This window comes from Rhinolophus ferrumequinum, chromosome 4 (assembly GCF_004115265.2).
Source record: "Rhinolophus ferrumequinum isolate MPI-CBG mRhiFer1 chromosome 4, mRhiFer1_v1.p, whole genome shotgun sequence".
Taxonomy (NCBI): Eukaryota; Metazoa; Chordata; class Mammalia; order Chiroptera; family Rhinolophidae; genus Rhinolophus; species Rhinolophus ferrumequinum.
The window spans coordinates 44,435,106-44,978,475 of NC_046287.1; the positions used below are offsets into that span (position 1 = coordinate 44,435,106).

The following is a 543,370-nucleotide window of genomic DNA, read 5'->3' on the forward strand; positions in this document are numbered from 1 at the left end:
ATGTCAAATAGACATATGAAAAAATGCTGAACATCACTAATCATCAGAGAAATTAAATAAAAACCACAATGAGATATCACCAGTTGACAACATGGATGGATCTTGAGATTATAATGCTAAGTGAAATAAGTCAGACAGGGAAAGTAGAGAACCATATGATTTCACTGATATGTGGTATATAAAACTGAAAACAACAAAAAATAAGATAAACAAATGAAGGAACAAAAACTCATTGACATAGACAATAGTTTAGGCATTAACAGAGGGTAAGGGGGAAGGCGGGCTCTAGAAGAGGGTAAATCGGGTCTAATATATGGTGATGGAAAGAGAACTGACTCTGGGTGGTGAACACACAATGTGAGATATAGATAATGTATTACAGAATTGTACACCTGAAATCTATGTAACTTTACTAACAATTGTCACCCCAATAAACTTCAATTAAAAAAAGGAAAGATCCATCCATGTTGTCACAAATGGTGACAAGGTGAACTATTTCATCTTTTCTCATGGCAGAATAGTATTCCATTGTGCATACATACCACAACTTCTTTATCCATTCATCTATCGAAGGACACTTTGGTTGTTTCCATGTCTTAGCCACTGTAAATAAAGCTGCAATGAACATCAGAGCACATATATCTTTATGGATAAATGTTGTCACATTTTTTTGGTAGATACCCAGGAGAGGGATTGCTGGGTCACATGATAATTCTATTTGTAATTTTTTGAGGAACCTCCACACTGCCTTCCACAGTGGCTGCACCAGTCTGCATTCCCACCAACAGTGTATGAGGGTTCCTTTTTCTCCACAGCCTCTCCAACACTTGTTACTATTTGTTGTGTTTATGATAGCCATTCTAACTGGGGTGAGGTGATATCTCACTGTGGTTTTTATTTGCATTTCTCTGATGATTAGTGATGTTGAACATTTTTTCATATGTCTATCGGCCATTTATATGTCTTCTTTGGAGGAATGTCTATTCAGGTCCTCTGCCCATTTTTCAATTGGATTGTTTGTTTTGTTTGTTTGTTTGTTTTGTATGAGTTTCTTATATATTTTGGATATTAGCCCCTTATCGAAGAAGTTGTTTGTAAAAATCTTCTCCCATACGGTTGGTTGCTTTATTTTGTCGATGGTTTACTTTGCTGTGCTGAAGCTTTTTAGTTGGTATAGTCCCATTCATTTATTTTAGCTTTTACTTCCCTTGCTTTTGGAGTCAAATTCATAAAATTCTCTTTGAACCCAACGTTCATAAGTTTAGTACCTATGCTTTCTTCTATGTAGTTTATTGTTTCAGGTCTTACGTTTAGGTCTTTGATCCATTTTGAGTTAATTTTGGTACAAGGTGACAGATAGCAGTCCAGTTTCATTCTTTTGCATGTGACTTTCCAATTCTCCCATCACCATTTATTGAAGAGTCTGTCTTTTCTCCATTGCATGTTTTTGGCTTCTTTGTCAAAAATTATCTGTCCATATTTATGTGGTTTTATTTCTGGGTTCTCAATTCTATTTCATTGGTCTACGTGTCTGTTTTTCTGCCAATACCATTCTATTTTGATTATTGTAGCCCTGTAGTACAAGCTAAAGTCAGGGAGTGTGATACCTCCAGCATTGATCTTTTTCCTTAGGATTACTTTTGCTATTTGGGGTCTTTTGTGGTTCCATACAAATCTGACAATTTTTTGTTCTATTTCTTTAAAAAAATGCCATTGGAATTTTGATGGGGATTGCATTAAATATGTATATTGCTTTGGGTAATATAGCCATTTTAACTATGTTTTTCTTTGAATCCATGAACACGGAATGTCTTTCCATTTTTTTGTGTTGTCTTCAATTTCTTTTAAAAATGTCTTATATTTTTCAGTATATAGGTCTTTTACATCCTTGGTCAAGTTTATTCCTAGATATTTCATTATTTTTGTTGCAATTGCAAGAGGAATTTTCTTTTTTTAATTTTTTTTTGAGATTTTGTTGTTAGCATATAGGAGTGCAATGGACCTTTGTACATTCATTTTGTAGCCGGCAACTTTACTGTATTCGTTTATTGTTTCTGATAGCTTTTTGGTGGAGTCTTCAGGGTTTTCTATATATAACATGTCATCTGCAAAGAGTGACAATTTAACTTCTTCATTTATAGTTTGGAATCCTTTTCTTTCTTTCTCTTGCCTGATTGCTCTGGTAAGGACTTCCAATACTATGTTGAAAAGCAGAGGTTATAGGGGACAGCCCGGTCGTGTTCCTGAACATAGAGCAAAGGGCTTCAGTTTTTCACCATTAATTATGGTAGTAGCTGAGGGTTTGTCATATATGGCCTTTATTATGTTGCGGTATTTTTCCTCCTATACTCATTTTATTGTTTTAATCATAAATGGATGTTTTATCTTGTCAAATGCTTTTTCTGTATCTATGATATAATCATATGATTTTTGTCCTTTATTTTGTTTATGTGGTGTATTACATTGATCGATTTGTGTATATTGAACCATTCTTCTGCCCCTAGGATGAATCCCACTTGGTCGTGATGAATAATCTTTTTAATGCATTGTTGCATTTGATTTGCTAGAATTTTGTTCAGGATGTTTGCATCTGTATTCATCAGAGATACCGGTCTGTAATTTTCTTTTTTTGTGTTATCCTTACCAGTTTTTGGTATCAGGGTATTGTTGGCCTCATAAAATGAGTTAGGAAGTATTGTCTCTTCTTTAATTTTTTGGAAGTGTTTGAGTAGGACAGGTATTAGATCCTCTTTGAATGTTTGGTAGAATTCACTAGTGAAGCTATCTGGTCCTGGAGTTTTGCTTTGGGGAAGGTTTCGGATGACTGATTCAATTTCCTTACTGGTGATCGGTCTATTTAGATTTTCCAGTTCTTCATGATTCAGCCTAGGAAGGGTGTATGTTTCTAAGAACTTGTCCCTGTTTTATAGGTTATTGAATTTGGTGGCATACAGTCCTTCATAGTATTCTTGGATGATCATTTGTATTTCTGTGGCATCCGTAGTAACATCCCCTCTTTCATTTTTGATTTTGTTTATTAGTGTCGTTTGTCTTTTTATCTTAGTGAGTCTAGCTAACGGTTTGTCAATTTCATTAATCTTTTCAAAGAACCAGGTCTTTGTTGCATTAATTTTTTTCTATTATCTTTTTGTTCTCTATTTCAGTTAGTTCAGCTCTGATTTTTATTATTTCCTTCTTTCTGCTGACTTTGGATTTCATTTGTTCTTTTTCTAGTTCTTTAAGGTGTAACATGAGGTTGTTTACCCAGGACCTTTCTTCTTTGTTGAGATAGGCTTGTAATGATATAAATTTCCCTCTTAAAACTGCTTTCGCTGCATCCCCAAAATTTGGGTAGGAGGTATTTTAATTCTCATTTGTTTCTATGTATCTTTTGATCTCTCCTCTTATTTCTTCTTTGACCCAGTCGTTCTTTAGATATATGTCATTTAATCTCCAGATATTTGTGGTTTTTCCTACCGTCTTTTTGCAGTTGATATCCAATTTCAAAGCCTTGTGACCAGAGAATATGCTTGGGATGATTTGAATCTTAAATTTGCTGAGGCTAGTTTTATCTCCCAACATTCTCAAGGTCTATCCTTGAAAATATTCCATGTACACTAGAAAAGAATGTATAGTCTGGTGTTCTAGGATGAAGTGCTCTATAAATGTCAATTATGTCCATTTCATCTAATGTGTCGTTTAGGGCTGCTATTTCATTCTTTATTTTCTGTTTGGATGATCTATCCATAGCTGGCAATGATGTCTTTAGGTACCCCACTATAATTGTGTTTTGGTCATTTTCTCCCTTTAGTTCTGTTAGTAGTTGCTTAGTATATTTCAGTGCTCCTGATTGGGGGCATAAATACTGATGACTGTTATGTCTTCTTGTTGTATAGTCCCCTTTATCATTATGAAATGTCCATCTTTGTCTCTTGTTACCTTTTTAATCCTGAAGTCTGCTTCATCTGATATCAGAATGGCTACACCTGATTTTCTGTGAATACCGTTTGCTTGTAGTGTCAGTTTCTATGCTTTCACTTTGAGTCTATGTTTGTCCTTGTAGATGAGATGTGTCTCTTGGAGGCAGCATATGGTTGGGTTTAGTTTTTTTTATCCAATCTGCTATTCTATGACTTTTTATTGGTGAGTTCAGTCCATTTACCTTTAGGGTTATTATTGATATATGAGAATTTCCTATCATTCTATCTCTGGTTTTCTGGTAGGATGGTGTCTCCATTGTTTCTTTGCCTTTTTGTTGCTATTATTTCAGTGTGGTGGTATTCTATGATTTTTCCCTCTATTTCTTCTTTTTTTAATTTCTATATTTTAGTTCTGGATTTTTTTTTTTTGAGTGGTTACCATTATGTAAAACAAAGGTTCATATTTAAAGTATTCCATGTTCTTCAGCATGCTTTCTTTCTCCATTCTCTGAATGGTGCCAATTCAGACCATTACTCTCTCCCCTTTTATGTTTTTATTGTCACAAATCATCCCAATTTAAGTCTGAGTTGATTTGTATGCTGCAGTAGCAAATTGGTTTTTTCTTCTTTTTTTAAGTGTTTTCTTTTTTTCCTTCTTTACCCTATATGTTATGTTTAAGTGTGTAGTGTCCTACTTGGTGTAGGGGTTGCCATTTCATGCTTCTGTCTGTTCATAATACTACTCATGGTTTTGTACTCTTTTGATTTTTTGTTTTAGGCTGAATAGCCTCCTTCAGTATTTCTTTTAGTGCAGGTCGTGTGTTAGAAAATTCCCTCAGCTTCCGTATGTCTAGAAAGATCTTTATTCCTCCTTCATATCTAAAGGATATCTTTGCTAGATATATTATTCTTGACTCATAATTTCTCTCTTTCAATAGTTTAAATATTTGATTCCACTCCCTCCTGGCTGATTGAGTTCCTGCTGAAAAATCTGATGATAATCTAATGGGCTTTCCTTTGTAAGTTACTGTCTTCCTTTCCCTGACTGTCTTGAGGATTCTTTCTTTGTCATAATCTGAATGGAATTTCTACATTGAGTAACTCTGTCATATGGTTAAACAAGTCCATATGGTTATTTCATATGTTACCTTCCAATTTTCCATCTTTAATCTTAGCAGCTGACTCCATGCAAGGGGCTGGCTCTCTTTATGTACACTAACTACCTAGAGTTAGTTAATTCCTGGGTAGGAAATATCCCTGATAAGGTACTAACTAGAATTTTAATTCCAAAGTTACTTCAAAAACAATTTTCCCAAAGTGGGAATAGGGAGTTACTGTTTAATGAGTGCAGACTTTCTGTTGGGGATGATGAAAATATTTTGTGGATGAATGGTAGCGATGGTTGCATAACAACGAGAATGTATTTAATGCCACTGAACTGTACATTTAAAAATGGTTAAAATGGTAAATTTTGTTATGTATAGTTTACCTCAAAAAAAATAAGATCTATGTGAAACACTAAAAAATCTACTGAAAAATAGAAATATTTTTTAATGTTAAAAAATTTTCTCCAATAAATTGCTACTTTAATATGCAATTTTATTCTGAAATAAAATTTTGAAACATAAACTAAATGAGGTTTTGAATTGGTACGAATTTCTGTTGTTGCAGCGTCAATAGTAGATTTCCTCAACCTAGAGACGGCTCCTTTCTCCACTGCTGTAATAAATGAGGGCTGGTCACCTTCCAAGCTGAATCTATCTGATAACGGCATTGGTACAGATTACTCTCTACGTTTAATGATGAGATAGCAAGTTAGTTCTTTCTAGACTTATATTTATCTTGCTACTCGGTGACTTGAATTTTATGGCTTCTAAATGAGGCCTTTACAACTAGGAAATCCAGCTCAGTGACACAGGAGACAACATCGTATCTATTCCTGCTGATGTTAGAATCACGGTTTACTACACAGGGCTGGGGCCGTGAGACACTCAGGGCAAACCCACAGAAACATTTCTTAAGCCCTAAATCTGGATCCATTAATGAATGGGTTGTAGACTCTGGTGAGTTTCCATAACTCTCCACCATCTCTTCATGACCTTGTCTCCACCCATAAAATATAACCTCACCACTGATAGAGGACGTTTCAAAGATGCCAAAAGATCCTTGGCATCTGGGTGCTCAAGATGTACACACATCATCACATTTTCTTTCCTCCGTTGGTTGTGTAAAAAGACAGCCTTAAAAACCCTTCAATTAGGAAAACCATCCATTTTATTCCTTGTGGAAAGACTCCTCCTCTTTCAGCACTGGAAACACACGGGGCTGAGTGACAATGCACTGACTCACATGCTGGGTCACGTGGCACACCAGAGGCAGGACTGGCACCAGCAATCTGAGCCGTCACTTGACTTGAGTTCAGTGTTTGTGATAACGTAGGGCACAGGTTGTGTGTGCACACGTGGCCGCTGATGCGCTGCTGGGAGAAATGACCACTTTGTCCCAGAGTATTCATCTCAGAGCAAGTGAAGGTGATGATAAAGGTGGAAGCCTCGTATTACTGAAGATGAAAAGCCAGAGATAACACGTGTGTCCATATACTTGGGAGGAACTAGTAGAATTCAGAGCCAGATCACCGTGCAGAAAAGCATTTAGCCAAGTCCTCTGGAACGTCTCTTCCCTACACCTGCCTCTGGACATTTGTTACACAAAGGCAGAGAAACTGGCATAATAATTCCCCAGGTATCCAACCTCAGCTTCAACAATGACCAACATCTGTCAATCATGTTTCATCTCCCTATCCTCTTTTATTTTCTCAAGTCTTTTAAAGCAAATTTCATTTACCATGTCATTTCACCCCTGTGTATTTCAATATCCTGTCAAACAATAAATACCCAATATTCACTACTGGAAAATCAGCAATGTTATTTTTAATACAGATGTGGTACAGAATGTTTAATTACAGCAGGGCAGAGATTCTAGTTAAATAAAATTAAAAACCTTTATTTTCCTCAATATAAAATTACTAAATTAATGTCTTAAAAGAAAATATTACATGGTGAAAGCTTCAAATCACACCACTGTTCACCACAGAATTTTTGATTTACCAGTTACATACTCCACCACTTTGGCAAAAGGATGAACTTTTTAAAACAGTTCATAAACCCAACACAGCAAAGACTGTATACATCTCCATATTGCATGTTTTTATGTAGAAGAATAAAACAGCACGGTCTTGCATATCCTAAGAACAGCACGAATTCGTCACAAACGTAATGCAGAAGCCGATGTGAGGAGTATTAAAAATGTAGAAATGTAATACATGTATGTACAGAATACCAAGACTGTATTAACAAACTCTATATACATAACAACATACTGTACTACTTTAAACTTTTTTAGCATAGTTGTGTTTATTAATACAGACCTTTGGTTCTAAACTGCTTGACTAGTTTTAAGCTCACATACTTTCTTAAGCTTTCATGTTTTTTAGACACAAGTGAATGAGTATAAAAGCACTAAACCTCCTGGTTCACTGGTACAAAAATTACAACGGTCAGTTCCCTTAGGTCATCAAAAACTAGTCACAAAAATAGTTCTGGTATTCAACCTGAATGTGCCACAGGAAAAAAAAAGTTTTTCAAGATTTTTCCAGTTTAGCCTAGAGGCCAAAAGGCTACCCCAGCCTCAATTTCAGTGCTACGGTCCCTGCTATGTTCATTCTAGAACACTTATTTTTTTTGTAGGCCATTTATTTTACTACTACTCTGTAAGGAAGCATAGAATTTAATTTCAATTTAAGCGTGTCCACCACATACCTCTGTTAAGACATAATGAAAACTGAGTATTGCCGGCGAGATTTATAAAAATATGTGCCCTCTTATGACTCCTCTAGAAAATCTGCTATGAAATAACGCAGTTTCCTTTCTCTCCCCTTCCCCTGATTTCTCCTTGTGCTCAGTCTTCCCGTGTCTTGCGCGAGTGCAGTGAATAGCTTTGGAAATCGTCCTGAGTTTGCAAATGACCAAACAAGCCCCGCCCCGCGGTCCGTGAGGCGAAATCACAGAACGGAGGACGAGCTGCTGATCGCATGAAGCGCCGTGCTGCTCGGGGTCCCGCTGATGGCGTTGAAGATGTGAAGGGAATTCGCTGAAACGCTCGTCTTCTCCTCCAGGGGGCAAATCTCGAGGCACAGAAACACAGCATTACCCAAGCACAACACCCTGAACAGCATTTCTCAAAAAGGTGCATTTCATGCAACACACACGCTGGCGCCTCCAGGGGCCACCGTTGCTGTGATGCTGTGCTCATTCTAGGTAGCTTGGCTTTGGCGCTGTGCAGAGGGACCGTGTCACCTCATTTAATAAATGACCTTTTCCAGATCAGAATTATAAGGAGAAAGTCCAGGATACACATGTTTCCTTTAGAAGTTAGTGAATGGAGAGCCTTCTACACTCACCAGATTACAAGGCGGCTGAAGTCTGCCTTACACATACTTGATGGGGACACGACCTAGCAATGTCCCTTGGAAAAGTCTTTTAAAATGAATCTGGAGCATGTGTATTTCTCTACGCGCTCCTTTTCTCAGGGTCTTACTGATTTCCATCCTGGGACAGAGATAGGAGCTGCTCCTTTCACTGAGCAAGTCTCTTCTCCCATTCAGTAACGCAGGGAGGAGTTCTAAGGGCAAGACGTGACTTATTGTCAGGTAGAAACTGAGAAGAATATATATACTCAGAGATGCACCTGGAAAAGCCAGAATCAAGCCTACTTTTAGGTCATGACCCTTTCTCCTTAAGGGTTCAAAGGAGTTTAATCTTCATAGTTGTTGACATAACGGAAAGTTCAAAGTGTAGTTTAGAGCACAGGACTGCATCAAATGTCCATACAACCTGGGAGTTTATTTGAATATTTTCAGCCCATAATTGTTTCCTACTTTCATCTTTTCTAGTGCCAGATGCTGGCACCCATTGATCAAGCTCTCCATTCTACGGGAATCTGGAGGCCCCATGGAAAAGACCTTGAGCGCTCTCCAAAAACTTGTCCTCATAAGGCCCTCAAGGTCTGCTTAATTATTCACACACTTATTTCTTTAATCATTTTGATTTTTTTCTATTTTTCTAAATGCCCAGAAGAGGATTGCCTTCTTTTGCACATGCATTGTCATTATGCCATGTCTGCAGCTGCCCAAACTCAGGGATAACTTCGTGAGTCACTTTATCAAGTTTTACTAAAATAAAATTAAAAAATAACATTACCATCCCATCTGAATGTGTTAGCATGAAGGAGAAAAAAAAGCAAGCAAGTTAAAGTGTAGACATTTAAGTTAGTTTCCTGCAACAGAAATTACCTAACTAAATCATCATCACATGACATGTTAGCTGACACAAATGGTCCTGACTTCCATTTTGCAAGACTCAAACGCAATATGCAGGGAAGAGACAGAAGCAGTTACGTGTTCTCACGGCACTGACACTGACACTGACACAGGCTGGACTGTGCCTTGGAAGGAGTTAGTACGTTGCTGGAGAATGGACCCCTCTACAATTACGTGGAAGTTGCTCTTTGCCATTTACTTGGTTCCCTGGGCAGCTGTCCCCTCTAAGGTCTACTGAGCCCACATACGTGATCCGACAGAAAGGAATTCATATAGGAAGGCGACAGTAGCAACGTAATCAGGAAAGATTCCCATAATGACAAATAGTACAGAGGGAGCCATGAAGAATCCACTGGGGCACCTAGATTAGCTGTAAATAGCCAAAAATTGAACAACCCTATTTTTGTAAATGGCAAAAGACATTGAATGCAACAGATAATTCCTTAAACTGGGTTGGGAAACCCTGTTCTCTCAAAGGACTGGGCGATTAAAGAAAATTCTCGGAACAGTATGGGATTTCTTTTTTATGTGAGGCTTTTGTTTGTTTGTTTGTTTGTTTGTTTGTTTAAATAGATTGGGGTGGGAGGGACAAATCTTAGGAACCAGGGCCACCTTGAAAAGTGCTGAAGAAAAGATGGGTGCTGCTCTTTTCTAGTCACATTAGATAATAATAACAGGTGGGCAATTTGTTAGCTGTTCCCCAAGTAACCTGTGGTTCGGTAGTAACAGCAGTGTAGCATGCTACATTATTCTTCAGATATCAAAATTCTGGAAGGATGCGGAAAGATGTAGGCGATCATAGAGTGTACTGAAGATGCTCACTAATGCAGGCTCCCTAAACGAGGACTCCTGTGTGACACCTACCTGTTCATGCATGATTTCAGAGAGCTCTTTTGCCATCTCCCTGTAGTTGGCTTTCATTTCCTCCTGATACTCTAACTGGTCCTCTTTAATCAGACGTTCATTTACTGCTAGGGCTTGACCACAAGCTTCCACGAATTGCCTGAAATGGTACAGGAGAGGAAACTAAAAGCATGTTGAGGACGAAGAGATTGAGACCAAGTGGTCGTATCTCTTTCTTGAATGAGCACAGAAATTGTTAATATTTGGAGAGGAAAAAAATTCCCAGTGTACTTTACCTGAAAACTTCTTTAAGCAACTTCACTTTATTGTCAGGATACCTTTTTGTGTTTGTGTCATCTAAGAAAGCTCGGGCATATGCTAGTGGACCAGCATTGACCTAGATAGAGAACAAAGATTTTAAATTATGTTTTAAAGCTAATAACCGTTATCATTGATTTAGTTTCAGTTTGGCATCTGCTAAAATTGATGCTTGAGTTAGTCATGACCGCTGCCCTCTAGGAACTTACAACCCCAAAGAGGAAACCATGAACAAAGCTTCTATGGTTATGTGATTTGATTTTATCATCTTAGCCATCCTCATGGCAGTTGTGCTGATGGTTCATTTTATGTAGGAAGAATCAAAGCTTGGAAAACTTAAGGACCTGTTCAAGGTCGCACATCCAATAAGCAAAACACCTGAGATCAGAGCCCATGTATTTTAACAGATATTTGTGGCACACTACACTGAACAGAGATGTCAATCTGGTAAGTTCAATGAAAAACTGAAAAATAAGGTATGTATGTCAGTTTTTAAAAAGCTACTTTTCACCTCATTGAATTGTGTAGACAGCCGTGGACAAACCGATTTGCTCTCCTTGAATGATGTAACCTGAAGGGTTCTGGAAAGCCAAAGATTAGGGGCATTTAGCAACAGGGTGTGTGAACCAGACCACTGCATTTCTCAATTAGCCCAGAAGAGTTCTCTGAAGTTGGGTTAAGTCAGGAAATGTGGGAATGTGGATAAAGAGTAGACACACTGTATGGGAAGGAGAAAGTTCCGGCATCTGAGACAAACTTGGGAAAGTACTTTACCACACGATTATTGCCTAAGTTTTCCTGGATGATCTGGTGAGCTTGGAAGGTCAGTCAGTAGGGAGCCACCTGTCCTGTCTGTCACTGTGGGCTGTGGTTCTGATCCATGGTGTGCAGGACTTGAACAGTAATGGCAAGAGATCGAGGTGTGGAAATTTACACCACAGGTGGGGGAGGGGACACAGAGGGCCATTTCTAACAGCTGGGCCCGCTGAGACAGGAACCACTAGCTAACCTTCTGAGATGACTGAATGTGTCATGATACTGGATCTGTGCGTAGGGAACTATGTTAATAACCTGCTACCCAAATGCCCGATGACCCAAAATGACACATATACAGTTGGCCCTCCTATTGGAAAACGCTGCATCTGTGGATTCAATTAACCACGGATCAAAAATATTTTTTCAAAAGTTACACTGTTGCCGACATGCAGTGCGCGGTCAGGTCTACAATGGTTGTATCTGCACTGAACACGTACAAACGTTTTTTTCTTGTCAGTTTTCCTTAAACAATACAGTACAGCAGCTATCTATATAACATTTACATTGTGTTAGGTATTATAAGTAATGTAGAGATGATTTGAAGTATACTGGAGGATGTGTGTAGGTTACGTGCAAATACTATGTCGTTTTAAGTAAGGGACTTGAGCATCCACAGATTTTAATATCGTTGGGGGTTCCTGGAACCAACCCCCCACCCCCAGATTCCAAGGGGCGACTGTATTCAAGTTTAAGAAAATGGAAAGGGGAAAGTTGATGAAACTTCATAAGGTCTAATGTGACCAGAACTTGGAGTGCAACACCATGAAGCCACCCTGCTGGTTCTGGCCTGCACAACAGCAAACCCCAGTGTGGCTCTGGGTGAAAGAGTTGCAGAAATGCACAAATAAAATGATCAAGTTAATTCCCTCTGGTCCTCACTCTGTGTTACCCTGGTAGGTGCACATGTATAAACTTAATCTCATTTCATTATGCAGTTCTTTGCTTTTTAAGATGATTGAGCATTTGTAAAACTCTAAGGTCACAGTCAAAGGGCAGGGCACATTTTGTCCTCTAGAAAGCTCAACCTGTCCAGCCCCACCTTTTACTGGAGCCCACACCCTTCTGCTGGCCTTCCGATAGAGGCTGGATGTTCTCAGGTCACGTGACTGAATGGTTTTGTTTTCAGCTGCAGAAAATGTGGCCTCTGGCCCCATTGTGTAATCACTCACGTTGCTGGAATATTTATCATATTCACTTGATAACTTATTTTGGCATCTAAGTTTTTGGAGCTGTAGTAGAAGAGGTTGAAAACAACCTATAAATACTTTTGTAGTGAATATGTGAATGTCATTCAGAAAAATGTGAGGCAGCAACTCAGCACGACTCTGATAAAAAGTTGACAAAAACCGATTTCAGAAAATGAACCAAGAAAACCCCCAAATCTATGTATTGCAATCTACATGGAACTTGCATAAACACACCCTTCTTGAAAGGGAAAACTATTGGAGATACACACACGTACACACACATGTAAAACATGTGCTAGAATTATTTACATACACTGAAAAATATCAATAAAGCAAGAGGCCTACTGATCACTGGAGGGAGATACCCCAAGATTTACCAATTTCCTAAGAAACCATATAAGTAAAGAAACCTTTTTCAAAATGTGTTTTTGAAGTAAACAGAAACATGTATATAGTGTAAGTATATAGCTTGGGGGATTTTCATAAACTGAACATATTTGTATAATCAGTACCCAGCTCACTCGGATAGCTATATGGGGAAAAAATGTGTCTTGACCCCTACCTATACCACATACAAAAATCAATTCTAGATGGGCTGCAGAGCTACGCAGGAATGCTAAACAGAGCAGGAAAACATGAGAAAACATGTCTGAAACATGTTTAAGAACAGATTTCTTAAAGAGGACACAGAAAATGCTACCCATAAAGAAAAAAAAAATCGATATATCGGGCTATATTAAAATGAATTTCTATTAATGAAGACACCATTATGAGAGTAAAACTTAAGGAACTTTTTTCAGGTACCATTTTCATAGAAACCAGAAAACAATAGTTTTATAAGAAAACCTACAGCTACCCACACTTCTTTTTATTTAGAAGAGTCTTAATGCTCCCCAAACCCAGAATTCCCCAAATTAGCCCCAAGCCAGGTGAGCATGCAGAGCTGTGTTCTGCCCCAGGCAGGCAGCTCCAGTGAGAGACTCCTTCCTGCATGTGGGGTGGGGTGGGGACCTCAAGGCCACTGTCCCCTCTGGTGTCAGGAGGAACTGCACGGACATTGCCGGGAGGCAACGGGGATCCCCAGGTAAAGTCAGGGATCTACAGTAGACCTTGCTGGTGTGAATGACCTAAAACTTTCCAAGGTCTTCAAGGAGCCTTTTCTTCTGCTGCCCTGTGGCTTGCTCTGCCTTGCGCCTGGCTCACCTGGACGCTCACGCTGCCCTGGAGTTTCAGCTGCAGTTTGATCATGTCCACGTCAGCCGAGGAGCACAGCTGCCGGAGCTCAGCCACTTTCTTACTCATCTCATCAATGGCCACTTCGATGGGGTTCAGGTCGGTGTGGTGCTGGTACATGACGGGGATCCGCTTCTTTACGTAAGGGAAGCAGTGTATTGCTGTGGGGGAAGGGGTCCCACATTTATTCCACAGCCGGCATGATCTTTACTATCCTTGAGGTAGAATTATTATTCCCAGGTTACAGACAAGGGACCAAAACTTGTCAAACTCATATGCTAGTATTTTGTGGAATCAGAATACTGTTTTTCTTTATCATTGTGAACGTTTAATGACAGGTTGTATCGTCTAAAGTCAAGAGACTTGGTTCCTTGTTAACATTTAATGTGAGAAGTGTGCGCTTGTGAGGAAGAGACAGCTGAGAAGTGACTGTAGGGCAAGAAAATATTTCCAACCGGGTGAAAGTCTGGGCGTGATTCGGAAGACTCTGGAATAGTGGTTGGGAAGAAACTCCACTGCAGAAGTTCCATGAAAGAAGGAACGGAGGGGCTCGTACTGGGAGGCAGGCTCAGAAATGTACACTGAAGGGACCTGGAGGGTGACCATTAGGTTTTTCAAATGACTACAAATTGAAGTTGACTGAACTATCCAGGAAAGTGAGCCTTCGCTGGATCCAGAAGGCAGGGAGGGCCAGGGTTCCCCTACAACTTGGAAGACCAAAGGTCAGGTTTGAAGCCATATAATGAAAGAAAAACCTAAGGTATTAATAACAAGAGGGAAACCTCTCAAGTTCAAAGTCTTCAGGATATCCTGGTCTGTGTGTCTTTAACTAAAGGTTGATATAGTTTATATGTTCTTAGTAGCATTTTTATACTAAATCTTTACCACTAAATCTTTACCACTGCCCACTACCTATTCTTTCAATATTTTGAGATCTTTCAGGGCAAAAGCTGCACCCTTGTTTTGCATTTTGTTGTACTACAATCGTCTTTTGGTCATCAACCTCAGAGGCAAGGCACTGAATGGTAGGTGAGATCTGGCAAAATGAAGTACATTTTCCCCCCTCCTGGGTATGATTCACAAAATCCTTTAACACGAGATGGACAGTACAACTCTCATTTTACAGATAAAGAAATCAAGGCACAGAGAGGTGAAGTGACCTGCCCAAGGTCACACAGTGAGGACGTGACACAGGTCTGCAGGGCCCAGGCCCAGGCTTAGCACTGCCCACACTTTCTCAGCCTCCCAGCTGTGCAGGGTGATTACTTTCCGAGCCAATAACATGTGTCTACTTTGCCTCTCTCTGCAGTGGAGTTACTCTTGGATCCCTCTGTTCCGGCAGATAGAGAGCTCTGCTCATGTCGTTTACCTAATCTATTTCTGTGACAAGATTGTACATTGTAACCCGGAAGGACATTTGCCCAGGGAAAACACCCTCTGGTAATAATGGTTTATGAATTGGTATGCCACCTGAGCGGAATAATGGTAGTAAAAAATCCTGGCCCTGACTCATCAGAGAACAAGTTTTATTTAAAGCAGTTCTCCAACTTGGGTGCGAACTACAACTGGCTGGGTCCCACCCCCAGAGAGTCTGATTCATAGGCCTGGGTGGGGACCGAGAATTTGCATTTCTAACACGTTTCAGGTGATGCTGATGCTGCAGACCCAGGAACAGCTACAGTATCGATAAGCAGCTACTGAAGGTCATCACAGCCGTAGGGATAAACACTGTAAGCTGATAATGCTCACGAAATGACTGCATCTGGAAATGTAGTTATCATGCTTAATAAGAAGAATGTGCTTCTGTGTCATCAGGAAAACAATTCATCGACATGTGAGGGACAGACAATATTGTTTGTGCTTTACATGTTATTTTACTAGGAGTAGGGACTCTTTCCTTCCTCCCTCCCTCCCTCCCTTCCTTTCTTTTTAAATGTTAACTTTTATCCCAGTTCCCTCATAGGAAGAGTGAAAAGTCTGCAATATGTTGCTCTGAGCTCTTTTATAATGAGCCATATTCTTACTTTGTTAACAGCTTTACTCAGATGTCAATCATATCCCACACAATCCACGCATTGAAAGTGTACAATTCAATGGAGACAGTGGACCCTCACCAGAAATGCAGCATCTTACCAGTGCTCCTTTCATTTATCATGATAATGTGCCATGTGATCGCCCACATGGAACACTTGACGACATGACCTCTAGACAAGTAGTGGGTGCTTTCCTGATGGGATGTAATTATAGCCACTCTTTGAAAAACTATATAGCGGATATAGACATACCTGACCTGAATAGGTCTCCCCATTGATTTTTTTTTTTAAAGTCAAGAAAGTGTTTTACTTTAGGTTACCCCAACCATGTTGCTGACCCTAACCTAAGAGTAGATGAGTCAAGCTCCCCCAAAGAAGGTAAAAAGCACTCCCAAGATGAATCCACACTTGTCAGGAACAGGAAAATGATGCAAAACACGTTTCTGAGAATGGGTTATCGATGGCTCAACAGTACTGAAGGAGTAATTAAAACTCGGCAGCAGCTGAACAGGTGGCCTCTGCAAGCAGTGAAGCCTCTTGGTACTAGAGGAGGGATTCAAGCTGCGGTTGGCCAACCACTCTCAGAGACCAGGTAGAAGGGATACAGCCTCATGTCCTATTGATTCACTCAGCTTAAAATCTCTGAGCAGGTTCATGCTGGGACCTGGGAGGCAGAGCTTGCAGGCGGTCTCTTCCCATGAGGCAGACATATACTGTGTGCAGGCCATGGGCCTAAGGGGGGTCCCGTGAGGGTTTCAGAAGGCGTCTGCAAATCACCTGGGATTATGTGCAGAAGTACTCTGAGGAGCTAAGGGCCCACTGCTTTAATCCGATTCTAAGAAGGGTAAGTAACCTTACCCTGGATAGGAACTTCTGGTCTGGTGGAAGAAAATGCAAACGGATAAACCGAACAACGTCATGAGCATTCAAAAGCAAGTCTTAGATAAATGTTAAATTGAAATGAATATGTGGGGGAAGTTAATAAGATCGAAGGCCCCTTCCAATTCTAGAAGCTTCTGGATTCCTCCCAGAGAGCTCTACCTTGGTTTCCAGGCTGAGGTCTGGATGCGATTCTGAAAGAAAGCAGCCAGGACACGGTACCTGTCAATATGGTACGCCGTTTGCACTGCTCCTCAACGCCACCCTGCCTTTTCCCGGCCTGAGTGAAGGGCATTTCAAACATGAAGCGACGGATGTTATGGGATCTTTCGAACTCCGTTTTCCTTTCTTGCAGTTCTTTTTCATCAAAGAACGGGATCACGTGGGTCACCTGGATATATGCGTACTTGGAATCCAGATCCTTAGGGTTGACCTTTAAATGAATAAATAAAATGGAAGATTGGTGCTATGTGAAGGATTCCTTTAAAGCATACCTAAACTGTGTTTTCCTACTTTTTATTAGTAAAAGTTTTGAAAAAAATTGAAAAAAAGAACAACAGTAAACCAATATTCACAATCCTGCCACTTAGAACAATTGCTACTACTTGGCTATATTTGTTTCAAATATACAGACACATACACATAGGAGGCCTGACAATTAAGTTTGTGAACTGTTGCAACGATGTTGCTAACCTTTTTTAATATCAGAGGGATTATTCATTATGAATTTGTACCAAATGAACAAACAGTTGACCAAATTTACTCTTTGGAAGTGCTGAAAAGACTGCGTGAAAAGGTTAGACAACCTGAACTTTTTACCAACAATTCATGGCTCTTGTATCACAACAATGTACCAGCTCACACGGCACTGTCTGTGAGGGAGTTTTTAGCCAGGAAACAAACAACTGTATCGGAACACCCTCCCTACTCACCTGATCTGGACCTAATGACTTCTTTCTTTACTGAAAGATAAAGGAAATATTGAAAGGAAGACATTTTGATGACATTCAGGACATCAAGGATAATACAATGACAGCTCTGATGACCGTTCCAGAAAAATAATCCAAAATTGCTTTGAAGGGTGGACTAGGTGCTGGCATTGGTGCATAGCTTCCTAAGGGGAGTGCTTCGAAAGTGACCATGGTGATATTCAGCAGTGAGATATGTAGCACTTTTTCTAGGGTGAGTTCGCGAACTTAATTATCTGACCTTGTGCATACAGACGTGTTTTTTAGCTGGACCATTTCAAAGTGGTACTCATCATGACACTTCAGCCAACAACCACTAACCACGAGGACATTCTCCTCCATAACCACAATACATTAGCACACCTAACAAAAGTAATACTAACTCTTGAATATCACCCAATACCCAGTCTGTCTTAAAATTTTTCAAATGTCCCCAAAATGTTATTTGTAGCTATTTCTGTTTGAACCAGAATCTAATCAAGGATCACATTTCACATTTAGTTCTTACATCTCTCTAGTCTTATTTAATCTAGAAGAATCCTCACTATGTTTTTCATGACATGGAAATGTTTATTTTAGCAATAATATTTAAAATCTAGGTCCCCAAATTATAATTAATCTGTAGACAGATTAGATGTAAACAAATGTAGATGAACTAATTTAATACAGGTACAGACTAATGTAAGCCTAATCTAACTGTAAATTTAGTTCCTGATTAACTCAGCACATAAATGCTTTTGAAACTATATTGCTGGAATTAGCGGTGCTCTAACTTCTGGGACATGCTAGAAAATTAAACACAGGCATTTTTCATACAAAAACACAAGCTAATTTATTAGGGAGACAAATAAGTTTTGCACATATTAACTGTATTTAAGCTTCTAGAACAATAAGAGGGGACAAGAAATGACTGTGCAGAGAAATTGGAGACTATACCGGAATCAAGGCAGGCAAATAAGTGAGGCCAAGAAGGTTTTACTGGTCTCAAATTATCATGCACCACTGTTCTCTTAGAGACGTTTATCAAGAAAAGTGAAAAATAGATGTGAAAGTGCCTGAACCTTTGGAAGTTAAGAAAATACGCAGTCATGAGTTGTTATTTCTATTTTAGAAAAAGCCATCTGGCCAATCGCTGTGATTGTATTCAGAGCTATTAAACTCAGCAGAAACTTGATTAACTTTCCTTAGCAGAAACAACTTAAAAGCAGTGCAAATGAACATTCCTGCTTAGCTTTAAGTGGCATTCCCCTCGTCTTCATTTTCAGGGTTGTATGTATGTATAAGCAGAAGGAATGCATGACTGGTGTTCAGTGGAAGAGAAGGAGGTCTAGGACGTCTTTCAGCTGCTGCATCAGGGACCACGTAGGGAAAGGGAAAGAAGACTGCACAAGGACCTTGAGAAACGGTTATAAAGTCACAGCTTGACCTGGACAAAGGTTCCGGTTTCTGACAAAAAGGCAAATTGGACCTGAGCAATTTGGTCTAGGAAGACAGTAGGCCTTAACAAGGTCGTGTTGAGGTTTCTGTTAGAAACAGACCAACAGCAAGTGTTTATCCCGTTTCCTTTGTGTCACTCTGTGAAAACGACAGTGCAGAATTATCCTGAAAGGACCAACAAGAGAGGACAGAAGACAGCCGTGCATGAGGGGGTTTAATGAGTTTCTGGAAGGCAGGTGAATGGAGGTGTGCAATCTAATTTGGCAGAGCGGAGAAAGTTCCCATGCAGACAGATAACAAGTGAGTCAGAGCACCACCCCTAAGAAGCCTGCTGCTATAGCCTGAATGTCTATGTTGCTCCCCAAATCCATATGTTGAAATCTTAACCTCCAGTGTGTTGGTACTAGAAGGTGGGAGCTGATTAGGTCATGAGGGTACAACCCTCATGATGGAATTATTGCCCTTATGAAAGCGACCCCACAGAGCTCCCTCACCCCTTCCACCACATGAGGACACAGTGAAAAGATAGCTGCCTATGAACCAGGAAGAAGGACCTCACTAGACACCGAATCTGCTGGCACCTTGACCTTGGACTTCCCAGCCTCCAGAACTAGGAGAAATAAATGTCTGTTGTTTACAAGCCACCAAATCTATGGTGTTTGTTACAGCAGCCTCAATGCACTGATATCCGCAGACGACCAGCACTAGAATTAGGGTGACTGGGAGAGGTGTGAGGCAGAAACCAGGGCAAGGGTCCCAAAGTCTATCTGGAGTGGGGAAACCCAGGTTCCCTTCCCTAGTCCCCGTTCCACAAGACAGAAGACAAGGTTTCTTGGAGAAACTGGTCTGGAGAAAGTCTAAGTGGGGTCACCATTCTCAGAAGAAAATGGGTGAAGTAGAGAGTGGAACACAGGGTGCGTAGGTAAAAGGCTGCAGGCCGAACCTGGGACCTTCAGCCCTTGCTTGTCTCGTGCATCCAGAATCCAAAACTACTGCTTTCCTCGTCCCTTCCCTTACCACGGGCGGAGATTGGGAGATTCTCTTCTGGAGAAAACGAAGGGCCCCAAGGGAACACATTCTAGACACTGAGTACTCCTAAACTCAGGATGGAACGTGAACTAATAGAAGGAGGTAGAGCTTATCATTGCTGGAAACTGAGCAGGTGGAAGATTTTTAATGCAAAGAACAGGAGCTCTATTTTGGCCTGAGTTTCAGAAAGGAATACCCAACTTCCTAGAGATGTCCTGAAGACAGGGGGACACATAAATATACAGGAGAAACAAAGTAGGTTTGGAAAGGGTCTTCATGAGAGCAATATAGCAGAGAACAACCTCTCTAAATAGAAGGCTGATCTCTTTCCTACACCATGTGCTGCCTAGTTAGTTCCTTCCTTGATCTGTCCGTCTGTTGATCCATCTGTCCACAAATCCAACAACCAGTCAGACAGTGTCAGGTCCTATGACAGGCACTAAGTGTGCTAAGTGCAAGGGGACCGAGCAGTGAGCAACAGAACCTTAGATGCTACTCTTACACAGTTTCTAACTATCTGGACTAAAAATGGTATATCCTTTTAGATGTTAATTATTTTATAAAAGAATATCTTTTTAAATTATGAAATAAAGATATGCTTAATGAAGGACATCTGGAAAGCATAAAAAGGTGTTAAGAAGAAAAACTATATACTTGCCACTAAGGGCCAACTATTCTTAATTTTTTCCTGGGTCTTTATTTTTTTCTATACACATTTAAGAATATATAGTACATTATTAATCATATATAATCAAAACAACATTATATTGCTGTGAAATGTTTTCAAACATGGTCATACCTTGCCAGAATCCTGTATCATTTTGACATTTTCAGAACCGAATTTATCTGAGTAAAGTTTGAGGAGTCTCTGAGAAATTTCTGACAGAGGCGTGAGTTTGGGTTCTTTGTAAATATACTCCTTTCCGTCTTCATCTTCAAAGAATCCCTGTGACATAAAGTACAATTAGAGCTATCTACAAATACATTCCCAAGGCTACCACTTAGGAAGGGTTCTTTTGTTATAAGGATTAAAAAAAAAAAAAAAAAAAGAGAAATGATTCGAAATAAAACCCTAATTTAACAGGCTTTCCAAATAGGAAGGGAAATGACAATAATGTGAAGTCTGGGTGCAAAGATAAAGGAAAACACAAAATTGCACACTCATTCAAGAATGCTGTCATTAAGTGTTGAGTGAAATGAAAGATTGGGGATTCAAGAACATGTAGTCTCGGTGAAGTCTGATGATGGGATTCAAGCCTGTTTCACTTTCCCAAAAACACAACTTGCTAGGGCATGCTTCAGCAACCTGTTGCAGGCAGGTCTCAGAAATGCACACACATCCCTTCTCCGGACCGTTCCCACTTCCACAAGATTTTACGGCATAAATAGAAGCATTCAGGCCTGGAGTAGGTTCAGCAAAAGCTATGTAAAGTTTGTAGACATTCTATTTTGTTTTGCTGATAAGAAAAACATTAAAGGGCTATAATATAATATCAGAAAGTATTTTCTTTATCACCAGTCATATCACCAATACTTATTTACATTGTCATGTTTTAGCACCTATCATGTCTGAATACAACAAGGCTAAGAATTGCATGGGAAGTGAAAAAGGTTGAAAGTTTAAAAGTCCAGATTGGGGTTAATATTTGGAAAAAAAAAAGTTTCTCATCTAAAATAAGGGAGAAAATGGTGCCAAAAACACAGTATATATATGTATATATATAAAAAAAATGCAGGCTAACATGAAACAAAAAAACACCCACATCAAACTAGGAGTTTAGATGCAGTAATTTCACTACATTATTTGCTTTTTAAGCATTTACTGTAATTACCTCCACATCTGTTTCACTGTCTGTAAACTGGTATTGCTATAAAGTTATAAAAGACAATAACAGAATAAATTGAAGGTCATATAATGCTCATAGAAAACCACACAGCCTAAATAAATGGATTATAATTTATACCATTTAATCATGTTAGAGACTTGGAGGTTAAATGTTCAGTTAAATTTAAATTAACCCTTTCATGTAGGGTTTCTGAAATATTACAATGGTAAATATACTCGTGGAGATATTGTATTGTTATAAAAGACAGAGATGCACAGGGACAAAAAAAAACACCCAGAATCTTAATTTTGGTTTAAAACATGCAGTATAGATGTATGAGGAAACAAATGATTTATTTCTGTAAATGGAATAAAGTGTTATTATTTATTTATTTTTTTTGGAGTTTGTAATGACTGGATATACATACAGACTTGCAAAGGAAACTTGCAAACCACACTGAAGTACCAAAGATGCCGCTAAGAAAGTCTTACGATGGGAGAACTTACCGCTGCCTTAAGAAAGTAATAAAGAAAAGACAGGAAGAAAGAAAAAAAAAAAAGCAGAAAGTTTACTACTGAGGAAGAATTATACTAAATATGACAAATTCATCAAATTAGCATTTATAGAAAGGAGAAAATTTACAAAATACAATTTTATAGTGTCAAAAAAAAAGGCTTGGGACAGCCTTCAGAACAAAGAGAAGGCTCACCTGTCCAAAGAAGGCTACTCGGAAGTAGGTCCCCAGGAGCCTGCGGCCTGAGTGCATGACCTCGGTCACTTTGCTGTACGCCCGGTGTAGTGTGTCATACAGGTGGGCCAGCCTCTGAAAAGCACAACAAAACCCACATCTTCCTACTTGCAACTAGTAGAATCAGTTTTAAAATAACACATGAGATCGCAGGGGGGAAAATCCTTGGACTTCAGTTAAAGAGAAAAATAAAAAATGTATTTTGATTGCACAACTGGTATCACTCATTTTTGAATTATAATGTTTCCTACCCAAAGGGCCATCTTTCCACAAGGCAGGAAATGAATTCCGTTTTCAAATGAACATGAAATGTTTTCAGTCCTAGCTTTTCCTACTCCATTTGATATGCTAAGAGAAACTGGATGATCTCGCCAGCCTAAGAAGGATGAAAGGGACACCACTGTCCCATGCAGGTGGAGCAAGAAAGACTTCTGAGAAAAAAGGCAACTAACTGGTGATTATAAAACTGTGTTCCTGGCAACCTGTCACAGGAGTTCCAGAACTACCAACTCCTTGGTTGCGATCTGGGGACTGCAGAGAGGTAGGGCCTGTGTGTGCGACCTCTGATGGCTCTGGCAGTGGTGACCTCCAGTGGGATGTGGAGGGCCAGAGACCACTTGCCCACCTGACCATGGCCTCTTTGCTCTTTTCACACGTAAAAACATCTAGGGACACGTGGCACTCCACTGTCCTCTCAAACAGGAAGAAGGAAGCCATTCAGATACCTCAAAATCCCTCCGTTTCTCATAGATGGGGATGATGAGTTTGTAGATGTCAGCGATGAGCTCGTAGCGTTCAGCCTTCCAGAGTCCATCCGCACACTGCTCCAAGAGCTCCATGAGCACATCCTGATCGAAGAAGAAGGCCACCGGCCAGAGAAGAGTGTTACAGGGACCACGACACAGCAGTCCTTGCAGAAAGCATAACTGGTTAAGTCAGCTAGGGGGAAAATGCCAAAATATGGACTATTTTAAAACACTAACTTCCACGTTTATAACAACTCATCACTATGTTCTTTTTTAAAAATGAGCTATTTCTAATCATGTTTACAAGCAGAAAGGTAGGGTCACATTATATGACTGTGTAATAGTTAATTGCAAGAAAAAAACTGACATTGCTAGGCTCTCAGTTTTTGTTCTTCTCTTTTTACAAATATTATTAGAAAAATTTTTTTCCTTTCTGAGGAATGATGACAATGTTGAGACATGCAGAGTTACTAAGCATGACTTCAACCTAAATTAAATATCTCAGAAGGCAATTTAGTGATGGCGGGTGGAAGGCACTATGCCTGCCTCACCAACATCCTTTTCTCCTTCCCTTGGAAATTTACTTATTGAAGTTTGGGTAGTCACCTGGCCTCCATTAACGCCCTCGAACTTTGGAGGAAGTTAACACTATCCATGACTCAAGGGTTGGGGCATGTGGCTCAGATTTAAGCTAATTAGCATCAATCTATTTCCTGGCCACAGACATTGCTTCATCATGGGTGGACATGTGACCTAAACAAGCCAATCAGAGTGAATTTTAGGACCATAGCTTGGAATGCTGGGACAGAAGTGCTCTCCCCTGACTGGACATGGGAAGCAGCATGTAGCGTCACTAGGGGTGGCACCCATCTCGTGGCCAGCCAGGGGCCTGTCTCCTTAGTAACAGAGTGAAGGGCTCCCTCTCCCTCCCAAAGCCACCGAATCACTGATAACTGGTGTTTGGATTGTTCACAAAGGTTTTCTCCTGTGTTTTCTTCAAGAAGTTTTACGGTTTTACATTTACAGTCTATGATCCATTTATTTTTGAATATAGTATAAAGTGCGGGTCAACGTACATCTTTTTCCATATGTATGTATGTCCTATTTTTGAAACAGCATTTGATGAAAGACTATCCTTTTTCCATTGACTTGATTTGAACCTTTGTCAAAAATTAATTGACTATAGGTGTGTGGGTCTATTGCTGGCTTCTCTATGTTGCTCCATTGAGATGTGTCTATCCTACATTGTGCCAATACCACACTGTCGGGGTTACTACTGTAGCTCTATAGAGGGGTTTCTCTGCAGCGACACTACTGACATTTGGGGCCAGATAACTCTTTGCTCTGGGGGGCTGTCCTGTGCATTACAGAATGTTTAGCAGCATCTTTAGCCTCTACCTACTGAATGCCAGTAGCAGGGTGTCTCCTTTCTCCCTATCCCCAAATCATGACAATAAAAAATGTGTCCAGACATTGCCAAATGTACCCTGGGGATGGGGGCAAAATCATATCCAGGTGAGAATCACTGCTTTATAGTAATCTTAGAATTGGGGAGAGTCACTCTTCCAACATTTTTAAAACTGTTATTGCTAGTCTAGTTCCTTTGCCTTTCCACCTAAATTTTAGTCAGTTTGTTTATTTCTACCAAAACTCCAGATGAAGTTCAATTGGGATTGCTTTAAATCTATAAATCAATTTAGGAAGAACTGACATCCTAACAATATTGAGTCTTTACTCAATTTATTTAGGTCTTCCTTGATTTCTTTCATCAGTATTTTATAGTTTTTAGCACACAGATCTATATAGATTTATACCTAAGTTTCATGCTTTTTTGATGTTATAAATAGCCGTTTTTAAATTTTGATGACATTTTTTTCAAGGAAATCAAAGTTTGAGATAAAAGATTGGAAGTCATTCAGCATATTTGTTTGTAAAAACTGTTCAAAATAATCATTAACAATATAGTGAAACAATGGTATAAGGCCCCCTAAAAAGAAGAAGGTTGATTAATTTTTGTATATTGATCTTACGTTGCTCTGACTTTGCTAAACTCACTCAACAGTTTCAGTAGCTTCTCTATAAATTCTTTGGGATTTTTCTCTGTCACAAAAGAAAACTGCATCTTCTGTGAATACAGACAGTTTTACTTCTTTTTCTTGCCTTACTACATTGGCTAGAGCCTCCAGCAGGGTGTTGAATATAAGTGGTAAAAGCAGATATTCTTGTCTTGTTCCCAATTTTAGGGGGAAAGCATTGAGTCTTCCAACATTAAGTATAATGTTAGCTGTAGATGTTTTGTAGATAATCTTTTTTAGGTTAAATTTCTTTCTATTCCCATTTTGTAAAAATCATGAATGGATGTTGAATTTTTTCAAATGATTTTTTTTTTGCATCTATTGAGACGGTCATATGGTTTTTCCTTATTTATTCTGTTAGTATGTTGAATTAATGGATTGGTTTTCCAATGCTGAACCAATGGTGCATTCCCAGGGTACACCCTACTTGGTCATGATGCGTTTCTCTTTATATATATATATATATATATATATATATATATATATATATATATATATTAGATTCAATTTGCTAATATATGTTTAAGGCTTTTTATAGTTGCCTTTTAACATGTTTGTGTCCTCCGTCATACTTTAAGTGAAGAGTAGGGCCTGTTACAAGGGTGGGAACTCCGACTGAGGGGCAGCAGGGGTTTATTTATTTAACAGTTGTCAGTGTGTCGCTAAGGTGAGTACCCCGGAGCCAATGAGCAAGTGAATAAAGCACTTCCTGCTCTAACAGAGCCGAGTCTACTGTGGAGACAGATCCATAAACAGATTGTAAAAGATGGTGGTAAGTGCACTGATAATATGCCGGGAGTCAGAGATGCAGAGGCGGAGTGGCATCCATCCAGGGAGGAGGAAACAAGGTGGGCACGGAAGCTGACAGAAAGTGACAACTGACTGGGTCTTTCCAATGATGAGAAGTTAGTCAGGTGAAGGTGAAAGGTGGGAGTGGGAGCAGGAAGAACGACAGGGGCACAGCATGGGCAAAGACGTGCCCATGCTGGATGGGGGCGTGGTGTGGGAGGAATTTGAAGGGGGGGAGCATAAAATTTGAATCAGAGGGGCAAGACATGAGACTAGGGAGGTAAAAAGGATTAAACAGACGACACTGGCACACGCAAAGTTTTCCATGTCAAAAATAAATTAATCATTAAATGTAGACAATTTTATGAGACATGAAAATGTATGCAGACACACATCAACTAGCACAATACTGAAGTATTATATACGATAGACATTAGTTGATTTTAAAATGTTCTGTCTTTCCATGTAAGGTATCTGTGTACAGCAGCCTTTCAGGTATACTTTTAAATGGCCCTAGATTTAGTCACTTAATAAATATATATCAAATAGGGTTTCTGGGTAATCTGGGCCAAATGCTCATAACTGGGAGACTCAGATTTGAATATTATTTTTATTCCTGTTTAGTTAAACCAGAAACACATGGAAAGTTTAATAATAGTGAAACCTGAATTCAAGTAACATATCAATATTATAGACAATTGAGTTCATTATGAAAATAACTGTCATATTTGGTACAAAAAGATGGACTTCAATCAGGGAAACTCCCCAGAATGGTTGGAAAATGGGAAGGTTTGATAAAGTGAACACAGCTTAGTAAATAATTATGAAATAAATATTACAATTTGATGGTAATCAAAACTTAGCAAATAACATATAATCAACTACTATATGTGATTGGACATTATCTTTTTTTTCTGATTTAGGAGGAATTCCAGCTCTGTAGTTTGTCAGTCTGAATTCACTTATTATTATAAGGAAATGGCAACATATACTATAAAAAGCAGACTGTGCACATCTTACCAATAACAAATTAAAAATGGCTTTTATAAAATAAAAAAGGTAAGTTTTTCTCTCAGAAAAGTAGAGTATGGACAACTGAACATCAAAGCTAATTTTGGTAATGTGAATTATTCCAGCTAATGTCAACTCTATACCTAGACATTTACAGCTGGCACATCAAGTACCAATTCTTGGATAACCAGTAATCATAGACAGTTGAGAGACTATATGTCAACATCACAGAATTATAAAATGTCATAAAAACTATGACAGCATGGTAACTAAACATTGGGGCATACATGGATAATATTCTAGTAGAAATTTACTTTGAATTCTCAGCAACCACTGCACCTGAAAACCAGAATTCACCCAGACAGTGGTCAGATAGGCAATCATACAGAAAGCCTGGTGGTTTTACCACCTTATTTAAAACATAAACACCAAGATTTTTTTTTCCTGAATTGTCAATACACACAAGGCACTGTAAATAATTACTGATAGGTATAAAAACCCTCAATGAGCTTTACGGACCTGAAAAGTACACATTTTATGATACTAGACTAGTCTTAAAAAGACCTCAGTACACTAAGCTCCTAAGCCACTGAAGAAGCTGTTTAAATGTCATTGGCCAGTCCCAGTTTTACGTGTGTCGGGATATAAAGGAGAGCACTGAGCGCCTATCTGTGGAAACAGCACGTACCTGCTGTGTATGGGCAGTGTATTGAAAATATTTTCATTTAAATGCCATTTGCTCCCTTTTAGGATTAATTTCATTTAACCTTCCCTATGAAGCCAAATATTGTTTCTATTATCTGTCATTTGGGAAGTCCTGTAAACGTGTGACCTGGCTCAGGCAATGTTGTACTTTGTAACATAATTCATATTTCCACTATATTATTGTTTCTCAAGATACAGTTGAGGACCCCTTGCATTAGAATAATCACCTGGGATGTTTGTTAAAATACAGATTACCAGGTGCCACACCCACCCAGCTGAATCTGGGGATGTAGGGGAAGAATGAGAATCTATCCTTGTAACAGGAATCCAGGTAATTTCTAAGCACACTCAAGTTTGAGGACCACTACACTAAGTGAAATTTTCTGAGACATGCACCTCACTTATATAGCCCCAGGTTAGTACATAGCACACAGATAGTTTATGGAATGAATCAAAATATGTTAACATAGAAATTTCCAGGTCACAAAGAACTCAGACAACTTGCAATTCCTATTCAAAGGAACAGTGGTTTAGGTGTTTCTCCTCAACAGGAAAAAAACATTAAAAGCAGCACAGCTTGCTAGGGAAGGGACCGCATTTTGCTCACCTTTGTATCTCCAGCACCTAGCTCAGTGCCAAACTAGTTCAGTAAATATTTGCAAAATACAGCAGTGGGATATGTCCTGACATGAACCCAGGGTACAGCTAAAGCATTAGACAAGTTCTGTGGGCCAAGTTCACTACTCACTACTCCTACTGTTCTGGGGAATCATTATGATAGTGAGGATGCTCTATGTAACTTTTATGGTTCTAAGAGCACTCTTGGTCAAAGAAAAGTGGATGGTTACAGACAGTCAGCAAGCTTGGATGAGATGTATTATAGAGGAATAATCCAATGTGTTCTGCTAATATCTCTATCTCTTGGGATGTTCTGTGGATGTAAACATTTTATGTTTGTTACTGTTTTGTTACTGGTGGTTGTTTCTGAATAGAAACAATGTGGTTAATACGAACCAGAGACTTGCCCAGTTAACCGCACATGTTTGCTGTACCCAGTGGTGATAGTTGTTACTTTGTGAAACAACAGTTGAGTGTGCTAGATACAGTCAATGCTCAATCTCATTATTAGTGGTAGTTACATTGTATAAAGTCACCATAAATAATGAATTAGTGAATACTGAACCACCCCTCCTACAGAAGTACAGGGTTAGGTTCCTGCGAGTCTCCGGTCACAAAATTTTCAACAACCAATCAGTACCAAACCCTGTTTCTGACTAAAGACACCTGATTTAGTATACATTGTTGGTTCATTAACACTGAACTCAAGGGCAAAAGCACTCTATCTCATGACTGAATGAAGCTCATCTAAACTAACACAAGTTATTCTCTCTGTCAGGCGCATCACTGCCTTCCTGTGCTCAGAAACACTGAACGGCACTGCAGCACTACATGTTTTTTCTTTTTAGTTTTTTTTTAGCACAACACTTTAATTTAAATACTAGCAAAATCACCAACAAAAAAGCACAAAGATGTGAAAAGCGTGGCCTAAACAGAAAAGGACACTTCATTTTCCATTTTTCCGTCTGGAGTCCCTCTCAGCTGTGTCAGGCCTGGATTCCCTCCATCTGTGCTTTAGAAGCTGACGCCCAGCATGCTGGCCTGCATGCTGCGCTCCCTGTCCCTGACTTGCCCAATGGAAGGCCCAGTGGGAGACTGGAGGTCGGGAGAGCTAGGGTGGGTGGCTACTCGCTGGCTCCCTCCCTGGCAGGGCAGCAGGATTGAGCCTTCCCCTACATAAAGCCCACAGGTCCTATCAGGTGGCTCCTCTGTGGAGTTTCCCTCTCTCCCCTCCCTTAGTGCACAGGTTGCGGGGTGTTTACCCAGCTGCTGTCAACCTCAGGGATTATTGCTATATTCCTTGTTGATTTCCCTAGACCCTGTCCAAATTTTTCAATATAGTCCCTTTATTAGACTTTCTTTAATTTCCCAAGTGTGTCACCTATTTTCTTCCAGGACCCTGACTGTCTGGGATAATGAGGGAAGGATCTCAAAACTACATGGGCTGTGTACGATTTTGACACCATAGGGGGAACTCAGAATTCTTCAGTCAGCACAGGATCCAACTTGTGGAACAAAATTGCAAACAAAAATGGGATGTTGCTCTTTAATCAAAAGTAGCTGGGAGGGAGTCTGCTCTTGAGATCAGTCAGGAAAGATGAACTGTGACCAATAAAAACTCATGTGAGGACTGCTGTGAGGAGAAATGTGCATTTTTAGACAGTTCCTCTAAAATTGTGATAGGAGAGCATTGAAGGAATTTAAATCTATCTAATAATGCAGATTAAAAGGACAACGATTTTTATTAAGCTATGTGTTAGATATCTATTCCGGTCTCTGGAAGAGATTTTCAACTTTCCCTTTTTCTTGAAACATCTGATAGCTAAAGCAAAAGGTACGCGGCAATTTCTGTTTTCCTAGCTTTTAGAATACATGTTATCCATTCTATTCCCAGCCTGTTTCAATCTTGAAGTGCAGGGCTTGCTCAGGATTTCGTAACCTCACTGTGTCACAACATAATCATTACAGATCGTTGTGTACTATGGACCTTGTTAAAAATTTACCAACTTTATGCTTCAAGGACAGGGTGGAAAATCCATATTCTGAAACTAACTGATAAAGTCATCCCTATCATACGGGTACCATTCACAAATTTCCCCAATAAAGCCGGTGTTTGATTTCACAGGTTAATTCCCTAAGCTGATGATTCCAGCCTTTTACTTAATCAGATGAACAAACTTGAGCTTCATTTCATCATCCCTGTGGGACAGCTTCCTTAGACCTGTTTACTTTCAAATCCTTAATTGTTCTTGACATCACTGTTTTCCTAACTGTACTCTGAACAAAATGATATACTATGGAGGTCCTACTTGGCATGGGGGACAAGGGTGGTTTCTACAAGGAGACAATCCGTTCCAGACTCTTAGGGAAAAACCTGGTCAAAACTTGCCTTGAAGTGAGCTGTTCAAAGCCAAGAACACATGGCCCTGTTACCTTGGTGACACGTTTCACACTTCAGAGTGAAAAGTTAAAAATTACCACCTGCACAGGCATTTCAAGGTAGAGAGACAGCTGAACTGTTAATGCCATGTAATAACCAACTTGATTTTTCATTTTTTAGAATACTTTGAAAACTTTACCTATTGTGGTTAAAATTATTTTAATATTTAAATATGAAACATATTCAATATATTACCCTCCTTTCTCATGACTAGTTTTTAATTTAGACGGTCATTTGAGACTAGAAAATTTATGACACTGGTTCTTAAACTTTTGGTCTTAAGATCTTTTAATATATCATAAAATTATTGAGAATTCCTTAAAAATTACTAAGAACTTTTATGTATATGAGGGTGATCTCGCAAATATTTACAATATTAGGAATGAAACTGAAAAAAATGTAAAAAGATTTATTAAAATAACAATGATAAATCTATTGCATGTCAACAAAAATAACATTTTTAATGAAAAAAATAACACTTTCCAAAAAATGGGGGAGAAGAGTGGCATTGTTTTGCGGTTTTGAAACTCCCTTTAATGTCTAACTTCATAGGAGAAACCTGGATTCTCATATCTGCTTCTCCATTCAATCTGTTCTGTGTGTTGTTTTGGATGATGTATATACAACAAAGATCTGGCCTCACACAGACGTTCAGTGGGAAAAGTAGGGACCTCAAAGACTTCCTGAAAGGGTTTGGGGACCCAGTGGGTCCTAGGACCACACTTTGAGAACTGCTGATTGATGACCTGGTTAATATCGCGGAGAATGTTTTTTCGTAGGCCCTACTTATTGGCAAGAACATGATTAAAAGTCATCATATTAATTGCAGGACTCCATATCATAAAATCAAGTGTAACAGAAGCAGAAGATATTTACTCCTTTCTCTCTTCTTTCTTTCAACATGAAGAAACAGACAATTTTATTTTTCCTTAAAAGACAGGCAGGATTAAAACGCTCTCCCTGGACTGTTCCATTCTGCCTCGAGTTGAAGGAGGCAGGCACACACTTGAAAAGCCCTGTAGCAGATACTCATGGAAGAGGAAATTCAGGGAACGCAAGCAGAAAACCGGCATTTGTTCACATTTCCAGCTGTATTTCAAAACTCTCTAGTTATAGATAAGTGGCTGCAAGGTGATTCTGTTTTGGCAAGAAACTTGCAGAAACTGCTACAATGATCTAATGTCAAACTTTTTGGTGTTGAGTGGGAGTGGGCCGGGTGGTCTTATTCACTAGTGGTACACAGAACCTGGGCTTACGGCACACAAGTGGGGCAGGGAGCTGGGCCTGAATAGGGTCTGTCCTGTGCCCAAGCCCAGTCTGGCCTCTCATAACTTTTGAGTGTTTGCAGACACTGGGGAGAAGTCTAGTGTCAGAGACACTGATTTAAAAGTTAGATGAAAATAGCAATAAAACCCATGAACTGGAGAAATTAATTGCGGGGAGAATGAGAAACTTTATGGCCAAAATACTAGACTTTGTACCACAAATGTTTGAACTCTCAGCCTCTCTCCACTACTAATCAGCTCCTCAAACCCTTTTTCCAGAAAAGAGCAAAGGAGGGATTCCTAGAAAGGGAGAATGGCAGAAGCTTTTGCTGCTCGGTTTCAGTTGTCTAGAGAGTTATTTTAATTAGAGCAAAGCGTGTAAACGGCAGCTGCAGAGAGAAAAGCCTTTGTGTGATGCACTGGCAGGGCAAACAACAGGTTTTGAGATACTCAAGTCACTCAAAACCCTCACAAGCGGTGGCACTCACCTCGTTGAAATGGACATCCTGCATCCCGACGTCTTCCATCATGGAGGCCTCCTCGTCTATGTTTGGAGTAACCACCCTGAAGGCTGTGCACCCCTGTCTGAACATGCCTAGAATCGAGACAGCAGGGAGAGTCAGTTATTAACCCGTACATCAACGAGTCCTGACGGTTCTTCCTGCTCTGTGTGCTTTTGTGTTGAATGAAATAACCGATTTTGAAATCTCTATGTTTCAGGCCAGCAATCTAGGTGCCATGGGTGCTTTTCTTCACTCGTATTTAACCTTCAACTCCCTCAATTTCTTTGTCTCCTCCCTTTTTATTCTTCACCCACCTTTCTTAAAATGTATGCAATCTTTAACTAAACTATAAATGAACTGAAAGAGGGATGGAATCAAATTAATGATACAGGAATAACCAATAAACAATAATTTGATTCGGTAAGCTGATCCGTGCTCAGATACCAAGAAGAATAAAGAAGCCAAGGCCAATCAAGGCAATATATACGACTCAAACATAACACTGTTTCCTTCAAGCTGTCATCTCACCCACTCTGGCTGGGGATAAGCCAGAACTCAGGTTAGAAGTTGCCCTTCGCCTTTGTGAAGCACCAACAAGGTATAATCAACAGCTATAGACGGGAGCCGAGAGGCCGTCTTAGCTGGTTCCACATCGACCGGCTAGGGCAAGGAGAGGCCTGCTTCCTTCTCCACAACCGGAGAGTGGGAGCACACAAAGCAGGAATACTTCCTAGGCACTCAATTCTCTAGGGAGGAACGGTCTAAGGTTGGAGCTGGGATAAATACCTGGGAGAAGGTAATAACAATAGTGGCCCATTTGGGGGCCTCTACTTTTCTTGGAGTCACTGGGAAAAGTTTGATGTCAGTTGGACAACGTAAGCTGGGCAAAAATAATGACGTGAAGAAGGACATGAAATGCCTTGTTACTCAATTTTGAGATTGCTGCTTACAGTGAAAGAAAACAAGTCAATTGAGACCTCCCATATTTTGGGAAAAAGAACAGAGTATTTTGAAATGAAGCCTTAAAGAGTGGCCCCTAAAGTCAGACATTTTCCTGCTGCATACTGGTCAAGGTTTCCAGGCCATTCGTGAGTTGTCTAGTGTCTCTGCCACTGTGTTGGTTTAGCCTTGCTTTTGTCTTATGGAGACATGATTTCCCTATGAAAAGCATTAATCTAGGGAACCGAGGATACACTGACGGACATAAAGCAAAATTATAAAAGCCAACCACCCACTTTGAGGCTATAGAGTACATTTAAATCGACAAGTCGGCTCCAGTGCAACAACTACAGTGGTGGCCACTCCTCTCCTTGCCCACAGGAACTGACTGCCACTGCACGGGCGAGGCGAGGGAAAAAGGGAGGAAGGAGAGCCAAGGCCATCCATGCAGAGCTGACAAAGAAAATGCCCACACCTCTGAGCCTCATGTGGATGGGGCGGCTGGGGCCTCGGCGGCCAGACCCACCCTCAGGCTCACCTCCCTGGCGCCTCCTCTGGCAGGTGCTGTGGCTGTAGGGGAAGAGGGTCGGCTCCCGCCGGAGGGCTATGTCTGCTTCTAAACATGAGGAAATGTATTACCTGACAATAGGTCTCAACAGAAAACAGTGCTGGTAGTAAGAGAATATGGAGCTCTTCTTGAATTTCTTTCTCTTTCAGGCTCTGGGATGTGACAACCCTAGACTCCCTTAAATCTCATTCCAAATAGCCAGCTGTACCAGAAATATATAAATTCCCTGGTCTCAGCATCTGTGACTTTCTATCATTTTTCACTTTGTAAATGTACGCTTCGGTAGCCAGCTCTCGTGCTGCTGTGGTTCCAGCACATACGCGTCCACCCAACCAGCTTTTCTAAGAACCTTGGTGTTCCAAAAAGCAACACTGCCATTTCAGGCTGCGTTGATTTTTGAAATGGAATCGAGCAACTGGTGTTTAATCAAAAGGAACCCATGAAAGCATTCATGGCCTGCTAATCTGGGAACAAATACATAAAGCACAAACAGGCAGCATTCACTCCTTGCCACCTCCTCCCACTGGGAGACAAGGCTTCCAGCCAGCAAGGCTGCCCTGTCAGACAGAAAAGCCAGCTGGGCTGCGTTCCAGAAAATGCTGTCTGATGATCTGTGACAACTGTCTTTTGATCGATATATTGTTCCAGTGGAAACTATCTTAAGGAAAAAGAAAATCTTTTCAGCTCAAGATTGGCTGGTCAGGGACATCCAGATGTAAAGCTCATGAACCAGTTTTTATGAGATGGAGCCATTATTAAGAGGTTATGTGACAACATGCCATCCACTTTTCTTTTGATATTGGCATTTCTGCTGTGCCTTCTAACTCAAACAAATGTCACGCTAGTGAATAAAACCAAACACACACACACACACACACACACACACAGAATCCCCCACCTCCAAATCTTTCTCAATGGCTCTTGCTCATCTTTGCCATTTTGTACAGTTTTATATTCATTTCAAAAAACACAGGAATCATCTCTCACCTTTCCGTGTGAGATACTCTGCCACCAGGGCTGTGACATGGACATAGCACATCGCTGCCTATAATAAAAGACACATGCCTCAGAATCACCATTTATAAAGCATGTCAAAATGTTCACAGACAGAAATCTATAACTGTATGTACTTACACTAGATCTCAAGGGACCAACTAGTGTTTCTAAGAGCAGAGATCTTACCTTTGAAAAAAGTGGAACGATTCACATGAACTTTGAAATAAGTTTTGAAATAAATTGGAAATTGAGACAAATGGCATAACTTGCTAAGGTTCATTTCTATTTAGAATGATTAAATTTTAATGTAAAAGATAGAAACATTTTTCTTACTATACGTAAGATTTCTGCATCATTTCTCATAAAGTGAAAAAATAACCCTTGAAGAAAAGGTGTGTGTGTGTGCCTTACTAGATTCTGAGGAAACTCCTCCAATTTCAGGGGCTAATAGAGTTTTCTCTCAACTTAGAAAAGATGAAGTTGTAACTTCTTCCAAACATAGAATTCTATACCAAAATTACAACTAAGTCTTAAGTGGGTAACAGCTTAAAATTAAAGAAAAAAATAACTTTATCAAGTTGCCATGGTCTTATAAAAATCAAAGACAGCTGTTGGAAACGAACCCACTGTAAGGTTCTAACGCCTGAGCCCCTGGTTCTTGTCAGAATGAAAGAAAAATTACTACCACTCATAATACGTAATTCATTTTTGTTACAGCTAACATACAGTCAAGTTTATGGTCCAACAGAATGGACTCCTTGTCAATAATCAATATGTAAAAAAAGTTACATCAATTTTTCAGATGTAGAACATAATTTTACTAATTTAAGCAATTACCAAAGTTTAAAAGTAAAACAATGCTTCTTTGGTAATACCATTGATCACAGCTAAATGTTTTAGGCACAAACCCTGAACAGAGTTTTCGTGGGAACACAGAACCTGCCTTACGGCCTGTTATTTTCCTTAATAGCCCCCGTTTTACAGCTGATGTCATCGAGGCACAGAGGGGTTAAAAAGTGGCTCAGTGCCACAGGGTTAGTGTGTTGGATTTGGGATTCTGTCTCCGGGGCCCCCACAGCCAACCCCCACCACGCCGTCTGCTTACTGGTACACGGCAGCTCCGTACACGACATGAGGAAGCATTTCGTGTACAGATTCCTACCACACCCACCGATGGAAACAGATAATCTCAAAAGGAAGAAGCGATGCCTGATCATCCCTTTAATAACAGGAAAATTTAATTTTACCACAAAATAGCTGAAGGTGAGACCTAGAGAGGAGTTTTGATACAGAGACTGAGTGCACGTGAATTGGCAGGTATCCATCTGTACGAACATGGATGTTTCTGAAGAGCTTTCAAACAGGACTCTTTTTTGACAGCAATATCCCCTTAAAATGTGGTAAATGAAAATGCTTAGATGGCTTTGAAGTAACCCTGAGCCTAATCACATACTTTTAACTGGGAAATTTTTCTCACAATTGGCTTCTTTTAGTGACTGGGGTATAATCAGTTTTCTCAAAAACCCGGCCTGAGAGGCTTGCAGGGATACCTCGGAGAGATCCCCGTTTTTGACGTGGATCCTGGCCATGCTGTCGAGCCACGTCTTCCTGAGCTCGGGAGTGCTGGCGTAGGACTTGGCCAGGCTGTACTGGAGGTCCACCAGCATCTCCGGATCGTTCTCGTGCTCCTTCATCTGGGCCGTGGCCATGAGAACAGTGCGTATCCTTTTGGTCAAGTCCTTCACGTCTGAGGAGAAGGTGGTGTGCTAAAACAAAGGCAGAAGAAGGACACATGGCTTTCCGCGGCCTTGTACCTATTCACAGACATATTAGATGATGAGGTGGAGTCCTGGGGGTGAAAACAAATGGGAGCAGGCCACCTACCTTGATGAGCCTGTCACTGTTGGCACAGTTGTTGATGATAGATAAGGACTGCTGGAATCTTGTTCCCCCGATCCCGACAACATCTGCTATCAGCTGGCTGACGGAAATAATGACCTAGGGACACACAAACGTGAGCAAATCACCTTCAGATGACTCCGCCGGCTCAGCGCCTGTCTTCAGTGAGGATGGCCATGAGGACAGCGGAAAGGGGAAGTTTTGAGCAGGGATCACACCACTGCAGGAAACGATGTCTGAGTCACCTTTGTGCCCTTCTCCAAATTATTCCAGAAGGTGACTATGCTATCCTTAAGTATTTTGTCTGCACAGTAAAATGCTGATAAATTTTACTCAGCAGAGGAATGGACTCAGATAAGCCCCTACCACTTGGGTAGTTATTCCCCTATCACTTTCTCTAACACAAAGGGAGACCTCATTATTTACCCCCTTGGTTTTTGGTTTGAACTTATATGTATTATACATTCAATAAGTGGACTGTCCGCTGCAGTTTTTGTTAAAACATACACTATGCAACGGGGGATCTGCCTTTTTGGGGGTCCCTGAATAGCATTGCCTTTACCCAGTTACTTAAGCTAAAACGTGGTTGTGCATATAGTTTGCAAACAATAAATATTTGTTTTAAAAAAAGAATAAATACAGAGATGGAGAGGGCACTCCTATATATGTTTGCACGAAAAGCAAGTCTACAAAAATCCATAAGACTTTTCAGTATCCCATCTGACAGAAAAGAACCACTTTAGCCTTTCTGTGTCTTCCCTAAGAAACCCATCCTCTCAAGGCATCATCACGTAGTTTCTCAAATATCTTAATTCAATAGCATTTCAGTCAGTCCAATATTGATTCAATACGTAAATGTCAATTTACCAACAGACACACATCCTGGGCCTACATTTTACAAGGTAAAGGATGAAATGAACCAAACCAGTCAGCGTGACTTTCGAAGTGTCCATCTCCAGGCCACATGCTGTAGTAGTTACGCAGGGTAAGTTCGTACATGTGACCACTCCAAGCTTTCCTGAGGAAGCTGTATTTCAGAGTACCCTTGTCTTAGAAAGCTAAACTAGACGCACTTGCAAATGTGTCCGGACAAAGGACTTCTTCCCCGTGTAGTCGAAGTTGTTGCGCATCAGGAAGTAGAGCAGCTGGGAGGCCTCGGTCCTGATGGAGCTCAGTTTGGAGTTGCAGCACTTCAGAATCTCATAGCACAAAGCAGCACACATGTCGGCTCTCCCTTCATAGAACGTTGAGGGGAACTAGATGGGACAGGAGAAAGCAAGTGAACCACAGGAAGCTTAGTGCTCCCTTCAGCTCCACGTGGAAAGAGCACAACGGGTGATAATCAATCATGACCTTCCCTGATGAAACACCTTACCTTATATATCAGCGACCTTAAGGCAGTGAAGACATTTTTTAAAGCCGTTTCAGATTGATGTTTTTGAAGAAAACACAGGTAGACGTCAAACACTTTTTTCATGAGAGGATTATGTCCATGGTCAGCCAGGAGCTGGTTCTTTAAAACACAAAAGACAGTGTGGTGAGTGCACAGCAGACACCACTAAAGGTTCCATACAATGTTTAGGCTCAAATTTTCCAGGTACTAAACTTATAATATAAAACTCTGCCATGTATCCTCTTGTAGCCATGAATCCTCTTGTAGCATAAACAAGCCTACCGATAAATTGATGCTTTGCATAGTTTACTTTTCTTCTTATAAAGGGAGGGACTAATTACAGAACTTCCCAGCAAACCGTAAGATGGTTTAAAGGACCACTGAGCCTCAGTACTGATTTGGCTTCCATTTATTTCCTTATTTTTACTGTATACCAGCAACTGATACAGGGGTAATGATTGTGACTTTTTAATTCCAACAAAAAAGTGCTATTACAGGTGCCAGCTAATTAATGGGCTGGAAAAAATACTGACACGAGGTATATGAAACAGGTCTTCTAAAAGTGAGGGTCCGTCCTCCCCCTCCCCCAGCTTCTCAGGCACTCTGTTAAGTTACTATGAATACTTAGTTCGGTAAGGTGGAAAACGTACAGGCTTTGCTCCGGTACCATTTATCCTGTGCATGGATTTGCACAGGTAAATGGAGTCTTACCATTCTCATATGTAAAACAGATGACCCTAAAACTGACCTCTATAGCTACTCTGAAGACTTCGCGGTCCAGTATAGAAAACCCCTGACACATACGTTGGTCTAGCTCAATAAATGGTGGCTGGCAAGGTTTTAACATGCAAAAATTTTACTTGACAAAACAAGAGGGTCACGAGTAAGTACTTATCATTCTTCAAGATCTCCTCACACCAACAGCAAATTCATACTAGTTAAACCCCTTGTAAACCTGGTCGGCTAAAACTGCTACTGATTGCTGATCACACACAGTGGATAGAGGTGTCACCCAGCTAGAGGCCAGCATGGAGTCATCGTGTCTAAACATAAGTGACACTAAACAACTGCATCTTCAAACACAGTCAAGCTTGTCTGAACAAAGGTGTGTTTGGGAGAGGGCATGTGTGTGCGTTTTGCACAAGTAGGCAAAAATGGCTGGACTGAAAAAATGTCAAGAGGCCAGTGTCTCAAACCAATCTTACAATGTAGCCAAATGAACTAAGATAACTTACGTCTGAATAATTCTGTTACGTAGCAAATTATGGCTGGAATGATAGTTTCAAGAGTTATCTCATCTTATTGTTGGAGAAAAATGTTTACTCAAGGAATACATTTTGATTTTTTAGGTCCAGTGAATCACAGATGTATTCACAGCTGGTAGGGCACCTGGAATTCACAGTGCTCTTTATATCATGAAATACTGAGGGACAGTATTGAATTCCATCGTGTGAAAAAGAAGCAATTTAATGAGCAGAAAACGTGACTTAATTAATTGAATATGATCAAATTCTCAACCACAAGCAGCTGTTCACCAACTGGAAAAAAAATAAAAGCTGTTTCCAGTGTTTTGGGAACTGCTGATGTGAGCACTTTTCCCAGGAACCATAACCCTTCCTAATTATGGTGAAATTCACGTTTGGGTAAATCTGGATGCGAGCTTTTATTTTCTCAGCACTCTTCGTTGGAGATATCCAGGAAAGACAGTTTATACAAAAATTACCAAGACCCTTGGTCCTGCTGTCTGAACTGGCTGGTCTCCAGGTTCCTACCACTGGAGTTGAATTTTGCTTCCTTTCATTCTCTCTGGTGAAGGTCTTTGCTCTCCATTTTCAGGATTTAGTCTTCTTGGGTTCTGATCTCAAAACTTGCTTGCAAGATGGAGTTAAAGCTCATTTATACTAAGATATAAATAAGCCCTCACTTAAAGGGGTAAAGGACCTTTCAGCCTGGACACCCAAGTTTACCAGCTGCCTTCCTTAATCTCCCAATCATTTTTTTTCTCTCCCTCTCTGTCTCTGTGTGTGTGTCTCTGTCTCTGTCATTAATTAGAAAGTCATAGACACTAAACGTAAAAAAAGCTTTGAACATTCAAAAAGGTCCACAAGGGGGAAAAAAAGCAAAACAGAAATCACTCTTCACTTATGCAGTTAAAAATAACCACAGGTAGCCATGGAGTGTACCTCATTTCTACCTTTTTTATCCCTATAGACTTTTACTAAGGGTGGGAAGATTTCACTCAGGAAATTATGATAGACCTTAGCATAATATGAAAGACATGACTTATCTCTACCAATAAGGTGGAGAATCGGTCATAAATTATTCTCAGGAATTGTCTGATGTGGATTCAAGTTTGACTGTTGAACATGACCTTCTCAGGGAAACGGGCCTTTCAGAGAATGAACACAATAGCAGTAGTTTATATAGGCCCAGGAATGGAGAAAAACAAACTTAAACCTTAGGTGCCAAAGTGAGATATCTGGAACTATGCTATTTAAGACAGATGCTAGGCATACAGCATCTATTTTTATTTAGACATTGATTTTAAAATAACTGTAAAAGTCTAGTTGAGAGAAGAGCTGTGTGGGTTGTAGAGGCTCACTGATCACTCAGATGACCTCCACCTCCTGTGTCTTTGCAGACCGGGCATGTGGTGTGTAAACAGACGCCAAACTCCCTAGCAAGGGCCCAGTTATTCTAGGGCTCCTCACTCTGATCGTTCACAGCTTCTTACCATCATGTCCTGCTTCTCACCGTGCAGCTCAAATCAACACAAGGCACTGCACGGCATCACTGAAAATATACTTTCAGATTAAATTTGTGAACACATTAACAATATTATCCACTATTTAAAGTCCAGCATTGACTTGGGATTGTGTCAACAGACATTGCAAAATAGCCAGAGAAGAACTGTATTTTTCTCCACATAACTACCTTGGTTTACAAAACACACCCTTTTATGTATTAAATGATACAATGTGTGTAAGAGTGCCCAGCATGGTAGCAGCATCTGGTAAGGATTTGGTAATTTTTTTCTGTATGAGATCATTCAATTACCTTGACAGTCATTCAGCTCAGCTCCTCTCCCTCCTTCCTCCTCTCCTCTCTTTTCTCTCCTACCTTCCTCCTTCCCTCCATACCTTCCTTCTCTCTGTCTCTCTTTCTCCACCTCCCACCCCCCAACACACCCCTTAGTAGTGAACAAGGGCTCTGAAAGGCCACTTGTGTAGTGATCTTGGGCAAATTTCCTAACCTGACTCAGCCTCAATCTCCTCACCTGTAACATGGGAGATAAAAAGATCCACTAGGCCAGTCTGTTGAGAGATTAATGAGTCAAAAGGCACTCAATAAATAGCAGGAAGATAATACAATAATAATCAGAATTCAGGGCTTAAATCTTTTCAAATATTTTTCTCTCATTAAGAACATGATTTCTTGATTGCCTTTGGCACTTCTTAGATGTGGTCAATTAAGAGACTCAGTAACAATAGGGCTATATCTACAGAAGATAATTTTTCTGCAAATAATTATGTCAGCCAACTCAATGTAATGAGTTAATTTTTCTGATGCACTCCAATTGATGCCTCAGCTGAGTAAATATTTACAAAGGAAGAGCCAGCGGCTGCTGGGTCTGTGGATCCAGGCCAGGTAAGCCTACAGCTTGGCATGACATCCCTTGATGCCGTAACATTTGCCCATTTTCCCACTTTCAAATGGGGAGGGGGTGGTTCTGAGCTTTAAACATCATACATTTTTGCACACAGGCATGTACACTTTTACAGAGATCATCTCAGTTCTCTAGTGCAATCCTTCCTGTGGTTCTCAGGAATCAGACCTTTTATTTTATCATAGGACCAGGAATGCGTGAACACAGAAGGTACTTATTGATAAACGAGAGTCAACTTTGGAGCTCCTACTATGTGCCAGACAGAGCGCCAATGTTTCTGGCTACTTCATATCAACCCATTAGGAAAGAGGCACAATTGCCATGTTCTAGGGAAGGGAGTCAAGTCGAGCTTCCCAAGGCTTAAAATCTGGCTAATGTGGAGCTGGGATTTAAGCCCATGGTGTTTCTGTATACATGGCTGTCTCCCAGGTGCACGGAGCTGGGCTGTATCAGCAAAGGGGGAGGCCCTTCCAACGGTCATCTCACTTGAAACTCCCAATAGCGTGAAGCAGATCCTATTTTTCCAATCTTACAAATGAGAAATCTTAGGTGTGGAGACATGAAGTAATCTTCCCAAATATATTCAGCTAATAAATGTTACAATCGGTTTGTCGACGTTGCTTCTCTCTCTTGAGAGTCAGAACCAGTTTGGTGGCCAGACATTGGCACTCTGGGAACCTTGACCAAGACTCTTCTTTAATACGATGCCAGCAATTTGAAGAACTGGGGGCTCCTTAGTAAGGAAACTGTCACTGTTCTCATGGTTCTCCCAGGCGACACCTGTGCTACCTGTGCCCTTATCACTGCCCATCATGCCAGGTCCCCGCCTGGCTTGCACCTCTGGGGTTTCCTGCTCATTTACATGGTGGGGCCCAGGCAGAGAGTAGAACCAAGTTTTGCAACCACTGTTCTGAACAGATAGATTCACAGTTTGCACTGATACTGGTGTGCGTGGCAAATATTCACATTAAAAACTTTACTGCCTATTTACATAAGAATTTTTAACTAAAAACATCCGAAAGAAAATAGAAAGAGGTTCCAAACATGCTTCTAATTGAGCAGTGATTCACAAGCCACAATGTTCAGACCTCACTCCCAGAGTTCAGTCAGTCTGGGCTGGGGCCCGAGAATCAGCATTTCTAACAAGTTCCCAGGGTCTGCGGCTGCAGACTCTGAGAGCCGCTAGAATAGAGGTTCCTTGCAATAAGACACTGCTGCCCCCACACTTCTTCAATTAGAATCTGTATGTCCTTGTCTCTCAGCTGGGTTCCTAGTAATGACAGTTAGGGGACATGAATGGCATGGCTATAAGAAAATAAAGGTATTATTATGAAAAAGTGACATGAAGTCAGGGTAACTAGTTTTATTCTGTCTAATAAAGAAATGTGCTTTATAAGACGTAGAGATAAGCAAAGCAGGAAGTGACTATGGTTATATTTTTCAAATACCCTTGCAAATAAATATACTGTTTCATTATTAACGCTAATGCAATTTCTCCTTTCTATGAAGGAAATGGAAGTAATTGTTCAGCAAGAATAGGAAGCGTTAAGTTCCTGAAAACAAGAGAGTGGATGAAGACCATCTCTACCGACTTCAATTACTACTTGCTAAAACCTAAAAATAAGACCAAAACAACCTTTTATTTTCTATCCCTGAAATGCTTCTACCATTTAATTTAGTACAGATTTTTAAAAAAGTTTTTGCTCCTCTATGGATACTTATTGCTTCTCTAAGGATAAATACATAATTTCAATTGCTACCATGTTTGGACTTGTTTAAAGATAGCAGAGGCATAAATGCCGGGTTAGGGTCCCAGGTTTATCATCCGTTCCCCAGGTAAACGCTTTCTTCTACCCAAGAATTAACTATCTCCAGAGCCTGTTCCACCATTTGCACACATGTGGCACACTCTGACAAGTTAAGCTTTGTTCTATTTCAGGGAATTCAGTCATGAACTGTGCAGTGGTTTCATTAAGGACATTTCAGGATTAACAGTTTCCTCACAGGGGCAAAAACAGATGCTGAAGTAAAAATACAACACAAGAAGTCCTTGCTGGTTCCGCTCAATAAGCAGAATAAATTTCAAGGGTAAAGCTCTAACCATCAACAGCTGTTCCATACGGACCTTAAATGCCAGTGTGAACAGCGAGAGCGTGTCCAGAGCCGTGAGGCACACCTCAGTAGCAATGTTGGCTTCAAGTAACGACTGGTGAAGGACGTCTGCGTCTGAGTGGCCATAGCCTGCACGAATTAGAGCACAAGGTTACTGCCGGGTGGCTGTGGACAGAGGAGCTGGTGGGACAGCAGAGTCACAGTCAACTTCTGATTAGTTATAGAAAGCTTACTTTTATTTGGGGGGAGGACTTGGTAGTTAATAATGTTTCCATTTAATGATAAGTCTTTTTCAACTCCAGAAGGGCAATAACAGCAGCATTTATTGTGCGCTATGTGCCAGCCATAATTCTATGAACTTGACATGTATTACCTCATTTAATCCCTCAACAGCCCTATGAAATGTGTACATTATTAAACCCTTTTTGCAGAGAAGGAAATGGGGGTACAGAAAGGGTAAACCACTTGTCTCAAGTCACACGGTTAGTAAACAGGGGAGCCAGGAAAGCACCAGGACAGAAGTCACCGAGTTGAACCCCTTGACTGAGCCATTCGGACTGCGGCAGTGGTGAGGGAGGTTGAGATTTCCAAAGCTTCCAACACAGAGGCAGCACCACAGCACAGGGATTAGGAAAATGGGCCAAGGTCAGGGTGCTGGTCACTGAATCCAGCGTGGCCACCCACTAGCTGTGTGACCTTGGGCAAGTTATTTGACCTCTTTATACCTCAGTTTCCTCATCTGTAGAATGGGGATAATAACAGTATCTACCTCAAAGGGTTGTGGTGAGTATTAAATTTGTTAATATTTGTGAAGCTCATAAAACAGTGCCTGGCACATAGTGAATGCTATATGTGTTAAATCAATAATGTAAAAATCTATATTAGCTAAAATCATGAATGATAATCAAGAGTTGACTGCACCGCGAATAGCATTCTACTTGCTTTAATAAAAAGCACAAAAGCCAGTATGTCTGCAAGAAATGTTTAAGAAAAGGAAAGAACTTGAAGGATCATAATTTAAATACAAACTGGTATCTTCTGTATGTGGCTGTAAAATTAATTTAGTACTGATACAAATGTAGATTGACATACATACAATTTGAGATATTAAATTATGAAATGGTATGCATTAGCAGAAATATATATATAGGGATGCAAAGATGTTACAGTATTGATCTAGATTACAAAGAAAGATGGCAATATAATATCATGTAATGTCTTTCTCCAAGGAGTAACAACAAATCAACACTTAGATGTGTAGGTAATTTTCTTAACACTCCAGAGAGGAGGACATTTTGTACATAGGTCAGGAAAATGAAGTATAGAAAACCTAGAGAATTTTCTTGAGGTCAGAAGTGGGGAAAAAACCAAACTCTAAATTCCTTATCTAGGTCACTGTATCATACTATCTATTATTAGGATAAAACAAACTAACTAGCATGATGTTATTCTGACTAACAAATGTCAGTTACAGAATAATTTTTAAAAGACTACAAAAAAAGCTTTTTTAGAGCTACTGAGTTGCTTTATCAAATGTAATAAAAACACTATTATGTGCTTTCATCCAATTTTGCTGCACTGTATTTTAAAAAGGTGGTCCTGAAGTTTTGTGTTTGTGGGCTGCATTATTTTCACTCTGCGAGAGAGTTGATGTGTCCTTAGCAAGGCTGCGTAACACATCTGGCACCATGCTAGTTCTGTTTCTTTTATTCTCTGCCTTTTTGGTTGGAAATCTCCCAGAGGGAAAAAAAATGGCTTTTTTTTTTTGGTACTATTTTAATATTCATTGTATTGCCTTTGTAAGCCAAGGCGTTTCCTCAGTTGGCAAACAGTTAGTCTGGTAAGATACAGAGACAACAAAAGAGAAAAACAATCAGATTGATTATTGTTACAGTGATCACAAACCGGGGCAAGAAGGAACAAAAAAAAAATACACCTTTTATTAGACCAACCAAAATTATCACACAGGTCAAAAGGACTCTTTATCGAGGGCTGCCGTTTACTCCAAATAAAGTTTTAGAGTCTGGGTTAAATTTTAAGAAGGAACTTGCTTTAGGGATTGTTTAAATCTCTTTCTCTGCACAGAATTGTCCCTTTTTTCTTTCCAGATAACTTAAAGTGTATCCAGGTGATCATTGTAAAAGAGATAGCCTACACACTGAAGAGTCGCCACAGAATTTACCTGATTTCAGAAATGCTGGCAAATGTGCAAAACTGTATCTCTAAATCAAGGAAACATGTCTCAGAATCAAGGAAATGTGGCTTTACAGCATTTTATTTACTATCTTGAGTATAGACATTTAAAGCATCCAAGCCCATTTCACCTATTTTTAAAGGTATATTGTCCATGCTTAAAAACTTTTGAAAAATATTAATTTTACTTCAGAGAATATATGCACTCTGCATTTTCATAATAATTCAATATTATGTATAGTAAAGGAATTTAGTTATTATCTGTTATCACTTTCTTACTCGTAATGCATAGATATAAAAGAATTCTGGAGTTAGATGGGGTCTTACAAGCCATCTCTTACAATTCCTCATATGATGCTTATGTGACCCAGGCAATATTCCCCAATGAGTCCTCATCCAGTCTGTTTTTACACCTCCTGCTGCAAGTGCCCACACTACCCTGTTTCCCCGAAAATAAGACCTTGCCAGACAATCAGCTCTAATGCGTCTTTTGGAGCAAAAATTAATAGAAGACTCGGTATGTTATATTATATTATACCCGGTCTTATATCATAGTAAAATAAGACCGGGTCTTCTATTAATTTTTGCTCCAAAAGATGCATTAGAGCTGATTATCCGGCTAGGTCTTATTTTTGGGGAAACATGGTAGCTAGTGGGCAAGTTCAGTTAGAAAGTACTTTCCCATCTGGACCTGAAATCTAATTCTCTGCAACTTAATTCTTAAACTCTTATACTGAAGTATATGGAACACAGGTTTTCTTCAAGCATTTCTGCCTTTTGGGTGGCTTTTCCCACACCAGTGGGAAATATGAATTATCATGTAAATTAATTTAATATCCTAGAACAATACATAACATCAAAGTAAATACAAAGTGTTATTTTATATTTTTCGCAAACGTATCACTTATTTGCAAACATGTTTCACTTAGTTTCTCCCTCATAACGTGTTTTATATAAAATATTCTACACGCAGCTATCACTCTCAATTTGTCATTTGGCACAAATCTTTCTACTGATACACAATGAGTGCCCTTTACAGTAAATAGGTCAGTATCTTAATGTTGTAAACATTTACTTTTCATATGCTTTGAGTGTTTTTGAAATGGTTAAAACTACTGTCCACAGTGGGATTTGTCATTTTCATTATTTTCTATTAAAACCTGACAGTAAAGATAAGTCCCTGCTAGAGTGACATGTGTAGCGCATACAGTGTCTTTTCTGCTGTTCTGTTAGTGGGTGATGGGGAGGGTACAGCGTGGCCCCGCCCCCTCGGATCACGTTTCTCACAGTCCTCTGCTGCTCCCTGCTGGTCAAGCTGAGGTCTGACAAAGCCTTTCTTAACTAGGACAGAAAAAGAGGAAATGAAAATTTCAGGTGTAGCAGGGACTCTTCCTGTTCTTATTCTTCGCCAAAATAAATTTACTTTAGACTCTGGCATCCCAGAAAGTCTCTCACATATTGGATCCACGTCATATTGGTTGGCCCAACAGAAGGTACTGTATTCACTGTTAAAGAGGAATTCTTTTTAGAGAGACATACGTATGTGGCTACCAATTTCCCATAAAGCGGCTCGGTACCGATGTACAAACACCATGTGTGTACATATACATGCTCACACACGTACACATGTATACATACAGTACACATGCCCTTTAACATTGTTGGGGTGGAAGAGTGGAAGCTGCTGGGTTTTGGCCGAGGTCACGATTTGGAGCTCAAAAATCTAACAAAGGGAAGGGCTGAGGGCCACCCAAATATATACTCAGAATAAGAGATGTAAATGAAGACTGAGTTCTAGGGGAAGAGGCAAGGACTATGAGCAGGAATTGTAGGCACACAGGGAACCCTAAAAGAATCAGCTATGCACTGTTTATTGGGAAAGCAGAAGGAGAAACTGACTGAGGATAGTGTCACTAAAAACTGACTAAAGTGAAAACTCCAGGATGAAAGAGGAGAGAGGCAAGGACAGGGTTCTCTGTGGGTAGCAGGAAGAGACAATGGAAATCAACCATGTTAACAATATGGTTTTTGGCAGCTGAACACAGCCAGCTGTCTCTCTCCTCCAATTCAAGCCACCACCGCAAAATCCATTTGGAGTGGGAGGAGCTGATGCATATCTTAGTGGATTCAGGTTATTTAGTCCTCTGTTGATCATTCATTTCAGTTTTGTTTGTTTTCTGTGTTTCCTAAATGATTGCCTTTGGAGGTGGGGCCGTGGTCCACTTATGATTTTTTTTTTAAATGCTTGAAAGTTTAAGCATTTACTTCAACTGACAGTGAAGGAAGTTCAGGTGTAATAAATGATCTGGGTTAAGGCAATGTAGCAGGTCTTGCAGAAGAGTGGGAATTTAATTTCTGTTTGCTAACTAGGAAATGAAACCTGGAATGAACAAAAACTCCTTGTTATGTTTATTTCAACCCCCATCTGCAGAGCTAGAAAAAGCCCCAATAGACAAGAAGTTGAAAAATCACATACTGTAGCCTTAGAGGTGTCACTAATGTATACTCAACAGTTAAGTATGGAACTCAGAACTAGCACATTCAGGCTACCAATTCAGCGTGTGGCACACTGATATAATACTGATTTAAATTAAGCTTAGACCTTTATAAAGAGAGACGATAGCCAATGTATTTAACATTGTTGGGATGTAAGAGTGGGAAACTGCTATATTTTGATTCCTCAGCCTTCTTACTTTGAACTACAGTCGACCTTTGAATAACACAGGTTTGCACACTGTGGGTCCACTTATAGGTGGATTATTATTCAATAAATACTGTAAATGTATTTTCTCTTCCTTATGCTTTTCTTAATAACAGTTTTTGTTGAGATAACTTATTGTAAGAATATAGTCTATGACACATACAACATACAGAATAAGTGTTAATTGATTGTATTATTGGTAAGGCTACCGGTAAGCAATATGCTATCAGTAGTTAAGTTTTTGGGGAGTCAAAAGTTGTATGTGGATTTTTGACTGTGAGGGGATTAGTGCCCCTACCTCCTATGCTGGTTCATGGGTGAACTGTATTATCAATTCAAGGCTATGGGCATATTGCCTTTACGCTTAGCCTACGTTAAGAAAGAGATATGGAAATCACAGTGAATGGAATTCTTATGATTAGAAGTGATGAGAAAATGTTAATAACCATGTATTAAAGACATTACTTAAAATGAGAACAACTACTTATCTCGATAGAATAGTAACTAACTATGTCATGCTCGGAAGAAAGATGAAACAATTAGAGGACACACCACTAACAGAAAAGGTATTTCTCATAAATGATCGCATTAGTTCTCAAAGTGCTGCATGGTTGATATCTTTTAGGTTTCCTGCTGTGAGAAACCCTTAGGAAGATGAAATAGTTACAGTTTTAGGGGTAGCACATGATGCCACGTCCCCTCTGGTGATCGAAAAAAGTCAATTAAAAATATGCGCCCACATTTTGGCAGAATCTCTACTGTGAAGTTAGAAAGCCCCAAAGTTAGGAAGGCAAGATGAACAAAAGGTCTTGGTTTGCAAGTGAAGCAGCCTCATAAGCAGACTCCAACCTGATTAAATCTTACCATTGTCTACAGAAATTCCAAGCACACTTGATATCTTTCTCACACTGAAAACACAGAAAAAGTCACTTTGTTATTGGCTTTTCCACACCCTCACAAATTGATTCACGGGCTTTATGTTTTCACAGCAGTTTAAGGATTAACATACATTCAGAGCCAGAATGTCAGAATGTGGACGCCTGATCAATTACATGCATGGGCTACGGGCGAAAGGAGTCTGCCCCAGACATTCTCAAGATTTTCACGGGGAAAATCAATGATACGCTGGCTGCAGGCAAGGAATCCAAACATTAAATTCAAAATGTCAGAGACTGTTTAGCGATCAAAACCTGCCAAATTTTGTTTTCAAAATACGCAGAGGAGGGGTTGGGACAAAGGCTCTAGCACTTTTTGGTCTGGTGCCATAGTTGACCACGTTCCACATTATGTCATTCTCCTCCAAGGAAAGGAACTGCACCATGAGCTCTTCATCCTACTTGTTTTCAGCTGGAAGAAAAGTCAAGTTGGTGATAGGGTGTGGTGTGGCCTGGGGCTCTCCCCTCTGAGATGTCACATGAGATGGCTGGCTGTTACGATGGTATGTCATGGGACTTACTGTGGTTAAAAGTGAGAGAGTTATCCAGGCTGCCCAGCTGCTGCAATCTGGCATGCATCATTCCTGTTCTGTTATGGGAAACAGGCAATGTCTGAGATTTTCGATCATGAACTATGGGTCCCAACCCTTCCTGGTTCCTGCAACATGAGTGAGATGGGATAGAAGCAAAAGTTAGACTTGTTACACTGCAGAGAAACGGGGAGCGTTAGTGAAGCCAGGACACAGCACAAAGGAGCGGACCAAGCAGTGGAGCCTGTATGGGCCGGATGGAGCCAGAGACACACAGGCAGCAGCTCTGACAGACTTCACAGCAAAGCACTTGACCATGACGTAGGAGCAAAAACCAAGCCAAAGCAGAGACGTTTCAGTTTTAGGAAGTACTTTAGAGATGCTACCTCAAAAAAAAAAAAAAAAAAAAAGTTGAGCATCAGTCCAACATGGTGTGAAAGGCTGGCGTTCTGAAAACTGCCAAAACACCACACATCTTTTTGGATTATATGTTATTAAAGAGCAAAAAATAAAAAAATAAATTTTAATTGAAATAATGCATTGGAAGAAACAGAGAACAAACATGCAATGAGAGGGATTATGTGAAGCAGGTTTAACAACCTTTATTCTTACCCAGGCAGGAAGGAGAAGAACCACACACTTTGTTAAACTTGTCAGCAGTCAAGTAAAGAAAATAGAAAAGTGATCTGGGTTAGCAATCAAACAGCTAACTTCCTACTGTGTACCATCACCAGAACAGATGAAAAATGAGACCAGGGCTGGAATGACACCTGTCCCCCGTCCCATAGCCAACCGTCCCCCTCATTGTGTTATTGTGTGGAGTACAACAGGGCATGCATGGAATATCATCGGGCAACATGCTGCTGGGTGATTTCAAAGTGACACGATGAGAAGGCGCAGTATTCATAAAACTGGACCACCACGATGGCAAACACTGACAACATTTAAATCATCATTCAGAATCCTTTTCACATGCAGCAGAGACCATGGCAATTTTCTATCTAGCATGGCACGGCTTCCCACAGTGCATCTAACAAAATAACACCACCCTCTACTCTCCCACTTTCCTACGCCAATCTAGTTTTAAGATAGTCAAAGGATGCATACTTTCATATGCAAATATATACATGGTGCTTAGGAAGTTGGCAGATTTTCTTTCAAAAAATTAAATGCATAGCCATTGAAAAAAATAAGTTAACAGTTTCAAAAAACCCAATTTAAAAATATTTTGTTGGGGCAGAAAACTTCAGCCTCCCACATTCACCACGTTCAGCTCTGAGGCATTTTATTCTTTTTTGCACAACAATTTCCAAATGCCATCTTGTGACGTAAGTGACAGTTGCTGAAAGAAGGGTTTGAAGCTCGCCCAGTTCAGTGCCTTTCTTACAAATACACTCCTTGCCCATCTTCACGGGAGAAAGTTGAAGTACAGAGGGTGCCAAAAAAATGTATACACATTTTAAGAAAGGAAAACTGTATTAAAATTGTAATGCTCAATATATACCGATAACAAAAGATGAATACAAGTCACGTTTGACTTCTACAAATACAAGAGGTGCTCAAAGTAGTTACCATCAGCGTCCAGACACTTCTGATTGCTGCAAACTACTGCTTGAGCAACGTTGACCAAAGTGTCCACTTGTATACATTTCTTTGGCACCCCCCAGTATATTGTATAAGGACACCTTGTATATACTAGCATTTGGTACTCAGAAACTGAAATGTAAAAAATTACTGTTATGGTAAAAAATAAAAGAATTAAGATTAGAGAACTTGAAGTGCCACCACATTTTAATTAGAAACAGAAAATATTAATAATAGGAGGAAAGCAGAAAACATTTTCTCTAAATTTACTGTATTTTTTTTTAAAAAAACAACACATATTTTTATTTAACATAAAAAATAATTCTGGAAAATTTCTCCAATATCCCAAGAAAAGAACAACGTTAACATAAAAAAGCAAAATTATAGATAAAAAACTCAATTACAACTAAGTTTTAAAGTTTTTCTTAAAACATAAATATGTTTTCTTATAATTAATCTATTTAAAACAATAACATTAGAAAAATATGATACTTAGATCAGGACTCCATAAATACATCATCACAGAACACACAACATGGAAATAAAACAAATTCAGGCACACTGAATTGTTACAGGGCAGGAATAAGAACTCGATAGATGTGCTTTGAGGAATTAGCAGAGAAAGAGCAGCTTGGGTGTCCATCAGCAATGAGTTTCTAGCTCTCCCCAAATTAAACGCACAACCAAGAGGGTATAGTGAGACAGGGAAGTGAGGACTTATGATACTCTCAGTAAAGTGGTCTGGTCAGATAAAAACATAGGGCCTGGATAACTTATTCAGAGTAGAGGAAGGAGAAATGGCTCAATTTTAGAGAAGGTTTTGTGCAAGTTCAAACAAATTTCAGATGGACTGAAAAGATTCTTTCATTAAGAAAGAAAGTGGTTAGAAGAGAAATTAATATCTTTGGCAGGTGTAATGGTAACAAATGACCTTTGAAAATGAAACAGGGGAAGAGAAATAATTGGGGAAGGAGAACAGAGCCAGAAGACACATCAAGAAGAACTGGGACGAGAGAAAGGAGAGACAGAAGGAACAGGACACGAGGGAGAATTTGGAAGGAAAAGTAGAAGTGTAGCAACAGGCCACAAAGGAAAATCATTCCAAGAGATATGCATGAGACAAAACAAGACAGAAGGAATGTAGGCGAAAGATGCTGACAGATTTTATGGTAGCAATCCAAAGACCTGCCAACTGTCTTCATGGGCTGTTTATGAGAATTCCAACTGCCAATCACCAGAGACAATAATTCCCACACATTCAGATCCAAGGAATAGAGAAAAGTAATTGAGCAAATGACACCACACTTCAAACGAAAATCCCCACAGTACCTGGCTATGTATCGCTTCCCCATGTACTGAAACTGGTGCAAGCAGACTCTGCAGACAGGATGAAAGATTATTAAGGAGACATGAAGATAAAATCATTGTTTTATCTAAACCTACTGACAATAACACATTCAATAAACTCTTACATTTACCACCAGACCCCTCTGGTTTTCAGAAATTCTCTGGAAGGTCCCTCAGAACCCAGAGAAAATTACTATCCTGAAAGGAAGGCCCCATATTGTGCTGCTGTCAGGACCAGTGGGTGGTTAAAGCCATGCAGAAAAAAGGCCCAGGACCCCATCGTATTGTCCATCGATTCAGGGCTTCGACATTTACTTCAGGCAGTTCGTCTTAGAAATCACAACGGAAACCATGTGCACTGCTGCACTGTTCTGAGTTGCTTATTTGTCCTCATTCAAATCTATGCAAGGGGCTTGCTTTTTTAGTTTAAATACATGGACTGGTCCCTAACAGACATCACGTATGTAGTTTTTTTGGTTTGTTTTAATATATCCACAGCATTGTTTTTTTTTTGTTTTTGTTTTTTTAAAGCATGTAGTTAATAAGAGGCAGTTAAAATAATGTCCAGTAAGTTCTGTTGTTGAATCTTGTCTCACCATGGGACAACTCCCATCTTTAACTGAACAGATAGAATCGTCATGAGATTATGAAGCAAGACCGTAATTCCAAAATGCACAAAGTTCTGAACACCATAGGTTTCCACCTGAGTTTGTAACAAATACATTTGGCAGTAAATCATGACCCCATTAACAGATATAAAGCTATTTACAGTTATGACTTACCCAATTATTGTGAACAATCATAGTGCTGCAGAAATAATTTTTTACTGCAGAAACAGTGTTTTTGACTTTGGAGTACTGCCTGAGACCCTGCTGTGGTGTTACAGAATATACTCTCTATGTCAATTTTTCAAAAATCAAAAAACTTCTGGATTTGGCACATCATCTGGCCCTGGCAATTTTGAATAAGAGATGGCGGATTCATGTTTATAAAAGCAAAGAGCTTAAAGGAAACCAGAAATTTAAACTGAGGAGATAAAATGAGATATATAGATAATATGTAAGATTTTACTTTACTTATCACGTATGTTTAAATTATAGCAATTTTTCTGTCTGTTTCTGCATCTGCTTGAGTTAAGTTAGATTCAACTTAGAAATGCAGCACCCATCCAATTCAGCTGATACATTTTGGGTTATTGTATTAAAATGGCTTGTACACATAAGCAGTTACCTTTCATCTATAACAACCATGTTATCTAAAGATTTAAGTGTAGTCACTGCCCGCAGAGTCATGAGCTCCTGAGAGCAGATGCTGGGTCAGGTCCAGAAGAAAGAGCTCACTTGAGAAGTGTAGATGTGAACCTACTGCCTTCCTGGGTCAACTGCATAGTATCCTTCACACCACTTAATTAGCCAGCAAACAAGCAAGAGGCAATGGGTAAAAACAAAACTACTCACTCGGATATTGTAAAAAAATCCATAAGTTCAGTTGTTGAAGCCTTGTTCCAGTATGTAAACAAAGCATCTAGAAATTAAACATGTATCTGGTTAGAATCACGATGTGTATTCTGTACGTTATGAGATGGGATGAGATCTCAGAGTACAGGCCTCCAAGCCCTCCCCTGGCCCCTCTTATTTCTGACCATAGGACCAATCTGTACTAGATACCATACACAATGTGCTTGTTCAATTTAAAGAAGCTGCATTTGAACACTTAAGCTTTAGTTTCATCATAAAGACAGAGCTAACTTGTAGGAAGAAGGGAGGAGACACAGAGAGTAGAAGGTGCTCATAAAATGTGGGACAAAGGAACGAGTAGCTACAGAGTTACACAACTAATTTTGGGTGTTAGTCCGGTAAACCATTCTGAAGGCAATTTCTCCCCCACCCCATACCATACACAAAAAATCAATTCTAGGTAGACAGTAAGATTTCAGTGTGAAAATTTAAATAATATAGCTTTTAAGGAAAATACTAGAAGAGAATATCTTCATGATCTTGGGGGTAGGTGAAGATTTCTTAAACACGACACACACATACACACACAAAATTCTAACTATAAAGGAAAGAAATGAATAACTTGAAGGTAATTGAAAAACTGTTTAAAGAGGTAGTTGCATTTTTAAAATATGTGCATGGCCTTCCAAAGGGCTGACTTGGATGTAAAACTTCTGCTTTAAAAAGAAGTTATGTTCCAGTTATAGATCAGATTTATTATTTAAAACTTAAAATATTTAAAAAAATACTTTCAACAAACAAAAAACAGGATTATAATGCTGGCTGAAACTCACTACCGTAATGTCACGTTTAGAACTCCTGATTTAATGGAAAGAATTTCCACTTTATAACCCAAGTATCAGAATAACTGCCCCTTGCTTGCATTTGGTCATCACCCAAGCAAGATCTTGTTTGTTTGTTTTTTATTAAATAGCTATTTGAAAGGGACACATTGACAGAAGAATAAAATAGGCCAGTCCCGGAGCACTTAAAGGGCAGGTGTGCTGCTCCTAACGTCTGAGTTGTAAGGTCAGACGGTTTTGCTGCTGAGATGGAAGCTCGATATAAAATAAACACTATCTGCAGGCAGAAATACCTTCCACTATGCTTCATGTCCACACCTACTGCCACCGGACATAAGCAGTACCAGAGGTCTTCGGATTCTCAAACAATGGCCTTTTGTTTTCAAAAGAGTTCATCTTCACTCCCTCAGTGAAACACACCGTATACGTTCTAATGTGTTTCAGGGAAAATGAGTCAAGAATTTTGACCAAGATAAACAATGTGATGCTGTACCATGGCACAATTTCACATGATGGGTTATATCACAAAACCAGAGTTGAAACTGTTCTTTTCATGGACAGCTTTATATGGTAAAGATAAAGCAATACTGGTTGTGGTCATTTCTATTAAAAAATGTGCTTGTCGAATCCTTAATCAGAAAGTTAATCTACTATGGTACCACTATTTCCGTTAGAAAACGAAAATAACACACTTTGCTTCCAGTGAAAACCAGAAATGTCACGCGCTCTAAGTGGAAAGATGCTTAGGTGCCCCCAACATTATATTTTCTAATTCAAGATATTGACTAATAAAGTCATATAAGTTGCCAGTATTTCATTTGGACAAATGAAATTTAAAACAAAATAAAAAGCTACTTTACTTATCTGCCTCTGTTAGTTAAGATGGTAGCTCTGAGCTTAATATAAATTTATAAAATAGGCCCATTCACATTTTAGAACTCATTTTATAGAATATAATAATTAATAAAAAATTTTTCCAAATTAAGACTTATTTCTACTCCATCTAGAAAATTAGCATGTTATTTCAAATAAGGAAGAAAAATCCTTATATCCTGCCAAACAATTACAATTTTAAAAAAATAAACCAAAGACTGAAACAGCGGAAGTGAAGCAGATACCTTCATTTTTACCTACCATCAGACATGCTTTTTAAGATGTAGAGGAAACACATCAGCAGGCTCTTAATCTCAGACTGGTCAAGTTTGTCACAGCGAACCACAGAATTTCCCAACGTGCCACTTTGTTGGTGCTAAAAAAGGAAATACATGTGGATTTTTCTTCTTCATGAACAGGTACAACACAATTAGTTTCACTTTTCTCCCTTGGAAGAGATCGAGTCTTAGAATTGACTCATACCAGGTGGAAGGTATAAGTAATTTGTCGATAAACTATAGGCACATCTTCGCCAAATATACACAAGTGCTGTTCCACGAAAGCTCTGGCTTGCCTCCTGCGCACACTTTCGTAAGGGACAAGCCAGAAGGCACAAACCTTTCAAACTGGATAACCATAGTTTTAGTCACCAGCTTAGTTTTCAAATGCCAAGGAAAACCTCATGCAGAAAAAGTATGTGTGCTAGGATCAAACACAGAAATGACGATTCAGGAGACACTGCAGAACCAACCATTGTCTCCGGAAAACGTCAGCAGCTGAAACAGCAAATAAAGTCTATGGCACTGCTGAGTGCCAGCCACAAAAGCCTACAGCTGAGTCGCTGTCATTCAGTTGATATTGTGGGGCACCCTTGGGGGAAAACAATGGGCAGGCGCCAAAGGGACAAATACGGACACCTCAGCACAGCACTGCAAAGACCTAAACTGATGAGGTCATTCCATCGTCAGCTTAGCTCAACACTGCAAACGTCAGAAAGCATGGGGTGCAGGGTGAGGGCAGTTTTGCCACTAGACGGCAGGTTCACATGTTCAGAGGTTTCACATAAAAAAATACAGAACGAGAATCTCATCGCATGATAAAAACGCAGAAGATTTTACAATCCTCAAAGTTCCAATTGAACTTAGGAAAATGTTTTGCCAGCTACCAAAGCAGAAAAAAATCCGTGAAAAAATATCTTTCATTCAAGGTATGAGGGGGCAATTGAAAAAATATAGAATACACAAGTTTAATGAACAACATCCGTGAATAGTTTTATGTAAGGAAGAATGACGGGTGCAATTAGTGGCAAAACTGTAGTGCAGATGCATCACCTGGCCCACCCACTTCATCAGAGCCGCTAGGAGAACTCAGGACTTCTTGCAGTGGGAGGGAAGGTGCAGCATGCAAGGTTTCCTCTGGCAAAGGTGGAATCGTTAGAAGGGAAAAATCCACAGTGACCCGGTTTTTCCTGGCTGACTGGCAGCTCTCCTCCTCCTCTCCAGCACTGCGTATGACACAAGCGGAGTGCCTCCTGAGCAGCTTCTCCCTCTACACACGAAGGCATGTTAGGGTCAAGGGAAAGTTCAACACATCATGACACACGCCCACACCTGGATGCTCCCGTCTCTACAGACTGATCAATGCCAGACACCGAAACACGTCCGAAGACTACAGACCTGATGCCAAGGAAGGACGTCTTCCATGTTTATGAGAACTAGGAAGATATCCCTAAATGGTTCGCCTGTTTATTCATAAAGGTGCTTGCCTATACCTTGAAAGAAACAGTGGCCAAGGTGCAACCAACCTATCACAGTTCCAGGTTTAAATACAAACTTTATCCATTCCCACAAAGTTCCAAAGAGTCTGAGCCTTAGTTATTTTAAGAAAAAAGGTAAACTATGAGGAAGATGTGTAGTGTTGGGGTTGGGGTTGGAGTGGGGGTGGGGTGCAGTGTGATGAGAGTGATTTCAAAGGAAGCCTTATCCCTGAATCACCCATATGATCAATTAACCTTTCCTGGAGCTGACTTTGGACTTCATGCCCATTTGTGTGGATAACTGTGTTGTAAAAGGTTTTCTCTGGCACACAGACCACAGAGATGCTAAGTGACTGGCCCTTTGATTTCCCTAGCTGGCCTACCTACCAGAACCATTTGCTCAAAGTGCTCTGCTGTAAACATTGCCCTGATCTGGAATCCGGGAAACGGGAATCAGGGGATTTCAGAGAAGGGGCTCCCAGGGAAGGGGCTCCATTCTTAGTTAATACTGGGATTATCTATCCCACATTAACTGAGTTGTGTTTTTCTTTTTTTTTTTTAAAGGTTACACAATGAACACCAGAACACGAAGCATGTTTACTTTGGGATAAATCTATCTGTTGTAAGAAACACTTGAGTTATATAACAAGAACTTACCTTATCCAGGGAATTGCTTTTCTCACTATTCCTTTCTGGAAGGCTGTTCCCCGAATCTGTACTTATGAGGGATCCTCTCGAATCAGCATTTTTCACACTGTTGATGTTTGGAGTTGAAGTTGTATACGGAGAAGCTAAACAGAAATTAAGCCAAAAACAAAGATTTGGTGAGACAGAAACAAAATAAAGTACTGAATTTTAAGGGGAATTGCTTTTATGGCACTTATTTTTTCTGTCAGGAAATTGGTTCAAGAGTTCCATTCAATCACTTTTAAAGAACCAAGTCATACAAAGTAGATGAAAATAAATTTTAATTAGAAACATTCAAACGTAGCTACCAATTCACTGATGAGAAAAACTTCTGATTGCTAAGACAAAAAGAGCACATGCTGTTTCAGAATGACATAGGATGAAGACTTAACAATTTTTTAAAAAGATAAAATCACCTACAACTATCAATCAAAAAATTAAACCATGTAATAAACCCGCAGTATTCAAACTGTATGCTGAGGTGCCCTAGAAAACTCAAGAGAGGTGTCACGAGATACTTTAGACTCCTAAAGAAAACACAATACTTGACATCTGTCGGAAACTGTAGTTTCAACGTTAAATCATGCTACATTCCTTTCAATGATGTCATCGCTTTGTGAAGCTGGGGATTTAGTGGTTGTTATGATGAAAAGCAAGTACTGGGTGAAAATCATTGTGGAACAGGAAATGAGGGCTGTGAGCAATCTGATTCCAAATCTGAGAAGCTTGGCAGTGCCCAACAGGCACACATCTCATTAGTAAGAGTTGTGGTTATTAAACATAAAATTTTTTTCTTTAAATTTATATTTTTTCAAATGCCTACTAAGTTGTAAGAATATAAGAACGTAAGTTATTTGGCACTAAATACCTAATAAATAGAACTGCTAGGTGTTTCTTTTTGCCTGGGGCGTCTGTGAAAAAATTATTCTGACAGCAAGTGAACTGAGAATTTTGGGGAAGCTCTGCAATAAAGCGTTACAAGCAGAAAGGAAATCTAACAGACATAAAATTTGTGACATCTGTGAAAAAAACAGCATTTGAAGGCAGAAATCAGCCCCCCACTTTGGTACTGTGGGATTTTTAAAAGTAATAGACTGACTTCCTGCTTAGATAAGAAGTAAGCAAGTCACATAATTAAAAATGACTCTCAGCCTTGTACATTCTGTGCTGAACCAAAAGACATGCCTCCAGCTGAGAGGCCTGGCTGGTGCTGCAGACGGCTCGAGGAGTGCTTTGGCCTGTGCTTGGCATGGTGTTAGCACAGTCTCCCAAGCCCACGCTGAACATGCCTTTACCCGGCAGCTCCCCACACACGGGGCATTTTCAGGTTTCAGCCTGCAAATTAGCTGCCGTGGACTTCCACAGTAATCCCTTCCCTGACCTAACACTCAGGTTTATCCACCACCATCTCTGAAAGTGATTCAGTGTGTTAAAATTAGGGTTTCCCGGCAGAAATTCCCGCCCTTTCTCAGGAATGTTTTCCGCGCTTTCCCGTTCCCGAATCCCGAGATATAAACTGTTTTCTGTTCTCCACGATGAATCATTTCCACAAAATGACGGCCAATACTACCAACCACCTGGGTTCAAGGAGACGATTTTCCCGATTTCCCAACCAACTTTTCTCGGGATTCGGGAATGGGAAAGCGAAAAAAATTCCTGAGAACAGGCAGGAATCCCCGCCTGGAAACCCTAGTTAAAATCAAGAAAAGAAGAGCCGGAGGAATTTGAAAATGTAAGTGAACAACGGAACATGTAAACCATTGTCCACAGGCTGCATTCCCCAGAATAGAAACCGTGTGACTGATTGTCACAAGAAACAGGTGGAAACCCTAGGAAAAAACCATAAGCCTTTTCCTATATTCAGAGAGCAAAGAAACATACATTACGACCAAATTATAATTATAGTCCTCCTAATGTACTTGGACTTTTAATGGACTGGGATATTTAATGTAGAACACAGAGCTCAGAACAAAGAAGTCCCCGGGAAAGTAAAATCAGATCCTAAATTCTCAGAGTTTTAGGCTCAATTCCGGAACTACAGCCCTAATCTAAGGCAAACAGATGAAAATGCAATAAATCAAGATCAACATGTTTAGAATTATGTTCCTATTGTGTGTGTGTGTGTTTAGATTTAATGTCCTGACCCAGTACATAACTTAAAAAAATTTTAAACAACATGTAAGTAAAATGTTAGTTTGCCTCTCTCCCCTTTGTACAGAAAGCCCAAAGCAATACACTGAGTCGGGGGCAAAAGGAACCCCAGCCTAAGAATGTGTGCGTTTTAAAATGAATGTAGTCGCAGAGTACTTGTATCCAGCAATACATAAGTCAGTTTTGGAAATTTTCATGCACCATGTTCCAAAAACATTAAAAAAAACTTCTGAGGGCACATTCTCATTATGCATGGAAACGGGATTTCTTCAATGGAGATGTAAAGAGAAAGTCTGCTCTTGAAGGATAATCACTGGGACTAAAATTAAGTGGAAACTCCTTGAGGAATACAAGAAGAGTTGCTAAAGCTGCCAGAAAACAACCGGTAAACCTAATTCATAGGTGGGACTTCCCTGGACAGCATTCCTAAAAGTGAATAAGGATTTAAGCCTTTAAAAATGGGGAGAAATACCAATAAAGCCTGAGGATAAATAAGTTTGTTATGGTGAATTCCTATGAAGAGTGGATTCAGATCTTAAAATTCAAGAAAGAGTGACAAGACACACGGAGTCTCAAGTACTTTCCATAACTTCGCCATGAGCACAGAGTAATGGCGTCATGCTGAAGATACCCAATGTTTCATCTTTCTGTTCTCAATGCATCCTAACCCTAACAAGGTGAATGGGGAATTGGAGAATAAAGTCATAGTCGAAACATCACCCCACTCTAGTTAGATAATTTCCACAGTCTTGAATCCTACAGAGCACGATTTCACCACATTCCTTGACTGCAGGACTCATCCAATTGGCTACTGAGAGTACACTGCAGAACATGAATAACGCTCACGAATTACGCTTGTTATAACGGCAGTCAAATATTAACACTCAGGGTTTACCATGCCCAGCATTGCACACATCACCACGACTGTTTGGGAGGTGTGGACACAGAGTGAAGAGACATCCTGCCTGTGGCAAGAAGTAAATGGTGGAGTCCAGCTCCCCAGCCACTGACTGTGAAGCCAGTGCTGTGAACCACTGCAGACAAAACCCTCCGAAGAGAGCCCCCGTCCACTCCCAGAGCAGCGGCTGAGCACATGGGCAGAGCAAGACGAAGAAGACTGAGCCAAGGCCCCAAGAGAAGGCTGATGGAAACACCACGTGCCAGGCTCTGCTCTGAGCACTGTGCATGAATTAACTCATGCAATCATGATGACGCCACACGAGGTAAGTAACTATGAAAAACATACATGAATATAAGTAAGATTAAAGATCGGTAGTGGTGTTGTAGGATAAATTTGGGCATCAGTGTGAGGTTCTCAGTTTTATATTCCGCCCAGTTTCAACACCTACATGAAATAACATATTAACAACAAGAACAATGCAGAAGGACAAGCTCAGAATGAACAGTCCTGCAAATTAATCAGCTACAAGGACTGCCCTTTATTCTGCCCTAGGAGTTAGTCCTGTTATTGGGTTGTCTAGACAATAGTCATAGGAGGACGTTTCATTTATTCCAAGTGTGGTATAAAAGAAAGGGATAAAGAAAGACAGAATAAGCTTTTGAGTATCTATGACAATTCTGTGAAGACACTGTTTTTTGTACCATTATCTTTATGAAGGAGCTAGCACAGGGGCTCAATTAGTTAGACTATTAATAAGTACACTTCTCAGGCATTTTCTTTTGGAGAAACTACTCCATTTGGATCTTGATTTATGCCATCTGTTTTCTTCCCCACGGTGACTACTTGTACATTATTTCAGAGAGAAAAAATATTCCAGGAAAGATTTTAGAAAACCAATTTCAGGATTGCATCCTAGCCATAAACCACTCTCTCCTTAAGTAATTACTTTGTCACATTTCATCTAAATTCTAACACTATAAATAAATTCTACTCATCCCCCACAAATGTATGTGCAAAGATACTCCTCTTCTAAAAACATACACACTCCAAGTGAAGATTTAAAATGATAAATTAACTTAAGCGTAAACAAAAAGCAAACAGTACCAATTAATTAAGTGCACTAGTTTTGGAATTCATAAGAATTTGGGATCTCTATTTCAGTGTAGAGTTGAGGGGTTTTAGTCGTCAACTATCAAAACCAGGGAGAGAATTTTCAAAGCAGAAACTCAGACTTCAACGTTCCAATTTGAAATCTAACAAACTATTGAATTAAAGACACTTTCAGAATGAAACTAGCATGGGGCAGAGAAGAGCAGGCGCGTTACCAATGCCAGAGATAGCGCCAAACAGATCTTTGTGCAGATTGTGATCCAGGGTGTTTCCAGATTTCTGCGGTGTCACTAATGGGTTTACAGCTGGCAAAGTAAGTGATTCCTCCTTCACAGTCTGTCAAAGGGGAGAAAGAGAAGAAATAATCAAAGATGATTTTTCAGAGAGTCATCAACTGTTCTTGGAATTGTGAGGGCAAGTGTTAGAACAAGACAGGACAACCTGACATGTTAAATATGCCTGAGTGGGAGAAGCAGCTGCACGTCCCCTGACAGGGAGGAAGGTGGTGGTGGGTCAAAGAAAGAGCAAGGAGAAGGGGGCACATAATATTTAAAGTCTGAGGGAGGGAGGCAGAGAAATCTCGGCCCACGAAGTCATTTCTCTCCCTAGAAGCTCTGACGTCCAACATCTAGTTAGATTATTTTGTTATGTTTTTTCCCTTCATAAAAAAGCCTCCTGGGCTCTTTCTCACTGGAACACTGGTTTTTTTCTCATGTCGGAAATCCTCCCAAAGGAGCAACGGTGACTCACAATAGCAGCAGTAAAAGTCTCTGCAAGTTTGGCACTTCATGTGAGCTCTCCATCAGTGGAGAAATTCTGTTAATTGTGCAGTTATGTTACAAAAAGGATTTTACTTGCTGAGAGCCAAGGAAAGAACTTGTGCTCATTCTTCTCAGGACTGAGGCCGTACAGAGAAGTAGCATTATGCCCTGAAGTACTTAGATGTATTCAGAATTGCAGAGATAGTGTAAAAAAAATGGGATAATGCATCACTGTTTGGGGAAAAGGGACAGAAACACACAAGGAAACTCCCTAAGTGTACACTATATGACAAAGTGGCAAGATTAACATGTGAGCCAGTTTATAGGTGCAGAATAAAAGGGAAAGGAAATTGCTGAACTGGTAGCATCTGTCCAAATCAATGGCAGGTGGTCTCCAACCAAAAAATTTTGAGATAATTTCTGGGATCACCCTTCAGTCAACTTAATTTTCAGCACATTTTTACGAAGATAACATAAATGAAGGTAGTCAATTCTTGGAGAGGGAGCTTGCATCATTCACCGCGGCCTCTCTAACATCTCACCTGACTTTCTAATATCATCTGACTTTCTAATATTACAGACAGAGAGAAACTTTAGCCCAAAGAGGTGGCATTTCCAAGACTGTGTTGTATGTTATAATCAGAACTGGGGCGAGCACTGAGCTCTCATAACACACAGGTTAGAACTACGTGTTTTTTTTTTTTTTTTTTTTTTTTTTTTTTTAAATTATTTTAAAGATTTTTATTAAAATATATCTAATGTATATTATATTAGTTTTAGGTGTATACCACGGTTGTTCAACATTTATATACTTAAACAAATGATCACCATTAGTCCAGCAACCCTTTGACAGTGTACTATGCTATCACAATATTATAGACTATGTTCCCTATGCTGTGCATTACATCCCCATGACTTATTTGTCTTGTACCTGGAAATTTAAACCTTTTATTTCCCTTCAGCTTTCCCCCTTCTTTTTTAATTTTATAATTACGAACTACGTGTTTTTGTGTGTGTGTTTTTTTAACTTCCCTCCACTATCAATATTTGTTGAATACACAAAGAAGATCCTGAGGTTTTACAAGGTATTGGGCCAAGAAAGCATTGTTTTTATATAATGATTTTTAACAAGAATTGAATGTTTACTGACTGACCCCATCTTAGCCAGAAATGTAATTTACCAGGAGTACTGTGGATTATTCTGGGTAGTGGCCAAAAAAAAAAAGAAAAAAGGGAAAGGACAGGTATGCACTGGGTTGAACAGTGTCACCCTCAAATTTATATCCACCCAGAACCTCAGAATGTGATCTTATTTGGAAATAGGGTCTTTGCAGATGTAATTAAGATGTAAGGTAAGATGAGGTCGTTTGGATTAGGGTGGACCCTATACTTAATCACTGTGTCCTTATAAGAAAAGGAGGGGATACCAGAGTCACAGACACACGCCAGGGAGAAGCGTGTGTGAGGACGGAAGCTGAGACGGGAGTGACGCAGCTACGAGCCAAAGAACCCAAGGATTTCGGGCGACCGTCAGAGGCTGGGTCTGAGACAGGGGACGTGCTCTTCACAGACAGCCTCTAGAAGGAACCAAGGCTGGTGACAGTTTGATTTTGGACTTCTGGCCTCCTGACTCTGAGAGAATAAATTTCTGGTGTTTTGGGCCACCCAGTTTGTGGTACTTTCTTAGGGCAGCCCCAGGAAACGAATACAGGCTGTGCCTACGTGAATATGCTTACGTACACTGCCAGGGTTGACAGGGAAGGGTGACACATCCCTCACGTTGATCCGCTGGACGTTTTCAATCAGAAGGCCAAACAGAGGCAGGTAGAGAGTAGCTATCCTTGCTTGATGGCTCTGAAAGAAAGGCGCACCGTATAAGTTCCTCCCAGGCTCTGAGAATTTAATGACGGCCTGAGCTGGCAAAGGCCATCCCCTGTATTTGGATCCTTCCTAGGAAGACTGCTATTAGATTTTATTGCATAAACAGAGAAAAGTCTTAATGTGGTTACCACTAATTTTCTAATGGGTTACGTTCTTTACATTACTGAAAATAAAGGACGTGTATCAATCCATATTTCCTTTCTTGGGGGACCACTCACCCGTGAAGCGTATCGGTCATCAAAAGAATGCTTTATCAGCAGGTTCTTGAGCACGCTGATGGCAATCAGCCGGACCTCCCGAAACTCCTGCAGGGCGGTCCCCACCTCCCGCAGTAACAGTCCCACCAAGAAGTGGTTTCTGCAGAACTCATCTGTCAATGAGTAGTCCAGCTGGAGATCTGCAATGAGGATGGAAACTGCGTTAGTCAGAGAGACTGTAATGCTCTTTGAATAAAATAAAAACCAAACCCACCCCGTACATTCAGCCCACCCTGTGTGTGTCACCCGAGGATTAGACTTGGCTGCCAACTGCAAAGGGAGGATTAGCGAAAAGGCTGCTCTACTTCTCAACACATGGAACTCTTAAATGAAAACAAAATTTGAACACAAACAATTGTACTGATTTTGATTTTGAAAAATATTATTATGATACATCCTATCTAATAAAGTTAGTGAACAGCTTTAGTACAAATATAGAATATAGAACATATATTACATTACAAATATAATTTTGTTATGGACATGAAGTTAAAAAATACAAAGTTGCACTAATTGACAGTATTATTGAGGAGTGATCTATGGATAACAAATATGTAATTAAAGAAAAAATAAATATACAGTCTATTAAAATGTTCTTTACTAAATGAGTTCATTTACCCATTTTCTGGCCATTAATACTCCCATTAAAATCCAATGTATTTAAAATTAACAAGTTAGCATATAACCTATTTATTTTGCTATCACTGAATGGAGAACTGATTTAATACAGAATTTTAAAATATATACTCTTAATACTTCTGCACCTCTAAAAGCACATTAAAAACTAATATAAACTACAACTAAAATGTAGTAAACTAGTAACCCAAACTAGTAAATCACCAGCAAGCTAAAAGACAAAATTGAAAGCTCTTCTGGAAAAGAGATAGAAGCAATCGTGAGATCTACAGAGGGAGGGCAAATAGAAGCAGCTGACCATCACTCTGAAACACACCTTTTCAGTAAGCTATGGCCAGGATTTGAATTTGAACTTTTATATTGAACCCATTATTAGAGAACCATCTATAGAACCCTCCTTTGACTTTAATTCCATATTATTAATAGTTACTTCTAATCCTATCCAAAATACTGACCCAAGTCCTAGGAACCCCTTTAGCAGAAGCCAAGGAAAGATGATTTCTCTTTCCAGAATAATCACGTCCACTGTTTACGTTAAGCCCAATTTATCCTAATGGCAGTTCACAGCTTGAATTCACATAAATCCCTTAGAAGAAAACTTTATGGGTTTAACTGCACACGTGCACACCCACGGAGTGAGAAGGGAGAGAGGAAGGAGAATGCTAAAAATACTCCTTCCTCTCAGTGAGTTATCTGTAGGTGACCTATGCCCATGCACCCATGTGACAAGAGGCAGCCCCTCCTGTCACCAAATACTCAGCAGTCTGCTGAGAGCTGTGAGTCTGCTGGGCCCTGGAAGGGGTGCCACTTCACTGAGTTCTGCAGGACAAGCAATTGGGCCCTGCTGGGTCAGAGGCGAAGGCAGGCATTAGCAAACGTGCACTGCCCAACCACGGGTCTGAAGAGCTGCCCTCTACACTGACAGGGGAAAGGAAAGGACAGTCACGGTAGCCAAGTACAGACGGGCTAATGACTGGCTGTGAAGTGAGGGAGGATCTGATGAGGTTTGAAGTACAAGGTTGGAAGTGATTAATTCCAGCTGAGGTGCTGGGGACAGGGGAAGAGGAGCCTGGCAGGCATCACATTGGAGGTGCTGAGTGATCGGCTGGGGAGGACGATGAGGACTCCCCCAGGGAGGTGACTACTTAAGGTTAAGTGTGTTAGGGGTGGGCATGCCACATTTGGGGTGCTGGGAGTCGCAGGTGTGGCTGAAATGTGGGGAACAGTGGGGAGTGAGACCAGACAGCTGGGCCGGGGTTGGATCGGGGGATGCTGAATAACTGGCTGTTACTAAGACCCGGAATGTTTTCCTTCAGACCCGTACCTGGCTCAACCCCTCACTTTCTTCGGATCACCATCTTCCTGGTCACTCTATCTCAGATGTCACCCCCATGTTATAGCCCCTTTCCTTGCTTTGTTTTTCTCTCCTTAGCACATTTTGCTCTCTAACATTCTACATGATTTCCCTTCAGTAACAGCCAGTTTTCATCCTTGTGTGGACGAAAAAGGGGTCTACAGAAAGTAACCTCTCAGGGTGATCTGGTCATTAATTCCTCACTGGGCAGGTCATGGTGGGTAGTCATGCCCCACGCACACAACTTTTTTAGTAAAAGGTCTATCTTTGCCTTAAGTAATAAGCCCTGCCCATTGTTTCTGTGCATCTAGATTAACACCTTTGATATAACCACCCTCAAGAAAGCATATAATCTTGTTAACAATCCTGCAATCCAATCCCTGCCTTGTTTTCTCCCACCTTCATATTATCTTCCTCAGTTCTCTCCTTAATTCAAAATGCATAAAGGAAGCTGCAAACTGCTATTCTAAGAAGCATTTGAGATCTTGCTTCCCGGCAACTGTCATTAGTTTGGTTCAAATAAAATCTTATAAAAATTCTTCACAGGTTTGGACGTTTTTACGTGGACACTTGTCCACAACTGTATCCTGGGGCTAGACACAGTTGGTGAGTAAATATTTATTGAATGCATGAATGCCAACTCTGGGGCCACAATCCCCCTTCTCATTCCTTAAAAGTCAGTCTGAGTCTGGCGGGGGGGAGATATTTATGTCTCTGAATGAATGTCTTTGTACATTTCTCTCTGAATTTCTGAGTCAGTTGATTTAGGTGTTATTAATAGTTTGGTGGCATCCTTCTACTTTCTCTCTCCTTTAGCATAAATAATCCTGATCACACACAAGGAACTAAATTCAGTAAATATCACTTGACAAACCTAAAAGACTAATTTGATTCATTCGATTTATTCAATGAAGATAAAGAAATCTCTATGAGCTTAACTCTCTTCAAACTTAAAGAGGATACAGAACAGTTAAGAAAGACTCAACATGCAAACATAAAAAGCAGTGAAAAGCCATGTTGCTTGTGATTTAGGTTACGGCCACCACTATCGACAAGGGATATGAAAATGGTGGAATAATACATCTTTGGAGTGAAGCAGGGATTTTTTGTTTGTTTTACTTCTTAAAGAAACATCCTAGAGGATCCAGGAGCAAAAAGTGAGATGCCTCCCTGTATGTCATAGCAATGTTTTAGCTACAGTGAGAACACATTTGCTGGTTTGTCATGAGTTTAAACACTGATCCACGTATATGGGAAATGCCTGAGTGAAAAGCATATGAAAGCATTTCAGCCATCCTTGCATTCTTTTTCTTTTAAAGGAGGAAAATGCAAGAAAGCAAGCATCATACCCCACACCTACCTACAGGAGTTTCATTTGACTCCACAGTTGGTGAAAGAAAAGCTAATTCATGAGAAAAAAGGAAAAGTGAAACAAATAAAAATAAACTACAGTAAGTAAAATGGATTTCTATTGTTGAAGCAAAGGAATTTTTCAATGAAAAAGAGTCACACTAACATGATCTGTTGTCTGGTAAGTTTGCTGAAAAGTAAGTTAACGTAGAACATTTTGTCAGTATCTTTTAAAACGGAAATTTAACAAGAAAAAAAAAATTAATCCAGCAATGAAAAAATTAAAAATTCCTAATGACAGGTTGGAATCAATTCCCTTATCTTATTTAAAACAAGTGGCTTTCTTAGTGAAAAGACTAAGTTAATATGTGCAAAGAGGTAAGATTACCTTGGTATCTTTGAATCCTGCCTTTTCCAAATGGCATCGGTAAATTCAAAGGAATATAATGTTCATGATTGCACACCACACGGAGAAATTCAAACTTGTATTCAAAGAGGGTCTGCAGGAAAAAATGTTTAGTCCTAAGTTAAATACCTTGCTAGACACTTTATACTGCATCCTCAAAGCCCTGCATGAAATAATACACCCAGTCTTTAGCTTCCTGACCTTCTTGGAACGACACGCTCTACACTCTTTTAGATTTTAGAATGGCTGCAGGGAGCTGCTTGAAAATTGAGAACACATTTCATTGAGGGCATTTATTATTTATGCTCCTCCTACTTCAATAAAGGATTTCAGGCAGCTTATAATTATAGACACAGACTGACTGCAATAAAAACATGAGTAAGAGAAAGGCTACTGGGTTACTTCTATTACCTTGCTGAATAAACTATGATTCCCAATACAAGTACTGTTAGTTTTGCACTTGAGAAGTCCTTTCAGGTGTTTATGAGAAAAATCAATAGATACGTTTATTGCACATTTGGAATTAGTGCCCCTAATATCTCACACATTAATATTGTAAGTAAGTACTAGTTAGTATCTTCAGGAAAGGGGAGTGAATAGTGCTTCCGGGGCTGAAAGAAAATTCTGGTGTGAACCCAGAAAAACAGGCAGGTTCCTGGAAGCGAATCAGCAAGACAAGAGCAGTGTGTAACACACACCCTACCTTTGGATCTCCAGGAGCAAAGCAGCTAATGTAGTTGTTGATCTGCTTAAAGACGAAGCCTCTGTCCATGAAGGTGAAACATCTCTGTGGATGAAACAACCCACAAAGGTAAGTATTTAGGCCCCAGCATTTCGGAAAGTTGGGTTCTCATCAGTCTCCACGGTTAATGTCTATCCTTTAGCATACACACATGCCACTGACACTGAGCAACGAACCACTTCCTACTGTATACTAATCACTCAGCTAGAAAGAACGCCTCAGTCATTTAGCCTGGAGACACCCTCTCGCCCGGGGGCCCTCACCTTGATGAAGACGGCAAGGCTATGATTCGCATTCTTAGAAGCCTCTGGGTTATCTCGAAACTTCTGAGTTATGTGCGGCATCAGCATATTCACAACGGTCTCCACGGCATGATGATACGATGCAGGAAACCTCTGGTTTCGCAATAACTGAAAATAATTTAAAGCAAACATTCATTACTTTTTAAGTTGCAACACTTTGGGGGGCGGGGGATCTTATATCTGAGTCCATTTAAGAAACGCAGCATTCTAATCTTACTTTTCTGAAGTTCGAGACATGAATTATTCTTTCTTCTCTCAAAGTACTGCCCAAGTATTCTAATACTTCAAGTAAGTGCTATGGATTAGACCTGAGATCTCAAACTTCAGCGTGATAAAGATCACCTGGGAGAGCTTTATAAAAATCACAGAGAGGCTGATGAAGACCTGCATTTTCACTGAGTACTTTTGTTCATTCTAATACGTGTGCCTCTCAGAGATTTCTTTAGAAACCACTGCCTTAGGTTTAAGCTTCAAGCATTCAAACTGAAAATACAGATTGGTGATTGCATGTTACCAGCTGAAACTGCTTAGAAGCAGTCCTCCCCAAATTAACTTTACATACCGTGTTTCCCGAAAATAAGACTGGGTCCTATACCGTATTTTCCCCCAAATAAGACCAGGTCTTATATTAATTTTTGCTCCAAATGATGCATTGGGCTGTATTTTCAGGGGATGTCTTATTTATTCATGTACAACAATCTACATTTATTCAAATACAGTCATGTCATCTTCTTCTGGAACATCGTCATAACGTACTAAATGCGTCCGTCTGGCTGACGATCTTAACTGGGGCTTACTTTCGGGGTAGGTTTTATTTTCAGGGAAACACGGTAGTAATTTTTCCCCATCAGGAATGCTTACCTGAGAAATTACTCCCAGACTACTTAACAACTGGCTACCATTTACTGTTTATCTTCTACACATCAGGAACTACACTAGATATTTCCATGTACTTTTAAATTAAATTATTATAAGATACCTTGCAAATTTAACCTTCATTTTACAGAGAGTTAGAAAGGTTAGGTAAATGTGTCCTCAGTCATACAACTAACAACTAACAAAGATGCAAATCCAGATCTAGCCTGAGTCCAAGGCCTGTGCTCTTTCTGCTCCGTGCCGCCACACCACCCCTCCCTGCTCACAATAAACGGAACCATTTACTGAGTGTGAATGTGGAGGGGACTGAATGGGATGCTCCATGCATTTACCCATTTGTGCAAGTGATTCTAACAGCCACAACAGAGAGGTATTTTCATTCCCATTTTACAGATAAGGAAACTGAAGCTTAGAGAGCTTCTCTAAGCTTCTCAATTCTCAAACCAGTAACAAGAAAATCTTTGTAAGCTTATATAAACTCAAGAATTGAGTGAGGTAAGGATCAATGAGAATCTGAAGTTTACCTACTTTTAAAAGCAGAACAGCAGAAATTATAAAAAGACTTTGTTCCACATGTGTGGAACAAAGCTCTATATCCTGAGCTGTTGGCCTCAATAGATGATTAGCTTCCAAAGCCTCAGGTAAGGCCAGTTCTAAACACCAGGCATGACTGCTGGCTACTCAAGATGGCCACTCCTAAAAATCAGGTCTCCCAGAATGTGGCTGAGACAACAGCTAGGAAAACCATGAAAAGTGGATAGGGAACTCTATAATAGATGGAAGGGGTGGGTACCACATAAATCTATCAGTCAATACTATCATAACCAAAAGTGTGACAATCAGGAGGCATCACATGCCTCCTGATGTGATGCAGTAGTGCCAACTATGAAGTGTCCTTGACAAAAAGCAAATTAAACCTGAATGGAGTTGAGCCTCTAGATATCACTACAAGTTTATAGGAAAGATAGAGGACAGAGAACAATATCAAGTAACACACAAAGTTACGATCAGCCAAATCTAGAATGTGAGAAATTCTTCAGGACAAATGGCTCATTTTCTTCAACAAATACACTGCATTAAAAAACAAATAAATGGAGAGGGAACAGTGGGAGAATCCAGTAACTTCAGGGACACATCAACCAAATGCAATGTGTGGACTATGTTTAGATCTTAATTCAGACAAACCAACAGTAAAATGGCATTTTTGAAACACTTGGAGGAAAACTAAACACAGATTGAATGTTAGATAAGAAAGAAATACTGCTAACTTTTGAGTGCAATCGTAGTATAGTGCTTACATCTTTTTAAAAGGCTTTATCTGTTAGAGATAACACACTAAGGTTTTTACAGATATTTAGAAGTTATAAAATATTTAGAAATTGCTTTTAAGATAAGCTAGGGAGGGAGAAAAAAGTGTGAGGCTGGATATATAAAGAATAGTAGGATGTTGATAACTGCTGAAGCTGGGTGATAACATGAGATTCACTAAACTATTCTCTTTCCTTTTATATTTATTTTAAAATGTCTGTAACAAAAAGTTTTTATTATAAAGAAAGCAGATGTGGTGCAAAATGGTGGATAACTAACAAACCAAACAACCAACAATGCTGTTCAGTGGTTAGGAGATGACACCTCAGTGCCGTTGAAGACTGACATGAAGCTCTCCCTGCGGCCCAGTGGCCCAGCCACCACCATCTGCTCCTCCGACCAAGGCTGCCGGTGCAGGTCTGTTGCCCCACGCCTGTCCACACCCCCCAGCCTCCTCCAGCTGACCTGCTATGTCCCCTGCGCCCCACTTCTGTGCCATCCTGCTGGCTGCTCAGCTCCTGTCACTCGACCCCTCAACTAACTGAGATTTCCCTGACACTCAGCCATGCTGTGAAGGATCCTGTGAACCCCACTGCTAACAGCCATGTCTTCGCAGACACCAGGAACGGGGTACACCACACCTTACATAGCATGTTGTCTGGGATCTGACAAATGCTGCTTCCCAAATCACGGCTTAACGTACAAAAACTTCACAATAGTCTTCAAATGCTTGATAGTTTGTTCCTTACTGTGTTCTACTCTCTTGTGAGGTTTGGAGACCTCTCTTCTATGGGCTATTTTACTGCTCAGTGACATATGATAAATAAGACCAACAGCTAATAAACTTCATGTTTTTTGGCTTAGCAAACAACAACAAAATTCATGGGGTAGACAAGAAGTCTGCCAATGACATTTCCCAGCAGTCTGAAGTTATTCCTTTATTATTACATTACTTTTTCTATTTTCTTCTTTTCTTTCTCCTATATCCTCATTATTTTCATTGTTTCTCTAACCTTTCCATGTTTATTTCTCTGTCTACCCTGCTGATGCCATGAAAATGGTGACTCAGCTCTCCAACTGCAGGGAGCATAACTGACCCACCCACTGCCCAGCTGCTATGCTCTGAAATCTGCTGCTGCATTTGCACATGACCACCCCTTGCATGGGCTGCTCATGGCCCATGGCTGAGGGTGGCAGCAATACCAAGGCAGCCTTGTTCCTGGAGGTCATGGGCCTCCTCTGATGGTCAATGGATCAAGTATTTTCTCATCAAACTGCACTGCAGTCGAGGATGTTTCCTTCCTTCCTTCTTTCCTTCACCTTGGGTCAGACCTACACTACCATCTGATGGCTCTCCCACACTCTCCCGGGCTCCTTTCCCCTTTTTTTCCCCAGTCATTGCCCCTAATAAATCTCTTCCATGGATAATCCCATCAGGTGACTCAGACTAAAACAATGCTTTTCCCAGAGAAAAGCTTAAGTTTAAGTTTTCAGCAGACTGGTACTCACAAATCTATTCTCTAGCTGTATCTGTTCTCTTTATCGCCCAAGACTGAATCTCCACCCGCCAAATGGAAATTTGTTTGGCTCTGCCACTGCCCCTTGTGGCAACAACTGCTGGTTGCTCCCCAATATCTGTTCTCTCTTCTCTCTCACGGTAATAGAACCTCAACCTTTTAACTGGGTGCACATTCAGAATAAAGACTACATTTACCAGAATCCCTTGTAGGTAAGTGACTAGCTAGCTAGCATGTGATTAAGTCTAGCCAATGGGGTAGCAATAGGTCATATCCTTACAGGGAAATGACATGTTTTCTCCTTCCTGCTGGTTCCACGTGGATGTGGTGGTGAACCCAGTTAGATCAGGAGGACGTGCAGCATTCTAGGCAGACAAAGCAGTGAGATGGAAAGAGTCTGGGCCCCCCATCAACTTTGTGGAACAGAACCCCCATACTAGCTTGGACTGTCATGTGAGCAACAAGAAACTTTTCATGGGATGTAAAGTACAGCATAGGGAATACAGTCGATGGTGTAATAACTATGTATGATGTCAGATGGGTAGTAGACTTGGTGGGGTTATCACTTTGTGAGGGGTGTAAATGTCTAATCTGTATGTTGTTTTGTACACCTGAGACTAATTAAAAAAAATAAATATAATGAAAAATAAATAAAAATAAATAAACTTTTGTTTCTTGTTTAAGTCACTGTTATTTTAGATCTGTCACAGCAGCTGACCCTACAGCCCTAAAGCTTAAGATAACCCAAGTATAACTCATCACCTCCCATCTTCCCTGGTAAACCATGTCTTGATGATCTTTCTCAAAAACTCCACACTTCTATGCTTTCAAACTTAACGTCTAGGTGGCCTTCCTCCCCAACCTACCCCACTCAAATCTGACTTTACTTTGTTCTATTTTGTTTAATTCAGGTTTATTGAAGATTAATTTACATACATTAAAAGCCACCCTTTTAAGGTATATAGTTTGGTAAGTCTTGACAAGTGAGTAGAGTTGTGTAACCACCAGCACATAGATTTCTGTCCCCATAAAAGTACCCTTGTGTCCCTTTGAAACCCTTCCCCCACCTCCAGCCCATGGAAACAATTGATGTTTTCTGTCCCTGTAGTTTTTCTTTTTCTAGAATGTGATAAAATGGACGCATACAGTATGTACTCTGTATGATTACAGTGACTTCCTTTACTGAATACAATGCTTTTGAGATTCATCCCTGTTGTTGTAAGAATCAGTACTTTGTTCCTTTTTGTTACTAGGTAGTATTCCATTGTGTGGCATTACCACAATTTGTTTACCCGTTCACCAGTTAATAGACTTTTGGTTGTTTTTGCTATTACGAATAAAGCTGTTATGAACATTTGCATAGGTCTCTGCGTGAATACATTTTCACTTCGGTAGATACTTAGAAGTAGACTTGCTGGGTCAAATTATTAGTTCTATCTCAAATTCTCTTTTATTCATTCACAGTGCTCTCCATCCTCATCCCCAATTTCACCTCACTTCCCCCAATGCTAGATCTTCATCCGCATCACCATAAAATGTCCTTTCATATTACTGCAATTAGAGATCTAAAAAAAAAAAGTCATATAAAAAAATGACAGGTGTATTAATGTGTTCCACAGGCTAGTTAAACTCCAGAGAGAAGCATAAAAGTTTCCAAGTCACTCAGCTCACAGTTACACGCTCTTTTGCCTCGTCTCTCCTGCTAAGGAACCTACCCCACCTCTCTGTGGTCCCTACCAAACCATTGGCTGCTTGGCTTCGAAGCTTCCCATCATCTCACCACTGTTTCTGAGTTGATCTTGTTTTTCACTCTTCCCCTCTCCTCTAAGTCTGAGCTCTGCCCCAGAGCAAGCCACAGAGGCCTTATCTGGGCACGAGCTCTTCCTGTGCCTGACATTCATGCTCTTCACCCTTAATGTGGCACCCTTCCAGGCCCTGGTCAAGTTCCATCTCTATTTCCACATTAATCTCCTATCATTTTGAAGCGCACACATACTCCTTCCTGAACTTTTCTCCAACTGTTCTAAGATAAATGTAGTCTTTCTCCAAGGACTATGTCAGTTTCAAGGATGAGGGTCCACTCTCTACTCTATGTGTATTTCTCCTCCGTGCTCTGCACATAGCAAACAACAGTTCAAAGCATTTTTCCATGGGTAGAAGTATGGATATGAACATTCTGCCATCACCTATGTACAGGGTTTACAGATATGGTGTAGGGGAAGTCCAAACAGTCCAGGTAGAACGTGAACCATACCGTTCTTCTTCCACTTTTCAAATGAAAGCTCTTTCCTTGCTCAATTAAGCCAGAAAATGGTGGAAGGTTCAACAAGTAAGACTTTAGGGTATATATTCATCCTATCCTATGACAGGTTTTCCAGCTTCCTTGAAGTATACCTGTGGAATGCCAGTAATTTGCTTGATTCGGTGTGGGAGGAAAGGAAATTCAAAACGAGTCTGCTGAAATTATAGCTGCTAAATATAAATGACAGGAAAGAAACACCTAAAATATGTTGCCCATGGAGGCAGAACGGGGTTGGAGGTTGTGAACTCTCCTTAGCAGGTATCAATGAGGTCTACTCAAAAACCACTTATTTTAAATTCCAAGCACATGTCACTTAGAAAACACTCAAGGTTAGCAAATAAATTGCTCATTTTGGAGGCTAGTTCAGAGAAAGGCTCTGATCTACAGTCTTCCTCAGCAAATGTAACAAAACGTAGTTTGATTGGCTGGGGACAGGAAGGTGGACATGTGGCCACCTCCATCTTCAGAAACAGTGTAGCATGAGAAGCAAGCAGAACAGTGTGCCAATCTATCCCTCTACATAAACATGCAATAGATGGAATGACCCCACTAACACCGGGAGTGTACCAAAGGCCTCAGCTCAACAAACACTACAACCCCACACGCTGATCGTCGCAGGTATCTTTGGAAAGGGCAACACCAAAAGCATTATCTGGCTCCTATATGAATCTGTGGCCTAGATACCCCTACCAGACTGATGTGTGCCGTGTTGGCACTTTAAGACTCACCAATGAGGAAAAAAATCAGTTCAGGATTATAAACAAACTGGATTATATTTATAATCTTCAGTCAAAAATTATCAAAACTCTGAGGGAATTTGATCATGGTTTTGGAAATCACCAATGATACAGGAATGGTGAGAGCACAAACTTATTCCCTAAATTCAAAACACTGGGATCAAAAACTAGCACATACAATTCTTTTTTTTTTTTTTCTTTTTTTGAACGAGTTTATTTGAGTCAAACTGATGGCATATGCTGGGGAGCAAGATGTCAAATGTTCCTAGGACATAAAATTCTTAAGGTGTAAATATAAGACAAACATAAAAATGACCAATTCAAACATATAAAACTCATTACTTCTAAGATATGAGGCAAACTGAATGAAGGCTTCAAAAAATGTGAGAAGTTCCTAGATCAGTAACATGTGATTTAGGGAAAGACTGGCATGGAGTCCAAGGAGACATCGAAGCAGAAGGCAGAGGGGAGAGTTGAAAATGTTCAGCTCTCCAAAGTGGTTAAGTGCTTGTTTTGAATCTCTTTTTATAGTAAATTATGTTATGGTTAAGCTTCCTCCTTGTGGATACCAGTGTTTCTTTTTAAACTGGATAACGATTTTAAAATAAACTACTTCTAAAAACTCTCTGAATGTTGTTTTAGGACCAAAATACAATTAACTTATGGAGAAGGTTATACATGGTAGCATTTGAGTGGTTCCAAAGAGTTACAAAAACAATTTCCCAGAGGCATTGGAGAATTAGGTTGTAAGGCTAGAAATAGCAAAACATCGGGGAGAGGCTGATTCTGACTATAGCACGAGTTCCTGGCTCTGCTCAGTTGTGTGACCTTGGGCAAGTCACTACATGGGTCGACACTTCCATCTCAACCTCTGTGAAATAAGGGAGGAGCTGGATCAGAAGGCAGCTTCCAGGTCCCTGCCATTCTTAACGCTCTGTGGTTTAATTTGGCATCTTCAGAAAAGAACACATGAAATTAAGTTCCTTTATTAATCTTCTGTCACAGTTCTTGGAAAGATGCCATTGATACTTGATTTTAAATATACTTCTTGCGAGTGTTTCAGAAGTCCATTACCTCCCTGACCATCACTCCCCTGGTCCAACTGTACAATTTCCCACCTAAATTCTGTGAGGGCACAAACCATGCTCCATTTAACTTTGTAACCTTGGAGTCTGCCTATAATAAGGGCTCAAGGAATACTTTCCGAACAAATCAGTTTTATTTTTAAGTATAAGTAAGTCATCAATGTCTCTGAAGTGACTGCATTTATTTAGAGCCAAAAATAATGAAAAATGCAGTAGGGCCTTGTTTTGGACTAAACTGTGTCCCTTCAAAGTTCTTACATTAACGTCATAACCCTCAGTACCTCAGAATATGACTGTATTTGGAGATAGGGTTTTTATAGAGGTAACTTAAAGACCCTATTAACTTTTAAGTCAAAAATTAATTTTAAGTTAAATTTAATCTAAATTAAGTTAAAACAAGGTCATTAAAGGGGGTCTTAATCCAACAGGGTTAGTATCCTTATAAGAAAAGAGGACATTAGGACACAGACACGCACAGAAGGAGAAGGTGGCCGTTTACAAGCCAAGGAGAGAGGCTGCAGAAGAACCAACCTTACAGACACCTTGATCTCAAACTCCCAACCTCCAGAATTGTGAGGAAATAAATTTGTATTGTTTAAGCCACACAGGCTGTGTTAGTTGTTATAGCAGCCCTCGAAAACTAATACAGGCCTAAAGCCTATCCTTCACGTGACAACAATTTTAACAAAAACATATATCTGTTTGACCTGTGCATGTGCTCAGGTGCACGTGTGTGTGTATGAACATACACTTACTGTGTTTCCCCAAAAATAAGACCTAGCCGGACCATCAGCTCTAATGCGTCTTTTGGAGCAAAAATTAATATAAGACCCAATTATATTATATTAATTATATAATATTACATTATATTATACCGGTCTTATGTTATAGTAAAATAAGACCGGGTCATATTAATTTTTGCTCCAAAAGATGCATTAGAGCTGATGGTCTGGCTTGGTCTTATTTTCAGGGAAACACGGTAGCTGCTCACTGCCAAGTAGACAATCTGCTAGATTTTTTTCTTGGCAGGCTGTTGTTTTAGATGGTGTGTTACTCTGTGGAAGGCAGGGCCCACCTCCACCTGGCACCTCCCTGTGCACTAAAGTTGGACTTACAAGAAAAAATAAAATAAAAAGGAAACCACCGGGTCAGACACCAGCACCTGCTCTGCTAGAGGAAAGTACGGCTTTCGGTTTTGAAGCTCCAACCTTCCACCTGACGAAATCCAGCAGCCTTTCCCAAGGCTTCTCCATGGGGCCTAGATCCAGACCCTCCCATCCTTGGACTCCCCCCTCCGTCCCTCCTTCATTGAGAGAGACACTGCCAGGCCCCACAATGGCTGCTCCTTGCACACTGCCTCCAGCTCTCACCCAGATTCCTCGAGCCGCACTTCTGTACAGCTACAAAGCAGTGAGGATTCATAGTCATCATGGCAATCTGAGCTTTATTTTTTAAACTCCAAGACTGCATGTTTCAGTAGGAACTCTGCAACATGGCCACCTGTATTTACTGCCTTGGAATTTTATAAAAATTTATCTACACTGAGCCTCTGACAGCCAGTGACAAGTAGTCACAGCTTGACAGGTATCAGTCCAGAGATGAGCATGGGGACAGCAGGGAGAGCCAGAGAGTCACAGGGCACACACACTCAGCCACCTGGGAGAGGAGGGCTGGGGGGAGACTGAGTTATCTCACAGTCCATTCATTGGTTGCAGAGGATGTGAAGCAGCGTCACACACTTTTGTCTAAGTCCCTGAGAAATGTCTATGATGCTCAAGACGCTTAAGAAATACCAGGTAATTATATTTGAAATGACTGCTTAAACTACTACTCCCATTTCAGCAGAACTTGAAGATTTCTAAGCTGGTCAAAAGAAAGGACATATTTTTATTTGGATTTAATATCACAGATCTTGAGGGGTATGGGCTCTGGAGCCAGACTGGTCTCAAAACCTGGCTCTCTCCACTCGCTAGCAGCACGGCTTTGCGCAAGTAACTCAAGCACCTTGGCCTCAGTTTCTCCATCTATAAAATGAATAGTAAGACTAATACTTCCCCCATAGCGCTGTTATAAAGCTAAAATGCTTCATTACCGAAAAGCACTTAAAACAGTACTGTAACGCCCACAGAAAGTGTTAATACATGTTAGCTACCAACATAATGAAAGATACTTTTTCCTAGGAATCACAAGAGCCCTGATATGAAGTGACATACCTTAACTTTGGAGTTCTCTATCAGATGCTGAGCCATGGATTTTATCAAAACATCGAAGAAAAACCATGAATACTGAAAGAAAGAAAACAAAAAGGACCCCAGTAAGAAAAACAACCTATGAGAAGGTGAGATGTTTCCTCTCTTAGGCTGGCAATGTTACTGACATAAAACAAGTGTGACCCCAAAACATGGCTGAACTTCTTGGCAAATGATCAGACCAGAGGTGCCTGGCAGATGTTCCCCTACTTCACATGTCCACTGGGAAACTGGGTGCCTACACTCAGCATGGCACAATGCAGCGAGAGGCACTGCCAGATCAGACATGTGGTCCTTCTCTTGGCTGAGTCTCGTCTGTAGACACCTGCCTGTACAACCTCTAACACACGGTCCTCCAGTGATTTGAATACAATGACTTATTACTCCTTAAGAGCCCATGAAACTCTGAGTAGAGTAATACTTTGCAGCTTTGATAGGAGGACAAGTAACAAAGTTGGTACTGAAGAACTAACTGTTACCCTTTAGGAGCTGGTGATTGTCTCAAAAAGCACACGAGAAGGGGTGAACTGATCAAGCTGAGGAACTGGAGTTTTCTTTAGTTAATTTTAATACTGCAGAGTCACACTGGCCCCCTGACATACCTTAAGTAGTTTGTTGCTGGTGAGGAAATCAGCGGAAGGCTTGAGAATGGTAGTCATGGATTTGGTCAGTTCTTCATGCACTGTCTTATATTCGGAAGCAATATACGGCTCAGCCTTATAAGCATACTTTGAAGAAAAGGGAAAGATACTTTAACGTACTGGTTCTCCAAGATGAGATGAAAGCTGGAGAGACTCCAAAGGATGGAGATCAGGGACCGAGGCACAATTGTATGGGTGGGAGAGGAACGTGTGGAAATGGAAGGTGAGAAGGGTGGTTGTCATGTGAGAGAAAGAGGGAGCCCAGGATGTCTTCAGGGGACCCATAAAAATACGTGCGTCCCCTGACTCGGGTCAGTGACCTCCAGCCCATAGCTCCACCTCTGAAGGACTTCCCAAAATGTGTTACATGATGCTGTGTAACTGACACCCTGAACAATCCGAACTTTACTTTTTAAACTAACACCTAACTATAATTCACAGAGGTGTTGAAGACTAAACAGAATGTGTATAACTTTTTAGAACAGAAACGGATACTATGTTTACTGAACACTGTGTATCAATGGAGAACTTGTTGCTATTTATCCCAACGACATTTCTTGCTATCCCACAGAATCATCCACCTGGATGGGGGCCCGAGCTAACCTTCCTATCTTGGGAGGAGCAGTTTTCCTGCAAATTTTAGATGGGAAAAGAAAAATGAAGACAATACGCTATACCAGAGGCCTAGCTAAGAGTGACTTAAAATTCTTCTTTAAACTTCCACATCATTTGGGTCACATTATCTGTAAAACCCATTAAAAGAAGAAATGTAGTTGACAAAATAAAATTGAGTACATAAAGGAATGGCGGCCCCTCTTTGGATTTGTTCAGGTATAAGCACTAGCTATGTGGTACAGAAGAGAAAGCAGAGGTGTTCAGTTTCATCCCAAGATACATCCCCAAGTAAGTAGATTTAAAAAAAAAAAAAATAGGTTCTTAGAAGGACAATTGGAGAGCCACAGATTTAAATGATTGGGGCAGTTTATTTTACATACCTTAACATATGACCTCAAGTGGCTCTCCAATCCTTCCTCATGGCACTGGGCAACCACATGAATAATGACCCTATACACCACAGGAATGAATAAAGCAATGAATAGTAATGTGAGAATGGACACACTGAATTATTATCACAGTAGTAGGAGATCAATGAGGATGCTATCGTCACCACAGGAGACAAGGAATTCGATGGGGCCCCCACATATGGGATCAGAAGAAGTCGCTTACGTATCATGTTTAACACATACTAGCGTCCCAGACAGGTACAACTGTGCTCCAGATGTGGACAGACTGGACGGGAAGGACAGCATCCACCTTCCCACCTTGCTCACCGTGTCACATTGACAGCGACTTCCTCGTGAGTTGCTCTGGGGAGGACGCGGAACAGCTGGTTGAGGATGGTAGGCAAGAACGCGATCATCACGTGGCCTTCCATGGCGTGCAGACTCTGCAAACGGCGGGGGGGGGGGGGGAGGCGGGGGTCAGAGTCCGAGTCAGCCTTTGCAAAGTAAACCCACCCCACGCAATGTCCGCTCAGTGTCAAATAAGGATGGAAGGAGCCCATCTAAAACAAATGGGAGGCAGCAGCAGGCAGGATAAGGAACACGGATGTCCGCGTCCTCATCCCCAGCACCTGTGAACAGGTTACACGGCAGCGGAATTAAGGCTGCTGACCAGCTGGCCTTTACATAGCGGGGCGCTCCCGGATTTATCCAGGTGGGCCTGATGTAACCACAAGGGTCCTCAAAAGTAGAAGAGGGAGGAAAAAGAGGAGGGTTGGGGAGACAGGCCTAAGGAAGAATGATCAGAGAAGCATCTCTGTTGGCTTTGAGATGGAGAAAGTGGCCATGAGCCAAAGAACGAGGGAGCCTTTAGAAGCTGTAAAGGACAGGAAAACAGATTCACCCTTAGAGTTTCCAGAAAGGCACTCTGCCCTACTAACACCACCTTGATTTTAGCCCAGTGAGACTAATGTCAGACTCCTGACCTACAGATGTACAAAACCGCCCTTCGGGCCAAGCACACCCAGGAGAACTGTGGGACCTGGGGAGTCAATGGTGAGAGGGGCACTTTGGTGGACACGAAGGAGCAGGATGTCTGGGAGCCACTGGCTGTGAAGCTGCAGACATATAGGACAGCAGTGGAGAGGGCAGTCCTGCTGCTGAGGATTGATGACATCATCTCGGGCGACGACCAGGGCACCGGCCAGGAGTGAGTGGTGGGCAGGCGGCCTCAGCTCAGGGCCAGCAGCCCCTCTGCCCCTCCGGCAGACTGCCTGGACCCTGTGGGTTTCTGTGTGTGGCAGGGACCAGGTGGAGAGACAGCCGCAGGCCCTTTCTGTCCCAGCTCAGTTTGCAAAAGGCACTAACATGTAATTCTTCTCTATTGTAAGCTTTCCATTTAGTTTGCTTCTAATAATTAAATCTGAGTCAAGCCACCAAGTTTGTGGTTATTGCTTACAGCAGCAATAGGGATCTAATAGAAGGGCTCTTCAAGTCACGTGGCTCTCTATGAGGTCGTTGACAGGGGACTTGGCACAGCAGTAATTTCAGAATCCCTATTTTATTTTCCTCGCTTATATCAAACAAACTTCTATTCCTTTCTCACATTTCTTATTTTTATCCCTGCCTAGAATGCCCTTTTTGCTACTCTCCTTTTTAAAAATGTTCCCCTAGAGTCATGTTCTGGATGAAAGTCCCCTAGGCGAATTCTCCTTGCTCTCAGTGTGCAATGACCCAGGAGCCTCCCTAAGCCCTGCACAAGCTGGGGTTGGTTGCATGTGTTATCATTATTATTATTTTTAACTCACCTAGCATGCATTCGCCAAGCTTATGTTATCTCCTACAATGACCTAGAGGTTCCTTCATGGTGAAACTGAAGTCACTGCTTCTTATGTGCCTATTACGGTGCTTTGTGCCCAGTGAGCACTCAGCACAGACAGCCTGTGTAAGGGAGTGGTTTCCCATGTGGGGAACAATGTGTTTGAAGTGTGGCCTGAGGGTAGATGTGGGACTAGGACGAAGGCAGGAGGCGCATGACAAAGGGAGTCCCCTTCTTGCCACTGTCTAAAACCATATAGAAGCTACTGATGTGAGAGCGTCTAGCTAAGAGCACCCTTATAATCATCCAAGGAGTAAGAACAGCACTCACCACCCAAGAGAAAACCCAACCGACTCTAAGCTCATTTAAAAGGGGTTATAAGAAAGCCACCCAATACCTTCAGGTATTTTACAAGCTCATTCCCTAAGGCCTGGGCTCCGGATTCGGTTTTCTGACAGTACTGGAAAAAATTATGTAAATGCTGATCCTGGGGGAAGAAAAGAAGAAAATGAAAACTTATTAGCATATCTGCTGTAGAAATAGGAGCATTCACTTCTTGCAGCATGCATGTTTTATTTAGACCATGAAACTGAGCATATAAAAATGTGAAGATCAAAGAGATAAAAATAAAAATAAATTGAAAAGATTCCAAAGCTCCTCCAACAAAAGAAGAAAATTGTTGGGAAATGTTATTTGTTCTATTCATTTATTTCAGTACATATAAGCACCTCATATGTACTTCCTATCTTCAAAAGAGGACCTACAGAGTAAAAATATATCTATATAACGTATCAATTAGGATTTTGTTTTGCCAAAAAATTCACATCAACTCATTCATAGAGCAAACACTGCTAATTTTAATGGAATAGCACGTACCTGAGTATACACCGTGGAAACCAGATGAGTTGAAACTTTCAGCAGTGGCTTGCTTCCATCTACCCATTTAATTTCTGGACCACAATGCTGAAAAACATGGAGGGAAAAAATATCCCAGCAGATGAGTGATCTTGGCTTCAAACACCATCCTGAATGAGGGTGCTGATGAGGTGTCGAAGACCCAGACAGCTTTGGTGGCTTGAGAGTCGGGCCTGGCTCACAGCAGGACAGCAACCAACAGCAACTTCTCTCCACTTTCTTCCCCCGTGTAAAATAACCTTCTGACGAGATGTTCTAAGCTATCTTTTCTGTTTAGTTGCAGCTGTAAGGATTACTGTCTATTTAAGAGGGAAAGCATCCTATTTCATAAATGACTTCACCAAACTTGAGTTCAGGATCCTGAAAGTGATGGCAGAAGGTGACAGATAAAACAGGGAGGACAGTGTGTACTCCTGGCACAGGCCATGGGTCAATCATCTGTGTGTGCTTAATTTCACTTCCGAAACCTCCATTGTTCTCATGTTCGGACTAGGAATTGTAACTGAATGTTATATGACGTACCCTTATTTTGGAATATTTTAACTATTGGTCCCTAACATGGCCCCAAATTTGGCACTATTTAACTGCAAAGAAACATTAAAAGCCATTCAAAATGAAACAGATCTTATCTGAGTATATCATAAAACTGAAGCCTGTAAAATCTAAGACGGCTAAAAAGAAGGCAAAACCAACAAACCAGTTGGAGAAATCTGAGACAATTCAGGCTTTAATGAATCAGAAAGGTATCAGAATGGGCTACTATGTGGGTGAGAGATTTGCTTACCAGACTTACATTAAGCTGGAAGACAATTCCTAATCATTTGCATAACCCTAAGTACACATCTTTATTTGAGGATAGTCTGCCGAGATTTTCAATCTCATTCAGCATCTCCAAGTCTCCATTTCCCTGCAGAGGCACTACTACTTCTGGGCTTATACTTTAAAATGCCCAAACTGTAAATCTAGATTGTGATACTATTAACAGCACTACCGTCCAATTGCCTAAGTTTACTTGAAAATGAATAACTAAAACTAAAATGTTGGGAATGGCAAAGACCCCGCATGCTTTTCTTGTGTTATTGTTTAGGTTGATCTCTAATGTTTTCTGAAGAAGTTGGGAAAGGCCAATCTTAAAATCTCATACCCTGCCCATCCCAAGCTCCTGGTAGCCAAGGTAGCCAGCCGGGAGGTTAGCTGAAACAGGAATGTGCTGTTCGTTAATCACCACCCTTCCATCTTTCAGGAGAGGAAGCCAGGAATATCCAACTGTTGAAACAAAGAACAAAAAAATCCACTGTACGTCAATGAGAACTTATGAAAGAAAGCCAATGTTACTAAATTGCCTGATCCTTAAAAACTGTCAATATCAATCGGGCTAAGAAATCGAAAAGGCCCTGAATATAATATGTGCAGAACACTGCCTATAATGTACATGGAGAGCTTTGGGATTAGAATTCTAAAATTATCTTTTATAAAAATGTACATAAATAAGCCAGGCATGCTACCTTCACAAACTTCATCTAAAAACTCCTTCACAAAAGGATGCAAATTACCAAAATAAAATTTAGGACCCTAATGTGCAAGTTACAAATAATCAAAGGAATGATAACATTTCAAACCTTGTGTTTCAACAACATCTTTCTTCTTTGTGCTTCCTTTACTTGAATTATCGCAACTGACATGGAAGAATGTGAACAACAAGTGGTGCTTTTCATGTAGCTGGGTGGGCAATTCTATTTTAATCTGCAAGGAAGACAAAATAATGATCTTTCTAATATTCCAAAACAACAAAATCTCTTGGTGAAAGCAGCCACACATCACCCACAAAACATATCACCCAATGCATAAGCGTGCATTTGGTCTCCAAACTGAGAGTAACATTTACAGTCAAAGAAACCTCAGACGGTACATTGTGCTAAGGAAGAAATGGACCCTTAACACACTGCTAGGCTGTTATGGTCTGAATGTTGTCCCCTCCCCACCGCCCCAATTCACATGCTGAAATTGTAACCCGAAAAGGTGGTGATACCATGTCTCCCCCAAAATAAGACCTAGCCGGACAATCAGGTCTAATGCATCTTTTGGAGCAAAAATTAATATAAGATCCGGTCCTATTTGACTATAAGACCGGGTCTTATATAATATAATATAAGACCGAGTATAATATAATAATATAATATAATATAATACCGGGTCTTATATTAATTTTTGCTCTAAAAGACGCAATAGAGCTGATGGTCCTGCTAGATCTTATTTTTGGGAAACACGATAGTATTAGTAGGTGGGAGGTGATTAGGTCAGGAAGGTGGAGCCCTCATGAATGGAATGACTGCTCTTATAAAAGAGGCCCCAGAGAGCTCCCTAGCCCTTTCCACCAGGTGAGGATACCACTGAGAATCTGCGACCTAAGAAGAGGGCCGTCCCTGACCATGCAGCCACCCTGATCCCAGACTTCCAGCCTCCAGAACTGAGAGTCATAAACATCTGCTGTGTGTAAGCCACCCAGTCTGTGCTATTTTGTTATAGCAGCCTGAACAGATTCAGACATTCACTGACAAAAAATAGGAGAGCTGATATTTCAACTCTACAAGGAATTGGAAAACACATCAGAGAAACCACTCCACTAATTTAACACAGCCACGGCATGATGAAACACAGGGTAGAATATTTGAAAGCAGATTCATACAGTAGCTTTAATGAACTACACTATAATTTTATATAAGGAAACCCAATAAGAAAGGAAGATTCTCAGGTCCAATAAACATAACTCTACTTAAGTATGAATTTGAAAAGAATATGTCAGAATATTAATCGTGGTAGTAACAGAGAGGGGATTTTGACGTGTTTCCTGCATTATCTGCATTTTCAAGCTTTTATTTTTGACACTAAGTATTAGTGTCAAAAATACTTTTGTAATTACTTTCTACTTTATAAACTTTATAAAGGTACTATGTACTGTGTACTTTTATAATTAGAAAAAAATTAGGTAAAATAAATACTTCAACATTTAGTTCCATCAACACAATTTCAGTATAGTATGCAGCTTTTTTTGAATTTTGCTTTACTAAGCAAAGAACATGGAGTTTTCCTTAAAACTGGTCACATTCGGTTTTCCCTTGGAAACCTGCTCACCTCATCATAAAATTCTGGGTTTTGGTGATGGTGTAAAACTGCAGCAAAGGCGCTTCTTGTGAACACTGGCCCACCAGGTCTGCCGTAAATGCACTAAAATAAGAGTTAGCAAAGGGAAACACCAGCATTCAATGAATAGAGTAAGAAATTAAACTCAGATGTGCTGCAAACAACTCTCCAATAGCGTAAACTTAACCATCTCTGCTGGATTTCTTCCGCCTATGAGACTCCAGGCCCACAAGCCCCCTTGCTCCTGGCCCAACACCCCCTCCAGCTCACCTCCCAGCCCTCCCCATACCCCCTCCCCCCTCCACACGGTAGCTTTGGACAGCACCTTGCTCACTGCTCCCTGTCACACCTCCATGCCTCTGCTCACGCCATCCCCATCCCAACCATCTCCCTTTCTATGTGCACCAAGCAAAATTTCATGCATCCTTCATGAAATGACTAACCCCTTCCTCTGTGTCCCTTCAGGATTTTTTCTATACTAAGTATTCAGTGTGTGTCCAAAAAACCATTTCAGCACCTTCTGTGTGCCAGGAGGTATTTTGTCATGACTGTCTTTCCCACTAAATTGTGAATTTCTTGAGGGCCAAAACTGGCCAAAACTGTATTATATTCTTCTTTACATCTTTGTCTCCTTCCCTTCCTGAAAAGCCACTTTCACATAGTTACAGTAAAGAATTTGCGATCTGGAGCCAGACTGCCTGGGTTTGAACACTGGTTCCACTAATGTATGACCCTCAGCAGTTTATTTAAATTTTGTGCATTAGTCTCCTCAACTGAAAAAATGCAGATAATAATAGTACCTGACTCCAAAGCCTTTTATGAGAATTACAGGAGGTTAATAACAATATGGCTCTAAGAGGAGAACCTGGAATACAATAAGCACTCCATACACATCACCAGTAATCTCCTACTAATACGACTACCAAACTACAATAAACATTCAATAAATGTCAAACTTATTATTATTTCTACTATCAAGGTTACTAATATAATTCTTAGCACCCACACAATGCCTGGTTCACAGTAGGTGCACGATATGTTTACTGAATTGAATATACATGAGAAACGTTCATCCCTAAGGAGTATAACAAGACAGAAATAGTCCATTAGAAGCAAGAACTCAATTATTCAATATTCCCCAAGGTTCAACATACGTGGTTATAGATTGTGATGGCATAATCTTTTTGTGTTTGTGTCAATTAAAATGTTCTAAATTCCTTTAGTTGTGCAATATCACGCAACTACATTTTTAAAATAGGAAAATGCAAACATCTATGAAAAAAAACAAACCTTCAAAGGCTGGGAGTCTTCCTCATCTGAATCTTTGAATTCAATGCAAACCGCAATATTTCTGGCCTGCAGCAGTATTTAAAGAAAAAAAGGGAGAGAAAACAAAAAGCCAAGATGTGAAAACATTTATAAAAGAACATGAGAAGCCAAAACCTAAGAGAGTTTGATATCAGAAATGAAACTTCCATCTTTACACTCACCTTGGCAAACGTCTTTTGACTGTCGTATTTCAAGTACTTAGGATAAACATAAAGGTGGTTGTTGTAGATGGTGTAAGGCTGAGTGTGTTTTGGTATGCAGGGTACAAATTCTTCTACTTCAAATGTGACTGGGGTTTTAGCACAGGTTTCAAATTGCTTCATGGGAATGTACGATGAATTGACATAATCTGAAAAATTAAAAACAAACAAATTGAAGAACAAAACCAAACAAAATTTTGTTTATTTATTATATAGAACTTACAACTTACTAGGGAAGTCTGAGGAAACATTATCAATTGTAATGTCTAGATTGCCCAGAATCACTGGGAGTTTAGCCATCTTCTCAGGTCTACAAACAAAAAAAGAAAACAAAAATCAAACATTTGTAAGTTAGGTTGGCTCTAAAACCTTAATTCTAGAGTAGTACTTCTCAGAGAAATATAATGCAAGGCACAAAAGTAATTTTAAACTTTCTAGTAGCCACATGTAAAAAAGTAGAAAGAAATAGGTAAAATTAGTGTTAAGAATACATTTATTTAACCCAGTATATCCAAAACATTCTTATTTTGCTATGTAATCAGTATAAAAAGTTCCTCCTAATTATTCAAAACCATATGTGTATTTTACACTCACAGCTCATTTTAGTTTGGACTTGCTAGATTTCAAGTGCTAAATAGCCACATGTGGCTAGTGGTTACCACGCTGGGCAGCACAAGACTAGCTAAGAACAGCAGTAAAATGTTAAAGTTGTCCTGAACCATTTCATCCTCCCCATACATTCTTGGCTCATTTAGCATCATGAAAACTCATAACTAGAAGTCATCTTAGGCTCCAGTATCTAGCAAAACACTGACTTCAAAGTAGGTACTCAATGAAATGTTTGGTGTTTGTATTTTGCCCAACTCAATTCAATATAGGAATCTCCTCTGTGATATTCCTGAGGTGCCCTGTTACTGCTTCAACCCTTTCCAGTGACCAGGAAACTTCCACCATAGCTGTTTCGACCCCCAGATTGCTCTTCCTTATAGCAGGGTAAAATCTGCCTCTCTGACACTTCCACTCACCAAGGGGCCTAGTTACGTTTCTCTATGGAACACCTTTAAACCATCTATAAACAGCTACTACACCTTTCTGAAGTCCTTCATCCTCAGCCCTTTTGCACCTTCCTCAATCCCATTTCTCTCCTAGAAGAAGGTCCCATTTACATCATAGCATCCAGAATGGCACAGATGAGCCTCAGGATGGTCTGACCAGGTGTGGGTAGGACAGTTGTCTGGTTTTGAATAATACACCTTCTACCGATTCAGCCAAAATGCTATTTACATTTAGGTAGCCACACCTAATGATGTACATGAAATTTACAATCACCTAAAATCCCTAAATCTTCTTCCACACGCTTTATCTCATGCCACATCTCTCCATCCTGTATGTTTATACAATTATGCTTTGGAAACTCAGAACGGGATTTAATTTTTGCCTCGATGAAATTTCATCCTTTTGTATTTGACCTACTTCTAGTTGATCAAAACTCTCCTAAATGCAGCTTATAACATCTAATGTATTAAGATGTTCCTAAGAGCTTTATGTTGAGAAGACATTTCATCACCACGTTATGTTCTCTTCCAATCATTGATGAGGCTACTGCACAGAATATTGCCATGAACAGGTTCCTTCTCAAGCCTCCAATGCCCATCGCCGAGCTGATACGAGCCCATTCATCACCCTTCCTGGCATCTGGTTACTCGAGCAGTTGAACAACTATCCCCTCACTCATTCACAGGACACCTTGGCATATACACTGGTCAAAGTCTTTGTGTTCCTCTGTTATACCAGCTTGGCAACCCCATTAAAGACAGAAGCAGGAATGTGGTTAGGAGGACTTGTTTGACATGACATGACTTATTCCTAGGAAAACAGAACGCTGACTCATGGTTCTTCATAGACCACCTGTGTAATAACGTCTTTTACACACTGCCAAGAAACATCAAAGCTCAGTGGCCAACGGATTCAGCATTTGGTTTTGTTCCCATTTTTGAAAAGTTCCTAACTCCTGTTTTTAAGATTCCTCAGACGTTATTATTACCTACTAAGCAGCCTCACATGTAACTTGTCAGGCTACCTTGGGTACAGTTCACCTGAATCAGATTTCCCCAGCAGTTCTACATTCTTGCTTCCTTAGACTATGCTGAGCACATTCATCGGTGCCCATCACTAGCGCCAACCTGCAGAATCACCTTCTCTCAGGGTTCCTTCTTGTTTCCACTTGCCTTTTCTATACATCTGAGTTTAAATGTGCAGTTCCTTGAAATCCTAAGATACAACGTTCAGGAAGGCAAGTCAATTTTTTACACATTCTGCCTTCCTTAAATTAAAAAGATCCTGGCCAAAAGATGCCTAGGTACAGTCCGGCGTTACCCCTACATTTTGTCCCTGTGCCCCTTCTGTGATTTATTCGCAAACACAATATCCTTTTCTACTAGTAGGAAGATTGTGCCTCCAGGGAGCTGGTGATGGCCTCCCAAGCACTGTATGCTCCCACAGTGATATACTGTTGGAGCCTCTCTCGGCTTTACACAAAGCTCTTTAGGGGCATCAGCCTTTAGACCCATGGGTTTCTATGCAGGCATAAATTTTTGTGACTTAACTGCCTTGCTCCACCTCTTCTTCAAACAGTTTAACACTGCAACGCACCACAAAACACTGCATTCCACAAAATCTTAGAGACACCTATGAAGTTATGTCTGCTTTGTTGACTCAGAAATATTCTGTTTATTACAAATAATATTTGTAAATGTCACTACTGAAGAGTATTGTATTTCACCCATTCCTAGTTATTTCCACCTATGAATGAATATGCACCTTCTTATCCATTTTGTTTTTATTATCACTCTGATATCACCTACATATAAACTTCTGGGAGAGTTGGATTTCTAAGCAACAAATTTTAAACATTCTTCACTGGAACTCCTGTACCATGTATTACATACTTCTGTGTCTAACTATACTGATTTCTTATTTGGGTTTCTCCCTCTGCTGAGGGCTTTTACTTCTAGTTACTACTTCTACAGAGGCATTTTAACGTCACGCATTAGAAGCAAGCACAGATCTGAGCTTAGTTCCATACCACACAGCACACAGACTCTGTGGGAGCTGTTTCTACCAACTTAGGTTTTTAAAACATAATCTTAAACCTATTTCAAAAATTTAGGGTTTTTATTGAACCTGGCTTATTAGACACCAAAACCTCATACACAACAATTCTACTGCCTTTTTGATATCCCTTTCCAAAGTGACGAGGTGTGTGTGTGTGTGTGTGTGTGTGTGTGTTACACAAAGTGAATTCTCTCATAACGGGGATTAGTTTTTTTAATAAATGCTAGATAGTACATATACCCTATGCAAAACTTATAATACTTGAGCATGAAAACCCACCCTAAAACGGCATTGATTAAATAAATGCATAATGTAGATACACGTAGGGTATCTGGAATTTGGAAACTGCTTCTGTCTGTGGACACACCCAGGAATGAGGCTCAAACTCTCTCTCAGGAAAAGGAAAGGTCTTTCCTTCCCACTGCCCACATATTCCTGCTGGCTCAACAATTCCCACAGAGGGAAGGGGCATGGCATTCCAAACTAGCAGTCATCCTGTGCCAGCAGATGTGCTTGCCTCTGTCTGTGTTACTGCAGTGTGGTCCCCCCTATTCTACTTCCTGTACTGACCTATTAGTGTGATTCACGGGCAATGTAGCCATGGCCGGATCTGTTGTTGGTGGCGAGGCTGATCTTCTAATTGCTGTTTGTAAAAGGAAATATTCCCTAAAAGCATTGCTGTCACTTAAAAAATTTATGTGATTGAAAGAAATTTGAGATATTTTTGTTTAAACAAAATCACCGAATTTATGTCTAGGAGACATTTCAAGCAGCATTTATCAAGTGCTTACGATGAGACACAACAGGCAGTACATGAGGCACTATGGCTACAAACAAGATATGATTCCTGTCCTCAAGAAGCCAAAAATCGAGGGGATACTGTCAACTGTCAACAACTTGAGACATATGATAACTGCTTCCTTAGAGTTTGTATGAGCCTCTACCAGAAGGCAGAGGCCTCGGGTACTGAGAAGGAATAGGGGATGAGACCAGTACTCAAAGCGAGAGAAATCACCCTGACACGTATTTTCATCTATTCCCACCACAGTTCTAGGAGGCAGGGCTGTACTGATCTCCCTTAAAGAGAAGGGGAGACCCAAGCAGAGAAGCCGAGAGAGCTGGCATATGTCTCCCAACATGGAAGTGAGTTACGGACTGGGCTTTGAAAGATGAGTAGGGTTCCCTCAGAGAGACAACAGCAGAAGGGGAATGTGTACGCTGTATGTGTCTGTCACTTGTGTGCCGCTTGATGGGGCAGAACGGGGACATCATGCAGGACAAGGGCAAAGCACAGTGGAATGACAGTACACAGTGGGTTGAGAGAGGCAGGTAGCCCCACCTGCTTGAGTGCAGTGCAACTAGAGGGAAATGGAGGTAAGAACGTCAAAGTTGGGGACAAAAAACATAAAGGTACAGATAAACACGTATATGTAAGTCTCGAGCAAAAACCCTCCTAGTGTTCTAACCTAAATTACCCTATGTGGTAGCATTAAAAAAGGTCTACATTGTAAAGAAAATATTCTATTTTCTATACTTTGCCTTCGTGCCTTCAAATTCCTTGTAGAAGTGAGAAAAGACACGACCATGAGCAAATCAAATAAATGTAAAATACCAAGTCTCTATTCATGACAGCACATAATGTATGACATTACTCAATATAAGTAAGTAAAGGTTTTGAAGAGATGTTAATTATGGCTCTATTTTGAAAGAGAGAAGTAAGAAAAAGGTGAAAACGAAGTTAAAGAAAGTGAAAACAGCAATTCTTGAGTTCTTGGCAAACTGATATTGTTTCTTTGGTGTGCATTTTGTTTTTCAAATAAAAAAAGACTGAAAGGTTCGTATGGTATAAATTAATTAGCAGCTGGCTCTTGGCCATTCTTTTTATTTCATTATCTGTTAATAACCCTCAGTTCTTTCTCATTCCCAGAATTCTCCCAGAAAAATTCTAAAACCTACATCCCTAGCAAAGGAAATCAGTTTTTATAAGGTCAGAAATGAATTCCTTATGACAGAGTAGATAAGAGCAGATTCTCAGCCAGACTGATTTCCACCATTGCTTAACCTCTCTTTACCACGTTGTTATGGGTTGAATTGTGTCCCCAAAAAGATACGTTGAAGTCTTAACCCGAGTACCTATGAGTGCGACCTTATTTGGAAATAGGGTCTTTGCAGATGTAATCAAGTGAAGATGAAGCCACTAGGGTTGGCCCTAATCCAATATGATGTGTTCTTATAAGAACAAAACTTAGACAGAGACCCACAGGAAGACAGCCGTGTGAAAACAGAGGCAGAGATTGGAGTGATGCTGCCATAAGCCAAGAAACACCCGGGGAGCCCAGAAGCTGGAAGAGGCAAGGAAAGATCCTGCCCTAGAGATCTCAGAGGGCGTGGGCCCTGCCAACACTTTGATTTCGGGCTGCTAATCTCTGGAATTGTGAGAATAAATTTCCGCTGTTTTAAGACACACAGTTTGCGGTACTTCGTGATGGCAGCTCCAGGAAACTAAAGCTTCATTAATATGGGGAAAGCATTTAGAACAATGCTTATAAACAATAAGTATTATATAAATTATTATCCTTCCGCTCATCACCCATTCAGTTAATAGTACCACCAGGCACTCCACTGCGCATGGCAGACACCTGGGTGTTATTTACCTGAGACTACCACCCATTTTTCTCTCTCCTTCCATAGTAACACTCAATCAGGAAATGAAGTAGTAAGTGGGCCTCTCTGACATGACTTGAATTAGTCCCCTTCTTGCTATTTCCACTTGCAGCGGCTTTGCTGAGTCCCTCCGATCTCTTACCAAAGGTTCCTCAACTCTCTCCTTCCTCCCTAGGCTCCTCTCTACCTCCAACCCACACTTCACATGACCACCAAAAACATCCTTTACAGAGTTCAAATTAACCAGGTTATTCTTCCAAGTTCAAAGTCTCTGTTCCTTCCCAAGGACTTGAGGTAAAGTTCATGCTTATCCAACATGTCCTATGATGTTTGAGTGGAGCAGTTGAAAAGACTACTCCCACGTCCTCCCTCCCCACCAAACAATTCCTATTTTTCAGGTGTGGAAATAAGTAAGGCCTTGAGACTCACTTCCGAAAGTCAGCAAGGAACTTGAGCATGTCGTCATTGGAGAGCTTATTGCTGTCTTGTTTGTAGAGAGCAGAGAATCTGGCATTTTTGTCAAGGCTTCCAGATGTATCCTTAAACAACGTCCTGAAATAACCAAACAACATTTCTAAACTGAGTTTCCAAAAGACCAAAATAAATCCACAACTGAATTCTGGTTTCTATGTGAAGACTGATTATTAGTCCGTCAGCTGTAGCCAACAGAAATGTCATTATCTAAAAACACGGAAGATGTTTATGAGGATGAACACAACTAACTCAATTTACATAGAAAACATTTCCAGCAAATGGCTTGTGCTTAGGAAACAACATACATCGGCAAATGTTTAAGAAGTAGAGCTAACAAATAAAGAGGATCTGCAGGCCTCACTGGGCTGCCACCCCACTCCCAGCTGGTGACATGTGGCTGGAACCTGGAATGCCATCTCTGCAACATACACTCCTGTTCATCCTGCCAGTTCTACCTAGCTACCTTCCAACCAGCATCTTCCCTTTCTGTGACTCTAATAAATGATTACTCAGAGAAGGGGCTTATTTGTTTTTCAGTTTTATACATTTAAATCCTCTTTGCAATAGACAGAATAGGTCGGTCGATCTATAAGTCTATCTATCTATCTATCCATCCATCCATCCATATATCTATATCAAAGGCATAACAGATATTCCCCTTACCTTGCTGCCCAAGCAAATGGCATCCGGTACTGTCCTAGTCTCTGGCATGCCTGCTTGGCATTCTTCAGCACCTTCTGAGCAACCTTGAAGACATGAGAATAAATGATAATGAGACACTACATCCCTGACAGGAGAATTCGCATGTAAAGAACCATCATCCATGTTCATCAAATAAGCACTTCCTGTGGTATCAGATGCATGGAAAAGCACATCTGGTGGTAATGAATATGGATGGATTTACACTCAGCGCAGAGTATTCTGTTTAATGCATTCTCTAGCAGTGATTTTCAACGAACATAGGATGAGGACTGTTTCCAAAATGGCATGTCTTTTCTTATCCAAAATGTTGCTTTCGCAGGCAACGAGCGTGCCTTATCATAGGCTTTCACTGTTCTTTATGAATAAGGCCTACTTATGATAAGTCACTGAATTATCAATAATTACTAATCCTTGGTATTCATACCCAAATATATCCCATTACTAGACTTCAAGTGAGAACATTAATGAGAATACTAAGCTTTCACAGCTCCTAATGTGCACTGGCTTGTGCAGAGTCCCATAATTTGCGAATAAATATTCATTATTAAGACATTACAGGTGTTGACTTACGTTAGCCAGGGCTTTCAATTGCTACCGTCTTGCTTTCTAAGTATAAACTGCTATTATTTTTACTTTCTAATGATCAATTTGGGCTTGTTATGGGTTGACTTATTACCGCTATAGTGCACAGTGAGGAAGATTTGCTTCGGGCCTAACATGTACACGTGGCACGTCTGTTAATCAACTATATCCCTATTACTAAAGCACATGGCACTTAATTTCCCCAAATTTGCTTGTACTGGGATACTGCATTGGTACCAATGCAAAGTTTGATTGATTCAGAGTGATGTGTTGAAGGGTCTTTTACATGATTTAAGTACATCAAAGTTGAACCAATTTTGGGACAAGTGACCTAGTGCCCGTGAACCAGTGTGTGTCATGCAGAGCTGCAGCATCATGGGAACTTGTCAGGAATGCAGAGTCTCAGGCCCCACCCCCGAGCTCCTGGGTCAGAACCTGCATCCGAAAAGACCGCCCGTGATCTGTGTGCGCCAGGTTTTAGAGCGCTCATCGAGAAGGCTCACAAGTAGAACAATAGAGCCATGTGTCTCTCAGTCAAATTGAAACCAGCCCCATGACCCTATAAGCCATCACACCTCTTTGGGTTCCACTTTCCACAGTTAAAACCAAAGGGCTTGGTTTACACTTTTCATTATCCCCTCCCATTACGAAACATTATGAGTCTACCATAATCACACTGTGGGGACTGTTGCCTTCATGAGGGATCTGGGAAACACGTCTTGATTGAAACAGATGTCAGGAGCCCATCTAGTCCCTCCCTCCCTTATTCCAGCGGGTTACGTTCGAAGGTATGCAATCATCGGGTAAAATGGCCTACCAGCCTGGAGTCGCAATTTTGGTAGAAACTATTATTTTTAGCTTCTAACAATACTCACTACATTGTGGAGTAAAATGCAGTATTTGCATAGAAAGTAAAACTAAAACGCAGTCTTCAAATAAGTTTCACTCTTCCCCGCAGTGAATGAGGACTGAGCTCTCAGACTTCCCAAGGGTGCAAATGGAACACAACGTATGTGAAAGTCAGAGTGAAAAACTCATGTTTGCCCTTTAGGTTTTTTTTCCCTTTTCTTTCTTTTTTAAAAAGAATCTATTCATGGGAGACACCTAAAGAAACTTTTCATAAAAATTTCCTCTAAAACAAAAATTTACTCCAAATGATGTTCTAGAGCATCTTGGAAAACAGGAGGAGACAATTTTGATATACAGAAAACAATTATCCTCTGTGATATCCCTGCCAAACCTTCTAATCTGATGTGAGATGGTTGAGTCTTAATCTCTGCTTTAATTGACTGCCTTGGAGGTGTGAATAGGCGGAATAGTGTGTACATGGCTGAGCTTTACATCCCGTAAGTGATGAAGAAAGAGCAGACATCAGCAGATGCTCAAATGGACAAGAAGTGTGGAATACAATGTCTAGTCCACAGCGATATGTAATTTTGCACCAACATGAGCTACCACCTTTCAAACCCTGCACGTGGCAGGCAGAAGTAGCAAAATTGGAAGTGTCACGCATACAGACACAGTCAGGGGAGTAAATGTATCTTGGGCCTTCATTGATTATTAATCAAAACATTAAAGAGCTAAAAGAGCTTCTCATCCAAGGTTTTACAGACTTGATGTAAAAAATAAAACATCTTCTCTCCAGAGACCCAACTTTACTCAGCTTTTATCAGCCAGAAAGGCATACCGTATAAAACAATGTGCCTGGGTAAATGGGCTTTTCCTTGACTGGGGCTGTAATAACTGATAACAACGTCCCACATGTCTCAGTGATTTGCAGTGTCCATATTCGCACTGTCCTGTACATTATCTGTTTGATCCTAGCACTATCCCTGAGAGGAAGGCAGGGACAGGTAATAGCATCAAGCTTCAAGTACAGGTGGGACATCCGGCACCCAGAGAGGTGACATGATTTGTCACCGAGTTGGTATCCAGGCCAGTTAGGTGCTCAGCACCCAGGTGTCTGACTCCTAGAACCTGTTCTTTAAGGGCTGTCCTGCATCTCGGTGAACACACCTGAGATGTATTGGTGGCCACAGAGAGAAAAAAGCTCTGAATTAGCTCAGTGAACCTCCATTAAGCCTCTGGGGTGTCTCCTCCTCTGCTGACCAGTCCTTGGTCATTGATTGTTATCAGGGCCATCTCTCAAATCACCACTTACCAAAAAAAATTTTTTAAACTAAAAATACTGTAAAACTAGCAGGGACAGCATTCAACAGCTTCCTCTAACCAGGTAGCTCAATGTGCTAGAAAGTGACAGTTAACTGCCGCTTGGTCACTCTAGCTGTGGGACACTGAGTAGGTAACTAAACTTTGTAAGCCTCCGTTTTCTAAAGTGTGAAAGGAGGTCTTGGACTAGATGACTTCTAATGTTCAATAATTCTATGGTATACTACGGTACACCCACACCTACACACTCCCCAGTGTGCTTCGCACATACTCGTACACCAAACATACATCATGTATGTTTCTTTCCCTTTGCTAACTATGGTCGCTCCACCTCTGCCACCAACACCCTGCCCCAACTGACAAAGCACACATAGGCCTGACCCACCACCAATACCGGCCAGAACATCTGAGCCAGCTCATCTCTTAGTCTGTCTGGTTTTCTGTCTCATATTTGAGTATGAATGTACCCAAATATAATTCCAGATCCCAAGAGACACAGCAACAAGTGGATGAACTATATCTGAATATAATACATGTACTTTGTAATAACAGTTTACTTTAAACTGGTAATTCCTTTGCAAATTATTTCATGATGTATCAGGACAGTCTAGCCAAATGAAGCATTTTGTTTACACACAATACTACTTTTCATTGAAAATCGGATACATAGATTAAATATAAGAGTAAATCTATGTACAGTAGTCTATATCTTTTGAAATATAAATATGGTTTAACTTTGATTTCTTTAAGCATTTCTACTTCAACAGAGAACCCCTTTTTTTTCCCCTTTTTATTTATCATCACAAAGTATAAAAGTCATCCGTACCTTAGAAGAGTCTGAACTTTTCATGTATGGCTCAGCACCGTGGGTAATGCTCCCCTGAAGGACTTTTTCAATTCTAGCCACAAGAAATATATCTGGGTGAGGACATGTGACTGAAAATATTCCCTAGGGGACAAACAATTTTCTCCAGTGAGTCGAATTCACAGCCATGTTAAACACATCCTATGAACAGCAAAGGTTCTAAAGCAGCAAAGAACAGCAAAACAGTGTAGCGATTAAGAAGCACCCAGTGCCAAACTGGTTACCTGACCAGATAGTTCATCATCTGCTCAAATAGGCTATTGGGTCGGGGAGGCAACTAGCAGAAAGTTTAGGAAAAGGAATTGAGAAATCGAAAACCACTTCTCTCTGTTTGCTTTTACTGTATAATTATATATGCTGTCAATATAACCAGCAGCCTCACTTCCCAATTGTGCATGACAAAGTCTCTACGTATTTGCACAGCATGTGCAAGGTAAGTCAGTCTTAGTAGCATGGCTGCTGGGCTCTTGCTCCCTACCTGCTTCGGATACTGCATGGAGGCTTCATGAAGGATGTCCTGAAGGGCAGGTGAGCTCTGCCTGCTGCCGCCGTTCATCAGAGCTGGGGAAGTGGTAGCCAGCATCTGCCTCACTGAGAAATGGTTCAGGTCCACATGGAAATCGGCAGAAATCTTTCGGTTGTACTTTATGTCAAACAGGGACAGAGTAACAAAGAAAGGCTCTACCTGAACAAAACAAAATAATCCAGACCATCACGATAGCTGACATTTTCAGGGAAAAGGAGGATGTTGCTATCCAAGAAGAAATTACTAGACCTCTTTATGACAGATGTAAATTACTGCTAATGAGAAATAGCCTTGATCCCTATCCTTTGTCATAAACATCCTGTCCCTGAATGCTAAACAACCCTCCACATCCTGATCTAAACATTGTACTTCCTTAACACCAGGAGCTAGGATTTCATGTCATGCAATGAGCACATCTGAAATCTTGGAATATTGAAAAAAATCTTTAAGGAAAATTACATTTGTAGTAGGTCCTTCTTCATTCTCGGCAACACAGCATTGTAAATTGAAAGATAAATCATTGCACTTGACAAGAATTCTTTTTCCAAATTTCTCTTCAAATGGCTTCACTTCTGGCTCAGGTGATGAGAAGTCAAGCTTCTTTAAAAGAAATGCAAATGTATAAATACATTATGCTCACATTAAAAAAAGTCCCATAATAAATATAACCTAAGAAAACTGCCTAAAATATGGAAAAGCCATATATACTCATTAAAATAGTGTTACTGTTATAAGTTTATATAGTTTATAATAATGGTCAAACGATGATATACCTACTTAATGGATTATCATGCAGAGCTTAACAATTATGGTTATGAACAATGCAGTGTCCTTCAATAGAGGAATGGATAAACAGGATGTAGTGTCTACAAACCATGGAATATTACTCAGCCACAAAAAGGAATAAAATTCTGACACATGCTACAGCATGGATGGACCTTGAAAACATTCTGGTAAGTGGAATAAGCCAGACACCAAAGGACAAATACTGGATGATCTCACATATGTAAGTTTCCAAACTCATAAAGACAGAAAGTAGAACAGAGGTTGCTGGGGATGAGAAAAGGGAGTAGGGGAGTCACTGTTTAATGGAGAAGGAGTTTCTGTTTGGAAGGGTGAAAAAGTTCTGGAAATGGATGGTGGTGATGGTTACACAACATTTGTGAAAGTACTTAATGCCACTGAATCACACACTTAAAAAGGGTTAAAATGGTAAATTTTATGTTATGTATACTTTACTACAACAAATAAAAAATTTTCAGAAACCAAAAGATAAATATAGGGTTATGAAGTCTGTGAAGAAGCATTAGAAAAATATTTATTATTAAAGTTAATTGGGGGGAAAGAAGTTCTATAAAAAAGACCACAAGTAAAGAGGGGAAAAATACAGAAGGGAAAAGAGCAGAACTGTCATCCCCTCAGAGCAATCCTATTTGTGGACAGTCGTGGAGGTCCCTCCATGCGGTTTGGATTTTGTTGGGACCTAGATGTGGATCGCATGTACTGCAAACCTTTGTACTTGGGCCTGAGCTCAGGCTAGTCAGGAAATATCACTATTTACTGGGCATCTGCAACAATGCTTGTTATTTTTTGACAGTTATTCTACAGGGTAAATTATATGTTCTTTGGGGACTTGAAAATGTCTTTGGATAAATCTCTCTCAATTTTCAACAATCTGTTGAATATCAAATATTCACAATGGTTGTGCTATGGTAATGAGATTATAGGTTGTTTTTATTTTTCCTCCTCCCCCTGAATTTTCTATATTGTTGTTATATACCTTATCAATCCAAAATAAATAAGCAAACAAATAAGTAAATAAACAAACAATCTGTCAAACGTTTTCTTTCCCAAACTTAGTTTTAAATTTTGAACATTAAAATAGTTCCTACCTGGGCATCTGGGTCCAAGTAAAAAAGCTTAACTCTGCTTTCACTTTTCAGTTTGATTTCTGCTTCTCTGGTACTCTGATAACAAAATAAACAAAACATAAAAATTACATTAAAAAAAAACAGAACCTTTTCTTACAGAGGTGTCCAAATATGTTTGAAAACTGCCCCATCTGGAACAGCCAGGCTGCCAGACAACTCTGCCCTCATCTTGGAGACTCAGCTGCATGTCAATCAACAAGGACAGACTGTCAAGTGCACAGCACACAGTGAGAGTGCTGTGGGGGAAAAAAGGTTAACACCTGATCCCTGCCCTAATGCAGCTGACAATCAACTGGAGAGTCAAAAACAGTACAAAGAAAACAACAGAATAATTAGGCATTACTATCAAGAAAGGCTTATAGAGATGATGTATTCTAGAATTGTACACTTGAAACTTATTGTAATTTTACTAACCATTGTCATCCCCAATTAATTTAATTAAAAGAAAGAACGAAAGGAAGGAAGAAAGGAAGGAAGGAAGGAAGGAAGGAAGGAAGGAAGGAAGGAAGGAAGGAAGAAAGAAAGAAAGAAAGAAAGAAAGAAAGAAAGAAAGAAAGAAAGAAAAGGAAAGAAAGAAAGAAAAATATATAGGAAGAAAGGCTTCATAAGTTAACAGAATAGGGGACAGGCTTTGAATGAAGGGGTGGAATTGAGACAGCGAAAAGGAAGAAAACATGAACATTTCGGGCTGAATGAAAAGGATGCACAGCACAGATCAGACACTGAATGTGGAAATGAGCCTACATGGTAGAAAGGATTGGGGTCTACCTGAGAGTGAATATACAAGCAAAGAGAGAGAAAGGAATATGTTTTGAATAGTGGGATAGAGAAATCTAGGCCAGATCTTAAAGGATAATCATAGTTGTTTATGGCAGGCAAGAGGGGGCATTTCTGATTCACTCAATAAATATTTATTAAGTACCTGTTATATGTCAGGCACTAGGGACACAAACGTGAAGGAAACAAAGTCCCTATCCCCAAGGGGCACTCACTGGGAAGACGGAACATGAACAGGCAGTGAGAATGGCACAAGAAAGCCCAAGGTACAGTGAGAGCTATCTGGACTAGGAGGTGGCAGTCAGGGAAAAGCTCCCAGGGGAAGGAAGGCCCAAGCACATGCCGGGAAAGGAGAGAAGGGCATTCTGGGAGAAGGTGCAGCAGTACGGCAGGTGCGAAGATACAAGTCACACCTAAGTAATGACCGAGTCATTCATTAGGACTGAACACGGTGATGGAAAACGAGAAATGAGACTGGGATTTGTATGTAAGAGACTGGAGATTTCATTCAGAATCCAAAAAATCCTACAGTATTTTAAGCAAGGGAATAAAATAACCAGTTCTGTATTTTGAAGTATCACTCAGGTAGGTATGAGGCAGTGGATTACAAAGGGAAAGACGAGGAAGCCCATGTGGTCTCTCCGGGGTTATCACAACTGCCTCCCAGTTTCACACAAGCAAGGCCCCTAACAAATCCCACATTCCTAGCTTGGGTAGCCTGCTGACTGGTCAATCCATTGACTGAGACAGATAATTCAGGGGGAAAGCAGGTTTGTGGAGAAGGTGATAAAGTGGAGTTTGGAGATGCCTGTGGGAGTCCCAGCCGGAAACACTCAGGAGACGGCTAGAGCTGGAACTTGAGCACAAGGTACGGAGGAAGGCTGAAATTACATACTTGGAGAAGAGAAGCCAATGAGGGAAAGACACATATGGTGGCAGAGATGGGGGCTGGAAGAGTGGGGTTTGGGAACAGAAAGAAGCTTCTAAGATATCCACAAGTTAGACATCATCTCCAGCCACATTATTTCGCATGCCTCATGCCTCTCCATCTATATCCTGTTCTGGTGACTCTCAATCTCCATGGTTAAATCTATAAAGTCAGAACAGAATGTCCTCTCTCATCTCTGCTCCTTGCCACAAAATCACATCTCTCCACGTGATGGGTCAGTGACAGCCACAGTGGAGAGGGTGTCTTAGCCTCTGCTGGTGGCTAAACAAGGTCTATTATTCCATTTCTAATCATGGGTAATGAGAAAGTGAGCATCACCTTAATTTTCTTAGGCATATAGCTGTTTTAATAAGTGCTTAGCAATGGTCCAAACTCTATCCCGACTATACCGGGGACTTGCATTCATCTTTTGTCATGGGCGTATATTGAATGTTACCATATTAATACAGGTTTTCCCTTTCTTAAAATGTGCATACATTTTTTTTTTTGGCACCCTCTGTATTTAACCAACTGTCTCTGTCTAGCAAAATGAAATGACCACCACAATACGAATCAAGAATCTGGATTCTAGTTGTAGTTCAGTCGTTAACTAGCAGTATGAACTAGTTAGCCTCCCTGGACCCCATTTTCATATCTGAGTAAAAATGTTGAACAAGATGAGGGCTCGTCTCTTGCCACAACAAAATTTATCTTGATGCTAACTCGGAGAGTTTTCAGGCTTCTGGAGGTTCAGGGGCGTTCCTACAAACCGTCTGGTCATGCTTACAGGAAAACAGGTGCCTGTGGCTGAGGTAGGCTTGCTCCAGATGGGGGATGGGACAGCTTTTCAACTCCATCTTGCCTATCACCTTTCCTCATTTTCACATCAGAAGAGCCAGAACATGTACATGCAGAACCTACTTAACTGCACCCATGGAGTTTGTTTTACTTTGTATATAGCCCATGACATTTCCTGACAAACACATCGGCACCACCTGCTGTGAGCCACCAGCAACAGGAACGCATTCTGCTCCTGAATTTCTGCTCAAGTCCTTCTACAAAGGTGAATACTGGGATCTCAGACACCAGAGTACAGCAATGGGTGCTGAGATGCAATTCCTGGTGCCTTGCTGAACGATGCTCGTTGTTTCAAGCTGACTGTGCTAGGAGGTGAGCAATGAATAAAGCAAGAATGACTGCTATGAGCTCCATATAATTTAGAGGACAAACAGGGAAGCAGACACATTAAAAGAAAAAACAAACAACCAGCCAAAATAAACTCAGAGCATCCTGATGTTGCCACTAATAGCCGAGAGATAGACTCTTCACTGGAGAAACCACTCAAGGGAAAACAAGGGGCAACTTTAGATGTAAAATTAACCTGAAAGTGTATAATCTGCCTTACATACATTGACAGCTCTGCTATGAGATAGATAAAAAGCAAACTCAGCCTCTTAAAGTACCTCCCACCCCTCCCAAGGTCTAAGGTACATTAAACAGAGGGATGCCTGATGGATAGTGTTTGAAGGAATTAGCAAGTAAAACCTGGACAGTAAGAAAATGAAGCTCAGGACAGGCAGGGCTTTGCCCCAAAGCCAGGGAATAATGAATATCTGAAAGCATCATAATGATAAAAATGAATAATTTATTGATAATAGCCAACGTCTCTCTGCTACATATCATCCAAAGTGTACCTTTAAACTGTACAACCTTAGGAGGCTGGTGCTATTATTATCCTTGTTTAAAAGAGAAGACACTGAGGCATGAGGAGTAAATACTTTGTGTAAGAACTCACAGCATTACATAGAAGCCTGGTTCTGAGGCTGTCTGGCATTACAGCCCAGACTCTCGAACTATTAGACAAAATTAAAAAAAAAATATATATATATATATATATATATATATATATATATATATGAATAGGCAAGACAGAGGAAAAAAACCTAAATGGCAAATAAGTATATGAAAATATGAAAAATATCACTACTGAGCAGCAAAATACAAAATAAAGCAGCGAAATACCATTTTTCACTCCTTTGGTGTGGATGCAGAAAAATGGGAATGTGAATTGTTACAACCTACTAGGAAATTAACCTGTCAATACTTAAAGAATTAAAAACACAATAACCTCTGACCCAGAAATCCCACTTTGGGGAGTTTCTCCTACAGAAAAAAGAGCACATGAAAAACACACTTATAAATATGTTATGATGTTTATTGTGCACTATTTGTAGAGGCTAAAAATAAAAAATAACCTAAATGTTTATAAATATGTCATAGATGTCCCTCTGGGCCATAGAGGATCTAATTTACTCATTTTCATAGCTGAATAAACTGTGCAACACCCATATTTGAAATATTACGCAGCTATGAAAATGAGTAAACTAGATCCTCTATGGCCCAGAGGGACATCTACGACATATTTTTAATTTACAGAACAACTTACAGAGTAATGTATATATATTATGAGCATAGCAAAACAAAACAAAACAAAAACAAAACAAAAAAAAAAAACAACAACTAAAACACTACGTATGTGTGTATATGTTTCTATGAGCAATTAGTTTGGTGAAAGAGGAATTACAAAGGGTTAATAACACCGGTGCTCTCAGGAATGCTGCAACAGAGGACGAAGGGGAAGGTTAACCTTCTTTATACAATTTTGCATATTTTTACTTATTACAACAAGCACATTTATTTTTACTTAAATTTTAGTAAAGACAAAATAAGTTCCTGTAATATGTAATACCCTCACAATTGAAATGCCTATAAAATATAGCTGTAAAAAAATATTATCCCACAGACTATGGCACCCAGCACTTCTCAAAGTGACAAAGCCAGCTCTGCCCTTAAAATAACACGTGGTCAGTTCATACTGTGGAAGTAGGAAGAAATGAACTGGCTTTTCCCCCAAATCCTGTTGCTTCCATCCTACTCATAGCCCCGCTAATACTTTGGGTTCAATATAGAGGAAAATGAAGGAAATGCGCAGAGCCATTCTCTGTAAAAACTCATACTTGCTTAAAAGTCAAAGAAGAAAGTGCTTCTTCTAAAATAAAGGCTGTCCTCCCAACTCCTGTAAAACCTGGGTTTAATGACTAATGACATACCCTGACAATGTTTTCTCCCTTGTCTTAAGAGGTAATTATGGTCCAAATATTTCACAGTTTCCAGAAGGACTGCTGTAGACTCGATGTCTTAAGTTTATCTCAGAGAAGGCCAAACAATCAAAGGCCAAAGACTATGGCTAACATCATCTTATTTTGAAAATGAGTTATCCGAATTATATTGTGTTGGCTCATTTAATACTTGAGGTCAGAATATAAACTTTTTAATTTAAAAGCTGTCATGGTTCGCTTCCACTATGTCCAAGATATCTAACTCCCCAGGACCATTATCTCATCCTCTGTATCACAAAGCTATAATAAAGCATTATAGAATAAGGAGGACCCAAGAAATGGAATGCCAGCTGACCTCACAAATGCAACCCTAGCCAATTCCTTTGTATCAGAATACAATGACATAATTTTCTAGATTAGGATATAGGGAAGGAAGCATCTATTACAGACTTGGTTTAAAAAATTTAAAAAGGTGTATGTGAAACTGTACGGATTCTGACATGTATTGCTGAGCTTGGCTGCCTGACCGTTCCTCACCCTCAATGATACTATAAAGTTTGAGACACCATTTCTTTATCCTGTGCTCAACTAAGGAAGATTTACCTAGAAAGGCAAGTTTGTTAGCTTTTAAAAAGAAGTGATAAGGTAATTGGATGTGAGTAATTTTGGATTGACATGAAATAATGTTTCTCTTTCAGAATCACATGGGGAGACCAAAGTAAGGTGACTTGCTGTTCTTTGAGTACATAAAAGCTCAAAAACAGAAAAGCAGTAGAAGAAAAAATATATAAGATGGGAGCATAAGGGTTTTCTTCATACTGTCTTTACACAAGGAGGTGGTATATGTCCCAATGTCACTTAAGATAAATATAACCAAAGAAAGAAAATTATTAAATAAATAACAATTGCGTTTACAATCTGATCATATTAATCCTAGCCTTTGAAGGGAAGAAACCAATTAACTAACTTTACAATTTGTGTATTCAATAAATATGTTTATTAGAGTAAGTCTTCTGATACTATAAATGCTGGTACATTTGCAACAAACATGTTTGGTTCCATATTAGACAATTAGACAATAGGAAGAAAAGAACAGGTTTTAGGGCAAATACATCATGTTGCCTAATGAGAAACTAATAACGATGTTCAGTACTAAATGTACAAACATAAGGGTCAAGAATATACAAAATATTCTGAAAACCTAAATCCATATCATCCCTACCATATGTAAAGGGCCCCTCCATTATATTCCAGAATGAGACATCAGTTATTTTTGTCCTAAAACAACTTCCTGTCGCTCATATCCTGTTTGGTTATGTCTCAGTCACAGTGGAAAACAAAAGCCAGAGCAACAGGATAAACGAAGCAGAAAGAGGAGTTGACCAGAGAGGAGACTTCCATGAAATTACACTTTTAACCACCTTCTGCCTGCCCTCATTGTTGCAGTCCTTTCTCTGCACTCATGCTGAACTGTGGCCTGATCTCCCCCTGGATGCTTTCTTACACCTTCCTTCCCTTTCTTCCTTCCTTCCTTCCTTCCTCTACCTCTTCAACTCCTGACTGAATTCTCCTCCTTGCTGCGTGCCTGGAGCCTCTCCCTCCCACTACCCCACCCTTCCCTGCTTCAATCTCAGATTCTCCAACTATTGCATCCATTCCTTCTAAAATCAGGACAACTAGTTAACAGTCAACTTCCCTGCTGTCTTAACAGGTACAAATGATCCCCACCCCAGATCCACTGGGCACAGTAGGTGTCTGGGCCCTTCACACTGCACGGCCCAGAGCAGGCTGACAAAACACATCACCGATGGTCACCTGGCACCTACAGGCGTGATGGCAGTGGACTGAGTGAATGACAATACATTTTAATTTTCTTTATTCTTTTTCTTTATCCCTTTGAAAAATTACTTTCTGTTTCTACCTTCTTAAAATGAAATATTTGTAAAACACATGAGAGCTAGGGGAAAAAATCAGCAATTGAACCCCTTACAATGCTCCATTTTTCAGGCTTTGACCATAACCCACAGTAAAAAATAATTTATATCACAACTCAAAGCACACATATACTACATATCCATATCTATCTATATTTATCAAACAATATCATTATCAAGGGCAGTGTACATTAATATTCTCTATTCAATTCTATCCATTTTTTTAAATAAATCTGGGTCACATAAGATTGAGCTAAAGAAGCCTGTCACAAAGAGTGCATACTGTATGATTCCATTTATAGGAAGGTCTAGACCAGTCAAAACTAATCTACAATGATAGAGGACAAGAGAATGAGGGTATCAGCTTGGAGGGGGTTACAACACAGTTTGCTGGTGCTGTTAATGTCCTATACGTTGTTCGGGGTTGTGGTTATGTGAGTGCACAAATGTGAAATCTTCAAGCTGTACAATTAGTGCTCAAGCATTTTACTGTATGTAAGCTCTACTTCCATAAAAAGGAATAAAAAAATAAAAACAAAACAAAAAGTATTAAGTGGGGGTTAAAACCAATTAAAAATTGATTTTACCAACTAAAATAGCTTCAGCTAACTTGGTTTTGACCCATAGTGTGACAACAGCCCCAAATATGTTTTTTATATATATGGTTGTGTGTGTGTGTGTGTGTGTGTGTGTGTGTGTGTGTGTGGCTTCTTTAGCTCAACATTATGTAACCCAGGTTTTTTGTTGTTGTTGTTTTAAATCTCCCTAGGTCTTAGGATCAAGGAATTCTGAATTACGCTGGCCAGATGGTAGTAGGCAATGAGAGAAGAAAGAGGGCAAAACTCCTGTATGTCTTTCTTCATTGTTTGAAAAAATACAGATTTCTAATTAACCAACATTAGGCTCAAATAATATGAATCTTCTAGTTATTCATTGTGTTCACCCAGTAAGTACAGAAAGCTACTTTTTGAATTCTAGATGGCAATGCATATATTATCTGTTTCAACAAACATTTTGCTTTGAGAAATGGTGAACCCCACAACATCCAGAAACAACAAAGTGAATCTTAATGCAAAATATGATACATAGAAGCTTATAACACGAAAAAGCCAAACACACCAAAACTTCCCAGCCTAAAAGGTGGCTCAAATGGTGGCACTAAAATTAGCTTTAATAAGCAGGTGCTAAAAAGATACTGTGTGGTAACAGTCAAGTCCTAAGAAAAACAATACTCTAAAGTCCCAGCCAGGGAGGGAGATTTTATATTTTAGAACAATCACGTTGTGTAAAGTAAAGGCCAATGTTGAATGCCAGTCTATTTATAATCGTATATAGATAAACCATGTTTTCTATTACAGTGTTTAAGATGTGGGTGTGGAGAGTCTCTAGTTCACTGTATTTGCAAAAAAAAGAATAGAAAGGCAGTAACAGGGTAAGAATATAAAGGGCCAGAGAAGACAAAGCCATTTCTGTCATTTAGAAAAGAATCATTCATAGATGTACACAAGGAGACAAGTACAAGGATATTCATTGTAACATTGTAATATAAAAAAAATGGGAAGTAATAGAATAGATAACACAAAAAATGCTTACACAATGCTATAATAGGGATGAACGAAACCTATATACCAACTTGGATGGATCTCAAAAGCAATGCTGCACTAGTAATACTGTAATAACCGTGGACAGTGTCAGACGGGTAATAGGCTTACTGGGGTTATCACTTTGTGAGGTATACAAATGTCTAATCACTATGTGGTTCTGTACACCTGAAACTAATGTAATATTGTATGTCAATGGTAATTGAAAAATAAATTTTAAAAATTAAAAAAAACTAATGCTAAACTGAAAAACAAAAGTGCAGAATACTAAGTCAGCATTTATATAACATTTTTAAACATACCAAACACAACCACATATATCATTATGACAGATATATTGGTAAAGATATAAAAATTAAATGAAAGTAACCCCAGAAAACTCATAATACTGGTTGTCTCTGATTGAGGTTGCAGGGGGGAAAAAAGGGAATGAAATAAGGATGATGTTTAAAAGAACTTCAACTATAACTGATATATATATATATATATATATATATATATATATATATATATACATATATATATATATATATTTTAAATATGGAAGCTAAAAAGACATTGAATCTGAGTGGTAGGAATATGGTTGTTTTGTTTTTCTTTGTGTTTTTCAGTACCATGTATGTTTCTCAAAATTATAAAAACACAGGTGTAACTTTTTTTTTCCATTCAGAGTGACCCATGAACAATTTATATATCACAGACAACCCCTCTTTGGTTTAGTGGCAAGATTAACATGGATCCATCATTTTGGAATTGTCTATTAACTTCAATAAGGGGTGCATATGTGTGAAGTACCATGTTAGCTTGGGAACATTTACCTGTGTATTTTGGATATTTCTTCAATACTTGTAATGCAGCATTAAATATTATGGAGAAAAAAACACTAAAAGATAATAAAAGAGAATACTTTGTAAGGCAATTTCTGGAAAACAGACTGAAATCTGACTCAGGTCAGCAGTGTATTTCACCTCACCTAATATTCAGGTCAGAAAATAAAGGGCAGTAACTGCAATGTCCTTGTAATGTTTTACTGCAATGTAAGTGTTAATCATTGCAACAGATGAAATGAGAAGTATTTCATGAAAAGAAAAATATTTCCATATCATTCTAGGAAGAATGAAAGATTTAAGATGACGTTACCTTGACAAGTTCAGGCAGGTAGCTATCTAAACCGGAACCGGAACCTTCCAATTTGCTTTGTTCATCATCTAAAATGGCAAAAGAGATTACCTGAGTCACTCAGAGTTGAACATATTTTATTGAAAACAGGAGGAGGAAGGCCATTTGTCTTATGTGCCCTCAAATGCAGTGGTTTTCAACTCTGGATGTCCATTAGAAACACCTTGGAGCTTTAAAAACAAAACATGGATGCACAGGCCCAGGGGTAAGAGTTAAACACTTGACAGCTGGTACAGCAGGGACACTGTCTAATTACAACGGACACTAGCTATGAACCCCAGCCACAGGGCCACACCCATGGACTGCGCTAAAAGTCAGGCCTCCCCAGGCAGCACCCAGGCCAACTCACTCAGAATCTTTGGTGGACAAAGGAAAGAGTATTTTTTAAGTTTGCAAGTATTTCTAAGACACAGCCAGAGTTGAGAATCACCTAAGGAACTGGAAAAAACAACCACCATGAATTGCCAAGAACATCGCCACATTTTTCCTATGCATTTAATCTGAGGCTTCTGTCCATCCTAACTTTGTCTTGAACATTCCAAAGGACATGATTAATAACAACAGGAATTATAATTAGTATTTCAAGTGCTGACTCTATGATAGATTCTAGAGATAACATTTTTTTATTTAATCCACCCATCGACATGCATGGTCCATTTTTTGCGCCCATTTTATAGGTGAGTAAACCAATGGTCAGAAAATGTAAGTAGCTTGCCCAAGGTCTCACAGCCGAAAATGGTATTTATTGCTGGGATTTAAACTCGGGTCTTTCTTTCTGCCTCCAAAGCTGTGGTTCTTCCCCTTACACGATTTCCTTATAAAAACAATGTCGGGGTAGTAAATCCACATCTGTGAAAAACTCATATCTGTCCTACCTCTCATGTACCTGTGCAATATGTATGTCTACTCTCTATACCTTCTGAGGAAAGTAAAGACACCTGAAGAGTGTGCCCGTACCTGGGGAACACTAGGCCCACCTACCTTCATGAGAGTCTCCATTTCGCTTTTCTTGCATTGCAGCTTCAAAGTTGAGCTGGAGGATCTTGTTTAGAGTTGTGATCCATTCTTCCATTTCCACTTCACTGTCGGCTGCCAGAAGATAACTACTTTTGTCCTGCATTTTGAGCTCAAAAGCAAAACGCCTGACTTTGTTGTTCTGAAATGGGAAAAGGGTAAAGAGACATATCTTAAATGAACTGGAATGGCCTTAACATTTTTTCTCTCTATTATTTTGCTGATGGGTGCTACCTCACAGGCATTTTGGACAAAGCTATTTAAAAATGAAAGCCCCTTTCTCATAAACCCCACCGCTATCCACCTTTCCTGCTTTATTTTCTCCATTGCTTTGTTTTTCCATCTGACACACTACATATTTTACATATTCATCTTATTTGTTGTCTGTCCCCTCCAATGGAATGGAAGCAGAGATTTCTTTTGTTTGGTACCGTATCCACATTTCCAGAACACTGCCTGGCAAATAATAGGCTCTTGAAAAATACATTTGAATGAATGAAATTTAACTGACTATTTTCAATTGCTCTAGCTTCTTCTTCTTCGTTTTTTTTTTTTTAAATGAACTAGTGTGTGGTATTACATTTTAAAAAGAAAACTATTATCTATCAATATGTTTGACTTCTTTATCTGGAACTTCCTCATCATTTATGAGTCTCTAAAGGTATTGGGACACAATGTCTACCTTCCCCATCCTTCCCACATGCGTCTCTCTGGCTTTTATGCCTTTGAAAGTGATCCATGTGATGAGCGACGAACGTGTCCTAGGCCAGGGTTTCTTGACTTCTGCACTACTGATGTGGGGGCTGATTAATTCTGCTGGGGGGGCTGTGGATATGGCACCTAACCACCATGTTAGGTGGTTAGCAGCATCCCTGGCCTTACCCACTAGCTGCCAGGAGCATAAGCCCCACTTGTGAAGATCAAAACATATCTCTAGATATTACCAAACATCCTTTGGGGAGTAAGAGCGCTGCCTGCCCATGCCGTGAGTACACTAGATACAGGTTCAGCTCTGAGAACCATGGCACGAGATTCCTTATAGGTACAGGCAGGCAGAGGGACACGATATCACAAATTCCCACCAACCTGTGGGGGGCAGAGCAGACCCCTCATCCGCTAAAATTCTAGCTGGGTAGCTGCAGTCTCATGGACTTCCCAAAGGCTGCACAGTTCTCAGAAACATGAAGAGTGTGTTCCCAGCAAAGCCACACAAACTACTGTGTATAGACGGCCTGCTGTGGGCGCCATCATTGCTGCCGGGACCTCACTTAAACTTCACTTCAAGGCAAGAATCAGAGGAGTCAAAGGCTGGAAGCGAAATGAGTTTTCTCTCCCTCCCACTCCTCACATATTCACGATTATGAAAATAAAAAGTTAAAAGGTGGGGAGGACACTGGGCCTTGATTCTGAATTACCCTTCTTTCCAATCCTCAGTTTTCTTATCCGCAAAACAAGCGTAATCACTTCAAGGTTCTAAAACACTCTTAGGGCGTAAGATTCTAAACTGGATTCCTTTCAGATCTATTTTAAAATTTAAGTTTAGGCACTTCTTTGAACTCAGAGCATTAATCAGCTAATTTTTACAATGCCAAAAAGCAATATTTAAAGAAACAACAACACCCCAAAACACTTAAACCACAACTTTTGGAGTTCAGCTTACGAACAGTCATGGATAAAAACAAATTATTTTACATGTTTGAAGCCTTAGATACAATTCACTAAATGCAAGAACCATCAGCCACATCTGTAAAAAGAATATGAACAATGAAACATCCATTGAAGTCAGAACTTTAGATTCTGAACCTCATTCCAGAGACTGAACGATAGCCTGAGGCAGCTGTCCTTACATCTCTACATACACTGTGCTGAAAACAGGCAGCAAAACTCTTATAAAACAATTACTTTCTTCCGACTTGCCAAATAAGGTTGCCAAACGTATCTAGTTTTGCTTTAAACTTTAAATTCGATGCCAGAAAATTCAACCAAAAAGTGACTTTAAAAAGTCTCTCAACTTAAGAATCTAACTCAAACTCCTACTTGGGAATCCCACACAAGAAGCTAATTCACTGTCAATGACAATTCACTCTGGACTTCTTGCTTTACACCATGAATAAACATACTTGGATATAACTTGGTTTTTACAGTAGCCGCTTTCTGCAGAGGTTGAGCTACTAGATGAAAGACATCCACATGTCAATTAGCCACTGTGTTTCCCCAAAAATAAGTCCTAGCTGGACAATCAGCTCTAATGCGTCTTTTGGAGCAAAAATTAGTATAAGACCGGTATTATATCATATCATATTATATAAGACCCCGTCTTATACTATAGTAAAATAAGACCAGGTATTATATTATATTATATTATATTATGTTATGTTATGTTATGTTATATTATATTATATTATATTATACTCGGTCTTACAGTAAAATAAGACCGGGTCTTATATTAATTTTTGCTCCAAAAGTTGCATTAGAGCTGATTGTCAGGCTAGGTCTTATTTTTGGGGAAACACGGTATTGACACAAAATAATCTTCAGTGACTGTTAAGTGATCCAAGGGCTCTTGATCCATGGCCCAAATACACTTTCATGTATTCCACCACCACCACCCCTTTTTATTGGTCCTGCACAGTGTTTTAGATTTTTGGTTTGTAAATTAGATATCAATAATTAAAAATACCAAGATTTAACTAAAATTTTATATTTCTGCCTTTCTTGAAAAACCAGATGATCTGGCAAAACCTTGAGCAGGTATTTCCACCCAGGATCATTAGCCCTCTTTAAACATGACCCCCCGTGCTCCAGTTTGTCACAGTCCCTGGCATTCTTTGTGGCTTTATCCCCAGACCTCTTCTCTTACTTAATTACTTGCTTGCACCCTGAAAACATCTGTGTTTGTCCCCCTCATTTCCACTACTGGCCATGATGAAATAACAGGGTCTGGATTTACTATCACCTCACAACTACTAGAAAACTGGATGACATAGATGAAACAACTGTTTTCAGATATTTGACAACAGACAAGGCAGGTCTGTGATCCCTGATGGAAGAGAAATAAATGAGGCGAGTCCTCCTACCATCTCAGCTTTCTGCTTCGAGGCAACATCTGGATCATGGAACAGGAAGGAAACCCGGACAGAGCCCTGCGGTTTCCCTGAGTTGAAGAGACTGACCAGAGGGCAGGAAGACCCAAGTGGCTAGAACATAGAGGGCAGAGTTTTCAGAATGAGAACCGAGTTCTCAGCACAAAAGATAGAAGAGAGCCAAACTTACTAAAAACTCAGTCACACATTCATTATGTGTGTATTTTCTATATGTATGTTATGCCTTACAAAAAAAGTTTACCAAAAAAATAAAAATCAAGATACAATAACCTTAATTTCAGGTCACCAGAGAGAAACAATCACGAAGAACAGGGAATAACATCAGACTCCAAAACTACACTGGCATCTAGAAGACAGCAAATGCCTTCCAATTCTAAGGTAAATTTTACCTTGGATTTCTACATCCAGCCAAACTATCAGTCAAGTATCAATGTAAAAATAAAGATATCTGCAGATAAGCTAACTCTCAAAAACTTAACATCCAACACATGATTTCTCAGGAAGCTACTGGAGGATGTTCTCCTCCAAAACAAGAAAGTAAAACAAGAAAGAACGAGACATAAGATCCTGGAAACAGGGAATCCAACACAGGGAGGAAGGCCACGGGGATTTCTAGGAGGGTGGCGGTGCTGAGGCTGAGAAAGCAATTATACTTGACCCGTGAACAACACGGGTTTGAACTGCCCGGGTCTACTTATACATGGGCCTTTTTTTTATCCTAAATATACTGGAAACATTTTTTGTTTTGTGACCATTTGAAAAATTTGAACATGAACCACATAGCCTAGAAATATTGAAAAAACTAAGAGAAAGTTAGGTATGTCATCAATGCATAAAATATATGCAGATACTAGTCTATTTTATCATTTACTACCATAAAATATTCACAGATTATAAAAAGTTAAAATTCATAAAAACTTACACATACACTTACAGACCACACATGGCACCATTCACAGTCGATTTGTAAAGATAACATACAAAATATGTTAATCAACTGTTTATGTCATTGGTAAAGCTTCCGTCAACAATAAGCTATTAGTAGTTAAGTTTGGGGGGGCAGTCCAAAGTTACACATGTATTTTTGGCTCTGTAGAAGGTTGGCACCTCTAAGCCTCATGTTGTTCAAGGGTCAACTGTAGTCCAGATTAGAGCAAGAAGGAGGACTTGTAGGAGCTAACATCCTACACCATCATGTGATGTCCACCACTGATAAATGAAGAGCAGCAAACACTCCTTATCTAGCACTATGAAGACAAATCCCAGGAAAAATAATGAAGAGTTGAAAATGATCATTTCAGGAGAGGGGGAAATGGGTGAGGTGGGCATGATGCAGCAGGAATGTGCCTTTTGTGTTACCTTTCTGCACTGTTTGACTGTTTACACCAGAGGAACCATCACTTGGAAGAAAATGCAACTTAATTTTAAGTAAAAATGTAAACACATAAACAAGTATACCTGTAGGTCAAAGCAGAGAGCTGTGTGTCTAACCTTAAACACGTTGGCCCCACAAAACAATCTTTCTTATAGAACCCAGCTTTGGGCTGATGTCATCAGCCAACACTGAATTAAAGGAGAATTCTCTGATAATGGTGACTGCATCTATTGTGAGGGGTTGTCAAGGAGATTGTTCATCAATCACACAGTGCCCTCTGTATGAGGGCCCCCAAGAGAAATGCCTGAATGACCTCCATTCGGAGATTACTCGGGCTGCTTCTGACTAATTAGATTGTTTGTATCAATGTGTGCTGTATGACTGAATGGGTCCCCAAGCTAGAAAGCATAGAGCCCAGTTTGTCACCCACCCAAAGCTGGTGTTAGGTCTTTATACTTTTTCCTTTGCTCAATTCCACTTCATCTCCCTCGTATCCCGACTCCTTGTTCCCTTTTCTGCTTTCAGACCTAGTTAAATTTATGTTATCCTGTGTTTTATGTGGGTTTGTAAGTTGTTACCTTAGATCTGCCTGAAAAACGGTGGGGGAATGGTTAGGTGGGTGGCTGGTTGGCTGGCTGGCTGGATGGAAGGACAGATGGGGAAACTGACAACCTGCTTTCAAAGACAAGTCTATAAAGGTATGGAAGGAGCACACCAAACTGGTAAAAGTAGCTCTTTGGAAAAGGGAGCAATTGGGGTCAATAGAGACATCTACATTATCTGTATTGTCTGATTTTTTTATAATATGAATATATTCATGTTATATAAAATCAAAAATAATTTTTAAGAATTCTACAACTGCAGCTGCACTATGACAAAAAAAAAATATCTGATATTGGCTGAATACTTACCATGTGCTAGCACTGTTCTAAGCTCTTTACATGTATAAATTAACCCTCTCAGAAACCATATTTGGTACTATTACTATCCCTGTTTAACAAATGAAGAAATTGAGGCACAAGAGGTTAAATGATATCTCCAAGGTTACACAGCTGGTAAATGGGAGAGCGTTCCCATTTAGTTCAAATGGGGATTTGAACTCAGTCTGGATCTGAAACCCACTCTGTTGTCCAATATGCTACTCTGCCACTGGTACTACAATGATAGTAATAAAAGTCATCATTGAGATGCTAAGAACTGTTCCAAATATTTCCGTTAACTTATCCAATCCTCTCATTTACCCTATTAAGGAAACATTATCATTATTCAAATTTCGCAAATGAAGAAACTTTCCGTAATAGTCGTCCCAAGGTCACACAGGTAAAAAGTGGCTAGCCAAGTTTTAAACACAAGAACTCATGTTCAAGAGCACTCGTGCCTTCTACCACATACTTCTGCCTCTATGTTGTATCTGCCATCTTCTAAAAAGATGAAAAATAAGCCTTTCCTTATTTAAAGTCAGCTATTGTATTTCTACCACAAAATTGTCATTTTTGGAAGTGTTTGCTTACATCTGCTAATTCACAGATGGTACTTTTACAAATAAGAAAACTTGATAAAATTCTTTTCATATTTACCTGAACCACACCCATACAGGAATCCAAAAAAATCGATCCTTTTGGTTCTTTGGAGATCTTTTCATCTTTATAAAAGTTCAAGTTATAGGAACCATCACCAAGTTGAATCAGGTGGAAAAACCGTCTTTTAAATGACTAAGAGAAAAATACACACAGGGCTATTGTTTTAAAATGAAAAGAGTCACAGTCTCTACCGATAACTCGCAATTAAGACACACATACAAAAACCAGTTCAATTCTCTCCAAAACAAATCTAATGCTAGCCAACGCCCCAGGTAACTGGGTGAGTTAAGACTCTCCATCACATCGAATAATTTCACTGCATTTCAATTTTGAGGGGGAGGTCCACTTAACAAGCACGGGTCATTTTTCTTACCCACAGAATTTGGGATTTTATATAACCACCCAAAAGCAGTGCTGTGAGTTCCAATTTGGGATGCAGCTCAGAAGGATGGAAACTTTCTCAAATCCCCAGGGTGTCTTGCTCACACAGAAGAGCAACCATTCTTTGCCTCGTGACACTGAACGATTTTCCAGGCTCAGGATCACGACAGTCAGCATTTTCCCCAATTTAATTTTTATCTCCCTGTCCATCCTACCCCCTTCCCATTGTTTCTTCTCTCTCTGTTATTAGTCTTGGTTTTTCTCTGGTCCTGCTTTTCTTGTAGACGGCTTTTTACACTGGTTTTACTTTTCTCTTTGCAACCTTCTTCCGTTGTAACCATTTTCTCTTTAGTCCTCAATTTTCACTTTGACTTTGCAGAACAAGCAGAACCCCACAAAAGTGCTTGGGTTTAGCCCCTGGGTGCTGTTCTGTGAGATACGAAGTACCATTGTTGAAGTTAATACAGAGAAGAAGGGCTGTGTTAACGACCACCTCTTCATACCAGGCCCATGAGGACGTCTTCATGCAGCTGGTGAGAGGGTGATGGGGCTAAATGGGTGGAAGGGTCTGGTCCAATGGAGGTCGATCCTACTGACCCAGGGAGGCGTCTTACTAAGCAGACAACGTCACTTCTGTCAGGAAGCACCCGAGATGAATGCCCATTCATCTTGCGCCTTATTCCTAGTCCTATAGCAAAGAGGGTGTAATCGGAGGGGAAAGTAGGGTGATGGGTCTCCTTACCCTCATGGTCACGCTTATTGCACTGTTCATGTTGCCTTTGTACAGCCACCCATGCTTGGTGATGCCCCCTTTCTGAGAGCCAAGGGAGGCAGCATCCTACGAGAGAAGGAAAAGACCACAATCAATCTCCCGTTATTACCTATGTTGTTTACTGGGAGTCTGGTGAATGGGAGAATCATTCATTTGGTGCCAGGTTGCCCCTTGGCCCTTTACTGGAGTAATCATCTGACATGAACACCTACAAGTCACTTTAGAATCCACTGAACAGTGAGAAAGGGAAAAGCCTCAACTTCTGGAAACTCTAGTCCATTAAAAGGCAAAGCCAGTTCCAGTCCAAATTTTTACTTTTAAGGGTTTAATGAGCCACAGAAAGTACATACCATACTTGACCACTCGAATTGTAAGGTCTCGCCTGGTTTCATGAAAAATGTTTATAAATTACACTCCCCTATGGTTGAAGGACAAAAGCAAATTCCTGGAAAACTTCCCAGATGCTTAGTTCAGGAAAAGGTGAATAAACAAAGGGAGGAAGATGTGAGTCAATAAAGAGGGATAAAATGATGGAGCAATAGAAAGGAAGGAAAGAGAGAGAAGAACGCAATAGGGATAGTAGAAAGAAGGAGAGTTAGAAAAGTGAAAGGAAACAGCTAGAAAAATCAAGTTCTGACCCCAAGCTCTGAGATCTGGGTTTAAGGAGGTGAAGCTGCCAGCTGGGGCTAAAAACATAGGCATATATTTGTACACATGACAAACAGACAGATGAAATATATACACACACAAACACACAATCTGGCAAATCTTCCACCACATCCTTCCAGTCTCTTTACGAGTGCCCCCCGTTTGAGGCTGTGCCCAATATCTACTTCAGGAGGTACCCTGGGAGGCGCAGGCCACAGTGTCAGGTTACCCAGTTCACACCTCCTAAAACTAGCCTCTCATTTAGATATTTATTTTTGTTATCAAGTACACAACTGCATAAAGACCCGTCTTATGCTTTGTTTTAGACCATTTCAATATTAATGCTGGTGGTTTTATTGTTATATATATTATTCGCAAGAATAGAAATACCTTTCTTGTCCAGAATTTTACAGTGTGTTCTGTGTGGCCTTACATGCATTATTTCAGTTGGTCCTCCTCGTACTGTGAATCAGCACCAAGTTTCTTGTTTTTCATTTGCAATGACTGTCTACTCATGCCAGAATTTTTTCAAAAGTGGTTTCTAAAGTAACTTCCTACCATGTACATTGTTCAAGTTCCTGAGTGGCTGGTGTTATTGGCTTAGCTGACAATTAGGAAAAGAAACAAAAACTAAACTCACAATGAGGCATCCAATATTGAGTAGGAGAGAATGCGGGAAGGGCAACACTAACTTTAATCGCTTACGTTTCCCTTGCTCAGTGAACAGTTGCCTTCATGTCCTGCTCTCTTTGTAGACTTCTCTAGCCACAAGCATTTCCCCAGTAGCAAGGGGAGTGGGCTTCTGGGCCCTGTACTTCATTGGGAGCCATCACTGAAGAAACAGCCATTGAAAATCTATTGGCTACCAGTTCGTTTTAAGATAACCTAAACTTCAGGTCTAAGTAATCTTGATATCTTTTAACAATGTAGCCAAATCTTATCCAGGCCTTTGAAAATGATCTCAGAACAAATAAACAGGACCCGAAGAACATGTTATGCTAAGTAGTCAAGTTGAAACAGAAACCGTATTTCAATTGATCAAACAACACATTTAAAAAAATTCTTCCTGTTTCAAGAAACATTCCAATGCCTGTTGTGGCTAAATGTTGGTGATTTTTTGAGCAATACTTGAAGTCGGTAAAATAAATCAATCTTTAAATCTGCAAGCAATCATCCTACCTCGTCTTTGTCAACGTCCTCATCGACTTCATAGACGTGAACTGGAAGTTTATCCAACTTGGCCACTTTGCTTTAAAAAAAAAGAAGAAAAAAAAACTTGTTTTGTAATTACCTAATCCATGAAAAGATGTTGCATTTCTTCTTCCATCAGAGGAAATAGCACTTAACCAATCTGAAGCTGGCCCCCTCAGATAAAGAATAGAAACCATCAATGCCACTGCTTTTCACAGTGGGTGATAAGAGTGAGAGAGCTCCAAAAGCTATGTAGAAAAGATGGCACAGCATGTTGGAAGTTCCAGAGTTATATTCAAATGGGAATGCTTATTAATAAAGGCTTGATAGAATAACTTTTAATATGAACTTTAAGAGAGAACATGGAAAATAAGGTTACCACAGTTAAAGTGACTGAAACCACAAGCTTAGATGATGGCATTAACAACAAAAAGATGACAATACCAATAGTGGCCAGCACTTATTAAACAGCGATGTGTCAGGCATCGTGCTGTGTACCTCACATATGCTATCTCCTTTAGTCCTTTAGGTGGTGGGGGACTGGTGTTAAGACCATTTAACAGATGGAGACACTGAGGCTTACAGAGGGAAGAGCAAGTAGATGACACAGGCAGACTACAGAATCTCTGTTCCTAATCACTGTTAGAATTCTCCCTCTCATTCTCATCACTACCAGAAACTCTTATGAATGCCACAAGGTGAAATCTACCAGCAGTAAAATTATATTTTATAGTAAATACACTATATCTCACAGTCTGTTCTCTTTTAGCCATGAGAATAGTATGAATAAGACTGTCAGTGAAGATAGGTTAATCTGATCAAATGGGGGAGAATTAAAAATCCCCCAATGAATATTGGGTAAATATAGAACTAAGGAGCACACCCATCTGGGGAAGATAATGCTGGAAGGGAGTGTTCTTGGCTGAGGTTTAAAAAGAGGCATTTGGGAAGTTGGCTAAACACTCTAAGGAGTGGTTGAACCACACAAATAGGAAAAAACAAACAGCTAAGTCCACTGAGACTAGCATAAACAAATCAAACTCATAGATGCCACAAACACAAAGAAAAACATATTAATAGGATCTCAAGTAAAATTTTCATTGGCGATGGTTACTTCTGAAACACAATCCATCATTAATTGCTTTCAATTTTCATAATCAACTATACTTAAATTTGCCAACTACATCATGGAAGGATGTACCATTTTAGAACAGATATCCTCTCAAGGTGACACTTACCCATCCATGGTTCACTTTAACCACCAATCAATCTAAACATACTTGCTTTTGGTGCATTCTAGAATGAGTTAATACTTTGGGGAAGGTAAAGAAATTTATCTGGGAAAATGCTTATTCTTTGATATGCTTTTAACATGTCTATTCAATATAATATTCTTTTTGTCTCTTCAAAATATTTTTATAATAAAACACACTGCAGCGTATTTCAATATCTTTACATTTTCTTTGTTTTCTATTTTTCACTGAAAAAATTGCAGCTGCTTGTGTTTTATCAGTGGTACCCTGAAAATAATCACTGGGCATAATTAAACCAACCATGTGTTTATTACCACCTACCAATCCTAGATTCCTAGGATTGCACTGTATTATCAAACACACAATAGCTAACCTGTATACACATAAACCATCCAGAAATATCTTCTCCAATACTCTGATTGCACAGAAGTTACATAACTCCCTAAATGTTTTAAATACAAAGAATTTTCCCTATTGCGTATAACCCCACCCTGTGTGGTCTGCCCATTTACTCACTTTGGAAGCTGTCGAAACTCTCCTGAGTAATCTTCATATTTATAGTTCACAAGATGCCAGTCAGAGTTATAGGTTTTGATGCACTATTGGAGGGGAAGGATTAAAAAAACACAAAGTATATGAAAAACATAGAAAATATACGTGCTGACTTTTAGAGAACATTTGGGAAGGGTTACGAATACACACCCACACAAACACCAAAAAATTATTTCCCCTCAACCCTCTCATGTCCAAGATTCTACCATCAGAGGTTCCTGTGAAGTGTAAGAAACACTGAAACATTATCCTCGGGAGACAGGTCACTTTAAGTTACCATCATTCAAGATCTAAGAGCAGATTTTACAAGGAGAGAAACTTCACCTCCTTTTGCTGCATTTACATTACAATGCACAGTTTCAGACTTAAAAGCATTTGGTTCTTAAGAAGTCATGTGGCCGCTAATAGAACATGAAAGTGACAGACAGTGTGAACTACAAGACGTTTTCATGGTGTTTACTGATATTACAACTGGCTCTGTTAGTCAATATTATATAAATTTGCCCTCAGTTTTTCCTTATATTTATAAGGGACAGTGTGAGGTTCCTCGAAGGAAAGATCTGGATTCTAATGCACAGTGGCATCACGACATCTTCACGTGTATGTGCGTGTGTGTAAGGACTGCGCAAAGTATGGAGTACGTATTTCATTGCCAAGGTGTCTATCTGTGGTGCTAACCTACACAGACTGCATTAAACTACCCCCACAAGACAGACTCCACGAGCCAGCACACTGTCTGTCATCTACCAAGGAGGCTCCATCGAGTAGTGTGTAGAGCTTAAAATCACGAGGCCACATCTGCCGTATCTTCACAGACGAACTAAGTCCAAATCAGTAAGTGAAGTGTTTGATTTGGTTACCACCAGGTCAGCCCAAATGATTTTCTGTGTAATCAGCTTTTGGCTACACGTATGTTGACTTCACTGTGGCAAAAAATGAATAAGTGAAAACATAGGTAGATAAATGTATTTACATCTTATCTCTTTTACTTGACTCTGGTTTTAACTAATGTCACGAACACAGTCTGTATTCTACTTACTTCACTTCTTTGTTTAATTGCCAACCTTTTTATCTATTTTATAGCCTGTGCCCTGAGGCCTTCTGAGGCAAACTCCCCTGGACCCCAAAGTCATGAAAATAACTACAGCAACAACAGTGAGTGCTTCTCTTGTGCCAGGCTTTTCATTGGCAAGGTGGTGAAGAGAAGGTAGTATAAGTTTTTTATAATATCATTCAGAGAGGTACAATAAGTAGCAGCGAAGGGCTAAGAACAGAGTCAGGTGTGGGAACTAAACAACTCTTCAATTTCTTTGCTATGTAATTACAAAGGTTTTAAATACTATTGTATACTTGTAAATGCTTTTAAGATTTCAAAGCATTTTCACATTTAGAACATCAGACATCCACACTCAAAATCATATCCCCAAACCAGTACGACTTCAGAATTATCCACAGGTTTGCATTTTCTCACTACTGTCCCTAGGTCCATTAGCACAGCTCAGTCAAATCTGACTATGTTTGACATGGTCTTGTGGACGTGACCCTATTCTCTTTGTTTTGGAAGCCAAATCAGAGACAGCAGCAGCCCTCAGAGCCATGGTGGTTCTTCATCAAGCTCTGCCACTAAAGTTGTACCACCAAAGTCTCTTACAGGACATTACACCCATTCTGAAGTATAAAATGTACCTGCCCAATTAAAAAACCAAACAGCACAGACATATATGATCAGTGCATTTATGAATGCAATACCTGAATGCCCAGATTTTTAATATCTTAGGCAAAATGAGTAAGAAACATAAACATAATATTTAAATATTTTAAATTATAAGGAACTGCAAAAAAAAAAAACCATCATTAACCAGGTTAAGGAGCCAGAGTTCACTCATTTAGTAAGCCATTGCTGGCTGTCCACATAGCAGGCACCTGTTAAATTCCAAGGCAAAAACACAGAATAAGGAAAGCAACCCCCATCCTTCTGGGGATATAGAAAGTCTAGGAAACAACGGATTCAATCAGAAATCAGTATCCAGAAAACCATATCTCTAAAAACAGAGAGATCAGACTGATTTCATGACTGACCTTTCAAACTTATGAAATTCAATAATATTTTGAAGTTCTACTGAAAGGTTTTTGAAGTTGTTTTTTTTAAAAAGCCATTAGGTCATTCTCCATGGACGAGAGGATGGAGAGGAAGTGCTGTTCACTCCACCCTAGAGGAAGGGTCCCAGGAGGGTTAGCTATGCTGGCTCCAGCAGCAGAGGATGAAGCGGCTATTGCTCAATCTGCAGCAATTAAAGAACTTAATGGCGAGTTATCCTTCAAAAACTGTGTTTTTTAAGCAGTTGGGAGAATTGAATTAGCAATGAATAATTTTGCTACGTGTATTAAAACAGGGAACAACAAACTTTTCCTGCAAAAGGCCAGAGAGTAAATATTTCCATCTGTGAGGGTCACTGTCTCTGTTGCAAGCACTCAACTCTGAGCTGTGACGTGAAAGAAGCCATGGGCAACATGCAAACCTCTGAGTATGGCTGTGCTACAGTACAACTGTACTTACAGAAACAGGCTGCAGGCCAGAGTCTGCCTGTAGGTCACAGTTTGCCTGCATCCTGCTTTAAAATAAACATTTAAGATTCTGTAAACATACCTGGCTGTTTTGTCTGGCATTAATTTTACTAGTACAATAGCAAAGGAGGTAAGATAAGATGTTCTTACCTTTTCAGAAGGAGGAGAAAACATACTTTAAAATTTTTAAATATACATTTAATTTTTCAAAAATCTCAATGGAAACTAAATCTTTCATTGGTCTCCACTTACAAAAGCTTAACTTCCTTGTAGTGGGCAAATTTATTGATGGGCATATTTGTCATCTAGAAATTGCAGATCAAATCCATTATTTTTAAATGAAGGAACACTTCAAGAAACAAAATTAAAACACCTAATTAGTTCACCCTACCTCAAAGTACGTGGAGGAAGAAACAAACACCCCAGGGGGGAAAAAACAAACAAGCGATCTAAATGCAATAACTTCTCTTTCCTCCTTATGACAATCATTATTGGCACGTTCAAACAAAAGTAATGGTAATCATACATTGATCAGGGATCTCAGGCTCTGTTCATTATCACCTGGCACGTCATGAGTGCTGAACTAGTCTTGAAAATAAAAGTATAAACACATAAATGAAGTAAATGAATATATAAATGTCTGTTGGGTCACCATTAAAAACAGTATCAATAAAACTGAAAGCAACAAATGAATAAGACAAACAAACACTCGTAGACACAGACAACAGTTTAGTGGTTACCAGAGAGTAGCCGGGGTGGGGCGGAGGGTGGAATAGGGAAAAGGGGATCAAATATATGGTGATGGAAAGAGAACTGACTCTGGGTGGTGAACACACAATGTGATATAGATAATGTATTACAGAATTATACACTTGAATACTATGTAATTTTACTAACCATTGTCACCCCAATAAATTTAATTTTTTAAAAAAGAAAGATCACAAAATTGTAAAAAAAAAAAATAGAAGAATCACCATTTAAAAAAGAAACACACAATGCAATATATAGATGTTTAATATAAATGTACACTTGAAACCTATATAATTTCACTAACGAATATCACCCCAATAAATTTATTAAAAAATTTAAAAAATAAAGGTCTTAAAAAAAAAACTATCAATAACAAAGCCTCTGACATTATGTCCAGTGAGTCCATTTACAAGTTACTACAAGTTACCCTGTACGTTATACCTGTAAGTTCTGTAGAATTCATGTTTTATCGACACACGTGACCCCGGTTAACATTTCTGTCCAAGTTTCAGACTCTGAAAAACTCATGTTAGTCTATTTTCACTTCCATTATTAAAAAACAAACAATGTAATTACCTTTCTGACACTTCCTTGAAAACATCATTAAAATCTAAAGAAAAGGGGGCGGCGTGAGAAAAAAAAGACTTTAAAATAAATCAACGTAGAGGAAACACATTACCTCTGTGACGAACAAGCTCTGTGCTTCCTCTTGTGCATTTTCGGGAACTGTGGAGCACCTGTACCGACCCTGTCGCCTGAGAATGGCCGTCTGTGAAGGAAAGCACCAGGTGAGGACGCGGTTAATTGAGGAAGGAAAGTCACAGCCCCCAAGGGCAGCGGCCCTCAACAGTCACTTCAGCCTCCACCAGCCGAGCAGCTTCCTCCTTAGGTCACATACGACAGTTACAACTGGACACACTGACGCTCAACGCCATGGGGCAATGGCTCCTGCTTCTTTCTGATTCAGGGACACGCTGAGCCCTCCAGGGAGCCCTTCTGCTCCCCTAGGCAGGGTAGAGGCCCATTCAGCGAGCCCCTACCACTCTCCCACCTCAAGCACTTGATCTAGTCCCATTTTATTGCTTTTTACTAGCCTTAATCGCCTGTGTTATTGTGGTATAATAGGCGTAACATAACATTTACCTTTTTAACCATATTTAAGTGTACAGTTCAGTGTCACTGTACATTTACACTGTTGTGCAACCATCACCACCATCCATCTCTTAATTGCCTTTTGCATGTTCTTGTACACGGCCACTTCCCCCACTGCCTAAGAGCAAGGGAACCAGACAGGTAGAAGGTCCTTAATCAACATTTGTTGACTGAATTCATGAATTGTGAATGTTACCTCCCCTCCTACGAACCTTAGAACTCTTCTTGTTTTGTGAGGCTTAAATGTTTATTTTAAATAATAATATGCCTCCCGACTTAAGCAGCAGCAATATACCCCAATTAACATTGATTGGAAGAGACTATAGCGTCAATCTGAGGAACCTGGGTCACAGGCTTCAGAAAGGAATGTTCTAGATGTTTTTCCCATGGACTCTTAACAGACCATAGACATAAAAACAGCGTACACGAAATCTACTCTGTTGGCTCTTCCTGGCTAATTACTAAGATGGGGTCTTCTCAGTAGCCATCCTAGCTGTTCCTCTTCTTCCTTTGTTAGAGGAAGCTTTGGGTCCAATCTGGGATCCCTTTCCCTCCAGCACAGGTGGAGAACTCCAGGGCATACTTTTCTGTGTAATTTAATTGTATTTCCTGGCCACATTTTCTCTGTTTTGTGTCTGCTTCACCTATATTTACTCTTTTCTTGCACTGTGCCTACCTTTGAAAGTAACGTTACACCCTATTTTTAGAATAAGTCTCCCTTATTCTAAAGGAAGGGAAGAAAGGAACTCTGTGCGACACCAAAGTCCTTCACAGGTAAATTGTGAATTCATTCAGGCTCCAAGAGGCCTTTTAGGACCCTAGGTCTCGGTTTCTTTGTGAATATCACAAAGGGTGACTCTTATTACCCACCTGTTCCCATGCAATGCCATAGAGATATGTGACAGTTATAAGCACTGAAGAGACACAATCTATTTAAAAAGCTTCAAAGTAACACATCAATTATAAGAGATTATCAAAACTGTTAAGAATCAGGTAGAATACTAGTAAAGGGGAACTGTTCAAGAGATTGTGTATGCTTCTTAGGATCCCCTCTTAACTGTGTTCTTACATTGATTTAGTTGGGTCTATCGATATTTTTGAAACTAATGATTATACTTTTAAAATGTTCAGGAAATGGCTCAGGTCAAGAAATAAGACTACTAGGGTCATTTTCAGCCCATTTCTCATCATCACAGGACTAGGAAGAGAAAAAGTATCACAAAATGTTCCCACTGAATGACCAAGTCCAGAAATTTGAATTATGTGACACTTTTCCAAACACCCCTTTAAAGTGAGAAAAATAACAGGAAATGAATCCTTTTTAACTCTGTAGATCCAAGTGTCATTATACTCTCACTTTGAAAAGACAGCAACTTTAATCATTAACGAGAGACTCGATCTTTAACAAATAAGAGGGGACTAAACGTAATTAAAGCCATCGTCCAGGTACTTATCGTCACCAATACTAGAACACTGATCAAGTCCTACGATTTTGACAAACTTAGTCTTCTGACCAGACGGAACCCTTCCCCCCACCCAGACTTCATCCAAATAAACTTAATGCATTTCTTTAAAACCTGTCACTCAACTTAGAAGTTTCTTTAGTACATGTCTAGCTTAAGTGCTATTTTTATGTATATTTCTTTTTGTACATATCTGTTTTTGATAATCCCTTTTAGATGCCTGCTATCCTTCTGTACATGTGTTTGCTGTAACTCACACCGAAAAGGGGAGTCTATTCCCCTCCCTCTGAATCTAGGCTGCCTTCGACCAATAAAATGAGGTGAAGTGACATGCCAGTCCAACCTTAGCTTTAGGAGAACGGGTAGCTTTTGATTCTTCCTCTTGGAAGACAACCAGCACATTAAGAGCTCCTTGAGACCATCGTGCTGTGAGGGAGTCCATAGCTAACCATGGAGAGGCCATATATAGAAAGATGCCCCACCAGCCCCCTGCTGGTTCCAGCGTCCTGGCTGAGGTGCCTCAACGTGAGTGAAGAAGTCATCTTAGACATTCCAGACCTTGTAGACACCAAATAAAGCAGAGCTACCCAGCTTAGCCTCAACCAGATTTCAGAATTGTGAGAAACAATCAATTATTGGCTTATGAGGCTTGGGGGTGATTTGTTATTTAGCAATAGATAAGTGTACCACGACTGTAAGAGACTAAGGACAATCTCCTAATTAGAGTATTGGAGAATACTGCCATTTTCATGAAAATGTCTTTTAAATGCTAACGACAGTGCAGTGTTAGGACGGAAGCCCTGAGAGGATACACTAAACTGCAGTCTGGTTTCCACACTCCCCCTTCCATTCAGTCAGCATCCTCGTCGTGGTCAAGTAAGAGACAGAAATGTCTGTTAGACCTTGACAGCAGACTTTAGTGGCTTCTCTTCCTAAACAATATTCTATTGATCATTTAAGGGTTCGACGTAAATATCACTTTATCCAACCATTCATCCATCCACCTATTCATCCTTCCCTCACTCCCTCCCTCTACTGGGTCCCCACTTTCTACTACCAGACGCTGAACTAGCAGTTGGAATCACAGAGTTTAATAAAATGTAGTTGCTGTTCTTATAGAGCTTACAGCCTGATGGGAGAGGAAGATGAAGAAATAAATTATTGATTAGTACTACAGAAGGGGATGAGAAAAAGCACAGAAGCACAGGCTGCTATGAGAGGAAAGAGGAGGGGAGTCTAAATCTGACTGGGAGGCGAAGAGGTGTGCCCTCTAGAAGACGTGTTCCAAGGCAAAGACACTTACGCTAAATTATACAGGAGGAGTACAAGTGTATGCAGTACAAAAGGAGAGAAACTTGGAGATCAGCTGACCTTTGGGGAGTTAAAAGAACAAAGTCAAGACATAATAACTGAGATTAGCTCTTTGTACACACAAAAGAAACAAACCCATTAAATCCTAGGACTGAAAATATACATTCTATGTCAAGGGAAAAACTGCCTCTAATAAAACTTGAATCAAACAACACTAAAACCCCACCAACCCACAGGTTAGTCAGTGGTTTTTAACTCATTTGGGAAAAGAATGGGCCGACAGAAAGAACAGGGCTTGCAAGCCTGGAGCACTTTTGTCAGTATCTTATCACAATTTAAAAGGAAAGGCTGGGATCCATGGGGTTGGGGGCCCCATGGGGACTACTGCGCTCGGCACCAATGGGGGTCATCGTTTGACCCTCCCGTGTCAAGGTCTTCCCACTCAATGTCTTTGGGAGCCCAACCTCACCAACCTTCTTGTTATAATGTGATCCCCATCTCGACTTTCCTAATTAGAGAGAACACACAGCCAAGCAGTGTATCCTGACCTGCTCATTAATTCTAGTTCTGAAGGCATGTTATTAAATGGCATTCCAGTTTGTTCTCTTGTGTGGTTGGCTACTACAAGTCAGTTCTCCTTAGCCCAGATAACTCTGGTCATAATGCTCAAACCTGGTCTCTGGACTTGCAAAGCTCAGATTTGACCCTAAACCTTGATGACCTTACAAATCATGCCCCATGAGGCCCCGTCTGATAGCTCGCCTACCTCATTAACCAAAAGTCTCCGGCAAACACATGTCTTTTTTTTGCCTAGCAGGTTGTGGATTCGTTTGAGGGCAGGAAATGTATCTTTCTATTTGCATCTCTGTAAAGTACTCAATAAATGTTTCAAGAATGATTAAATAAAATAGACAATGGAGACAGAAGTAGGAGCTTACCAATAATCACCCATTACATGCATTTAAGTATTTTTTCTATTACTACAAAAGTTCTCTGGTCCATTATGGAAATTAACAAGGGAAGGCTATAGCATAAAAGAATGTTCTATTTTAATTTCTCTAGATTTTATGTATTAAAAGTCACATTTGAGTAAAAGTCTATTGTATGCCAAATCAATTCACATTAAATTTCTATAGTTTTATTTATCTGGTTTATAACAGAGTCCAAATCAATACCAGGAGATTTATACTCAATGTACACTAAAACCCTTCTCAAAAATTAGCTCAATTTTCTTTTTCACAGTTGTGGTGTTTTTTCTACTTCTCTATGAGTTAAAATCATATTTCTGCTAGAATATGGGTCTCTATCCACTTTATATAAATCAACATCAAGGCGGATAGTCAAAGAATATCATTCCTATTTAGTAGCTTTCAACTAAGTGTTTTCTACATTTGCAAAGGGAAAGGAAAAGTATTTCACACTAAGAAGTGTGGTAAGACCTGAAAATTAAATCTAAACATAGATAGCTTCTCAGACAACCACTGGGATATAAATTTCACAGCACAAAACAACTTGAAAATAAAAGTCCCCTTCTAGCTACTACAATAGTCTAAAATAAAAGTCTAATTTTGGTCAATACCATTACTTAGGTGAAATACGTACTGGTAGTCTTTGACACATACAAGTCCTTAATTATCTTGGCCAAGTATGGACAGGAGTGCTATAAGGAGTTCCATAAAATTAAAGGAGTAATCGAAAAGGAAAACAGGACTGCTAAATAAAGAGAAAGGGGTGAAGTCCTCTCCCAAAGGGCTTATATAATGATGCACAAACACCTGAGAGGTAAATCTGTATGGGACTTTCTTTTTTAATGGAACAAGTTGAAGAAGTGCAGTTCCCTACCTCGCCCCAGGACTAGAATAGGAAGAGTAAAATTTACGATCTCCGTGTCTAATTTGGAATGACAAATTTCAAACAGATTCTTTTTTATTTTAAAAACTTTTTTTGTTCTCTTGGTTGAAACGATTCCCTCCAAAAACTGGGGTCATCTGAATGGCTAGGACCCATGTCTGGATGCTTAGCCCAGGGAGGCAGGGCCATGGCCACCTAAAGGGAACATACAGGCACATCAGGTCTCCTCACCAGGGGCCAACCCCAGGCTGGCTGCCATTTCCTTCCCGCTTTTAATCATCACTCAATGCTCTTTCCTGACAGCCTGCTGCGACCCTGTTTCTTCAGCTTCATCTTGGAATCCCTCTCTACTATCAAAATTCCCGACCCCCACCTGGCCAGGCCTCTGCCCTCCTTCATTGGTGCTAGCCAACACGCTACCTTGACCCCACTGAGGCTGGGACACCGAGAAGCTCGTGTTTCAAACCACAAGCAACGTGAAGCGCATAATTTAATTAAACTTCCTATGGAAGAATCTGAGAAGTGATATTGGAAAGGGGTTTGAATGGAGAGCCAGGAAACCTGAGTTCTCATCTGAGCTCTGCCTCTAATTAGCTGTGTGATCTTAGGGGAAAGTTTTAGCTTTCTACATCCATAAAATAGTTTTCTAGGATCTCCAGGTTTCCTTTATGGATTAAATATTCCACAGTTCTGTGAACATGGAATTCTAAGTCTGCCTCTCTCAAATGGTTTATTTGAGTGCTATGAATTGCTTTGTGAGAAATTGAAACATAAAAGATGTCCAGAAAAAAAAAAGAAAAGATGAATACTGTATCTGCGTTGATTTATAGACCCCCGCTTATTTTTCTAACAAAAGGCATTGTTGGATTAAAAGGAGGGAAGATTCACTATGTAGATTGAAATAAATAGAGGCGTGAGTATTAACAAAGACATGCTTTTGTGTCGTCATTTCTTTATTTTTCTAACCTTCTCAACTCATATGGCACTGGATTTTTTAATTAATCATTTTATAATGGGCATTAGACTATAACCAAACAACCCTTTTAGTCCCTGGTGGGAAGTAAGTAAATCCACTAGGTGTTTGAAATATTTTATAGGGTTTTAATTAAGAGACTGAAACAAAGGCCCACCCTTCTCTTGGGAACACATGAACTATATGCTGAGGACAATATCCCAGAGAAGCGGGTGGGCTGGAACCTGAGCCAGCTGTGTGGATCCACAGACTGTCTCCCATCCATCTCTGCTGCTCAAAGGAGCCCAGGGCGGGGAGTGTCCTCCCTCAGACAGAAAAACAAACCACTCAGGCAGCCCAGAAGGGAGTGCGGGCTTTGAAACAGGAAGAGTTGTCTCCTGGGGCGTCCGAAACAGAATAACTCCCGGGACAGGCAAGGCACGGTGCACCAGCTGAGATATTGAGTCAGAAAAAAGAGATGAAAAGGGTTCTTCTCCTCAAGAGGAGGTGACTGGTCAGTAGGCACACGGCTGCAGAACAGACAGAGGCAAATTTCCTAGGTCTCTGCTGTCTTACATCTCTGACGCACCCTGACCCCTGAGGCTGGCCGGAAGTCAGAGAAGAAGGCCTGAGAACCCCTTTGCTGACCTGCTGGACAGAGAAGCCCCCCTGGCTCCGAGGCCAGTCAACTCCAATCTACTCTTAGGCTAAAAGGCAGACTATCTTCACTTTGCTGTCAACCCCTCCTGTTTGTAGTTCCCTATGAAGCATCTGTACTTGTGCTTATTTTTGTTCTAATTTACTGAGAAGAACTATCCCTTCAAACCTTTGAGGGCTTGATGCATTTGTCGGAGAAAGAGTCCTTTGATCTCCCGGGAGAATGGTAAACTTGGAGGCCGCCAGGGCTCAGTGAAGGAAGGGAAGCCGATGCCAGCAGAAATCAGAACCCAGGCAGTCTAGGTAAGACTGAGCTCTTTAGGTGACGTCCCTGAGGCCTGGTCTATCTCCCTCCCTAAAGAGTAGGCCCTGAGTTGAATTTTTCTTGTGCTCGGCTGGGCCAAGTGGCTGGTGTCCGCTCGATGTTCTAAAGTTATCTCGGATTTTCAACGACTCCCTGTTAGATAGATGGCTCCCAACTATCCTTTCATCTCCAGGCCTCAGTCAAACCACAGGTGCCTCCAGTGACTGTGGAGTTAAATCCCTTTGATGGCTGCTGGAAACGCCCCCGGGGCTGCACTGTCCGTACATAAAACGTTTTGTATCCAGGGCAGTATTAAACATTACCATTAGAAACTCTGGGAACTCTGCTGCGACTTACTGAGCACAGCAGTAAGGAAGCCTTTCCAAATATCTGGCCGACGCACTGGTTTCAGAGAAGATGACTCGCTTTCCAGAGGATTCAGTCCCAAGCCAGGCTGGAAACTGAAATCCACACAGGGCGTTCCCCACATCTCATTGCGAGATCATGTCTTGGCAGCTAACCCACATGTTCTATTAAGATCAGACAATTCCATTTTCAGGGAAGCAGTTTCCTGAGGATTCCCAATGTTTAATTCACTAATCATTAAGAAAATGGACAAAGCCTGGGACAAGATAAGGGTCTGGAGTAAGAATTCCATTTAGGTTTCTGGAGGGATCTAACTAAAAACAACTCGCAAGGAACTAAGGAAAACATTACCAGGGTTGAGCCCTGATTATGAGCAGAGAAATGGACATCTCTGTGCCTCTCTCTAACAGCTCATCTTCACTAGCTCCTGCAGGGTCCCCAAGCTGCCATCTTTAACTGCCTTTCTCCGTTCACTCAGCAGTGTCACCCTGTGAGGTCAGTGACTGCCCTTGCTGTGCGCCCCACGACGATGCAGAGACTGAGGGTGCTTTTGCATGAACCTCAGTGCAGCCGTCCCTCACTGCTATGCCCGCCTTCCCTCGTCTCCATTCCCTGCACAGCTGTCAGTCATCTTTCTAAAGTTCTCATGATAGTGAAGTCACGCCTCTACTTACGTTCTGTCAATGACTCCTCACTGTCACCAGACAAAGTCCAAACTCCTGAGCACGGCCTGAGACCACTCATGGCCAGCCGCATCAACTCTGGTCATGTTTCTGGACTTTCTCCCGCCCTTCTCCAACCCTCTAGCACACGGGGTGCTTCTGACTCTCTGATGCCCTGACCGTGCTGCCTGGCTGCAGACCCGCTCATAGCAACCTCCCGGAGCACATTGCCCTGGATTAGCACGTGTGCCATTCTCCTGAAATCCCTCCAAAACCTGCCGGTGTCTCCCACCAAACTTGGAAATCTCGGACTACACCAAGATGTTTGCTTCTCTAACACCCAGCAGGACATCTGGCACAACATAAACGTTTGTGGAGTGAATGGGCAGTTGGGGTTTCAAAATGGAGATGGTTCTATTTAGTTGTGAGATCACTTGAGGTTCCAAATGAGACACTGTTTCCGCAACAGGTAGCTTTTGTGACCACATAATGTCCTGTTTCCTAAAATGTCACATAAATTTCAGTCGACCTTTGAGAGTCATAAAAAATTCATTCTGCTACTTTCTCAACCCCCAAATTATACATTATACAATATATATAATTGCCTGTTCAGATGCAGTAAACTGTAACTAAATTCAATGTTCAGAACCCTTAATGACCAGACTCATCAGTTCACTGAGTACCACTGCACAAGAGAGAATGGGGGTGTCCGGAAAACCAGGAGTGGACCTGAGGTCATTTGGAGCATAAGTGGCAGGTCTGCTTCCCCATTAGTAAGGGGCTCAGCCTGCTCCACATCACATGGCTGTGCTACTCAAGTCTGCCACCCTCAAAAATAAAACAGTGTTACCTAGAGGAGAAGAAGAAGGCAGCTCAGCTCCCTCCCAGCCAACTGGAGGACATCAGCCAGGATGGGCAAAGAGCTTTCCTAAGTCATGGTACCTCTTTGGATTCTCACACATCTATGAGAATCCAGATTATAAGGCAAATTCTCTCTCTGAATTACAGATTAAGAAAAGTGAATTTTAGGAGGGTTTATTGCTTGCCCAAACACCAAGGTTAGTAACAGGCAGACCTGGGACTAAAATCTAGGGTCATATGACTAAATCTTGGATCCTGCCACTACCCCTGGTGTCCAGAGCACCGACCATCCCTCTAAGCCATTTGCATTCCATTCAGTAACATAGCCTCGAGGAAGACATGTATGCCGTGTGGTTTCTTTCACTTTCTAGCTGTCTGTGTATGGCACTGCGTCTTCCTTCAGAATGCAATTTTAGGTGCTAAAGAGCCCGTACTTTGTGGGAACACCTAGCATAGTGAATACGCTTCATGTTAAAACATGTCCATTATTTACATGTTCCCACATACCGATGAACGCTCTTTTCAGGAAGGCACACTCTCTCACATGCCGCTCATCATACGTGTGAAGGTTTCACTTGTGTATCCAGGAGAGTGTCACGCAAATCCCCCCATTCATTTACCAGCACCACCACCATGCTGGTTCAGGCCGGCCTGTCAGCTCCTGGGACGCCATCCAAAGCCTTATTTTAAGCACAGTGGAGCAGAGCTTCTGCTTTGCAGATAAAATGCCACGCAGTGGGGAAGTCCTGCTTCTTCGAGGACTTCCGGTATCACAGGACTTTGCTGAACTTCCTTACTTGCTCCTCTGGACCTTTTCATCCACATCACAAGGCGCTGCGGTCCACGGCCGCTCAAACCCACGCAGGACACACTCAGCAGTGTCCAGGCGCCACCAGGCACGCCAGGGAGAAAAAGGCAGCAGTATGGACGCTGCAGGACCCTTTTGGGTTGTAGGACCCACAGATTTTGGGCCTGGTAATACGATAAATGGCATCTCATAATTCTGAGCCCAAAAACCTAGGTTTTCTTTTTCTTTAAGGACTTTTGGCTTTTGTTTTTAATGAAATATGTTATGTCTCCCTCTCTTCTACCTTGGGACATGCTCTTACAACCTCAAAGGCAGCTGGTGCTAGATCCCAAATCCATCCATTTCTTCAATACATATTAAGTGCCTACCACAGATAAAACCCTATTGTAGGAAGTTTGGGCAAATGCAAAGATAAATTGTGAAAAAACTATTGTTTGTAATAAAAATCCAGCAATTATGGTTTGCTACTCTCGTAGAGATTTTATTTTCTATCTGGGGAGAAAATAATAAACAGTCTTGTAGTTACAAATAATTTATAGTAAAGAACAATATTAAATGAATGCTATCAATATAGTATAAACAGATATCCACCTGCTTAAGCTATCCCTGCTGTAAGATAGCATCTTGGTTTAATCCTTCCTCTATCTGTGTGGAGCTCACAGGAATAAACACACAAGTATGTTAGAAGCAAACAGGGAATACAGTGAGAAGAAAATAAGACAGAGTCAGGTAAGGAGGACCAGGAACGCCACAGGGGTTGGAGGGCACAGCAGTGACAGGGGCCTCACTGAGATTTGGGGAAAGGTTTGCAGGAAGCGTGGGACAGAGGGGACAGAACGTACCAGCACAGGACCAGCCTGAGGAAAGGCCCTCAGGAAGGAGACTATATGGAGTGGGAGAGAAGCCCCTCTACCCACCACCATGGGGCCCAGTGTGGCTGCAGCAGAGAGAGTGGGGAGAGGAGTGGGGAGATGGTCAGAGAGGTAGTGGGGAGACATGATCACGGGGTCCTTCAGGCCATGGCAAGGCCGTCAGTGAGGGACTCCTAACATAGGAGTGCTGTCACCTGCCTTAAACGATCACTCTGCCTCCTCTGGTAACAGACTGAAACGGGGTTGGGACACTTGCTAAGAGGTTCTTGCCCTAACCAAGGCAAGAAAAGGTAAGGGCTGTGCCACGGTCACAGCAGTGGGGTGCTACATGCTGGTTCTTACTGTTACCCCTCCCACCCTATTCCCCACAGCCTGCTTTCCAAACCCTCCTTGCTCTCCCCCAAGCTGCGCCTCACCTGGGCCAACCTGACATTAGCTCCCTCGGCCCATTTCTCCTCTAAATTTCTCAATATCCAATCCTCTCTTTGCAGTTCATAGAACTCTCCCTCCTGAACTCTTCCTCCGAAGACCTTTAATTCCATCCCAGTAGACCCCCTACAGCGCTTTGCTTCAAAACATAGCCTCATAATACCTTGCATCTTCAATCTCTTCCTCATTCCCGGACTCCCCTTCTTAGCCCATTCTCAGGTGTCCCCAGTCCTGGTAAAAACTCTTACCACTGCCCTGAGCCAGCTGACTCCCTCTGTCTCCTACTGTGTCACGCTAACCTCTGGCCTCACCCACTCACTTCTGCAGCCCTGGCTGAAGAAACTGCAGTCATCGGCAAGGGTGTCCTGCTCACCGCCTCCAAGAAGCCCTTCTCCCCAGCTCATCAGCAGGAGTACATGACAGTCTGCCTGTCCACCTGCCTTCTCCAGACCCCGCCGTTTCCTAGTTCTTTTCTTACTTTCTGTCTCTACATCCCACCCCCCTTCCTCCCAAGTGAAGTCACTCCCCGAGATTTGGTCCCCACGAGGGCTCTCATGTCCTGATCTCTTTGGCCACTGTTTCGTCTCACATTGCTTCAGTGCGCCCAGATCAAGGACCCTGGCTTCTCTCTTAGACTGGGCTTCTGCATTTCCAACACTTGAAGGATGCTTAACACCTGAATGCCCCTCTATGTCCAACTTAAATGCCCGTGGGACTTCATGTATGTCGTGACGCTGGTCACATTCTCCTGCTGGTGACTAATATTAATTATCTCCTCTCCTAAGTTTTGAGCAACTTGAAAGCAGGAACCCTGTCCTATATTTACATCCCGAAGCATCTTACAAGGCTGAGTGAGCCCTTTGCACAAGTAGTATAACTATAAACTATAAGCTAAGTAAATGTACTCAACTCAGCTGATCAGTGCTATCTGAAAAAAAAGCCTTTCTTTTGAGGCATATTTGATCATAAAAGAATGACCTGTCACTGTGTTCTGTAAAAGGCATTACTTGAACTAGAATTAAAATTCTCATCCCCTGAAGGTCTGGCCAGTTATCAATTCAGAAATATTATTCATTCAGATTTTTCAGGAAGTTTCAACCATAGACAAGAACTAACATCTCAGAGACCACAATGTTCATGAAAGTTACATTGTTGGCCAGTGAATTCCGACTGATAAAAATTTTGAGGAATTTATCAAAAAAACACTTTTCAACAAAAAGGCCAAAACAAAGTGTTGAGATTATTTGTTTGGCAGCGTATAATAAAAAGTGAGGAAAAACACTGTTAAAAAAAAAAATCTCTTTAAAAAAAAGACCAGATGGGAAATGAGATCAGGGACTTCCAGGCCCTTTGTAAGTCGTGGGGCCTGGCTTCCTTTCCAGGCCAGCGGTTTGTAGATCATTATCAGGCTCATGTAAGTAGAAGAGGAAAAGAAACAGAGGAAAAATAAAAATCAGGATGTTACTTAAAGGGAAATGGACTGACCACATTTTTCTGTACAACTCTGAGAACACGTTAGGATTCTCCTGTATGTAAACATTTCCAAAAGTGAAAATTTCTAGCATTGCCAATTATTAATAATCTTTGCTTTATGTTCCCATCTTTCCTTTTAAATGCTCTTGCTAAGAGATTTGACATCGATAATACACCATAAAGTATCAGCAGGAAGAGCACCTGAGAATCATTCCTCATCCTGACTTCACACACAACTTTAAGGATGACAACAATTTCACACTCACATAGTGGAGAAATCCTGTAACAACATGCTCTTCATTTTAAAATTGTGGTAAAATATCCATATAACACAACATTTACCACCTTAACCATTTTCAAGTGGATAGTTCAGTGGCATTAAGAACATTATTCTTGTGTAACCATCACCACCGTCCACCCACAGAACTCTTTTCATCTTGCAAAACTGAAACTCTGTACCCAATAAACACTAACTTCGTATCCTCCCCCAGCCTCGAGCAATCATCATTATATTTTCTATCTCTATGAATTTGACGACTCTAGGTACCTCATATAAGTAGAATCGCCTAGCATAATGTCCTCAAGGTTTATCCCTGTTGTAGCATGTGTCAGAATTTCCTTCCTTTTTTAGGCTGTGTAGAATCCCAATGTATAGATACACCATTTGTTTTCCACTCATGCATCCCTGGACACCTGGGTTGTTTCTACCTTTTGGCTACTGTGAATAATGCTGCTATGAACATAACACATAAGTGTACAAGTATCTTTTGAATCCCTGTTTTCAATTCTTTGGGCTATATCCCCAGAAGTGGAACACAACATGCTCTTTTTATTCCTCCCATACGAACTCTCTCCCTTGTTAGTTTATATCACATATCAAAGTCTAATGTTTGTAAAATATAAATAATATCCATAAATTGCATCCCAACATCCTTTTTACCATTTACTTCCTTCTCCATATTCCAACACTTTACGTAGCTGCTCTACCATGACTAAGCTATCTAAAAAGCTAGGGCACATAGGAGCTCAAAAAGCCAGCTGTAGACTCAGTGGACTGATGGCAACACCCTCCCATTCAGTTAAAAATGTCACCGTCACCAGCATCATCTGGTAAGAGGCTTCCCTTGAAGAAGAATTGTGATTGGAAATGGCCAAACCCACACTGAATTTTATGTCTCCGACAGGAAAAGGGGGATTCCTGAGCATTACTTTCAGTTATGCATAGAATTGTTACTTCTAAAGCAACAAACCATTTTACATTTCTTGATCTAAAACATTTAAATCATAAAAGTTACATCTCCAATTGCCCAGTAAAGTTTACCTACAATTTACCCACGGAAAATAAGTTCTCAGATTATGTCAAGAAAAATTGATGAGACCAGAAAACTTTGAGAACAATAAAGGTTCGTCAGTCATCAGAAAGTGTATGCCTTTTAAGACTCTGTTTCACCTCCATTCTTTTATTTCAGAAATTATCTAACTTCCACCAAACCAAGTCATTGATCAAGCAAAAACTTACAAATCTAGTCACTGGCATTTCCACGTGTGTTTAATGGTACTCATTATTTACTTCTTGAATCAAAGAAAACTACCTAATATTCATAATAACTTTACTAATTTTAAATGAAGCCAAAAGTACCCAACTGTAGTACCCAGTGGGGAGAGATTATGTGCATGTGGAGGTGGATGGGCAAGGTGAGAGTCTAGAGAGGCACAGTGGGAGGCTAGAGAGGTACAGGTGGGAGGCTAGAGAGGCACAGGTTAGAGAGGCCAGAGAGGCACAGGTGGGAGGCTAGGGAGGCACAGGTTAGAGAGGCCAGAGAGGCACAAACACGGTGCCTGAGCCTTCCTCAGGGCCACAGCATGGGTGGTGACACGTGAACACAAAAAGCATAAGACGCCATTAGTGAAAGGCCTAAGCCAATGTACTTAGGTATTAATGTGCACAGTGTCGGCAGTGAGCTTCAGAGGCATTACGAGAACGGGGGGAGAAAATCACCATAGGATTTGAAGTGGCCTCAAAAGGGCGAGATGGTTCTGGAAGGATGGAAAAGAAGAGACGACATTGCTGGCAAGGAGAACCACGAAGCCAAGCAGAGACAGAACAGACGAGACCCCGAAGTACCAGGGCCAGGGTCTGATTCTGAAAAAGAAGTGTAGTGAGCAAGTAAGGGCTATATCAGCCATGGCATTTTTGTCCCTGGCCCTAAAACTATACGTCACCAGTATTCTGATGGCGGAGAACTACCCTTTTGTTTTTTAAAATCCACATTTACTTCATGTCTCTCAGGTGTTTTTCTCCCACCCTTGGGCAAGTACATCCCAAAACAACTCTCTCCATAAGATGCATTTTCAGAAAACACTTAGATGTCCTTAGGAGGTGACCAATATCAACACATGTCCTATTCCAGAGCTAGACAAGTGTGTCATCACTAGCTACACTTATGTTTTAGAAAACCACTGTTCTGAATATATTTGACAGAACTCCACATAACATTCTTATCATTTTAATATTCAACTAATATTGTTTAACTAGTAAGTATAGTATTGCAAATCAACCCCCAGCATGCATTTTGCTCATTATTTGATCCATTTGCTAACCAACTTGATATCTTTTTTCCATATGAAATAAAACTTTCCCCTGATCGAATTTGTTTCCTCTGCTTCTAATAATATAACAATAATTCCTTTTCTATGCTGTCTAAAAAAAAAAAAAAAAAAAAAATCAGGGACAGACAGAGAAATCTATGGCATTGCTAAGACCATTTTGCTCATTCAGCTAACTAGACAATTATTAAAATCACCAAGACAAATTAGCAAGAAAACTCAGTGTGGTGTAAAGGGCCTTACTTGATTAGAATTTGGGAGTCTCCAAGAAAACAAATAACAGCATCCAAATTTAAAGGGGAACCATCACAATCACCGTGATGAGGATCAAAGCTGAAATTCAAGCTCCTTAATCTTTGGAAAAATTCCACAAACACAGAAAATAACACTTGCTCATTCAATCTCGGCCAGCAAAATGTCAGTGAGCTCTTTGCCGTTTCTAGAATATTTGTGCTGGTGTCCCCAGAGAAGTAGTTATGGGCAAATAGGACAAAGGAGTTTTTCTCCAAGTTTCAATCACTTGATTCTACAACTGTTTAAACATCCAGGTTCCTTGTCTCTGGGATAAAAAATGAAAGTAAATTAACTGTATCTTGTTTCTTTAGTTTGTTTGCTTCTTAAGCCACTTTATCTCAGGGCTGCAAATACAACTTTACATTCTAGGTTGTAAAACTTGAAATAACTTTGTTACTCTAATTAATAACAATAAGAATACATACTTCATGTTCAGAGAGACCTGAGATAACCTTTGGCATCCTTGGAACGCACTACAGGAAAAATATGTCAACAGGGATTGCAATTTGTAATCATCTGGTTTAATTTCTCATGTTAATTTGTTGCCAAAATCATAGGCAAAAAGCATCATTCTGAGGTTTCCATTCATTTGTCCTTTAGCTAGGTAGTCTATTCATGCAATGAAGTTTTTAAAACATTGTGTATTTTTAGGCATGAATTGAAACCATTTACACGAGAGCATACTTTGGCAGCAGCATTGAACTAATAATGGTCAATTTCATTTCCATGGCAATCCTTACTTTTGTGGAAAGAACTAAAAAATAATCATTTTCTCCACATGTACCTTTAACAAGTTAGAAAAAGTGAACATTTGTGAAAACTCTCACCTTTGTTATAAACTGGAGTCTCTTAAATGTGGTGGGGGAAAAAACTTTAAGGAATATAATTTAACAATCGTTATTAACATAGAAGTTTCTGAACTGTATATAGTAGGTTATGTTCTGGGGAGTAGGATTAGAAAAAAATGTGGTAGGGGAGACTTTTAATGTCAAGTATTTAAACAGTGCCTGCTGGTTTTCTCTTTTTTTAAATATAAGTATGTAGTGCTTTTAAAATTAAATAACAAATAATCAATGAAGCTTTAAAAAAAGAGAAGGAAAAAACCAAAAAACCTAAGGCACTCAATTCACAGAAGACAGGGCTTGGACAGTAATAGCCTCAGGTAGAGAAGCATGGAGGTAGAGAAGGAGGAAGCATGAAGAGCGAAGGAAGTAACCAGCAACTCCAAATAGGCCAAGGTAACTCTAGGTTACCGGGCAGTTAACACCCCTACATGGGGTTCCTGCAGGAAGAATGTTATTCTCACTCCCTCACCAGCCTCAAAGCTCTTGTGGGCACTCAGCCACAGACCATAATCTGAAAGGTTTTCAGCCACAATCCAGAGTGCAGCTCACAGCAGGAGCTGTGCTGAGTCCTCTGCTGGAAGCTACTGAGCTCCAAGAAACAGCACCTGCCACTGCACCAGAGGTAGGAGTCAGTACGTACCTGGTTACCCCTAAACACTCCTCTGGTGAGCCCACACACAGTTCAAAGCCTCTCTCATGCAGTCTCCCAAAGTGCCATTCTAAAAGGATCCGTGACAAAATCCTCCACTGCTCCCCAGCAAATCCCATCTTTAAGATTCTAAGGCATTCGGCAAAAACCCTCGATTCCTTTTCACAAGATATAGGGTGCACTTGTGAGCGTTAAATCAGCCCAGAGAATAGCACTTTTATTCAAGATGAAACACACACACACACACTTGGGGAAAAAAAAAGTTACATATATGTGTTATATATATACATAGGCATATTTGCATATATGTACATATATACATATATAACATATATTCATATATATTTATATCTGCATATATATGCAAAATTAATACCATTTTAACAAATCAACTCATGAAAGAATGCCTGGAAGAATACAATGACAGAACTTTTCTTCTTACCATCTTTTCATCTTTTAAAAATCCTAAGTTAAACAAATAACAAATCAATAGATAGAAAACAACTGTCTGTCAAGACGAACCCCATGGCTCTATGTACAGAAAGTTAGAAGTCATCTACCTGAAAATCATCATAAGGGAAGAGCAGCATCTCCCTAAGACAATCGTTCAGGATCTGTGTCTTCTTCTGGACGATGACATTTTCATAGTCAAGTGGCTCAATCAGCTTTGGCTTTGCCTGGAACGTGAAAAGAGAAGCACTTGAAACATTCTTACGGATAAAGGCAATTTCTGAAGATTAAAGAACTTTATACATTCTACTCTGTGTTTGTATTTTCCAACTTTTCTACCATTAGAAAGGCAGTGTTAGTTTTGCTACCAGGAAGAATCCGAAACAAGAGACAAAAGTTGCTTTCAAAGGAACAGAAGACACTTGATAGAAAGTCATACTTGTTCACTTATTTCAGCACAAAGGAGGCTATGGATTCTGGTGGCACTTCCAGTCATGTCTTGAGCCACCCTTGGCTAGGTCAGTCCCCTGGCAAGCACTTGGCTCTGCCAGAGCTGCCCTGCTTCTGGCTCCAGCCACGGTCTGGCAGCGAAGGCGGGGTGCCCACAGTGGTTCCAGCCATGACCACCCTGCCTTGGCTCATGGCTTAAAGCATCCACAGGGCTCACTATTCCATCTAAGACGCTATGGAACTCACCTCTGAGTCTCAAAATACCCCTATCCTGAAATGTCTACCATGTACATACATAACACCTAGACATAGAAAACTGTGCGTTGGACCAAAACCAGGCAAGCAGGGAGAGAAAAAAAAAGTATCCCTTCAACCAGGGCTTGTGGGTGAACCTCAGGGGCTAGAGAGGGCCACCCCTGCTATGCACTGAGCAAAGGAAAGAGGCAACAAACAAGTGGGTAAAGAAAAGAGAGAACATGCCTTTTCTAACGATTTCCGAAGTTATTCTTCTAAGCAAAAGTCTCTTTCATCTTTGCCAGTCTTTATCCCTGATCTAGGTCAGGGATAAAAACACATATTCATCTAACTATAGCACAGTATGCCAAGTGCTAAAATAGGCATACACATGCACATACACACACAGCAAGATTATTTTTAAAACTATTAATAAAAAAGCATAATAAAGAATAATTATGATAGTCATAATTTCAACAAATGCTGTATATATAAAAATGACAATATAGGCTATATATAGACATCTGATGTGTAGCATCTAAATTGGATATTGTGACTGAGGCTGCTACATGTTCCCTAAATCTGTTTTCCGTCCACATACAGCTGAACTACCTTTCCCAGCCTCCCTGTGGTTAGGTGAGGCCATATGGGTGTCTTCTGGCCGATGGCATATGAGTGGAAGGGATGTGGCCACTGCCAAGTCTGGCCCATAAAAGCCTCTGCACGGCCTGAATGTTCCCCCGCCCCCAAAATTCCTATGTGGAAACCTAATGTCCAATGTGACGGTATTATGAGGTGATTAGAGTGGAGACCTCATCAGTGCAATCAGTGCCCTTATAAAAGAGATCCGGAGCTCTTTCTCGTCCCTCCTGCTATGCGAGGACACAGTGGGAAGAGGGCCGTCCATGGACCAGGAAGTGGGCCTCACCAGACAGACTCTGCCGAGCCTTGACTTTTGTTTACACAGCCCCTCCCAAGTCCATGAAAGAGCATTTCCCGCCTTTGTTCCTCCAGACTCCTACTTGGTTCCCTATTAGACCACATGTCCCGAATTGCAATTTTTTTGTTGTTCCCAAATAAACCCATTCTGCTGGAGAAATACCTGGCTGGCAATTGGTTTAAGGTCAACAGCCTATTTAGCATACCAAATAGTTTTTGTTCATTAGACGAATTACTGTTTTTGCCTAAAGGTAGCTTGGAAGTATTTGATGACAGTATGTAGTGTTACAGATACTAGGATTATCTTGCTTCTGTATGCTAGTGTGTATCTTTCGAGGTGTTTTCACAGATGACTGCATTTAATCCACTGTTAAATTAACAAGAAAGCCAATGGACAGAGGGGGGCTCGAATGCCGTGGCAGCCCATGTAAGCAAATGAAAACCTTAGCCTGTAAATGCCTCATGGTTACAAAATCAGAACACTAAGGGCCACTAATCACAAACAGCCAACGAGGCTTTAGGCTGTAGTCAAGCAAATAATGTCTTCCCTTTGCTCTCGCCTTTTCTCTACAGAAGTCTCTCCCCAGCCCTGTCAGCTGAGCGCTCCTAACCATTTCCAGTTTGGTGCTGCCCGATTGGAATCAATCTTTGCTCAAATAAACTCTTACAATGTTTAATACGCCCCTGTTTATCTTTTAACACCACTTCACACCAAAGGGAGGCATGAAAACATCACTCTGTTTTACGGAGGCTGGAAACTGAGGATAACGAGTTATTAAGCTAATCGCCCGAATGTCCCACCAAGAAACCAGGACGATTAGAACGCAGTCTTCTGTCCAACAGAACGCTTTCTTCTCCAAGCTGCCCTTTTAATATTCTGGGGTCACCACTGCTCAACCATAGTAAATGTGTGGAGAATTCATAAGCCAACATTTCTGTTAAAGATGAATGACGCATGCTACGCAGGAAAGCCCATGGGATCGATTCCAACCACAGGGAGATCTCATGGAAGAACGACAAGTCTGTCTTCTTTGGTCTCAAGGACTGTGGAGATTTGAAATTTGTACAAACCCTTAGGTCACTTAATGAGATGACTCCTTAAGGACCTGACTGGGCAGGGTTCTGAGCAGTGGCAGGAAGAACCTTCTGAGACGGAACCACTGACTCCAAGGAAAAGGCGTCAACCCCGAGGGACTCACCGCTGCCTACATTAAGCACAAGGCACGAAGCTCTTGCTTCAAATACAAATAACTGGCACCATGGCTCCCTTCTACACGTGGCCCTCAGGAGGAGGAAAGAAAGAAGGGATCGGACGAGATAAGGCTGGGAATGGAGATTGGTAAGGGAAGACAGAAAAAGGAGGAAGAGACAAAAGGGACAGGCAGAAGACGCAGAGGAGGAAGAAACACAGGAGGAAGAGAAAGTCAGAAAAAGAAGATGCAAGACAAAGCGACAGAAGACAGGGTATTGGGAGACTTGAGGTGGGTCCGTGGGCAGTCATATCCCCGTCCCTGCTACACTGTGGCTTCAGAGCATAGCCGCCTGTTGTCTCCTCTTCTTTAAACTGTTAAACTGACGATTCACTAGTTACATTGTTCGCTATTCTTCAGCTGCACTACGCTTTCCCAAGTGCTCACATAATTTGGGGCACAGCTGACTCCCCCATAGTGTCACTGGTGACAGAACACCACACTAACAGTAAGAGAAATTAGGCTAATTCGCAAACTGCCAGTCCCCACACTCCTGGGTAAGAAAGCGGCTTAGTACAGCTCTAGCACACGGACTTGGTTTTAAAGGCATCTCAATGTGCCCAGATTCAACTCCTCCATGGTGACATACCTCCAAGAGCTGAGTTCTTGACTTTCTATTGTCACAAGAAAGATTCTGGGTCCGGAAAGACCCAAATTGATCAAAAGTTATGGATGGCGCTGTTCGTAGGCCATTAGAAACACCATGGTTTGAAACAAGAGAATTCATGAGTTTGAATTTTAAATATTTAAGGACACTGTGTCTCCCTAAGCATGATGGGACTCAGCCATCTCGAGTCTATGACATTCAGAACTGGTACAGTGCGTGGTTATGTTGCTTTCACAGGGTGTGAACAATGTAACTCAATCCACATCCACAAGTCCTTCAGCTTTCTCTCCCGTCTGGAGACCAAAAGTCCCTACCTATGAACGTTCACTTTTCAAGTTATTGTGAAATCAGAGAGGATGTGGTGCTTGTAATTTACGGCAGACGACACAGTGGTTCTCAAAGAGGGGTCCCCGGGGCGGCAGCGTCAGCATCACCTGAGTTGACACAAAAGTAAACCGAAGCAGAAACTCCAGGAGTGGGGACCAGCTGTCTGTTTTTGAACAAGCTCTCCGGGGGATTCTGAGGAGCCCCGGGTCGAGAATGGGGCTCCAGGAACTGTGTTGGAATTTGTCAATCCAGAGAGGCATAAACCCAGTGCTGAGCTTCTTAACCTCCTTGAGGTTACAGGCCCCTTTGAGAACCTGGGCCCACTCCCCCCCAAAATGTATAGACATTTTCCTTTGCAAAATTGTATACAGAGTTTTCGGCAGAGGGGTGTCATTCCCTGGAGAAGAACTACAGAACTGAGTTGAAGACACCCTGGACCCATGGAAGAGGCAGGCTTGTAAACACTTCGTTCGACATGCTGAGAGGTGCTGGAGTGACCTGCAGAGCTAAGGGAGGAGGGGGAGCCAATTTCTGTCCGTGGGCTGTGAAGTCTCCTCACTTCACCAAGGACTGATGCTTCGAGAGTGCTGGAGGAAGAGAGAATTCTCTGCGTGGGCAAAGCTTTGAACTCCTTGACAGCACCAGTGCTCCTCGGCGAGGCAGCAGGTGAGTGGTTCTGGGGCATCTCTCGCCCCAGGGCCATGCCATACACAATCCCGTTCCCCAGTTCTGACTGGAAGCTGCTCCTGTCATGCCCTCACACCTCTGCACCTGTCACAATCCTACAACCCCTCAGGCAGCCACCTACAAATGTTTTATTCTAGCAGCAGACTCTAACAAACAAATCTCACACAGGCAAGGATGTCAAAGAAGTTAAAGCAGAGTTGCTCCAGCCCCAGGGCGTGCAGCACTTGGCTGTATAACTAGGGCACCCCCTCCCTGCCCCCATTACAAGGGAGCTTTTCCCCCTTCTGACTGCTGTATCCCTGGTGAGTAGCCGTTCTAGGGTGCAGTTCATTCTGCTTTGCATTGAAAGGACCCGTGAACAGCACATCTCCTCGACCACTGGGACAGGGCCAGATCTCATTCCCCGGCCCCCCCCACCCCCATCAGCATCTAGCCCAGGACCCAGACACATACTGACTGTGAGTTTAATAAAGCCTAATGCCCCTCACTGGCATGGACCCCTCACCAGGCTCCATGTTCCTATACAGTTCAACTGCTGCTCAGAATCTTGACTTATTAGGAAGATTTGCGGGAACACGCCCAGTGTGTCAGTGCACCCAGGGTCATGACTCAGGGCAAGGAGGTGTAGCATGAGGAGCCACACTGCAATAAAGACACAGTCCGAGGTGCTTGGCCGCAGAACTGCCTGGGGGCATTTGAGAGTCATTGTTGTGCCAGCTGTTGTGCCGCCAAATCACACAACTCATATAGGGAAAAAACCTAATGGAGGTTTGCCCAATCCTAAAAATTGATGTGATTTTACCAAATGTTGTGAAGCTAGGAGAAACTTTTCTAAACGACGATAAATAATATACCAAGTTCGATTACTCATGCAGCAGGAAAGATGAAATGATCTATCCTTGCAATACAGAATAATACAAAACCATGCTCATATGAAGAGGTGATAAAAGGAGGAAGCCAAAAAATGTAGGGGAAGAAAGTATTTCTGAATTGGGTCAAGAAGTTATTGATAAAAATGTGTTGTTTTCCTGTATTTCTGATGTTTGTGGTTTGAGTTAGCTTTTGAAATTTGCTGTGCTATTTTTTAAAATTCTAAACATTCACTTCCATGCCTTATTTTGTATTGATGATTATTTTTCTTAAACAAGGCCCCCAAAACTCTAAGCTTCATCAATCACAAAATCTGGATATGCCCTGATAGGGCCACAGATACCACACAGCTGTTAATCAAATTGAAGGCAGTGTGGCCAGTGTGGTTATGAAAGCTGAGTCGCGCAGGCACACGGGCTGTTGTCAGGCTCCATAGGGTTAATGCGGGTAAAATGCTTGGCAGAACCTGGCAAACGGTAAGCACATAATAAATGTTGCTATTGTTATTATAATTATAACTAAATGTGTTGCTTGCATGAGAGGAATATTAGATTTTTTCATTTTTCGAGTGCTCCAATCTGTTTACAAAAACTTGCCCACACCCTCCAGGAACATATGAAATAAAACAGACAACAATGGTAAGGGCATTCACAAAGAAGGGAAAACAAAAGGCCAAAGACAGAGGAAACGGTACAATAATAAACAGAGATGACACTGGAATTCAGGGATTAAGCCCCAAAGAAACATAAATAGATGCTTCCATTATAAACTGAATTGAGGAGTACGGATCAAGTTTGTGTCTGGAAGGACTGAGAAAACCAACTGGGGGGTCAGGGTGCACAGAGAGGCACTTTGGACCCATTCCCATTTGGGAAGCTGCACGAGAGAAGTAGATGGAAGATTCCAAAGGAGGAGAGAGGGGCAGACGGTAAACCCCAAGAGACGCTCCTCGCTGAGGGTTACGTGGTGTTTACTCAGGGGAGAAGATGGAGGCCGAGTCTGAGAGGCTCAGGTCCCACAGAAGGTTTTCTAACAGAGAATCAAAACCTTGGTTTCCATGGAGGAGTCCCACAGGCAAGGCCAGAAGCCAGGGCCACGTGATCCAAATGCTGGGGAGAAGGAGCTCCAAGGCACGGGGACATGTGCACACGTTAGCCCCTGACTCCCAGGCCCCACCCATCCCTCTCTACAGGTCAAAGCAGCGGCAACACAGCAAAACAAACTTCCGGTGATCACGCAGCTCCCACAGGCGCCAAAGAGCACGACCCACCTGCTCTCCCGTTAACCTCCCTTTCAGGCTCTCTACACTCACTCCCTCCTGGAGCACTTGCTGCTGTGGGTCTGGCAGCTCAACGTTCACGCAAATTGAAATTCCAGATCCACAGGCAATCAGACACCAGGGAATCTTCTCCATGCCAGGAAAACGAGATTCCTCTGGAATCCAGCAGACCTGGAAAGCGTCAGCCCACAAATGAGTTCAGTTTTGGCCAAACACACCTCGAAAATCATGAGAAGAGCTAAACAAAAAGGCTTCCTGATGCTACTGCTCTTCCTTCTGACAGGAGAGCTTCCTCTGATCTTTCTGGTCATTTCTTGCCTTTGTGCCTCTGATAATTAACACAAGCTGAAACCTAAATGCCACTTCTTGAAATAGCAAACTACGGAAATGGCAACTCTTGGAGCATGCTATTTTAAGAAATGAGAAATCCATCGTTTCTGCTTATGAAGAATTTAGGACTTCCTTGATTTCTCTGCGTGGCCATAAAAGCTACTTGATCAGCTGAGGTAAAAACCTTCCACGGAGCTTAGCCCATTTTCAAAGCGGCGCCCTTCCTGGCGCTGCCAGCGGGACGCCAATACTGTTGCTGGGAAGGGACGACATGACTTCCAATAAGCAGGGGCTTCGGAAACCACATCATAATCAGCGCGGCCCCATGAGCCTCCCGGTACGGCGCTCTCGCACACAATCTCACGACACATTCCCACCAAGGCCTTCTTGAAACTGTCACATTCGAAGGCAGAGTCCTCATTTTCCTACAATTAGGGTGCCTCTAATTATAGCCGCCTCTCTTCCTCACATGCAAATGTTATTAGCAGTTATACGTTCCTTCTCTTCCGAGTTTCACTGAGCACTGCGCCAGGTCTTTGGGACACCACGATAAAAAGGACACAGCCACCCCACCCTCCCCAGAGAGCTCACAATCCAGATGTGTGACATTCTAATGTTCGAACCATTAGAATACAATGACTACCAGCAGTGGGGACCCACGAGTGGTGTCTGACCCACAAGAATGAACCTGACTTCCTCCCAACTGGGTTACAAGCTCCACAAGGACAGACTTTTCCAGTTTCTTCACTGCTTTCTCCAGCACCTAGAACAGCACCCAGTGCGGCATAGGCACCCAATAAATATGTTGGATGAATGAAGGAACTCAGCAACGTGGGGTGCTTCTTAAAGGAGGCTAAAAGGTAAAGGAGTTAGCCAGAAGTCAGGGTGAATGGGCGATTCCTTGCAGAGAAAACAGAGATGACAGGGAGCACGCTCACAGATGGAACCAGATTTTGCAGGGCCTGAAGTCTGTATGATCCGGAGGAGGAGGGTGTTAAAAAATACAAAGTTACGAATATAAAGTTGCTGGAGTCCCTCCCAGGACCTTGGACGGAATCCTGAAACCGAAGCTTCGTTAGCTTCAGAATAAGTCCTCCTCTGAGCACGGTGAGTTCCGGAAGCAGCAAGCAGCTCACAATAGCTGGGGCAGAGCCCTAAAAGGCTTGGGTGGCAGCAGGCCAAGGGCTTGGGGCACCAAGCCCTAGAGGTGCTATAGCATCCCTGGAAATCCAACGTGCTAGAGAAAACCACATTTATGAGAACTCCGTTCTAAAAGAATACGCTGTGGCTGCAAAGAACACGTGAATAAGTTACCTGAGGTGGGCAGCAGGACGCCCGGATGGGCATACTTGAGAAATAATGGATGGTTAACCGTACGGACTTAGTTTCTCTGAATACATGGGCAACACTGGAGTCAGAGAGGAATGGTTCTGTACAAGGGGTCCCCACTGCACCTCTGCCTAAGCAGTCCCTAGTCTCCCATCTAACACAGAAAACAATCTGAATAGCACCCAGTTGAGGGAGTACCAATGATTAGCCCACCTGGGGTGCCCATGTCCCAAAGCCACCCCGGCCTACACACAGCCTGTGATAAAAGATGAGGCCAGAGTGACAGGTGGGCCGGTTGACAAGGGGCCTACGGAAGCCAGCAAACTGGTGCAGGAAGAAGGCGACTAGATCCCTTGTCATCCTGTAGCTATGGACAATGAGCTCCCATTACCTTGTAACAGACATGCTCTTCTTCCCTTAACCCAGGACGTTAAAAATTAGGAGACCCAGCTATTCAATATGATCGCATTCCGCTTCGGTAATGCATGTTCTTCTCCAGGTTGTTCATTGGTGTGTGCAGGACCAGCGGTCTTGGCAGCTGTTTAGAAGCATGCTTGTTGAAAAGGAGCAGGAGGTTCGGTAACGTTAGAACTCCAGTTGTACGAACGTCAGAACCTGAGATTATCTGGTCCAGGCCTCTTGTCTCACAGACAGGGAAACCCGGGAGCATGGGGGTTACGTGGCTGTCCCAGGTCCTAGGAGGAGCTGCTGCCAGGTGGGCGGGCCTGGATCCAAGGGCTCCTGACACCTGGTCCACATGCAGCCTCTACATTTTAAGTTCTGCACTTTCATTGACAACCTACACAAGCACGTTATACAAAAAGCTGGAGGGAAAAAGAGAACCTGATCTAAGCTTGGACTGAGAAGCAAGCTCAAACCTGGGCATTAAACCACAACAGTGAATGAACTGGAGAACGTTTGGGAGAAGACATAACAAACACCAAACTCTCAGACATCTAAATATATTTCTCACACCGAAACGTCGCATTATCCTAAGGACACGCTAAGACCAAGAATGACATACTTGTGAATCTAGTTTTTTATATTATAAACACTGATAAGATGTTGAATTCCCTTTTATACAGCACCACAAAAAGCACTCAAATCAGAGAACCTGTCACCTAACGTTTTATTTAATTAGGCATGTCAGTATTAGCAAAACCTGGACACTCAAAATCAATTTGATAGAAGGCAAACAGTCTGGATTTTGTATTTGTCAGTTTTATAAGTAACTGTGTTTTCCTGAAATTATTATCCTATTACTAAAAATGAAGAGAAAGACTACAAAACACTATCAAATCAATGGCATCTAGAAAATGGTGTAAGAGAAAAATAATGGAAATTGAGGTAACAATAAAGATAATAATACTGACTAACGAAAACGCACATAACTGCTTGCATTTAGTCAGCTGCGCTCAACGGAGATGCTGCAGAGAATGGTAATGAAGAAAGGAAGGCACAACAGGGGTTTATGGGACTTGCTCCATGCCCAGGGAGCACGCAGGAGAAAGCTAAGTGGAAAGGGGCTATTGCCCTTTGCAAAGACAATGCCTGAAGTGTCTTCTCTCCTGACACAGGCCTGGCCTAAGAGAGGCAAAGAAGAGTGTAAGGAGGACAGAGAGACGGCAGAGGAGAGCCTGAGGGGCAGGCTCAGCATGTCTCTTACACACGTCCATCCCAGCTTCTAATTCTGCCGGCCAGTTTTTCACATGTGAAAAGAGATAGTGAAAGCAAAAAAGAAAAAAAGATACCCTAAGGTAGTTATACAAGTAACTCTATCTTAAATCTATACTACAGATTCCTTTCCAGCCAATAATCCCCCCATAGCATTATGGCCTGAAATTCTTCATTCTTCCCGTGTCCATAAAAGCTATTTTTGGAACCCTGAAATGAAGAGGTCAAGTAATTAAGCTAAAGGCTCCAAAAGTCAGATTTAGTGAGATTTCAGAACGTACTTTAAGCTACTTATTTGGAGATATCAGGCGCAGAGGATGGAATATTCATAACATATATCTGGTTTATAGAAGAGTTTCTGCATACTTCATTGCCAGGAAGGCAGTTCGGAGACCAGGTAAGGGCAGATGTAGGGAGTGAGGATTAAAATCCTGGTCCCCAAAATGTTTACTATTGTTGGAGGTGGTGACAGGTAGATGGGGGTTCATAATACCAGCTAAGTGATCCTTGGAGTGCGGCCCCAAACCAGCAGCACCAGCATTACCTGGAACTGGTTAGAAACGCAAATTCAGCCCAGACCTACTGAATCAGAAACTCAGGGGTAGGGGAGCAAGCCATCTGGGTTTACCAAAGCGTCCAGGTGACTCTGACGCTCACCCAAATTATTGAAACCCTGCTACTCATCTACTTCCTTTTGTGTATGTTTAAGAATTTCATATTTAAAAATATTTTCAAAAAATCCTGGCTCTACTGATTATCGGCGCTGTGGCCTTGGGGCCGTTATTCAACCTGCATACCCACATCTGAAAATGGGAAAAGTAACAACTTTTCTTATCATCATCACGGGGTTAGTGAAGCATTTCAATATACAGGGCCTGTCCAGGACAGAAACTCAACCAATGGCGGTCATGGGAATCACACATAACTGTCATTCCGACACAAGAGAGTTTTAGCCCCTACAATATACACACGCCTTTGCTGGGTGACACACACATTATCTCATTAAACCTCTCCCCAGCGCCGTATGGTACATCCTCACCATTTCACAGATGAGGAAATTGCAGCTCAGAGGGAGTACATGAATTACTGAAGGTCACACAGATGGTGACCCTTCCCATAACCCAGTGGCAATAAGCACGATGGAATTTCAGAGTTCTAGGACAGGAAGCGCTTCCCCAATCCTTCTGTTTCCCTTTGCATGAGAACTCAGTAACACTGCTTCACACTCCTCAGCCACCACTCAGCGAGGACAGGGTCTGACGCCCTGCTCTCTGCCCGGCTCTGAGACCTGGAAACGGAAGCCACACTGAACGGCTCAGGCTCCATCATCTCACCAACACAGAGGGAAAAGGCAGAGTCCTTTCCTGAAAGATACTCATTTTCTGTCTCAAGAACATTGAAAAAAGTCACACCGCAAAATCCTGAATCTTCCTGGAGAACCAGGTTTGAAGGGTGGAACCCATGTTAACGCCATGAGGTAGTGCTTACGTTTCTTTCCCAATAAATAGTTCAAGGACATGCTGTTGGCAAGGAAAACCCAACCTTACACTTTTCCACATATAATCAATTTACTGGGACGCTGGTAAAAGGTCACACGATGATTTTTCCAAGTGTACTACAACCATCTAAGGTGACGTTATGGTTTCAGGAGTGGGGGACAGGAAGAGATGGTACTGATGCCAGAAGGGCTGCTGGCTGAGAGGGAGAGACAAGGCTTTGGACTTTGGTCACATCAGTTTGCATGTCTGTACTCAAGTACTCATGTAAAATGTAAGTTAATATGATTTAGGTCAAAACTACTGGAAGCACAGGAGATTTGGGGGGCACAATACCCATATCATATTTAGTCCAGCAGATTCCTCTAGATGCATCCCTTGTTACTTTTTGGAAGTTCAACACATTTGGATATTGGTGGCTAAAACTTTTGAAGGGGAAGAGGGAAGAATAAAGGAGAATTAGCCTCAGATCCAGTCTCTCTTCAGTTTCTTCAACCCATTCTTTGCCAATACATCCTGCAAAGGAAGACCAGGACCATGCAAATAAGCAGAAAAGGGAGGCGGGGGCAGGGGCAGCTGTGACACTATGTCAGATCTGGAATACAAAGCAAACAAAACCATGGTTCCTACCAGGCATAGGCCCCCCATTAGTGAAGGATACTGGAGTGTAAACTCCAGCTACACTATGGCAGAAATGCATAATTACTGAACACACTAGAATAACATGCTGGACCACAGGAGCACACAGTCTATGGGAAAATGTGGGGAGAAGGTTTGAAAAGGCTTCTCAGAGGAGATGACATGTGAGCTGGGACTTGAAAGATAGAAGAGAATGGTCAGCAGTGAAGCACATGCCAGGCAAAGGAAGAACAGTTCCAGGTGTGAAAGCACCTCCAGTGGAAGAACAGTGGGCCCAAGACAGGACACATTTTGGAAGTTGCAAGAGATGAGGCCAGCAAGCAAGTTCAGGGCCAGCCTCATGCAGGCCATGCTTGGCCTTCTCTGCCAAGAGAAGGGGTGTAAGCAGGTTTAAGCGGGAAACGAATAACAGTATCTGTAACTTGAAAAAAGCGGCCAGGTAGCAGCACATTGAAGCACGGAGAGACTGAATGTAGTAAGTTGACCAGGGCAGTCCTGATAACCTTTGGAGATGACGAATCCAGAGGGCAGACACTACTACTTTCTCCATCTGACAGAAGCACAACCTTGGCTTAGAAATGTCACAGTGTTTCAAAGACACAGTAGCCGGGTCCCCTGACCACGAGCGCACAGCTCTGCACTCACGTCTGCTTCTTCCTCAGTGGTAACAACTGTAATAGCAAGGAGCTTCCAAAACAGAACTACAGACTGACTCCTCCCCAAGGCCCTCAGAGACCCACTGGTAAGACGCACACACCTTGTCTGGAAAAATCAAGCACTAAAAACGTCTAGACCCTCAAAATGTCACTCTAAGAAAAACTTAGGACTAGCTGTATCACATTACGGGGCTATTTCAAACTTCTGTAAAGTTGAAGATAAACTATAGTTTCTGAGCCTCCGTGTTTCTAAAATTATTCTCAGTCATATATCATCTGTAGGCTCAAGCTAAGGCTTCTTGCTAACTCCAAATTCTCCTGCCACTTTTATTTATTACCAGGTTGGTCAACGCATTTCACTCGTGTTATTAACTTACATCGGGTGAAAAGCCAATATCCTTGTTTTGCAGCTGCTACAACTCAAAACCCAAACAATGTTTGGATAAACTGAGCTTAGAATCTAAAACCAAACTCCAGGGTCTTGACCTGACTCCATCAGAGGTTATTCTGATCAAAACTCATAATCCTGAAACACAGAGCTTTCGCCCCAGAAGAGACCTTAGAGATTTACTACATACTTCTCATTTTACAGATGAGAAAACTTCTGAAGCTGGGGTTGGGTAGGGCCAGGGGAGGAAAGGGTGGTGATCTGCAGATTGCGAAGCACATATTCAACCAAAGTCAGTCTCTGGTCTCCAAAGCGTTTTCTATGACACCAGCCACAGCACCTGCCACCTGTGACATCGTTCTTTAGAACCACGGAGGCTCAGAAAAGGAGTAGAGCACAGTGGGCAAGCAGCAACCTTCTCTAAACACTACAGGGACCACCGTGCCCATTTTACTGATTCAGGAATAAACGTTTCCAATTATCCTGGATCATGCTGTAAATTTAAAAAAAGAAAGAAAGTAATCTAGGGAGGATAATAAGGTATCTCCAGACTCCCATATATTCCACCAATCTATGTTCCTATATATAACTTTCTGGGAAGATAATACATGACATCCAAAATGAGAGTGGCTCCCAATACCCATTAATTCTATTTCGTCCGTATTTCCACCTTCTTCAGGCACAAGCATCCTTCTCTTTGTTTGTGCTATCAACGACTGTTGTTCTATCATTTATAAATTGGCCTTTCTCAAACAATTTTTAAATGTTCTAAGGGCAGGGCGTTTTATCTTTTTTCATCTTTATAATCCCCATGCCACACATAAGCAAATTGTTTTTAAATAAATTGTACATACACATACGTGTCCAGGTATGGGTTTTAGAAAATCTGATGGAAAACCAAAACTCTTGGCTGTCATTTACTAAATATGTAACCGAGCAGGGCACCTAACCCCTCGGTGCTCAGTGTCCTCACCTGTAAAAAGGGAAACAATAGCACCCACCTTCTAGAATGATGAGGATTAACTGAAATAACATTTAACAGGCTTAAAACAGTGTCTGACACAGAGCAAGGCACTCAATATATTTTTCCCATTTTATGACTACACCAAAAAAATTTTTAAAAAGAAAACAACTGACATTACCTTGTTATAAAAAACAGTGACCAGCCATTCTGCCTCCCCATTGACGACAGACTTGAGAAAAGAAACACACAGGAGCTGGGTGGATTTTCGGGTTCTACCCATTCAAGAAGCCCAGAAGAGGAGAGGCTCAGCGTTGTAATGAGACAGGGACAGAAGTGGTAGAAGCCTTCTCTGGGATAGGCTTACATGCCGGCAAGGTTAGTAAGTTCACGCTGACCCTATCTAAGCATGCACTTCCCCAAGATTCCTTCCATGGACTATTCTACAAAGTATGTACGCAACTCTGGAGGCCTCATTCATACAAAGCGTTCATAAGAGCAGTGAGGGGCCCCTGTGCCTACTGTAAAGCAGCACCGAGCCCACCGTAAGCACTACAAAATGGAGAATGTGTTCTTGCTGGAGCCGGTTGATGCTTTAAGTGTCCTCTGCCAAGTGGGAAAGGATGCGTGAGACTAACACTCACCTGCGCCGAATAAACAACGTGAAAAGCATTTCTGAGGAACAAAGCCCCTGGTTACCCAGACTCTGCTGCTTGGGGAGCAGGAGGGTATTTGTCTTGCTCACCTGTGTCTCCCTGTGCATTATACAGGACGTCTGGCAAATCTCAGGCCTTGTAAATGTGGGCCTAACGAACGAATGAATAAACAAATGAAGGGGGAGAACCAAAGAGCACAGTGAAGGTTTGCGGCTCTGCATGAGTAAAATTTCCTGTTTTGTTGCCTGGGACTATGTCACTACATACAGCTTGCAGGAACTTCTTTCCTTCACCGCTCAATATTTTAAAAACAAAGAAACTACTTATTAAATATCACCAACGTAATTAATATCATTAATTATTTCCATACACATCTACAGGGACGCAGGAAAACCTGTTGGGCAGAAGGGCATTATAAGTATCATTTAATTAACTCAATCACAGTCATCTGAAGTCTTACAGGATTTTGACAACATGATCATTGCCCATAAGTTTATACTTCAGGACGTGTGTCTTAATTCACTTCTGCTATTTCTAGAACAAAGAGAACTTCGGGGAGAGAAAAGACTTTCCCAGGTAAAGCACAGATTTGTCCAACCGAAGCCCAGTCTCCTCCTTTCTACACCGGCATATATGCTGCCTCCTCACATTGCCAGCTAAAGTCAATCATCTGTTCATTCAAATACCATGATAAGAACTCAGATTCCGTTTTTAACAATTGAAGATCCCAGAAAAATAACAAATAGAAAAGGTGTCTTTAAAAAGAAACTTTTCAAAAACTACCTAAACGACCTAATGAGTATACCTAACACATGAAAATTCACCTCTTCTCTATTTTCCCCGTCTTTCCGCCTTCAAAATTCCTCGCAGGAGACCTGCGTCCCAGTCTTTATCTGCCAACTCTTGAAAGTAACTCAACGAAAGGACAACACAAACAACACATACCCCAGCCATTTCTGACTCTTTGAGGTCACACCTTTCTCCTCTAAATTGTTAAGCAGGAACAAAATACTTAGAATGAATTATTCCCAGGGATTACTTTAGAGTTTGGGGAGACAAAAATAGGTATTCTGATGAAAGCAGGGTCACCAACTTGTAGAGATCAAGAATATCCTGATTGCTCCCGTTAGTCATTCACAGCCCACACAGTCATTTGTCAATGACTAGACAATTGTAAGAATTGCAAATAATTGAAAACAAATGGAAGAATCATCAACTGATGGTACAGCTACAAACTAGAAGATACAGCCATTAAAAGGAGTGGCATAAATCTATATATGGTGACAAAGAAAGACGTGCTTCATATGTTCTGGGAGAAAATTAATGCAGAAATCTATAGTACCAGCACACTTTCCAAACACACACACACACAGAGTTACATTTTTATATGCACAGGACATTATAAAGTTTCAGAGGCTGCAATGGTCAACCTACAGGCACCGAAAAGTGGGCACTTCTGGAGAGCAAAAGCAAGGGCACTTTATTTTTCCCTCTGTCTACACTATTCAAATTTCTTTTACATGCATTAATTACTTTTATGCTTTCTAAACTATGTAATGTTTCCCCCCAAGGACTGTTTATACATAACTAAAAGCAGCAAAACTTGATTTCAAAATGTCCCCGTTTAAATAAAGTTACTTAGACTTAAACGTTACAGACACGGGGATTCTTACCGAGTGCCTGGGCTACTGACAGAACGAATAGCACTAGAAGAAATAGATTTCATGGCTGTGCTGGGGTACATTTTAAAAATCATGTTGAAACACAGGTGTACTCCATCCAAGCAGTTCGTGGAATCCTCGTTCGCCGTGGGCAGCGATCACCTGTAAGGAGATCTGCGCTGGGCAGAGGCCCTACTTAAATATTCTTGCTTCTCTTATCTGATATTAGCTCTTTTTATCTTGCTTACCCCCATGGAAGAAGAGAAACACTAGCAGATAAGAAAAAGTGTCTGGTTGTATCACTGTTACCTTCACCTCTCCCTCACACCTCTCCCTGCAGGTGCACAGAGCCCAAGCTCCCCATGCTGCCAGAAGCTTCTGAGGAAGAGCATCCCCGCCAGGTGCAGCTACAACAGCACAGCCTTATCCATTACAGTGGGGGGAGTGGGGAGCAAAAAACAAAACTCCCCGTGGAACTGCCTGGAGTGAGATTTGACCTAAACAAACAACTGGGACATGAGTGGCCAATTTTTTTTTTTTTTTGAGCACTAGAAAGAAAAATAAGTTTTTTAAAAGTCACTGTGGAATTGAAAAAAAAAATCACGCAGCGTCTTTCTATAGTGTATTGAATCCTCTGGATAAATGTTTTTACACATCTGAAGAATCACTGACAAAAGATTTTTAAGAAGATTCACAAGGGAACCCAAACCACACAACTTCCTCCAAGAAATCATAAGCTACATCAGCTGGGAGTTTTAATGAATTAAATTTATCTAGCACGTAAGTGGCTCAAACTACTCAATTCATAAACGAACTGTTATGCTAGCTGAAAGGAATCCAAGATAATGAATAACATCGCTAAACAATATACCAACATGGGGACATAAATCTCTCAGATGAAAATATGCAGTGAAAAAGTCCATCATACTTGACTTTCTCAGTTATGGTTAGCAACATAATTTTGAAGGTAATACAATATAAGGTAGTCTCATGTGTCACAGAGGAATGCAGTTTAATTCAAATCCAATCCAGTTTAAGTTCAGATTCTTAAAGACATTAATTGAAAATTAATTAACCAAACACTTTATGATAACGGCAGCTGGACCTCTGTTTAAAAAAAAAAAAACACTATATAAAATTGCTAAGGATTTCTTTAACAATCCCTTTAACAGATCATTTGAAAGGTTCAATTGTTCTCTCTGCAGTGCATGTTGATGGTTTTCTGCAGTTTGCTTAAAAAAATTATGTGCCTTTATTGTACTAAAGAAATTCCGAGAGAGAAGCACAACCTACTCACTGATGGTAACACAACCATTTTTCACATTCCTCCCTTACAAAGTCAACCGAAACACTTGAATCTATCCAAACTGCTATGAGTCTAGCTACTGTGAAGAACAGAAACATTTCTCAATTAGTTCAAAGTTTAGCCTTTTTCTTACGCTGTTCAAGGCAAACCTGTTAAAATGAGTGAGTGAATGAGAACACGTGTAACTTCAACAGTTAATGTTCCTTAAAACCCCCCAAGGTCATCTTCCACATTTTCACAATAACAAATACATCATGTAAATATGTTTTAATTTTGCAAAGGACATCTTTTTCAACCCTATAAAAGGCAATTAAAACGTGCCTCCCTGGGTGTACATCTGGCAACACTGTAGCTAGGTGGGACATCATTTTAAACAATACATGGTTGTTCTGTACAAAGAAGCCTCCTGGAAGCCACGTTCACCCATGAAATATCAACATATCTTTCCTCACAAAAGAAGAATGAAAGTAGAACGGAAGACAGTCTACAGGAAAGAAGGGAGAGGAGAGTTCACAAGAGACAGGCAGAGCAAGCTTTAAAATCAAAGCGAGGGCAAGGAGCACTAAACGCTCACACACAAGCAAAGCCCTGCGTGGGGAAAGCAACAGAAACGCTGTGGGTGAGCCCCTCTTACCAGCACTGGCACTGGGCTCTCTGCTTCCACTTCTCCCTGAACTGCATCCTTTCGTTGCAGGGGAGATTCGATCACCAGCTCCTTTTTGACACTTCTACTACTTGTCCTGCATTTATCAGCCTGCATTCTCAGCTGAAAACGCAAGTCAGAAAGTCTGCAACTTGGACAGCTGCAAGTCCCTGGCTGTGTAAGGCACACGCATGCCAGTGGTCAGAGGGAGGAAAGGAAGCTGGCTTCCCAGGCACAAGTGGTCAGCCCCTCTGGCTGGGTCCCCAGAGCCCGCCAGGGTGGGAGGGCACGCCAGCAAGGGCCAGCCTCCAGGGGTGTTACTACTGCTCGGAAAATGGGAGGTTCCCACTCACTGGCCAAAGGAAAACAAACCCAGAACTGTACAATACACAGTGTACTGCCTCTCCAGTAAAGAGCGGCCCCATTGTGTTGGCTCCACATGGCGTGGGCCAAATCGACCCGAATCAAAATAGTGCAGTGTTTAAAAGGAAACCAGTCACAGTTCGGCTCCTTCACAATTACTTCACATCTAAAGCTCATGTGGCTGAAGAGACAGCTAGGTCGTCTGCGTGTTCTAAAATTCTTACCATTTCTGGTGAGAAATGTTACGGCTAAACACCAAAAGCTTGGCTGATGATCAAAGCCAGGAAGAGCAACCAGCAAGGGGTTCCACAGCCTGCACCTCACGGCTGCAGGTGTAAAGAAAAAGATTCTCCCTGCATGTAAAACTTATCGATTATTTTGTGCTGAAAAGTCAAGGTCATCAAACATTTTCCTGGGAAACCACGTATCATGGTAAATGCTCTTGTTAAACAGAATACTACCTTAAGTCTATCGACAGGTACGAGGTACTGAGAGGCTCACAGTAAAAAATACATGGCAGGGTATCTCTCCCTTCACGCAGCGTCAGAGCTAGTTGCAAGAAGGCAAGATGGACAGACATCATAAGTGACGGATTAGCATAATTAACAGAGGTCTACATAAAGCACAGGAATGTCGCTGCCTCACCATCCCATGGTTCAGTGGTGATCGCACCCAACATGTGATTTCCCCAACGCCTGCTATTTTATATTACTTCCTCACTATAACAGTGGAGTGATTTTTAAATCACTTTAAAATCATCTCCTAGGGAAAACAAAAACAGAAGTGTTAAGGGATTTATTTAAAAAATCACATGGAAAACGGGCATGAAGACGGTATTAAATATTCATCTGCACTTTCTGGGCGGCTGCAGCACTTCTCCCAGTTACTTACTTATTTCCCTCAAATCAGAGAGGATTTGGTAATAGTTGATAATAGAATTTGTAGTAGAAGTAAAAAATGGAACGAGGTGTCACTTAGCAACAACAGGTGCATTAAGGCACACTACCCAGGGATATAATATAAACTATTATGTAAGATACAGGTCCAAGTCTCCCACTTTCTAGGCAACGTAATTGAGGCTGGGTGGGCGGGGGGAGGGACAATAGGGGAGCCAAGATGGCACCCTATGCCCACCTGTTCTCCTTCCCACGAGGCCCTCAGTTGCTTAAACACCAGGAATCCTGAGTGTGAATATTAACTGTGTAACGAGTCACAAGGATTGAATGAGTCTATAAAAATAACTTAGCAGTTTCTATAACTTTTTTTTAAACTACCAATTTCTCAACTGAGGGTCATCTTTCAGGGGACATATAAACTCACCAAATCGGTGTTCCAAAATAGTATGATCTATGAATTTTTAAAAAACCTATCTTTGTAAAGTTACAAGAGGATAGGAAAGAGCCCAAAGAGCCTCAGTTACATAAATACAGAACTGAAATAACAGTTAAATCAACATTTACAAATGTCCGGTAAATCAGAGGAGGCAAGAAAGGATCAAGCCACAAGCACTAACTAGACAAACGGAGCCTCAGTAAAGTACAGCATAATCAACAACTTGAAACCCTTTCAGAAATGGCCCCAGAAGTTCTAAATAGCCCAGTTCTTCCTCACAGCGCCAACATCATTAAGCCACCAGAAGTTCTGGACTTTAAGGAGAGAAATGCGATCCTATTTGTTGGGTCAAAAAACCCTGACATTCTGTAAGTAATGAGAAGGAACTTAAAAAGTTATTTTATGAAACTACAGGTGCTTGCTGTGTCCCAAGCCCTGTGATAAATAATAACTTATTTAATCTTCCTAACAATAACATGGTTATTCCCATTTTACAGATGAAGAAACTGATGCACAGAGATGTTATGTACGCAGAAGGTCAGACAGCAAGCAATTTGGATCCAGTGTATGCACTCTTAACCACGCTACCATGCAGAGCCAGTTGTCTATTTCAACTATGCCAACTGCTGAAAAGCAGAAATATATAAAAGCTACTGATCAGCAATTAGATAAAGACAGTATCTGAGTTTAATCCCATCGAGGTAAAAATGGCATAGCACAGTGCCTGGTACATAGCAGACGTTAATGGCAACTACGGTTGTTGCTGTTGTTATTGCAATCTGAAGAAATGGACCTTAGTCTTAAATTCAGGACTTTGACTATGTGATCTAAAATGACAATTACACCAACTGTGTTGCTTCAACGCATTACAAAGCGCTTTGGCAATTTAACGCAACTGTTCTTCCCTCTGAGCAGCTCAGCTATGACAACTGCCTTCAGTCATTTGAACCCCCTGTGTTCATGCCATGAGCCAGGTATTTTCTTCTTGAAGTTTTTCTATATTTTTCAAAATTTTAGCAGTGAATTTATATTTCTTTTGTAATCAAGGAAAAAATTTTGAATTGTCTCTGAGTTTCCAGGTAGCCAGGACCGAAAGGCAAACATGACCAGATGCCTTTCTTATGGCATAATTATCAATATCATAATTATCAATTATCAATTATCAATACCATCAAAAGAAGACAACACACCAAGCCGAAAGGCACGTAAATTTTCTAAAAAGTTTCTCACACGGAGATTTACATAAAAGGGGACTGATTAATGTAATAGACAAGGTTCTCAATATGTTTATAGGAAATGCAGCAGCCAGAGCCACACAGCTTTCTCACCACCATCTCAGAGAATTATACTGAAATCCCAGATAAACAGACATCTAGTCTACCACCTTTGAGTGGGTCCAACTTACGGAAGAAGGAAATGCTCACAACCTGGAGCACTGAGGAAACTACTGTGAGCCTTCCTGCTGTATAACTTCTTGGGCAATATGAGGTGTCTTGGTTCTATTCTGCTCATTTAGGACAGACCAACACTTTAGAAATCTGACCGTCAAGGAGAGTCACGTGGTACAGCTTTTAACTCCAGAACCTAAACCTCCTACTAGGATGTGGTTTCTCTAGGGGATTCATGAGATCGATATCTGAGGCCGTAAGAATGGCATCTGGTCAGAGCAGCCACAAGAGGAAATGCCATCTTAGAAGGACAGGAAATAGGTGGCCAAGGTTTCCTTAGCAACATTTCAAAGAACAAGGTATGGGCTGGACCTCTCGATTCAAATCCACAAACATTTACTGAGCTTCTGCTCTCCAGCAACCTCAAGTTCTTTCACACACTAACTTGTTGAACTCTTACAATAACAAACACATCTATGAACATATATGAAGGATAATGAGCTTTACAGCTAAAACAGAATGGAGGAAACCCCGTGGGGAAGGAGGAACATTTCAGAAGTAGGATGGAATGAAAGCTTCTATGTATGGGTTTCAGGTCTCAGATTTTAACAGGCATACAAATTATTATACGGGTTGGGTACAAAACCATGAAAACTATAGGAAATTTAAAGAATTTTCCAAGGGCAATTGTTTTGCTATAGGGAAGACTAACTTTAGACTCTAAAACCCCTACTCCCCCCACACACACACAAGATGAAGTTCCATCACATTCTGAAAAGCAAGAAGCTGTAGGCCAGATCACACAGAGGACTCCTGTGCACGCCTCGGGACCCAGTTTAAATATAACATTCCTTACAGAACTTCCTTTGAACCTTCTGGCCAGAATGAATTAGCTCCTCTGCTGTTAATCCTCTGGGTATTTTATTTACCTCTATTTAGGAGCTTTTCACAGTCTACCTTTTATTAAGTTTGTACGTGTCACACTCTTCGGTAAGACTATAAATTCATGAGAGCCAGGGACTATATATTAACCACCTTTGAGTCTCCGGTATCTTTAGTACTTCAAGCACTTAAAACATATTTGCTGAATTGAATGCTTATGTCAGTTTAGCCCTAAAGTGAAATTTAGGAGTCGTAAAACTATGCAAACATTTTCACTTGTTAATGGCCCAAATTTAGGCAGAAGCATTTAAATTTTCATAAACTGAAATCTAACAGAACATTTACCAATAATTATAATGTTCCTTTTCCCAGCTAAGAACATGTTACTCTGCATAACTTGCAAGACATTTTTTGAGACAAATATACACTGGGAAATAGCAGAACCGAACCTTTAAGAAGTACAATTAAACTTGTTTTTAGTAATGAATTATATAAAATTTGAAACTGCATTTTGCTATAGATAATAACTATATAAGGAATAACCATACAAGGAATAAATATCAATTAACTCATGGAATTTTTTTACTTATTAGGGGCTCTTGGCATATCAGAAAAATATTTAATATATAACAATTAACTTTATAGGCAAATTTATATATATATATGCCTTTAAAGTATGTGTAAAGTATATTTAAATATATAAAGTACATGAATACACACATACACATACTTTGAAGTAGAGACTTAGCTACCTATCTAAATATCTAAATATTAAATAAATACTCACACACATATATTTACATCTCTACTCCAAAGTAAAACTTTTCCCGTGTTCTAAGAAAATTTGAAACAGTAAGTATAAATTATTGAGAAAAATTACAAAAAGCAGCAAATGACTAAATATTTTCCACAGTGTATTGTTGTTACTGGTCAGCTTGAGGGCCGAAGAAAAGAAAAGGTGTCAGGAAAATGATCTGCCCTTCTGAGAAAAACAAAAATATGGTACAAAGAAGGCAGAAGAAGTAGCAAAACAGAACAGTAGAGGATTAGAGGCAACGCATGCAGGGAGCAAAATGATAAATAGTTACAGTAGAGACGGGGTAGAGTGACAGAAAGAGAATAGATGTAGGGCAGGTGGAGGTGGGAGAGGAGAGAAGGTCTCTACATCAGACTCTTGAGGCCTGTTAGGAGAGTTAATACCCCCAAAAAAATGCATTCTGATATAAAGTCTGATGCTCACCTCATTTTTGTCATTAGAGATTTAACCCAATAATCAAATGGAATACACATTATCATCCAGTCTAGTGTTTCTTAGCCTGGAATCCAAGCCTGAACTTGTGGGAAAAGTGGTCCATGAAACCTTTACAATGACATTCAAAATTCTGTGTGCCTGTGATGTTTCTGAGGAGAGACGCCTAGAGTTTATCCGGTTCTTAGTGAAGTGACCGACGGAAGATGCTCCACTCACAGAGTAAGGAAACTGAGGTCCCGAGAGCTGGGCTAGAGAGCCACCCAAAGCTGCAGGACACAAAGTTCTTCACTTCACGTTAGCAGGTTCAATTCTACTTAAGTAGAGATAACAGCAATTCAAACACCAAGTGCCCGTTAAATGAACAAGCATTAGATGGCAATCAACAGTGTCAACACCTGCAGTCTGCTGCTTGTTAATGGATGGCCAGGTGGATAAATGGGTCATCACGGGAAGCCCAATGCCCAGCAGACAGCCCAAGGCCAATAAAGTATAACTCCAAAACAGAACAAATCATATAGCCAATAAAAATTATGTTTGGGGGAAACTTTTAACGACATTGAGAAAATGCCCACAATTATACATACACACAGGCTGAAGAAAAACAAAAAAAACAAATGACCTCTGATATGTGAGACTATGAGTGATTTTTCCCCCTCTAAACTCTTTTGTTTTCCAAGTTTTCATCGAAAGTATTTATCACTTCTATAGTCAGAAATAAATGAAAACACTAGATTTCTCGATAATCGTATAGAAAAAGCTCACACTGAGGTTTTATTCCCCGCTATGCCCTTCACCAGCTGGGTGATATTACAAAAGTCACTTCCCCTCTCTGGGTCCCACAAACTTCACCTGTAAAACGAAAGACTTTAACCACATGATCTTTCCAGCTCTACGTGTCTATAATATTAACTATTAAAATTCCACTTATTGATGACATTTTGGGGAGAAACAAACCACCTCAATGGAATGATAAACATTCCAAAATCATATCACCCTACCACCCACAAAGACTAAAAAGTGGATCTATTTCTAAACTGTGTCCGATCCTCATTTCCAACAGAGCAGGAGCAGAGCTGAGAAGCTGGGAGATGGCAAGAACTACAGGACGTTCTGTTGGTGAAGAAGGGAGTCAGGGGACAGGCCCTCACGAAGGCACTATTTTTCAGGTGAGGAAGCTAAGACAGGGAAAGTCCTTCCACTTCTGGAGCCAGCTCTCTGGTACTGGCTGTGTGGATTTAGGACAGCGGCTTCATCTCTCTGGGGGCCCTGTTCCCTCATCTGGATCAGGATGTTTACCATTACAACCCTGATTAGATTCTGTTCATTCTCAAGACCAAAGAGGACAAAGGATGTGTCCCACGGTGTGGAAGATCCCTGCCTGAAGCCACAAATGTTCCAGAGGCTTCTCAGTAAAGACACCCCCTTTCCCTGCTCCCATTTTTCCATGGCCTCTATCACCATCTGGCATTCTCTATTCTATTTTTCTTATTTAATGTCTTTCTAACCACAATTTAAAAAAAAAAAAAGACAGAGTCTTTGTGAAGGCAGAGATTTTTGAGTATTTTGTTCGCTGCTCTATTCCCAGGTCCTAAAACAGGGTAGGGACTCAAAAAGTATTTCTTGAATGAATTTACTGCAAGGTCAGGATCCGCTCAGTCTAGATATAGAGCTCTTATGCCCTGGACACCAATAGTCTTTCTGTAAAACTGTCAATTTATTTTTATCACAATAACGATATTTCAGCCAGCACTGTCAATTATTCATTTTAGAGATGGAAATTTACAAAGCCAAGGAAAACATGATGTGCCTGGGATTTTTCTCAGGAAAGGAAACTCCCAGATTGAGTTACCAAAACCCAGCCAGTCGCACAGACTCAGTCTTGACTAGAGCTATCCCTGCGTGTTTTACCTCCCCGTCAATTTTAAGTACTCGGGGGACAGGTGGTGATTATGTACTGTGTACACAGCAGGCAATCCATAAATGTTTGCTTATAGAATAAATGGTGAAACTGCCTCATCTTGGTTTGACTGATCACAAACCCAAGCCTCACAGGAGTAGAATTTTCTAACTTTCCTTACTACACGACACGTGTTGAGCTTAAGGGCCAGACAATGTATGCCTGGTGAGAAAAACAATCAAAACCTTGTGTTTTTTTTTAAAGCATGTAAGTTTTTCTTCCTAAATAAAACGCCTCATTCAATTATAAATGGAAGACAAATGTTCATTCTTTCACTTCTCCCCCCATCCACCTCCCAAAGCAACCTAATGAAAAAGCAAATAACCACCCTCCAAGTCTCTGGGTTTTGTAAATCTTTATTTGTGTATGTTAAGTTACTTACAGCAAGTTAGATCAGTGTTTATAAAGTACAACGTCAGTGGAACATCTAGATTTATAGATGAGAGAGATGGGACTAGCTGGCCGAGGTCGCAGGGCCCTGAGCACTCCCAGGTGTCAGAGTTCACGGCCACCAGCTACCTAACATGGGAGGAGAGAGGATGGGCCTCCAGGCAAACGCTGGACACCTACTTTGGCAAAAGGAAACCGCCCCAGGCTACCAGGGGAAAGTCCACTATGAGGAAATTTAGGAAAGGGGGTTACTCTCCCCTAGAACCTCTGGCTTAATTTAGCTTGAATTTAAAAGACAGTGACCATTTACAATAACACGGATCCCCTAACAGTAATTGGGAAGTCCCCTCTTTTAAGAAGCAGTACATTATGTCCCTTCCATAAGATGAACTCATCAGCAGCAAAGATGAGGTATCCCTTCTCATCCTGCTGCCTAAACGAAAGCCTTCCACTTCTTCCCAGCTCATTGTGACTGATTTCCTATGTGAAATTAAGAGACTGCCAAGGAATAGAGAACAAAGCCAGAGTCTGAGGGGAGTTCAACATTATTCCTAGGCAACACATCCTGACAAGTCACACTTTCCCTGAGTGCCTGTAAAAATATGCACTAAACTGAATGATCTTCTTCACAGATATGCTACAATCAAGGTGACCAGAGTTGGAGATACAAAAAGGGTAGGTGGGGAGGGCGACTGTCAAAGGAGGCCATCCAAGCTTCCCTTCTCTTCGCTGCCAAATCAAAACACATATATCCTGTCACTCAGAAACCAATGACGGGGCTGGTGGCGATACTGATGGGTATGGAGCTCCAAACGCCTTTGGTCCTTTACGAAAGCTGTTGAACAGTCCAATGTCACTTCTGTTACATTTCTAAAGTATTACACACTTAGGCAACAAAATAGGCTTCAGCTTTCCCCTCTCAAACAAGGGAAAAACTCTTCCAGGAGAAGTGTGGTTTAAAAAAAAGAGGGTGATGTTTAATCAAGCTCTGAAAACTGGAACACCAGTGGCTGTGAATATTCCACTGGCCTGTCCACAAAGACAGGCCAGGTCTTAAAGTCTCTTATCGATTCAAAAATATCAGGTTCAATAAATACAAAATAAACGAGGCTTCCAATGTTACATAAAGGCACTCCTTGGTACACACTTCCATTTGCCAAGACCTCAGTCTAGAAGTCAATACTTATTTATTGTTTTTCATTGCAACCATCACACAGGAATTTCAACACAGAAGGCGAGAGGACAGGGAATCGAATGAATGACTTGTGTATGGCAAAGGTGGGCAAAGAAAACATTTCCCCTACTGCGTGCTAAGCACTTGACACGTATGCTCATTTAATTCAGTTCATTTAACGCTTACAATAATAGCACTATAATTAGACATTTTTGTTTATTCAGACTGATGTTCTTATAAATTAAATAGCTTACCCTAAGTTCACATAGTTTTTATACTTTGGAGCTATGTTCTAAAATTAAACTTAAACCTGGTAGTTAAATAGGTCAGAATATTTTATTTCCCCTTTGAAGATGTATCTCTTTAGGGGAGCCACAAAGAGTATTGAAGAGTTTTCTAAAGCCCGAAAATGTTAGAATGAAAGATAACAGGAAATGAAAACCAAAAGTTAATATTAATAGTGGTTGTATACAAAATATGGGACAAAGGCTTTTATATTCCTTGCTTTCTACCTATCTATATTTTTTAAGACTTTCCCTAATAAGCATGAATTACTTTAAACTAAACACTTTTTAAAAAATTTTTAAAGCCATTTACTACTAGTGGCAAGTTTTAAAAAATGATGTCCACAAAGTAGCTAATGAATATACGTACGGTGCTTCCTACAGGGCCAGGACTGGCGGAAAGTGAGGCATTGGATTCAGCAACAGAATCTAAGAGAGAGCTAAAAACTCAGTAATCAAGATAAATAAAATTTAAAGACATACTCAAATAAATATCAAAATTAATTCCCCAAAAAAAGCCATGATACACAAATCAAAACTTGAAATAAAGATAGGATCATTGTTACTGATTTTTTCTTTTCTTTTCTTTTCTTTTTTTTTGGGGGGGTCAGGCTCCAAAACAGCTCTGCTTGGGCTTGGGCTTGCTCTCGCCAGGCACTGTGACGAGCAGTGTATTTATTCCTCCACCAACCCTGAGATGCGTACTCTTATTTTACAGATGAGGAAACTAAGGCACGGAAGTTAGGGAATTAGTCCAAGGTCACAGAACTAGTTCAAGGTCACAGAACTGTTATGTGGATAAACAACTTTAAACAGATTCATAAAAAGGTCGTTTTTACTTGCCTTGACCATACAGATAAAATCAACATCTATTTTTAAAACTGATCTCCACGTGACCAGATCTTCAGATGTCATCAACAAGTTGAAAGATTTAAAGCTCAAGCTCAACAGAAGTTCTTCCTTAGAAAATTAAGTAATACAAGGGCACTTTGGGCAAAGGACCAAAACCTCACTCTATTGAAACCTTTTTTATTTTATTTTATTGTTCACAGATAGGTGAAACCTCCTGATGGTTTAAAGCCTAGAACAGAGTGAGGGAAAGAGGAAATGCAGAAGGAAAGGCAAAGACTTTCCTCTCATTTTAATTCCTCAAGGAAGGAAGGAAGGAAGGAAGGAAGGAAGGAAGGAAGGAAGGAAGGAAGGAAGGAAGGGAGGGAGGAAGGAACAGTAAAACCTGGAGATCTGACTCCCAGGGCAGGCAGGGCAGGCTCCGCGTGTGCTAAACTGTGATTTCTCCCCTGTGACTACCCCTCACCCCGTGGCTTCAGGGTAACACAGCATGCAGACCCTCTGCAGTCTCCCCTGCCCGCCTCACCACCCCTGCCCCAACCCTCCTGCACGGAGTACCGACTGCATTGTCTCCTCACACCTTACCTTCATGCCTCCAGAAATGCTGTCTGCCAACTTGGAATGTTCCCCGCTACCACCTCCTGATCTTAGTCTGTTAAATGCCTGCTCAGCTCTGTGTTATACTGACTCCAGGACGCCCACTCCGAACTTCTGAATTAAAACCTTGAGCTGAGACCCGGGGATCTGCATTTTTCACAGCTCCGCAGATGATACCTGCGCGGCAGGCTTCCATTTATTTCTATCTGAGAATCATGAAGTTAATTGAATAATTTAAAAGATACAGGAAGAACACCCACGATGTTTAAACCTAGATCCAATACAAGGCCATATCTGGGAGCCCATATCTGCATAGGTATGACAGAGATGACTACATTTGGCTGACAGTTGAAGGTGGCGTGGGGATGAGGCCAAAAAGTTTACTATCCTCCGTGGGACCTTATTAGCCTTATTGAAAATGCCGTGGCAGTTTTCGACTCATTAATGTCTAATTGTTTCTATTTAGCTGGACTTTTTGGAAAAACATAACTTTGTGGATGGGTTCTTCCACCAGAATTACCCTTCACCCACCTTCCTTGCTCTTTCTTACCCCCACCCCCACCTCTGCCAAAATAAAAAAACGCCTTTCTAGTCAATAAGAAAGGATCTACAAAGCAGGATAAGCTTCACAAATCTCTCAGATATTTTTAATGGTGGGATCACGTACTTATACACTTGCTTAAGCAGTATACTTTCCTAAAGAGGGTGTAGAACAAAACCAACCCTAGGTTTTGTTGCCTTGAATCCCTTCACAAACACCTTACCGATTTGCCATTTGAGTTACCAGCTCTCATTCAAGTTCACAGTTGTGACCTGTGTCTCTAACTAAAAGCAATGAAGCAATCTGTTTAGACACAGGCAACGTACGTGTCTAAGGATTTCCTTTCTCTCTGCCATAAGAGGAATAAGACGCCAAAGCTACATCCTCCATATGCATCCTCCACAATTCACTGCAATAAGGCCAGTAATGAGAAAAGAATACCCCTACCCAAAATTACAGGCTTACTGTACAATTATTTTCCTTTTAAGTAGAATCTCTTACTCCAATTACACATTGGACTGATACAACTTTCATGAGCTTTCCTAGTCCCTGATTTAGGACTTGAAGAAAAGCCACTAAAATAAACCCAAAAAAACCCCAAAAAACCTTAAACAAGTTTTGTTTGGCAGCATTTTTAAACTGAGACTATGTTAACACTTACCCCAACCTCCCATTTTGAAATAACTGTGGCATATACGACAATAAGTGTTCATTAATTTAGAGAGAACATAGGACTTCTAGATTTACTGCAATAGAGTTAAATACACCAAAAGTGTCGACAGAACCAGCTCCCTAGAGCTGATATGCAACCTCCAAATCTCCACTTGTGTGGGGGACACATCAAATAAGGACATCAAACTATCCGATGGTCCAGTTCTTTTCAGAGCAAACTTTCTGCAATTCAGTGATATATATTAGTGCCACAGTTATTGGGCTTGTTTTTCCTTCTACTCTGACACTAATTTTGTCATACTCTGTGCAATCAGCACTTATTATAAAAAGACAACATCTTAGGAACTTTCACTAAGTAGTCAAAGGAGCGAAGAGGAATGTGCTCCCATATTCATGTATCAGCTCCCTACCTGCCCAATCACTCAGCAAATATTTCTTAACCATAGCGCACTGTGCAGGACTGAGAGGTAAGAAACACAGAAATGAGACGTAAGAAATGCACAGTCCAGCGGGGAAGTAAGCTGGAGGAATATAAAGGAGGGATTTCAATATCAGGTGTGGCGAGGCCCTGCTGAACGAGTGCTGTCCGATATGGTAGCCACTAGTTACATGGGGCTATTGGACACTTGACATTTGTCTGGCCTCTGAGACATGCTCTAAATGAAAAATACACCCTGGACTTCAAAGGCTTTGTACGAAAAAAAGAAACTAAAAACACTTAATTCATAATGTTTGTTGATTCTGTGTTGAATAATACTTTGAATATACCAGGTTAAGTAAACTATATCATTAAAATTAACTTCATCTATTTCCTTTTGCTTTTTTGAACGCAGCTACTAAAAAATGTAAAATTATGTATGTGGCTGGCATTGTATTTCTATTGGACAGTGCTGGGCTAGCTGCTCCCGAATCCTGTTTCTTCTTCCTGGGCAGACCACATTTCCCAAACTCTCTGACAACTGGGTTGAAACTATGTGATTGGGTTCTGGCCAAAAGAATATTTAAAAAATGAGGCAGCAAAGTCCAGATGCAGTTATAACAAGGTGCACCATCATACCAGCGCTCTCTCCCTCTCTACTAGTGGGCCTGCTGCAAGCAGAGATCCCAGCCTCCGAGGAGGTCCTGGGCAAGGGAGAAGCCAGGGAGGTAAGGAAACTAGATTCCTGAACCATTACAGGCAAGACCAGCCCGTGCATAACCAACAGGATCTCGTCACAAGTGAAAAATAAACACTTTGAGTGTTAAGCGTTTGCCATTTGGTTACACCAATGAAAGCACTTTGTCTAATTAATACTTCTCCTAAGTTGACAAGGGGGATGATCACCTGCTCAAAAATTGTCAGGATGAGCTTCAGAGCTAAGGTGCCATGTGAAAGGTGTCTACATGCGGTGCTTCTCCAACGCCATGGTGTCGGCATCACTCAGAGAGCTTGTGAACACACAGGCTGCTGAGCCCTCTTTTAATCCTCTCTAGGATGACGCAGCTAGGGAAGGAGGTCTGTGTGAGAACGCTGGCCCTGTGGGCACCCTGGTACCCCACTGCCCCCCAGTTCCTCCTCTGAGAGGCTCTCAGTCCACCATCAGTGCAGGAGGTCTGGAGCACAGCTAAAGATCTGCATCTCCAACAAGCTGCAGGGTGACGTTAGTCCAGGGAGCAACACCTTGGAAAACAAAGTCTTAAAGGATGAGCAAGATTTTGTCAAGCACTGAAGAGAACAAAAGGTATTCAAGGGAAAAGGAACTACTGTGTTTCCCCGAAGAAGACACCTAGCCGGACCATCAGCTCTAATGTGTCTTTTGGAGCAAAAATTAATATAAGACCAGATTTTATATTATATTATATTACATTATATTATATAAGACCCAGTATTATATCATATTATATTATATTATACCCAGTATTATATTATATTAATTATATTATATTATATTATATTATATTATATTATATTATATTATATTATATTATATTATATTATATTATATTACATTACGTTACATTATACCTGGTCTTATATTAAAATAAGACTGGGTCTTATGTTAATTTTTGCTCCAAAAGATGCATTAGAGCTGATGGTCCAGCTAGGTCTTATTTTCGGGGAAACACGGTATCATCTACAGAAAAGTTTGGAGGGCTGGAAGAGCATGGTATGTTCAGGGAACAGCAAGATTTTGATGAAGAAGCGCCACTGGGCTGGGAAAGGAGTATGGGGAGACAAAGGGAGAAAGGTAGACTTATATTCAGCAGTCAGGCGTTGGAGAAAACTCTGCCTCTTCAACGAGAACTTTAAAGCAGAGCTTTCCTTTCCACAGCATATGCAGTAATAAAAACAATTACTCTAAAGTAAGTATCTACTAATGCTTTAATTACCTACCAAATTCCTGGGGGTACAGTATGGTAACTTGATCATTATGGACCAAGTGTGAGACTCCAAAATCATAATTCTTGGATCAGCCACCCATTTATTATAACCTTGCTACATGGCCTTGCAAACAATTTAACTGCTGTCTTACTGCAATGTTTGTGCAGAGTAACATTTACCTAACAACCTACATCACGGAAATCTTTGGGAGATAAGATGTGAAAATAAAAAGAAATGTGTTTCTAAGAAAAAAGTATATAATTTACATGCAAAAAGTGGCTATTATTTTAACCAGGTGCTACTCAACCTGGTAAGGTACGAATGGTTACCTGTCCTAGAGAGAAGTGACCAGAAGTGACAAACACCAGGAGGGAGGACAGATGGGCTTGTGACAGGAAGGCAAAGACTAGAAGGAACACCACGACTTCACTAGGAATCCTTTTCAGTCGTAGAATTCTGTGTGCCTTCCTTTCCACTATTCAGAACAGACAACCCCTTTTGCCCCCCAAAAAAGCAGTTCCCAACTCACTCGACTAGATTAAAAGCCAGATGTCAGTGTCCTCTGAGTAGCTGTAAAATATGGCAGTGAGATAGATAACCTCTATCACTGTGAACTAGATTCTGTGAAATCATAGCCCAGTTTATCACTATGCCAAAATTCCGTCCATACCACAAGTGTTTACAAACAGGCAACACAACAACTAAATGGTGAAAACAGGTGGCTAGGTGCAAGATGTTGAAACAGGCATGCTAACTGTACTGCACCCAAATGCATGCTGGGGAAAAAAATTGTGTTTTTTTCTATTCTTTCTAATGGTGCAAGTAGGAAGAGTTCTGTTTGAGTTACATATATTCTTTGCTCCATATGGAAATCTAATGGTCCCTTTATGATTGTTTAGAGGGGAAAAAGTAATCAACATAATTTGCTTAAAAAAGTTTATTAAATGTTTTCTCTCACTGTAGTTAGAATTAGATGAATAAATACATGGAATTTGCTTATGTCAAAAATTCAAGAGAGTAAACTTTTCTCACTTCTGCACAATCTTTAGGAAGCTCTGTCGTGGTCTGAGGACCAGCATTTGGGAGCCTGGGGGGAAGGCAATCACTGCTCACAGGAGTTGATGGGTGATCACCTATCTCTCTTCTAGGGTGACTTTGAGTTAGCTCTTAAAGAATAATTAAAAATTGGATTGGTGCTTCAAGATTTAAAAAAAAAAAAAATCAGCGAGCTAGAGTTAATTTACTTCAGAAAAGTCCAGAATGAAATCCCTACTGCAGGTGAACGGCCGCTGGCACGAGTCCCAGCAGAAGCGAGGGCGTGCTCACCATCTTGTAGGACGGGAACTCTGATAGAGATGGGTACCCTCTCCGCCTTTCTGGGGCTCGTTTTGAGCACTAACTCTTCGGACTACAGACTTAACCTGAAGCATCAGATATTCTCGTCTAGTGGTGTCACCTGGGGGCGCTTCTGCACTCCTCCAGGGCACATTTGGCAATAACTGAAGACGTTTTTTGTTGTCGTACTTGTAGAAAGGGGTGTTACTGCTGGCATCTCGTGGGTAGAGGCCAGGGATTCTGCTCACCATCTTCCAGTGCACAAGACAGCCTCCTAACGAAAGAATTCTCCAGCCCAAAATGTTAGTAGTAAGACTAAGAAATCCTGCATCAATTCCATCAGAGGGTGTATCAACCCTATCCTCAAAGGTATAAATCTTCTGCAACAAGGGAACGCATGACTAAAGAGTTGTGTATTCATCCTATAGTTTTATTTATATGTAATCATAATGACGTTACTAATATATGAACATATATGTAATTATGTATATTACATAAATATACATAAATATTTTCAATTATGTTCCTAATCAAGATCAATTTATTCATTGTCTTTGTTCCTTCCTGTCAATTGTGTTCCTAAGATAATGTCTTTTCATTCTGTATATCAAGTGGAAGTTTCTCTTCCTTTTTCTTGCCACAGATTCTTTTGTGAGAATTCTGGAAAAAAAATTAGAAACATGCTTAGCAAAAATTTAGGCCTTACACATGGTAACGAAATTTAAGTGTCAAAAATATATAATTACTACATTTTAGAATAGTACATTCTGCAAACCCAACAACATTAAACACTAAGTTTTATGTTTCTGTTCACTTTAAATTGTAAACAACCAAAAAACTATAAGAAGTTAATGAGGCCTGGTTACTAATATTTTACAAATAGCAAATTGTGTAAATGACCCCGGTGTTCTAAAGAAATGTATATACGGGGGAAAGTGACGAGGACCTGAGTTATGCTGTTGGAAGTCCATCCGCTGGATGGTCCATGGATCTCAACCACTCGGGTCTAACTGCAGGTCAGCAAGCCACTGGGGACATTGAATCCTCCCATGGCAGAAACACCTTTTCCCAGGAAAGCCTTTGTGGATATTCCGTTAATATTGCTCACTCAAGTAAAGCTAATGCCAGGGTACTGTTTGAAGTAAACACATTACAGAGGCATTTCTTTCACACCAGCCAGAAGAAAGGCGCAAAGGGAAACAGACATGTCAACTATCTTCTACAAGCATGTCAACTGTTTCTACAAGCATATGCAGAGGTCAGAGGAACCATTCAGCAAGCAACCGGCAATACAATTACTAGTTTATTCACGACTGTGGTAAGTGCACTGAAAGCAAAGTAGAAGATGCTTAGCTAATCTGGGGTCAAATAAGCCTTCTCTGAGAAAGCTCCTCTTGAGCTTTGGCTAGAAGGAAGGATGGAAGTGGAAATGGCTGAATTGGCACCAGTTGAAGGCAGGGAGGATGGCACGTGCAAGAGGCTCTGAGGCACGAAAGAGCTTGCTCCTTTTGGGGAGCTGAAAGGTGGCACGCGTGGTTTCAGTGCAGTGGTCCAGAGGAGAATAGCTCACAATGAGCCTGGTGTGATAAATAGAATGCAGGCCACGCTGATGGGTGTATTAAGGATTGTGTATTTTAGCCTGAGCTAAATGGGAAGCCATTAAAGGGTTTTAAGCAGAAAATGACATATGACCATTCGTGCACGGGGATGAGAACAGAGCTTCCGATGCAGACATAGTGGGACACCCCATGGTAGTGGCTAAAACAATGAAAGTGCATGACATCACCTAAGGAGAGGATGCTGGCCAGAGGCGGCGGAGCCCTGAGACACACAGGTGCTACTAGTAATGACCACCAACCCTCCTTCGTACCCACTGTGTCCGTGGTCCAAATCAACACAACTATGACCATGGTCACACTCCTTTTTCCTGGCCCTGAGTACTAACAGCAAATCACCATTAGTTGACTTATGTTATACTTTCTAGAGTCATCCTGAGCTAAGATCAAGACTAACATATAGTTATTTAACTTTCTATGTATTTATACACATTACTCCAACTGGACTTGCTTTACAGTTCCCTGATGACCTATATATATTCCAATAATCAATTTCAAATACAAAGAATTTCTCACCTTAAAGGAATGATCTAATCCAAACTTTCCTTTACACATGAGAAAATGGTATCTCAGGAAAATCAAGCAGCCTGGCCCAGGTCTGTCCACAGTGGTCAGAGGAGATTGTTTTACAGAAGAATGACCATGAACACAGTGTCTAATATCCTATGTAAATTTGTTTACGTTTTATTATAATAACGAAATTAAGTTGGGAAATTAAGTCTGCCAATGGGAAAGCAAACAAGCATTCCACAGTAAAAAGTTTGAGTGTCCTGAAACCCAAAGAAACTTCATCTTTGCTAGTCCCAATCTGTACTCATTTCTCAGCTGGTTTAACCAAAAGAAAAGAGAAAAAGATGCATGCTCCCCTTTCCACAACCTCTGTACAGGAAAAGAGGCCAGGCAGAGGGCACTCAGTCTAGAACACACCTGCTTAATGGGGGCCACACCTTGGTAACTTCCCCGAACACATAGTGAAACCGCTTAGCTGAATCCCTCCCTAGATAACTTCACACTTTCCATTTGTTAGTCAGGCACGGTTCCCCTCATCCCCCCCGACCCCCCCAAAAAAACAGGAACGATATGAAAATGTGGGATAAAAAGAACTCACCGATTTGGCTCAAATTTGTAAATAAAGCCTTTTTTTTATTTAACCGTCTCAGTCATGCTGAGCCCCGCACCTCAGAGTTGCTTTGCCCAAAAAACTCTATAAAGAGAACCTTTTTCAAGGGCTTTGATAACATGTCTCCTGGTTGGCCAGTGGATGCCTATTTGCCACACCAGGAGTAAAAGCAGACCAGCAGCCACGTAAAATAAGGTCTGTCTTCAGAACCACCCACGCGCTCACACGACGGCCTTCGGCATTCTATCAGCACTTCCCTCCCTCACTCCACCCACCGGGCTCACCTCTCTGTCCTCACAATGTTTTCCAGGGTTTGCTGTGCTCAGCTTTCCCTGTTTTTTTCCTGGGAATTCACTTTCCCTGTCTCTGAGCATTGCTGATTCACAGCTTATCAGGGCAAGATGTGCAGTTCTGGGCGGTCAGGAATATTCCAGACACCCCCCGATTGTGTGCATCTTTGTTATAGACTAGAAAACACCTCCATGTGGGGCCTCGGGGGAGGGTGAGAAGCACCCTGCTTTCCAACCTCATCGTTAGGGAGGGTTTACTCTGCACAGGTATGGTACTGACCCAGCTCACCCTCTGCCAACAGGTCAAATCCCTGCTAACCCCTAGAATCCTCTTTGCTAAAGCCCTGAGGAGTTCCTCAGGCAGAGGCCAGTCTGCCTTTCTAAGATGCACTGCAGAACCCAGGCACATCCCAGACGGTGGCAAAGTTACACCAACGCGCCCAACCTGACACCCTCCTGGCTCTTCCTTTGCGTGCGGTGGGCCTTCCAGGAGTGAATCATGCTGAGAACAGCTAACTGCAGACCTGCATGGACAGTGGAGCCATAGGGGAGGGGGAGGGGGAGGGGTCGCATCACAGAGGAAAGCCACACAGGGTGTGACAAGGTCAGGGCACCCAGACCTCTATGTAGATCTCATCTCGATGAATGAAACGGAAGCCTCTGGACGTAGGAACCACCCCACATTTGTTGTTCAAATTGTGCTCACTGGCTGGGTATCAACGAGGGGCTGATCATTTGCCCAGGCAGACAGACAAACGGAAAAGGCCTGTCACCAGTTAAGTGATGAGCCCTTTTTAACCTGAAGTGCACTTTACAGCACTCCTGTCCTTGGTTTCCATCTGAGTCACCAGGCAGAGTCCCAAAGCAAGTTGCCAAAGTACTGTTTCTGACCTAAGAGACTTGGTAAAATCCATGAAGGAAGAAGACTTGTGGTTCAGGAAGCATGGTCGTGGTCAGCGTCCTCCTTCCAGACCAACCTCCCTAAGTCTGTACCCAGCTGAGCTCTTCCCAATCTGTCTCCTACCCAACAGAGTAAGAGCAACGCTCTCTAAAGGGAGGTTACAGAGCTGCTAACACTGCAACTTAACTCTAGGCACATAAACGCTTCTCCATCATTCAGATTAGATTACTCTCCTTTCTTCCAAAACAATAATGGAGATTGGTGATGGGGCAGACTCATCTTGGTGCACAATCCAAATCCATCCACCTCTGCCTATGGCTCTGAGCAAGCAGATGCATCTTCCTAATGTGTCACTCAGGGCTATTATTAAAATTAGTTTGCAATACCCAACACACAGTGATTGGGTGCTGGAGAAAGAGAGCCCCAGTGTCCGGGTGGGTGGAGGGAGGAGAGAAAGGGGGAAGAGGAAAGCAAGCTTAGAATCACAGTTTTCTACATAAATCATCTAACCACAGACAACAGGGTAGATAGGAAATCAGAGCTGTGCCACAACTCCCCGCTTTACTTTTGTGATAAAAAGACCTAACCCAAACTCAGTTTGGCACTAGAAGCTCATACATGGTATATTTTGGAAATAAATGGCCTAAGTATTCTCTGAAATCCTAGTGTAGCAATTCTCCGAGTTCCTTTAACAGTCTTTCCAACTAATTATTTTTGTTCACAGGCTCAGAGGGTGGGTGTGTAGCCTGGAAAAAGGTTCGTAGGAACAGCTTATGAACACACACACACACACACACACACACACACACACACGCTGGAAAGTGGGCAAGGAGAGGATAACAAAACAACTCTTATTTAATAAGAAAAGCAAAAATCATTTTAAGTTTTGCTGTTTTTTTTTTTTTTTAATTCATTTCCCAATAGAAGGAATTCCTAAACAATGAACTCTCTTGCTTGTTTCAAGATTATCTGGCCTTCTGAATTCTCCAATTGACTGCTTCTAGCCAAGTCCTCCACGTCTGGAGATGCAGGACAAACATAAGTAGTCCTTAAACCTATCTTCAATGTTTCCTTTTTTTTTCGCCCCCAATGTTTCTTTTTCAACAAAGGGTGATTAGAAATTATGAAAGTGAAAAGTTTTAAGGTTCTGGGCAGCTAGAGGTTGTTTTTAAAATTAAGAGCATAACTGCCTGCTTTCCCTTTGGACAGTGCCCAGAATTTTTCAGATAAACATGCATCTGCAGAAACGATCAGAGTTTCCACTTGTTTTACAACACCGGTCACAAGAGAGTATGACTTGGACAGCAGCCTGCATCCTTTTGTAACACAACAGCCCAGACTAAAAGGTGGTTGAATTCCAAGGGTGAAAAGTGAAAATGGAAAGTCAGCACTGATTCTCTTGCATCGAAGTTCCCAGAAACCATCCATGCACCCTCTTTTGCTAATCCAGCAAAGAAGAACTAGTGAAATCCTACTCTTTGTAGTGGAAAAGGAAAACCAAAAATAAGACAGTGGTGTCCACTTAGTAGGCGTGGCTGGAAAGCTTAGGGCTCTGCCTGCCTTCAATACCCCATCTCACTCACCAACCCTCCACCCCCCAACCCAATCAGATTTTTAAAAGCAGGATGACCTGGTCTGTCTTAAGGCTCTGGGAGAAAACAGACATAGATGGGGCTTCTACCTGCCAACTGTAGGTTATACATCTGCACTGGTCCTTTTAATGGGCTTTCTCTGGATTTTCTCCTGCCCTGTTATGTCCTTCTTGAGATGCAGCACTCAGCTCTAAACACAGACTCAAGAACACCAGCAGGTCACCGATTTGAATGAGAAAGCAACAACTTAGTGCCCTGTCTCGACAAGGCCCCAGGATTTTAGGCCCCTGATATAATCTGCAGATATTTTCAGTTCACAAGAGCAGGGGCCAACTTGCCAAAGTAAGGTACTAGCTTCCCAACCGTGATTTTCTGGGACCTTGGCAGAGGAGATGGGTAGCTTGCAGGTGGCAGGACATAGCAGAGAAGGCCTCCACTAAAAACCTCATGCCCTCCGCAATGAAACATTGGAAATTCACTCTGCGAAAACTGTACACAGAAAACGATGCGCTACTTAGAAAAGAAGAAAAATGAAGTACAAAACACTTTCCTCCTGTAATCAAAAACCCAAACTCGCAGACAGAGCCTCACTGGCATACAAACTCCAGTCATGCTGCAGTTTGGAAGTGAATGACAAATTGCTCTGAAATCTTCCGTGATCACCTCCAGGTCTACCCACCCTTAGTGAGCAAATTCCCTTCTACAATGCAAACACCCCTTGGCAGATAAAATGCTGTTAGCTATTTATACCATGGTGTGAATGTTTGCATCAGATAAGAACCTCATATCTAGCTGAGATCATTCACGCAGAGATGTGAAAGGGGAGTAGAGATGGAAGTCTGGAGCTCCAAGGCAGGGTGGGAGGGGCCACCCAGAGGACGAGGCAGGCTGGGGGGTGGGGAGGGTTCCAATGGCCGAGGCACAGCAGAAGGAAAGAGGACTTTTTACCCAAATATAACCTTGTCCTCAGCACCGTCACCAATTATCTCCCTGCAAGGAAAGGTTTTCCAGAAGGAGCTATCAAAGACACAGACTAAACAGCAATGCCCGTGTTCGCTTCTCCATGCCATCTTCCTGCGACAGAACTCATTTTGTAAGTATTACTGGGACTCCTACCTCAATGTGCTGTCTACACTTCCTGGCTATCAGGAAAGCACTTTTAACCTCTATCTGGAAACCATTTAAACTTGGTTTAAAAGGTTTGGTTCTAAGTGAGAGGCTTTAGGCACAATAGTTTCCCAAACACTTTTTCCCAAACAGTGCTCAGTTTCCCAAAACACTTTCAAAGCCAGAAGTGCTTCAGGGCAATGTGTCCATGGCCCCTAATTCCTGCTGACAGTCTAAATGGAGTACACTTAGCATATCCTCTTTCGGTCATGGGCAGTGATGATAGACTGAACCCCTCATTCCATACAAGCCCTTTGCGGCTTTAGCTTTCAATTTCTCTTGTGTATTAGAAAGACAGTGGAAGCAGGATGCCTTTTCCCCAGGAAAGTCAGAAGGCACCGCACAACCGTCCTAGACATCACATTAAGATAACCTACTTGGATTACCGTCAATCAGCTCTCACAGTCTAAACAAGATGGTGAGCAGCCTAAGGCCCAGAGAGAACCCGGGAGCTCTCAGACATCAAGGCACAGCAGGGGACATCAGAGACAGAAAGAGACCTCAAGCAGCCTCAGACTGCCATGACACAGAAGCAGGTTCACCGGAAGTTAATGGAGCTTAAGCTTCAGGACCCTCCCTTGCAGGGGCCCCTCCCAAGGTCCAGTACCTACTTTGGTATTTGTAATTTTCTATCCTTTTTCCTAAAGAGGGACTCAACTGAAAAAGCTTCAGGGCCCTACAAAAGTTAGGTCTGTCCCTGACCGGAGGGTTCCTCAGGCACTCGAACTCAGCAAGACCAAAAGCGAACTCATGATCTTTCTCTCCTCCTTCTCTGCTCACACCAGCTCCATTAAAACCTGCCCCACCCCTTCTGTGCCGGCGTTTGATAAATGGCATCATCACTGCCTAAGCCAGAACTTGACATCGTTATTTCCTGCTCCCTCACCCACTTCCAGCATGCAACAGTCCAGCAAATGCTAGCTGCATAAAAAATCCCTCCTGACTGACCCTTTTTCTATCCCCGGACTCCCTGCCTCCAGTCTCTTCCTTTCTTATTCTGACCGGACTCTCATGGGAGAAGGATGGTCTTAAACCCCCCATAGCGGCCTGCAGGCCTCCAGTCTGGAAGGCAAGTTGCTCTGCCCAGACTAGCCAACTCACCTCACCCCAGTTCTGAACTCCTCACCCACACCCACACCCTAACCCCTGAAGGGTTTGTGTTTATCCTTCAAAAGCCAATTCAAAAGCCACTTTCTCTTCAATCTTTCCCCATCGCCTCTGGTCATATGGTTTACATTTGTTTCCTACTAATGTTTACTTTTGTCTCCCAAGCTAGACCAGGCTCCCTATTCTTCTTTGTCTCTTTCTCACTCTTCTTTGTATTTTTCTCACCCTTCCATCTTTGTGGGATTCATTCATTTCTGAGTACTTTCCCAGGCAGGACTCTCAGGTACCATGGTGAGCCACAAGGCTCGGGAGCTCAATGACTGGCTTGAATCCCACCTGTGCTGCTGACTAGCTATGCGACTTTAGACCGTTATCTACCTTTCTCTTTGTTCCTTGGTCTCCCCGTCTATAAAATAAAGGTAACATGAATATCTACCTCACCAGGTTGTTGTAAGGATTAAACGAGTAAATAAAGAGCTCATGACAGTGCAGGATAACTAGTGAACACTCCATAAATGTTGGCTATTCTGATTTGGGGGAGAGGGGTTAGCTTTATTCAGTGATCAATTATTTCCCACCCCACTACAGAAGCCTTCTAAAGGGCAGAGGGCATATTCACCTTGAAAGTCTGTTGCACCAAGAAGGATACTGTGCACATATTTCATTAACTGTTTCTATGAATAATGTAGGGGATGGTCTCCATGCACTAGAGGCAAGAGGCATAAACAAACACATGCAGGCAAAGTGCTCCAAGCTCTGGGTATTTAGGTAGCTACAGTCCTGTTTCCTATGCAAACCTATCCTCCACTTCCCTGACCACTCCAGTCCTGATAATTATTCTAACTCCATTTCCGGTACCCTTCCCAAGGCCCTTGGCTCTCTGCACGGTGAGTACTCTCACCAGGAGACCTCATCTACCTCCCTTCCTTACCTTGCTGAGACCCACAACTCGACTTACACCCCAATAGTCATGGCCCACGCATTTACAGATGTCTCGATTTTAGTGCGCCTATATCCTCGAATACAGGGTGTCCCACACTGAAATCCTCTTCTCCATCCCAACTCCCCCAGACTCATTCCCTCAAAATTGTCCCCAGCTCCATAGATGGCACCCTGGAGGTGCTCGAGGCAAACATGTGAACACTCTTGACTCCTTCTCTCACTTAACTCTCTCTTAAATCCAGGCGCTTCTCTCCAGCTCCACTAGTATCCACCTTAATCAGGCTGCCATCACCTGTCACCCGGTGCAAGCACTTCCTCATTAGTGTTCCGGTCTTCAGATGCCCCAACCCCCCTTTCTCCAACCCATCATTGACTGTGCAGTCTGAGTATGAGTGATCTTCCTCGAACATCTGTCTGACCACAGCTTTCCTTGTTGAGACCCTTCAGTAGATGGCTCCCTTGCCAATGCAGGGATAAAGTTCCAAAAGGCCCACCATGACCTGGCCCCTGATTACCTCTTTAGCCTCACTGGTCACCACTGTACCCCCACTGTTGTCCCACAGCCCCCTCCAGCCTGTGGAATTATTAGTAGCTCCAAGGTTTCAGCTCTCCCTCCCTGGGACTTTGCTCCCCTTGCAGAAATGTCCCTCTCCTACCCTTTCACCTGGTTAAATTCTCCTCCTCCTCTAAGACGCAAGTTAGACATCACCTCCTGCAAGAGCCTTCCTTGATTTTGTCCCAAAGGTGAGCCAGGAGTCCCTTGTAGGTTTTCTCATGGCAGCTGTGCTTATCCCCATCACGGCCTGAGTCCTGCGTGATGTACTCTGGGCCCTCTGAGAACATAAGCTGTGGCTTATTCACTGTTATCAGCAAACAAGCAATGGTTATTGGGTGTGACATAATAAGAAATACATATTTGGTCTGTGCCCTGGTTTCCGGCACAGAGATTCTAAAACTCTTGGAATTCCGTGAATGACAGGGATGAGAAGAGCACATTTTGATACATATAATAAGCCCCTTTCAACCATAGCTGAGTTTATGCTAATGAGGTGACTCAGAGGAAGGAGGCTGGTTGCCAGAGGAACCAATCCTGTGATTAGATGGCTGTATCTTTCAGCTCTGCTCCCTGACTTCTGTGGAGGGGAGAAGGGCCGAAGACTGAGTTCAGTAACACATGGCCAACGATTTAATCAGTAATGCCTACCTAATGGAACCTCCCAAAAGAATTAAATGAAGGGGTTCGAAGAGCTTCCAGGTTAGTGACCACACCGAGGAGCCTGGAGGTGGCACGCCTGAAGAGAGCATGGAGGCTGCACACCCCTTCCCCTCACCTGGCCCTCTGCATCTCCTCCATTTGGCTGTTCCTGAGTTGTGTCCTTCACAACAAACCAGTAAGAGTAAGTGAAGTGTTTTCCTGAGCTCCGTGGACCACACTCTAGCAATCTATGGAACCCAAGGCAGGGATCGTGGGAACCCCCGATTTATAGGTGATTGATGAGAAGCACAAGTGACAACGTGGGACTCACCCTTGGCACCTGAAGTGGAGGGCAGTGTCATGTAACCAAGCCCTTAGCCTGCGGGGTCTGCCCTAACTCTGCGTACTTAGGGTCAGAATTGTTTAATGTAAGGGGAAAACCCACCTATTTGGTGTCAGAAGTGTTGTAAGGAAATAGTTTTTTCTAGTAGAGGGAAAAATATTTCTGGGTTCTCTTCTGATTGCTCTTCAACAATAAAGAAAGCACAGGGGAAGAAGAAGTCCTAAGACTGATTCCTTGATGATCGTGCTACCTACTTCATAAGCCTGGAAAACGTGCAGAAGGGTAAAACTATTTCACATATAGCACTGCCACCAAACTCACATCTTAGCATTCTATAGCAAACTCTCACCACAGAGACTCTGTAAAGGCAGAGCTTCCTCCAGGAGAGAAGAGAGAACCTACAGACAGCAACTCGCTCCGTGGCCCTCTTGCTTTGGTTCACAAGCCACATTTCTTCAGTTTTCTCAGATATGGGTTTTTCCTTGGCAAGGAAATAAGTACTTACTGAACTGCATCCTAGGATAAAGCCTTGGATTGTTCATTGATATGTGAAAAAGGTAAAGCACCCCTTTATCCAATATTCCAGCACTGAGGCGACAACCAAAAATATACACACATACACAAATACACATAGTCACACAGACACACAGATATCTAAACCTTCGCAGACGTATAAAATGTAAGGAGGGAAATAAATCATCTTTCGAATTCATATAACCTATAAAAGAAAAACTAGAATTTACTCTCCATCTATTAAGACACAGATGTGTTTCCTGCAGACACAAGTACATTTAATTTGGAAACTCCGGTAGTACTCCTACGTATATTTTGCTGGGACTCCTTTTGTTAGCAAAGACCGGATACACAAAAAATGTAGATTCAAATCAAGGTTACTTGAGGATGCAGCTGCCACATTGGAATTTTTCTTCTTTCATCAAAATGCACCAGAGAGTCCTCATAAAAGACAAGCTTTATCTGCTTCATGAACAGGCTATTTCATAAGGAAACAAATTTACAAATATACTTAACTCTACACTCAAAACTTCACCCTTAGCTCCTGAATACCAATATGTGCTTTATAAGAGTACTTAATTTAGCGACTTATACAGTATATAGCCTGTAGAATTTATGTTTTTCTCTCCAAATTTCTTGTTTCCATTTTTACTAAATTGCAATTGAACTGACAGCTGTATAAAAACTTTGTTTCCATAATGGACATAGAGTAGTACCATAACAAATCCCAGTACATCAAAAGAATGTAAAATATAATAAAGGCAGGATCACAAATCATAGTAAAGAATGGATTATTCAACAAACCGGACTGGAGCAAGAATGAGTGTTGGAGGTAAGGAGGAAATCAAGTTAGGACCTCAACTAAACTATAAATCCAAATAAATTCTAGACTGACTAAAGAGGGGTCAGCAAGCTTTCAGGGCCAGCTAATATTTTCAGCCAGCTAGTAAATATTATAGGTCTCTGTCGCAACTACTCAACTCTGCCACAATGAAAGTAGTCATAGACAACATGTAAACAAGTAAGTGTGGTTATGTGTCAATAAAAATTCACTTATAAAAACAGGTGGAAGAAATAGAACATATAATCCTAAAATTTATATGGGGCCATAAAAGACCCCAGATAACCTCAGCAATCTTGAGAAATAACAAAGTGGGAGGTATAACGATACCTGACATCAAATTATACTAAAGGCTACAGTAATCAAAACAGCATGGTACTGGCATAAAAACAGACACATAGATCAACGGAACAGAATAGAGAGTCCAGAAATAAATCCATGCCTATCTGGCCATTTAATCTACAACAATGGAAGCAAGAATGTACGGTGGGGTAAAGACAGTCTATTCAATAAATGGTGCTGGGAAACCTGGACAGACACATGCAAAAAAATGAAGCTGGACCACCTCCTTACACCATATACAAAAATAAATTCAAAATGGCTTAAAGACTTAAATGTAAGATCTGAAACCATAAAATTCCTAGAAGAAAATATAGGAAGAAACTTCACAGACATTACCTGAAGTAAGATCTTTACTGATATAACCCCTTGTGCAAGGGAAGTAAGAGAAAAAATGAACATGTGGGATTACATCAAACTAAAAAGTTTTTTCACAGCAAAGGAAACCATCAATAAAACAAAAAGGGATCCTACTGAATGGGAAAAGATATTTGCCAATGATATATCTGATAAGGGGTTAATATCACAAATTTATTAAAAACTCACTCAACTCAACTCCAAAAAACAAACCCAATTAAAAAATGGGCAGAGGACATGAAGAGACATTTTCTAAAAAGGACATATAGATGGCAAACAGACATATGAAAAAATGCTCAACCTCACTAACCATCAGAGAAATGCAAATGAAAACCACAATGAGATACCACCTCACCCCAGTCAAAATGGCTATCATCAATAAATCAACAAACAACAAGTGCTGGCGAGGATGTGGACAAAAGGGAACACTTGTGCACTGTTGGTGGGATTGCAGATTGGTGCAGCCACTATGGAAAACAATAAGAGGTATCTCAAAAATCTGAAAATGGAACTACCTTATGATCCAGCAATTCCACTCCTGGGTATCTATCCGGAGAAATCCAAAACTCTAATTCAAAAAACTTTATGCACCCCTATGTTTATTGCAGCACTATACACAATAGCCAAGACATGGAAACAACCGAAATGCCCATCGGTAGATGACTGGATTAAGAAACTGTGGTACATTTATACAATGGAGTATTACGCAGCCATAAAGAAGAAAGAAATCTTACCATTTGCAACAACATGGATGGACCTAGAGAACATGATGTTAAGTGAAATAAGCCAGACAGAGAAAGACAAATACCATATGATCTCACTTATATGTGGAATCTAAAGAAAAGAATAAGTGAATGAACTAATCAGAAACAGTTTTAGAGACATAGAGGAAAAAGAGGGTTGCTAGATGGGGGTGGGTGAGGATAAGGGGGGAGGTGAGGGGATTAGAAAACAGTCAGCAACCACAAGATGGCCACGGGTTTTGAAAATTAATTTGGGGAATGTAGTCAATAATGTTGTAAAGATTTTGTAGGGTATCTGATGGACACTTGTTCCATTAGGGAGACGACCTCAGGGATGATGTAGATGCCTGATCACTGCACTGTACACCTGAAGCTGAAGCTGAACAATAATGAATGTCAACTATAAGTTTATATATTTAAAAAAAAAAAAAGAACAGGTGGACAACAAGCTCCTTGGACAAAAGAACCATATAGTAAATTAATTAATTAATTAATTAATTAATTAATTAATTAATAATAAATAAGCAAGCAAATAAATTCCAAAAGAAACAAGTGGTAAATATACGATCTGCAGTAGGCAAGAATTCCTAAGCTTAAAAGTAATGTAAGAAATCATAGAGGAAAAGACAATTATGCTTATCACATACCTTGAAACTTCTTAGGAAAACAAGTACTATAAATAAAGTAAACAAAACTACAGGGAAAATGAAAAATGGAAAAATATTTGAAATAAATATGACAGAGGATGTGGAGTTTGAAATTTATGTCTTTTGTCTCTCAAAGTGACAAAAATGACTTTGGCAATCATCATACATAAAACAAGATTAATATTAACTGGAGCTGAGAGTACAAGTTGGGTGGATCCTCAGCCAAACAATATGACTTAGAAGGTCTTTGGAAAATTCATCCCTGCCTGAACAAGTTCATGTTTATGAATCTGGCCTGTGAAAAATAATTACAGATCCATAGAAAGATTTTGGGGTAAAAATGTCTTCTGTAATCTTAACTTACAACAACCTGAATGCCTAACAGAGAAACATTTAAATAAATTCTAGTATATACATTACAATGGAATATTATGCATGTATTAAACTGTATTTTAGCAGAACACTGTGGGCATAAGAAAATGGTAAGTGAAAAAGGCATCAAGAATATTATACCACTTTTTAAAAAATATTTGCATAAGCAGGGAAAACTATCAGAAAACATACACTACATGTTAAGCAGTAATTATGTCTAGGCTGTGGGATTAAAGCTGATTTTTGTCATACTCTTTATTCTTCTCTGTAGTCTCTAAATTTCCTATAATAATTATGTATTCTAAATATGAAAGGTAATAAATGTTACTTTTAAAAAGCAAAAAAAAGTTGTTGCTTCTCACTAAACCTGTGAAAGAAACAAACAGCAAACTACTTTGGATATCTAAAAAATAAGACTTGAACGAAGTAATAACAGCTTTACTCATCTGTTTCTACTCAGTATTTCTGGGGCTCTTTCCCTCTTTAATATCTTTGAAATAACTATACCAACTCTGAAAGGGGGAAGACCTCCCAGAACAAACACATTCCAGGCCCCACAATGGAACATTTCAGAATTCTCCTGGGATATTTAAGAATGCTAGTGATCACGCTCCCAGAAATTGAGGCAAAAGTAGTGCTAATTTGAGCCCCAGCATAACTATGTTGCTCGCCTAAGTGTACAGCAACCTAAGTTTATGTTATTCTGTTCAGCAGATAACTCTGTCAACAGCTTAATAAAGAACAATAATGAAGGCAAACTGCTTAAAGTCACAAGGGGAGAAAACAAACCTTCTTGGCTTTAATTTTTTAAATTCTCAAAACAATATTTCTAGAGGGCAATCTAGCTACATATATCAAAATTCCTTAAAAAGCAAATATAATTTGATCCAGTTATTCCAAGTCTAGAAATCTTTGCCAAGAAAACAATTTGATAAGTGTTTCAAGTACACATGCAAAGACGTTTATGACAGCATTTATAACTGGAAAAAAATTGAATAGTCGATATAGGTTAAATGAAATGTCACATCCTTCAATGGACTGAAACACTATGTCCCCTCAAAATTCAAATGTTGAAACCTACTGCAAGCATGTGATGATATTAGAAGGTGAGGCGTTTGGGAGGTGATTAGGTCATGAGGGTGGGTCCCTAACAAACAGGATTCATGCCTTCGTGCTCTTGTAAAAGAGACCCCAGAGAGATCCTCACTTCCTTTGCCATAGGAGGTTACAGTGAGAAGACAGCCATTGAAGAAACAAGAAGTCAGCCCTCACCATACAGCAAATCTGCAGATGCCTTGATCTTGGACTTCCAGAACTGTGAGAAATAAATGTCTGTTGTTTATCAGCCACCCAGTCTATGGCATTTTGTTAGAGCAGCCCGAACAGACTAAGATACATCCATACAATGAGCTGACACCATTTACAATGAGACATAAATGTGTACTTATTGACATGGAAAGATATTTGGGATATATGATGGAGAGTCTTTAAAGCAAGTTACAAGACTATAAAACAAAATAACACCCTTATTGTACTTGTGTATTGTAAGTCAGCTAGGGCTGCCATAACAAAATACCATAGACTGGGTGACTTAAACAACGGAAATTTATTTTCTTAGTTCTGGAGACAGGAAGTCCAAGGTTAGGGTGCGAGCATGGTCAATTCTAGGTGAGGGCTCTGGTCAGGGCTTGCAGGTAGCTGCCTTCTTGGTGTGTCTTTACATAGCAGACAGACAGAAAGACAGAGTGACTGCTCTTCCTCTTCTGATAAAGCCACGGTCCTATCAGATTAGGGCTCTATCCTTACGACCTCATTTAACTTTAGTTACTTGCTAAAGACCCTATCTCTAGATGCAATCACATTGGGGATTAGGACTTCACCATATGAATTTCAAGGGGGGATACAATTCAGTCCACAGCAACTTCTTATGTATTTTTTTAACGAACAGTGCTATAAATGGGTGAAATTCTGAAAGGTTTTTGTTTCAAAATGTGTAAATCAATGGTTTCCTCTGTGTACTGACCACAGCATGCTTAGTTTCTATCGTGTTTATTACCCGTTTATAATTTAATAAATATTAAAATAAATGAATCCCATGGATAAATAAAATGCTAAGTTTCAATAAAGCATTGGGGAAAGGGACAGCACTCTCTCGTGCTAGCTAGCTCACATTGGCTACACTCACAAAAAGCAGCATCAGTCAAGCCGTGCAGTCTCAGGACACAGGAAATGGATCTAGGAATGAGAGCGGACTGTTCCTTGAAAACATCAATTTACTGTTGTGATCAAAATAAACAACAAAACCCACTGGCATCACTAAGAAGGATATTAGAAATAAAATATAAAACACAGCCTACCCAAAGCCACGGTCCTGTGACCAGACCTAAAACCAAAGGAATGATCCAGAAGGCAGCCAAGAAGATCTCTGCTTTCTTACAGCTCAAGGCAATTACAACAGTGCAAGAAAGTTGTGAGAGAACATCTAAAGTAATCAAGATCCAGCCTGCACTTTCCCAGCGGCCTTAAGCTGACAGGTCTGATACCATCTTTCACTTACCACTTATTATCGATTATACCACGTATCCCCCCTTACGTCTCCCCGCCCCAGTCATCCACCCATCCCCATCACAGACACACAGACACACACACAGGCAGGACTGCAGGCTCTTAAGAGCCAGAGACCACATCGTCTTCAACTCTGTTCTCTTTGTACAGTGTACATATTCAATAAATGACTGTTAAAAAGTATGTGCTAAGTCAAAGGATTGTCATGGCCAATAGGTTTTTAAAATTACACATGACTGTTTAGCCTGGGGAGTCTAGGTGATCTGATAAAATTCTACACCGTAACAAAGGCTGAGAGCATGGTGAAGATGTGTAGCAAATCTTATAATAGGAGAACCATGAAAAACTTCAAAGGTTTAAGGAGGTAATAAAAAAAGATTCAATGTTAATTTCAAATGGGGAAAATTATCACTATAGTATCCCAATATGTCACAAAAGAAACTGAAGACAAGAAAGTTTGTTTTCTCCCTTCGTGACTCCCAGCAGTTTGCTTTCCTCACGGCTCTTTATGAAGCAGCTGATGGGGTCGCAGCTCCTATTAAGGTTATAACTGAGGGGCGTCTTCCACGTCAGTTATAATCACCACAAAGAGAACATGGTACAGAATAATCCCACCGCTCCTCAAGTCTGCCACAGACACGTGAAGAGAGGGGAGTATTCTACGACTAGCTGTGAGTAAAATGAGTCAAGTCCTAGCCCATAAGTCTGGGCCCATCACAAGCCTTGGGTTAGACAAGCGTTTCATCTCTGTGCAAGCTGCCCGTCCTCATGGATCACGCCCAGGCTGGTGCCTTGGTGCCCTCTGACAGTGCCCTGTGGGACCTGTGTGTCAACCTTCCCTGGGAGCTGTCTCATCACTGCTGGGCGCCCAGCACAAAAAAAAACAACACTCAGGGTAATTTCTTGAATGAGCTACACTAATACGGTATACTCAATTAATTAGAAAGGGGAGACTGTAGAAAAAAGTCTATACTCAGGAGTAAAAGCTATCGCAATTCAGCCTTGCTCCTCCATCACAGTAGAATTACTAGTCAAAATTTAAGTGTAGTACATGTGAAATTCAGTCAGTCCACAACTGCTCGATAAGCCCACTTCTCAGGGGACTACCCACCACGGGGCTGATTCATGTCACTTAGATATAAAAGGAAATTTCCTATATAAGATCGCACGGCTGCAGCCGTACAAAGCTCAAGTCTACCCTCAAGACATCTGATTTTTGCTTCAGGGCCAACCTTAATGATTGTAAAAAGGCTTTTTCTTCACTACATAGTTCTCTACCAGCTTATTAATGTATACCTTGCCTTGTTCCCAAAGGATTCAAAGTGATTTACATAAATACATACAAAATAAGATTTTAAAGTATTTTAATAAGCATATGAGAAAAAGCAGACTGTGATAAAATAGCAATACGGGAAAATAAAAAGCAAAGTTTAAGGGCAATATAAAAAAATCATTTTGAAAGAGCCTACATATCTGTTAGAATTGGGTCATGTGTTTGGAACTCAGATTTCTTTTAATAGTCAACTGCAGCGGTGGCTGAAGTCAGTTACATGAATCATAATGTATGTAAAATAAAAATAAAATCGTTCCTCAGAAAAAGCACAACCATTCAAAGTATGGAGAGAAGAAATTGCTTCCAGGGCTTCCAGGGCTTCTCATGAAGAGAACACTAAAATATAGAAATAATTATAATAATAGCTAATAATTAGCACTAACTTATGTGCAAGACACTGTCCTAAGAACTTTAGACATATTCATGCATTTAATAACCCTATGTGGTAAGTACTGCTATTATCTGCATATAATAGATAAGAAAACTGAGGAAGAGAATGCTTAAGCAAATTGCCCAAACTTACTCAGCAAGCTGTGGGTCTGGGATTCAAACCCTGAGGGCTGGTTATGCATTGTCACTCTGAACGGGACCCTACACCACCTTCTCTCACTGTTCCGACAGCAAATGAGTGAAGCCCTCAAAAACACCCTCACCGTAGACAGCACTTTCCTGAGGATGTTTCTAATGACGCCCTTCAGTTAGGCCAAGAGAAAAACACAAAGCAATTCCACTGGGGCCAAAACGAGGCAGTCCACGCATGTGGGTTTCTGACTGATGGACAGTATTTGGGATTTTAGAGTCTCTAGAAAAATGGGAGGCCTAGAAAAAAGCCATCCCAGCTGTCCATCACGATTACTCTCCCTCCACAAGGTCTGGTGCACATTGAGTGGCCAAGGTAGGGATTATACTGTGCGGAGCAGGCCAAGTACAGCTCTGGCCTGATGACAGGTTAAGGCAGAGCCACAGGCTGGAGTGACCCCTGAGCTGGAGCAAGAGCAGACACCCACCCACCCAAGGCTAAGGAGCCTGCCAAGGACCCACACCTGCCTGAAGAGAAGATCAGCCTGCCTTTGCACGGAGGTGACCCAAGGCAGTGCCATTGGGCAGGGCTCCTGAAGAAAGGGTTTGGCTGCCCCAAACCAAAGGATGAAAATGTCCCCAAGTGACTACGTCATATAATAGGTATCAATAGAGCTGGTCCGGATCCAAAGGTTGTATCATCAGTTGACACTCCTGACCATACGAAACCCATGGAACATTCAGCCTTGGTGCAGCTCCAAGACAGAGGGTTGGAAAGTATAACCACAGGGAGATGAAAGGTCAACTGGCCAGGAGAGGGTATTCAAGATGAGCCAATTATTGTCAGGGGGTAAACTACACGAAGTTTTTCACGACTTCGATTTTAGAATGAGTGATTAGAACCTATCTTCTCAGCAGCTTCTCCAAGTTCAAGTCAGGACAATAAAACCATTTCATCAGAATTCACTCACGAACTGAGCATACTTGTGAATCACGCTTTGTTCTAGCGGTTGGGGAAGAGTGGTAAATAGACAAAAATTCCTGCCCTATGAATCTTATTCTTGCACTTAATGTAAGTAACACTAGTAATTAGCATTGCTATACTTACGCTGGTATTCTTGACTGATTAGCTCAGGTGGAGATAAAGATGGAGAAACTATGGCAGGGAGTCGGGGAGGAAATGCTGGGAGGGTTACAAGAGACACTGACAAAAGGAAACTGAGCAAAGCCCTGCCGGAGGCCAGGGACGAGCCACATAAACACCTGGGTAGAGGTGTCCCAGGAGAGAGAACAGAGAGGCCACCTGACAGGCTGGAGCAAAGTGAGGAATGCGGAGAGAGTGAGAAGGAAATGGAGGTGATGAGGAGGAAGCAGAGCATGCTGGGACGGACCTGGACGCACTGGGAGGATTCTGGATCTGACTCTGAGCAGAGGCGTTTAACAGTCTGACTTTTCTTTTCAAAGGAATGCCAATGTCTGTCATGTGGAGATGAGGCCACGGGGTCAGGGACAGGAGGAGGGAGACCGGTTCAGCGGGAACAGGTGCATCTTTCCACCCAAAGCACCTCGGCCACATACACGGGGGGTCAGGTCGTTGGTCTCGGTCTGCTGGTGCAGGTGAGGGTGGTGAGCAGGGAGCATCCGATCCAGTGTACTGGAGCAATGTCTCCAATGTCTGAGCCCCTGGCAGATTATTATTCCCTCACACAATACAATAAAAAGAAACACAAGCAGACTCACAAAGGCAGGTGAACCAAAGATAAGTCAGTGTGGCCTCAGGGAGCAGAGAAGCAGGTAGCAGGGGAGCGGTGCTGCCATCACCGGCCAAGTAGTCCCAGGGCTGTGGGGCTATGGATTACACAGATGCTATCATGAACTGGGCCTTCTCATCTCTGAGACCCGTTATTCTCAAAAGCACATTCCAAAATACATTAGAGTTTAAAATATTTAACAGTTAATACAGCACCACTTAAATTCTATACCCACACATAACACTGCTTTCCAAAATGCATCTGATGCTCACGTGATGCCCTCCTGTTCTTCCTCCCAACTATTTAGAGAGCGAACGTCACATAAGCCCCTGCACAAAATGCACCCTCTCTTGGGGCCCTGCAAGGCTGAGGTGATCCGATCTGATCCTGCAATTCGGATGGCACACCAGCACTCCCCCTCGGTCTCAGTCGGCAGCCTGATAACCAGGGAAGGTTTCAGGGTTTCGGCACCCCTCGCCCGGGCCAGACTCACACCCAGAAACACTCACATGTATTATTCTCACTCATTTTGACACCAACTGTGATCAGAACAGAAGGGAAACTGGCAAGGCATCCTGAGGGAGGAGGACCGAGAGCAGCGTGCAGCTTCCTCATGAGCCTGGAATTTGTCGGAAGGCTGTGGAGAGGCACACCCATCTGTGACTTGACACCATCTCGTGCATTGTAACAAGAGGCAAAAACTAAGCTTACTTTTACTCACAAGAGCCTTCACCCAGAAACATTATAAATAGTTGGATTTAAAACAATAAAACCACATTTTTCTTATACCCATTACAGTTTTCTCCTATGCTACCTTTAAATATCTCCCCCTGAATCAAAGGACTGACCACAAGCCATTAGTAAGAAAAATCTAGCCAAGTAAAAGACTAAGATGTAAAGGCACTGAGTAATTCGCCATCACTGGTAGAGGGTTCAATATCTAATATCCTAAATACACACTCACCAAGTATTATTTCTGAGACTGTGCTGGGAACATGCACACTCATAAAGCGAACTTAGAAAACTGTTCACTAATCAAGTATCTTACTCCGGCTTTTGTCTCTGTATGTATTCAGCTTTGATTAATATATAACATTCTCACACATAGAAGCAGGCACCTCATAATTTAAACTTAAGGCCACCAATTACCCATTTCTAGACACAGACTACATACATGTAACATATTGAAATTAATCTATTTGCTTTACAAGTAAAGACTAGTTTATTCTAACACCACCAAACTACTTGTTAATTAAGCAAAACAGCATTTACCAGACAGGAGGAGATCAATAGTTCTGAATCTTCTTTTGTCCAACTGTATGCTGCATATTCAAGGGCATTATTCTCTCCTTGCTGTTTGCACATATAAGCACAGTTTCTTTCAAAAACGGTGCGGATGCCTTTAAATAGAATCACACTAGTAGTGCAACCCATCCCCAAGGTGTGGATGCTCAGATTTCTAGCAATCTCTACTCTGTTTCCACATCATCTTCCTTGGCGCTTCAGAGCAGGCTCCCACTGTACCATCTTCACGACAGGCAGTTGCCGGCACCGGAACAGAAGGGAAAGCTCCGAGCTGTCGCACTAGAGTCTGCTCCTGCCCAACAGCCTGACAAAAAAAAAAAAAAAAATCCAGGCTCCGAGTATAAACCAGGAGGGGTGGTGCAAACACAAGATGACACACCTCGGATGCACCCAAACCTTTCAAGTATCCTTTTTTTTCAGCAGCTTGTTTCACTGTTAATACCCACGAACAAATAGATAGATTTACATGTGGTTACCAGAAAACTGCTGGCTCCGGCGAATTGCTCAGGATTGTTCTAAATCTCAGAGCCTGCCCAAAATGAAAAAGACAGTGCCAGACAGTAACCCTGCTACAGATGCTGCTGAGAAGCACAAAGAATGTTCATCTGCTGCAAGAAATCACTCTCCCAGAATGCTTCGCCAGCATCCATGTTAGCAAACATCCCTTTCCTTGACCCAAATATGCTATTTGTTTAATCCTGCATCCGCAAGGAACAGAGAAGCAAAAGGGAAAAAAAGGCCGAAAACGAGTAAAATCACTAAGATGACTGCTGCTATGGAAACATGTGTAAGCCCACTTCAAACAACTTTTTCCATGTGTGGGTAACAGCTTGCTGCCAGCAAACGGCAAGGGAACATGAAACTGCTGTGTCAATCTTGACTTCTGTCCACTTCTCTTTGCTAGAGAGTTTACACTGCTAGAAAGGATTCTCCCATCACTGGTACCCAAAGACGCAAAGGAGCACACGGATAAAGGATTACCTGGTCCTTCTGAAGCAGCACTCCAAGGGTAAAGACGCACGGAAGTCCCACAGTCAACAAGGTTATTCTTTTGGGTGCATAAATAATACAGATCCTTCCACTGCAGACTGAACTCAGTGACACTATACTAACTTGTGTGTGTCTTTGGGGATGGCTAACAGAGAAGCTTGTCACTGATATAATCCTAAATTGACTCTGGCCATTTTCCTTTTAAAAAATGAAAAGAGAATGGTTTACACACAGGCAAATCCCTTCCACCCACAACACGCATCTGGAAAAAAGTGGCTGCTCTTTTAAGATCTGTTCTGACATTCTTCCTTTTTTCACAAAGCAACAAACGGCTTTCAATTTCTATCTATGGATTTCAAAGTTAGAGTGAATTAGAATAATTGAGTACCCGCATGTTGGTAACAGAAACTGGTGTAATGTAGTAAAGGCAGATCTTTAGAGAACACCTAATAATCCCAAAATTTCTGTTTTCTGTGGCTAGTTTACTGACTAGGCCCCATAGATAAGCAAACATCCAGGCTTTGTCTATCTCCTGCATTTTTACACAAAAAATCTAATTGCCACAGGACATCAAAGGATACTGGCCACACGCAAAAAAACAGAATAATTATATGTGGTCTAGAACGTTCTGCTTCAGAATGGTAATTTTGTTAAAACAGAGCTATATCATTATTATTATACCCAAGTCCTGACATTTGAAGATCAAAGTCTTCATGTGACATCACAATGCTGGCAGATAAATAACATGGAAAAACATCCACACAGAAACTGAGTACTGGAGATTATAGAACACTAAACACAGGTTAAATTGTTTTGAGAATTCAGAAAATTCATCAATTAACCTCACTTCTATATGACAAGGGAAACAATTTGAAAAGTAGTAGTTCATGGAATGCAAATAAAGGTTTTACCTAGAAATTAAAAACTTAACTTATTAGTATTACCTATTTTAGACACACAGGGTGCAGAATTCAGAGAACATTATTTGAAATGTAAAAGGTTATGTTTGAACTTTACAAAGGATTATAAGTGACAAGCAAATATGAAACTGTTGGTATAGTTGACTTACTTTAAAAGCTCAAAGTCAATATTTAAAACAATACTAGGAGAGACTGGAACCATTTCCTAACAATCACTCAGAGGAAAAGGAAATGTTTCCTAGAGATACAATAATAAGCATTTCAGCAACTGTATCAATTTTAAATATCATTCATTTTTCCAACCAACAAAATTAGTGGGTAAGAAAAACATCGGAAAATATTTACAGCAAATGATTCAACAAGGCCAAAAAATGGGCTTCATGCTAACAGAAGCATGACAAAATGAATCATTCAACATGTGTATTTGGTTTCATTGATTTTTCTGCATCAGAATGATCTTGGATTGGTCTAAGATGATAATTAGCATGAATTCCATTGGAAGACAGGAATAGATGACTGGTATCTATTGGCAACCAGGTCAGCCACCTACAGAGTATATACTTCAATTTGGAGATCACATTTACTATCACATCTTTCAATGTCACCTCTAATTTACACAGCTCCCAAGACTGGATGTCCACCTTGACTGCCTGATGAGATCCAAGCCCGTGTCTTCCTCTCCTGCTAATAATGATACCTGACGCTCCCATCACTGCCTCACCCTCAGATGATACAAATCAATTGTCTTTTAACATGACAAACTAGGATAGGATACCCACACAATGGAACAGTATTCAGCCATAAAAAGGTATGAAGTTCTGATGTATGCTACAATACGGATGAACCTGAAAAACGTCAGGCTTAGTAGAAGCCAGTCACACATGACCTCAGATTAGATGCTTCCATTGAAATGAAATGTCCACGACAGGCAAATGCATAGAGATAGAAAGTAGACTGGTGGTTACTAAGGGCTGGGGGAGGAAGGAATGGGGCTGACTGCTAATGGGTGCGGAATTGCTTTCAGGGGTAATGAAAATGTTCAGAAATTAGACAGTGCGTTTCTAACATCTACACTACCTGTACACAAGAGTCTATGCATATACCAAAAACCACTGGGTTGAACACTTTATAAAGGTAAATTTTATGGTATGTGAATGTAATAAAGAAACCTGACTCCATTCTTGGTGTTTTAGTGCTGATAACTTTTAAGTCTCACCCCTCTCTCTTCCCCTGTCCCACATCTGAGCAAGCTGAAAGGAAGTACCAGGTGGCTCCCTCCTTCAGTGCCAGCGGGAAACTCACCACTCACCCCAGCCCCACCCCCTCACCACCACAAACAGCCCAAGCCAGTCCCCTTTTCCTGTTCTTTTTAGCCATTTTAGGACCTGCTTGGGAATATCCCTGCTCTCCCTAAAGAGCTTCATTATATGAGCAATAAAAATTTCCACACCCTCTTGGTTTGTGTGTGTATGTGTGTGGTCATCAGTCTTAACATCCAAAGCAAATGGTGGTGGTGGGTGGGGAGGAGGATCTATCCTTTTTCTGTGGAGTGACCCCCACAGTGAATTATACCACAATAAAGCTGTTATTAAAAATGGGAGAGGGGAGGAGGGGGAAAACATCTACTTTGCCCACTGCATAAGGTTGTCAAGTTCAAATAAGAGAACAGGAGAGAATTCAACCAAGAAATTGCTATAAACATGTACTTAGCTATTGTTTTATATTTCACAAAGGATTTACTTACTGCCTAACTCCAAACAGCAAACTTGCTTAATGAATTAAACAACTTCTGACTGTGGCTTTGGCCCCACTTCTCAGGAATACACTCAACAAGGAACTTGGGAAGCGCCTGCCCTGAGGGAGTGCAGTTTAGACCAGGGAGAAGCTCCACGCTGTACACACTACCAGAAAGCCTGTGCAAACAATAAGTTCATGTAAGATTTGCTGGCCCACTCAGTGGTCACAACAAACCTCAACCATTCAGCCACAGAGACCACAGCAAATAGATCTCAAGCTTTCACACCCCACCCCCCCACCCCCACCCAAAGCGTATCCATCTGGAGCAGCTGCTCCCACTTGCAGCTCTCTCCTTGCCAAATGGCTTTCTGTTTTAAATATCTTCTAAAAGTCAAATTCGTTTGACGGGTAGATTTACTTAATACTTTTCCAGAAAAATGTGGGTAAAGAAGAATCTAAAGTGACACCTAAAAATCTAGAACTACAAACTATTAATAGAAGTAATATTGTATCTCAAACAGATGCATATCTTCTACCTACGTTAGACCTTGGGTCCTACCTTAAGAGGCCAGGAAGGGAGTGGAATTCTGTCCATTCTGCAGTGGCTGAAATGACCTCACATCATCATAATAGATGATTTAGCCACACTTCCCAAAACCTAAATAAATGGACTACGGGTAGAATTCAATCTAACATGTCTTTTATTCTATTCAAGTGTCATTATGATGGCCAGTCCACATGAAGAGCTTATTTCCATCCCTGACAGTCCATATTTCATATATTAATGCTGTGAATTCTGCTGAACAACAACAAAAAAATCCTACGTAAGTGGGTCTGTGAACACCGTAACCATTTGATGTTCAATCGTCTAATCAAAAGTAAGTAGACTGTCTAACACAGGGCTTAGTACATACCACATGCTCTCCGTTGGCCCTTTTACCCCGAATTAAATTCTTTTTATCCCTGATATTAAGAGTAAAGAGTGAGGGTCATTCAAAGATACGAGAATTTCAGATCTAATAAATTCAAACCACAAATTACTCCTGTTGATAAAGAATGGTTAAAAGAGATAAAAGCCAGGTATGAGGGTGGGGGAAGGGAGTTAAGAGAGTTGGTGAAGAACAAGTAGAGGCTTCAGCAACAGTCATTAGAAAATTTTTTTTTATTATTTAAAGAAGGAAAATTAAGAAAGTATTATTAAATAAGGGCCTTTAAAAAAATAAGGACAAGTTGAACTCTCCTACCATTGTGTATTTCAGGAACAGAAACCTCAAATTTTGATAGGAGGATGGGGTGGGTAGACTTACTGCATATCTAAATTTATCGACCATTTATCATCCCCGCCCCCAAAACACTTTGAAATGCCAGCACCAGTTACCTCCAGGTGAATAGAGATGACAGGTAGGCCTAGAGGACACTGGTCCAGACAAGAGTTTTAGGCCCCTGGGAGAACTATGGTCTGTACTGCTATTTGTCCCACTGTGGAGAAAAATGAATCTGCTAAAAAGTCTACCTCTAAAGTCATGACCACATAAAATCGTGGAGTCAGGTCTGCTGCAAACACAGTGGTATTTAAGTGTTCTCAAAAGTAGAGAACACAAAGTTACATGGGTGTATCCCCGCTGGGGCTAGACTATTAGGGAGGGAACCAGTTCTTGTGGGGTGCTCTGAAGCCCTGGCACAATCACTGTGTGACCAATGAAAGGAGTGGAAGCAACAAGCTCCAATCCTCCTTTTTCAGTCAGGAAACCAAGTTCAAGGGCTTTTAAAATAAAACAGATCTCCTAAGGGAAGAAAAGGTTGGGCTAAGACAAGGAACTTACTTGCTGGTAGGAATATAAAATGGTGCAGCTCCTGTGAAGCAGAGTGTAGCAATTCTTCACAAAATTAAACAGAGAATTACCATATGATCCAACAATTCCACTTCTGGGTAGATATTCAAAAGAACTGAAAGAGTTTGGAAGAGATATTTGTACACCCACGATCATAACAGCATTATTCACAAGTAGGGTTTCCGGGTGGGAATTCCCACCCATTCTCGGGAATTTTTTTCGGTTTCCCATTCCTGGACCCCAAGAAAAGTTGGTCGGGAAATCGGGAAAATCGGCACCTTGAACCCAGGTGGTTGGTAGTATTGGCCGTCACTGTGTGGAAACGATTCATCATGGAGAACAGAAAACAGTTTGTATCTCAGGATTCGAGAACGGGAAAGCAGAAAAAAGTCCTGAGAACGGGCAGGAATTCCCGCCCGGAAACCCTATTCACAAGAGCCAAGAGGCAGGAGCAACCTAAGTGTCCATCAAAGTATGAATAAACAAAATGTGGTATCTGCATACAATGGGATATTACTCAGCCTTAAAAATGAAGTTCTGACACATGCTATATCATGGATAAACCTTTCAGGACATTATACTAAGTGAAATAAGCTAGACACAAAGGGACAAATACTATATGAGTCCAAGTATATAAGGTAGCTATAACAGACAAATTCATGGGAACAGAACATAGAATGGTGGTTGTCAGAGGCTGGGGGATGGGGGATGGGAATATGGGAAGTTGTTATTTAATGGATATAGAGTTTGTTTGAGATGATGAAAAAGTTCTAGAGATGGATGGTTACACAACAATGTGAACATACTTAATGCCACTGAACATTATATTTAAAAATAGTTTAAATGGTAAATTTTATGTTATGTATATCTTATCACAATTTGAAAAAGAAAAAGAAAACCAACTTACTAGGCACAGCTTTTCTATGATTTCCAGGAACAAGTGATGTGAAATTAGAAAAAACCAGGAGGGCAGCTAGTCTCTCTCCTCTCCCCAGGCCCCTCACAAAGGGCAGACAAGCCCAAGGAAGAGGCTTCATAATACTGATTTTCCTCGTAACTATTTCTAGTGGCTTGTATTAGATTACTTTATGTACTAGTTTACCTAATTATAATTAATAACTATTTTCTCATTCCACTTGGTAATGCACTTCCTAAAAATAACCCTTTGAACTATGTACCCTCACATAAAAAAGGTGAGATTTAAAGTCCTGATTCACAGACAACTTCCACTTCTTTCAGTGCAGGCTACAAAATGAACAAACCAACAGCATTTATACAGGTTCTGATTTATCCCTCAGCTCAGGAAGCTGCAAGCAATGCCAGAACTTCAATTACTGTTATGAAAGGTCATGAAGCAAAATCATGGTTTCTGAGGGAGCTCCGTTCTTTGCAGAGAAACCAATAAATCCATAAATGCTGATCCTGTGTCAGATATGAAAAGCTGCCAAAAGAGCTCACCTATTTGCAAAGCTTTACACCCTTACTATAAGCATCTGTAGGGAAGGGGCAGAGTGGAGAGGCTGGTGGCACATCAGATCACAATGGATGCTATACACACCAATGTCCCACTGTAAATGAGACACTAAGTGAAAAGCAAGGACGCTGAGCAAACTCACAATGGGATAATGAAATCAGAGCTCACAGTGACCTTTTCTTGGCCTCCTCCAGCCTCTTCCAAGGAAATTCTATTTTAGGTAGACATCTGAAAAGCTCACTTAGCTGCAAGGTATACTGAGTTTAAACAACAGCAAAGGAACACAGCACAATTCATGTACAAACACACCCATGAAACAGGTTACGTGCATCAAATATGGAGTTTAGGCTGTTGGAAAGATGTCCTTTCATGAAAAGAGAGACTGAAATTCAGATTCTACACACCTCAGATTCTACAAACTTGTATATTACCTCTCAGCATTTAAAATTTTTTACTGTCCTTGTGTCAGTAGAGAAATACTCATCTCTACTGAAGAAGGAAAGTAAATGAAAAGGAAAACATAAGCATACAATTTAGTTTGCCACTAAAAATTATTGCAAGATACTCGGATTTTCAATTAGATTAATCAAAAGGCGAAAGGTACTATACAGCGGTTACCTCTCCAAAATATAGGAGGGAAAGAGCAATTCTTTCAAAATATTCCTGTGGTTTTGAAACAGCAGAGTGAAAAGACACAAAATACGTTGTCCTTTGTCCGGGCTTCCAATCAGGTCAGAAGCAATGAGATATAGCATGTGTCCCCCACTCATGGAGGCTCACAAAACTCCATTCTCTACCTGACTCCTTACAAAGTTTTCATTTCTTTTTACAAAGACACAAAATTCAGAGCCTTCCTAAGGTTCTCTTTCATACACAGCCTATGGTTGGATTATGGCTTAACTATAACCATGTTTTAAAAGAATGCCACTTTGACCAAACATTCCCTGATGCATAAGTGGACTCCACTAGGTCAGAGAAGGGGAGAACTTTTGGGAGAAACCACCCTCCACATAAGAACTGGACAGATTACAGATACTGCCAACACTCCACGACAACTAAAAACAGATAGGATCCAAAGAAGAAATACAAACGGCCAAGAAGCAAATGAAAAGTCACTGGAGAAATGCAAATCAAAACCATGAGATGGCACTTCATACCTCCTAGGATGGCAAGGTTAAAAAAGACACTTAATAACGAGTGTTGGTTAGGATGTAGAGAAACCAGACCACTCACACACTCTTGGTGGGAATGTAAAATAAGACAGCTGTTTGGAAAATGGTCTGACTGGTGTTCCTCAAACAGTTAAACCTAGAGTTACCATATGATCCAGCAATTCCACTCCTAGCTATGTACCCAAGAGAGCTGAAAACATATGTCCACACAAAAATTTGTACAGGAATGTTCTTAACAGTATAATTCATAATGGTCAAAAAGTGGAAACAACCCAAATGTCCATCAACTGATGGACAAACAAAATGTGGTATAGCCATACAATGGAATATTATTCAGCAATAAAAGAAATGAAACGCTGATACGTGCTACAACGTGGAGGAATCTTGAAAATACGTTAAATGAAAGATGCCAGTCACAAAGGACCACATGTTATAAGATTCTGTTGGTATGAAATGTCCCGAATAGGCAAATCTAAAGAGAAAAATTAGTGGGTATCTATGGTTAGGAGGCTGTGTAGGGTGGAAATGGGGTGGGGATGACAGCTAGAGGGTACAGGGTTGCTTTGGGGGGGTAATAAAAATGTTCTAAAATTGATTATAGTGATGGGTTCACAACTCTGAATATATTGAAAATCACTGGATTGCACACTTTAAATAGGTGAAATGTATAATATGTGAATCATATCTTGATAAAGCCATTTAAAAAAAAATAAGCATGACGTATCAGGGACACACCTATAAAAAGCTGAATTTCTCCTGACGGCACTTTATCCTCAACATAATTATCTCTCCAGAATATATCATTAACTCCAACACAGCAAACTCCCAAAAGCATTCCTGGCACTGTACATGTGAAAGAGAGTACAGAAAAACATGTAAGATGATTTCAATAAGGGCCAGTTATTCTGCTTTAAATTTACAGAGCACTTAAGGGAAACCTTTTGTCTGGTCAACAACTTTGGCTCATTCATTTTTTTAAGCAAGATCTGGGACTGAGAGCCGAGTCATGTATACCAAATCATTCTAAGAAATTTATTTTTCAGATCTTTTCCCACAAAATTTCCATGTCTGCTTTAACCACAAAGCTCTCAAGAACAAGAAAAAAAACACACATAAAAACATTTGGAGAATAAATCAGAGGAGAGGTAGAAAGAGATAGATTATTAAAAGGGGATCTGAAATTTTATTCAAATCACATAATTGACTCTATTTAGGTCATTCTAATCACCTGAACAATGCAGGAGATTTATATTTTAAATTTAAATTTTACTGTAAAATTTAAAGAAAAATATTATTTAAATAGTGCTCGGCACATCTTTAACAGAATGATACTTGGACCTCTTTTCTGCTACATGCCAGACACTGAGCAAAGAATGCAGTCACTCGGCCTCATTTAATCTTATACACAGCTCTAAAAGGTAAGTTTTACAGGTGACCTCACTCACGTTTGTCATCCTTTGACCTTGTTACAAGTAACAAGATTTCCACCCAAACCTATCAGAGTAGGACCATGGAAGGACTGCAACCAACACTACACATGGGGGGGGGGGGGTGGGCAGTGGGGGACAGATAAACCACAGAGGACTGGAGGTGAACAACCCACAAGTTCAAATATCTCCTTAGATGAGTAACTTTCAATGTATTGTCACCACGAATTGTATTAAGAAATTAATTTTAAATCATGTTACAGTAAATCTGTGTAAGAATAGTTCCCCCCAAAATATGTACCTTACAACAAGTTATACTGTTATTTTCTATTCCACTCTAATCTACTCTAGTTCATAGGAAGGAAGGAAGGAAGGAAGGAAGGGAGGGAGGGAGGGAGGGAGGAAGGGAGGGAGGGAGGGAGGGAGGGAGGGAGGGAGGAAGGAAGGGAGGGAGGGAGGAAGGGAACTGGTCAGAGCCCACTGAACTGTTTTCAGATCCACTATGGTTCAAGGCCTGCAGTTTGAAAAACACCGCATGTCCCAGTAACTAGTCGTTGTCTGTCAGCACTTGGAATTCACCAGTCTTACCACACAGCTCATCACTTACAAGCAGCAGGCCCAATAAAAGAATGGAATGGCCTACTGAAGACAACGGTTGGAAGACAACACTCTGAAGGATGCTTTGAATCAGCTGTCTCTCCCAAAGCCAGAAAACACTGCTCCAGGAGTGAAGGGGCAGAAGGGGAGTGGCCCCTCTGACTAGTACCCTAATAACACATTCAAAGGACTTCTGCTTCCCATCCTTGCTGTATGGAGATCCTGGTTTTAAAGGGAAGAGTGCTCCCATCAAAGGGAGACAACAGTTGTCCAGTGAATCAGAAGGTGAGATGCCACCAGGCTGTGTTCGGCTCCTCCAGACAACTGAACCAAGAGGCAAATGAGGAGGCTCCCCTACCAGCCGAGAAAAAAAACTGGGCTGCTGCTTCTGAAAGGGTCAGGAAGGGCTATGGCTAGAAGCCAGGGTAGATTCTTAAGGGCATCTCTTAGTGCTTCTATCTCCAATGGTGAAAGTTCCTAGAAAACCACAGCCATCCAAAGAAAGGCAGGAGCACAGAGAATCCAGACCTGGGGGTGAAGAACTCTGAGCAGTTGAGGAAAGGAAATACGTCCTGAGTAATCGGAGAATCAAGGTGCAAACATCAACTACCACCAAGTAGCCAGTTAGAGAAATGACCGCTGCAGCAGCAATGCGTACTTCCTTCCTGTTTGGGTGTGTGTGAGTGCGTGGGGGGGCGGTATGTATGGTGTGGTGTGTATAGTATGTGTAGTGTGTGTGTGTGGGGGGGGTATGGTGTGTGTGATGTGTGTGTTATGTGGTGTGTGTGTGGTGAGTTATGTGCGGTGTGTGAATGGTGTGTTGTGTGCGGTGTGTGTGTGTATGTGGTATGTATGGTATGTGTGCTGTGTATGTTATGTGTGCTGTGTGTGTGTCATGTGGTGTGTGTGTGCATGTGTGGTGTGGTGTGGTGTGTGTGTGTGTGTGTGTGTGTGTATATGTGTGCCAATTTCTTCTCCCCTCCTTTCTTTTGCATTATTTTATACAAGTGTTGTTGTAACGTAACTCTATGGTTTACATGCCAGGTAGCACATATCCATGCAAGTCTGCAGCTGAATTTAGGGATTAATTGACAAAATCCAGAAATGAATAATGTATCTCTCCCAGGGTGGATACAATAACTAATGAGACTTTATGACTCCTCGCTTTGAGGAGCCAATGAAAACATCTTCAGTTGCGTAAAGGACATCGACCGTTCTGTTTGGCTGAAACAGTGTCATTTTTGTTGCATGAAATTCAAGTATATGTGCAAGGGTGGGTCTGCGTGCTGAGTAGTCAAAGGGACGGGCTGTGCAGTTATTAAATTATTGTCTCCCGGCTCTAACCCCACCCTTCCACACTCAGTTGTACGATGCTAGTTAGGTCTGGCCCTCTGAAAACCACATTGTTTTAACAGTCGGCTTCCTGGGCCACCAAGGGCACCAAAGCAAGACTGCAAAGCTGGGGCAGGACGTGCTTGCTCGTTGGTGCCTGCTTCCTGAAGAATGGTTCCTCATTTAACTCAGCAATCCTTCTTGCCTTGGTAGTAGCAGTTCCTTCCTGTGCAGCCGCTGAATGAGGTTTGCCAGTTTTCCAGCATTTACAGAACCATCCTCATTGGACCCCACCCCCAGAAACACCATCTCCTCTGAGGTCTGGGTTCAGCTCTGCGGGGCCCCTCCTCTAAGCTTCTAAGATTTCACAACATAATCTCATCCTTTGATTCCCCCCAGGCCCCCGGGGTTGATGGCCGTTTCCTGCAGCCACTACCTCTACGATATTTTAATGTTCTCTTTTTACCTTTTCAGATCCCTATTTAACTTTATACCTAAAAACAGTTCTTTCCATTTAATTCTCTCTGTTAAAATAACTAGCGTGATTTCTGTGTCCTGGCTGGACCCCGACTGCTATACTACTCGTATATCGGGTTCTAAACAGTTTTAAAAGACTAGGATCACCAAAATATAAGAATGGCCAATAAGCACATAAAAAGATGCTCAACGTCATTAGGGAAATGTGAACTAATACTACAGTGACATCCACTGTATACCTATTAGGGTGGCTGAAATTTTAAAAGACTTGCCATAGTGAGTGTTGGCAAGGATATGGGGTAGCTGGAACCTTCACACATTGCTAGTAGAGCCACTTTGGGAAACAACAGTGCCTAAAAACATTAAACATATAACCTATTACCATATAACCTAGCAATTCCACTCCCAGGTATTCATCCAAGAAAAATGAAAGCACATGTTCACACAGACTCGCACACAAATGTTCACAGCAACGTTATTCACGATAACCAAAAAGTAGAAACAACCCAAATGTCCACCAACTGGTGAATGGATAAACAAAATGCGTTTTATCCAGACAACAGAATGGAATACTACTTAGCCATAAAAAGGAATGAAGTACTGACACATGCTATAGCATGGGTGAACCTCAACAACAATAAGCTAAGTGAAGGAGGCAGACACAAAGGCCACATACTGAATGATTCCATTGATATGAAAGGTTCAGCAAAGGCAAATCTACAGAGACAGAAAGTAGATTCATGATGCCTGGGGTTGGGGGTGGGAACTGAGAGGGACGGCAAATGGGCATGAGATTTCTTCTGCAGCTAATAGGAATGGTCTAAAATTAGATCACGTGATGACTGCACAAGTCTGCAAATTGACTAAAACTCACTGAATTTCGTATTTAAATTTTAGAGTGAATTTTATGATATGGAAATTATATTTCAGTGAAGCTGTGAAACACAAGAATAGGAAAAACATTTAAAGAAAATCTAGTGTCACAAGAAAATGAAATAAACCATGGCAAGAAACCACAATGCACTCAGCAAAATGAAATGTTTTTCATTTTGACATACACATAACTGCATCTGATAAATACAGCATGCCTAAGAACCAAACAATTTCAGCAACTAAAACGTCTTTCTTTTAAATGCTTAAGAACAAATCTAGAGTAACGCATTAAAGAAATTGGCCCCCTTGAGTGAAAGATGATTTAATTGCTTCAAAACTGAACAAACGGAATAGCACCAGCATGCAGATCTAGCTAACATCATTAAAGAGAGTGATACTATTTGGAAGGTGAGACAATGCTCTCATGTGAAGGCACAGGCTTTCCCCGCCTTAGGCAAGCCTCTCAACAGTGACAGTGACATAGCCAAGGGACGCAGACTGATGATGCCTCCTTACAAAACCAACTGACTGACACCAAATACTGTACCACTAAATACATCACATATACCACTGAAATTGTGCTTGACCTTGAAAACTAACTTGAACTCTGGTATTATTATACCATAAAAGCAAGGGACCTCTAAAGATGGAAACAATCCCTCCATGAGATGAACCATTTACACAGGCAAAGACTTTTTCTTTCTTTTCTTTTTTTAATGAATGGCTCAGATTTTGAACTCCTTTGTTGATTCCTGGATGATGAAAAATGTCCACGCTTGCTATAGAGACAAGAACAATTCCTTAGCCCACAGTTCATTTTTTATTCATATTTTAAGACTCTTCCCCAAAAATCCATGTAAAGTATCTCAAAAAAGAATGTACTGTTAACATAGATTTTAAAATATCTTGTTTTCATAATTAATGTTTTTAAAAGCAAGTATTTATTATTGTAACTTTTAAAAAATAATCTTTGGTGCTTTTAAGGTATAACATTATGTTCTGCAATAGAATTCAAATGTGTAACATTGTGCCTAAGGGAATACAAGCTGAATTTAGAGACATCTCTTCAAATGTTATCTAAGAACTAAGAATGAGGCTATGAGACATGGGTCACCTACTCAATCCCATTACAGGGACAAGACCAAGGCTCAGAGAAGTAAACTGGCTTGAACAAACTCATACAGGCAGCATGTGGGATATGAACCAGGGCCCCCTGTCTCACAAGCCCCTGCCCTTTCCAGCATGTTCCAAATCCCATTGACGATAACGATGATTACACAAGGCGGAATTTACAATTATAAAGTATTTATACGTGTTAGGATTCTGAAGGAGAATATGAACTTCCAGTGCTTTATTTAGTTATATTAGTTCCTTAAAATAGATCTGATCCATTATTTGGGAAACCAAAGGTTTGGGCTAGGTCCTTTTCGGCAACTGAAAGGGAAGTTATACACCCAGAGCCAAAGAACATCAAAGAAGATCCTCCCTCAGTAAGTGGTCAGGTGTCATTTTTATTATCCCAGATTCCCCACCAAAACTTCTAAAATAGCAAAGAGGATTTATGTAAAGCCAATGTACCACGTGAAGGGCCTGCTCCATGTTGTACGCAGGACATAAATTCCTCACTACCACAGAAAGTGAGGAATTATTTTTACTGTTCCTGATGAGAACCACAGAGAATTCAAGGGCTGATGTCACAGCTACCTGCTTAGGACACTCCAACCATACTTCTGATGGGAGGGAGAGATCAGAATCCTCCAACTTCCACAAATGTACAAACTCAAGGTCACTTCTGGGAAGACATGCTTCTTAATTTCATAATAACCAAGAGCTTGATTGCACCTATTAGGTAACCAAAGAAATATCTTGATGATTCAGTATTCCTGGGGAAAATTCAGGATGCATTTCCTTCTTTTAAACCGTCAGAGTCACCAAGGTAGGGAAGAAGTCACCAAGAACTCAAGGTTCATCCTTATGCTAGGTGGCCTCAGTACAAGAAAGTTTCTCAGTTTTTAGTGTTCACCCAATGCATAGGAAGGCAGCCATACATGCTTAATGTGTTATCTCAGTGCCAATGAAGAAAACAGTGGCGATTATATACTAACGTCAAAACTGATTCAAAATCCATTCAAAAATATGAACCCCTAAGACCTCTCTATATAGAAAACCCCTAAAACCTCTCTATATAGAAAATGGAATGACTAAATTTATTCATTCATATGCTATAAATTAAAGTGGGCTTGGTGTTTTGTGGCTTTTCTGTTGTATAACTTTAAAGGAATTCTGAATAACCTGCTTCGAAATAATCACACACTCTTTTGCGCTTGGCAACCAACAAAAATGTCAACCGCTGTGAAGTCTTTATTCAGCAGATGCCTATTTAATTAAAAATTATGAACAAACAGAAACTATGAATGGTGAAATTACCCATTCCCATAGAAATTTCAAAGGTGCCTAAAAATGAAAGTTTTGATTTCACTTCATTAAACGTTAATAGCAGATTCCAGTAATCTAAGATTTCGTTGATATTTAGGAACAAATGTGTCAACAACTGTTAAACAACAGTTCCTTGCTATGAAAGCTAAAAATTTTAGGATATATAATGTTTTAATATATCTGAGCACAGATAAAAGATTTAAATATAAATGGCCACCCTTCTAGCCATCACCTGAGAACTAAAACCTGATTGATGATATTTTTTATTCCTTCTAGATCATTTAATTCAGCCAGACCTAGTAGTAGAGAAAGGAAAGACAAATGCTCCCTATGGGCTCTAAAACAGAAAATCTGAATATGGAAGACAGATTAGATTTACAAGATCTGGACTGCTCTAGACTCATAGATACAGAAAACAAACTGATGGTTACCAGATGGGAGGGGTTTAGAGGTGAGGAGAGAAAAGTGAAGGGATTAAGAAGTACAAATTTGTAGTTATAAAACAGTCACAGGGATATAGAGTATAGTCCAGGGAATATAGTCAATAATATTGTAATAACTATGTATAATGTCAAGTGAGTATTAGATTTATTGAAGGATCGCTTCATAAATTATATAAATATCTAACCACTACCTGTAACTAATATAATACTGAATGTCAACTATAACTAGAAAAATACAAAAAGAAAATGACAGATAAAATCCAAAATATTTAAGAGTTCAGCAATACCACAATGAGTATTTGGTAAGTGGATAAGCTTAATTTTTTTACTGTCCTTAAAAAGGTGAAGGGGTTTCGTTTGTATAATTTCAAATTATCTTGCTCAAATTCTTAGTTATTATATAATATTCAACATATTGAATTTTCCATGTTAGTAAAAGTCAAATCTTAAAAAAGAAAAAAGGTAATAGGTTATTTCAGAACTCCCAGGCCTTTGTAGAAACGTAGAATGACATTTAATGTAAAAGACACCTGCTGCTTTTCTGAGACACGTATAAAAATCCTTTCTAGTTTCCACAGGTTTTAAGATGCTCTGACTTAATGGCAAGGGTGGGGGTGGGGCGTGAAAAACCATAATATGTATGAGCAAAAGTAAATAAAACTAACAATGTGCTAAAAATAAAAATGGGGGAGGAGGAAGATCTGGGCTGCTCTAGAAGGACCAACCAGGACCAATATGTCAAAAATCTCTAATCACCAGTGTTGCCCTAAAACAGGCTATTTATGAGGAAATGAAACTGCTGTCCCAGGGTTTGCTCACCAGGTGAGTAGCACTGCAACAGTAACTGAACTAAATTACCTCAAAGGTCCATTCAGGTCCTGCAATTTGATGGGTTCTCCCCTCTATAGACATTGGCTATGAATGCAATTGCGAAAGACAAAATGACAAGTAAGGACAGTGAGGCTCCAAGATGTTAAAAGATGACGTAACCAAACACTGGGTATTGAGTGTCTGAACTCGGACGTCTAGTCCCTCAACCCTAGACTTGCAGATTAGAATTCTTTCTACCCTGTCATGATGCTTCTTGGTCAGCCCCCAGAAAACCTCACACATTTCTCTTACACAGAAGTACTAGCTAAAAGAAAAATTTGTATTTATAGAGAAAAAAAAACAACATTAAAATGCTGACCAAATCAGGGGGTCTGCAATATAGCTCTGAAGTGAAGACTATCTTTTCTTCCAAAGTCTAATCATGACATATTCAAAGCATGTGCTCCATCTAGTGGATTAATGGAAGATCCTCAGGATGAGGGAAATGCACATTTTTAATCCTGTTCAGTTCACACAACCCTAAAGCATTCATTTGCTATCCAATACCTCTACCCAAAATAGCAGCACTAAAAAAGAGATTATAAAGATTACAAGCTTTCAAGAATCAGGGATGAATTCATTCTGACTGGTTAGAACTGTACTCTAAACGCGCTCCCCCCAGCCCCCACCCCCATTCTCAGTTTTCCCCAACAAGTAAAGAGTCAGTGAGGTGGCTCGCCTCACACGTCATCAAAGGGAGCTCTCCGGTGCACACACCCAACAGGTGTAACTGACACCAGACTTAGAAGCTCAAGGAGATTCTATCGCCCCTTGATATTACTATGGTTACTAATCTTCATCTTAAACAAAGAACAGACCTTTCTCTCAAAGAAAAGAACAAGAGGTGGTGGGAAAATGCTAAGCTCAGAAGTCAGCCAACATTCCTGGTCCTGCCAAGTGTCTGAATGATGCAACCGTGAGTAAGACATTTAACTCCTGCCTCAGTTCCTCCTTTGCATAAGATGGATGATGACATGCCCCTCATGGGGTGCTGAGAGGATGAAGAGGGAGGACCAATGACCTCACACACTGCCTGGAGGACTGAAGCATTCAATGAATGGCAGAGACAGATAGGTGGAGCTAAGAAGACACTCCTCCAAGTTATGGGCCCTTTCTCCCATTTTCTTCACCTCCAAATTTCTATTTCCAAAAAGGTAATACAAATGGCAAGCAGAGCTGCTATAAGATGTGGAGATACATAATAACAGGAATAGTCAGGGAATCATCCCCTACTCAGTATGACCAGAATATGGGTGATAAAGGCAGAAGCCAGGAGTGGAGGTAAAACCAGAAGGCGGGTCCTTGTAAACTATATTAATGTGTTTGGATTTCATCCAACATTCAGGAGAGAGCCACCAGATTATCTTTCCATGACCCTAATCTGTCCCATTCCCACACTGCTCCCAAACTTTGTCCACCCATCTCCTAAAGAATGAAGTAGAATACTCAACAAGGTGGGTTTCTGTCTTCTGTCTCAGCTTCACAATTTGTATGTCAACTTTCATATACCTGTGTTTTAAGTGCTGAAAAAGATCACATTCAATAACACCAATTATGAACATTTGGTTGTGGCATAACTCTCAACCTCTTGGTTTCAAATGAGCCTATTTAGTATTAGTAGGAAACACCCTCAACTCCAATTAAATCATTAACTGTAACATAATACAAAGTATGAATGAATACTGTCAGAGACTGCTGATTGCCTCCCTCACTCCAATATCTATCCTCCCCTTTCAATACTATAATAGAAGTATTCATGGGCTTATATCCACCCAGCCAAAAATTACGTTTCTGAGCTTCTCCTACAGTGAGGTGTGGCTACGCGACTAGACTCTGGCTAATGGAATGTAGGCAGGCAGAAGTGACGTGTGCGATTTTAAAGTCATGCACTTAATGAGAAGGAAAATACCATCTCCTTACCAGAATACAGACCGGACAGCAGACACTGGAATACCAATTATCCAAAGCTACAAGAAGAAAGGTAAGTGGGAGGAGGCAGAACAATGAGACAGGAGGAAGCTGGGGCCCCAACATCATCAAGTAAGCCAAGCCTGGGCTGTCTGCATTTGGAGTACTATGTAAGAGAACTGAGCTCCCATATTTTACAAGCCACTGTTTTTTTGGTCTTTGTAAAAGTTAAATCCTAATTAATATTGGGACAACTATAAATCTGAAAACAAACATTGTATCCATTCAAAACATATTTATTGGGGACCTACTATGTGCCAAGCATAGGATAGACTCCAGAAATACAACCAAGAGTAAGATTCAGTTCCTGAGCTCTAAGAGCTCACACTCTGATGGACTGTTTAAGACTTTAGACTATAGTATTAAAAAAAGATGATAACGTGAATGTACTTAATGCCACTGAACTATACACTTAATGTTTAAACAGCAAATTTTATGTTGTATAGCTTATAATAAAAAATATTACAAGAAGAAAAATAAAAAAAGATATTAACTCAGTGATTTAAGGTTTTCAAATCTTATATATCTGATTAAGGCCTTGTATCCAGATATATAACAAATTTTCAAAACTAAATAAGAAAAAAACCAATAAGAAATAAACGATTTAAACACTTCACCAAAAATGATATACAGAGGGTAGTATATATATATGATAAAATGTTCAACATCATTGGTAATCAGCAAATTTTATTTTAAAACTCAGCGAGCTACCTCTACACACTTACTAGAATGGCTAAAATTAAAGACTGACCATAGCAAGTGTCGAGAAGGATGTGGAACAAAGGAACTCTAATACACTCTGATGGGCAGTTGGTGGGAATATAAAATGGTACAACCACCTTGGGAAACAGTCTCGTAGTTTCTTAAAAAGTAAAACATTCACCAACCATATGACCCAACCATTCTACTGTTATATATTTACCCAAGAGAAATTAAAGCATGCATTCTTATAAGAACTTATACACAAATATGGATGGCAACTTTATCTGTAATAACCCAAAACTGAAAACAACCCAAATGTCAAAGTAAATTGACTGATTAATAGATAAATTATAGTATAGCCATATAATCAAATGTTACTCATCAATAAAAAGGAATGAACTACTGAAATATAAAACAATACAAATAAATCTCAAAATAATTATGCTGAATTAAGGAAACTAGACCAAAAAAATCATAACGTCTGATTGTATTTTTATTTTAAAAAAACTAATTTATAGAAACAGAAAGCAGATTTGTTATTACCTAAAAATGAGGAAGGAACAAGGATGGATGACAAAAGGGCACAAGGCGACTTTGGGGATGATGGATATCCACTATCTTGAATGTGGTGATGGTTTTACAGATGTCAAGACTTAGATTTTACATTTTAAGTTTGTGTAGTCGAATATATGTCAATTATTCTCCATAAAGCTATTTAAGGAAAAAGTCTTTATAGTAGCATTTTCACACGAAGTCTCAAATGTACATTTACTGGTGTTAGCTGGAAGCGATCTAATTCAGACTCTGTTCTATAATTATCAAAATACCCTAACACTGATCATTAGTCAGCTGAAAAGCTGCCATTATGCCACTTTTGACTCAAAACTGACTTCTGAAAAAAGGGACGAAGAACATGCATTTCCCACTGTCCCTTGAAAATTAAGAGGATTTCAGTTTTCCACATGCCATTTTTGGCTTCTCCCATGGGAAAGTACATTTACATTCAGCATGTGCACGTGTATATTCTTCAAAGGAGGTTAAGAAAGGAAAGGATAAGTGTAATAGTACCTAGAATTTACTGAGCATTAGAGGATAAACCAAAGTTCTCCTATTTCCACTATGAGAATTTCTCAAAACACAATGGCAAACTCACAAATATCATGTCTACTGGGTATATGTAAGCTATACACATTTGGTGCATGACAATTATTGTTCCACATCATCCTCTGAATGATTGTAAAACATAAAAAAGGTAATTTAACTGTAAAATCCACTTGATTTACATCTACTTACTTTCTCAGGGATTTTCTAAATAAAAATCTGTGCTATTACATTTGCCACATCTAGCATGAAGTACACCAAAACCTTTCAGGAAACATCTTTCAGAGATTAATCTTAATGCATTATTTTAAAAACAACATCTGTTAGGACAATAGATCCAGTAAATAAAATACTTTACTTTTTGAAGTTGGAAAATGTATTGTTTTGTACATGTAATAATTATGTTAATAAACTCTTTAATACATAAGACAGGATCTTAAAAGTCTTAACATTCCATCTCATAAAATGAACCCTGTAATTTATGGGTGTTAAAATGGCTCCACAATCTAACTTTTAAATGACATATTGTCAACCATGATTCATGGGAAGAAAAAAAAATGTTTTTCATATCTTAACACTTGGGAGTTGTTTTGTTTTTGACTACTGAAATAAAACCCCATTCTGAAATGAAACAGTGGGAAAATGTTACAAAGAAGAAACTTTGGTAGAAAGTCGTACATGTAATACTCTAATTGAATATTAATAATAATAAAGCATAATGGCTGTTCTCTGCAAAAGTTGCCATCTGCAAAAGGTTATGTTATCATTCTTTCAACAAGCATTATGCTTGATGGAGGAAAAATGGTGGAGAAGAAGTAATTCAGTCCCATAAGGTTCTCTGTCTAGTAGAGAAGTTTTCTACATAAGAGGGGAAGACCAGACCATTTTTGGTAACAGACCAAGTGTTTCCGCCTCCATAGTTGCTCAGTCATCAGCAGAGCACCTCTAAGGAGGCCAAGCACCATTATACTTTAGTTATAAATTCCTGTCTGGACTGCCTCATGGGAGTTATACTTTTCAGGTAACACTGAGAGGGTGCTCAAAATCCAGAGGGGATCTAGAGTCTGACAGCCCTGGTTTGAAGAGTTCCAGCTCCACTGCTTACTAAACAAGTTACTTGACCTCTCTAAGGCTCAGTTTTCCAATCTATTAAAGGGGGGCAGTAATAGGACCTACCTCTAGCATAGTTAAGTACTCCATAAACAATAGGTATCACTGTATAGTTCTTTTTATACCACATTTAGTGGGAAGGGCATCTACAAGTATTGCTGAGACATGAGTAGAAATAGGTAAAAAAAAAAATGACACTGACTCTTTGAGAAGCCAAAGATAGTCAGAAACACACACATTTCAGAAACACACATACACAGTGATTGTGTAAATAAAGCATTCTACTTCAAAATTCAATCCAAATATTGTACCAGAGATTTAGTGGCAGCATAAAATATTCATAGATCCCCAGAATTCAGGTAATCATTCACCAAACACTATGGAAAGCTCTTATTCTACCCCAGACTGGAGGGAGCGAATACACAGAGGGAAGACCTGTTCCCCTCCTAAAGGAGCCCATGGCAATGAGGTGGGGAGATGAGAGGGAGGGAGGACACAACTCAGAACAGAATGTATCCGACCAGCCGCTCCCTGCAAGGCTGCTCCGCTCAGGACCCCAAAGCATCCCTGCATGAGACGATCTTCCTTCCACCAGCAGCATCACAAAAGATTGCTTTATTCCTCCAAAGCAAACTAGAATGGAAACTGGTTCGGTAGCCCATACACACGTTTGGACGGTTGGTTTTCCTGTTCCTAGGCATTCTACTCACACCCAAGGTGGGCCCTGCAGAACCTTTTGTCCACAGGCACCTACCATGTTTCCCCGAAAATAAGACCTAGACAGACTATCAGCTCTAATGCATCTTTTGGAGCAAAAATTAATATAAGACTGGGTCTTATATTACATAAGACCCGGCACACTATATTATATTAATTGTAGTACATTATATTATATTACATTATATTATATTATGTTATGTTATATTATATTATATTGTATTATATTATATTATAGAGACCAGGTCTTCTATTATAGTAAAATAAGACCAGGTCTTGTATTAATTTTTGCTCCAAAAGACGCATTAGAGCTGATTATCTGGCTAGGTCTTATTTTCGGGGAAACACGGTAAGAGGAAACACTTATTTTCGGGGAAATACTGTCAAGTAACAGTGTGGGGCTACCAGGTGTGAGGGGCTGCATCAGTCTGCTCGGGCTGCCAACAAAGTACCACAGACTAGGTGGCTTACACAACAGACATGTCTTTTCTCACAGTTCAGAGGTCAAGGTGTTGGCAGAGATGGTTTCTTCTGAGGCCTCTCTCCTCAGCACACAGATGGCCATCTCCTCCCTGTGTCTGCACATGGTCTTCCTTCTGTGTGTGTCTATGTCCTGATCTCTACTTCTAAAGACACCAGTCATATTAGATTACAGCCCACCCCAATGACCTTATTTTAAGTTAAGGACTTCTTGAAAGACCCTATCTCTAAATACGGTCATATCCTGAGGTACTGGTTAGGACTTCAACATACGAATGGGTGGGGCAGAGAGACACAGCTCAGCCTCTAAGAGGGAGGACTGAGCATCTGTGGCCAGAGCATCTTAGAAAGGAGCCCAGGGAGGCATGAAGATGTTCAAGCAGGATAGCAGGTGAAAACTGTACACATAACAATTATGCTAGTTTCTCCTACTCTGCTGGAAAGAATCCGTACCGGCAAGCAGATGCATTTTTCCTGTGGTTTGTTTATACTCTTTTGTATGTTTTAAATGTTCTACAATAAGCTAAGAATGAACTACCTTGATGTCTAAAAGCATCATTCCCCCAAGAGTTGGACACCTCATGCAGGTCACGGGGTGCCTCTGGTACTCTTTCTAGGCATGAGGATACAGACGGAGAGTACAGTGGGTTGAATGGTATCACCCCAAACATTATGTCCACATCCCAACCCCCTAACCGTGTGAAGAAGGGTCTCTGCGGATGTAATGAAGGATCTTGCGATCAGATCACCCTGGATTACTCAAGCGGATCCTAAATCAAATGATAAATGTCCTTTTAAGAGACAGAGGAAAAGAAGACCAGAGAAGGAGGCCGTGCTGGGAGAGAGGCAGAGATGGGAGTGACACACGCCAAGGACGCCTGCAGCCACCAGAAGCCGGAGAAGCCTTCAGGAGCACATCCCGGCCCGATTTCAGACTTCCGGCCTCTAGCACTATGAGAGAATGAATTTCTGTTGTTTTAAGCCCCCAAGTTTGCAATAATTTATTATGGCAGCCCTAGGAAACAAATACAGAGACTAGTACTGTACTATTAACGTAAAGAAACTTTGTGGTTCTAAGAATTTTCTGATGGACCTTTATTGGCAGCCTACAGGTAGGCACATTGATTTCTGTTGTAGCCAATAATTCTAACAAACTACGAAGTAGGTATCATCTCTGGTCTACAAATGTCACCGACGAACCAAAAGTTAACTTGCCTGAGATCACGCAGCAAGATGGGGTGAGCGGCCTTTCGCGCCCCTGACTCCACTTAATGTGCTCTTCCTCCAACACCTCCATGCCTCCCAGCCAAAAACATGTGTGAGCTGACTGCACCATGCAGCCTCCTCCTCCTGCCCAGAAGCTACACTTCATCTCCATCTTCTCCCCTCCCCTCTCCCACCCACGTCCCACTGGGCAGAGTGAAGCTTCCCAGACTTCTAGATCCCCTGTCAAGTGAGGAAGCAAACTGAAAATATATTTAAACTTGGATTGAAATATGTTAACACCAATGAGTTACTACTCCCCAAGCATTTACATTTTTAGACATTTTACTCTCAACTATGGAACGGAAAGATTTGTCACTGTCATATCATCATATAAATGGGCCAAAGGCCCCTAGGCAGTTTGCTTCTTCACTACAGGCTGAAACTGGTTAGCAGAAAAGCCCACCAGCACCAAACACAGATTTTTACACACCCAATTATTTTTAAAAGCACAAACAAGCATACTTTTAACCAATTAGCCTGCTTTATATACCCCATAAAACCTCCCCTGCCATTGATAAGATAGGGTCTTATCTCAGCCTCAAGCTGCTAGGCCCTTCAGAGCTCAGCATCTCCTAGACATGACCCGCCTCCAGTCCCCCTCAACCTGGGGAGCCCCCTGCCCTCCTCCCCTTCTGAGTGGTGCTCCATTCACCATAAGCCCCTGGCTGGCCTCAAACAACCCTTCCAAGCATGGTCAATAAAACTTGTGTATTACTCTCACCCGCCATGGTTGCACCTTTTCCCTGATCAGCCTCAAATCCCGCCAGCCCCCATGTCACGCCAACAGGACTTACAGGCAAAAGGAAGAAACTGAGAAGAAATCACCCCATCTTCGCCTCGCCTTGGACATAGAACTACCCTTAGAGCTTGTCCTGCAAACACCCACCTCCAGGTACAGGCCCCTGGGGTGTGAGGCACCCATCCCTGTGCCCCGGGCCTTCTGAAGGACGTCATTCCCCAGCAATCCCGACAAGCCTCCTCTCCCCGAGTATCGAAGGGTCATCTGTCCTGTTTCTCTACAATCTCATGTCCTCGGGGGTCCACGCTTCTAGTTTTCCATCACTTATGACAGAACTCAGGAGCAGGCGATTGAAGAACACTTCAGGTACATGGGAGGCACAGGGAGGCAGATACACGGGTACACAACCAGGACCCAGGAACAAGATGAAGCAAAGTGTAGTTGTCAAGGGCTGTCTGTATGCTTAATCCACTGAGGGTGAGGAAGGAAAGCTGAGGACACCCCAGAGGGAACTGGGCATGGCAAGCTGGCCGTGGTAATAATGGAGAACAGATTCCCTTACCTGAATCCTCTGGTCCATAGCCCCCACACTCAGCGCAGCTCCTCTCGGAAGCCCTCCAAGACCACACACGGTAGACTTCGGCGTTTGCTCACCCCTGCCCCACCTGCTAAAGGTCCTGCTATTGTATCTGGGACAGCACTGGTGTGACTACCTCTCCACATACCTGGTACCGGAGGCCTCTAATAAGTTTGTTCAATGAATGAACGTAAGCACTTACTTATCCTTTACATGTAATTACCATATAACTCAACTGTGATTCCTATTTATATGACAGATTGACTTTGCTATAAAGTTACCTGCTAACAATAGCTCGGGGAGGTTCAGTCATTGTTTACTTGTCACAAAGCAGGTTCTACTGCTCCGGCAACATTGCGAAACATTCACAAGTGGAAAACCAGGGCCAACCGTGACTGTTCACTGCCCTCCAGTTTTAGTAAGCAAACTCATCTTACACACAGACACTGAGAGAAACAACTGCCCAGCCCTCCTGCAAATATTTCTGTTGGAATCACTGATTCAAGAAACAAGAACCCTGCAGGGAACTCAGCCACTGGTAGTGGCTCTTGTTTGTTTCCTTAGCAGCTTGCAGCATGCCTGGTACACAGTAGGGCATCAGTAAATGCTTATTGTGAGGTTTCTTGCAGCAGCAGAAGCTTCCGAGTGCTGAGGTGTTTTAACCTCTGGAGACAACAAATGTCCCCTCACCTGGCTGAAGGCCCAGGCCAGACCTACAGCACTGGGACCACCATGCAGCAACTGGAAAGGAACAATAGGCCATTACTTATGAAAATAAGGATTACTTACGACTGTTTTATTTTAAAGTAATACAGAATAATTACTCACTGACGCTTTATAAAAGGGCAAAAATTGCAAAAAAGAAACAAAAAAGAATTTGGACATCTAAAATCTCAGAACAGAGAGCAACTGAGTTCTTTTCAAAGATACATACTTTGGCTTCCCTTAGAAATCGTTTCCATACTGACCAGGGGTGGAAGAGAAGAGCAATCATTTTCCCTACTACAACACAGTTTTTAAAACCATGGAGTAGAAATAAAACGAAAAGCGCTATTTCCTGATTACAAACACAGCTGCTTATATCACATACGTACGGACTCGTTTGTTTCTTCCTATGTTTTTCAGGGACAGGATGGGATTTGACCATGCTGAGAAAAAAAGTGGGGGGAAGCCTCCACCCTTGCTCCAGCCCATATAAGACGTGCACCATTAATTAGCAGCACCCAGGGGGACAGACCTTCTGCAAGAGATGCCTCACTATGTTAATCAGCGATTGTTTAAACGGGTGTCAGAGGGTGTGTCACTAACAAAACGACAGGAAATAACCTAAAGCAAAGACAGAAAAAAGGTGGGAACTCCGGGGCCAACAGCAGCCCTGCCGGCCTGGGCAGAAGCAAGCCAGGAGTGCTCCCACCTCGTGTGTCTTCCCTCGGAAGGTGGGAGGCAGAATGCTCACCAACAGGTTTTGCTGGCAAGGGGCCCGTCTGCTCTCAGGAGGAGGACCCTGACCTGAGGCCACACACACTAAGCACTACAGGCTCAGCACTGGAGATTAAGAGAGGAAGTCGTTTGTTGGTTTTGAGGTTTTCAAAAGGAGGAAGGATTTTACACCCAGGGTGTTAACCCTCTTAGCTCTGCTCTGGAAAACAGCAATTAAAGAGTTGCCCAACTTTCAGGACCTGTCTTGGCAACAAATACCCCATAGAACTTGCCTGGTTATTAAGAGACATATCTGACGGGAAAGTCAAGGTCCCACAGAGGAGGTGGTCCTAAAGAACCACTCTGAATCACTGCGTGTTAAATACCTGAGTGTACTTCATACACGCCCTCGACACTAGGTTTATTCAGAGTATAAATTCAGACGCTGATATCTGTTTCGGTCTAAATCCATCATTTACTTTTTTACTTTCATTCTACAGAATGAAAGTAACTGCTGACTTTCTAGCTTCCCTAAAGATGTCCCCAGAAAGATCGCACGCTTAGCGTCCTAAGTGCACTGATGCTACAAAACATAGCTCTGGTTGTTTCTTTAAGGCTTCTCTTTGGGTTATACTTCAAGTAACAATCCATCTTGATATTTCCTCTCCCACAGGGTGAATATGAAGAGAGAGCAAAATGTTGGATGAGTCAAAGTTTAATCTCTGATACCCCTAATAAGTAATAAAGTATTTATTTAAAACAATGTCAAAGAGCCACGTGAAATCTGTGCCATTTTTGGTGGCTGTGTTGGACTCACATATGGGGGCCAAATAAATAAAATGAACCAAGCCTATCACTAAACTTTTCTCAATAGTAAAATTTCACAAAATGATGAGCTAATTAAAATACATTCTAGTTCACCCGGGAAGTAAGGCCTAATTTACCAAAAAAAAAAGTACATATTCTTGATTTCCTCAGAAACCACAGCGTTTCCTATGGGACCACCTTAAGACAAATGATTGCACAGAATCCAGATACCCCTAAGGGGTAGAGAGCCACCAGACTGAGAAATATGGGGCTGGATGAATGCCCCTGCCGTCCAAACACTCAGGTTCCAAAGGAGCACGGCTGCTACTGTGAAGGTCCTAAGATTAGACAACAAGAGTTAGGAAATTACTTTTCTACTTCTAAACTTTTTTAAGGTCTAAGAATGTCTTCTTTGTTGAATTGTTTTCCACTCCTGAGATGTTGTCCAAAAGTAATCAAACAAAAAATTAATCCTGAACTCCACAATCAAACTTGTTCTCAGAATCGGGGGTTCTAAGAAATGCCAGCCTTAAGCTTTCTACTTTGTTAGCACCAAAAAGTGAAATCTGAATCACTGAAATTTAGCTTTGCTACTGACATCAGCTGATAAACGATGTGGCTGAGAATGGAATGAAAAAGAACAGTTCAAAATATGTTTGGGCATCGTATGGACTTCAGTAAATCACTCTGTTCCCTGGTTCTGACTGACCGTGCAGTCAATGGCTATTCTTACTCCATTCACTCATTATTTAAGAATTTTAGAGGTGGAGCCAACTGTGCAGCAAAAATTCATTAACAGTAACACTGAGTTCATCTGAATATGTTTACAACACCTCCAAATTCACACAGCCTACCCTCGCCTTCTAATCTCAGCGTATCTGGCTAAGAGAATATAACGAGTAATGCTAAAAGTTTCTTCTCATCAGAACAGGGCCAGCTTGGCCAATCCAGGCTCCAGGAAGTAAGACATACTAGAAAAAGACAAATCTGACTTGAGGGGGCCACTTAAAGGCCACTGATGAGGCAGACAATCTGTTGGAGGCATGACACACACCGTACGCTCAGGAAATGATCCCTAACACATAAAATTGAATTTCACTGGGAAATTATTGATCTTTCAAAATAATCAATGCTATAGACACTCTTCTATACCGACAACGTCATCATATCTAAAAACAACAGCGGCAATGATGGCACAGATTAAAAAAAAAGTACACTCCAATATGTAAATAGATTTAAAATAACCTATGAAGCTTTTTAAGTTTACAGAAGATATTTAGGTTTCAGCAGGTAAGATGACACTTGGTGACATGGCAGAGCCTGCCTAAAAGTACAAACAGGAGATAGCAAGTAAAAGCAGACAAAAACTGAAACACACAAGGAATGTGTAGTTTATATATGTCACAAAGCAGAAGACAAAACTTAAGTAATGCATTAATTATAATCCAGTACCTACAGCTCACCCCATCTTTCAGGCCTATAGGAGAAAAATAAACAAAACAGCTTCCCTTGGGATGATGTGCCAACAGAAATATCTGAGAGAGCAGAAACCTGAATCAGCAACTAAGAACATGATCTTGAATGACTCACGTATTCTCCCATCCATTCAACAAACATTTCACGTCAGTTCCCAGTACGTTCCAGACACTCTCAACAAACGAGTCCCATAAACTGTTCAGCTATAACTTGAAGCAGCTGCAGCCCTACCCACTTTAAGGTGCCTTTGGCTCTAAAATTAGATTCCATTTCATACACATGACATCCCCAAATGTCAGTTAACCCTTTGAACCAAAGGTGCCTGACTTTCAAAATCAAAGATCAAAACTTTTCAGAGACAGCTACCAGGATGTAGAGCCAAGCACAATAAGCTCATTCCCCGACGTGGATATAAGAAGGATAGAGAGGCAGGTGGGAGGCTTCTTTCTCCTGCATCCACCTTCACACTCAGCTCCTTGCCCATCTCCTCCATGACTCCTCCACCCAGCCAAGAGCAGGTGTGCAGACCACTGCCCTCTGTGTGACTTACAGCCTCTCCACTGTCACCTGAAGCACCAGGGGAAAGAATGCACTTGAAAGGCAGAAGGGAAACCTCACCCAGGTTCTCTTTGCTTATCAGCCAGCTCAACACTTCCTTGCTAACAGAGACTCTCCAGGCTACCCTCTTGCCCTAACTCGTAGGGTCCAAAGCTCAATTATTGCTTTTTTGTTCACTGATTTCCACACATGCTCAAGATTCATGCACACCATACCGGCCACCTCCTCAAAGCCCCTGAAAACAGAGCCTGAGGACACACATCTCACCCAGGGTTTGTGAACAAGGACCTACGATTTCATCCTCCCCCTTCTCTTCCAACCCCTCATAGGAACCTGAAGCCTGCAGCTTTCATGCCAAAGAAAATATCCAAACAAAAAAAACTGTGGGTTTTTTTAATACCCAGAACTTCAAATTATCAGAAAGCTTTACAAGTCATTCACTGATAGATATGGAGCAAATTAAAGAAAGCACAAATGTGAATGAAAGAGACAATCTATAGAGGACTTGACCCAGCTACAGAATTGAGCCTTTCGCCCTCATCACACTCATCCTTTTTACCTGCAATTACCTCACTCCTCAGACAAAATGGTCCTAGTTGGTAAAGGTGATCCACAAAATACATAAACCCTCTCAAAGATCAATAAATAGAAATTATGTTTCCAGGTTGGAGATAAAGAATGTGTTTCACACCCCTAGTGGCTAAAAAGAAAGTCGGAACTCACAACCTACTGAACTTCCCTTATAATAAATTTGCCCACAAAAACACAAGAACCACAGTAAACACTTCACAGGAAAGAGAAACGAGTGGCTTTTTGAGAATAGAGAAGAAATTCAAGGAGCAACAGAAGCCAAACTGATTTTCAGCCAAGGTACTGTTCCTGTTTAAAGATTCAAAACATCCTTAATAACCATAAGTCATTAGCTCTTGGCATCCCAGCAGGACCATTTTCTCCATGGAAATGCTTAGATACCAGAACTGGGGTGATGGGCACAAACCCACCACTCCACCGCCCAGGCGGCAACACCGACGGACCTGCCAGGTGTAGCAGATACCCAGCAAAAGAAGAGGTGTGTGCTGTCTAGTGCCATCATTCTCTCCTCCACAGGGACCCCCCGCCCCCCACCACCACCTTCTCCACCTGGACACGAAGTAGGATGGAAGGATCTCACGTTAAACAAATGCCAGCACAGAGCTTACTCCTCATCTCCCCAAATTCCTCGAAAGAATAATAATCAACAAAACATTCTATTATCCTAAAATATTTCCACGTATCAACTTCTCCAGTCACCCTCTTGCCACAATCTCCAAGGAAGAAAGACTACAGGTTTTATTGTGACATTTTTACCAGAGGCCTTTGCCTTTCATTCTAAAAGCTGTTAAAGAGAGTGAAACTATATGATTAGTTATTGATAACCACCAATAGTATATTCTCTTAAAGAGGCTTCATAAATTCAGTGCGTACCATGGGCCAAAGCTTAAGCCAGCTTTTTTACACCCATCATCTTCATCATTCCAGGTGAGAGTATAAAATTAGTGGTAGATAAAAGGTGCTCTTGATCATTGCTGACCCATTCTTGCCAGAAACAACTGTCCTGATAGCGAAGTTCCTAATCTTATTGCTAACTCAGCTATCAACCAAGGCCAAACTGGGAAGCTTATGAGGTTGCTTTCCCATTTTCTGCATCTTATCTCGGAGGACAGTTATCTCATAGAAAATTTAATTAGGAAATCTCATAGGGAAACTAATTTGCACTAAGATATTAGTGAGTTAGGACATTATTGCTCCCAGTGAGATACACTGAATAAAAGAAGACCACAGGAAGACAGCTGTGCTCAACACAAAACCACTAATGGCAGATTTTTCAGGTCTCAGGAAGGATCAGATGGTGGGACGCAGTCCTTCCCATTACCCCTTCAATCAAACCACTTCCACTACCCTGTTTTTCAGTTGTCTCCAGGAGCCCCATTCCTAGCCCTGAAAATACCACCTCTGAGCAGCGACTTCTCCCCACTGGCCCCCAAAATGGATTACTATTGACATCACCACGACACCCGACCCTTCTACTGTATTCACTTTCCTACTATCCTTTTCTATTGAAATCAACAAGCATTATGTTGATGGTCACTTAAACCCATAGATAACTAGGACTCCGTTAAATGAAAAAAGTAAAAATTCACAAGCGTATTAAATTTGCAGACGGGGAACTAAGAAGATAAATTTTGTCGCTCATGTATTGTTCAAAACTGCTGCAATGGGTACTGTAATTTCCCACACAAATCACATATGTCAGAAAGGGAGGAAAAAATTCCAGCAACTCTGATACATATTTCCAAAATATCATATTATGCTTTTAAGAAAAAAGTGAAACTATAAATTTAATTATTCAAATTAAATTTATTTGCATTTAATGTAATAGCATTAACTTGTTTTGAAAGATATTCTTTTTAGAAGCAACTTGAACCAAGAAAGCCACCTGGTTTTATTTAGGGCCAATGGTAAGGATTTTCTGAGACCAGCAGAAACCTCTGTAACTCAGATACTTGTACAAAGGAATTAAAAAAAGGGTCCTAGGTTTAGGTAACTGGGAGAGGATTCCACTTCCTGCCACGGCCTGTAGTCAGGATCAGTTACAGTAACTAAGAAACCTCAGACTGTTACCTGGTCCCCAGTGATCGATACTACAACATGTGGCCTGGGCCCATCAGATAACACAAACACCGAGCGTTATTACCAAGGGGCGTAAAGCATCCCATATCCTACTCACCCACCTTCCTACTTCTAAGAAAACACCAGGTGGTATTGGGAACGAGGTTAATTCTACATTGAAAAATCACACAACAGATGGAACTGAGATAGATTAAACACCATCTCTCAAAAAAGATTATCTGCCCTAATACATTGAATAAAAGAGGGAGATCACAGAGAAACCTAAGTCAAAATCTGGGGTGAATTTCTATACAGATCATTTTCACCTTTCTCCTTTTCTACCATAAAAGATGCTGTGATGCTTTGCCACAAGTCAAAGGATGCGACTCTCTTGGTGGCTTGCTCTGAAATCTAGTTCATGAGGATTATCCAGGTCTATTTTTAACCCTAATGGATGCAAAATTACAAATATAAGTGCTCTCACCTAGAAAAGAGAAGCCTCAGTTCTAAAGTAACTGTAACAGAAATATTACTCTCCATTCTCTGAGACCCCTCATGTGACTTAACTTCTATCCTAGCTGAAAATTGAAAAGAAGATGGGACCCCTGGCCCACGATCACCTAGAGCTCTAGGCCAAGATAGCTTAACCAGAATCTTAGTAGATCCCCAAAACCAGACACAGACACTGAGCTCCCAATAGCAGAAATAATACAAATCATGATAAAGCGGGTTCTATAGAATAACGGGGGGAAACACACAAGCCCACAAAAAATTTAAGTTCCTAACTATAACAAACCTAAAAACTGGGCGTTTCTTGTTTATTGGTTTATTGAACAGGGTTTGAGGGCAGGTAAGAGAGAAGGTACAGGCACGGAATGAATAACGTCCAATTTCCTTTATCGCTATTGTTTTGCCCCAGGTATAAAGCACTGTGGTTTGATGAAAACTGCTCCTCTCTTTACCTTTGCTACTTAGGTTTTTCTCTCCTCCACACGGAGATGCCTACCTCCACTGGTATCACTCACAGAACAAGTGCAATCCAAGACACCACCATCCTGAAGTTTAGGGATCAGGCTGAAGGAGAAAGGAGGAAGAGAGGCTCAAACCCCCTTTCCTCTGAACTTGTCTTTACATGAGCCATTTCTAAAATCAATATCCCACAGAGAAGATATTTGAAAAATGGTATCTCAGAATTGCGCAGTGCGTTCTTACCTTCCCAGCTCAGGAGAGAGGTTTTTATCCACACATTTAACAGACTGAGAAACTAAATCACTCTTGACTTGCTGTTAGTAGACATGAAGTAGGGAGAGAAAGGTTTCCACCCTTTTTTTTTTTTTTTTTTTTTTTTTTTTACAAAAATAAGAGTCTGAGCCAAACTGACAACATAGGTCAGGGAGCAAGATCTCAAACGCACTCTCATGCATTTTTTATATAGAAAGCTTCTGCTATGAAAATTTCTTGAATGAACGAACATGAATGAATAGCCAATTACTCTACTACTTGGGAGTTCAGCGGCTTAACTGATTCTCTTTAACTTACACGGAGAATATGTTAAGAGTTGGAGGAGGAACATTTCCCTCCTAGGTATATACCCAAAGGAACTGAAAACCAGGACACAAATAGATATTTGCACACACATATCCATTGCAAAATTATTCGCAAAAGCCAAAAAGTGAAACAACCCAAGTGTCCATCCAACAGATGAATGAATTTTTTAAAATGTGGCATATACATATATATATGACATAATATAATTCAGCCATAAAAAATAATGAAATTCTGATACATGCTACAACATGGATGAACCTTGAAAACATTATGCTAAGTGATAGAAGCCAGGAACAAAAGCATAAACACGTATGTATGATTCTATTTATAAAGAGATACCTAGAATAGGCAAAGTCATAAAGACAGAAAGTAGAATAGAGGTTACCAATGGCAGGGATAAGGAATGGGGGGTTATTGCTTAATGGGTATAGGGTTTCTGTTTTAAATGATTAAAAAGTTATGGAAATAGATAGTGATGGTTGCACACCAATGTAATTAATGCAAGTATATTGTACACTTAAAAACTGTTTAAATATTCTCTAAAAATTAAAAATACAATTACCACATGATCCAGCAATTCCACCTTTGGGTATATATCCAAAAGAATTGAAAGCAGAGACTTGATGATATATGAGGTGTGATCAAACAATATGGTGAATGTTTAAATAAAAATAATTAATTACAGTAAAAAACACAGTGCCATTAACTCCCCCTCAAAATCCTCCCCCTCACTTTGAACACACTTATCCCATCATTCTTGTTACTTTCTGAAGCAGTTCTGAAAGTCCTCTTCCATGAGTGTCTTTAGTTGCGCTGTTGTAGCTGCCTCCATGTCCTGAATCATCTTGACTTTGGGGAAGAGTCAGAAGTCGCACGGTGCCAGATCCAGTGAATAAGGTGGATGAGGATACACCATAATGTTTTTATTTGACAGAATTTGCCATATACCAGAAGTGATACGTGACACGAATTTGCCATATACCAGAAGTGATATGTGACACGGAGTGTTGTCATTATGGAGGATAATTTACGGCACCCTTTTCTTTTTTTTTTTTAAGAAGGGTGCAGCTCACAGTGGCCCATGCGGGGATCAAACTGGCAACTTTGGTATAATTAGCACCATGCTCTAACCGGCCACCTCCTACGGCACACTTTAAAACATACCTTCTCTCAACCATAGCTCACACCTGACTGCACCAAACAAGTTGAAACTTGTCACACACTTTTACTAAGGTTCCACATGCTGCTTCCCTTATTGAAGATTCCTGCCTTTCCATTGGATGGCACTCGGCAGCAACATTCACCGTATTTTGTGATCACAACAGAAAGGCTCCATGTCACACATCACTTCTGGTATGGCCATTTCTGTCAAATAAAAACATTATGGTGTGTCCTCATCCACCTTATTCACCGGATCTGGCACCGTGTGACTTCCAGCTATTCCCCAAAGTCAAAATGACCATGAAAAGGTAAACTTTTTGAATTAATTCAGGATATTGAGGCAGCCACGATAGCTCAACTAAAGACACTCACGAAACAGAACTCCTTTCAGAACTCCTTCAGAAAGTGGCAAGAATGATGGGATAAGTGTGTTCGAAGAGAGGAGAGGAAGAGTATTTTGAGGGGGATTAATGGCAATGTGTCTTTCACTGTAACAATAGGCCATTCACAAAAGGGCAAATACTGTATGATCTCACCTCTATGAGGTTATCTACAAAAGTCAAATTCATAGAGGCTGAAAATAGAATAGGGTAACAGCAACTGGAGGAGTGGGGAGTTACTGTTTAATAGGTACAGAGTTTCAGTTGTGCGGGATGAAAAGAGGTCTGTGACTAAATGGTGGTGATGGTAGCAGAACAATAGGAATGTGCTTAATGCCACTGAACTGCACACTTAAAATGGCTAATATAGTAAATTTGTGTTTTATGTATTTTACCACAATTTTTAAAAATTTAAAAATGGTTAAAATACTAAATTTTATGTTAATATTCTACCATAATTTTCAAAAATAAATACATCAAAAACCATTGAACTGCACACTTTAAATGGGTAAATTGTATGATACATGAATTATAACTCAATAAGTTGTTAAAAAACAAAAACAATTGGAGGAGGAAGGAATGGCGCTCTCTGGCTATCTGCAGGCTACCATCCCCGCTGCAAGCCAGTTGTCCCACTCATCCACTTCTGGTGCCTCACCTTCCTCCCCCTTCCTGACCCCAAGGCCACACACAGCACGGCGGAAAAGAAGCACCAGGATTCTTTCCTCTCCCCACAATGTCTTCACTTATTTTTGCAGCCTGGCACACAAAGGACACATGAGAAATGGCTGCATGAGTGAGCTGAGTGGAGAAACTCAACTCAGTAAGAAAAATCATAATTGCATCCAACAACTTATTAAGGTTCTCACTAGCACTGCCTTAGAAGTTTCAAAGGATACAACATTAAATACTGCTTGATTATGAGAAGGCAGGATTCTTTGGAAAATCCAATAATGCTAGGAAAAAGAGAAGGCACCGGGAAAAGAGCGAGAGCAAATGTGAGATGGATGGACTCCATAGAAGTCATTAGCAGTAGACTACAGGAGCTGAGTAGGGCTGCTGAGGGCAGGACATTGTGGATGTCACTCATTCGTAGGGTCACCAGGAGTGGGAGCCAATTCAATGACACATAACACACACAGAAGTACACAAATACAAAGCAGAGTAAAAAAAAAAAAAAAAGCCTAAAAGTACAGAGAAGTTGAGAGATTTAGAGTAGAGAAGAAATCATTATCTAGTTGGCACTTTTATCCAGATGATCAATAATACAGTGGTACCTTGGTTTTCCAACGTCTCCGTTGACGAACATTTTGGGTTACGAACACCGTACATTTTATGGATCTATGGTATCATTAGATAGTAAAATTCATTCTAAATTTGCAGTTTTAGGGGTTGATTTTAAAGGTCTGGAACAGATTAATCCATTTTGCATTACTTTCTATGGGGAAACCATGCCTCAGTTTTCGAACGTTTCAGAACTCAAACGGTCTTCTGAAACGGATTATGTTGGAAAACCGAGGTACCACTGTAATCTGCCCTAAAGTAAATAACCGGGGTATCTGGGTAAAGAGTATGCAGGATTTCCTGGTTCTACTGCCTTTTTGTGTAAGTTTGAAATTCAATAACAGTTCCAAAAAACAGAATATGAAAAAGAATATTAATTTGCCCGATGTGTGGGGTTCCTTCCACTAAAGATCAAGACTAACGGAGCTTTCTAGAAACTTACAACAAAATCTGTAGAAAAAAGCAGGAAAAGGGGACTGCCTGTGAGGAACATCCTGTGGGATGGGGAGAATGGCATGTTGGTTTGGGCTGGGGATATTCTAGTGAATGAAAGAAGGTCGACTGCAGGACAATGCTGCACCTGGTATGACAAAGCCGGCTGGGCTTCTCTATCTGGAGAAGAATGGGAGAGATGAGAAGAGACAAGCAGGCTGGCAAGCACTCCATCAACTGTGGACAATCAAAACCAAGGGGCAGAGCAGGAAACGAGGCACAAGAAATCTGGAACTGGGTTTTAATGGAAAACTATATGCAATGATATGGGATGTAAACCATATAATTAATTACATTAATTACTACTACGCATAGAGTCAACTTTTCTCCAGCCTTCTTAAAGGACTAAGCCTGCACGGCCTCTCTCCAGCCTTAACTGAAGACAGATAACAGATACAGTGAGTGCAGCTCCAAACAGACCCTGAAAGTTTGCAGCAACTAGACCCAGGAGCGGAGGCCTCTTTAAGTTCTTACTCCAAGGCATCCGGGCTTTTTCCGAAATCAGCCAAGCTTTCCAAAAGCACAGTCAGAACCAAGGATCGGCTGCACGACCATTGCAGGGACATGGGGTTTTGGTAACAAAAGTGCCTTTGTAACTGAAGGGAACAGAATCTAGTCTGCTTCTTGTATTGCACACCAAATGCTTTCAAGTGACACTTTCGAATTCCTGAAGTCTTCTTCCAATTTAATGAGCACAGTATCTACCTGGGGGGAAAATTCTGATAAAAAGCACTAAATATATTTTGGGGTCATTCTTAGACTATGCATACAAAAAATAATTCTGAAAATGCAGTTGGGCGTTCTGTTTTGCCACACAGACTAATGACAGGCAAGGCAGCTTCCCTGGGCATCCAATTAGCTTCTTTTTTTGACTGTTTTGGCACTTTAAATGGTGCAGATGAAGTTGCTTTGAGCTTGTCTTTTTTTTTTTTTTTTTTTTTTTTTTAGTTTCAGATGTACAAAAACATATAATAGACATTTATACCCGTCACAAAGGGATAATCCCCCTCCCCCGATCTACTACCCCGCTGACATTGTATACAGCTGTTACAGTTCTGACAGTGTAGATGCCTGACCACTGCAGTATACACCGAAGCTCAGTAATAATTAATGTCAACTATAATTTAATATATATGGAGTGACAGAATGTAGAGTACAACGTACGGAATAGAGTCAGTAAGCTTGTCTTTTAAAGCAGCAAATCTCAATTTGAAACATCATCAAAGGGAGATTTAAATTCTAAATATTCAAAAGTATTATAAAGATATGGTAAACTGTTATACAGGATAACTAATATTTTGCACATTAACTTTGGTGGGGAAAGAAGATGTTACGTCTGTAATGATTCAACTAGGTGTGGTCCAGCCTTCGCTCTGAGTAAAACCAGCTCCTCACCATCCAGAACAAAGAAATGAGCAATCCAAAAGTCATTTCTGAATGGATTTATTTATGTTTTGAGGCAACAAATGTTCCTCCCTAAATCCGTTTTTCGAAATTAAAATAAACTTTATGGAGTATCTGTTGGGGTGGCTGCCTAGCACTTCCCCTTCCCCATAAGACACCATTTTTCTGGAAGTTCCCTTTTTCCCTGCACCCCTCCACGGCAGTGGGGGTCACTCAGACCAGAACACGCTGAAAGGCTGCCCAGAGGGGTTCTTCTCTGGAGCCAAGAAGCAGTCCCTCACTCTGACAAAGGCAGCAACCCTGTGTGACCATAGGGACAGCAGTGGGGCTCCCAAAAGCCACATTCCTACAGTGACTGATGGTCCCAGCCACAGGGGCAGGTTCTAGGGGCAGACACCAGACCCAATCCAGATCTCCTCCCTGGGGGTGTAGAGGCAGACTTGAGAGAAGGACCAGTCTCTTGCCAGAAAGCTACACTCTCAGAGAGCCATTTCCCACCATATAGACTACAAGCAAAGAAAAGGAATCTCCATGGAGAAAAGGACTCAAAAAGTTAAAGAGAGCAGCAGAGATAAGGGAGATTCTCGGAAGCTGAGGAACCCCCTCATACACCTTAATTATATCCCTGCCCTTGGGCTCTGGGAGAAACCCTGCGTCCTTAAAATACAGTCCCCTTTTTTACTTATATTTCTTGGATTCAGTTTCTGTCACTTGCAACCAAGAGTCCAAATTAATACACAGAATTCCTAGCATGCACCCCAAAGAACTAATCTCAAAATATTAGGAGATGACACTTTCTACCTGAAGTCTTGAAGCACAAGATACAGAAGCATGGAACAGAAATAAAAATGGTATTTTTAAACCCTAGCTTTTAGACAATTACCCTGCCGCTCACTCAGGTAGGGGAATTCCTGGCAGATCTGGGTGACTAGGCTTTCCTTTCACCTCTGAATTCTGTACTAAGTCACTGACTGAGGGTCAGTTTTGGAGTTAGGGTACTTCTTGCTGTTGCACAATATGCCCCCCAAGAAAGAATAATATTTATTTGAACACCTAAATGTTTCCATAACACTAACGTGCTGCCTTTAATAAAGAAAAAATTGACTGTGGCTTATAAAATAGAGGTTAAAAGTGCAAATTATAAATTTATAAGTGGAACAGCTTCAAAGCTCTTTGAAACAATAACTATCCCCTCCTTAAAGAACAGCAGTTTCAAAAACACAGATAAGCAGACCGGGAGTTCCCGACCGGCTCACAACAGTTGAAAGACCAGCAAGCACTCTGCTTAGACAGTAAGGTAATTGACACACACTGAACTACCATTCACATTGATCTTCTACAGATAATACACTGTAACTTTGTTATGTTGAAAACTGGTGAGACTTAGATTTACAATTCCAAGAGAGTTACGTAACTTTTATTAGACAGTATTTCAAAAGGCTAAAGAATGTGCCAGAATCAGGGGTGGGGTGGAGTGGCTATTACTTCCAAGTATTTGTACAGTATCGCTCTCACAACTGTGCATCACCAGCAAACCAAGAAAAATATGAAATGCCCCAACTCCGTGACTGAGACTACAGTGTAACAGTACATGACACCTTGCCATACACAGTGCAGGGGGCACAGGGCAGGGCGCTGGGTTCTACTAGGCCAAGTGCAGAACCAGATGGGACATCTGCTTGTTTCGGGGGCCGTGGGACCCTCTGCCCTAATGCTGCATCTCCCCTCCCCCACTCAGCTCTACAAGTCCCGTAGACCTGGGCCAGTCACCAGGGGTTCCCCACACACACCCTGGTCAAACACTGGCCCACTGAAGGCCGCAGAAGCGCTTACTGCGCTCTGAGGCCACACCACAGAATGGGGCTGAGCCAAGAAAAACACGCTGGCTCGTGCTGCCTATCAGCACAAGGCCTCCAGCCCTTGGAGGAACCAAGGGCCACAGGTGGCAGCCCCAACCAGCCCTGCTCTGTGGATATGTCTGCATCATCCATGGCCCTTACCTAAGTCACTGCTTTGTTGGTAAATCCAATGCACACGTTGCATCTCTTACCTCTCAAAGCTTATGACACCTCCGGACACCTCCTCGCTTTGAAACACTCTTCCCTGACACCCCAACTCTCCTGGATGCCTCTAACCTCTCTGGTTTCAGGGCCCAGACCCCTGAAAGCTCTCCTCTTCCACTACTGGGCCTGTAAATGTTGATGGAGCCACTTCTCGTCTCCTCTACACCCTCTCCAAGGAAATCCACTGGAGGCCTCAAATGTTAGGTTAGGCCCACCGTGATCAGATTCTCATTCAATGTGTCTGGAGTCAAGCCCAAGAACTTGCATTTTTAACAACCCCCCTGAGGTTTTGGATTCCTGAGTTCTGTATCAACTCAGCACCTCTATGTGTCTGGTTCAGGGACATCTCAGTGGGTCCAGCTGGGAGCACGCTGAGGACACCTTTCTTCCTCAACCTGCTCGCTCCTCCCCCATGGCTTACGCGGACATACAGGCACCATCCTTGATTCCTCCCTCCCAGATCTAATCAGTCACCAAACCCTATGAGGTTTGCATTTTGAACTTGTCTACTTGTGTCATTGCCACTGCCATTTCCCAATTTAAACCACCAGTGTCTCACGTGTATCAATCACTCTAACAGCCTCTTCATGGGATCCCTGCCTCCAGTCTTACCCCTTCCAAGCTGCTTTCCTCACAGCCCGAATGATCGTCCAAAAACACAAATCCAACTATGTCACCATCTTGCTTAAAATTTTTCAGGGACTCCCAAACAAACTCAGGATAAAGTTCACACTTTTTAAAAAATGTTTTGAGATATAACTCACATACCAGAGAATTCGCCCCTTTAAAGTGTACAATTCAGTGGTGTTATATATCCACAGGTTGTGTAACCACCACAACAATCTAATTTTCATCACTCCAAAAAAAAAAAAAAAAAAAACAAAAAACCCACACTCATTAACAATCACTCTCCATTCCCCGTCTCCCCGGTCCCTGCCACCCACTAATCTGCTCTCTGTCTCTGTGGATTTGCCTCTTCTGGACATTTCAAATAAATGGAATCAAACAATATGTGGCCTTTTATGTCTGGCTTCTTCCACTTTGCATGTTTTCAAGGTTTACCCATGTTATGGGATGTATCGGTACTTCATTACTTTTTATGGCTAACATTTCACTTTATAGATATACTACATTTTGTTTATCCATTCATCAGTTATGGACATTTGGGTTCTCCACTTTTTGGCTATTATCCATAATGACACTATGAACATCTACTGCTATGGTTAATTTTTTTATGTGTCAACTTGCCTGGATCACAGGTACCCAGGTATTTGGCTAAATATTACTTCTGGGTATCTGTGAGGAGGTTTCTGGATAAAAGTAGCATTTGATTCAGTGAATTCAGTAAACCTGTTTGCCCTCCCCATTGCAGGTGGGCATCACCCAATCCATTGAGAGGCTAACAGGACAAAAAAGCAGAGGAAGGAAGACTTTGGCCGTTCCTGCCTGATTGCTGGAGCTGGACATTGATCTTCTCCCGCCCTCGCTGCTCCTGCTTCTCAGGCCTTCAGACTTGGACTGATTTACACCACTGGCTCTTCTGGCCTCCAGCTGACAGACAGCAAGCGGACTGCGGGACTTCTCGGCCTCCACAACTGTGTGAGCCAATTCCTTATAATAAATCTGTTCCTAGTGGTTCTGTTTCTCTAGAAAATCCTGGTTTATACATCCATGTATAAGTTTCTGTGTGAACATATAGTCTCAATTCTGTTAGATATTGAGTGGATCTGCTAGGTCATACAGTAACTCTATACTTAGCGTTTTGAAGAACAGCCAAACTGTTTTCCAAGGTGGCTGCACCATTTTACATTCCCACCAGGAGTGTATGAGGGCTCAAATTTCTCCACATCCTTACCAATGCGACAGTAACAAATAAAAGTTATTGCCTGTCTTGAGACTGTAGCCATCCCAGTGGGTGTGAAGTGGTATCTCATTGTGGTTTTGAGTTACAAGTTTCCCTGATGACTAATGATGTTGAACAGATCCACTTGTATATTTTCTTTAAAGAAATGTTTGTTTAGACTGTTTACTCATTTGTAAACTGAGTTGTCTTTTTATAAATGAGTTGTAACAGTTCTTTATACATTCTGGATACGAGGTCTGACAATTAAGTTCGTGAACTTGCCACCATGCGCTTACATTGGCAGCATTTTATACAAGCAGCTTGGTAAGGTGTCATAGCCTTGGTATACTCGTATTTGTCCATTAACAAGTTACCAAAATCAATAGACTATCCAGTTCAAGCCCCTACATTTTCCATTTTATATGTTAATCCTATATTACTTACAATAAAATGGCTAGTGGGTTTGATGATAAATATGTTTTCACACACAAAAAAGCCCAAGACAATTGAATCCCATGCCTTACAAAGATTTCTCTTACTGTCTTTATGAGCTAAAATTGACTGAAAGTGTGACCTCCGACAGCGGTTCTGTAATGTTTACTGATAGAAAACAATGGAATGAAGCTTCTTCATTCCACAGATCACCTAAGCATTTGGCAATATGGCAAGATGTGGAGGGAATGGGAGAGTCACGAAGACGGTGATGGATGACAAAAGCCATTTGTCCATTTCCTCCTGCCCCCCCAAAAGTACTCTTCTGCATCTTCTCTTTTATATTTTATCTCCCTTATAGCCAAAGTTCTCAAAGATTCTCTCTCGCACACAAACACACAATGCTCACTCACTCATAGATATAAATCTGTCTCTTCAGAAACTCTCCTTGCCTAGCACGCCTTCTCCTTGACTGGTAAGATGTGAACTGCAGTGAGTTTTTTAACTGGCCTTACAACTTGTCATTACTCAGTTTTCTAGCTCTAAACACACTTAGAATGGTCTGATCAAGACCCATGGCAGACTGGGGAGGCCAGCCTCAAATGTATAAAGTCACAACTGAAGGTGTGGCATGCAGGCAAAGCAGGCTCCCTGGGGCTTCCAGGGAGGTCTGCCCTAACCCTGTTCTACCCCCACTGCTCCCAGAAGACCCTGGTTTGCCCTCCTTCATCACACAGCTCTAATGTCCCATTTCCATGTCTTTCCAGACCCTTCCTGTACTGTTTAGTTGCCTGTATGTGTTTTCTAATTTTTCTATAATAAACATGTATTGTTCTTGTAATAAGAGAGGAAAAAGTTATTTTTGCAAGTACCAAGGAATGGTCCCCTAAGAGTACAAGACAAGCCATCTTCTTGTAAATCTAATTCAGCAAGAATTTGCCATTTTAAGTGATTTTTAAACTTAAAAATAAATAAAACTTGGATAGAGTTTACATTTACTTTCACAGTTCATTGCCCCATCCTAAGCAAACTTAGAATGACCTCATGGGAAACAAAAAAATGTTTCATTTTTCTAATTTGTCATGTGCTATACATCTCTGAATCTGACAAGTTTTTAAATCACAAAGCATATACTTCTAACCTTCTTATTAAGCACCATAAATAAAAGGAAACCCATTTTGACTTGGCCTGCAGAGTGATTGATTTCCTTCCCATCTCCTCATATTCCTTAAAGACACAGAAAGAATGAGGTGCATTTGTCTGCACTCACCCCCCCAACCCTTCTCCAACAGGATATCTCCATCCGCTGCTTGCTTTTTGTTCACTGCTCGTAACAGGAAAACGCGCTTTCCTGCTTTCTCAATACCGAATGGGTTAGTCCTGTGAGGGAAAACATCCCTTCAGAATCCACCCCAAGGTGACACAGAAGGCAAGAGAAACAAAAGCTGGTCCATTCTTTCCCCAAATATTCCTTTGGCAGGCAGCCAAGTTCCATGCCCGTTCAGTGGTTTGATATCCTGTCGCTTGGGTGGAAAAGATAGAATTATGAAGTTGCCAGCCCAGGACCCCAGAATCTGTGCTGCTGCTATTACTGTGTGCTGGGCGCCAGTCAGGGCATCACCTTTCACAGAAAGAAAAACCAGCCACTGTCAGACCAGTGACAGAATTCGGAAAAAGCCAATGGAAAGGTGCATGACTTAGAATGCAAGAGTTCTAGGAAAACTATCTAAAGAGGGAAGCACTCTTCATGTGAAAAGAATGTTAAGGAAGAGTTTGGGAAACAAAAGAATCACCACTAACGCTTGCGCAGTATGTCTAGGCAGAGACGAAGTAGGAAAGAGCAGGGACAAATAAAATATGAAAAGCAAGCTTAGGGCACACAAAAATGTGACACCCTATTCATGTCTCGTGAGCCAAAAACACCACCCCTGGTGATGGTCCAATAGCCCCTAGTCAGACCGCAGGGAATCCCTTACAGCCTAAGCCCTGCCAGCAAGGCAATATGGTGTGACAATATAATAGTTCTCCTTTGTCTGCAGTTTTTCTTTCTTTCCGCAGTTTCAGTTGCCAGCAGTCAACCAAGGCCCGAAAATATAAATGGAAAATTCCAGAAGTAAATAATTCATATGCTTTAAATTGTGCGCCATTGTGAATAGCGTGATGAAATCTCGCTCCATCCTGCTTGAGACGTGAATCATCCCTTTGTCCCGCGTATCCACACGGTACACGCTACCCAGCCACTAGTCACTTAGCAGCCGGCTCTGTTATCAGATCAACTGTCTTGGTATTGGCAGTGCTTGTGTTGAAGGAACCCTTATTTTACTTCATAATGGCCCCAAAGACCAAGAGTCGTGATGTTGGCATTTTGGACGTGCCAAAGAGAAGCCATAGAGTGCTTCCTTTAAGTGAAAAGGTATGTACATATCTATAGGAAAAAACAGCACGTATAGGATTGGGTACGATCCGCGGTTTCAGGCATCCACTGGAGGTCTTGGAACAAATAAGGGGCAACGACTATATCCACATTCCTACCACATACGGGGCTGGGCTTCACCTGGGTGTGGGCACTGTGTGTCCAAACACTGTCCTCCACCCACAACGCCCTCAAGTCACAAGACTCCAGCTCACCGGAGCCCCTTTTCCCTCAGGTGCTAAGATGAGCACCTCCCTGCTCCCAGCCTGTGCACCCCTAGTTCCTGCTGCCCAAACCAACAACTTCAAAGAAAACATCCCCAATTACCATCTCCGGAAACCTACAACAGGCCTTCCCAAACTTCTTATGGTAAACGTCCACCTCCTCCCCCAATTCACTGAGGACCAACACTTTTATAAAACACAAGATAATAAGAAGAACAACAACTAATAAATAAAACGAAGATTTGCAAAATATATGTCCCAAATTTTTACTAGATTCAACAGTCCTAAAGCTGCCCTCTCACACTGTTAAAGGTTTCTAAACATTTACTCTCAATGTCTATATGTATCTCATTGTAGGTCAGTTATAAACAGTTCACAGACAAACTCTTGCCCATGGACTTCACATTGGGCAGCACCGCCTACTGCAAGAAATGGAGGTTCAACATCTTCACATCTTCACTTCCTACTGTGCTGCTCTATTCTGAAGCCTTCCACTAAGACCTGCAGGTCTTCTTCCATTGGGGGAAATTCTCATTTATCCTCCTCCTTTTTCTCTCATCATATCCCTTCCCCAACATATCTCCTGACCCTCACAAATGTCTTAAGCAAGGCTGGAAATAAAGACATGGAGATGAGTCATTGAAATAGAAGTAGTAGCTAGACTCTCTGGAAGGTGGAAGGAGCAAAGCATCAGGTCTCCATTCTTCTGGGGATTTGCAAAGTAGGAAGCTGAATGGGAAAACAGTGAAAGAAAAAGACATGAAAAACTAGTTCGCATTACGACCACTGTCACCATACTGCTTAATAACCAGGTAATAATAACAGTACTTGGATATCAAAGGAAGATGGAATTTCAAAGAAGAGTGATCTATGGTTATAGGAAGCGAAGAAATCCAAGAGGAGGAAAACTGAGAACACTTTTCTAGCTGCAATGTATCAATCCATGTGGTGACTTCAGCTTATACTCAGAAATGTTAAAGAAGCTCACATGCAAAAAGGAACTGGGGACCCTATCGTACAAAACAGTCACATTTATTTTCTCTTACCCAAAACAAGTAATGTGCACAAACAAGGAATGTGCACAAAAAGGGTGACAAAGTTACCTAACTATCTTGTCTCTAAATAATTGTTTATGAACCTACCATTTTTAAAGGCTTCTTTAACTTTTCCCTTACAGAGGAGAGAGAAGCAAGTTCGTTCCAGAGCACTGATATGAAGCCAGAATGTCAGCCTTGCAGACACAGTGGCAGAGAAAGCAGCAGCCGATCAGGGCCTCAATGGTTAAGCGCACATGGATTATAACTGAGTATTTTAAAGAGGACTAGATAGATGGTTTTTAAAGCTGGCTGCTCTCTCCTAAACATTCTCTAAAAAATGAAGGTCCTTAACAGCTCACTGCTAATCCCTTTCTCTGGTGGTGGTTTACAATGGGAGATGAGATTCTCATCTGTCTGCAATGGTTTATCTGAAAGCGGGAAACCAGATAAACTTACACTCCCCTCCAGGCCTGGTAACAGGGGTGGGAGTTCTCAGATTTCTGCATCACCACCTTCCAGGTCTTGCAGGGCTGAAACCTAAGCCTATATTTAATGCCTCCGGCTTCTGATCTCACCTAGCCAGGAACACCAAGCTCACCCTGGTGTGGGGGAAGCGAGGATTATTGGTATTTATCAAATAAAAAAATAACCCAATCAAATTAGGTTCAAATACCCATGTACTTTATCTCCAAATACTTCTTACACATAACTTCTTGACTTTACCCTCCTCATTACCTCTTGCTTAAATTATGGCAAAAGTCTCCTAAATAATATCTATACCCCAGCTCTCTGCCCCATCCACGCCACAGTCACCTAGGCTCAAACGACTCAGTCGCCATATTCCCACAGGAATTTCTAACCTAGGTGCCCTCCAGCTCAAAAACCCATAACGAAGATGTCCACCCTCCCCCTCCGTGAGTGACCCATGTCTGCATACCCCTAACTCTCCCTACACTTCTTCACCAGACTCAATTACTCACTGTTCTCCCAGATACAGCCCAGGATTTCCTTCCTAGGGGCCTTCACACACATGGGACTCTCCACCTAACATTTGTTATCCCTCAAGTCTACTTTCAGCTCAAAATGTCATCTCCATCATGAAGCTTTTTCTGATTTCCTGGATTGGAGGTACTCTCTCTCCTGAAGTCCCTTTACCACATTACTTACGACTTACCAATGATACAGTCTTTTATTTAAATGTGCATAAAGCTTATTTTGCAATCTTCTCTCCCCTATTACTCTTTCAGCACCATAAGACAGGATCTGTCTTACTCATCCTGGTTCTCCCAAGCATCTAACACAGTGCTTGGCACAGGTAGGGATTCAACAAATGTGCTCAATTAATTCGGTGCATGTGTGTGAAATTAAAAATCTATCTATTCAGATATAGTGGAAACATATTATAGATGTGGCAGCATTTATAATATACATATGCTTGCATATTTATTTGTCAATTAAATACTTGCTCATTTCTTTTCCCAGGGGATTATTAACATGATCCCTTAATGGCAGAAGGGGGTAAAAATAATATAAAACTAAAAAGAAAATAGTAAAAAAAATATAATAAACTAAAACTAAAAAAAAAAAAAAAAAAAAAATCAAGCCTAAACTAAGTGCATACACCTTTAAATAAGAACCAACTTTAGTATGTAGCAATAAAGATGTTTCTTCACAGTTGAAAAGTGGTCTTTTCTAGAAACAATGACCAGTAACTTCAGTAATGCAATCATTAACATAACTGCAAGAGCAGGATGTCACCTTGCCTCCAAAAACCCCTATGCTAAGTATTCAGTGTCTTTTACTTAAAAACCCAGACAACAGCGCAATGCAAATCTGTGTTCCATGGAGCTTAAAGTCACTGACGATTTTGCATAAAAACTTAATTTTGTTTTCACACACAGTTCTCACAGTTAGCTCAGATTATTTTTAATCTGGAGCTCCACAAAAATTGGTTTCATTTTCAGTTATGAAGAAAGCAAAGGTTTTATAGTTTTTGTACCCTCAAAAATAGTACATAAAGAACTACAATAATATCCTACCATATTATTTAACATGAGTTTAAAATGCTAATATAATACTATGCTATTGACCATGTTTCATATATTACTTCTGGGGCTAATGAAGGACATAACTGAGACCCAAATCCCTGCAAATTAGAGGGTCTTTGCACCAGGGGGTGGGAAAGAACCAAGAAACAGAGGATTCTCAAAGGGAAGCACCACGGCTATTTTGTAACTACTAAGCTGTACCCCTGAAATTAATATAATATTATATGCTAGTTAAACTGCAATAAAAATCTTTTCAAAGGAGAGGGGGACACCAACCCAAAGCCCCCTGGGCCCTGTCTATGCTTCCTTTTCTCTCCAGATTACATGCTCCTTGAGGACAAGGGCTGTGTCTTAATCATGTTTATCCTTTAGTGTTTGAGTAAATGAATGACCAGTGACTACTGGGAAGCTACTGAGTACTGAAGCTTTAAAATATTGTGACAACACTGCATTTTTATCTGCTGATGTCATCGTTAAGAACTCAAAAATGTCTCAAGAGCTACTAAGATCCTGACTAAAGGATAAACAGAGGACTCTGAATCCTCAGGAGGCTCCAAGACAAAACACCATGGCCTGACAAGTGGAAAATCTCAGAGAAGCCTGCAGCAGAGAAGCCTGGGCTCCGGCTGGTCTCTGCTACTTGCCTTCCAAAGGTCTCTGCTGATGGAAGTGAGCTCCAGGGCTGCACCAGGCCAGGCTCCAAACCAAAGGATTTGGTCAGAAAGAAGTAGCTCAAATCCTCTCTGGGCTGGTCAGTACGTCCCCCATTGTACAGGTGACACAATGCTGTAAACCAGGCCAAGACGACAAAGGAGTTGGCATCACAGGCAGAACCCAATTCTCCCGACAGGAAACGTACTGCTCGCTGGAATATGCCAGGAGGTTACAAGTAGGGTAGGGCTACTTTGGGGTTTATTTCTCGGAGTGGAGGAGATCCAAGATACCAAGACTCCACATTTTGGAGACAGAAGTCAGTCTTCCTTTTGACAATTTCTAACACCTGAAACCATGGAAGAAGACATCTGCGATTATCTCAAATTCTAGAAGCTATTCTAAAACCCCCTTCCTCAAATGGAGCTCCCCATAATAGCTACCAAAGAAGTCTACCCCCACCACCCACTCTGTAGGGTGTCCAGAGCCCATAATCTTCAACCTCTTCCTCTCCCAGCTTTGAAACTCCAGACCATGATATGTGATTCATAAAATGTGACTGTCCCCAGAGTTCAAGAAACCATCATCTACTATTGGTCATCTCTCCTCTCTTATGCTACCTCTTACATATTACGGAAATTTCAACACCAATGTGTTTACTCAAGTCTGCCCAACATACGTATTAACTCATCCAGGAGAAAGTAACACGGAATCAGGAATCTTTGCCTCTCTCAGCTTTAAGCAGTTTTAAGTTCCTTTAAAAATAAGAAGTACAAACTGGTAGTTAGAAAATAGTCACAGGGACGTAAAGTGCATCATAGGGAATTCCGTCAATAATACTGTAATAATTATGTATAGTGCCCGGTGGGTACTAATGACGGGATCACTTCGTAAATTATACAAATGTCTAAACAAAACACTATGCTGTACACCTGAAACTACTATATAACAAAACTGAATGTCAACTGTAATTGAAAACTAAAAATAATTTTAAAAATAATACATGCACTAATAAAAAAAAAAGTTAATACATTAACTGGGTTTTTCACAAAATCACCTCCAAAGAAGTCAGGAAAGCACACATTCTTCAGTTGAAAGAAAAAAATCATATAACAGCAGTTAACTTCTGATCTTCCAGAAAAAAAACATAATTAGCATTTTCTCAGAAAGTTTTCTTAAAAGCACAAAAAAATAAAAAAACAAAAAATGGATAAATGAACATATTAAAAGCCTGGGAAATTTTTTTAAAAAGTTAACCTAAGAGATTAAATATCCTGTAAATTCTAGCTAGCGTAATAGTTTATAAATCAATCTAGTATACTATAAATATTATGGCACCTCTGCTATCACCATAGGAACTCTGCTTTCTACTTAAGAAAACAGAAATATGTTAGAATAACAGATAAAATAAATTCTCTAAACAAAGTTAGAAAAGCAACTTTTTCTGTAACAATACAATTTGAAGCAAATTGCCGTTTATAGCTGAATATTTATTTTAGTCAAGACAAAGTAGCCTGCAAGGTAAAATGACCTAGATTAACAGAACTTATTCTACATCAAAAAAATTTAGGTTAATAGGCCCGGGAAGGTTTTTTTCTCAAGGTACACAATGATTTTAACCAAAGTGTACATAAAACCATGACCTTCCATTCCTTAAATAACTTATTTGACTACTAAATTAATTCTTCCTTTTTCAATAAGTTTCTGTGGAGATCTTTTTTAAATCAATCCTGTAATTGTTGCTTTCATTTCTTTCTCTCTTCTCTCCTAATACCCCTTAAACAGAAATGTAGAAATTCCTTTCTTGGCTTGTGGAAAAAGGAACGTCAGTTTCACCTACAAACTGGCTTAGGACTAATGAAATACACAAACAGGGAAGAGATCCCTGGTGTAAGTAGATGTTTCATATTCTGATATTATCTGATTATCATGGTGTCTAAAAATACTTGATGAAATGCAAGTGTAAACAAAGTAAATCCAATTATTTCCTACAGTCAGTGAAAATACATTGGACCAGGAGTCAGTAAACTAGATTTTCTTCTTGTCTGTAACACTAACTAGCTATATGACCACAGACAAATCGCTTAACCATGTGGATCTTAAGTTCCATATCTGTAAAATTAAGAAGCTGGACCAGATGACCTCTAAAAATACCTTTCACCTCCAAAAAAACAGTATGACTTCATTTCCACCTCACAAATTTCCATCAACCCAGAGAATTCATGGTACTTTCCAGAAAAGTGTTCAATGATTCAAGTGAACAACTTACACATTTCCAAGAAACTCAAATTTAAAATTACATCTTTTAGACAATCCCTGCCATCTGATCAGGAAAAAAATGTTAAATATTATCCAGGTGACCTTACCCAAGTTGAAAACCAGAAATAAAAAAACTATCCCTGTCTGACTAGATTTTCCAGAGGCTCAAGCAAAATAGTTTTTTGAAAGAATTTTATAAAACTATGAAATGCAAAATCTCAGTATTTCACATGGCTGTCCTTCTATGAGCATTTAATGCAGGGTTCCTACAGTAACTAGTCAACAATATTTTTGCTATCAAGATGTGTCAGTATGTCTCAGTTCAGGAACACCTTAAGATGCACAGCTGTATAAGCACTTAAGGTGTACAAGTGTAATTTTCAAAGAAATCTATTGTGGGGCTGGCTGGTTAGCTCAGTTGGTTAGAGCGTTGTGCTGATAACACCATGGTTGCCGGTTCGATCCCTGCATGGGCCACAGTGAGCTGCGCCCTTCTTTAAAAAAAAAATAAATAAAGGAAAAGAAAATAGTATCAGGTGTTTCAATTGTTTTAAAAAAAACACTAATTTGAATGTCTTACATGTAGCACCAAAATTTCCCTCCTATATTCATTGCTTTTTTTTTCTTGACAGATTATTATCTATTCTCTCATTTTGAAAGTAAAACAATTCCGAAGTATTAGAATACATAAAGAACAAATCATATGCCTACCTTTTCATGTATTTTCTGCCAACATTTTCTTACACACGTTATTTTTTACATAGTTTGTGAACACACATATTTCCATATACTATGCCTTTTTCACCCAACATTATAATTTTCCCACATTATAAATTCTCCAGAAGCAGCACTTTTAAGGATTGTATGATATTCCTGTAGGTTGCCTTCCTAAATACCAAAAGCTGGCACTTACTGGGTATTTACTGTGTGCCAGGCCCTATTCTAAGTGCTATATATGCATTTGCTCTCTTAATTATCACAAAGACCTATGGGATAAGTTATGATGTCCATTCGCAGGGTGAAGAGCTTTCTTAGAAGTGCTCAGTTTAGAACGTCTGAGAGCAGGTTCTTATCCACTATGTCCTGCTGCCATCCCTAGCAAGAAAAATTCCCCTATTAATAGAAACTTGGTTATACCAGCATATTTTCTATGTTCTAGAATTCAGGGACTAAACATCTGATATTTAACTTATTCCTCAAACAAAAGAAAATGGTTTATTATAGCATCTGTAAGATCATAAAAGTTTTTCATGAACAAAATACTGCTTATACTTTTTTTAAAGTGAATCATTCTGTATATACTGTTTATAATCTCTTTTCTAATTTAGCATGGGAATCAACTCTCCTTAGAACATTACTATAACCACATGACAGGACATGTATTTTCTGTCAAGACAAAATGTATGAAAGTAGAGTATGTGAATCTCAAACTAAGTATTTACATAAGAGTTTGAGAATAAACTTCAAATGGTCAATGGAGACCCTGGACAGTTCACAGATACCTGGTTACAGACTCACTTTCAGATTAACGTTCAATAAATATTAATCTATAATAAATAAACGTATGTGTTCCTAACACATGCACTGACCTAACCCAAGCAGACACGTCTAAGCACTATCTTAATTGAATTATCCCTGCCAACTTCAAAGACAGGGTGGCAGGGAGATTCAGACAAACCATCTGGCATCACAAAGCTCTGATCAGAGAATAAGTCTCCTCACTACCAATTCACTGATAAGGACTCAAGGAGTCCATTAGAGAAAAAGTGACAAAGATGTAAAAGAAACAGAAACAATTTCACCATTCAAGTGCTTCTTGATGGCTTACAAAATTCATGATTCAACTGAATGAAAAGCAGTTCCAATGGTTTTTATTAGTTGTACTTTTATGTTGTTTTGTTTTCAGATAAATGAGTTACTAAATACCTAACAGAAGAGTTAAATCAGTGTGTTCTTTTACCTACTGGAGCTCTACCGAGTTGGTGAAAACAAATGATCCTTATAAAGGAAATTAATCTCACTTGTATCAAAATGTGTGGCTGCTTCCAAAAACTACGCAAAGATAATACAGATTTACTGACAACCTAACCAGCTTTTTCTGCACTAAAGCAAACATAGGGCCAGACTCAAAATAATATATTATGTGCAAGAATATCACCGAATTTATCAGGTGGCAATGAAAAATTAATGATATTATATAATGGAACCTGTACGTTAGGAAAATTAATCTGAGGGAGACAGGCTTGAATGAGTAAACAGAAACGGGTACAGGGGAGAGAAATTAGGGGCAATGGGGAATCAAAAAGATGAACATTTGAGACATGTAAAATGTAGTCTTCCGGATTCATGCATTCATCCACAAAATATTTATTGAGTCAGACACTGAAGAAACCATGGTGAACAAACAGTCCAGTGACGGAAATAGACACTAAACAAATACACACACAAATAAATATATAAAGTGTGCTGATTGGTACAAAGGAAAAGAACAGGCAGGGCCTGTTTAAGTTTGGGTGGATAGCCAAGGCCCTGTAAGTACAATTCCAAAGCCCAAGGGGAGTGGCCTGGCAGATGAGGAGGCAAGGAGGTGAGGCAGGAGCTTCTACCAAGCTCCTGGGGTATGAGAGAGCCTGGCAGCCAGAGAATGTTAAAGCCGGGCCAGTGAGCAACGAGAGAGTGGTGCCTGATAAGGAGAGTACCTTATAGTCCAAGGGGAGACACTTCTATTCCAAGGGCAGTGGGAAGCACTGGTGTGTTAAGGATTCAGATTTGAAGCCTTAAGGAAAGAGTAATAATGGCAGCAAAGAGACCCAGAGAAGCAGGCTCCTACCCTCTGCTACTGCAGGGACCGAGATAAGGGCAGGAGGCAGAGGGAAGCAGATGACAGGCTGCAGCAGTCATGAGTACTGCTCACCAGAGTTCATCTCTCCTTCCAAGCATACAGTCAGGAACACACGTCACTGCCCTTTAGAGCAAGGGATGGCCATGAGACTTGCGTTAGCCAATGGAACATAAGCGGAAGTAACTGGGTGGAAGCTTTAAGAGCTTCCCCCCAACAAAGACCCACAACATTCAAGATGGTGGCTGTCCCATCAACCCAGGTCCCAGGACATGGAAATCATAGCCCCCAGCCACCCTCAATGAAGAGGAAGTATGAAGGAGAAATAAACCTTTCTGTTTTGAGCCTCTGAGATTTGGGAGTCAGTAGCCCATGCAGACTGATGCAGAAATGGAACACAATAGATGCAGTGATGATGGAATGAGAAAGGCAAAAGGAGATGAACAGAAGAGACAAAGGAGGAATTAGAGATTTCAAGCGATGACCACGAAAATGATGAATGAGAATGCAAAAGGACAGCTGGTTTAGAATGAAAAGTGACAATTTATGTTTCATAGGTGCTGAACATAAGGGACTGGTAGGACAGCTAAGTACACATCAGGTAGATTAGTGGAAAAACAGATCTAAGCTCTGGGGGGGAAAAAGAACTGAGATAAAGATTTGAAAATTGCAATGAAGGTATGCAGCTCCTTTCAGAGTAAAGGATGGAGACTAAATTCTATGAACCAATGGTGACGAAATCCTTTATAAAAGCCCTTTGGGTGATGAGTACAGCAAGAGGACAGAGTGAAGATGTAAAAGGAGGAAGGAGATCCCCAGAGTCAGTGGGATGCTGAATGATATCAAATGTTGCAGACTTTCTGAAGACAAATTAAAGGAGTGAGGACTAAGAAGCCACCCCACAGGAAGGACAGAAGCCAAGTTGCAGGGTCACACACCAGGTCACGCACAAGGTCACACAGAGGTTAGTAGCAAAGGGGTAACAGAACACAGGCAGCCAGGTCCAAGCCCCTCAACTGAACCACAAACCCCCCTGCCTTTCAACACTACAATAGAAGAATTTTCTCAAGTCATTATTCTTCTAAAACAAAACGTAATGGTACCACAAATAGCCCACGTTCCACAATTTTTTTAGACTACTGTTAAGACCTTTGCAGTTGTTCAGTACTTTATATTTTCTGCCCTGAACAGTCAGCACTGTGACTTCAGATACTTTATACTGATTTCAGGTTAGTCCTGAGGAGAAATTCCCACAAATGTAAGTACGTACTAGGCCAAAAATGGGAGCATTTTAAAGGCCTTGATACATATAGACCAACTACAAAAAGTTTATGTCATTCATCAGATTATAAAACACAAGAGACTTGATTCTCACAAAATACCATGCAGATGGGGCCCCTGGAGTTGCGGAATGGTGTAGCGCTGCAAATAAGTGCCCAGTTCATCCATCCTTACAAATATCTTTTCTATCTGTGCAAATATGCAACTTTATCAAGCAAAATGGCATCTTGTTTTAATTAATGTTTCTTTAATTATTAGCAAGGCTAAACATTTTTTTCTGCTCTTTATTGGCTAATTGTATTCCTTGGAGGAATTGCCTGTTAATGTCCTTTCCCATTTTTCTACTGGAGTTTTTCTTTTTTAAATTGATTTGTAAGAACTCTCAATATTTTTAAAAACTTAACACTATGCTATGACTGAGATACAGATACAGATAAGTAGAGTACAAATAGTGTTTCTAAGCTTACTGCTTGTGTTTTATATTTATGGTACTTGTGACATACAGAACAGAGGTTTGATTGTTTACATGGGAAGGCAGCAGGCACAGTGATTGAGAACACGTGGTCTGAAGCCACAGTGCCCAGGTTCAAGACCCAGACCCTCCACTTACAACTGTGTGACCTTGAGGTGACTTACCCTCCCATGTGGTAAAGCCCTAACACATTCAAGTACTCTGGGACATAGTAAGTGCTCAATAAACGCTGGCTCCAGATATAGTTAATCAAGATAATCAATGTTTTCCTTTATTAACATAATACAATCTTACATTTGTTAAGCACTTACTATTAAGTACTTTACATGCATTACCTTATTTAATATTTATTTTAAAAACTTTCTAAGCTAATAATACCTAACAATTCCAATTCTCAGATGAGCAAACTGAGGCTTAGGTGAAGTAACTTGCTCAAAAGCCTCAGCTCATCAGTGGCAAAGCCACAGTTCACTTCCCAAGCCCAGGCCAAACTAGTTTTTCCCTTTCATTTCATGCTTTAAAAATCCCTCTTCACCCTCATATGATTATTCACCCATGAGTTATGCTATTTCTTTTATTGATTTTACATGTAACTCTTATATAATATTTACTTATAATTTATTTTAGTATATGACATAAGATGGGACTCCAACATTTTTTATGCAGCACCATTTACTGAATGGTGCACCCACCATATTAAACTACTCCTCACATGATACCCTAAATGTTTACACACACAGAGGTTTCTGGGTTTTCTCTTGCATGCCACAGACCTCTCTTCCTGTCTTTGGGTCTGCATGACACGAAACTATCACACTTACCCCAAGAATATACTCAGGGGAAGATCTCCATAAGAAGCCTATGTACGTAGGCTGGTTTGAATCTTTTTCCTAAAATAGGTTTCAAAAGGACAAGGAAAAAAAATCCTTTATGATGTGTTCTCAGCCAATCATTGAAATTGTTCCCAAAATTAGCAACTGTATTTCTCAAAACTTTTCTCCTTCCTCCTAAAATTTGCCCTTCTTTGCCCAAGCGGCTCTGCTCCTTCTTGGCCTACCTGAGCATTCTAAGCATTTGCTCAATCCCTCATTCTTTTCTGGAAAAGAAGCCTCCCTTATATCTGCATCTTCCAGGTCCAGTTCAATTCTTCATAAACACTTTCCCAAGTACACTAGTTCTTGGTCATTTCATCTTCCTCTAGACCCTGACGCAGGCATCTGACCCTTTAAATTTGCTCCATTGTACTGTTATCCATCTTTTTAAAGACGACTGACCTTTTCACCTGTTTAGATCATAAAACCTTCAAGACAAGGGCCTGCTCTAACACAACAGCATATCTTCAGCATCCAGCCAAGATTCTTAGCACAGAGCAGGCCCTCAATAAATGTGGATAAAGATTTCACAACTCCTACCCTCCCTTTTCAAATTCAAGGCGTTACTAATACCCTCTCTTCTCCTAATATTCAAATGGACTAGAAACCAAAGAAATAGAGCCTGTTGTTGATTATCTAGTTGGAGATGGGCCTCCACCCCGCTTCCTGTATTTGGGGACATTTCTGTTTGTTAGGACTCCATGGGAGGGTGGAGAAAGACAGTGAGGTGAAGCTCAGGCCAGTTCAGTTGCTGATTTACTAACATATCTGATTTAAAATTACAGCCAAAATGAGGTTTTACGTTACCTGAGCATTTCAGAGAACACCACCACTTGGGTCTCACATTACCTCAGATAATACTGGAATCTTGAGCTGGCTGAATTGGGAGGAAGGCCCAAGTCCATACTCGGGGAGATTATCATTCCGCACCTTCTGTCTGACCTCCTCCAGGAACACAAAAGAAAATTTAGTGATGACCTGACTTGGTTTCTTTTCATTTCACATTGCTGGATCTCCAAGGGGCATGGGATGGTATCACTGGCAGGGGCTTGACATGGGAAGGGAGTTTGAAGCTGAACATACTGAGGTAAGATCAGTAAGGAAGCCGGCAGCCAGATGACTTGGGGCATCAATACCCAGTCCATGCAGCAGCAAACCCACGCAAAGAGCTCTGTCACAGTACGTACACACAGCTTTCAGAGAAACGATCTTTTCAGGCGCTGGGTGGTATCCTGGTAGTTGTGGCCATTATGATGCTGTCTGTCATACATCTAAAAGACCCAAGGTAAAATGCCTTCAGGAGCTCCGACAGCAATCACAACTCAACCCTGTTCAGGAAAGTAGTTCTGCTTTTTCTTCTGAGCTTGCATATATGTTGAGTGTGCTGCTCTCCTGACAATTCTAAACCATGGAAAGCTAATTCTGGGCTTGTGAGGATTCTTCTTTCATTATTCAAAATCATCAGTTACTTTTCCAACAGTAAATATTATTGGAATATTACTACTCTTGTAAAAGCAGCTTAGAATCAAAGCCTATTGGAGGAGAAAGGGTCTGCCAGTACTTTATAAATCATGATACAGTCCTATGTTTTATTTATTCTTCTTTTGCTTCAAGTCCCTGATGAGGACTGTGGCTCCCAGTTTCATGTGAAAACAGAAAAGATGCCACAGATGTTCGTGAGCTTTATCCTTGACATACACTCATTGGCTAAAATTAGCAAGACACAGCAACAACCCAGAAAAGCCCCTCATTGAATAGAACAGGAGCCCTGAGGTTCAGAGAAGTTAAACAACTTCAGAGCAAGGTGATTTCAGTCAGAGCAAGGTGATTTAAGTAGCTGGAAGAATATGTGCCAGGTACTAAGAGGTTTACCTACATGGCTCATTTAATCCTCCCAACAACCTTATAAGGTAAGTATGATTATTATCTCCACTCTCGAGATGAGGAAACTGAGGCACAGCAAGGTTAAGTTACATGCCTAACACAGCACAGCTGATAAGAGATAGAGCTGGGATTACAACCCAGGCGCTCCAGCGCCCATGCTCTGAACTACTAAACCACTAGGATTAAAACTCAGGACTCTTGACCCTGAGTTTTCTCTCCATGGGAGGGTTCTCTCCATCATAAATAATTCTAAGGCTCATGAAAGAGCAAATCACATTTGAAATGGCCTGCAAACCTTGTTGTTGGATCCTGATTAGAGCAAATGCCTAATCAAAGATGTTCCTTATGCAATCTGGAAAATCTGAATAGCATTATCAACAGACTGTTGTATGCATCATAACGTCATTAGAGTTATGTAAGAAAATAGTCATATTTTTAACAATACATACTAGGTATACAGCGGTGAAATGACAGGAGGCCTGGCACTCCAATCACAAAAAGAATTGAAAAAAGTGACAGTTGAAGTACGTCTGGCAAAATCTTGATAAGTGCTGAATGTGAGTAATAGAATCTAAGTGTTCATATCATACTATTCTCTCCACTTTTTTGTTTATTTTCAATTTTTCCAAATAAATTAATACAAAATCATTTTTAAAGGTCAACAAACCTAAGCCTATACACAAATGAGGCTATGGAACAATAAAAAATTCATGAGCACATCTCCCTTTTACATTTTAAACTCTGTTTGTTAAATGGAAGCCTTTCTAACCCATTGAACTATTTAATTTTGTTGTTACTGAACTCACTACTAGCCACTCATCAATACTACAAGCATGGGAAGAGCTAGTTAAATCAATATCCTGTTCATTTTTTCTTTTAGTCCATCTAGAGAATGGCTTTATTAGTCAGATAGTTAAGAATATTTAATGAGCATTTATTATGCTGGAGGCATTGTATTAGCACTAACCCAAGTCATCAAAGACAGAGCAGAGTAATATTTCCATCCAGGCATAGATTGATGGACCACGGGATTCCAAACCCTGCCCTTGGTTGTGGCTCTGCCTCCTGCATGGATGGGAGTTACATTCTTAGATCCTTCTAGAACAAAGCTAAGCCAGAACCTATTCGGCAGATGCACCTGCCGTGGCTTCCTGGCCTACACTGAGGAGCAACAAGAGGAAGCAGACAGTGGAGGTGAGGGAAGTGAGGTTTATGGGTAATTTTTAGTATCTATGAGCTTTCCCAAATTCCTTCTTCAGTAATGCAGAACCATTGTACGGCATTTCCCATTGAGCAGGGAGCCTTTCACTCACCTGAGTAGGCCCGCCTGCTTACCTGCATTTTGTATTTGTTTCATCCCAAATTTCATCAGACAAGTGACCACAGAGAGACAACGCTAGGAACTGAGATACCAGCTAGTCATCTGGCTGTTCATGCTTACGGGTCTCCAGGGAAAACAGATATACTATTGAAAGTGTCATGAGGTAATTAGCAGTGTTGTGCCTATGTTGGTACTTCTGTGCTCAGTCTGATGGTAGTATTAGTAGTATCTCCTCTTTAGTTCGAGTCTGCCAGCACTTTGTAAATCATGACACAGTCCTAAGTTTTATTTACTCTTCTTTTGCTTCAAATCCCTGATGAGGACAGTGGTTCTCAGTTAAAAGAACTAAGTTTCATGTGAAAACAGAAAAGATGCCACAGATGTTTGCCGGCTTTACCCTTAACGTACACACATCAGCTAAAGTGAGGAAGATGCAAACGTCCTACTTAACCCAAAGCAACAGAATTTAGGATTATAGATGAGATAATTGGTTTTTCCCCAACTCCTACTCCTTACAATCAACTTCAGTAAAATAGAAAACTGAAATCCCAGTTTATTAAGTTAATTGGAGTTTGAGGAATCTGGAGTGAGTTGGCAGAGCTGGCAATTGAGAGAAAAATCAAACTGCGCAAACCGGATTTGGAAATCAGCGAAGCCTCATCTCCAATCTCCACACACAATAGTCATGTCATCCTGCGTCTGCCCAGAAGGGCATCTATCTGCCCCTGTACTAAGGGACCTGGCACTCCACCACCATGATACCCCACACACAGCGCCACAAAGCCCAGAGAATCACTTCGAAGACCCATCTTCTTGCATCGTTCCAATCAACACAAATCACCCACCCACAAACAAGTCCCTTTCAAGGAAACAAATGCCAGCGACAATGCAAGTTGCTGCTAAAAGTTTCCAGCTGTCCTGGAAAGCATGATGCCCCTCAAACGTCGCTTCTCTCCCGCACCATCCAAGTGATCCGCGAGTACTGCGTCTCCAAATATAGCAGGACCAGCCCTGGCTGTGGACAAGTTGATTTAAAACTTCATCTCCCTCACGCCCAGGGGCCTATTCTCTAAAGGGGTTCTGCTACGACCAGATTAATCTCAGAGTTGCTTGCTTCGCTAGCTTTAAATGCCCAAACTTCGTAGTAATTGGCACCACACTGAAATTATCAAGGGTTCCTATCACGCCCCCGAAGCCTCCATAAGAGGAGGCCAAACCTCAGGTAGCCGGCTGGAAGGGGGCGGAGAAGAGGATAAGCAACCCCTTTCCTCTGCTTCTGCAGCTCAGCCCACCCAAAGGGTCCGCAGGGCCATCTCCCACCCCGATGAGGACTGGAAGAGGAAGCCCCCGTTTCCACTCCCCTGCACCCCTTCAGGCTACAGGTGCCAAGCTCCTCCAGATACCGGAGGAGAAGGGGGCGGTGAGAGGGATGGGAGGCAAAAGAGAGTAATTGCCCAGTTGGCAGAGGGAGGTAAACTGGGGGGAGGGGGCAGATGGCGATCTCACTGTCAGGAAATTTCCCAAGAGGGAAGAGGCAGCAGTGGGGAGAGGACCCCCCCAGATGCAGTGCGGGGTCCTGAAAGTTGCTGCCCCTCCAGGACCGTCACTTCTCCCCTGTCTAAACTCCCGTCCCTCTTCCCCTCTTCCCCACCACCTCTTAATCCTGAAGACCCAGCAGGGTCTGCGGATCCACCTCGGCTCGGCCGACACAGAGGAGCGTGGAGGAGGTGGCCGCCCGCCCGCTTTCCTCTGTCTCTCGTCCCGCACTCACCAGGAGCACCGAGCCGCGCACTACTTCCGACACGCTCTGCCGCAGCTCGGCCGCCGTGCCCGGCTTACTCAGCGCCCGGGTGAACTTCCGAGTCTCCGCCGACGCGGGGAGCAGCGACAGCTGCGACATCCTCGCAGCCGCCGCGCCTGATCCCGCGGTCCGGCCCGGCCGATCCGCCGCCAGGTGAGCCCTCAGCGCCCCGCCCGCCCGCCCGCGGATCCCGGCGCCGCCGCCCGCCTGCTCCCCCCGCGGCTCGCAGCGCTTCGCGGCGGCGCAGCCTGGGCCGCGCCCTCCGTGCCGTGTCACGCCCCGAGGCGACCCCCTCGGCGTCCGCGGGCCCCAGCAATCGGAGCAGCGCCGGGACTCGACAGGGGCAACCGTGCGTGTGGCGGCGGTGGCGGCTCCCCCATGCCACCAGCCTCCCTCCGCGGCCGCTTGCCGGGCCGCCTCCTCGGGGCGGGGTGTCCGGCGCGGCGCGGGGCGGGGCAGGCGGAGGAGGAGCTGGCGCGGTGGGACGGAAGGATAGTGGGCCCTGCAGGGCTGCCCCGGAGGTGCTGTGCGGTGCGGTGCGGGAACGAAGAGGTGGGACATAGGCAGCGTGCCATGGGGGCCCCCTGCGCGGGACAGGTGGGGACTCTTGGGGGCGTCGTCGGTCTGGTCCGATGCTCCCGGGGCTTCACGCCCGACGACCCAAGGCCAGGGCCGCGCACGCCGACGAGAGGGTACACACCGGGACTGGAGCGGGGCCAAGTCCCCGGAACCGGCGACTGTACACTAGGACTCTGAGTTCCCTGCCTGTACAGTCCTGGGGACCCCGCAGTCACCTTCAGGGTCTAGGCTCGGGGACACCACGCCCCCCTGTGTAGCCGGGGTCTGGGAGGGGAAGGAGGTTTCAGGAGGGTGGCCTTTTTGCTGCAGCGACAGAACACAAGAAGCCGCGGCTGTGCGGGGCAGGAGGGAGCGCCCCTGCCCGGGACCCGGCGTGGAGCTCCGCGCGCGCTCTTGGTGGCGCTCCTTGGCTGAAATCTGCCATTCCACCCCCAGAGGCGTCGCGCGAGCGGTGGGAAGCCTCTGCGAGCCGAAGGGATGAGGGACAGCGCAGGCCGGGACAGGCGCTTGCGAGTCACGCAGACCCCAGGCCCGCAAGGACTACCTGCTGCGTCACGTTGGACGGGATCAAAACTTCTGAACCTTACCTATCTATCTCACTGTAAACTGAGCACAATAATCTGCAAGAGGCTGAAATGACAGGGTATGCCCGTCTGCTGCCCTTCATAGGCCCCGCCGGACCGGACCGCAAGGAGCGGGGCCCAAGAAACCCAGAAGCGCTGGCCTGCAAGCCCAACGTGACCCAGGAGCTGGCGGCTGTTAGCGACAGCCACTACTCTGAGGAACTTCCTCACACAGCCTTTACCTCTTTCCCATCCCTAAGAGGCCCCCACCACCTTTTCTCCTTTTTCCCTCTTTTTTGAGGAAACCCTGAGCATCCTAACCCCGACCTCGCTGCGGAGAGGGAGCACTGGGTGGTGGAATTTGCGCAGGGCCCTTGGCGCATGCTCAGTGGTTTAGGTTTGGGCGGATTCCCGGGGCGGGGAGCCCCTCTTAAGAGCAGCTCCGTTGATTGGCTGGTCTGCTCAGGCCACGCCAGTCTCCTGCTGATAGACACTTCCTCACCTGCCGGTTCGGCCTCAGCTGCGCCCGCGATTGCCCTGTGGATCCGGCCTCGCGGGAGAATCCTGGCAGCTCCTCCTGCCCCAGTGCCCCGAGGAGTTGTAGCCGCCATCACCGCGGGGAAGGAGGCAGCCTATTTCGTCGCACCCTGCCAAAAGCCAAACACTAGCCTAAAACGGAATCTTAAAATAGGGAAAACTACCAATCTAGTGCAGAAAGCAAAACACCACCGTTCAGGACTTAACGAGCAGGTCTGGCACATAATCAGACTGGACGTTAGGCATGCAGTCAGTACTCAATAAATGCTTGCTGGATTGGATTGTTTTCCTAGTAGATTGGAACTAAGGAAGTGGCACTGAGTGATCCTGACAGGCTAGAAGATAAACAAAACTAGTAATGTGTGGATAATAAAAACAATCACACACTAACCCATTTCCTCTGCGAAATGAGGGAATAGCCTAGACATTTCCCAGACCTCTTCTGTTCCAAGAGTAGGCTAGGTGTTGAATAGGATAGGGCGGTACAGGCCAGTCTCACCCTGCCTTTCAAGGAAAACTTGCGCTGTTTTTTCTCTGACCATCCACATCCTGCAATTTACACCTCTGAGCTACACTGCAGTATGTCAGCTCAGTTCTTACCTGAACTGTTAAATACTAGTCTGACAATCCTAAATGAAGATTTCCCTTTGAGCTTCTTCCTTCAAGTGTCAAACAGCACAGACGGTTACCCGGTGACCTTGGTTGGGTCTCTAAACCGAGTCTACCTTCATCGAAAGGAAACAGATTTTATATATATTTTTTAATTTAAAAAAAGCACACAAGTTTGTGGGGTTTTGGTTTTTTTGTTTTGTTTGGTTTTGTTTTTTTTTTTAAGAAATATATGAAAAAAGAAAAACACATATATCTGGAAAGTGAAGAGTTCCACAAACCTAATTTCACCCATGTCTCTACCAGACCTAAGTTCTGTACTAGCTTGCTGACTCCTTATATTCTAGAATTGGCAGATTTTCATTTAGGAAGCAGGGGTTATGGTAAGGTGCTGACAGTGGCCTGACAGTGCCTAACCAAGTGCCATCTGACAGAGAAGAAGGCTAGAAATGTGAACTAAGCCCAGGAAGACCAATTTCACCAGCAACCCAGAGCTGAGCCCCTTTTTCCTGATAAAGTGTGTCGTTAACAAATGGTATATTTCTCACATTTAAGTTTTCATAGAAACTTGGTCCTTACTGTTATGGTTTGAATTGTGTCGTACCCCCAAAAAGACATATTGATGTTCTAATCCTATGAATATGAAACAAGGTCTTTGTAGATGTCAAGTTAAATAAAATGAGGTCATACTGGGCCAATATGACTCGCATTCTTTTTAGAAGAGAAGAGACACAGACAGACAGGGACATCAAGGCAAAGATTGGAATGATGCACCTCTAAGCTAAGAAACACCAAGGATTGCTGGAAACCACCAGTAGCTAGATGAGACAAAGAAGGATTCTTCCCTCAAGTTTTCGGAGAAAGCATGGCTCTGCTGACATCTTGATTTTGAATTTCTAGCCTCCAGAACTGAGAGAATAAATTCTGTTGTTCTAATCACCCAGGTTAGACAGCAGTCCTTGGAAACTAATGCTGTTACCAAAGACTGTTTTTTTAAATTTCCAGTAAGAGATTTACCTCTGTAGGCGGTCACACCTTTATAGGAGGAGCATCAGCTCTAGACAAAGACGCCACGTGGAATGGGGATGGATGGTGTCCAAAGTGTGAAGGAAGATACACATCCATCTACTTTAGCTTAAGGAGTAACCCTGTCTTGGTTTTCCCAAAACTATAGGAAGAAAGTTTTCCTTTATTTTGAGGATGATACTAGTAGCTAGTGGAAATGAAATATAATTAAAGACTCTTTTGAAAATTTACATATAAATGACTACACCCAAATATTTATAATTCAAGCATTATCTATGTTTTAATAACCCCTTACTGCTTTAGAATTTGTATGTCTTAATGACACATAATTAGTTTAAAATCTTTTCCAGATATATCTTGAAAGAGCGTATCTCTTCTTAGTATAAATAAAAAGTAACTTCTATTTATTTCTTATTTTTAAGGAGGGTGCCACTCACAGTGGCCCTTGCGGGGAGGGGACTGGCAACCTTGGTGTTATTAGCACCGTGCTCTAACCAACTGAGCTAACTGGCCAGCCCAAAAGTAACTTCTAAAGAGTAGTCAGACCTGTGTATTGTAGCATCCAAGGAAGTGCAGAGGGGGCTTTTATTCTATATTTTATCCTTGTATTAATTTTTTAAAATAAGCCTCTATTACTTTTGAGCTTCATTTTCTCCTATGAAAGTTGAACCCTTTATTTTACAAAAGAATATGAACTTCATTATATACAAGGCATTGCTAGACATCACAAGTTATGATAGTAAAATTCTGAAGTTTCTTACAATCTAATGGTACATAGACTTTGGGTTTTTCATTTTGGTAAAATATACGTAATGTGTAGTTTACTATTTTAACCATTTTTAAGTGTATAGTTCAGTGGTATTAAGTACATTCACATGGTTGTGAACCATCATTACCATCCATCTCCAGAACTTGTTTTCATCATCGCAAACTGAAACTATCCACCAAACAAACAGTAATTTCCCTTCCCCCCAGTCCCTGGCAACCACCATTCTATTTTCTGTCTCTATGAATTTGACTACACTAGATACCTCAGATAAGCGAAATCATACAATATTAGTCCTTTTGTGTCTAACTTATTCCACTTAGCATGTGTTGGAATTTCCTCCTTTTTTAAGACTGAACAATATTCATATATATATAAAATGTGATATATGGTGTACCCTATTTCCCCGAAAATAAAAAAGCTCTAATGCGTCTTTTGGAGCAAAAATTAATATAAGACCCAGTCTTATATTGTATTATATAAGATCCGGTATTATATTATATTATATTATATTATATTATATTATATTATATTATATTATATTATATTATAAAGACCCGGTCTTATATTATAGTAAAAAAAAAGTCTGGGTCTTATATTAATTTTGCTCCAAAAGACGCATTAGAGCTGATTGTCCGGCTAGGTCTTATTTTCGGGGAAACAGGGTACATCATATATCACATTTTGTTTATCCATCAATGGACACTTTGGTTGTTTCCCCTTTTGGCTATTATGAATAATGCTGTTATGAACATGAGTTTGCAAATATTTGTTCAGGTTTCTGCTTTCAATTATTTTGGGTATATACCCAGAAGTGGAGTTGCTAGATCATATGGTAATTTTATGTTTAATTTTTTGGTGAACCATTATACTGTATTTCATTTTCTAAATGTTTTTTATAATGCTTGTTTTCTAAAAATATTGGTTGATTAATTTTAGAAAACAAACTTTCCAAAATTTTACTAACATAAATAAAAGAGCATCTGGGAGAAATGTATGCAATTAATCCAACACATAAGTTTATATTATATTATATTACTATATAAAGTGATATATATTATATTATATCACTACTTAGGGTTAATGGTACTGGAGAAATATAATCCCTTTTTCACTTCTATTTTATTCAGGAGAGATTCTTAGAGAAGAAATTTGAGGTCTTTAAGAGATCGATGAGACCAGGGCTTCTCAAACTTTATTAGGCATGTAACATAAGATATGGATCTTGTTAAAATGCCAAGTTCTGATTCAGAATGTCAGGTGTGGTGCCCAAAATTCTACAGTTCTAACAAGCTCTCCAGTGATGGCAAACTCCTCATTGGGGCAAATGGTGCTGATCCACAGACCACATGTTGTGAGGAGCAAACTACAGACCCTTCAAAATGTTCCAACCAACCTCTAAAATTTAAGTGGAAAGAAGACCAAACACCCAATAGGAAAATGGACAAAACTCATGACCAAACAAGTCACAGAAGAGATATAAAATGACTGGAAACACTGTCCTGTCAAACACCACCCTGCTTTATATTTGGGGTTGATTTAAGCCCCACAAATTAGACATTACTATTTTTGTTTGATATAGTCATTATTTGTTTAGATACGCTCACATCTTTATTAGTTTATTTGTTCACCATTCTGTCTTCCAACTCAGATCTCTCATTTGGGTTCACTTTTATTTTACCCAACAGTAAATCCAGTGATAATTCTAGTATCTATTGTAGTTTCTGTCTTTCTAAAATTCTAAACCCATAAATTGTTCCCTATTAGGATGTATTAATATGATGACGGTATGGGATAAGTGAAACAGTTACTGAGCTGTCACTGCAAAACTGCAGGCAGATGGAACTGTGAACCAGCACCTTTTCCTCACTTGGCTTAACACCCCAGTCTTAATATTTCTGCTGTCCAACAAGCAGTAAACAAAAATCCAGCTGTATCAACAGCCCTCTGAATAAATGAAAATTTATCATTAAAGTGAAGGAATAGTTAAGCAGTAATATACAAAGAAAGTGTAAGGAATTGTTAGTAAAGTGATTCCATTAACTTATGAAAAAATTTTTTTTTTTTAGTAAGTGATCTGGGGTTGGAGAATGGGCCAACCATGTGGGATTTCTTGGTTCTGATTTTTTTCCTTTTATCACATTTTTACTCTTTTCTCAGTCTGAAATATTGCTTAGATAATTTAGAATGGTTTGTCATTTTCTAACATCAAAATACAAATTGAAAACTATTGTCTTTAGCATGTGATATATTCTTAAAATAATATTTAGAGATAGTATTAGGAAATACCTGTCTCAGTAGATTCTTAAATTTATCCTCATCTTTTGTTAATTGACACAAATTTATTCAGTCAACAAATTTTTATTGAGCATCCACTATGTACTACCCTGTTTCCCTGCAAATAAGACCTAGCCGGACAATCAGCTTTAATGTGTCTTCTGGAGCAACATTAATATAAGATCTGGTATATTATATTATATTGCATTATATTATATATTATATTATATTTATTATATTATATTATAGTATAGTAAAGACCCAGTCCTATAGTAAAATAACACCGGGTCTTATATAAATGTTTGCTCCAAAAGACGCAGTAGAGCTGATTGTCCGCTAGGTCTTATTTTCGGGGAAGCATGGTAGGTGCAATTCTAAGTACTGAAGATATAGTATGATTTTTAAAAGATCACATTTTCTGCCTTTCAAGGATGTGGGGAAAAGGGAACCCTCATTCACTGTTGATGGGACTGCAAATTGGTGCAGCCACTATGGAAGGCAGTTTGGAGTTTGCTCAAAAAGCTAAAAATAGAACTACCTTATGGCCCAGCAATTGCACTTCTGGGTATTTATCTGAAGAAATCCAAAACACTAATTTGAAAAGATGAAAAGATATGTGTACCCGTATGTTCACTGCAGTGCTCTTTACAATAGCCAAGATGTAGAAGCAACCTCAGCGCCCATCGACAGACGATTGGATAAAGATGTGGTACATATACACAATGAAATATTACTCAGCCATTAAAAATAACAAAATCTTACCACTTGCAACAACATGGATGAACTGAAAGGGTATTATGCTAAGTGAAATAAGTCAGACAGAGAGAGACAAATACCATATGATCTCACTTATATGTGGAATATAAAGAACAAAAGAAAAAAATAGAAACAGATTCATAGATACAGAGAACAAACTGATGGTTACCAGATTGGAGGGGATTTGGGGGGCTGGATGAAAAAGGTGAGCTGATTAAGTACAAATTAGTAGTTACAAAATAGTCACAGGGATGTAAAGTACAGCATAGGGAATATAGTCAATAATATTATACTATGTATAGTGCCAGGTGGATACTAGACTTATCAGGGGGTAAGACAATCAATATGATGTCAAATAAGCAGGAGGTAGAGTATTTTGATAGAGGCAAGTGCTAAAATAAATAAAGCAAAGGAGAGACTATGATGTATTGTGGATGGAGACGGGGGATTGAAATGTATCTAATGTGGCCAGGGAAGGTCTCAATGAGAAAGGAACTATTGAATAAAGACCTGAAGGGAATGAAATAGTGAGTCAGCCATATGGTGTTTAGGAGAGGAACATCCCAAGCATAGGGAATAGAAGGCAAAGGCTCAGTAAGGAGCCAAAGCCAGTGAGGCTGGAGTGGAATGAGGAAGTGTGAAGCGAGAGCAGTAAGGCCTAAAGGAGAGATGAGGTGGGACCTTGCAGGCCTCTGTAAGGACTTTGGGCTTCAACTCTGAGTCAGCTGGGAAGCCACTGGAGGGTTTTGAGTGATATCATTAGATGTGACCTAGTCCTGTTTTCTCTCACTACACACCCTAGAAGATGGCATTTCCCAACCTAGCAGGATTCTGTGACTGGGTTCTAGTCAATGGAAGTAGATCAGTGTGATGTACTCGTATACCATTTGCAAGCCTAGCCATAGAACTCCCTGTGTGACCCTTTACACTTTCTCTTCCTTCTCCTATAGCTACCACAGAAACCACATGTTGAAGATGGAGGCATTCAAGACGGAAGGAACCTGGGTCCCCAAGCCATTGCTTAGAGGAAAGCTCCTCAGGATTGCTTCTTGTCCAGGAATACCCATGTTGGACTTTGTGGGATCAAGAAAGAAACTTTGAGTGTGTTAAACCACTCAAGTTTTGAGGTTGTACAGTTCTGTTGACTGGGGTTAGAGAAGGAGAATGGAGGCAGGTAAATCATGTAGCTGGTAATAATCCAACCAAGAAATAACTGTGACTCCGTCTATTAACTTATTCCTAAAAATGAACTTCTACACTTCTGAAAAGCTACTCACAGTCTAGTGGAGAAGACAGCTCCATACATGTAGTTGTGATCCATGGATACGGGAAAGTGGGGCTACAGAGGAGGAGTGACGATACAGAGCAGCCACGGGCAGCTTCACAGAGATGAGGTGGATGCTCTCACTGGCTGCTGCCTGATGACCAGTGTCTAGACCAGCGAGAGGACCTGGGGCACAATAGGTGTGTGTGATAATATTTGTAAAACATCAACACAGGGTCTGTCACATAATGAATGGTTAATGATTATTAGCTATTAAATAATTATAAAGTTTCAAGAAATTGTTGTCAGAGCTATTTAACTACACACACTGAGAGGGTCTAGACAGCGAGACGCAATACTTTCCCCAAGGCTGAGGAGATCTTTTCATCACCAACTTCTCTTTTTTTCTCTTTGAATTAGCCTCATATTTTCACTCTCTTTTAACTACTCGTCACCATTTATTTTACTCTTACTTTTGAATATTGTTCAGAGTCTGCAAAGATTGAGTGACACCAAAAGAGCAAATAGTGTTTGTTCATTTCATTTTTTTGTTTGGTGACATGTAGTCCAGACTATCATTAACAGTCTTTGTAGCAGGTGGTATTACAAAACCTAAGGTTGTCAGGTCATCATTTAATAAAAGAGTTGGTGACTGATGTTAAGTGACAATTGTCTTTAAGATTATTGAATGTCAACCTATTATTACTGCTATACTAGATATAATCAAATAATGATCATATATAATAACAGTGAATACATAATCATAATAGCTTGATTTAAAAGTGCTGTTGTTGAAACCATTCTGACCTTATTAAATGAATTTCACAATATTCCTACAAAATAAGTTAGTTAAAGTTCATGTCACAGATGAAGTATATGAACACAAAAAGTGATGCGTTCCTGGTTACTTAGTATCTCCCCAAATAGGCTAAAATGGGACTTGGGAATCAAGGCTCTTTCTGAGGAAGTAACTAGAAACTTTCTCCTCAGTTATTTCCATTGTAGGTAAGGCTTTTCAATGAGCCAATACAGCAGAAATTAGGCAGGATCTTTGCATGACTTAAAATGTCTACCTGAATTGACTAGTTGAAATGGGACCCAAAAGCCAGTTTCCTTTGAAAAAGATTTATTTAGCAAAATTTATGCAACTTTTCTATAAAACATAGTAATAAGGATAAAAATATAGTGTAAACAAATGGGGATATATTCAACAACGAAAGACGTAAGAATAAGAGGGGAAAACTGAGCTTAGAAAAGGGTTATGCCTCTTAAAAAATATACCACTTCTCATAGCAGAAAAATGTAGATGTCTAAATGCCTTTTTCCAGGCTTGGGATCCAGAAGAATGTTGGCCAGGATACATGGTGGTGGAGCAGGCCAAAGGGAATCTGTGGTTAGCACAAAGAAGCCTGGTGTGGCATCCCTTATATCGTACCCTGGAGGAAACCTTAAGGCAGAATCCCTTTTCCACTTGAGAAAAAACTCCAGTGTCTCAAAGGGCAACGATTCTGTTGAGGACTGGCTACATAATTTACTGTAATCTACATCATCTCCTCAGGCCTGGCTACATAATTTGCAGAGCCTCCTGGAAAATGAAAATGTGGGCCTCTTGTTGAAAAGAATTTCAAGAGCCCAGGGCCTCTTCTAAGCACAGGCCTGGAGGTCCCTTTCCATCAGCCATTAACCCTTTAGATGATTCCAAGATGGCAGGGAAGCACTCAGAGTTACAAGGTAGCGGCTATTTATCAGTCACTAAGGACATAGTTCAGTGTTTTAGCAATAGGTCCTGCAGCACCAGCTACATCAGCTTTAACATCGGCGGGACAGAAAAAGAGTATCACCATTGAGGATATATCAAAATGATCCTTACAGACTGACCTTAAAGTTTTCTGACAGATGGTAGAATGAGCAAGTATGCAGAATAGATACACTTGTCCAACGAGATAGAAATGTGTATTATTGCGTTTCATGGCTGCCTCGTGTCAAACTCCTCCTACTCCTGCTATAATTGGGTGTAATGAAGAATTCTTTGTTTCTTCCTATCCCCTCCTCCTCCTCTTGTTGGCTGCCTTTCCACTTCTCTTGCATTCTGGGATATCATGCTCCGGAGCCCTGTGGTTGCTGACAGATTTCATTAGCCTGATGGAAACGTTTCCCCTTCTCAGGCTCTCTTTTGGCTGTTGCCAAATTTATCTCATCCTCGCAGGGTGCAGATTCTCAGGTCAGATCTACAATGACTGGGAGTTGCTGTGGCCAATGTTGTCCATGTGAGTGGCTCAGTGGGTGGCAGTCAGTGCAAATCCAACCATGGACCCTCCTGCAGGTCCCACGAAGAAATAATATATTTTGCCCAATGAAAATAACAATACAATTTCGAATGCCCCTGATTTTATCTCTAGTCTTTGACTACTCTTTGCTCTTCCACATGTCTTTGATATCATATGAGTCAACTGAAATTCAGGAGTATGAGGCAACATCCAAACTGTCAGGTGCATTATCAACACCTCATAATTACAGTTTTTAGCATATGTAAAATAGAATTACGCTCTCAATACCAGGAAGTGCTAGTTTCAGCATTAAGTCTGTGGAGTCGAGGCCCTGAACAGTTTCTGCAGAGAAATGAATAAACTGCTTTTTGCTAATATGAACTAATTTAGAAAGTAATAGAATACTATCCATTAGAGTATGAGTGTGTGGTTTAAATAACTGTCTTAACATAGACAAGGTAGTCAAAAGACTACAAGACCAGGAACAGACACTATGTAATTTGGGGGAAGACTTCTAAGTCATATCATCCTCAACTGTAAAAATGAGAGGATTGCTGAGGTCCCTCCAGCTCTAATATTTGAATTCTATGTTGCTCTATTGATGCCCACAGTGTTCCTCTTTCATCTCTTCACCTTTCTTTCCTTTATTCTTTTCTTTTTTTTTTTTTTCTGCACAGTCCCAGACTCTCTCTTTCTTTTACATACCACAGTAGGAAAAAAGATTTTAAAGGGCAAGCATCAGGTCTAGACGTAGCTCAAGAAAAACCCTTGGAATAAGAACGGGAAATTCCATCCCATTGTCATAGTTCTAGGGTGGCTTTTTCTGGAATCTTTGGGAAATAATTCTTCAGTCTTTGCTGTAGTCTAAAGCAGGGGGTCTCTAAACTTTTTTTCTAAAGGACCAGGTAGTAAGTCTTTTAGGCTTTGTGGGCCATGCAATCTCTGGTGCAACTCTATCGTCGTATTGCTAAAGCAGCCATAGACAATATGTGAATTCATGAGCATGACACTGTTCCAATAAAACTTTATTTATACACATGAAAACTTGAATTTTATATAATTTTCACTTGATATGAAGTACTGTTCTTCTTTTAATAGTTTTTCAAAATTTAAAAATCATTCTGAGTTTATGGGCCATACAAAAATTGGTGGCACTAGAGATTCAATACAATATCTATTAGTTAATTCCAGTTACTGATTTTGCAGAAATTGACAAGCTGATATTAATTTCATATGGACATTCAACGGCCCCAGAATATCCAAAATAATCTTGAAAGCAACAAAGTTGAAGGACTCACAGTTTCCAATTTCAAAACTTACTAGAAAGTTACAGTAAACAAGACTGTTTGGTATTGGCCTAGGGACAAACACAAAAAGAAAACTAAAGACCACTATCTCTCATGAACATAGATGTAAGAAACCTTTAAGAACATTAGCAAAGAGAATTAAACATTACATAAAAAGAATTTGACACCATGACCAAGTGAGGTTTATTCTAGGGGTGCAAAACTGGTTCAATATTTGAAAATCAATCGATGTAATGTGTCATACCAACAAAATCAAATGATAGTACCAACTGATGCAAAAAATAATGACAAAATTCAACACCTATTCATGATAAAAACTCTCAGAAAAATATGAATAGAAGGGAATTTCCTTAACTTATAAAGAGCATCTACAAAATACCTACAGCTAACATTATGCTTAGTGGTAGAAGACTGAATGCTTTCTCCACAAAATTGGGAACAAAGCAAGGAGGTCTACTCTCAAAACTCTCATCCAACATAGTGCTGGTTGTTCTAGCCAGTACAACAAGGCAGTAAACGGAAGAAAAAGTCATATAGATAAGAAAGGAAGAAACAAAACTATCGCTATTGCATATTTCATCATGGTCTTTATAGAAAAACCCAAGGAATCTATAAAAATACTGTTAGAATAAGTAAATACATAGGAGCAGGGTTCCTGGGACAAATGCAGATGTATATTTAACTGTATAAGAAACTGCCAGATCTCTTTCTAGAGTGACTGTAGCATTTTGTATTTTCACCAACAATCTATAAGAGTTCTAATTACTCTACATTTTGGCAGCACTCACTATTAACAGTATTTAAAATTTTAGCCATTCTAATAGGTGTGCAGTGGCATCTCACCGTGGTTTTAATTTACATTTCCCTAGTGGCTAATGATGTTGAATATTTTTCCACATACTTATTTGCCACCTGCTCGTATCCTTTTTAGTGAAGTCTAATTTATTAATTTTTTTCTTTAATCGGTTTTGTTTTTGATATCATGTAAAAGGACTCTTTACCTAACTCCAAATTAATAAAGATTTGTTCCCTTCTAAGGTTTTCAAAGTTTTGTGTTTTACATTTAGATCTATAATCCATTTTCAGTTAATTTTTGTATAAGTTTGAGGTTTAGGCTAAAGTTTATTTTTGTTTGTTTTTTGCATATGGATAACCATTTGTCCCAATATCTCTTGCTAAAAAGACTATCTTTTTCCCATTGATTTGCCTTTGCACTTATGTTGAAAATCAAATAACCCTATCTGTGTGAATCTATTTACAGACTTTCTTTTTTGCTCCATTGTTCTTTCTGTATGTGGCTTTTCCAATGTCAGTTCCATTTTCAGGGTCTTTGCTATGCTATTTGGATCAGTCCTGTGTATATAGCACCCACTGGCCCAGTCTGGGACCTGGGGAGTATCTACCCCATAGTTCAGTTCTCATACTTTACCGTATGCTGTTTAGGGTCAGATCCATGCAGCTCAGAAGTGAGCCCAGGAGTTCATAAACTTAGCTGAGATGTCTCCTTTCTGCCATGTCTCTGGTATTTTCTAGTTTCCTGTGGTTCCTTTTTTTTTTTTTTTTTTGGTCCTCCATCTAGAAAGCTGGGATATTATTTATGCCACTCTGCTGCACACTTCTCAGAGCAGTGCCCATATCCAGGACTAGGAGGTGGGAGGACAGAGGGCGAAAAAAACATTGTGAGTTTGTTCTTCTTCCTGGGGTCACAGCTCCTCTGATTAAAAAGGAAGTCTCCTTGCCTCAGAGTTTTAGATACCTGAAGATTTCTACTGCTGCTCTAAGGCTGGGATTGCCTGGAGGCTAAGGCTCAAGAAAACAGAGAAAAGGAAGAAAATAAGAAAAATAGGATCTGCAAACTCTGATAATTAGGAGTCCTCTTGCCAGTCACTTCAGCCAGAACTAGAGCTTTTCTGGGAACTCTGTTCATCCATGACTGGGGCACACTTCCAGGTTTCAGACTACCTGGAGTCCAGCTATGAGGAATACCAAAGGGAGCAAACATAGGAAACTCACTTCCAGTTTGGTGGTAGCACAAATTCTGGTCTTCTTTCCCAATCCAACTGCTTCCACTTATTCTTCAGAGTCCTCATGCAGGTTTCACAGCTGCATTCAGGGAGACAGACAGGGTAGAATATGCTTTCTCCATCTTACCTGGGTCCAGAATTCCTATACATAAGGCATTTTTATATTGTTTTAATATATACTGAATTTTCCAGGAACACACCTAATGTGTGCATTATCAGGAGATGATGTATTTGATTTTGTTTAGAACTATATAAAACTGGGTTCATCATCTTCTAAGCTTACCAAAGGCAACACTACCCATGGCATTTGGGGTGTGCTGTTGGCCAGCACAACACCCCCTTGTGAGCCTGCATTTGCAGGTCTGTATTCTCCAGTGATTCTGCAGACATATACAGTCTTTGTTCTGCTCGCTACTTTGTGCTTTACCCGAGGCATTAAAATATTGAAAGACTTATTCCTTTTTTACAAATTACTTAACTTTTATTTTTCTGTATATTATAGATAGGGCTTCACTGTGGTATTTTTGAAATGATGTGCTTTGCTCGATTAAAAAGGACTTTTAATCTTTTGACAGACCTCTAGTCTAGAGGTGCTTTGGGGGCTGGTCAGATATCTCTGTTCATGTAATTTCAGAAACTCTCCATGTGTTTTCTCAAGCACGGTGGTCTCAGGGTAGTTGGACTTTCTTACATGGCAGCTCAAGGCTCCATGAATGTTCCCAGAGCTCCAGAACAGAGCTGCAAGAATTCTTATGACCTAGAATTGGAAGTCCCCAAAGGCCATGTTCTATTGATCAAGCGAGTCACTGAGAGCCAGCCTGGATTCAGGGAAGGCCAAGGCAGGACCTGCTCAGAAAGGTCTGGCACCAGGAAAAGTTTGTGAATAAGATAACAACTTGGAGGGCCACGCTCCCCAAACTCCAACTGGTGAAGAAACTGCTTAGCATTGAGTACATCTTGATAATTCATAAAACAAATAGAAAAGTCCCTTTTGCTGGGTGAATATGCATGTGGTGTACATGGTAATCTTCTTGTCCTTGAACAGAGCTACCGAGGGTGTCCTTTGAATGCCTATGTGCACAGAACAAATATATATTTACTCAATATCACACTGCTAAATATATGGGTGATAAAATGAATTAGTCTCTGTCCTTCAGGACGACAGCATTGTAAAAACAGGTGTACAAATATTTATAAATTAGCATGCGAAAATTGCCAATCTAAGAGGTTTGTTGGAAAGCTTTATGAATTCAGAAGAGAGAACTAATTTATTATCATCTCTAATCATCTATCTGCTGTTTCAACCCTGGCTTCCCATTGGAAGCACCTGGGGAAATTGTTAAACATAATAGCCCCCGCTACTCATAGTATGATTAAATGGGGAGGGCAGACATGAGTATTTACAAAGAGCTCTCCACATGATTCCCATGGGAAGCCAGAATTGTGACCAGTGACTGGTGTCCCCCTACTTTCCTGGTGACCAGACTCCCCTGGGTTCCTTTGTGAACAGAGTTACTTTCCCTGGGAGACAGGGATTCAGCATGTCTGAGTGAGACCAAGAATTTGTATGTCCAACAATTGCCCAGGTGAATCTTGTCATCACTGTGCTCCAAACCCTTCCCACTACTTAATGCAAATTCCACTCTGAATCTAAACTCTATCTCAATCTCAAATATCTCAGTAAAATCCTAACTCCAGAGTCAGCCCTAAATTGTATCCTCACTTAATGATTTCCTTCAATTGACACCCTCTTGCTTACTTCAAGTTTTAACTCCCCAGTTCATTCGATAACACCTTTAAGGAAAAGGCCCCATTGTGAGCCCTATTTTGCCATCCTTTTCTCCACCTTTCTCTCTATCAGCGTGTTTAACCATACATGGGAGTCATTTGGTACTTTGGCTTTAGAGACAGGCAGACCTCTGCTTGAATCCCAGCTCCACTTTCAGCAAGTTGTATAATCTAAGCCTTACCTTTCCTTATCTGTGAAATGGGGATAATACCTGCCTTACAGGATTGCTTGGAAGCATTAAACAGTGATGTCTGGGAGGCGTTTAGGGTTAACAGATGCAATTAACATTCTTCCAGCCTCCATGATGATTCCATTCCAGGCCTCAATCCCAGAAACGTCAGTCTAAACGGCTTTAGAAAATCTAAATAAAATGTATGCGACAGCGTTGTGAAGGTCAAGGAAAAATCTTACCTTACTCAAAAAGAATAAGAAAAATTGAGGTGAGTTGCACCTCGCACAGCCATGGCTCTGCACTATCCCACGGCCACGGGCCTCCACAAGGGCCCCGCGGTGACCGAGGACGTGAGCGAGCCGAGCGCACCACGATGGTGCGGGACGTGATGCGGCGGGTGTGCGGCTTTGCCCGCTACGAGCGGCGCCAGGGAGCTGCTCAGGTCTGTAAGGACCAGCGGGGCCCTGAAGTTCATCAAGAAAAGGGCGGGGACGCACATCTGCACCAAAAGGAAGCGAGAGGAGCTGAGCACCGTCCTTGCCGCCATGAAGGAGGCCCCATTCAGGAAGGACCATTACACAGAGAGGGGAGCCCCATCCCCACTCTGTGTAATAATAAACTTTCTCAGAAAAAAAAAAAAAAGGAATCAGAAAAATTATGAGACAAGAATGGTTTGCTGAGATGTCTGACCTTTTTCCCTTCTACCTATCAATGACAGTTCAGAATGCAGCTTTTAAAAAGTCAGATCTATTTAATTTGGAAACTTTTACTATATGCACTAAAGGCATATCAGCAACAGATGTTTCAGATTATTTCTCTTTTGACCTCATTTATAAATCTGCCATAGTTTGCTGTTCAGTTTTTGAAAATTTTGTTTTTTCTTTTAAATGGTAATTACCTTTTTTCCAGGTTTTAGGTTTCATCACAAATCCACATTTCTCTATTCTAGAAGAAGCAAAATCATGTATAGGAATAATTCCAGCTTTGGTATTTTCGATATTTTAGAAAATAGAGAATGACAAATGATTTTTTTCTACTACAATCCCTTCTGTGTATTCCTCACCATGCATAGGTTCTCTTCTAGAAGTAGGACATAACCTACTTTTATGTCAGTTACTAAGAAGGATCAACAGAAAACAATATTTTTAACCTAACTTTAAAAATAGTTCCTTTTTTGGTAGAATGGAAATTAATGGAAATGGAGTTCCCATTGAAAATGACAAAAGAAGAAATATCATTTATAAAAGAAACATATTTACATTACCTACACATACAGGCAGATTCAGGATCAATAATGTTAAGGTAAAGAAAGGGTTATCTATCTATCTATCTATCTATCTATCTATCTATCTATCTACCCTTAAACTTGGAGCATACGTGTGTATGTAAATTCTTCAGGTTTAAGTTTTTAAACTATATTGTTAATGGAAGCTATGACTGAAAATTCATTACAATTTAACATCATTAGAAATTCTAATAAAATGAATGAGAGTTGGGAACAATCTCATGTGAATGGGGGAAAAGGATTATTCTCTATACTGAGAAAGCCCCATTTCTTCTGACTCTTTTTTTGGTTGGACAAGAATAATAATCTTGTCCATTCTTCTGACTTTTTTTTTGTGGAATTTTCATTCTTGCTCTTTTCCTGTCTTTGGTGTGGCTTGTTCTCTCTCTTTGGTGTGGATGACTGCTGTAATAATAACACATTGTTTTTAATTTCTCAGAAATCCATAAACATGCAATTAAAATGAAATAGAAAATGTTTAGCTCAAAAGACATAAGCTCTTTTAGCCAAACTTTTCAATTCCCTTCTATAACTTCTAGGTTAACCTAATGGTCTCCTGTCTGTAGTGGAGTGGTACTATAAAGCAAAGTGCACAATAAAAGTCTTCGTTCAGTTTTAAAAGGAGCAATGTTTCAAATCCTAAAGAGGATGTGAGGGTACCACTTACACATTTTTGCCAAAGTGACCACAGGCAGACTTGCCAATATGTGTGCAACATTGTTATTCATTCTTAAATCTTTAAGTTCCAAATAACATAAAATGAATTAAAGCCCTTCTTGATCCATATGGAAGATTCACAAGGTAGCAAAATATGTTTCTTTCAATGAGAGATAATCTGAACAAATGTTGCGTACACTTAAAATTCTGTAAGAGGATGAGTATCACAATGGGGGAGAAATCCCACTGATGGGCTTGTCATGGCAGAAAAGGAGAAATTGTGGTTTGAGACAGTGCCTTGACATGAGCCTGAAATGTCAAGTGGATTAGGGATGAGGAGTTTGGCGGTAAAGCACTACAGATCCAACATGTGTCCATGACAGAATTGCTTTCCCTGGAAATATCTAGAGTAGAAGAGTCTAGCTGAAACCAGGGGAGGAGATATTAGCTACAACATTTTTGTCATAACCTTCCTAATAGCTCACAAAGCACAAACACCTACCCAAATGGAGTTTTTATTGGCTACCATGGGCTAGGCACTATGTTAACAAAAAACTTTCTTGGGACTGATCAAGAAATTCCAAAGGGCAACGTTAGCACCAAGGAAAAGATGGAGAGGGGTAAATTTCAGTTGGAACCCAGAGAAAAACCTCCTAGAAACTAGACTGCTTCACTCCCAGCTGCCTTACCTTGGGAAGTCACCCCCAGCTGCCCCAGCACCCAGAAGCTCCTTCTAATGATTTCTGTAGGCTCAGCACTCACTCCTCTCATAACCAAAAAAAAAACCTACAGCCCAGCTGGATATTAGTTACTCTTCACTGCAGGCAGGTGGGTTTAGGCCAGGCTTGGCACCCCTTGCATTGGCCTAAGTAACTGGTGTCAAACAGTGCCAGGTCTAGTGCAAGCATTGCAGTCCAGGCCTTGCATCTTCTGTGCTCCTGGTTAGCTTGCCCTGCTGGCCCTTCCGCCTGGCTCCCTGACACTCAGATTTTTCAACCAGCTTTCTCCAAAAGAGGAGCTGGAAGCCCTGCCCCACTCATCTGTTTCCTTCAATCCCTTCGTCCAAGGTTTGACTCTCTGTCAGGTTTTTCTCCCTAAGGGAACATCCATATACTTCAGCCAGACAACTATGGGAAGGCCTGTATTTCCATAACATTCCTGACAATCTCATCATTTGGGCTACTGGCGATTAGTCATGGTGTGATGTCGTCTAGAGTTGTTGTTCTTCTCATTGCTCATCTTCATCTCAATTTGACTCAGAGTTTTACACGTGCTTCCTGAGGCTTGTCACTTCCATTGCCACAGTGCTTTACGCCTGTTCACTTGTACCCCTCCCCACCTTGGACACTACTGGGTTTAAGGAGTGAATGTTTTGTTCCCTCCTTCAGGTTAAAAGAGGGAGGGCATCTTAATTCTTTCTGTCTTACTGTAGAAGATGCTATTACTGGCCTCCACCCCAAGCTCCTTCGGATTCACTCGCAAAATCAAAGGCTACTTACAGCTGACCCCTGAAAATCTCCACTTGAAGGCTTTTTCTGGCCTTGGGAACACCCTGAGCCCATGCACAGGGAAACCATAAATACCAGACAGTTAATTCCCTTGAAAGCACCCTGAACCAGTGGAAAATTGGTGGATAAATACCCCAGCTCCCCTGCCCCTCGGTCGGGTTAATTCTGAGTCATGGTTTTCAGAATGAAAACCATGATTGAGTTCTCTTTGCCCAAAGTGGTGACTTGCTTGATAAGGAACCGTTTATTGCCTTCCATCCCTTCCCTGTCTCATGTCCATCATGTCCAGTGTTTCCTGGGATCGTCTCTCAAGTGAACTACTTGCACTTGAATCTTTATCTCAGGGTCTACCAGTGTGTGCGCTCTGGCACAATGTCAAGGCACACAGTAGACACTCAATCAATAAATAATTCATCTTTGGCGGGTCATCTATCAATTAAGCAGATGGGCATTCCTGCACTGGGAGACAGTCTGCACTGTATGACCGTGAAGCATTCTTCCAGGAGCAACAATCTGCCTGGGCGGAAATAAATGTCTTTCCAACTAGGAGACCTGGAAGAGGAGCTGTCAGATGAAAACACGTGGAAAAAAAGAGACTTTTCTCCCTATGTGTAAATGTGCTTTCAGATGTGAAGTGGGGGGTGTGGGGGGTGGACGAGGATCACAGGTTAGTTATGAAATCATTCAATTCTCAAGCCAGCACGTTGCCTTTTAAGGACATTGCAGTCTAGGGTACTGTGCAGGGAGTGATTTTCCATCACGGTCTGTATAGTTCACAGCTTCTAGTCACAAAATACAGAGCCAAAAATAATATAAGATATTCAAACCCAAAAGTATTGTATTATAAATACATACAGTCAAAATTATATATGAAATAAAGTTTTAATTTATGAGTAGAATTCTCATAACACTCCTTTATGGTTGGTTGGCACTGCATCACTATTTCTGTGTTACAAATGAGGAAATGAGTCACAAAAGCTGTAAAAAGAACGTGCTGAAGACGCTATGGCTGCTGTCTGAGGAAAGCTGGAAGAAAATGTTCCTCACCACTCTCCTCCTGTGCTCAGGCTAACACAGGACTTTCCTTACAATTTCAAACTCTCAAATCTTTCTGATATATTTTAATAAGAGAACAAAACCTTGTGGTTAATGAGCGATATAAATAACATTGGTGAAGGGGCATTTGATGAAATTATATATTTTTGGAGGTAAAACGAGAATGTGAAAATCAGACTTTTTCCCCCATAACTAGTATGCGTTTAATATGGTTGAACAAAATCATATTTTTTGCATAACCACTAAGAGTTCAGTATAGTTGAGCACATGCAAAATGAGGTCCCCACCTCCACGGAGCTGGTCATAGAGAAGTCCAGGGGTTCCAGGGAAGGGACCAAAGTAGGAGAGGGCTTCTGGCGACACCAGGACAATGGCTAATGACCACTCAATACAGAACTGTTTATGTTTTAACAATCAATATGTAACTATACCAGATGAGTAGCAGCCCAGAAAAGTTAACGTTTTCTGAAAATAAAAAAATGTTTTGTAAAAGCATTACCTTTATCTCTTAACAGAAGTGTATCGACCGAGGCCCAAGATACAAGTGCACGTCCCTAAAGTTACCCAAGGGAGTAGCAGGACTGGCAATCAGCATCCAGCTTTCTAGACTCCAGACACCGCAGACCAGATTATTCGATGTGCGGGATGACGCTGTCACTCTGCCTCAATTCCCTCACTTCCCTTTTTACCATTTTATTCTTCCCCTGTGTGGGGGGCGTTTTGACGTCAACAAGTAACATGTGCTGCACTTTTATGAAGAACTACCTTCTAGTTCTTAGGCACTGGATGCCAGGTGCCTGCAGGTAAGTTCCTCAGGCAGGTCTAGAGCCTGACACCGTAGGGTGCTGGGGCCAGAAGCCTAGCCTCTGCCTCGGCTGGCCCACCCCGAGGCGTCCCTTACACTCCAGAATCCCTCTCAGGGTCAGGGGACATCACCATCTGTGGCCCTTAGCAGATGACCTCAGTGTCCCCTTCCTGGTGTAGCCTCTCCACTCCTCCAGTAACGGTTTCAACATGAGCACTTGCATAACAAGTCACTCCCACACCGACCTGACTCTAGGGAACCCAACTGTGTTCATTTCCTGGGGCTGCTGCAGCAAGAACCCCAAATGGGATGGCTTAGAACAACAGAAATGTATTATCTCACAGTTCTGGAGGCCAAAAGTCTGAACTCGAGGTGTCGGGCAGGGTACGCTGCCTCTGAAGGCTCGAGGGGAGAATCGGCTCCAGGCCTTTCTGGCGTTGCTGGCAATCCTTGGCATTGCTTGGCTGGCAAACACATGACTCCAGTCTCAACCTGTCTTCACATAGGGTTATCCCTTTCTCTGTGTCTCTTCTTTTCTTCTTATAAGGACGCCAGTCATATTGGATTAGGGTCCATACCCTAGTGAGCACGGCCTCGTTTTAATTTCATTATATCTGCAAAGGCTCCGTTTTCAAGTAAGGTCCCATTCACAGCTGGGGAGGCGGGTGAAGGGCTGTGAAGGCAGGATCTGTTCCAGGTTTCTCTCCTTGGCCTGGGGATGGGCATCCTCTTCCTGGGTCTTGTTATATCGTCTGCCCTTTGTGCATACCTGTCTCTGTGTCCTAATTTCCCTTTTTATAGGGATACCAGTCGTATTGATTAGGGCCCACCCTAATGACCTCACTTTGATTTGAGAACCTCTGTGAGGACTCTTTCTTCAAATATTATTCTATCCTGAGGCAACATGGGTTAGGCTTGAAATAATGAATTTTGAGAGGACACAATTCAACCCATATGAGGGGGTTAGGACCTCAACATATCTTTTGGGGGGTACAATTCAATCTTGACACTGACCTAAACCATTTTATTCATTACTTTAAGATTTCATGAAGATCAAGAATATAAACACAGGGCGGCCGGTTGGGTCAGTGGTTAGAGCTCAGTGCTCATAACACCAAGGTCACCGATTCGATTCCCATATGGGCCAATGAGCTGCGCCCTCCATAACTAGATTGAAAACAACGACTTGACATGGAGCTGATGGGTCCTGTAAAAACACACAGTTCCCCAAGAATATAAACACAAAAATATATGTGTTTATATATATGTATAACACAGTGGTCAACAATTTCCCAATTGTTATTTAAATGTATTAAAATGCTGTATTTTTATCTTTCTCAATTGTTGACCATAAAATCAGAAACAATATTAGAATTTATGAATTTATAGCATTTATGTATTTATTTCCTATAGTTCAGATTAGATTCTTTTTCTTATAAGTACTTGTTTTGAATTGGAAATTATGTACCCTTAAGTGTTTTGTATGAAACAAATGAGTCATTAATAACACAATAATGAACCGTACAGTGGTTTAGAATGGGACTCTGGGCTCAGACTGCGTAGGTTTGTATCATCTCTGTAACTTACTAGCTCTGTGAATTAATCTCTCTGAGCTTTCATTTCCTTAGCTATACTGGGGAGATGAGACCAGTACTGTTATTTTGAAGAACTTCACACAGTGTTTGCTCATAGTAAATTCTCTCTAAATATTAGCCATTATTTTGTCTGAAGTATTATTTTATACATAATCATTCTGAAACTGTAAAGACATAATAGAACTGTGTTTTTTTAATCTCTTTAGGGAAAACCTCAAACTTTTCCAAAAAAAAGTGATACTAATATTTTCCTTTAACATGACAAAATATAATCAGTCTTTTCTCTTCGTCTTCCTGAATTTAACTATATATCACCAAAATAAAATTATTGTTCTAACTCCTTTCATGGGAAAAATTTAAATTGTATATACTCATTTTTTTAAAAATAGGCAATTGTTGATTATGGTACAAATCTGAACATCGCAAAAGGAAATTTTGTAAAAAGTAAGTCTCTTATCCTTTACCCCAAATTCTTAGGAAATCTTTCCAGAGGCAACCACTATTACCAGTTTCTTGTATATCCTTCCATAAATAGGCTATTTATGTGTAAGGAATATATGTATATTTCCTCACCCAGGTTTTTAAACATGATAGCATGTTATGTATGCTCTTCTGCATCTTGCTCTTTACAGTTTAACACTATATCCAGGAAATTTTCTCTTATCAATACAAGGTAGTTTTGTTTCATTCTTTTTCACCATTGCATAGTATTCCACTCAACGGATACACCAGGACTTACTTAGCCAGCTGCCTACCAATGTGCATTTGTCTGGCTTCTTTTGTTACTGCAATGTATATTTGCATCTTTAAGCTCATGTGCAAATGTTGTCTCCCCTTATGCATGATTTTGCTTTCCACGGTTTCAGGGACCCACAGTCAACCACTGTCCAAAGATATTAAATGGTAAACACCAAAAAGAAACTATTCATAAGTTTTAAATTGTGCATCATCTAAGTGGCATGATGAAATCTCACGCCGTCATACCCTGTCCATTCCAGGACACGAATCATCCTTTTGTTCAGTGTATCCATGCTATACATACGCCCATTAGTTACTCAATAACCATCTCAGTTACAAGATTGACTGGCAAGGTATGACAGTGCTTAAGTTTAAGTAACCCTTACTGTCAGAAGGTCAATAGTAGCCTAAAGCCATGTCACAATGCCTGTCATTCACCTCACTTTATCTCATCTCATAGACATTGTATCATCTCATATCATCACAAGATGCGTGTAGTACAATAAGATACTTTGAGAGGGAGAAAGACCATAGTCACATAATTTTTATTACAGTATATTGTTATAATTGTTCCGTTTTATTATTAGTTATTATTGTTCATCTTTTACTATGCCTAATTCATAAATTAAACTTTATCATAGGTATGTTTATATAGGAAAACACATAGTATATATAGGGTTCAGTACCATCTGTGGTTTCAGGCATCTACTAGGAGGTCTTGGAACCTATCTCCTATAGATAAGAGGGGACTACTGGATATCGGTAAAATAAATTCTTATATGTAGAATTGCCAAATCAAAAAGTACATGCATTTGAAAATTTGATGGTACTTTTTAAATGCCCTCCAAAGAGGATGAATCAGTTTGCCCTGCCACCAACATCAGGGCTTATTAAATTAAAAAAAAATTTCCAATGTTATGTGTCAACAGCATCTCATTAAACTTTGAATTTGTATTTCTCTCGTTAGAGTGAGATTGAGCATCTTATAATTTGTTTATGAATGATTTATATTTCCTATATTATCAACTGTTCAAATAATTTGTCCATTTTTCTATTAAAATATTTTTTCATAACAATCTGTATTAGCTGTTTACATATGAAGAAATCTAAACGTAGGTGTGTGTGTGTGTGTGTGTGTGTGTGTGTGTGTGTGTGTGTGAGAGAGAGAGAGAGAGAGAGAGAAAGAGAGATTTTTCCTGTTTAGTCATTTGTCATTTATTTTTTATAGTATTTTTTTTGTCTTGCAGAAAATTTTTAAAAATTGTTTTAGTTAAATCTATCAATAAGGTAGGAGCAATGATTACAATTCTCTAGGTAGAAGGGTCAGGTGGCATGGGCTAGAGGGATGCTAGTAGACGTGGTAATAAGATGTAGGTTTGAGGATATAGATATATGAAGCCAGAGCTTGGCTAATGTATTAAATATGGGAGGCGGGTGAGGGAGGAGTAAGGTGAGGAGAAGATGTTGACTCTGAGGCTTTTGGCCTGAGAACCAGGTGGACAATGAGGCCACTGACTGAAATGAGCAAGATTTTAGGAGGAGCAATAAGATACTTTGAGAGCAAGTCTCTAACCTGTTTTGGAAACATGCTTCCACATGCCTGGTTTCATAACGTTCATTCATTGTCTACTGAGGTTCTTTTCATCAAAGTGAAATGCTGAGTCAAACTGTATGTTTAGCATGTCTGAAACAGTCATTACTATGTTGTACATATTCATAAGCAGTGACTTGGAGACCAAAAGAGCTAACATAATACCTGCAGTGTCATCACCGTACCCTGTGTCTGCTTGTGACCTCTTCTGGGGACTTCAGGACACGCTATGCTATAAATGGGGAAACACTGACCCATCTCTGTGTCTGGGATTGATTTAAATATGTTTGACCAGTCTGCCCTGGATTCACTGGTATTTAACTGACAAATCAAGTCAGTTTAGCAATTTGGCCTGGGAACCCAGTAACAAAAAAATCAGACCAGTTTACACATGCCCAGAGGGACATGGTCTGTGAGCTCAGTTGGTAACGGCAGGGGAGAGGGGTGATTTTTAAAGAGACTTTGAAAATATAAAATTCCACGTGGGTGATTAATACTTTTATGCAACTTAATGGGTGTTGGCACACAATGGGAGGAAAATCTGATTGAAAAAGAAAAAGAAAACACAATAGAATTACAGAATGATCTCCTCTGAGAATTTAAGCCAACCTCAAGGAAATCCCTAAAAGTCTGTTTTGATCTCTGTCTTTTTCATGTATACCTTTGACAGTAAAATTAGTGCACAGGATTAGTGGACATGCCAAAGAGGAGCTGCACACTAACAATTTAGTTCAACTACTGGGGTGAATTATTAACTCTTTTGCTGTAATTTTGCCAAGTCCCTCGTTGTTCTCATGAAGCCTATTTTACTTCCTGATCTGCTGCAATATTTGAGTAAGATTGAGTGTAGAAGTAGCCACGTGACTAAACAGTGACGAACAGGAGCAGTCAGGCCTACCTTAGCGGTCAAGCCTACCTTAGCAGGTTGCTATGCTGGGAGGATGGGGAATGGTGAAAACCACGTTGAGCAAGACAGTCCCTGGCCTCAGGGAGCCCACAGTTAGAATCTGGCTTAAGAGGGAAATTGGATATTAGGAGTCATGCAGATTGAGGAAACCAGAGTATAACCAGAGGGAAAGGACCTAGAAATAAATCAAGACCCTGAGGAAATGAAGCTCAGGAATAGACAAATTGTAGAGCAAGGGTCATCTAAAACGTAACTCAGGGTCTCCCTCCCAAACGTCTGTCCTTTCTAATATTCTCCCCACCAAGTATCAAGGACCTTTTCACATGGACCAAATGTCTCCATGGAGGTTTTGGACAGGACCAAATGTCTGCTAACTAGGTAGGTAGGTAAGTAGGTAGGTAGGTAGGTGGGTAGATAGATAGATAGATAGATAGATAGATAGATAGGTAGGTAGGTAGATAGATTTTAAGGAATTGGCTCACACGATTTGGGAGGCTTAGTGAGTCAAAAATCTGATGAGATAGTCTGACAGGCTGAAGACTCAGGAAAGAGTTGTAGTTTGAGTCCAAAGGCCATCTGCTGGCAGAATTCCTTCTTGTTCGGAGAAGGGTCAGTCTTTTTTTCTTAAAGGCTTCAACTGATTGGATGACACCCACTCATATTACAGAGAGCAATCTGCTTTACTCAAAGTCCACTGATGTAAATGTTAATCTCATCCAAAAAACACTTCCATAGAAATACCCAGAACAATGTTTCACCATTTTTTATATCAGTTAATTGTCATGTAGCTACTTCTATATAAATAACATACTTATTTTGAATTTGCTTAGCTATTTTATATTGGCTACTTTATGTATAACTCTTAATAATTCAATAATTTGTAGTATATAAATTTCAAAATTAAGCAAAATATCCTTATTTTACTGGGCACCATGACCCAGCCAAGTTGACACAAAATTAACCATCTCCCCACACTTATAGGTTGCTGTAGTGCAGGGGATCCTGCCGACTACGCCAAGTGTCGTGCGGGGTGTCAGGCAGGGTCTCTGGTCCCACTCCCCACATAAGAACGCAGGACATGGTGAGGCCAAAAAGGAACACCCACGGAGCCATAGATAGGGGAGTCATACCACTATACTCTCACTGGCGGCTGGGTTGGAGACACAGGAACCAGGAGCAACACAATTCTCAACCCTCACTGTGCCGCTTGCAGACTCAGCCACCATCTTCTTGCTAGCTCCCCCTTTTTTTTCTGCTAGCCTAGCCACGGCAGTTATATTCATGGCTAATGGCTCACTGGTTACAGCTGACAGCCAACTAGCAACAGCTGCTGGCCATTTGATCACAGTTGATGGCCATTTACTACCTGAGCCAGCACCTTTCTATGTGAGGCCGAGAGCCTGGAAACTGCTTTTTGGGGCTCTGTCCCCACAGTTGCACATACCTGAGTGCCAAGACATTTTCCAGGCAAAAAGCGAGAAGTACTGGGAGTAGCTGAGGCAGGGGGCTGCGAGTTTACACCTGCAGGAAGCTGGTTTCTGCTGCATGACTGCAGAGGTCACAGGAGGGCTGAGATGTGAGGCCGTGCTCATGAGGTCTCCAATATAACCACGGATTATATTTTCTTTTTCAACACTGAAAGAAAAAGAAAACGTTTGAGCCAAAGCAAATAGCTCCATTTGCCTAAATTTACATTTGGAAACTAAAAGAAATTCTGTATATAATTGTTACATAAAACCAGGAAAAAATACATTTTCTTATGACATTTTAAAATCAAACTAAAATCACTTATGTTTAGTAAAACTAGACTACCTCTAAAAGAATACTGACATTTTTAACTGGTTAACTTTAGCCATTTGATTCCACATTAAAAAAAAAAATTGTGTGCTCCTGTCAGCAACTATTCTCCCACATGTAATGGGACAAGACAAAACCGAAACCTTTTACTTTAACAAATAAAAAGCATAAACTTCTCCCTTTCTAGAGATTGGAGAAATGCCAGAATTTTTGGGATATTTCCCTACGACTGAGAAGTGAAACATCTTCAGAGACTCCCAATTGTACTAACCCATGCTGATGAAAAGTTCTGATACACATACAGGTTAAACAATCCCTTATCTGCAATCTCATTTGGAGGGGATGGGAAAAGATTTATTTAGGCTCTTGAATAAACACAGCCAATTTGCTTAATCAAAGATGTGTATGATTTATATAACACATAAGCTGTTTGTTTTTTAAAGAGATGATTTTTAAAATACTTATTACTTGATTCTAATATACATATATGTATATATATACATATACATATGTATGTGTGTATATATATATATATATATATATATATACACACACACACATATAGTACCTAGAATAGTCAAATTCAAGTTGAATGGTGGTTGCCAGGGGCTGTGGGGAGGGGAGAAATCGGGACTTATTGTTTAATGGGTACAGAGTTTGAGATGATGAAAATGTTTTGAGATGATGGAAATAATGGTGGTGATGGTCGCACAACAATATGAATGTACTTAATGCCACTGAATTATACACTTAAAAATAGTTAAAATGTTAAGTTTTATGTTCTGTTTATTTTACCACAACAACAAAAAATATTTTCTGCAGAAACTTAGCTATAATGAGTGATTCAGGGGTTACACTGGCTCGTTGGCAATGACCAGACAATAAGCTTCATGATTAGGCCTGACTGACGATAAAAATCAACAGCTTCAAGGAGTATTGTTGTGGTTTTCATTCTAAAATGTAAGTCCATTTTCTGACTTCCTGACGGAGCAAGGAAGAACGTGATGAAGTGAATGCTCTTAAAGACAAGAGGTCAAAAATTTGCCATGTGCCCCACGTTAGCAATGGGAAGCATGTAGGACAGGAAAAGAATTCTTCTCACAGAGCAGGAATTCTCTACAATTTCTCCTTCAAGTCCACTTAAAAAATTTAGTGGATAATCATGATCTGATGAGAAAAAATACTGATGGTTTTTTTGTTGTTGCCATGGGCACAATCTATGAGCAGTCCATTCTTTGATTTTATTAATTGTCACCGCCCCCCAGGTATATCATTTTGACTAATATGCACTGTTATTTTAACTATCAATGTACTTTAAATCAAAGCCTATTTTAATTAAAAATATGAAATTCCTGAACATTACTCTAGCTAAATACGAAAGTTTATATTTTATTTACTCTGATACTGTACTTAATTTTAGAGCTTATACATTACAAATTTGTGAACTGTTATGAGTTATACATAAAATAGCCAAATATAAAATAATTATAAAATAGTCAAGCAAACTGAAAGTATAAGTATTATTTACATAGAAATAGCTACATGACAATTATACCTATAATGCATGAAAATCTCTTAAGACAGGGTCTAGCACATAGTAAGTGCTCAATAAAAGTTGGTTTTTATTTACAGTGCTGATGTTTTAACTTGCTTCATTTTAACTCCATGAATATATAATAAATACTTAGTGTATTTTCACCAGGTAAGTCATCTTGCAAGGCTGTATAGGAGAACAGAAAGTTGAAGGAAATATATATACCATAGAGAGAAACATCAATTCTTCTAGGGGTAGGAAGAAAACAATTACATAAATAACCAAGTATTTGACACAAGAGAGGGTACCCAAGAGTTGTGGAGATTCAGATAGATCAGGGGAAATTTCATAGAGGACCTGGTATTTATTCTGGACCTTGAAGAATGGATGGGATTTCCATTGGCAAATATGACAGAGAGAGGTGAGGAACATTCTAGGTGGAGGGAGTGGGGAGAGCACAGATGCAGAGAGTGAGTGCAGGAACCAGATTATCAGGTTTATTTGGAACACAAGGTGAATTCCTTTTGTATAGGAAAATGGTTAGCTCTCATTCCACAGATGTGACCACTTGCTTGCCTTAGGCTAACCAACCTTTGGTTTTCAGACTTGAAGTCCAGTGTTTTTTCTATTTTTGGTATAGTACATTAAAAAATCTTACCACTACTGCCGTATCTGTATGGCTCTGCAGGCACAGTGTCCAAACTGACACATGCAGGCTTCCTGATTGAGTCTAAGAAGCAATCCGTAGGATCCAGGGCCTATTGACACCAAGGTACCTGGCTGCTGTTCACCTAGCCCCTCCCCTCCTGAGCCCAGCCGCACAGCTCAGTATTCTGAATGGAATAAGAAAGAAGTGGGCCTTTTTGTCAGTGTCCCACACAGCTGGGGAAGCCAAGCACTCACTCACAAACTGTCACCAGCCAGGAAGGTCTCTCTTGGTGCTCAGCTGTGCTCTTGGTGGGGGAGGGGGTGATACAGGTAAAAGGAAACTGTCTCTTACCATCTTCACTGCATTTGATCCCCCATTTTTTTCTCCAATGATGTGCTGGAGCTTCTCTGCTGGACTCTTGGACAATCAAAAAGGCACTCTCACCCATGGGCAACTGTCAAAATTGGTGTTCTTTAGGGGGGAGATGGTAGTGTCAACAAAAGTTTGCTACCACCAATGTAATGTCAACAGGAGTCCCCAATCTGAGGTGCAGAAAGAGGAGAAACTTTACTTAGGTAAACAGTTTGCAAACTGCAGGAATGCAGCCTCTGGTGGAAACCAAAAGTGTACTCTGCTGAGACAAAGGGGAGACCATTTTTTATAAAGTCCCTACCCTGGTCCCTGATTGGCCCATCTTATGCAAATGAGGAATCCAAATTTGCATAGTTTGATTGGTCCAAATAGCACTACCCTTATTGGTCAGAATTGTGTGTTCTGATTGGTCATTATGAAGCTGCTCTGATTGGTCAGTAGAGATACAAATGTGGATATTGCTACGCAGCTCTGATTGGATGGGGCAGGTCTCAGCCCAATGGTCGAAAGTTGATACCAGGAACTCCTTTATAAGGGTCAACTCAGGCAGCAGAAGCACGGTGCAGGAATCTGGTGGCTCAGTCTGTGACTTTTCCCTAAAATGCGGTGTGCGTGACAAGCCTCAGTTAGTAATGACTGCTAGACTCTGGTTATGATTTGGGACCAAATTAAACACCAGAGGTCCTTCTTGGGAGGTAGTTTCTTCCTCGGGGTCAACAGTAGAAAACTCTTATTCAGCCACCTTGCTGATGTCACGCCACAGGTTCCCTTTTATACAATGAGAATACACCTGAGAAGATTAATTTATCTTTGTTCATTCACACCTTGCAGAGAATTATTTTATTTATACTTTCTGAGTAAAATCTGAGCAACTCGGCATTTTCTTTGGAATCAAATATCAATTTGAAGGACATCAATGATGGATATTATTTAAATGATGGATAAAGTCAATCCTTTGAATATTGGCTTAAACCAGGGTAACTATGAGGAAAATAGCTTCTGTGCTGTCTCTGAAGGAAATTCCAAGAGTGTTGGTCCAAAGAACATTTTTGAGAACAGACAGCAATACTTGAAATAAATAAATAACCTCTGACAGAACCTGCTTTGAGGGTCTACCCTATTTTGGCTTTTCTCAAATTTAACACATTTGTTTTCAAAACTGAGTTTCATTCTTTTATGAAATGTTTGTAACAGAGGCTGCTAGTACTCACCCATATCAAGCTTTCCTCTCCTTTCTGGCCACACCACCAAACTGCACTGCCCAGGTCCCTGTTGTCCAGGGGTGATCATAAATTAGCCTTGGCCAATGAGATGTGGAGAGAAGTGATGTGTGGCATTTCCAGATGTGGCCCCTAATTCTTCCTTGGATTCTCCATGTGTCCCTCTTGCCTTGTCTCCTGGCTGTATGCAGAGAATCTTCTGAGGACTCCAGGGCTCTAGAGGATGGAAGGGCCACAAGAAGAATGAAGCCTGACTCCTTGAATAACTACACGGAACAGAGCCCCCTGGCCCCCCACCTCCCCACCCCTCCATATTGGATTGTGACTATTTTTGGTAAAGCCAATTAGATTTGGCTATTGTAGGTTATAGCAGTGAGCCTCTCCTGAGTAATATACGTCATGCCTCTTAAATTCTGAGCAGATTGCTAAGACCCTACAGGTGACACCCACCTGGACACAACTGCTGCCCTTGGAGTTGTCTAACATTGATGGTGTGCTCTTTTAGTACCCCAGGCAAACCCCTCCTCTTGATTTAGTTTTTATTTCACTGCCAATCAGTGTCAAGCAGTCCAGTGACCTCAGCAGGGGATTTCCATCAGGACAGTTAGCTGTGTTACTGATGACAAACTGACCGTACAGGGTTCCCTGCTTTGGTTTGTCACCTTGTCTTCACCCACTCTATTAACAGGCCTTAGATATTTGATTCTAAACACCAGCAAAGTGCCAGGAATCTTTCCCACATTTCCTTCAATGTGTGCTATGAGCTTGGGAACTGTCAGTACACAGTGCCAGAACTTTTGATAACAGAACCAGTCCGCTGAGTTCCCAGAGAATTAGAAATCTATGTTACCATCAGCCTCAAGTTCCCTTTTTGTGTCCTCAGGGAGAGATATGGACAGATTTGTTCTATTTGTCTTGTGGAATGACTCAGAGTATAAACCAGTAATATGACTCAAGTGACCAAATCCTCAAGTATTAAGCTCAAAAACCCTCAGTCGACCTAGTAAATGAATGAATTTCTCTGACTGCTCAAATTTGCCACATGTGTATTTTTATGGACTCAGCTACATAGATTTAACGGCTTAGCAATAATGTAATGTGGATAGAGGTCTGGATATTGTTGTCTGAATGTCTCCTGGAGGGGCCCAGAAGCAAAGACCATGTCTGCTAGATAACCCTATGTGTAAATGTGAGCTGTGATTCTGAGAGTTAGCTGCTGTTAGTTGTGGTGAATAAGAATGTTTTGTATTATTTTGCTTCCAGAAAAACTGTTTATGTCTGTGTAAAAATTAAAGTAGTCCATGGTCATGTGTTCTGGCTAAAAAGAAATGGTTGAGAACCACTAGTCTCAGTAGCCTTGGATTTTTTTAGATTCACATTCAATTACCTTGTACATGTATGAATTTGAATTCATACATGTAAGGATCTAATGAGTCACTTTCTCAGAACTACATTCCTTTTATGTGAACTAAGTGACAGCTTGTATGGCCTGAAGTCATCTAAGAGAAGTTATACTTCAATCTCCTCAAGTGACAGTCACACACCTAATAATGCATAGAACTGGGAATAAAATTAACAGTTCTGGATGAAAAAATTTAAGAGACCTCCAAAGGAGATGTTATTTGTCCGATATTCAAAAATGTAGGCAAATTGATGCTAGGAGAAATAAAATTGCATATAAAGGGTCTTTATAAGCTATGAAACACTGTATTAAAAGAAGGTTATCATTGCTTCTTTCACTACAAATATTTATTGAGCATTTATAATATTGTAAGCCAGGCATTGTTCTTAGTCATTCAGATGCATCAGCAAACAGTGCAAAGTCCATGAATTATATATTTGAGTTCTAGGCAGGCAATATATAATAGATTTTTAATAGAAGGTCAGGAGGTGACTGATGATGCTTTGCTATAAAATAAAGCAAGGTAAGCATATAGAAAGTTACAGGCGCTGCTATTTTACATCATATGGTCAGAGAAGGCCTCTCTGAAGAGGTGACACTTGATGGGAGCCTTGAGAGGTGGGAAGGAGTAAGCCATGTGGAGATATGAAGACAAGGGGTAAAGATATGAACATGGAATGTTTAGCATACAAATGTTATTCACAGCCGTGGACTTGGATGAGATTATCTGGGAGAGAATGTTGAGACTCTAGATACACAAAAAAAAGAGACGGGCATTCCTAGACCACTCATTTAGAGGATTCAAAGAGGAAGAAGAGCCAGCATTGAAGATCAAGAACAAGCAACGTGTCAGACGGGAGGAAAACCTGGAGCATGCGATGTCCCTGAAGCCAAGGGAAGAAAGTGCTGTAAGAAGGAGGCTTGAGCAAGTGGTTATCCATACAGAAACATTATAATTAAATCCCTACCTTACCTAACATACAAAAAAAACCGGTTCCACTTGGACTAAAGACCTAAATATGAAAAGCAAAACTTTAAAACTTTTTGAAGGCCATATTCACAAATATTTTATGACCTCATGGAAGTCTGTCTTTAAAAAGACATAAATAGCACATGCCACAAAGGAAAAAAACTAATACAGTTTAACTTTTTATTCATAAAAGAACAAAATTAAAAAGTAAAATGTCAAAGCACAAGCTGGGAGAATATATTTGCAGGACGTATAATCACCAGAAGCTTCTTAATAATTCAGGATATATAAAGAATTACTACAAATTGGTAAGACAAAGACACACAATCCAGTAGGAAAAAAAAGGGCAGATGGCATAAATAGGCATTTCTCATTACAGGAAGCCTGAATGGGCAATAAACATGTAAAATGATGTTCAACCTCATTAGCAATTTGGAAAAATGCCAATTTAAATCTGTAAAAGATATTTTACACCCACCAGATTGGCATACATTTAAAAATCTGACAATATCGAGCATTGACAAGGAGATAGAGCACGGGAAAGATTATTCACTGCTGGTGGGACTATAAATGGCTACAACCACTCTGGGGCAATTTTGATGTTATTTAATAAATTAAAGATGCACACACCCTGCGGCCCAGCAGTCACACTCCATAGAAACTCTTGCTCATGTGCATCAGAAAGCCTGGAACAAGAGTGATTATAGAAGCACTGTTTATAATAGCAGAAGAAAAGAAGTAACATTAATGTCATTAACACAGGAATAGATAAATAAGTTGTGATAGAGTCATTGTGATAACCAGCCTCCAAGATGGCCACTGATGTCAATTTCTGGTATTCATGTGCTTTGTGTGGTCCCCTCCTGAATAGAGCCAAACTGTGTAACCAATAGGATATTTTAGAAATGATGGTAGGTGACTTCCAAGGCTATGTCATAAAAGTCGTTGTGACTTCTGCCTTACTGTCTAAGATTACTCTCTCTCTGTTAGAATCCAGCTGCCATGTTGTCAGTATACTCAAAGAGCTATATGGGGATATCCGCATGGCAAGAAATTGAGGCTTCCTTCCAACATCAGCATTAACTCTCAGTCTTGTGAGTGAGTTCTTGGAACTTCACATCTTGGAAAGGAGTTCTCTAACCCCAGTCAAGCCTTCAGATGACTTCATACTTAGCCAATATTGACTGCAGACTCATGGGAGACCCTGAGCTAGAACAGCTCAGCTGGCCTGTCCTAAATTCCTGACCTACAGAAACTGTTTATGGTTGTTTTGAGATGCTAAATTTTGGAGTAATTTGTTGCACAGCTATAGATAATGAATATAGGTATGTACTGGAATACTGCACAGCAGTATGGTTACAAGTACTATCATGGATAAATCTCATAAAAATAATGTTGAGAGAAAAAAACAAGTGACAAAGATATGTTCAGTAAGTTACCATTTATATAAAGTTCATAAAATGAAAACGAAAGAATATATTGTTAGAGAGATGCACATATATGGGGAAACAATGCAGGACAGCGAAGGAATAATAAGCACAAAATTCAAGACCATCCAGGAAGTAGAAAGGGACAAGCAATCAGAGAGTTTCTCAAGGAAATATCCTGCTTTTTAAGCTGACTGACTGATGGGCACACTGGTGTTTATAATATTAATCTTTATACCTTTTGAATGTATGAAAAAAAGTCATAATTCTGTGATTTTTTAAAAGGTGGGAATGATTGACTGTCCAAAGGTGCTAAAAGTTCACTTACGCTAAGGACGAGGACTGACCATTATTGAATCTTGCCAGGTAGAGGTGACTGATTATCCTAATGAGCACGATTTCAGTGAGTCATGGGTGAAAAGTCTGCTTGGAAGGGGTTGAGGAGAGAACTGGGAGGTGAGGAAACGGACATAGCAAGTGTCAACAACTCTCTGAGATTCTTTGTAAAGCAGAAGAAAAAAAATAATGTGAAAGCGGAGGGGAATAAAAAGATATCTGTTTTTGAACAGGATATATTGTAAGGATCTAATAGGAAGTGAAATAATTGTTTCAGGAGAGACAAGACTTGTATTTATTCTTGAATAGTTAAGAGATGATGAGATACAGTTCAAAAGTAAAGGAGTTGGCCTTACATAAGAGTACAAGAGTTGTATACTGATTTATCCATAGACTAGGGGTAGTACCAAGGCTGAGTGGGCAGCAGTCTTCATGTAAGAGAACAGAGCACACAGACTATTTGATAGGGAAGAAATCAAAACCATCCCTGGTATTTTAGGACAGGGATGAAGAGAAAATTATGAAGCAGATACATTGTTTCCAGGAGCCACCTTTGATTATTCCTTTGTCCTGTGGTCCTCTCTCCTTTCCTTTCCTCAGATTCTCTTCCCAGATTCCACCTTTCACAATCTGATCTGTTAACAAAATCATACTGAAGTATAAGAAGTTAGCAAATTCATATAGCTGTCTTTGGGGCAGCTTTGGCACTTTAATTCAATTCCATAGTTGAAGTTCTAATCTAGAATCTCTAGGTCTCTCCTCCTTCTAACATTGTATGACTCTGTGAATTTGAAGTCCTCAAGACAGGTTAGTGGACACCTTCTCAACCCAATTTAAACCAACCTGGAAGGCAGGTGTTAATACTATACTTTAAATGGTGGCGTGTGATATCCAGTTATGAGGAGCCACCCTTCTTTGATCGTATATGTGTAGTTGTATAGGTACACCATGTATGTCATGTGGTCAAGATATGGTTCAACTGGACCAATGCTAGAGCTGGAGCCAACCCTTTCTATACTCAGGAACCACACCCGAGAATGGAAGGGAAGGAAGAAAGGTGAATCCTTTCATGATGTCAAATACCTAGGAGAAAGGTAGATCTTTCAGACCAGAAACTAGAATTGGGAAGGACTTAAGTGACAAAAAGAGGAACCTGGTGGTGGGAAAACAGCTGAGACCATCTAGGAAGACAGGCCAGGAGCACTCTTTCTTTGGGACCTCATGTGCAAAGGGAATGGACCATGAGCCTTGAGGACAAAAGGAAAGCTATGGTGGCATTAGAGTTTGTTTCTAAGACAGACTGTATTTATATTCCTCATATTCCCCATGTTTAGTTACCTGTTCATCCCCACTGGCATCCAGTAGAGTCTTGCTAGGTCTAGCCTATCTCTAAAATAATGGTATCTATCATTACTGAGCATATACTATGTGCCAGATACTGTATAAAGTCACCTGACCATGTGAGAGACTACCCCACGTGGTGGGGGACACTCAAGGGACAGAATGAACACCCCTAGGTCAGCCATCCTGATGTACCAGATTCTAATTCTAGGACAAAATTTTGGAGGCACTGGTACTTCCTTACACAGGGAATGCGAGACCCAAATGGAAGAGAACACTGAACCTGGAAGCTGAGAGAAACAAAAACTGTGGTGAGAAAAGAAGAGTCCAGGAAAACGTATTCAACGGGAGATAGGGAGAAATGCCACTGAAAACAAGTTACAGGGAACAAAGAATGGAGAGGGGATATTCAGGAACGTAATGCATGGTACATATAAGTAGAACAAGCATTAGCCTCCTAATGGCATTAGGTGTTTGAAATTATACATTGATTGCCTGAATCTTTTATTTGTAATTATCTAATCCACTGCACTTCAATCTAGTTTGGAATTAAGTAGCTTCTTGTATTATGTCAATAAACCATTTTATATTCTCCAAACCAGTTTTGGAGCACTAGAAACATTTGCTGGTTTTAAGGTATTTTAAAATAATTGTGTTATTTTAGTTCTTGCAATTGGATCTTTTATCTCTGCTGCTTCAAATTCATCTGACTAGAATCTGTTCCAGTGTCCTAAAATGAAACAAGGTCAGTCCATGTGAAATTTTTGTTCTAAACATTTCAAAGCTTCTATTCTTGTTCTGTCGGTGGGGGTTTGAAGTGTGGGGACCTGTGGGGTTTTTTTGTTTTTTTTTGTCATGTCATAGATAAAAAACTGTAGCATTTTTCTGCCTCTAAGCCAGAGAGAGGAAAGAAAAATGTAATATGAGTTTGGCCCCAGCTGCCATCACTGAGGGGCAGGGTCATTTGTTGGCCCCAAAGTGTATCCGGTCATGTTCTTTCAAAGTGTCCTGTAGTCATGTCTTTCTTGAAATAGAGCAGAGATAAACATGGACAGGGGTGAGGGTGGTGACGATGATCACAGGGCATGGAGGGGTGTGGGAGCAGAATTCCCAGCAGAAAACCTGGACGGGACATGTTCGGTGCAGCGGGGTCACAGCAGGGCAAAGCAGTCCTATGTGAATTCAGGTTAATTGCTGCTAAAATTATACTGGATTTTCTTTTCTCTTCATTGTCATAAGAAAAAAAAATCTAGGAAATTCTGCAATTAATTTCTTAATGAATAAAAACACAATGGGTCAAAAAGAAAGTCTTCCGCACTTGTCCTCAGCAAGTCCTATACAGCGAGTTTTCTGTACTAGCAGACTCGGGTCTGCCCAGTTTCTGAGCCAGTATTTATGAGGCCAGGAGCACATGTGTACATCTCTCCTCACTTCCAACAGGTACATCAAAACTCACGACCACCGGGAGTTAAGAATCCGTTGCTCTGTTAAATGTGTGGTATCTCCTGAGCGATGTATGGACCCTTCTAGAGACTGAATTGTGTGCCCTCAAAATTCATGCGCTTGGGCTTTAACCTCCAGTGGCTCAGAATGTGACTGTATGTGGGCTTTCAAAGAGGTGATAAAGGTTAAATGAAGTCATTAAGGTTGGCCCGAATCCTAACAAGAATTGTGTCTTTATAAGAAGAGGAGATTAGGACACAGACACACGAAGGGAGAAGACCACGGGAAGGCACAGAAAGAAGGCAGCCATCTACAAACCAAACAGAGAGGCCTCAGAAGAAACCAACCTTGCCAACACCTTGATCTTGGACTTCCATCCTCCAGAATGGTGAGGAAACACATTTCTGTTGTTTTGTGCCACCCGGTCTGTGGTACTTTGTTATGGCAGCCCTACCAAGCTAATACAAGCCCCAGGCATTCATTCCCACTAAATAACAGCTATTCCCTTCCCTCCTCCTCATTCATCAAGCCAACATGAACGGGCTTCTGCTCGTGGGCACCCTCTGTCCTGAACCCATCCCTTAAACTAGGGGTTGGCAAACATTTCTGTAGAGGGTCAGATAGCATGTATTACAGGCTTTGAATGCCCAGAGGCACAAGAGAATATTATGTAGTTATGCGTACAACCATTTAAAATGTAACCACTTGTACTTGTACACCAATGTTTCCAGCAGCATCATTCACAGTAGCCAGAAGGGAAACACAACCCAAGTGTCCATCAGCAGATGAATGAGTAAACAAAATTTGTTGTATGCATACAATAGAATATTATTCATCCTTAAAGAGAAAGGAAATTCTGACACACACACTACAACACGGATAAACCTTAAATATACCATGCTAAGTGGTATAAGCCAGACACAAAAAAAGATAAATATTGTGTGATTCCACTTATAGGAGGTACTTAAAATAGGCAATTTGTAGACACAGAAAGTAGAATGGTGGTTGCAGGGGCTGGAAAGAGGGAGGAATGGAGAGTTATTGTTTAATGGGTACAGAGTTTCTTTTGGGGATCATGAAAAAGTTTTGGAAATAGATAGTGGCGATTATTGCGCAGCATTGCAAATATACTTAGTGCCACTGAATTGTACACATAAAATTAAATTGGTAAACTTTGTATTATGTATACTTTAAAACCACCACAACAAAAAAGGCTACTTCCCCCACCCCAAATGTAACCATTTAAAACTATTAAATACAAGACAGGGCTGGGGGGACAAGTGGGCAGGAGGGGAAAAAGACTGGCTCACAGGTGTGCCAACTCCTGCCCTAAACTGTTTCGTTAGGGTCCCACATCATTACTTATTCCCTTAACAATAAGCAGGAGATGTGCTCTAAACAGACAGAACACCTGTAACTGTTGACATCTGGATCGTTCCCCAAGCCAGGTGCTCAGGGTGCCTGTTTTGTCTCTTTCTCCATCAGCAGAAATGTGCTGCTGACATTTCTGCCTGCTTTGGAGCCTAATTCACTGAGGCTACAGATGGAGACGTTTGAAGGCTTTGCTTGGGGAATAAGTCCTCCATGGAGGATACAAACAGGTTAAGGAACGTGATTCTGGTGTGATCATAACAGGACCACACTTAATTTCTGAAATAAGAAAACAAAACTGAATGTATTGCTTACTACAGTAAAGGGGAGCTGTGCTAGTTAGGTTTAGTCTCTCTGAGCAGAATACAGTGTTAACATATGAAAGGTTTTGGGAGTGGGGAGTTCAGGTATTGAAAGACTTTCAGAGGCATAAGTGGGTTAACGTCCTCTGTAGAAGTGTGGTTGCTGGCTGAGTTATTGTTGATTGGTTGGCACTGAGAGGTGTGTTTATTAAAGTGAGTCAATCTCAGGTTGGCTGATTTTCAAAAGCTAGGGGTTGAACTGATTGGTTAGCTTGTAAAAGCATGTTCACTGATGCAAGTTGTCATTGATCAATTTAACAGATGTAAAACCGGTTTTGTTGGGTACTTGTTGCCATCACTACAGAACAATCAATTTTTTTTGTAGGTTTGTGGAAACTTTTAAATTCTCATGTATAATATGTGGAGCTCTCTCTCCAGCCATTAAAAAATCTACCTTATCCACCATAGCAAAGACTGCCAATTGCCTACCTAACATCCACTCTCCCCTTCCTAACAGAGCCCTGTTTTTGTTAAGGATAGCAATATATCGAATATACCACTATATCTAATAACTGCATTTCCCACACAGCCTTGCATATTGTGTTGACCATATGACACCATCCTAACCAATGAGATATGAGCCGGATCACTGGGTGCTGCTTCTGGAAAGCACCTGCAAAGGGGTGTGGAGGCAGTGGACATGGCCCTTTTCTCCTTACTGCCTGGAAAGGGGTCACAATGTTTGTGGGACAGGAGCCATTTTGAATCCATGATGGCAGAGAGAGAGAGAGAGAGAGAGAGAGAGAGAGAGAGAGAGAGAGAGACTAACCCTGAATCTGGTGGAGCTATCATATCGGCTCTGTGCTGCTTGTCTCCTGACTTGGAGTTACATGAGAAAAAATGAACCTACCTCTGTTTGGTACAGCTACTGTGAGTTGAGTTTTCTGTTATGTGTAGCCAAATCTATTCCCAATCGATAAGCCTGTCCTTCTTTCTTCCTTATCTCTTCACTTCACAATAGTATCAATGTCCTCATCGCATAGCAGAGCGCTCAACACACTACATAATACAGTCAATATATGTTAGTTGAGTGTAATTCCCAGGAGAGGTTTTATGTGCCTCCCAATATGAGGCAATAAGAACTACAAAACATCATCTACAAAGCCATCTTGCCAAAATTATTTAAACTGAGCCTAATCAGGAAGAAACTGTCAGACAAATTCAGCATGGGAGACAATCTAAAACAACTCACCTGGACTCTTCCCAAAAGTTCCACATGAAAAAAAGTAAACACGAAGTTGAGAGGGGGTATTAGTCTAGATTAAAAGAGACTAAACAGAGGAGATCCAAAATAGCAGAGTATATAAACACTGTGCCTGTGTCCTTCTGCAAACAAATTAAAATTACAACTAAATTATAGAACAATCAACCTGGAGAACCATCTGAAGTCTGGCTGAACAGAACTTTTATAACTAAGGATATAAAGAAGCCATGTTGAGACTGGTAGGAAGGGTAGAGACTCTTAACTGGCTAACCCCAAACCTCCTGTGTAGTGGTTGAAAACCAGAAGGGATATCTCAGCTGCAGAGGTTCCCCCCAGATGAGTGATAAATCCCAGCCTCACACCAGTCTCCGCAGCCTAGAGTACTGGTGCGGGGAAGAAGAGCTCCCACAACATCTGGCTGTGAAAAACAGTGGGGATTCCGATCATCTGGGTAGGACAGAAGGCTGCGGGAAACCCAGCTGTCCTCTTAAAGGGCCGGCATACGGACTTTCTCACTCGTAGGCACTCACTTTGGGCTCCGGTGGAGGGACAGTAACTCCAGGGTGTCAGAGACATACAGGGAGCAGACTCAGTTGTGTTGCTTCAGGTTAAGGCTGGAGGACAGTCACCATTTCCCTGGGAGGAGGTCCTACTTCCATGTAACTGGCAGGCAGGCACCATCATTCCTGTGTTGAGCCCACCCCCTATGCTTACGGCCAAATCTGAATCTAACTGGTCTGGTGAGTTCTACAGCTCTGCCCTGCTGACTCACTGGGATCACATCTAACCCAACTCCCCCAACGCTGGAGGCACTTTCTCCTAGAGCAGCCAGCCCCACCTGCATTGCACGCTTTCTTGGAAAACAATCAGAGTCCAACAGACCCCAGGTGGGTGGTGACTGCCCTCTGTGTGTTCTGAGACTTTTGCTGAGTAGCTACAGGCTCAGCACTGTCACCAAACCAGAATTTACATTAACCTGGTAACCACAACTCTTCCCGCTCTGGTGAGTCCCTGGGACCCTGCCTCACCCAACTTGTGTACTGCATGAGGCTTTATCAGCGGCTGAACCATGAGGGAGATGGCAGGTGGTAGTAGGCCTTGGAGTGTCCTGGCACTTTGCAGAGCTACCCTAGGCCTGGTACTGGTAGCAGACACCCTCAGTTTGCAGTGTGGCCTCTCCCACATGCCTCCAGGGTTAGCAGAGGCAGTGAACAACCACGGATCACTTTGTAGCTCTTACCAGGTAGTCCCTGTTTGGTCACAGGCAGTGGGTGACTTGGGCCTGCACCGGAGCCCTTAGCTAGAGGGGCCAGAATCAACATATTTTGGAGGTTGGCTTCAGACCACAGCAGAGCACTGCCCAATTAGCCCCACAAGTGGCACACGTTTTAAAGGGTGGTCTCAACAGGCATCAGAGTTCACTGGGGCAAATACCACTCAGTGGGGTAAGCGCCCCCACCCCCACAGCAGCCCATAAGCTGCGGATGTGGCCAAACCCCACAGCCAATCAGTCTAAGGGTCAATCCCACCCACTGACCTGTCAATAGCGTTCAAGGCTCAAATATAACAAGAAGGCACACACGACCCATACAAGGGACACTTCTGGTACGGGTGACCAGGGAGAATGTGCCACTGGGCCCTATAGGGCACCAACAACATAAGGCCACCTGGCCAAGACTGGGGGATGTAGCAGGTCTGCCTAATACACAGAAACAACAGAGAGGCAGCCAAAATGAGGAAACACGTAAATGAGTCCCAAATGAAAGAACAGGAGAAAAATCCAGAAAAAGACCTAAACAAAATGGAGGCAAGCAACCTGCCAGATACAGAGTTCAAATAAGTATGCTCAAGGAACTTAGTGAGAACTTCAACAAAGAGATAACAAACATAAAAAAGGACACAGAAACCATAAAGAAGAACCACTCAGAAGTGAAGAATACATAACTGAAATGAAGAATGCACTAGAAGTAATCACCAGCAGACCAGATGAAGCAGAGGGTTGAATCAGTGATTTGGAAGACAAGGTAGCAGAAAACACCCAATCAGAGCAGCAAAAAGAAAAAAAGAATCCAAAAGAATGAGGGTGATTTAAGAGGCCTCTGGGACAACATCAAGCATAACAACATTCACATCATAGAGGTACCAGAAGGAGAAGAGAGAAAGCAAGGGATTGAGAACCTATTTGAAGAAATAATGACTGAAAACTTTCCTAACCTGGCAAAAGAAATAGACATATAAGTCCAGGAAGTGCAGAGAGTCCCAAACGAGATGAATCCAACAGGCCCACACCTAGACACATAATTAGAATGAGCATGGAAAAGGTTAAAGACAAAGAGAGAATCCTAAAAGCAGCAAGAGAAAGGCAACTAGTTACCTACAAGGAAACTCCCATAACATTGTCAGCTGATTTATCAACAGAAACTCTACAGGCCAGAAGGGATTGGCATAAAATACTCAAGGTGATGAAAAGCGAAGACCTACAACCAAGATTACTTTACCCAGCAAAGTTATCATTTAGCATTGGAAGACAGAGAAAGAGCTTCCCAGACAAGAAAAAGCTAAAGGAGTTCATCACCACCAAACCAGTATTACAAGGAATGTTAAAGGGAATTCTTTAAGATGAAAAAAAAAAAATCAAAATTATGAATGATAAAATGGCAATAGCTACATATCTAGCAACAATTACTTTCAATGTATTAGGTTGGTGCAAAAGTAATTGCGATTTAAAGGGTTTAAAAAAAAATTGCAAAAACCGCAACCTAATAAATGGATTAAATCCTCCACTCAAAAGACAAAGGAGGGCTGAATGGATAAGAAAACAAAACCCTTACATATGCTGCCTACAAGAGACTCACTTCAGATTGAAAGACACACACAGATGGAGTGTAAAGGGATGGAAAAAGATAATTTCATTAAAATGGAAATAAAAAACAAAACAAAACAAAAAAAACTGGGGTAGCAATACTTATACTAGACAAAATAGACTTTAAAACAGAGGCTATAACAAGAGACAAAGAAAGACCCAGTAATCCCACTTCAGGGTATTTATCTGAAGAAAGTCAAATGTTATTTCAAGGGGATGTGTGCATCCATATGTTCACTGCAGCATTGTTTACAATACCCAAGACATGGAGGCAGACTGGGTACCTGTTGATAGAAGAATGAATAAAGAGGTGGTGGTACATATCCACAATGGAATATTGCTCAGTCAGGGAAGGGAATGGGTTTTTGCCATCTGCCACGGCATCGAGGGACCTGGAGGGTATTGTGCAGAGTGGAGTTTGTCAGAGACATTGGAAGACAGATGCAATGTGATTTCGCTTATATGTAGAATCTAAAGAACAAAATAAACAAACAAAACAGCAACAAACTCATAGGTATAGAGAACATATTGATGGTTACCGGGGGAGGAGGATTCGGGGGGAGTGAAAAAGAAGAAGGGATTAAGAAGCACAAATTTGTTGTTACACAGTGATCATGGGGATGTAGGGTACAGCATAAGGAATATAGTCAATAATATGGTAATAACTATGCATGGTGCAGATGGGTACTAGATATAGCAGGGTGATAGATGGGAGGGGGTTGGGGGGCAGGATGAAAAAGGTGAAAGGATTAAAAAGTACAAACTGATAGTTACAAAATAGTCATGGGGATGTAAAGTGAAGCACAAGGAATATAGTCAATGATATGGTAATAACTATGTATAGTGCCAGGTGGGTACTAGACTAGTCAGAGGAACTAGTTCTTTTTTTATTTTTTATTGGGGAATATTGGAGAACAGTGTGTTTCTCCAGGGCCCATCAGCTCCAAGTTGTCCTTCAATCTAGGTGTGGAAGGCGCAGCTCAGCTTCAAGTCCAGTCACTGTTTTTCAATCTTTAGTTGCAGGGGGCGCGGCCCACCATCCCATGCGAGAATTGAACTGGCAACCTTGTTGAGAGCTCACACTCTAATCAACTGAGCCATCTGGCCGCCCTGGGAATTATTTCTTAAATTATACAAATATCTAACCACTATGCTGTTCACCTGAAATTAATATAAAATAATATTGAATGTCAATTGTAATTGAAAAATTTAAAAGGGGGAGGAAGGTGAAGGGAAATAAGAGGTCCAAATTTCCAGGGATAAAACAAAGAAGTCATGGGGATATAATGTACAGCATGGGGAATATAGTCAATAATACTGTGATAGCGTGGTACAGCGTCAGATGGTTGCTGGACTTACCATGGTAATAACTTCTTTATTTATATAAAGGTTGAATAACTATGTGTTGAATAACTATGGTGTACACCTGAAATAATATAATATTGTATGTTAGCTATATTTTAATAAAAATGTTTTTAAAAAAGAAAAGACATGAAAGAGACTAAACAAACAGAACAACCAAATGCAATGCATGAACCTCAATTGAATCCTGGATCAAACAACAAAAGATATCCACATCATCCAGTATACTCACATTTACCTGCCAGAAATCCTGAAGGCATCCACATGGCGTGTGTGGAATAGAAAAGGCACTTCTCAGTCAATCCCCTGACTCAACCCCACACAGACCACGCAGAACAATAGAGAAACTGGGAGAGCTGTTTACCCCCCAAACACTCATGTAGCTGGGATATAGAAATCCAGGAGTTTCTTTACCATTCAAAGGATCAATACACCCAGAGAGGCTTAGGAATACTCTTAAATCTATCAGAGATGTTCCTGCAGAGAGTGACAGCTATTGTAACGAACACATCTTAATCCTGCCACAAGACCTGGAAGCCACCAGGGATGTTCCTGGGCAAGATGGAAACCTGGGAAGCCTCACTAGGTGTGAAGCAAAACTCAGCCACTGCTGCCACTTGTCGTAATACAGTCAGTGAGGTGCCAGGGCTGAAAAAAGGGGGCATGCTGCGAAACTCGACACTGCACGGGAAGCATAAATAACCACTGTGAAATGACTTATTGAGTGGGAGAGAAACTGGGGCTCCTGAGTAGTGTCAGTGAGACCATGCAAGACTAGAGAATCCACTAGGGGGCGGTGGAGTACAGCGGTTACCAGCACGACACAGGCAGAGAGCCCAGGTGAGTCCTGGCTTTTCCACTTAGCAGATACCGTTTCCCGGAAAATAAGACCTAGCCGGACAATCAGTTCTAATACATCTTTTGGAGCAAAAATTAGTATAAGACCTGATATTATATTATATTATATTTCTTCTTTTTTTAATGAATTTTTTTTTATATATATTTTATTGGGAAGGGGAACAGACTTTATTGGGGAACAGTGTGTACTTCCAGGCCTTTTTTTTTTCCAAGTCAAGTTGTTGTCCTTTCAATCTTACTTGTGGAGGGCGCAGCTCAGCCCCAGGTCCAGTTGCCAGTTGCTAGTTGCTGGGGGCACAGCCCACCATCCCTTGCGGGAGTCGAGGAATCGAACTGGCAACCTTGTGGTTGAGAGCTCACTGGCCCATGTGGGAATCGAACCGGCAGCCTTTGGAGTTAGGAGCATGGAGCTCTAACCGCCTGAGCCTTCGGGCCAGCCAACACCCGTATTCTATATTATATTATATTATACCTGATCTTATATTATGTTATGTAAGACCCAGTATTTTATATCATATTATATTATATTATGTTATGTTATGTTATGTTATATAAGACCCGGTCTTATACTATAGTAAAATAAGACCGGGTCTTATGTTAATTTTTGCTCCAAAAGACACATTAGAACTGATTGTCCGCTTAGGTCTTATTTTGGGGGAAACACAGTAGGTGACCTAAGGCCAGTCACAACCCCTCTGAGCTTTAGTTTCCTCATTGATAAAATGCAGATGAGAACAATATCTGCAACAGAGATTTGTTGTGGATAATACATGTGCCTGGCATATTGTAAATGCTCAATTACTATTAGCTATTATTGTCATCCACTGAAATATCATATTCACAGAAAAACTAGAGGGGAAGGCTGCCCATAAATACATACATACACACCTGGGGTTGGGCGGGGGGCAGCAGACCAAATGAGGACACAAGCACTTTGGAACTTATGAAGCAAAGCCTGGAAAATACTGCTCATGAAGACGAGTGGAGGGATGAATCACTATGGACAGATGTGAGGGTAGGGGTCGCCCTCCCGTATCTTCCAGCTGTCACTTTTGTTTAGCTCCTTTCTTCAATTTTTAAATCATGGCAAAACACATATAATATATAATTCACCATCGTAACAACTTTTAAGTGTATAGTTGAGCGGTGTTAAGAATATTCACATTGTTGTGTAACCATCACTACCATCCATCTACAGAACAGTTTTCATTTTGTAAAACTGAAACTCTGTAGCCCTTAAACAACAGCTCTCTATTCTTCCCACCTCCAGCCACGGTAACCACCATTCTATTTTGTCTCTATAAATTTGACAACTCTAGGTGCCTCATATAAGTGAAATTGTGTAGTATTTGTCTTTTTTGTGATTGGCTTATTTCACTTAGCATACGAGTAATGTCCTCGAGGTTCATCCATGTTGTAGCATATGTCAGAATGTCCTTCCTTTTTAAGGCTGAATAATATTCCATTACATACATATAAATATGCCATGTTTTATTTATCTACTCATCCTTCAGGGGACACTTGTAACACTTGCTTAGTTCCTTTTGACCCAGAAGGTCCATCAAGCATATTCTGGAGGAAGTTAAGCAACCAAGAGAACCAGTGGCTGAGCCTTGGAATGAGGAGAAACCTCCAGTATGGCAAGGGCCTAGGAAAACAATGATTTACAGACAAGGGAGGAAAGAAATTCAGCCACCATAGAGACTCACATATGCATACAGTTCCTAAATGTCACTCACACACTTGAGGGCTTTGTCACTGCCTCTCAGCTCCAAACCCAGGCTTCTCTACTTGGCTTCGTGATGCTGGGCTGAGACCCCATGCTGGGCTTTACCAGTTAGGGGTGCTACAGGAAGGCTGCAAGCCCTGAGGAAGGACATGCGACCTCCTTTCTGCTTGTGGTTCCTCTGAGCAACACCTCTGCACGCACGAGGGGCAATGCCTTCCTGTAGCGGCAGTGAATCCAGCGTTCAGTTGTTCCCACACTTGCAAAGACAGCTGCATTTTCTCCCCGACCATCACCAGCTGGCCAGAAGGCCCTTCCCAGAGGTCTGGGTCCTCCGCCCATGGCATCACTCCTGTACGTTGTAGGTTTCCATAATTCCAGACACTTGCCTTGTTTGACCAGCCCGAGTAGTGGTAGCTGCCTCCTCGGTGATATATTTTTTTGGGGGGAAGGGGAGAATATCCAAAATTTATTCTCCAACAGTCAGCATCAGCAGGTAAAACTACAGGGATCTTTCCATAGATCATACATTCACAAGGCATTATTAGCGTAACAGTGAGAAAGCCTCCGGTGTGTTCTCTGTAACAATATCCTCCACGATATCTTGAAGTTCTCTTTTAATGTTCATGTAGTTAACAGTTCTTTGTATATAGTTTTGTCTTTTTCAACTATTGCTGTGGTTTTTCTCTGCTGACTGGATTCTAATTGATACACCCTCCAACTGCCATTTCAAACCGTTAATGCCCTCTCAGGCTGCATGTTTAACCCCAGACTCCCCAGTCTAGTAAGGATGACCGGCTCCTGTTCCACTGAGAAAATTTAAGCCATCACAGGTCATCTCAAATGTGCCGCCCCCACCGCTCAATTTATAAAAATTTCTGTAGCCAATTTCCTTTTCTTCAGTCTCAGAGGATAAAGCATTTTATTCCTGTTTAATTCCAGATCTTCCATATGTACTTTTGAGCCCAGCCCCACCCTGACCCCCATCATGTCCCCTGGGACCCTGCTCTGTCCCTTATACGTGATGTCCTCTCCCAATTCTTAACATGCTCTTTTCTAGTCTCTGGGGAGCTGACTAAGGACAGATAAAAGGCTAGTAGATTCTTCTCTTCCTGTCTCCGGTTAACCACATACATATTCTCCCCCCAACAAGCATGCTCACCCCCAAGTCTGAATTTCCAGACAAGCTCTTCATGTGCAGCATCCAGCACAGCACCTGGCAGGGAGGAGGCAGGGAAGTGACACTCAATAAGTGTTTGCTGAAATGGACAAGACAGAAAGAGGAGTCAGTGTTTACCCGTTCGCTGAAGGAGTCAAAGAATGGGTGGGATTCTGCAGTTTGCAGAGCTCCCGGCACACCCTGGAGCCACATCGCTCACAGTGCAGTCCTTGGACGGCCTGCACCAGAACCACTTGGGGAGTTTGTTAAAATGCTGACTCAAAGGCAGCGTTGAGGGTGGTATGTCAAAGAGACCCGGGAGCCAACTGAAAGAGCTCGTGGTGGCCAAAGCTGGGACAATTAGAGCAAGAAAACAAATTAAGTAGTACATGTTGGGTTATAAACCCAAAGAACAAAATAAATACTCATGAATCCATGATGATATAAATAAAGGGTGGAATAAATAAATGGAGGAAAAGGGACAAATCTCTTGGGCAGAGGAATTCTAGATAATTTATATAGATACTTTGTCCTCAGAGAGGTGAAACATAACCCCCCCTGAAGTGTGGGCTGCACGTAGAGACTTCCTTTTGAAGAGGAGAGTATGGGGGTGGGGGAGTAATTTTACAGTAGAGAAACCGAACACTGCCTCAGCCAGGTGATCAGGTCAACAGAAGCAGTGATGAGTCAGGTTGATAGCATATACACTTGATACGATGTGATGAAAACGGCATTTTACCTGGGTGATCTTCCTTCCAACAATCCATAACCTCAATCGTATCATAAGAAATACATCAGACAAGTTCCAATAAAGGGATACCCTACAAACGACCAAACCAATACTTCCCAAAACACTCAAGATCATTGAAAACAAGGAAAGTCTGAAAACCTGTCACAACCAAGAAGAGCCTAAAGAGACATGACTTTAGTTCATAAAAATGGATCAATGTGGGTTTACTAATTGTCACAAATATAACATAGTAACGTAAGGGGTAGGGTTTATGGGGACTCTTTACACTCTCTTCTCAATTTTTCTGTACATTGAAAGCTTTTTTAAAAAATAAAGTTTATTAAAAATGTTTGGTTTTTAAAAATGCAAGTTCCTAGGCCTTGCCTCTGAATCTCAGGTCACGAGCCTCAGGACTCTGCATTTTAAACAAGCATCTCAGTGGTTTTGTGCTTACTGACGTCTGGAAAGCAGCGTCGTAGAGAAGCTCTGCTCAGAGACCTTCTGAGGTTTGGACCCAGGCCCCTGTGCTGCACAGCTGCGGGGGCACTATGATACTGTGTTTAGTGTACAATGTAATGGCACCCTGTGAAGCCGTGGAGCGGGCACTGTGCACACCTGTCTGCTGCAGGCCTTCCTGCGGCATTGTTTTGATTGGTCGACATATATCAATATGAGCCAACATTTAATAGTTGAGAAATTCTTCATTAAAGTCCAAAGCTCGGGGCTGCATTTCTATTATACATCCTCCACTCCCTCACGGCATTCCTGTGTAGAGCTGAGGAGTGGCTCAGCTCTTCAGGTGGGATGTGTGCTGATTAGTTCAAGACACTGTCCAGCATCCCCTATTGTCCCTACTACTTTAGGGGCTGTTGTTATGCCTGTATTGTTGACTTTTCACAGAAAAAGAAAAAATCAGTTCTTTGTATCTGGGTCACTGTCAAAAGTGGGAAAATGAAAGACAAATCAAAAACTGAGAGAGCACACATTTATTTGTGTAAGTGGGAGAATATTACTGTGTGATTAATGTGCCAGCGAAGAGTGTCTGTTGATTGCTCACGCCCAGCCTGCTTCCCTCAGTAATGGTTCATCTGCACATTTGAGTGTGGCAGGCCCCATTTGAACCTCAGGCCAATGAGAGAAGCTGCAGTGATAAGCAGACCAGAAGAGGATCGCGCAAGAAAGAGGAAGAGAGAGAATGAATCTTCTCTCCCCTCTGTTTCAGCACACCCTGAGAACACCACAGAGGGAGTAGCTTGACTTCCCGACGATCAGGATCTGGTGGAAGTAAGCTAGAACCTGCATTTCTGGGTCTTTCATCAAATGGCATGATCACACTCTTCTGGTTCTTTGGTCCTAATTACTACTTTAAAAACAAACTGTCTTATGGGCGGCCGGATAGCTCAGTTGGTTAGAGCTCGAGCTCTGAACAACAGGGTTGCCGGTTCGATTCCCACATGGGCCAGTGAGCTGTGCCCTCCACAACTAGATTGAAGACAAAAAGCCGCAGCTCAGCTTCTGGAGGGGCAGCCAGATGGCTCAGTTAGTTAGAGCGCCAGCTCTCAGTAACAAGGTTGCTGGTTCAATTCTCACATGGGATGGTGGGCTGTGACCCCTGCAACTAAAGATTGAAAACAGCAACTGGACTTGGAGCTGAGCTGTGCGCTCCACAACTAGACTGAAGGACAATGACTTGGAGCTGATGGTTCCTGGACACTGTTCCCCAATATTCCCTAATAAAAAATTAAAAACAAAACAAAACTGTCTTATGAATATTCTGGCACAAATAAACAGACTCAATTCTGAGAACTGTGTTAGACTGCTTGCCAATGTTCAGAGTATAATTACTAAATGCTAATATTAATAGCAAGAACTTACAATGTAATGTGTAATTTATATAGATACAGGCAGGACCTGTGCTTAGTGTGTTTTTTAGATGATACAGAACACACAGCATACAGTAACAGTCCACAAATCATTTCTGTTAAAAAGAATTGCTGATAAAAGCCCTGACCTTTTCAGATTTGGCATGATGGGCTGTTAGCTAGAATTTATGGACACTATGGGGCAAAGTTTGTTCTGCTGTGAATTTTCTTGGAATAATTTTTTTTAATGATACCTACCTTTTGTCTTAAAATCCAGGTGGATTATTTTCCTTATCAATCCAACTCTTGGGTTTCTTGGCAGATGGTGTTAGCGTCTCTTTTCCCTTCCTCTAGGAAATCTAAAATAAGAGAGTAGACCTTGTTAGTTATCATCACAAATGTATCACGATCAATGATATTTAATGCCTGTATTTTACATGTGGAGTCTCATACACCATTTAAACTCCATGGTGTAAGAATAATGTGGAAAATTGGAGAGGATTAAAAAAATAAAAACGATCAACGTGTTGAAAAGTTACAGAAAAATTTAATCTGGAAAGAGAAGGTTGAAGGTGTTTGAAAAACTCACTTCAAAGAGAATAACAAATCTGGAGGGTATTGAATCGATTTTCTAGTTACCTGGTGGCTGTAGAGCAGGTTTGGTTAAAAATATTACACTAAGCAACTGCAAGGGAAAAACATAGGGGCATGAGTACCAGAGATCAAGGTTATAACCAATGAAGGGCATGTTTGTGTTGGAAGAATGGGAGGAGCACAAAGGCAGTGGCTTGTTAAAAAGGAGACTCAGCCGGATGGACATATGGTCTGTCCAAGGTCAGTGTCAGGATGCCCCCGCTATTGTGGGCGTTCCTTCCTCCTTGGAGTCTGATTCCTTCATGCAGTGTCCACCTGAGACCCAGTCTGTTGGTCTGGCATCTTTGCACAGGGTAAAATCTCCCTGGCCTGCACATGAAAACACACTGCTATCAGCTGGTTCAAAAAATAACAACCCAGGTTTCTATTCTTTCATATCTTTTTAGCCATTGGTAGGGCACTCATTGCTGAATAATTTCCTTATAAATAAATACTCCAATCCCAGCAGGTCTAAGGATATAAATAATTGCCAAATCAGAATAATCACCTCACTTTTTAAGCAACCTCAGTTTTTCTACATGTATACTATCACTGAAACAACATAAAGGAAAATGCCAAATCCCCTTATTTATGCAGTTCTACCAGCAGGCTTTTTGAGACTGTCCTAGAGCATAAATTATTTTACAATGGTTTTGGAAATCCTTTGTCCATACTTGGTAGGGAAGGGGGAGTGGAAAGGGAGAGGGAAGGAAGGGAGGTGGAGTTGTCTTGAAATGTACCTGGGATTTATTTTAATCAGGTATGGTATGATGACAGACATGGAGACAACTGCCTTTGAAGAAAAGTGTATTATCTTCAGTTCTCAAGAGGAGGAAGCACAGCAAGCCACACAGGACCACGTGGGGAAGCAGCAGTGTTAGTCAGGAGGCAGGAATGAGGAAAGAGCACAGCCCAGAGTCTTTACTGTGCTTTCTTCAGGGATGCACGGGCAAGGAAGGGTAGTCAAGTTTGAGCAAGTTTAGGGTTGAATAGTTTGAATAATTTTGGTAGGCTGTGAGCTATAAGCGTGGGCTCTAGTTTTCTGGTATTTGGCCCTGGGTAATTTAGGAGAGGGGAATATTGACTTGGTGTGTGAGAGTTAGACGAAGGAGGCAGTTGGGAGCAGGAGCCCAGGATTAGTTGGTTTGCATATGAAAGGCAGGTTCACAGGAAAGTTGTTTACTGTCTCTAGGAATCAGCTGGCCGTGAGCGGGTCAGTCTCTCCAGGACCTGGGATGTCAAACACCATAAAATATAGAAAATAAAAAACATGACTAATACAGGGGTCTGGTGTTCCAGAACCAGATCTGAGTGACCTCTGTGAAAGGCTGAGGGCAAGCCTAGTCAGGCACGCTATACACTCAACCTGGGTTGTGGTGCAACTGACAACAGGGGGTTCCTGCGAGGGCACATGGGGACAGGCAGGTCATTGGTCCTTGGAAGGGGGTGGGATGCTGTATTAGGGTTCTCCAGAGAAATAGAATCAGTAGGATGTATAACTACATATCTCTGTATATCCACATATTTCTCCATTTCCCATACCTATCTATCTATCTATCTATCTATCTATCTATCTATCTATCTATCTATCTATCTATCTATCTGCCTATCTGACTATTGATTTATTTTATGGAATTGGCTTATGTGATTGTGGGGGCTGGCGAGTCCAAAATCTGCAGGATAGACGAGGAGGCTGGAGACTTGAGGAAGAGCTGATGTTGCAGTTTGAGTCTGAAGGCCATCTGCTGGCAGAATTCCATCTTATTCAAAGAAGGTCAGCTTTTTACTTAAGGCCTTCATTTGATTGAATGAAGGTCCTTCTTCTGTTATGAAGGATAGTCTTAACAACCTCGTGGGTTACTTGGGCTTCTTTTAAAACATACCATAGTCTGGGTGGTTTAAACAACAGAAATGTTTTTCTCACAGTTCTGAAGTCTGGGAGTTCCAAGATTAAGGTGGCAGCTAATTTGGTTCCTGGTGAGAGCCCTCTTCTTGATTTGCAGATGGGCACCTTCTCGCTGTAGCCTCACATGGTAGAGAGAGACACCATTTTTCTCATGTCTCTTCTTATAAGGGTACTAATCCCTTTCATGAGGGCTATACCCTCGTAACCTTCTTACGTCCCAGAGTCTTTGCCTCCAAACCCCATTTCATTGGGGATTTGGGCTTCAACATAGGACTTTAGAGTGGGGATACAAACATTCAGTCCATCGCAAGAGTAATCTGTTTTACTCAGTCTGCTGATTTAAATGTTAATCTCATCTAAAAAATATCTTCATAGCAACATTGAGATATACTTGATCAAATATCTGGGTATCGTGGCCTTGCCAAGTTGACACATAAAATTAACCATCATAAACAGTGTTAGTGGAGTATAACGGGAAGAAAAAAAAAGTCTAGGAGCACAGGGCATGCAATGCTCCTTCATTGGAGTATGAGTAGCCACTGGTTATCTCAAAAATGTAAAGCCCACCCATTTGTCAGACCTCGGGAAGCAGCAAATGTGGCTTGATGCTGCATTTCCTGATTCATCTCATTCAATATATAAATAGATATTAAAGCCCTACTGTGTGCCAATCACTAAGCTAAGACTTCAAGAAATGAAGATAAAGACAGGGCCTGCCTGAAGGTGAGCGGAGGAGATAAGCAATTACACAATGACCGCCATGTAGTGTGTGCTTCCTTTGATAGAGGAACCCAAGGGCAAAAGGAGCTCAAGGGCATGGCGTCCAGCCACCATCACAGAGCAGTGGACTGGAACCTCTCAAATGCCTCTTATCTAATGTCAGAATTGGCCCTAGTGACTGGACCACAGGTTCATCTGCAGAGGTAGTTGAAGGTGAGCTATGCCTGTGGGGTGATGGAGGCTGGAGCCAGGTAAGTGAGTGACTGAGAGACTCTCCTTATGCTGGACAAATGAAAAAACAAATCCTATGAATTATAAATATTTGAACCAATGGAATAGTGTTCTGGAATATGTATGGACAAATTAAGACAACTAAAAGTTTCTGAGTCTCCTATTTATAAATGCTATACCTAAAAGCAAGGTATAAGAAAATGTCTTTATCTTACACATCTGATACACAATTTTGAAAATTACCTACAACTGCATTGTTTTTATTCAAATTAGGCTATTCAGAACCCAATTACATTTTGGCAAATATTATGCATGGCATAAATGGCACATATCTAGTCTAATGGTACTTATTTCTAGGAGACCCAATTCTCCCTTTTATAACAAATCTTCTGTAATTCTACCTTTAATAACCTAAATTAAACTCAAAGAATATATGCTATGCATACTTTTAATAATCAATATAACACCCTTACTTTGATATAAAGAAACAAAGGAAAGAAATTTATCATAAAATAATACATAGATCTGTAGGTGTTTGGGTGTAACTACGCTAGAACACACAGTGCTTGCATCCAGCTGTAAATATATTAGTTTGTATATAAGAGAAGTAAGAAGATCAGAAGTGATGCCACACAGGATGTAAAGAAAAATGAGAGAGCAGAGGAACTATGCACAGCAGAATAAAAACTAGTGTAGATGAGTTAGGACATGTGTGGTACCAACAGACCAGACATGTTTGTATATGACGTGAGAAAGAGAAGTAACCTTAACTTAGCCTCCAAGAAAGAGCAGATGGTCAGAGTAGAGAAAATGAGGAAGTTAATTGTCTCACAAATGTGACAGGCTCTATATGAGTGACTTAAAAATTACTTCCCTATGTTTTGAAGGGTTAGTGATGAAGTCTGACAGAAAACTGATCTGTTCTGAAATCCCACCACATGTTAGGGCGTATGTTCCATCTCTAGAACACAGACCCTGGAGAACACATCCTTTGATATGTGATGGGAAACAGAAATGAATCAGAAAAAAAAAAAAAGCTTTAGAGAAACGATGTGTTGAACTTCTAAGGTGGGTACTGGAGGAAGACTGAGAAGAGAAAAAAAAAGCAAACCAACCCCATCACTTCCCTAAAAACACCCCACACCGTCATTTCCATGTGTAATTTTCTTGGCGTAGCTTTCTTAGTGTGCTATGCAAACCGGAACCAGGATGGTGCAGGTGATACTACCAGTGCCCTGAGTCAGGGCACACTCGCCAGCTGCAGCTCTTTGCCCGCGGGCTTGCCCCGCCATCAGAGCCTCTGCCCGCTCACATGGTGGCTGGAAGGGAGGGGAAATTACACTGCTTGACGGTAGCCCTCAGGGATTGATGGGAGTCAGTGGATAACTATCCCAGCTGCCTTGCCCTATGGTCAGATGGCTCTGGAGCCCTGACGCCAGTTGCCCACAGTGCTAATTTGATAATTCCTCTCTACTGTCTTTCATCCTTCCCTTCCCTGTCTCACTTCCTTCTTCTCACACTCCTCTTTTTTAGGACCACTTCCACCCAAACTTGAAACTTTGTCTCAAATTCTGCCTTTGGGGAGACTCAAACTAAAACAGATGGTGATAATCTGAAATATTTTTTTTAAATGTGATCAATATAATTTAATGAGGTTCTAATTTTGTTCAAAGAAATGTCAAATATTGTTCCACTGCACTGAAACCCTTTCCACCTAAATATGCTGTTGGAAACACTATAATAAATAATATAGCTCCCATGTTAAAGAAGAATGAAAGTCTCAGCTGAAGCCAAACCTTTATGCAATTAGATTAAATGATATTTTTTGTCCCCAAAATTATGTTCTATCTTGTTTCCTACAAACATTGGCTAATATGTTGCATCATTTTCAAGTGGATTAATCACCTAATGTGATATTATAAATCCACACTGATCTTTAGACCTAATCATTATACATTTTTAAATAGCATCAAAATTAGCAGTGTAATTCAAAACCAGTATCTTAGACCTAGTTTTATCTGCGACAAATAAAGAAACTATGAAACTCCTGGGCAAGAAAGCTCTTAAAATGATGTAAATTTGTTGAAAATCTCACGACAATCCTTCCTCTTTAATAATATCAATCTCATTTGCTTCCAATTTAAGGACTTCATTTAACATTTTTGATACATATAAAATATGTGTCAAATCACTTCATAATATTTTGATGTCATTATATAATTTTTTTATTGATTGAAACAAAAATTCCATGTTTGTATTAATAAGTTAAATATCTTACAACAATTTTCATTGGAATGACATTTTATTTCCATATGTAGGATCAGAAAAACTCCTTTTCACAGTCACTGCAAAGATTACAAAATAATCTTTTATTCAAGGCATAAATTTAAGTTTTATTACTAGCACTGATAGCATTCATTGATTTGTTAATCTTTCACTATGACTTTTGGTGACTGAGGGTGTCAATGAATCATTCAATGACTTGCGACCATGGCTGTTGGTACTTTTGTTTACTAACCCATGTTACTAGCTGACCATGGTTGCTGTTCTGTCTGTTGTACAATGATACTGAAAAAGGAAAAATTTTTCCTGTGAAATAATTTTTAATAATTTCAAATTTTCACAACTCTTGCATCCATTGTACATAAGGAAATAAATTTTCTGCTCATTGTTTCTATTCCAATGAATCTTACATTTGCAGTCAGCAAAGCTTTATTATACAGGTTACTTCCACTCACTTGCAACGAACATTCTTTAAAGTGTAAATTTTTCATAGCCTATTTTTTACTGTTTTGGATTTCTTATACACTATTATTGCTCAACAGAATGGAATAAATCATTTAAATCTCTTACTCTCATAATAACCTAGTAAACATAGCTAGTAAAATTAATATTTCTCTTATATTGTTTGTATTACCACAGATTGCTATCATTTGTGCTATTCTGTAAGAAATGATGCTTTAGATTCTTCATATTAGATTTTAAAAAAAATTTTAGGGACAGTACTATGATTTTCAAACTTTCCTTAATTCCCTGAAGTTTCTATCTTTGCCAACTCTGTCTTTCTTGATAAAATTCACTTAATCTTGATGGGTTCATCTAGATGAACTAGAAAAAAAATATCTTGTCAGTATGGACACTTTCAATATTCAACTGAATATTCTCAGCACCTTTTCTTAATATTTAACATTACAGATACTGTAGTATTTTTAAAAATAAGAGCTAAATTAATATATCTCTGTGAACGATACAGGATCACTAAGAATGCACCAGCCATAAATGTAAACCGATACTGGTGATTCAAATGCAATGTTCAGGGTTGTGTGTTTTTTTGAATTGGTGAACAATTCTTGGCTAAGTTCCAAACAACAAGCAAATAACAAGCAAAACAGTATAATAGTGGTATTTCTGGAAAATTCAGCATGAATTAAAACTGCGAAGCACATGTGCTTACGTGTAAAATGGAATCAGTTTTAGATTAAAATAAATACAAACAAGCTTTTACCTACGTAATAAACACGAGATGGGAGACTCAAACGTTGGTTAGGAAAGAGAACAATTCTTTTTTTGGTGAACGGATTGTGTCTGGCATCACTGGACCCAGTGTGATATCCCCTAATTCACTGTGACAATCAAAACTATGCTTACGAATTTCCAAAATGCTCCCTGTTCAGTAAACATCTATTATGAAAGCTATCAAATTGTTAAAAAGAAGTAACTATTCTTTAAAAAATTTCCAGACCTATTTGCTCATGAATATAGCTTTCATAGATATTATATGCTGAAAGTGCGTTTGAAGCAGTATGAAGTCTACTTTATCCAAGGATTGACCATCAATACTAGTCATCATCTGATTCCTCTAAAAGGTTGCTGATAGAATTCCTGGGAATGTGGAAAGGAGCTCATCCATCAGAATATGGAAAAGGATACGGCCTATAAACTTAAAGCACAGTAGCTGTCATCTGTTCAGAACTCAATACTTTGGAAGTTTGTGATTTTTATTTTTTGTTGTTGACACCTCTACTACTTAGTAATGTTCAGAAAAAATCCAGTCTACCTCTGTTATATGAAAGGGACACTGTGCTAAAGGATTTATAAAAAATACAGGAAAGGCATTGCCATTGATGTTTGGTCATCAACCTTCTCCCAGGACTCACCTGGAGATTTTCCTTCTGGTGCCAAAACCTTAGAGATGCTGTGTTTTATTAAAGGAAGACAGTGCCTTCACACCAAGAGACTCAAAACAGGCTAGGAAACAACATTTTGTAAGACACATTCCCTTCCTGCTAAGGGTTCACTCTTTCAAGCCATCGCTATTACCCCAATGTAGAAAGCAGATTCAAAAAGACACAGCAAGGCAAACGATGATCCCCAGTAATTGAATTAGTTCTCCATAATACAATCTAGAGAAGAGACAAGGTGTAAATATAGGAAAGGACAATATAAATGATACACGAAAAAATCTGAGACTGTGTGATAATGGTTAGATGAATTACACTAGTATAGGTGTGGGGACAGAGCCAGGAGCGCAGTTTCCAGGCTCTTGGCCTCACGTTGGAAAGGTGCTGGCTCAGGTAGTAAATGGCCACCAACTGTGATTGGATGGCCATCAGCTGTGGCTGGGTGGCCATCAGCTGTTACCAGTTAGCCATTGGCCACTGATATAACTACTGTGGCTACACTAGCAAGCGGTGGAGTGTTGATTGTGGATCATGTGGCTCCTGCTTCCTGCGTCTCCAACTCAGCCGCCAGCGAGAATATAGTGGTATGACTCCCCTACCTATGGCTCCGTGGGCATTCCTTTTTGGCCTCACCGTATCCTGTGTTCTTATGTGGGGAGCGGGAGCTGAGACCCTGCATGCCACCCTGCATGACAAAAGCGTTTCTAAACTTCTGCACTATTGACATTTTGGGCAGGTATTTTTTTGTTTTGTTTTTTAAAAATAAATAATAATAACTTATTTCTCACCGTTCTGGAAGCTGGAAGTCCAAGATGAAGGCGCCAGCATGCTCAGGTGAGGGCCCCCAGGTGAGGATATGAGACGTTGCATATCCTCACATAATGGAAGCGGTGGGCAGGAGAATCCTTTATTGTGGGGGGTGCCATGTGCATTGTAGGAAGTTTAGCACCATCCCTGGCCTCTGCCCATTACATGCCAGTAGGAGCCCTCTCTCCCAATTGCAGCACCAAAAATGTCTTCAAATATTGGCTAGTACCCCCTGGAGGCCAAAATCAGCCCGTTGAGAATCATTGCACTAGTGCTTCTCAGACTTCACCTGCATACAAATCAGCTCAGGGCGGGGGGCCGCTTGTTAAATGATATAGTAGGTCTATCCAGGGTAGGATCTGGCGCTGCCAAGTCCAAACAAGATCCCAGGTGATGCCCATGCTGTCTACCCAAGGACAACACTTGCTTCTTGGAGGACAAACCCACAGCTTTCTACCAGTCAACATGTACTGCTCCTCAGAGTACAAACTAGATGTACACACTGTATAGATCATGGAAGATAATTTCAAGCAAGGACTACATACCATATTATCATGCCTTTAGTTAAGAATGTTTGTTGAATTGAACATAAATAAGTGAAAGGTTTGATTTTTGACTATTTTTTAAACATGAGAGCGCTTTATGAACTCCTGTTTCAGCACTTCTCAAACCACTTGGTTTGGGGATCCCTTCACTACTCTTCAAAATAGTTGAGGCCTGCAAAAGCTTTCAGGTACTGCCCCAAAGGCCTGAGCATGCGTGGACAGCACCCAGGGAGAGGTTAGAGGTCACAAGGAAACCTCCAGCGCATTCCAGAAGAATCTGCTGCCATCTCGGCTCCCCGGGGGCATGCAGGCAGCGCTGGGCACTGGTGTGTGGCTTCCAGGAGGTACACCTTTGCTCCTCCTACACGATCCCATTGCTTTTCCAAAGGGCGCCCGCGCCCGTCGGAAAAACCCGAAGAGGCGGAACCTCCCGCTGAGGACGCACTTCCCTTTCCAGGCAGGAAGGGAGGGGGCGGCCGGAGCGGTGAGACCTACAGGACGCGCATGCGCTCTTCACAGGCGGCCCCTGGAGGGGAATCGAGTTGCGGGACTCACCGCCCCGCCGGGAGTGCGCCTGCGCGGTCGCTGGGTCCCTCCACCTCTGCTTCCCCTCCCACTGTCCCCCCGCCGGGGCTCCGGGTCAGGCGGGACCATGTTCACCAGCACCGGCTCCAGTGGGCTTTGTGAGTATCGGCCGCCGCCATCCTGGCTGTACCCTACACGCCACGCCGCGCACCTCCTTAAGGAGGCTGGAGGCGGCGGGGGCCTTCGGGTGGCAGGACGTTTGGGGGCCGATCCTCCATCCCGGCGCCCGCACCTCTCCGTGCTGCCTGCCCGTGGGGGGCGGCGGGCGCCGCCCCCACCTCAGCCTGCGGGGGCGAATGGGGACTGAGTCCCGCCGCCAGCCCTGCCCCCTCCGCCTATCAGCCCCAGGTTCGATGCTCAGGTGCCCTAGGGACTATTGCAGGTGGGCAGTTAGCGTCAGGGTGGGGCCGGTGGTGTCCTGGCCCGGCCCCTGCCCTCCGCGGTGCGTGTGCCAGGCCGAGAGGAGCGGCCGTCCTGCTGGAGGCGAGGTTGGAAGCCGGCCCGTTCCTAGTCACCTTGCTCCATTCATTTAGGCTAACGAGGGACCAACGGGCTCGCCCTCACGTGTAAAATTCCAACCTCTGGTTCAACAGCTGATCTCAGTTCTACTTCGATTTCTCTCTGTCAGTCTCACGTAAGAGTTTTCAGACAAACGAAAACTGATCAAAGTACTTTAAAGTGGAAGGAAGTTAGGAAGTCGTGTGGCAGGAAAGCGCGGACCTTATGGTTCCATGTCGCTAGATATTTGACTTGAGTGTCAACGGTGGTCAGCAGATAGAGACCAGCGATGTACCTAGATCGCCTTTTAAACAACTTTTACTCACTGCAATTGTTTAATTGACTTGTAGTAAGGCGTACTGTCTGTTAACTAAACAGCACTGAGATGAGGCACTGATAACAGCCAACAGTGAACTGTTTGAACAGCTATAATTTTGCAATTGCTTGTCACAGGGTTTATCTCATATATTTATACATGTGAAGTTAACCTTGCCAGCGTATAAAAGCAGTTGACATATGTAAATATTAAGGGTCTGTTGTGAATGTTAGGAATGTTTTCTTGAGAAGACGTGTCTTAGTGTGAGAGTCTCAGAGCACAGGCACACTTACGAATCTTCCTCACTTCTCAACTTCTCAGGTTTTGAAGTGGGCTTAATATTTATGATTTCCCTTGTTTCATAATTTGATTCATGGCATCTTTCAAGAATTGGACTCAGAGTATATTACAACTAAGTACTACCTAATTAATTCCCCCAAAACTACCTTTGGGTAGAGAATATTATGACTGTTGATGAAACTGACAGTCAGGAAGGTGATGGCATTTTCACACAGTGAGCCATACACTGGTGGATATGAAATTAATGGTAGAATGTTTCAGTTTAGTCGTTCTTTCAGCATTTTGAGCTATCCTTCCTTGCTGACCAAAATACATATGAAAAATTAAAAAGGCAAGTGAAATCTGTTATTGATTACTGTGTTAGCCTATTGGCAAAGTATATAAAATTTGATACATGGTGACTCTGGGTAAGGTAATACTTAATTATCTGTGGCACCGGGTGGATGAATATTGAATTTTAGGAACCAAACTGCTTCGCAGGAAGAAGCTTAGGCCAAGGGCGCCTCCTTCGCTTTCTTGCCCTGTTTCTAAAATAAAATATCTGCAGTGTAAGAGTTGATGGGATGGCCATTCCAGAAGACCATGTTTTATGTGCTCATTTAACAAATATTCTGGGCATCTACTGTGGGCCAAAAACTGTGTTAGGTGCTACATTAAACAAGTCTTGGTCCCAATGTTTACAGTGGAGTTTAGGCATAGTTTTTCCAGGACTGGTCTTTCGGCAAGTCTGGGCGTGACCAGTTAACCTGCTTTAAAATTTTTCTTTGCAAGACTGGAGGGAAGTGATTTTCTTTAGATAGGAAGTACGGCTCTTTGGTAAGTTAGAGTTCTGATCCTGGTTAAATATCCTGATAAAGAATAATCTGCCGACTTCTGCCCCCATGGGTGGTGAATTACGTTCTCTTTTTGAGAGAAGAATCTGCCATTTCCTATCACCTGCATGTTTCCCACATTTTGTGACTAGTAGGTAATGATATTTTAGTGTTATACTTGCTTCCCGCTTCCTTTATTCATTCAGCAAGTGTCTGTTGAGTAGCCAAATAAGCCACACACTGTGTACAGAAGATAAAGTGGTAAGGAAGATAAAGGAGACCAACATCAAACAGGTTAACAAATAATTAATGTGATTTCACATAGTGATAAGCGTCGTGCAACAAAGTAAGAGGGTAATGGCAGGTTATGATGGACTACTACTTTACCATTTGTGGTCAGAGAGGATAACTGGGAAGGTGACATTTGAGCTGAGACCCCAGTGATGAGAAGGAGCCAGCCATGTCAGAGTTTGTTGGAAAATGTGCATTTTTCAGAAAGGGATCTGCAAGCACAAAGACTCAAACGGGCACAGCAGGGCATTTTCAAGGTACTAAACAAAGCAGGGGCCACCAGGGCAATAAATCAAGGGGAGGGCATTTGTGATCAAGACTTTGAAACTATATCGCTGTCTGCCCAGTCATACAATGATGACTGGTTAAAAGTGTGTAGTAAAGTGTTCGTGACATATTTTACATTCCTTGCTTATAGACCAATGCTACGAGTCAACTATGTGTAATAGATTTATCATTTATTACATTTATTAATAAGTGTTCCCATTACTTATTCACATTCTAGTATATTCACTATGTAATAGTGGACTCAACCAACATTAATTTCACCTCTAATGTATTCCATGTATAGTTCCCACCCTCAAGGAGTTCAGTGTCTCGTGGGGAAATATTTTCAGAAGAAATGAAACAACTTATATACTTGGTGCTGTGGGTATTTGAGGAGGTGGGATGATGGAGGGGGAAAGCACAGTTGTTAAAGAAAACTTGTCAATGTAGGCAGTATTTGAGTTGATTTTTGAGGAATGAGGAACAGTTTGTTAGACATACAAGTGGGAAGAGGTTCTCCATGAGGGCCATTGCCTGGGCAAGGCCTGGCAAAGAGGCAGGAGGTAATGAATTTGAGGATTGTTGATTACAGCTGGAGTGAGCTGTTCCTAAGAGATGTGTGATGAAATCATTTAGAGGGCAGGTGAGAAGAGAACTGAGGACAGAACTTGAACAAGGAGAGAAGGAGGAACCTGGGAAGAAGGCTGAAGAGTGGCCAAGATTCCTCCTCTTCAGTGATATAGACAGGAATGAAAGATGGAGCAAAATCTGAGACGGAGAAGCAGGTTACGATGTTGAGTACAAGTCAAGAATGCTTCGCGCTGTCACGGGAGGGAAGACAGGAGAATATTGGCAATGGGAACCATGTGTTCCATATGCTGTCTGTGTCCTGGCAGCAAAAAAACAAGCAACTGTGGAGTTTTCTGAGTGTCCCGATTCCTGGGTCCCATCCCCATGGAGTCAGATTCCGAAGGCTAATATAGGTATCAGATATCATCCCAGGGAGATTCGAATGGACAGACAGATTTCGCTCAAGGCAAGAGGGGGGCCAGCAGGTGAACAGTTAGCGGGAGTTGCTGAAGGCCCCAGTACTTTAATTGCTGCTACATTGAGTAGCAGTGAGAATGGACAGGACTGAGAAAAAGGATGCTAAAGATGTGTGAGTGGGTAGATTGTGTCAATAAAGCTTGGGTTGTGGGAGAGAAAGGCGTTGAAGTGACTTTGGGGAGCAGATGTGTTACTGTGCGACTAAGATGGGTAATGCGTTGAACGAGGCTCATTTTGGGGTAAAGTGAGTTCAGGTTTGGGCATGTTTCACGTTGAGAGGTCTGCAAAGTCCAGCCGGGGATACTGAGGAGACTTAGAGAGAGGGAGCTGGACGGGACAGGAGTAGTCAGGTGAGTTGTGCCGTGGGTGTGAACGAGGACAGTAGAAGCAGTGCGTCGAGTTAGAAGGGTGAGGACAGAACTTGAAGCAATTCCAATATTTAAGGGATCGCAAGAAAGAGGAGACTGCAGAGCAGGCAGAGGTGGGTGTTTCTTCAGGGGAAACCTGTCTTCTGCCTGCAATCCAATTTACTTTGCTCTCTTTTGTTGTAAACAAACTCCCACGGCTTCTTCACTGTATTTCACCACCATGAATCTGATCGCCAGACTCTTGATCCCCTCATTGACTCCAATTTACAGCCCATTTCTAGCATCTTTTATATCCAGCCTGGAACCCATAGTTAATTCCCTGAGTTGTGGTTTCATGAGGACTCTCAGAGAACTGGTGCTTCTCTTCTGCTGTGTTCATCTAGCAAATTGCCTTCCTCGTACTAATGTATGGTGTCTAATCCAAGCAAAATCGTGCACGATTGCTGTTCCATTGCTTGGACTTGGTCATCTTCCTATGCTCTTCCCCTTTTATCCCTGTCCTCAAGACTATTCCATCTCTAACCATCTCACTCTTAACCCATCCAAAAAGTTAGGGCTGTCACCTGGACACGGCCTCTCCCTAACTTGTCTATACCCACACTTTAACAATTGTTAAAATAGACTTCTTTAGGTGGTACTTGAACTGATTTTTGAGGGATGAGTAAGAGTTTTTCGGGCATACAAACTTTGTTCCTTTCCCCCAATCTAGAAGAATCAAGAACCTTCTCCTAAATGAGGCTCACCCCCAACCTGTTCTTGACTCATATTTGCTGCCTTTTCTAAAGTGCCACTCCTTCATTGTCTCTTCTGAGAATGAGCCTGACACGTGGTTAAAGCTGATGCTTTCTCCTGTGGGTACTTTAGTGGGATCTCTAGAAACTCCCCAAGTACTTCAGATACCTTATCTATGGAAAGGAGATAATATTATCTATTTCATTGGGTTGTTATGCAGATTAAGAGTTAATATGTGTAAAGCTCCTAATCAGAGTTAACTGTTTTAAATTGGATTCTTCTTCTGAGTCTTAAAAACGCAAAAGCAGAACGCTTCCATTGACCCTATCCTGAACCTTTCCAACTGCTGACCACTTTGTTTCTTCTTCCCAACCAAGCTTTGTGAAAGGTCATCTTCCCTTTTTCCCTTTTTCCCCTTCCTTCACTCTTTAGCCCTCTGCAGTCAATGAGCTACTCTTTGATGGTCACCCTCTGTGGCTCTGTTCTTGGCTCGCTTTTCAAGTTCTTGATTTAAGAGCTGTTTAATGAGCACTCCTTGAGCCAGCTACACTTCTAGGTGTGTGGGATTCTGTAGTAAATAAAAGACAAAAGGCACATTCAACTGGCTGTAATCTTAGGTAACAGAAGTCACAAAATATAGGCTCAATTTAAAAGTGGAAAGTATGCAGTTCAGTATTTTATTCAACACTTGTCTTCACTGAAGGGTAAGACTTTTTCTCCTCTTTCTCCTAGTTGAAGACTTATAGTTGGCATCTAACCTGCTGGGAAAGAAAAGAGTGTGATTGGCTTCTGCTCTTTTTGTGTTCCCCCTCCGTCCCTCAGATTTCCTGTTTCTGACCTTACTGGCTTCTAGGTTGCATGGAGTGGGAGGAGGAAGGAATAGTGTGGAACTGAAATAGTTCTTATGTAGCTCTCTGAGCCTGGTACATCATTAAAGCTGACTCTGTCTTGTGGGCTCTTTAGAGACTCTTGAGAAACTCCTGTTCCAGCTGTTCCCCTGACCTGGAGGGGTGGGTGCACCGTTACGCTTGTGGGCTTTATTTGGTGACTCTGCCATAGCTCCCAGGAACTTAGATCACCTACAGTTTCCTCTTCCTGGAGTCCTTTTGGCCTGCTTGGGGGCAACATTGGACTGAACCAAAAGTGAGCCCCCTGTTGGCCCTTGCATGTGGCCCATCTCTGCTCTGCTGGAATTACTAATTCTTTGCCTTGTTTTGTGCATTTGGACCTCCGTGATTAGCATGGCTTCCCCTCTTTATGTTTTCTAGATTTCTCACGGTGGAAATCCACTGTACCCCAACCACAGGAGTCACATAGTTAGCTCATTGAATAGGCCCATTGAGCCCCCCACTCAGCTTGATGTGAGGGCATGGTTGTACTCAAAACACTTGGATAGTTCACTCCACAAATCTTCATAATGTCCTCTCTTCACAATAAAGAACTCTCACTGCTCCATTCTCTTTATATTCATAATTGGATTGAGTCTGAGTCATGGCACTACTTTTGGTTCATTTTCTTTATAAATTCCGCATTTTGATGTGGAGCCTCCCTTTGGTATACAACAATCCTTGGCACCTTCATGGAAACTACCATTGTATTATCTTGTTTTAATTGAGTTTCTGTTTTGTGAGCCAAGAATCATTTGGCTGGCCTCTTTAAAGGTGACTTTAGAATATATCTATTTCTACTCTAATTTCATTCTTTGTAGCATTAAAGGGTTAACTCAATATAACTCAGTAGGCTTGGGTTGGCCAAGCCCAGCAAAGTGCCTTTAACACTTGATTCTTGGAGATCAGCTATTTCCCACATTGCTGAAGTTTTAGGGGAGTATATCTTTGAAACTCTCAAGGAAATAGTATCTCTTCAAGAAATAAACCAGCACATATATGGTCAATTAATTTATGACAAAGGAGGCAAAATTATACAATGGGGAAAGAATAGTCTCTTCAATAAATGGTGTTGGGAAAACTAGACTGCTACGTGCAAAAGAATGAATCTGGTCTACTGCATATCTTACACTATACACTAACATTAACTTCAAACAGATTAAAGACTTGAACATAAAACGTGAAACCATAAAACTCTTGAAGAAAGCATAGGTGGTAAGCTCCTTGACATGGATCTTGGTGATGATTTTTTGAATCTGACACCAAATACAAAAGCAACAAAAGCAAAAATACATCAAACTAAAAATTTCTGCACATCAAAGGAAACTATCAACAATATGAAAAGGCAACCTACTAAATGGGAGAAAAGATTTGCAAATCATATATCTGATAAGGGGTTAATATCAAAATATATGAAGAACTCATACAACTTAATAACAAAAAAAACAAATAATCCAATTTAAAAATGGGCAGATGTGAATAGACATTTTTTCCAAAGAAGACATAAAGATGGTCAACAGATACAAGAGAAAATGCTCGACATCACTGACCATAAGGTAAATACAAATCAAAACCACAGTGAAATATCACCTCATACCTGTTAGAATGGCTGTTATCAAAGAGACAAGAGCTAACGTGTCAAGGGATGTGGAGAAAAGAACCCTTGTGTGCTGTTGTTGGGAATGTCACTGTGTGCAGCCAGTAGGGAAAACAGTATGGAGGTTCCTCAAAATATTAAAAACAGAACTACCATGTGATTCAGCAGTCGACTTCTGGGTATTTACCTGTACAAAACAAAAACACTACAAAAGGTGTATGCACCCCTATGTTCATGCAGCATTATTTATAACAGCCAAGATATACAAACAACCCAAGTGTCCACTGACAACAGATGGACCTCGAGGGCATTATGCTAAGTGACAAAGTCAGACAGAGAAGGACACACATAGTGTGATCTCAGATGTGGAATTAAAAACAAACGAATAAACCAAGCTCATAGATACAGAGTACATACTGGTGGTTGCCAGAGGTGGGGGGTGGTTAGGGGTGGGAGAAATGGGTGAAGGGGGTCAAAAGGTACAAACTTACAGTTATGAAGTAAATGTCATAGGGATGTAATGTACAGCATGGTGACTGTGTTGAGTAATACTGTATTGCTTACTTGAAAGTTGCTAAGAGTACATTTTTAAAGTTCTCATCACAAGAAAACATTTTTTAACTGTAAAGTAATAGATGTTAACTAGACTAATGGTGGTGATCATTTCACAGTCTCTACAAATAGTGAGTCAGTATGTTGTACACCTGAAGCTAATATGTTATATGTCATTTATACTTTAATAAAAAAGTTTAAAAACAACGGATTTTAGCTGAGAAGGGGAGACAGGTATTAACTAGGGAAGGACAAGCCTGAGGGATGATGCTTTTTAAAACAATGTTTCTTTTCAATCTAAAAGATGAACCACATAGAAAGTCTGGAAGATATAGAAAAACCACTGTTTAGCATTTCAGTTAATTTTCATCCTTTTTTCCCCTGTACATTTATGTTCTTGTTTTAACTGAACTGATTTTGTTATTATAAAATAAATACATGTTCATCAAAGAAAGTTCTGAAATATGGAAACGTAGTTGGAAGAAATAAAAATAGCATTTATTGACATCTTGGGGTTTATCTTCATATTTTTCCAGTGTAAAAATAAATATCCAAATAAATAAAAATAAATTTATCACACTTGAATACTATTTTGTAACTTTTTAAATCACACAACAGACTTTTAAAAATGTAATCATAATGCTCTGTATATTCTGCTTTTTTATCCTTTGTCATCGGCATTTACTTAGTATTCTATTCTTGAAGAATGAGGTTGGTGCTCCCCGATTTGCAGATGAGGAAACTGAGGCACAGGCATTTAGGTAACTTTCCCAAGATGACATAGCTACTGAGGAACAGGACTAGAATTTAAAACCTGGACAGTCTGCCCCCATATTTTGTGTTCTGAGCTTTAAGTCTGCTTCTCAGACTTAAAGTTCATTTACGTGTCTCTCCCTCGACCACCGAGATATCCATAGGCTGGTGATGAATGTAATAGCTCAGGTTAGCGTTGGAGCGTATTTCCAATCATTGAAAACTGCATTGCTGTGTCCTGGCAAGTTGCTGTTCTTTCCTCCCCTTGTGATTCCTGCAGCTGTTTACTCATGTGCTCCCCTGCTTTCCTTCTGATGACTTCCAACTACCAGTCTCCCTCTTTCTTCCTAAATCAGAGCCAACCTGCAGTTTTGCTTTCAGTAGAGATGTTTCGTGTCCCAATTCGGATCTTTTTTTAGTAACTAATGTGCTATGGTTATTTTTATTTACGTATTCTTCTGTTTTCCTGTTTCTTCCCATACTTGTCGAGTTATCTTCTCCAACTTTTCCCAACTTGTCTCAATATCAGTTTTAGTAATGAAGGTGGAACCTACCTTAAATCAAGCTACTTTAAAAATGCATTTCTATGGAATTTTAATAGGTACAACCTGATAAAAATTATCTTCTAAATAATTTACTATATAGCATTTTTGAAGTGTTTTTTGTACTGGTACTGTGAGGATCTAAATTTTTTTTTAATTAAAAATTGTTTTAAGTTTATTTTTAAACCCAAATTTATTAAGGTATAATTGGCAAATAAAAATTGTATATACTTACAGTTTACAATGTGATATGAAATCATTACTGTAGTTAAGCTAATTAACATATTCATCACCTCACATAGTTTTTTGTGTGTGTGCGGGTGTGTGGTGAAAACATTTCAAATTTCAAGTATACAATACAGTATTATTACCTATAGTCACCATGCTGGACATTGCTTAAGTTTTAACCCTCATTTAAATTATGATTATAAATGAGAATTACAATTTAACCATTTAAATCATGATTTTGTTTCCCAAACATGTTTCATAAGACTTTATAAGTTGTATTGTCATTATTCTCAGCCATTTGCCAGTGCTTAGTCACGTTAGTCCCTTGAATGTAGCACGAAACAGTGGAAAGAGCACGGGAACGTATTCTCTGATCTGCGGGGAATATGTTCCAAGACTCCCAGTGGATGCCTTAAACCATGGAGATATATATATAAAACAGTGTATGTATATAAACAGTATATATATATATATATATATATATATATATATATATATATACACACACACACATATATATATGAACAGTGTGTGTATATATATATATATACACACACTGTTTTTTCCTATACATACATACCTATGATAAAGTTTAATTGATAAATTACGCAATTTAACAGATTTGTTCTTATCGTCGATTTTAGCAACTTCCACATACAATTTTTTTTCTTAAGTTGAGAACTTTCACCTTTTTACTTAAAGGAAGCACTTTGTGGCTTTTCATTCTCATATTAGAATTGTCAGTATTACTACTCTTGCACTTTAGGGCCATTATTAAATAAAATAAGGGTTACTTGAACATAAACACTGTGATACTGCCATAGTCAATCTGATAACCAAGATGGTGACTAAGGGTGGGGAAGCGTATACATCGTGGAGACACTGATCAAAGGGAGGAGTCAAGTCCCAGGTGGGCAGAGTGGGACACGTGAGATTTCATCATGCTAAGAATGGCTAGTAATTGAAAACTTGTGAATTGTTTATTTCTGGAATTTTTCATTAAATATTTTCAGACTACAGTTGACCACTTGTAACTAAAACCAAAGAAAGTGAAAATTCAGATCTATTACTGTATTAATATTTGGAAAGAGTTCTTTAGCTAACCAAGTATGTCCCTAATGTTGTCAGCCATATTGGTTTTTAAAGATTGACAGTGCAAATTAGCACTTCCAGGACCCTTAGCTAACCCTGCTACAGAGAAATTTAACTTTATTAACTCTGTTTCTAAGATTTATTGGGGATAGTTTTCATTGTAGAAAATTTGGGAAATAAAATATAAAGAAAGATAAAATTTCATTTTGTACTGCCCAGACTTTATCCCTGTTTACATATTGATGTGAAATTTTTTCATGTGGATGTATGGATGTATATAAACATTTTTAAAAGCAAAATTGGGCCTACATACAGTTTCATATTCTGCTTTTTTCATTTAACCTTCTTAAATGAATTTTCCTTTGAACATTAATAATGTCCAAAGTTGACTTTTAACATAGTTTTTCTTTTGCCTTATGACAAAACTGAAACATGCTTGTAGAAAAAATTAATAAATTACACAAATACATAATGAAGAAAGGAGTAATTCCATATAATTACTCCCCCACCTAAATAACCATCGTTGATAGTTCAGCGCTTACTCTTTTAGACTTTCCATGCAAGTGTTCACCTATACATTCTTTCTCTCAGACACACATATACATGTACGTGTGTATGTGGTTTTACACAGAAATCGCTTTGAAATGTGCATTTCGTTGTGCTCCCCAACATTATCTCAGATACAGAATCATGACCTTAAAGGGTTATAATATGTTATTATACTAAAATGGTTTTCTTCAGTATTTCCCCATATAAACAGTGTTGTGGTGAACATATTTATAACGAAGTTATTGATCACATCTTTTATAAATCCTAAAGAAATGGTCACAGATGTATAATTACAGGGTCAAAGAATAGGAACATTTTAAAGTTCTTGATCAGTATAGCCAAATTCTTCCAAAAAGGATGTTTACTTTATACATTTCAGCAATTTAAGAACATATCTTTCTCACCAAACTCTTGTAACAGTTGAACTTGATAATTTAAAATAATTTATGTCACTTGAGAGATTAATGACATTTTATTGTTGTCTTAATCTGAATTTCTTTGAATGCCTGGGAAAGTGAATTTTGATCCCTCTTTCGTATTTATTGGCCATTTTAATATATCTTCCAAACTGATTTGACTGTTTATGTCCTTTGCCATTTTTTTTCTATTGGAGCATTAGTATTTTTTAAATTGATTTGTAAAGGCCTTTTAATGGTATTAGCTTTTGTCTTTGTGTATATTATGGATATTTAAGCCACTTGTTAGATTTTGATTTTATTTATGAAGTTTTTTCTTATAAAGTTTTTCATTCATAAATAAGAAATTCGTAAATAAGTAAAGGGATTTAGCTCATAAATTTTATTTGGCCAATTTCATTCTTTCCTTTATCAAGTCATAGGCCTCCTGATACCTGTTAAATATTTATCTAACATTCTTTGTATCTTATTTTTTCTAATTATGAAAATAATGTGTACTGCTGATACAAATTCAAATAACCCTGAAGGACAGAAAGTGAAATGTGAAATTCTTTTTTCCTCAATTTCAGCAAGTTTGGAGGATACTGTTTTAGATTGTTTTTCCCTATAAATCCTGGTGTGTGTGTCCTGTGTGTGTGTTAATGTAAGAGTAATATATGCGTATGGTAAAAAAAAAATGTAAGGATATAATACGAATTCTCACTAGGATTAATCACTTTTAAGTTACTTTTTCTTTGCTTCTACAATTATGGCTTTAAATGATGAGTTTATGCCTCTTGATTTGTCAACGTCAGATTCTGTTTATAGATTCTCCATAATGAAAGATGAGGAATTTGCATACCTCCAACCTCTCCATTTTTAAATTTTGGTTTGTTTATCTCTTATAGTGGTTGCCTTTATAATTATAATGGACAAAATCCCCCCCCCTTTTTTTTATTTATCAATTTTTGGTACAATCAGTAGACTCCACTATGAAAATAAGAAATTAGCCCAAGAACGTGTGTACTCTTAACTCCTGATTTATGTGGTACATATATGTTGTGTGTGTTTATAGTCTTCTGTAATGATAATTAAGCCTTCTATGCTTTGTCTATAAGTTGATTTTTGTATAGAAAATCAAAACAATAGCTATATTTACATTATTGTGATTGTATGTTTATTGTAGAACCAGGATATGTGTATGATTGGAGTCCTAAAAGGGAGAAATACAGCCCTAGGTCAGAAAACTTGTGCTGTTTCAGGGAGTCTCTTAATTTCTTTTGATACCTCTTACTGCTTTTAACTTCACACTCCATTACTGCTATTTTTTGAATCTTGCATCATTTTGTTTTTGGATTCTTCTTTTTTCCTGGCATCTCTCCTGGAGTAATCTTTTTTTGTGTAGAGGACTATGGTGGTGAGCTTCCTGGATACTTGCTTGGCCATTCTTGTACTTACCGTGTATTGACACTCTGGATTCGTAAGTCGCTGGTGTGGGTTTCCTCTTTATCTGTGGGTAGGACTTTGTCCCTAAGAGGCCCAGACCAAAAAAGGCAGGGCTGACTGTAGGTTCTGTTCAGGTTTGCAGAGCATGTACATAGGCTGGTTTCCATGTGAGTACAGAGCTGGAGAGCAGGTGGAGGGCAAAGGACAGTGAAAATTCCCTGCTGTGTGCAAAGTTAGGCGGGCTTGGCTTTTAGTGAATTTTACTCCTGAGTAAAGCTGCCCTTCTTCTTCTTATCCCCTACTCCTTCCCTGTTACCCAGGCTGTCATCTCCTTTGGGCGTTTAAAGTTGCCCCGAGCTCTTCTCTACTTTTTCTCAGGCCTCCGACACTCACTGTGTCCTCCCGGAGTAGATTACTCTGTTTCTTTGGAGAGCATTTCTTGGTTTTTATTTTGAGGACCAAGCCTTTTTCCAGCTAGGGTGGTCGAATGAATGACTATGTGTGAGAAAGAATGTGAGCGTATGCCTGGGGGTGGGTTTTTGTGGAAGCGCTGACTGGCCCAGCTGTCACACTTGCACGTGTGGCACTTACACTGCTGGGGATGGTTTGAACAGGATGTGGGCCCAACTTTAAGTGCCATTGAAACAAAAGCAAGGCGACTCCCTTTTCAGTTCTTTTTCGTCCTGATTGTGTTAAAGAGGGTCCCAATTTAGTGCTAGTCTGAAGGACTTCTCTAATAGCAGCTGGTCTCCTATTGTAACAGAACAGGAGGCAGGCCCAGATCTTTCTGTCAGCAACAATATTAGTTAGAATTGAAGAAAGTTTGTTTATTTTTATAATTACCACCTACTGATGACAAAGTGACACTCATTTTCCATTTATTGTAGTGATACAAAGTTTCCTTTAAAATATGTTTATTTAACTAAATCATATTATAGTAAGGTGATTTGAAGAAAAAATATTAAATAATAGGATAGGTCATACTGGGATATAGCAAAAATTGTGGTGCTCTAAAGGGAATGACTGAAGTTTGACAAATACTCTATTCATCAAAATTATCCTGATGAGTGATTCTAACCACTCATGTTCCTTCCCAGGTCTTGGTATTTATTGATTAGTGCCCTGGACTCATTTGAAAGGAGACATTTCTCTGGTGTTTTGAGGGTTCTTTTATTTCAGTATGACTTTGGAAGGGAGGAAAAGTGGACATGGGTACGAGTCTGTTGTCTTGAACTGTAATTTTATCCGGCTGTCTTTTTGGTTTCATTGCTTTTATTTGATGCTTTAATGCCTTTAGAATTAATTTTAGTGCTCAGAGTTTAAGTGAGGCTTTTTGTCCCCGTCTCAGCACCAGGGGTTAGAGGTGTTTAGTATGTAGCATCTCAGCTCATGAACAGATTAGGTGCGGAGAGACCCATGTGCAAGTCCGAACGTAAAAGGATTTTAAGCTTGGTTCTCTTACACTTTCCCGCCAGACAGGAGTAGAAGAGATTCCTAGATCATCAAAGCTTTAAAATCAGACTAGGGCTTCTCCTTCTTGTTGATATATGTTCTTTTTGCATCTTTTCTCAAAATAGACCAATTTATCTACATAAACATCTGCTGAGCAGATAACTCCCTCTCCTGTTTATCTTCTCAGATGTTCTAGTGGATGTCTCTGTAGCTGTAGTATCCTTGCTTGTCAACCTGCTTGGGTTGACTCAAGATTTGCTGGGTCTTTGAATATATAGATATTCACTGGCTTCTCGTGAAGCTGTTACTGACAGCCTTTCACCACACTTGGCCTTTATAACTCTTAGCCATCTCTCACATTAGTATTGCTCTGATAGGCATTCGTCTCAGTGATGATTCTCTAGGTCAGACTTTGAAAACTTTCAGGCCACACAGCTATGTTTTGTTTGATCTGTGTGTTGGTGGTGACGGTAAGGGGGTGGGGAGGAGAGTTACTTTACAACAGAAATCCAGATTTCTCTTATCTCTGAAGTGACCATCTGGCAACACCAGGGCTGAATTGTTAGGTGACAAAATATCTACTGATCATGCACTTTTTGGCATCTACATTCTAGGTTTCGCTGATACCTACCTGGCCTCCGTCGGCCATTGACTTTACAACAGATTTTCTTCCCAATAACAACACATTTTCCCATTTTAAAGTTACCTTTTTTTTTCCTCTTATAGTTTATCGTATGGGTCCAGAATTATACACAAGCTTACTCATTCACTTTTTCAGAGTTGTTCCTAGTGTTGAATAATTTATCCTATATTTATGTGTAACATTTGTAATTGTCACTTTTGGCTTTTAAAATTACTATTTCATTATAAGTGTATTCCTTGTTTAATTATCACTTCTAACAATCACGAAATCTTTCTAAGAAGGATCAACTCAAATAGTGTCCAGCATAGCTGCAGGACCAAAATAATAAAAGTACAGATGCCTAATGCATTGTTGATTACGTGCACTTTTTCTCTGGCATGCAAGCCTTTGTGTTAGGCTCTGTTTTAGAAGTTCCTTTTACAATTTTAAATGGCTCATTCTATTTTCCCCTCCCTAAATTCACACTGTCTAAATATTTTAGATATAGAATACATTTTTTTATCTAAATGGCAGGTCTTCCTCCTTCTTGCTTTTTGTTGTTCTTTTCTGGAAACTTCTTAGCCTTTTCTTTTGTTCATTTTCCTGATTAATTTTATAAGCACTGGTCTAGTAACAGGTGTTTATTGGCTGCCCTCCTGAGGCAGGCACTCCACCCAATTGTTTGGTAAGCTGTGTGAGGGGCCATCAGTGTGGCAGGTGCCCAGCAGTGTCATTGAATTCTCCTCAGTGTGTTAGGAACAGGAACGGATTCTTGGATAGTTTAGAACATTTTCCTTCTAAACATTGTAGGGAAATGAATGTAACAAAAATAAACTTGGGACCTTTGATTCCTGGGCAGTTTTATGGAAGTCTTTGTTGAGATAGTCACCAGAAGGTACTCATACTCCTTCCTTACTTGGTCACTGAGGGTAAGTTTCATTAAATTTTCCTCTAGGCAGTTCTTAGGTCTGAAGAATAAATCATGGTGGAAGAGAAGGTACCACTTGCAATGCATGGGTTACTGCACTTTTGTGGATTTCCACATTTATTTTTGTTTTAGCCCCTTTCTGATGAAAAACTTTAAGGAAGTTACTTCATGAGACACCATCACCCCATTCTTGTGGGAACCCCGAGACATTTACCAAATAGTTAAGTAGTCACGAGTAGGAAAACCAATATGGTAGGATATGTCAGCCCCTCCCCTCAGTGGTGTAAACCACACTGGGGTTTTTGATGAGTGTATTTTTACGTGGCTGACTTGTAGGGATGGGCAGAGTTGTTGGGTTTGCTGCCTTTTTCTTACCCCCACCCCTGTATCTACCTTCAGCTGCAATGATTCTGTGTGGCCAGCTCACATGACAGGCCATGCGAGACCTGTGGTTAGTGTCTTCATTATGTAAAATATGCATTATTTTTACTCAGGTAAAATTCATGTAACATAAAATTCACCATTTTAACTATTTTAAAATGTACAGTTATTGACTTCCAGTACATTCACATTGTTGTGCAATCATCACCAACAACTATCTTAATTCCAGAACATTTTTATCATCCCCAAAACAAACCTAGTACTCATTAAGCTGTCACTCTCCATTCTCTCCTTCTTCCTGTCCCTGATGACCACTAATCTTCTCTGTGTTTCTATGGATTTTAAAATTCTGGACATTGCATGTAAATGGAATCATGCAATATATGACTTTTTGTGTCTGGTTTCTTTCACTTAGCACAATGTTTTCAAGGTTCATCCATGTTGTTGCATGTGTCAGTACTTCATTCCTTCTGTGGCTGAAAAATATTCTGTTGTAAGGATATACCATATTTTGTTTGTCCATTCATTTGTTGATGGATATTTGGGTTGTTTACAATTTGGGGCTATTATGATAATGCCACTATGAATATTCAGGTTTTTGTTTCAACATTTGTTTTCCAGTTCTCTTGGGTATATAACTAGGAATGGATTTGTTGTATCATATGGTAATTCTGCGTTTAACTTTTTGAGGAATCAAAAAAAATACGTGAGGTTATAAAAACTAACAGTGAAAATCCCTTTAGACCATAGACCATGATATAAAGATATCATGTTTCTTTGTTATATATTAGAAAGCTTTTTTTTTTCTTTAGAGTCAGGCAGAATTGGGTTCAAATCTACTAATTAGCTGTGACCTTGGGCAAGTCATTTAACCTTCCTCAGCGTATTTTTCACCTAGGGCATGCAGATAACTAATTGTCTCAGGGTTACTGTAAACATTCACTGAGATGGTATTACACAGAAAGTGCTTTTTTTAGCACAGTGCCTGGCATAAAGTAATCAACAAATACTGTAATAATTATTTTAGGATAATATACTCACCAGAGCTTGATTGCTATTCATTGCCACAGAGATGGCTGTATACTTCATTCCAACCAAATAGGTGAATGATCCAAAAGGAAACATCTTAAAGTTTGATGTTTTATTTTATCTTTTCCATAGATGTTTTGCATTTTTGCTTTTAGGTTAATGTATTGTCTATTATTGTCAAAATTTGTAACATCCCTGTTTTCTCAAGTGGAAGGACCTGTTGCTAAGAAATTATGTTTTTAACCATCCATTTGATCACTGCTTGGGTTCTTCATGTATGAACCACTTCCTGGCTCCACTCACAGAGTGACCAGAAGAGTGCAAGTGACTTGCTTTTTTTCAGTGCATAAGGATTTAATGAAACTTTTTACAGAATTAGTTACTAGTCAAACAAAAATTATTTTTCCAATTCATAAACAAGATTTTTTTTTAATTTAAAATCTCCCATGAACAGATCATTCAGAAATTACCAGTTAATATTTTGATAGATGCTTTAAAAAAAAAATCCAGGTATTTATATACTAGTTTTTAAAAAGAATTATATTTTATTTGATTTATTTACGAGACTATTTAATTATAGATATTAATCTATAGATTATATAGATTATAAATAATAATCTATATTATTTAATTATAGATAATAATTATAGAACTATTTTGCAGTTACTATTTAGGAACATCTTTCCAAGGCATGAAGTATGTTTCTACAACCTATTTCTTACACTTGAATATTATTTTATTTTATGGGGAGAACATAATTTATCCATTTTCCTATTGGACATTCATGTTGTTTCTAGTCTTTTTTTGCTATCATAAACAATGCTGTGATGAGCATCTTTGTAGCAAAATTTTTGTGCACATCCATGATAATTACTTTGGGCTAAATTCCTAGTTGTAGATTTTTTTTTTTTTAATCAGAGGATTTGTATATATATTTTAAAACTTTTGATGAGTTCAGCATTTAATAAATACTCACCACTCACTGTTACACCCTCCCAAGACTATAGTCGTTTATATCTCCATTCATAATTGCATTTATTTTTGTTACACAGGGTACCGCTTTGATAGCTGTTATTACTGTTTGTGACTACATGTCTTTTACTTATAATCTACTATGCTGGTGAATATCCCTTTGGACCGTGGAGTTGTACGGCAGTGCATCACCAAAAAGCAGTTTTATCTGTGGTCAGATTTTCAGGGTTTGAATTTGGTTCTGCCACTCCCTAACTATTATTTCAGACACCTGTTTCTTGCACAGCATTTCAGTGTTTTCAGACTCACATTTATTCCATCTATTTCTACACAGTCTTGTTTGGTGTAAACCGGTCTGGTTATTAAAGCTTATTTCTCTGTTCCTCCCATGGGGTTTCTTTTCTATTGCCACTCTAGATTATTGAGGGATGATGGGAAAAAATGCTTTCCTGTTTCTTCCCTGGGTTCTGAGATACATTTACAAGGCTCCTTAGAAAATCCTGTGGGATCAAGCAGTTGTCAAAAATATCTATCACTCGTGGTGGCCAACTGATAATGAATTGTTTTATTGAATCTCCCTCACTGTTTCATTCCCTGTCTTCTTCACTCTTGCTCCCTGGGATCACATTCCAAAATAAACTACCTGTGTATAAGCCTTCGTCTCAGCCTTTACTTTCAGTGGAACCCAGGCTAAGATATTTTGTGATTGGACAGGTAAATTAAGTCCTTCAGTTGCAGTTTTCTTCTGTGTATACATTTGGAAAAGGTGTGTCCACCTCCTGTAGTTCATTCATTCACCAAATACTTACTAAAGCACTTCTGTGTGCCAGGTGCAGTTCTGGGTATGGGAATACAGCAGTGAGCAAGACAAACAAGGATCTTACCTTCATAGAGTTTACATTCTGATGAGGGAGACAGAGAAGTATTTCAAATGGTAAAAAATGCTATGAAATAAACAGGATGATGTGCTCCAGAGCAATGAAGTCATGAGTAGAAACCCCTCTGAGACTCTATTCGAAGTGAGGTCTGAATGATCAGGATAAGCTGGATGTGGGAAGAACATTTTGGGTAGAGGGAGTAGCAGGTGGAAAGGCCCTGAGGTGTGAATGTCAGGAGCAAGGTAGTACACATAAAGTACTGTGTATGGTCTTTTGCACTTGGTAAGTGCTCAGGAAATCTTCGATAATATTAATAGTAAGATTCAATCGAAGGGGTAGCCTATCATTAACTACGCAGCAGTAAGTGGCCAGTTTTACCTCATGAATTGACAAAAACTGGCTTCATAAAATAAGCAGATAATTGTGCAGGATATGAATAGACTTATATGGTACATTTTTCTTCATCGATATGGTGAATTACACTGATTGATTTGCTTTGCATTCCCAATTACACTTCCCTTGGTCATGATGTATTATCCCTTTTATGTATAGCTGGATTCAATTTGCTAATATTTTTGTTGAGAATTTTGCATCTGTGTTACTGGGAGATATTTGGTCTGTTGTTTTCTTTTAATGTCTTTGTCTGCTCTTGGTATCGGTATAATGTTGACTTAATAAATTGAATTGGGAAGTGTACGCTCCTTTTCTGTGTGGTGGAAGAGTTTGTAGAATTGGTATTCTTTACCCTTATATGCTTCAGTATATAAGGGTAGAATTCTCCAGTGAAGCCATCAGGCCTGGAATTTTCTTTGTTGGAAGACTTTTAACTATGAATTCAATTTCTTCATTTCTGTAGGACTAATCAAGTTATCTGTTTCTGTTTGAGTGAGCTTTGGTAGATTGTATATCTTTCAAGGAATAGATCTATTTCATCTAAGTTGTCAAGTTTATGTGCAAAATGTTTCTAATATTCCCTTATTATCCATTTAAAATAATTTATTTGTGATAAAAAGTACATTCATAAAATTAACATTCTAACCATTTTTAAGTGTACAGTTCAGTGGCATTACGTATATTTCACAATGTTGTTGTGCAAACCCTTATTATCCTATTAATGTTTGTGGGATCTGTAGTAATGTCCCTTCCTTTTTTCTTGATACTGGTAATTGTATCTTTTGTTCCAGATCAGTCCTGCTAGAGGTGTATTTTATTGATCTTCTCAGAGAATCATCCTTAGTTTCATTGATTTTTCTCTGTTACGTTTTGGTTTTTTATTTCATTGATTTCTACTCTGTATTTCTTTCCATCTGCTTTCTTAGAGTTTAATTTGCTCTTTTTCTAATTTTTAAAAGCTTGTAGCCTACATCGTAATTTGAGACCTTTTCTCTTCCTACATAAGCACTTAATACTACAAATTTCCCTCTAAGCACTGCTTTATTTGCAGCCCACAAATTTTGATTAGTTGACTTTCACTTTTCAACCTATTTAACATATATTCTAATTTCCCTTGTGACTCCCTCTTTGACCCAGATGTTATTTATAAATATTTTCTTTAATTTTCAAATTTTTGGGTAATTTTCCATCTATCTTCTGTTGATCCTAGTTTAATTCTGTTGTAGTCATGGACATAACTTTGTATGATTTTAATTCCTTTAAATTTATTGAGGTGTGTTTTATGGCTCAGAATATGGTCTACCATGGGTCTACCTTCCATATGCACTTGAAAAAAATGAAATTTGCTGTTGTTGGATAGAATGTTTTATAAATGTCAATCAGGTCAAATAAATTGATATTGTTTTTCAAGTCTTCTATATTCTTACTGATTGCCATAACAACATATCGCAGACTGGGTGGCTTAAACAACAGAAATTTATTTTCTCATAGGACTGGAGGCTGGCAGTTCAAGATCTAGGTGTTGGCAAGTTTGGTTTTCACTGAGGCGTCTCTTGAGTTGTAGATAGTGATTTTCTCCCGGTGTATTCACATGGTCTTTCCTCTGTATATGTGCATCCCTGGTATCTCTTCTTCTAAAACAGATTGGATTAGGGTCCCACCTTTATGACCATTTAACCTTAATTACCTTTTTAAAAGACATATTTCCAAATACAGTCACATTGGGGGGTTAATACTTCAGAATATGACTTCTGGGGAGATGCATATCTCTGATTTTCTGTCTACTTGTATTACCGATTACTTAAAGAGGAGTGCTGACGTCTCCAGCTGTACCTGGATTTATCTGTTTCTCTTTTCAGTTCTATCAGTTTTCACATAGGTTTTGGGGATCTGAATCTTGCTTATCCTAAGAGGAGGATTTAAAGCTGGAATTATCTGATTTAAGTTATCAGATCTATATTTTTAGGAGTTTGTTTACTCCTGGACAGAATTAAAATGGTTGTATAAATAGGGTTAGTTATTAATTCAGTATTTTATTTATTTTTAGTCTTTATTTTTAATTGTAAAATATACATACCAAATTTTATCATCTTGACCATTTTTAAGTGTATAGTTCAGTGGCATGAAGTACCTTCACATTGTTGTGCATCTATTTCTAGAACTCTTTTCATCTTGCAAAACTGAAACTGTATACCCATTAAACAGCTCCTCAGTCCTCCTTCCCCCGGCCTCTAGCAACCACCATTCTGCTTCCTGTCGCGATGAATTTGGCTACTTAGGTACCTCATATAAATGTACTTATATAGTATTTATCTGTTTGTGTCTGGCTTATTTCACCCAGCATAATGTCCAAAAGATTTTCCATGTTGTAGCATGTGTCAGAATTTCCTTCCTTTTTAAGGGTGAATAAATATTCCATTGTGTGTAAGTACCACGTTTTATTTATTCACCCATCCATTGATGGACGTTTGGGTTTCTCCCACCATTATTTACTGAGTACCTCTTACACATCAGTCACTTTTCATTAAACACTGAATGACTGCCTTTGTGGGCCTGATCCTGTTACAGGCATGGGGAATACTGCAGCAGTAAACATACCAAAGTCGCTGCCTTCAAGAAGCTTATATTTCAGTGGGGACTGAGGGTGGGAAGATGGACAATACACAGAGAAACATATTTCTTGATTCTAAATTGTAATTTTTTTTAAATTTTATTGTTTATAAAATTAGGATGTACCTTACAATTAATGATATCTTAGAATTATATTTGTCAGTGTTTCTTTTTTTAGTGACATCTAAAATAATGGTGTATCTAATCATAGAGTTGATGAATCACTAGTTAGTAAGTCAGTTGTTGACAAGTGCTATAAAAAAAATAAACCAGAACAAAGGGGATAGAGTATTACATGGGATATTCACAAATAAGTTGACATTTGAGCAGAGCACATGTTCAGATGAGATGATATTTTTTTCACAGTGGGACTTCCTGCCTGAAGGATGCAGTGTGTAGGTTCACATTCTGGCACAAACTCACTGTGGACTAGTAGCAGTTTGTGAGCTGGTTACTATGAGTAGCGCTGGGGTAGAGGGTAGAGTCCTGGCAGGTGGTGGTAGAGATGGGGGTTTGGGAGCATTTTGCAAGCTGGGCTCAGATCTTGTAGGCATGGTAAGGGCAAGGTGACATAATTTGCCATCTTAGTAACTGGCAACAGTTCTTCCAGTTGCTCAGAACAAAAACTTTGGAGTCATCCTGGACATCTCCACTTGCCTGTATTGTACGCCCAGTCAGCCAGCCAGCAACTCTTGCCTACTGTACCTTCAAAACATCTCCCAATTCTGAGCACCCTCACGACCCCTACCTAAACCACACTGGTCCAGGCCATCGTCATCTCGTGCTTGGATTATCATGATAACCTCCTTACTTGTCTCCCTTCTTTACTCGCTTTCTTGTGATCTCAGTTTAGCAACTAAAGTGATGCTTTGAAAATATATCTGATCATGTGATGCCTCTCCTTAAACCCCTCAAAAGCATCCCGTCACTTTCAGAGGAAAGGTTAAAGTCCTTATGATGGCCTGCGGGGATCCACACTATTTGCTCTTTGACCTGATACCCTGTCTGCCTTGTGCTTGTCCTGCTTTTGGATGCCTTGGCAGCCTTACTGTTTCTTGATCATGTTGAACATGTTTCTGTCTCGAAGCATTTGTACTTTCCCTCCGCCAGAAATACTGTCTCCCCAGGTTATCTGCAAGGCCCACTTCCTCAGGTTTCCGCTCAAATCTCGCCTCATCAGAAGGGCCTTCTAACCACCCTTTGTAAGTTAGCACCCTTTTTTCCCTACCAGCACTATGTTTTACACTAAAGCAGGATAAGCTAAGTTATGCTGCAGTAGCACACAACTCCGAACTATCTGGGGCCTGAAACGACAAGGTTTGTTTCTCACCGAAGGTGTCCCTCCGTCGCGAGTCACCTGGGAGGTCTCCTCCACACGGTCTTTACTCCAGGATCTGGCTGCTAGCACAGCTACCGTCTTGAGCATCAGCAGAGGGAAAGAACACTCACTGGCTCTTCAAGTACCTGCCTGGAAGTAATGTCTGTCACATCGACTTGGCCAAAGCAACTTGTTTCCACACCTCACTTCATTAGAGACAGGGATGGGTGCATCATGTCTCCTGAAATCCATGGTGGATGACATTGCCAACACTCTTTACCCTGCTTGTTCTTTCTATAGCATTTATTTGCATCTGACATAATACGTATTTACCTCACTCTGTGTATTTTCTCTCCTGTCTAGACTCTAAGCGTCACAAGGGGAGGGACCTTGTCTATCAGTTATTGCTGTACGGCCAAGGGTAATGCCTGGTCAATAGTAGGTGCTTATTAATTTTAGAGAATGATTGAGGATACTAAAGCAAGTCATGCATTTATTCATTTGGTGACATGTAAGCCAAGGTGGGGTGTGCAGCAGGGAGCTTTGAGGAGAGAGGAGCAGGTGGTATCAAATAAGAAACTGGAGAGCAGACTTACTACAGAAAAGCAGTAAAATTGCTGGTCAGTGGAGAGTGTCAGTTTGAGATCTGAGACCATAAACCTACGGTGAAATCTTGCATGGAGCTCAGCTGTGTGATTTTCTCCAGTAATGTTGAGCTGCTCAGGACCTGGCCTGGAAGAGGCAGGAATGAATGATGGGACCTATTTCACTAGGAGAGTTGGAAGCCCGAGTTGGACGAGGAAACATGATTCTAGCTGCCCCTTCAAGGTGCACCTCCATCACCCCTGCTCCGTCTTTGGTCCTGTCAGCATACTAAAGGAGCTTACCTTGAACCAAGAAACCCATTCTCCTGGAGTGGGGTGACTGCGGTGGTAGAAGCGGTTTTCCCTATACTCATTCTTTATTTCATTTGCTTCTCATAGCACTTTCGAGGTAGCTTTTCTCATCATCATTGTATAGGTGAGGAGAACGGGGGCTTAAATTGCTCTGATAGAATTTAGGTTGGTTAAGCTCACAGCCACGGTGCTCTGCCATGCTTTTCAGGTGTACTTACTGTGGCAGTGGAGCTCCCTTATCGGGGGATGGGGAGCTCTGTCACTTTTAGATTCCCTGGAGCCTTAAAGACAGTATGCAACCCTTTAGTAATGGTTCCAATTTAGATGTTGCAAGACCTTACCAGAGAGGAAACAGTTGGGCTATTTTTACATACTTAAGCAAGAGCAATAACCACATTACCAACTGTAACTAGTAGATTCGCTCCCAGGGAGTTTCTTATGAACACACTTGAAGTGTACCTCACACGTTCTGAGAATGTCTCCATCAGTGATATTTTTCTGTGGTCTTGCCTGTTGATGATCTGAATGTTTCATAGGTGCCAGGGGCTGTGCTAGGCTTTATTGCCAATAGAGCGAGGAGAAGGCAGGCGGCCTCCCTTCAGGAGTCTTCAACATAGCCAGGGAGGCAAAACAGGTAGAAAACACTGAATAATCAAGTACTGCCTAGAAAAAAAGGGTGTAGAGTGGGGAAAGGCCTCTCAGGCTAAAATGCTTCACTGACATAGGTAATAATACTGTGATAATTTTGTACGGTGCCAGGTGGGGTACTAGACTTATTGTGGGGGGATCACTTCGTAAGTTATATAAATGTCTAACCACTACACTATACACTTGAAACTAATACAATATTGAATGTCAACTGTAGTTGAAAAATAAAAAAAATAAAAACAAAATGCTTCACTGAGATGCATGGAGTGAAGTGGAAATTGAGCTGTAATTAGCAGGCTGTATAAGATTTAGACAAGGCTCTCAATGGAAAACTGACTTGGGCTCAGTCGTAGTCACCGTGGCACTCTCAGAAGGCCACTGCAGGCAGCAATGCCGGCACCTTCCGCCGTGTTTGAAGTTTCTGAATGTGTTTATGTATATGGATCCCGTGCATGCTCAGGAGCTAACGGGTCGAATTGATAGAAAACATACTCTTCTGTCTATTGTGTTACACTTCCGTGACCATTTCCTAAAAGGTATTCGAGGGAAGTTACTGGCAGTAAACTTGGTTTGGTCTCATATACGAACAGTGCAGCCTCTGCCAGTGAATTTCGCTTGTGTTCAAGTACCCTTTGGTAACTTAACCTCTGCAGGTAGATGTTTTGAAATATATGTTAATGAGAACTAAATTCCAGAGTGTGTGAGGTTAGTCGTCATTCTAATTTTTAAAAAAGGGAGTACTCTTGCTTTCACTCATACGTTTTTGAAAATCTTACGAACGATCATTCTGAAAGTGTTTTTCTTTTCCCCTCCAGACAAGGCACCTCTGTCTAAAAGTCTTCTGCTGGTCCCCAGTGCCCTGTCCCTTTTGCTGGCGCTGGTCCTGCCACACTGTCAGAGGTTCTTCGCGTATGACCTCCAGTCAGTCAAGGACGACTTCCAGGTAAGCGCTGCTTCACTGCACTTTGGCAGGAGACAAGGCAGGTTCTTCTCTTCATTTGCCTTTTCTTTCTACTCTTCTTAGTCCCGCAAAGCCTCTACATGTGTAAGAAATACTGTTCATCATCAATATTTCATGAACAAGGAAAGTTTCCTGTTTTATTTATTGATATTTTCAGCAAAGCAGGTTATAATGAAGCAGTTGCAGTACTAGGCACATCTCTGTCTAGTTTCTTTTTACTCATGGAAATGCAATTTGTAATTTCAAGAGGATTAAAAACAATGTTAAGTCTGTGTTTTAATGATTCTTATGCACACTTCATATTTTCAAAAACCTGCGTCGGTTTGAATATTGATTGGATGGTGTAAGCTCTTTCAGCTCTAACAGATTGTGAATCTTTCATAGTGGTGGTTAAACCACGTAGGAAATTTCTCTTGGACTTTTGCTGCTGGGAAGAGCAAAACTCTATGGTTTCCAAGATTTACGGGCTGATCTCGTTGAAAATGCTGCTACTTCGTCTTGTCTGTGAGCTGAAGTGTCAGTGCAAATTATGGTGTATAACCTGCTTCCTTTTCTTTGCTAAATACTTGATTAGCAATTTTAAGCACAGTAATCCACTTGAATACTGACACCTTTGCTTCGTAATGATGTATTAATAATAATAATACTATGCTCAGATTGGCTTCCCAAGTTCTTGTGAAGGTCTTTCAGTTATTTATCCATACTACTGCTTTTTGTCAGAAAATAGTGTAGCTTTCTATATATTATTTAAGTTGCTATAATGCAATGGTTCTCAACATGACTGCACCTTAGAATCACTGGGATAAACTTAAAAAAAAATATATATATATATGCATTGATATACTTTTTAAAAAGATCCCCAGGGGATTCTAGCATATAGCCAGTCCTGAGTCCAGCTCTAAGGGACTGTAAGGGCCATCTGGCCCTGACTTGGTACCTTCCTGATTTGGGGGTTAATTTGGTTAATCTGGCTAAGTAGGCAAGCATCCCCGTCTACTGCACCACTTTATGGGCATCTGTGCCCTGAAGATGGAGAGGAAAATCACCCTTCAGTCCAGGGATGTGAGTAGCCACACTTTCCTGCTGGAGTCACCTAAGAAGCTACACTTTGCTTTTATAAGAGCTGCTATAGAGATTTGAAGTTTCAGTTCTACCTTGGGAAATCAAACATACACATACATAGGAACATGATACTGTAGGACACAAGTGTACATTAAATCCTTGGGGCGTGATAAGTGCAGTAGGGACCAGTTTCAGATGGAATAGCCCTGGAGAGCCTTAGTGATGATTTGGTCAAAGGAAGGGATGACAATTAGCAGTAGAGAGAAGGGCGTTTTTCTTCACAAAGCAGCCTTAGGAATGCTGTATAAGAGGCATGGTTGGAGACTAGTGCCAGGTTAGACTGGATGAGGACAGGAGGGGCAGTTGATGAAGGGCTTTGTTTTGCAAGTGTGGAATCTCCCGGATTTGGGCACTTGAGGCAGAGACCCTGCCTCTCGTGTTCTTCAGGTTGAAATGCAGAAGTAGTGCTTTGCCGAATGTGAGCCCGTGATCAATCGTCACAGGGAATACTCACCTTATAGTAATACCCAACGATCTGTTCTTGTCCCAGGGTCAAGTTTCTGTGTCCTTGAGCATAGTTACAAGCCACAAATTAACTTAAAGTGTAGCTTCTAGTTTTATTTGTCATTAACTGAAACAACAACAACATGGGGCCCTATAAACCCAATTTGTTAGTTTTACTAATTGTAAAGTCTTCATTTCCTTAATCCTCCAGGTTTTCCTGGTGGCTCTCAGGGCTCGGCTTTGAGTAGAATAATTCTTTTAGAGTTTTAAATATGGAAATAGAAGACTTGGAGCTGATTTTCGCAGTTTCTGCATCTGTTGTGCTACAAAGATGACTCTCATCATCATCTTACATTTGTGAAGTACTCGACAGTTTACAAAGTGCTCTCCTGTATGCTTACATTTCATTTGTTCATACTGATGGTAGTATATGCTGGCTGAAAGTTTCAGTGTGATTCTGGTATTGAGTCATGGAATTTCTGAGGGAGAAAACATTTCGTTGAGAGCTGTCCCCTGTGTTCCACATGTGTGCCCAGGATGGTCATTGGTAACTGATCATGGTGCTGTTTCTCCTTGAATCCAGCTCTGACCTGAGCACAGATGTATAGGCAGCTATCCCAACTTCAGTCAGATTGGCACGGGCAATGAACTCTAGTGGTCATCCCTAATATTTTGGAGTACACTGGTGATAAAGACTGTCTGGTGGCTTGCTTGGAGCTGAGACAGACGTGAAATGTTTTGACTGTTGGTATAGTATGTTTTCTCATTTGTATCCTTGTTATTTCTGTTGATAAGAACACAGGTTATATGACCTTAAACAAGTAAAATACTTTATCTGTGCCTCTTCTCCTTATTTTAAGATAGAGTTAATTTTACCGATGTTCATAGCAACCTTATCCACAATAGTGAAAAGGCGGAAACAATCCAAATGTCCATTAGCAGAAGAATGGATTTTAAAATGTAGTATAGACATACAGTGGAATATTATTTAGCCACTGAAGGTAATGAAGTTCTAATTCATGCTTAAACACGAACCTTGAAGACATTATACGAACTAAAATAAGCCAGACACAAAAGGACAAATATTGTATGATTTCACTTATATGAGGTACTTAGAATAATCAAATTCTTAGAGATGTAAATAGAATAATGGTTACCAGGGGCTGAGGGGAGGGGAGAATGGGGAGTTATTGTTTAATGGATACGGAGTTTATGCTTAGAATCCTGAAAAAGTTCTGGAAATAGTGGTGATGGGGGTACAACATTGTAAATGGTCTTAATGCCATTGAATTATACATTTAAAAATAGTTAAAATGATAAATTTTATTTTATGTATATTTTACCAATATAAAAACAATACAAAAAAAAGAGATAGGGTTAATATTTGTCTTACCTATCTTATAAGGTAATTGTAAAGGGAAATAATACTGAAATGTTTTACAAATGTTATTGGGATTATCTTTAAAAACCTGGAAAATTGTAAGAAGACTCAAAATAGGCCTTTGAGTAGCTCTTTCTTCTTTGTATATCCCCTTGTATGTTTTTCACGCAACCAGAAATAGATTTAAATAAACTACGTTAAATTATTTAAAAATTTTGAACCCAGTAATATTTAGCAGCAGTTGCCATAAATTGCCATGTACATGGTTGCTATCAAGTAGGTTGATCATTAAAATTAAAATCAGAAATGTATATTACTGAGTTTATCCTGAATTGCTTTTCAGTTACAACTGTTTTATTTGTAGCGTAAAACTGAACATCTGTTAGCTTTTCATTCCAAATCATGTATATAATTTTATTTTTCTTGTACTATACATAGTCCTAAATTTTTTTACAGGAAATTTCCTGTTGTCTTAATGAGAATACATTTTCTTATTATAATAAGCAAAACAAAATTTAAGTACCCGTTGTGCCATTATATGGAAGGAATTTTTAGTATGAGAGAGTTGAACTCATGTCTTAAGGAAAACACATATGTAGTTTTCCTTTACTGTGTACATTATTAATTTGCTTAGAGTATAAAACATAAACAGTATAAAGCAAATGTAATAAATTTGCTAAGGAAGCTACCTGAACAAATCTTACTCTAATTTATTGTTCTTTTTTAAATCCCCATCTAGATATGGAGGCTACTATGTGGAAGAATAATTTGCCTTGATTTGAAAGATACTTTCTGCAGTAGTCTGCTTATTTATAATTTTAGGATATTTGAAAGAAGATATGGAAGCAGAAAATTTGCAGTAAGTTTTTATGTAGTTTCCCTTTGCTATTAGGTTATAGAAAAACATTTTTTTGTTTATTATATTTAAATAGTTTTATTTTGTTGTTATTAACAATTATCTTTTAATTACATGATCTTCTATCGAATTGGAACATGGACATCAACCAAAGAAAAATTTTAAATTTAAACCACTAGCATGATAAAATAATGATGATGATAATACATAATATCAGGTGTGAGTGGGTAATGAAAATTTTAATTTGGAATTTGACTTGAATAAAATTCTAATTATTTTGCTTAATGGTTTGTGTGTTACTTTTTAAAAATAAATCATGCTATAAATGTTTTTTTCTTCAATATACTTAGAAATAATGGAAGTTATTGCATTTGGCCAGTATAATTATAGTCCCTCATTTTGAAAGTTTGTTCTAATAAAAACAAACTTTTAAAAATATATGTATGCCTGAGCTGGTTCTACTTAAATAAATGTTGGTTTATTTTTAGAAGACTCCCTATATAACGTTCTTTCTGTTTTGTTTTTAGTCCTTTTTGCTGGGTTCCTGGGTTTTGTCAGCCTTGGTTGACTTCATCCTCGTTGAAACTGTCTGGTATTCCTTTGGTATCACCGCATCCAGGAATTTGCCTTCTGGATTGTAAGTAGCTCTCAAAGATGAGCTTAATTTATCACTATTTAAATCTGATTTGAAGCGTTTATTGTACATGGAAGTCAGTAAAAGAATGTGTTACACTTTTAGATAGTGAAATTGATTTTATGTGTAAAAATATCCAGTGGATACTTACATTTTCATTATGTTCTTGAAACAGTTTATTTTACATTCACTTTTTTTCAGTTTTGAAATCCCATATTTTAGAGAATTTTTAATGAATTTCTTGTTCTGGTTCTGAAGGTCGAATTTTGTGTGTTTTTTATAGTGAAATTTTGTCTGTAATTTTGTGAATTAAATCCAAAAATACAAAATTTAATTAGATGAAGAAACAAAATTAATTTATCTAAAGTTAAGTTTCTGAAGAATGATATTTTTAAAAATTGATGTAGTTTACATAGCTCTACCAAAGATAAAACAAAGTCAATATATAGATTACAACTTTGTAGCCAACCTGCTATAGCCAACCTAACTCAGATTGTATATGCTGTCATATTGTGTTGACCAGCGTTGTTAACATATATAAGTGACCTTAAAGCATCTCTGATTTAAGTATCTGAGACCATATTTGGGAGATACTTTGAAATAAAGATACCAGATATTTAAAATTAAATGTGTACTAACTTCAGTCTTATTTTAATTTTGAATTTGTGTTTTTGAGAATTGCTAGACGATTGTATAAATCTTTATTCAAATTCACTTTGGATCTCTATTTTAAAAATATCGTTAGTGATCTGATAGCTTTCACACTTATATTGTTAATATTTACAGTATAGGTGCTCTTTATGGGATTTACTGAATTATACTTGGCATGAGTGTTGACCTTTAGCTGTTTTAATGTATGATTCTGAATAATATTTGAAGGGAGACATAAAATTCTGTGTCCTAATTATCATGCAGTTTTTGTTTAGTTCCACGGATTGTAATTGTAATGAGACTGAGAAGTTTCAGGTGACTATTCTGCTCTTGTAGAAAATAGTGTAGTAACCAGGAATGATTCATGTTGATTCAGAAAAGCAGCAACATTACTAAATCATTAGTTTTTCCCAAATATTTCTCATCCTGCCCTATTCTTTTTGGTCTATCAGGTCTACTGAGTTATGGAAGGGTATATAGGTATCATGTGTGTTTGTCTTAGAATAAACTTGGGGGGAGTAGCAAGATAGCTTTTAACTCTTATGTACGTTGTCCCCTTGTCTGATGACGTTTTTTCTATTTCACATAGAATTGAATGATAGTTACTTCTTTAGGTGAATGACATTTATTTCTTTATGGAATCCTATTAACTGGTACATACAAGGAAGATTGATTCAGTTTTGATGTTGGTAGGAATATTTTTCCTTATTCTTAAGGCAGGAAGGCATTTACCTATTTAGACCTTAGTTCGTAGCAAGAGTTGCAAACGAGTAAATTCAAAAGTTATAGGATCCCCTCTGAAAGATAATATATGAATGTTAATTCAGCTACCACCAGAATGAGAATATATTTCTCTCTTCTTTTCAAATCCAGAAACATTACCGTATGGTTTTTTAGCTTTTTGTTGCTTTCTCAAACATAGACTTCTTGGAACATAAGTCTTTACTTCAATAAAGAAACTTTGCATTTTGTAAATGTATCTTTTATTTTATTGTAGTAGCAAAGCTCCAAAAACTCAGGGGAGGAAATCACTCTCCTTTTTTCAGTCAATATGCTTTATAACTTGCAGTGTTTTTCGCCTAACATCTTGTTACCTTTTTCTTACCCATCAATGCCAAATTTGTGTATTCTCTGTACAATTCTTCACTTCCTATTTAATTCTCTCTCTTCCTTTTTTTTTTTTTAACCTCACCACTTTTAAAACATTCTTGTAAAGGTCACCAGTATCTAACTAATTTCCAAAGCCAGTGGCTAATATTCAGTTGTCTCCTTTCACCTTTCAATAGCATATTAAATGCTTTTGACCATCTATGAAATAACCTGCACCCTTGAGTGCCAGCACACTACTCTCTTCTGGTTCTTTTTGACCTCATTTACTGTCTGCAGCTCCTTTCTCGAGCTTATTTCAAGTCCTTTCCCCGGGCTATCTTGTCCACTCCCATGAATTCAACTACAGTTAACATCTGTTTATTTCCCAACTCTCTATTTCCAGTCCATGTTACTTTCCTGATCTTTCTAGAGCCCTATTTCCTAATATTTCTAAAACCCAAAGAACATAATGTGCAGAAACTTTCATCTCTTCTGATCTCTCTTTCTGTGCTCTCATCCCCTCTTCCTTCTGTGCTCCTTATTTTAATTAATGGCATTTCCATCTACTCAGTCATCCAAACTGGAAATCTTTCGCTTTTCGTTTCGCTTTCATTTCACTCATCATTGGAGTAGGGCAACAAGTCTTAATAATTCGAAGTCCTATATAAATCATTTGTGCTTCCCATCTTTTCTACTTCTTTCTTTATCTCAGTCTAAACTCTTTTCTTGCCTAGGTTTTTGCAGTAATTCTCCAACGAGGCTTCGTACCAATTTCAAAGCATTCCATGCAAAGTTATCAGAAGTTATCTTTCTAAAATACAAGTTTGACCATGCCAGTCTTCCTTTTAAAAACCTTTGAATCCACATCTTCCAGAATAAAACTCAAGCTGTTACAAGATGCCATCAAGGCAGTCTAGAATCGTGGGAATTGCATTGGCTTTGTCATCAGATGGACCAGAGGAGTTGAGATTCCAGCTCTTGCTATGTATTACTAGTATACAATCTTGAGCAAGGTACTTCTCTCAATTTCCGTTTCCTGAACTCAGTATATGGATGACCCTCATATGTAAGCTGAGGATCCTACTCCATGCTTCACAGAGTAGTGGAGAGAATTAAATTACGCAAACACCCTAGCAAAGCAGTCCCATCGCCGTTTCTCTTCAAAGCCCTAATCATCTGACCCCATCCAGTATTTCAAGCCAGTCCCCCATCAGTCATTCAGCTTCCTTTGCATTCTCTGTATGTGTATTATTATGCCTACTTGGGTTTCTTTCTGCACCCTCTCGCGCGTTGGTAGTATTAATTGTCCTTTTACGTGTATTCCAACAAATTTATTAAGATCCCTATGAGCATTTATTACATTGCGTGGTCATTATCAACATCTGGGCCTTCTATGCCACCCTCCTAGCTCTTTGAAAACTAGTTTCACTTCATGTACTCATTGCCTTATATTCAGTCATGTCGAAGGGTTAGCCTTGATAGCAGTGTAGCCCTGTGAGACTGTAAACTAAGGTCTTTGAACCATAGACCTGTTCCCTTTTTCTGTCCCTTTTTCTAGTGCTTTGCATAGAAATTATACCTGGCATCTGATAGATTCTCATGACTGTTATTTGAAATTCAGAAAATGTCACCATTAGGTTTTGAAATTAAAGATAGCTCCATCATTAAAACCTACATGTATTAGGTGCTTCTAGTAACCCATGCCCGTCACGCATTTGTCCTTGTATAGCTATTATTTTTTAATTGTTAGTATTTATTTGTGAATGTTATATTGTTTCCCAGAATCAACCCCCCAGAAAAGTGGAATTTTGCGTTTTTACATATCATGTTTAAATGTATCTGATTACGATGCTGAATAAAATTATTTCTAATTAACTGTTTTAGATTACCTATAGTTTTATTATAAGAACCATGACAGCCCAGGGGTGTAATGGTTAACACTCTGGATTTTGAAGAATCGTGACCTACAAGTCCATTTGTACTTGGTTGACTTTGTGTTAACAAAGGCTTTGTTGTGTTTTGTGCTCTCAAATTAAACTCTTCTCATCGAGAAAAGCCACTACATAGGACTTGGCATTTAATAAATCACCTAAGAGCAGATCAATCCATGTGGTATAAGAATAGGCTATGACTGTATGTATGTACCATAACCCTACATACCATATACAGGAGTTACTTCGTTTGTTTTAGAACTAATTACTCATTTAAATGTATTTATGAAAGTATCTTGCTCACTTGACTATTCAGACTAAAAACTTCAGGTAGTTTTCTCTTTGTTGAGAAACTACATCTCAGTACCACTTTGACTTCTTCATCTTACGTAGCTATTAGAGTCTTTATATTCTGTAAGCTTGTTTCCTTTCTGTTATGAAAAAATGGGTGATTGACATGAAGATAACTGAATTTAGTTTCTAATCCTGGTTTTTTAACTGAGCGAGTCACATAACCTTTTTGGACCTTAGGTTCTTTATATTTAAAACAGAAGGATTAAACCAGAAGATCATCTAAGGGGTCTCTTAGTACTAAAATGTTGTTTTATTATTAGGTTCCTTTGTGTTTTTTAAAGAATATGAATTTACCCATGTTAATTATAGAAATCGATTGATAACCAACGCATTGATTTGATTCTAAGTCCCATTAGGAGATGAACATGTTAAGAGTAATAAAAGTGATTTAGCAGAGAGGAAGTTATGGTTGACTCATTTGTGTACTTCCATAATATTTAGAATATGGGCTTTACAGATATATATATAGTTCACTTCCTTTTCTTTTTAGGAATATACTTGGTTTGTTAGTTTATTAGGGGAATTTAAATGTCAAGGACCCTGACTAGTGCTATTTATACTGACATGACCTGGAAAAAAAAACCAATCTCTTTTGTAATGTGATGTTTAATCACATAAGAAGAGCAAACTCTTTATATTGGAGAAAGGTATTTCACCATGCAGTAGAAACCTCATGTCATAGGAATGAACTTGGATTATTGGGCAGAAGTAGGATCTCAGATTAGGTTTTTCCCATTGGTCTTAAGTAGAGTCTGGTGCATCGTAGGCTCTTTGTAAGTGCTTATTGAATGACTACAGCCTGCTTCCAAAAGAAAATGAATTCACAGGCGGGGAAGGCTGATGACGGTGGCCTGTACAGGCCCCCTCAGTTGCTTCTTCCCACTAATTATGCTCCAGCAAGGAACAGTGATGAGTTAAACATAGTTGTTTGTGTAGGAATCCTGAAAGTTTGTTTTAGAACACAAAATGTTACATTTGGACCACCAATAAAATTAAATTAATTTGATTAATTTAATTAATCAATGTGAGTGTGAGTGTAAATTAAACCAAAAGGAGCTGCATCTAGATGGAAAATACTTGAAACAAATTATTTCAAACACTAGCTGGATTGTTTTGCCTACTGACTTGATTGACATCATGATTCAGTTGCACATAGAATTAAATCAAAAAGCTAAGTCGACTATGTATTGAATAGGAAACACAAATCTCCCAATACCTCATGAAAATGTTCTCTACAAGTTTTAAAAATAAAAATAATGAATTTATTAGACTACTTCAGAATATTTAATTATGTTGCTACAATGAGATCCTACAGAAGAGTTTTTAAAGTTTATTATTATTTTTTTAAGAGAGAAGGCACTTAATAATATACAGAATATCCAGTGACCCCAGGGTAGTTAGTAAAGTGTATTTAAAGAGATTCAAGACAAAAACCTTATTATTCATAACATTTCACTGTTGATGTTGCTTAGTGAGCGCAAACTGCCTGACCGGAAGCTTTTTCTGCGCACGCTCCGCAGGTAGTTGCGGTACAGCATGACACTGATGACTCGAGCCTGAAATTGCTTTGAAACAATGTAGTAGAGAATCACATCCAGACAGGTGCTGAGGTTCATCAGGAAGGTGGTAAAGGCCGCCCAGGGGTTGTAACTGTTGTCGTCCCCATCCAGCATCAGGAAAGCAAAGCAGATGTGGAAGGGCGTGAAGCACACGAGCACCTGCACCAGCAGCGTGATGATGATCCTTATGGACTTCTCCTTGACTTTCGGTTTCAGCTTAGATGTCCTCCCGTGAAGGAGATTATGAATAATGACCAAGTAGCACCCAATCATGATGAACAGAGGAGTCAAGAAAAAAAATATCAGTCGAGTGAAGTTCAGCACGTTAATCGCTTTCAAGTGGATGATGTCAGAAATCTTCAGGCAGGTGGCGGGGGTGGAGGCTTTATCTGGATCTTCATAGAGCAGTAGGAGTGGGACGGTGGTTGTCAGGGTCATTATCCAGACGCCCACACACGCTAGCAGGGCTTTGCACGTGTTTTTAAGTTCTTTGGCATATTTTGGCTGCACGATGGCCATGTATCTGTCAGCACTAATAAAAGCAAGAAGCCATAGGGCAATACTCGGATAAAACACCGTGAGAGCCCCGAGAATCTGGCAGAAGTACTCTCCAAATGGCCATTCACCTTTTGCGTAATAAAACATTCGAAAGGGCAAGCTCATTATAAATATTAAGTCCAATAATGCCACATTCATCATATAGATAGTTACAGTGGTTCTCTTCTTGGTGGTGCAACTGAAAACCCATAATGCAGTGACATTAACAAATAATCCAATGATGAAGATACAGCTGTAGAAGGCAAGGGCTGCGATTTTGTATTCATCTGGATATGAGCTGTTAGAAAAGTCAGGTTGAACTTGATTGTGAGAGGTAGTCATCTTACAGCTTGTTGGTGGGCATCACACTTAGAAACTGTAAAACAGTTAAGAAGAATAGGAGGAATAAAACCCATTGCTGAAAAATAAATGTTTAACTTTCTCATACTGAACTTGGCATGTCAGTGGATTTTACCTTTGAGGGTATTTTATATTATAGAGTCAATATATACGTGTCTTAGTATTTATTAATAAATGCATTTCCTAGGAATCTTTACTAATATGTACTAACCTATTAGAGTGGTATAGTGTATCATAATGCACTAGCAAATTTATTCATTTTTCTCTCCCTGCTCACCTCTCTTCTCCCCCATAGAATAAGCTTTTCTTTATGACTTCTTCTCTATAGTGTGAAATTGAGTAGCAGTCATTCCTATAATAAGCAGCATTCTTTAATTGGGACTGATTGGGGAAAGTCCATTCTGAATTTTGAATCTAACTATCATTTGCCACCTTCTGTCATCTTCATTCTGTTTAACTATTTCATAACCTAGATTAGTAATATTCAAGTGATGAATTTTTACTCACTAAATACAATTGTAATATATAATTTAATGTGCATTAAATTAATATGTAATTTAATCAATACAATTTAATATGTATTAGAAAACTCAGAAAGGAACCATATAACTGGGGAATTATTGAATATTCACCGTAATTCTCATTTGAGATCAGGAACTTTCCCTTTTCACTGATATATCCCCCTTGCTTATTGAGTAAATTATAGGTATTCAAAAGCAAATATTTACTGATTTGATAGATGAGGGAAGGAAGGAACCTTTGGCAAGGTGACCCTCAGCAACTACTCTCTAACCTGTCAAAGATGACTTGCTTACTTGGCCATTAAACCTTTTCTTTCTTTTAAGTGGTAAACACTTCATAGTATTATGTTTTGTCTAAATTATCATAGGTCTAGAAACGCCAATGTATTGTGCCATGGTCTACAGATGAAGAATTTGATTCTTAGATGAACAGATGAGCTAGTTTCTAATGCACAGCTGGGAGGGCCTAAGGCTAAGTTTTCCAGATTGTTTACCAGTGTCCTAGAAGTGGGTTTCACTGCTGCAGTGGTGCACAAAAAGCACCTCCTTGAGAATAATTGCTAGTATAGTAAATTTCATGCTCTCACCCTACCTGGATACCGAAACTTAAGTATTATTTGTCAAGTTTTAAAAAGGAATATCGAAGATAGGTAGTTATTAATAAGTCGGTAACTTTATGTGTGTGCAGAAAGTAATTCCCATCACCAAAAACGTGTGTTTCTAGTGGAAAGGTGTTTCGTGATTATAAATATCATTGACCTTCCTCAGTGTGAAACTTCCATCACCCATGATGCAGTACCAATAACAGTGATTTTAAAAATAGAGTCGCTACAAAGAAATGGAACCTTGTGGCATCCCCTTGAAATATGGAGGTGTAAGAAAAGTTTCCTTCAAAAATATCACTTTGATCACTTTGCAGAGTGGGCTGTCTCTAATTCACCCCAAATCTCTCTCTGGTGAAAACTGTGGGGGAGATTAGCAGTCTAGTCAGTGGCGTTGTGGGCTGTTGATAATTTAAAATTCATTTGAGCAATTGCTGTAGACAAATACGAGATATGAGTTTATTTCCCCTTCCCACCCTTTCTCTCTCCCATCTTCTTTCCTTCCTTCATGACTACAGCTGATTTCCCAAATATTTAGGTTAAATATGATTTTGGAATAGAGTTCTATATGTTTAAAAGCCTGTATTAAATAAAATTTCCAACTATTGGTGTGACGAGAATATTAAGTTCTATCAAATGAGAAAAGTACTAAATAGAAAAACCAATTTGATTCTTAGAACAACAGATGAGCTAGTTTCTAATGCACAGTTGGGAGGGCCTAATACTAAGTCTTCCAGATTGTTTACCAGTGTCCTAGAAGCGGATTTCACTGCTGCAATGGTGCACAGAAAACAAAATCTCCAGTATTATACAAAGGAGAATAATTTTGGAGGGTTGACTCTTTATTTTTAACTTTTAATGAATTTTTAAATAGTAGCAATTGTAGTATAAGTGAAATTTTGTATCCCTTTTTCTCTTTTATTGCATCAGGACGCTCTTCACCTATCCACATCCCAAATTCTGTCACATAAATTCCGTACCTACAAACCATTTTTGAGTAAATCTTTCCCCCCTTAGTGGGCTCAAGCTGTTTTTATATCACCAACACTTGTATTCATGTTTTTAGGTTGAAAAAAAATATGCTTTATGCATGTGTTTTAAAGGTATTGCCAGTATAGGTTTTGCTCTACACACGTGAATGAATTTTTGGATAGACATTGAAAAGTGATTGGCTTTCAAGTCAGCATTTTAAAAGCTTCCAATTCCATGATTCTTTCTTAAAAGCCTTTAAGTACATTTTGTGAAACAATGTAATTGAAACAAAGTGACAACAACTGTTAAATATACTTACTATTTATCATATCAACATTTTTCTTAAGTTGGAAAAAATTATTTACTATTAATGTAAAGCAATATTGAAAATAAGTGAAAAATTATACTATAAAGCAGTAAAATGACAGCATAGCCCATTTCAAGGTCTTTCACCAACATGGTTTCAGTAATGTACTATTAAAATGAAGCAATGATTTTGAAATTTATTAAGTACAGCAGTACTTCTGATAATCTGTGATGAAGTTAATTAAATGTGACTTACCTCCTGTCCATGAAAAGGCTGCATTAGGGAGCAATGTTTCTCGGTATACCCAGTTCTGTAAAAGAGATGTTTTTGAGTTTCTTGTGTTAAAATACCTCTCTCTAGAAATGGTATATTTAAAAAATGATATATTTTTCTTTTGTTTCAGGCTCTTCTGTTGCTTTAAGTTGTTTCAAATATGATACTTGGTATAGGAGTTGGTACTTGTTCAACTGTAGTTGCTGCTTTGTCTCTTTCAGGAAGTGCTCTCTGAAATAAGGCCTTTTCAACTTATGACTTTATCCGGATGTGGTTTTTCTTCTTCACCAATGATTTGTTTATAAAGTCATGCTCAGTATAAGCTCCCCTTGAAATGATAGCATATGTTTAAGAGAATCATACAAAAAGGGGAAAATGTCTTCAATTTGTTTACTTCAAGTTTGGATCATCTATTGAAAGAGTATCATATTTGATGTTGACTAGAATGGGATTCACAGTATAGCTTCTTCACTTTCTAAGCTGTGTGACTTTGTCTAGTTACCTACCCACTCTGAGCCTTTGATCCTACAGTTAAAATAGAGATAAAACCCATCTGATAGAATTGGGAGGACTCTAAATCAGAAGAATCCCAAGTGCTTAGCATAGTACCTGGCACTAGGTACTCATAAACAGTTAACCCTTTATTATAAAGTTACTGAAATTATAGAATATCCCTTCTTACTGTTAGAACATTTCTAAATGGTTAAAATTGGAATACTCAGTTACTTGCTTCAGCTTTGCATATACATTTACCACTTTGGTTTGCTTTAATTTTTAGCTCCCCAGTGCTTCATACCCTTTTCTGTGACATGGAAGTCTAGAAATAATTTCTTGTGCATAAACATCCCCACAAATTGCTATGAAAGGACTGGAAGTTTTTATTGGAATAATTTACATATTAGCAGTATTTTAACCTAAGAAGGGAAATGAAACAAACGGAAAGGGAAGTGAGCAACCCTAATCATTGCCTGCCTAGTTATATTAAAGTTTTTACTTTCTCTTTTCTTAAAAAAATAATCTCATTGGTTTGTCCTAAAACTTTAATTATCTTTGTGTTTGGTTATGCATGATTTGTCAACTTTTAAAAGGTACATGATCTTAACTATTTGTTTTTTGAATTTTTTTTCCTCAGACAAAAACCATAGTAAGTTTGTGACTTCTAAAAGTTATTTAAATCCTTCCCTTTGATGGTCAAGTACTTTTTATTGTGGTCACCTGCCAGAATGGGTTTTTAGAAGTGTTGGCAACAACCAAAGAAAATATTTCTTGTGTAGATGAGGGTTCCAGGCCCAGACAGGGCCAGGGACTTGCTGAAGGGCTCAGATCCCTGGGCCCTGCTTCCTCCGGGCTGACATCAGTGTCCTCCCATTTTAGCCCTCGCTGGTGTACTAACTTCTCGTGATGAGGTCATTACATTGATTTATTTACTAGACAGGATTATTCACTGCTGAATTACATCAATCAGTGTTTTTACTAGATGGAGTTATGTTTCACATGCAGTATAGGAGTTTGATATTTCAGCTGGAAATAGAAACCCCTTGTCTGTGGATGCAATCTTTTCATTACCTTAATTCCATATAGACTGTGACAAGGTTTCTAAATTGAAGTATTGATTAGAATCCCGTGTGCTGCTAGAATCTGCAGATACAAATATGGCATATATCTCCTTAAGACTTGAGTCCTTTATCGTACACAGGGACATTCTTTTTTCTCTCAGAGAGAGGCGACAAGGGGCAAGTTAGGAAATCCCCACAGGTGCAGCTTGAGAGTGGATCAGCAGTCATCTTCCCAGCTTCCTCTCCATTTTAGCTGTAGGGGACTTTCTGCATGTGCTCTGCTTCGCCTTTCACATGCCATTCCATCCTGTAATACTCCCTACCGCTGTACTCTTGGCCTGGCCAGCTTAGCCAGCTGCTGTTTATCCTTAAAGTTTTAGTTTAAATGCTGCTTTTTCCAGGAAGCTTTCTCTGACTTCTGAAGCTAGGTTGGTTATTCACCCCTGTAAGTTTCCTTAGCACTTTGTACTTACCCCTATAGTGGCATGTGTTTATGTTATTATTGCTTATTTAATTGCCTTTTGTCCTTTAGTAAATTCAGGTCCTGGGGGGGTGGTATGTGTTGTATATGTGTGACAGGCTTTTAATAAATATTGCTTGAATGTGTGACTGAAAAAGTAGGTGAAGAAATGGAGGGTTGATGGAGTCATGGATGAATTACTGAGCCAGGTCTATAGGTTCACACGGTAACTCCCCATCATAAAACATGCTCCCCATATCAGAGACTTGTCTATGCCGCAGATAAAATTATATTTCCCATTCTTAACCTGTGTCTCTTTACCACAGCAAGTGTAAGCAGGGCTATTCCACTTCCTCACAGGAGTGTTGAGACGACGACCATGGTAGTTATTGTTTGTGTCCCAGCCTGGGTGGCCGGCCATGCACAAATTCTGAGGGGATGGTAGACAGCTAGCCCCAGAAAGAAGAAGGGTAAGGGAAAACAGGGGTGCCTCCAACTAGGGTGAGAGTCTTATCATTGGGTCCTTAAGGTCTGTCTCCCACTTTGATGTTGCAGAATCTTGTTCCCTACCTTTTTTTCAAACTTGTATTTAAACTGACTGCTCTTTTTTTTTTTAGGGGGAGATACGTTGAATAGTGGTTTCTAGATAAAGAAGATTGAGATACACTTTGTCTAAATATGTTTTTTTAAAAAATCCAAACAACTTACAGCTTACAGCCAAGTAAATACGAACCTCCTCTCCCCTCGGCTTCCTAAATTGTATTATAAATTTAGCAATTCCCAGATTCCTTTTCCTTGGCAATTTTAGTGTCGTTTTAAATTTTTACAGACACATAGACAAATTAGACAGTTACTTACCTTACAGCAAACAAGTTGAATCTGGATAACCAAAGTGATAGATAACTTTAGTTAAAATGGATCTAAATCAGCAATGAAAACAGAGTTCCCTAAAGATACTAAAGATTCTCTCACTTAGAGGATCTTGGAGAAGCTTCGACGTGGCCGTGAAATCAGCTCTGGACCCACTGAAATTCTACAGGACCCTAAGCCAAGAGTTTGAAGTGTGACATTTCCCTGAATAGAGACCCAGAGTCTCCAGGACAACGGACTTGAGTAGAACTCTCTGGTAATTGTGATGTACATGGCTACCTGCTACAGAATGGTCTCACAGTTACAGGAGTTAGTATATACTGGGGGTGTCAAAAAAATGTATACAAGTGGAAACTTTGCTCAGTGTTGCTCAATCCGTAGTTGGCTGTAATCAGACATGTCTGGACGCTGATGGTAACCACTTTGAGCACCGCTTGTAACTCCAGAAGTCATGCGTGACTTGTATTCGTCTTTTGTTATCGGTATATATTGAGTATTACAATTTTAATACAATTTTCCTTTCTTAAAATGTGTTTACATTTTTTGGCACTCTCTGTATATGGATATGAGTATAGGGAAAAATACTTAGTAGTATGAGGAAGTAGTAGTTTAGAAGAAAGAAGTATTGTGGAGAGTCAGGATTGGTAAAGAAACAAGAGATGCGTTACTGAGTTACTTAAATCCGAAATTGTTTACGAGCGTGTGTGACTGAGGATTTTAGTATACAGACATCTGTATGTGAAAAAGGAACTACTTGTCAATACAGTTGAAGGTTGTTGGTTTAAAAAGAGTTACTTAGGACTTTTTATTATTCTACTCTTACCTGTATTATCACTGGTAATCAGAGGTGAATAATCATCAGTCAGGAGTCGTAAGTGCTTTACATGTGTCATCGAATTGAATCTTCATGCCAACAGTAAAGTATGTTGAGGACACAACAGTAGTATGTATGGATGGTGTAACCCAGGGATATTTACTCATGATTCTGAGATTGCGTTGTGCTCTTTCTGTGTTACGGCATTAGACTCTATTTTAGTAATTTTTGTTGAAGTTGGTCCTACTGAGTAGAGAATCATCAGAATAGTAATTTGATCTGTAGCAAAAAGTCTCCTGAGGGAATAGACCATCCTTTCCTTTCCTTGTTTCTCACTAAAGAGTTGACATTCCCAAGGACAGTTTTGTATCTGCATTCTGTCAGCCTGTAAATTTAATTTTGGTGCTAAGGAAGATCTCTGCCATTCGATGGACCAAAGACTTTTAAGCACTGAGAAGTGAGTATGTCCCAGTGGTTGGTAAACATGTAGGAATGCTCAGCCTCGTAAATAATCAAGGAAACAAATGAAATATCTTGTGGTTATAAGATATTATTAGCCACTCATCAAAATGCCTACAATGAAAAAGACTGACAACATGAAGTGTACTGACAACATGAGGATATACACCAACTAGGAACTCTTGTGCATTGCTGGTGTGGTGTTTACATTTGGAAAACAGTTGGACAGTAAGTACTGAAATGAATGCACATATACCGTGTGACTCAGATTCTACTCCTACATAGAAATGCATATTCCTGTGCACCAGGAGGCATACATAAGAATGCTTATACCGTGTTTCCCCGAAAATAAGACCTAACCAAACAATCAACTCTAATGCGTCTTTTGAGCAAAAATTAATATAAGACCAGGTCTTATATACAGGTCTTATATACTTATATACTAGTATATAAGACCATAGAATGGATAAATTCAACAACCGTAGAATGGATAAGTCAGTTTTGGTATAGACAATTAAATGCTTTTCCCCATCAAAATGAATCATATAGAAGGCACATGCAACAACGCAGGTGAATCTTGCATAGATAGTGTTAAGTGAAAAGAGCCAGACATGAAGGAATTCATATTATATGATTCCATTTATATGAATTTCAAAAGCAGACCAAACAAAATGTTTAGGGATTTATGCTTAGGTGATAAAACCTTTTGCAGGAGCATGTAATATAGTAAGGAGGAGATGCACGCAGAGCTCCCAGAATGCTAGCAAGTTCTATTTATTGACCTAAATGCTAATTACTCTAGTGTTTGTTCTGTGATAATTTATTAATCTATATATTTTGTTTTGTCCTTGTATCTGTAAGGGTCTCAATAGAAAACATGGTATACTTAAATTAGAGTAATTCAGGGAGGGCTTATTTATTAGGGTCTAATGACAAAAGAATGGAACCTAATGGCAAAAAGGGAACCTTTGCCAGGACTATTAACCGTGTTGTACCCTGTACCCACCACCATTAGGCACAAAGAGATCAAGGAAGGCAGCGGTTACTAGTACCCGGAGGGAGGGACCCCTGGAGTCAGCTGCCTTGAGAACAGTAGTGACTTTCTGTTGCGGGACAATAAGCCTGAGGTCAGCCTGCAGGAAGGAACTAGGGGAAAATACCCTGGCCTCGGGCTCCTTTCCTAAATCTCTGGGGCTCCCATTGGCCAACTCAGCGTAGGTCAGGAGGCCCTTGAGCCTTTGGATGGAGTATGTACCCTCAGCCTCTGGGACAGAGCGGGTGGAGAAGGGAAGAGAACCAAAGGGGTTTCCAGCATGCTGCACTTTTCTGTGTGTGTGTTACATTTCATATTCAAAAAGGTTTTGTTTTTTTTGTTTTTAAAGCTTGGACTTTGAGTTGGCAAAAACTGGGTTTGAATGTATCTCTGCTGCTTGTGAGCTGTTTCCATGAGTAATTTTTTTAAAACACCTTGAGTCTCAGTTCTTGTCTATGAATCATCACATTCCTCATAGCTTGTGTGAGGAACATGTTTTAGACACCATGTATTATTTCTCTTTGTTTCTCTCCTGCCTGAAATGCGTCATTTTATCTTTGCAATTTTTCCTGGGAATTTTCAGACTGGGAATGTATAGCGATGAGGAAGCTGTGCCTGTCGCTAATTATTTACCTGGGTTATATTTTAAAAAGCCTGAGTTCATTTGTCTGATCATCACTCTCCCCAACTGGAAGAAACAGGAAGTTGGATGAGGCTTCCTTGAAGAGCCTCCCACCTTCAGCATTGTCCCACTATTTTATCTTTGTCTCCCTCTGAAGTTTTGTAGGACTGGAGATGAGAGAGATAGGACAGGACTAGGGATTCGGGGCCCTCACATCTTCTGCACGGAAACCTTAATGTGCTCAGGATTCATGTAGTGAAACCTCATCCCAGGGAGCCTCGATTATGTGTGTGGGAGGCCTGTTCTAAACTCATACACCCCAGAACCCCTCAGTTCCTGGCCTTTGCCCTCCTCCCATGCCTTTTATTGTGTTGTTCCTTAGTGTGTGTGTTTTTATCTTATTTTTAATTTATCTTTAAGTCAGCTCATTCATCTTAACATACTTGATTTTGTTCTTTAGACATTTATCCATTTCTGGTAGAGTGTTAGATTGTTTCACCTAATTTGCCTATCTACTTTTAACTCTGTTTCCTTTAACCATAACTTTTACGCATGGCAAGCAGGAAGTGCCACCGGGAGAATGGGGCTGGGTGCAAGGCCGCCCCGTCCCTTAGCCTGAGACGACGCTCACTCTTAGTCACTTGTGTCCCACAATTCTTCCCGGAGAGTTGTCGTTCTTGGAGGTGGGCAACCTCTTGGAGACATTATACTCGGCCTGCAGAGGAATACATAAAAGTTGTGCGGGCTTTTGTTTCCTTGGTAATAAAACTGCACTAATGGGGGAAGCTGTTTACCAGAACTCTCCTTCTTATGCTTAAAAATTAATGTAGTATCAGTGACAAACCAGTGGAATTTTTGCAACGATGTTATCTTCTCATTGTTAGTACTTTTCATAAGGACACTTTTTATAAGAAGTTTCTCACTTTTGGTTCCTATAGTTGCTTGCTGGCAGCAAGCTACGCAGTCTAAATAGAATCTTAACAGAAAAGGGAAGTAGATAGCACCACCCTGAGACCTGAAGGGCAGCCTGCTGGTGTGTATTTTGGACGGACGGCACAGATGTTGGGCTGCTTCATCCTGCCCGTCGTATAGGATTTATCCTCTGACATTGGGCTCATTCTTTATTTAGGATCAGCAACCATAGGTGTTTCCCACTGGGAGTTAGAGGTATCTGTGACTCCTCTCTTTTACAGTCGTATTGTTATCCATTCCTTGGTTGTACTCCCATCTCCCATATTATTCTTTGCATTTCGTGTCAATCTTGTTAACAGCCCATACATCTTCACATATTTCAGGGCACCCCGCATACTGCTTCACACACAGTAGGTCCTCGATAAACAGGCTTATTGATTTGACTACTGTTTGTGTTTCTTTTTCTGTAAGAAAGAAAGCTATGCTATATTCCAAAAAATGAATGCCTGGTGTTTTTGGCTAGATATGATCACATTTACATGTCAGGCAGAAGAAAGATAAAAAAGAGATAGATTAGGATTGGTCAAGTAGAGGCCCTAGAATGAAAGTTTTTGGGCCAGACACACATTTGTTGTATCAGAGAAGTTAGGACAATGTATTCAACATAGAAGAACTTACGCAATTAACTGAGCATGAAATAGTTCTAGATTGCTCATGTGTTATCCCGTGTTACCATACTGATCGGCATTGCAAGGCTGCTGTGACATGACACTGTGCTTTTACTGCCACCTACAGATGATCAGCCAGTCTTGGAGCTTCACCTTTCCCTGATTTGAAGTCGTGTTGAGATTGAAATATTTATGTTTTTTAAATAGCTATTAATCAGTGGAAGGTAATAAAATATTTTAGTGTTAATTTCTAAATAATTCTATATTACGTAGCATTATGTAATAGATATGTGTTCATTTCTCTTAAACATTTTGGCTTCTACACCATTTCTACCGTCATTGGAAGTAGCCTGTCTTTTTTAGGACACCATTTTCCTGTGTAGGACTATGTATTCCTGGGCTAGGGTATTGAGAAGATTCCATTATAAGTGTTATTTGTGTCTGATATTCTACTCAGAGTTAAACATAAAGGTGGCCTTGGAACAAATTTGATATGGTTTAAAAAATGTTTTGAATGTGATAAAATACACAACATAAAATTTCCCATCTTAACCATTTTTAAGTATGCAGAGCAGTCATGTTAAATATAGTAAGATTGTTGTGCAACCAATCTCCAGAACTGTCCTCTTCCCAGACTGAAACTCCATCCTCATTAAACAACAACTCCTAATCGCCCGCCCCTCTTTCCAGTCCCTGGCCACCAGCATCTACCTTCTGTTTCTGTGAATTTAAGTGGAATCGTAAATATTTGTCCTTTGTAACTGGTTTCTGTCACTTAGCATAATGTCCTCAAGGTTTATCCATTCTGTAGCATGTGTCAGAATTTCCTTCCTTTATAAGGCTGATTAATATTTAGATATGGCTGTACCACATTTTATCTGTTCATCTGCTGATGGACACTTGAGTTGTTTCCACCTTTTGGCTATTGTGATTAATGCTCTTATAAACATAGGTGTATAAATATCTCTTTGAGACCCTGTTTTCAATTCTTTTGGGTATGAACCCAGAAATGGAATTGCTGGATCATGTGAAAATTCTAATTTTTTGAGACACCACCATACTGTTTTCCATAGCAGCTGAATCATTTTATAGTCCCACCAGCAGTGCACAAGGGGTTCCAGTTTCTCCGCATCCTTGCCGAGACTTGTTGTTTTCTGTTTTGTCTTTGTTTGATAGTAGCTATACTAGTGTGTGGCAGGTGTATCTCATTGTGGTTTAGATTTTGATTTCCATGATGATTATTGATATTGAGCAAGATTGCCTGTTGGCCGTTTGTGTGTCTTCTTTGGAGAAATATCTACCAAATTCTTTGTCCATTTTGTAATCAGGTTTTTTGTTGTTGTTGTCGAGTTGTAAGAGTTTTTTATATTTTCTGGGTAATAAGTAACCTCTTATAAGATACATGATTTGCAAATATTTTCTCAATGTATTCCATGGGTTACCTTTTTACTCTGATTGCATCCTTTGATATATAGAAGTTTTTTGGCGTGGTTTTAGGTTTGCACATTTGTCGTATTCTCGTGATAAAGTTGAATTGAAACTCTTTAAAATTTTAAATGTTAGGGTAGGGTAGGATAGATTTCTCTCAGTAAAATCTGACCCATCCCAATGACTTAATATGAAGAGTATTTAGCTCCAGTCCTCAACACCTTCCCTTCATCCAGGAGGGGGTAGAACAAAGGAGGGAGGAACAAGCTCTGTTTCAGACTTGACTCACTGCAGAGCCTTCAACTTCTGCCCTCCACGGTGGCTCCCATTGTTTCCATTTCTAGCCGACATGGAGGAATATTAGAAGGGAAGTCCAGGATAAGGGATTGCTTTCTCACCAGGTGCTTTGGAAATTGTAAATGTCATTCCTGCTCATAAACACCATTAGCAAGTACTTGGTCGGGTGGCCACATTTAATTATAGGAGAGGCTGGCAAACAATTCTTAGCAAAGCAGCCAAATCCCTGGAGATAAGGAGAAATGGATTTGGGGGAACTGCTTGCTGGCAGTTGCCTTCAGAGAGCAATAGTTGTAACACATTAGCAAGCTGGAGTTATGGGCTCCTCAATCAACATACAAAACACTGAAGAGAGAGAACATCAGGTCTTTCTCTTTAGTCTAAAAAAAATCAACTATGGAGACACTGATTGGCAGAATTGTTGTTTTGCCAGTCATGTGTTTGGAAAAGCCAAGGGAAGCATGTGAAATGGCATCAGGACGTGACTGCCCGTTAACAGTGATGTGCTTATAGATGCCATAGGTGGTATTACAGGGCAATAAGCATGGCTCAGGTGGTCCTGATCGACACCAGGAAAGGACGGAGATGCAGACCTGCCATGTGAGAAACATGTGAGAGTGTTTATCCTAGAGAGGTTAGAAGATGGGGCAGGGGAACGGTCTTCAACTATTGAAGGGGCTGTTCTATGAAAGAAGAGTTAAAAATTGTGAGAGTGGGGGAGGCATGGCTAAGGGTGAATTAAAACTACAGTGATGCTACAGGACATTTTTGGACTTGGGAAGGAGTAACTGTGTGGTGTACTCAGTGTCTCAAGGCACAGTGATTCCCTTGGGAAGTGCTGAATTTCAGACACTGAAGATACTCAAACAGTGGCTGGGAAAGCACTGGGAAGGAATGTTGTCCAGGAAATCTGCACATTGGATGAGTAGCAGGAATGAAATCCTTGTGAAAGCCCTTTAAACCCTGAGCATCTCTGATTCTGTGCTCTTCTTTACTCTGGGAATCACTTGTAGGCTTAGAGAACTGGAGGAACTAATATGAGTCCAGCAGATTTTCTTTCCCAGTAAGTTCTGTGCAGCCCAGTACTGGTACAGCAGAACTTGTACTCCTGCTCTGTAACATACCAAGACAGAAGTCCCTTGATAGATGAATAAAGAAAATGTGAGATATATATATGTGTGTGTGTGTGTGTGTATATACACACACATATATACATAAATATATATATAAAATATAAAACGTGATATATATAAAATGTGATTTATATATATGAGATATGATCAAACAATATGGTGAATGTTTAAATAAAAAAAATTATTGCATTAAAAGACACATTGCCATTACTCCCCCTCAAAAACTCCCCCTTACTTTAAACACACTTATCCCATTGTTCTTGTACTTTCTGAAGCAGTTCTGGATCTCTTTTGTGAGTATCTTTAGTTACGCTGTTGTGGCTGCCTCGATGTCCTGAATCATTTTGACTTTGGAGAAGAGCCAGAAGTTGCATGGTGCCAGTCACATGGTGCCATTCGCGCAGTGAATAAGGTGGACGAGGACACACTGTAATGTTTTTATTTGACAGAAATTGCCATATACCAGAAGCAATGTGTGACATGGAGCGTTGTCATGATGGAGGATGATTTATGGCATATTTTAAAAGACACCTCTCAACCGTAGCTCACATCCGACTGACTGCACCGAACCAGTTGAAACTTGTCACACACTGTTAACTAAGGTTCGATGCACCACTTCCCATATTGAAGATCCCTGCCTTTCCGTTGGATGGCACTCGGCCTCAGCATTCACTGTATTTTGTGTCACACATTGCTTCTGGTCTACAGTAATTTCTGTCAAATAAAAACGTTATGGTATGTCCTCACCCACCTTATTCACCTGATCTGGCACCGTGTGACTTCTGGCTCTTCCCCAAAATAAAAATGACCGTGAAAAGTAAACGTTTTGAATAGATTCAGGACATCGAGGCAGCCACAACAGCAGAACTAAAGATACTCACGAATGAGGACTTCCAGAACTGCTTCAGAAAGTGGCAAGAACAATGGGATACATGTGTTCGGAGCAAGGGAGAATATTTTGAGGGGTATTAATGGCAATGTGTCTTTTACTGTAATAATTTTTAAAATTTGAACGTTCACTGTATCTTTTGATCACACCTCATATACACATACACATACACAATGGAATATTTACTCAGCCATAAAAAAGAAGGAAATCCAGCCATTTGCAACAACATGGATGGACCTTGAGGGCATTATGCTAAGTGAAATAAGTCAAACAGAGAAACACAAATGCTGTATGATCTCACTTATGTATGTAATCTTAAAAAAAAAAAAATGAAAGCAACAAAACCAAGCTTGTAGATACAGAGAACTGATTGGTGATTGTCAGAGGTGGGGAGGTAGGTGAAATGGGTGAAGGAGGTCAAAAGGTACAAACTTCCAGTTATAACATAAAAATAAGTAACTCCTGGGGATATAATGTATAGCATAGTGACTGTAGTTAACAATACTCTATTGCATATTTGAAAGTTGCTAAGAAGAGTAGATCTTAAAAGTTCTCATTACAAGAAAAAAATTTTTTTAACTATATGGTATATGTACAAATATTGAATCACTGTTACACACCTGAAACTAATAAATGTTTTATGTCAATTATACATTAATAAAAATAAAATAACCAGGACATAATTCACTCCAATGTAGAGTTATTACACTAGTAAACTATTTGTAAAATGAAGAGGTTTTATTTTTTATACATAATCTAAATGGTTGATTTTGCTTCCTTATGAGAAAAGAATATTGGAAAATTTTTGAAGTTTATACTTCAGAAAAATATTTAATAAATACTTAAAAGAGGAACAGAATGAAAAAAATCTTGACAACATTAAAATAAGGGTAAAATGAGAAGACCTAAATAATGAGTTGGTAGGGTAACATCTTTGAAATATTCGTAAAGTAAAACATACAAAATAATTTATATTTTTCGTATACTACTAACAATTCTTACAGAACTTGAATATGGACTAGTTAAGCTTCCTTGTTAAGCGCAAAAATTGCGCTATCAGCTGTTTAATAGGATTCGCCTGCAATCACATTGTGAACCACTAGATGGCAGCGTTAGACAGAACTTGATAAAAGCTGTAAACTTAATAGAAAGTTATTAAATGGGGCTGAAATGGTAAAATAGTTTTGTAATAAAATGAATAAAAGCTTGAACTGTTATGATTATTTTTACAGTTTGTATACCGTAGTTAGAATTTAAAAATGATAGTGATTTTATTAAACTTATTGGGATGACTTTAGCTAATTAGATTATATAGGTATGTGTTTATTTTTTACGAAACTATTATATATAACAAAGTATTTAAAACACCAATGGTATAACAATTGTGAAATTCCTGTATTATAAACCTAAGAATAATTTTAAATTTTGATTATGAGTGGGCTCGATGCAGCACAATTCCAAATTTATAATTATGCAACTTCATCCCAACAGTAACCTTAAGGAAAAACTGACATTATCTGAGAATTATAAGCAGAGATTTTTTTTTTCTGTCAAAAGGATATAGTAATATTGTTTTAGGTTTTGTCTCTCTTGTATGAGGCACAAGCTGTATTTTTACTAGAATGCAAATGTATGTAAATGTTGATAAGAAAATTGGAATTTAGCAGAGGTAAATTTAGCTTGTTACAGTCATTAGCTTTTGTGTCCCACATAATGTATCTTAGCTAATTCTGGGGCACAGAGATTTCAATATCTACTTTTTGCTTTTCTATATAAATAACAAAAGGAATAGGTATCAACAATAAGTAGAGGGCGGCCGGGTGGCTCAGTTGGTTAGAGCGTGAGCTCCGAACAACAAGGTTGCCCGTTTGATTCCCAAATGGGCCAGTGAGCTGCACCCTCCACAACTAGTTTGAAGACAACGAGCCGCTGCTGAGCTTCTGGAGGGGCGGCCGGGTGGCTCAGTTGGTTAGAGCACGAGCTCTCAACAACAAGGTTGCTGGTTCAGTTACCCCATGGGATGGTGGGCAGCACCCCTTTCAACTAAAGATTGAAAACGGCGACTGGGCTTCTGTCTGAGCTGCACCCTCCACAACTAAATTGAAGGACAGCTACTTGGAGCTGATGGGCCCTGGAGAAACACCCTGTCCTCCAATATTCCCCAATAAAATTTATTTAAAAAAACACCAAAAAAACTATAAGTAGAGTATTTTCAAAACCCATAAACTGAGCTGTATTACTGAGATGTGTTACGGAATTATACACCTGAAATCTATGTAACTTTACTAACAATTGTCACCCCAATAAACTTTAATTAAAACAAACAAACAAACCTATAAACTGAATAAATAGGAGATAAGAGTTTGTACTCAGACACACAGTTATATGGTAATTGATGACTGATGGTGTAGACATAAATATAAGTTCTAAGGAAGGATAAAAATAAGGAACAGGAAGCTGAACTGTGAAAGGTGATTTTTACTATGCTATGTACTTTTAATAACTTATAAAATGTACTGATGTTTTATCGTAAATTATTTTTTTGAAAAGTCAGTTTTAGTCATTTTTTTTTAGAAAAAGAAGGAAGAATTCCTGTACTGAGAAAAGGAATGTCTTGATACCCCCTTGTATAAGGTAACCACCGAGTAAATGTTTGAGTGTGCATGTATACATGCATGAATGAAGGAGAGAATTCTACCTCATATTTTACAGAATGATCAGCTCTCTCTGATTTCCCCCTCTCTTCATTCAACAAATATTTATTGAGACTGCTTTATAGTGGGCACTAAGGAGCCTGCACTGATTAAAACAGACGCAGCCTTTCTTATTAAATTTACATTATAATTGGGGGTAGAAGGCTGTACACAATATAATCTATAGTATGTCAGATGATGACATACTTTATAAAAATCAACCAACAAACCAGGGAAGGGAATACGAAGGTATAAGTTAGGTTTGCAGTTTTCAAAAGTATGGTCAGGAAAGGCCTCAGGAAGCAGGTGACTTTTGAACAGAGACCTGGAGGAGTCAAGGAATGAGCCATGTGGTGATCTGGGAGAAGTGTATTCTAGGCGGAAGGAACCGCCAGTACAGGTGGAGGCCTGACTCAGGCAACTGTGTACCTGCAGCAGAGGGAGCCAGGGGGATATAGTCGGGGATGAAGTCAGGAAGGTAGGAGAGGTCATGGGGTCTTACAGGCCATTGTACAAACTTTATCTTTTACTCAGAGGGCAGTGGGGAGCCATTCACGATTCTTTGGGAGATGGAGGTACACTGTTCCGCACTTTTTTCATTATGGTTCCTATTCCTATAAAAAAAGTAAGTAATCATTTTACACATTTACACATTGTTCTACTACTTCTCTTGGAGAATCAAATTCTTCCTCAGGGCAGTCTGTCGCCTCTTGTGGTTTGTGAATTTTGGTTGTGAACTCATTTTCAATGGATTTTGTTTCAATGGATTTTGATTCCCCATATGTCCTAGCGCATAAAAGTATCCCCGTAGAGGGACTTTCTGTTTACTACTGCTGGATCCTACTACGACTGTTGTCCTGGACTACCTTTTTTGTTACTTTCTTACCTGAGAATTCCTATACTATTCAAGTGGGTAAATCTAGACCACGACTTTAGGTATGATATAGGCCTTCGATTTTAATGATGTATTAGGATGGTTTATTCTTTTCTTTCACAAAGCCCTTGATACAAGTGAAATGTCTTCGCTGCTTCTTCAGACTGAATGGCATATTTTTAGCCTTTTCTGTAAAAGGTGCAGGTCTTTGAGCATCTGGGCTCAGTCCCAGCTCATCCTCCATGCGGCCATGTCTTCTGTCTCTGAGAAGGCTGAAAAATCCAGCCCCAGGCCCAAGGGGCTATTGCTAAGTCCAGTCCTTTGGGAAGCATGGGGTCACTGAAGCAGCACATGCTTCGATTGCTGTCTTTGTTCTGATATTTGGGTTTATTATGGAAAATTTTAAGCATATACAAAAGTGGAAAGAGCACTGTAGTGAACCCATGTTTCAGTATTACCCAGCTTCAGCAATGATCACCTCACAGCCATCTTGTTTAGCCATCTTGTTTTATCTCTATCCTCACTCACACTTACGCAATTCTAATGGATGGACATTTTCGCTCCTGGGTTTTTATGCCAAAGAGAGTCAATAGATCTTGTACAGATCTTTTGTATTACTAGATACCATACAGTTTTTGTTACGGTGAATGATATTCTATTTACTGTGTTTCCTAAGTGTAATTAATTTATTGACAGAATAGCAAAATATTACTGATTTTTGAAAGTTGATCTTGTGTTTGGCAACCATATGGAACTCCCCTATTTGTTGATTCTGTTCATTTTTCTATGTGACATGGTTAGTATATGTTTTACTTTTTAAGAAACAGCTAAACATTTTCCCAAAGTATTTGTAACATTTGCACTGTGATCAGCAATGTATTATGAGATTTCAAGTTATTCCACATTCTCAGGTCATTTGATAGTATCAATACAACAATTTAGCCATTCTAATGGATGTTGAGTGGTTATCTGTCATTTTAATTTGTCATCTTAACCATTTTAAGTGTGCAGTTAAGTAGTGTTAAATATGTTTACATTATTGTGCAACAACAAATCTCCAGAACTTTTTCATCATGCAAAACTGAAACTGTATACCCATTAAACAATAACTCCCCATTTCCTACTCTCCCCAGCCCTTTGTACCCACCATTTTGCATTCTCACAAAACTATTCTCATAGCATTTTTTTTTAGATCCCTTTGGATTTTCTGCAAAGATATTCACGTTGTCTGAGAACAGAGACATTTTGGTTTCTTTCCAGTCTGTACGCCTTTTGTTCATTTTCTTGACTCATTGAACTGGCAGGGACATTCAGTATGGTATCGAATAGGAAGAGTTGACATCCTTGCCTTGTTCCAGATCTTAGGGGGAAAACATTCAGTCTTTCATCATTATGCATATTAGTAGAGAGCTTTCTTAGATACTCTTTATCAGGTTGGGAAAGTCTCTTTTAATTTATAGTTTGCCTAGAGTTTTTATCATGAATAGACTATGAATTTTGTCAAATAATTTTTTTGCATCTGTTAATATGGTCTATAGTTTTTCTTATTTAGACTGCTTATATGGTGAATTACATTGATTCTTGAATGCTGAACCAATCTTACATCCCTGTGATAAACTCCATTTAATGTCTTATCCCTTTTATATATTTCTAGATTTGATGTGCTAATATTTGTTGAGAATTTTTGTGTCTATATTCATGTGTGACATTGGTCCATAATTTTTCTGTAATATCTTTGTCTGGTTTTGGAATGAAGGTTTTGTTGGCCTGATAAAATTAGTTAGGACATGTTGCCTTCTTTTCTACTTTCATGAAGTACTTGTGCCGAATTAGTATGATTTATTCCTTAAATATTTGGTAGATTTTGCCAGTGAAGCCATTTGGGCCTGAGTTCCCATTTATCGTAGGGTTTGTTTGTTTGTTTGTTTTCCACTCCCTTTTTCTATAAATTCAGTTTCTTTTACATACTAACAACTATAAAGAACTATGTGGTGTTTATATACACACAGATATTTAGACATACATGGATGTTTATAACAGCCTTACTTGTAATTGCCAAAACTTGGAAGCAACAATATGTCCTTTAGTAGGTGAATGGATAAATGTGCTAAATACAGATAATAGAATATTATTAGTGCTAAAAAGAAATTAGCTTTCAAGTTATGGAAAGACATGGAGGAACCTTAAAAGCATATTACTAAATGAAAGAAGGCAATCTGAAAAGGCTACATACTGTATGATTCCAACAATATAACATTCTGGAAATGGCAAAACTATGGAAATGTAAAATTATCAATGGTTGTCAGGAGTCAAGGGGGAGGGAGAGATGAATAGGCAGAGCACAGAGAATTTTTAGGTCACCTGTATGATACCATAATGGTGGATAGAGAATTTTTAGGTCATCTGTATGATACCATAATGGTGGATACATGTCATTATGCATTTGTCCAACCCTGTAGAGTGCCCCATAATGTAAACTATGGACTGAATGATGATGAGGCAGTATAGGTCCATCAGTTGTAACAAATGTACCATCTGATGGGGAATATTGATAATGGGGAGACTTTGCATGTGTGGGAGACATTTTTGTACCTTCCTTTCAATTTTGTTGGGAACCTAAAACTACTCTAGAAAGAATGAAATCTTTAAAAGAAAATAAACAGTTTCAGTGATTTTTCTCTGTTTTCTGTTTTCAGTGTCACTGATTTTTGCCCCTATGATTTTTATTTCCTTCATTCTGCTTGGTTCAGAGTTAATTTGATCATCTTTATCTACTTTCTTAAAGTAGGAGCCTAGACACATTGATTTGAGACTTCCTTTTCTATTATAAGTATTTAATGCTATACGTTTCTCTTAAGCACTGCTTTAGCTGCACAACACAATTTATTTTTTTTTAAAGATTTTTATTGGGGTAGCGGAACAGGACTTTATTAGGGAACAGTGTGTCAATCTTAGTTGTGGAGAGTGCCATTCAGCATCAAGTTGTTGTCCTTTCAGTCTTAGTTGTGGAGGGCGCAGCTCAGCTCCAGGTCCAGTTGCCGTTGCTAGTTGCAGGGGGCGCAGCCCACCATCCCTAGCAGGACTCGAGGAATTGAACCGGCAACCTTGGGGTTGAGAGCCCTCTCTCCAACCAACTGAGCCATGTGGGAGGCAGCTCAGCTCAAAGTGTCGTGTTCAATCTTAGTTGCAGGGGGTGGAGCCCACCATCCCTTGTGGGACTCGAGAAGTTGAACCGGCAACCTTGTGGTTGAGAGCCCATTGGCCCATGTGGGAATCGAACCGGCAGCCTTCGGAGTTAGGAGCACTGAGCTCTAACTGCCTGAGCCACCGGGCCGGCCCCCATGCATGACACAATTTTATGTTGTGTTTTATTTTCATTCAATTAGAAATATTTTCTGACATTTCTGTGAATTCCTCTTTGATTCGTGGGTTATTCAAAAGTTGGTTTAATTTCCAGAATTTCTCAAATGTATTTCTGTTACTGATTGCTATTAATTTAATTCTGTGTAGTCAGAGAACCTTCTTTGTATGATTCTAATTCTTTTAAGTTTGTTGAAGTTTGTTTTTTAATCTGTCTTGCTGAGTATTCCATAAGCACTTAAAAAGAGTGTGTATTCTGATGTAGTTGGGTGGTATATCCTATGAATGTCAGTTATGTCAAGTTGGTTGATGTGTTGTTTTGTCTTCTGTATTCCTATTGGTTTTCTGTCCACTTGTTCTGGTAGTTACAGAATAAGTAATGTTGAATATTTCAACTGTAATTGTGGATTTGTCCATTTTTCCTTTATGATTACCCTAAATTCAGCTTTCTGTAGTTTACTTCTTAATTCTTAGTTCTACAAGTATTTTCAAAGTTAGTCTTTCTTTGTGTATGGCAAAGCTCTGATTCTTTGTATACATGAAGATATTTTTTCATTTGTTATCACTTTTAAATAGTAATTTGGATGGATAGAAATTCTAGGTTGAAGTTCTTTTTATTCAATATTTTAGTAGAATTACTGGTTTATCTTATTGAATCCCCTGTGTTTTTTGAGAAATCTGAGGTTGATCTTGTTCCTTGTTATTTGTTTATTCTTTGCCTTTGGAAGTTTCTAGAATTTCCCCTTGTCTTTCTTAAATATCATCACCACAATGTGTCTACGTATAGGTTATCTTTATCTAAATTGTATGGCTAAGAGACCTTTAATTGAAATATTTTTGTGTTAAGTTACTTATTATTTCTTTAAATATATTCTCTCCATCTCCTCCCCCTTATCAACCTTTTATGCTGACTTCTGGAAGAATTGCTTAGTTTATTTTTCTAACTTGGTAATTTGTTCTTCAGTTGTGTTTATCCCATCTGTTACATTTTTCATACTTACTCTTTCCACATAATCTGATTTCATATTTTTAATATTTTCTCTTGTCTCTTATATTAGTACAGATATTAATATATACTATAACTCGAGGTTCATCTGTTCTAAAAATTCTGCTTTCATTAATAATATTGTTCATTTTTTCGTTTCCGTTCATTGTGATTGTATTCTAAGGATGTCTGGTTATTTTGGCCTCTGAACTCATGTTCCCCTGAGGTGTATTAAACTATTTTGACAGTGTCACATCCGATGAGACGAGGAATCAGTACCCTGGGATAGAAATCTACAGTCACCACAGAACGTTAGTTTTCCACTCCCGTTTGTTGAGGTAGCGTCAGGCACATAGGCTAGTTGAGGAGGATTCACCTTCAAACTCTTAGAAATAAGCAACATTGAGAAGAATCAGTTTCTTCAAATGGTAATTTGCCTAGGGTGGGGGGAGGAAGGAAGTAGAGGAAGAAATAGGGGAAGGGATGTTTTATCTCTTATCACCAACCTTTCAGTGTTGATGTTGACAAATTTAGTGGAGATCTGATTGCTAATACTTGGAGATAGCTTGTGATGAAGTGCTGTGGAGTGATTCTGTTTTCATCTCTCTGGGTTATGTACTTGGGCCCTGTCAATCAGGAAACTCATATTTCTTTTCTTGAATTTTTCCTTAATTATTTTGATCATCTCCTGTTCTAATTTGCTTGGTTCTCTCTTTGAAAATGTTGGATGTTGGGCAACCTGGACAGGTCTAGTTGTAATCTTTTTTTTTTTTTCTCTCACCTCTTTTTTTTGTATTTTTGTTCCCTTTGCTGGGAGATTTCTTAAGCTCTATTTTCCAACTCTTTAATTAGTATTTTCAAATAAGCTTTTATTGAAACACAACATGTGCTTCATGGAAAAATGTGCATTTTCTAAGTTTAGTGCTCACTGAATTTTTACAAAGTGATACCCTTTTTAACACCATCCAGATGAAGAAATAAAACATTACCTGCACCCTAGAAGACCCACTTTTGCTGGAAGTCCAGTCACTATTTCCTCCCAAAAGTCTATCCTGACTTTTAAAGCCTAGGTTAGTTTTGTGTGGTTTTGAACTTTATAAAATAGAAATGTAGACTTCTGTGTCTGGCATCTTTCTCTCAGTATCATGTTCAGTTTCATTTATGTTGCTTCATGTCTCAGTAGTTCTTGCTTTATCATTATTGTGTAGTAGTTTGTTGTGTGAATTACTATTGTGTATCCATTCTACTGTTGATGGACATTGAGATTGTTTCTTACTTGGGACGATTACAAATCCTGGTGATGTGAGCATCCTTGACCATGCCTTTTGTTGTATATATTCATGTGTACACATTTCTGTTGGGTGTATACCTAGTTTGAATTCACCTTCAAACTCTTAGAAATAAGCAACATTGAGAAGAATCAGATTCTTCAAATGGTATTTGCCTAGGGTCGGGGGAGGAAGGAAGTAGAGGAAGAAATAGGGGACGGGATGTTGAAAGTTGAATCGTAGGGTATACGTACGTTTAGCTTTAGAAGATATCGCCAGTTTTCTTGTGGATCTGGAATTTGGGAGCAGCTTAGCTGGGTGATTCTGGCCCAGCATCCCTCATGTAGTTGTAGTCAGAATGCTGGTAGAGACCACAGTCATCTGAAGACCTGACTGACTCGACTAGAACTCCGTCTTACAAAATGGCTAACTCACATGACTGTTGGCAGGAAGCCTCGATTCCTCACCACAAAGCTGCTTGAGTATCTACATGGCACGACAGCTGACTAGTCCCCGAGGGAGTGACCCAAGAGAGTTAGCAGTCCTTTTTTCTTTTTTTGCTGGATTGTATGGTAGTTCTATTTTTATTTTTTTAAGGAAACTGCATACTGATTTCCATAGTGGCTGCACCAGTTTTCAGTCCCACCAACAGTACACGAGGTTTCCCTTTTCTCCACATACACGCCAACAGTCGTTTGTTGATTTATTGATGATGGCCATTCTAACAGGTGTAAGATGATATCTCGTTGTGTTTTTTTTATTAGTTTCAGGTGTATAAAGCAATGTGCTAGACATTTATACCCCTCACAAAGTGATAACCCTCCCAATCTACTACCCCTCTGACACCACTGTACGTAGCTATTACAATACCATTGATTATACTCCCTACTGTACTTTACATCCTGTGAGTGTGTGTGTGTGTGTGTGTGTGTGTGTTTAATTATAGTTGGCATTCAATATTATTCTACTTCAGCTTCAGGTATATAGCACAGTGGTCAGGCGTCTACACAGTCCATGAAGTGGTCTCGCTGATAAGTCCAGTGTCCCTCTGGTACCCTATATAATCTTTACAACATTATTGATTATATTCCCCACACTGTATTTCACATCCCTGTGACTATACTGTGACTACCAATTTGTGCTTTCTAATCCCTTCCCCTTCTCCGCATCCCCACCCCCCTCCCATCTAGCAACCATCAGTTTTTTCCCCCTATATCTCTGAATTTTATTTCTGTTTTGTTTGTTCGTTTATTCTGTTCTTTAGATTCCACATATAAGTGAGAGCATATGGTATTTACTTTCTCAGTCTGACTTATTTCACTTAGCATAATATTCTCTAGGTCCATCCATGTTGTTGCAAATGGTAAGATTTGATTCTTTTTTATGGGTGAGTAATGCTCCATTGTATAAATGTACCACAGCTTCTTTATCCAATTATCTATCCATGGGCATTTCGGTTGTTTCCGTATCTTGGCTATTGTGTATAGTGCTGCAATTAACCTAGGGATGCATATGTTTTTTCGAATTAGTGTTTTGGAGTTAGCAGTCCTTTTAATTTTAGTCATTCTAGTGGATGTGGAGTTATCTATTATTATGGTTTTATTTGCATATCCTTGATGACTAATGAGAGTAAGTACGTTTTCTTTTATTGAGTACCTTTTAATATTTTTGCTATCCTAGTTTTAATTTCCAGTAGTTCTTTTTTATTTTTTGAATATTCATTTTTGCTGGGAACCTGTTTTTGTTTCATGAATGCACTATTTTTTCTTATATCTTTAATGTTATTAAGGATAATCCCCCCTGCTACCCCACAAAGGTTTTCATTTCCCTGCACAGTTTCGGTTTCTTCTGTTTCTTTTTTCTCATTTTCTGCTTTTGATGTTAGAGCTTTTCCTTAAATATCTCGGAGCCTTTGGCTATCTGTTTATATTTAAGAGGCAGCTTTTAAAAAAGCTGATTGAAGAAATAGATTGTGTGAGAGAGGCTGAATGACCATGGACTTTGGGCCTCTGGGTTGGTATGTTTTACTAGGAATTCCCAATATCAGGAACTGTAAATTTATGTCTTTTTTTTTCCCTCGTGAATTGTCAGATTCCCCAGAGCACTCTCCAGTCTACTACTTATAGGGTATAAGTCTGGGAGCCCTAACATTTCGTATGTAAACTTCCATTTAGTACGTAACTTTGATTTGTAGTATTGTATGAGCACTCAGAACTGTGCGTGGAAGCCCTCCAGTCCCAAGGCACTCCTTGTTACCATTTCTGGATGATAAACCCCAGGCATCTGTGAAGGGGTGGGGCATGGCTGTCCACAGGTAGGCAGAGTGATGGGAGGGGATCAGTGTTCTGCATACTCGCAGTCTCGGAAAATCTCACAAAAACACGGTACTGCTCATCCTGCAGCCCTTGGGGACTTTGAGTGTTAATCAGTTTGCTTCTCAAATTTCATTGCTAGTTTAGTATTTCGTTTTCTCAGGTTTGCCCAAATAGCTAAAAACTCCTGTTTTTAGCTTAGAAAAAGTTTTACAGTTGTCAACTCTTCTATATCTTTGCGGATTTAAGCCTTTTAAAAAAGCTTTTAATACTATTCTCCTAAGATTTTAGGAGAGAATAGAGGAGGTAATACATGTGCTTAATCCACCATCTTTGACTGGCAGTATTGTTTGTTTTTCGTTTGTTTTGTTTTTAAGTGTGTGTGTTTTAAGAACATTTACAATTATGAAATCAAATTATTTTCTTTCCATTGATTGTATCAGGTTACCTCTACAGGCATTCAAAATTTTTATTAAGGTCACTGTATATTATGTCATCCTCAAACAGTATTCTTTCAATCAAAATAAAACAGACTTTGTAATCATTATGCTACATTGTCTTACTTCCATGAGCCTATTCTGTGAGTCGCTTAGTATTTCAGTCAGTTGTGTATCATCCCAGTTCTCACCCAATCCCAGCAACTGTGAGCATCTCTTCAAGGTTTATTCTTTATTTCTTTGCGTACTATGTTTTAGGTCTCTGCATACTCTTCTCTGTCATCTCCTGGAGTGGTGGTGGTGAAGGGAGCAAGGAGGAGTGTGCTTGGTCTCAGGATCTGTCCATAGGAATCTAATGTTCTAATTTCCTCAAATAACTCAATTTCCAGCAGGATACCCAGCACTAGACCCAGCATAGAGGGACCTTTCCTGTGGTTCTTGATAATCAGATTATGTATCTGATATAGATCTTGCTTTATCTAAATTTTCTAATTCTGCCTGTTGGCATTGCAAAGGATAAAGCTTTCTAGTATGGGACACAGATTATTCAGGAGTCTAAGAAACAGACATTATGGTGCCACCATAATTATTTGGTGAACTAATTTGGTTATTTAGACCTATTTAACAGAATCAGTCATAGACATTTAATGTAATTCTTTCTTAATTTTGTAGCCCCGTATTAGACTTTCAGAGGGGCTACAGTGTTACTATGGTAACAGAGTTGGTACTGAGAGGTACTGTCAACCTTTAATCTTGAAAGTGCTAAGGGATTGGGTTCTCTAGAGCTGCAGGCCACTGGGAGTGTAGCAGTGCTCCCGTAATCATCTGTCGTCATTGTGGATATCAACCGTTGGGATATTTTAAGGAAAGTGAGTATTGTGGGCAACGTTAACAATAAGTATCAGTCAGCTTTCTGAATTATTTGACCCTCTGGTTTGAACTTGGGCTAAATGTGCAAAATATAAATATTCTTCACGGCCTGAAGAATGGTCAATGTCTTTAGAAATAAAGCGGTATTTCTCAAAATAAGGATAGAGCCACCAGGGCCTCCATATTTGAAGTGATCACTTTAATGTGTGTAGAGTAATTAAATATCTTTTCTCCTTTGATTTCTATTTTTAAAAACTACTCTGTGAAATTGGTATGCTTATACCTATTTTACTGGTATGAAAATGGGTACTCAGAGAATAAGAAATCTGCCAGGAGCAAATAACTCAGTTGACAGAGTTGGAATTTCGACTTAGATCACTTCACTCTAAAAACAGAGTGCCTCCCAGTCCAGATAAAGCAGGAGAAGTTGATGGTTCATCATGTTTATCAATTTGCAGAGGATTATGTTTCGGAGTATTGATCACGACAAACGTTTAGACTTCCTTTCCTTACTGAGGTACTCTGTGTTTATAAAGGCTAGTGTTGTGTAGCTAAAGTCTCTGGAGTTTGAGCTCTGTTCTCTCGCGCCTTCCTCCACCCCACCACCCCCTTCTTTCGTCTTCCCCCATCCTGACCCTTTCACTTCTTCCCACTGTTCTCTGCTTATCCCCAATCCTCCTTTGCCCTCCCAGCAATACCTGCTGGTTTGGTTAGACCTACCAGCGATTTTAGTTAAGTAGGTACTTAAGTGTGGTTGCACAAAATAAAGTTGACTAATGAAAGAGGAGTTTCTCAAAATTTTTATTTAGAATTAGAGGTGTGAGACATAGCCCTCATGGGTTTCAGGAAAAGTTTAAAGGTCACTTCTCACAGAAGCTTTCTGCCCACCCTCAGACTAGGTCACAGTGTCTTGTGATATACTTTTTTAGAACTTGCTCGTGGCACTTATCACCATAGAAATTAAATAATTAATTGTGTAATGATTCGCTTAATATTTGTCTCCTCCACTAGAATCTAAGCTTCATGCAATTAGGAGACCATGTCATTTTACCTATGGATCAAGCCTCAGTTAACAATAGTGGCTCCCACACAGTGAGCACCTATTTTGGATGGATGGGTGAATGGATGGATTGATAGAGTAAATAAATGAATGAACAGTTATTGGTCTTTGGATTCTATTTCACCTCCTTCTGTTTGGACCACGGCAGTGCCTCCTAACTGTTCTCCCTGTCGTCCTCACAGTTACTATCCCACCCCCTAATTTTATCTCAAAAGAAGGTCTTGTCTTATTCCTTTATGCCTTCAGAAACCTGTGACTTCTTTCTGCTAATTTATTTAAAGTTTAACTTGTTAGTAACGCTTCTCTGGGTTGAGTTCCAACCAACTTTTCTAACCTCATTTTCTCTCATTCCCCTCCTGTACTCTACACAGCAGCTAAATTGTTCTATTCAACAATCTATCACTCCTGTGTCATTTCCCATCTCTCTGAATTTATTTATGCAAACAATTCTGATTCTAACATCCTTTCTCCCCTTGCTTGGCAAACTTCTGCTTATCCTTAAAGGCTCACCTTGGATATCTCTACTCCCTGAAACCCCACCCCAGCCAGAACGAATCGCTCCTTCCTTTGTGCCCACAGATCACTTTCTGTTTACAGTTACATATAACATTTATATGTTAACATATAACTTGGCTTTGTAATCATTTACCTAGTTGACCTCTCTCTTCATGCTTTTTAAAGGGAAGATCCTATTCTCTTTTACAGCTCCCTCAGCATGGAGCATCTGGGAGACAGCATGGAGTAATGACAAGAGTATTCTTTACCACCAAAGAGATTGGTGGTAACTGAAATTTTGGTCTGCCACATGCTAACTACTTCATTTATTCTTTTGTACTAATGCCCTTTCCTTTTCTTCTTTCTTTCTTTCTTTCTTTCTTTCTTTCTTTCTTTCCTTCCTTCCTTCCTTCCTTCCTTCCTTCCTTCCTTCCTTCCTTCCTTCCTTCCTTCCTTCCCTCTCTCTCTCTCTCTCTCTCTCTCTCTTTCTTTCTTTCTTTCTACTTCAAATCTATTACTCATGAGAAAAACACAAACATTTTGAATTTCAACTTTGAATTCAATGATATTTTTAAAGGATTGAAATGTTATGGATTTATAAAATCATTTCCAGGACCTTACCTAGAGAGAAACATAATCTACTCATTTTTATATTCTCAGAGTATCCCTTTTCCCAACCAAAAAATTCTCGACCTCCCCATCGTTCCAGTGTTTGGGTGTCTTAATGCTCTGTGTCCAGCACCATCCGTTAGGAATTAGTGAGCACACACCACCCATGACCCAGGCCCTCTGAGTGTGCACTGAGGTCACTTTACTCCTCAGAATAACCTCGTATGGTAGGAATGATCGTCGCCTTTGAAGAAACAGGCTCAGAAACCTTGAGCACCATTTTCTATAAAGTGGTAAAAAAAAAAAACTATGATGTGAGGAGATATGGAAGGAGAGGACGCAGCTTCTGTTGCCTCACTTACGCACTTGATATTGTCTGAGGACTGATTAGGAAACAAGACTGCTACTCAGTGTAATCAAGGTATTAGTAACGTTCGAAGGCCAGTGTTTTCAGAATCAAGTAAAGTGGCATATAGTGTTTCTAACCCTTGGAAATTGTTGATTAATTGTGAAAGGAGACTCGGAGCTTTTCACACTGCAGAGATTTCAATGACAGTTTCCGTGGCCAGAGTATCTTTCCAGGGGAAAGATTTTATGTATCCTGTTTGAAAGGGTCTGTAAGGTGTCAATCAGAGTGTATGTCAAGCCACAGGATTGGTGATTTTATATTTAAATGTGAAGGGCAATGGCATAGTTGACCTAAATCAGAGTTTTCTCAACCTTGGTCAGCACTTTTGGCTGCGTAGTTCTTTGCCACGGGCGGCTGTCCTGTGCTTTGGAGGGTTTTTAGCTATGTCCCTGGCCTCTGCCCACTAGAGATGCCTGTAGCAACCCCCCGACTAGTCATATAACAACTAAAAATGTCAGCAGATAATGCCAGATGACATTTGGGCAGGGAATAATTGCCCCTGATGGAGGGCCAATGAACTAAACTAAGCTGTTGTAGAGCTTATTACTTATGTTTTGAAATCCCATAGCGCACACGGTGCTGGGTGATAAATAGAACCTTGAAAAGAGTTAGCCCACATGCTCGAGGAGCTGGTAACCCCTGAAGCTTGTTGAGATCTTTTCACTGGGTAGCATATTTCTAGTAGTTGACTGAAATAGCCTTGGTTGAGGCTATTAGCAAAAATTTGTTTCAAAGAAGTTTAACATCTGTTTTCATTTCTGCTTTTTTATGTTGCTTTGCTACTCAATTCCTTTATTTTAAGCCATCTTCCTCATAGAACTTAAAATATTTGAGTATATGTCAAAATTTCCAGTTTAGTAAGAGTAATGTTTTGTTCAAGCAGAAATCAAAATATTAATAACTTTAAATTAGGATAAGAGCATGAGAAATTTAATGTTGTGAAGTCATGCTCAGGTGACAGCAGAGTAGATAATAGTGAAGGAACTAGGTGTCTGGTTGTATTTGAGATTCACTTCCTGTTCTTGTTTATCATTGGAAAGTTGCACCTTATGAAAGATTTTAGATTCAGATCATTATATTATTCTAAGAAAAAAATTTCAAAATGCTAACCACGTCTTGGTAACCGCCGCAAAACATACAACACACAAAAATAATCTCGTACCTATCTTAGGATTGAGTTTTTTTGTATAGATATATGTTGAGTTCTGAGGTGTCTAATGTGCTTTTATTGTTTGAGGTCAAAGGAAAAAATCTTTCTCAGTTACAAGAGCACAGGCATACCTGTTAGTAGAAGTAATAGAGCCAACTCTGGCTTATTTAGCAGGAAGATTATTATTAAAGTAGTTCAGAGAATATTGGGGAGGGTAGAGAACTAGTCTTGGATTCAACAAAGCCAGCGTTGTACTCAAAATTATCCCCTCCCCTAAACTGATAGTATTTGTTTACTTAATTTTGAATGTTGGCTTGTAGAATGTTTAAGAGTCATGAGGGTAAAACTTGGTCTGTATTGTTTTCAGCTCTCATCCTGGTACCTAGAGCAGTGCTTGGCTCATAGTAGTCCCTTAATAAATATTTGTTTATAAATAAATTATTAGACCAAGGATATGGTCATTAATATCAGCAACAACATGGAGAAACCCTTTCTCTTAAGGAAGCTGGATAAATACATTTTGAATGACGATTTCTTACCATACAGACTTGTTTACATATGTTCCTGTTTTGGATGAACATCCACAAGTGTCTTGCAAGAGTACATACTGATATTGCCATATCCTTCGTGAGAAAGCAGAGTTTCTCAGAATTGATTGAGTCACTGGGGTCAGGTCTATTTAAGTGGCAGAGCCTAGATTAAAATTCATGCCTGTCTGACTCTTAGCTCAGACATTTCCTTTTGTGCAACACAACCTGAATGCTGCTTTCTTTTCTTTTTTTAAGATTAAAAATCTAGTTCATTTGTTCACTATACTAGAAAATAATTCCAATATATAAACTTATCAAACTGAGGCTTCCTATATACATTTTTAAAAGTATTTTTTAATTTTTTAATTACAGTTGACATTCAATATTGTATTAGTTTCAGGTATACAAAATAGTGGTTAGATATTTATATAACTTATGAAGTGATCCCCCCAATAAGTCTTGTACTCACCTGAAACCATGTATAGTTATTACAGTATTACTGACTATATTCCCTATTCTGTACTTTATATCCCTGTGATTATTTTGTAACTACCAATTTGTATTTCTTAATCCCTTCACCTTTTACACCGAGCCCCCTAACCCCTCTCATCTAGCAATCATCACTTTGTTCTCTGTATCTATGAGTCTGTTTCTATTTTGTTCATTTGTTTTGATTTTTAGATTCCACACGTAAATGAAATTAAATGGTATTTGTCTTTCTCTGTCTGACTTATTTCACTTAACATAATACCCTCTCGATCCATCCACGTTGTCATAAATGGTAAGATTTCATTCTCTTTTATGGCCAAGTAATACTCCACTGTGTACACGTACCACATCTTTATCCATTCATCTTTTGATTGGAGCTTTTAAGCCATTTAAATTTAAACTAATTATTGATAGGTATGTAGTTATTGCCATTTTATTAATTGTGTTCTGATTGTTTTTGTAGCTCTCCGTTTCTTTATTTTCTTGCTCTCTTCTCTTGTATATTGATGACTTTCTATAGTGTTGTGTTTAGATTTCTTTCTCTTTATTTCTTGTATATCTCTTGTAGATTTTTGGTTTGTGGTTACCATGTGCTTCCTATATACTAACCTATGTTTGTAGCAGTCTATTTTAAGTTGATGGTCGCTTAAGTTTGAACATGTTTAGAGTCACTACCATTTTTACTTACCCCATCCACGCTTATGTTTTTGTAATTACTTTTTACTGTGGGGTGTGTGTGTGTGTGTGTGTGTGTGTGTGTGTGTGTGTGTGTATCCCTTAATTTACTGCTGTGATTACACATGATCTTCCTACTTTTGACTTTTAGCCTTTGTCCTAGCATTTGTGTCAGTTGATCCTCTGCTTTTGTTATGTGTTTTACTTTGTCGGTGAGATTGATTTTTTTCTTTGGGACATTTTCTTATTCATATTTTTAATTTTTTTCCTTCTTCTTAAAGAAGACCCTTTAACATTTCTTGTAATACTGGTTTGGTGGTAATGAACTCCTTTAGCTTTTTCTTGTCTGGGAAGCACTTTATCTCTCCTTCAATTCTCAATAATAGTCTTTCTGGTAATAGTCTTTCTGGATAAAATAATCTTGGTTGCAGGTCCTTGCTTTTCATCACTTTGAATATTTCGTGCTAATCCCTTCTGGCCTGCAAAGTTTCTGTTGAGAAATCAGCTGACAGTCTTAGGCGAGCTCCTTTGTAGGTAACTAACTGCTTTTCTCTTGCTGCTTTTAAGATTCTCTTTGTCTTTAACTTCTGGCATTTTAAGTATGATGTGTCTTGGTGTGGGCCTGTTTGGATTCATCTTGTTTGAGACACTCTGCACTTTCTAGACTTGTATGTCTATGTCCTTAACCAGGTTAGGAAAGTTTTCAGTCGTTATTTCTTCAAATAGATTTTCAGTCTCTCGCTCTCTCTTCTCATTTTCTGGTACCTGTGATGTGAATGTTGTTACACTTGATGTTGGTCAAGAGGTCCCTTAAACTATCCTCATTTTTTAAATTCTTTTTTTCTTTCTGATGTTCTGGTTGAGTGTTTTCTGCTACCTTGTCTTCCAAATTGCTCATTCAGTCCTCTGCTTTGTCTAATCTGATGTTGATTCCCTATAATGTATTCTTCTTCATTTCATTTATTGTATTCTTCATTTCTGACCGATTCTTTTTTATACTTTCTATTTCCTTTTTTATGTTTCCTATTTCTTTGTTGAAGCTCTCACTGAGATCACCTATTCTTCCCCTAAGTTCGTTGACCATCCTTATAACCAGTGTTTTAAACTCTGTATCTGGTACATTGCTTGTCTCCATTTTGCATGTTCTTTTTTTGGAGTTTTGTCCTGTTATTTCATTTGGGATAGGTTTCTTTGTTTCCTCATTTTGGCTGCCTCCATGTGTTTGTTTGTATGTATTAGGTAGGAGTGGTATGTCTCCCAGTTTTGGCAGAGTGGCCTCATGTAGTAGGTGTCCTCTGGGGTCCAGTGCCGCAGTCTCCCTGGTCACCTGAGCCAGGTACTTCAGGGATATCCTTTGTGTGGGTTGTGTGTGCTCTCCTGTTGTAGTTGAGCCTTGATTGCTGTTGGCATGTCAGTGGGTGGGATTGACACTCAGGGTGACTGGCAGTGAGGACTGGCCGTGACTACAGCAGACAAGGTAGTATGCAGGGGCTGACTCCACAGAGAGGGATTTGCTCTAGCAGGACTCTGTGCCTGCTGAGTGCACCCTTTGGTTGTGTCATTTGTGGCTGTAATTGGGTTTTGATACTCTTGTATGGTCTGAAGCTGGCCACCAGATGTGTTGGTTCTGGGCCCTCGTAGAAGGGGTTGTGGTGCTAACCCAGGTCAGGCATTGCCTGTGTCTGGCTGGGGGCTACCTGGTAGGAGCTACAAAGTGATCTGCGGTTCTTTGCTGCCTGTGCTGGGTTTGAAGATGCCTGGGAGTGGTTATGCTGTGAACCATGGTTGGCTGCCACTAGTGCTGGGCTTGGGGCCACTTAGCAAGAGGTACAGGGCATGCCAAGGCCAGCTGCTCCTTTTTGGAGGTTTGTGGATCTTTGGGAGATTTTAGGAAAGTCTGCAGCATGGCTCCAGGTCAACTGCTTGTGTGGATCAGCTTCTGCAAGAGGTTCAGCTGGGTGCCTGAATTGGGTGGGGCCAGGTCTCAGGGAATCACTAGGGTAAGGTGAGAATGGTATTAGCCAGGTTGATGGACAGCTGAGATTTGTTGCCCACCTGCACCTGCAGACTGGGTTGAGGAAGGGCTCAACAAAAGAACAATGGTGCCCTTAGGCACTTTAATCCCAGAGAGAGTTGCCCCTGCAGCCCTTCACTCTGAAGCCAGACAATTCATTTCCTTCCCATATGTCTCTGGAACTTTTTGAGCTGCTATTCCTTCACTGCAACTTAGGGCAAGTGTTTATGAGCAAGAAAGTCTGTGCCCGGGACCTTTAAGAGGACACATGGGTCTATAGCAGCCCTCTGTCTCACCTGTACTGAGTCCCTGCTGATTTTCCTAGCTCGCTATTGTGAGGACTCTTCTTACCCGCACTGGTGCTCCAGGCTGGGGAGCACTAGCTCCCCATGCAGGGCCGGGACCCCTAGCTCCTCAGTGGGGACCTCCACAACCAACACATCCCTCCTGACTCTTAACTGCCAGACATGGGTATGTGACCAGCCCATTTTGTGTCTTTGCCCCTACTACCAGTCTCGATGTGGCTTCTTATTTATGTGTTTGGTTATAGGAGTTCTATTCAGCTAGTCTTTGGATGGTTCTTAAGAGTGATTATTCTATAATTTAGTTGTAATTTTGATGTGGACGTGGGAGGAGGTGAGCACAGCATTTACCTACTCCACCATCTTGACTGGTGGACAAACCTATACATTTTCAACTTCAGTGTCATAAATGTTTTTAAAAGTAAATGTTAGTGTACATGAACATTCATGATTGGATTAAAATTTTTCTGCTAAAATGAGAAGTATAAAATAAGCACATGCTGGAAGAAGACTTTCATATTGGGGTGTGCAAATGCCCCATGGAATGGTATCTGAAAAAGCAGTGTCTCCATGACACTCGTTATTTAGTTATTAATTTTCATTTTAATTTAATAGAAAAAACTGCTGTTTCTCTTCAGAGCTCCCAAATGCTACCACTATATTCTATACTTTTTAAAATTTTTGAAATAATTCAGGCTATAGAAAAGTTATAAGAATAGGACAGAGAGCTCCCTTATACCCTAAACCCAGATGCCCTAATTATTAACATATTTTTATATTTGCTTTATCATTCTCTCCTCTCTCTCTTTCTCTCTCTCTCTCTCCCTCTCGCTCTCCCTCTCTCTCTCTCTCTCTCTCTCTATCTCTATCTCTCTCCTCCCCCCCATAAATATATGGTATTTTTTCTGAATCATTTGAGAGCAAGTTGTAGATGTAATGCTTCTTTACCCCTAAATACATCAGTATGTGTTACTTTATTCATATTTGGCAATTGTGCAAATAATGTCCTATTTTATAGCAAAAAAGAAAAAAATCTGGTCCATTGTTCAATCCAGAATTACATCTTACATTTAGTTGTTATGTTCCTTTACTCTTTAATCTGGAGCAGTTCTTAGTTTGTTTTTGTCTTTTATGATGTTGACATTTTAAAGAATATAAGCAGTTACTTTATAGAAAATGGACCTTTTTTAACGTGGTAAAATTAAAGTTTTTGAAGATAAAGCATTATGTGAAAATAGTTTGTACTTCCCAAAGTGTTTTCTTGGTATAACCTGTTAAAGCTTTTTATTATGAAAAATTTCAATCACGAAAGCAGAGAGAATTATAAAATGAACGATATTACCCAGATTCAATAATTGACATTCTTGCCACCCTTCCTCCTTCTATTCCCCTAAAAACTAAATGATTTTAAGTATTTTGAAGCAATTTCCAGACATCATAATATTTTATTCCATATTTAAGTAAGCTCTAGAAAATGACATTTTCTTATATAACCATAATATTCTTTACCTAACAAAATTATAATTCCTTACTATTACATACTACCTGTACAAAACTATTCAAATTTCTGCTATGACTTTGAAAAAGCCCTTTTATGTTTGGCTTTGCATTCGTCTGTGATGTCTCTTAAGTTTCTGCTTCTTTTTTTTTTAATTAGACAGTTCTCCCTACCTTTTGGTATTTTAATGTTTTATATGGTTTGATGGAAACACTTAGATTGGCTTGCTCATTATCTGTTCCAGGGTCCTTTTTGTGTACCTCCACATAAATCAGAGGCTGGAAAACTGAATGCTCTATTTCTTAAACTCCCTTGTATCCAGAGTTCTGGATATGATTTAGGCTCCACCAATCAGAACTTGTATGGTGCTTGAGTTCTGTGTGAGCCAAAGCAATAGCATATGAGATACCCATTTTGCTGGTGCAGTTCTACAGATCCAGCAGGGCTCTGGAGGTTGCTGTTCAGACAACTTTCTGATTCATAGACCCTGCTGAGGTGATGTAATGACTTCCTGAATGTGGCAGAGGACGCAGTCTTTTGGGGAGACCAGTCCTTGTGTGTTATTGTGTGTTATTCCAGGAGTCGTTTTCTGGAGGCACAGGCTCGATCTGCCCTTCTAGCCCTTTCTACAATTTTATAAGCACCTAATTCTGTGTACAAAATCATTTTCTGCCAAAAATCGCTTGAGAAGTTTCTATTATCTGTAAATGAAGCTTAGCTGACAGAACTGATAACTTTTATAGTATATATACATTTGAAGTCAAATATAAAAGTTACAGTCTTTTATACTTGACTTCAAATGTATACATAGTATATATACATTTGAATGTATATATACTATATATACATATAAAAGACTGTAACTTTTATATTTGACCTCAAATGTATATATACAAAGCAGTATCCCTGAATTTGAAATACTTAGATTTGAACTGGGGCATGGTTTAAGGAAAAGGAAGTAGCCTTTTGTGTTAGGAGATCAAGTTACTCATGGAGCATTACTCGTACACGTGTGTGTGCATGCGCCCGTTTTGTGGGGGGTTATGAAACCCTCACAGTCTTTTCATGTGGATTTCTGGTATAACCTGTTCTTTGCTGGTGACTTTGTCACCAAAAGCCATCTTTTACTAGGACTTCTTGAAGGTCGATTAAGATTACCTTTCCATGTGATCTTAGAATATGAATATGGCCACGTGTGTCCCATTCCTGTCTTCTTACATGATTTGGGTGGCTGCAGCTAACTGATTAAAGACAGTGACTTGCAGCCATGTGATATCCACTGTCATCTCTCTCTCTCTCTCAGTCCTTTGTGAATCTGTCCCTGAATTTCTGCTTCCATCCCCGATGATACAAGGGTATGAGGATGTGTTGGAGACAACACTCAACAGTTTTTTTAATTTATTACATAAAATTTCAAACATCCACAAACGTAGAGAGAATAGTGTAATGACTACCACGTACCTGTCACCTTATCAGCATTTTGTCAAACGCACAAACTTCAAGTAATTTGACAACTGGATCCCACATGAGACATTGTTTTTTCTTTCCATTTTACATTTTCGCATTTGCTTCCTAAATTCTGCATTACCAAGACCTATAGTATCCCTCTGTCCTGCCCCTGCCTCCAATTGACCAGTCTTTCCCTGGGTCTTTCCAGAGACCTGAGCGTGTGGATACAGGCACAGTCTCAGGCCACTCTCAGGTAGACCCCTTACCAAATGATTGGGACTATAAACAGGAACTGCTTTGATTGCTTTTCAGGTGGGTGTTGTGTGTGTCTCTGGGTCTGTTTTGATGATGCCTTCTTCTTAACAGCTGCTCTTTAAGTAAAACCAATAACACTCAAATTCATGAACTGTTCTTTGCTCTTATTACTGGGGAAAAATAGACAGTACATGAGATGGCACTCACAATACTTTGATTCTCTCTCGAATTATAATATTAATATATGGTAGACCAATACATAATAATATAGTTTGCATTTATTTTTAAACCCTAATACAGGCAGTAACCCCATATGTTTTCACTATGTATATTTTTTTTTTAAAGCAGATGTTTCACTGTAGGACTTAAGGGGGAAGTTATGGAATTACTGCCCTCAAGCAATAAGAACACATCAAAATGTTACTTTTTTTAGAGTAGGGTTTTAACCTTTTGTAGCCTCTTTGTAGTTTCATTCTCACACATTTTTTCGTCTCAAAACCTTCATGGGAAAAGTCATTCTTATAAGATGTAGAAACCAGAAATAAATGTTCTCACACTCTGAGAAAACTGATAAAAGCCAATGAAAAGTTATTTGAGTTCTTGGTTTGGATCAATTGTGGTAGGTACCATGTGGAACACAGAATAATGTGGTTCCTGCCCATAAGTGGCTTGCAGTTTAGTTAAGTAGACAAAACATCAAGAAAGCATTATTAATGAAGCTACATACTAGTAAATGTGCAAATAAAGAGAAAGAGAAGTTCTTTAAAATTTTTGAGGAAGATTAACTGTTGAGAAATAAAATAAAATTATGTATTATATTTTCCCATATATGTTACATTTTTGTACAGTTACATTTTTATATAGTTTCTTCTTTTCTAATAATACAATATTGCAGAGAATTTTCTAAGTTTGAACAGTCAGGATATGCATTATTAGGGAAAAATTAAATAAATGTTTGCAGTCCTCTGTTGCGTCTTTGTATGTGGAAGGAAGAGGAAAAGCTATGGCACTCCTCTTATACTCTCAACAGAAACATTCTTGCAGGAAAAGAAATCTTTGCTGATTTAAATGTCATTCCAGTTTCCAATTTAATGTATTTTTCCAGATTGGTGTTTCAGTACCAAGCGTGTATTAGTTACCTACTGCTGCCTAGCACATTATGACATGCAATAATAAAACCTCTCATCTGTCGTACTTTAATAATATAAATCATATAGCATCCTCAGCTAATGTTTGATGACCTGTAGTCAACAAATATTTCTGAGCATTATCTATATACAAGATGCTATGCCCGGAGCTACCCAGAATGAAAAGAAGTAATGATCCAAGTCTCTGCCCCAGTAGAGCTTATGTTTCATCTGAGGGATATAAGAGTAACGCCCATGAAATAATGGACTGTAGGCTGTCTGATGATTGGCAGACTTACATATTATATAACACTGTTATTTCATTGATAAGAAAGCTGGAATCAAGGAAGAGTAAACGACTGGATGGAGAGGTGATGTAGCTGATTAGCAATCAAACCAGAACCAGGCCAGTGTGTTTTTCTCTTCATGTGTCATAAAATAATGTATATCGAAAGTTAAAAGTATATGGCATAGACTGTATAAAAGCCAAATCAGTTGAGGAGAAGAAAATGGATTGCTTTGCTAGTCAAGGAAGAATTAAAGGAGGAGGTATGATTGGGATGTGAGGATGAAGAGTAAATGGAGGAAGTAGAGTAATCCGATCAGTAAGAACCAAATATTTGTTATGTTCCCGGGACAGAGACAAAACCAGCAATGCTAACTGGAACAATACATGCTGAGCAATGGAGGGAAATTAGGTTGCATGGGCTTGAAAGTGTAGGAGAGGAACTTGGACTTCATGTGGTAGACCATGGGGAACTATTCTCAATCCTCCAGCGTGAGATGACACAATGAAAGTGGGATTAAGGAAGATTATGTTTGTTTGCTAAGAGAACGGCATAGTGTCTGCCTTTTCCTTTTCTTACACTGTGTGTGTTGGTCTGTTTCATTCTAAGTAGGTTAAGCACTTTATTAATCATAAGGCTAGCTTATGTTGCAGCCACATATTAACCTGGAAATCTTGGTTGCTGAATACATAAATGTATTTCCTGTGTGCACCATGTGGCCAACACAGGTGGATGGGGAATTCTCCATTTACTCATTCAAAGACCCATGCTGACGAACATCCCATCGTCTTGAACATCTCTGGTCGCTGTGGCAGGAGTGAAGAACAAAGAGTGGGATGGAATATTCCTCACTGCTTTCTAACGCTTCAGCCTAAAAGTGACATATGTCACCTCTGCTCCCAATCCTGTCAGTGGAAGTGTCACATATGCCCCTCAAGTGAACGTGAGGGATTTGGTGAGCAGTAGGTTTCTCTTCCAAGGCTCTCTCAGGAACGGGGTCATACAATTCCATTTGTTTAAGAGAGAGAATATAGTGATTAAGAGTGCAGACCCTGGAATTAGACGGCCCGAGTCTAGAGTCTGGCTCCCCCACTTACTAGCTGTGTGACCTTAGGCAAGTTACTCATATTCTTCGGGGCATAATTTCCTCGCCTGTAAAATAAGGATAGTAATGGGACAAGTCTCACAGAATTACTGTGAAGCATGAAAGAGAAAAAGTGTAAGTGTGTGTGTGAATTACAGCACAATACCATGTCATTGTTAGCAACTATTTATTGTTGTTGTTGTTGTTATTAATCTTGCTTCCTGTGTAGTATCTAACAGGAAGGCTAACATTTCTGACTCTAGTTGAGGGGACCAGTGAGAAAGAAGTCGTAGTCATTGATGTCTGTGATGCCAGCATCTGGACTGTGATGATGATAGTGGGCAAAGAAAGGATGGGCAGGAGAGACTGCAGGAGGAGGAAAGCCGAGCAGGATTCACCAGCTAAATACCGCGGATGAGAGAAGGATGAGCAGATGTGGGGGACAGAGAATGAAGCTCGAGTTTGCAGGGAAATTAGGGGGCGCCTGCGAGGAACGAAGATGAGCCGAAGTTCCGACATGGTGATGGGAGATGCCCAAGGCACAGGAGGCCACCGGAGGTAGAGGACTGAAGCCATGGACATGTGTTTAGATGCTGCCCTGATGCTCTGGGTGAGGCTGTAGGCACTGGGGTCAGATGGTTTGGATTTAAGTCCTGGCTCGGCCTCTCCCTGTGGCCTGGCACTCTTAGTTTTCTCCTCAGCAAAATGGAGATAATAATTGTACCCACCTCTTAAGCAATGAGGATTACAGGAGGAAATGCCTGTCAAGTACTCAGAAAAGTGGCATGTAGTAAGCAGTTAATAATTGCTCCTTCTTAGCTAATTGAGCTTTTAGTTGAATAGAAATTTGGGGATTATCTTTAAATGACCAGTGTTTCAGAGTTTGATATAAAACAGACTTCTGTTGGCAGCAGTTCTCATGAGTGCATTCAGTCCTCTCTAGCTTCAAAAGAATGGGCTGTGTTGTCACTAGATCAGATTTTCATTTTTTCATTCTTACCTGAATAGGCAATGAGCAAATGTTTCTAGCTTTGCAAAGAATAACAAATCACAATGGCTAACAGGTGACCAAAATAGACCATTTTAAGGACTAATTTAAGATCAGTGCTTCTTCCCCTTTTAAAATTGACTGGTACTTTTTACTGATTGGTAAACGTCACCGCCCTTGCCTCTTAAAATATAAAATTATTTCCAAGCAGAAAATATTTCTGTATCTACCTTTAAGTTGGCTTGTTGGGTAATTAGCTCTATCTTTTAATATGTCTAGTTTAAATTGCAGGGGCATAGACAGTAACTGTCTTCAATTACACATATGCTCTAACATATTTAATTAAGCATTTAGGGTGTTTCTTTTCATTTCACTGAGAAAGTAAAAACTTCATAGATATTTGAACACATAGAATTGTGTTAGTAAAAGTACGAAACAGGTGATATTGTTAGATGGATATTTGAGAAGCTTCCTTGTGCCAGGCTCTGTACCAGATGCTGTGATTAGAACAGGTAACATCCTTGCCTTCATAGAGCTCACAGCCTAGCTGAGTTTATAATCTACCTACTGTTGGTTATTTGTCCTATTTAAGGATAGATTGTCTGCTGGCATATAATGAAACAAGCCTTCTAATATTGTTTTGGTCTCTGTGATTCACTTCTGTATTCTTTATGGCTAGGATATGGAGTTAAGGTTATATTCCTGATGCTTCCTCTAAATTACCAGGTGCCTTTTCTGAACTTAGATTTATTTATAAAGTGTGGGTAATACTATCTGCTTATCCTGTTTCACAGGATTGTGGAAAGGAAGACATTATGTAATATATGGAGTATTTTGTAAATTATTGAGCTCTTCACATATACCTGATGTCATTTCTAACATCTAACATTTTTACTATGTTTATATTTACTATTTAAATATGTATTAAATATTTTAATATGTATATTAAATTTATATTAAATATTTTTAGTATTTACTATTCTATACTATCTGTATTTTTCTATGCTATACTAAGAGTCGATGTATTTATACTGATTCAAACTAAATAGCTTTGAGGGTTTTTCTTTTAATTAACCATATGATCCTTTTAGAAATAAACATAAAATTATGGAAGAGATAAATATGGTTAGCTGCCATATAACTATCAGCTTTCCTAGATGAATGTTTGTAGCTCATTATTATTTAAAATTATTAATAATATATCATCTGATTCATGTAGAAAATACTTATAGGATTCTGATTTTCAAACAAAGTATAATATATTAGGCCACCTCCTATGTTCTGTAACAGTCCCTGTTCTCCAAGTTTACCTACTTGTCAAAGAAATGCATGGGAAATAAATATAAAGTAACCTAATAATACAAGATGCTGGGAGGTTGTCCAAAGGCCATGTGTAAACAACGTCTTCCTGAGTGAAATAAGCAGTGAGGGCCTTTTGGAGGAGAGTAGATAGCTGAGGTTGACTAGAGTACAGACTTTTCTTTAAAGATGAAGATACGTTTAAAGTTTACCTTTTTGGCAAAATGATTGGATTAAACCATTCATATAGATTTGTGGTGTAATAGAGGGGGGAGGTGGAAAACTAAACAGATAAAAGAATATGTTATTCGTTCATCAAATGACATAGATATTTATTTTCTTGTTTGAAGGATCTTAAGAATTGATCCTATTAGCACAAAGAGGACTCTCATCTGCTATGAAGCAGCATATTGGCTCATACATACAATAAAGTCTATGCTCAAATGTGGTCGTATAACTAGTGTCCCATGAAGATGCTCTGAAATTAAGGAAGCTTTGTTTCTGGCTCTCCTTAGTAGCTTTCACAAGGGGTTTTCTCTTGGGATCCAACTTAAATAACCACGTAAGTGCTACCATGCATGAAATTGAATGTTTGGTCCTTTCTTCTCCTTTACTTGGGAAGGTTTATAGATGGAGTGTAGGAAAGGCCTTAAGATTCTGATCCATGTGGTCTCAATCCCATGAGGTGTTTCAAAGACCAGTGCTTATTTTTTTCAGGGGCTTTAAGGTCAAGTAGCTCTTTATGAAATTAATGTAATACAAATCGAAAGTACTCAGTGGTGTCAAATCAACCATTAAGATTAATTTTCTTAAAAGTTGAAAATGAGTGAAGAAAATGTTTCTAGGATATAAAGCCTAATAAAAATTTAAAGTATGACTCATGATAAAGCATTTCATTTCTTTATGTTCCATTATCAAAATTGGTATCATTGCTAATATAGATACTGTTTGGGGTATTTGGGGATTGAGCTAAACAACTTTGAGCTAGCAGACAGGGTGACTAGACTTGCTAAGGTCCTGCTACTCATACTAAGGTATCACATCTGAGCAAATGTATAATGTTGTAAAGAATCCTGGGAACTCTAAGTTTATAATTTTGCATTTTACTCCCTATCATTTTTAGGCAATCAGCAACTACACCCCCAGCTGCTCATCCTTCCTACCCTTTCTGGTAACCCAAACCATTGAAAGGTACTGGGTACTAACAACCTGTGAATAAAAAAGAAATGATCCCCTGAGAACCCAAGAAAAACCAAGCATATTTGCACATTTCTTTATTCCCAAGAAGAATGTAGCAAGTGTACCCTCGTGCTGATGGGTACCCCATCATAAGGCCCTTGTCGTATTCCTGAGCAGTGACCCTTCCATACTTGCTGGCTGTTGCCAGAGAGAGCTCAGTGCTCTCATTGCCTCTGTCACCATCATTATTTTACTATAATGCTGCTTTCCAAATCTATCTGCTGCTAATTATAGTCTCTTTGTAGCTTCTGCTGGGAGTTGACAGTGAACATTGAAGGACTTACTCAGAATTATGTAAAATCCTGCTCTTTATTCCAAAAGAGTTCCTTAAAACAAAATTTTATGACTGAGAACAAAAAACAAAAAGCTGGTATTATTGAGGGGATAAAGTCCAAGATTGAAAGAAACATGGTTTGAAGAAATATGTTATCAAAAAAAGGAAATATGTTACAATATTAACATTTGTACACTGCCATATATAATTTTTCCCCCCTTCTTCTGCCTCCCCTCTTCGCTCCAGTTCAAGCCGCTGTTTCTCAATCTAGTTGTATAGGACACAGCTCCCTGGCCCATGGTGGTATTATGAGCCTTGTGCTCCCCCGGCTGAGGCAGTCCAGCGGGTCGCAGGCCATCAGCAGCTCACGGCAGCTCTCCTTGGCTGCCAGCAGCTCTCCTTGGCTGCCAGCCACCCACGCGGGCTGCCAGTCGCTCACGGTAGCTCACAGCAGCCCAGCTCCAGGGAGAGCCGTTATTCACAATCTTAGCTGTAGAGGGCATAGCTCACTGGCCCATGTGGGAATCCAATGGGTGACCTCGACATTAGGAGCACGGCCCTCCAACCATCTGAGCCACCGGGCCGGCATATACAATCTTAACCGTCTTTCTTTTGCCAAATTATTGGCAGGAAATAGTAATGATTAGATTTTCAGAAACACAAAACTTTTTCTCTTACACTGAGAATTATTAAAATAGCCCCCTTTTTGGTATAGCATTTCATTTACAATTTAGAAGTTAGCTTTATGTTGTTTTCTTGAGTGTAAAAAATACATGTTTGGCCGGCCCAGTAGTTCAGGCGGTTGGAGCTCTGTGCTCCTAATTCTGAAGGCTGCCGGTTCGATTCCCACATGGGCCAGTGGGCTCTCAACCACAAGGTTGCCAGTTTGATTCTTCGAGTCCCGCAAGGGATGGAGGGCAGCACCCCGGCAACTAAAATTGAACATGGCAGCTTGAGCTGAGCTGCCACTGAGCTCCTGGATGTCTCAGTTGGTTGGAGCACGTCCTCTCAACCACCTGCAACTAGCAATGGCAACTGGACCTGGATCTAAGATTGATCCACAACTAAGATTGAAAGGACAACAATTTGACTTGGAAAAAAGTCCTGGAAATACATACTGTTCCCCAATAAAGTCCTGTTTCCCTTCCCCAATAAAATCTTAAAAAACAAAACCAAACAAAAAAGCGTATTTATCAGTTTACTTCCAAGTTGGAGGTAGAAAATAGTCCCCAATGAAAGGAGTAAAACAATCCTAATTGGAAGTTGAATAATCATTTTGCTTTACGAGAAAAGTCCTGCAAAGTTCGTCATACAGTTTACTTTGCTATAAATCCAAGATTTAATTCTTTTTTACTTTTCATTTAAAGACTTGGAATGTATCATCATTTGAGTTTCTGTCATTTCACGTGAGTTTTCTTCAGGGGCTGACTTCACAGCACTGGAAATTGATACACTTACTTGACGTCTCAACATCTTCATAACTTTTCTCTTGTACCCTTTACATGCAAAGAAATATATAAAAGGGTCCATGCAGCAATTAAAGTTCATCAGGCATACTGTAAAGTGCAGAGAAATCTGGAATGAATGTTTTTGGCTACATTCCAGAAGACCAGGAAAACGAAGCTTCTTAATCATGTGTTGAATAATTGCTACATGGTAAGGTGTGAAACAGAGAATAAACACAACAATTATAAGGACAATTGTGTTGAGAGCCTTTTTGTTTACACCAGATTTCTCAGTTAGGGGGTTTTGTTTGGCAGTTTTAAAGAGTTTGCAACAGATTTGAGAATAGCAGATGAGAATAATTATGAGTGGAAGCACATATCCTATGAAACATGCACCAAGCAGAATCCAGGGAAGAGATTCTGTTTCTTCAAAGTTTGGGTATTCCATGCATGTAATCCTTTCCTCCTCCTGCTTTGACATAGCTTTTATGAGTAATGGGAGTGTTTGAACAAATACTAGAATCCAGACAAATATGCAAATGCATTTTGCATGTTCAATTCTTTTCATCTTGTTGTATCGCAGAGGGTGCACCACGGCAAAGAACCGGTCAATGCTAAGGCAGGTCATGAAGTTCACACCTGCGTATGTATTGATGTAAAACACAAGGGCAGTCACCCTACACAAGGCCTCGCCGATTCTCCAGTCAAAGCCCAGGGCATAGTAGGCTATCCGTGTAGGCAAAGCAGTGGTGAAGAGTATGTCGGAGATCACCAGATTTGTCGAGTACAGGGTGGTAGAGTTGATTTTCTTCCTGTTTTGAACAATGACAATCAAGGCTAGCAAGTTTCCCACAAGCCCAATGATGAAAACAATGCTGTAATGCAGAGGCATTAGGATCCTGGCTGTGCCGTGGTGTGCATAGAGATCACAGTTGCTTGCCTGAGATGTTGTAGAGGCTGTACTAAAATTGTTTTCCATTTTCATATCCATCAGCGGTGTTCAAGCTCTAGAACACTTGTAGAAAAAAACAAGAAGGGTACATTTAATTAAAAGCAGATTTAACTCAAAGCAGCATTAACTGCCTTTTACAGATCTAATTTAAAATATCTTAATATTTGTATAATTTTTAAAAGTCTATGGTATGTACTGTGGTTACATATATAGTGACAGTTAGGAAAAACAGAATAAAATATATGTTGGTGACTTTGACAAAGTTCTGGCACATGAACTAGAACCATCTACAGTGTTTCCCCGAAAATAAGACCTAGCCGGACCATCAGCTCTCATGTGTCTTTTGGAGCAAAAATTAATATAGGACCCGGTCTTATTTTAATATAAGACCCAGTCTAATATAATATAGTATAATATAATATAATATAATATAATATAATATAATAATATAATATTATAATATTATAATATAATATAATATAATATAATATAATATAATATAATATAGGGTTTTATGTTAATGTTTGCTCCAGAAGATGCATTAGAGTTGATGGTGTGGCTAGGTCATATTTTCGGAAAAATACAGTAAATATGACCAATGTATTTTTGTGACAAATGGGAATGCACTAACTTTTTAGGCAGAAATTTCCCCTTCCTTTTTCTGAATCATTGTCTGGTTAAGAATAAAATCATGTAAAGCACCCCACATTTCAGACGGGTGTAAAACTTTGCTTTTAAATTGAATTTCAGTTGGTTGGACTTTTTTTTTCTTAATGCGTATCACTGCCAGGAAATGAAATCAGTCACACATTTGTGTAGTGAAATGTGAACTTACCACAGTGATCTGATTTGTGTTAACCTAAAAAGTATGAGAAACGAGCCAAGACCTTGTTAGGAACTGAAAGTTAGGTTTTCTTTTTAAAGAAAAGAAGGTGATGGTGATAAAGATGACCACGACAACCACGAGAAAAACGACAAAAAAGAAGAAAAAGGAAAAACTTAAGCTTCTTCAATGGGAAATTTTTAAATTAATTTTAAACTATATCATTCCACAGGTACCCCCACCCCATTCATGCATAGAGTACACATTCTTTTATGTGCACATAGTAGTAAGCATTACACGTGGTATTTTATGTTCTGTTTTATTCATGTAACATGTTCATGGATCCAGTAACATATATTTGTCATATGTGTAGATCTTATGTAGATATTTGATAGGTATACAATTATAATTTGCTTAGCTACTCTGTTGGTGAACATTGAGATTATTCCCAATTCTTTTCTTGTTATAAATAATGTTAGGATGAAATTTCAAGTCCTAAGTTGAAAAGTAGAAAACTCCTACAATGCAACTCCATACATGAGGCTGAACTTTAGTAAAACTAAGAAAGAGCAGAGCAATCAATTCTGTGAAATTATTTTTAAAAGAAAAATAATTTTCTCATGGGACTATCTATGTGCATAAATCTCACCTCAAAGTTACCAAAGTTAAGGGAAAATTTCAATATATCCAGTGATGATGGTATTACATATTAAAGGAAAAGGATTCTCTATCTCTAGCCATATCAAAGCACCAGCTGCAAATCTGCTTCTCTGACTGCTGTACTAAATAAATTGGATCTCTGCTAACTTAGTTTTAACAGTCTTAAAACAGTGATGCTAACAGACAATGAGGGTTATCAGAGGATTGTATTAATGTTATAGGTGTGTGTTACACAGTGTTGGTAGGTTAATCATTAAAACATGGAAATGCAACCTAAAGTAAAAGGGAATAAAAAATGCAAATAGAACTTCTTATTAAAAGAAGACAGGAAAATGAGACGGGAGGGAAATAGCATAGAAAGAGGATGGTAAATAGAAAACCCAAGTAAGAAGGTAGAAATGTGTCACAACGAATTTAAATGGATTTAATTCACTATGGAAAGACAGACTATCAGTTTGGATTTTATAAAAATCTAGCTCTATCCTGCTTAGGAGAAATATAACTCTAAGTGATTCAGAAAGGTTGAAAATAAAGGCATGGGAAAGCAGACATCAGGCAAATCCTAACTAGTATAGAAACCTAGCATAGCAATACTAATATCAGGAAAAAATAGAATTTAAGGTGCATTCAATATTAATAGGGTCACTACAAAAATTAAAAGAATGGTTTACAAAGAACATAAAAACAATCATGAATTGTACATGTAACAGTAAAATTTCATAGATTTTAAAGAAGAAATTGGCAAATCCACAAGCATAATGAGAGATTTTAACATATTTTTATTAGAATATGCCTGATAAAAAAGAGATTCAAAACTTAGATTTACTCACATGACTTAAAAGCTAACAGAATTTGTGTTGAAGGCACATAAGTATTATTTGCAGATTTGACCAAGACAAGATCATCAGAGATATGTCAGAATTTTCAGAAAATAGTTATCTAGCAGCTCACAGTCCTGTGTCTACAGTACAGTTAAATTAGAAAACAATGAAAACATAAAGGAGAAATGGGAATCTAAAAAAATATATTTTTAAGTAACTTAGTCATGGGTTAAAAAAATTACAAAGTAAATAGTAATTACAAAAATTTTGTAATTTTGTAAAAAAAAAAAAATTACAATGTAAGTGCTTAGAACTAAATGACAAAAGCACTGTATGCCAAACTGGTCTGTGGCTAAAGAGTTAATCCAAGATGGATGCAAAGCCTTGAATGCAGTTATTTTTTTAAAGAAAGATTGAAAATAGATAAGTTAAATACATAGCTCAAGAATCCAGAAAAGAAATGAGTTTGCCCAAAGAAGGGAGACAGAAATAAAAATAATTGCAAAAACTAATGAAATAGGAAACAAACAAGAAACAATAAATATGGACTTTATACAGAAAAAAAATTGTGTAGAAAACAATGGAGTAATTTTTGAAAAGGAAGTCATGGTATTGAAAAGGAAATCATGGTAATTGCAATTGTGGAATACATGTAGAAAAAACTTACTTTATCCAGTTGGGAGAGGCTTCATGTGAGAAGTAACTTTTGAAGAACTGAGACTAGACACGAGGGAGGGGTGAAAGTTCCAGGCAAAGGCTACCTACAACTTAGAAACAAACATCAAGAGCTTCTTTTATTATCTATTTTCTACTTTCTGTGAAAATTTTTTTTTCTGAAATTCTCAACATACGTATTTTATTTTGAGGAGTATTTCAAAGCTGGTTCATGGGAGATGCCTTTAAGGTACATAATGGGGAAAATATACTGTGGAGCCTGATAATCCTCCATATGAATAATTATTATTGGAGAGATTAAGAATGTGCCATTGCTTGCTGGGTTGTAAATGCATGTCGAACCTCTTCACTGAATGAAATATAGTATCCAGTATAGCCAGAAATGGCCGGGGTTTCAGAACATTTTAAGTTAAAGCATATTTAACACAGTGTTAATTATAAAGGTGAAAATCTGCAATCAAATCAAATGTTCATCATTAGGGGATCAGTTAAATATTTTGTGGTATAGCCATATAATGGAATACTGTGTAGCCACTGAAAATGGTAGTGTAAATGCCTATTTCTTGACAGGGCATACATAATGTTAAGTAAGGAAACATTACATAACCTACCACTTTTGGGGGAGGAAAAGCAATTATAGACACTCATACACCTGAATGGTTGCATATGCCAAAACATAATTTTGTAAAGGTAATTTTTAAGTTTTCTTTATATAATCTAAATTTTTAACATTTACATTAATTGACTTGAAATAAGTAAATAGGTAAATAATTTTTTTAATCTGAGGGGAAAATATTTTTTAATTCAGCTCTTTTTGCAAAACCGTTGTGGTCTCACGTACTCTACAAAGCTAGCCCTTTAGTGCTGTTTATTCAGATTTATGTATTAATTTTTACTGGTGTGTGCCTTTAAGTCATGTTGTGAAGAACCCTCAGAGCAACCCTGAAAAATAAATACCACTATCACCTTACGTCCTTGTCATGAGGAAACTGAGTGTCAGAGAGATTAAAGGTCGTGCTGGATCCTTCAACTTGGATGACCTAGCTTCAAGTCTCCTACTCTTTCCAATCCTTGGCAGGGAAAACTAATTCACACTCCTCTTGAAATGCTGACACTTAGTGGTTTCAAAGTGTTCTAGGCTTTAGGGCCGGCCCTCTTCTCCAGAGCAGGGGAACAATTCTGCCTAAGGACAACAGGGTTTCCACTTCCAGGAGAGGTGCCTTCCCAAATGGGAAGCCAGACCTGTGGACACCACGTCGTAGAACCCTGAGGGGAAGACTGCTGAGGGCCTCTTACTGCCTACCCTGGTCCCAAGTCAGTCCAAGAAATGGACCACACAGTTTGGACACGTAAATGGCATGGCTCAGAATGATCTTAGGTAGAGAAGAATATAGGCTGTTCTAAAATATGTTCGTTTGGATATGTAGTAACCTTTTGAAGACTGATTTCACTAGTCAACAGCTCTAGTATATTACTTAGGTTCTTGCTTATAGCTATCTGTACAATTAATGCTATAGTTTTAGTCAATTTTATCTTTTCCAAATTGAGATAAAAATCCTTTTGTACTTTACTGTTACCCCAGTCTCATATCAGGCAATCCCAATTTATCAGTCTTCCCTCAGAGGTATTATTTTATACCTCATTTTAATCAATAAGGATTCAGGATTACTTTCCTGAACCTTGGCTTACTCCATTCTTTTATTCAGCAAAAATTGTTTTCAGTGCATCCATATGCAAGGCCCTGGAAATACAGAAATGATACCTTTTCATATCTGAAGGCCTAAAACTGAAGGATGAATGTAGAAAGTGTTCTAAATCTTTTCCTTAGAATACTTGTACGTATAGAATTCTAATTTTCTTATAATGATAATGTTTTCTAATGAAAAGATACGCATGGTCCTTAAGCTGTCCTTAATGCCCCACACCCTGAGGGACATGAATGAGGCCTGCAAACTTGGCCCTGAAGGTAACAGATACTAACTGGGCTGCATGAAGTGTGTGAGTCCTTATTCAGGTTATGCCGGAGGAACACCTTTTTCTCCTGAAAACTAACTGCCTGGCAACCATCTATGCCAATTCTCTTACCATTTTTGTTAATAAGCAAAGGAGACTCGGTTTTGTCTCTGTTAGTGCAATATTGATCCTTTCAACTTTACTATTATCCTAATGTGTGTAAAACAGCAAGTTATTCCATAGCAAGATATCCTCCAAAGTATTTTTACTTATGTCTTTGGAAGTGGGCCTGTGTATGCTTTTCTCTAGAATTGATTTCATTGCTAACAGAGTAGCTAATGTTGTTGTTTTTTTAATTAAAGTTTATTGGGGTGACAGTTGTTAGTAAAGTTACATAGATTTCTGGTGTACAATTCTGTAATACATCATCTATGTCTCACATTGTGTGTTCACCACCCAGAGTCAGTTCTTCTTCCATCACCATATATTTGATCCCCTTTACCCTCATCTACCACTCCCCTGACCCCTTACCCTCTGGTAACCACTAAACTATTGTCTGTGTCTATGAGTTTTTGTTTCATCTTGTTCTTTTGTTGTTTTCAGTTCTATATACCACATATCAGTGAAATCATATGATTGGTCTACTTTTTCTATCTGACTTATTTCACTTAGCATTATAATCTTAAGAGCCATCCATGTTGTCGCAAATGGTACTAGTTCATCTTTTCTTATGGCAGAATAGTATTCCATTGTGTATATATACCACATCTTCTTTATCCATTCATCTATCGAAGGGCTCTGGTTGTTTCCATGTCTTGGGCCACCGTAAATAAAGCTGCAATGAACATTGGAGCACATATCTCTTTATGGATAAAAGTGTTCAGATTTTTTGGGTAGATACCCAGGAGAGGGATTGCTGGGTCATATGGTAATTCTATTCTTAATTTTTTGAGGAACCTCCACACTACCTTCCATAGCGGTTGCACCGGTCTGCATTCCCACCAACAGTGTATGAGAGTTCCTTTTTCTCCACTGCCTCTCTAACACTTGTTACTATTTGTCTTGGTGATGATAGCCATTCTAACTTGGGTGAGGTGACATCTCATTGTGGTTTTGATTTGCATTTCTCTGATGATTAGTGATGTTGAGCATTTTTTCATATGTCTATTGGCCATTTGTATGTCCTCTTTGGAGAATGTCTCTTGAGGCCCTCTGCCCGTTTTTTAATAGGATTGTTTGTTTTTTGTGGTTGAGTTGTATGAGTTCCTTATATATTTTGTATATTAGCCCCTTATCGGATACACTGTTTACAAAAATCTTTTCTCATTCGATTGGTTGCCTTTTTATTTTGTCGATGGTTTCTTTTGCTGTGCAGAAGAGCTAATGTTTCTTAAGACATTTTCATCTCATTTTTGCATAACCGGACATGTTGACATGAACTGACAAGTTTTTTTCTAGCCACAAAAAGGAAAAAAGGAAAAGGCCATCCAAAACTCACTTATTAGTATTTAAGAAAATTGCCTATACTCTAATGTAATTTGTACTCTGGAAATATTTACCCTGGATACTAACTTGGAGCCCTTTGTGATTTTTCACAGGGTACACATATAAACCTTCTGCAATCCCAATTTAATTGCTTGGAAATTATTTTCTTAGCTTTTATTTGTGGCAGAAACAGAATTCACAGATTTGGTAAGTGCTAGAATACCACCTTTTAGTTTTTACTTTACGATACTTGAAAAGTCACCTTTTCCCCTAATATGTATTCTCTTAATAATCATCAACACCTTAGATAAAAAGGGGTTAAACTTCTAGTGATTTTGTTTAAATTCAGGCCTTGGCAATGAATTGAATGGGTCAATTCATGCTGAAATGATAATTACTATCAAGAGGTGACTTCTGTGTGAGGTGAAGTCTATTCAAGACCATGTTTGCACATAGAGATGATGTGACTCAAAGTTCCCACAGTGGCACACACCAAAGAGGAAGTTCAGGAGCACACTTTCAAAAACAACCCGCAGAGCCACAGAAATGTTGTACATACATATACGAATTACATTTGTATATTGTTAAATGATGAGTGTCATTTGAGCCAGTTCCCTCTCTGATTTCTGTTGATACACTATCCTTTGGCCATATTCTTAAGAAGAGGTAAGACCAGAGGAAATTTTCTGGAGTGAGGAACAATAAAATCTCTGGGAAAGGATGGTCAGACACGGGCTCGGGCTGAATTGGAATAACAAGGACTCATCTACTAAGGAAATAGACCAACACGGAGGTATCGGGACAGCAGGCAGAGGTTGTTCAGTGCCCTTGAGGACAAACATACTTCACAGAAGAAAGAAATCCCTGCTTCTTTTTCCAGTTAGCTAGTTTAATAAGTATTTATCAATTACTTGGAAAAGCCTCTTTGTTCTTGAAGCCAAGCAAATAGGTCCAGTGTCACACATGCCAGGGTGTAGGACTCAACCAGTGATTTTTTTTTTCCATCTTCTTTTTAGTTGACTAACCAACTATCACCTGAGTGGTTGTATGTATCATTGGCCTGTAACATAGGCAGGTGGGAAACATTAATTCCTGATTGTGGGAAAGAAACTCAAGGAACAGACAGGCTGTGACCAGCCCAGGCACAGCCAGCCTCTCGTCACTCCCTTGATTGGCGAAGTCAGATTGTCCATTCCGTAGCACTGCTACTCAACAGCCTTAACAGTCAGCATGTACCTGGGTAACCTAGTAAAAGAAATCTTTCTACACTATTAGGTGATTTGTTTTTCCTAACCAGCTTTGTGTCCTAAATTGATAGGTAAGTCTGTGTCCAAGATTCCTTTTTTGAAAGGTCATAGGCGGTATTATCCAGAAAGGTGACATACTGGCAGCTGCCTGAGCTGTCTCAGAATGGAGCCTCACACGTGCCCGAGTGCTGATATTCAGGGTAGAGTTGTCTGTGGTCAGTCGGTTTCATGGGAGCTCACTTGCTCTGGCTTACAGAAAGCCAGAGCTTTCTAACCCTGCTGCCATGACATAGTCTGGTTCTGACTACCTCTCAGTAGGTCTGTAGGGGGTCATTTACAGGACAGCGCACAGAGAACTTTTTCAAAGCAGAAAAAAATAAAAACCGCCTAGTATTTGCCAATCTGCAGTTTCTCCTTGGAGCCTCTATGTCCCAACCTCAGTGGGCACTCAATGAAGACCAACTTCTGTAAACATGTACGTTGGAATTGATGGGAAAGTGAAAGGTGCCTGACATTTGAGTTATTTGGTGAAACACTACGTGCACGTGCACATTTGGGATTTTACACTTTCCAGCTTTTTTTTTTTTTCCCCACCTTTCACTGATTATTTGTTCCTTGTGTGGTTTTTGGCAGCTTTCGTGCTGACTGACTAGGATGCTATGAAAGTTGTCAAAGATGACGACAAAGGAGGTGGTAACACTAAGGACTTGAATTATATGTTTAGGAACTGTAAGAAAAAAGAATCCCATTGTAATAGACATTTCACTGTAAGGAAGACAAATTCTGTGTTTCCATGTAGCGTGATTTGACCTACATGCAGGATAACTAACTGCATAATATAAAACTACTCTATAACAAAGATCTGAGTCTGTATAATCTTTATCATCTAGATAAAGATTTCTAGAAGTAATATGTACCTTTTCTCCTTAAAGTACCAGGGAGTTTCAAGTTTGGGGTTTTGTCTGTGTTATCTCCTAGAAATTAGTCAGAAACATTAAATATCCTTATAATCCTTATAAAGAAGTGGGTCCTTTGTTCTCAGTCCTCCTTCAGTAGAGGTGCCAAGTCAGAGATCATGAAGCAGCCGGGACTCCCGTGTCCTCCCTCACCCACTGCCTCCAGTCCGTATTTCCTGTGCTTTCAGCCTCTTGACCCTCCTCTGCGCTCAGCCTCTCGTCTGCACCAACATTTACGTCTGTCACCTGCCTGTTTGCGCACGACTCCCACCTCTCTGCCTGCCTCAGGCTACCTCACTTCTGTCTGCAGCCACTGTGGCAGTTCTTACGATGCCCTTCAAATGGTGCCCATCAAACACCAGGCAAACTGAAAGCTCTCTGCTGTGACATACACTTTCTTTCGTACTTGGGTTCCACTTCCCTCTTTAGCTGGATCTCTGGCCATCTTCCCTCTTATAATGTCCTGGCTCCAACCATACTCAGTTACTTGCAGTCTCTTGATGTCCTGTATCCTCTCACAGCTCTGTGCCTTTCTGACACTCTTCCTTCTCTATTGACACCTCCTCTCCCCTGTTCTGTATTAAATGCTCCTACTTTCCTTCAAGACTTAGTTCAAAATCAGCTGCTCCAGAAAGCTTCCCTGGTTTTATCCTCTCCTGCCTGCTCACCAGCACGCTCAATGCTGGCCTTGCTGGGGAACTGTGCTTTGTGATAGCATCTGTATTGTTTTCTGTTGGTTTTTTTCTGTTTCCCACTAGCCTGTCACGTCCTCTGAGTGGGTACAGTGTTGTTAATTTTGTGTATCTCCAAGTGACCCATGATTGATGCTCAGTAAATACCCATTAAAGAATATGAAAATCCCAGTTTTCTTGATCCTCAGTCAAGGGTTTTTTATTAGACTACAGTAAGCTCTTGATTAATAATAGCAACCAGTATTATTAAGCACAGAGTGTGTTCCAGGCAGTGCCCTGGGCACTACATTTATACACATGAATCCTCACAAAGCTTCCACAAATCCATTTCCACAGGTGAAACTGAGTCATAGAGCACTTTCATGACTTGCCAGAAAACATAGCTGTTACATGTCAGGATTCAATCCAGGAAATTTGGCTCCAGTAATTACATTCAGTGCAACATGTTTTCTTCCTAGCTCCTATTTCCAACATGATGTGATGTTATTGGTAGAAAACAAGTAAAACAGGAAGACATCTCAAAATTTTAACACATGCCAACTCATACCTGTCTGAACAAGAGAGAAGAGGAGGCGAATATATGGTGATGGAAGCAGAACTGACTCTGGGTGGTGAACACACAATGTGATATTTAGATGATGTATTACAGAATTGTACCCGTGAAATCTATGTAACTTTACTAACAATTGTCACCCTAATAAACTTTAATTTAAAAAGAGAAGAGGAGGGCCAAGGAAATGGCAAAGGGAAGGGAAATATGTTGATTTAACTAAAGGAATTTAGTAACTTATAGTATATTTTAAAGTAAGTAAAGGTTTTATAAATTATTTTAGATTTTACTATTTTTAACAATATTTCTGTAAAACAATTTGGACTGAAATTTTCTGTTGAAAGAAGATGGTGCATACCTAGGATAGCTTCTATGCTATTAATTTAGTTTTAATAGTACTTTTTAGGTATTTGCAGATATTTAAAAGAATATTTTTATTCTTCTCTTTGGTCTTTCAAGACACCACAAGGATCTTTGTTACCGCTTCAGCTTTCATAGGATATTCATATGTGCTATCTCATCTTACACCGAAGTCCTACATTTTTTTCAGACTTCTTGGGAAGCTGAGAAGCTATACGGACTGGAGGATTGTACACATCCTCAGCACATTCCACACTCAGGGCCTTTAGACAACTCCAGGGAGCCCTTAACCATAGTAGGGAGAAAGTGTCACCTGCAAACTCCTTTACTGGGTGGTAAGCTCTTTATTTAAATGTAAACTACTTAAGGATGATGGCTTTATGTTATACAACATTTTATCCCATAGACTGTTTCAGAACTGTCTTACAGTAGGTATCCAGTAAATACCTATGGAATACATAAATGAATGAAAGTCATATGGTGACCTGAGTTAAAATGTATTCCATTAAATGACTGGTTGTGTGATTACTGAAAAGCTACCAGAAGCCAGTTGAAAGTGACTTACAAAAGGAGTTACCACCACCACCACCACCACCACCACTTAGTAGGTGAGCGTGTGAGTGAGGGTGCTTTGTAGAGCACGGTGCTCTCTGCAGTGTGGTGTCCAGAAAGTACGATTCAGTTCAGTCCCAGAGAGAAAACATGCACTGAAATACTACCAGCAAATGCACAGTCCAGACAGTAAGCACAGTTACATGTATAACCATTTATAGACTCAGTCTTTGTGTAAAATATTCTGTAACAATCTGAAAATAAGTTCAAACAAATTCTCACAAAAATGAAAGGGCAAGGAAACTTTGCCTACTGGATTCATCTTTGAGCAGTTTAATGTGCAGAGGGAGGGGAGAATAATGACAGCAGACAGTTTCCTAGCACTTAGTATGGGAACCAATGTCATGAGGACTTGGCAGTGTTATTACTCCCCATTTTACAAAAGAAGCAACTCTGATACCAGAGATGTTAGGTAACTTGCCCAAGTCCACACAAGTTGTAAATAACGCCGCCCAGATTTGAGCCTGACTCCAGAGCTCAGGCTTTTAACCACTACACGATACTGTACTTGGAGTGACAGCCCACTCCAAAAACACTCAAAACCACACCCTCCTTTAGAGGAAGTTTCCTTCCTAATAGTTTGTCAAAAGTTTCTGTTACCTCCATTCCCAACCTGGACATAAATATTGGCAAAAAGCTGCATATAAATCATTGTATTATGATTTTTTTTTTAGGCACGTAGAAGTTCTAGAAAAAATATGGAGACATGTCTAGCCTTACTGATCATCAAATAAATATAAAGCAAAAAAAGATACTCTTTTTTCACTCATCAAATTAATAGTTTACATTTAGAGTTAAAATGCTGAGGTTGGCTGAGACATAGTGAAGCCCAGACTGTCTCTAATGGAAAGTAAATTGGTAAAATGTTTTTGTAAACCAAAAAACATCACTTTATACCTAAAGCTTTGAAAAATATTCTACCCATCCCTCCAAGAATTCTACTGGAATTCTATCCTGAGAAATAATAGAAGTAAAAACATAGAAGTAATAGAAGTCTAGAAAAGACTTTCATATATATAGATATGTGGTCAAATAGTAAAATGGAACAGCTCTTTTATTTTGAATTGTGCTGACTTGTTATATACATAATACATTTAAGTGTAGGAATACCTCATCTTGAAATAACTTTGTTCTTTTCCCTTCTTATTAAAGTATCCTAAAGTGTTGGCATTATTGGCCAATTTGAATTTGATAGTGCTTTTTGTAATTGTGAGTTCACACAGGAAGTACAAAGTAAACCTGTTTTTTGGCAAAGATATTTCTGGCATGATCGGTTGCTTCCTCCTAGCTTAATATTAGCTGATTCGAACTGCCAGTCACTAGAAAGTCAAAACTATGTTAATAACATAATTTTTGTTTAGAAATGTTTATAGCTTGTTATTCAATAGATTCTTTCCCTTTACACCTTAATTAAGCTTTCAAAGTTTTTCTTAGCTCAAAAGACTTCATTGAAAAAGCAAAATATCTAGTACTTACCTGTCGGTGACTTGCTCAGGCCTCTATAGCAGCAGTCAGTATTTGCCCAAACTGAAGCAGGATAACGTCTGCATGTTGTTCTGCGAGAGATAGTACAGACATCCTTTTATGGTGGTGACTTTTTTTTCTGTCACCCTGTGACTGGGCATAGTAATGATCAGTTAGCCTCATGTATGCGTGTGCATTTTTTTTTTTTTTTAAATGGGAAGTGAAATTTTTCTGCTAGTGATTTTTTTTTTGAATAGTTATCCAAAAACCCCTTGGAATTTATGAATTGCTGCTATTTATGGAACTTTATAAATTTTTGTATAAAGATTTATGCATTAAAAAAAATCTGTGAAAGAGACTGAAGCACTAAACCTTAACCAAAAAAAAAGCATAGTTACTGATAATTTTATTTTCATATTCTGTGTAAAGTACAAGTTTTTAAATGTTTAACGGGAAAAAAATGTCAACTTTGACAATTCTGTGTACCTGGAAACTTGGTACAGGGGGTACTTTGCTCAACAGCTTATGAGAAAGAAACAAAAGTTTCTGTGGTAAGTGGGAGAAAGATGCTGTTTTGCATACATACAGCTATTAGTCGATATTTTCAGAGAGGAGGCTAGCTGACTGGAATCAGTGACTACACGGACACATGCGTGACAAGGGGAGCCTGGAACTGGGGGCATTTTACAGCTAAGTCAGCATCTTGTGCACGTGATGAAGGAGACCTATGTTTTTCACCGTATAGTCTTAGTTGACTATTTAAACCAACAAAGTACCATGGCTATCAAAATGCAATTTATTTGTTGGTTAAATTAATAGAAATCTAGTGCTCAACACAAGAGAGATGATATTTACACTCATCCAGGTCTGATCTGGCCAATCCCAGTCAGCTCTGGGGGCTGCATTTTACAATGGGCGCAGGTAACTTACAGGTGCCTGGGGTGGGGGGGGTCTGGATCCCAGCTCTTAGGAGAAATGATTGAATAAACTGAGGTTTGAGGGATGTGAGCACTATTCTCATGCGTTTGGAAAATGTCTCCTAGGAAAGAGTTTAGGTGGCATATGTTAATCTTCCTAACTCCAGAGAATAGAAGGAAGGACAGTAAGAGGAAGCTACTGGAGACAGCTTTCAAATCAAAATATGAGAGTAGTTCCCAAGAGTTAGGGTCATAAGAAAACAAAATAGGCTGTCTCTTATTTAGATTCTTGCATAAACCGGATGACTATTTTGAAGAATGGAGTAGAGAGAATTGAATCATTTGGTAGGAATTGAAAGGGTCTCTTTGACCTCAGAGACCCTTTCATTCCTGGAGTCTGTCAAAATGGCTCAGTGGTTTTAGCCTCTCAGTGGTATTATTCCATTTAGAAGCTTAATTAGGTTCTTAACTCACTGAAGATCTGTGGAGGAACCTCATCAAACAGAAAAGCAACAACCCACCTGAATTCTTTGGGCCTCTAACCCTCTGTCTGTAAAATAAAGGCATTGAACTAAATGGTCAGCAGAATAATTCCCAGGGCAAAAAATTCTGTGAGGAGGAAATAAAGATTTTATGATTTGGTGGATAAATATGATAAAATATTCCAGAACTAATTCCTTTAAAATTTGGACTGAAGAATCCTTGAAGAAGATACCGTTGAGGAGTGTTTCAATTTGTTGAAAGACCATCTTGGTGGGATATTTTGGTTTTTAATTTTGAAATAGTTTTTATTAAGTAAAACATTGTTATACAATGAAGAACTCAACTAGGTAGAGTAAATGTTCTAGCAAATTGGATCTACCTCTTTTTTTTTGTATTAGAGGAGTCAAATATATAAAGAAGTGAGGAGGTGATCGTCCTGCAAGATGCTGTTGAGGTTTAGAGTGAGGTAATTTCAAGAGCCCCCACCTTATTTTTGTTATTGAAAGTTACCAGGACTTCTTTAGTTATACTATAAAAGTAGAGTCAACGTCCTTTTCTATAGAAGAGGTAAGATGGACATTTGTGATCTGAATGAACTGAGTGTTTCTATTATTTTATGTGTCCTATTGAGTACAGTTGTGTATCTATATAGTAGATAGTCAATAAATATTAGTAACATTGGTTGAAGGAAGGAATGAATTCTTTATAACCTGTTTTCCTCTTTTACTATACGTCAGCCTCATATGCTTACGCCAGACAGGGCTTCCAGAACTTAGCTATGCACAATGTAAAAAAGGTCAAACTGAATTATTGTTGATAGTATAAAGAACAGATGTTATCATGCCATAAGGAAAAGAGAAAAACTGGTCAATGACTAATAAAGTGATATTTTTGTGAGGTCTCTGTGTATAGAAATAGCAATGGAAAATTTCTACAAAACAACCTATATAACCGTGGTCTGAAATGTGTGCTTTTGTATTATGGGTGTATGTGGTCTGTGTTTAGTCATCATTTAAAACTACACAGTGATTAATAACTTCTAAGGAATTTTAAAACTTCTGTTATACCGTGTTTCCCCGAAAATAAGACCTAGCTGGACAATCAGCTCTAATGCGTGTTTTGGAGCAAAAATTAATATAAGATCCAGTCTTATATTATAGTAAAATAAGACTGGGTCTTAAATAATAATAATAATAATAATAATAATAATAATAATAATATAATGTAATACCAGGTCTTATATTAATTTTTGCTCCAAAAGATGCATTAGAGCTGATTGTCCAAATAGGTCTTATTTTCAGGGAAACACGGTATGTAAGACATGAACTATGGTCATTAAAACACCTACCAGTATTTTTTTAGTTTACATTGAAATGTAACCTCAAAAAAGAACTTGGCTTCAGATATTTTATTATAACATCACTGTTTGTACTTCATTGCTAAATGTTAACAGAAGAACTTCTGTAACCTGAGTACCTTAAAAAACATGTTCTGTGATGAGATATCTCAAGCGCAACCAAAGTAGTTTTCTTGTTTTTACTAAGAGACCAACAGGCCATATTTTGAGTATGTATATGAAACCATATGTTTTAATCCTTTTAAAAATACTCAAACAAGGAAAGGGGCTTTTAAAGCAAACAGCAAATTCTGCTATATGGTTTTTACGACTTTAAAGAGAAATTCATTGATTCAGCCAAGTATTTGTTGAACTCTGTGCCAGGCACAGTTGTAGACAGTGGGGATTAAGTGACAAACAAAACTGACAGAAATGCCTGCCCGCATGGAGTTTCCATTCTGGTCCCCAAGACAGATGATAAACAAGTCGCGTGGCAGGGGAGAGGGTCACAGGTGCTATAGGGAAAGGAAGCAGAGTATGCAAGTGGGGCTGGGGTTGTGAGATGCGGCTGGGGTGCTCAGGGAGGGCTTCTCGGAAGGGCGTGAGGGAGTAAGCGATGCTCGTCTGTGGGAAGGAGGATGGCCAGGGGCGGGGGGCGGGAGGGAGCAGAGGCACACTCCCTGGGCACTGTGTGCCTAGTCCTGCTCGAGTGAGTCCTGCTCGAGGTCCAGTGTGGCTGGAGCAACGAGAGCCACTGGTGAGGAGTCTGAGTGGTAGACCAGGTCTGAGGTGGGGGCATAAGGCCTTGTAGGTCTTTGTGATGACTTTGGCTTTTCCAGTAGGGTGGGGTGTCATTGGAGGGTTTTATGCCCAGGAGTGGCCAGCTTGTACTTTTTAATGAACAGAATGCATAGCTGCTTAATCAACTGTGCTTGGGTTTAGATGATTTGAACTGGGAAAAAGGAAAGTTCTCTTGTGTAGTATTGAGAATGGCCATTTAAACAAGTCTCTGTTTATTAAAATTGCTGTGTTCGTTTTTTTAGTCCAACAAATTATGAGGGTCTATTTTGTTAAGTATCTGTATGAGGCACTGGGTGATGCAACATTTGATAGAACATGGTGCTTTCTCACAGAATTAATAACCTAATGGAAGACTTTTCAAATCCCTATATAGTAAAAACTGTGGCTTATACAGCTTTTCAAGAATGAGGAGACTGTTTAATTAAATTATTCCCTAATTTAATGAGCTCCTATGCTGTGTCAGACTGTGTGCCAGGTGCTGGGAGGACCAAGCCGATGCGTTTCCTTCGCTGCCAAGGCGCATGCTCAGTGAGGAGGAGGGCGGGTGAGGGAAGCACTCGGGACTGATCCGCTGTGCTGTCTGCCCTCCTCCGCTGCCCTGCGGGTCATCCTCCTCACAAGACTGCGAGAGGCCGAGTCTTCCACAGCTTCGTATCTCCAGGCCCCACCCAGGCCTGGCGCTTGGCTGTTTGCTGGTTGGGGTTTTCCCTATTCTAGCATTTGCTACACTGTTGTAGATACCTGTTGATGCTGCTGCCATTTATCACCTTTGCAGTGTGCGTTTGCTTTTCTTTTGTTTTTAATACTAGAGTTGAGAGGACAGTGACTGAGTTTTTGGAACACGATCTCTGTCAGTGATGGGAGTGCATAAGAGGCCAATGGGGTCCTGCGTTTCCACAAAAAGCACAGTGAGAGCATTTCTTTGTGAAAGTAAAGAATAGTTCTTGCATTTTCTTGTGCTAAAGAAATATGTCTTTGTACTGATGCCACTGACCCAAAAACTGGGAAAAGAAAAGACAGACTGAGTAATTAATCCAAGTGTTTAATGGCAAATGGGCGTGTGTGTGTCCAAACCACTCTACTCATTCATGTTGCCTGCACAGTCCTTGTAAGAATGTGAGTTTGCCATCCTGGAGCTAGTTCCTTGAGATCAGATATTGCTTCTTACTCATAGATGTAGATGGAGACTCTGTACCTGGCCTGCTACCTCTCACAGAGTGCCCAGGTGATTCACTGAAACAGAACTGAGGCAGCTTTGAGGGCAAAGAAAAGAGTTACTAACTCCTAGGGGAAACTGGAGAAACTGCTTGAGAACACTTGAGCTCTGGCATACACCACAGTTTACTAAACAGGAAAGTAGAAAGGGCATTTAGGTTGAAAGAATAACCAGTGTCAAAGAATAGTCAAAAGGGCCTAATGTGCCCAGGAAGCATCTTTGGGGGTCTGGGGGTAAGAGAGGAGGGGACAGATGAGGAGAATGGAGAGGGAAACTGCACTGATCAGAAACAATTGGAGGATTTTACTACTTTATACTAATATTTAAATATCCTCTTTGAATACTGGGGTCCTATGGAAGGAAAAGTTTTAAACAGGAGTGTGACATGATCAGAGTTGTTTTTGGGGAGAGAATACTGTTAGCAGTATTACGAGATGGGTTAGAGATAAGATTTTAAGTAGAAAGACACTTGTGACTTTTGAATATGTCCAGCTGAAAGTATCAAATTAAGTTTCATAACCCAGGGGAGGGGACAGGCAGACAGTTGTGGGGCTCCCTTCACTTTCTTAATTGAAGGCATGGAAGGGCTCATAATTATACAAGGAGAGACTGGAGTAAGAAGAAACGATCATCATAGAACCCTGGAGAGGGTAGAAGAGTGGTCGGAGAAATCATGGGGGGCCCAACGAGAAACAGGGCTTAAGACAAAAGGAGGAGGGAATTTGAGGAAGAGATTAGTGGTAAGCAGTGTCAAGTATTATAGTGATATATAATTGGACAAAGTCGGAAATGAGGCTTTTGGATTTGACCATGATAAGTCATAATGTTTGCTGCTTTTGGTTTGTCTCGTCTCTTTCATTAGATTTTCAGTCATTCATGAGAAGAATCACAGCACCAACTTTAACTTTTCTTACAATGCCTGACAATCAATTAGTAGATGCTGAACCAGTTCTTTGCAGTAGTTTTGGGATAGTTGATAAAAAATCGACTGGGATTAGATAAAAAATGTTATATAGAAATAAATACAAATTATTTTGGACATGATGCACATATAGAGAGCAACTTGTATATCTAAGACCATGCTTTCAGACTGAAGTAAAATTATAAACAGTGTTACATCAAATATACATTTGCCATTGGTGTTTTAAATTGAGTATTATACTATAGTGATTTTTCTTTATTTGTTTGCATAGCTTGGCACCTGTGTTTGCTCTGTTTGTACCATTTTACTGCTCCATACCAAGAGTCCAAGTGGCACAAATTCTGGGCCCGTTGTCCATCACAAACAAGACATTGATTTATATATTGGGACTACAGGTATAGTATGCATTTTTATGTTCATGTTTCTTTAACCAGATCTTTTTTTTTTTTTTTTTTTGGTCGTCTTCTCATTTGATCTCCTTGAAAACAATGTTTTTTTCCCATAAGTTTGGCTTCATGATCTATATCAAATGTTCAAAGGAAGTGTTACGGAATAAGAACATCAAGGTATATAAGATACTAGAATACTTTCATAGCCTTTAGAATCTGATAAGAGCTTTCACTGTAATTTGTATCAGTGGAAAATATTTTAATTTCATTATACAATTGCGTATGTAACTTTTTAAAAATCGTAGTATGAAGTGGAAACGAGAACAGTCAAAAGGTGGAAAGTGGAAAATCACTGTCAAAATTAATTTATCAAATACGGTGTCACAAATAAAGCTCTGAAGAAGAAACCAGATATGCTTTACCAGCCCGAAGTTTGGGGTTTGTTAGAAACATATCAACTTGATAACTTCTGCGTTGCATGGGCATGATAGCATGCTGTCACCCTCTGCTAAATGGTTTGATATGATCACCAGTAGGGTACTTATTATTTGACTTAAATTGAAAAAAGTTTTTTTTCACCAATATTCAGTAAATATTGATTGCTTTCTGCTGGGTTCCAGGCCCAGTGGTAGAAGAGACACGATTTTCAGTTTTCTACCTGTAATACTTATCACTTTTCTTTCACTCTCACAGCTTTTGATGTAAAACTTTTATTCTGCTGTTTCCTGTGGTACCATGTATAGCTTGGCCTTTTGATCCACTGTTAATACTCATAACATTCCTTATCCCACACATACCAAACCGGATACTAGTGTCTCTATAAAATACCCTCCTCCCTCCCCTTTTAACCTTTAGCATTTCCTCTAACTTCTCTAGTCTGATTTCATGTGTTATCAATGGCTCATCTGGGGTGGGTGTTTCCTTATCACTTTTATAACCGTTTCTCATGAAAATGTTTTTTCTTCATCTCCACCTACATAGCGTCACACTCTCCCTTATCCTTCTTAATATTCATTTAAACCTAATAGCCCATTTCTGCAGTTTATTCTTCTTACTAGGATTTGCTATGGCATGCTTATTTAAAAAAAAAAAAAAAAAAAAAAGGTGTTACAACAAGGCAGAATGCAATGGTAGAAGAGTGCCCCGAACCTGGGGCAGGAAACCCAAGTTCTAGTTCTAACATGGCACTCACTAGCTTGAGACTTGGGCCAAGTTATGGAAGCCTGCAGAGTCTGGTGTTGACTCTATAGTTCCTTCCAACTCTAGAGTTGTATGCCACCTTGGAGAGTAAAAATCATTGTTTTATTAATTCCATAGTTGGAATTTCCTATTCCACAATAGGAATTCAGTGGAGCATTGTGGAAAGTCTTTGGAGCCAAGTGGGCTTTGCTTTAGTTTCTTGCTCTGGTAATTATTTGCTTTGTCTGTCACCTTTTCTGAGCCCCCCTTTTCTCATCTGTGAAGTGCGGTAACAATATCTGTCTTACAGGGACTTACGAAGGATTAGAGATAATGATAGCATTGGGTGGTTAGGGTAACCTGAACAGATCATAAGATATAAGTCAATTGGTTCCTATTATTAAGTAATAATTTATGTCTCTATAGCTACCACCATTGGTGTTCTGAAATGGTGAGTGGTTGTTTGTTTTTGTTTTTTGTTTTGGTGATGTAGAAGTTGATATCAGAAAGTGGAGGTGAAGATGCCTCATTGGCTTCTTGGTAAAATCTAAAGTCCTTAGCATGAGTGGCATCCAGGGTTCTTCTTGCCTATCCAGTATCCACTTCCACCCCTCCCCACTTTGAAGTGAGTGTGAACCCCTAATTTTATTTTCTCCCTCTCCTCGTCCTGCCTCTCTCTCCCTCCTTCCTTCTCTCCCCTCTGGACCTTCGCATATGCTTCCGTGCCTTTCTATCTCCCATACAACAGCTTCTTGAAGCCACAGACATTTGATTGAATGAATGAATGAATGAATGAATGATGTTAATCATTATCAGAAAAGCAAAAATGTCTGTGAAGAGTCATTTAAGTATCAAATGGCTTGAGGGCCAGTCATGTAATCCCCAATGCTAGGGACTGAGGAGGGTAAAATGAAATATGAGATGTGCCACCTGTTGTCAAGGAACCCAGCAGTGAGAAAAAAACAAACATACTGTCAAAACATGAGCAGACACAATGGGACCAAACATGCAATACGATGAGGGCTTGAGAGTCCAAAGGAAATAATTTTTTACTGATAAAATTAATGATATGCTCATCTTACTTGTACATGAAACATAGTAGCATGAAGAAGTCATGAACACAGGGATACATACTTGCAGGTCCACCACCTACCAGCTCTTTGACCTTGAGCAAATCAGTTAACCTCTCCGTTTTCTCATGGGTAAAATAGAGTTAATAATAGAACTTACCTCATATGGTGATTAAGAGGATTCAGTACGTTTAATATATGGAAAGCATTAAGATCACAGCTTGCCACATAATGAGTGCTATGAAAGTGTTAGCTATTTTATGATTCTCTATATTGTTAGAAGAAAACTACAGAAAAATATTTTGCATATAATTCCACCCTTGGTATCGTCAGTCATTTTACACTGCATAAGCATCCATGCTACGTCAAAGGACTAAATTTTAGATCAAGAGATTAAATTTAAAGTTGCATCCATTGCTCATTTCTGCGCAAGCTGGTACAGGAACAAAGCTTGTCAGCCTCCTTTCCCCTGTGCTCTGTCATCTCTCACCTTTGTATCTGTCTTCTTTCTATGTATTTTTTGTTTTATATGTATCCTTGCTAAATGTGCATAACTTTGAGGTTTTCGTCCAACACAATGTCAGCAGTGAACCTGGGTACCCTACTTCTTTCTGTACGAGCAGAACTATTTAAACTCCCAATCTGAAGGTCTAAATGTGAACAAACACTAGGCTATAAATCTTTATTATTTTGCAGAACACTTTGAAATGTCTTAGGACGTTTTTTAATCCTGACCGCAGGACATTTTTTTAACCCTGACCACAGTTCTCAGATGTAAATGATTTAGAAAACAAAGGGAGATATTTCATGAGACTTAATTCTAATTGCTTTTGCAATTAATTTACTTTGATATTATTACTTAGTTTGCTCTTCCTTGAATGAACTGGAAAGAGAATATCAACATTAAACAGAATAGCATTGGACATGGACCTATATGCTTGCAAAAGTCTTTCCATCTAAATTTAGAGTAACAATGATGAAACATTAAAACGAGACTTATGTAAACTAATATTACATGTCATTACTTAACACCAAGCATTGGATGGTGACTACGTATTTTGTATATTGTTAATTCTATAATTCCTTTATATGTGGTATTTTATCTTGTTTAAGTCAATTAATATTCATTTTAAAATAAGAATATGCTTGAATTTCATTTATTTTTCTTTGCATGGGAGTGGGCCAGGTTCAACCAATCCGTTTTAGGCTATGAAAGGTGGAGGTTTGGTTAAAAAAAAATATATTTTCAAATAATAGAAATGATAGTTATTAATTTTCTATTTGTTTATATTACGATATATAAGTAATACTTAACATAAATGGTTATGATTATAGTTATATAAAAATAAGCGTGCTGTGACTGGCAGTTGAATTTCATTTTTAGTTGCCTTTTTTTTCTTTTATAGCTTTTCACCTCTGGTTCCTACATCTGGATTGTAGCCATAAGTGGACTTGTAAGTGTGATTCCTTCTCCCCCTATTCTCTCTATTATCTGAAGAAACTTTAGAAAAAATGTCACATTTAGATTATGGGTCATATTCAGTTGTCTTCAACATTCTTTTAACCATGTCAGGTTCTATATCAATGCTACTTCCTTAGTGATGAAAAAGGGTCAGTTACATGAATAATTGAAATGAAGAAGGCCCATTTGTCTCGGTTTTCAAGGTAATTTTGATGAAAGTTTTAGCTGAATTTCTTATTAGTGTTATTTTAAAATTATATTAGTAATCAAACTCATAGTAGGAAAAAAATGACAGAAAAAGGAATGAAGAAGTTGAGTTTACTAAAAATAACGAGAGGTATTCTACTTGTTTTGTAAAGAGACACTGTCATGCAAGGGAAAAAAAAATAAGGTTAAGTGGAAAGTCAGGTGGATTGGCACTGACGGAAGACTCATGAGGATGTGTGGCCAGAAAGGGAAGAAGTGAATGAGCCAGAGGATTTGGGTGGTGTCCTCATGTGTGTGCTAGAACGTCTTCATCTCACCCATCCCCGTGCTCCTTTATAATATTTTTTTATTTTAATAAGCACTTGTCTTACACTCTATTTATGAGGTATTTAAAAAGAAATCTAAAAAAAAAATAGAACATGAAATGAAATTTTATTTTTCACCCATGACTTAAATTTGAACTCCCAAATTTATAGAAACACAAGTTTATAACTAGCATACATGGAATATAGTTTTAGTTTCTTTCTTGGAACAGACTAAGAAAACTATACAATGGATTCACAATAATGTGTAAATATCAAAGGGAAAAGATTTGGAAATAACTGTGTATCCCACTGCAGACATTTTAAGTAAATTATCGCTATAACTTGTTTCCTCACGGGTGGCATTTGGGGCTACTGTGTCATTACTTTAAGCCTGCTCCTTCTCTCTTTCTTCTCTGCTGTCTGTATTATTTCTTTTGTATTCATTCTTTTCACATACAGCTTAAGCCTTCATTCCCCACCGCTTCCAACCAAAATTCTGGGGATCAAAGTCTCTTTGTTTCCACCTCTCTGAGTTTCTTCAGATGCCCAGATACCTGATTTGTGTCAGGACCACAGTGCTGACCTCCAATCCACTGTGAGGTCTTTAAACTATTTGAGTCACCTGGTATTCTTCAGACTTGTAGTGACATAGGGACAGCCTCGGCTCAGACTGGGTCTGTGGGGCACAATTGCCAGGCCCTCTCTAGTCTAATCTCATCTCCACTGGAACCGCCATGGTGATTGACAGCTACTTAACCAGCCTACGAACAATAGATAGATAGCTCATTGCTTTCATCATTAGAGCAGCGTAAGAATTTACTATTGCTTTCATGATGCATTTTGTTTCTCTTAGCGATGGTCTCGAGTCCTGTTTTGGATATTTTCCTAAAGCATTCAAGAATTGAGAAGTACTTTATTGTATGCTATTTCATTGTGCTGATTTATCCACCTGCTTCTCTAAGAACTGATTATGTGACCCATTTGTTTGAAGACATCCCATTATCTTTCTTTTTTCTGTTTTCAGACTTCTGGTTTTAAATTGTGCTTGTTATCGCCTCAGATAGTTTCATTTTGTAACATTCAGTACTCTAGAATTGGAGGTTGCATTTTTTCATCTCTTTGTAGCCTTTTTAAAATCTAACATATGCAGGTTGTAGCCACAGTCTTTTTCAGTACAATGCTTAATAAGTAGTAAGGTGCTTGTTTTCATTTTTTTTTAAGAATCACAAGTTTAACACATATAAAAATCCCTTGTTTCAGAAGAGTGAATAGTATTGCACAGTATTTGGAGAATAAATTCCCAGATAAATTTGCCATTTAAATAATCCCCCTATTAATGAACACCTCTGAGCCAATTGAATTTTCACTTATTAGAGTAATTAATTCAGCCAGTGTTATTGGCCTTCTACCATGAACGCAAATCTGACAAATGTTTATATCAGCCTTGTTGTTTATTCCACCATAATTAGATACTGTGTTTACTTAAAATGATTAGTATTTTGAGACTCATAGCCAGTTTCCCTGCATGATATACCATAAATATTGACACTTGTTTTAAGTGTAATGAATTTTATTTCTGATGTTTTCTAGAAAGCCACATTTTATGAAATATTTCATATAATATGGTATACTTTAGAGAAGAATAATTATAAAGGAGGATATTAAAATTATTTGTGACTATTTGGTTTGCACATAACTGACTCTAGGACCAAAGTCTGAGATTCACAAAGCCACAGTTTGTCCCAGATGTCTCTTGCTCAACATGACTTCTCCTCTCCCTATATGTATCTAGTGACTTCTCTTTTTTTTGGTTTCATACTAAATAAAATGCTAAATAAAAATGCTAAATAAAAAGAATAAAATTCTTACTACCAAAAAGAAATGCACATTTGGCATTCAGTGTTTCGGAGGAATGTTAGAAAACCTGTTGATGAAATTGCACCTTTTAGAATTAAAACCAGTAGTTCTACCATACTGTATGTGTTAAGGAAGTAATTTTATTGGCAGTTATATGTTTTTTTAAGACAAAGAGCTTTTTTAAAAAAAAGACATTTCTGTAAAACATAAGTCATGTTATTTGCTGTCATAGAAATCAAAAACGTTACTCATGTTTTCTGGAAAGCTGCCAACTTTGGCTTTAGTTTATTTTATTTAGTTATTTTATTTAGTTAAGCTAGTTTTTGTTTCTCCTTGTATCACTTATTGTGGCATGGTTATAAATTGTGTCTGAATATATTAACTTTAAACTATCCCATTGATTAAAAGACAAGGAGATTGATAAATTACATTACTACAGTATTTCACTAGATGGGAGTCCACTTTCTGTCTTCAGTGATATCACCAAAAAGAATGAGTACTGAATTTTTTTCTGGGTTGAGGGAAGCACATAGTGTTTGGCTTACCAGGAGCAATAATAAGTTATTTTGCCTGGTACAGCTGTCACTCTTCAGTTCCATTTTGTGATCCATCAGAGATTCCAGCTGTTGCTAGCAAGGGGCATACAGTTTTGCTTAAAGATTACTTTTGAGATTATTCACATGTATCACTGATAACATGTTTTTATGTTGCATTGTTCCTCCTTTGGCAATCCTGGTTTTTAATACCAACATTTAATATTTAAAATAGAACTGTTTTCATGAAAGTTTGCAAAATTGTCATTGGAAAGCTTGGCTATAAAGTAGCCAAGTAAAATATTTCAGTTTAAGCAAGAACTTAAAAAATGTTAGTGTATACCTGCCTCCATCATATTCTCACCATGATGTTTAACTGTTCTTCTTAATGTCCTTGGTGAGAGAGCTTCAAACACTGATCTTCCAAAGAAGATCTTAGATACTGTGTTTACTTCAAAAGGAGGTCTTTATATATTTACAGTGTCATTAATCTTGTTACACATTAATGCTTTTTTTCCTTAGAGAAAACGTTGCTTATTTACTGAGCTTTAAGTTCTTTTTGTGGTTCTGTAGTGAGACTTTGGGCCATCCATATCTCTGCACTTCTTCATTTTCTGCCGTTTTATGAATCATAGTAGTGAGTCATTACCACTGGGCTGTACCCTGATTCTCAAAAGCCGAAGTCCCAGGCCTGAGCTGACTCTGGAATGATTAAAATAGAAAGAGCCTGCTTTTGCCAATTTTCTCTTTTTACAATTCACATATGTCTTACCATTTGGTTGTCTTTCAATCTGCTTGGGTGTGAATGAATAGACGGGCCTCTATTTCTCAGACTAAGGCTTCTCCCCTTCAACATATCCCTTTACGGTCTGCCCATTTCCTGTGTTTGTTACCTGTTCTGTGCCGAAATCAGACTTTGATTTTGTTGTGATCAAGCAACCTTACTGTGAAAAAAAAATCTGTCCTACCCAATAAGATAGGAACATAGATAGACACCAGATTATTTAGGACTTTGAATATGATCTGAGCTTGTGGTTTTTTTCTGTAGGCAGTGGGGATCTTTAAAGCTTTCCAAACAAAAAGATTCATGATGGTACAAGATTATAGAAGTCTTATTAGGGTTTGTAAATCATAGAAAAGCAGAAGGGAAAAATGAGCAATTGAAGGAGTCAGGATGGCTCATTTGTGGGCTGTGATTTGCCTTTCTCTTCCCTCTACACTAGTTTTAAAGACAAAAAAGAGAACATTGTCCTATGGTACATAAAAGAAAAGGCATCAAACAGAACCTTATGTTTATTGACTTTCCAAGTCATGGGATAACATTAAGGGGAAAGTTTATGGACTAGCATAAGCTACTGTGGAAATCTAAACTGCTCTGAAGTTTTGGAGCCCTGACCAGCTTCCTGGGTGAATAGAGAATGGAATGTTAGGTCCTCTGCCTTCCCCTGCTTTTCACATCTTTCTCCTCTCTTCGTGCTTCCTTTTCTTCTTACTTATTCTTTCTTTCCTTAGATTTCTTCTCCAGATTGACCAAAGAAGGGTACAGTGTAGCAGGTCAGATAACTCATCTGATGCCCAAGCTTTTCAACTGAATTTTAGGGACTGAGATTATTTTCTAGCAGTTTATTGAAAATGAGGACAGAAGCTGCAGAAGGAAGTCAAGGCTGGTTAGAACTGTGAGACTGGTTGGGCTTGTGAGAGGATCAAGTATAAAGTATATGACATTAGATTCTTAGGAAACATTCATATTTAGAGGGTGCTTTCACCTCTTTTATCTAAAATACTTCTTATAACCCCAACACAGAATCAAGTGCTTATCAGTCCATTGTACCCCCTCTCATATTGATTCATTCATACCTTCTGTCTTCCCCCCTTTTCCCTCCCTTCTCTATGCCCCCTCCCCTCTCCTGAGCTCAGGTAGCCTGGACATACTGAAAGAAACCTTCTGTCCTCAGCCTTGTCATGCAGCTCAGTCCAGGGCTAACAGGAAATGTCTTATTAGACAGGTATTACACAGGAAGGGAGTGACTAGTAGACTGATTTTTGGATGTTCAGTGCAAAGTAAATAAAATTATGCCAGTGTCTTCATAAAGCTGTCACAGAAGTGCCTTATAAAATATAGCTATAAAAATTTTATTACTGCAGCTTATCTTTAACATATAGGCAAAAATCTAGTCTCTTTTCAAGGCGTTTAAAATTTTGGCCTCTTGTACCTCTCTGAACCCCCATGTACCATATATATACCTTAGTGACACTGAACTTTTTACTATTTCCAAACATCTCGTCCTATTTCTGGATTCTGTGCCATTGTGCCATCACCATTTTTCTTTAACAAACAGACAGCATTTACTATGTACCAGGCACTTGTAGTAGATTATTTGTTCTAATATTTGATGTCCCCCTCTACTGGGCCCCTCCCTGCAGTCCTCTGCATGCCCCGTTAACATCAGGCTTTGATCTGTGATGTACATTAGCTACTAAAATAAGTGCAGACATGATAATGCTTCACAAGCAGAAGTTTTAAGAGCCATTGCATGGTCCCACCGTTGTTCTCTTCCCTTTGCCTTGAGAAAAGCATATGCCATATAGAAGCCCAGGTCCCAGAGTGAAGAAGACACATAGCAGGGCTGTGGGCAACGTGGAAGATGAGTGAGAAATAAATCTTTTTAAGCTACTGAAATTTAGGATAATTTGTTACAGTATGATCTAGAGAAAGCAGACTAATACAGCTCTTTTCTAAGCCACTTTACAAATATTACCTTAACTAGTCCTCATAAAAGCCTGATAAAGTAGAGACTGTTACCCCCATTTTATAGATGAAGAAACTGGGGCACAGAGAACTTAAGTAATTTGCCAACAATACAAGCTGATAAGGAGTGGAGACTGGATTCAAATGTGGATTCTCAAGCTTTAGTGCCTATGCTCTTAAGATGTAGCTTTGCATAACCACATGCAGTTTCCCTCAACTATATTTCTACTCTCACCATTAGGTCCCTTCTTTTCCTAGAAAAATCATATTCATTTAAGTTCTGACTCTGAAGCTTTTTCTGAGTCAGTCCTGTATTCCAGTTTAGGAGTTATACATTATTCCTTATAATCCCCAGTGCTGAGCACAATGTCTGGTATTTTATTTACATTCTGTAAATTATTGTTGAGTTTTAATTTTCAGTATTATCAAAATAATTTCTGTGCTGTAAAACACTGTGATCCTTTGTGATTGTCAGGGTGTTTTTAATGTGTACTGCCTTACTAGGTTCCTGACACAATCTCTACTGTGGCAGAGAACCTGGGCTTCCCATTTTAATGATGAGGATGCTGAGGTTCTGGTTGCACAACTGATGGGAGATAGAGCCAGGACTAAAGGCCAGGTGTTCTCGTTATGGTCTGGTCTAGTGCCTTCCACTGCACTTCTCAAGGCTGCAATCCATATCTGTTTCAACCACACGACCCTTATGTACAAAGCTATTCTTAGATCTTCCCTTGACTATTCCAGTAATGAGGCCCTGTTGATCATCAATAAAGATATGATTCTGGAGGGAGATCCTGGATATGAAGAAGTTTTAAAAGTACCCAGAGGTACTGAAAGACACATATCAAAGAAAACTCTCTGCAGCCTTCACCATCAATTTTGTGGGCCTACCAATATCCGAGAAAAGTTTATCCCATTGGCAGCTTCTGCTTTCTTCCTGACATGAAAAATCCAGTCTATAGCTGTACTTTCTCTTCTTCCATATTTCCCCGAAAATTAGACCGGGTCTTATATTAATTTTTGCTCCAAAAGACGCATTAGGGCTTATGTTCAAGGGATGTCATCCTGAAAAATCATGATAGGGCTTATTTTTCGGTTAGGTCTTATTTTCGGGGAAACACGGTGAGATCATCAAGATACTTAACTGGTCCTCCCTATGTTGAATTAAAGATGCAGTTCAAACCTCACCTTCAGCAAACTCATTGTCTGTGTTTCTGACATTGTCATGTACAAGAAAATGAAATAAAGAATGGCTATCATAAAGTTTAAAGGATGATTTAAAATACATTTAGCTGGTTCAGTAGTGCTGCTGGCCAAAGGAAAAAGAAATGGCAATAAGGAAGCAGATATCATGAAAACAGCCATACTTTTTTAATTTTAGATGATTACTGGTAGATTATCATGTCAGTTGCAATACAGAGCATTTTCCCACAGGGTCTGTCTTCTTGTTTTCCTATCAAGAGATGGAAAGTCTTGAATCAATTTTGATTATCTTTTTAAATTGATTTTTTTTTTTCTAAATAGAAGTATCCAATGTTTCTTTCTCTTTGGGGCCGATCATGTTGATATTTCTCTTTTACCTTGATAACTTCTGGGAAAGGACTATGGTAAAATCAATGCATGTTATTTTTAATATATTCGTTATTTATAAACAACAGCATGGCTTATCAAAAAGTATTCTCAGGATATAATCCAAGATGGCAGAGTAGATAAATGCTGTTTGCCTCACCTTGTGAACACATCAAAATTACAACTAAATGATAGAAAAATCAACCTGGAGGACACCTGAAGTGTAGCTGAACAGAAGTTTTATAACTAAGGATATAAATAAGAAGCCACGTTAAGACTGGTAGGAGGGGTGGAGATGTGAACCAGGCTGGCCCCAAACCTTTGTGTGGCAGATGAAAACTGGGAGCGATATCTTGGCCACAGAGTTCCCCCCAGAGGAGAGAGGGACCCCATTCCCACACCAGACTCCCCAGCCCAAAGTTTTCGTACTGGGAAGAGGAGCCCCCACAACATCTGGCTGTGGAAAACAGTGGGGATTCCAACCATCCTGGTGGGACAGAATGTCTGCGGAAAACCCAGACATCCTCTTAAAGGGCCCATATAGACACTCTCACAAGCACTCACCCTTGGGCTCTAGTGGAGGGACAGTGACTCAGGGGACATTGGAGACATATGAGGAAAAGACTGAGTTGTGTGGTTCCATGGCAAGAACTGCAGGGACAGTTGCCATTTTTCCTCCCCATGAAACTGGCAGACAGGTGCCATCTTTGCTGTGTGAGCCCTCCCCCACGACCGTGGCCAAATCTGAATCTGAATTGGCCTGGTGAGCTCCACTTGCTCTACCCTGGTGACTCACTGAGACCCTGCCACAGCCAACTCTATATCGCAGGAGGCTTTATCAGCCAAACCTTACGGGAGCTGGCAGTTGGCAGCAGGCCCCAAGTGTTCTGGCTTTTTTCGGAGCTATCCCAAACACGGTACTGGTGGCAGCTGTCCTCAATTCCAAGTGTGGCCTGTCCCACATACCTCCAGGTCCAGCACAGGCAGCAACCAAGCATGGACTACTTTACAGCTCCTACCAGGTAGTCCCCAGCTGGTAACAGGCAGTGGCTGACCTGGGCCTGCACCGGAGCCCCTCCCAAGAGGCTCCAGAACTGATATACTTGGAGATTGGCTTCATCCCACCTCAGAACACCACCCAATTAGCTCCAATTATCCCCAAATGGCACACCAAAAAGGGGGTCTCAACAGGCACCAGAGTCCGCTGGGACAAATACCACTTGGTGGGGTAAGCCCCCCCAGTAGCTGTGGATGTGGCCAAGCTCCACAGCCTGAGAGTCAATCCCACCCACTGACGTGCCAATAGCAATCAAGACTCAACTATAACAGGAGGGCCCACACAACTCACACAAGGGACAATCCTGGAGCACCTGGTGCAGGTGACCAGGGAGACTGTGCCACTGGACCCCACAGGGCACCTACTACATAAGGCCACCCAACAATATTGGGAGCCATAGCAGATCCACCTAATACATAGAAACAACAGAGAGGCAGCCAAAAGGAAAAAATAAAGAAATACATCCCAAATGAAGGAACAGAAGAAAACTCCAGAAAAAGAACTAAATAAAATGGAGGCAAGCAGTCTACCAAAACAGAGTTCAAAATAGTGGTTATAAGGATGCTCAAGGAACTTAATGAGAACTTCAATAAAGAGATACCAAGCATAAAAAAAGACATAGAAACCATAAAGAAGAACCTGTCAGAAGTGAAGAATACAATAACTGAAATGAAGAATGCACTAGAAGGAATCACCAGCAGACTAGATGAAGCAAATGACTGAATCAGCGATTTGGAAGACAAAGTAGCTGAAAACACCCAATCGGAACAGCAAAAGGGAAAAAGAATATAAAAAAAAAATGAAGATAGTTTAAATGAACTCTGGGACAACATCACGCTCAACAACATTCGCGTCATAGAAGTACCAGAAGGGGAAGACAGAAAGCAAGGGTTTGAGAACCTGTTTGAAGAAATAATGACTGAAAACTTTCCTTACCTGGCAAATGAAACAGACATACAAACCTAGGAAGTGCAGAGAGTCCCAAACAGGCCCACACCAAGACACATTATAATTAAAATGGCAAGGGTTAACTACAAAGAGAGAATCCTAAAACCAGCGAGAGAAAGGCAACTAGTAACTTATAAGGGAGCTCCCATAAGATTGTCAGCTGATTTATCAACAGAAACTTTGCAGGCAGAAGGGATTGGCAGGAAATATTCAATGTGATGAAAAGCAAGGACTTACTACCAAGACTACTGTACCCAGCAAAGCTTTCATTTAAAATTGAAGGAGAGATAAAGAGCTTCCCCAACAAGAAAAAGATAAAGGAATTCATAGCCACCAGACCAGTATTACAAAGAATGTTAGAGGGACTTCTTTAAGATGAAAAATATGGATAAAATGGCAATAAGTACATATCTATCAACAATTACTTTCAATGTAGGTGGATTAAATGCTCCAATCACATAGGGTGGCTGAATGGATAAGAAAACAAGACCCTTACATATGCTGCCTACTAGAGAATCACTTCAGTTTGAAAGACACACAGACTAAAAGGGATGGAAAAAGTTATTTCATGAAAATGGAAATGAAAAAAACAAACACCTGGGTTAACAATACTTATACCTGACAAAATAGACTTTAAAACAAAGGCTATAACACGAGACAAAGAAGGACGCAGTAATCCCTCTGCTGAGTATTTATTCGAAGAAACCCAAAACGCTACTTCAAGGGGACATGTGCATCCATATGTTCATTGCAACATTATTTATAATGGCCAAAATGTGGAGGCAGCCTGGGCGTCTGTTGATGGATGAATGAATAAAGAGGAGGCGGTACATAGTCATACATACAATGGAATATTGCTCAGCCATGGAAAGGAATGGGCTTTTGCCATCGGCAGCAGCATGGATGGACCTGCAGTTGTGCTGAGTCAAGTATGTCAGACAGAGAAAGACAGATGCAATGTGATTTTGCTTATATGTGGAATCTAAAGAACAGAATAAACAAAACAGAAACACACTCATAGATACAGAGAACATTTTCATTGTTGGGTTGAGGGGATGGGTGAAAAATGGGAAAAGATTAAGTACAAATTGGTTGTTACAGAATAGTCATGGGGATGTAGGGTATAACAGAAGGAATATAGTCAATAATATTGTAATAACTTTGTATGGTGTCAGATGGGTACTAGATTTATCAGGGTGATAGATGGGAGGGGAGTTGGACTGAGCAAAAAAGGTGAAGGGATTAAGTACAAATTGGTATTTGCACAATAGTCATGGGGATTAAAGTAAAGCATAGGGAATATGGTCAGTAATATGGTAATAACTATAGTGCCAGGTGAGTACTAGACGAGTCAGGGGGATCACTTCTTTAATTATACAAATGTCTAGCCACTATGCTGTACACCTGAAATTAATATAAAATAATATTAAATGTCAATTGTAATTGAGAAATTTAAAAGGGGGGAAAGGTGAAAGGGAATAAGAGGTTCAAATTTACAGGTATAAAATAAATAACTCATGGGGATGTAATGTACAGCATGGAGAATATAGTCAATAATATTGTAATACTATGGTGGTACAGTGTTAGATGGTTGCTGAACTTAATGGTGATTACTTCTTTAGGTACTTAAATGTTGAACGACTGTGGTGTACACCTGAAATTGACACAATGTTTATGTTAGCTATATTTTTTAATAAAAACTTTTTTAAAAGAGACATATAGAATTCCCACATGTAATTTTAAAGGGAAATAGTCTTCTTGTTATTAGGTTGTTACAAAAGTAATTGCAGTTTTTGCAGTTTTTAACCTTTTAAACCGCAATTACTTTTGCACCAACCTAATAAAAGGTATATTAAAAAGTATTTACATTTAAGCACCCAATTAAGGGTTTTTCCATGTACTAGAGACTCTAGTTGTCTCTTGGTGTATTTTTTCCTTAGAAACAGGGCTTTCATCTTATTTGCGACAACAGTGCTTTCAACTAAAGATTACATTTCCCAGTTTTCTTTGCATCTAGGTTTAGCGTCAGACTAAATCCTGGCATCCTGACCAGTAAGTTGTAATATATTATACTACATATTGGTGGGACTACTGGGAAGGCTCCTTAAAGTAGCCTTTTATCCTTTTGTCCTTCCTTTATTTTCTTCTCCATACTTCCTGGAATGCAGTTAAGATGTTTGGAGCTTTTTGAACATGAGGGAGAAATAAACTTCTGTTGTATTTAAGCCACTGTTATTTTTGGTTTTCTGCTTTGTGCAGTTAAGCTAATCCTGATGCGTGGTTTTCCAAAAATAAAAGCTTAGAGCAGGCTTCCAAGACAATTTTTTAGAAACAATCTGTGATCAGTCTTATCTGTCCATATTCCAGCTCAACTCCCCAAGAATCAGAAGGATATCCAGTGTTTTAATTGGATCCTGCAAAATGATATTAAAAGAGATAAGAGAGCTACAGGGAGTTCTTCTGAATCACTTTTGAAATTGGCAAAGAACAAGATAGCAAGACTCAAGTGCTAAAGCCACATGATTCTGCCTGACATGAAGGATCATTTCATAATTAATCACAAGTGGCAGAAATAACTTTGGGCATCCCTATTCGCATACATAGTCATTAAAAAAGTAATTTCCAAAGTTGCTTCCTTCTTTCTTTACATTTTCTAGTCAAGAAGAGGAAATAGGAAAGTCAATAAGAGCAGAGATTATCTGTTTTACTCCTGCTGTATCCCAGTACTTGGAACACATCCTAGATAGAATACATCCATAAGTGATATTCAGTAAATATGTGTTGAATGAATAAATGACCAAATAAATTGGGTCTGGTTTCCTCAGGACTTGAGTCTGTATAAAGGGGTCTAGGTGTAAGGGGACGTTTGTTCCCTTGTCTTGTCTCTGTCTTGTGAAGGGAAAGTAGCCCCTTGTGTTTGTCCCAATACACCATTGGATGATAGGTTTCTTGCATGTTGGGATTGTGATCCACAAGAACCCTCGCAGTGCAGTTTACTGTGTAGGTTTTTGTTCAGACACAGTTGGCTGGAGAAAGAAATCAGCAAAACCTGGTGTCGTTGTGAGGTCATGGTTTCTCACCTTTGCTTACTGTGGTTTCATGCTAATACTAAACAAGACCAGAGGACAGTTGAGGTTTACTCTCTGTAGTCAAGAGTGTTTTACATGTTTTCTACCCAACAAATTAAATTATTTATTTGCTTGATCAGCATTATTTCATAATTCCCTTTCTAAAAGGACTAATAATCTGAAAAGCTGGAATAAGTGTGTAATTGATGTCCATGTTTATTGCCTAAAAGAAAACAATTTCCTGTTGTTTTGCATTGTTAAGTTTATGCGGTCATGGCTTCCATTGTTGGCTTGTGGGAAGCTCCTCGCTCTAACCCAGCGCTGTGGCCAGGGTTCCTAGGCAACCAGAAGCAGAGAGCATGCGGCCCAGAATGCTCTCTGCTTCTGGTTGCCTGACCTCTGGGTCCATTTTCCCAGCGGGGATTCCTGATCCCTGCTGATTTGAATGCTCTGATTCCAGTGCTCGCTGGCCTTCCCAGACACACATTGCTTGTTCCTTTTCACTGTATCTCATCACCCTGGACCTGACTCCTGGCCTGTCTAAGACCACTGCTGCTGCTTCTTCCTTTGTCATTGGGCCTCTTGGCTTGATCTTGGGCTTCCTGGCACTGAAGGCCTGTCAGACCCCCTTCATTAGACTTTTTCTTGGCAGGACATGCAAATCCGAGCAGATGGTCTATTTTTAAAGTCTCTTTTTTCACAGAAAACTCTCATTCAGAACTCCCGCTATGAGAAGGGTTTATGAGATGATAGAAATTAAAGTTAGAAGTAATGTGTAAATGTAAGGTAGTATAATAGTAAATGATACCCTCTTGAAGCTTTTGGTAGTAATGAGGTATAACTTAGGTAAAACTGAATATACTTATTCTTATCCCATCTTCTCATAGACTAGAGTGGTGTGATGATCAAATATTTATAGAAAATGAAACTCTTTAAGCTCTTTATATTTTAATCCTTTGTGAATACCTAAAACATTTTACAATAGCACTTTATTTATTTGACAACTTGAGATCGTGCTGGTTGGTGTACCAGAGGCATGGAAGAACAGGTGAACTCTATCTTTTCATTATATGGGAAAGTATAAGCTTAGGACTCAAAAAGTGTGTCTACTGGCAACTTTCCAATTTCCTTGAAAAGTATCTAAGATAACATTTATTGTTGTGGAGCATTCATTCATTTGCCATTCTCCTAGCAAATAATTATAGGATAGTTAACATGTGCTAGGTGCTGTTCTAGGCACAGAGGCCAAACAGTGATCAAAACCAAACACAATTCTTCCCCTTCCAGAGTGCACATTCCAATAGGAAGGAGCCCTTAGGATTGAAATTTAAGCAAATAAGCACAAAAGCCTGATTTTATTCCTGCCAGAATTTACAGTAGTGTATTTGTGTATTACTGGGAAGGATATCTTAATTCTTCATAGGATGGTCTTACTAAAATTAAACACACAATTTTGTAAGTGTGTATATGATGGTGGGAGCAGGGGTAGAGTAAAGATGGGCAGGAAATTGAAAACCTATTATCAGTTTCTTGAAGGAATCTATGACCTACTCCCCCCACCAAAAAAAGAAAAAAATTAACACCCACAAAATTGTGACCTCCTTAAGTACAGGCAACAACTATGCATTTTCATTATTTTTTCCTAATTTATTTAGGAAATGATTGTATATGTCTTTTATGCGAAGATGGGTTTATTATATATATAGGTACAACAGATAAGACGAAAAAGTGGCACAGTGGATGAGGGTGACGTTAAATGGAATTATACTCTTGCAAGCTTCCTATATTTTATTTGAAGTAATTCAGTATCAACTCTAAACACATTGTGATAAATCAAAGATGCATTTTGTAATCTCTAGAGCAAACACAAAAAATGCCATGAAATAATTGCTTTAAAAAAAACCCAACAAATGAATTGAAATAAAATATTCAAAAGTATTTGTTTAACACAAAAGAAAGTAGGAAAGAAGGGATAAAGAACAAAAAAGAGGTGAGACAAAAAGAAACCGAATATCAAAACCAATTATATCAAGATAAGTACGTTAAATGTAAATAGCTAATCACTTCAGTCGAAAGGCCGAGATTGTCAGACTGGATTTAAAAGCAAGAAACTGCTGTGAACTATCTATCTACAAGACACACTTTAAACACAGACACAAAAAAGGTTGAAGGTAAAAACATATGAGAATAAACATCTTTTCATGTATTTGTTGGCCATTTGAATTTCCTCTTCTGTAATTGCCACGTCATCTGCCTTTTCAATGGGGTTGACTGTCTTTTGTTTATAAAGTGATAGAGTTCTTTACATGTTCTGAACACTACCTTTGTTCACTACAAGAATTCTGAGTACTTCTCCCAGGTTATGACTTGTCTTTCACTTCATTTATGGTAACTTTGGGCATACTGTAACTTTTAAATTGTAAAAAATAAATCAATTTATGTTTTCTTTTATATTTTGTGCTTTATGTTTTTTATTTTAAAATTCTTCCCCATCCCAGTGCCAAAAAGATGTGCCTTCTGTATTTCATAGGAAAACATTTACAGTTTTGTACATTATATTTGTGTCCTCAATCCATTGGGAGTTTCTATGTACAGTGTCAGGAAAGGGGACCTGTTTTGTCTTTACCTATAGCTTGTATATCCTTTTCCCTCTAATTTACCTATTATGGCTGTATACCAGGTGCCCTTGTACTCAAACGTTTGCTTATGTGCTTTTGCTGTTTAGATCTATTTGAGGAGCTCTACAGAAAAACTACACAATTTTAATTATCAAACTTTGTAGCATATCTTGAAATCTGATAGGCCTTATTATGCTTCTTTAAAATTACCTTGGCTATTCTGGATCCTTTATTCTGTATTTTTAAAATATGTTTATTGTAATATGTGACGCATACCAAATGTGCGTAAACTACAAATGTCGTGAAGCCAAACAAATCACTGTAACGTGAACACACCCATATAACGCCACGCAGGCTCCCAAGCCCATCCCTCATGTAACTGCTCTCTCCTGGGACATACGGTCATCACCTTCATGCTTTGCTTTGTGGTTTTCTCACTCAGTATAAAGTTTAGATTGATCCATTTACAATCAGTGGAATCATAATGTGTGCAATCTTTGTGTCTGGCTTCTTTCTCCCAACATTATGTTTTTAAAATTTAAACCTTAAGTATTCCATATGAATTTTAGGATTGGCATTTAAGTTCTAACAAAACAAAACAAAACAAAACAAAAAACCCTGTTACGATTTTATTTTTAATTATATTGAATTTATATACTAATTTGGTAAAAATTAGTATCTTAACAATTTTGCATCTTCCTATTCATGGATGTGTTATCTATATTTATTACTGTGGTCATTATTTTTATGTCCTTTATATAGTTTATTTAGTTTTCTCTCTAAAGGTCCTACATATTTTTTCATTAGTTTTATTCCTAAGTATCTTATAGTTGTTGTTTCTGTTATCTGCCAATAGCTAATTGTTTTACCTTTCTAGGCAATCTGAACTTTATCTTATTTTGCTAACTCCTAAGGATTTCTGTTTTACTACGATGGATCTAGATATAAATTTCATTTTATTCTCCTTCATGGGACTCTTGCGTTTTCAATATGAGGATTTATATTCTTTATTAATTCTGGAAAACGCTCAGCTATTATCTCTTGAAATATAATCCCCTCTCCCCATATTCCCTCCGTTGTCTTCTGGAAGCTCTAGGAAATGTACACGGAAGACCTCTCAGTCTGTAGCATCTGTCTGTGCAGAGCCCCAGGCCTCCCCACTGGGCTGCTTTCCTGGCTTCCAAGCCTCTTTGATCCGTGCCCTGCAGAGCTTTATCTTCTTGCTGTAGAAGAGAGAGGGTAGATGGGGGCTGTGCTTACTTAGTTAGCACAGGGAGGAAATATGGCTGGTTGCCTCCTACAGAGTTAGGCATCCTGTACTCCCCGCCTGCCTTTCACAGCACCTGATGCCTTTAATCTCTCAGCCTGTCCCAGCTCCTGGCCTCTTGCTGGCATTTGGATTTGCCCTTCTTCCCATATGCTAAGTGATTTGTAATTACAGAGTATGTTTTCCATTTTGTTGGTGTGCTTCAGGATTACAGATGCTTTCCTGTTTTATTTAATGTAGAGTTTATTTCTGTTTTCAATTTTTGTTGTTTTGTACTATTTTTGAGATAAATGGAATGAAATTATTTGAAACCAAGTCTTCTACTATTCACTCTTCCGCCTACTCCAGTCTGTCGTTTGCTCCCATCACTGCCCTTAAACTTTCCTTATAAGGTCATCAAAGTCCTCCATTTTTCCAAATCAATGGGCATTTTACTCTCTGTCACACTTGAACTGCTTTAAACATCGATGACTAATATTCCCACCTTAAAACACTGTTCTCTTAAATTCACTGATACTAAACTCCCAGTTTGCCTTCTGTTCACTGGCAGCCCCTCCTCAGATTTCTTTACTGGCTTCTCCTACTCTGTCCCCCAAAATGTTGGTGTGCCCTGGGATTGATGTTGAGTAAATCCTCTTCTGTCTTCTGTTATATGTCCGCACCCTCATTATTTCATCCAGTCCCATTGTTTTAAATGCCATCTAATGCCAGTGACTCTCAAATCTTCATCTCTGGTTCCTTTTCCCTTGAGTTTCAGATTTATGTATCCAACTACCCACTTGATATCTCCACCAAGATTTCCCATCGATACTCCCAAGCTCATTCCTGCATTGCCTTTGCAGTTTGCTCCGTCTGAGATGTCCTTCCTCCAGTCCTTCAAATCACTGGCACCCCACTGTCCTTAAGATCCTCACTCAAGTGTCACTTCCTCTGAAGCTTCCCTGACCACCTAACCTAAAAAAGTCCCCTGCTTTAAATCACTTTATTTCCTTTATAGAGCTTGTCTGGAGTTGTTTTATGTGTTTGCTTGTTTACTCTCTATTCTCTGTGTTGATAACTCTTACCTCTATAAGACTTGGACCTTGGTGATCTTCTGCTGTATACTAAGTGCCTAGAATAGTGCCCGGTAGATGGCAAATGCTCCATAAATTCTTGCCTAATTAATTTTATTAATAAAACATCAAAGTGTACTTTTCTCCTATTAGACAGACAGTTGTCAAATATGCTCTGATTTGGTATGAATAACTTCCTATCCTAAGAATCAAATTCATAAAATTAAAGATTTTTTTAACAAAGGAATAGCCATACTCATTTTTACCTTGAAAACTACAGACTGTCTTTAGACTTCTCTTGTCACATAAATTACCTTAAAGATGGAAAATAGGCTTGTTTTTAAACAGAATTGTTCATTACTATTGATGAAGATTTTAAAATCTAGAAAAATCAATGCTTGAAAATTTTGTTCAAACACTATAAATTTTAGATTGTCTATTTTCTGGTAAATTTATGATATGACTGGGTCACCTCATTGAACATCAGAGTTGTTTTCTGCCAATATCTCTCTCTCTCTGATGGCCATATGCCAATAAGAGTAACCACAGAATTGATACAGTGTGAAAGTGTTTTGAGAATCAGATCTTTTATGGCTTTTTTAAAAAATGAAAGCTTTGTTTTTAAAATAGTTTACCAGTACTTTGAGTGTGAAATGGTTAGCATTTTGCTTTCTCTTCTAACTTAATAAAAACAAATTTGTTTACTGAGCAAATTAATTTTTATGTTGATTTGTACTACTTAGTATTCTGCAACTTGGTAGGAGTTTTGGTTATCACCTAACTCTGCTAAAATGAAGAAATATATATACCATCTGAAGTGTTTTGTGGTTATTGATATATCTATGTTCACTATTTTTATTGTTTACATTTTTATTACATTTAAACAATCCAGATGGACTGTTTTCTTTTAGATTTCTGGTGTCTGCTACCACAGCAAAATGTTACAAATTCATCAGGTGCTCTGCATCCCCAGCTGGATGGCCAAGTTCTTTTCTTGGACGCTTGAGCCCATCTTCTCATCTTCAGAACCTACCACCGAAGCCAGAATCGGGATGGGGGCCACAGTGGACATCCAGCGACAGCAAAGAATGGAACTGCTTGATCGGCAGCTGATGCTTTCTCAGTTTGCACAAGCAAGACGACAAAGACAGCAACAGGTAAACAATAATAATAATGATGAAAACTACTTGGTGGCCTAAGGAAACTTTTCCTCTATGACTGCATGTGGTAGAGACTACATTTTATTTCTATGCATTGCAACGTGGATATTTTGATGTGGTTCCAAATAGAATGTAGGTCTCTATTAGTGGTTATTCTTAGTTTTTTGTTTTTAAGGTTAAAAAAAAATTAATTGCAACTGAAAGATTGGTCAAACTGGACATTCTTGTTCCACTTCTATTAGATAAGCATTATTTCTTAGAGAAACCCAACCTAGTTAACAAGACGTGATATTTATCTGTTTTTATAATCTTGTAAAAGCCACAGTGCCTTCCTGTTAAAATGCTTATTATCATGTGCTCTGGAGTGAAGAGCACATGTAAAACTTCTTGATTTTTTTTGGTTGAAATGGAGAGAATATGAAGGTGAGAAAATTTTCAAGGGAACAACCAATGAGTAAATCAAATAAATGCTGTGTTTGCTTAGCCTTGTTATAAATCATCAGGAAATATTGAGCATTTATCTATAGTGAACTGCTGTATCTAAACATTCTGACACCGCACTTGTCTTTTAAGGGTTACTGTATGTCAGGCTGCCTCATACCTGATCTTTCTCTGACACTTTGCTGATCCAGCACAATGGCTCTTTGTTTCTTGTCTCCATCTCCTTTACCCTCCAGGGTATGGGGGAGGGTACCATTCTTTCTTGCCATCTCCCTATCTCCTTCCTGCACTGGGTGTGAGAAGTAGGTCTGCAGACCTTACAGTGGGTCTAGAGAAGTGAAATCAAGTGTGCCATCCCTGGTGTCCCATCGGAGATCTGGGTCCCAGAGTTTATCTCTGAGGTGGGAAGAAGGGGGCCCCTTATCAGTGGGTTGAGTTTGCAGCTGAAAGAGAGAAGTGAAAGTTGTTCTGGCACATACAATAAACATACCCATCATATAGTTAAATATGGAGGACAGACATCTTAGAGAGGTCAAAGCTGGAGGTTTAGATCATGGAGTGAACTTTGTAGGCATGAGAGATGAAAGCAAGGTGCTAGATGAGTTCTGCCAGAGAATTACATTTAAGATGAACACCGGCTTTAGACAAAGCCTTGTATTTAGCAGGACAAGGCGGTAGATCCTTCAAGGAAACAGAGGGAAGAATGAAAATGAGAACTCGGAATGATCAGTGTCTGAAAAACTGAGTAATGGTGAGTATAACTATTTTCCAAGTAGAATGAACAGAGCTATGAGGGAGAGAAAGAAGTAGGGTAGGAGTCTGAGGTTTCTGGATTAGGTAATGGGATAGATAGACCGGTGACAGCATCATTTCACCTACATCAGAAGAGAGATTTGGGGGAAATAAATCGACTGAGCTACCTTTGGAATACCTGGGAGGAGAGTCCCCAGGAGATAGTTATGGGTCTTGTGCTCAGGAGCAAGGCAGAGAAGTTGTGTTTCTCAGGCTGGCGTCAAGAACACTTCAGGATCAGCATCTTTGAGGGAGGGGTAGGGAAGAACAGAGGTAGGCTCGGAACAACTGTGACAAAAAAGGCCTGTGCTAACCTCATGGAGAGCTGTGGAGTGGGCAGAGCCCTTACAGAAGTCCCAGATTCAGACAAGGAGCCGAAACTAAACCTCCACCAAGCCGTCATTGGATGCAGGTTGCAGATCTTGGGCTGACGGGCTCTCCTCAGATGCACGCTGTCCACAGGGGGTGTGTCCTTGAGAACTGGCAGATGCTAACACCCCTGGCAGCGGGAAGATTGAGCACTTCAGTTCTGAGGGAAGTGGGGGATCTGGGCAGCGACCACAACATCCACCCCTTGAGTGGCTTGGACCTTCTTAGTTTACGTAAGTTCTCGGAGTGGCTCCTCCAAGGTTCCAGCGGCACTCTTTTCCTGGAAGGTTAGTGGGACACACTGTATCCTCTCCTGCTTGGGCTGGACTCAGGGTCACAGTGATCATCACCTCCCTCTTCTCCTGTTCACTTGAGATTCCCCTCACTCCTGGCTGGAAGGCTGACTTTGGGAGGTGATGCATAGCTTCAACCTGCTCGCCATGCCCTTCTCAGGCTGTCTGCTGCACTTGTCCATTTTTCCCGTTACTGTAAAAATTGGGCAAGGGAGTACCAAGAGATGCCCTAGTGGATCACCTGGGTGCCGCACATGTCTTCCCTCCCCCCTTTTGTGCCCCCAGCCATACCTTTTCCTGATGACCAGGGCTAATTACTCCTGCCAAGATAATGACGCCTTTCCTTGCCTACTGGTTTTTGGCACAAGAGCCCAGAATGACTGGTTAACAGCTGTAACTTAAAATGTAACCGCATTCTTGCTTTGTCTCCTGATGGAAGTGTCCCTCTACCGTGAGCCAAGTTCATGAACCCATGGAATCTAGAGTTGCAGGAACAAGAAGCCTAGATTCCCCAGACGGGTCACTGGGAGGGAGGGTATTCAGGGTCACTTCTTCCACCCCTTATCCCCAAGATCTATGTGTTTGTCGTGTTGAGGACACAGCGCCCATATAATGGTTGTTGATTTAAGGTTTATGCTGCACGTTAGGGCTTGGAGTGCCAGCCTTGCAAGGTGTCATCTCCACGTTGGTATTTCACACCTTCCACTCGCTGTCTCATTAGTCTGGCAAGCTGGCAGCTCCTGAGTCGTAGGGTATGTGAGAGGGTCCATGTATTTCACGGTCTTGCCACTGCTGTGCCCACTTTGCTATAAGTGGGCCTCGTGGTCTGATGTGATATTATTTAGACCCCTGGTCAGTAGATCAAGCATTCTGTCAACCCCCAGAGAGCAGTGCTGGCCGACAGAAAAGGCATACAGACTTACAACCTCAGTATCAATTCCAGTTAAAATGAATTACTGCCTATATTAGTCAACTCCAGTTGCCATAACAAATCACAGACTGGGTGGCCTAAACAACAGAAAACCATTTTTCCCCAGCGTTCTAGAGGCCAGCAGTCCAAGGCCAAGGTCCTGGCAGGGTTAGTTTCTGCTTGGCTCGCAGACGACCACCTTCTTGCTGTGTCCTCACGTGGCCTTTTCTCAGCGCGCGCCCCTGGTGTCTCTTCTTATAAGGATGCCAGTCCTATAGGATTCGGACTCCACCCTTATGAACTCATTTAACTGTAATTATCTCTTCAAAGGTTCTGTTTCCAAATACAGTGACAGTGGGGGTTAGGGACTTCAACCTCTGAATTTTGGGGGGGATGTGTTTCAGCCCATAACACTGCCTCTACCAGAACAAAAAGGGCCCAGTAGAGTCTGCCTGGCCCTAAGTTACTGTGGGTTCTCCTGGAAGGATGGTGGTGTATCGGGGCTCAGCAGTGGTCTCTTGCTGTCAGTAGGTAGCTTCGCCTTAGAGAGCGGGGCCTGTGCATAGCCCGCAGCCCTGTGACCACCGCTCTGTTGCTGTGCGCACATTGGGGTGGCCAGTGGTAGAGGCTGGCTGATGTCCATTGGCTGAGCCTTCCTGTCGCCCTGTTCTGTGGTAGATGTCCACGGTAGACATTGACCAGCAAACCAGAGCTGTCGCACGTCGTGCCTATTCCTCAGCCATACCTACGTGCCTCTTCCTCGGGCGTCCTTATCCCCCACCTTCCCGTCCTCTGACCAACCAACCAAGTTATTCACCACGTCCGGTGAATCCGTATGTGTTATTACCTCAGACTACTTCTCTTTCCACACAAAGTGGATCAGCAAATGCACTGTCCATTGGGAGGATTTCCCATCATCACTATCTTTCAAGGTCACCCCAGAATAGAGCTGTCGTGCAGCCACGGTCCATTTTCAGCTTTCACTTGTGTACTGAGCCAACCCATCTATGCACCAAATTTGGCCATTTTCTTCCTCTGTCACTTGGTCATGAGAGACCACCCCTGTGTGTTAGGAGGTGTGAAATGGGGAAGAGGTTTTGATGTAACAAACGTGATTAACGTGTTAACGTGATTAACGTGTTAACCACCTGTCAACACAGTGGTCTGACAGGCCTGCTGCTGCTGCTCACCTGTGCCCTCCGGCCCTGCTCATGGTGACCCCAGGTATACCACTTCCATTGGACGATGGACTTCTTTGGGTTCACCTGACCTTAGAACTTGGCAGGTCTCACACCTCTGACCACATGCTCGCTTCATATCCATGGTCAGGCACTTCCTATCCCCAGGGGTCAGCAGCAGTGCTTTGCTGTGTGTGCACACCCTTGCTCCAGGGCCCTAGGCTTGCTGCGGACTCCACATAGGGTCTTTCCCCACCAGATGCTTTGAAAACCATAGGACCTACCAGGTTGCACAGCCCAAACATCAGTGAATAAAACAGACCAAAATCCCTGCCCTCCTGGAGAGGATGTTGGGCACAGCTGGGCAACTGTGATGTCCTTTGGTCTGTGGCTCTACCCGTTGCTTGGCAGGCTCCTCCACTTTCCGAGGTTGGTCTTGTGCCCAGGAGGTCTGCATCCTGGCCCCTGGACTCCTGCCAGAGACCTTACGTTGACTGGTCTGCTGGAGAGTGAAGAGCACAGTATGTCTTTCATTCTAGGCTTACTCAGATTCCTCCTGATTTATTCCCAACATCAGCCTTGAGAGATGACAGCTATTTCCTTCGTGTCCCCTGAGGCGTGGGGGTACCATCTTGCCCAGGGACACACAGCTGCTGATAGGGGTGCAGGACTGGGACTCAGGTGTGTTTAAAGCCTCTGCCTCAGTCCTTCATTGTGCTGCCTCCCAGTAAGGAGAGTGTGTCTGTGAAAACGCAAATCTGCTGTTTCACTTCTGCTAAAATCCTTCAGAAGCCCTCTGTAGCTTTCAAGGTAGTTACAACTCATTACACAAGACCCCTTTCTGCTTCTTAGCCACCTCCCCTCCTCCGTCCCCATGGGCAGCCCTCAGGCTAACCGTGATGAAGTACTATCTGCAATGTGCCATAGCCTCCTTGTTTCTCACTTCTTGCCTTCACATGTGCGCTTTTCTCTGCCTACAACAAACTTCCCCACCCTCACCTCCCATCCCTTCACACACACAGGTTTTGCTTGCCTAACTCCTCTTCACTCTTTAGCATTCCTTTCTAATGTCCGTCCTCTGGGCAGCTTTTTCCAGCCTCCCAGTCAGAGCTGATCGTCTCTCTGTTCCTATGGCCCCTGGGTGTCTCTTTCGTGGCACTCACCTGTCCTGCCCCTCACTATTGCTTTACCACCCTGTCTCCACCAATAGTGTGCCTTGGGGTGGGTGGAGACCTGTTTTTTTTTTTGTTTCTCCAGTATGTGAACAATGCCTGGCAAATAGTAGGAACTCACATATTTCGGGAATTAATGACTAAATATTTGTACAATAAATACTTACAGAATTACCTCACGTGCTGACGCCAGGTCAATAGTCAAAGCTGGAAAGTATTACAGTATCTTCTGTGAGGACAAGTATGGAGCAAACCATTAATGACAGCCCGAGACCCATGTTTAGAGATTGCAAAGAGGAGGAAGAGAAGGAATGCCAGGGGAGGTGAGGAGAAAACCGGGAACGTTCAGTAGCAAGGGAGCCTGGAGAGTAGAATGTTCCAGGAAGACTGGGAGAGTGGGCGTTCAGCATATTCAGATGCCGTTTCTCCTCCCTACAAAGAAAGCCAAGATGAGATAATAGATAACGACCAGGAAAAAGTGTGTAGACTCAGCAAGAATTGGTTTACTTTTGAAAGGCGCTTCAGTGGGAACGCAACACACTAAGCAGTGCTGCGTGGAATGGGAGTGGAGCAGAACGAGTGCCCTTCTCTTCAGATCAGCTGGCCCCCTTCTTGGACAGCACTGTGGCAGTCACAGCTGTGTTCTTTGAAGTCAACTATGACGTTGTTTATACTACTGACAACATTTTAATATGCTCTATAGCATATCCAAATCCCAAGGCTCTGAAGGACAGTGAACAGTGTGACTGACGGCTCTGTCGACCTTGCTTCATCTGGAGCTTGTGACCAGAATGCTGACAGGGTGGGAGTACAGGGTCCTTACGTTCATCGTCAAGCACGGTGATGTGATCTTTCTGGACACCCCCTCAGTAGCTACTACCCAGAAGCTCTTGGATAATTGTCTCATGGACTCTCAGTAAGAAAAACTGAGTTTACTACATAATGCTGCAGTTTCTTACTTCTATTTCTCACCTACCTCCATACCCTTAGTTTTCGCATTTTTCTGTAAATGTATATCGGGGCGGCGTGTTAGATACACTTTACTCTCAGCAGCTCCTGGCTCTCAGATTCAGTCCTCTTCCCCGAACGGAGTTGCTGGCTCCATGGTTGGTGACATCTCAGAGTCATTTTGGTACTTGCAGCTGTGGGTTATTTTTCCACTGCCGGGGCCATTACATAACTTTGCACAGGTTGTGTTTTATTTGTTCAGCAAGTGGTGTGTGAGCTCTTGAAGGACAGGAGCTGTGTTTTACTTATTTATGTCTCTTTTAGTTCTGCTGCAGTGCACAGCCCTGACAGAGTGAGTGACACTACCCTGACCTTCAAGAACTTTGCAGCCCACTAGGGGAAGATAGAGGAGTCGATACTAAGTGCTAGGTTTCTATTGGAGTTTGTATGCAGCAAAACAAGAGTCCCAGTTCTCCCTGGGGGACTCAGCAAAGCCCTGTGTGGTTGAGGGGAATCTCAAAAAGGACAACACTGAGATATGCATTTCAGGCCTAGGGAACCTTGTGGGAAAAGCACAGGGCTTCCACACAGCTGTGGGAACAAGTAATTATATTCGCCTAAGCACAGGGTTTCCCAAAGGAGGAGGCAATGAAAGATGAAGCTCGGGAGAAAGCTGAAGCCAGGACATAGGGGTTCTAAGAGTTGTTTTCCCTTTGTCCTGCAAAAGGTCGTGAGTCATTGAAACCTTTTAAGTAGGAGAGTAAGTTCGATTTGTTTTTAAGAAACATTACTTAGGCCATAATATGAACGATCAGTTGAAAAGGTGATACTGGAGAAAGAAGACCCACTGGGAGATGATGAGGGCTCTCGGTGTTTTCAGGATATTCGTGGCGGTGAGGTGGAGTTTGCTCACTGGATGATACTAAATGGCCACAGTGACGCTTTGCAGAGCCGCTGTGTTTTCAGATCTCCAGAGCAGTCATTGAAATCACCTATAATAATGAACATCTGAACAGTGGGGTTGCTGCATGAGTCTCCACAACTTCTCAGCACGTATTTCCCTTCTTTTGCTAGTCACAATGGAAGAAGCCATATGCTCACAATAGAAAAGCAGCAGGATAGAAATGAAAAGAGCAAGGAATTCTCAGTTAAGGGATCAACCTTGGGTTGACAGGGAAATCTTTATATAATCTATCTAACAGGATTGTCATGAGGATAAAGTAATTTACAGGAACCTGCTTTATATACCAGAAAGACCTGTCAAATATTAGTTATTATGATAGCACTGAGCATCTGTGTGCTGGTCTCAGTAAGCTTAAGACAGTCCTGATTTAGAAGCTCGCCTGATAGTTCCTGCTCTTACAGACTTGTCACCTCTAGAACAAGGGTCAGTAGACTATGGCCTGTGGGCCAAACCCAAAGCGGAGAATGGCTTTTATATTTTCAGTGGTTCTTTAAGTACCTACATAATATCTTTGATTTTGCCTCTTGGTCCTCAAAAATCTAAAAATTTAACATCTGACCATTTACAAAAACTCTTTGCAGTCCCCTCTTCTAGAAGATTTTGTAGCAGGACACTTTCAGAACAACTCTTTATTAAGAGGCCTGAATTCTCTCTGAGTTTTGGTCATCTGCGTTTGTGCGACCGCCATTTTTTCTGTTGGTTGATGATGATTGTGATGTTGCAGACACACCTCGTTTTACTGCTCTTCGCTTTATTGCACTTCACTCATGTTGCATTTTTTACAAATTGAAGGCAAGACCCTCCACCAGCAAAAAGAGAACGACTCGCTTTATTGTGATACCCGCTTTATTAAGGTGCAATATCCCCGAGGTATTCCTGTATATACCACAATATAAACTTGGTGATAAAACTTCCCATAAGGTATTTCTACTGCTCCACTCTAAAGTAAATCTCCATTTACTTTAGAAGTAGAATTAAGGTGAAGCCCACTATGAATGCGTCAGGCTTGGTAGAAGCTAAGTGGGAATTTTGTCAAATCAGTGAAGTCACTTGGTGCTAATTTTTTCGTGACCTCTTCACTTGATTGGGCTGCCCAGTGTTTCCAGGCTCATGATCACTGAGCCGGCTGGTAGACCTGCAGGGAAGGGCGATGCGGATGCCTTCGGCGCCTCACCGTTATGCGCATATGCGTTTCAGTTGTTTTCTCAGCGTTTGCTGGAATTGAGTTAGCTGTGCTTATTCTCTCACCCTCTCTTAGTAAGGTTTTGTGGCTGTGAAAATTGTTTCTCTCTTTATCCACCCCAGCAACAGTTGTTAGGTAACATCTAACATGCGTTGTTATGAGTCACATCTGCCTTGCCAATCGTGAGAGTTTCTATAATTAATCAAGTATTTTTAATTTAGTAAAGTATTTTTAGTGTATTAAAAGTGCTCTCAGGTTCTCAATATATGTTTAAGGTTTTTTACTAGCTTTATTGAGATAGAATTCACCAAGCTATATTCACCTACTTAAAGTATGCAATTCAGTGATTCTTAGTAGAGACACAAAGTTGTACAACCATCACCATATGTAATTTTAGAACATTTTTATTACCAAAAATGAAACTGTACCCATTAGCGATCACTCCCCAGTCCTCCCAACTCTGTAGCCCTCGGCAACCACTAATCTGTTTTCTGTTCCATAGATTTGCCTATTCTGGACACTTCATATAAATGGAACCATACGTTGTCTGGTTCCTTGTGACTGGCTTCTTTCACTTAGCCTCATGTTTTTGAGGTCCATGCATGATTATCCCTCATGTGTTTACATAGTGAGCCCCACCTGCTAGACCTTCATGCTGACACGTGCCATCCCATCGAACCAGTTTCTATCATTGGCCCCTTCATCTGGCTCATTCTCTGGGTAAGCTTCTTACTCACCTTTTGGCATCTCTCACCAATATATAATTTCCATTCACATCCTTTCCACAAAATATATTTAATGTTTGGCCAGGTTCTGGGGAGTACCACAATGAACAAGACAGCATGACCCTTCCTCTCCCTGAGCTGAGAGTAAAAAAAAACCAGCCAATTACAATAAAATGTCATGAGGGGTCTTCTAGAAGAAACTCCTAGCCCAGCCACTGAAGGTCAAGAAGTAGTGTCTGGGGGAAGTGAAATGCATTCTGAGTGGAGCCTGAAAACGATATACATGTATGTGTGTGTGTGTGTGTGTGTGTGTGTGTGTGTCTGTGTAGCAAAAGAGTCCACCTTGAATCCAAAGGGAGCAAGTTCTCAGCCTAGATTAACCCAAGCAACCTTAAAGACAGCACGCGAGCATGTTGAACACTTCTCAGCACTTTTTCTTTTTAGTTTCACTCTTTCACTTTTTGGTGCAATTTCTTTTAAAAACTGTTCTTGTCAAGTTGCTGTGCTGCCTTGTCAACAAAGCAATCTAATCAGTTAGAGCTAGTTCTTTTATGACTTTTTTCTTTTAAGAGTATAAAGTGTGTAGTATCAAGTGTGGAATAAATTACTAGTGCTTGGTTGATAAAAATCTGCAAACTAAATGAAAATTAGGTGCAAGAACTCCATTTTCAAGTGAAATTAAAGGTAGGCTGTTTATCTCAATCTGTACCTCCTTGCAGAAACTATGGTTATGCTTTTGGTGCTCTTGTAGTTGATCATACCAACGTTTTTGACAAAATTCAGAACAGAAAGGATCGATCTAAATTCTTATCCTTTTCCAAGACTGACTCATTAAGTGACCTCGAGAAAATCATTTCTATTTTCCATTCTACCTTGGTATCTTCATGAGAAAGAAGAGCGTGGCACAGTCTCATGGTATTTAAGAAAACATGCTCAGTAAATGATGATGACATACTCAGTATTTTGGAGAGATGAGAAGTTATAAGCAATCCTAATCCTTTTCTTATTTTTTTCTTTTATCATTTATTAATCACTTTTCCAAACCATGAATGAATTTAGAGAGGTACCCTACCCTACAGCAGATATAATGCTAAACAGGGGTATATTAGAAAAATTGTCCTCATAATCATTTTATGAGTTTTCCTCCCCCCAAAAAAAGCCATCCCTATGGGTTTTCAAAACCAGAAAACAATTCTAGACAGGACAAACCACTGGGGTACCTGCGAGTTTCTCAGGAAAAGTCCTGATCGTCTTGAGAAGCCTTGAATTTCGTGGAACCAATCCCAGGTTCAGACCCTGCAGCCTGATGCTAGCTAGGGGTGACAGATGTGGTTTTGTAAATAAAGCAGCAGGAGCCCAGGAATTTCCAGAGTAGTGAGTCATGACCTCCTGTCCCAGATAAGAGCACTGAGTAGCAATACTGAGATTTTTAAAAATCATAACTTTTTAAGTGATAATGATGTGTGCATGCATGTTGAACCTGGATGCCCGAGTGATGGAGCTGAAGGCGTAGGCATAGTCTGGTTCAGAGCATGGGCTTCGGGCTGAGCGAGGCCCTTGCGCAGCACCTTACTTCTCCGGATCGGAGAAGTTCCTAATTTATAAACTCTCTACTGCTGTAGTTCTGGTAGGGCGACTGCTCGAGGAGGCCAGGGCTCATTAGAGATCCTTGATACTGGAGGTAGCACTCCTGAGTAGTACAGAAGTGCCCAAAATGGAGGTTCTCTAGACCGGTGTCTGCCTAGGGGTCCCTGCTGCAGCAGCTCTGGCAGGTGGCCGGAAGGGTCCTGCTGGAACAGTGAAGACCTCTTTTTGAGAGAACTGCTTGGCTTCAGATAATCTTTAATATACCGATTAGAAAGAGGTAACTCATAGTTTAAGGATCATCTAGTCCAGCTTTCCATTTTACAGATGAGGCAACCTGGACTCAGTGTTATATTCTCTAAGATTGACAGCTTGACTGAGTTCTGTGGAAGTTCTGCAAAGTGGGGAGAGCAGCAAGGACTTGGATTGTCAAAAGAAGCCAATTACAGGCATAAAACCAGAACTGGGTCCTGTACAAACTGGCAGGGGGAAGGGTGGTGAGAGGGACCAGGGGAGGGTATTTTACATGACAGACACCATTTGAACAGACATAGTTGAGGGACCATGAGTGGAAGGGACATGCAGGGAAGAAGTAAGAAATAATTTAGGATGGAGCTGGTTTTAGAGGACCTTCAAAATGGACAGAATAGATACGTATGATGCAGTACAATTTTCAATGGAGGCCGTGGCTTTGTGAGAGGGCTTGTAATGCAGACTCACCGGCAGTAGTGTGCAGATTGGATTCGGGCACTGTTAGTGTCAGTGGTGTCATCTAAGAGGCTGCTGGCTTAATCTCAGTGTGGGACAAGGACTTAAACAGTGACAGCTCCCCTTCAAAGGAAAAGTCTGTGGCCTTTCAGGATCGGTTGGATTTGATGAACCGGTTGGATTTGATGAACCAAGGTTGGATTTGATGAGCTGAGTCCAGAAGATTCCCCAGTCGTTCAGGCAGTGATGACCTAACATTAGGTGGGAAAGTTGCAGTCTGCCCCGGCATAGTGCTGTTGAAGGACGAGTGAGGGAATGAGAGACGATCCCTGAAGATGTGCAAATGGGTGACTGGAGGGGTGGAGATGTAAAAAGGGAGGGGAAATCTTGAGTAATCCCCAGTCTCATTTTTAATAACGAGTTTCACCTCTTCTTCAACCAGAACACATCCTGGTAACAAGTACCAGAATTCATTTTAATTTTGACTTTAATAATTTTTGTGTAGAGCTAAAAGTTAAGGAGGGGAAACCATGACCAAAACGTTGGCAGACAAAGAAAGGGGGAAACAAAAGATAACATGTAGAAATCAGTAATCCCCATGCTGAAAGATGCTCTTCCATTCACATTTTCAAGGAAACCATATTGGCGTTCTTGTCCTGTGCAGTCCTTACCATAACTTGTGTTCAGCGTTCATGAGCATGTAAATGAAATTAAGATAGTGAAACAGCCTTAAAACGAGAGATAGGTGTCATCTCTCTGGGCCAGATTCGCCGCCTGGAGGCTGGGTCTGTGAGGAATCCGCAGTCTCCCCCACCACCCCTTACTTCCACCTCCTTCTCACAGAAAGGTTGAGTGTTTCCATTCTCTACCAGAATCAAAAACAAACCTCCTAAAAAGGCGAGGACGTCTTTGATCATGACTCTTCTTGGATGAAAGCGTCACCATGAGAAGAGAGTGTTTCGTCAGCCAGGCTTTCGTAATGACAGATTTGAGCATTCTCCATATGGCTCAGCGTGACATTCCTGATACCACGCTTTGTCATCACCCCCAAAGGGCAGGGAGCCGAAACCGTTCACCCAGAGCCAAGCGCCAGGGTGAATAGTGAAGCCAAATTTGAATCCTACAGTTCATTTTACAGTCTTTCCCCCTGTTCCACCGTGACACCCCCAACAGGAATTTACCAGGCTCTTTGTTGAAACAGGGAAAATACATGGTTCTCTTGAGTTTGCAGCTAAAGTTGAAACTAATTTAGCCTGTTGTTAAAATTATCTCAGGAGAAGTCAGATCAGCTCTGGTAGGAGTCTTGGGCCTCTCAAGAGAAAAGTCACCACTCAAAACACAAGACTCGAGACGCATGGCTGTTACCTCGCACCCTAGTTGAAGTGTTCCTGTGGGGACAGCAGTAGTCGAGCTGTTGAGTTGCTTCCTGGGCTGTTGGATTCCCTTAGCAGCCTGGTAGTGGCTTCTCTGGACGCCTCCTCACCGCCCCGCTCCTCAGTGCCACCCCACTTCAGTCCCCACACTAGCACCCAACCCACGGACGGAATGGACCGGCAAGGCCACCGCCTCTGGGACTCTAGATGACCAGAGCAAGAAAGAGGAAGAAGAGACGTGGCAAACAGCCCCAGTGCCATCAGAAACTTTTATCTCCCGAGCCAAAGGCTCTAAAACCTAAGCAAAATCATGTATTTTATCTCCTGATCTTACTACTATGGAAACTGCTTTCTGTTTTGCTGAGAAAAAATGCTTGATATAAAGTATCTGAGCTCCCAAAACTGGTCAGTCAGGTAAACCACAAAGAAAAAATGAAACAGAGCTGTAAAACTAGCCTGGCATTTTGTTGAAGTCCTGCTGAGGCTGCTTGCTGCTAAGCAGCCTAAAAGATGTTGTAATATACTGTTTTTATGACACTGTTCAAATGTTAGGGTGTGGCCCCTCACGTGACATGGCTAAATCCAGGTTCCTGAATGCTTCTCTTCTTCCTATTTTCAAGGCATTACCAATGAGTTGTTTTCCAAATATGTAATAGGATTTATTCTGAGCCTCACAATTGTCCCTCCCTTTTATCCAAGTGCTAAATGAATGTATTGCTAGTTTGTGTGTGTGGCAGTAGAGTAAGGGTTTGTTTTGTTTTTATTTTGTTTCCAGTTTTGCCATGAAGTTATGATCGCTGATGACAGCAACCTCTAGTAATATTTCTTTTCTCTGTATTGTAGTGCTTATTATTAGTTCTAAGTCTAATAAGAGACCTCTCACTTAGTCCTTAATGACATGCAATCTCAGTGCCTTTTATGTAGTTTCTCATGTACCTTTGTTCTGTGAACTCAGCTGAGTTTTTTCAGGGCTCTAGGATATTAGTCATTTCTGTGCACGTCGCAGCCGTTTTTACCTGGCCCCAGTACAGTGCACTGCACATGGAAGATGAATGAATGAAGCGATGCATATTCGTATGCGCATTGAAATCTGCAGCTTCCCAAGACCACTTGGAAGCAGTACAGTGAATTACAAATACCCTCTTATATGATGAGTTGCCGTTCGTAGTTTCATTGGCACCAACTAGTCTCCCAGCAGTGGATCTCATACCTGCTGGTTCCTGTGTTAGAGGGAGATGGTGCTTCCTGTCCTTACAAAATGTGTCAGCCATGTGCTTTGTTCTGTCAGCCTCCTTGCTTTAGCTCCCTCCATCCGGACATTCATTATTAACCTACCATGTAGGTCCCTGTGTTTCAACTAATTATGAGGCCCTTGCTGAAGAAAATTCCATAAAACTTAACTCAGCATTATGCTTTACTGTGTATTTGTCCTTTCATTGATTCATTCAGCGATATTTCTTAAGTACTTATATATGCCAGGTGCCACATGAAGCTAAGTCTACAAATGGGCAAGCTGGATAGTCTTGGCCCATGTGGAGCTTATAGCTCGCTGTGGCATTCGAACCAGGCAACACATAATCGAAGTGTAGTGTACTAAGTGCTGTCCGTGGAGACATACAGCGAGATACGAGAGCACAGAAGAGGAGTATCAAACCCCAGAGGTGGGGGATGAGAGAAGGCTCCCAGAAAGGAGTCTAGAGTGTGAGGGGGAGTGGTGAGAAAGACCATTAGTGTGGTAAACAGGAGGCTGGCAAGCCATAGTATGAAATTCAGATTGTACCTTTAAAGCAGTGGGAACTTGCGTGGTATCAAAGGAGAGTATCTGCAGTAACCTGAAAAGAAAGGTTCTTGCTGTACTCTACTTTTTTTCCTAACTATGTGTCTGTGTGTCACTAAATTTTTTTATGTACCTCAAAAGCCAAAGTGACATCTAACAGAACTGAATGCAGAAGCAAATGTGAGAATCCAACTATCTTCTATTAAGTCAGACATTAAAAAAGATTGGCAAAAATTGAAAACAATGACATTCTTCTCATTAATTCTTTTTCTGTTTTGAAAAGCACTGTTAGCAAGTAATGAATTTGTGATTGCTATTAATGAATTAATAAATATTTTAAGATTAATAAAAAGGCAGTGGGGAGCCATTATAGGGTTTTAAGTACAGGAGTAACATGGTAAGATTCGTATCTTAGGAAAACCTCTCTGAAGCCACCCCACCCTTGATGGTAATCTAAAATAGGGCAGTGAGAGAGAGGGTAGAAAGAAATGGATGGATTCCAAAGATACTTAGGAGTTATAATTAACGGAGCCTGGAGCCTGGCGGTCTGGCTTCTGTAGTGGACGGCACAGTGGGTCATCCCCATTGTAAACTGCTCACATGAAAGGAATAGGTCTTTCCTCAGGGTCTGGGTAGGACTTCCCAGCCACTGTGTCATGGTCACAGGTGGGCTGCGATATTGATCCCCTCAGCCCTTGGGGCAGCTGGGAAGGGCCTGAAGCTGCCAGGCTAGTTGCAAACAGCTTTGACTGTCCTGTGTGTTATGCAAATATGTCTATTTTTGTGTGTGCCATGATGTGAAGAACATTGGAAAACTGTGGTCTGTAGCACAGTTAGTAATTCGTTACATAGGTGCCGTCTCAACTCCTCTGTGCCGAGGCAGGTCTCACTGAACAGTCACATCACTCATTACTGATGAACCCACACCCTCCCCCAGAATCTTCCCGACATGGTCCGCAGCCAGCCACAGACGATACAGTGGAGGTGGCCCTGCCTGCCTGCCTTAGCCTTCAAAAACGGCTTTCGGATCACCAAAGACTGAGAATAAAAGATGATTTTTTCCCCAGTGACTAACCTTTTTAAGATAAGATAAGGATGCTTTTGGAAAAAATTTTGATTGTTCTAAACCATTATATCCATAATACCCACTCCGTAATTGTTCTCCATTTCGCTCTCCGACGGAACACCTCTTTGGCTGGGGGATCAGCTCAGGCTGCACTGAGCTTAGAGCTGCACTGGCCACCTGGGGAGTATATACAGATTTTACCCCCTTTGCAGCTCTCCAGGGTCCTGTAGTCGAGTTGGGAAGACAAGAAATAAAACTGTCTTGCCTTCCCCTCAGGAGACCATGAGCCCCAAGTGAGCAAGACTCGACCCTGTGCCTAGCTCCCACCCTCCTGTGGGAACTGCGAGCCCCCAGAAAGCTAATTGCATTAGATAGTAATAATATAATAGCTAATGTAAAATAGAAGTCTTTTAGAAGTCTTCAGGCTCTGTTTTAAATGCTTTGCCTGTATTAACTCATTCATTTCTCATAATACCCTTATGAGGTGAGTATAGTTATTATTCCCATCTTACAGAGGCTCAGAAAAGTTTTTTTAAAAACTAAGGCCTACAAATAAAAAACTCAAACCAGCAAAAACAAAAAAAACTAAGGTCACACAGGAAGTGGCAGAGCTGGGATTCGAACCCAGGTATTCTGGCTCTAGAGACTGCTCTGTCATTCTGCTTCCTCTACCTTTTTGTTCCTCTTTCATTACTCCTTAGCATTGCTTTGACCCTTTAAGTAGGGATAGACCCATTCTCGGTCCCCTGTCTTTGAACAGGTTGACAGAAATGCCTGGTTCTCCTCTCCATTGTTGAAATCATCCTCATCCTCTAAAATTCAGCTAAGTGCCCATCCTCTTCACAGCTTTACCCCTGTGTTTTGACTGCGGTTGGTCAGTGCCCACTCTGAAGGTGTCTGGCCCTTTGCCTGAGGCCACACAGCTTCTTTCTTCATTATATACCACCTTGCTGTGTTCTGATTGTTCCATTTCTGTATGTCTTGCCTTCCCCTCAGGAGACCATGAGCCCCAAGTGAGCAAGACTAGACCCTGTGCCTAGCTCCCACCCTCCTGTGGGAACTGCGAGCCCCCCAAAAGCTAATAAAGGGCTCTTCTGCCCCAGCTTCGCAGTGTAGGCACATCTTAGTACAGACACTGCCTGACCCTCCCATTCCAAAACCTGCCAAAGCCTTCAGAGGTGGAGTTCTATGCTATGGAACTTCCATTTGATAAACTGTTACTAACGTTTACTGCTCTCAGTTGGGAACTTAGCCGTTCATTTATTTTCACAAGAAATTTCTTTTTTTTTACCCCCCCGGAGGATTAGACCGACACCCATTTTGGATGGCCTCTTAATTTTTTTAATTTCTCATTATAATTATTTTAAACATATGCAAAAGTAGCATAAAGTCATGGTTCTCTAACTCGGGTAAGAATCAGAATCACCTGAAAAACTTGTTGAAACGCAGATTGCTTCATTTGAAAATCTCCTCTACCAACTAATAACAGATATTGCTGTTTCCTTTTTCCTCTTTTAAATATGTGGTTACTGCTTTTGAAGAAGACAAAGTGAAGGAAACGTTTCCTGTTTGTAGAGGCTCATATTTAACCCTGCGTAAAGAGCAGATTAGTGTCAAAACATCTTAGAACCTAGAGCTTCTGTTACTTTCTGCTTTTTAAGCACTTTTTTACTATCACAGGAGTAGAGAAATTGGTTTTGTTTTGCCTACTCTTTCACTCTCACTCCCTTTGAAGAAATAAAATGTTACAGATTCAAAGGTTCATTCCCCTTCCCACTGTCCTGGTGTGTCATGCCTAATGCCTGTGCATCTTTGCATCTTACCACGTGCGTATATATCATGGTGTCTCAACCGAGACACTGTGGACATTTTGGTCTGGGCCATTCTTTGTTGTAAGGTTTGTCCTGTACATCACAGGATGTTTAGCAGCTTCCCTGGCCTCTACTCACTAGATGCCAGCAGCACCACTTCCTGTCCCCCACTCCCAGACCCCCACAAGACAACCAAAAATGCCTCCAAATATTCCAAATATCCCCTGGGATATCACAACTAGTGTATATCCATAAAATCGTTTAAATAGTACACTGCTGTTCTGAGTATGTTTAAAATTTACATAAATGGTATTTTATATACATATTTTTATACAACTTTTTTTCTTCATTCGGCATTGTATTTTTGAGATTTATTCACAAACATCTAGATTCTGGCTGTTCATATAATAATCATTTATATAATAGAACCATTTATTTGTTTCCCTACTTAGGGATGGTTCAATTTTTTACATTTTCTTACTTAATATTATAATCAGTGTTTCACAGAACATCTTCATAAATGCACTATTAGGCACTCGTAGCTACCTGGAGATGAAATTGCTGGCTCATACAACAGCCTCAGTTTACTCAGATCTTGACACATTGTTGTTCAAAATATTTATGCCAATTTATACTCCCATCAACAAAATACAGAGTTCCATTTCCTTCACATCATCCCATACTTGCTATTGTTAGACTTTTTATTTTTGCCAGTCTTGTAGGTATGAAATAACATATTGCTGTTTTAACTTGTATTTCCTACTATCAGTGAGGTTGGATATCTTTTCCTCCATGTTTTGACTCAAGGTTTCTCTTTCTATAAATTGTCTGTTCATATGTATTACCCACTTTTCTCTTGAATCATTTTTTCTTATTGATTTATAAGTGTTCTTTATATATTGAAGATATTTTTCCTTGTCAGTTATGTGTTGCAAACATTTTCTCATAATCTGTACTTTGTCTTCTAACTTGTTTATTTTTTTTAGTCATACAAAAGTTCTTACTTGTAATAATTTTTAGCCATCTCTTTACTTATGGTTTATTTTTGTTTTAGAAATCCTTTCCTATCCCAGTGACATAAAGAATATTCTCTTATTTCTTCTAAAATGTTTAACAGGTTAGCTTTCCACATTGAAGTCTTTAATCTGTGGAGTAAATTGGCCTCCTCTCCATGTCATCCTTCCTGTAACACCCATCAAAGCCCTGAGTGCTGTAGGGTCAGCAGAGATGGGACAGTGTCCGTGGGGACACAGTGGGGCTGAGGTTAGGAACGTCTGCAGAGCCAAACTGAATGAGTTACTTTGACAATACCCACTACCTTCTCTTCTCTCTGTCCGCCTACTGCCGGAGCTGATTTTCTCCTATTGATTGAAGGATGGTGGGATTGCTTGCATACAGCAGATCAATACGACATTTTCTTTCTCAGTCTGTCAATGTGACTGCCTTGCAAGAGAAAGCTCTCCCAAGCATTATGATGGTTCTGCCCTTTCTGTGTCTGATCAGTGTGTATTGATCTCTTTTTAGGGAGGAATGATCAATTGGAATCGTCTTTTCCCTCCTTTACGTCAGAGACAAAATATAAACTATCAGGATGGCCGACGGTCTGAACAGCAAGCATCCCCTGCTCTGGAGGTTTCTGAGGAACAGGTAATCAGTAACACCTGGTACTTATCCTAAACCAGTGCTTCAGACTTCAAGCAGTTTGGGTGAACAAGACTTGAAAGAAATTTTGCACATAAATACAAAGGTTTTGATAGCATTTAAACTGCCACCTGTAGCAGTGATAGACATTTGGGGCCTTTATTGGCTACTGTGGGTCCTATGAGTGGGTCCTCTGAGGAAAGCATGGTATGAAAGCAAATATATTGTGACCACTTATTTTAAAACTGTAAGAAACGATTGAAGTTGGTTCCCTACAAGGGGTGGGAGAGAAGGAGGCGGCTGGATGGGGAGAAAGGGGTGCTTTCCTGAGTATACCTTTTTATGGTTTTAACTTTAGGAATCAAGTTAATGTTTTATATATTTGAAAAGTAAATTGATAGGAACAAGCTTAAAAGTAAAAAGAAACAGAAATGAATGATCCAACTGTGTTTTAAATGAATAATATAATCATGGGGGGGCAACTTAATTTCAGTAATTTTTTAACATAATATGCCCACTGACTAAAGAAAAAACCTGCAAAGAAATCTTAAACTCTTCGTAGGTTTATTTTTCATAGTGGCATACGTACAGCAGTTCTGAAATTATATTGTATGTATTATAGATTTGAGCAAATGAGGAAATAGGTTGATCTTACTGTTGAAGGAAAATAAAACTACAGAATAGGGGAGGGCAAGGAAGAACCCTGTGTGGTTGGATAGGAATTAGAGATATCATCATAAACTCTCAATTTAATAAGTGTGTGTGTACGTGTATCTTAGCTCTGTCGACCAAAAGGAATCAGACGCATTGCAGGAGCACTGAGCAACTTACTGCCCAGATCTAGTTCCTAAATACTGTTGCCCACTAATCATAACCAGCCTTTTTAGAGAAGTGGTGGGTCCCAGGCCCAGGATAAAGAAGGCACAAGGTGACCCAGGGCCAACCACTGTATGCAAGGAATTAAGGAAGTGCTCCATCACTGAGGGCCATGCTACAACGATGCTGGAGCCAGCTTGGGCAGTCCCACTGGCTATATCAGAAACATCAGACTTGAGCATCAACATAAATAAGGACAGTACTGTAATGTAATCCATGGGGGTGGGAGAGAATGCATGAGTTCATGCTTATATTAATAGACAAATATTTATATACATATATCCTCAAGGGTAAGGAAAATGCTTTCCCTTTCAATAGAATGGAAAGTAATGTAGAAAGAAGGATGGTATAGGAAATTCAAGGTTTTCAACTACCAGAATAAAAATTCAGGGAAAAGTCATCATTATATGAAGAACAGTCTATATAATCTCAAAGTCTCTACCTGCAAGTTACTTATTACAAAAGGAACCTAGTAATTATATAGAGAAATCGGACACGAGCTTCACCAAGTTTTTAGAGGTTACTTTACCATAATGGGAACAAAGACCACTGTGGGCTTGCCCTGAAAAGGACAAATCAGTCATGTGTTACCAGCAGAAATGCGTAAGTTTGCTCATAAAGGAAAAGCAGCCAATCCCAGTTTGAAGGACATTCTGTAAAATACCTGACCTGCCCAGTGTGCTCCAGCAGTACTGATGTCCCAGACTGCTCCTGGTTGAAGGAGACTCCGGGAGGCGTGCCAGCTAAACGTCATAGGTGCCCCTGGAATGCATCCTGTACTGGATACATGTTTGTTTTTGGCGAAGGACATTTTAGAGTTAGTTGATGAAATTGGACTATAGGTTAGTTTATTGTTTTCTATTAACGTCAAGTTTCTAGATTTGGTATCTGTACTGACTGTGGATAGGAAAAACTGTCCTTGTTCTTAGAAAACAAAATACACACATGATGTATGCCACTTAATCTCAGATGGCTCAAGAAACATCAGTGTGAGAGTGTGTGTGTGTATAAACAGAGAGAATGAAAGAGAAAAAGCAACTGTGGCAAAACAACATTTGCTTAGTCTGGATGAAGAGTAATCAGGGATCTTGGTACTATTATTGACATTTTTCTGTAAGCTGGAAATTAAAGAATTTCAAACTAGAGTTTTAAAAAATACATAAAAGTAAATTTAGAGCATTGCAATAATAACACTTTTAAATTTCCTCCTGCGTATGATGCTCTCTTCTCATGAAAGCAAATCACAGGCAGCAATTCATAGCTGGTCACACCACCCAGGTCATCACCTCCTCCGTTCCTGTCCCCAGAGTAAAAAAATGCCATTCAGACCCAGGTCACCCAGTCTCTGCAGCGAAGCTGTGTCCTGACTTTTTCGGGAACTCGAGAGGGGTCCCTGGGTGGGGCGCCCACTGCCCCCTGCATTAGGCCATGATAAATCCTTTCGAAAGAAACCAGTGGACTGCGCCTGATGAATTGATGGAGCCCCTCGCCCTTGCAGCCTCAGTTCAGACTGATCATTCCAGCAACTCTTTAGCACTGAGCAGTGGATGGAAGAGCCATAGTTCTCTTCCACCTCCAATAGAGAATTTCTAGAAAAATGTTATCCCCACAACAAGAAAATAAAGCCCAATAACTCAGCATTTGTAAGGTATTTATGATAAGAGTTTAACAAGTGAGCTAATACTCTCAAATTCAGGTGAAAAGAAATGGAGTCCTGGTCTATTACTGTTTACTTTATAGAACCTCAGGTCATATTCCTCACTGAGCAGCTGTTAACTGTATGAGGTATTTAAAGGTCAGACAGTTGTTAGTTTTGGCACTTTGGGGGGAAAAAAAAGATAACAGGAGAGAATGTGTGCAATTGAAGTCTTTAGAGTGTTTTAATGAATCACTTTCCTTGATCCTCCCAGAATGACAACAGTGAGGTTAACAGGTTGTGAATATCAGTTTAAAACAGCATTGACTTCTTCCTTGCTGTGTTATGAAAAGATATAACTACATGCAAGGTTGTTTTTACCATATGCTTCCTTATTCATTAATTTTCTAAATCTTGTTTTCTTGGGGTTTCTTGATTATCCTGAAAATGGCCATTATAGACCATTACTGCATGAAGACACAGAGTCCTCCCAGGGAATTATTTGTTATGTAGACTCTTGGTAGTTCTTGTGATAGGTGCTGGAGAAACTGTCACAAAGATAAAAAAAGATTCTTCTTGCCCTCGAGACATTTACAATAACATTAAGAAATGTATAGTTAATATATAATGTCTTGGTTAGTGTGTTGAGGCTAGACGTTATCTAAAATATTTGTTAGTAACACATTAAGATACCTCAAATAAAATGTTCTAATGCTTAATTTTTCAATTAAATGTGCTATGTTTTCTTTATTTAATATGTCATGTAATTTTAATGCATGAAAAAACTGCGTAATTTTCTAAACTAAAAAAAGTAGAAATGATTATTTGAGTTTTTCTGATGTAAACAAATACTTCAGGAATTTTAGTGAGAATTGTTTAAGACAGGAAATGGAGTCCATCTATTTTGAAAACAAAGAATATTCTAAGAAAGAGCGTGCATCCCTTATTAAATCTAGTACTAGTCTAATATACAGCCACAGAAATTTCTTGCCACCTTTTGTTCTTTTGCTACTGTCAAGTCTCTGGGTTTTCAGTTCTTCACAATTCACTCCTACTATTTTTCAATGAGCAATCCCCCAACCCCTTAGCCGATTCATCACCCCTTGCAAATGTTATACCAGCCACTTTTAAGAATATGCCAAAGCCAAAACCAAGCACCACCCAATAACTTTTTAATAATCAAATGTCTACTATCTTAAAAATAAGTGTGTGTGTGTGTGTATTTCAATTTCTCTTTTTCTTTTTTTCTTTTTTAACCAGGGATTTTTATACAATACCCATACTCAAAATTAACGAATAATTATTGTCATACCAGCTTCATTATTTTTTTTAATCAAAAGATGAAAAACTTAACCAAGTTTCTCTCTCTCGAATCCTTCCTAAGCTTAGAAAATGACCTTTCGGTTTATGCTTAATGGGACATACAGGTAAATTCAGACAAGGAAGTTAAGACTAAACCCAAAGCTGGGACTTAACAAAAGGAAGATGAACATGGACTGGTAACAAATTTCAACGTCCTGTCTTCCATTCACATCTGTTCTGCCTTTTATTCAGCCAACAGTTACCAACTCTTCTGCTGTGCAGGGGCTAAGCACTGGACTAGGTTCTTGAAATACAGAGATAAATAAGGCTAGTTTCCTGCCCTCACGTGGTGCAGAGCCCAGGGCAGGGAGCCAGGCAAGGCGACAGCTCTAGTCAGCTGTATCGAGGTCGAAGTCTTCCAATGCGATTAAAACTCAGAAGGATGGCCAGTGCTGGGAGGGTTGGGGGCAGTGGCATTTGTAAAGACCTGGCATGGTGAAAAGTGCATCCAGTTGGGGGCGGCACAGGTGGGCGAGGTTGGAATTGAGGGTGACGGGGGAGTGGCAGGGCCACTGTCCAGGGAAGGGGCAGGATAGGCCCCCCCAGTGGCCTTTGATCACGTGGACTTCTGCTTTATGCTGTAGGCATTAAAGAACCGTGACAAGGTTTGAAACAATTACATCATCAAGTTTCCCCGGAGGACGGACTAGACATGGAGGGAAAGGTGTATTATAACCAAAGCTACGTATGTAATGTCTTCCACCCCTGCCCGGGAGCATGTTATAGTCGGGGTGCTTACGAGACTGTCGCCCAGACGAGATTTGTTACCACTTACTATGTTTATAACACATGACACCCCTAGTGTTGATCCTAGTCGTGTCCTCTGAAATATCCTGTGGCCCACGTGAGAGAGAATGGCTTCAAAGCACACAGAAACTTTCAATCTTACCTGACAGACAGCAAAACGTATTTAGTATGAGAGAATCTAAATCTCAGTGAGGTTCTCTTCCTATCTCAGGGGTCCTCACCAGTGTCTCCCAGAAAACCCTCTAAGCTCCGAAATACTCATCTTAGAAGACAGTCTTCTCACTAGTACGTATTTGTTTTGCGGCACATTTTGTGCTTCTGCTCTAGGGACTTGTATGTTCTCTTTCTCACCCAGCAGACACTGAGCACCTTGAGAGCTGATACCATCTCTTCCTTGTTTCTTACCCGACACACAGCCTGACACACAGAAGGTGTCTCGGCAGTGGTTAGAGCAGGGCTGAATGTGAAGGTGTGATCAGTGGACTTCTCTTTCAAAAGGACACTTGTTTTCACTTAACAATGTGTTAGAGAGTGGCATTATGTCAGACCTTTTCATCTCTAATGCTAATAGACTGGAAATGGTTTTTTAAGAAAACACCAAAGTTAAATGTCTTTGAATGAAATATTCGGTGGCAGTCAAAGAATGAACTAACTTTCGAGGGGTGCCTAATTCCGCTGGGCACTCCAAAAGATATAAGCAAAGGAGCTTATCCAGCCTGCAGTGAGGGTCTGTCTTCTCAGTACCAAAACCTGAACCAAGCAGGAGAGCGCAAAGATAGGGGGCCACTGAGCAGCCTGTAGCTGGGCAGGAACATAAAATAACCACAAACAGTTCTCGCACCGAGAGATGTAATCACAGGGGTTCAGCGATTCTAAGAAGGAGAAAGTGGTCCAGTGATAGGGGATAGAGCTGCATTGACCCACAGGGTCTGACAGTGAGCTTGCCGCAGGGGCAGTAGGGTAGGAGAGGAGGCGTGCCCTCAGAGGGCCCAAGTAGTAGTTACAGTGAAGGGGAGGGGAAGACAAGCCGCTCTCCTGTAGCTTCTGCCAGGATGCTCCACCTGGCAGGGAGCCATGTGGCCCCGGGAAGTTGCCTGCCATGAATGGGCAACCCAGCATGGCACTGGGTCGGGCCACCTTCCAGGTTGGTATTGCTTTCTGCAAAGCGTCAGAATTTGGGAAGTAAGAACCCAAAAATCCTTTTGTTTTTGACGCCTGTAGCTAAAGGGAAGTTCAAGAAAACCACAGTCTTGTTTGAACAAAACAAGCAGAGGAGTGTTTTACTAACAGGAATTGCTATAAATCTCACTGGAATGAATGTCCTATTTCACTTGTATCAAAAATTGGTTGAATTGCAAGTATAAGAGAATGCCAAAGTGGGAACTCTTTTATTTTCTTCAATAAGAATTATCTTGAGATAGCAGGGACACATGTCCTAGTCATAGAGGATGTTTGGGTTGTTGTTTTTTTTAAAGGAAAGGAAAGGAAAACTGATACGGATTTATCTTCATCCCTCTAGGTTTCTTTTCTCATTCAGCGTGGTCCCTCTTTGAAAAGCATATTATAGGAAAATGTACCCCACCTTGTTCTCCTTTGGAGTGCTGTCAGGTGACGGTGGCGATGCTGTTGTGGTGCCTGCTTCTGTCTAAGTTCCCATACGTCACGCTGGCCCTGGGGCTGCAGCAGCCGGGCCTCGGGCCTCGGGCCTCGGGAGGCAGCGGAGGGTCCCTGATGAAGACCAGCTGACAGAGTTGAAGGGTTGCTAAGGGCACGTTCCACAGATATGTCTCCATACCAGTGACAAGGCTAAGCTGGAATAGTGCCAACCTCTCCTTACTATCCCTTAAGTTGAATTATGTCTGATCCTGGCCTCTAGGAAGTCAAGCTTTCAGTTAGAGAAAACAGGCTTTGAAGATGTTACATTTGGATTTCTGAATAAGTTGATGTGGAAGACAGGAAAAGCGTTCACACTCTTGGCTATTAACCCAACTACGCGTGGTTTCTCAAAGAAGTTAGAGAAAAATATCGTTTCAGGGTTTTAGACTAGAAACCAAGATGAACTCTATTCTGATGTTTTGTGGTGAGAATTTTTAGACAGAAACTTTCCTGTAATACACAAGCAAAAGGAGGAAGAAGGTTCTTACTGTGCTCTGAAATAGAGAAGGAATCAGTTGATGGAAATGCTTTTTAGAAAATTCCTATGGGGCATTTTTAAAGTTTTCCAAACAGACTTGTTTTGCGCTGGTCTCAGCCTACCAATAATCATCAGGAAACTTTGAAAAACTAAAGGTTTATTATTGCTATGACCTGGAAGTTACACAGCACACCTGGGACCACACACTGAGGCCCACAGGAGAGAGAACAAGGCGGGGGGAGGGGCGGGGAGACAAGTGCTGGTGTGTATGGGCCTGGGGTTCTGCTTTTACTGGGGATCTAGGGTTTCGTGGGCTACTCTTCATTGGTGAATTGAAAACATAAGAGTGGGAATTTATAGTGCTGGAAGAGAAAATAACAACTGGCCCAAATAAATGGTCAGTTACTGAAATCCACCAAGATCTCTAAAACAAAGGAGCCTTGGTTGGAGGAAGCAGCCTGACTCTTTATCTAATCATGTGGCTGGCGATGCGTTTAGTCCAGATAGCCATCATTGAAGTAGAGGCCTGGGCAACCAAAGCTTAAGTCAGGAACTTGCCTTACAAAAAAGAAAAAAAAACAAAACCAACTGCTAGAGCTTACACAAGACTACTGCAAACCCTGCCCGTCAGTACTGATTGAGATGCAAAGCATGCGTTTGCCTTGCTCTTGACTCTGCTTACATCAGAAAATGTCTCTATCTTAGCATCTTCTTTTCTGCAATTCTAAGTGTTTCACCAGCTTTCTCATCTTGCCCTCAAGATGTTTACTGGTTGTCTTCCCCCAATGGACCGTCAGCTCCTTAAAGAACTTACATCGCTAAACATACACTCCTTCTCTGACCGATCCCAAGCACGTCCTGAGTGTCACAATCTGCGGTGGGTGGAAAAAAGGCCAGCATGGTACCCACTCTCATGGAGCTCACCATTTGCCAAGGAAAAGATCCCACAAGTCACTAAGCCCAACCCACTGCGGTTGCTTCAGGCTGGCCTTGAAACAGCGGGGATAGTCTATAAATACCCGCTGAATTCATGACATCCCTGTGCTTTCACAACTTGGTTTAAACTGATCATGATGTAGTTGTATCTTCTGGTCAAATAAGATCAAGAGATTTTATGTTGGGATTTTCTCTTCCGTTGGATGTTAGATTTGATCAGGTGACAGATGGTTCTCATTGCAATAGCTGAATTAAAAAGACAGGAAACAGCCTGGAAAGCAAACAGATTAAGTGTTCGGTGTGATTTAACATATTTAATAAAATACATGCTTTGGATGGGGAGGGAGGTAGACTAAATATCTCTAAATAGTGTTAATTCTGTGATCCTCAGAATTGAATATAGAACTTACACAGATATAAAGTAAGGTGGCCTTTTTGTTAGAATGTTACGCTCACCTTTTAAAAAGAAGACTTTTCCTATCTTCCTGACTTCATTCGGTCTTATTACATTAGCTTTCTTGGGCCAATTCTTGTTTCTGCTATTTAAGCGCTAGAATAGGTAGCAAAATACCCTTGCGTTTGTTTGTAAGGGTGGCTGTGTTGAGCTGTGGCGGTGGGTGTACCTGTGGGTGTGCTTAGCTGTGGGGCCAATGTTTAATCAGGTCCCTAGCATCTGGGGGAGCACGGGCCTCTCCCTTAATGACAATAAGCACCATCCCAGAGCAGGTGGCTTTTCTTCTCCGAGACTTCCTCCAGCAACTCCGTGCTAGCCGTGGCCCTCTCTGAAAACAAGCCTGCGTTTGATCATTGTAAAAGACACATCACTTCTTTGACCAACAAAGGATATAAAACTAGTAAAGTGGAAGCAGTTAAAGTGAATGCCGAAAACAAAACCCAAGGGTGGTTTTGTCATGCTGTCGGTGTTGTCAGTCTCTGAACTGAGGCCTGAGTTTCAGAGGGAGGGATCTTCACACACCCAGGCCAGGCCCAGTCGCTGTTCAGGAGGATAATAAGTAGCGTAAGAGGTAGTGCTTACTGAGCACCTGCTCTGTGCCCGTCACTGTTCTAGGCCTTCCACACGTGCATCTCTTACCCTCAAAACTGTGAGAAAACTAAGAGCTGAGACTTTAGTGCCCTGCCTGGGGTCACACAGTGCATACATGGCCAGCTGGAGCCTTGCTCCAGAGCTTAGGCTCTTCCTAACACTGAATGGGTCCCCACGTGCCAGCAGCAATGGCTGGGATGATTCTCTTGCACTTGGGTCAGATCTAAAACAGCTGCCAGCCTCCCCTGGGTTTTTATTTTAAGGAATTGTGAAATCTGGAATCCTGTCTACATTTTGCTTACCTGACCCCAGGTCTGCGTGAGCCTCAATTTTCTCTTTCTGCTATTTGAGCACAGGAACTCATGCGTCACTGGCTGAGCACATCACACAGCAACAGGAACGGATTGCACTAGGATTGGGCAAGTTGGCCCTTCCGCACAGATAAACGTTAAGGTCTGCAACAGTAACTGTTAGTCCCATTCATGAGAGCTGTAGATGTCTGTTCTCTGTGTTGCTGGGTTATGCCCCGTTCCTTATCATCTGTTCCACTGAGCCACCCAAAGGAACAACAGTAGAATGTGTGGCCATCTTTCAGGGCGGTGGGGGCCCCATCCAGACTCTCCACTGCAGGACGGGAGCAGTTAGGAAACACCGTCGGAACCCCTCTCTCTTTACCTCTTGTCTTTTCTGGCTAACTATTATCCACATACCCAAGCCCAAGCATGCAATTTCATTTTTCCTTGGATGTTTACAGTTTTGGACACTAGGGAAAACTTACGGATTTTTCCTTAGTGTAATTGCTCAGCTTTTAAAAAGAAGAACTCTGTTAACACTCTTTCTACTTCCTAGGTTTCTTCTTCTGGTCAGAGTACCAGCAGTGAAAGTTTTCCAATCACACTTGTCTTCTCACCCCTAAAAAACACAAAAAGTTCCAAAGCCACAATGAACGGCCAGCCTCCACAACTTTGTAACAGCAGACACTCTCTTCAGCAAAGACCTGCAAGAAACCCAGCTTAGTTATCAAAACCAGTGACGGTAGTTGTTTGTGTGTGAGAGAGAATGAACCCAGAAGCCTCACGTGCATCACTTACGACCTAGGACACACCCCAGCCATCCCAGACCTGAGGGATTTTTCCCTCTCTGGGGCGGGGCAGGCCTGCACGGCCCGGGGCCTGCCCCGGGTCCCTGTGTGGCCAGCTCAGCCTCAGCATTTTCTGGAGTAACTGCAGATTATAAATCATAATTTGCCAAACAGATTTGTTCCTGCCTACCAGGTGCGAAGAAGCAGCCAGTCCTTAGCTATGCTTCAAGTGTAATACTAAACATGCCAAAAGCGTGACCATGAGTGTGTTTGCCATGCTGTTCAGTCATTACGAATGGCCAAGTTGTTGGGCCGTGGTGTCATGTTTATGGGTGACAGAGAGAGGGCAGGGAGAGCTGCCCACCTCCTCACTGGGTTGCGTTGGCTCCACTAAAGACAGTAGCCCTTAACTGTAGCCCCCTCCCCGAGTGTGCTCTCAGAGCAGAGGAGGCAAAGTGAGTAACACTCAGTCCGAAATGCCCTGAAGGAAAAGGAAAAGTGTGGATTCTGAGAACTGAATGCAAAATTGATGTTTCATGTCTAGCAGAAGCCTAAAACAGTTTACCAAGCAGATGACTTATGAACGTTAAGGAGTGTTGTGGTCTAAAGGCACCAAACTGGTCCTTTCGATATAGGATGTCACCAAGACATTTGACAACATCTCGTCAACTTAAGAGATATGTTGGTGACGTGCGCAACAGATAATAATAATGTGAAGTGGGTTTGAAACTAGTTAAAGATCCCCCCCAAAATGTTGATTATCCACTAGACTAGAAAGCGAGGTCTCTGGCGAGTTCTGGGCTTTATCTTTGGTCTTGCCTGCTTAACATTTCCATCAATAATAACTTGGCTGGCATTGTCGGGGTTCGCTAATCAAATTTGGGGGTGATATAAGTTTGTGGGGGTTGATTAGCCTAGTACACAACCGAATTTAAACTGAAAATAGTTTTGCTCAGCTAGAAAACAATCAGAGGAAATTTAGTATAGATGTATACAGTCCTAAACCTGGAAGATCAAATATAAACTTACAAGGTGGGATTTGAGAAGCCTAGCCTGAGATCGTTTCATGTGAAAATACCCGAGGGTTTCTGGCAGGCTCCAACTTAACTGGCCACCACAGTACAATGCAGCTACATACACAGGGGAACACGCACACACACATACACACATGTGTACACACCACTAAGGCATTTCTCTACTGAGGGCTGCAATTGCAGGAAGATCGCAGTCTGGCTGCCCTTTGCGCTGGTCGCGTCCTGCCAGCGGTACTGTGCTCAGTTCTGGGTACCATGTTCTGAGATGGCTTAAAGGGGCAAGCACTGAACGGCTGTAACAGGGACTCGGGCTGGGCACCAACAAACCGGAGTGAACAGAAGCAACGCACGTTCTCAGTGAGTGGTGTGGGAAGCAGTCAAGCCTACAAACACAGGTAAAAGTCACAGCTGCGAGGAACTCTGAGCAGAGGTCGGGGGCATGGGACTTCTACTGTGGACTTCGTCCTAGCCTGGGAGCCACAGGAAAGGGCCAAGCGCCTGAGAACCTGAGATAGAGAGGCGTTAAGCAGGCCAATGGCAGAGGAAAAGAGCCTTCCAACAGAGGAGACGCCACCAGAGCAGGTGGGGGACATGGCCCGCAGGGCCAGGGGTGGACCGGGAGTCAGGGTGCTGGCCTGGAGAAGCAAGCAGCAAGGGGAGGACGGGGGCGGCAGAAAAGGGAAGGGAGTGTTTTCTGTTACTCCACAGGCGAAATCAGTACCCCTGCAGTCCCACCAATGGCAACTAGTGACAGGCAGAGGCGGCTCCCTGTGAGGAAGAGCTTTCCATCTTGGCCAGTGAGTGAAGAATGTCCCTGATATTCTGGAAAAGGCAATTCTTTCCTTGAGTGGGAAAGAAAACTAGAAGATTCCTACCATTCTGTCACGCTATCCGTCAACCTGGGGACTTGAGCTGGAAATCGCCTGTAGGCACTGACTGTTAATTTTTAGAAAACAGCTGTCAAAGGTTTCTGACCACAGCCCACAGTAAGACATGCAGCCCAGTAAAAACATATGTGTGAACATAAAGAACTGAAAGGAAATTTTATGGAAGGAATTTTATTTTACCCTCACTACACACATTTTTCTTTAATCCTAGCCCACTAACTGTTCATGACTCACTAATGAGGGATCACAGTCTCAGTTTGAAAAACACTGGCTAGAACCCCAGCTTCTGAGAATTGTCCCCTGTGTGCCCTCTTTCCTCAGCTGGGTTAGCCTTTCCCTAAGGCTTCTTGAGGGACTAGGTGTCTGGGGATCTGAGCCTGGGCAGTGCCCCAGACGTTACTCCCCGTCCCCTTCCCCCCCACTGACCACTTCTTCCTCTCCTCCCACGCCCTGCTCTGTCCTCCAGCCTTCCCACGCTACCCCCCACACTCACTCACAGCTTGACTCCCCTAAGCAGGAGAAGGAAAGGAAAGGAGGACAATATCCGTCATTCTCTTCCCACTGGGTAGCACCAAGCACATGGTTTTCTACAGGAAAGAAGATTAGAAATGGTGACTGAGTCCTCAGTCAGCCCACAGAAGCCTCTTTCACCAACACGTTGTTGAAGACTCTCAACATTTGTTAAGAGTCTCATGTTTCACTATATATTATCGCAAATGTAGTATAGTTTAACATAAGTACAAAAAATAGATGTCTGTGGTTCATCCAGGCTCAATGTTTTTATTCTACATTTTTAAATGGGAAAATAGGTTATAAATAAACTTGAGTGACTCTTATCTATTTTGACATTGGAGACTGCCTGTATGTAAAAGTGTAGGAAACCTCTGTGTTCACAGATTCAGGATTTGTGGTGAGAAAAATGCAAGCCTCGTCCCCCCTACCCTTGTGGCTTTAGCTGCATCCTTCCCACGCTTCTGCCCCTATGCCACCCCGCTTTGCACTTGGCTGCTACTGCCCAAAGGGCAGGGAACTCAGCAAATATGGCAACTAATGTGATCTCTGCTTGTGATGCCAAGAACTCAAAGGCATTTTTATCGTCGGTGTCTGCCAGCGTCAGGAGTAAATCTTCAATTAACCAGTTGTTGGCATGCATTAGGAAACGGGATTTGATAAGTTGTTCCTCAGGAATCACATTTGACACTGAAGGTGTTGGGAGGCAGGTGAGCGCGGGGCTGCGTATACAGACCTGCTTTGCAGTCCCACAAGCTCAGCCACGCCCTGCGCACCCTGGCAGGTCACTTGTCCCCCCCAGCCTCATTCCAGTCTCTAAAAGGAGGATTAAATGAGATAATATGTATCTTTTGGCTATACAGTGGTACCTTGGTTTTCGAATGTCTCCATTGATGAACATGTCGGTTTACGAACACCGTACATTTTATGGATCTATGGTATCATTAGAGAGTAAAATTCATGCTAAATTTGCAGTTTTAGGGGTTGACTTTAAAGGTCTGGAGTGGATTAATCCATTTGGCATTACTTTCTATGGGGAAACCGTGCCTCAGTTTTCGAACGTTTCAGAACTCGAACGGTCTTCCGGAACGGATTACGTTCGAAAACCGAGGTACCACTGTGTATAGTAACCACTTTAAAATGTGCCTGTTAATGATTTTTTACACATCGGGTTTCACACTGAAATGAAAAGTAGTTTGCTTTTTAGCCTGTCCTACAAAACTCACGTGCAGCACATTTAGGGGCCGGTGTATTAGTGGCAGTGTCATCAGCCTCATCAGGTTTCTGGGTTTTGTTTCTGTTCAGGTTGCCCGGCTCATGGAGATGGGATTTTCCCGAGGTGACGCTTTGGAAGCCCTGAGAGCTTCAAATAATGACCTAAATGTGGCCACCAACTTCCTGTTACAGCACTGACGCCCCGGCAGACAACAGTGGAGTGGCCAACCTGCGGACCACAGCGGGCGGGCGCTGTCCCCACTCCCACGTCAGCCCGAGGGCCCAGCATTCTCGTGCAATGTTCTCAGTGTCCTCGTGGGCACAGGGTGGCCCCACTGCCTCTCCCTTAATTCCACGATCGTTACTGCTGAGTATTGAAAATGAGTTTCAATACTCTCAAATAAGTTTGCCATTAAATTAGCATGTGTTTTCTATCTTTATTTTCTTATTGGGTCTTTTCCTTCGTTTGGAGAACCATCACTCGTTTCTAGTGTGTTTAAAATGCTTTAATATTGCAGATAATCGGAGAGCAGTTGAGTAGCACTCCAGATGGGAAGTGACTGCTATTGTAATCTTACTGTTTTTATTATAATGCATCATCCTACCTGTTAGCCCTTCGTAAATGCTGTAAAAGGAGAAAGGGGGCTGTTACTCAGAAAGGACATGTCACATTATTCCTTGTGGACTTTTGTCATCACTATTTTTTTTTCCCCTCAAATTTGCTTTCAAACCCCAGTGGCTGTTCAGCATCCACACTCCCGAGGGGTGAGCAATACCTCTGCCGCGCACAGCGCTGGCCGGGCCTAGGTGAGGAGGCAGAAGCAGAGAACTAAGTCCCGCTCGGCGCTCTTCGGCCATTCCTGCCCAGGGAAGGCCTTCTCCCACTTCCGTTAAAAATTAACGCTAATACTCAATTACCAAATCTAGGTTCTAGCGTACTCCATGCAACTTAACTGGAGTTAGTTTTGCTCAGAGTATCCACAGTTATCTACTGAGGCTAGGGGTGAAAGTGGGACAAGGAGAAAAAACAAAGAGCAGTGGGCAGGCGGGAGCAATACAGGGCCGAACCCGCGCGCTCGGTGGCCGGCCCAGTGCGGGCTCCGCGCTAGAACAAAAGACAGCATATCTCGGCCGCCAGCCGCAGGGCCAGCTCCACTGCACGCGGGTTCTCCCAGGCCCCGGGGTTGGCCGGGACCTGTGCATAAGGCAGAGTAGACTGCAGACGATGCTGTCACAGAGACAGGTGGGAACGGAAGGCCGGAGGTGGACAAACATAAAAAGATCAAAAGCAGGGTGGCCCTTGAGACGTAAGGAAATCGTGCAACAATTGTGTTCCACAAAATGAGCAGAAATATATCAAATTGATGTAAATTTGGACATGTATGATACTTACAATAAAGTTTTTATTGTGTTTTATTTTTTTGGTATTTTTTATTAGACTTACCTAAATAAAACTTTGTTCTAGGCTGTTATTTACCACCAAAAAACATGCTAGTCAGCTCGTCTTCCTTCAGAAGATTTGGGTGCTTTTTTGAAATGAGAGAAGCCATTTTGTTCTTGCAAGTTCGACCGGCCCCGTGAGGCCCCATTCTTAGGTTTGTCTGGGCCATTGGGCTGCCCAGAATGGGGGTTGAGTGACTTTCGGGGAGGCCAAGCACAGGCTGCAAGGACACTCGCTAGTAGACGGGACGTCCTCGACTGTATTCTCGGACCATGGCATGTACAAGACAGCCTGAGAGTGCTGACCGTGGATTCATGGCCGAATTTTGAGACAAATCCACCCTCTACTTCCAAGGCAAAAGGTCTCAGGAAAGAACAACTGTATCTAAAAACCACGTCCTATGTTCCCTCTCGCCTTCAAACAGCACCTAGCAAAGTAAAACCAAACCAGAGGCAAAATTCTCGCTCAAGACTTTTCATTGCTTCTCTCCCAGAGGATGGGGAGCAAAGAGCCCCACTGCAGGGATCACGGAGTGAGGCCTATTAAAAAGGAGTTCTCGTTCATTCGTTTGCTGCTCAGGATGCCCTCCTAAGTAGGATGACACTCCAGACATCCTTGTCCTGCCAAAAAGAGCCTTGTGACCCTCTCTACTTCAGTCCTTTCATGTAGAGAATAGAAACTGAGGTCAGAGGGCATACACCTAATAGTGGCAGAGCTGGGACACCCTCAGGTTTTTCCTGACTTCTTTCAGCTTCTTTTCCAGTTCCCTACAGCTTCCAAGGTCTCCCCTACCCACTGGTGAGCCGTTACTTTCCATCCTTTTATGTGACCACCAGGCCATTGTCCCCCTTCATCAGTCATCACCCTCTAGAATATCTCTGTCGCCACCCCTTCCCCACCCCACCCTCCAAGCACAGCCTCCTCTGCATCCCAATTCTTACTCTTGGGCATGTTTCTTTCCTTACTAGAGTTCCTAGACCGGGCCCACTCTTGCTTCCTGCAGATTTCGATGCACATTGCTGCTGTCCGCTGTAGGAGTTTAAATACCGAGAACACCCACACCTCTTCTCACGACACCTGGAAATCTTTCTGTCTGATGGGATCCCGTAAAGGAAAACCTTTACGCATAGTGACGCGCACCAGAGGGGGGCATTAGTGAGCCATTTGGTTTGGTTTCCCAAGATCTAGAAAAGATCATTTAGGTTTTTGATGTTGTGTAAATGTTAACAGATTGAGCCCAATTATCAAGCAAGCAGAGTCCAGATTGTGAAATGGGATGAAAAAGAAGGGGAAAAAATTGTCTATAGTAACAACCCCCCCCCTTTCCCAAATAAAGAAAACCTACCTCTGAAGTCCTGATTCATAAACCTGGACTGAGTTTGGGATTAGAACGGTGAAAATTTTAGGAAATTGAGCACAAAATTGTGAATGCACTCCAGAGTCGTTTAGAACGTTTCTGAGGCCCTGAGTTTATGTTCTGCAACAGTGGTTCTTAAATGCAAATGAAAGTGTCTAAACCCTAAACTTAAGAGTTGTATTTTAATCAGGTAGTTTAAGCGATATTTAATTTGTGAGAATCAGAAGGTTGTTTTCTTCACAGTCCCCTCACCCGTATAATATGTTTATAAAGGGATGGACCAAGTATGTCAAAATTTTTTGGCTTTCTGGCTTAGACTAAAATTTCAGTTCTTGAACTATAGCCTTATGTGTAAGAAAATGTGCTAGAATCGTGTGACGTTACTAACCTGCTTGATAAGTAGTATCTAATGGGGAATCCCAAGAGCTAAATGTTGATGGTGCCAGATTTCAGACAGAAAGGGCAACCTTGGAAACTAGAAGACGGAGACAATTAAGGAAACTACAGGTGAGTCATAAACTAAAGAGCACAGTTGAAGAAGCTCAAGTGGTAGTTTCTAGATTCTTAATACAGAAGGAAGTGAGGGTGAGAGGTTCGCTGTAGGGCTAGGAGCTTGAAAAGGATGGATGCCATAGGGTGCAATTAAGGCGGATAAAGCGTTGTCCAGAGAAAACACAAAGGATCTGTGCTGGTGGGAAACAAGGGCTATGACCACTTCTGTTTACTGTCCGCAGTGTTTTGGTCTGCTGAGCTCCCAGGCCTGGGAATTGCAGAGCCCTGAGAGATGTAGACGGGAATTCAGACAGCTCCAGGCACCAGCTCCAGTGCAAGCCCCGCATGGTGTCTTCAGGCCGGCCCACAACTTCCCAGGGAAGCTGATAGGTTCTGTGACCTTTCTCTCTGTTCTGAGCTGCCCAGCAAGTTGCAGGAAACGTGAAACAGGAGGAAAGAGCGACCCAGATCCTGAGGGAGGAGGAGGGCAGAGGGGTCTACCCAGGCTAACCCTGTGCTTCCAGTTACCCCAAGACACACCCTGGTCGTCACCTAAATGCAACACGGCCTTCGGGACTCTGGGAATCCTCGAAGGCCAGGACAAGGGACTGTCTCCAAGTGGACAGACCCAGATATCCCAGGGCCTCTGACCACCACAGCAAAACAAAGGAAGCTGCAAACATATTGCAGTGTGACCCAGAACCCACAGTCACCAAAATGAGAGAAAACCTGAAGAATCCCCACCTCAGCCCAGGCCCGTTACAACTTCTCTGTTCAATCTGACTTCTGCCACTTTGGCCAGACTTGAGTTCCCCCACGGACTTCCACAAGCAGACACCCTTTTCCCTGAGGATGGCATCGGAAATTTAGACTGCTTACAGGCGCATAGAATGTTCATATGAGAAGAGAACACTCGTCTGGTTTAAGCCCACATGTTACAGTGGGGGGTGCACTGGGCACGCTGCTCTCTGCACTAAGAAGGGGCACCTCTGAGGGGTGCTGGGGGGAAGCATACTAACTGCACGCAGCCAGTGGGGCCCGAGCTGTCTTTCCAAACCACTAAAGGTGCCAAAGCCATGTCCTAGCTCTTCCCAGAGCTGCACCCAACTCCTGCGTGTTCCTGAGAAACCACAGGTGCTCTCCTAACACTGCAAACACCCACGTTCAGGGTGGGGTTCTCGTGATTTCACAAGGGCATCAGTGGCGACTCAATGTCTCCCGAGATTAAATTAGCATTAAGGACAAGTTCCCTTTTCCAAGTTAGCCAAGGTGAACTCGAAAGGGCAGAGTGGATCTGACGTCTTTGGATCTTTAACTGGAGGCTGTGGGTTCCTGTGGGGCCAGCCTCTAGAGCCTTTGTAAACCCTTGCGTCTGAATTGAGCACTTCAGACGTCAGGTAACCCCTGTGACAACTTCCCTCTCCTTTCCAGGCTGGGCTGTAAAGGGGAAGAGTTGTTAGAGGGACGCAGGGCTTGCCAAGGGGAAGGCCCCGTGTTGTGTGGGGAAAGAGGGTCCCAACTTCTTGGGGTGGGGGGCATCACAGCTTCTTCTGGTCCCCCGGCCCCTTCAGAGATGTCCTGGGTCCCCAGATGGGGGAAGCCCAGCCCAGGAGCCCAGGTGACTGACTTTTCTGTCTTAGAAGATTTCCATTTCATTTATTCACAGGGGACCCTGGTCAGTTTTGCTCTTCCTCTGTCTGGACAGCACACCAGGACAGGGCCTTCTCCTACCTGGGAAGAGATGGCCCAAGATGAAGAGAATGACAGATAAAGGCAAATACCCACCATTCCCAACCTGTCTTTTTCTGATTGCATGAGGGACCACTTCAAATATTTTTGGAATTTCTAAACTCGGAGCTCAAACCACTCCAAAATGATTTTTTTTTTTTCAAAAAATTGAGGATAAATTGCTTTGGGTCAGAGGAAGAAAGTGGACAGGCTTGAAGGAGGGCATGGGGATATAGGTGTCTGTTTTACTGTTGTGTTAATATCTTACATAGACACTGTATGTACCCTTTTGTATTATGAAATATTCAATAAAAAGCTTAAATCCTCCAAAGAAATCTCACATCCGCTCTTACAGGTTTGCAGGCTTCTCATGGAGGTTCAGAACAGAAGGATCTAGTATACCCCTATGTTGGGAGTACCCTAGATCCCCGGCTGCTGAATATGACTGCAGCCCAGGGGGGTTAGAACCAGGGGAAGACGCACGCCTTGGGGAACTCCTCATGCCACTCCCCTCATTTCACGGTGAAGACCCTTCTGGCTGAGCCCCTGATGGGAACTGAAGGAGAGAACAGCATTGCCTCAGAACTTACCGCATTGCCCCATATGTACCGCAACCCTCCTGACCAAAGCTGGGACATCCTCACCAAGCACCAGACCCAGGCCGCCTCTGGATGGTTCTGTCTGGCCTGGGCTTGTGGTCCGAGTAGGAATGAATCCACTTCAGTCATGATGTGCGCTCCCAGCTCAGCCACACAGGGCTCAAGAATTATCTGAGGGCGATGCAGGGCACAGATCTGCTGGGGCTCAGGGCTGAGGGAGGCGCTGGCTCCTGGGCCAGCACCTGACAGGGCAGGATGCAGCATTTCAGAGCAAGCCCCTGCCCTTTGGGGGACCTTCCCGGAACCTGAGCTAACTTATGTTCATGGTGAACCTGACGTAACCAGCAATTCTCCAATGCCCGTGCTTCCCTGCTGGGTGCCTCCATCTACCAAGGGCAGAAATAACCATGAATCCCCTGTGGGCAAAGGCTAAGGCCACCAACTCTGCCCCAGCTTCCCTCATGCGGCCGCTCTGGTGTCCAAAGAGTGAGCGAGCGAGTGAGTGAGTACACAATATTAACAAAATGTAATTTCTGCCCCTTCAGGGAATGGCCACTATTTTTAATACAAATGACGCATGCCAGAATCCCTCTTGTTCTAGGCTGGGGGACTGGTAGTTAGTCAATTAATATTAAAAAGTTGGGTAAAGTGAAGAATAGAGAGAGAAGCCCATATATTAAATACTTGAAGTTAAAACATATCAATGTAGTTAATTCACGAATCTTGTTGTGTCGATGTGGCCAAGTCCTTTTTTAAATGATAGTTGTATTAATTAGAAATGTCTTTCATTATCCACACCCATATTGCCTCGTTTGTGGGTTCCAGTGTGGATTAATTTTTTAAAGTTAGCATGAGAGCTCAGTGGAGTAATCAATGCGTTTCATCCTGGATTTTTACATTTTTCCCTAATGTCTTATAGTTGTTACACTCACACCTATTTTGACAGAGGGTTTGCGTTTGTTAGCAATTCACCTTTTTCGAACTTTCCAAAGCGTTCGACTTAGTTCTTATGAAAAACAACACTCTCTTTTCACCTTTACACTTTATCGGTTTACATAATAATTTAATGATTTAATTTTGGTAACAGCTGACAGGAGAAGCTTTGGGAACAAACACAGCTGCCTCTTAGCACAGCACCCCACTTGTGGGGACAGAAGAACACTGGCTGGAGAGGCCACCGGTCCTCGTGAGCAGGCTGTGTGCCGTGGGACCCTCTGACCCACACAACTTCTGAGCTGGTAGAGTGGAGTTTGCTAAGAGAATTTCTATTGTAGTTACAGTCATCGAGAATAGTGGAGAAAGTCATTCGGGTTGGGAGACTCGCCAAAGAGGTCTTCTAAAGGGCAGCATTAATAAAGTTTAGGGGCCTCTGCCCCTGATTTCTTATTCTGCTTCTTACATGGCCCCCAAAACCTCACTGAGCTTGAACAAATGAGTAACAGTGCATCACAGCTCTGGTGCCGAGATCGCCAGGACAGGGTTTCTTGTTCAGCTCCGCAGGAAACCAGCCTCACCGCCCAGCTCCCAGCACCCCGGCCACACACAGTGAGTGTGAAGGAGGCACACAGATGCAGGTGGACAGGACAGTTCACTTCTTAGCCCCTGAGCCAGTATCCCTCGTCTTGCTCTCTCCGGCTCTGCCCTCCTTACTTCCCTTCCCCTCTCTTCTCACTGTTCTGTCTCCAACATTGTATGGCTACTGGGCACCACACCCGCCAGCGTTCTCCTAGATGAGAGAAAGCCAGCCAGAGGCTAAACAGGTGATCAAAGCCAGGCAGCCTGTGCCAGACCAGAATAAAAAACCACTAAAGATCCTAAGACAGAGACATGGCAAAGCCCAGGAACTCATGGCAAACCAGGCGACACTTACTGGTCTTAACTGAACTTGTAGGCAGAAGTCACACAGTTCTCAGAGCTGGGAGGGACATCAGCAATCATCCTGACTACTGTCCTCCTTTCACACACAAAGCCAAGTTCTGGAGCCACCAGTGAGTCCCGGAGGCTCCCTGGAGCCCAGCAGGCCTGGAACCCACATCCTGTGAAGTCCCATCCAGAAGGAGTCCCCATCGCTACCCCCCACACCCTCCACAGGCTGCAGTGGGTTTACTTTGTAAAATTGGAGGTAAGAGGCAGAGCTTTTAAGCCAGAGCTTCCCAAGGAAGGTGCCTCCAGGTACTTGACCTCTCACTTCCTTCACTGTTCTCCAAGGGGTGGTTTCACCAGCTCTGTCTGAGGAGGTGACCTCAGAGAGGCTATGGAAAGGACTGTGGTTACAGTCGGTCTTCTCAGTCATACCCCTACGCATACCAGAACTCTGTGAATGTATAAGATGAGCACGTGGATAAACCAAGAGATAAGATGAACAGACTTTTGCAGAAGTACTTAACAGAGTAGGGCAGTCAAGCAAGCTGGAACGTCATCTTTAGGCGGTAGGGCGGATGGGGCTGTACCCGAAAGCAGCTCACTAAGTTTGAGTCATCATCCTGACCTAGGGAGACACAGCGGAGCAGAACTGTCCTCTGGGCGTGGTGACGCAGGCGTGGCACGCTCCAAGGCGCTGGTGCTCCTACAGCCGCAGCCCGTCAGCCTTACGGTCGGGTGTCGCCTGATCTTCCAGGACGCATGACTGCAGGCTCACTCTCCAGCATCAACACCACGCGCACTTCGGATAGGACTCATTTTTAGCTCTTGGATGTGCCTAAGAAAATAAGTGAGAATAATAACATTCGTTGTTTTTTGGCTTCTCTTATCCTTTCAACAGCTGGTAGGAAGGTGTGAAGTTTGAAAGAAGAGAGCAGGATCCATTCATTTTGCTTAAATCACGTAGAGAGATTAAGAAGACTGTATTGGTTTGCTGGGACTGCCATACCTAAGCACCATGGACAGGGTGACTGAAACAACAGAACTTTATTTCCTCATCGTTCTGGAGGCTGGAGGTCTGAGATAAAGATGTCGTCAGCAGGGCTGGTGTCTTCCGAGGCCTCTCTCCTCGGCTTGCAGATGGCTGCCTTCTCTCTGTGTCTCCACATGGTTTTGCCTCTGTGTGTTCTTGTGTCCTCATCTCCTCTTATTATAAGGACACCAATCATATTGGATTGGAGCCCACCCTAATGACCTCGTTTCAAAGACCCTATCTCCAAATACAGTCACTTTTGGAAGTACTGGGGATTAGGACTTCAACATCTGAATTTTGAGGGGGACACAATTCATCCCATAACAAATCCCCTGCGGATAGCACTAAGGAACGACTTCTGACATAATGACCCTCCGCTCTCCGCTCCTCAAGGATGATGATCACGGGGCCCAAAGGAGGCGGGTAACTGAAGCAGCCATCGCTTCGCAGCCCGGTTACAGTAATCCACCGGGGAGGCAGCCAGGTGTGTGAGTCAGCACTGGTTCTCCAGGTACAACCCCGCAGGCGCCCATCAGCTGTATGACTCAGGGATGTCAGTGGCCTACCTGTACAGTGAGAAGACTTCCTGCCCAGCTCAGCTTACCTCATATGTCCTGTGCTATGCTAGACACCTGCACATGTCTGTCCCAGGAGCACCGGGAGTGACCACCATCAATTCAGTCGTCCAACCCAAAACCTGGGAGTCTTCTCAGACGCTTCCCCTAAGCTCTTCTCCCATAGTCCATCACTCTCCACTTCACACATTGTGTTGTCACTCTCTGATTACACTTACATGTGTTGCCTACTGGTCTACATGATCCGTGAGGTTTAGGAGCCATGTCCCCGTTATTCCCACTATATCCCCAGAGCCTAGGATAATGCTTGATAAATGCATGAATTAATGAAGGAGTGAAATGTTAAAGGTGAGTATTGGCCCCGAGACAAATTGTGAATTATGGGAGAAGCAGGATGCCCCAGTCTGCCATTTTTGCACAGGCCCTCTCTGAGCCTCCCGTTTTCAGGGAGGACAGCACTGTACACTTTTGGATTGAGCTGAGGAGTGTTTACTGGGACTGAATTTCTGGCAATGTGCTACCTCCGTCAGTTTCTAGCACTTTACACCTGATGTGCAACCTACCAAAGGGGCTACGACAGGCATTGGTATATGCACATACAAAGCGGGCTCCTTCCACCCCCACCCCACCCCGGCCTGTTCCACTGAAGAGCTACTAGAGGCAACAGAGCATGTGGCAGGGCTCCCTGGAACAACGCATCTGAGCACGGGAAATGTGCTGGACCTTGGGCGTTAGAAAACAAGGCTTTCAGGCTTTCAGCAGTTACAGAGGAACCAGGGCATCAAAGTCATAAGAGAGTCATGTTGCCTGACGTGTGATCTCACTGGCTTACCACATGGTTGGGGTCCCTGAGGTTGGCACAGCCTGTCCCTGAGCCTGGCTGCCCACACATCCCAGAGGTCCTTTGCGGTCGTTATGCCCGTCTGTCCCATATGCACGTACTTGGCGAAGTGAGAAAGAAAACTGTAGTGAAAGTTGGACAGTGGTTAACTTGTGGTGTGCGGTGATGCCAAGGAAGCAGTGATTCTCAGTGGAAAATCTTTTCTGGAGAAAGCCAAGAGCATGTAGGAATATTTGGGTGTCTACGAACTTAATTTATGAAACTCTCTATTCTTCCCCCTTAAAATGCCAAGTGATTAAAATTCTTAGATGTCATCACTAGACCCTCCAGCTGATGGTAAAATCCCCGATACTTCTGCTGGTGGAGCACCCTTTGTCCACACCCGAGGAATGGGATTTGGGGACCTCATTACAGAACCCTGATGTGCAGGGCTGTCGTGGGCCCTTAGACCCTTCCCTGGACTGAGCTCCCACATGGAGGAGGAGGAAACTGAGAGGTCGGCCAATAAAGGAACGCGCACAGTCAGGCTAGTTAAGAAAGTTTTTATTGTAAGAGACAAAGGTTTATCAGGCTGAGCAAAAGACGGCTACAGCCCAGGCTGCAGGCCTAAAGGAGACTTGCAGCCCTGAGGGAGGGTGAAGAGGGTTTTATAGGGGCTGTGCTGACAGGGTAGCATTGTTTGAACAGAAAATGCTGACTGCCTGCATGCCAGTAGCTGTTTTGTGGCGTTTACTGTTATCGCACGTTTGGCTCTGTCTGCAGGTGCAGGCCAACAAACATTTTGTTGTTTTCTTGCAGACATGGGTCTGTCTGTAAGTCATGGTCTCTGAGACCTAACATTCAGAGACTGTCATGCAGGGTGTCATGCAGGGTCGCTGGTCCCACTCCCCACATAAGAACGCAGGATATGGTCAGGCCAAAAAGGAACACCCACGGAGCCATAGATAGGGGAGTCATACCACTATATTCTTGCTGGCAGCTGGGTTGGAGACACAGGAAGCAGGAACCACACGATCCACAGTCCGCTGTCCACGTCTCTGCCTGCCAACCAACCAATGCAGCCACGGCAGTTCTATCAGTGGCTAATGGCTAACTGGTTACAGCTGATGGCCATCTACTACCCGAGCCAGCACTTTTCCACGTGAGGCCGAGAGCCTGGAAACTGCTCTCTGGGACTCTGTCACCACAGAGACCTAACATTAAGTCAAGGTCTCTAACATTCAGAGACCTAACAGAAACCCTTCGAGTGGATCACTCTGGTGCTTCCATTTTGATATGGGGTTATTTTGATAGGACCTGAAAAATAAACCATGACAGTTAAAAATTTTTTTAACTAACTAGTGTTTAAAGCAGACCCCTCTTACTCCTTCTTCCAAGGCTTACACTCGAGGTGGGGCTCTGAGGTGGTGTGGGAGCTTAGAGCTAGGGAGGGGTCACGGGTGATGGGCTGAGAGTCAGAGAAGAGTGTCCGGGAAAAAGGGTGCTAAAAAATAGGTGGTATTATGGGTTGAATTTTGTCTCCCAAAAAGAGAAGATGAAGTCCTAATCCCCGCTACCTGTGAATATGACCTGAATTGGAAATAGGGTCTTTGTAGGTATAATGAATTTAAGATGAAGTCTTTAGGGTGTGCCTGCTCCGAGATGGCTAGTGTCATTATTAAAAGAAAAAAGGAAGGAGATGCCATATGAACGAACACACACACACACACACACACACACACACACACACACACACAGAGAAAGAACACCATGTAAAGATGAAGGCAGGGATCCAGGTGATGCTTCTACAAGCCAAGGAACACCAAGGATTGCCGCAAACCACCGGAACCTGGGGAGAGGCCTGGAGCAGATTCTCCCTTACAGCCTCGGAAGGAACCAGCCCTGCTGACACCTTGATTTTGGACGTTTAGCCTCCAGAACCGTGAGAGAATATGGTTTTGTTGTTGAAAGCCACACAGTTTATAGTACTTTGCTACAACAGCACTTGCAAACTACAACCACAGGCAAGAGAGTCAGATACCAGGGGTTCTGAAACCTGAGCATGCAACACGATTACCTGGAGGGCTTGTTCAAACAGAGTGCTGGGCCCACTCCCAGAGTGGCTGATTTAACAGGTCTGGAGTGTCACTCAAGAATGTGCATTTCGAACAAGTCCCCAGGTGGTGCTGGTGCTGCTGATCTGGGAACCACACTTGGAGAACCACTGAGCTAAGGGACAGGGTGTGGCCTGGGCATTGGAACCTTCTAGCTTCAGTAATAAAGAGATGGATATCCTCACTGGTGTGAGTGGTGCCAGCCCACTTAGAAAACTTCAGTGGCACAATCAGTTTTCATGTCAATGATTTCTTCAGTTTTAAATGATTTATGTATGTGTTGATTCATGGACTCCCACAATAACCCCACCTGGTAGATATTATAGTCCCTGTTTTTTTATAGACAAGGAAAATGAGGTTCAGGTGGGAGTGTAAATCCTCAGTAGGTCTCTTCCGCCTAACTCCCTGAGCTCAGGGCTCCACGCTCAGAGCCTGGCCTTGGAACATCCCTGACTAGTTCATCCCTCAGAACTCAGAGTTCCCTCATCTTTGTAGATCACACCCCTCATCCTTGTGGGAAAAGAAAGCCATCCGCATCCATCTGCGGCCAAAGCTGCAAACCAAAAGTGCCTCTCGGCTCCGCGCTCTCTCCCACCCATTGTAGCCACTTCTTGCCGGATCTCATGATCTGGATCCTCTTTCCTGATCCTGTTTCGTCCCAAATGCCCTCCTGATAGAACTTCTTCGTTCCTACTTCCACATGCTCATAGCAAACGGCCCCCAAGCTTTCACCAATTTTGGCTTGGAAGGAGGCGTATTTCTGCTCTTTACCAAATTTGCCTCCCCAAATTTGAAACGTAATCTAAACTATTGACTCAGGACTCAACCAATGATTTTTTAGTGGTGCTTGTATTTGCTGTGAAAATACTCTTTTCCCAGAAGAAACAACACAGACCCCTTCACCTTCAAAGGCCAAGAACCTTCATTGTTACTTATTACCATACCTTAGCCAAGAACCTTCATTGTTATTTATTACCATACCTTAGAGGTGGATTCATCATGAAGCTAATGAAGTTCAAGCTTTGGGGCTTCTCACTTACCATCTGAGACTCTGGATCTAGTTTCGTATTTATTATTTTGTGTTCTTTATCTTAAAGGACCTTCGCTCCCCCCAAAATTGTATGTTTCAGGCCCCAACCCTGGACCCCTCCCTGGATACCGTTTTAAAGCCAATGAGCCATTAGACTTTATTCTCCTCTAAGGGCCGGGAGCCTGTAGTCTGGTTGATACTCTGTGTTTCTGAGGAAGCTCTTCCCAGGGAAGAGGGGGAGGAGGGCTCTGAAGCCCTGAGTTTGAAAAGGCGGAGGAGCCATTTCCTGTAATGTGTGGATGCAAAGAAGTAAATGATTGGGTCGATGCCACAGTTCATGTTCATGAGGGACACCGTGAGCTGAAGGGACACTTGGAAAGCCCTCTGCTCCGAGCAGGATGGCTGGGAGAGCAGCTGTCTCCCCATGAACTGGATGATGTTGAGATGGTAGGGGCTGAAGCACACAAGCACAGCCACCAGCACCATCAGAATGAGCAGGCAGGCCCTCCGGTGGTGCCCTTTCTCGCTCGTCAGAGGGTTGTCCCGGGCTGTCCTACACAGCTTCATGGTGATCTTCAGGTAACAAAAGAGCATGATCCCCACTGGCCCACAGAAGCTTATCACACAGGCCCCTAGGACAATGAGTGGCAGCCTGAAGAATCCCTTGACACTGACGAACTCCATGCAGGTGATCTTGCCTGCCACAGGCTTGGTCATGGAAATCAAGAGCAGGGGCATCGTCTGCAGAACTGCCAGGGCCCAGACAGCCACACAGACGAGCCTTGCTCGGCCCACTCTGCGGAGGTGGGGGCACTGGTGGGTGTGGACCACAGCCAGGTAACGGTCCACGCTCACGCACGTCATGAGGTAGATCCCTCCGTACGTATTCACATAGAATGTGAATGCCGTCAGCCTGCAGAGCCCTTCGCCAAAAGGCCAGCTGAAGTCCAGCACATAGTAGGTGATCTTTCCAGGCAGGACCAGTGTGAACAGGAGGTCGGACACTGCCAGGTGGACCAAGTAGACACCTGTTGAGTTGACCTTCTTGCCCTTTCGACAGGCAAGGCAAAGGGCAAGGATGTTTCCCAGGGCACTGAAGACCAAGAGGAGGGTGTAGAACAGAGAGAGTGTCACGCTGGCCGCCCGGGGTGGGTGGTGAGGAAGGCAGAGGCTGGCATTGTGGGAGATGCTGCTTGGGTCAGCTGTGCTGGAAGCCATGTCATAGAGGTCCCTGGGAAGACAAAAAATATAAACTGTAATATTGAATCTGTGGGGTTACACCTCTACATAGCAATAATTAGTAATTTGCTGGGCCAACATGCACGTGAAAGACATACCTCTTTTTAAACCAACTTTTTGTTGGAAGTGTAATATACTGGTCCAGTTACTATTGCTGTGTAACAAATCACCCCCATATTTAGTAGCTTCAAACATACTTTATTACGCTTGTGGTCAGGTTTTGAGCAGGACACAGTGGGAATGGTTTTTCTCTGCTCCCCAGTGTTGGGAGCCTCCGCTGGGAAACGTCAGCCGCTAGGAGTGACCCAATGGCAGAGGCTGGGACCACCTGGAGGTGACTTCCCTGGAATGTGTGGTAATTAATACCGGCTTTTGCCTGGAGCCTCAGCTGGGGCTCGTCATGAGATGGGGCTTCGTCACAGCACAGCAGACTGAAGGTGATTAGATTTCTCACACAGCAGCCTGAGGGTCCAAAAGAAAGTGTCCCCAGTAACTGGGTAGAAGCTCCATGTAGTAACCATGTCTTTTATTTTCTGTATTCTGATACACTGACATCTTGGGGCCTTGCGACTCTGGAGGGACTGCCCCTCCCTGGGGTTCGCCAATTCCTTGAATGTACTTTTCAAATGCAAACCAGCCAATCCAGAGCCACACCCCAGCCACCTCCTCTATTGGGCTTTCACACTCTGAGCCACTAGCTCCCTGCCCCAATCACCCCAGAGCCAGGTAGCAGACAACCGAGGCAGCCCCTATATTCCAGAGCCCCTGAAATTATTCAAATTAGCCAATCCTAGGCCCGGTTCCCCTGCCGTGCCTGTTCCTTTCCACAGAAACCACAATAAAGGCTCTTGCCCTCATTTCCGCCCCTCTCCTCCTGTCTCCTGACTGACCTGGAGCTTCCTGTGTGGCCCCGTGTGATGTGGTATGCCCCTTCTTCTTGGGATCTGCCTGTAACAGTCTATCTTTTCCAGTGTCAATCGCCTCCTGATCTGTTGGCCTCACAGCTCAGGTTTGGCCTCAGGTTTGCCATTAATACACTGTCCTATTTTAAAACACTGCATTACCTTCTCTAACCGAGGTGCGGATGTGTTACATCACCACTCCCACCTCCCTCTGTCGGGTAAGAGAGAGTCACAAGCCCACCCAGAAACGAGAGGAGAGGACACAGCCCCCACCTCTCAATAGGAGGAATGGCGAAGGATTTGCAGCCATTTTAAAATCACAACCCATACAGGCCAAAATGTGCACACATCGTAAAAGTACAGCCTGCCGATTTTCACAAATAATCACATGTGATTAGCACCCAGATTAGGAAACCCCCCTCACCAGGTCCCCACCGTCTCCCTCCTCTCAGTGGTACCCACTATCCTAACTTCTAAACCCACAACTTAGATTCCAACCTCAGTCCTTCACGAAGCTTTTGATGCTGATTCTCTGAGCCCAGAGATTTCAATCTGCTCAGAGACTTTGGAGAAGCAGCCCCACAGCCGCCTGCCTGCCCTGGGAAAGACTGCCTGCCTGGGGGGTGGCTGTCCCCCCCGCGGCAGGAAGGCGCTACTCTCCCTCTGTCCTGCCCCATGGTTCTCCCTGTGTTTCCCCCTGTTTCTCTTTCTCTCTCACACACACATTCACACACATACTCACACTGTCTCTCACACACACCCCTGGAGGTGTGACCTGACACCCCAGGAGTGGACAGGCTGATGCTGTGGCCCTGGGAGCCGAAACCCCCACCCCATTGAAACTGCTGCCCTGTAGCATAAGCTCTTCCAAGAAGAAACACAAGTGCCCATGAGCTCGAGGAGTCTTGCCAGCTCCGACTCAAGAGGGCAGACTCTTCTTTGTCCCTTCCTTCCCTGAGTCCTTCTGTCCTCAGGCCACACTGAGCTTCAGTGACCACCAAATGAGTTGGGGATGGTGGGGAGAGGGATTCTGTGCTGGAGTCAGGATGGGAACACAGCGAGGAGAGCTGTCTCCGGGGCACGGTTAGCTCCCCTTTGAGCATCAACTTTCCCAGTCACAGACACCTGTTTGCAAGTTGTGTATCCCTTTCTCTGTTTGCTCAGGACTCACAGCGCACAGGGATGGGACTGGCTCCTGAAGAGACCCCAACCCTTGGCAATTGTCCCCCCGGCTGACATTCCTGCCTCTTCCCCAGGACACATCCCCTGGCAGCCTTGCTCTGCCAGGCCTTCAGGACCTCGGGCCTCGGCGCTCACCCCGAAGCCCACTTACTTCCTCAGCCAAGGTGCCTGTGTCCCTTCCTCCACCGCCCAGCAAACCACAGAAAACAGCCCCTCTGGCCCTGCTGAGTGTCACCTGCTCCCGGCCACCTCTCAGTCTCCGCAGAACTCAGAATCCACTCCACCCTCAGCGCCTGTGGAGCACTTCCTGGCAATTCCTGGTACGTTCTCACAGGGACACACTCCTCACAGAACCTCTGCTATTTCAGTCCCCTGAGCCTGTAGCCTGGCCTCGTCCTCCTTTTCTTTGGTATTTGGCACAATCAAGTGCTCTGAACCTTGGGTCCTGTTGGAAACCCAGTGGTTCCCCTTCCTAGGGTCACCCACAGAGAAGCCACATCCACACCCAGCGGAGGCCTGGGCAGGTGCTGTCACAACTGTGAGTCAAGACAGAAGACAGATTTCACCCAAATTAGAAGCTCTCGGGAGAGAGGGGCACTCCCTCAGGCCCTAATGCCTCGTACCTGCACTGCTTCCAGGGGTTTCTAAAGGTCACGCCTAGTTTCTGACCCAGTGAAGCCAGCCTGGGCCTAGCCCCAGGTTTCCCTCAGTGACTTCAGGCTGCTGCTGGCCTTCCATCTTTCTTGCCTCACCTGTCCTGCTCAGACCGGGTGCTGGGCTGGTGAACTGGAGTCAGATAGAGATGTTCTACCTGCTGAGAACAGAAGCAGAAAGAGAGGGTGTGTGAAGAGCTGCTCCAATCTGGGCCTTTCTCTTGGAGCCCCAGCACCTGTCTCATGCCCTGAGAAGAGTCACTTGTGGTCGGCTTACCTTGCTCACCAAGGGTAAAGCACAGAGAGCCCGGCGGAGCCTTGTCTGAGGGCCAGCTTCCTTCCCAGGTGGTCCCAGAGCATCAGAAAGGTGCCGCGCTCTGGCCTCTGCAGGAACTGAATCAGTGCACCACACTAGACTCCAATCTCTTCCTCCCTTCATCCACCCCTGCTAAAAAAAAAAATAAATAAATAGAAAGAAAGAAAGAAAAGGAAAGGAAAAAACAGGGTATTTAATCTTCCTGCCACAGGACGTGGGCGTTCAGCCACAAGACCTCCCACCCAGGCTTGCCCCCATGGCTCCTGAGAAGGAGGGAGGAAAGTAAGTCATTCTGGGAAGCTAGTTTCCTTTCTGTGCCCCTCACAGGCTGGGATTTGGACCGCAGATGTGACTATCATGCCACCAGAGTCAGGAAATTCAAAAACAGCCACCATTCCATCCACCCCACCCCTCCCCAACCCCTACACCCCCCATACACACACCACACCCCTCATGACTGGCAGTGAGAAGCTAGGAAAGCAAAAAGTGCCACCTGGGGACCCTGACAAGCTCAGTCTCTGTGTAGGAAAGTGGAGGGGAGGCATGGCTGGCTTGGGATGTCCTGCACGTGTGCCTTAATGGAGCCTGAAATCCGCATTTGCAGCCACTCACTCCCCAGGGCTTCACTTAGCAGGGCCTGACAGGCTGGATCACAATTAAACCAGGATGTTCCCCAGCAGGGTGCGGGGAGGGTGGGGGGAGAGGCTGAGACCACACCTTGCCACTTCTGTCTTCTTTCTCTCATTTCCCAGAGAATGTTTTTCTCTGCCACACAGCTGGCTAGAAGTGCGGCATCAAACCCATCCTCTGATTAGGACTGTGCCTGGCTCCTAATTGGTCATCATTGGAATGTAAGTGTGTGCATTCTTTTGGAGGCTTTCTCTGAACACCTCATGAAATCTGCTTCAGTCAGCTGCCGGCTCTCCAGCCGGCCTGCAGCACTCATTCCCTGACCCCTGCATCTCCGGCATGACATTCCTCGTGCCTCAGTTTCCACCAGTCTAGAATGTGGAACCCCAAGTCTCTTCCACAACATGCTTGAGGCAGTGGCCATAGTCTAGGCTTTGCCATCTCAACCACAGCTTCTCGTTCCCAGTCTTGGCTCTCAAACTTGACATTCCAACCCACTCTGCATTCTCCATCCCATGGTAAGAATGAGTTTGCTAAAATACACAGTGGTCCTTCTTTTCTTTAAGACAGATCCTAATTTCATGACCTGTCACTTGCTACTCTCCCTGCCTGAAATGTATTTTTCCCCCTCCCACCAGGGTCAAGTCAGCTTAACTCCTCCTCACTCAAGACAGCTCTGGCACTGCCTCCTCCAGGCAGGCTATCTTGACTGCCCCCAGTCCTTGCCTCATGTAGATGCTCTTCTGAGCACCTGTGGCACCCTACACATCTGTATATTTGTGTACACTGTAAATGACTACCATTTGTCTGATTGTGAGTCATTGCGGGAAGTGATGAACTGTCACACATCTTTGAGCTGACACAGGTTCTGACATAGAAGAGGTGCTTAGTAAATGGATTGTTTTTCTACCTCATCCAAAGCCTCTTCCTTCAAGTTTTCATTGAGCATCTACTTTGTACCCTGTGCTACCCACAAGAGAGGGAATGCAAGACACATGCAAACCCACAGGAGATTTAGTTTGACTGGGAAGTTGGGATGCCTGCAGGTCACTGACAGCCACATGGTACAGGACATGGAGACAACAGCTGCAGATGAGAAGCCAAGACTTCAGTCTTCCTGTGGCCTCATAGGGTCACCAGATAGAGGAACCCAATACAGGCTCTTGTCCAATCACCCCACATTGCAGTTGGGAAAGCTGAGGCCCAGAGAGGTGAATAATGTGAGTCATCTGAAGTCACACAGGTGGCATCGAAACCTAGACCAGCCATAGCCTCCCAAACAAATGGGCTTCAAGGAAAAGACGATGTGGGTGCCGCCCACTCCACACCAAGCACACTAAGAATGCAAACAAACCGTCAGTTAACTAGAACAAACCCTATTTTCTTTTCCCTGTACTCTTTCTTCAAGAGGAAGTTGAAATGTAATTGAATTGTTTCTTCTTTCTCTCTTTCACTCAATAATTGTTATTTACGCTCCTTTATTCTCAAGGCGCTGTGCTGGGCACAGTTGCTGATCCAAGAGAAAAACGCACCCTTTCTTCAGACGGTGGGAGCAATACGTACGTGCCTGCACATTAACCGAGAATGCAAGGGAAATGCCGAGGGGTGGGTCAGGCAATGAAGATCACTGGCAAAAAGTTCACAAGAAAATACCCCAGGATAGATTTAGTCAGAAAAGCAACTCCTGGGAAGATCCCTGGGCTCCACTCAATCCCCAACCCTAATCGATGTCCACCTGTTACCCTGCTGCGCAGTCTGACTTCACTGATAAGCCTACAGCTGAGAAGCGCAGAATCAGCAAAAGGAGAAGACCTGGTAATCCCTGTCTTAGACTTTGTCCAAGACCCAAGCTCTTCACCAGGGCCCTACAGGCTACGTGACTCCATCACCATGAATCAATGTGTGTACGGGATGAATGAAATGCATGCTCTCTTTTTCTCAAGTTTTCCCATTGCAGAGGTTGAACCCAGAAGGAATATCTCCTTAACCCTTAGTTCTTTTAGTAAGCTTTTTTATTGGGATACAGCATACTTACAGAAAAGGGCACAAATCGTAAACGTGATGAATTTTAATAAAGTAAACATAGCCATGGAACCAGCACCCAGATCAAAACCCAGAACATTCTGTGCACCCCAGAAACCCCTGCCAGTCACTGCCTCCCAAGGTCAGCACAATGCCCTAGATTATTTTTGCCTGGTTTGGGACTTTATATATGTAATGAAGTCATACGGAAAATGCTCTTTCACCTCTGATTTTTTTGCTCAACATAGTTTTGGTGCGACTCATCCATATTGTTAGTAGTTACAGTTCTTTCACTCTCACTGCTGTATATATTCCTTTGTTTGGATGTACCAGCCCTTATTTATTCATTTTCTTTTTGATGGACATCTAAGTGACATCCAGCCTGAGGCTATTACGAATAGCGCTGCTGTGAACATTCCTGAGCATGTCTTTTGGTGAACATATGTGTTCATTTCCACGGGGATAGGCCCAGGGCAGGATGGCTGGGCCACTGCGTATGTATGTGTTCAGTTTGGGTTGACCATACTTAGCTGATATTTAAAAGAGAAAAAGAGAGCAAAGGAGAAAAAAAAAAATTTTAATTATCTGAAAAAAAATTTAAACTTAACATTTTATCAAAGAGAAGCTTTTCCTCAGTGATTGCACAATTAAGTTTTTAAAATAACAATTGGAGAAGAACTTAGATAATGTGTAGTTTGGTATTTTTCCACCATTGGATTGAAATCCATGGTGGGTTTAAACATTGTTTTTATTATGGTGAAATATACATAACAAAATTTACCATTTTAACCATTTATAGTGGGTTTTGAAATCATTTCAGTGGGTCACGATCAGAATTTTTTTAAAAAAACTGAAATGGAATAGAAAATGAGACACAACAGAAAAGAAAATACATTGTAGTAAGCGTAAATACTCTTTTGTGGCACTTTTGTTGCAGTATGTGTGCTCTGCGTCAAAAAAGTATGTAAAATAGGGGTCTAGTCCAACTCTTTCAATTTACAGGGTGGAAAATATACTCAGAGATAAGTGATATTTCCAAACACAGCTTGAACTAGACCATGACATCCTGGTTTCCAATTCAGCGTATTTTCCAGCTCCCATTTCACCATCTTTGCTGCCAGTCTTGTCAAACTACAGGCTAGATGAGGCCATATCTTCATGGCCCCACATTTTATTGGTGTGAAAGGACCTCATGGTTCCGGCCCATTGAGTTGGCCCTCAGTAGGCTGCAGAAGGAGCCAGAACCCAACAAATACCACCTTCTGAACTTATTAAAACCCAGGGCACCCCATCTACTTTAGGGTCAACCAGGAATAGTACAAACCTAGAAATGTAAAAGAAGAATGGGGAAAGGACCTGTGGTTTGACATTTTTCAGAAAATTTTTTCTCTTGTGTGTGTGTTTCAAGGGCACTTTTCAAGTGCAAAGCTCTGGAGAGGAAGCACTATAAATAGAAGGGGCCGCAGTGGGGAGGGAGGGCTGAGGGAGGAGGAAGTGTGTTCTGAACACCTGCTTGTCTCCAAATCCAGGGCCCTGGCTGGGCTTTTCAGAAGGCCCTTCTCCACCCACACCATGCGCCACCCCCAGCCTCTTCTTCAGTCCATCAAAACCAGGGCTGGAGCCAAGTGCTCTGGCCTGGGTCACCATGACCCAGCTCCAGCCCATCACCACCCCAAGTCCACCCAGACAGTCCCTGGGAGGAGGGGATCTGTCCTGCTTTGGACGTATGTTCAACTCAGGTCAATTCCATGGACCTCCTGTGGCATCAGCCCCTCCCCCGTGTCTCATCCTAGTACAAAACTCAGCAGTACCTTTCCAACGTCTCGGAATAAAACCCACCCACAGCCCCCGGCAGCAGATTTATCATTTTTGACCAGGTAGGCCCAGAAAGAGGGAAGGGAAGTAAGAACGTGCATTTTGAGACGGTGTCTGCATAGCATTCAATGTTTTTACTGAATGTATGTTTCCTTGGGGGCTGGCTTTGGTGGGAAGGGGCAAAAAGGCCCTGTTTTTTTTTCTTCAGACTTCTCAAAAGTCTGTTGAGGGGGCAGACTTCCCCGTCTGGGATCCCTCCCCCTCACTCACTGACCACCTTTCCCTGATCCCAGCTGCCAGAGCCTGCTCTTCCATCACCTGGAGCCTGCTCTCTACTCCTTACCTGAAGCTCAGTGTCACCTGGGTTGGCCAAGGGTGCTACAAGGACCCCTCTAAATTAGAACCCCTGTTGCATTATGGGCCCTTCCTTCAAACACCTTATGTGGTATAAGTCAGCTTCTGATCTGTGTGATTATTGGGTGACTGTCTCTCTCCCCCAATGAACTGTGAACTCTGAAGACAGGTCCAAGCTGGTTTTGCTTGCTCTTGTACGTCCACCTTCTAGCATAGTGTCTATACCGAGGTAGAGCCCAATCCAGCGTGTGGGGAAGGAAGGAGGGGGGAGGGAGGAGAGGAGAGAGGATATAAGGGAGAAAGGTGGAGGGAAGGGAGCAGGAAGGGGAGGTTGGGAAAGGACGGAGGAAGGGAAAGAAAGGGAGGAGAGAAGAGGGATGCTGAGGAGAAAGGAGAGATCAACGATGGGAGGAGGAAGCCAGCCATCTGGAAGAACTAAGCTGTTATCTCTCTTCTGTCACTCTGTGAAAACTGGTTTTACACTATCCCCTGTTCTAACAACCAGTCGTCCTCGTTGTTTCAAAATGGAAACTTGCTTCCTCTCAGCCCACTCCCTTTCTTCTTCTGAGCAGCTCAGGAGCAGCGTGAGCCAGCACGTGGCATGCCCTTAGGGTCCTGCTGCCTCAGAGACAAGTTTAACAGGCTTCGCAGGCACACTTCTCACCCTGCCAGACAGGGCAGAGGCCAGCGGGGGCTGCGCAGACCTGGTGGACATGTGGAGCACCCCCTTCCCCGCAGCCCTCAGGAGACGATCCTGCCGGAAGGTAGGGGGAGGCCTCTGCCCTGATGACTGGGCACAGAGGGAGAGCCGGGACTCAGTGTAAAAAGGGGAGTGGGTAAAACTGGCCTCGAGCTTTGGTGTGGCTGGCCAGGGTGTGTGATTTGGGAGCCAAAGCCAAGCCGTTTGCAATCATATACTGTACCCTTCACTCAAGCAGTGCTCCACCCCCACTTGTGTAACATTCTAAAGAACATCCATTTCAAAGAGGGCACGCTGCTAGTCTGTCCGTGCACTTTATGGAGGTATGATTTACATACCCTAGAGGTTACACTTCCTAAGTGTGGTTCCATGATTTTTAAGGCTGTGCAACCGTCACCACAATCCAGCTCTCGAACATCCCCATCACCCCAAAAAGACCCCTTATAACCATTTGCAGTCACTCCTCATTCCACCCCAGGCCCAGCCAACTTCTCATCTGCTCTTTCTAGATGGAGATTGGCCTTCGCTAGACGTTTCGTATACATAGAATCATACGAAGTGTGGCCTTTGGCATTAGACTTCTTTCACTGTGCACCACGTTTTGAGGTTCAGGTTGTACCATGCACCAGCAGTTCGTTTCTATTGCTCGATCGTATTCCAGGGCTCTGGCTCCATATCAAGAGAGGGGAAAGATATTTTCAGTCATGTAGAAACCATTCCTTCCTTCAAGGAGTCCACTGAAAAGGAAGTTGGCCCAGATGAGGCTTCATGCCTGGGAGACAGAGAGAACATCCCGTCGTGAGACACGGAAAGCAAGGCACTGGATGGAAAAGGGTCAAAAATATCTCAGTGGGATAGAGTGATGAGCAGAGACCAGTTAGGTCAAATGGCAACACATCTCTCTGTTTTCAAATATCATTGCATTAGTGGGAAGTACCAGACTGAATAACACCTTACGGGGCTACAATTCAGACAGAAGGCCTTACGGCTACACATCAGTTACTACGACATTGGCTATACCAATGCCGAGACCATCCCAGGACCAAATAAATGAGAATCCCCCAGTGCAGCTTAGGCATCAGGAGCTTTGCAGTCCCCCCAGATGATTCCAGAGTACTGTCAAAGTCAAAGTCAAGGATGACTGCACTCAAAGGTTACTGAGCACCCAAAGTAAAGGCCTGACTACACAAGGCAGGAGGGACCCATGTCCTCCTTTCCAGGCAGGGGAACGCTGGTCTTCCCCCAACAGCACCATGCAGACCTCCTCTTCCGGAAGGCCACCCAGGAGTGTGTTTCTACTGTCCTCCTCTCCTCCACCGATGCCCTGATGCTGACCCCTCAGAGAGGGCCTGATGGAGACATAGACAAAGCCAGCTCGTCATCGGACTGAGAAGGCTGAATTCTCCTATTTTATTAAAGAAGAAAGTTCACAAGTACAGCACAAAAACACATAGAAATCTCATAAAGGAAATGTCCCCTAGGATTAATCACAGGAGCAGTTTGCCGTGTTCACATTTAGACATTTTTCTATACATTTACCTCTGTAGGTAAATATACAAATATATTTGTTCATAAACAAATGATATTATGCTCAAAGAATTATGTGAAAACTGCTTCTCAATATATCACCGAGATCATTCCATGTCAGAACTCGCGCTCTGCTTCCTTTCTAAGACAGCCACAAATGGAAACTGACATTCCTCATTTAACCAGCCCCATGGATGAAAACCTACGTTGTTCTTGATAACGTTTGCTCTTGAAAATGTCACTTCTGTGAGCTTCCTTGTACATATACCTTTGTACACATGTCCAATTTGTTTAATAGGGCAGATTCTTAGAAGTGGAATGTCGCAGTTCTGGACTCTCCATTCAGCTTTGTTTGTTTCTTTGCTTGTTCCTGCCGTGCTACAGTGACGATTACACCACAGTTGGTGGTTTCATTCTTGTTTCTATCATGGATTCTGTAGCTCCTGTAAGTAGGTTCCCTTTCCCCTTACATTTTCTAATGGGTTGTCGTTAGTGATTAAGAAAACCATTGATTTTTTAAAATTGTGATAAAATACACGTAACATAAAATGTACAATTTTAACCATTTTTAAGTGAACAGCATTAAACGCATTCACATTGTTGTGCAACTGTCACCACCATCCACCTCCAGAGCTTTTTTCATCATCCCTCTGTACCCGGTAAGTAATAACTCGCCTTTCCCTCCCCTTAGCTCCTGGCAAACGCCATTGTACATTGTGTCTTTATGAGTTGGAGTACCTCATACAATATTTGTCCTTTGTGCCCAGTTTCTTTCACGTAGCATAATGTCTTTGAGTTTCATCCATGTTATCGCATTGTATGTCAGCACTTCATTCTTTTTGTGGCTGAATGATATTCCAATGTACATATACAATGAACCTGAGCTGCTGGGATGGCCAGGACTCTGGCCCAGCTGACTGGTCTGTGGAATGAAAAAGACAGGAAGAAAAGGAAAAAGGGGGAAGCTGAGAGACTGGACAGTGTTTGGGACAAAAGAGAAAAAGAAAAGGAAACACACGCTGGCATTGGGGCAGCCAAGGCCGGCCCTTGGGGAGAAGGGAAAGTCTACTGGGCTTGTAGGTTGTTGGCTCTAATTCCAGCTACTGATGCTTTTGTGCAACTTGGGTCCACCGGAGGGGCAGGAAAAAGGGCCACGTTCCGTCTGCAGCTGGAGGACACTGTGCAGGTGCAAGATAGGAGCGAAGGGCAACTGACTCCAGGCCTCTCCAAGGTTAAAGAGGTGACAGAACCTTGAACCTGAACTGACTGGGGGTTGCAAGGTGACAAGGCTAAGTACAACTTGGGAGACAAAAGGTCTAGCCCGGAGATTCTTAACTGAGTGAATGTGGATCCTTCAAAGGATCTGTGAATAGAACTCAGGGGGTTTATGAACTTAAATGAGGAAAATTTACATCTTTTTTTTTTCTTGTGAATTTGTTTTTATTGGGGTATAGGAGATGAGTTAAGAAATGTCACCTTGGAGTATGCTTCCCCCTGCCCCCGCCCAGAGAAATGTCCATTCTAACCTTTCTGGGATCGGTTTTAGAACTTTTCCTTGGAAAAATTTACATCTTTATTTTCACTAACATCCTTCTATCGGGAACATAGGCAACGACCACTTTGTTTTAGCCATATGAAGAAAAATAACAGATTTTCATATCACGCTTTAGTTGTTGCTGATAAAAAAAATATTGAAAACATGTGGTCATAGACCTGTGGGTCTCGGAAAGATTGTTAGACATCAAGGAACCAGATGAAAGGCAGAGTGGAGGTGTTTCACCTGGGCCTTCAGTTTTGTCATTCAATCCAGCATATTCTCTGTGCTGGACAGTGGGGGCGCTAGGTCAAGTACAAAGGTGAACGAGGCAGAGACTGCCTACAGGAACTCAGGGGCTGGGGAAGCACACAGCTGAACCAGACAAACAACTGCAGTGCTGTGTGATTCATGCTACGAGAACACAGAAGATGTGTCGGTGTGGTCAGACTGGGTTTCTCACGGGAAGAATGTCCTTTAACCAGAAAAATCCCTCATCAAGTGTGTGCATATCTCAGCTTAGAGTTCAGAGGAGTAAAAGGCAGAAATTTCCCCTGGCTGTGAGGCTGAAACAGGAAAACACCCAGAAACCCTTGTCAGAAGGAGGCCGGGAGTTCCCAGTTCCCCGGGAGCAGGTGGATATTTTCCCAGGAAGCACTTCTGGGTGCAGCCGAATCTGTCCTCTCCATTCCTCATTGGAATGGAGGCTCCATGAGCTCACAGCTTGTTGTCTGTTCTGTTTGCTAATGAATCCCAAGCACCTGTGCCTGGCACAGATCTTACCCCTGCATTTATTTGTTGAATAAATCCATCGACATCCTTCCATAGCTGATGGGGACAGCTGAATAGGACAGGTCATAACTCTGCCTCTGTGTGGCATTTGTGTCTCCCAGTTGCCATGGTGCCCTGCACTCTAGATGCCTGGGGAAAACCCCCACTGCAACCCCAGTGGGTACATAACTTCTTCATGGCTTTGAGCAGATGGAGTGCTCAACACCTGGGCTGCTCAGGTGTGACTCATCTGTGCCCTCTTCCAGGACGGCAGTGTTGTTGCAGGGATCAGGAGGGTCCTAGTGGGTGTGTCAGCTGCCTGGACTAGGAATCCCTTTCCTCAGAGTGTGATCCGAGAGGGAAGGATGAGTCACAGGGTTGTGGGGGCAGGGGACGGAGAGCATCCTCACCTGAACCTCCTCCACCTTCGATCTCACAGTAGGTCGAGAGGGTCTCCTTCTTGAGGGGCCTGACATAGGCTGGTTCCGGTTTGGTAAAGGATAAAGCAGAGCATTTCTTCATGAGCATCTCTGTTCCCTCCAATATATTATGGGCTGAATTGTGTGTGTCCCCACCCCCTCCCCACCTCCGCCTGCCCCCAGTTCATCAGCTGAAGCTCTAACCTCCAGCATGTAAGAATGTGACTACATTTGGAGATAGGGTCTTTAAAGAGGTGATTAAATTGAGATCATATGGGTGGGCCCTAATCCAATCTGACTGGTGTCCTTATAAGAAGAGGAGATCATGACACAGACACACAGAGGAAAGAGCATGTGAAGACAGAGAAGACAGCCAGGAGAGAGGCCTGTCTGGTGACAACCCTGCTGGTGCCTTGATCTTAGACTTCTAGTCTCATGAACTGTGAGTAAATAAATTTCTATTGTTTAAGCCCTTCAGTCTGTAGTACTTTGTTACAACAGCCCCAGTAAACTAAGACCGATGATCTCACTCCACAAATGTATTCAATGGGCTCTCAGAGGTAACACCCTCACTTTCTGCTTTCTGTCACCACAAAAGAGAAATGACCTTCAGAAAGGCTTCATGACACAAGGATCGGTTATTTGGTGATTTGGTGACTTTCCTGTTTCCTCAGTAAGAAAAACAAGGTTTCAGAGTTTGAATTTCCCAGAGGCACAAGCTGCTCCTTGCTGATGTGAGAGGACCCACGCATGACAGTCAGCTGATGCTTGCTGATGTAGATTTTACATAGAGAAGGAGAACCATAGGTCAGTGAGGTTAAATGGCTAATGTCTGCAAGAAGGTTAGTGGGTTTTGATGTAAAAAAAACACACAAAACAAAAAAACCCAACAGTCTCATGCCATGCCTTAGTTTTTACCAGGTTTATTAGAAATGTGCCTGACTTTACAGCCCAAAGAGAGCAATAAAAATAGGTCCAACTTTGAAGTTTCATGAAGTACTTGACAGCCAGTCTTTAAATTTTAAATGCATTTCACAGATTACCTGGAAATGCCTCAGAGGACTTTGGAAACACCTTCCATCCCATCTCTCACTGCCCAGTGTCTCCAGCTGGCTGTGCCTTAAGTGTACAAGTAATGGCCTCCAGCGGGGCTTCACTTTAAGAAGACTGAACTCCCACCCCCATTCCCTGAGAAAGTCCAGATGATTTTGTCTATTTCCAAAAGAAGAGTGACTAATGGCTAAATCTCCTGTATGAAACCCCTACCGGGTTATGTCACCTCCCGTCATCCATACTGCCCAAGGTTAGTGAACTCTTCATGGGCCCAGGGCTTGAGGGTAGGAGGTACAGGTTTTGCTGTTACCAGGTCCAGTTCTTTCACTTTCTGGGCTTCAGTTTCCTCCTGTAAAGTGAGAATAATAATAATAATAACAGCCCCTCAGAGCGCCTGTGTGAGAATCAAGGGAGTAACATATGTATGGACTTATCTGGGATCTAGTAAATCCCAAGCATTCCCTCCCTTTCTTCCTGGTCTCTCCCCTTGATGGCAAGACTATGGCTTCTACTGAACATAGCACCCAGCATCATGCTGTGCACACAATAAGATTGGAATAGAGTGTGGATGCATTGATTTCCTGGTCTCATCGCATCCCACATGTCACTCACCTGTATCCGTCTCAGCTGGGACTGACTTTGAAGAATGTGAACTTTAAAACTGTTTTTCTGATAACAGTAATTCATTTTCCTTGTACTCAGTTTGGACTATGTATTCAAGTATAAAGAAGAAAATAAATATTATGACTAACTCCAACATCCAGAGCTAATCATTGGTTAATGTTTTGCGGTATTTCCTTCCAGTCTTTTTTCTATACGTTTGTGTATCCAAGTCTGCTTTACTCAACTGCCTAAGCATTCTGTGGTATTTGCCCTTCAGCATCTGAGAGTAACGGCTTAACTTCTAGGGTCTCCTCTCTTTCTCAGTAGGTGAAGTAATATACTCCATATTTTTGCCTTGCCAAGAGTTAAAATCTGTTCCCATATCAAAAACACAACTGGGAAAGCTGGATATTTCCAGCATCTCAGCTTATAACGAGTACCTGTTTAAGCTAGGCAAATAATTTAGAGGAAAAAAATGTCTCTGGGTTTCTTGACATGCTGTTCTGCACTGTTTTTTAGATGAAGAAACACAGTAATGGTTTTATTCTGGTTAAGGAGAAACTAGCAGTGGAGCCTTCAAGCTGGATCCTTTCCCCAGATCAAAATTTCGCAAATGCAATCTGAGGGCTGGCACCCCTTCACTTCTCAACTGTCTAATGGCTATCAATTCCTTATTTTACCAAAGGCAACCAGGGTGCCCAGCCAGGAGGTTAAGTGGGTCTGCAAGTCTGGGCAAATTCATTTTATCCAAAGCATTTTTAGGAACTGGCAATGCAAAAATTCTTTTGTTCGGGTAGAAGACATTATGGAGTCCAGCAGGGCTATCTCAAGCCTCTTCTGATCTGGGTCGGTGTCCACAATTTCACAGCAAAAGTGTCAACAACCATGGCTTTGGTGGGTGATTCTTATATCTCAGCCTGGCTTCACACAGTGGGTGTTTCTGAGTCCTGAAATCTTCCCTTGCTCACTGCCCCTCCACCTCTGTGCAGAGCCCAACAACCTTTCAGATGCATTTAGAGGTGTGTAGGAGTATGTTTGTGTATGTGTGTGATTTTGTGTTGTGTGTGTGTGTGTGTGCGCACGCGCATGTGTGTATAAACGGGCGGAAAGGCAGAAACCCTCCAAGTTCAACCTTAAACAATTTCTTCTTGGCTAAGCATAACTTTTTAAACTGTGTTGATCACGAGAGTATTTGCTCCTCTATACAATTTTTCTTCACCCTGAAATACACTAAATTCCTAGGTTATATTTGTGTGTGTGTGTGTGTGCATCTATGCGTCTACGTGCGCGCGCGCGCGCACACACACACACACACACACATCACTCAGTGCTTTGCGGAATGCAACCTGAGGGAAAGCGGAGTCGCCTTTCTGATTAGTTTGAGCTCACTTTCCGCCCCCTTGTGGTGGAAAGGGAGAAAACAAGGTGACAGGTCCGTGGTACTGAAAATGCTTTCTTTTGGGTGAATGTCAGTTACCTCTATTTTATTATGTTATTACTACTACTACTACTGTTGTTGTTACTACACTTTCTACTGGCTGACTATTATTATTATTCATGAGGACACTATTAGCCATTTAGCCTGGACTGGGCTGCGTAACCACTTCACACACCGTACTTCATGAAAGATACATAACAACGCTCTGGTGTACCTATTGTTAGCACTGCCATTTATAGAGCAGGAAGCTACAGCTCAGAGAGGTTGAGTAACATGTCCAGAGTCACACAACTCATAGGAAATGGGTGTAGGCCTAACCCCAGACCTAACCCCTGCTCTTAACCACTTACCCACGGCACTGAGCCCCACCATAGCCAGTTAGGGCAGTGTTTCTCAAATGTGACTTACATGTGGACCCCTTTGAAAGAAAATACTTTTTTATGAATGAAAGAAAACTGAAACTCCTTTGAGTAACTGCATTAACAGTAAAACTGTAACCGCAGGTGATCCCCGGGTACCATCACAGACACCCCTATGGCAAAAGGCCCACTTCAAGAGCCTTCCCTAGAGGGCACCAACTGAAATGAAAACATAACTAAATGTAATTCCCAAGGGACATGTGGCCAAGGCACTACCTCCCTCCATCAACTCTGCCGACCATTTTTAATACAGCCCAATTTGAGAAATACCGGTTTAGAATATGGGTAAAGAATAAAGCAGCTGGTGTCACATGGCCCATTTAATAGTGCTCATAAGAGTGTTCCTAATTAGTGGGCCCTTTAATTGTATGGATTTTTAAATTCCATAAGTCTTTTCTTGGATTTCATTTGAATCCGAGTCTTGGAGCTACAGGGCTGCCTGAGGTAGAGTCCCCCCAAGGCAGAGCTGAGGTGAAGGCCGCGTGCCTCACTGAATTTGGTTGATTAGGAAGTGATCCAGGAGGCAGGATGTGGAGGACAGGGTAGGGAAACAAGAAGGAAAACCATACAAGATGTACTCACAAGTTGCCAACCAGAACCCTCTGCAGAGTGTATAGAGTGACCTTAGGGTTGTCAGAGGGAGGAGTGGGACACCCACCATTCCTTACTTGGCTCGTTATCCTACCCCTACGGGTGCAGGGTCCCACCCATACCCTGCTGGGCTGTCTGCTAAGTGCCAGGCTACTGAGAAGCCCCAGGTGGTCTATTCCTTTCCTGTAGCCATTGTAACATATTATCACAAACTGGGTGCCTAAAACAATAAATATTTATTCTCTCGCACTTCTGGAGACCAGAAGTCCAACGTCAATTTCATTGGGCCAAAACCAAGGTGTCCTAGAGCCTTGCTCCCACTGGAGGATCTAGAGCAGGGGTGTCCAAACTGCGGCCCGCAATCCATTTTTTATTGGCCCGCAGCAAATTCCAAAAATATATTTAGTTTACTTAAGTAAACCAGGTGAGGCAATACGTACTTCACCTCAAGTGAGTGGCCCGGCTGTTTGTGTATTTTACCGCATATGGCCATTGGAGAAAAATGTTGAAAAAAAAGTTTGGACACCCCTGCTCTAGAGAGAATCCTTTCCTTGTCTCTTGCAGCTTCCCGTGGTATTCCCGTGGTATTCCTGGGCCTGCAGCCCACATTACCATGTCACCTTCTCCTTGGTATATGTCAAATCTCCCTCTGCCTCTTTCTTAGAAGGACCCCTATATTGGCATTTAGGGCCCACCTGGATAATCAGGATGATCTCATCTCAAGATCCTTAGTCAAATCTGCGAAGACTCTTTTCCCAAATAAGGTGGCATTTACAGGTTCCAGGGATTACGACATTCATATATCTTTGTGGGACCATTTTCCAGCTGACCACAGGTGGGAAGCAAGAGACAAGCCTTGCTCACTGGAGGTGAGACCTGTCAGGGCTGTGCACATGGGGTCTTGTTGGAGCAGATGGCCCTCCTCATGGCTGGAAGCACAAGTGAGGCTGACAGCACAGGACAAGAGGCATCTTATAGAAGAACAAAGTGGACAGCATTGCAATTAGATTTCAACTCAGGTGAACCTTTTCCAGGTATTGTGGCATCTGCTTGATTTATTTCTGCAGGGAAGAGGCAGTTATCACATATCAGTTCTATAGAGAGTTATGCAATTAAGAGAACCTGGGGTAGTGCCTGGGATATCTTTCCCTACACAGGTTTGCTTTTCACTCACCTGGATGGTACTGGAATAATTGCAGTAAATACCTACCCAGTCACCCTGCCTTCACTTTCTCCACCCCAGAGACTCTTATTTCCAAAAAGCAAGTCTGCCCATGCCCCACTCATGACAGGCCCTTCAGCAGCTCCCAATGCCCCAAGTCCTTGATACCGTGTTGCTGGACAGTCCTGGAATGGCACTTTGCACTGCAAACCCTGCTTTTCTTAGTCCCCAACTTATGGGGATGGGACATTTGAAAACACTATAGGCAGAGACAGAGAGACACAGAGGAGACTTTGATAGCATCATTACTCACTGAAGTTGTGCTATTGAGAGCTGGTCAATATTAGCCAGAGAAGGGTTTGCTAGTGGGAGATTCTCCACTCTAAGATGTCTGAAGCTCTAAAGATCTTTAGATAGAAGCAGCCCTTCCAGAAGATCACTGGGCCTTCCTCCTATGCTTATGCGCCTGTCACTTAACTACTGGCTGAATGAATAAATGAATCCAAAATAAGTGCATATCAACACTTGTCACTTGAAAAGTATCACCCAAATGTAGTCTGTTCATTGTGAAGGTTGTGCACCCACAGATTTCAAAATTCAGAAGGTGCAGAGGGTGCACCCATGCCCCACCAAGTTGCTGTAGAGACACCCAGTGCCATCCTGTTATAGTTGAGCCCTGGTTGCTATTGGCACATCAGTGGGTGGGATTGATCCCCAGGCTGATTGGCTGTGGGGTTTGGCCATGTCCACAGCTTATGGGCTGCTGTGCGGAGGGCTTACCCCACTGGGTGGGATTTGCCCCAGCAGGCTCTGTTGAGACCACCCTTTGGGTGGAGATAATTGGGCCATGCTCTGCTGTGGTCTGAAGCCAACCTCCAACTATGTGGGTTCTGGGACCTACTGGGGAGGCTCTGGTTCAGGCCCAGGTCACCCACTGCCTGTGACCAGCCGGGGACTACCTGGTAAGAGCTACAAAGCGATCTTTGGTTGTTTGCTGCCTTTACTAACTCTGGAGGCACATGGGAGAGGCCACGCTGTGAACCAAGAACATCTGCCACCAGTTCCCGGCCTGGGGTAGCTTCCAAAAAGCCAGGACACCCTGAGGCCTGCTGCCATCTGCCAGCTCTCCTAAGGTTCCGCCACTGATAAAGCCTCTGCATGTTGGGTGAGGCAAGGTCTCAGGGAGTCACTAACATGGGAAGAGTTATGGTCACCAGGTTAATATAATTTCTGGCTTGGTGCCAGTGCTGAGCCTGAAGCTACTCAACAAGTCTCACAGCACTGCAAGACCAGTCGCCGCCCACCTGGGGTCTATCAGACTCTGATTGTTTTCCTGGAAAGATTGCAATGTGGGCAGGGCTGGCTGCCCTTGGAGAAAGTGCCTCCAGTGTTAGGGGAGTGCGGTGGGGTGGAGTCCTAGTGAGTCAGCAGGGCAGAGCTGCAGAGCTCACCAGACCAATCAGATTCAGATTTGGCTGTAAACGTAGAGGGCGGGCTCAACACAAGAAAGATGGCACCAGCCTGCCAGGTGCATGGGAGAAGGACCCTTCATGGTGAAAATGTCCTCCAGTGCTCTTCTCAAAGCCACACAACTCAGTTTGCCCCCCTTATGTCTCCGACACCCCGGAGTTACTGTCCCTCCACTGGAGCCCAAGGTGAGTGCCTACGAGTGAGAAAGTCTGTACGCTGGCTCTTTAAGAGGACAGCTGGGTTTCCCGCCACCTTCTGTCCCACCTGGATGATCAGAATCCCCACTGTTTTTCACAGCCAGATGTTGTGGGGGCTCCTCTTCCTGGCACCAGCACTCCAGGCTGAGGAGTCTGGTGTGCGGCTGGGACCTCTCGCTCCTCTGGGGGGAACTTCTGTGGCCGAGAGATCCCTCCTGGTTCTCAATCGCCAAATGGAGGTTTGGGGTTAGCAGGTTCCGCGTCTCTGATGCTACTAGTCTTGACATGGCTTCTTTAAATCCTTAGTTATAAAACTTCTATTCAGCCAGACTTCAGATGGTTCTGCAGGTTGACTGTTCTATAATTTTGTTGTAATTTTAATGTATTCATGGGCGGAAGCAGGCACAGTGTTTATCTACTCTGCCATCTTGGATCTCCAAATCCATAGTTTTTTTTAGTCTACTCTATTAATGGACATTTCTATTGTTTCTAATCTTTTGAGAACAATGACGCAGTTAATTACCTTTCACAAAACAATTTTCCAGGTGTGAAAGTTTATTTGTAAAATAAAGAAGTGGATTTTCTGGGTTAAAAGTTATGTGTGTTTATTATTTTGAAAAATATTGCCAAATTGCCCTCCAAAAAGAAGTTTTAGCAATTTAGACTCCTCATCCCAAATGTAATAGAATATATACTCCCCCACACTTTTACCAACACAGTGTATTATCAAATGTTTTGATCTGTGCCAATCTGAGAGATGAGAATGGCATCTGAATATAATTTTAATTTGTACTTTTCTTATAAGAATGATATAGAACATCTTTTTTGTATGTTTAAGAGGCTTTTGTATTTCCTATCCGTAAACTGTAAAGTCTCCTTTGACTATTTTTCTTCCTTTTTTGTTACTGGTTTGTAGAACTCTTTATATATTAGGAAAATTAAGACATTACATGTTATATATCCATGATCAAATAGAAATTACATCATTTAAGTGGACATATTTTCTTTATTTTGTGAATAGTTGATTGTAATTTAATAGTATAATAACACAAGGCAATTTTCTTATTTGCTTTTGAGAATCAGATTAATACATTTGATTATAACGGTAAGCTTTTGTAATTGGCAAGCTCTTCCAAACTTAATTTTTAGGTTAGTTAAATATTACATTGCTTTGTGGGGCCTAACCTTTCTTTCTCGAGGTTTTATTTTAGCTCATGCTGTTTCCGTGGTCTGACATATGTCCTGATGGTTCACATGCTGCCATTATCCTAAGCCCACATCAAGTAGCACACCTGCAAAAAAAACTTGCCCTGTTTTTCCCATTCATATAAACTTTCCCTTTTCTCAGTCTCTATAGCACATAAACTATGAAATTCATCTGACAATATTTCATACTGTCCGATATTGTTTTCTAGTTGTGCGTCTTATCCCTTCTAAAAAACAAAGACATCTTTCATGTTCTTCACATAACTTTAATCTCTTCTGGGAACAAAGTATGAACACATAAATACGTATTAACTGGAAATAACCTTCAGAGGTTCTTAACCTATGTTCCATGAATAGAATTCAGAGTGTCCTGAATTATTATTATATTACATTGCATTATATCATATTATATTATATTACATTACATTATATTAATTACTGATGTCCTTATGAGGAGAGAGAAATACATACAGCCACAGACATCAGCTGTCCATGTGAAGACAGGCGCTGCCATTAACCGAGGAAAGAGTAGGGCTACCACAAGATGGAAGAAATGAGGAAGGATCCTCTTCTAGAGGCTTCAGAGGGAGCATGGCCCTGCCAACTCCTTGATTTCAGACTTTGGACTTCCAGAATTATGAGGCAATAAGCCACCTCGTCTGTGGTGCTTCTTTATGGCAACCCTAGAAAACTAATACACACACTATCTATAACTTTGTCACCAATAGAAATAATTTTCATGCAAAAAAATATTTTCATGCAAGATTATTGTTGCTACAGATATCTCAAAATGTCTAAGCTCATTCCTCCTTTGAAATTACAATAATTAGACTCAAAGCTAAATCTTTTCATTAATGACAAAATAAATTTGTTTTAAACTATTTTGATATTACTATAACTGTATTTCAATATAATTATTTCCTTGATTGTTGTTTATTTTATTTTATGCATTTAAAAACATTATTCTGAGAAGGAGTCCGTGGGCTTCACCAGAATGCCAAAGGATTCCATGGCCCTGTAAAGTTCTGCCTGATCTGCAGTATTTAAATGTATCAAGAGAGGGCACTAGAACACCTATGCAAAACTATACCATCGCAGAAACAGAAATGTCCTTTAAATTCATATTATTTTTAGAATATTAATAATGTATGCAATGGGATCAGACTATGGAAATATTTGCAAGCCTGCTATCCTATTTATTTGTTAACTCTTAAAATTTCCATACCAATTTTTAGTACCAACAGTTGGTACTAAAGTTATTTTAAAACTGTATCCTATAGCTGGAACTACTTTACAATTTCTATGTTCAATATAAAAGTATGAAATGAGCATAAAATGGAAATTAATATAAAGAATAGCCTGACCATGTTATAAATATACATAAAATACCAAATAATACGTTCCATAGTGATACCAATATGGAAGGACCTTCTAGGTACTTACTTATCCAACCCAACCAGAACACTACCAAAAGGCTTCTTATAGTGCATGACGTAGTCCTTTTTTTCTTGGGGGGAAAAACTCTTTCTAACGGCTTTCTCAGAGAGTGCTCACTTTGCTATTTGTTAAGTTGTCCACGTGAACTGGGTGCTGGGCTATTCAACTGCATATTTTTTCACAACAATTTTAACTGGTAGATTAGTTTGAAGGGAGAACTTTTTTTTTTTTCTTTTTGTCCATCTCTTTCTCCCATCATCTAACCCCAAATCCATACCCCTTCACAGACAGCAAACTTCACAGATTTTTGCCTCATTTTTCTGGTGGAACAGAATCAGAGAACGAGAAAAATGCAGCAACAGGATGGGTCACATCTATTTCTTCTTTTGAAATTGGTAAGGCCTCTGATTAACAACTTTACTGTTTCCTAAGCATTCCAGGCCCACATTCCATGTAGCCCTGTGGTCAAGGACATGGGGGAGAAATATTCTCCCAAACCTAAAAACTCTATGCAGGGCAATGCCACCTCTTCACACTGCATGGAGACAGTATGCCATAATTTTGGGTTTAGATGGTTATGACTTTGAGGAATAGCATGAAGAAATAAAATGGAGTCACTATAGTCAAGCTGCTCCATTACTAAAATTAAGCAAATTGAGACATGATAAAACGACTCTATCCTTGTTTTAACTAGCCTGGGAATTTAAAATTTTAAACTTTCAGTCCTCCATCAATGCCTGGATATACATCAAATCTCCAGATAACATTCTAAAGGACTAAGAAAAGAATGTTCACATACCCAGACCACCTGACATCCATTATTCAGATCACTGGTCATCTAGAGGTTTATTATCTGGGACCATTCCAGAGACTAATAATACAGAGGCTAATAAAGAATGTGTTTTTAACTGTAAGAACTCTTAGCTTTTCTTTCTTCTTTGGAACACTCTGGGTATTGCCTAGTTGTGTTGCCACTTTGCAAGCCCTAAGACCCTTGAATAAATCTTTATTATTTATTTCTAGCAAAGCCTCCAGACACTTTGAGTTTGACAGCTTCAAATCTTTTTATTTTATTTATAAATTTTTTTTTAGATTTTTAAAATTAGTTTCAGGTGCACAAAACAATGTAATAGTTAGACATTTATCATTTCTATCCCTCACACAGTGTCAACCCCCCCTCCCCCATCCACTATCCCTCTGGCATCGCACACAGCCATTACATTTCCACTGTCTCTATTCCTAATGCTGTACTCGCTTCTTGTGTGTGTGTGTGTGTGTGTGTGTGTGTGTGTGTGTATAAATATATATATACATACATATATATATACATATATATGTATATATATATATAAAATTGTAGTTGACATTCATTATTGTTCAGCTTCAGCTTCAGGTGTACCGTGCAGTGATCAGGCATCTACATCTTCCCTGAGGTGGTCTCCCTAATGAGACAAGTGTCCATTGGATACTCTACAAAATCTTTACAACATTACTGATTACATTCCCAAAATTGACTTCCATATCCCCGTGGCAATCTTGTGGTTACTGACTGTGCTTTCTAATCCCCTCACCTTCCCCCTTATCCCCCCCCCCCCGCCCATCTAGCAACCCTCAGTTTTTCCTCTATATCTCTGAGACTGTTTCTGATTAGTTCATGCATTTATTCTTTTCTTTAGATTCCACATATTAAGTGAGATCATATGGTATTTGTCTTTCTCTGTCTGACTTATTTCACTTAACATAATGTTCTCTAGATCCATCCATGTTGTTGCAAATGGTAAGATTTCTTTCTTCTTTGTGGCTGCGTAATACTCCATTGTATAAATGTACCCCAGTTTCTTAATCCAGTCATCTACCGATGGGCATTTTAGTTGTTTCCATGTCTCAGCTATTGTGTATAGTGCTGCAATAAACATAGGGGTGCATAATTTTTTTTTTAATTAGAGTTTTGGATTTCTCTGGATAGATACCTAGGACTGGAATTGTTGGATCATAGGGTAGTTCCGTTTTCAGTTTTTTGAGATACCTCCATACTGATTTCCATAGTGGCTGCACCAATCTGCAATCCCACCAATAGTGCACAAGCATTCCCTTTTCTCCACATCCGCGCCAGGACTTGTTGTGTGTTGATTTATTGATGATAGCCATTTTGACTGGGGTGAGGTGGTATCTCACTGTGGTTTTTATTTGCATTTCTCTAATGGTTAATGAGGCTGAACATTTTTTCATATGTCTATTTGTCTTCTATATCCTTTTTAGAAAAATGTCTCTTCATGTCTTCTGACCATTTTTCAACTGGATTGTTTGTTTTTCTGGAGTTGAGTTGAATAACTTTTTAAAATAAATTTTGGATATTAACCCCTTATCAGATATATCATTGGCAAATATCTTCTCCCATTCAGTAGGATCCCTTTTTGTTTTATTGATGGTTTCCTTTGCTGTGAAAAAATTTTAGTTTGATGTAATCCCACATGTTCATTTTTTCTCTTGCTTCCCTTGCCTGAGGGGATATATCAGTAAAAATCTTACTCCGGGTAGTGTCTGTAAAGTTTCTTCCTATATTTTCTTCTAGGAGTTTTATGGTTTCAGAGCTTACATTTTAAGACTTTAAGCCATTTTGAATTTATTCCTCTATATGGTGTAAGGAGGTGGTCCAGCTTCATTGTTTTGCATGTGTCTGTCCAGGTTTCCCAGCCCCATTTATTGAATAGACTGTCTTTACCCCACCATAAATTCTTACTTCCATTGTCATAGATTAAATGACCATTTAGGCATGGATTTATTTCTGGGCTCTCTATTCTGTTCCATTGATCTATTTGTCTGTTTTTATGCCAGTACCATGCTGTTTTGATTACTGTAGCCTTGTAGTATAATTTGATGTCAGGTATCATTATACCTCCCACTTTGTTCTTATTTCTCAAGATTGACAGCTTCAAATCTTAAGTGACATTGGTCAAATTACTTATTTCTGAACAGTATCGTTGAATAACACTTATCTCTGAATTATCTCCTAACATGAGCTGTCTCCTCCCTAAAATGGGGTAGCAATTGCTGTTTCATGCAGTTATATAAATTCAATTTGTAAAGTAGCTGGTGCACAGTACTGTAATCCCCCTTTATCCACGGGGATAGGTTCCAAGACCCCCAGTGGATGCCTGAAACCACAGATAGTACTAAACCCTACCTATGTGATGTTTTACATACATACCTATGATGTTTAATTTATAAACTAGGCACAGTAAGAGATTAACAACATTGACTAATAATAAAATAGAACAATGATGACAATATATTGTAATACATGGCTTTGGAGCCATTATTAAGTAAAATAAGGGTCACTCGAACACAAGCACTATGATACTTCGACAGTCAATCTGAGAACTGAGATGCCTACTAAGTGACTAACTCCTAAGTAAGCACACATACAGCAGTGGGTAAACTGGACAAAGGGATGATTCATGTCCTGGGCAGGGCAGAGCCAGAGGGCAAGAGATTTTACCACACTACTCAGAATGACGCACAATTTAAAACTTATGAATTGGTTATTTCAGGAATTCTCCATTTAATACTTTTGGACCAGAGTTGGCAGTGATAACCGAAACCACAGAAAGTGGAACTTCAGATAAGGGGGGAACTACTGTGCATATTCCGTCAATATGAGCCCCATTTCTTCCTCCTCCCTCCAAACACATGCTTTCCTCTTGGAAGAGCCACACAGACCACATTTCAGTGTTACTTCATGATCCTAAACAGAGGCAGAGTGGGGCTGTTAAAAGACACATTTCAGGGAAAGATAAAAATCATGACTGTCATTGAAATATAAAAATGGACATGAGTTAAAGATTTTATTTAGCTCCTTATTCGGTGAGGGAATCAGGCAGATCTTATAACTGGTTCAATAATGTCAAGAAGCACAACTTTATATATGTTTTATATGTAGCAAAGGATATGTTGAAATGAATTATAAAATAGGCAATTTTTCCCCCACCATTTGGGGTAGGGAATCAGCTAGACCTCTCCCAGACAGGACAGAATTTACAAGGCTACCAGTTATCTACAGCTGGCAGGGTTGCAAAATAGCTCAGAATCAGAAGAAAAAAAATCAGAATCGAATGAGCCAGAAGGGTGTGTTATAGACAATGCATAATTTTCCATTGGAATACACCTTTTTTTACTACTGCTGAAGGTGTTTGCTGCAGCAATGGGCTCCTAGTTTTCTTTCCTACTTCCTAAAATTAGATCAGACGGAAACTACCCTGCTGCGAGCAGGTTGTGAAATCACTAAAAATCCAGGTCCGGGGTCCTGGAACAAAGCTAGTCTCCAGGGGCAAACAAAGCTGTTTGCTAAGACTTAGTGCAGTGTAACAAAGAAAGGGACAGCAGCACAGCAGCAGCGACCAGCTCCTCCTGCCCCCACCCCAGCTGGTCTCCTGGGTCCAGACTGCAGCCCAGGCAGCACGCAGGATCACCCCACGGGAAGCCGAGACCCTGCACCCATTGGGAGGGAAATTGACCAGCGTGGCCGGCTCCTACTCAATTTCACGCCCAGCGGGCTGCTCAGGTAAAGCTCTCCTCCCAGCAGAGCTGCACCACTAGCTCCCAGTTTCAAGCTCCCGTAGTTTGCTCACTAATACAGAACAAATTATTTCCCCAAGACCTTCTCCAATTATTGAGACCAGAAAGCCATGCAGCCTAATTTGAGAACCTCCCACCTCTATTCCTGAGCTCATGAAAATGTTAGTCTCAATGTGGCTCCTTCGCGTTACCTGTGGATGGGCATTTGGTCTGTGATGGTCATCGCCAGGTAGTGTGTTGCCTCTCGCTCAGCGTTAGTAATTAAGTACACAGGGGAACTGATCCAGAATCACGATTTTTATTGATTGACTTCAAAGTTGAACAGCAAGTGGGTGGATTCAGCTGCATGCTAGCCTTTCTCCATTCCCCTTCGACTTCCTACTTCTCAGGGCCCAGACCAGGGTGAGTCAAGTGAGGCATTCTCTCCTGCTACAAAATTTAAGGGATGCCAGGGTGCAGAAAAATCCATAATTAATTAATTGCCACTTTCCTTTGTCCTTTAATGAGTAGGAAATGTTAAGGATTTGACTCTAAGTAAACCGAGGTTACTATCCTCAATCACACGTATTAGATCACACCCCAAGGCTGTCTGGCAGAAGTCGCCAATGTTTACGTAAGGACAACTACATGCTTTTATTTTGTTTCTGAGGCCCTGACATCACCCCCTGTGTGATAATTCCACACAGAGAGAATTTCTGCTCTCGGGGGCATCTAACGTACATCATATTCCCACCACAGCACAGCACTTTATCAATATTTAATGATTGTTAGTTATTGAAGGGTGGCAGAATATGCCACCCAAAAATATGCCATTTTGGCATAAGGTTTAATTTGAGCTGAAGGCAATTGAGAAGAAGCAGATATAAGAAAAGCTCTCTGCCTTCCCCCATTTTCCTAAAAGCAGGACATAAATTTACAAAGGTGTCCCTCCTTCCTTCTCCACCAGGAAGGACAAAGTTTAACCCCTGGAGATAAGTTTAAACCCTTATCAATGAAGGCACCAATTTAAATTCACATACCAAACTTTACTCATATTTACCATGTTTTTCCTGTCACCTCCCCATCAGTGGCCTCTCCCACACCCTTCTCTCTTTTGTCTTTAGCCGAAGATGTTATTTAAGCCTGAGTTCTAAGTTACTTCTGACAGTTACTCATTTTTCCCTGGGTCTCTCCCATGTATGTATGAAGCATACAAGTTAATAAACTTCTGTTTGTTTTTCCCTTGTGTGTATTTGCTGTTCCTATATCTTGAAGTTGGGAGTTTGGTGCCATAAATCTGTGAGCCAAGATGCAAAGGCATATTTGTGAATGAATATAAGTGGAATATGATCTGGACAATTTCCTAAACAGCCACACTTCATAGCAGTTGGGTTTAAAAAATACATACATACATACATACATACATGAATAAATAAATAAATAAATAAATAAATAAATAAATAAATAAAAGCTTTATTGAGATATAATTCTCATACGATAAAATTTTATCCATTTAAAATGTACCATTATGTATGAGTTTAGTGTATTCATTTAGTTGTGCAACCATCATCACAATCAATTTTAGAACATTCTCATCACTCCACAAAGAAACACCACACCCTTTAGTCAGCATCCCGCAAACTGTCTGCACTCCCTCAACCCAATGCACCCATCAATCTAACGTCTCTTTCTATAGATTTGCTTGTTCTGGACATTTCATAGAAAGAAGTATACAATATGTGGCTTTGTATGACTAACTTCTTTCACCTAGCATACTGTTTTCAAGTCTCATCCATGTTATAATACATATCAACACTTCGTTCCTTTTTATGGTAAAGTAATATTCCATTGTATGGATATAACGCACTTTGTTTATCTATTTATCAGTTGATAGATATTTGGATTGTTTCCACTTCTTGACTATTATGAATAATGCTGCAACGAACATGCATGTAGAAGTTTTTATACATATTCATTTGTCTTGGGTATATACCTGGGATTGGAATTGTTGAGTCATACGGTAATTCTATGTTGAACCTGTTCAGGAACTGCCAGACTATTTTCCATGGTGGCTGCACCATTCTACATTCCCACCAACATATGAGGGGTCCAATGTCTCCTCATCCTTGCCAACATTTGTTATTATCTGTCTTTTTTTATTATAGCCATTCTATGGCAGATGGCTTTTATGTGTCAGGGATGAATTGATGAGAGTGCCAAATTAAGAAGGTCAAGGTGGAATAGACATTGATATGGGGTGCAATGTTTATTTAGCACATGTTGGGAGTGTCTGAATTTGGGTTCCCTCAGAATCAGACACTGAGTTAAGGATTACAGAGCAAATAGTTTATTTTACAGGAAATGAAAACACTGGAAAGGAAGTAAAGATGTGAGACCAGGAAAGCAAGCAGCCAGTTTGGGGTCAGCAATCAAGCCAGGAGCTACTGTGGCCAAGGAGAACTTGGTCTCTCTAGGGAAACTCTGAGAGTCAGCACAGAGCACACACCACCGAGGCCAGCCATTGGTTGAGGCTGTTCCCAGGGGGGCATTAATTCCCTGTCTCTGCCATGAAGACAGTCAGAGAAAGCCATCCAAAAAGGGTGGGAGGAAGGAGATTCTGGCATTTTGACGTTGGTCTGGTGTGTACTAAAGTGGTCTGAACAAGGAGATATAGACAAGACACTGAGAGAATGCAGTACAGGGGTTAGAAAATGGTGCCTAAGCTCCACAAGAAGCTTAAGTCTCATCAAGGGAAGATGTGAACATGTGCAGAAATACAGAGCAATCAATGGAATACACTGCCATGCCAAATCACAATCTGAACATTTTCAAATTGTGATTTGGCATGGCAATGTGTTCCATTCTGTGGTCAGAAAGACAAAAATGGTGACCACATACTCTAATAGTCTATTCATATAAGATGTCCAGAAAAGGGAAATCTATAGAGTTTGTTGACATAAGATACATCCAAACCTGTAGAGAATTTTTATAAGAGTTTAACTGAGCCAAGATGATGACGTTCTTGGAAAGCAAGATCTCAAATGCTCCAGAGAATGGCAGTTTTGCAGTTTCTTTTATACATTCAGAATTAAGGAGAGAATGTAAAAAAAATTACATGATCATGAGAGAAAGCAAGGCAGGAAAATCTCTGTGATTGGATTACAGAGTAGTTAACAAGATTGTGTGCTCTCTTGAGGGTGGTTAAGCTTCTGAGGGGTCTGAAAAAGAGGCATTTCAAAGGTGTGTTAACCTAGATGCACAAAAACAATGGACAGGGCTTGCTTCCAGCAAAGATGACCTTTTACTACAGAAGTTACAGGTTTGAGGTGTGACTACCCACTATTACCTGCCCAGTTAGAAATGTATGATCAGATCACCTTGTGAGGTTACTTTTGGTTAGATTTAGTACAGAGACCCCTTTTCACCCATAAGACCAAAGGCAGGCTCATGGTTGCCTGCAGCTGGGACAGGTGGGACCAGGGAGTAACTATAAATGGGATGCCTCATTGGCAGATGAAAATGTTTCCAAATTGGATTGTGGTGATGTCTGCCCACCTCGGTAAATTTAGTAAAAATCATTTAATCGTACATTTTAAATGACTGCATTTTGTGGTATGTAAATTTTATCTCAATAAAGCTGTTTTTAGAAAATGGTGCGGAGACTTGAAACTGCCTGCAGGTACAGGGATTCAGAGCGAGCCCTCCTCCTTTGTCTAGCTGCATACCAGACATTCTGCTGCCCCAGGTGATGCTGGAGCGAAACAACTCTGCTGGTTGGAAATCCATTAGACATTGTCAGCTACGAGCTGGATAAATTATCTAATCCCTCTGGGTTTCACTTTCTTCATGTAGACAACATTGGGTGTTCTCTAAAGATCACAGGAATACCTAGCACCTCGAAATCTGATAATATGATACTGTTACAAAGTGCCATTAGGGATGATTTCTTGGCACTATGAGGCATAAATATAGTGGTGGGGTAGTCATCCAAACAAAAGTGGATTGGAAAAGCATCCTAGCCTCAGAACGCTTTATAAAATGAATGGGAGTTTTTAAATGAATAATGTAAGTGCTAATAGAGTATAGCATCGGGCATAAGGAGAAGTGCACCAGAGAAGAAAGTGGCAGTGAGTAGCTTTCTGGGTGGGAAGCTTTTAATGATTTATATGGTTGATAGAAAATCTGGCTTCAGGAAACCTTTAACTCAGCTTGATGAAGAAGGCAAGGAATTTCCATTAGTTACTCCAGCCCTTATTCAGACCTTCTGATAACGAAAGAAAATTGAAACCACTGATGTGTGCTTTATATAACCAAGGTTATTGATTTGAATTTGAGCAGGTTATAAACTTGGGGTGAATGGAGAACGTGACTGGTTAAATTAGATCATACAGCCATCAGTTTTAGTGCAACTGTCTTTTAAACACCAATCCAGAAATTTCTCTTGCTGTAGACACCTCTTAGAAGCTCAGTTTTCTATCACAATTTTCCCTCACTACTTTTACAGTCAGTTTTGGTTATTATAAGTGCTTTGAGATTGAAATTTATTTATTAGCTGCTAACAAAATTACATCATTTGGAAATGGGTTTCATGAAATATTATCTTATGGGTATCTATTTTGAGAATGAAATTTATCAAAACAAGAGAATCCTGTGTATGACCAATCTTTCAAATGATTTTGCTTATGGAAAGTAATGACTCTGTGGGTGATTTTTATTATTTTCTATATTTTTTCTGAATTTTACAAATATTCTAAAACAAATTTGTGTTGTTTTATTTTAATTGTAGGCATTTTAATTTATTTAATTATGCCAAATAATGCATGAATATATTCTAGTTATAAAAGATTCAAACAACTCATAAGTATCTAGAATAAAAAATTAAGTCCTACACCACTCCTCTCACCACCAACCCCAATTGTCTTTTTGCTGCAGCTGTAACAACCATAACAGTTTATTATGTATCCTGCTAATATTTTATTTACTTATATTTCGTTTTCATGGTATTACATGTTGATTTTGTGATATGTTGTGAGTTGCCTTTTGTGCTTAAAAAGTCTGGATGATCTTTTAAAACATTATATATTTATATATTATTATTTATATATAAAATTACATGTATAACACATATAATTGCTTTTTAATGGCTGCATAGTATTCCAGTACTGTAGCTTATTTTACAATTCTCACATTGATGGACATTCAGTTCACTTGGTTTTCAAGTTAATTAGGCATCCTTTGTTTATACAGAATGTTTGGGCACAGAAACAAATATTTTTGTAGGAGAGATTCCTAGGAGTGGAATTGGTGGATACAAGATTCTTTGCATTTTTAGTTTTGGTGGATACTGCTATTTTGCTGTTCACATAACCCAAATCATATGTACTCCCACTAGAGTTTATGACTTACTAATTCTTTCACAAATCCTGAATATTACTAATTTTTAAATGTAGCCAGTCCAATTGGTAAAAAAAGTATCCCATTTCCTGAGTGACAGCAATGTTGAGGTTAAGCAAGTTTTCATATATTTATTTATCATAAGTGTTTCTCCTTCTGTCTTTTGTTGATTTTACGTGTTGTGAATATATTCTTCCATTCCCTCTCATGACTTACTTTAGTTCATGTCATTTGTCATGCAAAGATTTTTTTTAAAGAAGATTTTATTGGGGAAGAGGAACAGGACTTTATTGGGGAACAGTGTGTACCTCCAGGACTTCTTTCCAAGTCAAGTTGTTGTCCTCTCAATCTCCGTTGTGGAGGGTGCCGTTCAGCTTCAATTTGTTGTCCTTTCAGTCTTAGTTGTGGAGGGCGCAGCTCAGCTCCAGGTCCAGCTGCAGTTGCCAGCCGCAGGGAGCACAGCCCACGATCCCTTGTGGGAGTCAAGGAATTGAACTGGCAAGCTTGTGGTTGAGAGCCCACTGGCCCATGTGGGAATCGAACCGGCAGCCCTCGGAGCCACAAGCGCAGAGCTCCAACTGCCCAAGCCACCGGGCCAGCTCCTAGAGATTTTTTATTTTCAAGCAAATGTCAACTTTTCTTTATGGCCTTTAAGTTTTGATTCATGTTTATAAGGCCCTTTCCTATGACAAGATTATAAAACTATTCTCTTGCATGTACTTCTACATCTTTAACACTTTTACAAGATTAAAACTTCATTCCATTTGAGAATTTTTGTTTTACTTTGTTTTGTGTTAATGTGAAGTAGGGCTCTAACTTTATTTTTTTCCAAATAGGTAGCCAACTGCCTCAACACCATTATGAAATAATGAATCCTTTCTCCACTGATTTTGAAATACTACACTTTATCAAATCAGCATCATTTTCCATTTCATTTTTTTAAAATTATTGATGAATAGGAAATATATTTATTTAATTTAAATTTTAATATATTTTAACAAAAAGATCACTTCATTCTTTTTTTCTGTGTGAAAAGAGAAAACTCTCTTTCTTGCGATATCCTGGAATGATAGAAATGGTTTCCAGCAAAGTTCACACCATATGAAGTACCAAGAAAAATAAATGAGAATGAGATGGATAAGAGGCATTTTTCTAAAAAGAAACTGATGTTGTGCTTTGCTATTCAGAGTGTGGCCCTCAGGCCAACCATGGGCAAATGTTTAAATTGCAAAATCTCAGGTGTCTCTGCCAGACCCACTGAATCAGAATCTGCATTTTAGCAGGATTCTCAGACCACACGTGTGCACATTGAAGTTTGAAAGTACTGGTGTACTGAACATCACTGATTTTGCTTCCCTGGCAATCATGGCCCCTTCCTTTGTTAGCAACACCCTGATTTTGTTTTCCTGAGATGCACTTCCCTCCCTCGCATGTGAGAAGGACAGGGTGGGACGTGTCAACTGGAGTCTTTCTTATCCTGGCCAAGGAGAGTGAACATTCGACATGAGTTCAGCAAATAAAATTCTGTCTCCTGAATGCTTGACATAAATACCAAAAATGATTAAAGGTGCTTATTCCAACCACTGTACAAAAACAAAACCCTACTCATTAGATCTCACTCTGCTGGGCTGTCTTGGTTTCTTCCCATTCCAGGTCCTGGCTTCTCCTTTGACTCTGCAAGCCTCATCATGTGCGTTTTTGCTTTAGTTAACCAAGGTTGGGTTCTATGGCTTACACACAGGCAACCCTGACAAATTCCTCCAGGTGAAATGTTGCAAGGGACAAATTCCATCATGTGGAGCTGGTTGAGTCACGCACGGTAAGGCAGGAGAAGCCCCCACCCTTCTCTGGGAAGTTAAAGATTCCTACAAAGTAGTTAGAAAGCTCTTGCCTGTGCAGGGACTGCAGTACCCTGGGATTCTGTCCAGGTGCCTACTGAGGTTAGAGCTTCAGGGGACTTGAAGGAAGGATTCCATGTCTTGCCTCCTTCTTGTAGGTTTTGGAAGAATCTTACAAAAAAAGAGGCAAGCTTTGAAATAAAGGAGAGTCCTAAAAGGCTAGGAGAAGGGGGGCCTAGTAATCAAAGATGAAATCCACCAAGTTTATGTCAAGATTTTAGGACCAGGACCAGGACTGACCACTGGAGCATGTTAAGGACCCAAAGATCTCTAGAATGTGGGCTCCTCAGGACAGGGACTTCACCTTTTTCACTGCTGTATTGTCAACCGTTAGAACAGTGGCCGGCATATGGTAAGTGCTTAGTAAGTATTTGTTGAATAAATGCTGAGTCATTACTAATCCAAGCATTTGATTAAATGTAAATTGGAAAGGACACTACAGTTTTGTGGGAGCTATATTGCCAGAGAAACCCAAAGCCTTTCAAACAATGCAGTTTGCGTAGGGTTGACCCCCATACTCAATGCCAGAGTTGGGTGCAGGACCCTGTTATGGCTAATTGAAGCAGCGAGTCTCCACACAGTGATTGGTCGAGATGGAGACAGGACCCATGCCAAGTCAATTTCATATCTGGATCAGCTTTGACTGCTTCTCGACTCTTTCAGATATCTGAGATTATAAATACCCTTTTTCTGCTTAAAACAGCTGGACTTGATTTCTGTCACTTGTACATAAAAGGGAATTGATTCATATCCTTACTCTGCAGGTTTGTTTGCTTAGGAATTCAAAAGAGGATGTCAAATCAAGATACAATCTTTTCAAAACTTTCCTCCTTTCAGTCTTTAGTTCACTTCCACTTTAGGTTCTCTGAAGTAGGTTGAGCTGCAGTGTGAAATCAGTTACAATGCCAACAGTAATCAGGAAATTTGTTTGGGAAATGAACTGTCAAATCGCTCATGGGATCAGGGAGCCCAATGTCTCCATGACCTTGCAGGTTCCTGCTCTGGTGACCTCTAGTATTAGTCTTTGCTTTTTTTCCTTTTTTTTAAAGTTTTTTTTTTTTTAATTGGGGAAGGGGAACAGGACTTTATTGGGGAACAGTGTGTACTTCCAGGCCTTTTTTCCAAGTCAAATTGTTGTCCTTTCAGTCTTAGTTGTGTGGGGCGCAGCTCAGCTCCAGGTCCCATTTCTAGTTGCAGGGGGCACAGCCCACCATCCATTGTGGGAGTCGAACCAGCAACCTTGTGGTTGGAGAGGATGCGCTCCAACCAACTGAGCCATCCGGGAGCTCAGCAGCAGCTCAGCTCAAGGTGCCGTGTTCAATCTTAGTTGCAGGGGGCGGAGCCCACCATCCCTTGGGGGTCTCGAGGAGTTGAACTGGCAACCTTGTGGTTGAGAGCCCACTGGCCCATGTGGGAATCGAACCGGCAGCCTTTGGAGTTAGGAGCATGGAGCTCTAACCGCCTGAGCCACCGGGCAGGCCCAGTTTTTGCTTTTTTTGCTGGAAAATTTCCTTAGGTTCTACCCTTGACCTTCAGCTCATTCTTTAGGTTCATTCTCTTTCTCTCCACCCCCACTCCATCCACTGCCAGCTCTCCATCTTTACCTTCCTCTAGATAACAGTCATATTTCTGTAGACCTCAATTCTACTTTCTCCAAAGAAATGTGTGTGCAAAGCACAGTGGTCATTTGCCTGCCTGAGGGTATTAACCACTGAGGTCAGGGAAGCTTTCACAGAGGTGGCAAGATGGTGTTAAAAGATGAAGAGAAACTGGTTTGGCGGACAAAGTGTTCAGTGAGGAGCAACGTGCAAACACATTCCAGACAGAAGTAACAACATGTGTGAACGTGGGGAGAAATAGATATATAGAAATGTAATTGAAATAGTAAAGTTTAATTTCCCATTATTATTGTGGAAACAAATAACTGAAGAAACAAAAGATCTAAACAATATAGTGTATAAGATAAATTAATCAACCATACAGGAACTGTGTGTCACAAGGAGAAGTGATATCTTTTTCTTCCCCCAGACGTTAGTTGGAAAATGTTTAAACTTAGAGGAAAGTAAGAGCAGCGGTATTTCTCCCCGGGGATTCGGGCTGGTGCCAGGGAGCATATAACGTCAGAGCATAGATATGGCTGAATATGGTGCTGCCTCGTGGGCTGTCAATTTTCTTTGAAGATTTTTGGGGAAGTAAAACATTATTTTTACAAATGGCCAACTTCAATGTTTCTGAAGCAGAATGCAAGCTTCTCGTTATTTTCTAAGATGATGCTCAAGACCTCAGAGCAATGCGTTCACTCTGCTTGGCCATTAGGAAGGCTGGGCTGGGAAGGTTTGAAAAGCATGAAGGCCAAAGTTTCTTATTTATCCCAATTTTATAATTTGGTTCCAGCACACATCTCCAGACTTACCATCACCACGTCTCTCCACTCCCCGTGACCTGGGCTTCAGCCTCTTAGGATTTCTCATCATTTCCCAAGTATTCCTGCCTTAGCATTTGCTTCACCCCTGCCTAGAATCATCCTTGAAAATCCAACTCAAGTTTTACTTCCTCTTTGAAACTTCTTTCTCTAAGCAGAATGGAGTGGAAGGAGTATATCTTTGGAGACTCTGATAGACTGTATTGAGTACTGTTTCCACTTTTTCAGTCCTCTTACCAGTAAGAGCCCCTTACAAGCTGCCCTGTGACTTGCAGTGACCTCCCTGTAGGGAAGTAAACTTCCCTGCCCCGCTTATCAGAAGAGACAAGTACCACAATAAAATGGAAGTTCTCAGAGACAATGCAAGGCTCAGCCACTTCTGTTTTCCTTCTGCCACAAGAAAATACGGGCTGCTCTTTCACACTGAACCCTGGAATGAAGAAGACACATGGAGGAGAACTGTCGCCAATATACAGCTGACACATAAGAGAATTGAGAGATAAATCTTTGTTGTTATAAGCTACTGAGATTTGGGAGTGTGGAAACCAACTTGGAATCCCAGATTAATTTAAGCTGAGAACATTTAAGATTCAACAAATGCAAAAAAAAAAAAAAAAAAAAAAGGAAGCCTTCCCCCACCTGCTCTTATCTGATTTTTTTTCTTGTAATTTTTTCTTTCTTGTGAAGAACAGATAGGATGCACAAATTGTGACCATTGTATATTGGTATTAAGTCACAGTAATACATCTTCTTTTTCAAACGATAAATTATACATATTGATTGCAGTGAGAAAAGAGATTGGGTAATATTTGCCAAATTCCTGCGAGAAATAATAATGATCTAAAAATTATTCGTCCTTACTGTTTTAATGTTTCCATAAAAGAATTAATAAGGAAGTGCTTGAAATCCTCATTTAGAATTATGATGTAGGTGTCCCATGGCCCATCATCGCTGCCCCAGGAGCAGTCCGTAAATCCCTCCCCTTCTGGAAGCTGGCAGCTCGCTGGCCCCACAGGTCTTGGTCACGGTCTCAAGCAGCACTTCTGCATCTATCACTAAGATCAAGTAAGCAGAGTCCCCCAAATGCTCAGGTATTTGGAAAATTCATCGCAGAGCAAGGGGCTGGAAAATTATATAGATATTCCTAGGTTTTTGTTGAGCAAATTGTTTGACAGAAAGTAAAAGACGTAATACACTATCCGTTTGACTGGTTGTTACTTATCATTGCACAGAAACTTCTATCTCATTGAAAGTTAAAAAGAATCATATTTGAAACAAGAGATACCAGGAGTTGGTGACTGTTGTAGCTGGGTGATGGGTACCTGGAATTTAATTGTGCTTTCTCCCAATTTACATATAATTTGAATTTTTTCCATAATTGAAGGTAAACAAAGAGGGAGGGGGGAGAAGGAGAGAGAGAGAGAGAGAGAGAGAAAATCAAAGTAGACCTAGTCCAGAGAAGGCAGCATCACCTGACTTTAGCTAGTGTTTAAAACAACTGAGTAAATTACTTAACTTTCTGAGCCTCAGTTTCTTCATCCGTGATATGAAATTAACAACACCTCTCTCAGAGAATAGTGTCTTAATAAGGGGTTCCCAGGACAATATCCTTGTGTCCACAAAACAAATACCTGTTTGTAATGAGATGGTTTTTCCTCTGGTTACAAAAGTAACCCTCAAAATATTTGAAGTCTCTAGGTAGGAAGTTTGCTGTTGCAGCTTGATTATAATAAACCATTTGTATTTGGCAGCAATGCTGTTTTAAATATAAATATGTGATTGGCTTTTAGGTAAATATTTTAAAGGGCTGGAAGGATCACTTTGTCTGGGTAGCCCTAATGGCTTGCCTATTCTCTGCAGATTCAGATCTCCAGCCCAGTTGCCTTGTGATCCACTCCTTAGAAGACTTGAAACTCCTCAGCTGACCCCAAAGAGGGAATGCCCAAGGCCATCTCAGCAGAACAGCCCAAGGGAATCTGCTTTGCTACACTGAACCTGCTGAAGTTCTCTGTCGAATGCAACCTTCCTCTTCTAACCAGAGTAGGGCAGAAGTAGGCTCCCTGAAGACCCCTCCGTTTCTCTCCACCACCAGCATACACTGACACACTTCTGCTCCTGATGGATACAAGTTGTAACCTTTAACTGCCTGGTTTGGCTAGAGATGAATTCTCCCGATTTTTTCACACTGAGCCTTGAAATGATGAAAGGCAATTTAGAAGAAAATAACTCATTTCACTTTGGAACTAGACATTTATTTATTTATTCCTTAGCTTAGACTGATGCTGATGAAAAAGTAAAGAACTCAACACTGTTCTCAATTTCTTTCTTGCTGAGTTCCCACAGGTCTTTGTTTAAGCATTTAGAATGTTCCGTTTTAGCATTTACAATATGTAGTGTATCTTTTTTCCTATTAGACAGTGAGTTCTTCCGGTATATGATAGATGCTTAATGAATGTTTATTAGATGAATGGATAGATACACAGATGGATGCATGGATGGATGGAAGGATGTGATATGGGTGAATAAATGACTCTATAGGTCAATGGAATAGAAAGCTATCTGTAAGCCAACGAGATAATAATAGCACCTATCTCATAAGATTGTTATAAGTGTTAGATACCATTATTATTATTTTACATTTATCACTGTTGATCTCTATATTTGAATTAAAGAAGTTTGAATTCAAAAAAGAAATTTGAATTTATCTTATTTTACATAATCATTCAAAAAAGCAGGCTTAGTGGCTAAGACTGGGTTTGGATCTCAACTTTGACCATCATCCATCCCTCCATCCCCTCAGTTTCCCCATCTGCAAAATGGACACAATAAGAGTATATTCCTAACAGGATAGGATGAAGTCATCCATGTAAACTGCTTGGTACAATGACTGGCACATAGCAAACACATACTAAATGTCAACCAATAGAAAGAGCAGTGTTCTGTTGGGAAGGATGGGGCTTGTCAGGAGAAAATCCACAGACAACAGGTGATGGGAAGGCAGCAGTGCTGATGTCTCCGTGGGTGGCCGTTTCCTGGAAAGTCTCCGTTTGCCGAAAAGAAAGGGGAGATGGGCGACATTGGGTCTGTAATTGAAACAGCCCCCACACTCCCATGGATGAGATGGATGGTCACGGCTGCCAAGTCTTGGCTTCCTCCACTGAGGAATCTGGGCCTGTCATAGATGGAGGGTGTCCCTGTGTTGTCCATTTCCCTCCAGAACTGGTTTGAACACTAATTCATTCTGTGTATGTGTGATGATAGACCTTTGTTGATCCTTTTTTGTGCTTTTCAACTGAGTTTCTTAACACATTCTTAACATCTGTGTTTATAAAGTAAGATGAACTAAACAAAAAAGATGTATTTATCCCCCCAAAAGGTAACTTAGCAAGTTGAGAAAGGTATTTGTTCTCTTGGAGCCTAAATTTTCTCATGTATAAAATAAAGTTAGAAGATGAGCTGTAGCACTGTGCCTAGTTTTCTGGGGTGAACCTGATCCTTTCATTGGGGTTCCCTAATTCCTGGACCCTGACCCAATTGTGTATGGATACATATTTCTGTAAGTGATGTTTAGAAGGAAATCACTGATACTAAATGGCAATTTGGGACCCTCTCCCAGGTTCAAGTATCCTGCTATTCCTTCTTCTCTGTTCCCATCTGCACACCAAAGACCAGAGGGCCGCTGAGCAAGGCAATACCTGATGGGCAGAAATTGGGGGAAATGGAACAGGAGAGCTAAGTAATAAAAAGCCTCTATCTGCACAAAATTTTTCCTCTGCTGGGATTCATAGCCATAGCTTATTTCCATCCTCTCCTGGAGGAACCTCTAGGCTGGGTGCTTTTTGCTTATTAATAAGATTCAATGTATAAATAGGAATGCAACACTTTTACAGCAGCCAGCGTTTGTGGAACTTGACCGTGTGCTAAGTGTTACCATCAGCAAGACCTTTACAAGTATTATCTCTGTCCTTCTCTTTCAGGATTGTTTTTAATCAGGACTCCTGTCAGCTCACGGGCACTATTACGGCTATACCAGTTGATAAACTACACGTGTGGCAACACTACAGGTGGTAACGAGGTGATGTCCAAGCCCACCAAGTGCCTCCCACCCACCCCCTGCTCTGGCCACAGGTGAGGCACCTGAGGGGCTGCCCTGGCATCTAATCACTAGCAACCTGCTGAGGCTGCCACATCTCCCACCCAATTTGTTACCCTCAGATCCAAGGGGAAATACCCCATGCCAACCTGGCTTTCCAAGGCCTTGTTTACATTTGGCTCCCTCCATAATTAAAGTAGCTGCTGCTTGGAGTGGCCTCTATGGTATATAATGCAGGTTATTCAATATTTTAAATGTCACCCTGCATTTCTTTTCACCAGCTATAGCAGATTAAAGGGAACACAACTCTAAGATTTTTTAAAAAAAATCTCCCCAGTAATCAGATGGGCTTCATTTTTACCTGCTTTCTTGGAGACATTGTTTGGGTGTACCTATAATTATTACACAGTTGTAATCACAGCAAAGTTCATTTTTGTGTCTTGCTGCAACATTATGTCATATGAATTTTCTGAAAGTAATCACACATAATGTTCAAAATTATTATCTTAATGATTTATCCGGGGCCACTTTGATTCAAGCCAGATGTTTACGCTCTAAAAATTATGTGTGGTGGGTGTGGGAGGAAGAGAGAAAAGAAACACAATAGAATGTTCTCTTCCTGTTCACTGGGACGTTCCACTTCCCATCGATTTTCCCAACAGGTGTCAGGTAGCTAGGCAAAGCTCGAAGTTCAAAGTTCTCTTCCTGGGCTGAATTCATAGCCCTGGGGAAGAAATTCCAACAAAACTTAACAAACAGCTGTAATTACAACTTCACCAAGATACCTGGTTTTCTGTTTTAAGTTACTTGCTTTACAGCCATTTTCTTGGGGAAGCTCAATCCCCATGATACTTGAACGCTTTTTGTAGAGGTACTGAGACTACAATTAAAGTAGGGCAACTAAAACAAATGGTGAGTTCTGAAAACAACCTTGTCCATTAAGTTCTAGAAGAAGCTCACTCACTTCTCCAAAATATCACTTGATCTCAAAGTGACTAATTTGTTTGTTTATGAGAGCATTTAAGAAAATTGTGTCATCCTTTTCCATGCCCTACATTAGCTGTCTCTATACTTCCCCATGTCTTCTTTCAAGTTGGAAAAGTAATAAAGAAAAATTAGAGGCCTTGATAACACTGCTATTTGACACACTTTCCTGTTACCAAGGCTTTAAAAAAAACCTTCTTTTTCATAGAACACTGTACTATCCTGTACTGAGCTTGCTATAGGCAATTTAGCAACAGGATTTTCCTAACAGCAGTTTTTGCTTGATCTAATTTTAGGTAATTACCTCTCTTTTCCAAGCTTGTTTCTCTAGTATTTCTACTGGTCCTGGTTTGTCACACTGCACCTATAACCCCAGGATCCAGGCTTGTAAGGCAATAGAAAGAACGGCCCAATTTCTTTCATTGACTATCAAGCATGAAATGTAAGCAAGTGGGTAAAATAAGGAATGCCACATCAGTCATAAAATTTACACAGAAACAGGTAGAGAATAAAAAAACAAAATCAGAATGCCTTAGTCAGTGAAAGATTTCATAAAAACTAAGGAAATGCTAATATAACTGACAGCTGGATATCTAATGTGAGTCATTACCCCAATAGGGCACCCTACTCTATGTTCTCTGAATACTGGGGATTTTCCTTCAAAAGGCTATGCTTTCCTGGAACTGGGCTTGCTAATGCCTTAATAAAGTTAGTCCCTGGAAATAAATTTAAAAGGAAAGAAAGACAGAAGGGAAGAAAACAACCCTTTTTACTTACAGAGTTTTCCATCGTTTTGTTTGAGCACATTTAAAAAGGCTTGACTTCAAATAAATAGGTACATTTCCAAATACTTATTACAGGGAAGAGAGGGAAAATATAATTAATTTCTTCAGGACCTCCCCTGTGCCAGGCACTGAATAGGTGCCTTTTGGGTGTTTTCTCAGGGAAACTCAGCCAAACCACATGCTGAGAACTGTCTCCAGAAGCATGACACTGGCTGTCTGAGTTGGCACCAAGATGGCTTCCCTGCTTATCTCACTAAGTTTTTGTGAGGACCAAGTTATCAAGGACAACTGGGGGCGGGGAGGCTTCAAACTCCTAAGAGCCATTATCTGTGTGAGGTAGGGGGCTTCCTTTGCCTTTAGCCATTTTAAATGTTATACATTACATTTGAAGCGATCAGCTTTTCAATAATAACTTTTCCTTTACACGCAGTGTGCTACAGATGTCTTAAAGTTTATAACGTATTACACTGAGTATAACAACAATTAGTATTATTCACTTCACATTTATTCGTTCGACTCAAATGTAATAAAAATGAGAAAATACCATCTGAAAATTCCCTTTTTTAATAAATAAACTTTATTTTTAGAGCAGTTTTCGGTTTACAGAAAAAATTAGCAGAAAATACCTGGAGTCCCCATATACCCACCTCTGCTGCGTTCCTTCTTCCCTGTTAACATCCTGCATTAGTGTGGTGACTGTGTGACAACGGATGAGCCAGTGTGGACACATTATTATTAACTGAAGTCCACAGTTTACATTAGGGTTCACTGTGGGTGTTGTACACTCTGTGGGTTTTGACACATGTATAATGACCTGTATCCACCATGTCAGTATCATACAGCACAGTTTCCCCGCCCTAAAAATCCCCCGTGCTCCACCTCTTCCTCCCTCCCTCCCCCAGAATCTCTGGCAACCACTGACAATAATTCTCTCCAAACTCTAGCTGGGCTCCTCTGAGTCCTCTTCTTGGCTAAATCTCACCTTGACCTAGAAAGCCTTGAACAAACACAGGCATAGTTTCTAACATCCCAAGGCAGCATTCCTAGGATGACCCTAGTCCTGCTGAAAGTACCTGCCTGAGGAAATTCAAGGCACCAAAAGAATTGACTGTTTATTCCAGCCAACCCCGGAAGACAGGGCTCCTGTTTCCCAGCCTCTGTGGGAGGGCAGGAGCCAAACTTTGACGATTGCCAGTTAGCAAACTCAGATGCTTTCACTGGGACCAATCCCTCCTGCCCCTTTTTGTAATTTTGCACTTCCCTAATTCTTCTCAAGCTCCTGCCATTCCCTCTTCCTACTCCTACCTTCTCTCTTTAAAACAAACATCCAGTCTTCTCTGCACAGATCAAACTTTAGTTCAGTTTACACTGGGTTCTTTTTCCTGTTGCAATTGATTAAAATCTGTCCTTACTACTTTTAACTATTAGGTTGGTGCAAAAGTAATTGTGGTTGAAAAGATTAAAAATAATTGCAGAGACTGCAATTACTTTTGCACCAACCTAATGACATTTGGCTTTGTTTATGTCTTTGACACCACTTATCTTTTTTACTGCCTCCAGAGTTTCGCCTTTTCCAGGATGTCGTATAGTTGGAGTCATACAGTATGCAGTTTTTTCAGGCTGGCTTCTTTCACTTAGTAGTATCCAGCTGAGGTTCCTCCGTGTCTTTTCATGGTTTGACAGCTCATTTATTTTTATCTCTGTATAATATTCCATTGTCTGGATGTACCACATTTTATTTATCCATTTACCCATTGTGGGACATTTTGGCTGCTGCCAAGTTTTGGCAACTATGAATAAAGCTGCTATAAATATTTGTGTACAGGTTTTTGTGCAGACATAAGTTTTTGGAAATGCAGTGTTCAGTTTGCTTTTCCATCTGACACATGATCTTAAGTCATCAGAACACATCCAGAATAACTATGAAAAATGGTAAAACCTTAATGAACCAGAGAATTTAACATGTGCAATGTGCAATTGACCAGAATATTTTCCTCTGCATTTGACTTTTAAGTAGGGAGAACAAACATATAAAGAAACAAGCTATTAGAAACTTACTTTATAAAATCGCACACCCTACAGGTTCAGTCCTGGGAATTTTTGCAATTTATATTTGCAACGGTGCCTACATCTATGTCTATATTTTGTAGAGGAGGAAAATCTTTCCCTTCTTCCTGTGTAGGTTCTTTGCTGAAAGATAGCAAGGCTTAAATGAATATCAAGAGAAGAGCCAGAAACCAAGATTAGGCAAGGAATTTGAACCAATATCTAAATGACAAATGAAGAAGCTAATAAAACAGAAACAATGGGAAAAACAAGGAGAGCTCCGCAAACAAAAGCAGAAGGAAAAAACGCAAGAGAAAGCAATTAGAGTGACAATGTCAAGTGGAATCAAACTCAGATGGAAATGACAGAAAAGTATTCGAAGTGATGTTGTTCATAGCACACTTCTCCTTATCTTTGACGGCAGTTTTGCCAGCTTGATGGTATTAGAGGACATTAAGAAACTTCATAAGCAGATTCAATGATGTTATGCAGAAAATCCACGAGCACTGTATCCTGTGCAGTTTTACTTGACAAGTCATGGTCTTTAGGTGTATACATGTTAAATAACTATGGTGTAAACCTGAAACTAATATAATATTGTATGTTAGCTATAATTTAATAAAAATGTTTTTAAAAAATGCTATCCAGGAAAAATAAATGACCCCCCAGCTTTATTTCTGCAGGTAAAGATACTTAGTTTCTGGATTAAATTTCTTTTCTTTCTGGGAAGAAACAAAAAACAAAGAACATGGATGAAAATGGCAAAGGATGGGTCACTTGAAAGGATATACACATCACACCAGAGCACTATAGTGAATTCATAAAGAAAGAGGCCCTGGTTTATTTTACATCACGTTCACCCACTATACTGAAGGAATTAGATGAATCAAAGTCCTGTGTGACTGGACGATTGGGAGATGACGACCATCGCAAGGGACTCACAGATAAACAGACATCAGATCATGGAACTGGTCGTGTACAGCTCCCCCTTGGAAATTTTGTGAAGATGAATAGTAGAAAAGTTTTGGCAACTAATCATGTGTTTGAGATTATTCTGGAATACCTGGAAAGAAGAGACTGGCAAGAAGCATTTTTTTTACTGTCTTAACCCCTATGGAAAGGAACTGTTCCCACAGACAATGCCTGTGAAAGTTCTTCCCATGACAAGAAGTCTGCCAGGGTTGAAGGTGAATTGGACAGTGATTAGTGAGGAAGAAAATAGCAGAAAAAAACTAGATTTATCACACGAAGTAGAAAAGTAGGATAAAGAAAATAGCACTGAATCTACAGACTCTATACCACAAACTAGCATCATCTGTGTTTTTGGTTTTTAGTTTAAGGAAAAACTTGGAGAAAATGAGGTTCTTCATAGAATATTCAAATTGGAAGAAAATTTCATTTTCTGTTATTTCTGTTGTGCATTTAAAAAAAATTTTCAGAGCTAAGTGATGAAAAGCCCTTGTAAGAAAGCACTTTTTGTTTTTGCATGTGATTTAGATGTATAATTTTTAAAAATAGTTTCTAAGCCTCAAATAAGAGTTTTTTTGAGAATTTTACTTTATTAAACCTCCATTCTCTTATTTACTGGGTTGTGTTCTTCAGAATGTGCCTTATGACCTTTCAGTTTTATTATTTTATGTGTATATCAATGTCTTTCCGATTTACTGCTTACTTATTAGTGGAGGCAGATATTCATAAATCATAAATCTCCTGTATGGTACCAAAATGTTTTGTATGGGAGGTTACCTTCTATTTGCAGCTTTTATATTGAATTTAATAACTTTGAAGGAATATAGTGATTTTAGGAAGACGCATTAGATTGATAAGCTCAGTAATTTATTTCTTTTCACTTCTTTTGACTCTATTCCTCTTTTGTGATGCCTTTTTGTGATTCTAAAGCAATCACTCTTTAATATATTTTCTTAATTCAAATAATGGTGGTAAATTATTTCAATTACGAAATTTATTTTTTTTAGGCTATATTGTTTTTAAAGGCTGTTGAAGGATCAATTTTGTCTTTACCTAGATTTAAGACGAAATATCTCTCAGCAGCTATCTTTTCCTTCTATATATACTTTTATTAAATCACATATCTGTTGGTTCTTAAAGTAAATGAAGTTAACTTTACATGTACATCCGCCTACTATCACATAATCTAGCTAATATAAATGTATATTTCTGTAAATCAAATAAGCATGTATGAAAATATGCATACAATTGTATATACATGTTTGTCCATATCATGTATGATTCTGTTATTAATGATAAACAGGAACTGAGATGCAAAAAACAAAACAAAAAAAAATGTTAGATTGTACCCAGAATAAAAATAATAATACAATTTAAGGGCAGCAAGGAGTCTAATTTACTTACTTGGAACTTCTGAATACTTAAAAGTGAGTTATCTTTAATAACTATGGTATTTCATTTTAGTGACTTGTTCCTTCCCTGATAAAACATTCACCCTTGTTACTTCTGTAAACTTCTACTGCTTTTTGTCTAACATGGTAACTCATTTTCCTGCACTGAATCACTGATCGTAATTTCCTAATAAAAGGTCATTATATTATCTGTTATGGTCCCTTTGAAACATTCTCATTTTTGATTCACCTGAAAAAGAATTCCTTAATGGTGGGAGGAAGGAGGAAAAGAAAGAAGGAACGAAAGAAGGGAGGGAAGTAGGTTGGGAGGGAGGGAGAAAGGTAGAGGAGAAAAGGAAGGAGGGAGGTATGGAGGGAGGAAGAAAGAAAAAGGCTTTCTACTGTTAGCAGTCACTGACCTGGGTTCAGAAGTCAGCTTCTCAAGGCAAACTAAACAGAGACTCAACTCTTCAGTTATTTCTTAAAATTCTTTCATGCAGCCTCCTCTCTTCTGTGAGCGTTATATTTACATAACATACAATATCACTTATGATGCCCCTCTAAGCGGACCACAAGCTATCCTGTATTATGCCGAACCTCTGAAACTTCATTGCTACCAGATCTAACTTTCTGAAGGTCCTGGTTCTCCTACTCAAGCTGTAGCCTCTGTGCCCCCTGTCACACGTAGCCTTCAGGCATTAGCCCTATTTTCAAGTCCTCTAAAAAGTTTGCCCCGATAATTTTGTCACAACTTGCTTTCTGCTCCCTTATCACTTCTGTACGGAATTTATCACTCTGAATTATCATCATTTGCTTTTCCGGCTTCTTCACCGAACAGTGAGCTCCTCAAGGACAGGAACCTTTAAAAATGCCCCCTCCCTGGGAAGTCAGTGAAAGCCTAATGATGCCCTTTCTTTTCGCTTTCTACCCAGTAAAATGCCACCTTCCTTTGGAGGTGACACAGATTCAGTGAGGTTCTTTCTCGCCTGGCCTCTCATGTTCCTTTCCATGAAATCTGGACCTCCCTGTGGCAGTGGATAGTCTGCCCTACCCCACATTTCCAGCTTGCTTTCCTATCTCCAATAACTGTCCACCACATGGTCCCTTCCAGATCTCATCTCTTTTCTTCTGCCCTGTGGTCACTCTGCTTCTGGATATGCCTTCTTCACTTCATATTCCCTCAGCAGTTAGAAAAGAAATAATCCAATCTGAGCACTGCTTGGGTTTCGCTAAACCATCAAATCCTATTGTATCATTTCTCCCAGGTTCTTTCCCCAGCTATGAAACTACTTTCCCTATTCCGTGATATTCAGATCCCAATTCCTTCCTTAGGTGCAGTGAACCATTCCAGACTGCCATAGTTAAGGAAAGAGCAGAAGGTCCCCATTCCTCTTAATTTTTTCTGTCCTGAACTCTGACAGAGCATTTGTGCTTATAAAATGACAAAATGATGAACTTATCCATCTTTCTCCTCAAGCCCCCACCAAAAGGATCCTAAGACTTAAATTATTTTAACTTAATTTTAACTTATACAGGTAA

General features: G+C 40.8%; 5 protein-coding genes and 2 pseudogenes across 15 annotated transcripts; 3 read left to right on the forward strand and 4 right to left on the reverse strand.

Annotated features, from left to right (window-relative positions):
• Positions 1-5,764: 5,764 nt before the first annotated feature.
• Positions 5,765-263,301, reverse strand: DOCK9 (dedicator of cytokinesis 9). 10 transcript variants are annotated; one of them, XM_033105054.1, is made up of 56 exons: positions 263,119-263,301; positions 146,083-146,199; positions 128,646-128,735; positions 124,616-124,698; positions 122,835-122,904; positions 120,978-121,073; positions 119,852-119,986; positions 113,763-113,937; positions 112,743-112,810; positions 103,205-103,279; positions 101,772-101,912; positions 101,265-101,471; positions 100,748-100,870; positions 97,132-97,214; positions 96,424-96,546; positions 90,447-90,526; positions 90,178-90,365; positions 89,978-90,043; positions 88,679-88,771; positions 87,166-87,289; positions 86,691-86,812; positions 85,508-85,594; positions 85,029-85,118; positions 83,143-83,258; positions 82,807-82,876; positions 81,773-81,898; positions 81,135-81,206; positions 71,058-71,204; positions 70,756-70,839; positions 70,035-70,146; positions 66,268-66,446; positions 65,909-66,022; positions 63,623-63,743; positions 59,216-59,349; positions 57,064-57,178; positions 55,088-55,154; positions 53,613-53,660; positions 50,691-50,758; positions 44,354-44,469; positions 38,544-38,681; positions 38,242-38,424; positions 37,154-37,267; positions 36,820-37,035; positions 35,261-35,318; positions 34,244-34,321; positions 32,752-32,858; positions 23,340-23,462; positions 22,576-22,689; positions 22,373-22,378; positions 21,873-21,908; positions 20,840-20,986; positions 16,829-17,039; positions 13,665-13,855; positions 10,437-10,537; positions 10,162-10,300; positions 7,981-8,103 (listed from the first exon to the last, which is right to left on the reverse strand). In XM_033105054.1, exons 1-56 carry the CDS (start codon positions 263,245-263,247, stop codon positions 7,981-7,983), a joined length of 6,339 nt encoding a protein of 2,112 aa, XP_032960945.1. In that variant the 5' UTR covers positions 263,248-263,301. The 10 variants fall into 10 exon arrangements, with proteins under 10 accessions (XP_032960943.1, XP_032960946.1, XP_032960947.1 ...); XM_033105050.1 differs by lacking the exons at positions 21,873-21,908; positions 22,373-22,378 and having other exon boundaries at positions 50,691-50,827; XM_033105051.1 differs by lacking the exons at positions 21,873-21,908; positions 22,373-22,378; positions 263,119-263,301 and adding an exon at positions 164,346-164,604 and having other exon boundaries at positions 50,691-50,827.
• Positions 263,302-279,374: 16,073 nt separating this feature from the next.
• Positions 279,375-285,214, forward strand: LOC117021164 (60S ribosomal protein L36-like; annotated as a pseudogene).
• Positions 285,215-324,525: 39,311 nt separating this feature from the next.
• UBAC2 (UBA domain containing 2) lies at positions 324,526-481,040 on the forward strand. Its single transcript, XM_033104386.1, has 9 exons — positions 324,526-324,920; positions 350,437-350,564; positions 354,269-354,388; positions 354,913-355,022; positions 425,990-426,113; positions 429,763-429,810; positions 447,960-448,205; positions 467,027-467,149; positions 480,697-481,040. The coding sequence occupies exons 1-9, from the start codon at positions 324,542-324,544 to the stop codon at positions 480,802-480,804; spliced, it is 1,386 nt and encodes a 461-aa protein (XP_032960277.1). The 5' UTR covers positions 324,526-324,541; the 3' UTR covers positions 480,805-481,040.
• On the reverse strand, positions 360,054-364,389 carry GPR18 (G protein-coupled receptor 18). The gene is made up of 2 exons (XM_033104390.1): positions 364,158-364,389; positions 360,054-361,516 (listed from the first exon to the last, which is right to left on the reverse strand). The coding sequence occupies exon 2, from the start codon at positions 361,480-361,482 to the stop codon at positions 360,487-360,489; it is 996 nt and encodes a 331-aa protein (XP_032960281.1). The 5' UTR covers positions 361,483-361,516; positions 364,158-364,389; the 3' UTR covers positions 360,054-360,486.
• LOC117021349 (G-protein coupled receptor 183) lies at positions 406,412-420,189 on the reverse strand. Of its 2 annotated transcripts, XM_033104388.1 has the most exons (3): positions 420,056-420,168; positions 410,717-410,816; positions 406,412-407,808 (listed from the first exon to the last, which is right to left on the reverse strand). In XM_033104388.1, the coding sequence occupies exon 3, from the start codon at positions 407,782-407,784 to the stop codon at positions 406,699-406,701; it is 1,086 nt and encodes a 361-aa protein (XP_032960279.1). In that variant the 5' UTR covers positions 407,785-407,808; positions 410,717-410,816; positions 420,056-420,168; the 3' UTR covers positions 406,412-406,698. The 2 variants fall into 2 exon arrangements, with proteins under 2 accessions (XP_032960279.1, XP_032960280.1); XM_033104389.1 differs by lacking the exon at positions 410,717-410,816 and having other exon boundaries at positions 420,056-420,189.
• Positions 481,041-493,805: 12,765 nt separating the features above from the next.
• On the reverse strand, positions 493,806-494,873 carry LOC117021085 (G-protein coupled receptor 183-like). Its single transcript, XM_033103841.1, has one exon. The coding sequence runs from the start codon at positions 494,871-494,873 to the stop codon at positions 493,806-493,808; it is 1,068 nt and encodes a 355-aa protein (XP_032959732.1).
• Positions 494,874-514,495: 19,622 nt separating this feature from the next.
• Positions 514,496-540,805, forward strand: LOC117021165 (tRNA methyltransferase 10 homolog A-like; annotated as a pseudogene).
• The last annotated feature ends 2,565 nt before the right edge of the window (positions 540,806-543,370 follow it).

Bases quoted from the DNA above. Each gene is read 5' to 3' on its own strand.
- DOCK9 (XM_033105050.1), bottom strand. From the start codon at position 263,247: ATGTCGCAGCTGTCGCTGCTCCCCGCGTCGGCGGAGACTCGGAAGTTC. The intron at 13,856-16,828 runs GTACCGTGTCCT...CTTCCCCCACAG, and splicing joins ACGGCGTACCATATTGACAG to CAATACACTGCTTCCCTTAC. The intron at 8,104-10,161 runs GTAGGTGTCACA...CTGTGCCTCGAG, and splicing joins CTGAAATCATGCATGAACAG to ATTTGCCCCCTGGAGGAGAA.
- UBAC2 (XM_033104386.1), top strand. From the start codon at position 324,542: ATGCAGGCAGCGCTGGGCACTGGTGTGTGGCTTCCAGGAGGTACACCT. The intron at 355,023-425,989 runs GTAAGTAGCTCT...TTGTTTGCATAG, and splicing joins AGGAATTTGCCTTCTGGATT to CTTGGCACCTGTGTTTGCTC. The intron at 426,114-429,762 runs GTATAGTATGCA...TTTCTTTTATAG, and splicing joins TTTATATATTGGGACTACAG to CTTTTCACCTCTGGTTCCTA.
- GPR18 (XM_033104390.1), bottom strand. From the start codon at position 361,482: ATGACTACCTCTCACAATCAAGTTCAACCTGACTTTTCTAACAGCTCA.
- LOC117021349 (XM_033104389.1), bottom strand. From the start codon at position 407,784: ATGGATATGAAAATGGAAAACAATTTTAGTACAGCCTCTACAACATCT.
- LOC117021085 (XM_033103841.1), bottom strand. From the start codon at position 494,873: ATGGCTTCCAGCACAGCTGACCCAAGCAGCATCTCCCACAATGCCAGC.